The 519,343-nt window shown below is 44.0% G+C and overlaps 34 protein-coding genes and 3 long non-coding RNA genes across 116 annotated transcripts; 14 read left to right on the forward strand and 23 right to left on the reverse strand.

The window, feature by feature from the left end:
• The first annotated feature begins 1,295 nt into the window (after window positions 1-1,295).
• Window positions 1,296-18,013, forward strand: cmss1 (cms1 ribosomal small subunit homolog). Of its 2 annotated transcripts, none has more exons than XM_057046608.1 (10): window positions 1,296-1,430; window positions 15,515-15,624; window positions 16,256-16,324; window positions 16,528-16,663; window positions 16,753-16,812; window positions 16,907-17,009; window positions 17,095-17,155; window positions 17,230-17,317; window positions 17,395-17,483; window positions 17,752-18,013. In XM_057046608.1, exons 1-10 carry the CDS (start codon window positions 1,382-1,384, stop codon window positions 17,833-17,835), a joined length of 849 nt encoding a protein of 282 aa, XP_056902588.1. In that variant the 5' UTR covers window positions 1,296-1,381; the 3' UTR covers window positions 17,836-18,013. The 2 variants fall into 2 exon arrangements, with proteins under 2 accessions (XP_056902588.1, XP_056902515.1); XM_057046535.1 differs by lacking the exon at window positions 1,296-1,430 and adding an exon at window positions 15,241-15,394.
• LOC130532282 (filamin A-interacting protein 1-like) lies at window positions 2,702-11,370 on the reverse strand. The gene is made up of 4 exons (XM_057044860.1): window positions 11,134-11,370; window positions 10,851-11,021; window positions 10,191-10,366; window positions 2,702-5,947 (listed from the first exon to the last, which is right to left on the reverse strand). Exons 1-4 carry the CDS (start codon window positions 11,236-11,238, stop codon window positions 3,463-3,465), a joined length of 2,937 nt encoding a protein of 978 aa, XP_056900840.1. The 5' UTR covers window positions 11,239-11,370; the 3' UTR covers window positions 2,702-3,462.
• A 345-nt stretch (window positions 18,014-18,358) lies between the features above and the next one.
• On the forward strand, window positions 18,359-20,825 carry tmem30c (transmembrane protein 30C). Its single transcript, XM_057046726.1, has 7 exons — window positions 18,359-18,701; window positions 18,913-19,029; window positions 19,118-19,225; window positions 19,430-19,520; window positions 19,590-19,733; window positions 19,809-20,018; window positions 20,212-20,825. The coding sequence occupies exons 1-7, from the start codon at window positions 18,510-18,512 to the stop codon at window positions 20,397-20,399; spliced, it is 1,050 nt and encodes a 349-aa protein (XP_056902706.1). The 5' UTR covers window positions 18,359-18,509; the 3' UTR covers window positions 20,400-20,825.
• A 72-nt stretch (window positions 20,826-20,897) lies between these two features.
• Window positions 20,898-32,303, reverse strand: dcbld2 (discoidin, CUB and LCCL domain containing 2). Of its 2 annotated transcripts, XM_057045174.1 has the most exons (15): window positions 31,811-32,300; window positions 29,806-30,030; window positions 28,270-28,407; window positions 27,470-27,521; window positions 27,322-27,394; window positions 24,829-24,962; window positions 24,640-24,680; window positions 24,311-24,526; window positions 23,866-23,990; window positions 23,315-23,462; window positions 23,082-23,225; window positions 22,897-22,990; window positions 22,775-22,824; window positions 22,559-22,693; window positions 20,898-22,482 (listed from the first exon to the last, which is right to left on the reverse strand). In XM_057045174.1, exons 1-15 carry the CDS (start codon window positions 31,911-31,913, stop codon window positions 22,079-22,081), a joined length of 2,082 nt encoding a protein of 693 aa, XP_056901154.1. In that variant the 5' UTR covers window positions 31,914-32,300; the 3' UTR covers window positions 20,898-22,078. The 2 variants fall into 2 exon arrangements, with proteins under 2 accessions (XP_056901154.1, XP_056901080.1); XM_057045100.1 differs by having other exon boundaries at window positions 22,559-22,824; window positions 31,811-32,303.
• Window positions 32,304-45,434: 13,131 nt separating this feature from the next.
• Window positions 45,435-53,792, forward strand: col8a1a (collagen, type VIII, alpha 1a). The gene is made up of 3 exons (XM_057044988.1): window positions 45,435-45,587; window positions 50,221-50,521; window positions 50,636-53,792. The coding sequence occupies exons 2-3, from the start codon at window positions 50,230-50,232 to the stop codon at window positions 52,561-52,563; spliced, it is 2,220 nt and encodes a 739-aa protein (XP_056900968.1). The 5' UTR covers window positions 45,435-45,587; window positions 50,221-50,229; the 3' UTR covers window positions 52,564-53,792.
• A 100-nt stretch (window positions 53,793-53,892) lies between these two features.
• On the forward strand, window positions 53,893-55,583 carry jagn1a (jagunal homolog 1a). 2 transcript variants are annotated; one of them, XM_057047307.1, is made up of 3 exons: window positions 53,893-54,008; window positions 54,422-54,521; window positions 54,636-55,583. In XM_057047307.1, the coding sequence occupies exons 2-3, from the start codon at window positions 54,436-54,438 to the stop codon at window positions 55,096-55,098; spliced, it is 549 nt and encodes a 182-aa protein (XP_056903287.1). In that variant the 5' UTR covers window positions 53,893-54,008; window positions 54,422-54,435; the 3' UTR covers window positions 55,099-55,583. The 2 variants fall into 2 exon arrangements, with proteins under 2 accessions (XP_056903287.1, XP_056903371.1); XM_057047391.1 differs by having other exon boundaries at window positions 53,914-54,101.
• Window positions 55,584-56,394: 811 nt separating this feature from the next.
• On the forward strand, window positions 56,395-64,530 carry tfg (trafficking from ER to golgi regulator). Its single transcript, XM_057046306.1, has 8 exons — window positions 56,395-56,559; window positions 57,660-57,873; window positions 58,001-58,084; window positions 59,211-59,357; window positions 60,396-60,563; window positions 60,644-60,793; window positions 63,185-63,280; window positions 63,407-64,530. Exons 2-8 carry the CDS (start codon window positions 57,690-57,692, stop codon window positions 63,799-63,801), a joined length of 1,224 nt encoding a protein of 407 aa, XP_056902286.1. The 5' UTR covers window positions 56,395-56,559; window positions 57,660-57,689; the 3' UTR covers window positions 63,802-64,530.
• Window positions 64,531-64,929: 399 nt separating this feature from the next.
• LOC130531470 (target of Nesh-SH3) lies at window positions 64,930-87,130 on the reverse strand. 5 transcript variants are annotated; one of them, XM_057043617.1, is made up of 23 exons: window positions 86,762-87,130; window positions 80,900-81,082; window positions 80,717-80,785; window positions 80,494-80,626; window positions 79,469-79,659; window positions 78,960-79,003; window positions 78,336-78,384; window positions 77,961-78,026; window positions 77,708-77,782; window positions 72,057-76,820; window positions 71,683-71,745; window positions 71,123-71,296; window positions 70,374-70,451; window positions 68,796-68,858; window positions 68,294-68,401; window positions 67,937-68,023; window positions 67,652-67,861; window positions 67,435-67,540; window positions 67,172-67,251; window positions 66,657-66,686; window positions 66,385-66,549; window positions 66,071-66,193; window positions 64,930-65,997 (listed from the first exon to the last, which is right to left on the reverse strand). In XM_057043617.1, exons 1-23 carry the CDS (start codon window positions 86,874-86,876, stop codon window positions 65,882-65,884), a joined length of 7,092 nt encoding a protein of 2,363 aa, XP_056899597.1. In that variant the 5' UTR covers window positions 86,877-87,130; the 3' UTR covers window positions 64,930-65,881. The 5 variants fall into 5 exon arrangements, with proteins under 5 accessions (XP_056899597.1, XP_056899536.1, XP_056899673.1 ...); XM_057043556.1 differs by having other exon boundaries at window positions 71,668-71,745; XM_057043693.1 differs by lacking the exon at window positions 77,708-77,782 and having other exon boundaries at window positions 71,668-71,745.
• Window positions 87,131-100,228: 13,098 nt separating this feature from the next.
• impg2a (interphotoreceptor matrix proteoglycan 2a) lies at window positions 100,229-118,417 on the reverse strand. Of its 2 annotated transcripts, XM_057044344.1 has the most exons (22): window positions 118,026-118,417; window positions 117,716-117,946; window positions 115,289-115,455; window positions 115,189-115,214; window positions 115,059-115,091; window positions 113,841-113,887; window positions 113,567-113,610; window positions 113,338-113,493; window positions 113,045-113,103; window positions 112,924-112,944; window positions 111,147-111,346; window positions 109,983-110,026; window positions 109,156-109,336; window positions 108,091-109,052; window positions 107,626-107,913; window positions 107,328-107,547; window positions 106,988-107,198; window positions 105,350-105,538; window positions 103,986-104,187; window positions 103,327-103,406; window positions 103,023-103,084; window positions 100,229-102,494 (listed from the first exon to the last, which is right to left on the reverse strand). In XM_057044344.1, exons 1-21 carry the CDS (start codon window positions 118,099-118,101, stop codon window positions 103,048-103,050), a joined length of 3,474 nt encoding a protein of 1,157 aa, XP_056900324.1. In that variant the 5' UTR covers window positions 118,102-118,417; the 3' UTR covers window positions 100,229-102,494; window positions 103,023-103,047. The 2 variants fall into 2 exon arrangements, with proteins under 2 accessions (XP_056900324.1, XP_056900417.1); XM_057044437.1 differs by lacking the exon at window positions 115,059-115,091.
• Window positions 118,418-119,484: 1,067 nt separating this feature from the next.
• Window positions 119,485-129,776, reverse strand: senp7 (SUMO specific peptidase 7). Of its 3 annotated transcripts, XM_057044567.1 has the most exons (22): window positions 129,514-129,776; window positions 128,479-128,567; window positions 128,019-128,134; window positions 126,708-126,941; window positions 126,353-126,474; window positions 126,093-126,178; window positions 125,494-125,935; window positions 125,247-125,404; window positions 124,525-124,656; window positions 124,414-124,447; window positions 123,624-123,851; window positions 123,049-123,482; window positions 122,758-122,882; window positions 122,535-122,651; window positions 122,331-122,447; window positions 122,105-122,200; window positions 121,832-122,025; window positions 121,696-121,742; window positions 121,567-121,610; window positions 120,841-120,909; window positions 120,615-120,765; window positions 119,485-120,359 (listed from the first exon to the last, which is right to left on the reverse strand). In XM_057044567.1, exons 1-22 carry the CDS (start codon window positions 129,665-129,667, stop codon window positions 120,222-120,224), a joined length of 3,327 nt encoding a protein of 1,108 aa, XP_056900547.1. In that variant the 5' UTR covers window positions 129,668-129,776; the 3' UTR covers window positions 119,485-120,221. The 3 variants fall into 3 exon arrangements, with proteins under 3 accessions (XP_056900547.1, XP_056900631.1, XP_056900715.1); XM_057044651.1 differs by lacking the exons at window positions 128,479-128,567; window positions 129,514-129,776 and adding an exon at window positions 128,213-128,455; XM_057044735.1 differs by lacking the exons at window positions 128,019-128,134; window positions 128,479-128,567; window positions 129,514-129,776 and having other exon boundaries at window positions 126,673-126,843.
• LOC130533855 (uncharacterized) lies at window positions 129,709-131,193 on the forward strand. The gene is made up of 4 exons (XR_008952697.1): window positions 129,709-129,723; window positions 130,119-130,298; window positions 130,558-130,638; window positions 130,789-131,193. It is a non-coding gene; the product is annotated as an uncharacterized LOC130533855 (long non-coding RNA).
• Window positions 131,194-131,240: 47 nt separating this feature from the next.
• atp6ap2 (ATPase H+ transporting accessory protein 2) lies at window positions 131,241-134,879 on the reverse strand. The gene is made up of 9 exons (XM_057046424.1): window positions 134,722-134,879; window positions 133,594-133,724; window positions 133,143-133,271; window positions 132,929-133,024; window positions 132,705-132,842; window positions 132,549-132,602; window positions 132,323-132,472; window positions 132,117-132,236; window positions 131,241-132,039 (listed from the first exon to the last, which is right to left on the reverse strand). Exons 1-9 carry the CDS (start codon window positions 134,855-134,857, stop codon window positions 131,845-131,847), a joined length of 1,149 nt encoding a protein of 382 aa, XP_056902404.1. The 5' UTR covers window positions 134,858-134,879; the 3' UTR covers window positions 131,241-131,844.
• Window positions 134,046-134,488, forward strand: LOC130533907 (uncharacterized). Its single transcript, XR_008952734.1, has 2 exons — window positions 134,046-134,148; window positions 134,219-134,488. It is a non-coding gene; the product is annotated as an uncharacterized LOC130533907 (long non-coding RNA).
• Window positions 134,880-140,278: 5,399 nt separating the features above from the next.
• On the reverse strand, window positions 140,279-174,426 carry bcor (BCL6 corepressor). Of its 5 annotated transcripts, none has more exons than XM_057044218.1 (14): window positions 174,200-174,426; window positions 161,781-161,862; window positions 158,534-161,644; window positions 157,259-157,315; window positions 156,548-156,725; window positions 155,285-155,605; window positions 153,223-153,507; window positions 151,830-152,134; window positions 150,355-150,648; window positions 144,650-144,816; window positions 143,823-143,968; window positions 142,020-142,097; window positions 141,491-141,644; window positions 140,279-141,391 (listed from the first exon to the last, which is right to left on the reverse strand). In XM_057044218.1, exons 2-14 carry the CDS (start codon window positions 161,781-161,783, stop codon window positions 141,061-141,063), a joined length of 5,430 nt encoding a protein of 1,809 aa, XP_056900198.1. In that variant the 5' UTR covers window positions 161,784-161,862; window positions 174,200-174,426; the 3' UTR covers window positions 140,279-141,060. The 5 variants fall into 5 exon arrangements, with proteins under 5 accessions (XP_056900198.1, XP_056899999.1, XP_056899934.1 ...); XM_057044019.1 differs by lacking the exon at window positions 174,200-174,426 and adding an exon at window positions 170,629-171,441; XM_057043954.1 differs by lacking the exon at window positions 174,200-174,426 and adding an exon at window positions 170,145-171,441.
• Window positions 174,427-180,598: 6,172 nt separating this feature from the next.
• On the reverse strand, window positions 180,599-219,512 carry si:dkey-100n23.5 (cyclic AMP receptor-like protein A). The gene is made up of 13 exons (XM_057046845.1): window positions 219,308-219,512; window positions 216,942-216,994; window positions 216,461-216,515; window positions 215,723-215,779; window positions 215,568-215,628; window positions 213,993-214,080; window positions 211,312-211,401; window positions 210,743-210,781; window positions 206,012-206,090; window positions 204,279-204,326; window positions 200,039-200,121; window positions 188,149-188,296; window positions 180,599-182,123 (listed from the first exon to the last, which is right to left on the reverse strand). The coding sequence occupies exons 1-13, from the start codon at window positions 219,371-219,373 to the stop codon at window positions 181,956-181,958; spliced, it is 1,035 nt and encodes a 344-aa protein (XP_056902825.1). The 5' UTR covers window positions 219,374-219,512; the 3' UTR covers window positions 180,599-181,955.
• Window positions 219,513-220,854: 1,342 nt separating this feature from the next.
• On the reverse strand, window positions 220,855-222,722 carry LOC130533776 (mid1-interacting protein 1-B-like). Its single transcript, XM_057047497.1, has 2 exons — window positions 222,567-222,722; window positions 220,855-222,368 (listed from the first exon to the last, which is right to left on the reverse strand). The coding sequence occupies exon 2, from the start codon at window positions 222,063-222,065 to the stop codon at window positions 221,589-221,591; it is 477 nt and encodes a 158-aa protein (XP_056903477.1). The 5' UTR covers window positions 222,066-222,368; window positions 222,567-222,722; the 3' UTR covers window positions 220,855-221,588.
• Window positions 222,723-230,168: 7,446 nt separating this feature from the next.
• tspan7b (tetraspanin 7b) lies at window positions 230,169-237,971 on the reverse strand. Its single transcript, XM_057046972.1, has 8 exons — window positions 237,811-237,971; window positions 233,424-233,612; window positions 233,240-233,314; window positions 233,051-233,146; window positions 232,668-232,823; window positions 232,472-232,555; window positions 232,252-232,337; window positions 230,169-232,022 (listed from the first exon to the last, which is right to left on the reverse strand). Exons 1-7 carry the CDS (start codon window positions 237,874-237,876, stop codon window positions 232,269-232,271), a joined length of 735 nt encoding a protein of 244 aa, XP_056902952.1. The 5' UTR covers window positions 237,877-237,971; the 3' UTR covers window positions 230,169-232,022; window positions 232,252-232,268.
• A 432-nt stretch (window positions 237,972-238,403) lies between these two features.
• LOC130532739 (katanin p60 ATPase-containing subunit A-like 1) lies at window positions 238,404-245,725 on the reverse strand. Its single transcript, XM_057045597.1, has 11 exons — window positions 245,600-245,725; window positions 244,975-245,148; window positions 244,646-244,806; window positions 243,929-244,091; window positions 243,701-243,825; window positions 243,518-243,623; window positions 240,838-240,996; window positions 240,631-240,757; window positions 240,404-240,535; window positions 240,187-240,313; window positions 238,404-239,776 (listed from the first exon to the last, which is right to left on the reverse strand). The coding sequence occupies exons 2-11, from the start codon at window positions 245,134-245,136 to the stop codon at window positions 239,578-239,580; spliced, it is 1,461 nt and encodes a 486-aa protein (XP_056901577.1). The 5' UTR covers window positions 245,137-245,148; window positions 245,600-245,725; the 3' UTR covers window positions 238,404-239,577.
• Window positions 245,726-247,854: 2,129 nt separating this feature from the next.
• Window positions 247,855-249,392, reverse strand: zgc:101559 (Ras-related protein Rab-33B-like). 2 transcript variants are annotated; one of them, XM_057047185.1, is made up of 2 exons: window positions 249,117-249,392; window positions 247,855-248,821 (listed from the first exon to the last, which is right to left on the reverse strand). In XM_057047185.1, exons 1-2 carry the CDS (start codon window positions 249,372-249,374, stop codon window positions 248,381-248,383), a joined length of 699 nt encoding a protein of 232 aa, XP_056903165.1. In that variant the 5' UTR covers window positions 249,375-249,392; the 3' UTR covers window positions 247,855-248,380. The 2 variants fall into 2 exon arrangements, with proteins under 2 accessions (XP_056903165.1, XP_056903080.1); XM_057047100.1 differs by having other exon boundaries at window positions 247,855-248,827.
• Window positions 249,393-249,459: 67 nt separating this feature from the next.
• LOC130532809 (katanin p60 ATPase-containing subunit A-like 1) lies at window positions 249,460-254,859 on the reverse strand. Its single transcript, XM_057045714.1, has 10 exons — window positions 253,263-254,859; window positions 252,952-253,112; window positions 252,204-252,366; window positions 251,981-252,105; window positions 251,798-251,903; window positions 251,187-251,345; window positions 250,980-251,106; window positions 250,753-250,884; window positions 250,536-250,662; window positions 249,460-250,192 (listed from the first exon to the last, which is right to left on the reverse strand). The coding sequence occupies exons 1-10, from the start codon at window positions 253,422-253,424 to the stop codon at window positions 249,994-249,996; spliced, it is 1,461 nt and encodes a 486-aa protein (XP_056901694.1). The 5' UTR covers window positions 253,425-254,859; the 3' UTR covers window positions 249,460-249,993.
• Window positions 254,860-256,945: 2,086 nt separating this feature from the next.
• kbtbd7 (kelch repeat and BTB (POZ) domain containing 7) lies at window positions 256,946-260,711 on the reverse strand. Of its 2 annotated transcripts, none has more exons than XM_057045399.1 (2): window positions 260,598-260,711; window positions 256,946-260,519 (listed from the first exon to the last, which is right to left on the reverse strand). In XM_057045399.1, the coding sequence occupies exon 2, from the start codon at window positions 260,415-260,417 to the stop codon at window positions 258,552-258,554; it is 1,866 nt and encodes a 621-aa protein (XP_056901379.1). In that variant the 5' UTR covers window positions 260,418-260,519; window positions 260,598-260,711; the 3' UTR covers window positions 256,946-258,551. The 2 variants fall into 2 exon arrangements, with proteins under 2 accessions (XP_056901379.1, XP_056901456.1); XM_057045476.1 differs by having other exon boundaries at window positions 256,946-258,772; window positions 258,864-260,706.
• Window positions 260,712-261,835: 1,124 nt separating this feature from the next.
• Window positions 261,836-270,454, reverse strand: slain1a (SLAIN motif family, member 1a). Its single transcript, XM_057045286.1, has 9 exons — window positions 269,539-270,454; window positions 268,112-268,248; window positions 265,879-265,995; window positions 265,088-265,186; window positions 264,835-264,984; window positions 264,305-264,640; window positions 263,532-263,720; window positions 263,041-263,374; window positions 261,836-262,659 (listed from the first exon to the last, which is right to left on the reverse strand). Exons 1-9 carry the CDS (start codon window positions 269,988-269,990, stop codon window positions 262,584-262,586), a joined length of 1,890 nt encoding a protein of 629 aa, XP_056901266.1. The 5' UTR covers window positions 269,991-270,454; the 3' UTR covers window positions 261,836-262,583.
• Window positions 270,455-270,712: 258 nt separating this feature from the next.
• scel (sciellin) lies at window positions 270,713-277,385 on the reverse strand. Of its 5 annotated transcripts, none has more exons than XM_057045840.1 (24): window positions 277,127-277,385; window positions 276,304-276,331; window positions 275,939-276,008; window positions 275,645-275,704; window positions 275,489-275,557; window positions 275,347-275,379; window positions 275,205-275,240; window positions 275,053-275,091; window positions 274,907-274,978; window positions 274,772-274,834; window positions 274,107-274,175; window positions 273,971-274,027; window positions 273,482-273,550; window positions 273,341-273,394; window positions 273,226-273,267; window positions 273,093-273,149; window positions 272,941-272,979; window positions 272,588-272,659; window positions 272,451-272,504; window positions 272,307-272,360; window positions 272,163-272,222; window positions 271,806-271,914; window positions 271,413-271,515; window positions 270,713-271,147 (listed from the first exon to the last, which is right to left on the reverse strand). In XM_057045840.1, the coding sequence occupies exons 2-24, from the start codon at window positions 276,320-276,322 to the stop codon at window positions 271,131-271,133; spliced, it is 1,317 nt and encodes a 438-aa protein (XP_056901820.1). In that variant the 5' UTR covers window positions 276,323-276,331; window positions 277,127-277,385; the 3' UTR covers window positions 270,713-271,130. The 5 variants fall into 5 exon arrangements, with proteins under 5 accessions (XP_056901820.1, XP_056901915.1, XP_056902008.1 ...); XM_057045935.1 differs by lacking the exon at window positions 277,127-277,385 and adding an exon at window positions 276,459-276,565; XM_057046028.1 differs by lacking the exon at window positions 275,645-275,704.
• Window positions 277,386-280,806: 3,421 nt separating this feature from the next.
• mycbp2 (MYC binding protein 2) lies at window positions 280,807-323,180 on the forward strand. 25 transcript variants are annotated; one of them, XM_057053079.1, is made up of 85 exons: window positions 280,807-281,680; window positions 283,308-283,383; window positions 286,805-287,020; window positions 287,742-287,895; window positions 287,998-288,194; window positions 288,596-288,838; window positions 289,137-289,208; window positions 289,340-289,436; window positions 289,571-289,647; window positions 290,612-290,750; window positions 290,919-291,010; window positions 292,427-292,631; window positions 292,736-292,900; window positions 293,021-293,179; window positions 293,275-293,479; window positions 293,599-293,744; window positions 294,125-294,235; window positions 294,543-294,647; window positions 296,153-296,272; window positions 296,370-296,451; window positions 296,683-296,800; window positions 296,938-297,296; window positions 297,442-297,614; window positions 297,761-297,886; window positions 298,134-298,261; window positions 298,377-298,468; window positions 298,553-298,687; window positions 298,803-298,886; window positions 298,977-299,073; window positions 299,168-299,360; window positions 300,172-300,446; window positions 300,650-300,871; window positions 300,962-301,153; window positions 301,511-301,717; window positions 301,802-301,933; window positions 302,047-302,225; window positions 302,308-302,450; window positions 302,530-302,630; window positions 302,722-302,940; window positions 303,039-303,261; window positions 303,369-303,487; window positions 303,593-303,680; window positions 303,807-303,856; window positions 303,966-304,138; window positions 304,246-304,390; window positions 304,509-304,715; window positions 305,062-305,117; window positions 305,188-305,303; window positions 305,444-305,541; window positions 305,758-305,874; window positions 306,272-306,412; window positions 307,597-307,674; window positions 308,680-308,901; window positions 309,869-310,001; window positions 310,083-310,208; window positions 311,316-311,519; window positions 312,294-312,398; window positions 312,920-314,554; window positions 314,682-314,851; window positions 314,940-315,187; window positions 315,283-315,450; window positions 315,533-315,690; window positions 315,780-315,979; window positions 316,127-316,276; window positions 316,357-316,535; window positions 316,682-316,838; window positions 316,975-317,199; window positions 317,357-317,422; window positions 317,546-317,785; window positions 317,893-317,982; window positions 318,074-318,154; window positions 318,236-318,502; window positions 318,646-318,929; window positions 319,038-319,134; window positions 319,220-319,339; window positions 319,448-319,549; window positions 319,627-319,755; window positions 319,879-320,011; window positions 320,094-320,197; window positions 320,414-320,602; window positions 320,693-320,800; window positions 320,937-321,146; window positions 321,233-321,340; window positions 321,643-321,808; window positions 321,894-323,180. In XM_057053079.1, the coding sequence occupies exons 1-85, from the start codon at window positions 281,397-281,399 to the stop codon at window positions 322,007-322,009; spliced, it is 14,421 nt and encodes a 4,806-aa protein (XP_056909059.1). In that variant the 5' UTR covers window positions 280,807-281,396; the 3' UTR covers window positions 322,010-323,180. The 25 variants fall into 25 exon arrangements, with proteins under 25 accessions (XP_056909059.1, XP_056909078.1, XP_056909095.1 ...); XM_057053098.1 differs by having other exon boundaries at window positions 316,375-316,535; XM_057053115.1 differs by having other exon boundaries at window positions 312,965-314,554.
• Window positions 323,181-323,734: 554 nt separating this feature from the next.
• Window positions 323,735-329,735, forward strand: fbxl3a (F-box and leucine-rich repeat protein 3a). Its single transcript, XM_057053306.1, has 5 exons — window positions 323,735-324,013; window positions 324,645-325,020; window positions 325,132-325,254; window positions 326,120-326,291; window positions 326,436-329,735. The coding sequence occupies exons 2-5, from the start codon at window positions 324,646-324,648 to the stop codon at window positions 327,074-327,076; spliced, it is 1,311 nt and encodes a 436-aa protein (XP_056909286.1). The 5' UTR covers window positions 323,735-324,013; window position 324,645; the 3' UTR covers window positions 327,077-329,735.
• A 668-nt stretch (window positions 329,736-330,403) lies between these two features.
• On the reverse strand, window positions 330,404-333,655 carry cln5 (CLN5 intracellular trafficking protein). Its single transcript, XM_057053320.1, has 4 exons — window positions 333,453-333,655; window positions 332,315-332,489; window positions 331,970-332,195; window positions 330,404-331,320 (listed from the first exon to the last, which is right to left on the reverse strand). The coding sequence occupies exons 1-4, from the start codon at window positions 333,551-333,553 to the stop codon at window positions 330,803-330,805; spliced, it is 1,020 nt and encodes a 339-aa protein (XP_056909300.1). The 5' UTR covers window positions 333,554-333,655; the 3' UTR covers window positions 330,404-330,802.
• A 1,491-nt stretch (window positions 333,656-335,146) lies between these two features.
• Window positions 335,147-336,853, forward strand: zgc:162944 (uncharacterized protein LOC569993 homolog). The gene is made up of 4 exons (XM_057041293.1): window positions 335,147-335,386; window positions 335,862-336,033; window positions 336,110-336,308; window positions 336,472-336,853. Exons 1-4 carry the CDS (start codon window positions 335,192-335,194, stop codon window positions 336,665-336,667), a joined length of 762 nt encoding a protein of 253 aa, XP_056897273.1. The 5' UTR covers window positions 335,147-335,191; the 3' UTR covers window positions 336,668-336,853.
• A 6-nt stretch (window positions 336,854-336,859) lies between these two features.
• acod1 (aconitate decarboxylase 1) lies at window positions 336,860-342,310 on the reverse strand. Of its 2 annotated transcripts, none has more exons than XM_057041262.1 (5): window positions 341,742-342,310; window positions 340,983-341,144; window positions 338,368-338,457; window positions 338,078-338,277; window positions 336,860-337,928 (listed from the first exon to the last, which is right to left on the reverse strand). In XM_057041262.1, the coding sequence occupies exons 1-5, from the start codon at window positions 341,775-341,777 to the stop codon at window positions 336,953-336,955; spliced, it is 1,464 nt and encodes a 487-aa protein (XP_056897242.1). In that variant the 5' UTR covers window positions 341,778-342,310; the 3' UTR covers window positions 336,860-336,952. The 2 variants fall into 2 exon arrangements, with proteins under 2 accessions (XP_056897242.1, XP_056897250.1); XM_057041270.1 differs by lacking the exon at window positions 341,742-342,310 and adding an exon at window positions 341,306-341,711.
• Window positions 342,311-342,474: 164 nt separating this feature from the next.
• Window positions 342,475-343,941, forward strand: kctd12.1 (potassium channel tetramerisation domain containing 12.1). Its single transcript, XM_057041284.1, has one exon. The coding sequence runs from the start codon at window positions 342,630-342,632 to the stop codon at window positions 343,488-343,490; it is 861 nt and encodes a 286-aa protein (XP_056897264.1). The 5' UTR covers window positions 342,475-342,629; the 3' UTR covers window positions 343,491-343,941.
• A 17,903-nt stretch (window positions 343,942-361,844) lies between these two features.
• LOC130537601 (LIM domain only protein 7-like) lies at window positions 361,845-401,059 on the reverse strand. Of its 30 annotated transcripts, XM_057054611.1 has the most exons (33): window positions 400,756-401,056; window positions 400,467-400,544; window positions 395,168-395,238; window positions 393,374-393,443; window positions 388,107-388,213; window positions 382,002-382,032; window positions 381,274-381,387; window positions 380,081-380,303; window positions 379,154-379,400; window positions 378,620-378,934; window positions 374,328-374,439; window positions 373,474-373,619; window positions 372,547-373,210; window positions 371,876-372,127; window positions 371,487-371,601; window positions 370,766-370,927; window positions 369,760-369,944; window positions 369,604-369,667; window positions 369,250-369,306; window positions 368,206-368,231; window positions 367,822-367,929; window positions 366,958-367,044; window positions 366,487-366,630; window positions 366,385-366,435; window positions 366,110-366,276; window positions 365,787-365,843; window positions 365,094-365,149; window positions 364,854-365,000; window positions 364,324-364,501; window positions 363,843-364,139; window positions 363,005-363,113; window positions 362,470-362,572; window positions 361,845-362,397 (listed from the first exon to the last, which is right to left on the reverse strand). In XM_057054611.1, the coding sequence occupies exons 1-33, from the start codon at window positions 400,765-400,767 to the stop codon at window positions 362,375-362,377; spliced, it is 4,578 nt and encodes a 1,525-aa protein (XP_056910591.1). In that variant the 5' UTR covers window positions 400,768-401,056; the 3' UTR covers window positions 361,845-362,374. The 30 variants fall into 30 exon arrangements, with proteins under 30 accessions (XP_056910591.1, XP_056910538.1, XP_056910518.1 ...); XM_057054558.1 differs by having other exon boundaries at window positions 366,110-366,435; window positions 366,487-366,627; window positions 400,756-401,057; XM_057054538.1 differs by having other exon boundaries at window positions 366,110-366,435; window positions 400,756-401,057.
• Window positions 375,910-378,613, reverse strand: LOC130537755 (LIM domain only protein 7-like). The gene is made up of 3 exons (XM_057054772.1): window positions 377,907-378,613; window positions 377,559-377,696; window positions 375,910-377,209 (listed from the first exon to the last, which is right to left on the reverse strand). The coding sequence occupies exons 1-3, from the start codon at window positions 378,242-378,244 to the stop codon at window positions 376,396-376,398; spliced, it is 1,290 nt and encodes a 429-aa protein (XP_056910752.1). The 5' UTR covers window positions 378,245-378,613; the 3' UTR covers window positions 375,910-376,395.
• An 842-nt stretch (window positions 401,060-401,901) lies between the features above and the next one.
• uchl3 (ubiquitin carboxyl-terminal esterase L3 (ubiquitin thiolesterase)) lies at window positions 401,902-405,110 on the reverse strand. Of its 2 annotated transcripts, none has more exons than XM_057054783.1 (9): window positions 404,966-405,110; window positions 404,790-404,801; window positions 403,894-404,022; window positions 403,627-403,783; window positions 403,366-403,451; window positions 402,899-402,946; window positions 402,730-402,805; window positions 402,566-402,624; window positions 401,902-402,478 (listed from the first exon to the last, which is right to left on the reverse strand). In XM_057054783.1, the coding sequence occupies exons 1-9, from the start codon at window positions 405,005-405,007 to the stop codon at window positions 402,389-402,391; spliced, it is 699 nt and encodes a 232-aa protein (XP_056910763.1). In that variant the 5' UTR covers window positions 405,008-405,110; the 3' UTR covers window positions 401,902-402,388. The 2 variants fall into 2 exon arrangements, with proteins under 2 accessions (XP_056910763.1, XP_056910771.1); XM_057054791.1 differs by having other exon boundaries at window positions 404,946-405,085.
• Window positions 405,111-405,525: 415 nt separating this feature from the next.
• commd6 (COMM domain containing 6) lies at window positions 405,526-407,799 on the forward strand. Its single transcript, XM_057054804.1, has 7 exons — window positions 405,526-405,738; window positions 406,101-406,159; window positions 406,520-406,585; window positions 406,672-406,748; window positions 406,898-407,066; window positions 407,166-407,318; window positions 407,400-407,799. The coding sequence occupies exons 1-7, from the start codon at window positions 405,714-405,716 to the stop codon at window positions 407,448-407,450; spliced, it is 600 nt and encodes a 199-aa protein (XP_056910784.1). The 5' UTR covers window positions 405,526-405,713; the 3' UTR covers window positions 407,451-407,799.
• A 1,005-nt stretch (window positions 407,800-408,804) lies between these two features.
• Window positions 408,805-411,113, reverse strand: LOC130537781 (uncharacterized). Its single transcript, XR_008953689.1, has 2 exons — window positions 410,784-411,113; window positions 408,805-410,157 (listed from the first exon to the last, which is right to left on the reverse strand). It is a non-coding gene; the product is annotated as an uncharacterized LOC130537781 (long non-coding RNA).
• Window positions 409,775-429,680, forward strand: tbc1d4 (TBC1 domain family, member 4). 3 transcript variants are annotated; one of them, XM_057054749.1, is made up of 23 exons: window positions 409,775-410,173; window positions 414,203-414,331; window positions 414,414-414,645; window positions 414,735-414,958; window positions 415,747-415,836; window positions 416,161-416,265; window positions 416,369-416,501; window positions 416,634-416,725; window positions 416,818-416,919; window positions 417,848-417,970; window positions 418,461-418,520; window positions 419,770-419,984; window positions 420,344-420,499; window positions 422,125-422,282; window positions 422,489-422,683; window positions 423,935-424,096; window positions 424,181-424,339; window positions 424,443-424,543; window positions 424,653-424,796; window positions 425,726-425,885; window positions 425,993-426,162; window positions 426,660-426,836; window positions 427,523-429,680. In XM_057054749.1, exons 1-23 carry the CDS (start codon window positions 409,775-409,777, stop codon window positions 427,751-427,753), a joined length of 3,717 nt encoding a protein of 1,238 aa, XP_056910729.1. In that variant the 3' UTR covers window positions 427,754-429,680. The 3 variants fall into 3 exon arrangements, with proteins under 3 accessions (XP_056910729.1, XP_056910735.1, XP_056910740.1); XM_057054755.1 differs by having other exon boundaries at window positions 419,773-419,984; XM_057054760.1 differs by lacking the exon at window positions 420,344-420,499.
• A 22,599-nt stretch (window positions 429,681-452,279) lies between these two features.
• Window positions 452,280-483,893, forward strand: klf12b (Kruppel like factor 12b). 3 transcript variants are annotated; one of them, XM_057029902.1, is made up of 6 exons: window positions 452,280-452,451; window positions 464,807-464,889; window positions 470,455-471,001; window positions 473,665-473,800; window positions 478,905-479,062; window positions 479,987-483,893. In XM_057029902.1, exons 1-6 carry the CDS (start codon window positions 452,358-452,360, stop codon window positions 480,166-480,168), a joined length of 1,200 nt encoding a protein of 399 aa, XP_056885882.1. In that variant the 5' UTR covers window positions 452,280-452,357; the 3' UTR covers window positions 480,169-483,893. The 3 variants fall into 3 exon arrangements, with proteins under 3 accessions (XP_056885882.1, XP_056885891.1, XP_056885873.1); XM_057029911.1 differs by lacking the exon at window positions 452,280-452,451 and adding an exon at window positions 452,479-452,708; XM_057029893.1 differs by lacking the exon at window positions 452,280-452,451 and adding an exon at window positions 462,758-462,894.
• klf5b (Kruppel like factor 5b) lies at window positions 483,698-489,692 on the reverse strand. The gene is made up of 4 exons (XM_057029880.1): window positions 489,395-489,692; window positions 487,544-488,432; window positions 487,391-487,450; window positions 483,698-487,071 (listed from the first exon to the last, which is right to left on the reverse strand). The coding sequence occupies exons 1-4, from the start codon at window positions 489,536-489,538 to the stop codon at window positions 486,893-486,895; spliced, it is 1,272 nt and encodes a 423-aa protein (XP_056885860.1). The 5' UTR covers window positions 489,539-489,692; the 3' UTR covers window positions 483,698-486,892.
• Window positions 489,693-519,343: the final 29,651 nt, after the last annotated feature.

Below are 519,343 nucleotides of genomic sequence, written 5' to 3' on the forward strand. Positions count from 1 at the left end.
TCTAAAAGTCAATAATTAGTCTGCATTCATTCTTGAGTTATCCTTCACAATGTTCCTCATACTGCGCATAAAAACTCTGAGTAGAGCGAAGAATGTAGCCAGAAATAGCTATGGCGTTCATTAAAAGGAGCTGGCAGAGGAACAGCTGCTAACAACAAAATAAGCACATTAACAACATTCGGCAGTGTGAAATCAGAAAGTCCTGAAGAGACAGATGTCTGCCTTTAATTACAGCCACACTCATCTGCCGCAGCATTCTCACAACTTTATCAACTTCTTTGTTGTTAATTCAATAACTGCATATCTGTGTGTGGTTTAATCAAACTTATTGCCCTTCAGACTGAGGATCTGTCAGTTCAAAGTACTCATGTTGCAGGAATGTTTGGATAAACTCATAATCTGCAGACAAGTGTTCGTTTTTAACTTTGCATAAATGACAATACAACCGAATGATGAACGTAGAGAATGATGAATGTTAAAGGTCTTGAGTTTTACTGCTTAATTACATGCATAGCTGATGTCCAGAGTCCCATTGTCCTGTCAGAATATTGGCAGAACTCAGCACAATGTGTTGAATGCATCCTTCCTTACTCTCTCATTTGTTTTGTTTTTTATTATTCACCATGAAGGTTACATGACATAACCATTAATTCTATATAATTTCCCACTCTCTCATCAAACATCTTGAAACGGCTGCTGCTAGAAATATGTTATTCTGATAGAAACACACAAAAAAGCATGCAATTACTCCCAGAGGTCTCGTCCTTCCCATCCACCGCAGCTGCAGAATGAGCATTATTTACCACACGTCCGCCTTCTCTGCTGTGCTGAATAGCAAGACTACTAATAATGTCACTAACTATAATGACAGAAGAATAAAGATCTGTTCCACATTCCAGTCCTGACAGAACCTAACATGGAATCATTTCAGTGATTCCACAACATAAAGCAGAATGAAACGGAACAATGGTGGCAGTTTAACAACAAAATATTATTTGATAAAGTTACAAGTCCTCATTTATCAGGCATAATGATGAGATCAATGAACATATTCCGTAGAAAGCATTCATCATTATCCCAGTTAAAGACATTGAAGCAAATTAAAATGATTAAATTTCCTCTATGGCAGAAGGATTGACCAGTGGTGGCTCCATCAGTGTTTTGGGCTGATTCTGGCTCCAAGATGTGCATCCTTATCCTTGATTATGGTTCTGTCTCGAACCACAGTTTGACTGGCCCTTTACCTGCTGCATGTTAATTTAAGTATTATTCTTCATCGTTCTCCAGCTGAGTGGCTCTTTTTAACGTGATGTCCGTAAACGCACCTCCAGCGTGCTAGCTCAGCGGTAGATTTGATTGGACCGAGTTGTGTTGGAGGAAAATGGGAGACGACTTGGGTGACGAGTGGTGGACACACGAGGGTGATCAAGGTACGGTTAGAGCTTCTGTTTTACTGTTTTGGTGTTACAGAATCTGCTATTGAGAGTGGTCAAGTCTATTGATTTTTGTGACGTGAACTGAGGGGAAGTATGCTGGTTTGTTTATTACATGCTAGCTGTAAGCTAACATTAGCTAATCAGCTACAAACAGTGTCTGGCTTCAGATTCCAAACATTGCAGACTAATGCTGATAACTGTGCCATAACTGGTGTTTTAAATCCAAAGACGGATTTCAAATGGGCTGCACATGCGTGTGTGGCCGGCACTGTTGGCAGAGTGTAAACACGTGGGAGATTCATTAAGTTTGGGGTTTTCTTACGTGGTCTGTCATGTTTATTCTGTTCCAAAGATATCTAATTTATTACGGTTCCACATTGCATTCTTAGTCTGTTTAAAACAGGTTTTGTTGCGCCTCAGACACAGGGAGCAACAGAAATGTTTCACCCACGTGATTAATACAAAGCTAAAACTTCCCCGAGTTGGTTGTGAACGCATCTTCCACTTCCGCTGCTCACCAATAGAGGGCGCTCGACCGTCGTCGTCTGTTCAGTGGAAAAAGAAGTCTTTTTTTTTTTTTTCAAACTAATCTTAATTCGTGTGAATTCTAGTTTCCTTAAAGGTCATCTCCATGGTAATAATAATAGCACTCTTGTGCAAGCTGCTGCCTATGATGTGATATAGTACTGATGTCTACACAATATTTTTGGGTGTTACTGATGTTTATTTTCTTAATAACTGGTTGTACACAATGCAGAATTGTAAGCCCTTTTTTTAAATTTGTTTTTGAAAATGACTTTAATGTTCACTGCTAAATATGGTTGCAATTTTCTAGTGTTGCGTCAGAAACTGGGAAATCATTTACAGTTATGGGAGTGAATAAAACGAAGCGGCTTCACATAAACAGCCTGTTATTTTATATTTTTTTTATATTGTATTACCTTTTCTCTTGGCACTTTTCTCTGGGAACTGACAGCAGTTCCCAGCCATCGGCCTGTAAATATTCACTTCATTGCTGAGAGAAGTAAGCAATTCCTCATGAGTGAATCATAGACTTTGTGGAGGTTCGTGTTCTTTCTTTTTAAACACATGTGAAGTAATAATCACATGATCTTCCCTTTTCTTGAGTATGGGCTGTCCCATTTCAGGCCCTGCACTAATCTTTGCTGCAGCTAATGGCTACATGTAAGAGAACAAGATGCTTTAGTTTGTTCGTCAGTGGCGCAGCCTGTGCAGAAGCAAACAGCATCACAGTTCACCCAAAAGCATGTTCAGTGCAGAATTTATTTAAAGTTGTCCACAGATACTTGCATCAACTGGTTGCATCAAGGAAAATATATGGTATAATGTAGAACCAATGATTTACACTTTAAAGTCCAACAGTTATCAAGTGTGCGGTGTCTTTTTTGAGTTCAGACTCTCGGCTTCAGGATTTACTGCTCAACAATACAAACTATTACAGTGACATTAACGTTTGAGTTCAAATGCACAAAACAGGTCAATAATTTGAAAGGTTTTAAAGAAAAATCTCCATAAAGCAACAGTTCTTTATTAGCACCTGAACAATCCAAACCAGCAAATATTCAATTCAGTCCAAAAACCACACTGTAACATCTTCAGTGCACATTTAAAGGCCAGTTCATGTAAACTGTTCATTATCTACTAGTTAATTTATATACTCAAATTGCAAAGAAGGCCTCGAGGAGGAGCTGTTAATGTCTTGCTGTTAAATAAGGTTCAGTATGTGAGTGAATCAAAGGGTGTAGTTTATGGTGAACACAAAAGAATAATATGAATTAAACAGATGTATATGAAACAAATCACACATTTGCTCTCCACTATGTCTCAGAACAAATACAGTTATTTGACAGATATATCTTTTTAATTCAAGAATTTTACGTCCTGACTAATCCCAAACCCAGACACGCCGTATTTCTCCTCTTAAGTGACACAAACATGATTCTCTTTTATTCCCCTTCTCTGGGAATGTAATAAGGCTACGCAGTAATAACGAGAATACAATCACTTAATCACACAGAGCGTTAACTGTGATGTTGGGGGGCTGGGAGGTCGGGGAGCTGTCTGGGGATATCGTGATACTGCTGGTTATCTTACCGACACCTGTGATGTGACAGCCGTTGGCCAACACTTGGGTCCTCTGCTCGTGTCGAAGGAAATAGGGCCCGACGGGCTGAGTGATGCTGTGGGTCATGCTGTTCAGAGACTGCATGTAGGGACTGCCCAGATGGATGTGGATCTTGTTGTCCTCGGTGGTGATGATACCAGAGTCTGAGGACTTGGACTTCTGAGTCTGCCAGCTGTTGCGCCGCTCGGCGCTCTTGTGCAGCGGCGTGGCGTTGGCCGCCTCCGTTGGCTCCGGAGAACAAGTCCGGACCGTTACGATCTGAATGGGGGCGCCGTTGTGGTCGGGCGTAACGGAGCGGGACGAATGGGGGCTGGACAACTGAGCGAAAGGCGCGTCATTAAGAGGGGAAGCGGTTTGTTCTGGGCTGGACGGGCCGCTCTTCGGACTGACTGGAGACAAGGCCGAGTTCTGGATGATGGTGATTCTCTGCTTGGGCGCGGAGCTGTTGGTGGGAATGACGGCCGTGCTGGTGTACGACGCGCCCGCGTCTCCGGTGGGGCTGGTGATCTCCAGCGTGGCCGTGTTGAGCGTGTGGTGCGGCGTCAGTTTGATGTGCAGCGGCTGCCCCGGCGTGTGCGTCACCATCATCACGTCACCGTTGAGCGTTTCGTCTCTGCCAGGGGCGGCGTGGGCGCTGTACTGGCACGAGTTGTTGTTTGCACTGTTCAAGCAATTGAGGTTGTTGACCAGAGAACTTCTTCTTCTGTGGATCATTTCCACGTCTTCGTCCCTGCATTCCTCGTCGTCTCCCAGGCCAGGGTCGATGCCCTCGGGGGGCAGACCTCGCTCCTCCGTTTGCACCTCTTTGGTGGTTTGAGACGCTGAACAAAGTTGTCTGTTTGCAGCAGGCACGAGGTTCTTGAGTTGCCTGCACCTCTCCAGCTCACTCAGCAGCTCCTTCATCTCTTTGGCCAGCTCTTTGTTCTTGATCTCCTGCTGGGCCAGTTTTCTCTGCAGGCTGTGCTGATCCGTCTGAACCCTGCAGATGGACTCGTCCGTTCCTGCCAGTTTCTGCAGTTTCTCCTTCAGTGCGTTTACCTCTTTGCTCAACAGCCTGGACTTGACCTGCTCCTTCTGAAGGTGCAGGAGGAGGAGATGCTCCTGGTTGACCTCCTGCTTCTCTGCTTGATCGTACCTAGAAAGCTCCATCTTGGCCACCTCGAGCTCTGCTGTCAGAGCCTGACACCTCTTCTGCTCCTCTCTGAACCGCTTCTCCAGGGACCGAAAGTCCTCCTCCACCTTCTTGAGTTGTCCCTCCAGCAGTTCTTTGTCCTGCAGTGTTCTCCTCAGCCATTCCAGCTCCTTGGTCAATTCTTGGACTTTGTTGTCGTCTATTTGGCAGAGGTTGGAGTTCTTTGAAATGGCGTTCTCTTTTTCCTTCATATTTTCCAAAACCTGTAATCTTTTCTTCATTATTGTTATTTCACTCTGCAGCGCTCTGCTCCTCCTCTCCTCTGTTTGCAGCCGTTCTTGAAGATGACCCTTTTCCTTTGCAATCTGCTTCATCCTCTCCTCTAAATCTGCCTTGGAGCTTTCTGCAGACGGCCTCTCGTCGCTCACTTTTCCTGTCAGAAATGCCGGATTGCTCTGCTCCTTTCTTTTGCTCTCCTTCCTGTTTAGTTTTTCCTCGGCCTGCCGGAGCCTCTCTGTCATGCTCTTTCGTTCCTCCACTAAAGCTACAGTCAGTGATTTAAACTTGGCCAGATCCTGTCTAATCGTCGCCTCACTCTTTTCACACTTGCCCTGATTGGCCTCCATCTCTCTCACCCTCGCTTTTAGGGTGACGAGCTCGCTGGATAAATTCTTGTTTGCCTCTTTCTCCTGCTCTAAGCTGCTCTTCAGGACGCTGCAGTCCACTTTGCTCTTCCCTAAATCCTCCTCTATTCTGTCCATTTCGCTAATTCTGCCGTTGAGTTTATCCACCACAGCCCTCAAACTGCGGCAGCGGCTGGTCTCCTGCGCTAACCTGCGATCCAGGTCTCGACACTGATCCCACATGCGCAGCAGCTCCTCATCCTTTCCTTCTGTTTCAGCATTCCTCCTCTTCAGGATCTCCACCTCGAACGGCAGGATCGGGGCTGTCATGGCGACGTGTCTTCGGCTGAAGGTGGAAACTCTATCTGTTTTAGGACGGGAGGCAGCAGCACTGGTGTCCTCAGAAAGGCGGTCTGTAATCTCGGTTAGTTCCTTAATACAGTCGCCTTGGTCCTCCAGCAGATCCTTTAAACGCCGTTGCTCTTTTACAACCAGCAGCGCCAAAGCCTTCAGCTCGGTCAGCTCCTCCTTTAGAAACGACACTTCTTTTTCACTTTTTTTCCGCTTTATCTCGTGATATTCATTTTCCTTTGCAATCAGGAGCTCGAGTCTGTTGAGAAATGAAATCTGCGGTCAGTAACCGGTCTGTCTGACCCCAGAAACACGGCTTACCCTCTTCACCTGATATATAACACACAGGAAAATAGACACTCAATAGATCACTGCTGCTAAACACCAGTAATAGCTGTGTATGATCCAACTTTGTGCTTGTTTCTCTAATGTGCCTGCGTCTTCCAGTAGACCGTGAACTTGTCATCGTGTCGCTACATTCCCCTGTTCTCGTGCGCCTCTCGGAGCAGCGTGCGTTTATTAGGATGTTTTGTCTGTCGTGGCAGATGGTGTCTTGGCAGGTACTGTTTATTAATTAAGAAGTTTCTCTACCCTTGAGTACCCTCAAAACCACATGCAATCACCCTCCTTCTGTGCACATTAAATTCTACATTGTTGCTAAAGAAGGAGACCCCCCCCCCCCTCCAAGTTGTCCTTGAATAGCAACCGTATGCATGGAAATGGAACGTTACAGCGTCTGTGTCGTTTGAATGATGCATGTTTAAGCTCGGTGTTTGGACTTCAGAATCAGTCTCTACAAATCTAAATCGGTGTTTGTCAAAGTTTAAAGGATTGTTTTTTACATGTTGGTGCTCTCCCAGTATATGTGTAACATGTTTTTAAATGTTTGTTTTAGGTGAAGGCTGAAAATCATTTTTTTAAAAAAAAAGGAAAAAAAAAAGATGTAACTGTTGTTTCCAGTGTGAATGTTTAAGAGATTAAGTCGTTTTGAAAAATCCAAATCCCAGACAACAGAGAACACTTTAGCATGTTTTCCTGGCTGAGCTACTGCAGAAGCAGCGGCCCTGAGACAGAATGTCCATGTAAAACGTTTCTGTTTCAGAGCAAAAGCCTTCTGAAAAGCACATGGAATATTTGTTGAAAAGCCTTTTCAGTTGTTCTTACCTGCGCTCGCTTCTGGCCCTTTTAAGTCCCAGGAGAATAAGTTGTCTCTACTTTTTACCCCCTCTCTCTCTCTCCTGGAGATCCCAGTGATGTGAACATTCCATCCAGAAAACCAAACATTATGAGAAGTACGCTGCACACCGAGACACAGTCAGTGGCGCCCATTACATCATCAGCAAGTCCATATATGGTGTGTGTGTGTGTGTGTGTGTGTGTGTGTGTGTGTGTGTGTGGTGTGTGTGTGTGTGTGTGTGTGTGTGTGTGTGTACGTGTGTGTGTGTGTACGTGTGTGTGTGTGTACGTGTGTGTGTGTGTACGTGTGTGTGTGTGTACGTGTGTGTGTGTGTACGTGTGTGTGTGTGTGTGTGTGTGTGTGTGTGCGTGTGTTATTACTGGAGTTAAGCCCGTTCCAGATGAGGTCATTGTGTAACCATGCCAAAGAGGCTAATGGGAAGGACAGAGAAAGAGAAGAGTGTGTGTGTGTGTGTTACCTATTTGGGATATATTCTTTGGCTTTAACAAAAACATAACGGCTGAAATCACAGTAAACTCTTCAAAGTTGGGCTTTTTGACCCTGGCTTGGCCTGTTTTGGCCGTAGGAACACACAGTTAGTACAAGCATTGTTTTAGATGCTGTTTTCTCCTCCCACGTCCAAAGCATTGTTTCGTTTTGTTTGTTTGTTTAACCTGGTTGTTCAGCAGCCTGATTACCTGACTATGATGACAATTAGCTTGGCCTCAATTACATCCACATGTCTTTTCAGATGCTTTCTTTTCTGAGTCATTGTGTTCCTTTCTTCACCTTCTTTTACAAGAGCGAGAGTGCTCCAGGTTGGCTCGCAGATGTGCGGTAACATCCATATCGTGGCGTTATCTTCTCATCGAGACACACATGGAGGCACTACAGCTACTCGTAATTGTGGCTTTACGGCTATTTGAACTGCAGTTTATCAAAGTGTCTTGACTACACTCGGTTACATAAACTGTTGATGAGTCCTGATGAGTCCTTTCCAACCGTTTCCTCAGCACTGGCAGGCAAATGTTGAAAGTGGATCAAATTTGCACAAAAAAGATGATCATTTTACTGGTATACTTTGCAAAGGCGAGTACTCTGGTTTCAACAACATGGCAGGTACGAGGCGTTTGTTCCACGAGTTTTTAAAGGTGCGTACGAGGAAGTTGAGACTCTCTTTTTAGCATTTATTTATCAGTGATTTAGTAATGTCAATATTTGCTTAAAGGTATATTGAGGGAAATGGTGCATGTCAGTAAAAAGTCACATCGCAAAACCCAGAGAACTCTTAAAGGTGTTTTTTTTTTTAGGCCCCGTGAACAGAAAGTTGGAGTTGCTTGCAAACTTTTGGCCTGTAGGGTGAATGATGGTGAATAGAGTGTTGAAAGTAATATTTTGACCAGGTCAATAATAATGTTGCTCAGCCTTTGCCAGAAAAACAAACACTGCATCATCTTGTTCCATATACCGTATTTTCTGGACTATATGTCGCACTAGCCAGAAAATGTATAATAAAGAAGAAAAATAGATATATAAGTCGCACTGGACTATAAGCCGCATTTTGAGGGAAAATTTATTTGATAAAATCCGAGACCAAGAACATACATTTTATCTTGAAAGGCAATTAGCATGGATTAGCAATAGGGTTACGGTATGCTAACGTAACAAATTCAGCTACATGACCCACAACGAACTGAGTACGTGTCTGCTTTGTTAACGTAACATATTAACAGTTATTCAGATAACTATAGCATAAAGAACATCCGAGCAAGTTTACCAATCAATCAAGTCTAACTCCATAGACGAAGCACCGCTTCTTCTTCTGCGTCGCTAGAGGAACTTGTTCCTCAGTACACACGCTTAGAGCGCCCTCTTGTGGTTGTCAGTGTGAAAATAACGAACATGTGAAATTCTGTAATGTATTTATTTAAGTCACTCCGGAGTACAAGTCGCACCCCCTGACAAACTATGAAAAAAAGTGCAACTTATAGTCTGGAAAATACGGTAATGTATATTTACTAGTGTAATTTGTCTTGTGTCTGTTTTATCTCGAGTTTAAACCTTTATTTGTCGCATATGTTTTATGTCCAGTTTGTTTTTAAACGCGATGTTTGTTCTTTAAATATGGAAAATCGCTAAATACGCCTCCATTAAATATAATGTATATTATTTCAGGCAGGATTCCGCCATTGATCTTAAAGGGAAAAAATTCTTGTGTGGCTTAGCCAAGCAAATCCATCCCATTCCCAGTTTGAGTCGTCTTGTGCGTGATGGTTGCTGCCAGCCCCACTGGACAGGGAAAAAAGGAAGCAAAAACCCGTTTTAAATCATGCTGTCATAGCTGAAGTCAGACGCACCTCATTTTTACATAGTGCCACGCTGATGTAATCAGCTCTTTACATGCAACAGCGATCATCGGATGACACAAAGCGCTCTGTGCCACGACTGGAATGAACTCTATAGTCCGCGGCTGGAACACATCATCTGCTTTGCACATGGGTCGTTCTGGAGCTCTTTAATTAACGTCAAAGGCAGATCGGCGCTGGTCATCAGCCAGGGCGATGGCGTGTTTTGGCTCAGAGCTCATGTTCGACTGCAGAAGTCCTGTGATAACGGTCACATTATCCTCTGGTGCTATCGCCATTAAAGTTCACATCTTGGTTTGTGCCTGTGGCCTTTTTTACATTCTAATTCTGTTGATTGAGCAGAACCGAACCTCCTGCGGGTCCTGTCTTTAGCGTCAGATTAGTAAAAGGTTTTCATTGTGGAACAGAGCCGTAGACAGCTCGTCTCCTCCCAAGCCCACACGCTTGGTACCGTTCCAGTTTCTTCACAGCTGGATTACAGAACGGAGTCAAATCCCGCTTGAACCAAGACAGCCAGGACCTTCAGCATGAGAAACCCACCCTGGGCCTCAAATTGCAGAGGAGAACCAGTGACCATCTTCATGTCGGACGATTTGGGAAGCAAATCTCTCTGCCCACTAGCAAACCCGCAGTACAATCCTTCAGGGGAATTCTTCTTCTGCTCGTTTATATGGTTCAGTTGGGCTCAGATTTAGACTTCCTATATAATTTCCTATGAATGGGTCTTTTTGAGTTCTAAAGGGATGCCAGGCTGTCCGCAGGGATTAACTGAGTCCAGGATGAGACGGAGCGAGCCTGAGTCGAGCTGTAGGAAAGGGTTTGGTCTAACATTCAGACAGGAGGAGGTTAAAATAGACCTGCACAAGTGTACACCCCAATCTTGGCTTCTTCCACTATAGTGGGTAATATGATATTATCATTTGGAAGTTATGTGAACCTCAAGGGTTTGGTGGACAAACCTCTGTGTGTCCTGCTCCAGCAGAGTGTTGAGGCTTCTGCCCTGGTGGAGAAGGGCCTGCTCGCTCTCTGGGCCCTCCCGCTCATCCAGGGTCCCCCTGAGTGTGTGGGAGACCTCTAAGAGCTGGTCCAACACCCGCAAGGAGCAGCGCTTTTGGGTCTCCAACATATGTTTGAACTGAGAGGAGGAAGAACAGCTGTGATGACGGCAGTGTAGCTTTACAGTGCCAAAGAATCTGCATAGAATACGTTTGGTTTATGGAGTCTCAGTGTAAGTGATGGTGATTGTTAGGAATCAATAGTTAGAAAAGCTCCCCTGATTCTCTTCCAACATTTTATTTTGATCTGATTTAGCATATTTGTGTGTGGCCTTGGTTCCTGGCTAAATTACAAGCTTCAGGATGAACTTCCTTTTTTCACCCCCGCTGGAAAGAAAAGTGCTGGCGTCCCTTGGAAGCACAGACCTTCAGTAATTAGCATTAGCGATAAACCTGGCCACGTGCTAAATCCATGGAATAATGAACGCGCTCGTGTAGCACCTCCAGTACGAAGTGACATTTTTGTGACGAGCTGCTCGTGTCAGACAGTAACACACTCAGCTCATTACGTTTCATTAGCAGCACCATATGGTGTCTAATTGTCTCACCGTAAGGCCTTAGTACCTCAGCAGTTGGGTTTTTGTACACATTCTCCAGGTGGAACGTCTGAGCCCGCAGGGAGTCTCTCCGCAGGGCTCGGAGCACATTCTCCGGTCCGCTGAAGCCATATTGAGCCGCCAGTCGAGCAGAATCGGTCCTCTCCGACTCCAGCACGGCGATGACCTCATCTCTGGCCTAGCATGATAAACACTTCAGTATAATCTCATCTTTAATCTCAGCGTAATGGACCAGTTGGAGCCAGTTTTGGGATCTAATGTATATTCAGGATGGGAACAAATCATCCTACCTGGAGTTCTCCCTCCAGAATACTGAGCAGGAACAATAAGTCATCGCGGGACAGGTCTCCTCTCCTGCGTTCCCTTCCACCCTTCTCCTTCCTGACTCGCATCATGTGCTTTGGCAGCCAGATAAGGTGTAAAGGAAACTTTCAGGGTTTTTTTTGTTTTTTTTTTGCTGTTGGACAGCTTCAGCGTCACCTGAAAAGAAACCAAGGCAGCAAAGCTCGTTCTGCTGTGTGCATGTGGATCTTAGTGTTTCATAAGTGGCTGGCTAATGAAGATTACATAAACCTTTGTCTTGACTTATCCGATGCCAAAAGGCTCCCTGTCCTAAGTGTTCCTGATGGGAGCGGACAGGCCTACAGCTGGCATTCCTGTGCTCAGCTTATGTCATCTCCTTCTGAGCCTGAGCCATCAGGACGACAGGAAGATTAAAGTTAGCTGGAACGCTCCACTGATTACTGACAGCATGATGGAGATGCATGTAGAGCCCGTTTCCCTGTCAAACTGTTCTCATACTGGGAGAGTGGAAAGAAGAAGGTTTATATTAGTGAGTGATGACGTAATGCCTCTGCTCCTCGGTTCTGCCTCTCCAGCTCAACCTGGCACACTCCACTCGCACGGAACACCCATTTCAGCCACTTTTTTCCTCATTTGGTGAGATAAATAACTCAAAACACTTGGACATATATAGTTTTGAATATATGTATTTTTTTTAGTTTTTGTCCTCATGGAAATGATTTATCTTCTGTTTGCATCACATCTTCCTTGACTTTTTTTCTGATCCATTTTACAGTTTGTGCACTCACTCTAATCTCGGCCAATCTCAACCCAACCGAGGGACAGTTAAAAATATGGGAACCCTGTCGTAAGTGAGAAATGATGATTGGATTTTCGACGCCTCAGCCTCACGGTCGCACCTCTATATGTTCCCTGAAAGCAGCTGCCGGGCCCTGAGGGTGGACCTGGACCCCGCACGTGTCCGAACACATGTGTTGAGTTACAGCACACGGCATCGCAGCTTTCTAGCATTGATGTATCGGAGGATAAAGCAGCAATAACCCCCCCGTCAGTGTTCCCAGAGCCACAGACATGGAGGTCTGTCTGGGAGCAGGGGAGTGAGACGTTCTGCTGTGGTTCTGGAGCTCTCTGTGGCAGAGCAGGGGAGAGCGGCACCTGCTGCAGCAGCCCGGGCGCTGTCGGTTTAAGGAGGGCATGTAAAGAGCCCTCACCTGTGTCTGACGGGGAGAGGCATCCAGCTGTGCTCCTGCAGCTGTCTCATCCTGGCCCACTGAATTAACAAAACGATCGCGTTGAATGCACGTGAACCACGGTGCTAACAACAGAAGCTCTCTGGCAACATCATTGATGGCACCTAAATATCCTAATGTTCAGGTCTGAGTTAGAAGTGGTCCGGAGGTTAGCTTGAGGTGCATCGTACTGTCTCAGGACAGTGTGCAGGATATCTATAGTAAAAGTATGTAAAGACAGGAAGCTGCATGTGAATACTCGTGCAAAAACAGCTGTCTAGTCTTACAATGCAAAGATCCACTTTCTGTACAGACGGCAGATCTTGAAATGACTCCCGGATGTTCTGATTAAGATGCAATAGTTCCCCTAACGGACGTCTTTGGCAGAATTTCCTCCTCATTAATTTTTCTTTATTATCATCGGTCGGCTAAATGTGGTCCAGTAAATCAAATAACAATAATTGTGTACAATTGCAGGGAAAATAGCATTTTATGAACAGTAATATAATAAAATCTGGCCTACATTGTTTAGTTCTGAGATAAGTTTGGCCAGAATGTTCACCTCTGTTGAGCAAGCTCGTGGAATAGTGTTTCCCGCTGAGGTGGTTTCGTATTGTGCTCTGTGGAAGAGCCTGTTGTTCCTACACAGGCACATTAACACTCCCCAATCACTCGAATACGAGATTCCATTCGCATTGTGTCAGGATCTTGCATTGGTGACTCATATGGAAGGAGGAAAACACTGCACATATTCGTACAAAGGTAATTAGAGAGACGTGACATGTTGGTTTCTGCAGAAGAAGAATGGGAACCAGTGAGGTTCAGGGCTGAAAACAGAGGTTGGAGCTGTAACTATAAAAGGTGTTGTGTTGAAGCGTTGTAGCTGTAAGCTAGCTTGGCAGCCGACTCCACGGACCCCCGGTATTGGATTCTTCTGACGTGACGTGCTGCTCTTTCCCAGCTCGGCCAACTGCAGATGCTGACAGTAATTACATTTATTTTCTCCACCTTATTACACAGTCTGGCCCGTGTTAGATGGAAAACACACTTCCATTGTTTGCATTGTTCCATTGCAGGAACGATGTTCTTGTCTATAATTAATCGTAGTAATATCAGTCAGTCAATACTCTGGAATCACAATATGCTGTATCCTGACTAGAGTATTTCTATTTTATTTAGGCTAGTTCTTATTTAGCTGGGGGTTGAAAACAGAGACTACTGTTTTTGTTTTGTTTGAGAGCCTTTTTCGAGGTCGACACATCTGATATTCATCATGTGGGTCTATTTTAGAGGAATGTACCAGGTAACTGCTGCGGTGAATTATTTATGAAAGAATAAAAATGTGTTTTCGTGTCAGTTCAAACATTTAATGGCAGCGTTATGGCGAGTTGTGCACTAACCGTGAACCTGGACTTACATCGGTGATCTGGTTGGCTGAAATCAAAGCTCATGCGCTGCTAAACATCTGGATGTCTTTAGGTAATTACTGTGCACCTTTTTATTGGCTGTGAGGGGGAGAACACAGTAAGAAGTCGATGGTTTGGGGCGTGCATTGTTTTAGAGCAAAGAACTAAATCTACTGATCAGAGGTCACATGTGTGCGAGCGTGCATGTGCGTGTGCACGTGTAGTTAACCACGCCTCTTACAGGAGGGTTCCAGAATCTTCTGCTCTGTGGTGCTCAGTATTGCCGCTGCACCCTTCGGTGTGTCTCCTCCTCCCCCTGTTGGTGATCGTCCTGTCCTACAATTCTAATAATCAATGTCAGTTCTTTAATGGGAACGACCCTTTTTTAACAATGTGCACTATTTTTAAAAGAAAGATGACTAAGATTCCCAAAACCAACAAGAAGTCCAGTTAAAACGGTGATTTCAGGGTTCTGAAGATTGAGCAGCTACGTTTTTGGTGCTGTGATTACTTGTGAAAACTGGCAGTTATGAATCACTTTTAAAAGAAAACAAAAGTGCCGGTAAACTAGAAAAGCAGCGTTAACCATTTCCTGGAGCCACTGATCTTCATTACCTCCACTCAGCACCATCGACTCTCTTTAAATCCGGTCACTCCTATTGATCCGCCATTAAAAATGACTCCGCAGGCTAATTTCCCAGCAGTTGTGGCCACTGATGTTCATTGATCGACTGTTATCTGAGCCTGCTGACCTGTGTGCATCTTCAGGGATCCTTTGTTCTCCCCCCAGCGATGGCTGGAGTACAGAAGATGTGCTGATGTTCTTTTAGCCCGTCAGCGGCTGCAGGTAGCAGGCGGCCCAGAGAAAGACAGATTCACGTCCTCATTGTTGAGTTCTTTACACAATAACGTCTCTGCACATGCATCAAACAGCTGTTTGTCTTATTGGGAGGAATAAGAAAAATCCCTTTGAACACAAATTAAAGATTCTTAAACTGCCATAATGATTAGATCTGATTGATTTTTGTTATAATGTAAAGGTAAACAGGAAGTAAATCAAAGGACACTGACCATTTCCCTCTCCTTCCTCTATTTGGGTTTCATTCTAAAGACAAACTTTATCACTCTAATAGCCATTCACCAGTCAGAAAGTCATGTATGGTGACATTGCTGTATCGATACTAACAGCCTCTTTGATGTTAATTTACACTTGAAATACCCAGAATTCATCAGAATTTTAAAAAGTCACTGAAAATTCTTGTGATTAAATTGAAATAGTTGAAACAGTGATTCCGACAGTGACGGTTACTTTTACAGTTTGAGTGATTTAATGATAAAACCACTTACCTCCCGATCTGCGGCCCCCTTCACTGAGAATATATTAGTCTATATGTCCAATAATCCGCTCCACCGCTGCCCTCCGGTCCTCCTGCATCACCACCTTCCTCCAGCATGGCCGAGGGGAGGGTACCAGATGGTAGTGAGAGTCATCAGCAGTGGGGGTGCTCCGTCATCGGACCGTGACCACGAGGACGGTGGTCTTAAAAAGGGGTGTGGTTACCACTCTGCGTCTCACTTGTCACAGAACCAAGCAGCTTGTTGCAGTCGGACAGGTTTTTGTCTTTAAAGCTATGAAGGGGTTTAAAATCAGCGCTATATGGGACGTGTTGTTACCACAAACTGTTCTGCAGGAGTCAGGAAAGTCAGGAAATATCTCCCCATTTATTTTTCAGACACCCCAGAGGAAGATGTGACAGAGGACCAAACAGACCAAGCCAGCAAAGCAGCAAAGAGGAAGAGGCCAGCAGAGAAAAGAGCGACAAAGAAGAAAAAGGGCGAGCAGGTGTCTGAACATTATCGCCCGTCTGATGTGTTGAATGAACAAGTCAGCATTTTTCCCCTTTATGGATTTAATATAGACGCGTGTCGTTGCTTTGATCTGAAAATATTCCACAACTGGGCAGAAATGTGAACCGATGATGATAGTGTCCATGTAGGCTCTCGCTCATCCAGGTCGTGGTTATTCAAGGCTGATCTCCGTGAACGACTGGACTTGTTTAAGGTTCTTGGAGACGTCTTGCCTCAGCAGTTCTGAAATGGCTGCAGCTCGAGCTCCTGTAGCATGCTAATGATCTGGGTGGTCAGTTGAGAGTTGTTAGCAGCGTTGTCGACCTAGTTTTCTCTTCCCCTTTGTCTACAGGGTCGCGTGGTGGTGAGTCACCTGATCCTGTGTGAAGGTGTGAATGTTTGGGGGGTCGACGGATGACAGGAGCGTAGAACTGTTATCATTAGGTGATAGGAAATGTGTCAGTCCACCATCTCTGTTCACAAACTCAGCTGTGCTCAGAAGAGTCCTGTTTCCTTGATTAGGGAAATTCAATAACTCGGATTGTTTAACGTAGCTCCTTCGTGTCCTGTTCAGAGTTTTCAAATCCATCATTTTTACACGTTTGATTTGTGTTTTGTTTTTCCAGAAGGGAGTTGTTGCTGAGGAAAAGGAGGCTGAAGGTGAAAAATCAAATAAACCCAAGAGAAAGAGAAAGGCGAGTATAGCGACCTCTGCTGTTCGAATGAGGGATCGCAGTAAAGACTTTCCTGTTGAACAATATAGAAGATAATTAAAAATATTGAGAATTGAAGTGGGAACTGTTAACATGTTACATTGTTGACCAGTGGGCCGTAATGGTTCACCAGTGGTGCCCCGATGTTGCTGTTCTGAGTGTTACTGTCGCTTTTGTTGTATTAGAAGAAAAAGACCATCACAGATGTCTTGGCCTCTTCCAAACCAAAAGCCGGTTCTCCAGCTGACCTGCAGAACCTGGTTACGCAGTACTTCTCAGACAAGCGCTCTGTGATCGAGCAGGAAGACCTCAGATTGTCGGGTGAGTCACTGGATGATTTTAACGCCCATGTTTCATCACAGCGCGCAGATCTGCTGCTTGTCTAAGCAACTCGTGTCTGAACATTCCAGACTCCTGCTTCCTGTCCTGCAACGATCTGACACACACCCTCTCCTCCTATCTGAAACAGGGTGAGCAGAGTTCTCATCTCGCCCTTCCTCCTGTTTTTTTTGTTTTGTTTTTTTAACTTTTAAACCTTGTTTTCTTCTCTCTCGTTGTTGCTAGTTTGCCCCAAATGGGCAAAAATCCAAAAGAATCACACGGAAAAGAGTTCTGTGGTTCTCCTGATCGTCTGCAGCTCTGCCCTCCGAGCCATCGAACTCATCAAGTGGGTGAAACACTGCCAATGTTGGTGGACATCTTAGCTACATTTACACGTCTATTGGACTTTCTTCTGCTCTGTGTCCACGCAGACAGCTGACAACCTTCAAGGGTGCAGCAAAAACAATCAAACTCTTCGCTAAACACATCAAGGTAGAGTTGGACGTGACTGGAGCTGCGCAGAGCTCGTGCAGGATAACTCATTCTTTATTCTTACGTTTGTGTAGATAGAGGAGCAGGTGAAGCTGCTGCAGAAGGGCGTCACACACATCGGAGTTGGGACACCTGGGAGGGTTAGCGCTCTCATAGAGAATGGTAATACACACACTCGCACTACGGTCGCCAAGTGTGTGAAGTTTGACTCTAACGTGAGCCTGATTATTTCCATCCAGACGGTTTGAACTTGAAGTCACTGAGATACTTGGTTTTGGACTGGAACTGGAGGGACCAGAAGCTCAGAAGGATGGTGGACATTCCTGAGGTGAGACAGTGCCCCCTACCGGACTGATACGTAAACACAGCCTTTTACTTTTTTATTGTAGATTTTTTTAGTTTAAATGTACAGTGTCGGTGTGAAACAGAATCTAACAGCTCACAAATGCTGAATGGGTGTAGTATTTAAAGAAGTAGCTAGTATATTTTAAATAATGTGTGTTTCTAGATGTTTTGGCTGACTTGATGGTGGGTGTAGCCATAATCTCTATCTTTACATATCAGGCCACAATTGTTCACACATGTGTCTGTTTCAGATCAAACTGGACTTTATGAAGATGATGGAAAGTGGTATTTTGAAAGGTAGCAAGGAAGATGTGATCAAAATTGGACTATTTTAAGTGCACGCCATAAGGGCCCTGATGTTATTTACGGTGTGGGGCCACATCCTGTGCTTGTGCTGTTTATTATCTGCACAGTAATGTGACGGTTTTTAGAGGCTTTGTGTAAAAAGTGTTGTCATTTGTTCTGTTTTGTAAGCCTGCTGTGATGGACTGAATAAATGGACACCAAATGAAACTGGCCTTCTTCTTTGTTTACTCTGACCTCGGGGAGTCATTCCTACCTGTGAGTTTATGAGTTTACTTCCCCACTAGGAAGTCCCATTTATTAGAACATCCTTTTAAAAGCACTTTAAAGCAACATAAATGGAGAGACGGTGGGATATGATGTATCCCTTGCTGGCAAACACAAACACAGAATAAAAACCCTGCATTGCTTTGGTGTGAGTTGGCAGAAAACTATTTTTCTTATGGGAAATAATTAAACCTGATCACCATGGGAGGAAAAAAGAAAACAGACAGCGGCAGTTTATGGTTAATAAGTAACAGGCGGCAATCATCTCCCCCACCCTGCAAAGCCTGCTGGGATATCCTCTTGGCAAGCAGAACGACAGAGCAGCGCGTGAGATATAGCCGGAATAAAGAACAGCACTCGAAGATCGAGGAGAGACTTCGTAGTTTGTTTTTTTTAATCTGCTCAAGTTCATGTTGCCTTGCTTATAAAGGGCCCTGTGATGAATCCAGTAAAGGAGGAGCCCTTTTCCCGGAGGCCCGACAACTCTGCCTTCAAACAGCAGAGGCTACCTGCCTGGACTCCCATGCTAACGGCTCGCTCTGTGCTGCCTTTCCTCTACTTCACGGGTCTGATATGTTTGCTGCTGGGGATATGGCTGATCCTCACTGTGCAGACCATACAGGAAATAAAGGTGAGTGCTCTTCCTTGTTTCAAAGTTTACTGTTAAATATTTCAGATATTTTTAAACTCATTAGTGATAACAGTAAGTACAGAGAGTGTGTAGGAGGAAGGATGGCAATAAAAAGCAGGAGTGTCTGAGCAAAGATAAAAGGTTACGATCTGAACAGGAAAGGCTTCTCCACCATTTTTGCCCACTAATGAGTTTTCTGCTGCCTCCTCAGCTGGACTACACAGAGGCAGGGACGTGTGACAAATGTTTTGCTAAGCGTAAAGATGTGAGCCTTGCTGGAGAATCCTGCAGCTGCACCGTCACGTTTGCTATCGAGAAGATGTTTAAGGTAAGGTGGCGCTTTGGCCAGCGCGCTAACAAACGGCTAATCCTCTACAAAACACAAACAAGCCTAGTTTCTGTGGCTGTCACTCCAGGGAGACGTTTTCGTGTACTATGGCCTCAAAAACTTCCACCAGAACCTCCGCAGATACATGGACTCCAGAGACGACACGCAAACGGCGGGCAGAAAGAGAAATTTAAAGGTAGCTCCCACAAACCATATTCATTTACTGTATATACTATTAAGTGCACCGCAGACACTACTTTGGCCTTTATAGCCTGATTTTGACTAAAATAACACAAAAAAGATTGGCTCAACACACACAGTTGTTGAGTTTAGACTAGAGAGGATATTGAAATCAAATCCAACCCTCCGTCATCATGAAATATCCCTCATGTTAACACAGAACCCCAGCTCATACTGCAAACCCTTCGTAAGGGACCAAAATGGATCTCCCATCGCCCCCTGTGGTGCTGTGGCCAACAGTATCTTCAATGGTAAAGGCATTGCCCACTCGCACACCCCCACCCCCATCACTGGAGACTTCATCCCGTCTCTTTTCCCAGATTCCTTCAGTCTGACCCATTATGGCTCCAGGGGGCCGGTCCCAGTCACACTGCTGCGCAGGGGCATCGCCTGGTACACGGATAAAAACATCAAGTATCGCAACCCAAACACGGAAAACATGACACTGGCTCAAGCATTCAACGGTATTCTTTTAGTCACTTAGATGTTTCTGCTTTTGAGGTCGATGCCTTGCTCAGTAGTTCCTCTCCAACACTCAGGGACGGTCCAGCCGCTGTACTGGCAGAGGCCCGTCTACGAGTTCGACGCGGATCCCTCCAACAACGGTTTCATCAATGAAGATCTGATCGTCTGGATGAGAGAGGCCGCTTTCCCCAACTTTAAGAAGCTCTACGGAGTTTTACACCGTTCCAGGAACCCTTTTAAGAATGGCCTGCCGGTGGGGAACTACTCCATCCACATAAACTACAGTATCCTTTGGCTGGGGTGTGTTTTCGTGGCTGAGCTGCGTGTGTGGCACCGCGTGCGCTTGTTTCCCGTCCTGTCGGCTGTTAAAACACAAATATACCAACAGGAACTATTTTAAGACCTCAGCCTGACTCGTTTTCCGCTGAGCTCCTCTTTGATGGCCTTTTTTGTCAGCCTTGACCTCTGCCTTTCCAGACTTCCCCGTACAGCCCTTCCAAGGCAGAAAGGAAGTGGTGCTGACCACGCTGACCTGGTTCGGAGGTCCAAACTACTTCCTGCCCATCGCGTACCTCGTAACCGGCAGCGTCGTCCTGCTGATGGCCGTCGCTCTCACCGCCATCTGGTGGAAGTTTGGGAAGAATGGGAAGAACATGGAAGGGTGAAAGGGGCGTAGTGGAATTATGAAACAATGACAAATAGTGCAAGAGCACAGTAATGTGGTTAGAGAGCGGTGAGGGTGAGCTGGCCCTCCCACTTTTGACCGGGATTTAATCTGATGACCTTTTGTTCTTGTTTTAAAATACTGTTTCTATTTATTGTAATTAGGAACGTTTTATATTTTCAGCCACCTCGTTTTTAATCGTCCTCGCACGTCAGACAAACCACCAATGACATCAGGAAGGATGAGCGGAGGTGTTTGACTAATGCAGACAAATGTAGCTTTTAGCGTTTCATTCGCTTTGACGTGTGAGTAAAGCTTAGCGGAAATGTCAACGACTCATTTATTATAAATGTCAGTTTAATATGTGAAACACTGCTGTAATCCTGAATAAAGACTTTGCAGCGGTACCAACCGCTCCCACACTGTAGCTAATTAGCCTGCTAACATTTGTGTTCACTTCATTTCAACGCCATAAAAGCCATTAATCAGACACTGCAACTTTACTTTGAAAACTTTTTATTTCTCTATATACAATCAGTGGAAGCCACCTAAACAGAATCCCTCTGTGACCAGCGAGCACCAACACCACACGGAATCCTCAGACTAGAACCGGAGCGCGGGTGGTCGTGCAGCTGCGATGAAGAAAGCAGCTTTAATTCCGTCTGTCTCGGTACCGTGGGTGAAGGAGAGGAATGCAGTCTACTGGTGTTAAAATGGAAAAAAACAAAACCAAACGGGACTGAAACAGACGATCACATACAAGCGACAGGAACTAGAGATGACATTTCAACATGAGACAATCACCAACACACAAATAAAATCAAAGATTCCGCACAAACATCAGGAACTACAAAAGGATCAGCCGTCTGCATCTCTGTACCTTTATGAACAAAGTCGGACATTAAGACATTTGAACTCACAACCAGCACAGAGGTGGTTTTGCTGTGATCTTGTGATTGGAGACACGATTCAGCAACATTTGGTCAGACTAAATATTTAGTGGGTGGAACGCTGATTAGATCACTTCTCCCGATCAGCCTTTTCAAGGTGACACCTATGACATCATTCCAGAGAAAAATAAAAACCTGTCACCAGTGCAACTGCGAAGTATCCATCTATAATTATCGGCAAGTAGTTGGCTGTTTTCATTTTCTAATCAGCAGGATGGAAAATAGAAATAAATATCGAATAATTCTGAATGTGTCAACAGGTTCGCAGTGAGGCGTTACCAGAGCGACGCTCGATTTCAAGTCGAGCCTTAAAGAGGAAGCGAGGAAAAACGTACCGTGAAGTCAGAGTTTCTGTTTTTGTCTTTGACGCTGGGTCACGAGGAGACGCAGCGAGCTGGGAATCGTCAGGTTCAGTACTGGTGTGTAACAGAAGAATCACAGTTTCACAGAATACATGGATTGATCACAGGAACAGGGACAATGTCTTTAACAGTAGTCAGCGTTCGTCCATGCGTCCTTTCATCCATCCCATCACACAAACACATTCATCATTGTGGTTTTTCAGTGATCAGACTGTAATGGCACCGCACAAACAGATGGTGGCCGTGCAGAAGCATGAAGGACATCTCCAGATGGATCTCAGCCCCCCCCACCACCCCCCATCTTCTCTTTTCCACTGGCTTGTTTTGGACAGCGAGGAGCAGGTCGACGCCATGTGCCTCTGAGCTCTTCAGCTCTGTCCTGCGGCCTTCTGAGTGCTGTTCTGAGGCACCTGATAAGTTAGATCCTCAGTGGGCGTGGCTTGTCCGTTGGCATTCTTGGGTGTGTCATAAGCCGACCTCCCCGATTGGCTGCTGTCTGTCCGCGTGAGCAGAGAGGCGGGCCCAGAGAAAGCGCAGGGCTGGTTCAGGGTGGAGCCGCCCGACGGGTGGCAGCCCATGTCCACCACAATGGGCGTGGCGTACTCGGATCCCGAAGCCGGTAGCGGTTCTGCGTAAGCGTGGTACACATCCGGCGAGATGGGCGTGTCGTACAGGTCGGGATCGGAATAGCCCGGCTCAGGACCCTCGTCTGGCTTGAAGGTCGACCGGGCCCCTAATGTGGTGACGCCGCTCACCAGAGGCTGGGCGTACTCTGAAAGACAGCACGCCGTGGCGCATCAACCCTCCACACAACAGAAGTAGTCCTGGAGTACAGAGGCGCCCCCTACCTGCCGGTTCTGCGTGTATTCTGGGTACAGCACTCCTCCCTGCTAACCGGCCCACTTCGCTGCTGCTGTACCGAACCGAATCCTCTGCTTCCACCATCTTAGATGGCAACAGCTGCTTCATGCTTTTCCACCAGTCTGCAGCATGAATAGAAAGAAGCAGAGTCAGCAGTACTGACAAACTGGGCCCGGACCCACAGGGACGCAGAACCTTCATACCTGTACGATCCCAGTGAGGGAGGTCATACGTTCCTTCAGAGCTCTTTTTCCTTTGTGGACAGAACGCGAATGTCACGGAGGAGGAAACTCTTAGAATTGTTTCTTTATTGATGACGGCGTACCTGTTCTTCCAGTGTCGAGCACAAACCACAATCAGGACGAGAGCGGTCAGAACCATGACCAACACGGGCACCAGCACCGCTGCCAGCGCCACATCTGAGAGCAACAACAGCAGCATCAACACCGCACAACAGTGGTCTCACCCGAGTAAATAACCAGGAATTCCATTTGGGGCGGCCTCTTTCACCTTTGCCACCATGAGGAGGCATCGTAGTGTTTCGGATATCTGGCGGGGGGGTGGTTTGGCTGGCCAGAGGAGGGCGTTTTGTACGTGCAGAAGGTGGGATGTGATCAGAGGGTGGTAAGCCCCTGGGCCTCAGCTCTGGTTGCACTATTAGAACACAGAAATGCGTCATTGTTTTTTTTCCCTGAATAATAATTTAAATCTGAGGCACCCCCCCCTCCAAAAAAAAAACCTACTGTGAGGAATCTGGCACCCATGTAGCTCCAACTTGAGTGCAATTCTCTGGTGCCATCGGGTCGGATTCACCCTCACAAAGCGAGCTTCAATCGGAGGAATGAAGTTATTTCTCACCTCATCCATGTTGTTGTTGTTGCCTTGAAAAATCTACCAATAAAGAAGAAGAATCGGGGCGGTGACGGATGCATTCTTTGGCCTAACGGTAGTCTACGATGCATCAGAGGGATTCAAGCCCGAGAGAATCGCAGCTCACAGACAGTCGATTCAGTGTAACAGCCTCTAACGCCGTATCAATTCATTATTAATGCCCAAGTGTCCTGGCTCATCTATTACAGCACTTAACACTAACCACCGGCTGCCTTCCCTTCCTGCCATAAACCTCCTAAGCAACACCGGTTGCTATGGAGACTGATCAATTATAAGTCCCTATAGCCGTTCTCTGTGACATTTCTGTCCATTTGCACTGATCTGAAGGGAAAGACAATAATGTGGATGATGTAACCACTGTGCAAGCAGAGCTCATTGATCATTGATCTGGGGCTTGTGTTACCTTGTCCTGAGTAGAATTTGCTTCTCTGTAGATCTCCCACTGCTCGCCATCACTGCTGAAGTGGATCTGGTACTCTGAGACATAGTACTGGTACTCTTTTAGGGTGGAGCCTGTGGTGATGATTCCTGGATGACCAGAGGAGATGATGACGGTCAGCATGCTTGGCTGGGCGGGCAGCCATATTTGTGTCTCGGGGTTTGTACCTCCCCACAAACGTGCACGTTATTTATAGGCTTTACATTTCAGATGATGCATTTTAAATTCTATTCCTTTTCAAATTTGAGTTTATAGTTCTGAAATTAAATTATAAAACATTCTGGTTCCCAATAAGCGGCACTGGGCTACAGCTAGAGGGCGTTTCCTATTCTGGCACTGTGAAAGGATTCTTATATAAATAATAATAAAATAATAATATATAAAATATAATAAAACTGCTGCGGTGTACCTGTGATTCTCTTCTCTCTTTTCAGGTCAATCTGCAGCCACTGCCTTTGGTCATTCTGAGCTGCTGACCACGGCCGCTGCCTCTTTTTTAACCGCGCTCCTGATGGCGCCCACACGTTGTGCTGACCCGAGGGGCCGTTCCACTCCCACACTGAGGACGCAGAGAGCTGGGCGTCTGAAATGCCGTCAGACGCTAAACCCAGTGTTCCTAAACAGCCTGTAAGCAGCAGGATTGACAATCTGAACCGGATGATGGCAGCAGTATAACGGGATTCGTATTTAGATGTAATTACATTTACAGTTCACAGCAGTAAAGGAAAAAAAGCTCACCATTGGTTCTGAAGGTAAAAAGGCTGTTTGACCAAGATCCTCTGAGGAGAGAAGTGAAGAAATAAAGCATCATTTAGACACAGGTGCTGTATATTTATGGTTGCCTCCGCAGTCCCTGAATGAGCAGGAGACAGGACAAAAACCCAGGGGACATATGGGGACAATCTATAGAAAGTGGACTCTTTTTACCCAGTGGAAGTGACGTTGTTGGCCAATGTGGCCTCATAGCGATGGATGCCTTTGCTGTTAACCACATTGATCGTGCCGCCCACGGCGTTGGAGATCACGCCAGCGTGGATGGCCGCCAAACACAGTGGAGACGACTGGAACACGGGAGAGAACCAAGATGAGAAAGAAACTTTTCATATTTCTGTTAGACCAACGCAGTCAGGAGCTAAGTAGCACCACAGCTGATGAGCTGTGGAGAGCAGATTAAAGACTGTATCAACCAAACACACACTGGTGCGTCGGCTGTTTAGAGATCGACACGGATAAAACAGAAGCTCACTAAAGGTTTATATCAGGACAATTTTCAGTTGACTCCCCTCTGCGGTGTGACCGTCACTCACACTTTTACCACACACATATTTTTTGCCAACCCAGAGACGTTTGTGGGGACGTCAGATGCAGAAAATGGACATAACCTTCAGTCCATCTCAGATTAAGTGGAATGATGAGTCAGCATGACGTCACCTCTCGGTAGAGGCTGCGGTGACAGTGATTCAGCCCCCCCAGCACTTCTGTCCAAACCTGCAGTCTGCAGAAACGGACCCCCAGAAGCACCCACTCTGGTGACAGGCTGATTCCAGGCAACAGCTGGTGGACCGGGCTGGAATTTTATGACTGGAAAAGAGCCGATGAGATTGTGGGAAAGCCCTGGTGACCCGCAGGTCTGCCGCGCACATACGCTCACAGGCACGCAGACGCGCACGTGGCCGTGAAATGCAGCCGCAAGTAATCAACACTTGCAGTGTAGCTCTTAAAATTCCCCCAAACACACACCACATCCTTCAGAGTGTCGCACCAAACCACCAACACAAACACAGCCGCGCCGTCAACCACTCCAAACCCCCTCTTCTGCTCACCAGATTGGGATCTAAAAGCCTGTAAACCGTGCAAGATGTTCGTCAATTAAAGCCGTTCTAACGAATCGAAGATGTCCGTTAGGGACAGACAGCAGAGCAGGACGGAGCAGACCGCCTTTATCGGATTGCAACATCGCCCCACATAGGGGGGGCTGGCTTTTCTTGTTCCCCTTGTTTATTTATTGCAGTCGGAGCTGCGACCAGCATCTGCTCGACGTTCCTGCTTAGAAAACACAATCAATGGAGGAGGACGTATAGAATCCAGATCCTGCCCGGTGACAGACATACCTCAAAACCACACGCATGAGTGAATCATTTTCACATATATAAAAACCTCCTGGCGTGCACACACAGACGCTCCTCCAACTCCTTACTCATAGCGGCCTGCTCTCCAGCGCGCACATACAGTCAGCACGCAGCTCTGCTCAGCACCCTCTAGCAGCTGGACTGGATTAGAGGGTTTTATTATTCGGCCAAACTATTATCTCACCTCCCATTCACCCGCTGACCCTGCCCCTCCTCCGTTCCTGTGGGTGCACTCGGATCCCTGAAGCAACACCCCGATGCTGCTCCCCGTCCTCCTATCGACTAACAACAAGTCTCCCACCTTTCCTCCTCTCTCTTAACCCCAAAATGAGGTCATCAGCCAGAGACTGTGGCCATAACCTCACATGTGAGGTCATCGGCCGTGGACCTACATACCACTCGGCGGGGGTCCATTTACATAAGAGCATCTTACTGAGATAATCAAAACCAAAGGCTCTTCGCTGCTGCGGAGGGACCGCAGATGAGAATCAGCGCGAACAACAGGCAAAACGCCAGTGTGTACACTAAGGTGGGCTCGAATGCACAGACAAAACAGTTGCGGAACAGTCAACACTTTCCCACCACAAAAAAACACCTGGAGAGCAGCTGAGGCACAGAAAGGGTTCAGGCAAATCCCTCCGACACAAACCGCCATGCCCACATGTGCTACGAGAGCCGGCCAAACCCAAATTTTTCCTCAGCTCTGACCAGTGCTGATTCATGTGTGCTGACGCGCAGCAGATCACATTGTACTGCTGCGCGTTTGGAATTCTGCTGCCGTGGCTGTTGATGCCGATGACGATGTTACAGAAACCTGGAATAGACACCAGACAAGCCGACAAGAGACGCGATTACACATATGCGCCAACAGAACGGTTCTGAGGAATCTTGCTCAGGAACAGAACAAGTCCAGAAAAATGTGGGGAAACTGAGCCAGGCGCTGGTGGCTCAGGTTGACTTGGCACAGTGCGAGTTCTCCCTGTGTTTGTACATAAAATACGTAAGTTTAGACTCCACAAAATCTTTTAATGTTGTGTGCAGACCAAAGTTTACATTCAAAATATTCAGACTTTGTTAGAATGGTTCAAATCTCAGGGTGTGATGTTATCTCCAATGTTTTCGGCTCATTTTTCAAGGTTCTGGAGTGGCTACAGCGTGAGTAACCCCAGCGATAACAAATACTGATGATGTGGGTGTTTCTGTGGGTGGACAGCGGCTGCTGACCTCTCCCCAACCTGAGTCAGGTAACCTGCAACGCTCCACACACAGCAGCTTCTGCGCGCGTGCTCACCTCTCTGTATCCATTAGGTATGGTTCCAGAAATCTCCTCTGTGGATGTGAGGCAGCCCGCCGGACAGTATTTACTGAGGAGGAGAAAAGCGCACGGTGAGTGGGGCTGGGCGGTGCGCAGACACCTGCACCGAGCTGGAGATATTTACCTAAACTCTGCCTCAGGGAAATCAGAGCCTTTGTCCAGGCAGGTGATTAGATCTGTGAAAGGCAAACAAAGCATCAGAGTGTGTTTTCTACTCAGCTACCAACCCTCGGTCCGTCTGTCTGGTCAGGTGTCGGATGACTTCTCGGGCAAAACAGGAACCAAAATTCCAAAGTCTGCCGAAATGGATCCCTGTTTTCTAGTTACATTGGCAAATGTTTACATGAAAGGAGATTTGTGTGTTTTTGTGCTTTCCTGGACTAACAGCGATGAGAATGCTGGGAATTCATCCTAAAACCAGTGTTACAGTAAGTCAGGCCAATCCCCTTCACTAGTGCAGGTCGCCGTTGTCCCTGATTTACTTAGCTGTGCAAACTGTCCACCCACGCTCGTCCGCATGATTGGTTACGTTAAGCTGCCAAGAACGCCACATAGAAATTATGACTTTACAGCTCACATGTAGCCTCTCCTCTCCATCTGCAGCCTCCCACTCTGACACAATAGAACACAGCGTCTTATAAACATGTTACAGTTTGTTTGTGTCAGATGCGTTTGTGCTCTGAAAGGTTACTGAATCCAAGTACAAACCGAGGGAACTCTAGTCTGGAAGTCTTATCCGACTGTTTTCAAGCAGCGTAATCGCCACAAATTTAGTTTTATGTACAATTTTGTTGACCAGAACAGGTTTATACTGATGTTCGTCTAATTTTTTTCTTCATCTGACGATGGCTTCCTTCCCTTATGACCAGTAACGTCTTATTTAATTATCACCGCAGGGCTGAGACATGGCTGACTGTAGGTTACCTGTGTATTCTGTGGTGGAGTAGGACAGGTAGAATCCATGGCCACTGTGGTGGGTCCCACTCATGAACTGGACAGTGACCTGGTTGCCGGTTGAATTGATGAGCTCTTTGACCTTTAAACCCAACCCACAGTATTTTGCTGATTGAAACAACAGGACAAGATGCAAAGAATACAGAAGTGTGGTTAATAATGCAGGCCTGCCATGCTTATGGTCTACAACAGCATTTAACACACAACTACTAAAGCTAAAGGCCTCTGTCGGTGCTAAAGCTCCAATCAGATCGTGATGACATTCATTAATGTACAAATAAAGAGATAAAAGATGACTCTAAAATCCAATTCTAGAGCAGCAAAGCCCAATTATTTACGTTTAGCCATAGGATGCAGTTGGGGTTGTGCTCTCAAGAGCACTTTCATTCAACTTCCAACCAGAATAACTGGAATTTCAACCTTTTTCTCTTGTGACTGGTTCTGTAATTCTAACACACTGACACTGAATCCTTCTGCTGTTCTTCAAATTCAAACCATGAGTTTTTCTCACGGCAAGGGTCAGTTTTCACTTTCACTGCTGCGCTCAGATGCGTACCTTTCTGTAAGCCTCCCCGCATTGGTGAACATCCCCTGTGTCATTGTGCTACTGTGTGTTCATAAGGGCAGAGAGGCAGCTCTGTAACACACCTGAATCGTTTCCAGAAGCGTTTAAAACCTGTGTCATCCTTAAAGGGTCATGTCTCTGCTGCTATAAATTAACAAAGGCATTTATTATTGATTGGGCCTGCCATCAGATGTTAGCGAGAGGCCGCTTAAATGCCGCAGGAGTTTGTGCCCCACCCTTATGCCTAACAGAAGGTCATGTGATCACTTTCTGTCTCATTCACTCCATCAATTCCCCCTCTTTCCCAGTCCCTCTTTACACCCACCAGTGTGGGGATTCACAACACCAGCCACCATCTTATTGACCATGATTAATGGGATTGGGTCTGTATTTCCTCTGGGCAGCACAGTTCGGGTCAGTATGGGACGGCACACATTCATACACATCTGGGGAAGGGTACCAATATTGATACAGTACATGTGAGTCACCTGCGCATCACAGCTCATATCTCTGAGGTAACAACCAAGAGAAAGGAGGCGCTACAGAGAGGATTCACCACTGCGCATCTTAAACTATCCCAAAATGTCAAAGCTTCAAACTCGCCGCGTGTCACCTTGCTTATGTAGGTTACACTTAGTAGTGAACCTCTCTCTCATTCTGCTTTCACATTATGCTACCGAGCCAGTCCCAGCTCTCCTTAACCTCTCAGTGCTGAACCTCGACAAGCACAGCTTCGCTTAAATTTTATGAAGAAACAAATAACAGAAGTGATTTGAGCCCATTCTTGCTGCCTTTCAAGGTCTGTGGAAAGAACTGGATTAGCAGGATTAAACAGAACTGCTCACTCATTTAAAGCTGATGTTGACTTCATACTAAACACAGAACACATATTTCCTGATTTCTTTTGACATTGTAAAACGTTACTAGTTGAAAATCCTCACCAATCACGCTCCTTTTGGGTCCAATGCCATCATAGAGGCGGAGGTAGGCTACCTGGCAGTCACGGTTTTCTATGTCCAGCTCAGCAAAGTGAAAGTGGATCCTGCTGCCGCGGGGGACGCTGATTTCCCACTCACACACGGTGTCATTTGGGTACGTCCTCGGGTAACCCAGAGAGGACAAAGTCCCGCTGACTGGGCCCAGCACACTGGGGCCACAGCCATCACCTGCAGGGCAACACATGCAGATTAGGTACAGCTTCATTCAGGTTTTCTTACATTCCTTGAAACAAGTTAGAATACATTCACGAAAATGGAGAAAAGGTCTTTTTAAGGATCTGAACTATCACAAAGTAGCGCTTTTAGTTATACAACAATCAAGACGCGACTTGAAGTCTAGACAAGGCGAGCCTATGCACAGTGTCATCCACGTCACTCATCATTATGGTGGCTTTGCAACGGTTCTGGGACCAGTATGGGCTTGCACATCAGTGTGTCGGTTTCATGCACCTTTTCTGCACTTTAGTAAGTTGACTCGGGTCACAGGGTGACCATTCTGGACCAAACAGCACCTTGTTCGTTCAGTTTTATTCCAACACAATTATAGGTAAACAGAAGCCAAACAAAGTGAAATGATGTCGAACCAGCATTTAGTCCAAATAGCAAGAGGAAATTAGCCTGTTCGTGTGGACGTAGATCCATACGCAGGATGTCACCTTTATAAACGATGACGTAAATGACAAACAACCTTATTTTGTCATTGGAAGACATCTGATTCTAGTCAGATAAACCGTACTTTTCCACAACCCTTGAACACAAGTTGAATCTGTTCAGATCTAATTCAATTGAATTAAAACAGACTGATTTAGGAGGTTTGGAGTACGTTAAAATTGCATAGTTTGATTTCAAAAACAATTACTGAAAATCAAATTTTCAAACGGGGGGTGGAGGGGGGTGAGCTCAGACATTTAGGGAGAAGCCTGCATGTCCTCAGAGCTGTCAGGCAGCAGAGACATGAGCAGAGGACTCATGGTCCTCACATCCAGTCACGCTTCACGGTGCTAAGTGGATGTTCTGCAGTTACGTAAGAGGACACTGTCCAGATGAGGAGAACAAAAACAAAAGCACTTCCCTCTCTCGGACCTCCAAACAACTGGCAGAGACTGGGAGAGTCCACATTACCATCCTGGAAACACGCACTAACACGGGCCAGAAGGCGGCTAATTATGATCACACACGCACTCTTTATCCAAACAGCCACCGTGTGGATTAAACTGACTTGGAAGCATGTTTGAAACAACAGGAATTCGAGAAAAATGCTGATTTTTTGTTCTTTTGACAAACTCCAGTCCACGTGTTTACACTCCTGGTCCCTGGGCCTCCCCACCCCCATCCCCCAGCCACCTGAGACGGAGCCTCAAAACCCCGAAAACAGATATATTTATGCCAAATGTTGGAGAAAATAACCCCCCGAGGAACCAAAACCAGCTCGGCTCTCTGAGCACAAGGGACCTTTCGATCTTTGGGGTCCGGGGACAACAAACAAGGGCATCATTTCAAAGACACCTACAGCCCAACATCAACATCACAGTCTGTCTGTTTACCGACTCCTGCGCTGCTTTATCCGGACATTTCATTAAATTCCAGATCTGCACTAGAAACCATTCTTTTCCAGCCGCATGTTAGTTCAGGGAGCGACCGAACCACCAGGTGAGTTTATATTTCACCATCTCGGTTACTTTTCTTTAACCGGTTTGACTGGTTGAACTCCATTTACTCTTGTAAACGGGCGGGCGGCGGTTTGCGGTCGGAGCCAGCGGAGCTCCACGTCCACACGGCCATGTAAGGCAGGTTTTAGGCTGGACGGACAATAACACCGTGCGGAGCCTGAACGCATCACCGAGCTCCTCCACGCCTGTGACCGCACCGTAAAGCGGCGTGTTGCCGCACGTAGCCGCGGTTCCACTCGCCCCCCCGACCCCGGTGTCCCCGCAGCCTTGTCACAAACCTTTCTGAGCTCGACAGCCTTCCGCGGTGAGGATGATGAGAATCGACAGGAAGAGAGCCCCGGCCCCTGTCGGTCCCCTGCCCACCATTACCGCTCTGCCCATAGCAGCCTGCAGTCTGAATGCATAATGCTCGCTTCTGTCCCGGCGGCACCGCTTCAACCTGTGCCGAGGAGAAAATGCCGAAAGTAGTCCTTGGGCCCTGTAGGCCGGGGGGGTCCGCCGATGGGCTCCTCGCTAAGGATGGGTTTTAATAGCTGTTGAACGATCCACTGGTTAGCGACAGTCTCCCCGTGGAGGTAAGTGCTCGTCCCACACGCACCGAGGCTGTGCAGCTACTTCCTCCAGCGAGCTCCTCCTCCCGACCAGGAACTGGGAGACCCGAGTCCCCCAAGTGGTCTGACTGCAGACCCGACCGCACCTCCTCCAGAGTTCCTTTCGGTGCAGGTCTTAAACTAATAAAAACCGACCTGGTTCTAAAGTCCGCGTGTACTTTGGAGACGCTGCTGACAGTGAAAGTGAAATACTACTCAGATTCTCCAGGAAGTCTATCTGTCACTAAATCCGCCTCTAATGTCTCCAAGCATCGTTCAAACACAAAGCAAAAAGGGGCCACAATTCTGAAAGCAACCTTTGAATGTAAGATGGCCTGTTTAGTAAAACTCCAAAAGCAAAATGTTTATGAGAAGAAATCAGAGGTACATTTTCTTTTTGGAATTTTGTTGACAAAACACCAGTAAATCTACATCACACATTGGCTGTACCGTGTGTAACCTGCAGGGTAATGAAATAAATAAATGGGGGGGGGACCCTGCTGTGATTTTCTGTTGTCCTGGTTGTAGTACAGGATAAACACTCTTCAGTCATGTTTGGAGATATTGGATGTTTCCTCAGATACCACAGATGTTTTTAAGGCTTTAGTTCCATTTATTAGTGTGTTAGAGGTCCTCACATGATGCACGTCTATAGTGTGTGATCTCATATATGATCAAGCTATAGCTGAGACCAAATCTAAAGGAGGTCACATCTAAAATTATAGAGGAGAGGGGGGAGGGGAGGAGAGGAGAGGAGAGGAGAGAGGAGAGGAGAGAGGAGAGGAGAGGAGAGGAGAGGAGAGGAGAGGAGAGGAGAGGAGAGGAGGGGAGAGGAGAGGAGAGGAGAGGAGAGGAGAGGAGAGGAGAGGAGAGGAGAGGAGAGGAGGAGGAGAGGAGAGGGAGGGGAGGAGATGGGAGGAGAGGAGAGGAGGGGAGGGGAGGGGAGGGGACAGGAGAGGATGGGGAGGAGAGGAGGAGATGGGAGGAGGGAGGAGAGAAGAGGAGGGGAGGAGATGGGGGAGGGGAGGGGAGGGGAGAGGAGAGGAGAGGATGGGGAGGAGATGAGGAGATGGGAGGAGGGAGGAGAGAAGAGGAGGGGAGGAGATGGGGGAGAGGAGAGGAGGGGAGGAGAGGAGAGGAGAGGAGAGGAGGAGAGGAGAGGAGAGGAGAGGAGATGGAGTAACCAAGTAACGACCACCTTCTCAAGAACTTTACAGCTAAAAGGAAGGTTGGACGTTCTTAGCTATAATTTGCCAACAGTGATGTTTCTTATGTAACGCTTTGATTAGTGCCTCCTTGTAGGACCGGGGTCCAGAACTCCTTGTAGGACCGGGGTCCAGAACTCCTTGTAGGACCGGGGTCCAGAACTCCTTGTAGGACCGGGGTCCAGAACCTGTTGCTAAAGGAGTCTGGTCAGGGGTCAGGAACAGACCTGCCAATCAGTGGTAAAACACCCTTCGTCGAGTGTGTCGGGATGGGATCTAAAGACACTTGGTGGACTTAGATCATCAAGTTAAAGAAGACGTTGCTGAAAAGTCTATAGGGTTAAAGGAGTTTAAGGGCTCACTGGAGACCTGTACAGTGGTGATGGTGAGACCGCCTGATCAGCTTTTTCTCTAATAGTTCGAATGTTATGAGTGAGGGAAACTCTGCCAGTAAGTGAAGAGGGGACATGTCCCAGAGACTCCTGGTTAGTTTAGCTGCAATGCTGGAAAACCTGAGGTTATTCTGTTTTGTTTTTCTCCAATTTCTGAGGAATGAGGCCGTCTCAGTCTTACTGAGGGCCTTTTTTAATAACTGCAGACTGTCTTTCCAGGCTAGATGGACATTTCTAACCTTTGACCTTCTGCTTGAGGGTCCTAATCTTTAAATTATACCAAGGAGCAAACCTCCTCTGATGTGCATCACACTGGTTTTACACTACTTCTGTTCTGTTTTCCACAAATCATCTAAAAGATGCTCAATATTTATCTATATTCTTGAGAAAATGGCAAATTCTCCAAATCTGTCAGGATTTTCTTAAACAGAGACGTGACTGATCTTTTATTTCTGACTAACCAACGGAGGTGATCTTGGTTTGTTTATCATTTTGTGGTCAGAAACACACATGCATAACTGAGCAGCTTAACTTTTAATCTTATTTCCATTAAATGTCACATTTTCCTCAATAATTTTGAAGCTACTTATCAAACTCGTCAAACTGTCACCAGAGACGCTACAGTAGCAAAACCAGGTCTGCAACAAATGTGCAAATATACTTCAGTGAAGCTGTCTTGTGTTGAAAACAGGAATGAGGGGTTTACACTTCAAAGGTCAAAGGGCAAACAGACGAGAACCCAGCACAGGAGGAAAGCAAAGAGGGTGTAGAGGAGCCACTTAGATACAGAAAGGAGGGAAGTCATTCATAAAGCCAGTAGATCCTGACAGCTTATCCTTAAAAATGTCTTAAATATCTGTATTGACCACAAAAGGAACTCATGATGGCATTATTCACGACATCCACTCTGTGTGTGCATCAGCTCTACATTGCAATAACGATGAAACAATTCTGATTTTTATGTTATGAAATTAATATAATACAAGAAACCAAAAGCCAGTCCATCCCGATTCTGACAAATACAGAGGTCTAAAGTGATTCCTGGGAAGAAGGTGTCTTCTGTCCGGCTGTTTAGGGAAGGAGACATCCGCATTTTACAGGACGGTCTGTCTTCGTCCTGGCAGACCTGCAGCCAGATGGTGAAAAATGTAACCGGAATTGTCTCCATGTACGAACTCTGGAGCTTCCTTGTCTGAGAGTGCAATAACGGGAAGAAAATATTCACTTATTGTTCATCTACTATACCTCCTCCAACTTGGCAGCGCAAGAACGTTGATGTGATGCATCTGTCGGAGTAACCAATAGTAACATAGCAACAAACACAGTTTTTAGCCTGTAGCCAATGAGTAATGTGTCAGATGATTCAGAGGTTTTATTCTTGATAGATGGATCGGCGCATGTGTGTGTGTGTGTGTGTGTGTGTGTGTGTGTGTGTGTGTGTGTGTGTGTGTGTTGTGTGTGTGTGTGTGTGTGTGTGTGCGCGCGCGTGCTTGCAGAATGTAGGCAGACATCCAGGAGGGTGTTAAAACAGCAATGTCAGGAGAAGCAGCCAGATAGCTCATGCTGAAATTGTACAGTTCTACATTATCTCCTATACACTCCCTCAAACTCAGTCTGCTTGTTTAACAGTGTTTTAAGTGCTGATTGCACATGACAACAAATGCAAGACAAAATTACAATGTTCTGAACAATAATCCAATATCTGCAGATTTACATACTCTGGAGTAATTCAATGTTTTGTTAGGTAATACATAAATTAATTAGTAAGGTAACTATTAGTTCATAGTAATGTTCATTTAATAATGTACATTATATTGCATATGTCAAATGTTGCAACGTTGACATGCTATTATTTAAACTGTGAGGTCCTAAACATTTCTCGGGTTTATATATCTGATTATTAAGCCTTACAAATTTACTTTTTTATTGTCAATTCGATGTGCAGCAGCATATGATACTTACATTTACTATTTACATTATACGAATGTAGATGGACACTGTCTTCTATTCAGTGTTTCCTATTCAGATTAATGTCAACACGTTACTACGCCTTCATGCTGTATCTAAAACAACGTAAATGGTGCAGGAGCGACCTCTGCTGGACAAGCAGCAAAGTGTTACAGCTATGAATAAGGGAGATTGCGCCGCTCAGTGGCCGTAACATGTAAATCAGAATCAGAATCAGAAGCAGAAGCAGAATCAGAAGCAGATTTATTGCCATTGTTCATGTAATACACAGTATTACACAAACTAGGAATTTGTCTTGGTGAGACGCTGCGACATTCAACATAAAGAAGACCACACTAGAATAAGATAAATAAAATAAAAATAAGACATATATACAGTATATCCATAAATAGTAAGTGGTAATACGAGCAATCGGATATATACTGAATATATATATTTTTAAATGGTTGTAGTTTTTTAGGCTTGTTTTGCATCTGCAAGTAATTTTTTTATGACAGCATATATATATATATATATATATATATATATTATATATATATATATATATATATATATATATATATATATATTATATATATATATATACCTTTGATCTTCCAAATATCATAGGCCATTTATTCAGTCTGCTATATATATATATATACATATATATATATATATATATATGTATATATAGCAGACTGAATAAATGGCCTATGATATTTGGAAGATCAAAGGTCAAGGTTCTTCTGGAATCCGGAACATCACCATAACTTAATCATCTGTTCCTTGGAGCATTATTAACATTTCCTGAAAATGTAATTAACTCTGTCCATAACGTTTCGAGTTATTTTGTTCAGAGACAGAGATGCTCTCACAGAACCTCTTGGACAGAAGTAACATACTCAAGATTTATGGCAGTGTTGAAGCACGTTTATCAGCTAGATTTATTCATACAAGTACATAATTGTAATTATCCTTCATGAGCTTTACAATCGGTTCAGCAGATGACATCCTCTGACCTTTGACCCTCAGATCCAGCAAGAACACTTTTTTTAAACAGAAAATACAGTGAAAACATCAACAGAATCTTAAAAAGAACTGCATGGCCCCTCTGCCAGGAGAGGCCCAATGACTAGTTAGTACATAATAACAAAATTAGTCCATAAATTCAATTTGCAGTAAATTTGATAAAGTAGAACTGTAACAATTGGCCAACACATGTCCAAGAGGGGAACCCAAAGGACCAGACTGCCAATCTGAACAGAGAAGAAAAGAGAATATGAAGCTTAAACCAGATCTGCCAGTCACCCCCAATATACTGTATGTAGGCCCAGAGCACCAGTAGGGGGAGGGGCTGGGGCAGAGAGACAGAGGCTGAGACTGGTCCCAGTTCTTCCCGGTGCTGAGTGGTGGATGTTGAGCATCGAGGGGACGACATACTCTTCAGTTCCGTTCTGAGGCATCAGTAGAACGACTTGTGCTGAATGTGTTTGATCTGTTGTTATACATGAAAGCATCTGTGAATATGTGCTGTTCACGTCTGGCTGTCAGGGTTACTGTTGGGGTTAGTGTGTGTCCTATGTTCGTGATGAAACAGGGATGCTAATGTGGCCTTCATCACCTCCGAGAGTGAACCATGCACAAACGCTGTGTTCTTCCCAGCCATTCAACTGATAATTACCACAAAAAAAACATGAAATGCTGAGTAACGAGGCCTCCAGGAGGGGGAACAGACAGGAGATCTGGCGTTTAACGAATTCTCTGCTAACGTTTGAAGTCTCAGCATGTAGCTGTTCTTGACCGGTCGGCCCAGGAGGGTCAACAGATGCAAGTGAAGCCTGATTGGTATTCTGACACACTCGGCTGCAAAGGGAGGATTGGACTTCAGAGAATTCAACCGAGGTCCTGACAGTGACCGCAGGGTCAAAGAGTTCTATGGCAACGGAAAACGGCAGGTACACTGGAGCTGGTCCCAAATTTCAAATCGGTCTGTCCTCTGGCCGCACTTAAATACCGCAGTGAGGAGAAGGCCTTTTGTTGAAGCAGCAGGAACAAGCAGGACAGTACATTCAGAATTTAGAATAATGCAGCATCAGCAAGGTAGCGTTATCTAAATATCCACCGGTTAGGGCAAAGATCAGAGAGACAGACAGGCGGGCTGGCTGACAGACGTCACACCGACAGCTCAGGAGCGTCCTGAGGTCTTTTATTATAAGAGGGTTTCAGGTTTTGCTCTGCAGGAATGAACCCTGTGCAAAAGCTTTTGTAAACAGTCCAGACATATAAATTGCTTCACTGAGGTCCAATAACAGAAATTTGGTTTATGTAGAGAGTCATTACCTCTCCAGGAAACCTAAAGAAATGGTCTTTTTTCCCCCCAGATAATCTTAGATTTCCTTTGCTAAGTCAAATTATTACAGCTCATCCTTTCTGAGCTTTTGAAATGACCTGCACTCCATAATGTCTCCACTGTGTGGCGCTAACGAGTGAAAATCCTTTGCCTTTGAAAGCTCACGAATTAATGCAGAACAATTATGTTCAAACAAGCTCATCTGTGCTGCATAGACCGAAACATGAACACATCTCAATTTAAAATGAGGCATTTGTTTTTTTCATTTTAAATCTCTCATTATGTTTTTAAACTATGAGACAGTGTAAATCAATTTTAAAAATTTGGATTTTTTTTTTTTTACGTTGATATCTTAAACAACGCTCCCGGATCTAATGAAGGCTTGTGGGTCGACCTCCGTGAATGTTTGTCTTTGCCATGGAACCGCTCCGGTGCAGCAGTGGCGGACATGTTCCGTTCACCCATCATTAACATTTGTGATCAGCCTGATTATTTTCCACCCTCAGATTTATGTTCAGCATAATCACTGTAGCTCAGCTCGCCCTGACAGTGAAAGCCCATCTGTGTGTGTCCCCCCAACCCTTTCCATTCATGCCCCTTCTGTTTATGTGCACGAGTCTCACACGAGTGCACGAGAGCTATTTGCCGTCCCCCACCCACGACCACAGACGTGAGGCGAAGGTAAGAGTCAAGTGTCTCTGGGTCTGCGGATGTCTGAGGTTCCAGTGATGTGGAAGGAAAATGTGGTTTCCTGGCAACTCGGTTGTTCCATATTTATTGTTCCATTAAATAAACACCCGGGACTTGATGAGGTGGTCAGTATCCTGCACGGAGCCCTGTGGGAGAGCGTAGCTGGTGGTCCACTCCCCATAGAGCCAGTAACCAGGGTGTCAGCTCACACCAGCGGCTCCCCCTCCAGTGGGACTGATGACACGCACACATACGTTACATGCTCAGCTTCCTCTAGGACCCCCTCACACAAATACACACTTCATGGAAGACATAGCAGCAGGGGTAATCAGAGCCCACGCACACACGCTTAAAGTTCAGCTGATCCGCATCCCTGCAGACAGCAGTGCCGAAGTTCCCAAAAAAACAGGTTTTCATGACTTTCAGTGGGAATAATTAGGCCGACCGATTTTGATTAGATGAACAACTTTGTGGAAATTGCACGTGGTTGGTCACGTCTCTGCTGTTACTGTAAGTTTAAACAGGTTCATAAGTTGGTACCAGCCGCTGGACGTCTGGAGATTCTGTATTATTCAGTTTTAACCGATTTCAGTGCATTTGACCATAAACACGGGCACAAAAGGGTTGTTTGTGTAGCTCAGTGATCGTGTTACAGCCTGAAAACCACAAGATAAAGAAGTAAAACCCACAGGTTTGTTTTCGTTTTTGTTTGTTTGTTTGAAGTCATGTCCCTAATTCGGTAGAGTTATGGATAGATTTCTGGATGTTTACATAAAAGAATGGTTCCATTTCAAAAGTTGACTGCTTTAAATGTTATATATATTAGTAACAGATAAACAAGACGTTAGAAAAAATGACACAGCAAACTTCCAAGTGTAAAAGCTGACTCACTTATAGTAGTTCTGCATTGGTAAGTAAAAGCACACAACTTATTTCCAACTTTCCATGGTTTGAAAAACCGATTTTTTAAATTACAGGCTATTTATCAGCTTCAACAACGTTACCCCAGTACTGCCACTGAAAACAATAGAATTTCTTCAGAAAAGACATTGACAGTTTATTCCTTCTTGCTCTGTTGCTGAAGTTTCCATCAAATGATGACGATGCAGGTATATTTATTCACACCAATGCCTATAAAACATGAAGGCGTGATGCTACATGTAGCAATGTTAGCAGGCAGCTTATGTTTCTATATGCTACTCCTTTTGCTTCGATAGTAAATGAATGTATATATATATACAGTATATATGCTAATCGTCCCTCATTCATAATCCCTCAGTGCTATTTGGACTACAAATGAAGGTGGCTGCAATCAGATGGAATCCATCCCTTCTCCATTTGTTGGATCCCAGTATACATCTATTTGTCTCAAGTCAACACTGGGTCCTGTGTGCATTCCACACATACTAACACCTCAATGCAGAATCCTCTACCCACAATGCCCCTCCAGCACCAGAGTTGATCTCATCCTCTCACCTCATCTGGGACGCAACTTCATTTTCTATCATAGAAAACATTTCATCACGTCCAAATGTTGCTCACAGCTAAACTGGATCTCGCTGTCCACAGTTTTTTGTGTGCAACGTTACGCCGTTAACAAACATCTGTCACAATTAAAACCGATGAGGATTGTGGAGCGAACCCACAGGAGGCCTTCTCCCCCACCACCCTGTTCCCTGTACCTATTTCAGACAGTTGATCCATAACTCACTTGTGAGCTTCACACCGTCCAGTCAAGCCTGTCGGTCTCTGACATGTCTCACCGTGGACGCTCCACCTCATGCAGCCACATGTTTGCAGAGTTGTGCAGGAAAGTAAAGGCGAGGTGTGATGGAGCCATGTGGGTGTCTGGACATACATGTGGCTGTCGCGTGTTCTGCATGAGCAGACAACAACCTTTCCCAACTTTCTCCAGCAGCAACACCAGTTCAGGGCTCAGGACACCAGGACAATGCTATACAACAGTTTCAAATCAAATCAAATCAATCTTTATTTATATAGCGTCTTATACAATCAAAATTGTTTCAAGGCGCTTTCCAGAATCCCAGGGCCTAACCCCAGACAAGCAACAGTGGCAAGGAAAAACTCCCCTTTAACAGGAAGAAACCTTGAGCAGGACCAGGCTCATGTAGGGTGTCCAACCTGAATAGAATCCCATCTGGACCTCACAGGTAGGGCCTAAAATAATAAAATCACTCTGATTAATCAGTTTTAACATCAGTTTTCATTAGAACACCAATGATTCCAAGTTAACTTTTAATTAAATGTTATTCACGACCTTTTCCATTGGCAGTTTGTGTGCCTCATGTGTACGTTGATCATTTGGCACCATGCAAGTGCATCTAAAATGTTGCTGTTTTAACACTCCTGTTTTCACACAAGTCAGATAACGGCGAATACAGGAGCAAAAGCATAACGACCAGATATTCTCGGTAAGTCCTCGGTCCAGGTAAATGCTCTCCACACCCCCTGCACACTTAAATAAATCCTGCGTGCCACTTGTGCTCACTCCCCAACATCATCCAGCACCTGATGCTGTTGCACGCGTGAGTGTTTTGTGTCCAGGTTAACGCAGAAAGACGGATCATAGTTATATTAATAATGGACCTGCCTTTCCCGAAACTGCCAATATCCAGTCAGAGCTGTTCCAAAGAAAAGGACAGGAGTTCATCAGACTGGGCTTGAGTGAAATCACCAGTGACACACGCACGAGCGTCTTCACCCCCACCCCACCCACCCCACCCCCCAGTCCAGGGCTGCCTGACTAAAACAGCACAAACCCTGCTGCTCCTCAGGCTTTTTGTCTACGCTGAAACATTTTATGTTGTCGCATTATGTTTTGACTTTAAATGAAACACCCCCCCCCCCCCCCCCCCAACACACCACCCCCACCTCAAGCCACCTCACGCTTTGCAAACAGTGTGCCTGTCTCCCCTGTGAGTGATGTCATTGCAGGACAGCCGTGGGTGAGAGGCTGGAATGTTACAGCCTGTTGACTGAGGCAAAGGATTGTGGAATGAAGAGGCCGAGGAAGATGTTTGTGCATGTGTATGCCTGCGGTGCCTGGATGGAGGCTTTACTGCAGCACTGCCATGTGAAAACTTTTTTCTGGACAGACCAGCTGTGAGTGTTGGGGGGGGGGGCAGGGCTGAACATTCTCAGCAAACGCCCAAAGCTAAATAAGCCCGGCGCTCCTAGAAAAGCACAGATTGATGAATACATGACAGACATCGTGTTTGCGTTGCGTGCACGGTAAACCAAGGCCTGTGAGTAGAGACGCTGGAGTTTTCTGGTCCTGCCGACTCCTCGGGGGGGGGGGGCAGCGGTGAAGACGCGCAGGCGGGACACACACCCCGAGGATTTTCTGACCAACTGAATGTTGTGTGTTTTGAACTAGCATCACTTTAAGTTTTGACAGCTTAAATCAAAACCCACAGTGGGCTTTTGTTTCATAAAGTTGGGGGGGGGGGGGGGGGGGGGGGGGGGGGGGGGGGGGGGGGGGGGGGCCAGGCACAGTCATGCTGCATAAGCAAAAGAGTTGTTTTCTTAAAAACCTCAATAACAACTCTCAAACTACGTCGGCGCTGAGAGGGGCGTCCTGTAAGTGACCTAAGGGGCCTTTAAATGCACTGATTTATTGCAATACCGCAGAAGGACAACACCCCCCCCCCGCACACACACACACACACACACACACACACACACACACACACTCACACCACCACCACCACCCCAAGAAATGAAATGAAAGAACGGCTGAAACTTAGATATTAAACCATTTTATTCCATAATTAGAGGTGTAGCAACCTTAACTATGAAACAGAAATCTGGAGATCTTTCCATGAAGGTCTGAATTTTAATCAACTTTATGTTCTTTCATCTTCAAGGTTGTTGTTTGCATGATCTTCCAATATTTCTCTCCAGTAGCTCAAATGGGCCTCTTTCCTTCGGCCGCGTCCCCTCCAACCTGCGTTGGGACACAGTCATGGACGCCGTCTTGATTTACTGCCCTCTATTGTTCACGCGTGGTGAGACCTACAGTAAAGGGTGAGAGAAAAAAGGTCAAGGTTCACCGCTGTGGGCACAAGGGCAAAAGTTCAAAACAGTAAAAGTTGTTGCTTCACTTGTTGAGAAGCATTGTGGGCATCGACCTGATTTACTTTGATTTAGCGTTGAAAACACCCCTGTGTCAGCGGGTGACATCATGCCCATTTTATCTCAGCGTGCGTCATTATGTCATTCTCATAAACCTGAGCAGAAGCTTAGATGATTATGTATGATGGGATGCTCATTTCAGTTCATGATAGCCTACAACAGTCAGGTGTGGACCTCGTTTTTAATGGATGTTAATGGATGACCGATATTTTGTTGGTTTTCTGTTGGTCTAAATTCCACAGCTCTCTGTCCCCACAGTGGAGGTGACATGAACACTTTCAGCTGTTTATTCCTGTTTGCACAGCAAATTCCAAGATTGTCTCATAGTGAAGAGGGAAGGAGAAAGGAATGTGGAAGCCTTACAAACCCAGATGCCGTAAACTCATCCGAATCTGCCACATAACTCTGGGATAGTGCCCCTTAAACTGTTGACACCAGATTCTTAACAGTGAGTTACTGTGGCGATGGGCTGGTTGTTCCAGTTTATGACTGTAAAATGTACATTCACAGCTGTGCAAATATTAAAAATGCGTCTAAAGTCGACACGTTCAACCGCAGTCAGGGGAAGGTGGCTTCCCGGGACTCCATGCTAGCCCGGGATACCGCCGGCAGGAGCGGAATCACACACACGCTGCTGGAACACTGGAGGTCACTGAAAACAGTCTGTAAAAGTTGACAGACGGCCAGAGATAGAACCATTAATGGCCGACTGACTGTGTAAATTATGTGAGGCTTGTGTTCGCTCTGTTTGCTCCCCGTTCCTGATGGGCAGCATTTATAGCAGGAGAAAATGATGTTTCCGTTCATGCTCTAAGTGGCATCACACCGAGCAAGTGTGCAAACACGCCATTGTAAAATAATCCATAGAGAAACTGCAACGAAATGACACGGTAAGGTAGAAACCACCACTTCCCCATCACCTCGACGGGTCCTCCAACCAGCCCCCTACCTCCTGGATGCATCCCTGGAACCACATCATTGCCATGTCCTGCCTCCTATGGGATGGCTTGAATACACAGAACAACAGTCATATATGTGTATTTATACGTGACTGCAGAAAGGTCTCTTCTCTCTTCTTAGGTCCATGGTCTGAGTACTGGGCTGGACTGAGGCCTCCTGCAGCAACACGTAGCAGCGACAGGTGCAGTCCCGGGTGGTGCGAGGCCGGGAGGCAGCCACCGGCCTCAATGAGGCTTCATTAATGGCACAGGAAGCACGTGGACAAACACATGCAGCTCATTACCCCCTGGCTATCGTGTACCTTTCACACCATGACTCAAAGTGTGTGGTCATGTGTGTTTGTGCGTGCTGTATTTAGTGAGGAGTGGGTGGGGGCAACATTACAAGCTCAGCTCCTAAGAGATGCCGCTACAGTGAATGTGAAATCAAGGCTGTCTGGTCATCTCATGGACGAGAACAGCGTCATAAAGTCAACGGAACAGAACCGTATAACCTTACAAGTGAGAGCAATGAGCTGACTAAGATGACACCTGACTGTGGAGATACAACAGACATCCCCCCCTTTTCCATCTCTGAGTAACGGCACCCACCCACTGTCCCTCGCACGCTGCAGCCAGGACACACCTGCCGCTGCTCCATATCAAAAAAAGGCGACAACTGGAGGCAAAGCAACTGACGCAAAGCCAGGCAGGAGTCACGGCTGCCACCCAGTGAGGAGTCCTTTTACATCCAGGCTGTAGAAAGAAGGCGTCAGCGCTCCCAAGCTGTCGTAGACAGGTGTTAAACCTGCCCTGGAAAGTGTTGGTGTTCACCTGCCAACAAAGGAGCTCTGAGGAAAGTGAGTATTTTTAGTCTGTGGCAGAGTGACGAACGCGCCGTCAGACTGCTCATCACACCTTTCACCACATTTATTGCTGACTCTGCGTTTCCAGGGGCAACTGCACGGATGGGTTTTTTTCACTCTGCTTCCAAATAAATACAGATGTACACAAATAAATACAGATATGCACTGTATGAGTTTTTTCTCGGGCACATTTCTCTTTTTAGTCTCATTTATATGCATCTGCTGATCAATAAAGTTGTCAAAGGATTCACGCTCCCTCAAGAAAACCAGTAAAGGACCAGTAAAAACTATATCAGTCCAACTTTATGGGAAAAAGGGTATTTGTTAGTGTCTGCTATACAATCCTAGAGGAGGAGTCAAAAATATTTAAATGAAAAGAGAGCATAAAATGAACAAAGTGGAGTTAAAACATCACCTTTAAGGTTCGATTAAACCATCACAGACCTATCAAAGCAAATCTATTTTATTTGATTAGATATTGACATAGTGGGCATCAAAAATAAGAAACCTGTTTATTTATCACATCCAGCTTGCTCCATGTGATAGGGCAGACCATTCCGTTTACATTAGCAGTCCCTCAGCTTCCATCTAATGATGGAAACATTCCTCCTCATCTTCCTCTCCGTGCACTCAGCCAGGTGATGCTTTTCCCACTATAAATTTTGGGCAAACTTCTTTTTTTCTTGGTGGTGGTGGTGGGGGGGTGTTACTCCCACTCAGGTCACCATCCCTCCATCCCTCTCTATCCGACCCACCCTGTGGCTCCGCCCTCCAGCAGATAAAGCTTTGTGCAGAAGGTGCGTGTCTGTTATATGCTCGTATCCCAGGGTTCCCTCTGTGTGCTTGTCTGGCTGCCTGCTTTTCTGTCTGTTGTTGTGGCCGCGACGTTCACTCCCCCAATAAAGAGTCGCTCACAAAGGTAAGAACTGCCATCTTCTCAACTCTCAAGTCTTTATTCAAATTTAACACCTCGTAGAGTCATTATGTGAATTATAATTTGTTGAATATGTTGGGGGGGGGTTGCATTTGAATTGGAAATGCATCATAAAAACTGTCATAAAAAAGCTCTTTAATGGAATAATTAGTCTGTTGATCAAACACATGAAAATTGTTAGAATCAAACGACTTTTGTTGAGGCTCCAGTTATTTAAAAAAAAGACTCAAAAATATGCCTTTGACACATGGAAGCAGGGTCCAGAGATAGACTGTCCTCACATAAGTGCTAAGACCGCTGCTCTGTGCCGGTGGGATACCTGTGCTGAAGGAAACACACACAACTCCCCATTACTGCTTGAGGCTTAAGACGTGGTTTTAAGGTTAAGGTTTGAATTGGGTTTGGACCAGGGTTCAGAGGTGTGTGTGTGTGTGTGTGTGTGTGTGTGTGTGTGTGTGTGTGTGTGTGTGTGTGTGTGTGCGTCTGCAGCCAAACAGTCAGCTGTTTGGGGGAAAGTGCATCACTTTGGTGAGAAGAGGCTGCAGAGCAAACATCATATTTGTCCCTGAGCAGTTCTGAGTCTCACTGGTCTGATTTTAGTCAGAATTCTCTAATGCAACTAATATAACAGGAAACATGGAGCCATTTCTCCCGTTAAATGATGGAGGTATTGGTTTGAAGACTAAAGCAAATTCACACCTCTTACATCATGGCTTTATTGATTTGTACTGAATTTCAGATAATCAGGCTGAAGCGTTGCTGTATTATAATATCTAAACATCTGTAACTGCAGGATTACAAAGGAAACAACTGTAGAACTCCGATGGGGATGAAACAACATCAGAAGATGTTTGAGCGGCTGTCTGCCTGCAGTTTAATCAGTAATGTCAAATGTAAATCTGGTTTTTGTTATAGATCCTTTTTGACCCTCCCCCTCTATTTTTTCCTTAACTTTTGCAACAGTTTGGTCATCTAACATAATCTTAAAGTAATTGGAGCGAGGTGTGTAAAAGTGGCCCCTCAGTGTAGAGCGCCCCTGAAGAAGAGACCTTTACATACAGCTCGCCATTGTGCACAAGAGGTAACCACTTAAACGGAGCTTGTGTTTGTGTGTAAGCTGAGCACACAACATTGTCGCCCTCTGTCTACATTATTCTGCAAACTTGTGGAACGCAGAGCACAAAAGGAGCCAATGAAAACCAAGATTAATGGCAGAGGAAGAGAGGTAAACACAGCGCCACAGCTGTGTGTGTGTGTGCGTGTGTGTGTGTGTGTGTGCGTGCGTGCGTGCGTGCGTGCGTGTGTGTGTGTGTGGTGTGTGTGTGTGTGGTGTGTGTGTGTGTGTGGTGTGTGTGTGTGTGTTGTGTGTGTGTGTGTGTGTGTGTGCATGTGTGTGTGTGTGTGTGTGTGTGGTGTGTGTGTGTGTGTGTGTGTGTGTGTGTGTGTGCTGTATTTTGTTCGTCCGGAGGGTTGGATCATAAATGGGTGCTCATTTTTTTCGGTGTAAGAATAACAATGATATAACCATGATGAGAGCTGTGTGTATCGTTGTTGTCAGTCATAAACACTCACCAGGGTGCAACAGTTGGTTTGATGTCACTCAAAAGTTGTTCAAACTGGTCAGTGGAGTTTAGAAGCTGATGGAACGCGGACACACTCATTTATTCATTTATTGTACTTGAGTAAAGTTACAACTGTCTCACACGTATGGCAGCAGAGTGAAATGGTCATAGAGGCAGAGTCTGTTATGTTTCCCATTCAGGTGACGGTAATGTTTTTCATTTGGACAGATAAAAGACCATTTATTACAGATTACACCTTTTTAAACATGCAACGTTCTGCCCAACCAGCATGGGCCATCACGTGTGGCAGAATCTCCTCCCTCACACTCAACGCTTCCCTCCGCTGGTAAAGGTGGGAGGAATGCAGGTGGACACTGTGAGCTCGCACTTGTTTAAAGACACACAGTTTCGTCTCCTGACCTCCGTCGGGACCTGCTGTCTCCAGCTCATTAAACTGGGATGTTTTTCCCAAGCAAAAAAGTGCCCGCAGACAGAAATAAATCAGTGGAACACAGACGTGGGGATGAGTTCACACACAGTAAATAAGAGATAAAAGAAAAAAGAAGTTTTAATTACTTATTTCTCAGTTTTTCATCTAGTGCTCAAGGGCCAAGGCTCATCACTTTAATGAAATCATCATTTACAATGTGAATCATGGTTCCTAACAATGCAGGGGCATTATTATTGACAGATATGATGCAAATTTCTTTCCTTCCTTTGGCAGAATTGACCATATTGCAGTTTTGGTGACTGCATAGTCGGCGTGGCAACGCTGAACACCTGAATATATTATGGTGATGTAAAATTTCAGAAAAAAATGGACATCTGGAAACATCAACACAGACACTTACCTTAAATAAACAGACTCCACCATGATCTGCTTATTTTTGAGACCTGTTCTGGGTCAGCTTTCACATGCTGTCAGTTCAACGACGTGTGACCAGCCGGACGTGATTTTGGCAGCACATGTGGGGGGAAATGGGTTAGTCAGATGTGTCACATCTCCGTGATGGAACTCCTTCCAGATGAAGTTGCTACAATTGGGAAAGTCAAAATAATTTCGTGCAACCAAAAGGTCTGTGATTTGGATCAAAATTGGTTACCGCTAATCATTGAATAGGCAAATATGATGCTGTGGTAGCACCAGTACACAGAGCAGATGAGCAATGTTCCAGAGATGTGAGGGGTCGCACTGAGGAAAACATGAAAATCAAAAGCAGATACTATGATTGCACCAACATGTGCTCATCACATGTGCGATAGTTCTACTTTTGCTTTCTTTCTCCTCTGCTTGTGCGTATGTGTTTTTTCCTGCTGAGGTCAGTCACGCCTGACATCAGCCTGAGAGGTAGAACATGGTTCCTGCTCCGATCCCATGCGTGTCAGGGAGTCTTCACGGAGGAAACCGGGACTGTGTGACGCCAGCACGAGAAAATATTAAACTGGAAATCTTTCCAATGTGAGAGACGGTTTACTCACGCTAAATGTTCAGCCACGTTCAGATGTGAGCTCATGTCCTGAACATTAATCGCGTCATGCATTTAAAACAAAATTGTAGATGTTCTATAGATTTTTACCGGCAGCTTTTTCCAAGTCAGCCCAGTTTATAACCAGTTCAAAATGGGGAAACCAACGGTAATATTTATGTTGGTGTCGGAACGTGTTTTTCTGAGGGCGAAACTTGTGTGAGATAATGTGCTGGAGAGACATTCACCAGGTAGAAGACAGGAGCTGCTTCCAGCGCTTGGTGGTTGCCACGACAACAATATGGTTTTGTTATGCTCCAATGAACAGGCATTTGTTGTGTGCAGCAGACTTGTCGAAATATTTCGACCTATTTACAACAGGCATGCATGCACACCACACACACACACACACACACACACACACACAAACACACTCACACACACAGAATTCTGATATGCTTACATCTAATGATCAGATATTGTCATTAAAAGACTGAAGCCGTTCCTGAAGCTATAAACATGTCACGTACGCGTCTTACGTTTCATCATGATATGATGCGTGTGTTGCTGTGTGAGCAAATCTTTACACTATTGTCCACGTGTCACCACAAACCCTATTGCTGTGGTTTTAACCAGTTGCCGAAGTTGTTAATGTCAGTAGCTGCAGCCTGGATGATCCAATTTGTGTTTTACTCAGCATAGTGTAGAATCCAGCTGTTGCAGACAAACTCAGCTGCATTCCTCTAGACTGTTCGGTATGTCTGTGGAAACAAGGAACATGTCTTTCAAAGGCCTGCTGTCTGCTGAGGAGGCAGTGGCATGGCCATGTCAAAATCAGCAGTCGACTGAGAAACAGTCAGAGGGCGGAAAAGTTCCAAAGATTTAGCGATTGAGTGAATAAGGATGCAGGTCAGGATGTGATTTGACTTCAAAAAAGAAATGGCGAGTTGTTTTTTTTTTTGAGGAGAACCTGGGCCAAGGATGTGGTTCAAAGCAAACTGAGCATGGAAATGACTCTCAAATTAAAGAAGTCCTGGTATATTGACTATTTCTTCCACATCTTCATCTTAGCCCATTTTAGTTCATTTTTTTAGTTGGTTATATTTTTCTGGGCTCAGTAGCCAACATAGGAGCTGATATTGGGTTGTAAATGTGATTGCAAAAGTGACGCCGGGCACACCAGTAAACTAATGAGCAAATAATGTTTAATTTAGCAGGATTCTAAATGGTAATAAAGTACACAACTGTGCATAAATGTCCCTATTTTAAGCATCTTAGTTAATTAGAAGTCATATACTGATAACTAGTTACCTTATAATTAGACAGGTGTCCAGAAGATGTTGGAGAAACAGCATGGCGTTTGTCATATTTTAGTGAACACACCCTCCCTCTGTGGACCCTCTAACATGCAGTTGCCACTTTTGGTGACCAGGGGGAGACAGTTCCTACGTATTAATGGGGGAATCCAATGACGTAACCTGTGAGCGTTTTGTTTTCTATAATTTTCTATAAATGTACCAGGGACTATGCTTGAATTTTAAAAAAAACATTGATGCATGTAAACATTTACTTGCTCTATCCTTTACACAGGCCTGGGCCATGGCTCCCCTCCCTGCCCCCCTCATCCTTACAGTGATACAGGTTGTACTTCTCACTTATGTAAATGGTGGAGCCTACTATGGACACAAGCAGCATCCTCAGTCATACCAACCGATGCAGCACCTCCAACATATGGGCATGGGCAAAGAAGGCTTCCCTCAACAACAATACCTCGGAAAAGAGATGCCATATAGGCAATATCCCCAGTACCGGAAGGAGTTACCCCAGATGCCCATGCACAAGGGCAAAGAAAACAAGGGGAAAGGTGGTGGTTATGGGCATCAAGACAAAGGTGAGACAACATTTAGCATTTGAATTGTATCTGTTTGTCCTTTTCATTTTAAATAAGTTTTACATAGAGTATTATTAAATGATATAATATCTGACCAAACCTAATTCATCACAGGTCTGACAATCCCTAGAGGAGCAGAGGGAATTCCCCAAGGAGAGCCAGGGCCTGCTGGGCCACAAGGGCCAGAAGGACCTGCAGGACCTCCTGGACCTCCAGGAGTGGGACAGCCAGGACCATTGGGAAGGCCTGGACTCTCTGGTCCACCAGGAGTTCCTGGTCTTGGAAAACCAGGATTGCCAGGACCACCTGGCAAGCCAGGAGAAAATGGTGAAGTTGGACCACAGGGAGAAATGGGCCCAAGAGGTGAACAAGGACCACCTGGACAGCAAGGTCCACAGGGTCTACCCGGACCACCTGGGTTACCTGGAATAGGTAAGCAAGGTGTACAAGGATTACCGGGTCAACCAGGGCCCAAAGGAGAGCCAGGTCATAAAGGTCTTCCTGGACTCCCGGGATTACCAGGACCAAAAGGAGACAAAGGAATGGGCCTACCAGGACAGCCTGGTCATAAAGGGCTCCCGGGGCTCCCAGGGCCTGCTGGGCCCAAAGGAATGCCTGGCTTTGGAAAACCTGGGCTCAATGGTGCACCAGGGCCACAAGGAGCACCAGGAGATAAGGGCCTTCCTGGAGAGCAAGGACCAGCTGGACCACCTGGGGAAGGAGGACAGCCTGGACCACAAGGTTTACCAGGACAAGGAAAACCAGGTCAAAATGGCCTACCAGGTCAGCCAGGTGCACCCGGGCCAAAGGGTCATCTTGGACCACCAGGTTTGCCAGGAAAGCCAGGATTGCCAGGATTTGGCAAACCAGGGCTCCCAGGTCCAAAAGGTGATAGAGGTTTGAGTGGACCACCTGGATCTCCAGGACCTAAAGGAGAGAAAGGCCATGGAGGACAACCAGGTGTAATTGGACCCCCCGGACCAAATGGTCACCCTGGGCCACCAGGCTCTGTAGGACCCCCAGGAGTTTCTGGACCACCTGGACCTAAAGGAGATTGTGGAGAAAATGGACCTAAAGGAAATGATGGAACCAAGGGTGACCCTGGTCCTACTGGTATACCTGGTAAAGATGGTTTGCCTGGTGAGCGTGGAGAGCCAGGACCACGGGGTTCAATGGGACCTATTGGTGCCAAAGGAGACACTGGCCACAAGGGTCTACCTGGCCCTGCTGGTCCATCAGGATCTCCGGGTCCAAAAGGACAAGATGGGTCAACTGGAGAAGTTGGACCACAAGGACCTAAAGGAATCCCTGGCATGGATGGTTCAGCAGGACCAATTGGAATGCCCGGTCTTCCTGGGCCAAAAGGTGATAGTGGGTCCCCTGGTCTACCGGGAACTCCAGGTGAGGGAATGCCAGGGATCACTGGTCCCAGTGGACCCCCAGGAAAAGAAGGTTCTTCAGGACCACCAGGTCAGCCTGGTCCTCCAGGACCTCCAGGGCCTGCAGGGGAACCAGGTCTGTCTCCAGACATGGCCGGCGTGCTCTCTCAGATGGGCCCAGGTATAGATGGAGTAAAGGCTGGAGGTTATGGCAAGAAAGGGAAGTATGCTGGCAATGGTGCAGAAGTGATGGGTACCAGTGGGTTGGAAATGCCAGCATTTACAGCTGTGTTGACATCTCCTTTCCCACCAGTGGGCATTCCAATTGTCCTTGACAAGCTGTTGTACAATGGCCGCCAAAACTACAACCCCGACACTGGCATTTTCACCTGCGATATACCTGGCATTTATTATTTTGCCTACCATATTCACTGCAAAGGTGCTAATGTGTGGGTGGCTTTGATGAGGAACAATGAGCCGGTGATGTATACATATGATGAGTACAAAAAGGGTTTTCTCGACCAAGCGTCAGGAAGTGCAGTTTTACCGCTCCAGCCTGGAGATACTGTGTATATTCAGCTGCCATCAGATCAAGCCTCAGGACTCTATGCTGGGCAGTATGTGCACTCCTCCTTCTCTGGTTATTTATTGTATCCAATGTAAAATCACAAATGTGAATGAACAAAGGGCTTTACTGGGAGCAGGAACATGTTTTTGTATAGTGTGAAAATATTGATGGACTACATTAAATTAAACAGGATTAATGTAGAGTCACCAAGTCATTGATCTTGTTAGCGGAGAAGAAAGGAAAAAATTAAATACCTCATGTAGCGTATGGTGGGAAATTGTATGTATGATTGCCGATATGCAGTAGATTTTTATACTGTATTGTTTTATAGATTACATGTAATATGAAGAGCAAAGTTTTTTCTTTTACAGGTTTGAAGACATTAAATAATGAATGAACAAATTGCTTGTTTGTATCTTGGAGAATCATAAATTCACACAAGTGTTTCTTGTAACTTGTAACACACAATGAAAAACAAATGTAAAAAGAGTAGTTAAACTTGTCTGGTTTAGCTGAAATATTTTCTTTTTCTCCATTCACCTCTTTAAAACTGCCAGCTACCGTATGTTGAAAATGTGAAGTTCAGATGACAGCATGACCATCAGTGTTTTCTGTAAGGGATTATTGGACAGTGGCATTTACACACGTCAGTGTATCTTTATCATAATATTCATATTTTTAATATAAATCTTGGAATATTACTTTTTTAAAAATACAATTATTTTGCCATATTGTATTTACAATACAGTTGTATAAACTGCATATAAAAGTTTACTTGCATAAAATCTAATCTGGATTTGCAGAATATAAAAACCAATATATATGTTTTATAATTTCAGGAATATGGAAGCCATAAAACTGTTCTCAGGAAAAAAAAAATTATAGCAGTAAATAATTAACAATTTATCAAATGGAATGATAATGGACTCAACATGTACTAATTGCTTGATTAAGTGGAATAAGATTTTTTTATGTATTTATTTTTGCAAATAAGACTGGCTTCATTCTATAACAAGTATTTTAGTAGGACCACAGAGAAAAAGAGAAACAATTATCCAGTAATTAACAACATCCAGCATTTCTGTTGAAAAATTGTACATGACAACAGTTGAAGTAAAAGTTGTTTTGTTTTGTTTTGTTTTGTTTTGGGTTTTTTTCAATTTTGCTTTCCGGCAAGGAAAGCCAATGCTTTAAGGACAAATGTATTGCTCCTTTTACCAGTGGTGCCAAAAATGTTAATGTAACCAGTGAGTTAAGGTCTTAAAATGTTATGTTTGTCTTATGGTCAAGCTGTTTTTTCTAAATAAACATTCTTTAATTAAAATATTGTTAATGGTGAATTATTGTTGTTGACCATCTGTCAGTAGCATAGTTTGTATTAAAGGGCTCTGGCGGATGCTGATGCTGCGATGGGGGCGGGGCCGGCGGTGGTCCGCGCATGCGCAGATCGGTTTACAACATCCATCGATCACCTTTTGTGAGTCTGAATTTCAAGCAGTTCGGACAAACGTCGAGGAAATACATCAAGGAAATACGCCATGTAAGTGCGGGTATAAAGCTGACATTTTAAAATTTTCGCTTCTTAATTTAATGTGATGTAATAGCTCGACATATGACAACGACTATGAATCAGGTAAGTTAGCAGGAGCCGCTAACATGCTAACAATCGCTTTTGTAGCCTTCTAGAACACCCCAGCTAATATGGCTTTAAACAGAACACTTTGATTTAAACTGCCTCAGTTTTAAACGTCCTCGGTTATGCATGCTGCCGCATATAAAACTGAGGACGTTATCAACATTCTCTTATATGAATTCTGATGGTTTCTTCGCATTCAGACTTGAATATCTTGATTCTCTTTTGATGGACACCGGCCACATGCGTAATCTTTCAGTTTTCCTCTTCTTAAAGTGAGACTAGTTATTCATCCACTCACATATTTTGTGAATCAATAGATTCTGCCCTCATCATGACGTCCCGTGTTGGCCCCAGATCTGCTGGTCCCAATGGAAGTGTGAAGCACAGAGAGCGGGTGGCTCCTAATTACCAAATGAGGCAAATAACTTTTATATGTTTCTGATAGTGTTAACTTAATAAGTGTCTTTATTTATTAATAGCAAGTTTTGTCAGCAGTCACCCCTCACTTGTACCTTACATTTTAATTCACAGTTCTTCCCTTAAGTCAGAAGTGCGGAAGTTAAATCTGGTCCACCTTCTCATCTGGCTCCTGGTGGCAGCACAGGTCACCGTCAGCCACCTCAACCTGGTGTCACATGACACCGTGTCCATGCCTTACCAGTGGGAGTACCCCTACCTGCTCAGCCTCATCCCGCTCCTCTGCAGTAGTTTGTCACTGCCAAAGAACAATATCAGTTACCTGGTCTTGTCCATGATCAGCGGGGGACTGTTCTCTGTGGCCCCGCTGATTTATGGCAGTATGGAGATGTTTCCTGTAGCGCAGCAGCTCTACCGCCACGGGAAGGCCTACCGCTTCATTTTTGGCTTCTCTGCGGTGACTGTGATGTATGTCGTCATGGTGATTGCTGTTCAGGTGCATGCCTGGCAGTTATACTACATGAAGAAATTGTTGGACTCGTGGTTCAACACAACTCAGGAGAAGAAGAAGAAATAATAAATTGAAGGTTGATCATTTTTCTGTTGGTTTTTGCATTAGTAATTTATTACGTATCCATGTCTACTTACTTGACATTTTAGTGTTCAAAGTGTGTTCCCTAAGATATTTATTGCATTTTATTGGGGTAGCATCAGGCATCTTCTAGAAATAGTGTGATCACTTTGTTCCTTATTTTTTTCCCCAAAATAATGTCATATATAATTTAGAATGTGAACGTCCTTGTTGTCTCTAAAACGTTGCAATTCTGTACGAGAGTGAGAGACTGTTTGAGCTTGGAATTTGTTTACATGGTGTGTGCATATGTTTAAGAGACTTTTCATTTTCGCATAATTGTGTATCCTTGAAATCTACCTCTCAGTGTGCACATAAATCAGTAGAGCTTTTGTTGGTATTTAGTACTGTTGTTGTGTTCTTACACACTGGGGGAGCTCATCAAATCCTGGTTTAACTGAATCGCAACATAAATAAACTCTTGAGGTATGTGTTATTCTCATTATTAATCACGTGTCTTGCACTTCGCCCCGGATGTATTGCGCCTGCGCCTGACGAATGCCACGTACTGGTTTGTCAGCGCACGATCGGTACCCGGAACGAAATCGGTTCCAGTCCACATGTGCGCATGTGCGAATGTTTCAACGACTTTTTTTTTTACACTATATCTTTTCTTGCCTTATATTTACCGTACGTTTTGTTGCTTCTTTTCAAAGTACCGTATACACCTTTATTTAGTTGTGTTCTTAAAATGCTTTATTTGAACGGATTTTTCGAGTCTTGGAGAGACCCGCAGCCGCGCAGACCTGTTCAATATGTTACATTATTAATGTGTTACATTACAGTTAAAAGTAATATACAGCGGTGGTCTTATTGCACATATGTGGTTTTGCAGCGTATATTGAGTGGGATGAGAAGACCTTCAGGATCATGGCTGGGACATCACTAAACCTCACTTCATCTGGTGTGATTTGAAAGTCTGGAATGTTGGATCACACGGGCCGCTATACATATCTTTATACATATCTGATTGCACGTTAAAAGAACTGCGGAAGCAAACAGGTGACAGTGATTTTATATATCAAAAATTAAAAAAAAATCAAAGGCGCTTGGAGTCAAAAGAACAGAATACTACATCATGTTGTCTTGCAACTGCCGTCAGTATCACCAGTATTGTACATATCATCCCCACTTTATCGCCTCAGACTTGTCTTTACGCTTTAATACCCAGAAATGTTCCTGCCGTAAAGCAGAAAAAAGAACGCAAATTATTTGGCGCATGCGCAGAAGCGACACTGAGCCGATTTTGTTCCGGGCACTGATAATGCACACACTGCCTACGTCAACAGTGTAGAGGCCACTTCCTGGTGCTGGTCCTCAGCTCTGGCTAGGCTAGCTAATTAATTTCGGCATCGCAGTGTGGAGGAAACCTTTGGAAATAGAGTGCAGTTAAGCCGTGTGATTCAGGTAAAAAGACGACGTTTTCACTGGGTATAGCTAAAGTATGACCAAGAGTTGAAATCCGTTGCTAGCCACCAGGCTAAGTAGTTGCTAACTGATGAACTGTTTTATATACGAAGGCAGCTCATCCAAACAGGTGTTGACACGGACGTGCTGGAGTAACAAAAGTTGGTGTGCCAAATGTCTCCCGGTTTTTATTTTTTGACAAATGTAGAATACGACATCACTCATCTGTAGTGTCGTGCATTATGTCTTTAACTCGTGCTCAAACCATGTTCTAGACTAAGCCAATGCCGACTAAATGCGTTGAAATAAATTTAATATGATTTTTATAGAACAATGCTACGTTGCAGTTTATTTTTGCAAGTTCACCAAACTTGCATTGCGGTCTCTGGTAGAGCAGGGGTGAAATGGCCTAGCAGTCCCGAGATAGCTGCTTGTGGGCCACTGACAGATGACTTTGCGAATCTGCTCGTTTTCCAATAAGCGTCACAAAGATGTCTTGTTCTATAGTGACACATTAACCCTTAAATTCGACGTACCACCTGATCACCTTGTAGCGACGGGAGCGGTCGAAATCGGTTTGATTCCATTTTTTGTTCAGAACAGTGTCGATTTGCTAAATGTTAGCTACCACACAATCCCTAGCATCCAGCCAATCACTCATCTGGATACAAGTCCAAGCCGCAAGTTAGCATTTCTGCATTCACATGCAGCTATGGTTGAGCTAGGAACACGGAAAACATCCAAAACAGCGAGGCAAATTGCTCAGGAGCGTGAAAACAACTAAACAGATCGAGGATCTTCCTCCGATCTGTGATCTAAGATATAAGGGAGCTCCTGCAGTTCTAGCCTGCACGGGGTTGCTCTTAAGAACGCTGGTCATGTTTTGAATTGTGTTGCGTAATTATTTGACCCTTGACTTGGTGGTAAAAGGAATCGGCCTGATATTGTTCCCACTTGATTTAATCCTAGATTTTGATCACTTTAAATTAATTTCCCCCTGTAGCAGTTAGCAACCCTATCACCACCACAATCGCGTTGTTGAATAACATCTGAGGTTTGTGTTATATCCCTAATGCGCCCTTTCCTCTGACCCCATCCAGCGCTGGTAGCAGAACAGGAGGGACAGCACCATGAACGGCCAGCTAGACCTAAGTGGGAAGCTGATCATCAAAGCCCAGTTAGGCGACGATATCAGACGCATCCCCATCCACAACGAAGACATCACCTACGATGAGCTGGTGCTGATGATGCAGCGTGTCTTCAGGGGGAAACTTCAAAGTAATGATGAGGTTACCATCAAATACAAGGATGAAGGTGAGTGATGAGCAGCCTACCTGCCCTTAAAGCTCCGAAGGGCACATATAGAGAAAGAGCTGATGATTAATATAGATTTTGTGTATAAAAAGGTTAAAGGTGGTTAAATTGTCTTTCTCTTTTCTAGATGATGATCTTATCACCATCTTTGACAGCTCTGACCTCTCTTTTGCCATTCAGTGCAGTAGAATACTCAAACTGACTCTGTTTGGTAAGTGTTTTTTTCATTTTATACCATGAGTTTAGAGTGTTCTCAGCAATATCATTGCATATCTATGCACTATATCCACTTAACTCATTTCTGATAAAACCAGGATAGACTTTCAGTGCTTAGAGCAGCTTCTCCTGCAGATCATACTGGTTCCTGATTTTAATTCTAAATATACACTAGCAAAAATAAACCCACACTTGTTGAGCCCTGTGGCTGTGTAACTTAAGGTGTGGGCCATAGAATCAACGGTTGGCCTTACCCTTAGCCTCACTCTTGAGGCTATTTTGATATAACAAAAAGGTTTTAAAAAACAAAACAAACAATAATTGTTGTGTCTTTTTGATGAAATTACACAATGAAAGTTAAATATTTGCACATTCCTCCTGTTTTGAACACCTTTATTTACTTTTTTTTAAAGAGGAAAGCAGACTTTATTGGCTTGCATGTAGAAATGGATCAATTCTGCCTATGTAGATGGTGAAAATGTATTATTTGTTCTTGTTTTAATTTGTGTAAATCTCATTCGGATGTGTGTCAAATTTGGATATAATCCCATTTTGATCTCTTTGCTTTTGTCCCTCTGACCAGTTGTGAAAGTGGATTCCATCATTTGTAGTGTGATCTCGGTAATCCTATATAATCCCCCAGAGTATAAAATCGGATTAGATCATCATTTTTAACAAAGTCTCAATTTATAATCTAGAATTACTAAAATTGCTGAAGATGGGAATCACTTAAATTGTGACATCGTAATGGCACAGTGTGGTTCCATGACTGAGACTTCAGGCAGTCGACAGCTCAGATCAGTCAGTAATTGGTTTGAATCTTTTCTAACTAAAGCGTTGATACTAAGTGTGCACTGTAGTTTATGATCTGCTGACGTCTTTCTTTACAGTCCTGCCTGGATTGTGATTAGATAATTAGATCCAGCATCAGTGATGTCTCTAAAAGGCCTCGGCTATAAAAGCTTTACCCCGGGTTGACACTAAAAGCAGTCAGGATCGGCCTCTCGGAGGTCTAATTAACAAACACTCTGCAAATACAGATGTTTGAAGTTTGGTCAACGGTTTCCCTTTTAAAACAACCCATTTGTATTGCTCTGCTCACTGGGTGCCTCTCTCTTCAGTGAACGGTCAGCCGCGGCCCTTGGAGTCCAGTCAGGTGAAGTACCTGCGCAGGGAGCTGATTGAGCTCAGGAAGAAAGTCAACAACCTCCTGGATAGCCTGGAGCCTCCCACAGAGCCCGGCCTCACCGCCACAGCACCTGAAAGTGGTAAAATCGCTCTCTCGCACACTCGCACACAGGGCTGCGGCTAGTGAATATTTTAGTAATCGGATAGTCGACTGTAAATCCCTTAGATTAATCGGATACAACATATTTCTTGGTTAAAGAGCAATTATGAATACACAAGGGAAAATATCATCTTTTTTTTATTCTTTTCTTTAACGCTTCCACCTTGTCCCGCTCATTCAACCAAGCATTTCTGCTTCTTCCTCTCCCTTCTTTGTTTGCGTGGGTGACATAAACATGTCTGTCAAAAATCAGGTGAGGTCAAAAATGAGGTGTGAAGCGAAGGAGCAGGTTGTGACCTGTCAGGGCTGCATGTCTGTTATGGCTGCTAATGTCTCACTGTGTTTATTGATGCGAATCCTGAAAGAAACATTCAGGACTATATTGATCCATAAAATAAACTCCAGATTTTACATAATGCAAACATGTAAATCACTGCATATGTTCCAGTTTCACTTCATTTAAAAACAGCAACATTTTTTAGTTTATCCGCCAGAGGGCACCACACTCCGCTTTGCTCTTAGTGACAATAGTGACAATAAGTATAAATAAGTCCACCACTCTTAGTTCATGTCACTACTGCCACGCTGGTTCCTGTTCCACATGCTCACTGTCACTATTATAAGATGCCCACAGGGATTCTGGCACCAGACGAGGCAGTTTTTAAGAGTCTGGAAAAGTTTAATCGCTTTGTTTATAGGAAGACTTGTCTGGAATAGTGTTCTTCATGCATCGGTTACATGCTTGAAGCAAAAAGACATTAAAATAAGGCTGTGGTCACTTAACTTTATAGAGAGCCTTCACTTATTTCATTTACTGAGGTTGAACTTAAGAAACAAAGTAAATGGTAGTGATCTGTAGCTTTCAGTAGAAAAACAAGTTATTCTTTGAACTCCTTCACTTTGCTCCATGTTTGTGTCAGAACAGATATTTTACAACTTCATAATAACACTGTCTGCAAGCTGTGTTGTCACACTTTACTGATGCTTCTGTTTTTCTAAACATTGTTACTGATTCTAGAATCAGTAGATGGACGTGAAGGCAAAGTGGTTGCAGCCGATCCCACAATGAAACAGGCCACTCCAGTTAGTGCAGCCAGCATGTCGGCCTTTGACCCCTTAAAGAACCAGGACGAGGTCAACAAGAATGTCATCTCTGCTTTTGGCCTGAGTGAGGAGCAGGCCCCAGGTATTCCACACACAGTGCAGAAGTTCAAAGTTGTTTATGTTTCCAGAAGCACATGTAGACGCCTGTCTCTGTCTTCTCAGTTGCTCACCCTGCAGTTGCAGCAGAGGAGCGCTCGGCAACCCCCGACAGCATTGCCTCATCCTCCTCTGCAGCCCCTCAGCCAGCTGTGCCCCCCCAACCACAGGCTCCATACCCAGGAGTACAGCAGGGACCACCTTCTGGAATGGATGGTAAGACATTCCTCAAAACCCACGTGCCACTTAGGGGCAGATGCACATGTGGGGAAAAATGCACCGTGACACATTGTTCAATGACAGCAGCGCTAAAGAATACGCCGCGGTTCTCAATAATTTGAGGGATTAGGGTGGGGATGTTCGAACAAAGCCCCACTAATGTGTTGTGAAATGCATGATCCAACATAGAACATTTCTCTAGAACATTTGTTCTAGTAAAAGTCGAGTAGGACTGAATCACTGTCCCATGTTCCACGGGAATCTGAGGGCAGGAACTTGGCGACAGTTCTTTGAATGGCTGATCAAAATCTTCTCATGCTAATTCCATGTTAGTCAAAATAGCAAATTTAGGTTTTTGTAGAAATGTTTCAAGATGCCACATGTGCGCCGTAACCTCAGCAGATGTATTCCAGATTTGGAGATTTAGAGTCCAGAGATCTTGAAGCTCAGAGGGTTTGTAGATTAATAAACAACAATAGCAGCCTGTTTCCTTGATAAACAACAATAGCAGCCTGTTTCCTTGATAAACAACAATAGCAGCCTGTTTCCTTGTTTAAAAATGAATTTTTCTGTGGTGGTTTATTACCGGGCCTGACACTCATAATAGAAACCTTAAACAAAACGTGAGATTTTTCTCATTTTCATTCATATTTTAAAATGTGCATCAGCTTCTCTTATCTGGTTGCACGCTCTTTAGATATGCTATCAAACCCGTGTGGGATTGAACAATTTGTCTCTCATTGCTCCAGATGGTTGGCACACAAGGTACATTAAACTGATTCCTGTCCATCCTCCTGGCATCTCTCACACAACCACCTGTCTCTGCTCGTCCCACAGCAGCCAGCAGTTGGCTAAGTGGACATGAGGTTGGCTGAGCTCGTCTGTTAGCCGTAAACTGCCTGTCAGTCGAGGCTTGTGAGAGCTAACAACCTGCTCTCAGCAGAGCACTGATACGTTTCTGTGCTTTTAATGTGCCACAGGTCTGAGATCAGGTTGCAACAATGGTTCACACATTAGCAGATCTTGTAGTATGCGGACCTGCTGACGTGTTTATGTGACAGGACAGTCTTAAGTGGACTTTGTTCTCTTCTCCCAGCAACGGAGCTGAAGCCAACTGCTTCACCATAACACTCACTCAGCACCATTTTAGCAACTTGTTCAATTGAAGCCACGTTGGTGAAGTGAGCGCCCTGTGATTAGAGGTCTCAGCCTTCCGTCGTGGTTCCCTGTCCTCAAAATGAAGCGAACACTGGGAAATGGTTCCCTGCTGACCTCTCTCCCGTTCATTTGCTTCTTTCTCTGCTTTCTAGTCTAAGTTTTGTCTTCAAAACCCCCCGTCACTGTCAAATTCTAATCACGTATTTGCATATTTAAGCACTTCTTGACATGTGACGGTTAATTAAGGTGGAACAGGAAGTCAAACACAGACACTTCCTGGGGCATTTCTTTTGTGTTTACATTCAGACTAATTCAACAGAAGTGTAATATTAAATATTTTAACCTACAATAATAATTTAGAGGCTGAAGGTTTTGATGTCAGGTCCTGGTAGATGTTTCTTTTTTTTTTCATATGTGCTCGGGCAGTTGCACGCTTCTCTGTTGTATTTGTACTGAACCACATAAAGAACACGCAACTGTAGCAACAAGTAGTTGTTATTGAATGGGTTGCAGCTTTTTGTCTGCATTTTTGCAGGTGTGTCCATGACACATTTAATAATAAAGCTTTTATTTATACAGGTGTCCAAGTCAGGACACATTTCTATTTTCAGTGATTTGTGTGGATGTTCCATAAAAAGTGATGCGTCATGCAGATTTCCTCCAAACCCATTTTGTTTGGTGAGCAGTTGTGTTGTTAATTTGGATCTTTAACCCATCCTCAGGATAAAATAAGGGCTTTATCCTCATCTGAAGTTTTTTAGCAGAAGCCTTAAGGTTTGGCATCAGACATGACTGGTAATTGGAGAAATTCTGTGTTCTCTGGTCTGTGGTGAAAGCTCAGTTTCAGCTGAAGAAAAGCATATCTTTTGGTATTATTGCCAAATGAGTCACACATTTTGTCACACGATTCGAGAAAAACGGGCTTTTATTTGTGTTTGTGTTGTTTTCATGGCTTTAAAAAGAGATGCATCATAATAATAATTAAAATCTGGAGGCCATTTGATAACACGGAAGACTTGCTAAGTTCTTAAGGGTTGACTTTTGCCGTCCTGACCTTTTGTGTGTTTAAGCGTAACTGTTAACATCCCCTGGGTAGTTTATGTAATGAGGCCACATATATATTACGTGCTATATGCTTTGTTTATTCATCTGTGGTGTGGTGGGGGTGTTAATAATGGTCTTGACATGCATCTTCTAATGTATTGCTAATGTTTATGTCTGTATTTGTAGGCCAGGTGTACCAGCAGTACCAGGCTCCAGGTGGTTACCCGCCCCAACAGCCCGGCGCTCCGCCCCAGCAGCAGCAGTATGCTATGCAGTACTCTGGTAAGACTAAAGCTGGGTCGGGTAAAAGGAAATGAGTGCTGTAGAATGAAATGTTGCTCATTCCTCTTTGGGGGGAAAAAAAAATCAAGAAATTCTTCCTTCCTCCCTCCATCATTCCCTCCACAGGATACAGTACTCAGCCTGGAGCCCCCCAGCCTGGTCCTCCGCAGCCCCAACAGCAGCAGTTTCAGAACTACGCCCCTCCCTCTTCCCAGGCCCCGGCCCCTGGCCCTGCTCCAGCTGCAGGCTTCCAGGGTGCTCAGCAGCCACCCCATCCATCTCAGGGAGCCCAGCCGTACCCTCCAGGAGCCTTCCCTACCCAAAACTATACCTCCCAGGCCTCTCAGCCTGCCAACTACAACATGCCACCCAGCTCCCAGCCCGGCTCAGGTTACCAATCCCGTCCTGGATACACCCCACCTCCAGGCAGTGCTGGCACCCCTCCACCCGGAGCTGCTAACCCTTATGCCCGTAACCGCCCCCCTTACAGCTACACTCAGCCAGGCCCTGGCTACCGGTAAAAGAGGATCTAAGAAATATTCCGTCACTCAAGCACCCCTCAAACCCTTAAATCTACATGTGGCTCTAACTGTTTGGTGTGGGTGCGGAAATCCGGTCTTGAGCATTGCACCCCACCCCAATAGTAAAGTAAAATCCAAATATAACTCACCCACTCTGTTGGTTAGTGTCTGTCCCGTCCAGTTCTGGCCCCATTGTGTCTCCATCGTGGTCGCCTCTGTTGTCGAACTCACCGCCTGCTCTACTCTGTCATACGTCAGTGTTTTAAAAAAATGAAGTATAGAAATTAACCGATTAAAGATAGCGGACTCTGGAAGCACACACCTGGAAGACCAAAACAATCAGTCGCACGGCTGCTTGTTTCCTTGTTTCTTTGAGAGAAATCTGCATCCACATCAAACAGCCAGTTGTGTTGAGTTTACTGTGTATAGATGCATTTCTGAAAGTGTCTAAATGAAGTTCCCCTCTTTTCATTTTGTCGTCTTTATTCCACCACCGCGTTGCTAATAATGTCAGTGAATCTGCCCCAAGTGGGGAAACACTAGATCAGTGATGGGTTCCAGATCCCAAATGACTAAAGCCTGCCACCTTTGGTAGATCTCACCATTCCACTCACTTTTATCACCAGTTTTTGCTAATAAGTCAAAATTCCACCTTCAACTTCAGTTGATTATGTATAACATGTAACTTTTCTTTTTTTGTTTGATCCTAATAAATGGTTGAGACCCCTAGTCACTTTATTAGTTTGTGTTACACTTTGCTCCCCCCCACCCTCTCTCTCTCTCTCTGTCTCTGTGGTTTGAGTTCACATCTCTGAGGTTTGGCTCCTCTTCCCGTCCTCCACACACATTTGGAAAACTGCAGTAATGTTGGTGTTCCCGCTGTCTTTTCCCATCTGTGGGTTGTGGTTGGCCGGGACATGTGGCCTGAGAGTTTGTAGCTGATATTTTTATGTCAAACTGTCTCAAAGTGAGAAAAATGGAGCTCGTGGGATTTGTTAAAGCCAATTTATATGCATTTGGTATTCTTTCAAACTGGTCTAGACCAAACTGAAATTGCCCCGCGGTGCCGTTTTTGTCAACTAAAAACTGAAGCTTTGAGCATTAAAGGTACTGCGGTCAAACAGAGAATGTCAGTAGATACAAAAGATTTATTAATAAAAAATATACATGGTGCATCATAAACAGCTGCAGTCATGACATTTTCCATCAATTGTTAAGCTTTGAACACATTTTGTCATATTCCCACTTTGAAGCTCAGCTTATTTATAAATGTCTTGTGTTTTTATTTTTTTTTAAAAAGGCTGCAAAATCAGTACAAATGCATCAATCTGTAGACTCAAGACTTCCTGTTCCAGCTCTGCTTTGCTCCAGCAGGTCAGCAATATGGCCAAAATATCTCTTTTACTTTAATCATATTAAACTATTATTATTGGTATAAAATAGCTATTCAGTACCTTATATACATATTTTTTTTTAAAAAACAACGTGCAACCTGCAACAGTTAATGATCCCTTAAAACTTGCAGAAGATCAATTCTGCACCACTGTGGGAAACTGTCTGTAAAATAAGCTTCGAAGCCAAGAGAATTCGATTTCAATGGACATTTTAAACCCTAAAAACTGCGACATGACCTACTGTCACAAGCTGATTCTGGCGCCTTTCTGCACTAATGACCAGTGTCAGCGCTCACACATGGAAGTAGCAGGAACCATTTTTTTCCTTTATTCATCAAAACCTGGAGCAAAAACAGAATATTCTGTAAAGATCCCTTAGATAAATAACATCATACACATTATTGGGAGCCAGCTTCCCAAAATAATCCACTATGATTTCCAATGGTTTAATACTTCACTCTAAAACCTCCTGCATTCTTTCCACTCATTACATTATTTAAAAAAATATATACAGCAATTAGTCCTACTGTCGCACATAGTCACATACATGTTCATCCTACTGAGAGGAGGATGAGTTCAAACCCACCAACTGTTACCGTGGTAACGAGAGAAACCCCTTCCCCCATCCGTGTTTAAGTTTAGGGCTCATTTGTCTTCTCATCTTTGCTGCGCAGCTCCGTGGGATCTCACCACTTGCCAGGAATGGGTGTACCACACTCGTACCAGCCTACGTAAGTAGCGCGTGAATTCCCTCCGACCTCTCCGAAGGACACAGGTTCGTGTCTCATCGCTCTGTAAAAGCCTGTACAAAGACGCCATGGATGAGAGTACGACACAAAAGACTGAAATGATGAGCTCGCAGCTGGTTATAGTACCTGGCCTTTTTGGAAGCTCATTTAAGGGGATCTGGGCGCCAGTGTTTCCATCCAGGAATGAGTCCACGAACTGGCAGTGATCCTCTCCGGAGCCCGTCAGATCTCCAATGTTGTAGAACTTCCCTACAGAAAATGCAAAGCTTCAGAATCAATCAATCATCAATCACTGTCACATCAGGAGCCGTTGTGGGAACTTTTATGGAATTCTACAGCAATTAACAGGTTATTCTAGAGATTCTTACTCACATTCTGACACACACACACACACCATCCCAGTGTTACTGTGAACCTTCTAAACCTGAATGATTGATTACCATTGAGGGAGTCGCTCAGGTAGATCTGGTATCTCAGTGAATTACACAGCTGGATGCCCACAAACTTTCGGTACCAAGTTCTCTTGACGAACATCCTTCCATGGCACTCAGAGTAGGCGTCGGATGTAAACTGGAACGGGAAGTCCGTCCAGATGGAATTTTTGCCTGTAAAGGATTCATTGAAAGAAAACATTTAACATATGAGTAAACAAATTAAAGCTGCAGACAAACATTTAGTTTTATTCGAACACATGTTTGAGGAGAAAAATTACCTGAAACGTATTCACTAACCCGAGGATCCGCTGTGAAAGTGAGAGAAATACAAACAGATGGCATCATCGGACCTCTTACATGCTGAAAGTCAAGAAGCTGGATTAGCTGAGACTTGAGCAAATTCCGCTAAGAAGCACCAAATACTAAGAATCTGAGCCCATCTGACCCAGTATCTGAGTCATTCAGGCTCCGAAAAGCTGTGTTATGATTGTGCACAAGCTGGAGGAGATCTAAGATGAGCTTTAAGTGTTTAAAAACCCATTTGTTAACTCGGGGCACCACTGAGGTAAATTACGATTCCAAGCAATGAGCTCAGCGGACATCTGGAGGGTGGACAGGCCCGTTAAAGCCCACCAGGATGAAATCATTACTGTCTAATCTCCCACCTCAGGTGCTTCCAAGATAATCACTACCTGATATGAGGAACATATTCAGCAATTTTCAGACTCTTCATTCATAGCAAAGCAATCATAGTTAATCTGGGATTTCTTTATTAAGGCATTTTAAAACTTGCCTGCTTCTGTGCTAAATGCCACAGGATCAGTGGCAGGTCCTGTTCCCAGCTCATTCTTTGGGGTGACTGTGAATGTATAGCTGAAATCAAATAGGAAAGTTAATTAATCCCAAATAAATAAGATGATACAAAGATGATAGCACTAAACAGGATTCCTGATATTTGGCTGTATGGATTTATTTAAAATGACTGCACACAGTGTTCTCTCATAAATACGCATGACTAATGTAAACTGTGAGAAACACAGGCCCGTGGAGACATACTTGGTCTCTGGTTTGAGGTTCTCCACAGCCGTGTGTGTCTGATTGGTCGTCACAATGGACGTCACGTTCCCGCTTGGGCCTTCGGTGGTGGAGTAAACTTGATACTCTGAAAGAAGGTCGAATATGAACAGCACCAGTTTCACTTTTGCGACGTGTCCCATCGGAGATCAGGAAGGTGATGAACTTTAGAGTTGAGGTGGTGTGGTAACAGTTCTACCTGTGGTTTCGTTGTCTGATTTCTGCCAGTCAAGAATGACGAACGAGGGGCAGCCCTCCACGGTAACCACGGTGAGGTTAGATGGAGGGATACGAGGAGGACTGGTTACGTTCAGATCATTGGCTTCTTCGTCGGGGAAGTGAGTGAGGGAGGAGGTGATGGAGCACGGCTCCTCTGGCTTCTTATTCGTCTTGTAGATGACATGAGGAGCTTTGGGAGGCCATGCCAAAAAAGCCCCAGTTATTCATTCACCTCTTCCGCTCTCTTCGACCTGTTCAAACTTACCTATGAAGCGTTTATTGCCTGCGGAGTCCACTTTTGATGCCGGTGACGGGCTGAAACCGGTGGAGTTCTCACTGTCATAATTGGTGACTGTAAGAGGAAACAGGTAAGAGGAGGAGTGGTTAGTGGGATTCATCAGCTGGATCTGGCAGCTGTCTCCGTCCTCTGGTCAATCAGCAGGCAGCCAAACAGAAGCTCTGGCCTGCGCTCGCTCTCAAACACTGTTGGCAAGCTGATAACTCCTATCTCCTCGTCGAGCTTAACAAGCTTTGCAGCTCTATGTTTTATGCCTTTATAAGCAGGGAATGATAGTCAGTGAGCTACAAAAGTCCCTCCAAGCTGAACAATTGGCTGACATACGGTTCACTGCGGGGGCAGCGGTGGTGGTCTCCTGTCTGCGCTCCTGCCTGGGCCTCGCCGTGCCTGCTGGGAACTCTTCGTCTCTGAGTTTTGGGGGCCCGAGTTTATCTGAGGACAGAGGAGGAGGAGCAGATCATCATCTTCTGAGTCACAGGCATAAACAGTTGCGATCCATCTGCTCGGACTGTCCTCGCATAAGTAACCCCTTGGCTGCCGAAACCACAGACCTTTCTTGATTTATACGATGGAGCTATTTCTGATAGAAATGCAGAATAAATCTACGAAAATGTAAAATAAGAGTGGGGAATAAGGAGAAAATTATACAGAATTGTTAAGTGGATGGTCCAGTGGTAGCTCCTGAAAGCAGAAATCAGGAAGTATCACTAAAAGTCTATGTAGCATGGGTGCACGTACATGTACAGTAACATTGTCCAAGTAGACGGTGTTGGAACTAAACGTTTCCAGCTTAAATAGTTAAATGCATAAAAAGAAAATCTCTCACCCTGGCCGGGCAGTTTATCCATCTGCTTGGGTCTATTCTCCTCAGGACTGGCAGAAAGCTGGACTGCAGAGGATCATGGGAAAAAGTAATAATGGAATAATGGAACACAGATCATTCTGAAATAAACACTGTCATGAGGAGACACAGCAATAAAAATGATTTTTAAAGTGTTGAAGTTATTTCAGGTTGGCAATCATGCGAGACAGATTATTGGGTTACAAATGGAGGGTATTTAGTATGGCAGATAAAGTGGTTTAAAATAATGAGGACAGAAACTCTATAAGCATAATACAGACAACACTGAGGCATGATAAAGGCAAGTAGATCAAAAGTGTAGCAGAAGCGTGTTCGGAGCACTGAAATGAACTCTTTTTAAACTGCCTTGGAGAGGAATCGGTTAATTGATCACATCAAACAAAAATCTTTGCCTGAACTGAGCCTTAGCCTCAGTTTCAACATTGTTTGACATTTAAAAATATAAAGAATTCGACTAAATCCTTATATTTCAAACGTGTCCTGACACATGAGGTGTTCTTTACAGATTTCATATCGTGAGGTTTTTATTGAAACTGTGATTCATCTCCACAGCATCCATTCCTTTCACAGCTTGTCATTTCCTTATCACACAGATTCATTAAAGGAAATTATACGGACAACATTCTTGTCCAACGGTGGAAGCCAAAACACGTCATAAATATTTGTCTTGATTTTTTCCTGTTGGTTGCCATAAATCACAGATCTCCCATCAGAGAGCGTACGCAGGCAAATTAAACAAACATGTGCCATCAAGTTGAACTGATTCATTCTCAGAATGCAGCCTTTTCTCAGAGAGTCTTACATGCACACGCGTGGGTGCACACAGCCCAAGGCATGTGGTAAACATGTGAAATCATCACTCAATAGGATGACAGTCAATGTCTCACTTATAGAAAAGCCAGTGCTATATTGTGTGAGTGTGAGTGTGTGTCTCGGGAGTGTGTGCGCTATGTTTGCTGCTATCAAAGCTCCATGACTCAAGTCTGTGATCATAAACAGCAGCAGTAGCAGCAAGAATGACAAGTCTTTCTTAACTTTTAAACATCGCTCCAAATCAGTACAACATAACAAACATGCTCACATTTACTAAAGTTTAAATGCATAAATACAAGTTCTAATCAGAGCTGTTGTTTTCAGACACCTGTGCAGGAAGGCAAGCTGTAAGGACGGTTTAATCTGAAAAGATCCAAGATTGCCCAGAAAATGAGCCTTGTGATTCCATGGAGGCCTCCAAAAATGTCAAAGTTTCCAGTAATACACACTAGCTGTGACCCGGGTGTGAAGCACGACCTGTCCGCACAGCTCCAGGAGCGTTAAAACATGTGGCGTTGACACAGTCAGATGGATTCAATTATTTTGAACCAACCTATAGACCAACTGGAAAAATCACAATGAACAAGGAAAATACCCTCATTCGATAGCACCTCTGTATGTGCTGCATGAAAATCAAAATGATCAGGGTCAGACCCAGTCAAATATAAAGATAGAAGAGGACAGGACATAGAAGCACTTTCACATTAGGGAGTCCTGAAAAGCAATTACCTTGGTTGTCTTTACTGGGCCTTTCCTCAGACCTCGCTGGGCTGGAAAGGTCATGGCCACTATCAAGCAGCCCATTGGCTGTAGGGTGGAAAGAGAGGATTGTTATGGAATTTAGTTTTAATAGTTATTGCCAAATAGACTGCCCCCCACCCTTTCCCAAGAAAATCTTCATCTCCCAGAAGATAAATATTTACAAGGCTGCAAAATTTGTTTCCAGGGCACCTGATAGATTAAATGATGAGCCCCACCAAAAGCAACTGTTCTCTGTGATGTGTATTTCTGCATGTTTGTGTATTTGACAACACACATATTCAATATTCAAACCAGAATGAGCACCAACACTGTGTCCAAACTCACTGAGTGAAATCACAGCGTGTATGCCTCTCTGAATTTTAGGATTTCTGTCCATAACTTTGTGCACTGACTGTATCCCATAATGCATTGTGAAAAGCCGCACTCAACAGATGCTCCATAACGAGGTCATATAAACGTGACATGACATTAATGATCAGGGTTAGGTTTGTTAAGGCCATAGTAGTACATTAAAAAAATTGCATATTATGGAATATGCTGGAATAAATAAAAGTATTCTAATTTGAAATTATTTGATTAACCTAACTGGATTCAAATAAATCAAATATGACCATAAATCAACAAATATAGGTTGCAATTAAGCTCCAAAAAAAGGGGCCTAAACCTGGAGCAGCTGCTTTGGAAGAAAGAATCAGAAATCTGCATTGCACCATTACCCTTTGTTGTACTTGGGATATGGGAAGTGGTGGATGTCTTTGATGTAGAGAAAGGTCGAGATGGACGTTGAGGAACCCGTTGAGACAGTGTGATGTTCCTTTGACTTGGAGGAGCTGATGAACTGACAGGAGAACGAGGAACTTCAGCTTTCAGTGTGGTTTGGACACCAGTATCTAGAGGGGCAGATAGGTTAGATAGATCAATGGGGGGGCAAACATGGTCCACAACTGATCTTACCAGCTTCGACAAGGAACAAAATGCAGAGGTGTGGACACTGAATGGCATGACAGAGATGAAAAGAAGATCAAAATCCCAGACTACTCTGGTTGTGAGTGGACAAGAATGAGATGAGTCTGCTCGGCTGAAAATGGAGACGCACATGAAGGCATAGGAGGATGATGCACAGGGTGGTGCAGGGTGATGGAGAGGGAGGTATATAAGCAGTGACATTTGCAGTTGTTTTTGCTTCAACTGAAAGCACTTGTTTTCACATGACTTGAAAAAAGCAGAGATGGTAATGGGACAAACTTTTCATGATGTTTACCCTCATTGTAACTACCAGCATTCTCTGTAGCCAGTTCAGGTCTTGGTAGAGGCTTGCCCCCTTCTGGTGGACTAGGAGCTGTATGAAAGAAGACTATATATTTTAGGTAATGTGTGAATATAGTCTATGAAATATTTTTGTGTTGTTCTTGAAGGGGCTTACTGCACATATGTTTATTAAAGCATAAAAATACAAACATGTTTGAGCCAGATGCTAATGTTAAATTAAAGTGGTCACTGAAATGGACATTTATAGCAATCTCAAAATTAAATTGGACTTACAATATTTAATTGGTTTAATGATATAAACAATATAACTAGAACTGAGTGTTTTAGACATATTCTTAATGTGTTTTTGAGGATTGCTGAGGTCAAAAGTAGGGTGTTTACCCATAAAGACAGCCTGCCCTGGAGTGACCTTGGTGGGATCTGTGTAGGTCCTTGTCTGAGATTCAGTCTGAAGCCCAGGTTGAGGTTGCAGTTGGGGCCAAGGTGTATAATGATGCTTCAATACAGTTTGAGACTGAGTTTTTGATGAAAGATGTGGAATGGGAATTGATTGAGAATCCCTTTCAGGAATTCTGTGAATCTCTGTTGAAGCATGCTTTTGGGGCTGAATTGACACCTTAGTAGTCACTTGAATATCTAATTTAGGATGTGGTGTTGGTTTATATTGTGATTGGTGTGTCTGCAAAATAGGCTGGGATGTTGTCTGCATCTTGATTGTGGGTGTGGATCTTGGCTGAGGTTGAGAATATGACTGGGACTCTGGAACTGGCTGGGTTCTTGGTTGCCCTTGAGGTTGCATTTGGAGTATGGGCTGGGATTCAACTGTTTTATGAGAATAGACATTTGGCTGGATTGTCATCTGGACTCTGTTTTCGGCTTTGGGTTCAGTTGTCATTTTGGTCCTAGAATGTGTTTGGGTTTGAGATACAGGTTGGGGTGTGGTACTCTTGAATTTTCTGTGAGGGCCATATCGGGACCATTTTTTGGATGGTGACTGAGTTTTGTCTATAGGCTGGAATGTTGGCTTCTGAGGTATGGGTGAGGAATTTGGTTCTCTCTGATTTTCAAGGGTTTTGAAATCTGGCTGTGGTTTTGGTTTGCTCTCAGCTTCCTGTTTGGATGCTGGTTGTGGCTTAGTCTGGGGTATGTGTTTTATTGCTGGTGCGATCCGGACTTTGGGCTTCAATGTGGTATAAGGTTGGTTCTGGTTTTGTTGTTGGGTCTGGAGTGATGGTTTAGATGTTGATTGCAATTTTGGTTGTTGTTGGGTCCAGGTATGATGTTGGGATGTTGGTTGAGATTGTGGTTGATGTTTCTTTTGAAAAATGGGTGTGGGCTGTGGTTGTTGTTTCTCAGTTTGAGTCTGGGATTTTGGCGTGGTTTTGGGTGGCAACATCGGTTTAGGTGTTTGTTGCTGTGGTTCAGGTTCTTTCTGCAATTTGAACTCAGATATTGGCTGAGTTTCTATGTTCATGTGTGTGGGCTGGAATGCTGGTTGATTTGGAATCTGATATGTGGGTTGGATTGTTTGTTGAGGCTTATCCTGATGCATGGTCTGAATTGTTGGGTGCGATGGTGGTTGTTGTTTTGTCTCAGGTTGAGGATGTTTTGTTGGCTGAGTTGTTGAATCTTTTAGTCGGGTTGGAAGTAGGGGCTTGTTACCAGGTTGAGTTTGGGGCTGCATTTGTAATATAGTGTGAGGTGTTGATTGTGTTTGTATTTGAAATGTAGGCATGAATACAGAACTGTGTTTAGTCTGCAATATAGGCTGTGAAGTTGATTGGTAGTCTGAATATTGTGTCTGGGAATGAGGCTGTAATGATGTTTGGGTTTGATATGTAGGCTGTTGTGATTGTTGGGGCTTAAATGTTGGATAATATTGTTGATACGTACTCTCATGTTTTTCCTGAAATGTTTCTTTGAATTGCAGAGGAGGTTCATTCTTTGGCATGTGTTGTGATGTTGATTGGGTTGGCATTTTCATCTGGTGCAGGGGTCTTGATGTTGATACAGATTGCTGTGTTTGAGATATAGATGGGGATACTGGTTGGGACTGCGACTGAAATTTACTCGGGAATTTGAGCTCTGATGTTGATTGTGGTTCTGAATCAGTTTGAAAAATTGGCTTTAGTGTCAATTCAGGTTGCGGTTGTCGGGAATTAGGTGTAGTGTAGACCAAAGGTTGGGATTCTGGGTAAGGTTTAGTATGGGATTGGATGTGTAATGTCGATTCTGAATGAATCTGAAAAGTTGGAAATGCTGTTGCTTTGGATTCATGTGAATGCAGTTTAGTCTGAGGTTCATGCTGAGGTTTTGTCTGAGGTGTTGGTGGTTTTATGTGGAATGGTGGCTGGGACTTAGGGTAAGGTTCATGCTTGGGTTTAAATGGCGATGATGATTCAGGTGATATTGATGTGGAATGCATTTGTGGTTGTTGTGGTGATGGTTCAGACTGTTTGTCAGGCTGGTTTCGAATAATGTGTTGGCTTGTTGGTTGAAATTGTTGATAATGGCCAAGAGGTGTAACCTGCTCTGTGGGCTGTGGTGGTGGGTGAGGTTCATTCCAGAAGTGTTGGAATGTTTTTTGAGTTTCTGCTTGAGGTGATGGTTGAGCGCTTTTGTAAGGTTGATCAGTAATCAGTGATGGTTGAGGTTGTGATTGATAAATGCGAGATTGTGCCTCAAACGTTTGTTGGGACTGTGGGTAAGGTTCATTTTGATGCGGATACGGGGATATCGATTGAGACTCTTTTTGGGTCTCTGTTGCTTGTGTCTGCTGAGGCTGATGATGAAATTGAGATTGCGTCAGTGACTCTGGGTCCAGTTCATTCTGGAGGTTGATGTTCGATGTTGGTTTTGGTTGCGTCTGGTGTATAGGCTGTGACATTGGCTGAGACTTTGGATATTGTTCAGGGTGGTGTTTAGCATGGTATTTGGGTTGAGATTCTGTGTAGGTTTCAGTATGGGATTGCAATTGGGATGTTGATTGAGACTGGATTGGAAACATTTCAGTTGCTTTTCGTTCATTCTGAGGTTTGGTGTGAGGTACTGATTGAGAATTTGGCTGCACGTGTTGTGGACGATTAGTTATAGTCAGAAACGGGGGATGGGTTGAATGAATATTATATTGTTGTGATGGTTGAGAAGATTGGTATGACTGGGTTTGTATGTTTTGTTGCAATGTTGGTTCAGCTTGTTGTTGGGGATGTGGTATAACTTTATCCGTGGGTTGTGATGGTGGGTGAACCTGTAATGATTGTTGGGTCTGTTGGTAAGCTTCATTCTGAAGTATAGGAGGTGATGGTGGTTGGGACAGTTTCTGCGTCTGGAGTATGGAATTTATTGTTGTTTGTGGTTGCTGAGGCTGATAATTATACTGAGATTCTGGCTGTGACTGTGGGTTAAGTTCATTCTGGAGGTTTACCTTGGATGTTGAATGGAGATGTGGTTGTGTCTGATGCATGGACTTCGATGTTGGCTGAGAATGTGGATATTGTTGAGGATGGGGTTTAGCAAGATATATAGTTTGGGATTCTGGATAAGGTTTATTTTGGAGGTTTGAGAATGATGTTGGTTGAGGTGGAGGTTGGACATAAAATATTGGCTTCAATGTTGGTTGTTGTTGCGGCTGTAGTGGCTGGGGTATACTTGAAGATGTTGGTTGTGCTGTTGCATAAGGATTCTTAGGTGGTTTTAGCTTCAATGGTGGTTTGAGTGTTGATTGTTGTTGGATTTGGGGTTTAGGTTGGAGTGTTGCCTGTAGCTGTGGTTCAGTTTGGGCTATGAGCTCTGAAGTTGATTGAAATTTTATTGAGGGTTCATTTCGGGGTTCTTCTCTGTTCTGTAACTCAGTCTGTGATGTTGGTTTGAGTGGAAGTGGAGCAATGGTCATAGGTGGGGTTACGGGCTTGATTTGCTGTTGGGTATGGACAAAGGGCTTCGTTGTTGGTTTCCAGTGCTCCTGATGTTCATCTGGTGCTATGGTTGGCAATGTTAGTGGGGGTGATAGTTCGGTCTGTACTGTTGATCTGTTTGTTTTTTGGTGTTTTTTGTTTTCAGTGTGGGGAATCAAAATTGGGTTGGGATGAGTTTGTGATTCCTTTTGGGGTTTTGTCTGGGACCTTGACCATTGTTGTTGTGCTTCTGTTGTGGGTGATAAATGTGTTTGTTTCTTGGTCTGATATAGTGACTCTGTTGCTGGTTGGGGTTGTGCCTCAGAGGTAAATTCTTGAAATTGGTTTTGAATCCAATCGTTTTGGTTTTCACGTTGGAATCTTTGCTGGTCTCCTGACTGTGTCTGTCGTATGGGCTTGGATGTAGATAAAGGCTGTCGTGGTTTTGGCATCCTTGGTTGGGCCTGGAATTTTGGATGGATTGGTTGTTGAATATTATCACTGGGGGTTGTCTGGGATATTAACTTTGCCTGAGAGTCAATGGGGTATTTTGGATGTGATGTTTGTGTTTGTTGTGAGGTGTGGTGTAACAAATTAGCTGTTGGCTGCTGCTGGGGTTGTTCTGGAATAGCATTGTGAGACTGGAGTGTCTTTATTGTTGGTTGAAATTTTAGGCGAGGGTCAATGGTACGTACAGGATCAGCTGGAAGTTGGTTTGTTGGTTGCAACGGCATCTCAGATTGATGCTGCAATGTTGGTTGTGGTTTTACTTGAGGTTTTGTTTGGTGTATTGTTTGGTATGTTGGTTCTAATTTTGGGTGTGGATCAATCTTTGGCAGATGTTTATTTCGGTTGTGTGTTTGAGGTGTGAAGGGCAGTTGTTTCTGAAATGGGAATGTTGCTAGAGGTTCAGTATGAGGTATGTGCACTGGTTGAGTTTGTGGTTTAGTATGAAATGTAAGTATAGGCTTAGACTCTTGATGGCCTTCGGGCTGATGGTGAATTATTGGTGGGGGTCGTTTTGGAGGTTTAGTCTCCATGGGGATTGTTGTTTTATGGCCTTGTTTCCGTTTGTCTTCATTTGTATGTTGTGGATGCTGTGAATCTGGTATAGACTGGGGTGTTTCTTGTGGCTGATTGTGATGATGCTCTTCACATTTTTCCAAGTTTGTCTTGGAGACTGGCAGAGATGCCTTGGTGGGTGTAATGTCTAGTGGAAGAGGCAAGACAGTTCTTGAGAGGTCTTCTCCTCCTGGGTTGTGTAAAAAAGAGAAAATACAGCCATGAAGTCACATCTGTGGTGTAAAAATATGAATTTAATATTACAAAGAAAATGCCATCTTAAAAACCATAAAGTATTTCTTTTTTTAATGAAAAGGTCTAAATTCAATAGCAGTCAGACCGTATAAAGATAGTTGCAGTGCCAGTATCCAGTATTTTAATGGTGCCGTTAGCATTAATTAAAAGGTTATGAAGCATAGGAGCTGGACAATTGATGGATTACTGTCGAGGGGGTTTATGAACTATCCTAAATGGATCATTCAGTCCAGTCGGATGTTTAACTTGCTAAAGGAGCAAGTGAAATGAAAAAGAAGGCAAAAAGATCTCAAAATTAGAGAGCATAAACAAAAGAGATAAATAAATACATCAATCCCATAATGTCTCTCTTCAGCATTATGACTGTGTAATATGTATCTGTATTTACTTGGTTATAACATGTATTCGGACATGACCAACTAAATAGAGCATACACATTACATCAAAGATGCAAAATATAATTAAGTGCCGTAGTCTACAAAGCCCATGCTAGTGCAATGCAGCACATTAAAACATCTATACATAACACAAGATGGTGCAGTATTCAAGGTAATAAAAGTTTGTCAAATGTGTCCCCCATGATATTACCAGCACAGCTATCTCTGGTGCTCGCACCTGTATAGTGTCTATAGAGCTGCAGGTTTAACTGATCTTTGCTCAATACATCGCTGGGCTAGAATGGACTGTGAGCCTGGATTTAGTTAATTCATAACTGCCATAACAAACATTATTTTATTCAATATGTGCTTTTTGACTTTGTACCCATAGCCTCCATTAAAGGAAATTAGTTTGAATATTGCAGCTGACTTTTCATTTTTTTACCATTTGGCTGTTTGCTGAGCACAGGCAGTGTGGATCCAGAAGACAGAGAATCCTGTCTAGTAGTTTTGGTTGGAGCTGAGAGATACAGTGCATGTTAGTAGACCTGGGAAAAACCTTAATCCAGTGTGTCCACTAAAAAGGGGGGGTTAGGTTGTGCAGAATTTTTCTGGTAGTGCTGGGTTAAACAGCAGGATTAAGGTTAACAGTATTCATCTGACCCTGGGATTAAAAGCCATGTCATAAAGATCATTACCAACAGTTGTCTTTGAGTTAAAATTCTTGGAGGGGGGCAGTCTGTCCTGGGTCTTGTTACGGTGAACTGACAAGGACAAAGGAAATTCACATATAGTAGTTGCACATAAATATGGTTAGCCTAAATAAAAAGGTTTATTTCAATTTGTGCTTTTTCTGAGTCTGTTTTTGGAGTTGCCTGATATCTACTAAAATTTAAAAAAAAAAAAGAACACTGTAAAAGCAGAAGAACTGCAGAGTAAATTTGTGGGAGGGTCCATCACCACAAACACCATCATATCATTTAACTTTAGCTTTAAGTGATATATTTTTATATATTTTCATCATGAAAAGCTGTAACATGAGCTAAATGTCTTAAAGTGACAAAATGACTTACCTTGGCGAGTTACAAATGTGGAGGACTGTGGACCAGGAATTAAAGGTTTCTGAAGGGGTAAAGCCAAACAGACGGGAAGAAAAGTCAGTTTTTGTGATGATCATAAATCACTTCCTGGCCTGACCTCAGTTCCTCTGTGTTTGAAAGCTCTGCAGGCTCCTTTCCATTGTGAAAAGGTTCCGATCCTGGCAAGAACTTTGAACTTTCTTTAGAGGGACAACTATTTTGGCTGATTCTCAACAGCTGTAGAGTTTCACAGCCGCGGCAGCTGTAGGATCTAAAGCAGTGCTATTTTCCACTTTCCTCTCAGTTATCTTTCCTGCTCTATCACCCTTTTCATTCCCAATTTGTTCTCGCTTGTTCCACACCAGATGTTTGCAGGTTGGTACAATACAGGCTGCTCTCTTGGCTTGGCCACTCTTGGCTACAAAAGTGCTGTTTTTCATTTAGCAAGTCAGGAAAATTAATAAGGCAAATAATCTAGAATAACATTAACTCATGCAGAAGACCGACCCTGTAGGAATGACACAATATGACACTTCATTTAATACCGCCTGCATCTTATGATTACCACAAACCATTTGTTATATTTTCATAGGAAATTAAATTTGATACAGTACATACCGCAGGGTTGATGGGACGCGTACTAATTGTCTTAATGGGCTTTTCTGAAAACATGAGATGAGATTAAAAATCAGTTCAGAAACATGAGCTGCAGAACTGAGTTAAAGGGGAGGAACCAGACAAAACTACTTCAAAACAAAATGACTCTCCCATGAAGGAGAAATAACGTCTATAATACAACAGCAGAGGTCATTTTTGGGATATATGGTCTTTTTTCTTTTATCCATTTTGTGTTTTGTGTGTGTGTGTGTGTGTTTTCTGTACAATATACATGACTGTTTTGTTTTGTTCTGGTTTTGTGTCGCTAGTGTTCAGCGTATGTGATTGTGTGTCTTGTCCCCCTTGTGACCCCAGCTCGTCTTCCTCATCTTTATAGGCTTCATGGTTTTTGTTCCCATCGTGTTTATGATGTTGACCAGATTTAAATCATCCTTCAGATGAGAGCTTCATGCAGTACTTATGGAAACCATTTGTTCATTAGTTTCCATGTGAGGGAATTGATTACATACCAGTCAAGCCAACATTGCTGGTGTTGTGAACCACTGGCTTGCTCCATTCTCCGGTCCCTTCTTTGGAGATTGGCTTGACCCCAAACTCATAAACTGCATTGGGCTTTAGATTGTCAATAACTGTGTCACTGGTTGGACACGTCTGGTAGTTCCACCTCTTGCTCTTCTCACGATAGCGGACAGTGTAGTGCCTGAGAAGAAGATAAACAAGAAGATAAAGAGAAGAGCCAAGTACACTGAACATCCACATGAAATCTAAAAGTACTCACTCCTTTAAAGTACACAACTGTACAGAAAACACAAAACGAATGCTGATACTTTACATTACAAAGTTGTGTTTCTTCACTTCACCTCTTCACTTTTACAGATTACAAACATGTTTAAGTACCAGGTTCTTTAAAGTGTCTCACGTATAAGTTAAGGTACACTTGCACTCGTGTGTCATGACATTGTCTAATGTGTAGGACACATTATATACTGTATATATACACAACATATGTATACAAACTTTCCTTTGCCTAGGGAATTTGCCTTTTTCCAAACCAGTAATGCAGTTTGCATCACAGAAACTATAGTTGTATCAAGTTTTATTTGTATTTAAGAGTCCAGAAATGTCAGCAGAGGATGCAAACAACAAGATCGCCATTTCAGCAGCACTAAAATAATTAAAACCATGGAAAACAGTCTAAGGAATTGTATATAATAAAAGCAAACGTCAGTGCTTTTTAATATAATCTCATCTACATGATTGATTGATAGTCTGTAAAGTAGTCGACACCATGCGATAGTGCTAGTAGAGCATATATGGAAGTTTCTCTTATTCCCATTTTACAGAATCTAATACTATAAAAACAAAACTGAATGTTTTGGTAGAAGACCCATAATCTGCTGACTCGGGTCATTATCGTTGCTTTCCTGTGCTAGCTTCATTAGCATTTAGCCTGCTGCTCATCTGATGTGAGCTTTCATCAGTGTGGTGAGCAGGTTGAGCAGCAGCTAGGACATGTGTAAAGGTTCAGGCTCACCCCTGCTCCAGACACTCCTTCAGGATGTTGCCTTCGTAGGAGCTTTTGAGTTCGTCCCCCCAGGACAGCAGGACTGATGAGGGTGTTACTGGCCCAACAACCAAGTGCAGGGGCTTCTCCAGCTCCACTTTACCTGAGAAGAAATTTGACCTCTTTTTTGTCCACTCTAAGAAGCCGACGTTCATGAAAATGTAACGTTTGTTGTCTTAAATAGAAATATTACCTGTGCAGTACTTTTTCACCTCATTAATTTGGATGGGTTTGACAGCAATGAGATACTTGGGCTCAGCATCTAAATATAGAAAAACAACAAACTGTCAGGCCTCCTTCATGTTGAAAGACATCATCATTCTTCGGTATCTCCTGTTCCTTGTCTTGGCGGAAGAATATAAACAGACACACTCACCAAATTCTTTCACAAAAGACAGCCCGTTCTCAGGCAGCTGAATGAACTGTTTGGAGAACGGGCGGCTGCCATAGCCCAGGATGTAACCCTCCAGCTTGGTGTGAGCATTGGGGAGCAGGAATTTCAATACTATGGTGTCTCCTGTGGCGTTAATCCGAACTTTGATGTTGTGATGTTGTCTCACTGTTGGACATGAGGAGACACACAAAAGTGGTTTCTGTTGAGGACAGTCTGAACTGCATTCACATAAGAAATACTGAATGAGGAGAGGAGAGGAGAGGAGAGGAGGGAGAGGAGAGGGGAGGAGAGAGAGGAGGAGAGGAGAGGAAAAGGAGAGGAGAGGAGAGAGGAGAGGAGAGGAGAGGAGAAGGAGAGAGAGGAGAGGAGAGTGAAGAAGAGGAGAGGAGAGGAGAGGAGAGGAGAGGAGAGGAGAGGAGAGTGGGGAAGAGGAGAGGACAGGAGAGGAGAGGAGGGGAGGGGAGAGGAGAGGAGAGGAGAGGAGAGGAGGGGAGGGGAGAGGAGTGGGGAGGAGAGGGGAGGGGAGGAGAGGAGAGGAAAAGGAGAGGAGAGGAGAGGGGAGGAGAGGAGTGGGGAGGAGAGGAGAGGAGGAGAGGGGGAGGAGAGGGGAGGGGGAGGAGGAGGGGAGAGGAGAGGAGGGGAGGAGAGGAGAGAGAGAGGAGGGGAGGGGAGAGGAGTGGGGAGAGGAGAGGGAGGGGAGGGGAGAGGAGTGGGGAGGAGAGGAGAGGAGGGGAGGGGAGAGGAGAGGAGAGGAGGAGAGGAGAGGAGAGGAGAGGAAAAGGAGAGGAGAGGAGGGGAGAGGAGAGGAGAGGAGAGGAGAGAAGGGGGAGGAGAGGAGAGGGGAGGGGGAGAGGGAGAGGAGGGGGAGGAGGGGAGGAGAGGAGGGGAGGGGGGAGGAGAGGAGGAGAGGAGAGAAGGGGGGAGGAGGAGAGGAGGGGGGGGAGGGAGAGGAGGGGAAAGGAGAGTAGAGGGGAGGGGAGGAGAGGAGAGGAGAGGAGGGGGGAGGAGAGGAGAGAAGGGGGAGGAGAGGAGAGGAGGGGGGAGGAGAGGAGGGGAAAGGAGAGTAGAGTAGAGGAGAGGGGAGGGGAGGGGAGGAGAGGAGAGGAGGGGAGAGGAGAGGAGAGGAGAGGAGGGGAGGAGAGGGGAGAGGGGGGGAGAGGAGAGGAGAGAGAGGAGGAGAGGAGAGGAGAGGAGGGGAGGGGAGGAGAACTAATGAAAACATGAACCAAGGAAGTGAAAAGGAAGCAATTTTAACATTGCATATAACTAATGTTTGGAATGATGACCATCTTTTGATAGATCTGCATGTTTGTTTGTTTGTTTGTTTGTTTGAACATACAGCTGTGACTGAAGCAACATGCGCAGGTCTACTCTGCTGATTACAGGAGCTCAGGACGACGGCTGCAGCAGAAGAATTTCTAGGACGGTGGAACAGTTTCAGCCTGGTGAAGGACCTCTGTCCTCTTACAGACTCTCAGTCTGGAATCATTCAAACCTTCTGCACTGATAACATCTCTGTTGTTTAAAGGATGGTCCTGCAAGCACTCTGGTAGACTTGGTAAAACCATGCTGGATTAAACAACCTGTGTGAAACAACATCCAGGTTTTTAAAAAGAAAAACAGTCTGTAAACATGCACTTTCAAAACCTTCAGCAAGGCGTTGTTGAGTTGGACAACGAAGCTGTATGATATAATATTGGAACTCAAATCAATACTTTCTGCCTCTCACTCTCTGTTTGGTTCTCCCCATCACACACACCCACCCAGTTCACACCAACACACACACACACACACGCACACTGACATCATTGTAAGAAACGACAGCACCGTTTTTGCCAAATCTGACATTTCAGTCAGTGCTCAACAGCTTGGGAACAGCTATGAAGACAGAAATCAAAGGGTGGGTTCTGAACACCAGAGCCAAGACACATGAGCTGGTTTGTACTGGTTATAGCAACAGTGAAAACGTGACTGTCTGAGGTCATGAAGCAAAACTCTCAAAGGCGCTATCGTATAATCTAGGTTTGCTCATGACTCCTGCTTCTCAAAGTGAGTTATAGAAACTATTTGGTGGAGTTTGTTTCAAATGCTGTGATTGGGAACGAGGCCAAAATGGTGGCAAGTAGAGCGTTACGCATGCGTGTGCGTGTACAAGCGAATGCATACGCACACATACGCACCTGCACGTGGTTTTAGCTTCTGCTGTCACTTTCTAAACAAACTCAAATCTTTTTGGCTGCCTCACATGTGCTGAAGAGTTTTAAAGCTATGAAATCAAAGCATCTGCTAATTTTTCCCTCAACACTCCCACAACATGTGGTCTTTAACAATAGTCAAGATTCAGACATGTTATCAATTAACCACCGTCACGTGTTAATTCTAACAAACAAAACAAAATCTTCTAGGCCAGAACTCTAAATCATGATTGAGAGGTTAATAATTAACCGCTATAAAACCTTTATATATATCATATCTTTATAAATCATCCTGTGTAAAAACTCTAGTCTTCAAAATGGCATTAGAGGTGATTAAGTTGAGCAATATGCACTTCTTTTTTAGTCCGTTTTTCAGTGCCGTACCAACAGATTTTATTGAGTTGTAGTGTATCCACAGCTGTCGGCGGCTCATATTTCAGTCCTCAGTGAAAAAAGTGGAATGTTGTGAAGAGTATTGACAATTGCTGCCAAACACCACAGATTCCAGGGGATACCCTGAATTTGTCAAACGCTTTCCCTGTCGTTTGTTTATTGAAATAGTAATATTCCCCGGTGACTTCCCCCCTAAGATTAACACGAGCATCACTCTGTGTCTTGCATCTAAACCACAATGTGTTAGAGACAGTTTCAGAAGGGCAAACAGCCAGAAAATATGTGTGACTTGTTGCCATGAGAATTGAGTTAACAATTTGTGAAAATACATATTAAATACATTGTTTTAATTATTTAAAAATGCATATTAAAGAAAAAAATGGAAAAATTAATTCAGGGCTCTTACAGCATCGCTAGAATGGTACAGCTAGTTGTTTTAAGGATAACCTTCTAAACCTCCAGACACCAGGACTGGCAAAGGTGCCTGGAAAAACAGACTATCTCCTGTCAGAGAAACATAACCAATTCAACAATTACATCAACAAGTCAACAAGTCACTTCATCATCTCTAACCTGGGAGTTCGCCAATAAACAAGTCAGGTTGTGCACTAAACACTGCACTTCCTTTGAAAACATTTCACCCTTATGATGTCTGTGTTTCTGTTTCTCTAATCCTGCTGGCCTGCAAAAGAGAAACATGCTCGCGCTGAAAACCCAGTGTTGCGCAGCGATGTGGGATCATCACTGTTGATGGATGATCCTCCCAGAGAGGAGAGGGAGCGCGTTAATGGAGTTGTCAGCAAAACAGTCGCCCTGCACGTCTTACCGCAGGGCAGCACGTCCATGTTTGTGTTTGGGATCAGATTAAGTATATGAACAACTGGCCGATCTGCAGTTCTGGCATCTGTATATCCTGACGGACTAGTTCAGGATGCCAAATCACAGATTTTCACCACTGCCGATCTTCTTCTGCTCAACCGTCTTCTTTAACTGGTTCAGAGGACGAGGAGCAGCAGAGTAAACACTTTACAAGACAATCGGCTGAGATCACCACAGAGACCTTTTCCACTCGCGCTGATGAGTAAACTAATGAAATACTCTATAAACAAGTGAAGTTGAAAAAACAAAGGCGCACTTGTTTTAGCCTTTAATGTGTGCAGCGAGAAGGAGGCCTTTCTGGTTCTTTGGCAGATGCCACCTGCACACATCCTGTTCAGACAGACTCGGCTTCATGCCTGATGGAGACGGGGACAGATGTTTACAGCTTCCCATGCCGGGTTCTTGGTTTCTCTCTTAACTGATGCAAAAAACCTTAAACTTGGGGCCGCGGGCAGCTGAATTGAATGAGGAGAGTCCTGCTCTGAGCCTCCACGAGCTCTCAAAGGTTCATGGGAGGTCTCAGCCTGTGGTTCAGAAGGAGAAACACATGACTGAGATAACTGTCTCACATTTCCCTTCACCCTGGTGGCTTCGCTGCACGACTCTCACAGCACGTCAGTTCCAGCCGCAGCTGTTTTTTCCCCCTTTCCTCCCCTTCTGCATCTCATTAAAAAGCTGACCATGTTTTGTACTGGATTTCATATTGCATTCTTTTGCAGTGATCCAGAAAAAGCCACATTCCTCATTAAAGCCTATTTGTCTAAAAAATAAAATCATCCCTCCATCAATCAAGCTGCCTTGGGATGAGAGGCAGGATACAACCTGGACAGATCATCACAACGGCCAACACACAGAGATAAACAACCCCTCGCAGTCACAATCAGAGAGAGTATAGGTGGTACGCAGAGACGTACCTGGAGAGAACCCTCATGGACACCAGGCCAACATGCAAACTCCACACAGAAAAGCGTCTGGCACTCTGGGCTTCAAACCCAAACCCAGCAGAGCGCTGTGGATTATGTATGAGTATTCTGCTGGCATTTATATGATTGAATCAATTCAAAATCCATGGAATTAAGGGGAAAGCACAGCAACCAGGGTAAAACGCAGGTGTGAATGATTTAAAATACAGGCACAAATTCTCTGTCAACTTTAAAAAAAAACAAAAACAGCAAGCAACTCTGTGAAGAACACGTCTCAGCCTAAGAGAGGGGACTCAATCCAAGAGGATCACAGATGTTTGAATACTTTTCCAAAGCAAACAGCTATACAACCTCTTTCATCTTGCAGAGCTGCACGTTGACTTTTGTCTGCAGGTCATTCTTGGCCAGCCACTTCCACACATGGAGAAACTTTCCCCACTGTTTTTATGTCCCACTGCAGAGCGTGGCCATCAAGCATAAACCCACCATTCGATTAAGCATCAAAACATCAGCGTTTATATTACATGTACAGCGATGCCGACTTGGACGTCACGTTTCTGTAGTGTGTTGACTGTTTCTTTCCATAACCACTCAGGAAATACTAAGTAACTTCATCAGATCTTCTTCTCGACAATCACAATTTTACCATTTATGTCCAAACAAACAAGCCTAACCTCATGAAACCAAGCAGGAAGCTGCAAATGACCTGTTACCCTCCGCCCATGTGTTTCCTGGAGGAATACTGATTACAGTGGAACACACATGTCAATATCCAACCCTTTATTGAATATACAGCCCTTTTAAACGTTCATTCCTTTGCCCAGTGCAAGAGTTCAGAATTGTTCACTGCCTAAAGTTGCAACTACGTCAGTAACTTAAGAGCAGTAAATCAAGTGTAAATAATCAGAGCCATCTTGAAGCGTACCTCCCCTCCAGCTCCACACTTCTCTCTTATAAACACAAGATTATGAATACAGCACGGCCCCTTTACAATCATGCAGCAGAGCAACAATGCAGCCAAATATGGGAATCAGGATGGGATCTAATACTGCTGTGCTGAACAGGTATCCACATAATAGGAAATCTGGTTGAGGAGACGCCTGTCCTGGCCTCGCTTCTCTGCATTTTGTCACCGCCTGTTGGTTTAAGGGCTATGAACATCTCTCATGGGCTTGCAATTGATTTATTCGAATGTCACATAACAGACTTTACAATAAGTGTCCCCTTCTGCATTTCTAAGAGGTACGCTTTCACTAAAACAGAGGAAGAAGCCGTGTATATATATCTGTCCCATCAGGCAGATATCCTTGGAAAGTGGTGGGATACATCTATGTTCTCAGAACTCCAAACTCTGACCTTTGCAGCACATCAGTTCATAGTGAACATGCATTTCTATAAGCAAATGTAAAAAAAAAAGAAAGATTTACTATATATAATTCCTAAGTATCACCTACCTCTCCTCCTGAGGGGCGTGGAGGGGCCGGACACAACTATGTCAGAGATGAAGGCAATTAGGAAAACGACCACAAATGTGAGTGACTGTCTCTGCATCCTCTTCCTCGCCATCATCGTCCGTGCTGCCGCTCAGCCCTGAATCTCAGGTGGGACTGAAGCCGGGATCTTGCAGCGAGAGTGAAACTCAGAAGTGGAGCTGTCTCTCAGCGTCGCTCTGCCGGATGACTAAATCTTTGGCAGCGCTCGGAGCCTCATGTGCGGCTGCAGATGTCCAGCTGGGGCTCGATCCTGGACGCCGTCTGAGCCAGTGCAGAAGCTGGACCTGTAGATACAGCAGGCGTCTCCTGCTCCATCTATACCTCTATGAGGGAGGGAGGAGACACACAGAGCAAGAAACACCCACATCAGTACCCTCCTTCCCTTCTTCTTTCGGTTTCTTTCCCTCTCTCCCTCTCTCCCTCTCTCTATTTACTACTACTTGATAATGCAAAAGAGTTACTCAAGTTCCGTATTTAAGTACAGCGCTACTGATTAAACATGTGTAAATGTGAACTGTAAATCTCCTGATTCCAGATCTGTTACTGTAAGGTGACAGTTCCACTTGGACCATGGTCTAACAGTGGGAGTATTTTGGCAGGACACAGCGGAACCACGCTTCAGACTGGCTGGATCCACAGTTGTTTGCTTCTCATTGTCTTTGTTTGGTGTATCCTCATCCTTTTCTCTGAGACCTTCTTTCACCTCTTTCACCCCCAGCAGGGTGTTGCTGCTTTCTTGCCTCTAGGGTGGGGGCATCGAGGACAATGCGTCAGACACATGATCCGAGCTCTGCTTTTGTGATCACAGTCGTCGTTCTGTTATTTCTTTTTATTGCTTTTCAACACATCAGCAACTCCACCTGCCAACAAACACTGCAGCCAGAGGAGTGTGTCAGAGCCGGTGCTAGCAAAGTCACTCACGCATCAGCATCCGCCTGCCAGGAGATCTATTGTAGAAAAGGAAACAAGTGGACGGGTTCCTTGTCACCAACTAGCTTGTTATGAGTGGAACGCTAATATTTTTGTATCTGGATCCATGATTTCCTTTCTGCAGGCGATTGAAAAACATTTTCCAGCAAAGCCGAGTGTGCACAGCTTCAGTCCTTTGGGATTTAGGATTGGGAAAATGTCACACTTCCTGATGTATTTCAACTTTATTGTTGCTGATTCCATACCAAATGAAGGCAGTTGGAGTTCGACACTCATGTTGACCTCTGACCTTCACTGTAAAAAACAATATTTAAATAAAAGACAGGTTTCATTGTCTCTGGAATTACACTGTAAACAACTTTGAAGAACGCCCACCTGACCTCTGAGAAGCCCCGTCTCATTCAGCAGTGACCCATCATCATCCATGCCTCAAAGGTCATGATATCATGGGAAAATGGCGGCCTGCGTCATCTCGATCATGCAGCGGATTAATGTACAGAAACAAGAGGCCCAAGTCCTGATCCCAGCACCCGCCAGAGGGAGCCCAGCAGATACAGAGGGTGGCGCTCTGTCTGGGGGACCACACGGAGGTCTGCGGCCATGGCGAGTTGGAGGGCACACAGCACGTGCCGTCATGTGGAGAGGTCAAAACAATAATGCCTCACGTCCTCATGGAAACACCAGGTAGCGCCTTTGACATGGTGCTGTGCAGACTCGTCCCTTAAAGGGCCGTCAGAATGCACGTCCTAGGTTAGGCAGGTCAAATGCTGCGTCATGGTTTCATGGACATCTGCAAACTGCCGACAAATATTCAGGCCAGAGGGGTCACAGAGAATTTAGAATCTCTGGTTGATGTGGTGAGATCAAATGGAGAGATCTCAGGAAGTAGATCCTCTGGTGCTGATCACCACCGAGCTGCTGCCCAGAGGAACCGAGGTCCCGCTGGTGATCAGGGACACCTGCTGGCAGCATCGACTGTGAGCTGCCAACCAGGGGAAAAACTCAAAAGATGATTCCACTTGTTGATCTCTGGTAGAAAACCAGATCTACTTCACTCAGCAAAGGAAGGCAAAGCTAGAGATCCTGTGCTTAGTCTGTAAAAAGTAACAGTATTGCCAGATCATTGTCTCTTTATCTCTCATCGCTCTGACACATTCTCAAATTTATAGTTTTTGGTGATAAAACATAAGTGTGATTGGCAAGTTTAGTTGAAAAGAACACAAAGAAATATGTGGGAGAGGAATTCAAGCAGTCATATTTTTGTGTCATATTTTTTCATTTGCAGCCCAGTTGCAGTAGATCAATACTGGAGTGACCAAACTATCATCTGCCCCAGATTCACCAGCATTTAGCAACCAAAGTTAGACCAATTTAGTTAGTTAGACCTTTTTTTTGGCATATCTGAATCTTATCTTGTTTATCAGAAATTCTGAGGAAGTGACCAAACTGTGCTCCACATTCATTTCTTTATTTCTCACCTCTGGGGATGTTTGGTGCAGCAGCTAGTCTGCAGGTCTCCCGGCCAGATACTCGGGCTTTTCTGCTCCCTGCCGCGACGTGGAAAATATGATGGATGGAATATTTTTCAAAATATTCAGAAATCCATTTCTGTCTATATGGATAGATTGTAGAAAACAACTACAAAAGTCCGAACTGATCAGATCTAATCAGATAAAGAGCATTTTTCTGTGACAGTCACGTCCAAAGGCTTCTGTTATATCACCCAGACCAAAACCAAAACTAAGTCAAAGGAGTTAACGTTAGGGTTACTGCTGTCATCTAGCAGTTGTAAAAGCTCAGATGGTTCTCATTGTGCACAGTTATGTGTGTTGACGTTGCACATGCGCAGTATATTGTACGTCTGAGTGTGAGAGCGGGACAATTGGAGGGGAACGCTCCCCTGGTGTGTGTGACTTGTTGACAGCAGATACAATACCAGACAAATCCACTGGCTCTAATGCATCAAGGTTTAGAGACGTCACCCTTCCTCTGCTCTGCTGCTACACCGTCCATTCACTCCTGAAAACCTGACAGAACAAATGTGGGTTCAGAGTTACTTTTGCCTCATATTAAAAAGGCCCATCCTTTATGTGTCCCGTCTCTGGGATTTTCTCTATTCTTTTTCTTCCAAAAGTCCCAAAAAAATAATAGTCATAAAAATTAGGATGACTTGAAACCTAAATTTGGGCCAAGATGTGAATCCAGGGTTTATTGCTGCCTGGTTCTGTAACTGTTGGGATAAACTCCGACAGCCCCAGGACGAACAGGAGGCGTTTAACATGGATGGATGGATGGATGGATGGATGGATGGATGGATGGATGGATGGATGGATGGATGGATGGATGGATGGATGGATGGATGGATGGATGGATGGATGGATTTGTCACATTTGAGTCCTTAAGAAACGGCTAAATTTGTTTTGTTGCAAGATCTTCGAACTTTGTGCAATTTGTCCCCACCTAGTGGCAGATGTATGTAACAAACGTACACCGTCCTGGTTGGCCCGCCACTCTCAGCCAATATGAGTTGTGTTAGTTTACTATCACAAGGATGCAGTGCAACATCGGGGAATAAATAAATAGATTAATAAATAAATATTACTTATAAATAAATATTAAATATATGACAATTAAAACCAAGTTGGACCAGTCATAAAGCTGGCAGTTGTTAAAAATAAGAAATAAAATGTGAAGGAGCAAAATCAGCTTCTGCTTTGATTAAAAGGAAAATTATGAATAGCCACAAAATCTGCATGACTAAAATGAGCTCGTTAAATAATATGTGAGCTCTGCCCGTAGCATATTTATTTTCAGTGTGACAAATAGGTGCAATAATGTTTTATTATGGAACTCGGGTTGGCTCTGAGGGCCCCTCATGCTGGAGCCTCACAGCAGAGAGGCAGAGTGAGCAAACACAGAAGGCCTTTAGAAGCAGAGCCCTAAATGTTTAGACAGTTACAGCATATACGTCATCTCTCTTCATTCCTTCACTGCATCTCATCAGCTCAGACCAAATCCTAATTTCATAGTCTGAGTAAAAGTTGCGCATGTTTCAAAGCAATCCTCTCCATGTATGAACAGTTTATGTCTAATCCAGTGGAAATTAAATCTGCTTTGATTCTGCGTCCCATCAGCACGCTGTCGACTGCACTGCTGCTTCATGGTTTTCTGTGTATTTTTGCTGCTGCCCTCATAAATATCAGTGAAAATCCACAAAGACATGATGTGAGCGCAGAAATACTGTAAACAGTGCTGGGTCCAACTGGAGCCTTTCGGCATTTACGAAAGACATAAAACAAAAACAAAAACCAGAACATCTGGATGAAGAGAGTCCGATTTCCAGAGTTAGCAACGTGATTGCATTAAAGCCTCCCCTGGTCCGGTTCTGTCTCCAGTGTTCTGGGTGATCAAGACAAATAAACCATGAGATCAACCTCAGACAGTCTCTGGAAGACTCGGCCAAAGACGCCGGCAAAAGCTCAATGACAGCTAGAAGGAACCAGTGAGCTAAACTATGTGGACCTTCCAACATCAGCTCATACCTTCAGGTTACAGAAACACAGGCATGCTACCGCTAACGAGAGACGCTGGAGCAGCCCGAACATCTCTGGTGCATTTTCCAGTGCGCGTAATGGTTTATTAAATCTCCTGGACCGAAAGGACTGATTTTACCTGGATTCGACCCAAAGTAAAGGAATATATGAGAGAAGACGGAGAGGCACTTCATCACAGAGAGACCCTGCGGTTCAGCATCACCAGAGATATACAGCTCTCAGCAGGTGTCTCGATGGACCCCCGTATTTGTCTTCATGTCAAACAGAGCCAGGTCAACGTTGACGCACAGCTGGTTGCCGCTGCCTTGGCCAAAGATCAAGAGATGGAGAGAGCAAAGAAAGTCCTAAACTACAGAAAGGAACAGCTGTGGGGGGAAATGATCCCACAATGTCAGAAGTTCCACTCTATACAAGAAAAAATGACTTAAAATGTTCCAAAATTAATGAAAGAATCTCAGATATTTAATTTATCTGTAGTAAAGGGCTTACGTGACACATAGGGTAAATAGTAAATAAATCGATTCGAAGGAATAAAAGATGCATCAGAGGCGAGTAACAACTACTGAAAGAAGAATTTTTGGATCCTCTGGCAACGCTGGATTGAAAAAATTATAGAATTCCATGATTAGAATGATTATTCATGGACTGTTTCTCTTTGTAGTTTATATCACATCTTGACTAGAAGCAGAGCCATAGGGTTTGGGGCCTTATCTGGTTTTCAACCTGTAACCATGGCGACGTTATCACATGACAGGACTGTAGCGAACAGGCAACATGACATCTGTTAGAAACCGGGAGAGTTAGGAAACACAAGCAGGTTTGCTGAGTTCTAAATCCCTTCAATGGAAAAACCTGAGCCGGTTTTTACAACCATATGCATGATTAAAAATAAGCTGGGATTAAAACAGTACTTTCATTTGTTTTTATGTTACCAAATTACCAAAACAGACAGAACATAAATGTTATGTGGCTTCAAACGGGTGTGTTCTTACTCTAATAACATTGGTTTTTCCTACAAATTAACAAAAAGAAAAGCCTAATCCCCAGTTGTTTTGATTGGTTTGTTTTTTGTTTGTTTGTTTCTTTTATTTATTTTTAATTGTTTTTAGAAGGAGTAATACCTCATCAAAACCTTCATATGTTATAAACTGGTTATGAGATTCTGCACATCACCAAATCTAAACTGGTAATCTACAACAAGTGGTTAAATTTAATATTTAAAATTATCTTAATATAAAATGTGACATCAGGCATGAACAGATTTTGGTAGCTGGTATTTTTGTACCCCTTTACCACACTACAGTTTAAAACCATTAACTACTGGTTGAAGCATTTCTTTAATGTGGTTTTAATTGTGCTCCTTATTTCTGGAAGCCATTAGTTTTTAGTGTGCCAGGGAAAAAAATCATCTTTTGATTTGTAAGAGATGTAATAAATCACAAAGATCTTTGTTGTCCAAGTTCAGATCTCACATTTGGGATGAACTGGCTTTTCAAAATATCGGTTAGTGGGTCACGTTCAGGAGTTCGGGCTCCTTCCAGATGGCGTGACCTTCATTAGCCTTCATGCATATGAAATATTATTAGAATGGTTAAACTTGGAAGATCCACTCAATTTGACTTTAACAAATAAAAACATATATAGAGTTAACCAGGAACAAAACATAAAATTGTTGGCTTCCCTGAAACGTGCACTACTAAACCTTCCAGTAAAACTCAGCAGAGGTAAATATTTGTCATGGACTTAATGACCCAAAGCTTCATTCAGTTGAACATGACATCATATCATCAGCTGATCTTTTGCTCTCTCTCTCTCTCTCTCCGGGGGACCGATAGTCTCCTCTGTGGAGTACAGTTCCCTCAAAACCAGCTGAAAAGGTTCCCTCTAGAAGCAGAGCAGCCTGAACAGTGGCTGAGCCTTGAGAAGGGGAAGTTCTTTAATATTCATCTGTGTGTTTCTCATTAAAATAGTTTCCAGGCTCTGAAACGTGGAGTGGAAGCGGCCAACTCCAGGTAATACCTGCTGGAGCCTTTTCTCTACGGTTCTACTACAGTCTGATGTCCTTTCCAGTGCTGGACTTGCTGCGGGGCAGTTTATGAGTCAAATAACAAATAATAAGCACCATATAAGAGCAACAGCACTACAGCCACTGAGGACAAGACCACACGGGTTCTGCATAACTGAGGCTCATTTTAGAAACATCACCATGGCATTTCTCAGCACCTTGGTCTAAGATCAATATTTCTGCTGGGATTGTTGCGGCCTAATGATGGAGGGTAAATAACGGGGTAGTAGCAACTGCCGGGTCGGTAGTTATTGATTGCGTTTTAATGAGACATAATTTCTGAGTTGTACTTAATGGCTTGATTCATTATCCTTGACGTGTGTGAGAGGGGCCTCGTCTGGACCGTGATGGCTCGGCCCAGAGGAGAGAGAAGACATCCAGGTCTAATTGTGAGCAGGTGCTCGTGCAAATGCTGAGCAGACTGGAAAAACTGCCCTCCACCTCCAGATGCCACAGCTATCCCAATTGTTCCCTCACCAGCCATTTTACGTTTCCAAAACAGACCCGGGCGAACTGGAAAACGGTCCTTAAACATACACAGAAGCACTTTAGACCCATGTGTTAACTCTTTTCTTTCACTGTCATCTTCTCTGTAGCACTGAGTTAAGAGTGTTTCTCAACGACCGACGCCCAGAGGGAAGAGCGGGCGAGGTTGGGATGTAAAAATAAAAGTTGCTTATCTTCACGTGACGGGTCAGAAGTTCAGCCACAAGTTCAAATTGATGAGGGTTTGAAACTAGGAGGGCTTTTTGAGGTAAAGGTTCAATTGTTTTCCACGTGTCCTTCAGAGCAAAACTACTGACTAACTACTGCTAACACAGCAGTGAAACTGGACTAAAAACACTCATTCTCAGCACACAGGTTAATAAACACACTCTATTCAGTCATTGGGGCTTTTTACTGTGTTATCATTATCGTCACTAGAAGAAAACTACAGGTTCTGTTAAAGGACACAAAAATCTATTTATCATCACCTTTAAGGCTCCGTGACATCACTGTTTTGATACATAAAACAAAATAATGTTTTTCTGCTGAGGTAAAAAAAAAGATGAGACAATAAATACTTTAGGACTTAGAAAATGTGACATAATGACAAAACAATGTGTTTTTCTGTGTTCGAAACAGACGTATCAAAGTGAAGTTCTGACCATCAGGGAGTGGCCTGACGTTTACAAGTTTATTGCAAAATGTTTAAAGTTAATACATCATAGTTAATTCTCATAAATCAGCCAACAAGCCATCACGGAGCTCAGAAAACTGCCAAAATTAAAGCAAAGACAAAAAAATCTCCATCAGGAAGACGTCCAGATCAATACAAATGCAACAGCTCAAACAGCAGGTTAAGACATGAACGGCCAAACATTCAAGAGCTGAATACTCACCTGCCCCTGTAATTAGGCCCTTATTTGTCATTAGTTGTTTCTTTATTTGCTTACAGTTTAAATATCCCCAGGCCCCTATAAGTTAGATGTAGATAGATAGTTTCAATTTATTTAGCATGCATTTCATTTCATTTCATTTCGTGCATGCGTGTGCGTGCGTGTGCGTGCGTGCGTGTGCATGCATGCGTATGTGTGGGTGTGTGTGAGCTCCTGCAGGCTCCTGACCTGATGAAAAGTCTGAGACGGTATGAAAGTATAGAAACCAGAGAGATAAACTATCTCTCTGGGGACCTCTGCTTACATGAAAGTAAACCAACACACACACAAACACACATCTTGTATTTCTGTCTGTGCGGGGACCTTTAATAGACAAAATACATTACTCAGCTCCTTAACCGTACCAACAAACCCTATAACACACACATAAACCCAATTATAACCTCAAGTTTAAAACCACATCTAAACCTTTAAATAGTCTCTTGAAGTTGTTTAAAAATGGCCCATTTTGCAAAAATGTCCTCCCTTTCATAGTAGAACGAGTATCTTAAGTAAGTAACAAATACAAGGAGACACACACACACACAGAAAAAGACATTGATGCACATGTTCATGCAGCAACCCCCATGGAGCCTTTCCATTGTCCCCTTCATATTTGTGCAGAACCTGTGACCTTTGACCTAACTGAGGCGTGATCCACTCTAACAATTCCCATCTTAACCCTGAACTTGGCCATGGAAAAGATTTGACAAAACCACATTGTTACTGCAGCAGGAAACGATGAGAACAACCATCTGCAGAACCCGCGCCACAACTTTAAATGATTAAGATGGAACAAGCCAACATCAGATGTTCATTCTTAATGGGAGGTCAGGGTCAGCTGCTTCCAGCAGCATAACCTGAAACCTCAAACTTCACGTATGTTCAGAAAACAGGGACTGAGTTGGGATTTCACAGAGTTCCGGCAGCTGGTCGTGCCAGCGTGAAGGTTGAGCACGGAACCGTACAGGTGAAGCCAACCATCGCTATTCTTCAGAGGAAACGACTGCAGAGCGCATTCAGAAGGATTTAGAAGGATTTTAGAAGGACACGAACCCCGATTGATAACCGCTCACGTGTTCCTGAACTCACGAGAGGAGCTGAAAATGAGAAAACATGAAACTGAACGTGCGAAAGGTTACATTTGAAAGAAAGTGAATGGCGATGTTAAGCAGGCCGAACTTGTCTTCTGTGACTCAGCATCATCATCTCAGAGACAGATGGAATCAATTATGCAGCTTTGGGCCTGACGCAAACAAAACCAAGCAAAGCCTCTCGGTGGGTTTACGCTGGTTCTCAGAGAGCTGCCGCACAGCCAGAACCCCTCTGCTGGCTTCAGACGCTAGCTGTGCTCTGTTGACCGTGCGCTCACCGTGCACTCCTGTGTCCACATCGCAGAATTCCTCTCTTCCTTTCACTTCCTGCCTTCCCTGCAGCCACCTCTGCTACCATCTGCGCTGGAAGCAGGACCGCGGAGGACATGTTCTTCACACTCCTGATTTATGGACCAGACAGCAGGCGTAAATTACCGAGGTCCTCCCCATCACAACCGCAGATTGGCAAATATCGATGCTCTGAGTTTATGTCACTGGGGATGAATGTCATGTAGCATCCAAGACTTTTATTCCATTTTTTTCCCTACAAACTCTGATTCAGATCATCAATGTGAGTGACTGTTTGTCCAGCACAACAACAGTCACCAAAACAAAAGAAATGAGAGAACATCCGAATGATACTCGTAGACCTCTTTAACTCCACCGAAAACTCGGACCGAAGGGTTGAAAGTTCGTCTGTTTTTAACTGGGAGACTTGTAGAAACTCGGGTTTTACAACAAAACATGGCCTTACATGTAAAAGGATCAAATCTGACTCCAAAGCAGTGGAATTTATTCCGTTTCTAGTCTGTGTGACATTTTTATTGGGGTTGTGATAATAACGTGCTCAGAGTTTCCATTTAAATAAATCTGTTTCTGTCTAACTGTGTGTTTTGGACATCCACAAGGGGGACTGTCCCCGAACAGCTAAAAACACAGCAACAGAGACAATCAACAACAAATATGAGATACTCTAAATCTATCTGTCTGTCTGTCCGTCCGTCCGTCCGTCCAGCCTTGTATTCAAACAGATCCACATTCTTGTTTGAGCTCTTCAGATGAAACTCTTCCCAACAAGTCAGACTCGTTCGTCTCTCCCCGCCGTCATGAATGCTATCATTTAGCATGCTAACGGATGGTTGCCTGAGGTTTCTGCCTTCACGGTCTGATACTGTGGTGAATTTGTGGGGTGTCCTGGAAGTTTGGCAGCCCTCTTAAATGTGTTCAGTTGAGAGGAAATGGTCTTAAATATCATACCCCCATTAATGGAAATTGGAATTAGAGGGCTAATTGGCAGCCAGGTACCGAGAGACGACTGCTGAACTCTGGTACTCCTTGTGTTGATAACCTGGAAAAACTGTGTGTGATGGCTAACCGCATTCTCTCTCTCATACACCCACACACACACATGCGCGTGCACACACACCTCCAACTGGATAGCTGCTTATCCTGAACATCTGTGTGTCATAAATCACCCCCAGTAAAATTAGCTCAACAAGCAGCGAGCCTCCCAATGTAAGGAGAGAGGTCCATGTCAGCAACCACTGTGAAAAAAGGGGGATTTAACATTTACAAACAGGGAGTGACAAAGTTAAGCTGTGTTTTAGGGATGAGATCCAGTAACACATCTCCTGATTCTGAGTGTGTGGGTGTTAATCGGTCTGCTTTAGGGGCTACAGGCCTGATACTATTCAGGATAAAAGCTCATCCCATACGGAGGTCTGGTTTCCCAGTTATTAAATGTCACAAGTATTTAAAAATTGTGAATGAGTTGCGGGAAACAGATTCACATGACAGCATTTATCATTTTTTAACTCCAACTAATTAAAGCAAATACTTCCACAACTGGAAACTTAAAGCCAAGGTCTGATTTGTCCAGAAGGTCTGGAATGAACGCAGTGATGACTCCTTATCAACATGTGAACTCTTCATCACCTATTACATGCACCATACTCATGAGGCACGTGGGCCAAAAAGAGAGCAGCGATCCAGACACGTGCCTTTTCCGCTTCTCTGTCCCCGTGTGTGCGTTACTTTCCCTTTGACACACACCCACCAAAAACATACTGGAGACATTAATGTGTCCAAACTGGGCTGTGGAAGAAAAGATAGAAAATATAAAAGGAAAAGGCAAAATAAGTGTGGGGGAGAGAGAGAAACATGCAATTAAAGTGCAAATAACAAAACTTAAAGTGTATAAAATTACACCAGACCTCACCACAGTTAGTTGTAGTAAAACAGTGAACTCATTAAAAGTAATTTGACTTGTTTTCCTTACAGGAAAACTAGTTTGAGGTTCCGGCGTAACGACTTTGCAGTTCCAGGAACGTTCCAGTCTTTCATGGCCAACTGGTTAGACACCGTTTACTGTTAACACTGTTATTACACACACTTATTCGTAGGTCTGCAGACGTCAGTCAGAAACAGTTATTGAGGGGTCCAGGGATGCACGATCAGTGCACGTTTTCAGAAGTGGCTTCCAAGGTAATCATGATAATTCTGCAGTGACCTTGTGACCCACATGATGTCATCAAGTCATCATTGCCTCCGTTTGTGTAAAACTCCATCCTTTTCTATTAGGGTCATGGGGTCACAGAACACACACAGAGACACTCACCATGTTTTTTGGCAGGAAACCAGAGTGCCTGGATGAAAACACACAACATTTCACATAAAAGGGCCGTGAGTGGGACATAAACCCAGAACCATTTGCTGTGACAGCTTCACAAATAAGAGACTCACTCTGCCTCCACTGGTACCAGCTAAAATAAACCTACTACTGGGAGTAAAATAAAACATTGCAGATCAAAAGTCTTTTAGTGATTTCTGTGTAAATTCTCAGTCATCCAGGTCATTGTATCCAAGGTAGTTTTCTCTGTCAACTGGACTGGGTTTCTTCTCTTGAAGATGGGGAGAGAGCTCTCTCCCCAGCGATTTCAGAACTGAAGAAACCTTCTGGATAGAAGGCGAAACGTCTTCAAGAGAAGAACCCAGTCCAGTTGACAGAGAAAACTACCTTGGATCTTTTAGTGATTCCAAATTCTGATGTCAAGGATTAAAAGGACTCAACCTTGAGAGAAAAATAAAAGGAGAACTTCAAATGTAACAGTGTTGCTCCTCTCGGCACAATTTGACCAAGTTGACATATAATGTAGGTCAGAAGAGCAGAAAGTGCTGTTGCTAATGTGGGAAGCAACTCTCAGTAGTGAGGGAGTTTCCTGACTGTAAGCTAATAAATCAGATAAACACTGCCTGACTCTTATTTACTATAAATGACACGCCTGCGTTTCAAAGCAGTTATCTGAAGCATGAACCCATCTTGTTCATCCTCTTCCTCACTTTGGGGACGTTTCACTTGCTCCTCGCTCATCCTTAAACACGTCAGTCTTTCGGCAAACACCTACGACTTCCTCCCACGCGCGACCATCTCATCGGTCTCTGGCGCTGACAGATCGAACCCCGTCAGTCAGAAGACGACCCTTCATCGAGCAACGATGGGAAGCAAACACGCCCTTCTGATGAGGAATGTCTGATTCATCGGATGTTGATGTTAGTTGAGGCGGAGGACATCAACACACCATTTGGGTCTCACGTTATTACCACCATGCCCCCTTTCCTTCTGCATAGTTGTTAAGTTACAACATCAAATCCCTGCACGTGTGTCCGAAGATGAGCGAGCCGGCAAGGCCACGGACGGGCCCGTAATCCACAGCTGATGAGGTTAATCTTCGCAGGATTATCCAGGAGAGGCTAAAGACCTGCTGCAACCACAGGGGAAGAGCCAATAAATCAGTGACTCTGGGAGGGGAAGAGAAGTCTGTTCCTCCACCTGTTGTTTTTTAGAAAACGACAGGATTTAGAAACGGACTCACAGTTGTCATGCAACAGGCTGGGAGCCAGAGTGCAAAAGGGCTTATTTTTATGAAAAGACTAAAGTTCTTCCAGAGATTTACAGCTTCACAACATAGCAATACACAAAACACGCTAATATTTGCTTAAATGCTGCACAACAGTGGCCCAAACCCATCGTGAGTACTGAAGAGTAGCTACTGAAGTTAAATGGTGACTTGTTTGTGATATCACTCAGGTTCTGTGCACAATTATCACATCATTCTGTTGTAATTAGATTTTTTTTTCCTGGTAACAACATGTTGAGGACTGTATCAGTCCATCATCACTCAGGATGTCTTGCATCTTTTATTCATCTTGTACACAAACAAATTACAGTCAGTGAACATTCTGCATCAGTAAAGCTGCATCAGAAGTGCAACAACAACAGGAAACACGCAGCTGAGTGGGACAACTGGCCCCATAAATTGGACTTCAATGATTAGTTTGTTAAAGGGAAACATGAGTTCAGAAACTGCTTCTTAGTCAAATGTTGTATTTATTGATTTCTTTTTACAAGCAGTAATTGTTAGTCATTTACACAGCTGCTCCCCATGATAAGACGGCTGAAATTAACAGTTTTCCGTATAAAAAGAACATAGAAACTTTTACGGGTTAAAACAGAAGTGTGTGTGATTTACTGGCTGTTTGTCCAGGTGGAGAAAGTGGGGGACATAAATCTAGATATGCAACAAAGAAAAGAAAAACCTGTAAAAAAGGCATGATCCCCTCATAATAGCCCACTGCAGATTTTTATTATCAATCCACAGTGTGAAACACGTAAAACTCATAATTTAAACTAAAGTTTAGCTAGTTTCGCTGCTAAACTGTGACCTGTAACATGTGATGAAGCAGAGCTCTGAGCTGGGCTGGACCGGCCGTCAGACGCCGCTCGAAACAAACTGCAGGTCATGGTTGAGGAAATATGAATTATGGGAATAACAGAATTAATCTGCCAGATTCAAAAATGACTAAACTAAACTGAGATTGTTTATCTGTGGGACCAAAACAGTTGAATCAACTCCAACAGCTTTTTAACATTAAAATACTGTTTGCTTGTTTGTTTTGCTTTGTCATTTACTGGTTTCAAATAGGTTTCATGTGTTCTGCTTCACGCCATCAGATATTCACGCCTGTAGATCTGCAGTCATGAACCGAAGCTTTAGACTGATGGAATTCCAGAAAGAAATGGAACTTTCCACTCATAGACTATTAACAGTGACAAGTTGCTGATGAATGCTGTACATACAGTAACATTAAATCAGGCCACCATAAAAGGACTAAACATTTCATGAAAACGTCAGCTGCTGGAACATTACGAATGTAGTTTAGTTTGGCATAAAGTCTGACAACAAGGAAACACAGCTCCGTCTCTAAATCTCCACGTAGTCCCATTTTAGTTACAGCGCAGCCACACTGTTTTCAGACCGTTTACTGTGTCTATTGTTATGTTGCAGCCTTTTGCTAAAATAAAAGTATCCAAATATTCTCCCATCAGTTCGCACTCAATACCCAAGGATGACAACATGAGAACGGATTCTCAGAACTCTGGCACTAGTTACAGCCTCTAGTCTTCCTGGGCATGAGGCCACAAGCCTTCACAACAGAATTTGGGAATATTCTGATGTTCTTCACTGCAGACGCTCTCAAACTCTGCACAGTTTGACGGGGGCTGTTGGAGGACATTTTCAGGTCTCGTTAGAGATGTAGGAAAGGGTTCAGGTCAGAGCTCTGGCTGGGTCAACCAAGGACTTTCACAGAGTTGTCCCTGAGAGACTCTGTCATTGCATAGATGGAAGGTGCAGGTCAGCCCAGTCTGCGGTTCTGTTGGCTCCAGAACAGACACCCCACGGCATGAGGCTGCCCCCACGGCGCTGCACGAGTGGTGCCCAACAGGTGATGGAGAAACATCCCAGAGATGATCAAGAGAAGAGGGAAGATGCCAGAGATCAAGTGTGAGGGGCTATTTAAGATATCATGTTGTAATGAATTAGTAAATAAATAAATAAAATTCTGGGTTCTGTCAGATTATCCGGGCACTGAGTTTAGACTGATGAGAGAGTGTTTATTTTTTTAATTCAGCATAAGGCCTCAACACACCTTTATCTGACTGTTTAGACAGTTTGTGTTACTTGACTGGTTTCCCAGGGTTACAGTATTTACTTTGCTGGGCTAACTGCTACTAGCCACAAATAAATAAGATTATTTAAACAGATCTGTGTGTACCAGAGAGTGAGCTATTCCTTTAATCTACAATACTGTGAAGTAAAGTAAGATAGCACCATTGACTATTTAAGATTAACTGTCTCTTTTTCCTCACTGCAACAATCTAAAGAGAAACAATAGAAACAGTGATTTCAATATTTCCCCTAAGTAGCAGCTAAGCATAGACCCACTGTATGTACATATTCACAACGAAAGCCTATCATTTTTACATATATGACATGAAAAAGCTGATTATTCCAGTCTGTGGACATGTTTATTGTGTAGCAGGCGTTTCAAGTAAAAGGATGCAGTCCTGGGTTTCACCAAAAGGGGGCGTCCAGTAGACGAGCAGCAAATGTTTGATGTCACCACCAGTTGGCCCAGTCAAGACAAGGCACCAAAGAGGAGGGAGGAACCGTCAACATATGTGGCATATGAACATACTGGGGTGCTTTTGTCCATGACAAAACAATCCGAACAATTCTTGTCAGCAAGTGAAGAGTCTCGACCAACAGCTTCAATTCGCAGCGAGGCAAGATTCTGCAGCGCAGACAGACGGCATCAGCAAGCAGAACAGGTTTAACAGGGCTCAAACTAGTCAGACAACATCCTGGGTCTAAGATACAACTGGTCCTGGTGTTCTTATAGCAAGAGAATATTTATGTATGGACACGAAAGATAGACTAAAGTTTACCACAAATATGTATACAAATGTTATAATATGCATATAGACCAAAACCTCATTATCATCCTGTGCTAAGTATTTATTTTGATTTTTAAAAAGGCGACTGTGGACGGTGATGGCGTGGATATTGTCTTTCCGGAGACCACATACATTCAAGAAATAAATAAATGTTATCAGAGCAGCTGCTGGCATTAAATGGGGTTTAAATGACTGATTCCTCAAGCCGTCAATCTAGATTCATGAAGAATTTCATGTGTCATTGGCTACAATAATTCAGATAACGCTTCCCCTGTTGATGTCTTTGGAGGAATGAAACGGGAAGATAAAAGTATTTTCTTTGGGCCTTTCAAAGGTCTTTAATTGAGTGTTGTGATGAAAATTACCTTTTAGTTGACAGAAGTTCTGTGTCTATGTGGATGAGTTGTCTCTGCATGTATCCAGAGCTCTGAAAAGCAAACAGACACAGATGATTAGACGTCATCTTTATAGAAAAATGGATTTCTGCGTCCATTACATTAAAGAGGGTTATTTAGCGGCAGGCAGTTGTAGAAATGTCTGTTCCTCATCAAGAGCATTTGATCCTCACTGGATGTGGCAGGTAAAGATTCATCCGACTAACAAACTGATCCCTTCTTCAGCAAAACCTCACCAGATCCTCATATTTCATATAAGAAGAAAGACACTCACGCTTGATGCTGCCGCACAAAACTGGCAAACTGACGGTCTTTAGCGTAGAGCTCCAGAATGCGGATCCTGTCTTGGATTTCCTGTGAAAACATTTCACATCAGGACAACCTGTGATTTACAACAGTTTAAAACCTCCACTTTGACTGCTTTCATGTATTTCTATATTCAAATTAGAGATAGAAGCAGATGGATATAAATACCTGTGTGTGTGTGTGTGTGTGTGTGTGTGTGTGTGTGTGTGTGTGTGTGTGTGTGTGTGTGTAAATATAAGCTTTCCCTCTCAAAATTCAGATTTTGGAATTTCTTTCAGATTTTTTAAAACCTAAAGTAAGGGTTTGATTAATCTGCTTTAATCTGACGTCAGGGTTAAACTTCAGTATTCATTTCTTGGGTTTTTAGGTCAGAATAATATTGGGGGGGTTTTTCCATATTTTTGGTGATGATGACACCATCATTGAGCACCAGTATCAACTTTCCATATCATCAAGTTTCAGTCCTCTGGTACAAACGCTGACAGAAACAGATTTTAATGATCAGAAATACGTACAAGATGAGATAAAGACTTTTAATAAAATGTTCTTTTACTAGTATGAATTTGACAACACACAACATGTGCGTTCTCTCTCCCCCCTCCCACACACACACACACACACACACACCTCCTTTGTCAGTTCACTGTGCTCATAGATGTGTCTCATCTCGTCACTGCTGAAGTCTGTGGAGGCCTCCGCGCTGGTGCTGCTGAACATGGGAACCTCGGGGTAGCGGCGGTAGTAGTGGCTGTAGCCGGTGGTGGCCTCACTCTCGTACATGGGGTTGTACTTGGTCGCCCTCTCCAAAGACGGGAGGCTCTCGATGTGTCTAGAGAGAATCCCACAGAACCATGAATGAGCCAGAACATGAAGCAGAAACATCTGAGCTGCTGGGAGTGAAGATGAGACAAAGACACTGGCAGCATTCATTATTTCCTAAGGAGATTAAAGACAGTTGTACAAGAATTACAATTCACATCACTACATTGTTCAAACATGTTTTCTGAGTCATTATTCAGAATAAAGGAAGGCATGAATATAAAATTATTTTTGCACATCTGGACAATAAGATGCTCAAAAGAACTATTTTAATTGTGAAATGTTGCTCTTCATTAGTCGTTGTACGTCACTTTTTTATTATGTAATAATCTTTCTTGATGCAACACTTTGAACTGCATTTGTCATCTTTTCCATTCAGTCCTATGTGATGATCATTGGAAAGAATTCCCAGAGTTAGATAACTTTCCTTTTCACCCAGCTTTAACCTTCTTACATTATTCCCAACATTGGGAAAAAGCATTGGAGTCTAAATCATAAAGTGATTTTTCACGACATCAAATGTTTCTGCCCATTTAGTCCTACTTTGTATTCAAAGGGAAGGAGTGCTCCATGTCGCTGAAGGTGGAGCGCTTTTGGTTTTTTAAAGTCAAATGTAACGTACAGACTCAGCCTTGGATTGGACGACACAGTTGCGGAGCATAATTCCCAAGCATTAACCTTGGGTATATATTTCTTTTTGTCCCTGAGAAAAGCCTATTGTGCGAGGTGACTAGGGCTTTTTGGAACCAGATTAGCTCAGTATTGGATCAGTTAATTAGCAGAGGGCAAATGTTTCTCCTCAGTCTGCTCCAGCAGTCATGGAAAAACGCACAGCGGAGAGATCAGATAGAGAGTCTGCAACAGAGGGAACAGAATAAATAAAAGGACGGAAAAGATTGGCTTAAAAAAGCAAACTGATAGTGCGGTTTGTTCCTTTTGGCGGTGGCGCTGGGGCTCCGCTCCCGACATGTCACAGTTTATTTTGTCCCCTGAAGAAATAAACCAGGCAACATTATTTTGAGGAAGCTTATGTGCAAAAGAGAAAATTTCAGACGCATTAAATATCGGTTACTCTGGCCACTATTAAAGAGAAACTATGGTTTGATGTAGTTTAAATATAGGTGGAATACAAAACACAGGGTTGTTTCAGTGCCAGGGTTACATCTCCTCACCGTATTGGGTCTTCGGATTCTTCCTTATCATACTGATCTCTTAATGTTCTGGCCAAAAAGAAAATGACTCCGGAGGCCACCAGTAGAAATCCGGCGACCGAGGCGATGGCTATGCCGACCACCAGCGGCTCGGACACATACTCTTCACAGTGTTCACCTCTGTACCACCAGTTCTCCCCGACGCGACACCTGTGGATAAAAGTTTGAGAGCCGTTTTTTTTTTTTTTTACTTCTCAGAACTTCTCCCTAACTCCTAAATTGTCCTATAGATTGACCTTTGCTCTCATTTATTGTCCTGAAGCAGCTCTTAGTGATCATGTGCATCGAGTGTCTCATCAGAATTGGGGCTGGCGCTGCATGCAGGAACTGGTTCCATGTTTGTACCACTTCTGATCAGTAAACATCATTTCAGCACAGGTCATCTGAGTCTCCAGTGTGTCACTTCCACAAGACTCGGAACAATAAACCTCACAGTGACTGGATTTGATGCATTTATTAGATTCCCAGCATGCTAACTTAAGTAACCACCAGTTAACCGCATCATGAAACCAGTGACGAAGAGAAAAATAACGAGCATCAAGTTTGGCTTTGCTTATCACACAGTTGTGTTCCCCATCAGACAACAACACATGGATTCAACGTGACTCCTGAAGAGCAACACGAACGAGCATTTATTCCAGGCAGCGGGACCGGACCCCACTCCGGCCACGCCATCATTCACCTACTGGCCGGACCAGATGTGAAATGCGCTCGTGCGGAACACAATGTGTCCCTATATGAAGCTCTTAAAGCCCTCAGCAATAGAACATGTAAGGATATAGTCATCACTCTTCTTCTGTTTGTTATTGCATGCTACATAATTAAAGAGAGCAAAGATTAATGAGAAAATCCTCAAACAAGTGTTGTGTTTTACCGCAGTTCATAAAATAACATTCTCGTTTTGGCAGAACTGGAATCCTCTGCAAATATTTGTATCCTGTCTCCATAGAGCAGCACAGAATTTCTGTTAGACTGGATCAAGTAAACAACAGCCCGGCAGCATCTGGACCTGCCCGCCTGCTCTACACTATCAGGATGAGGCAGGATTAAAGGATAGTTTTCTCCCTGTTGGTTAATAATAGTCTAAACATTTTTACTGGAGGACAACATGGTTTCTGATATGGTATGATTCTGTGTCTGAACCTGATTATTAATATTTTACATGCAATTATGTGTTGGAATATGGAAACCTTTACTGAAGAAGCTACTAACATATAGCCATGTGAATACGATGGATGGATGGAACGAGCATTTAAGGGGCAGAGGTGAAATTTAGACTCAGTCTAACAAATAAATGTGTGAGCATAGTAATGAATCACTGGAGGTAATTGAAGTGTTAGTGATTTGTGTCACCTTCACAAATGTTAGATGAAGCATTTGATGTGATTAGATGCGTCTTAAAGCTCCCTGATTAGCCGAGCAAATCAACTGCGCCTCACAATCTGCTCTGCAGCAGTTTCAGGCATAAAATACAGAATATCCAACAAGTTGTTTTGATCCTCTCCCTATTCTCGGTCAATTCTGGCCCAGTTAACCTGCCTGACAGACCGCCTCTCCCAGCTGCGTGCAGGCAGATTACAATCTTTAATCTGCACCCACCTGCAGATGGCTCCCTGGCCGGCGATGATGTCACACTTGCCGTCGTTGAGGCAGAAGTCCGTCCGCAGGTCACAGATGCTCTGACAGGGCAGCCCGTCCACGCTGAAGTAGCCGGCGTTGCAGACGCACTCCGCCTCCCCCGACCACTTGTTGACCTTACACTCCGCGTATTCATTACAGGCCTGGAACTTACAGGGGTCCGCCTGGTCCCCTGGAAGTAAACAACTCTTAATGTAGGCTCACCAGACATATCAAAGCAATATTTAGTGTAACATATAGATGAAGAATGTGGATATTTCTTGAATATCCCAACAGACTTCCCTCTCTGGTGGCCGCCCACCTGATTCGACATCCAGCGAGTACTTGTCAATGGCCAGGTTCATGGTCTGGTAAGCCGTGTTACAGAAATCCTCCAGGATCAGATAGACGGTGGTTGTGACACCTTCTTTCACAGGCTTGCCAAATTTCATCCGACTGTTGACCACAATGCTCCCATTCCGGAAGTTCAGGATCTCCAGATTCTCAAAATGAGTCAGGTTGGACTGCAGGTAGGGAACAAGCTGTGAAGACAGCTGATGTTAGGAAACAGAAGCTCTGGTGGGAAGAAAAGGTTGATAATCAGGCAGTAGCTTGGTTACCAGCTCCAGGAAGCGCTGCTCCAAAGCTTTATATTCTGCGGAGCTCTTGTTAAACAGATCATCTGAGAACATCATGTTTGTCACACGAAGGCTGAAGAACACCATCAGCGCTCGTCTGGGATTCAGAGGCATGGCCAGACTGACCAGGTCCGTGCCTTGAGCCACCCCAGTGGGAAAACCAGTGCTTCCCTCTTCTGTGTGGTTAACCAACCCAAAACCATCGTCCATCAAGTCGAAACTTTGGTCTCCAATGGTGGCATCATCCAGGCCTTCACCAGTGGTCTGAATCTGGGGGGAAACGAAGCAGAGTGACTGTAAATGGTTTTCTACTCTTAGACAATGATTTGGTTTTTACTGGCCAGCCGGATGTCACCCTTGTTCACTTTTGGTTTCTTTCATTTGATAACTCCAATTTTCGCTCACACTACGGTGTTTTTCAGAGGTCTGAAGTGCTAAAAGCGTTACCTCCACCAGTGATGGGATGTTGATATGAGGGTGCTCTTCGGTCACAGCATTGATTTCAGAAATGCGAGTGAAGGGGGACTCCCTCTCTGGAGAGAGGACAGTGGGTTGCGCGTGGCTCACAACATCTAATACTGGTGGTTCTGTCTCATCTCTGTTGACCAGTAGGATCTCATCTTCTGCGAGATCCTCTGTCAAGATCTGCCGAGATTCCGATCCTTCTGTCTCAACAGCTGGAGCTTCAGGCAACGTCTCCTCTATCACTTCTTGTCCGTCACTCTCTGCTGCTGCCTCCAGGCCGTCCTCCTCAAGTACGGGTATATCAGGGTTTATCGAGACAACATGAACATTTGTTTCTTCTCCAGGCTCTTCGGCGTTCTGCTCAGCGTTGTCCACCATGTCTGTTGGTGCAGCAGCTAGGATGTTGGAATCTTCATCACTGCTCTTATCACCAGCTGCCGAGGCTGTTTCTGATGTTGGCTCTGATGCCTCCTTGGTCAGGTCTACAGCTTCAGGTGGCAGGACGTTCGCAGGAAGCACCTCTTCATATGTAGTCGTGGATGCAGTTGTGGTGATCTCTGACTCCTCTGGAACTTCCTTCCCATGCATCAGCTGCTCATCCACTGTTTGGATTACAGCTTCCTCTACCATGGTGGTAACCTCTACTTCTGCTTTTTCAGTTTCCAAGATAGCATCTGCCTTGATGGCTTCATCTCCTGTTATCAGTCCATCATGTGGCTCAATGTGTTCAAAAGAAACATCCAATTCTGTGGGTGCAGCTGGCTTGAGATGCTCCTCCAGCTCTCCTGAACCAGAGGCCTCCACCTCCACCGGAGGTTCAGGCAGCGTGACGACGTCAGGCAGCTCGGTGGAGGGATCCTCCGCTGGGACCTCCTCTGGTGGAGGGTTCTCAACAGCAGGAGTCTGGACAATGTCCTCCAGCAACAGATCCTCCTCCACAAAGCCTGAAAAACAAGAATGAGACAAATGTGGACCTCCACTGTCCGTCCTGCAATGCACAGGCTGCAGTACGCTTAATGCACATTTTGGTGGAGGAGAGAGACTCACTGCCGGATTCAGGTGCACCGGCTGGAAGGTCCGGCATTGGAGACAGAACTGCGTTGTCCTCCAAAACAGTGATGTCTTCTTCTGTCCCTACTGTGTTAGATTCCGTGAGCTCGGGCATGATGTCATCTTTGTGGACAACGTCAGCGTCCTGGTCCAGGATCAAACCCTCGTCACCATCTAGCTGCAGCACAAAAAGATCCACACCAATCACTTCCTTTACTCCCAGGATTTTTTTGTGGATGGATCTTTTTATCAGAGAACCGAAATGTTTGGACAAAGGAGCAAGAAGTCACATCTGCAGTGAATTCAAACCAGGGTCAGGAATGTGCTTTGATGGCACAGTAGCTCTGCCTTCATCCTCAGCGTCTCACTAATTCAGGATTCATGAGGTGCTGGGGTATTTTGGCCAAATACTCCCAATGCAGATTAATTCATAAGCAAGCTGAGATGTAAAGTGAACCAACAGCTGCACTTTGTGAAACTCAAAACCCCGATTGCCTTCCGGGTGTGCAGTCGACCTCCAGACTGACTCTGGATGATATTGTTTTTGTCTGAGTGAAATCATATGTGTCGTTGCTTCTTGCTGTGGTGTGGGACCATTCCTTTTTGCCCCAGAATAGAAGTGGATTATTATAGCAAGGAGCCAAACTAATCCTCAAAGCCTTGCTTGATCCTTACTGATGAGCTCATCTCCTACCTGCGCTGGTGTCGTCTGGATAACATCACAAGCCACTTACAGGTTATCACAAAAATAACCCATACTCAGAATATTCACCAACTTCAGGGAGGTCAGACTAGTGGCTGTGTGGGGCTAATCTGGTACTTACCACAGGTCCGTTCTCACTGGTGACAGATTCAGGGGCATCAGACACTATGGAACCAATGGAGATGGAAAACGTTAATACGATCTGACACAAAAAGGGACTCCACAGATACATTTTTACAGTAATCTCTTCAGCATAGGCTTCACCCTGAAGGTATTTAAGGGTTAAGGTCTACAAATCACACGGCTAAAAATCTGGAGTGAACACGAGCCACCGTGAGCCGGGCCGATTACTGCATCACCGCCAGGGCGGAAAAACAATCTGTGCTGTGGCTTTACGTTCCCCAGACACACATGTCAGCCATATGGGAGCGTTTAGCCATCATTTCATACGTCTGAGATAATTAATGTGGGCATGCGATGGCATTGATCCCTGGAGGAGCTCGCTACCACAGTAAACTAATGGCACACTTTCTCAGAAGCAGCAAGGAATTTCAATAGCGTAGGCATTACACCATCGCATTCTTCTGGGGTTATTTTCCTCCAGAAGACATCAGCTCTGCAGGAGGACGTGGCTGGCGCTCCTCTCCCTCTCTGTGCTGGGGGGAAATCTAAAGTATGCTTGGATGCAGATCTTAGTGAGGAACTGCATACGTGGAAAACCCAAAGAGGGTGACGTTTTATGCTAGGTTTTAAAAGTGGGAAAAAAAGATCTACTCATACTTTCATCATCAATAATACGAGCAGATATTTAAATCAATAATGATGACTTTAATTCCAGCTTGCTCTCCTAGCTATGGGGGCGCTGCAGCAGTTCCCCCATTAGTTCAACAGTACTACGGGGATCTAAGGCGCTTTTAGATCAGCGAGCAACACTAAATGCTTTTGGTTTTGTTTTTTCCAAACTTTTCTTGGATCTGCTCTCTGCTGGGGACCGCACAGAATAAATAGTGAGTTCCTAGAAGTGACGACAGGGTTCATAAGAAATGACCCACTTTTAAGATGAGGCTTTTTATTAATATGCCGCTGTCATCCATAACAGACGGAGCTGACAAATGAGAATCAGTCGACTGCTGGATCTGCCGTGATCCATCCGTATGATTTAAGGTTGGATACTAATGGGATCTGAACATTAGTCATGTCAGAGTTTTCTCTGTGGCATCGCAGCTCTCTCTATTAGAGCTGTAATGCTTCCATGTATCTGAGCAGTCCTGCACCGCCATCGTACCGCTCTGCGGCTCCGTGGTCTTCAGCTCTTCAGTTGCAAAGCTGTCGGTGGCGTGGACTGCAGTAGGGCGCACCGCGAGCGTGCGGTAGGAATTCTCCACTCGATTGGACTGTAAGGTCAAGTAGTCCAGCTGCTCGTTGCTCACACCGGCTCCGTCCACCACCACGGTGACGGCGTAATCCACCACCACTCCGTCCAGCCTGCTGACACCAGAACAAGTTCAGACATCGCCGCAGCAGAGCGGAGGCAGCCATCTTCTACGCACACCTTTAAAATGTGACTGTAAAAGGAAATCATTGATGAACAAAGTTGATTTAGGATTAATCTCTCAATCTTGAATGTTTATTTGCTAATTTATCTTCTCCTGTGTGAAGGGCAAAAGTGGCGCATCGTGCACGCAAAGATTAAATGAATAACACGATCAATGTACGATAAAACCCAGGGAGCCCAGACCTCCATGAATGGGCCACATGTCAGTCTTCAGTGACACCTGGAAGCTCTCCGCTCTGACCTAGTTTACTGGATTTCCAGTGAACACGTGCCAGCCCGCCTCAACAGACGTCCAATTTTTCCTCATTGCAGTTTCACACGTGCACTCAGACAGGCAGACGGACTCTGGTCCGAACTGGAGGTGCCAGAATTTGATCTGCTGGCTTCTATTCTTGTCATTTCAGTAACAAATGGTGGAATCTGAACTGCACATGTCGGATATAGCTTCATTACGAAAAGCAGACACACGTATGTGTGTGTGTGTGAGAGTGGGGGGGTGGGGGGGGGGGGGTGCTGAGCCTTAAGGTTATCAGAATCAAATGTATGTCACTGTGTCATCTTTTTTTTGTATTGGTTATTTACAGTTTTATTTACGCATCAACAGACTATTCATTTATTTTCACGACTTCTGTAGTGCAGTCATTTGAGAATTAAATCATTCTAGCTTAAGGAAAAGAGAGAAGCTAACCACAAAGTCCTTGACTCTGCATGTGTGTGAGTATAGTGTGATGCATAGCATCTCATAAGTATGACATTAATTAGGATATTAATTGTTCCAATGAGCGGCTGCCAGATGCAATTTTTACTATTTGGAATGAGCGCCAGCTTTTTCTGCAGGCTTGACTCTCGTGGAATGAGTAAATGCCCACAGCTGGACACAAAAATGAGTGTCGGGATGGTCTGGGACTACCTGTGAACCTCTGTTCTGGATGAAAGATAAGGCTTCGACCATTTGATATAGTTATTATTCTCTTGTAGTAACCATTTAAATAAAGTCTAGAGTATACATTTAAACCACTTTTAATACAATTAGATTGTTCAGCTTTTAATTGTAGTGGTTTTCCAGAGGAGCAAAACTGTGTCAATGTCTGTATTTTACAAAGCAGAGTCGTCCTTTTATTTCCCTGTGATGTTGAGTCTTTAGAAAAATCAGTTGAATTATTATTTATTAGAAATATCGGCTCTGCTGAGAGCATCTGCCTCCCACCCACCTCCTCTCTATTCCAATGTAAAAGGATGATCAGCCAGCTCGTAAAGCTCTAATAATCGTCTCTACTGAGCAGCACCTCCGCCTCACCTGGCCCATCCTGATCCCACTTAGTGGGTGAGTGACCCGGCTAAGACACGGAGCGCAGGCAGCTAGTGAGACAGCTTTACACGTGCCCGAGTGCACACAGGGGAACAGGTGAAGGTGACGAAGCTAACACGAACCGTGCTGGGGTCCATATGGATCTACAGGCTTACACATGAGCAGAGTGGGAATAAGCATTCTGGACTGGTGACTCACCCCTGACTGTCCTTCTGAGGCCTTCATGGAACCAGAACGGGAGAAGTCAGTTAATAACGGCAGCTGATGGGTTGCTTATTGTGTTCACCATGTGATTATATCCAAGCTGAGAGACTCTCACCTGAAGTCCAGCACAGACACGCTCTTAAATCCAGGAAGCCCCTCCAGGGCATCTTCTATCTGCAAAGAAAAACACACACACATACACACAGCTGGGTTCACAAAGCTATTAACAAATATAATCCCTTAGAAAAAGTTAAGAAGATAAGCTGCAAGGTAAGGATACAGTTACTAAAAGCACTAAATTGGCTTAAAACTACTTAATATTATATCTTTCTTTAAACCAAAGTGTTCTGTGTAAAGCTTGTCGCTTCATCTCGAAAACGAAGAAGAGGCAAGTGTGTGTGAACACACCTTTTCAGCCAGCTGCCTGCTGAGTGTTTGGAACTGGAGGCTGGATGGATCGTCGAGGTTGTCGCTGTATATCTCTCCTGTCAGGAGGATACTGAGCTCCAGCACCTGCTCCAGCACCGAGGGGAAGACGGGCTCCATGGCGATGTCGTTGTCCAGCTGGGTTGGAACAAAGGCCATTCAGGATGAGAGGGTCTAAATGTGTAAACAAGCAGGCTTTTAACGTCTCTACCTGCTCCACCGTGACTGCAGCGTCCTCCATCCCCCCTCCTTTCTCTGTTGAAATCGAGATGGAAAAATGCTGGTTTATTTCTGTGACTGTTCAGACTAATCATTGACCTCTCGTGGTGGCTTTTTATGAGTTGCCCTGCAGCCAGTAAAAAAGCATTGCAAAGCACACAGAAACCATAACACAAGGTACAGCATGTCCAGGAAAACAGCGCACAACAGGAAGTGTTAGCCGGTGCACACGTGGTAGAAGGTTCTGCAGTTTCAGGGGTGCTCACCGATCTCAGGAACCTCCGTTGCCTCTGTCGTTTCTGGTGTTGGAGTGCTGAGAGACAGTTTAGAACTGGTCAGGCGTCACATCAAAAACCACATCTCCTTAAAAACACCGAAGGGTCGGGAACACGTGCGGGGTGTTAAAGGTGAAGCACACGACAGCGAGGAAAGGGCTCCATTAGAGGTGCAGTCTGTAAAATACGTTAACATGACCCAGCTGAAGCTGTGAATTAGTTTGCTTGTGTAATCCTCGGTCTAATTTTCGCTCTGTAAGCACTGGGGGCGTGCCAACAGCTGGATAGTAAACATCTGGAGTGAGGGTCAGTGTGATGATTCACTACTGTATTCAGATGCTGCAGCTCCAAAATGGAGAATGACTTAAGGGGACAAGACTGCGCCGGGCACGGAAGCAAACTCAGAACTGACACTTTCTCTTTGAAGTTAAACTGAATTAAAACAAAAATCTCAGATGCGACTCAATGTAACCTGAATGATGACGTTTTCCAGGGGTCAAACATCAGTTTCAAGCATTAGAATCACACCTGAACTGAACTGAAATGCTGCTATTGTGTCATTTCAGTGATAATACGAGCCAGTTTGTTGATGCTGCGATTTCAATCTTTCTGACACTTTCATACAAATTGCACCTTAAAATTGCATCAACACATAACTACATGTAAAAAATTTAATTCTAATCAGCTGTTTTGTGTAAGTTGAAGCATTTTATTGTTGCTTTCATGGGGAAAAAAAGTTCTTTGCTGTCTTCGAGGCAGCTATTTGTTGTCACAGCTCCAATTTTAACCAACACAGCAGCCGTTAACGGCAGCATTTGTTGCTCCGTCTTTCTTAATGGGAGCAATAAAACGATCACAGATGGCCACCAGGTCATCCGGCAGGCAGACGCAAACAAATGTGAAAAATAATAGAACAATTTAAACCACCAAAGAAGAAGTCGATGCTTCCTGTTTCCTGATGAAGTAATGTTACATATGACTGCTGCTACATTAAAAATGTTTAAGGAGCTATTTGATGTATTTAATATAGATCATTAATAAACACCATAATGTCCTAATCGTAGAGTTCACCTCTTTAGGACAAAAGTGTCCAGCTAGTATCCAAGACACATCAGTGAATGTCAAAAAGAAAACTATCCTCTGACACCATGTGATAGCAGGTAAGCGGGAATATGAACAGGTAAGGTTGAGGAGCTTTGACAACCGTACCTGCACATATGTTGCCAGGACCTGGAGTGCTCACTACGCATATTGGGAAGAGTGACACATTTACAAAACACACAATTAATGATGAGACTGTAAATGATTGAAATGGTGGAGGGGAAGTGGGTCCTCTTACATTTTGACACCCGGCTGGGACATCCGCTGGAGACAGAAAGAAGGAATGTTGGCCTTGTGTTCTGACAGACATGTTCTTCATCCATTATTCACCCACAAACCTTTTTAACTAAAGCCTGATGCTCGTCCGACTGGCTGAAGAAGCTGCCAATCTGGTGTGCTGTGACGGCGCTGTCCTGACACTGGCTCATCCAGCTCTGATACTCGTCCTGCTCCGGGAGACGGTCCCAGAAGATCTTAAAAGCCTCCCATATGGTCTCCTGGCACACTGCTCGGAGCAGAGGACGACACAATTCAGTTTAAACCAAACACGGAACCTTCCTGGAGTTCCAGTTTCTCGGTCCAGGACTGGAGAGGCGCACACATGCATAAGCGGAGATTTTTGACTCATCTCTCATCGTTTTCTGCCACATACATTTTACACATTAATCACATTAAATAAGGCAAAATAACTTTGATACCGAGACAGGCAGTCAGGGTTTTATATCCTGCTACACTGGGGTTTATAGAAACAAGTCGTAACTGTAGGCTTTAATTTACAGCTCGATATCTGACGGGTCGGATCAGCATTTCTCTGGGAAAAGTTCTTAAGACCAGAGCAGGATATGAACATCTGCTGATCCAAATGATAACAAACGCGTGTCAGACATGGTGGAGGCATGCAGTTCGGATGTGGACAAATACAACGCAAGGTTTAACCCCTGCTTGGGGTTGCACAGATTTTAAATGACAGGAATTGGATCAAAGTTAGGACCAGAACCGAATGCTTTTGTGCCTTAAAACCTGTAATATTGCAAAGCTTATAGGCACTGCCTGGTTAACCAGTTCATCTCTAATCTATTCAGTCCTCATCACAGTGGTCAGCGGACACAAAGCCACACGTTTGGATCCCCACAGTGTTGTGTTTAACATCATTTCCACCAAGTCTTTGCTTAAAGAAAGGATGATTTCCACAATCAGGATGAATATTTTACCAATATTTAAAAGCAGGGACTTGTGCTGAAGCATAAACGTCTGTTTCACGAGAGTTCCAAAGTCTCCACTGATAAACGGGAGGCTTGAACCGACCATTTAAAGCAAAGATAACGTCACCAACCCAGGCTCTAAAGAAAATGACACGGCATTGGCTGCACACGGAGGTTGACATCTGTCTGCATATAAATGTCGACTTTGGAGTCAGCCTGCTGGGCACTGATCCCAGGTCAGCTCGCGGACATATGTTCCAGTCTCAGCAGACGCAGGGTTCACTTCCAAATCAAGATTATACCAATTTTCTCAGCACCAGAAACACTCCAGCCAGCGTCAATAACGCCGACCTCTGCCCGCTCTCATTTTACAAGCAGGAGTTTTTTCCCATCTTTGTTATGAAGTTCCTTCAGCAACAACAGAGCAGCCTTCACACTTCTGATGCTTTTCGTGGTGTTGGGAATTGAACTTGTGCTGCTGTTTTCACGACACTGCATTATTTGGATGGAAACAGCCCAAAAGTCTAATCGTCTGAAGAGTCCAGCAGATCTCTGCAACATCATGTAAACAGTTAAATACTCAAAGAACAAAATGAGAACTTGCAGTACCGACCCTGGACTGGGGGGGGGGGGGGGGCGGCGGGGGCAGGACTCCAGGAGGTTAAAGCAGTTCCACCTGGACCCGACCACAGTGAATTACATGTCAGAAAAATCATATTGTGTAGTAAATTCTAATCAAGGGTGAAGTTCAGAGTATTGTGGCATTTAGAGGAAATTCCCCCAGTAATTCATCCAAACGCAATCTAACTTGAATAGCTGTTATATTTAGACCTGCTGAGCTGCCACAGCAGGAGAATGGAAGACACGAACCCTAATATAAACTAATTTCAATTTGAAATGAAAGGGTAAAACAATTTTTCTTGCCTAAAAACTGAACCTCTACGTCTTCTACTGCCAAGAGGATTCACTGTAGGTTCTAGATAAGTTCCTAAACTGGCAAACTATCTTTTGAATGAGCAGATAAGCAAGTGGAAGGACTGGACGAGAGGGACAGCATGTGGACAGATGAGAGTTTGTGGGAATTCCTATCCAGTGAGGTGTAATTGTGAGTAGTGTGAACACAGATGCTGCGGTCGACTCTGGTGAAACGCCTTCTGTCAAGATGCAGCCTGGAAACGTTCATGAAAATTGGGGACATTTCTTTTCCCCATACATGACATTTTAGTCTGCTCGAAAGAGAAAGTTTAACAAAACCATTTCATTTATTCAGTGCTGGCCTGGTTGGAAGAGATGCACAGCAACGTTGGTGAGGGAAGAAGCAAGAAAGTGGCTCAGTGTTGCTCCAAATGTTGGAATTTACAAGTTTAACTATTTTAGCCTGAATGCTGCAGCCTGAACACAGAGTAGGAGAACTTCTACTGAAGAACAGGTGCAGCTGAGTCCCCATCTTCACATCTAACCCCCCAGAATTGTTTCTGAACCCGACCTCCCTCTTCACCACCCACTGGCAGAGACTGTTTCATGTAAAGCACCTTCAGCACCTCCATCAGCGTTCAGCCTCACCTCTGAGGTGGAAGAAGCTCAGATGATGGCCGACAACCTGCTCTGCGGTTTCCTGTGCACAGAGTTTGACTCCACTGGGGAAGAGGACGTTTCTTCTCCGCCGTGTGACGAGTGAATGGTTTTGGTGAGGTGCCTTTAGGTCAGGTACACGTATGACAGCTGGAGAGGCCGAGGGCTCCGGACCGTCGGGCAGAGTCAGGTACCCCATAGAGGAACCTTCCAGCGTTGCACCTAGGGTCAAAGAAATATCTCTTTAACTCTCCTTCACCTGTTCCCAAGCCGTCTTTGAAGGTTCAAGTGGAAAACCTACCTGTCCTTATGTCCAAAAATATGAGTAGGAAACTGATAACAGAGCAGGAAACACATCTCCAGTATATGATGCTCATGCTTAATCCCTGATTGAGATTAATTCCTCAGCTCATGTAGGTATTTCCTTCCAGTCAAGTCACGCAACAGTAATTCGAACAGCCTCTTCCACATTTGCATAGTTCAGAAGTCTCCACGTGCAGAAACAAGACGGAGGGTTTCTGTAGGAAATTAGCTGCTGGTGCCGTGGTTCCCCTGGTCCCCACCGCTGCAGAGACAACAGCTCGCTGCTCAGGTAGACGAGCAGATGGCAAATGGAGAGATGGGATTTTTTAATGCTCTCTAATCCTGTTTACTTTAAGCCTTTTAGAGGAGCTCGCTGAGAAGTTAGTGGAGCATCACTGGAAAGGAAGAGAACATGCAGGGGTTTCCGGGTGGTTAGTTAGAGATGATGCATTTATCAGAGAAAGTGTTTCTGCTGTTGAAGAATATTCCAATTACACTCGTTCCACCCTGGATTTGCTCAAAATGAAGCGAAGCATTTAGAGGTTTGCTAAAATAAGACAATGAGATGATTATTTGTGTTGCTCCATGTTGGTGGTAAGAACCGACCCAGCATCCTGACAGATGGCTTCCTGACGAGGAATTTATGCTGCTGCCCAAAAATAATCTTGGTCAGGTCAGTCTGGCTGCTAAAGGGTCTGAAGTGACACCATAGAGTGGTGGGCTTAGTCTGGAGATGACCTTTAACCCCAAACTGGTGCTCTGTGCTTGATCCTGTTTTAAAAGGTAAACGTCTAGAAAAGGAAGATGGCTAATGAACAATTCAACGAGCTATCGATGTCACTGTGATGTCCAGATAAGGCAAGTTAAAAATGGGATTGTCGGACATTTGCTGATAAAATTAAAACAGAAGAAAATAAGCTTTTACAAAAGTCTTTGATGTACTTAAATCAAGCAGCAGGTCATCTGGAGCAAGAGCATCCTCTATAGGTACAAAGTTAATACATTTTAATTCTTATACAATCTCCCTGTATATTTTTTGTGAACTTTATTTTGACAGCTTTTGGGATACAGTTGATCATTTTAATGCCTTTTCCAGTGTTTGTAACGGTAAAACTTCGTATGAATGCAGGGCTGCAGCACACGGCTACAGAAGATGTACAGGGAATCAGACTGAGATGGAAAACAGACCTTAGCCGGCCACGAAGCACTGAGCAGATCACACCTAGAGGCGCTGTAACATATGAAGCTTTTTGGCTGTGATACATCAAAAAAGCTCAATCATTTAGTCTTATAATACAGACATTCAGTATCAATTTCATAATACCAACATCAGCTCAAACATTTAGAGGTGAGGAATCGGTACAAATCCACATATATTAACCAGATTTTCAAAGGTTACCAACAGAAAACAATTAAGCTCCCCTCTAGATGAGTAAACACAAGAAGAAAGCCAATCATCAACTTTAGCTACAACTTTAATACACAATAAAAACCAAAGATGTTTGGGAATTAGCGTGTGTATCGAGACAAATGCCTTCAACAGTCTTTCAGAACATTATAAAGAAAAACCAACTGATCTGCTGAGAAGAACGGCATCAGCGTCTGAGGAGACTCGGAGGTTGATGTCAGGTGATGGACGTGTGCTGATGAGCGCACAACTCTGAACATCAGTCAGATCTGCTAAACTAAAATATTAATGCTAAATAAAAATGAGTTCACTGCTGCAAGGTCAGAAACACTAACTGTTTCAATTTCTTTTGCAACAGAGCGGCAAAACAGTACAAAACCTAATTCAAATTCACTCACATCAACTTTACTTTTGTTGTACATATATTCTAATGTAGCTGGTGTATGTTATTTATTGAAAATAAAATACAAACTTTGTTAAAAAGTCATGCAACATAAAAACATAGTGGTCAGAGATATTCGTGGGGTGTACAAATACAAATACTTCCATTAAAATACTTCCTAGTTAATTGAACAGTTCATACTGTTCTAATATAAATTAAGCGATGAAAAGTCTCGTTCTGGACCCACAGATCACCACAGGTGTCTAGTTAAATCAAAACACATAAACAGCAGCTAATTAAGTAAAGCACACAAAGTTCACTCAAGTCCTTGTTGCTCAGTATGAGCAGAGTTAATACTCCAGCGAGCTTCGCTGAAGAGACAAATAAAAAGAAAAGCTTCACATCTATCTCTTCCTATCCAGTTGTTGCTTCCTGTAAAGGTTCAGGACCAAATCTCTGATTTCATCTCGTTTCCGCCGCACCTGCTGCCGTGGAAACCATCGTTCTAAATGTAAAGGCAGGTCAAAGTGCACCACAGGGTCCTAAAAGCAGAATCAAAGGCAATTCAATTATTATTTACAGGTCTTATTAGGTGATTTGACTTTGTGTTTACTGCCTTGACAAAAGTGCAGAATTTCAGTTGAATTTTACCAAAACATGAAGGCTGCTCAGAAAAGACAGCAAATTTAAAGGCGCTCCCTTGTGTTGAAATTAGGTGATGTGGAATTACTGCTGCTGTATAACTGAGCACCTGCAGGTACGATAATTGTCCACTAGAGGCACGTCAAGTATTTTACCTTTAAAAAACTCTCAACATAGTGCAGCAGGTAAAGGCCACAGTCACTGCTGTTGTCCTGCAGGGGTACTTTACAGTGGGAGCTTTGCATTTCATCTGCTCCAAAGTCTCTGGATGAACCACGCCGGACCTCCCATTCTGACTCCAAATACCTGAGACAAGCAGACATTACCTCCAGCAGAGTGTGCATACACACTCAGCCACACACGGAGTCAAAACATACTTACTCTCGCAAGAGTTTGAAGACTCGTTCATGAAGAGAACGTTTTAAGGAATCCATAACAAGAATACACGGCCTGCAGGAAAGGAAAAGGGAGTTTTGTCAACACCAGCAATCACGTGTCCTGTCTGAACAGGGCGACGAGTGAGAGGACCCTAACAGGGGGTCCAGGGACCCTAACAGGGGGTCCAGGGTCCCTAACAGGGGGTCCAGGGTCCCTAACAGGGGGTCCAGGGTCCCTAACAGGGGGTCCAGGGACCCTAACGGGGCGTCCAGGGACCCTAACGGGGCGTCCAGGGACCCTAAGAGGGGGTCCAGGGACCCTAACGGGGCGTCCAGGGACCCTAACGGGGCGTCCAGGGTCCCTAACGGGGCGTCCAGGGACCCTAACGGGGCGTCCAGGGACCCTAACGGGGCGTCCAGGGTCCCTAACGGGGCGTCCAGGGTCCCTAACAGGGCGTCCAGGGTCCCTAACAGGGGGTCCAGGGACCCTAAGAGGGGGTCCAGGGACCCCAGGCCACCCTCACAGGTCCAGTTCATGTCACAACAGTATAATTATAACATGATTGACCAACACATATTGTGTAACATCACAGCCAAAGGAAAACCTTCATTGATATTAAGGCTGCTTCGTTTTTAAGTCTTTTTTAATTTTGTAAAAGATGACGGTGTCTGAAACGGTGGCCTATATAGAGTCAGTGCAGTGGAAGAGCATCAGACCAGAATCACTGACCTCTTACAAACTGTTTTCTTCTGGAAGGTTCCTTCTGTGCAGCTCTACAAAGAAAGATTCACTTTGACTTTAGACAATCAAAACACAACTGTCCATTTTAGCTGGAGTTTTAAAAGACTGTGTTCTTACCACTGGGGCAGGTTTAATGCCTTTAGTTGTTTTAGTTTGAGTGTTTTCTGGAACACATGAAACCAAACCATGTCAAGAGATGAACACATTAAATGTAAAATTAATAACATTCTCTTGTCCCCTCAGTCCAACATACCTGACCCTGTGTCCATAATTCCACAGCGCATCGATGGGGGTGCTGTTTCCGTCTCATCATTCGGAGCCTCTCGATCTGGTAATTCACAGGTTAGGCTCTTTCCTGTCTGACAATCAGACATTGGACCTTTCCAAGCCTCAACTTGTGGCTTCATTAGTCCAGGAAAGCAAATAACCACTAAATACCAATGTGCTCTAAAGAGAAGAAAAGAAATATAATGTGTAGCAAAAGATAGAGGCAAACTGTGGAAGATGTCACTGATTTTAAACTTACTCCTGATTGACAGGCACAAACAAAAATTCCTTTTTAAAAATGTCCACATGCCGTGTCCACGTCTTCACTCTTTGGTGCCGTCTCTGTCTCTGACATCTGATTGAGAGCGAAAACCAACCAATGGTTTAAAAAAAATCTTAGAAAACATTCCCAAAAGCTTCCCAGAAGAAAAAAAAAAACCGAGTACAGCATTGAAGACGTTTTCTTTTCTGCTGCGGTCACTTACGAGTCCTTGATGCTGCCTTCGCTGGCGTTGTCCCTCCGCGTCAGCTGCTTGAAGAAGAAACTGCTGAAGATGTGGCAACGCTCGGTCACAGCTGCAGCAGCTTTGTGGAGGAGGTATCTGGTTCACAGTGACACATCAACATAGCTCAACACTGGCTCTCGTCTGTTTATACACCTCTCAAGAGTTGGAGATGAGGTTACTAACTTTAGGTAAAAGTCAATGATAACGTCATTGAGGAACAGTCCACTGTCGAGACACTGAAGGTCTTCCATTGTAACAGTTATTCCCCCTTTCAGTGGTGGAGGAGGAAACTGGATTAATCTGAGCAGAGACAGAAGGGTTTAGTCATTTGTCAGCACACAGCTTGACCAGGAGTGGAGCATTTTCGGCACACAAATCTCGATATGAGCGAATGTAGCACACTTGCCTGTGAGCAAAGCTCTGATGTCTATATTTAATCCAGCTGGGGTCTGGTTTACACAGGGACATGGAGTAGGATCCTTTGGTTCTACGATGGCACAGGGTGTACATGGACGTCGGTTCCTCTTTTGTCTTCAGCAGGAGAAAATACGCACAGTGAAAACAAGATTGAGGCTGCAATCATTTACCTTTGGCAGACCATGAATAGTTCATTATTCTAATACCAGTAGGGGTTTACACTAACTGATGAGGTAATCACTAACATTTTTAAGAGATCACAGACGGTGGCAGGACTTACCGCAGCAGGAGATTTAACCTCTTGTTCTCTCTCTTCCTCTGCTGGCTGGAATTCTGTCTCAATCTCTCCTTCCTCCTCCTCCAGTTCCTGATCCATCCTTTCCTGAGAATCCCCTTCCAGCTGAATGAGGGGGGTAGGGTTTTGGAATTGGTCACAAAGTAGACCATCATGGTCCTTGTCAATCTTCTCTAGACCCAGTAGACCCAGTAGGTGAGAGTCCCTCCTAGTTCTTCTGATCAGCTCTATGCTGTCATCCAGAGAAAGAAAAGGTGCCTCAAAGTCTTTCAAAAGTTGGATATTGTCTGCATCACCCGGAAGAACTGATTCTTGAAGACTGTTGAGACAGTCAATATCAAGGTGAGACCGAAATAATGCTCCCTGCATTCCCTCCAGAGGATCCTCCATACTGAGCACAATGAAGGGGCTCGCCTTTTCTGTAAAAACAAATAAAATAACTGTAAAAATGCACCTTAGATGCATGTTTTAGATTTTTTTTTTAAACAATGAAACTGTCCACAAGTGTCTTTTTATCTCAGTTCTATTTTTCAGACAAAAATCCAAGCGTATTTATTTACCAATATCGTTGTTCTTGTCTTGTTTTAGACACAGATTGAGGAGGTTCCAGTGGACGGCTTCAGCCGCGGTTTGGGACACACACAGCATGAGGACAGCAGGAGGAGAAGGGTCCTTATCACACCTAAAGTAAATGTCCTGGGCCTCCATTTCCTGCTGCTCCCACACGCTGTACCTGCACAACTCTTTACGCTCCAGTGACAAAACCACCTCCACCTGTTCACTGTTGTCTGGACACAGAAGGTGGTGGGGTTAGAATCACAGGTTCAGGGCTGTTTGTGTACAGAACTGAGAATTCTGATCACCGACTCACACTAAACCAAATCAAAATCACAATAGTGCAACAGCTACACAAGCAACAACACATAGGAACTGCCATCGATGTTACAAACTTAATCCGAATGACCAATTTTAGATTTAAGAATTTTACAGGTGCAGAGTCAAAAATCTCGATCGATAAATTCTTTTTGGTTTAAGGAAAGATTAAATAAGGAGTAACAAAAAAAAATGATGCAGAAATCCAAAGGCAAAAAGAAACAGTGAAAAAGAAAACCCCTCAGTTCAGTTTTCTCACTGGAGGGGTGATTTTACAGGCTTAAAGGTCTAATCCAGCGAATACTATACTTTAGCATCTGAAATAGACCAGTAAGCTTTGAGTCGTCAGCGTGCAGACAGCACAACCAAAACAAGGTGCTCATTTACAGAAACACACACAGACAAGAGGTCACAGGCAGGACACAGCTCTTTGCGAATGCTGATTATATAACTGACACCTATTTACTGCAACAATACCTTTCAGAGGGATGATGAAGTTTTGGTCTGTTAACTGAGAACAGAGAAAACTATTATTCATTGAATTTAAAATCATCAGCAAATAGGTTATTGTGGATTAACTTAAGATACCTTGAGGTTTCCATTGGATTTTGCATGGAAATCTCCACAATAGAGGCTGGAAAAGGACAACAGCATGGACCAGTCTTTACTGGGGGGAGAGATTGCCACTGGAGGAACATCAACAACAGCCACAGCCAACAGCTGCAATACAACAATATTATTATGGAGATTATTTTGGAAAAGAACAAGTAGAGAAATGAAAAAGAAAGAACAACTGTGCAATAGAACAATGACTAGCAAAGTTCAGAAATTACTTCAAATGACTATCAAAGAAAAAGAAATGAATGTATCTCCTATTTTAGCTAATGAATGACTTAAAGAAGAAAGGTTTACAAATGCGCTACTCTTCCGCCATCTAGTGGTAGAATTCAGAATGTGTTTTCTTATTATTTGAGATATTTTAAAAAGAGAAAGTCAAAAGTTCTTTTTTAAATATGTTATTTAAAAAAAGAATCAACCATGCAATACATTATGTGACTAGCTTTTTTTTTAAAGAAAGTTCACTTATTTCATTTTATGTTTTTGGTTTTGGTTTTTTTAGTGCATAACTAGATTCCAGAATCAAATGTCAACTGATTTTAGTTTTTCTGGTTTCTCTTGACATTCGGAATTAATTAAATGTTCATACCTTGTCACCAAGTTGGGAAAAGTGAAAGAATATATATCTCAAAAAGGAGAGTGTCATTTAAACTTTTCTGAAAGGTTTATGTGCTAAAGGAACACATGCCAACCTCTGTGTCTTCACTATCAGACGCCTCTTCTTGTTGCTTTGCTTCTTCTGGGGACGTTCCAGCATCTCCTATAGATACCTGTGTGTGGACCATTTGGCTGCAGCGTTGAGGAACGTTGCAGCGTTTCACTCCCTCCTCCTCATCACTGGACAGTACAACTAAAACAAACACAACACCACTGTAAAAAGAAGAGTCAACACACAAATCATTCGCACTATAGCAGAAGGAGGAAGAAGTGCGCACTCACTGGGTTCAGTTGGGTCGGTGTTGGCTGGACTGCCAAGAACGTCTACAGGCTCTAAACTGGACCCAGTGATTGGGAGCAGAACTTCAGTCAGATTGTTAGCTCCCACAGTGAACTGTACAATGCTGTTGTCCAGGTTGTTCAAATGTAGATCTTTGCTGTTTTCATGAACCAGAGCCGGTTCTTCTCTTCCATCCTCCCCACTATCATCGAGGAGAATACTCGTAAAATCTTGGCTTTCATTGATATTTTCTCCTAAACAAATATGAGAAGGAGCTGATCTTCCCACTCTTCTGCCCAGTGTATCTTCCTGCAGGTAGACATGAGCAGGAGATGAGGGTCCTTCTCTTCCAGTCTTTCCACTCAGGCGAAGCACGCTCAGTCGGTGGCGTTTGGGTTTGCTGGTTTCATTGCAATTGGCTTCTATGTCGTGTTTTTTCCTTTTCTGTCAACACAACATAAAATAACACATATTAATACAGGAAAATACAGGGTAACACATCCAAAGAAAGGATTATAGCATTGTAAGCTCAGTTGTATCAATTTCTTACGCTAAGCACGGCAGCTAAGAACCTTCCTCTTAACCACCTGTATGTACTAACCCAACTGTGCAGGATATTTTTGTCTCTGATGCCAGAAGGGGTGAAGTCTTCACGGCCTCCTTTGTCCTGAGCAGGCTCCCAACTCACTGACAACCCACAATCGGAACAGAAGGAAAATTAAGTGGTCACCTTCTTGCTCTACATTTCTCATTGTAGAACTATGCTGAACGTAGCCCACTTGCCAGCAGAACACCAACTTCAGCCCATTTATAAAGCCAGGCTTTAATAAAAAAAAATCAAGTTTCGACAAGTATACACACCAACAACTTCAGAGAAACGGTAGCTCCCTCTGAAGTCCTGGCCGATGATCACCTCCTCTAAATCATTTTCTTGATCATTACCTGCATCATCCATATTCTGTGATTTTCTCTGCAGCCGTGACCTAAAGATGTGAAATATTTGACAGCTTATGATCACCGTTCAAACATTTTCTCTGTTTACAAATAATGCTTCATACATTTTCAGAGATGTTTCTCCAAATGCCCCATAATTAAACTTTAGGTTCTATCTGGAAAATATACAGTTGAAAACAAAAGATCTGCTTCCAAAACTATAAAGCAAAAAGTGTTGATGCTCGTACCAAAGGCAAACTTCTCTTCTGACAGTGGGTCCTACCTTGAGGAGGGTAGAGAGGGTGACATCTGGGCAGGTCGAGGTTTTAAATTCCTGTTGTCATCGTGGGCCATCCTCTGAGAGGCCCTCCTGTCTTTGCAGATGAAGCCCTCTTTGCACTGCTGATGCTCCTTTTGTCCTTGTTTGTGTGAGCTATGTTGCTGTTTGATTCTCTCTAAGTAAGGCCTGCCCTCCTTACTCTTCAGCACATCTGTCAGAATCAAAAAGGGCTCCTTGCTGAAACAAAAACAACTTTTTAGAATTATGTTTTCTCTGCATCCTCACGACCACAGGTCAGCAAATTAACGAATGCTCGCTGTTCCAAAGGAGTGTTGGCGAGTACAGATAAGCAGTGTCTCTGTTTGATAAGCGTTCAGCTTTTCCAAGTTCCTGTGGTTATTTAACACGGACTAACAAAATAATTTTTTTAAATGTTTTCATTTTGTTGTAATGTGTTCTAATATTTTTGAACACGTCATACATTTTGTTTTGTTGTTAGAATGAAATAATATAGTACAAGCTCTGTATTATATATATATATATATATATATAGATATATATATATATATATATATATATATATATATATATTATATATATATATATATAATATATATATATATATGATTCACACACACACACACACACATACATACAATAACTAAAACTGCTGATGCAACTAAACTATAAAAGCACTCGCACAGACCTCCACTCAGCAGCTCACCCCCCCCCCCCCCCCCCCACCCCCATACAGTGACATACTCCATAGAATAGTATTTACATGATACAGGCAGTAATAATATGTGATTACGTGACATAGTAGGTTGCTTTATGATTAAGCCCCTTGGCTTTGGATTTTGGAAAGGCCCCCCAGATGAGCCCCTTAACAGCATATTAGACAAATGCTTGATGTCATATAACCTCCTTGACAGGTAAAAAGAAAAGCTGAACTCCAAGCTGAAAGGATAAATGTATACGCTCCTAGGCCTTAGGACTTGATAAATTACCAAGAAAATGCATAAAACACCCAGAAACACAGAGACAATACAGACCGTTATAGTGGGAATAGAAGGCAGTTGAATTCGAATGATCTGAAAATCATAAATTAATATCCTGGTGGTTTTATATATTTCAGCACATCTAAAAATTAACATTTAAATAGACAATAACTGAGAGCTGGTTCTAATTTATTTAATGCTGTAAGCCAACAGACAATACTGTCGGTTTCAAATAACGGGCAGAACTGAAACAAAAACATGTCTTCATCACTAACGTAAGACAAAAATCTAAGAACTTCCGTCTGTGCCTGCTTACCTCATCATTTCCTGGATGTTCTTGGCGACCTGGTTGTGTCCAAACAGCGCACCTCCATTTGTGATTTGTAAATCACAATGCCTGCTTCTGAGACCCGTTGATTCTGTCCAAGAAACCTACAAAAGTGACCAAAAAAAGAGCATTACAAAACAATCCAGAAAAGCCATGCTATGGGAATGTGTTAAGAAACTAACCACAGACAGGTACGTGTTTTTAACCTTCCCACAATCTGATTGCACAGGGATCCTGAAATGCTTTTCAATCTAAAAAGCTCATTGGCAGGTTAGCTTAAATAGTTGTAAAATAGATGCCCAAGTCAGAAATCAGAGTTTTAGATTGGCGAATGACAACCTGTGGATGACTAGTGTATTTAAAAAAGACTAGCATCCGAAAACATGAATCTAATACTGAAATTGTGCCTTAAAGAGGGCGTATGTCTTCAGCTATGGGTGAGACATACCTTTTCATCCTTATCAACAGCAAAAGGAAGCTTCAAGGCTCTTTTCTGCTCCATTATAGCCCATTGATTGGAAAGGCACAGAAAGACCCCTGCAAGAAGCAAAATGGATGCTGAATATAGTAGTTTATCAAAATTGTGTTATTTCAACTAATAGGATATACTTGTTTGAACTAAATGTTTTAGAATAAGTTGTTTGTCATACAAGAATGAGCACAACGTGCAAGAAAGTTTGCTATATTTATTGTAAATTTGTCTTCAGCCAGTTGGTATGTTTCCTGAAGCCGTGCACATTACATTGGTCTCAGATTTGGCTTTATGAAGGGTGAAATATTTCAAATGTAAACACCATGTAAACACTGTCTTGGCTTAACTGTTGTTGTGATTGTTTGCTGGTTGATGGAAGGTTCTGCAGTGGGGGACTTTATGTGCAATTATCTCTACATGTTTTGAACATTTTATGCTGATGTGACCTGTTTAATGGGATAATTACTCAAGTAAAACTAAAACTAAACATTAAGTTGTAAAAATTGTCAAATAACCTGTGTTTGGGCTATATGCTCAAACAAAACAGTCGTGTATACTCGATTAATTTGGAATTTAGATGTCTGGAATAAATGTGAGATAATAAACACTCAAATGTAGCTATCCGACAAAGTAATATACATTTAATGATACAAATTAAGCAAAAATAGGGGAAATGCTATAGTTACCATTAACAATAACAGGACAATAGGAAAGTCACAATGGGTAATTAGACACAAAACAAGTGAAACACTAGGTTGCAAGACACACAGGTTTTATCAAATTAACCTCAGACTCTTCCAATAATTGCTTATTAATAATACGGGTTTTTTTCCCCCCAGACTGTTCTGACACCGATGCTAAAATCCTTAAAAGTGAGCAAGGATTAGCCGACGCTGCTAGCTACATGGATGCTACTTTGTCCAACATGCTGCTAGTCTTAATGATTCACCGCTTATCCCAAACCAAGGGACTCACTGGATGTTAGCAGAAAACATGGAAATTGTGACCTACTTGTTTCCCATGCCGGTGCTAGTTGCACATTGCCAGTTCTTGTTTTGTAATGTGTGTGTCTGTTAGCTGTTAAATATGCGTCCTCAGCAACATCCGCAGACGGCGGAAGTACAACAATAAACGGCGAGAAGTTAAAATCCAGATAGCGACACATTTGCGATTGTGTGAGGCCTTGAGGAATTTTTACAGACCTCTCCTTGGACAAATAAGGTAAAAAACGAAAATGATTTATGCAGGGAAAACCTGTCTACTGGACATGAATGGTGAAGAGGAGATGACAGTGCATTTATTTTTTATTATATTGATAATTGTGCCAAGAAGCACTGGATGTGTTGCACTGGAAATATTCTTTTCTTGGGGTTTCTCCCCGCTCAGGAAAACCTGTGGAAAGCCAACCCTTTAAGCATTTCATATACTGATTTAAGCGTATCTTTTCGTTTCTTGTCTAAAAATTGCACTTGCACTAAAAAAACTGAAGGAATAAAATAATTTTAAAGTACTAGCAAATGGTTTCGCAGTGGCAATATTTTATTTTATTTTTATTTATTTATTGCATGTCAGCACGTTTATTTTTTTCTCAAATATTTTATCGTGCATATTAATAGCGGACAGCGGTTCAACCAATCAAAACCTGGAATCTGATGGCGTAACTTCCGGTTTGGTTACGCAATAATAATTTTTCTCGCTGAGCGACGTTGAGAGCAGAAAACCTGCAGCGACTGCGGGTAAATTATCGGTGCACCGCTGCTTCCAGCACCGAACCATGGTTTGACTGCTGATTAAAGGTATGTGTGGGTAATTTGTTTAAATATTCTGTATTCAGACACAGCGTGCTAAAGTAGATTGAGTAAATCTACGTGAGCTTCGTTATACAGTGTGTGCTAAAAGTTGACTAATGCGGTAATTACTTTGTATACAACAATCATTTTGATTTATTTTGCACTTTTAAATTATTAAATCATGGTGTCCCATCTGGGGTGTGTTTGTTATTCTTCTTTTCATCATCCTTATAATTGTAAATTATAATTATGTTTCCTTTCTCAGCCAGCATATACGTGGTCAGGAAGATCCGGGGCTCCATCACTGAGGAGGAGCCACTGGAAAAACCACCATGTAGTGCTGTTGGTAAGTCTAGTGTCTACAATCACAACCTTAAGGAAAACAACACAGGAAAGAGGCGAAAGGGCGAAATGGTGATCGTTTTAGTCATAAAAATGCATCAATGAGAGGACATTACAGATATCCCTGACCCGTGGATGTGTCTCGTCTCCTTAGGTAAAAGCGGAGACCACGGGAACAGTGAACATGCTCCTGCGGCCACAATGAGCCTCAGCTCTGATGACGTCAGCGGAACAGCAGAACTGGAGACATCCAGGAAAACAACAGTGGAGAAATGTGGAACATGACTTTAAAGATCAGTCACCACAGCTGTCGTGTAAATGCAAAACTACCACTTGTTATGTGTATTTCTGCAGCACAACAGTGCACCACCATGCACACAAATAAGGCTAACAGCAACTGTGTTCACTTTGGAGACAACAGAAATAGTTCCACTGCTTCTCCGCCGTCTCTTAATGTACTGCAGTGAATGATGGCCGACTCACCAACCTCCCCTCAGAGGCTGAGCAGGTCTGACAGCTCTGCTGCTGTATTAATAAAGTATGTTAAAGAAAAAATAAATACTTGGCCAATGTTATTTAGCAGCTCAAATGATGACACCGAGAGAATCCACATAATAATTTATTGCCAGCCGGTCTTCTGCAATTTACAGTCTCAATATTATCATTTATTACTATTAATTCTACCAACAAACAATGTGATCTACAATGTGTGATGAATATGCATTAATTATCTGGAAAAGCAGTCGTGTAAGAGCTACCTGCAATTAACACTTTTCACTTTACAGCAGTTTCTCAGAAGTGAATATTCAATATATACACATATTTAACTTAAAAGTTTCACATAGCAAGACAAACTCAACACACAGAAAACAAATATAGCTCATCCTTTCAAACTCATTTTTACAATAAAAATACAACTGCTATCACCACGGAAACAGTGAAAGGTTAAAAGTCTTGAGGAATGAAACGAGACAGGGAGAACGGTTGAATTTGTTCACTGGAATAAAGCGTGGAGCCACTTCATGTAGGCAGGAATCCGTTACCACGACGACGTTTATCTCCAGTTTCATATTTCAGTTTTGTTAACAAAGTGGTAAAACTGGTAATCATGCCTGTCCTTCATCATACTGTCACAGTTCACAAAACACCAGCTCACAGAACACAGATTATTCACTAGGAGGATGAAGAGGGAGGACAGGACGGTCAGGACCTAGTCCATCCTGATCTTCTGATTGGTCATGCGGTAGATGATGCTGTCGTAGCCCGGGTCCATGTTCCACAGGTTGTAAGCGATGACGACGAGGGCGAGGGCGAGAGCGATCATCAGCCACAGCACAATGTTGAAGACCACAGCGTATTCATAGTTGTACTTGTAGGCCAGGTTGTACGGGCTTCCTGGATTACTCTGCAGGTGACGATCAAAGAGATGGTTGAAACTAAACAGAATCTCACCATTCTGGAGCTGATCTGCTTCAAACTTACAATCTGTCTGGACTCCAGGATCGAGCGGGACTTCCTGGTCAGAGGAGCCTCGAATGTCTTGACGGTAACAACCTCCACCACAGCACTCTTACCATACAGGCCGTACACTTCCTCGCCAAACTGAAGTACAAACAGCATTACATGCGGAGGATGAATCCAACACCAAGGGTGGGGGATCGATAATCCAATTAGAATCTTGTTCTTACTTTCTGGAGGACAGTGGCTAGAATGGCTGTGGCATCACGGTACTGGGGCGAGTCTGGTCCGTAAAGCCTGCTGAGCTCCTCCAAGCCAGACAACTCCAAAGAATAAATGTCAGGAGAATGGTCCTTTGCCAAGTGTTTGTGTTTCTGCAGCTAACAAAGGGCAATCACACAATTACACTAAAGAACAAGAACTGCTGTTCTGGGCAGCGTTTTAGCAACCACTTACTAAAGCTGTGATATCGTGCAAAACTTGGACCTCAGACAGGAAGAGCAAATCAGCCTGGAACACAAAACCAGCAGCACATGATAAATGCAGCCATTTATATCAAACCATTGCATTAAAATAATGCAGCTTTACATAACTACGTCTTTGGGAACATACTTCTGCATTTCTGCTGAGAGAGTTTAGTGGCAGAGAGGTCAGCACGGAGCCATCCTGGGATAAGCGAGCACGGATCTGCTGTAAAGTAACCGGTAGGTCCTCAAACACAGCATTAGCCTTTCCTAGCATGTACAACCTCTGAAAAAAAAAAAAAAACAAGAACAATGTGCCTCTTTATGTGATCCAACAGATAGCAACTGTATGTTGTTTAGTATTTTCAGTACCTCTTCACTGGGGGCCAGCTGCAGGACTACAGGGGTGTCTTCACTAAACAGAGAGTGGACCGTCTCTGCAACACTGTCCAAGGTGAAGGGAACTGGCTGCATGGGAAGGGGGAAAAGACATCCCACTGAAAAACCAAGACTAACTGCAGTGCAGATGATACAATATGTTTTCCAGGATTGTTTTCAGTCTTCATCACAGTCCAATCTCACTCACATTCTCCAAAGGATAAGAGGCAACACTCTTTGGCAGGTTCAGGTTATTAACGCCCCTCACCACCAACAGTACGTTAGCCCGGGGACGGCTGAACAGCGGACCAGCCTGGAGGCCTGGCCACGACAGATCCTATACACAGAAGCACACACAAAAAGAAACACATACCGTTAAAGCCAAGTTAGCATAATTGTCAACTGCTGTAAGTATTTTACCACCAGGGGCAGCAGGCACATGACACTGCCAACATACTATATATTCATGAGTTGATAAGGTGCATTTTGCTGTGTCACTTAGTATGTATAAATCAACATATTACTTATACAGGTAAAATTACTTCAAACTGTACTCTAAAGAAGATGAATTTTGCTCCAAAGTTTGGAAAACAGATGAAAGCTGCAACAGATACGTGATAATATTTCAGTAACACTTCAAGAGATTGGGGGGAAGGTACCTCTTTAACTGAAAATCCCATGGTCAGAGCCACAAGATCAGGAATATTCTCTCCAGAAATGGGCCAGTCGCCCTTCTGGAAAGACACAAAATCTGGAGCCTGCAGTATTGTTAAACTATCTCCATGTACACCTGTTGAGGAAAAATGACAGCAGTATCAATTTATGCACAAAATAAGAAAAATATGCAGTCACCAATCATTAAAAGATGAGGACTGATCCCACACTGACAAAAAAAAGTAATGCAGCCTGTCTTAAACAGGTTTATCCCGCGGCTTCATTCAGCTATGAATTACTAAACCAGTGTATGGACCACAGAATATAATTGTGATTATACAAATAAAGCTAAAAGCAAAAACGACACGGAAAATTTCAGAACACACCCTTTTACTATGGGAGGGGAAAAAAACCACTAAAAGTTTGAAATGCAGATCCAAACAGGCGTTTGCTGGCAGCATGATTGCCTCGACCTTCACAGCTGTTTAGCCACTTCTTCCTTTTGACTGATCCAATCTCAGGGACATGGGCTTTACGTACGGTACATCATTCAGCATCAGGTGCGCCTTCACCCGAATGGTCAGATTTCAGGAGACATAGTAAAGTGAAATGTGTTCATTTATTTATTAGGCTGAAGAAGACGCGATAGAATCGTGACAGAAAGCGGATTGTGAGCGCTAAAGCGGAACTACCAGCAGTCATATGACCAGTCCTGAGTAAGACATGGAAGCCAGTCGCAATAAAGTCCATAAATGCAAATAAACATCTTAATGTTATCAATTTTAAAAGAGGACTTTTCAATATCTATAGTCCTAAAAACAAGAAAAAACTGTCACACTGAGGTATTTCCAGCATAGCAGGATGTTCGATCGGCAGGGTTAGCTACAAGCTACATATTGGCCCCAACTGGCTCCAAATCTTTCCGATGATCAGTTACTACATACACAGCATGGAAATCGCATTTATTTACGCCATATTAATCACTAATTCCTGACATCCCAGTGCTAAACGGAGACGCTAGCTAACGATGCAACCCCAGGCTACACGAGAGCTAAGATGTCATTTACAGATAGTCAATACATATGGAATACACCTCCAAAAATAGCAAAACAGTAACAATATATACAACTTACTCCCTGTGACAAGGAAGCAGATGAAAAACGCTGCTGAGAAAACAGCCTCCATTCTTCCGCAGTCTGTCGGCGACATCGTTCCCCTTGACACAGCGGAGATCAGCTGACCCGGAGACGCAGCGTCGCAAAGAATCATGGGACATTACTGAACTGGGTTAGCGTGCTAACTGTTAGCTTGAGATTGCATTGATCATTAAAATAAAGGCAATGTTAAATTCGCCAATACATTCTTATTTTGGCTTAGCTTTAAGTTAGTCCCTACACGCGTTTCTAACCGGGAACCTAGAGTGCCGAGCCTGTAGAAAATCATAGGGTGAAAAAAAAGTTTTAAAACCACATAAAAAATACCATATTGTATCAGGAGATTCCTTAATAGTTATGCGTTTGGTCCCTGGATGTGACTGTCAATCAATGAGACAAACAATTTGTACAAAAAAAAGTGTGCTCTATAAGACCAAGCAATTGTAAACCATCCTAATTATCCAGCAAGTTCTTGTCACTCATTTGCCTCAATATGGAAGACTTTGGCTTTCCCATTTATCTGTTCTGCATTAATATTCAGCAGCTTTGCACACATAGCGTCAAGGGTTGAAAGGAATGGAATGCCCATGCTCCTTTTCAAAGCTCCATTGTGATCTGTTGGATCAACTAACAGCCCACCACCATCCCTCTATATTGAGCTCTGACTCTTGCAAGCTTGCCTGGGATCTCTGTGCACACATACTACAGAGATGCATTCTAGCACCTGGGACTTCATCCTAAAGCCAACCATCTGTGGTAGCTCCCCTTTACTTGACCGGAAAGTCTTGCTGAAGTCCAGTCAGACTATAAGCTACTTCCTAGAACTTCACCCTCAAATAGTTTGACTTATTTTCCAGATCTTAAGCTCCCGGTTATACATTTTCTTGTAGGCAAAGAGTTTAAAAAACAAAAAAACAAGCAAGCAAATGACTGGGAAAATTTGTTTGTTTAAACATTTTAGGCCTAAAATAGAGTTTGTTACAGGTAATTTTGTATGATTTGTGAGATTTTGGTTTCAGTCCATCCATCATCCAATTTTGAGAAGCCAATTTACCTTCTCCCCAAATGCAGGTTCTTATACTGTGGGAGGAAACCAAAGTACCTTGAGAGAATTCATGCAGGAACTAGGAGAACATGCAAACCCCACACATAAAGTCACTTGCTCCCGGAAATATTCAACCCGAGGATCTTGCTTGAGGCACCAGAGAAAACCCCGGCACCACATTGCTGGCCTAAATTAGGGTTTATAAATCAATTAAATTCTTTTATTTATTACGCAGTTGTGAACATCGTCATTGTCTCGGGGCACTTGGAAGCAACAATGGCAGGGAAAAAAAGAAATAAAATTTTCAGGGAAGAAAAGAAATAAAACTTTCAGGTTACAAAGCGCCTTTCCCAAGGTCACTGCACAAAATAACCAGTTTCAAGGAGAAGTTATAGGCTGATGAGAGAAGATGATGCTTCAAACGGCTTTTAAATGTGTATAGGTTGGGGAGGTACAGGAGAGGTCGAGTGTCCAGGTCGTGACATCAAAGCTCTGCCTGCAAACTTTCGTAGATGGGCGTTTGGGGAGGAGGGCAGGGATGAGTCAGCGTGCTGAAGAGTCCAGGATGAGGTCCAGGGCCTGTTCAGGTTGATGAGGGATGGGGTGATGTGGTGCCAGTGTTTAGCATTGTGGAAAATGCTACAGATGCAGAATTCTGGACCTTACTGAATCCTATCCAGGGCTTTGCTGGAAACCTCAGAAGGGGTTTCAGTATGTTACATTTGTTAGGTGGGAGCTATATATGCCTTCCATCATTCTATAGATGATCAGAGTCTGGAGATTTTCTTAAGGTGAAAGAAGGTGGTTTTGGTGAGTTTTGATGTAAGACTGGAGGTTGAGGGCGGAATCGATTATGACTCTCAAGTTGTGGAATTTTGGGCGATGAGGTGGTTGAGCAACCATCAGCATCTATTGTTAGATTGGATGTCGTCCTACTGATGAGTAATGAAGGAGGAGAGGGTAGAAGGGTCAGCAGGAGGAGACAAAACGACAGATGAAGGTTGTTACTGATACACGGACTGAGAGAATGTGTGCGTAGTGAATAATGTGTTTTGTTTTATTGGCAATGTGGGATATGGAACATTAAGACCTATTTTGGGCCTTTTGTTTGCCAAAGACAAACCATTAAAAGTACTTATCATAGTTCCAATGCCATTTTATAGATTCACTATGGCTGCAGTTACTTTATTTTACTTTATTTCATCTATCCATTCATCCTCTACCGCTTATCTGGGGTCGGGTCGCGGGGGCAGCAGCCTAAGAAGAGAAGCCCAGACTTCCCTCTCCCCAGCTACTTCTTCCAGCTCATCCGGAGGGATCCCCAGGCGTTCCCAGGCCAGTCAAGAGACATAGTCTCTCCAACGTGTCCTGGGTCTTCCCGGGGGTCTCCTACCAGAGGGACATGCCCTGAATACCTCACCAGGGAGGCGTCCAGGGGGCATCCTAACTAGATGCCCAAGCCACCTCATCTGGCTCCTCTCAACGCGAAGGAGCAGCGGCTCTACTCCGAGCTCCTCCCGGATGGCAGAACTTCTCACCCTATCTCTAAGGGAGAGCCCAGCCACCCTACGGAGGAAGCTCATTTCGGCCGCTTGTACCCGTGATCTTATTCTTTTGGTCATTACCTAAAGCTCATGACCATAGGTGAGGGTAGGAACGAAGATCGACTGTTAAATCGAGAGCTTCGCCTTTTGGCTCAGCTCTCTCTTCACCACTATGGACCGGTGCAGAGTCCGCATTACTGCAGACGCCGCACCGATCCGCCTGTCGATCTCCTGCTCCATTCTTCTCTCACTCGTGAACAAGACCCCGAGGTAGTTGAACTCCTCCACTTGGGGCAGGAGAAGGCACTCCATTTTTTTCCGGTTGAGAACCATGGCCTCGGATTTGGAGGTGCTGATTTTCATCCCAGCTGCTTCACATGCGGCGGCGAACCGATCCGGTGATCGTTGGAGGTCACGGGCCGATGATGCCAACAGGACCACATCATCTGCAAAGAGCAGAGACCCGATCCTGAGGTCACCAAACCGGACCCCCTCAACACCATGACTGCACCTAGAAATTCTGTCCATAAAAGTTATGAACAGAATCAGTGACAAAGGGCAGCCCTGGCGGAGACCAACCCTCACCGGAAACGAGTTCGACTTACTGCCAGCAATGCGGACCAAACTCTAACACCGATCGTACAGGGAGCGGACGGCCCGTATCAGGAAGCCTAACACCCCATACTCTTGGAGGACCCCCCCACAAGACCCTCCGAGGGACACGGTTGAATGCCTTCTCCAAGTCCACAAAACACATGTGGACTGGTTGGGCAAACTCCCATGCACCCTGGAAGACCCTGCTGAGGGTGTAGAGCTGGTCCACTGTTCCACGCCCAGGACGAAAACCACATTTCTCCTCCTGAATCCGAGGTTCGACTATCCGGCAGACCCTCCTCTCCAGTACCCCTGAATAGACCTTACCAGGGAGGGTAAGGAGTGTGATCCCCCTATAGTTGGAACACACCCTCCGGTCCCCCTTATTAAAAAGAGGGACTACCACCCCGGTCTGCCAATCCAGCGGCACCGCCCCCGATGTCCACGCAATGTTGCAGAGTCAAGTCAACCACTACAGCCCTACAACATCCAGAGCCTTAAGGAACTCTGGGCAGATCTCATCCACCCCCGGGGCCTTGCCACCAAGGAGTTTTTTGACTACCATGGCAACTTCAGCCCCGGAGATATGAGAGCCTATCCCCAGGTCCCCAGGCCCTGCTTCCTCATTGGAAGGCGCGTTGGTGGGATTGAGGAGGTCCTCAAAGTATTCCTTCCACCGATCCACAACATTCCGAGTTGTGGTCAGCAGCACACCATCACCACTATACACAGTGTTGACAGTGTACTGCTTCCCTTTCCTCAGACCCCGGATGGTGGTCCAGAACCTTTTCGAGGCCGTCCGAAAGTCGTTCTCCATGGCCTCACTGAACTCTTCCCATGCCCGGGTCTTTGCCTCGGCAACAGCCGTAGCTGCACTCCGCTTGGCCTGCCGGTACCCACCTGCTGCCTCAGGAGTCCCACAGGCCAGTAAGGCCCGATATGACTCCTTCTTTAGCCTGACGGCATCCCTCACCGCTGATGTCCACCAACAGGTTCGAGCATTGCCGCCGCAACAGGCACCAACCACCTTGCGGCCACAGCACCGGTCAGCCGCCGGGGTAAACTCCAATATACAGGCACTGAGCTGGGGAGCAACGAGAATTGCCACCCCTGCCCATCGCCTCTCACCATCGGCAACTCCAGAGTGGTAGAGAGTCCAACCCCTCTCGAGAAGACTGGTTCCAGAGCCCTTGCTGTGCGTCGAGGTGAGGCCGACTATGTCTAGTCAGAACTTCTCAACCTCGCGCACCAGCTCAGGCTCCTTTCCCACCAGAGAGGTGGCATTCCATGTCCCTAGAGCCAGTTTATGCAGCCGGGGATCAGACCGCCAAGGTCCCTGCCTTCAGCCGCTACCCATCACACAATGCACCCGACCTCCTTGGTCCCTCCTGCAGGTGGTGAGCCCACAGGAAGGGGGTCCCATGTTGCCTCTTTGGGACTCCATGGGCAGAGGTCCGGCCACCAGGCACTCGCCAACGTGCCCCACCCCCAGGCCTAGCTCTAGGAGGAGGCCCCGGTGACCCGCATCCGGGCAAGGGAAACTTGAGACCAATATTGTTATTCATCATTAGGGGGTCCTGGGCTACGCTTTGTCTGATCCCTCACCTAGGACCTGTTTGCCATGGGTGGCCCTACCAGGGGCATAAAGCCCCAGACAACGGAGCTCCTAGGATCATTGGGACACGCAAACCCCTCCACCACAATAAGGTGGTAGCCCAGGAGGAGACTTTATTTATAGATTTATATCTATTGATGGCCACTAAGTATAGTTTAATTTACTAAAGGATGTTTTCTTAAATAACCTCATTCACTCATGCATGAATTTTGGAAAGAAAACCTTTTTGGTTGCCTAATATGTGTTAATTGAATATTACTATTATGCCTTTCTACAATTTAAATATATTTTATTTAAAAAGACTCCTACTAGTTAAAATTGTATTAAATCATTAAAAGAAAGTTACTAGACCTCTTAACTTTCATTAGCTTTCTTTTAAAAGAGCATACCCCTTTATAAATGTAATATTGCGATGGGAAAAAAGGGGTCAAGGTTGATATGACAACCATGTTTATGCAGTTATATTTGTGACAACAGGGGGCGCTGTGTACTAATTTTTCCACATAACGCCGCGGCAAGAAACTGGTGTTTTCCAGTCAAGACTGCTGCAATAAATCACCTGAGACCGACAATACAAAAGCGATTCCAAGAGATGGCGATGCAGGATTGAGTTGCTGCTCACGCCTCTGCATTTTGAAAGCCGGCTCTAATTAGACCAGGAGATTTATTCCGACGGGGCAACCCGCGACTTCACAGCTCATTTTAATTTTATGCCGACAAGACGACTCACCAAACACATTTCATCTTGCAGTTTATATATTTATTTTAAAGCAACTTCTTTTGTAAAATATAAATACAAATGAGATATTTTAATTACAAAGTTAAAACAAAAATAACACACCAAAAAATTACTTTACTGCAATAACCTCCCTGGTATGTACAAGCTCTGTGCCAAAGGGTGAGTATCAACACCCTTAAAACTTTATTATACAAACAATTCTGTAGTTTTTGCATGTTAAATTACAGATATAACAGGAAGCAAGAGTTGGGAAAAAAAATTAGCCCCTGAGGCTCAAGCGAGCACTAAAGTCTGAGGAGAAAAAACAAGACATCATGTGCTTCCTATAAACACAAATACCACATTCAATAGCACAGTCTCAGCACTATCCTGTACAGCTACACACAGGCCACAACGTGCTGCACGCTCGCACACTCCGCCTAATTGCTTACAACACGACAACAATCCGTTGCCATAGAAAATCTTTCAGAGTAGTTGTGAGCAATATCTGAAAAATCTCTCTATATAGATATATTTATTTATACATATATTAATTTATAAAAATAAGACCATTGTTAAGTTGGTTGAGTCAGAAATGATCCTTGGTGAAGGGAGGGCAGGATTTTCAGCAGCCCGGTCGATCCAACTGTACAATGTTTGAGTCCAGAGTCCTAGTCCAGAGCAGAGCTGCAGAGTGGGAGCTAAGGTTCAGGCTAAGGCATAACATCGTAACATCTGCTTGGTTCTACAGCAAACCCACAGTCCGTGTGAATCGAGGTCAAAAGTTTATTGGCAACGGGGATCAGCATGATCCCAATTTGCCGACAGCTTTGATTCTGTCCTTCAGTTTGTCTGCCGGGTGGTCCCAGCGGTCATCCAGACACTCCAACGTGGAGCCCAGAAGAGTAGCGAGTTCCGTGCTATCTTCCACCAGGTCCAACAAGTCCTTGCTGTCGGGATGGAAGCCTTCCAACTCCTCCGGGCAGGAGAAGAGCTGCGACAGTGAGGCCTGTCGGTAAAACTCGGCCTCTGCCACTGTCACCACCTCCATGTGGGGGAAGGCCTGACGGAAACTGCGAGCGGACATCCGAAGTCGACGGAGGACGTCGGATAGGAGCAACCAGTTTCTTGGCCTAAAAAAAGAAACAAAGTAGAGCAGCGCTTAGAAATGACGGCTAGCCAAGAATGTAATGGATAAGAATACAATTAGTGCATGTGCCCTGGACGCTTACCCTTGGGACAGGGACACCTGGATGTTGTAGCAAGGCAGCAGAGGCCGGTCAGAGAACTCAAACTCAAAAACCTCCTTTTTATCCTCTTCTTCCTCATTCTCGGGGCCCGGTGGGTCAGCCAGGATGTCATAGACGCCCCCTTCCTCGCTTGACTCTGACATACAAGAAAAAAAAACCACACAAATATGAGCGCATAAAGGTTTAACCACACCAAAGTCAGCACCATTACGTCAACTCACAAAAAAAGTCACCAAGAGTCAGAAATAATTTAAGTGCATGAAGACTGATTCAGTCAAATCTATTTTTGCTTTCTATGCTTGATGCTATCAGATAGATCGGAAGGTCAAACTAAATACGCAGGGGTTGATGGAATTCATGCAGATTATTTTTTTTTTGGCACTGCGATTTCCTATAGAGACTGATTAAAGGCGTCGAAAATTAGCCTTTACTCAAAGCTGGATGGTGATGTGGCTGGAAGGTGTGTGTGTGTGTGTGGGCGCAGTAATACAGACTGCTGATCAGTACTCACCACACACAGAGCTGCCATAGAATTCCCAATAAAGCCCTGGGTCGTCATCTGAGCGGCCCTGAAGGTCAGCAAAATAATCTATGGAGAGAGGAGAGGAGCGAAGCCTGTTATTCAAGAGCCAGAGCCCCGGGGACAGGCAACGAGGCAAATACAATTACCCTTTAAAATTACAGCGGAAAATGGATCAAGAGCACAGGAAAACTGGGCAAGTTTTGGGGGAGGAGGGGGCAGCCGATGGTCAGGGGCCAGCGGCTGTACCACAGGGGAGGGGAGCGACTGTCTCCGCTGGGGTGGAGCTGGCTCGGTTCAGGACGGGGCAACAGACGGCTGCCAGGAATCAAACAAGAGCCACACACAGCCAGCAAGGGGGGGTGTGGGAGGGGTGGGGGACAGAAAAGAGACAGAGGGAGAGAGGTAGAGAAAGAGGGGAGGGAGGGGGGTGAAAGAGAGAGAGAGAAAGAGAAAGAGCGAAAGCAAGAGAGGGCTGGAAACAAACAAGCAGAGAGCGCTGGATAAGCACACACAGCGAGAGCAAAGTGTGTATTCAGCGCGCGCACACGTGCACATTTCCAGAGCGAGGGCTGGGCTTCGTGCCAGTTCTGAGGCGTGGGGCGTCTGGCGTGTGTTTGGAGGGATTAACGGCCTCCAGATGAGTGGGACCAGGTGGAGGGAGGGCAGCAATCGCTCAGTCTCGCTCATTTTCTCCAGCGCTCGCGCTCACTCCCTCGCTCTCTCTCGCTCGCTCGCCCCGCTCTGTCGATCACGCGGCCGTCGATCGATCCATCCATGCTCTTTTCAAATTCAATGCGGCGCCATATTCCCCCACCTCCCCATCGACACGGTTAACTCACACCTGTTAATTACCGACCATTACCTACCAGCGCTGACTCGGTTATGTCAGATTAGCGCTTTTAACGAGCTGTTTGCTACATTTAGCGGTCTCTTGCAGCGCGTCCGTGCCTGCGATCTTTCCCGGCTTATTAATAAGGAACAGATGAGGACGATCAACGCACATGTCCTGCACACCAGACCATGTCAGAGTCGAGCGTGACAACTGGGTAAAAAGACACACTCAGGCGCTCGCATGCATACAAAAGCAGAGCCTCCAGCCAGAGCGAAGCCCATTTCCGCACGTACACTGAGCAAACACAGTTGGCGTTGCTAAGTAACCAGATAGAGGAGCTCAGAGGCAGCCGCACGCACCCCAGCGGGCTGAGACTCCCTGACTAACAGGTGGTCGAGGGAGCGGGGTGGAGAGGAGGAGGAGGAGGAGGAGGAGGGGCGCCAGAGGGGAAAATGGAATGGCAGAGACAGGCTGGTCTCAGGAGGTGCGGGGTGAGGATTTACAGAGAGGAACTCACACCGTCAGGTCGCACAGAGGTCAAAGCGTTGAAAGAAAAGCACACAGGGAGCGAGCCAACACTGGAGCATTAGGAAACATTCAGACCTCCTCACCTCCAACTCCCCCCCCCATTGCTACCATCCAACACCTTTTTTTATGAGGGGAGGGGGGGTTCATTTATTACTTTTATGACTGCTAAAAACCTCTTTAATGTCTTCAGGGAATATCCACTATACCATCAATAGTGTGCCAAGAAGCTGTTGCTTCCTAAAATGAACATTAACATAATTCATGAATAATTTAAACTTAATTTAAGAATAACTTTAATTCTGACAGAGATCACTTGAGTGGCAAGTGCCATTTTGCCAGGAAATTGCATTTCTCTCAATCATTTCAAAAGCTGTCAGAGTGAAACTCCGGAGGTGGGCAGGATTGGACACCACCACAAAGTTGCTTCTCACCAGTGAGGAAGTTCTCCATGTTTTCGCTGTGGGTCATCTTCAGGAGGCCGCGGCCAGAATAAGTCGCCAAGGTGGGGTCGGCGCCATAGGACAGCAAGATTCGCACCACATCAAGGTGATCGTTCTCCACGGCATCGTGAATGGGTCTGCAAACACAAACATCCAATGGTGTCGGTGGCTGTGTACAGAAATATTAGAACTCTGAAAAAGCTGCACTTTTGAAGACATCTGACCCTTGGCGCAGCGGTCAAAAGCCAACCCTTTATTAAATACATCTAATCTGTGCAAAACTGGCCCCTTTACCAAGCGAATGAAGGAGAAACTAGAGATGAGCCCTCGGTAAACACGGACGTCAGCCAAGCGGGTACTTTGAGAGCGAGCAACTTGTCTACCTTCAATGGAGGTTGTTGAACTTAAAAACAAGCAGCTCACTTCACCGCCTGTTAGACCAATAGCATGGTATATAGAGGCGGTAGTAATACAAGGTTACATAACATAGTAGGTTGCTTTGCTCTATGATCAAAGCCCCTAAGCTTCCTCAACATTCCCTCCGGAATCCGGAACAGGCGTAAAATTTCCTGAGACCATTGTCAACATTTCCTGTAAATTTCTTAAAATTCTATTTTGAACTTTTTGAATTATTTTGCTTTCAGATAAACGTCGGCTGTCACGCGGTCTCCTTGGCAGAGGTCATAAAATCAATCCTGCAAATGTTTGTCGGCAAAACTAAAGCGCTTTAATGACCGAGTCCTGAAGGGAATGTAGAAACGTCCCCGGACGCCCTCGGCCGTGTGCAAGCCCCGCCTCCTGCGCGTGCATCTCCTCACCTGGTGCCATCCTGAGCGCTGCAGTTGATGTCGGCGCCATAATCCAGCAGGTGCTGGACGATGGTGAGCCAGCCGCGGGCGCACGCCTCGTGCAGGGCGCAGTAGCCAGCGTAGTCTCTGTGGTTCACGTCACACACTCTGTTCTCCAGGCAGTACAGAACCACCTCCTAAAGAAGGGCCGACACAGAGGGAGAGCCAAGTTTAGCCTTTGTCAGACACCGGAACACGCTCACTTCCTGGTGTCCTAATTCCTCCCCCACAGGAACTGTACAGGGGTGTCTCCTCTGACTTGTGCACTAGGACTTGCATTGCTCCGGTTATGCTTACATCCAAAAAACATCCACACACACACACAGAATGTGTCGCACATTTGCACATAAATGCTCCATAATACAAGAGATGGTGCCAGAACCTATCATGGAGACTAAGTGTGACTCAATGGTAGTTTACGTGCCAGATTCTGCGCAGGCAAGAGCGTGTGAACGTGTGAATCCGTGTGTTACGGCTAAGCCCGGATGCCGCTGCGGCAGCCAGTTACGACGGCTCAGCTCTGAACACGGCAAAATGGAAACGGAACAAAGAGATTTGACGGAGGCGCTGAAGCATTTGCCCGGGAGCTGGAAGCTTTTTCTTTGGTCTCGGACCGTGACAGTTGGGTATCCGGCGCTAAGCAGTCAGACCGATTTGTTTTTACTAGACTGCAGGAGCATCAGCTGCTGCTGAGAAGGGCGACGATGGGGAGCAGTCGGGTAATGTGCTCAGCCTGAGCCAGGCGGACAAGCGCTTGTGCCCGTTTGGTGCGTCCTTTAAAGCTTTCGCAAGCTAGATTTTTTTATTTTTTTATTTAAATTGTTGCAATTTAAAATGCCTAATTATGTAGCAGCTCTTTGAATGTGGTGTGCGTTTTTCACCCAAAGAAGCACAAACTAGAAAGGCCAGTTGCGTTTGCATCTGTATTTGTTAAAATTAACCTGTAACTTTCTTTTAGGGGAGGACGGCGTTTCCTGCTTTTGCAATATTGAACGCTGCAAATCATTTTATCAGCCACTGGACTAAAAGTCATGCAGACTTCAGTGATTATTTACATCTGCCCTCCACAAATTCCTGGAGATACTAATTGCACATGGGTGACTATAAAACTTAGTGTATATATAAAATGCAAATCTACGACTCGTCCTCATTCCATATCCAGACACTCTGTTATGTTAACAGTTCTATGCCGAAGGGAGGAAAGTGGCTCATCAAAACCTGGGGAATGACTCCAAACTTCCATTTCTATGCTAATTCCAGCCGGTTCTCCCATCCAAGTGTTTATCTCACTCTTCCACCCTCTCTCTCTTTTTGCGCAGAGTGGATCGATGGAGGGAGGAAGAGGGAAGAAATGGCAGGCAAAGACGAGGAAACAGAAGAGGGCTGGAGTGGGGGGACGGGAGGGGGGGCCTGGAGAGGCGACACCCCAGCAGATGACAGATTAATGAATCTGTGGATAAAATCTGCCAGCACTGTCCTCTGGACTGCAGCTGATAATAACAAGATGAACGGTAGAGCGAAATGGAAATGGAGGACGGCTTATTTTGGGCCAGCGCGGAAATTCGAGAGCGGGATGGAGGGGACTGAAGTGAACAAGTGCGAGCAGGCAAAAAGGTGAGAGCGGAGGAGAAACGGGAGGGGAGCCGGGGCGCCACTGCCACTGCCACTGGCTTTCGCCTGCTGTCAGCGCTCCATCTGCCTGCTGGAGAGATTCAGGAGCGCCGCGCCGAAGCTCCCCTCGAGGGGATTCCACTCACTTTGTGTGTGTGCGTTCATGAGCCTGCCTGTGAGAGTGAATGAGCGCAAGTGTGAGAGAGACTGACAGGTAGAGCGTTATGATATGCAGCTCCCCGCTGACTCTGCACGCACGCGTGCGTGTGCACACGCATCTGCATCGCTGACAGGTATGTGTGTGCGCGTGAGTGTGTGTGGCTGAGGAGGAGACATAGCGCTAAACCTCTGAAGCCGTGTTTAATATCACTGGGAGAGAGCGAGGAGCTTACCACGAGAGCCCTGGCTTCCCGCCACACTCGCCCGCTCTCGCACACACCTCCACAGTAAAATGAGACAGCCCCCCTCCCCTTTCCCCTCCATCCTCTAATCTCCCTCTCTAGAATGCTTCCCTGCGCTCGCCTGCAATCAATGCATCACTCAGACATTTAACCCCTTGTGGAGCTGCCGCGTACAGCGCTCGCTACACAGAGAGAGAGACAGAGAGAGAGAGAGAGAGAGACAGAGACAGAGAGAGAGAGAGAGAGAGGGAGAGAGAGAGACAGAGAGAGAGAGAGAGGGGGGACGCGTTTGCCATTACATACATTTATACGCATTTCATGCGTCATCTGGGTGTTACATGTACCAGGTGATGCACGGAAGGCTTCACCTGTATGATATAAGCAACTTTTGTAAGACAAGTCAAACCCGTATTTTGTATTGACTTTGATTAACTGTGAAAAAGCCCACCTGCCGTCCAATGACAACACTTGGGTAACGAAGGGTGGTTGAGAGAATAATACGTGAAACCAACCGTTCAGGTTTTCTCCACCAGCCTGAAGTCACGATAAATAACTTGGGCCTTAATGCTCAGCAGATGCGTGCAAATAACATGGGAGTAGAAACTGGAACTCTGATAGCTATAATGTTGCACTATTTAACTAGTTAGAACACATCACAACTGGTAGGATGAAGTAGCTGTCCTCATAAATTACTTTCTGCATTAGAGAGAGAATACACCCCCAAACTGAGGTCGAGGCATCTGGATCACACTCTGGTGGCACATAGGCCATTATTTCATGATACCTCCTGTAATTTTAGATGTGGCACTTGCTAATGACTTCAGCCGCAGTTGTAGAAGTTGGGCCCCGAGTGAGAAGTCAGTGTGAATGTACTTATTTGTCCAACTGTTACTTAATCTGAAATTCCACTCTTTATTTTCCCCATCAAAGATGCTGCCCCGTCTCTGCAAATTTAACTAGATTTTCTAGCGCCGCTTGGATCATGCGTAGGAAAAGAATGCCACCGTGATTCATGTGCCGGGAATAAATGACAGATTGCACCTTTATCTGCTTTTTCAATGGGCAGCAGCGTCAAGCTCCAAGCCCCTGCACGAAGGGGAGAGGGATGAAGACATCCGCAGAATCTCTTCCTCATTACCATTTCAAATGCTCCAAGAGCGAGGCAGACGAGGGAGGGAGAGAAAGAATAAAAGGGGAGCGAGCGAGCGAGAGAGGAAGAAAGAGAGCAAGTGGGCTTTCGTGTGCAGAGGCACGACTCGCAAAACTAAACGAACATCAAATATGCACAATGTCAGCCGGGCGGGTTGTGGAACGGGACAGAATGGTTTCACGTGTGTTCAATTACTGTAAATGCACGAGCGTGATGCGATTTGGTGTTCTGTACTTGCAGGTTTGCACATGAAAGTCGTTGGCGAGTGTGCCGGCGGTAGAAAAAAGTAACAAAGTGTCTCTCGACGCACGTGCGCGTGAATGAGGTGGTTCTAAATTTGCATGTGCAGGCTCTGTGTGGGCGTGCAATGGCAACGAGCACGGAGTCACGGCGCTGTCAAGCATATGGAGGGAACGTGTCAGGATGCCTGTGCATGTGCTTACTGGGTCATAACGGGTGTTTTTCGTGCGTGTCTGTGTCACACTTTGCCTCGTGTGTGTGTGTGTGTGTGTGTGTGTGTGTGATCAGCATGTGAGCCCCGTCTGCCTCTGTCTCGTAGGCACTCGTATCTCTCTGCCCGTGTGTGATAAGCCCAGAGCTCGCGGCGCTAAAACACCAGCGTGAGACAAGCGCTCTGCGCATCTACAGGCTTGTATGAAGAGCGTGCTTCTGTGTGTGTGTGCCTGTGTGTGTGTGTGTGTGTGTGCATAAATTGGTGTGGCTCTCTGAACGCATTTGGGCGTGCGTGTCCGTGTATGTGCGTGTTTGTGTGCGAGTGTGTGGGAGCCCCAGGGGTCTGCCCCAGGCTTATCACACACAGGCAGTGAGAGACGGGCTTCCTGAAAGCAAGAGAGGGAGAGAAAGAAAGGAGGGAGGAGGGAGGGAAGAGGGGAACGCGGGGGTGTTGTTTGCGCAGCGGTCAGCGCCTTGTTTGTGTAGTCTCAGGTTTTCTCCTCCCTCCTCCCCCTTTCCCTCTCCACACGCAGAGCGCTGGAAAGGAAAAATGTGAAGCGGGGATTAAAAAAAAAGAGGGAGGGGAAAAAAACATTCGAGAAAGATGCATAAATCAGAGACGAGCCGGCTTCTCTCCAACACGGCTGACTGAACCCTGCTGCTGTGCTGCACTTTGTGTGTGTCTGTGTGTGCGTGTGTGTCTGAGCGAGACGGCGAGAGAGGGGGAGCGAGAGAGACGGAACAAGAGAGGGAGAAAAACAGCCGCCGCCACTGCTAACCACAGTCACCACGGCACATTAGAGGGCCATTAGAACGCGATTATACTCCCAGTGCTTACCTCTCATTCACACTCTTGCTCTCTCCCACTCGTGCGCCGTCTCTCACGCACACACAAAGCTCATCATCATAAATGTGTGCAACAAACACACACGACCATAAAGCAACTGGTTAATGAGCAACAAAAGATACCCACACCTATTTACAGTTCTGTGAAGATACCTCTGCTGGTGATTAAAATTATCCTCCGGACACACAAACACCACTTTTATAGCGAGAGGAAGATGGAGTGGACACACACACACGCACACGCACACACAGACACGTCTCAAATGGCACTGAACCACATCGATCTATAAATCAATTTGTAAAATCTGTCAACACGGGGGAGACACATTTGAGCTAACACACAGGGGACGCAGGAGGAGGAAACGGTGGGCCATCCAACTTTGATTTAAAGCATTAGGAGCTCTGGGAGTCGAGAGAAGTCGGTGGAACACGCGTCACGCTTTCATGTACGTTCGCAGAATGAGGAGGATCCGGTTTCCGAGCGAACGATCGGCAGCGACACACAAAGGGAGAAAGAAAGAAAGAAAGAAAAAAACTTCCGATGCTAGAGAGGCAGCGAGCATCAGTCTCCTATAATGATCCTACCGATTCCTCATTCCGTCTACGCACACACGTGTGTGACCGTGCGTGCACGTGCGCGTGTGCATGTGACACTTCGCCTCACAGAAAATTAATGAGATGTGAGCGCAGAGAGGCAAGAGAAGGGGAAGTGGGGAAGGACCGAGCGCGTGTGTGCGTACGTGTGAGTGCGTACGTGTGTGTGCGTGCATGCACCCGAGTGCACACGTGTTCATGGCGAGGAGGGGGAGGAGGGGTGCCAACGACAATCTGAGTCACAAAGAGAGGAAGAGAAAGAGAGCGCAGAGGAAAAGAGGGGGAGGGAAGAGAGCGGAAACCTGAGAAAGAACGAGAGTCGCGGGCAAAGGGGAGCAAAAAAAAAAAAGGAGCGTGACAAGAACAAAACGTAAGTGCGTGAAAATAGAGGGGGATGATTCAAAAGGCAAAAGACGGCGCCAGGAAGAGATGACAGATGCGAGAGAAGATTAAAAAGGTGAAGACAATTTTTGGAAGAAAAAAAAAAGTCAGGTTATGTCTGCCAGAGTCAGACAGGAACAAAGTAAGCAGAGAAAATGAGCTCAATTTAAGTAGAAAGAGCAAAGATTTAAAAGAGCACGAGAGAGCGATAAGCAGCGAGGATGAGAGATGCCTATTACCTCATATCCCAGCCGCGCTGCTCTCTGGAGCAGAGTCTCGCCTGCGTTCTTGTTCACGATCAGTCGACGGGCCTCCGGCGGGATCGGGCGCACTGCAGGGGCCTCGGGGGGAGGGGTCCTGTGAACCCCCGCCGCCACCGCTGCCTCTGGTGGAACACTGCCCACTCTGGCGTTTGCCTGGGGCTGCAGGGAGGGTGGACAGAGCGCGGCGGGGGAGCACGGCTTGACTGGAGAGCAGGGATAGTGATTAGGAGAGGCGTCCCTCTTCCTCTGGGCACCACGCTGCTCAATTGGCTGAGGGGAGAGAATTACAGCCCTCGTCACATAGCAGTTACGACACAGGCAAAGACTCGGCAAGCACACCACGACACCGGCAGAACCGCTCCATTGGTATCACACTAAATATTGTAGCGTAATTTGAGAAGCACCAATACCTGCCTACCACCAGAGGGTGCTTAAAACGCTTTGACTTCAGGAGAACTCTGTTTCTGTGATCGTGATGCTTAAACATTATTTACACCATAACCGAGTCACGATGCACTGATACACCTCTGGTTGTCATGGTTGTACACATACTACTCGTATTTGTGTTTAACAAAGCTCTTCCCAGTAGGATTTGAACGCCAAGCTATAGGTTAAAACACTACATTTAATTGTCTACAACAGACTTTGCATCACTTGGAAAAAATCCACACAAAGCCCACAGATTTCACACCACCCGGTCGTGCCCCAAACACTGCAGGTTGGCACGCCACTTTTGTTTAACCACCAAAACAACTGAGCCTTTTCCGAGCGCAACCCAGGAGAGAGGGAGTTGCCTGTGTGTGTGTGTGTGTGTACGTGCACGTGCGTGCAGTGCGTGCCCTCTCAGTGGAATTCTATGTCGAAGCAGCTGTCAGGCTGAGGAGGAGCAGGGGAGGAAGGCAGCGCGGATGGAAAACAACTAACCCTCTTTTTTTTCCCCCTCAATTTTTCCTTCAAGCCCCCCCCCTCCCCGTCTTTTGAACTTCATATGCTCGACCGCGGCTGCCACATTCCTCACGGTTTGAGCGAGGGGAAGAGCGCGCGGCCGTGCGTTCGGCACCGAGCGCGATGTGTAATTGCTCCAGGGTTCCGCTGTTATGTCAGGAATGCTCACAAACACACAGAAGCTCCGGCCTGGCACGCACTCACACACACACACGCACTCACACACACACACACACACACACACAAAACGGCACCGGTGACACACGTTTGACAATTAAGGCCAGAGACAAACACAAACGCATAGAGGCACGCCACAGGGAGCCGCTCAGGGCGCGGAGAGGTCAAAGCTCCAGCAGCCCTCTAAACATTGTAAACACACTTCCTCCCCCAGCCTCCCCCGGCCTCCCCCCACACTTTCCAGCTGCATAATCAGAGGAACTGACAAGCATACCAGCATACTGAAAATCCACTGCAACAAGCAGCCAGACACTTGTCCCGGCGCTCACCTTGTCCCCGTCGGTTGGGCCCAGTTCAACTATGCAGTGCTGGCCTGGGCTGTTCAGGGTTCCCTCCTTCTTCTTCTCCCGGTCCTTCAGACTGGTGTGCTTAGTCTTGCACGGCCGCTTGCCCTTAGGTTTGTCCGTGTCACTATGGCGACGGGACTTCAGGGGAGGGGCACCGCCCATGGAAAGCTGTGAGGCCGGAGAGGAGGGGGGATCCCTCCTGGGCTCCTTGAGGCCACGGTCACCTGAGAAGGGGCCCGGCGGTTGCAACCTGTCCTTCAATTGGCCAGGGGGAAGGGCAGATATGCCTGCAATGGGAGGAGAGAACGCGGAGTGAGCGACTGATAGCGCGAGCGGAAGGGGAGGATGGGAAGGTAGTGCAAGGCCATCTCTCACCCTCTGTTGGTTTATTAATGAGCGCGCAGAGCTGTCTGGGAGCGCAGCACGCCTGCTCGCTCATGAAAATAAAATGCACACACTTGCAGGCTCACATAAACATCGCGGCTGCAGCAAGGACACCGCTATGAGTAATCTCCTTAAACAAATGTGGCACTCTGGGTTCCTCCTCCATACTAAATGTTTACACAAAAAATAAAATCCTGACCTTGAAACCGCAATGTCACAGCGCTGTGTAATAGCTTAATGGAAACACGTTTCTGCCGCGGATCGCTCTACAACATGGAGTCGAGCTGAGCCCAGACAGGTATGACGGCAATCGGTGCCAAATTAATTTACCTTAACGGGGAAACATTAATCTGAATTTATACGTCTCCTCTGGCAGACGCGTTGCGAAAAGCAGAATGGTGGAACAAAAAAACCAAGAAATTCTGGTCTCGATCAAGGCCTGTGGTTTCTGCAGGAAACGGCATCAGAATCTTCCCGCCGTTAGTCGTTTTTTCTTCCTTTTATTTTCTTGGCCTGGGCCTCCGTCTGCCTCAGTTTATACACGTGCACAAGAGAGAGCCATGTTTCCAATAACCACCCCCCCCCTCCCCGACAGACACACACACACACAGACAGACTATTCCATTTGACTGGTCTTCAGAGGAAAATAGCAAAAATCATTGATCACACATTAGTCACACCACACCTGCCCACACGGCTCCAGCAGCCACTGTGGTTGTTGTCGGTGGTGCCCACTGCTCTAGCGTTCGCACGCTGACCGACATTTTAGCTTTTAGTCCACTGGTTGCGTTTCTGGCGGCCCTAATGCTCCCCTAGCAGCAGGAAATATCCCATACCTTACTTTTTATTCTTCTGCAACCCCTTCACGGGAAATCCCCCAAACAACAGAAGGCTCAGTGAGACAGCGCAGGGAGAGCCAAAGAGATATTTCCGTTACCCGAGCTGAACTCGGAGACAGCGGCGGTTGAAATGGCTGCTGGCTCATTCTTACCATTAAGTAGCTTCTCGCAGCCCCATTTCCTGTTGATGTCGGATTTCTGCACTGCAGCTCTGTCGTCAGCCTCGCAGGGCCTGATTTTGTGGTCTCGCAGGCTCTGGCCCGGGGCGACCACATTGAACTGGGACCACGCTCTCTCCTGCTTGTTTAGGGAGCCCTCGGGTGAAGCGGCGCCAGCAGCAGGCTTGCTGAGTCGCAGCCCCTTCAGCTCGATGCAGACCTTGAGCTTACGCACCTCCTCGTCGTCGTCTTCGACAGGACTCGGCTGCTCATGTTCATCTGTAAACATAAACACATAACTTCAACCTCCATTTATTACAAGCAACTACAATATTTGCCATTAAACTCTGAAGTAGCAGTAATGGCTTCCAAAATATTTGAGTCTTGAGTCACTAAAAGAATGGAGAATACGGTAAACGTTTCTTTCTTTCGAGACTGCATCTTTTTGATGTCCAAAGTTGACTAATTGTCCAAACATATTTTGTTTCTGTCATTTTCCTGTCACGTTTTGGAGCCAGAGAACATGTCATTGTTTCACATTTAACAAAACAATACACCCTCGCGCTCACGGTGAACACGAAGGAAATGTAGCAGTGATTTCTTTTTGGTCTACCTCTCACAGCCACAAACGAGGAAGCAACCAGCGGTCGCGGGTCACTTTGTGTGGACCATAGAAAAACACAATGATTGGTCCCGTAAAAAATTCTATCTGGGATAAAATTTCAAGATCATGCAAAATTATGAGGGAATTTTTTTCAAGCTTTCATAGTCGTGGAGGGATTTTTTTTTTATTAAAATAGTGTTTTCGGTTTCTACTGCAAAATCACCAACTTGCCTACTACTTCCTACAAGAAACAAAGGCCAGTAATAACCGCTGTGGTTTGTAAAATCCTCGTCAGGTCTTACATTTTACATGTGCACAGGACAAAGAAGCAGATGTGAAACAGACAGACTACAGAGAAAACAGGAAGCTACCTCCAAAACCAGGTAGCAAAAAAAGACCCTTCTCAAAGTCATGGTGGACTGGTGTTTGACTGCTCTGCCAATGCCGACGAGAACAAGTGCAGTACAGCACGCCAGAAATATTTTTTTAAAAAAGGAACCCAAACAGGAGGGGTAAAAGAAAGGAGATGAAAAGAAGAAAAGCGCAGCTTTGAAGAGGGTGAATAAGCTCAACAGCGGAATGCCAGCGCTGAGAGAAGAGAGAAAGAGAATGGCTGTCCCTCTTCCTTGCTTCTGTCTCACACGCTGCTCAAAGGCAGGATTAAACACTTCTCTGAGCTGGCTGCCACACAGAGCGAACGATCGGACAGTAAACGGCTACGGCGTGGGGGTGTGACAGAGCTGACTGGAAAGGAGAAGGCACCAAAGGGACTGGGAAGACTCTTTATAGTGCAGGGTGTCCGAGAAAGCCCGGGATAACACAGAAAGGTGGGAAACAAATGGCTACAATGCTGCCGCGTTTAGACAACACAGCTATGAAAGACGTCTTTTGATTGGAGGCGGCTCAACAAAAAAAAGGTCAATAAATTGCTGTTAGACAGTGAAGAAAAGCAAAGCGCGTCCTAAAGAGATATACCATGCCTTACTTTTTATATATACCATGTCTCACTCCATGGCAACATGCGTGAACCTCCACATTAAACCTGCACTTGGCCCACATGGAGGAGCTTCGCGTCTCCCCACCAGGCACGTGTTTTTATCCGTCCACGTACAGCAGCCCCGATATTTCAAAACCGAAGTTGTGTTTCCAATTGTCTCATTTTCACGGTCATAAATCTGTGGCTTAGTATGGACAGAATGCAGAAGCAAAGCCAAAACCATTCATTTTAAAATGTTAAATGTTTTCAAGTGCACGAGGCTCAGGACCGTGGTGGCACTGTGCTGTGTGGTTAAAGCAGTTCCCCGTTGGAAGCAGATCTAGCTTTGATCAGCGGATGAGCTGTAATGTTGGTTGGCAAGTGAACTGAGGAAAAGTTGCGTAGTGTCATCGAAAACTTGTAGAGATTCAAAGAAAACACACGGAGAGACTTGTGGGAAATAACGTTCTTCTCACCTGCAGAGATCCTGGCTCTCTTCTCTGGGTGCGACACCCTCTCTCTGTCATCCCTCTCAGTCTCCTCCTGTTCGTGGCCGAGTAGGCGTTTTCTTGAGGCTTCAAAGCCGGAGATGACCTTTTCCCCATGATACCCTTTCGTCTGTGCCAAAATAGAGGGCGTGCATTGGCCTCCTTCACATTCCTTCACCTTCCGGGCTCCATCTTTTAGTCCTCCTTGGGTGGTACTTCTAGCCACGTGTCCTTGAGACAAGGTCTCTTTCAAGGTGCCACACCTCTGGAGGACAGGAACTCTGTTGTTTGTGAACACCGCTCGGAGACCTGGGCAAAGAAGAAGCACAAGGATGGAAACGTGGAAATGAAAGGGCCACAGACACACAAAAGGAGAATGCAGACAGACCACAAACCAGACAGAAAGTGAGCATGGAACCAAGCAGTGGGGGGGCGAAACGGGGTAAGGGATTGACAGATGGAGAACTCCAGTTAAACACCAGCCAGCTTTTATTCTGCTTTAAAGGCAGGCAGTAAAACTTTGATGGGGTAAAGACTTTTTAATCTGATGTGAGCTGAGCCAGAGGCCTGACGGGTTCAGCGCTGCCGCTCGCACTTCCAGCTTAGAGCGGCAGAAAAACATCCTGTGCCTTCAACGTGCACAGTGACTCCCATCATCCGTCTCCGCGTCCTCCCCCATGGCATGACCGCGCCACGCCCTTCTCACACCGAGCATGACTCTAAGCCCCCCCTTCCTTCTGCCTCTCTGTCTCTCTCCATGCCATAATTAGGCTCACACGTCAGCCACAGCCTCGCTCCAACACACAGCTGGGCTCCAAGCCAATGTAACTAACCCCCCTCCAACCCCCCCCTTCCGCTGAGCGCTCCCATCCGCTTTCACCCGCGCCTCCGCACCCCCCCCCCTCACTCGCTCACTCACGCAATCCCAGCCCCTCCTTCTGCTCCTGCCCTCCCTCTCTCGCGATCGTCTCTCCGCACAGATAAGCACAAAAGACTTCTTGAAAATAAAACTCCCCCTCCGTCTCCGCACAGGGTCGTTTGCCCTGTGTGTGTGTGTGTGTGTGTGTGTGTGTGTGTGTAAAATTGTGTCTTTTTTTTAGTGTGACCCAGTCTTGCGCAAGCGTGTACACGCACGTATTGTTTGCATGTGTCCCTTCTGAGGATTCATTTGCAGCTTGTGTGTGTGTGTGTGTGTGTAAGAGAGTGCAAAAGTGTGTGTGTGTGTGTGTGCGCGCGCATGCAATTACTCACCCTCCGTCTCCCCCTGCCTGGTGGTATATTGGCCGTGTTCCAGCGCTTGCTCTCTGTGCTGGCTGTCTGCCAGCTCCCGTCCTGCTGCCGCCGCCGCCGCCGCCGCCGAGGCAGTCACACACACACCGCCGCCCTCCTTCTCCTTCAGCTCCAGCTCTGAGAACCGCATCATTGCCCGCTGTACGCACACACACAGACACACACAAATGCAGAGAAATCCCATGAAAACCACTCATCAGCTGCCCCCACACACACACACAGACACACACACACACACACACACACACACACACACACACACACCTCTCTTTAAGCCTCAATCTGACCTCAGCAGCTATAGAAGCAAAAAAATTTGCATCGGAAAATAAATCAGGTTTTAAAAATAAAGGAAGGAAAATGGCAAAGGAATAAGACCTACATACAAACACACAGGACATTACAGTAAGACAGATAAATCACAGGCATGGCATCAAGACACAGATTAGACTACTGCAGCCACTGTGACCCCCATGTGCTCTGGGGTTTAAGTCCTGCCATCTCCCTTCCTGGATCATACAACATTGGCTAGGAAACATACACATCTAAAGCCCTGAGGCAGAGGGATGAAAAAGGAAAAGACGGGAGCAGGGAAGAGGGGTGTGCAGTGCTGAAGAGTACAAAGAATACAGAGCCCACGAGAGGCAGATGTGATAAGAAAAGTAAAGAACTGACCTCCCAGTTAGTTGCAGGTTGACTTATATTACTCGCCTCTCGTGATATGACTTCCATCTAAGCAATTAGAATGGGGGGCTCAATATCTGTCCATCATTTCAATGCTTATAATAACCTTTTTTTGCTAAGTTTACCCACATGATAAAAGGCAACCCACAAAAAACAACAAAAATCTTGACTCAACAGGTCATCGAACACTGCTTCAAAACCCATCAATGTCTGAATTTGAGAGAGACAATTCAAATCAAATATTCTTTTTTCAAGTATGTTACCACCAAAACATTCGTATGTCAGATTTACAAGCCCAGAGATAGTGCAATAGTTAGCATGACATAAATAAAATCCCAAATGTGCAACCTATTAACATATCTGCTTCTGAGCCAGTGGATAATGCAGCATTTGTTTTTGCCGATAAGTAGAAGGAACCCTGGGTGTCTGAAGTGAATGGCTTTGTGTGTGCGTGAATGACAAGAGTCGTTGTAATGGTGTATATGTGGGTGATGGAGATGTCTGAGAAGAGAGAGGGGCTTGTCAGCGGGGTGAGGAGAATTATCAACTCTGGCAGTAACAAGTCAGGGCAACATTGGCCATCAGATGGAGGAAGGTTAGCTGAGGATAGCGATTATTAGATCCGAGCATGCAGAAAATCTAGGAGAGGGCAGCTGCTAGTTATTAAGCATACAGCAAGCCCTCCAGTGGCCCTGACTTTGAGGTTAAATACAGCCAAGAGGCAATGTGAACTGTGATGCTGCCAGTCATGTTCTGAAAGTGCAGCTTGCGCCTTCATTACCAACACATGCATTAGCTAGTCACAAAAGCACAGGCATGCATAGACACACAAAGGCACAGATATAACCGTTACAGACTGTCCACTAATCAACATACAGAGATGGCAGCTCTAACCTCTGAACTAAACTCCCTGATAGAGGGCCACAACTGGCCTTTCATCAGTTCACAAAGACAATGATAAAACTATGAGAAGGTCAAGCCTATAGCAAGGACAGTTGCATGACAGGACTGAATTATTCTGTGCTGTGAATTCAGAGGGTGGCAGTTACATGCAAGGATTACTTAAAGGCAGTTTTGAATACTGCAGCAAAGGAACAACAAAGCAGCAGCCCTTGACGGTTTCATTTTGTGTGACTGTTAAAACTGAAAGTGTTCAAAATGATTGTATTGATCACATTTTCCTCTCTCCAGCTATCAGAACGTGGAGCCCGGGACATCCTCTAACTCATCCCCTACATACGCAGACACCCACTTTAATTGTCTTACCTGCAAAGCTCTCTGTTCACGGCCGAGTTTGCTGGAGTCAGCATACAGCTCAGTGGTGACACATTTAAAGCGGTCACCAACAAAGCCTGAGGAGTTAGCGATCCTTTTGGCCAGACTAGATCTACGACAGTTCTTGGAGGAACTTTGACTCCCGTCTTCTTCGTCCTCATCGTCTCCTTCTCCTTGAGACTCTCCAAGGTCAACAATTGTGTCCTCCTTTTCATTCTCCTTCTGACATAATACCCCAGCATTCACATCTGTGCCCTGCTGAGTAAGGAGAAGAACCTGGCCGCCTCTGTCCAATTTGTCCTTACCAGAGCTGCGCTCTCCAGATGTGCGGGCGCAGCGTAAGGTGCTTTGGTCTGGGTCTTCAGGCTCTGGACTGGAGACCGGTTCCTCTGGCATCTCTTCCATCTGAGCAGAGATGCCAGAAGAAGTTGGGGACACTGTCGAGCGTGTGTCCGTAGAGCCTGTCTGAAGAGACCTCGCTTTCCCTGTGGGAGTGTCTGTCTGCCTGTCTGTGTGATGAGGCTTCACCGTGGGGCCGTGTCCCTGATGGGCTGAATAAGGATGGGAAAGATGGTGTTTGGGTTCAGTCAGGTTTTGGTTATTACATTCATTTTGGTCAACCTTGCCGCTCCTCTCAGCCGAGAGCGGTTTGCCGCCTGCTGGGGTAGACTCCATATCTGTGTCTGAATGTACAAGGTCAATGCAGACAATCTTTTCTCTGGATGTGACAGCGGAAGCAGCTTTGCTTTGACTGCTGCTCTGCCCATATGTCCCCATTTGTTTATCGAGCTTAAACTGGTTTCCTTCCCCCAGATCTTTCCCCATTTTTAGATCTCTTTGACCGCCACAATCGTCAACGACTCCCCGGGATCTCTCCTGGCCGCGGGTCTTCAAAGCTGCATCTCCTCTATCTGGCAACTTTTCTGGATGAGCGTGCATCAGTGGATGAGCCATCTCCTGGGAGTTGTATGCAAGGTATTCCCCTGCCGAACCCGCTGGGAGGTTGTGGTACGGTAACGGGTGTTTCGTTGTTAAATGTGTGGGATAAAGGCTATTGCTGCCGAGCAAAACTGGGTGAGGATAGACTGGACCTTTTGCTGTGATCGGCATGGAGTGGAGAGTCATGCCATCAGCAACCGGATAGTGGAGGTATCTATTGGCATAAGCCAAACTGTGGTTAAGGTATGTATCATTCTGAGGCAAATAAAGATGGCCAGGAGGGTGACCATTCTCCAAGCAAGGCCTCTTGAATGATGGCCCCTCTGAAGTCGTTTCACCTCTCTTTATGGTGTGAGAGGACTTGTCTGTGCCCTCTCTGTGATGGCCCATGACTGCTGTCTGTTCCGTACGACTCGGGCTGTGTCTGACCCAGTCGCCAGTGGCTTTAGGAGAAAGAGCTCTGGAGCTACTCAAGGAAGAGTGGGTAGAGGAGGTATTATGGGGAGGCTCACCAATCCGTGGGCAGGACGAGCTACGTTGCTGAGGGTGCACTCTCTCCAAACTCTTGTGTTTGATCACAGAGGGTGGGGAGCCTTTGGCTTGTGAGACACCTGTGTCTGTGTTAGGCCTCGGAGAGGCAGTCAAGCCTGATGTGTGCTGTGTATTGGAAGGAACCTGGCTAGGTACAACCCAGGAGGAGTGTAAAGTGCTGATAATTTCCGGCATCTCTTGAACCTTTGAAGAAGTGCTGCTAACCACAGAATGGGGATTAGATGAGGGGGAGAGTGAAGGGGTTTCCTTTAGAAGCTCTCGGCCTGGGGGCAGTCCATAACGTGCACCTGGTGCTATAGACTCCATCTTAACTGGGAATCCATTGGGAGGTAGCCCAAACTCTAATATTCTTCCAGACAAATCCAAGGGCTTCTCTGCAGAATCTTTGGTTGGTTGGGGTTGGTGAACCGACCTCTCAAAACTGGGTTTGGAGGGTGATCTGCTGGATCGCCTCTCGTCACCAGCACTTCTCTGTTCGGGCGCCCCATCTCTTGTCCTATGTTTGTGGGGGCTCGGCCGAGCAGGGGAGGACTGCTCCGATGCCATGCTGCTCACAAAAAACGGATGAGGAATGGACTGCGTGGATGAGGATGAGGCAGAAATTGAAGCAGTGGAGGAAGTTGGAGGTTGCCCTATCCTTGCGACTGGCCTTTGTAAATCCAGCGAACTGTCAATGGGAGCAGGGGGTGGTTGGGGGACACGAGAGGTATCAGTGGACAAACCACTATTTGCCCCAGTAGTGCCATTAGTGCTACTGCTAGTGGTGGTGTTGCTGCTTGCACTCTTCCTGGAGGGGGGTCTGCTGGGTCTGGTGCTCCTACCAGGTGACCGATCTCTGTCAATGGCAGACTGAAGGTGCTGAGGGTGCGGGGAAGGTTGGTGAAGCGGCTGGGAAAAGGGAGGCGCAACACTTAGCCCCTTATCTTGGCAGTGTACCAGTGATGTGGGGGCCACTGTAACTGTAGGAATCCTCATGGGGGGTGCCACCAGGGGAGAGGAAATGGGGGGTGCAGGATAAGGAGGCATATAGTAGAGCCTCTCAGCAGCAGAGGCAGCTGCAGCCGGGTTAACGCTGCCCCCTTGGGCTGCACACAGGGAAGGGTAAGCCAGGTGTTGGGGAAGATAAGGGTTGGGTTGACTGAGTAAGGATGCTTTATACATGTTTAGGGCCGCATACTTTGATGTGTCCATAAACGGATACATGCTAGCTTCAGGATAGGGGTTGAGCCATGGCAGACGGAGGTAGCTTCCAGCACTTGTTAATCCCATTTCAGATGCTTTTTCTCCCGGCCCAACTCTGCGTTCCAAGCCTAAGCCTTCAGCTCCTGGAACCAGCATTGGCTTGTGGAGACCTGGAGGCGTGCCCTTATAGAGGCCTAAATATCCATTAGTGGCCTTCTGACTCTCCAGTGAGGCATCTGGCTTGTAGATGAGCTCTGGGAGACCATCCCTATTATAAGCAAGAGGGATGCTGTGGTTCTCTCGGCTTTTCTCCCCTGACAGTGCTCGGATTCCTGGGTATACAACCCCGCTGTGGAGTCGAAGACCGTCATGCATCAGGGCACTTCGGTCCAGTCCCATCGCAGCGAGTGGTGTCAACCGTGCATCCACCTGCAGCAAAAAGTGAATAAAGCCACAGAAATATTTCTAGCACGTGTCAACCAACGGGAAAAGCATAAAAACAAAGCACAAACATTAAACTAAAGGATGATTTCCACAGAGAAGTGGAAAAAAAATCGGAACTTGCCATGTTTTGTGTGATGTGGTTCCGTCGTCTCAGTTCCGGGTTAGTTTTTGTCTCAGAATCGACATCACGAACAGATTTTGCCCTGTAAAGATGTGTAAACCAGCGTGAGCGTGTCAGCTTTACACACGTACACTTTAAGCTCTGTAGTAAGCAAAAACATTACGATCTGTGAACAAATGAGATAAGGTGGGTTAGAAGGCACAAAGATACAATAGCATCATTAGGTAAACGCTCCCTTTCACACGCACGCACTAACGTAACCCTGCACATGAAAGAACAGTCGTCCCTCTCCTCCCATTCATCAGCACCCTTCAACAAACCCCCCACCCTCCTATCCCTCTTGCGTGACCCCCAACCTGTCTGCGCCGCAGCCTAGACATGCATGGCGAGGTTTGGGTCCATTTAGTCACGTTCCCCTCACACTGGTTATTCTGCGCCCTCTTTGACCTGTTCCCTCAGCTGCCTCAGCCAGCGGAGCGAGGAAATATTAGACATCAGAGACCACTTTGGTGGGAGACCATTTACTGCCCACCAGCAGAGGCCCAGATCAACAAACACCAACACCTAGGAGTCGCACGCAGCAGGAGGAATACACCAGAGTTTTAACAAAGGATTGTTTTAATCTCCATCGCTATAACGGGAAAGAAACGACCACTGATGAGGGGGGAAAACAGACGGCTGCTTAAACTATTTTTTAACCACCTGTTATTTTCATCACAATTCCAATACATTTTCACCATTCTCACTATAAACACTTTACCAATATTATAAATAGAGGAATTTCTGTGTTGACAGTCTCGTACTTTGTACAAAATTTGTAGGAATTTTGGGAAAAGCAAACAAACTATTGGTATACAGAGCTAAATAAGAATATCGGAGGATGCTAATAAAATTTGGAGTTTTCGTTTAATTTAAAAAGACTGTATCCTCTGGAAAGGAGAAATAAGAGCTGAAGCAATTGCACACATTTAGCAGATTTTCTTCAAAAGGCTCATTTTCAGTATTAGACATGACTCGTTAGAGCGGGGATTTCTGCGAGGCTAGTTATCAGGAATGGCATGGCAGAGAAAAGAATGTACAGAGGTGGATTTAAATAGCAAATGTGAAGCGTTGCGTGTGCTCGCCCGACAGTGCTGAGAGCAGCAGAGAAACTCGGCTCCTCGATCATTGCCGAGAAACGCCTCTGAGACTCGCTGCTGCGCCGCTGGCATGCTACTTTTATTGCTGTGACCCAGGGGCCATTAATCAGCCTGTTGTGGGCCCCTCAGCACAGCTCCTCCCTTCCCCCACAGTCCCCATTTTCCGAGCTCCCCAAGGCCACTGCTGCTCCAACAACACCCTTGTCTGACAGAACTGATATGGCGTGCATATGCGAGGGAAGCGCGGCGGCGCGAGCGTGCGCACAGCCACAGTTGTGTGTTCTGCAAATTACTGTCACGGTTGAGAAACAACGCTCGTTTCCTGTATTTCCTAGAGCAACACATGTGGCTCTTGCGCCGTCTACCACATTTAGAGACACACCGGCTCATCTGAAATGCCTGCGCTCTGTGAGAGCGGAGCACAATGGAGAAAGAAAAAAAAAAGAAAAAAAAACGCATACCGCGTAAACGCTCACGTGCCGATTTAAATGCAGCATTTAGACCCGAACCCAAATGACTGCCAATATAGGAAAAATACATACCCAGCCAAATATGTTTTCTTTTTAAATGCATATCCAGTCAGCGAATTGAATACAAATAAACATAGGTGACCACAACCGGAATGTTTGACTCCCCGGCCCCACTGTGCCTATGGTGTGGCCACAGCACCTGTCATTTCCATGAAATTAATAGCAGGCCAGATGAGAAACTGCTCCAGGCTCAAGGTCAGGATCAAGCACTTGACAGCACAGGGCCTGCAGCACTGGGAATAACACCACGCTTTTAAACATGCGTGGACTGCTGCGGGTTCTGAACCGTACGGCTTAAAATTACTTTTGCAGAAAGTGTCGTCATCGTTTTGCCACCAGCGCGGTAACATTTCTGTAAAATGCACTAGCAGGGGGCAAACGAGACGTGTTGCCGTTGTTTTTGGGAGTTTATCCTCAGAAATATGCAGAGAAATTAAGGAAACGTCAGCAAGACAACGTGCATTAAGGTAGAATCGGGTTACTCCTGATGCACACGGGGCGATTAGGGGGGTTTCAGTTTAGAAATAAAGCTTTTCTTAACTGAGACCAATTGGTTTGATACTAATCTGTATTTGTACCAGTTTTCTGCTAAGTGACATGCTGACATTCAGAATGACCTTGAAACAGGAAACATCTAGACAGCATTAGTGTTTAGTCAGAGAGCTGGAAAAAGGATAAAGAGTTGATCAACTCTGTGAGGCTGCTTCAAAGGTTCACGTCAACATATTTGAAACCGATTATTAATATATCGATGTGTGAATGTTTTCAGTCATTAGAACACAGCTAACCTCAAGTCTGTAGGACTAATTTAATTAGGGCTTTGGCATTAAATAAGCTTTTTGTCTGTCGTTTACATTATCATCTTGGTTTCTTTAAATGGGATCCTCAGGAGAAATCCGGCTTTACCGCCACATTAAGGGTGGAAGGACACACGGTGAGGATGACAATCAGAAAATCCGCCGGTTCCCATCCGGGCTGCTAAGAATAGTTTGTGCAACAAACAACTCCCGACGGTCGTCCAATCCATCAGGCGGAGGTGGGGGAGGGGGTGTTTAGGTGGGGGGTGGAACGGTCGGAGATCCGTTTATAAACCAGACCGCTGGAGCGGAGCCCCGACGTGCACCATTAAACAGAAAACCACCGGGTGTTTTTGAGCGGAACATTCTACAGCTCTGCGTTTCCACATCAGCCGTTTATTTGCGAGCGAATGTTGACGGGAGCGGAGAGGAATCAGAGCGAGTAGCCTCCGCATTTTCCTCGACGCCGACGAAAATGGCTTTAACTCTCTGTGTGACCTTCCGCGCATCGACATCGCTCATTTCTCGGAGCTGGGGCCTCTCCGCTTCCCGCGCAGCAGTGATTGCGTGCGTACTGGAAATATGTGCGTGTGGAGAGAGACGGAGGGTAAATGGCGGAGAGGGAAAGGTGGTTGTTTTAGCGCTATGTAACCAGGAATGTGGGTCTTGTTGCGTTAACGGAAGAGTAGGCACACTCTCGTTCTTTGTCCCTGGAGCTTTGCCAGGCTCTCTGAAGCGCACGGCTCCAATCAGCTCTAAAAAAAAATGCAGTGTGACGCAGGATAATCTCCGCAGCGACGGGGGTGGGGTGGGTATAAACACGGATTAAAGGCGGGTGCGCGCGCTCGGAATCTTGGCGGTGTGTCTCTGTGCGCGTGCGTGCCGGCCGGCGCGGAAACGAAAGGAATTCTACAAACACAATGCGAGGAAACTACAGAGAAAGGGATGTTATTGTCAGGAATGCGAGCATTCAAACTTGGCACCGTTGGAACGTTTTGACAAGGTAACAAACTCGCAGGAAAACACACCGTGTTGACAAAGCGTTCGCGGCCGAGAGGCACGTTCAAAGATATTAAAAACGCCGCATTATCAATGAGAAGCCGCAGGAGAAAGCGCCATCTTTTGTTACCCATCAGCGGGTCGGTGCGTGCCAAGTCGGACGCTGATCGTTTCCGTGTGGAGGCCCCAAGAGTGCCGACTGTGGGGGACCGATCCTCCCAGATTAGCGATAAGCTACAGGTGGAACAGACACAGGGTTTCCAGACGTGGAGCGCCGCGCTGGAGGGAGCCAGCGGCGTCTCTTCAGCTGTCACATTAGGAGCGAGCGAGCTGTAAACAAGGGGCCCATGCGTCCTCCCGGGCCGCTGCACAGCCGCATGCAAGTCGCTCCGTGTTCAATCACCCCCTCTGCTGCACGTCTGTCAACAACGGAGACATTGTGAGGCCCCCCCGTGCTGTCACTAAGACCCGGGCGGCGGCTGCTGAACTGACTATTCATTGCGGGCCAAATGGAGACTAAATAGCCCTTTATGCCACTAAAGGACCGATTGTAATAGGTATGCGCATGCCTGACCCCACATTCACCGGAGATTTTTTTCCACCTCGCTTTGAAATAGGACCGTAGTTGCTTCCATGATTTGGTTGTTCCCAATCCCCAACAAGACCCACCCACCCTGTATGATAAATGGCCTGTTTCGGAGAGAAAGCCTAATTACGGCGTGTAAATTATGCAAAATAAAGGTTGGTTTAAACAGGCGCCGAGTCGGCGCGAGATAAACATCTTCCACACCGCTGACATGGCCTCGATTTCCACGTTTCGTTTTTGAAGCTTGATGAGAAACGCTACTTGTGTCAGCCAGATCGCGGCGTTTCAGCGTAATCCTTCCCCTAAATTACATTTCTGTTTCTGAGGTTAAAAGCTTTAGACTTGTCATTGACCATCATCCCCTCTAAATGGCAGATAAGGCATTCTTGCTGGGAAAGCGGCTGGCGTCGCAGAGCTCCCGTCGCCGCCGCGCCGCCACGCTTCCGAGCATCTGCAGGGTTTCGTCAGAAAGACGCCTGAGGCGCCGACGTCTAAAAACAAATAAGGAGTCCTGATCAAGACTGAGCCTGCAGAGACTCGGAGGAGAGAGGCGAGGTCTGCCGTCATTACTTGACTGTTAAATCAATCTTCCGATAGGCCACAAAGGGGTCAAAACTAAATATAAATCAGAACGGCATTTATTCCGCGTCTTTGTTCTAGTCGCAGAATCCAACATTTCTTTAGCCAAAGGCCCGGTCTAGGGGCAGATACCTAGGAGGTGATTACCAGAGGCAGATTAAGCCCGTGTAATCGCCTGCAGAAAAATACATCTCATAAATCAGACAGTTGACGGGTGACTGAGGTGAGCCGGGTCGCGCCGGATGTCTCCCAGCGCAGCGCTGGAGGCCGACAAACATCTCTGCGGGGAAGTGATCCCTGCGCTCAGACCGCGACGAAACAAAAACCTTTGTGGAGCTCAGAGAGCGAGGAGGAGGAGGGAGACGGGGGAGGAGATGGAGAGAGCGCGGGGAGGGGGGGGAGGGTGGGGGCGGCTCTCGTTTCATCGCGAGGTCCCGGGAGGCCAGCACGGAGCATAGCTTCAATCAAACCGTGACGTCTCCGCCGGGAGCTGCGCGGCGCCTGGAAAACCGATCTCTCCTCGGCTCTCTGCCGCGCCTCCGCTTTTGTTCACACGCACCTCGCCTCAGCAGCGAGCGCTGCGCCGGGAGCGACGGCACTTCTTTTTTTTTTTTTTTTTTAATCCTAGCGCGAGTGGCGGGGGTGAAAAAAACAAGCGCAATAACAACCACATTCTATCGCCGGCCGGATATGAAGCCGAACACGAGCGTTTCTTCCCTGCTTTCCGTCCGACACGTTCCAATAGATTTGTTGTGCGTGAAAGTGGCCCCGTGATTTTTATTGACCCGCTCTCCATCAGCGTGCGCTGTTCTTCCACGTGGTCCCCATCGATTAGCAAAGCGGACAAACATCGGGTTAATGGGTTGAAAATGGAGGCGGTGTGGTTGTCCCTATAGAGGCGCCGGACCCCCCTCAGACGCCCCCCCGCGAAGCCCCACGCTGACACATTCACCGTCGCGCATCGCTCATCATGACAATAAGCCGCGCCAGTCACGCGGCTGGCGCTCCTTTCAGGTGCGCGCTTTCCAACCCCCATACGCGCGTAATTTCATTATCTCAACCAACACTAATGCAATAACGCACATCTGGGATTCTTGGGTTGTTTCTGGGCTGTGGAGTTGGGGCAGAGGTGAAAGATAAACCTTTGATTCATCTCTGCTAATTAGAGGTCAATTCATTGAAGCGAGCGCTAAATCAAATCGCCTATGAGTAAGCCTGCATGAAAGCCGTTTTCTGGAAGAAGCGCGGCGTCCTCTCGCTAGCGGAGCCGGGGGGGTGGGGGGGGTGGGGGGTGAGGGTGGTGATTCAGCCTGTCAATATGGTAAGCAGCCCTCCTCTGAGCTGCAACACCTGGAAAACAGCTCAGCCCCACACTGACATCACGGCGCGCAGTGGAAAAACGATGCGCAAAACAGTCCGAGGGGATATACTATAAATAAATTCAACCCACACAAAATGTTAAGTATTTGTTTTACGCCTCCACACGCACCACTTGACACGTAGACTCGTTGCCAAAAGATCAGACGTGCCCGTTTAAACACTTCCTGGAATATCGAGGAGTCTCAAGTCGATGAGGAGGTGTTACGCGGCAGCACCTCCGCGTTTTGCACTAATAAAGCGGCTTGGAAATAATCAAAATCTCATCATTTGTGTTGTGAATTCTGGAAACCAAAATAATGCAAATCAGAGCCCCGCGTAGCTGTGACCAAACTAGAATCAACGTGGAAACATGTTTCTTCACATCCTAACGAGCTCCGCTGCCACGATAAATTGGTCAATAATTAGCCGCGCGATTTTATGGATCAGTGCACGTAATCCGCAAATGTGCTTTGCTGGAAAGTACGGCTGCGTTTGGGCTGGGCACATTTTTTTTTTCCCAATTCGGGATCGCATTTAAACAATTTCTCTCTCTTTAGATACCGGGGTTAATTTAAAGACAATTAAACTTTAATTCCGCTTCAAATCCTCCCCGATGTAGCTTCCACACCCCCATCAGTTAATCCCCTGTACTTTGTTCCCTTGAAAAAAGGTTCCGACACGAGGCTTCTGCTCCTTCAATCTGCGCAGGAGACGCGCGAACGCGGCGGCTCGTGTTCGCCGTGAGCGATTTTCTCCCCTGCGCGAATTGGCTGACGGGGCCGAAGCGATCTTTTAGTGGCTGCTTCCCTCACTAAGCTCGTCAATGAGCTGGAGCCAGCCAATATGAGGCACATCGATCGTCCTAAGAGAGCGTCTCCTAATTAGTGGCCGTGTGGCTCCAGGGCGCGCGGCGGGTCCTGGCTGCTCGCACGAGGGGAGATTTCCTCTCCGCGCGGTTCCGAGGGACCGGTTGTATTCAAATTGGCTCAATGCGGTTGTGGAATGGAGCAAGGATGAAGGACACTGCATTACAGGAATCACAAAACAAGGCGTTTAAGCTGGAATGCGACCAACACGCCCTGCGGCACTTGGGTATTTAATTAAACAACAACTTCAGAGTTTCGTGCCAATCGTTGCCGCCCGCAGACTGAGAAGATGTTTTTTTTAAAAACGGCCTAAAGTTGATAACAGTTCGGGAGAAATTAGTGGCTTGGCTGATAGGCAACCGACAAAGTGGCTAATTTCATTAAAAGGTCATCAAGCAAGTTGGGCGATGAAGTCATTATAATAATAGGTTGCACAAGTGTTTCCATCATTTGTAAAAGTCCGGGGGGGCAGATCCTCCACACAGCGCTGCGCGGAGCGGAGCTGTGGGGGGGGGGGGGGGGGGGAGGGGATCCCATCCGCTTCGATCCTCCTGTGCGCGACAGAATATTTCTGCGCAAAGCCCGTCGTCCCTCAGCGGGCGTGCGTGATCGGAAGACACACTGGAGGGGGAACAAAGTCACACCGGAAAACCAGATCTCTCTGGGCGGGTGGGGGCGCGGAGCCAGCGCCGTTACCCTCAGCCAGACGCGGAGGTGAGCGTGCCGCCCCCCTCTCCACCCCGTCCCCATACCTTTGGGACCGATGAGGCACTGGTCAACGTCCACTCTGTCCAAACAAACTACCCCCCCAAAACTCCCCCGCAAACCCACACAAACACGCACGCACAGCTGTCACACCAACACCGAGGCGGCGGGGATGCCCTCCAACTGAACTGAACCGTGTACGTAGGCAGGGCGAGGCTGAATTCCGTAACCTTGTTTAGCGCAGGAGATCCGTGTGCGCGCACGAGCACGCGCGCACACACACTCCCACTCCAGCGCCTCGCAGGCGCTCACACTTCGTCACTCGGGAGTGAGAAAAGCGTGAATATTCAGCATCGAGGACGGCGCCACTTTCAAGCCCGCTAATCTATGGGACGTCCTTTTCACCTTGTAAAAAGGCCAAGCTCACGGTCGGATCATTACGTGTGTGTGCGCGTGTGTTATTTATCAACCACATGCCACTGCCCCGCCGAAACGCACAAAGACCACCCTATGCGCTATTCTTAGAAGTGGCCGATCCTTTCCCAGTCTCTGCGCACAGCACCGGGCTGGCGCGTCAAGATTTACGCCAAGAGAAGATCGCGTTCACGCCAGAAAGAGAACAGAAAGAATACATGTAAAAAATAACACCCCAGAATATTTGAAAAACACCTCAGCTGTCGGGTTTCGCCCCGTTTAAAAGGAAAAAAAAACTGCCAGTTCAGTTCTCACGCAAGGGACTTCACATCAAAAGACACGCGCGGAACAAAAACACATTCTGGGCCAATTCGTCAATGATTGCCTCACCTGGTTAATTGGTGCTATTTCCAGACGTCGTCTGTGTGGTCCGACTCGAGCCTTTATTCTGGTCCTTTCCCCAAGTTAAAGAGAAGGACAACGATCCGTGCGGACGTAAGCCAGCCCGGTCACGGTCCAGTCTGCTGGAGACAGACAGACAATCCCGGCCAGAAGGGGGGGAGAAAAAAACTAAAAGTGGCTAACAGGTTATCCACGTGTCTCAAAACAAAATAAGTGTTACTTTAAAAGCTCTAGATCCTTATTCTATTGTCCCCGGACAACTCTCATCCATTATCGGATATTTCAAGCGGACTTTTTTGCGGCTGCAAATGTCACTTGAGGAGCTATAAAACAAAAAGATCCTGCGCGGGGGAGAAGGACACGAAGGAATCCACGAAAGAAAAGAGTCATTCGAGTCCACTAGTCAACGCTCCGAGGATACAGGTGGCGAGGTCGACGGACTCTCGGAGAAATTAATTCAGCTCGACCGTACCTCGCAGCAGCGCCATGTTGGCTTTCAGCGGAGCACGCCGCGCTCAGAAAAAAGCCCCTTTCGCAGGCTCTCCGTCACTCCATATCCTTTCCGATAGCGGAATCCAGCTGTCGTGAGGTTTACTTCGGGTTATTCCGTTCAGCGTTCAGCCCTGTGTCTCCTTCGAGTTGCGTAGACAGAGATCGCCCCGGTCAGCATCGAGGACGCACGGAGCCGTGCGGGGAGTGCTGCGCGGAATGGATGAACGCTGCCGAGACCGAGCGACTCGCTCCACTCCCACTCGCGCAGACTCTACCCAGAAGGCCAGTCGGGAGACCGCAATTACCATAAGCCTCCAGCGCACGGCTATGACTGCGCACGCACGCACACACACGCTAGACACACACACACAAAGAGACGCGCGCGCTCACACACACACAGGCGCACACACACACAGGCAGAGGCTCCGCTGAAACTCCAAAACAGGAATAGGCGAGGTTTCAGTCGCAAAAATAGAGGCAAAATAAGGTAGAGACCATAACCCAACACCGATATGACTGATAATCAAGCAGATAGTTTATAAATTTGGCCAAAAACAGACATTAGTAATGAAGTATATATGAATAAAACTGCGACTCCAGAGACCAGACAGCCAAACGTTTATGGTTAAATATGTCAAATCAAGCAAATATGTGGCGTCACTTCACACTAATCAGGAGCAGGTCTGGAACAAAATCCTATAAGATGGTCTAGACAAGAACCCCAAAAGGAACAAGAACCTCAGTGGGACAGAGCAAGGCATGACTACCTGGCTGAACTGCTAAACCACAAATTTATCAAATAAATGCCCCCCAAACCAACGTAGAGAAAGAGAAAGAAAGAGAGAGGGGCGAGGCAGGGGGGGGGGAGTCGGAGAGGCAGCTCAAGGCTGGGGCACATCTGTTAAGGCTCCCATCTAAAGTGAAGGAGGAGAAGGCTATGAATATAAAGCCTGAGGTGTGTGTACATCATGTGCCGTGTGTGCAGGAGAGAAAAAAAAGAAAGCGTCGAGACAGAAAGAGCGGAGCAGGGTAGGAGTAGGAAAAGGCCGAGCGACTTGGAAATGGAAGGTCTGGCTGGATTCGCCACAGCTGTTGAGAGTTGGAGTTTAACCAGACATACACAACGGCACCGCTCTCACATATGGATGCATTAAAAAGCTCATGTTTGAGGGCAAATCTTCCAAAGGTTTGGAAACAGATGCAAAAGGGAAGCGATCAGAAAGCAGAGGAAGAGCACGCCGCGTTCGTGTTGAAAACAAAGGAAAGAGCGATGGGTGTATTCACACATGGCGCACAAAGCCAGGCAGTAACTCCTGCAGCCAGCCATCTGAAGGGCCTTACTTCAAACTGAAGTCATGGAGAAATTTCCAGGCACGTTTGCGCCGTCTTCATGGTTCCAGACCAGGCAATTATTGCACAGGATGTCCCGGGCAACCAAGCGTACTGGCAACCGACCACGAGTCAGTCTGAGCGCGCAATTAATTCAAATCAACGCACATGAAATGTGCGATCAAAGAGGCAGTTACGATAGGATTGATTGCCATATAGCAACGTCCAATCTGTCAAGGTTTGGGTATTTTTTTGTTTTGTTGCTAAACCCCACCAGTAAAACGTTCACGTGTCAGTTTAATGCAGTCTGGTCTTTCGAACCTGGACCAAGGTTATATTTTCAGATGGCAGCAGGATTGGACAAAAGCAACGGACAGTTTTCCATTGGAGAAAGAGCCCATTAGATCTGGACAAAGACTCAAAAGCAGGACTTGTCATTTTGCGGAGGTGCCGGCCTTTGGTGGACTCTTACAAACAGGGTGAAATGTCATGATTGACAGCTGTGCCTGGTCGTCAATGGAGACCATTGAATGTACCGACTGATTGGATATTTTGGTTTCATTTTTGGTCGACAGCGATGAAGCAGAAATGCAACATTAATTGTGAGTCAGGTGATTAGCCACCAGTGTGTTTTGGCTCTCAGTCAGTTGTAACTGGGGTGAACTAGGGCCGATAAAAACGTGCACCCTAGCCAATTACCTTATCCCGCCGTGTCACAACCACAGCAGCCATAAAGACTCTGGTTAGAGCTCCTGCAGCGTTCACCGATTACAACCAGTGTTTTGTTTCTACACAAAGGAACGAGCTCAAAATAAGAAATAATGTGCTGATGACAACGGCAGCATTTGCGGCCTGACATTCGTGATTAGCCAGTTGCCGTTTGGTTACAGTCGAACACAAATGTGGATGAATCCAGAGCAACTCTCACTCGTCTCTCACGGGAGAAGCGTTTTAGTACAAATATTGGTTGGTGGAGCCGGAAGGTGAATTTCCTCAAAATAAAAAGTCAGACCTTCAACACATGGTCGCAGAAAAATCACCTTCCCCGAGAGCTCGGAAGGGCAGAGAAAACGCAGCGCGCAGAGGCCGTTTTACGACCGCGCTTTTACGACCGTGCGTGAACTTTCGGGTCTAAAAATCCGCAGCCGGAACAACGCGAGCCTGCTGAAACGTATGATCCCGCATTAGCAAGCACACGTGCGGCTCTGCGCGGGGAGAGCCGTGCACTCTGGGAGGTCACGGTGATTCAATCATCGGCAGACGCACGCTGGAGCGACGGCGAGTTCAAAAGTGCGCACGAGTAAACGCACCGTTTATCCAAACATGCAGACTCGGGCTTCAAAGTAGACCCACATGCGCAACGCTGACACGCAGAAAGGGCACGCGCACAGGCGCGTGCGTGCACTAGGTCGACGGGCTCAGATTCCAGGAAGCCCTTTGCACGCAGCTCAGTCCGCTGCAGCCGGTACTAATCAGCACAATCCACCTGCAGATCGTTATGGATCGCTTACTGCAACTCCCTTCCTCCCTCCCCTCTCTCTCTCTCTCTCACACACACACACACACACACGCACACACACTTATAGGACGGAAACGTGCCTGAAACCTCGCTGTAACACGCACCGGCTCGGGCATGTTCGCACGTTCAGGCAAACAAATTGCTTCTTCTAAAATCGATCCTGAAACCCTTAAAGTTCAAGCGCGCTATGAAGCATCGCTACGGCACGAGTCTCCCTCTCCGTTCCACACAACTAGGCCCGTACGTGGACGCGCGCACATGGCCGCGCACGCGTTTTGTAGGGCTAACCGGTTCCCCACAGGCGCGCCACGCTGCGTTAGCGCAGCCTCACCGGGGATAATTACAGCCTGGCGCGGCAGGGCGAACGTGGCTCCGAACCAAACACGCTGCTGCTGCTGCCGCCGAGAGAGGGGGGAGGGAGAGAGAGGGGGGGGCTGGCGGGGCGGAGGGGGCTTTAAGGACCCATAGATTAAACCCTAATCAATAAGCGGTGAAATCCATCGATGGAATCAATTAGAGGGCCCGCTCCACAGAATAAAAAGTGCGATCAATCACATTTGTCTCAGCCTGACTTTGGGGGATTACAAAAAAAATATAGACCCCCCCCCACGACGCACACACTTTTTATACAACGCTGGGAGAAAAAGGTTGAGCTGTCGTGTCGTTTTTTTTAGCGAATAAAGACGAAAACCTTCAAACGAACCTTATCTGAGAGAAAGGAGAAGCGGCGGCTGCTCTCTGCGCAGCACAAGAAAGCTCCGCGCTCTCCCTCCCCCTCCCGCTCTCTCGTCTGTCGGCCTCTGTCGAGTTCCGCTCATAACCTCGCCACCCACCCTCCCAGTTCCCCGCCTCTCCCTGCTTTCCGCTGCTGGCGGGGAGCGCACACACAAACTCGCCGAGACGCACACACCCAGACGCGCGAACACTCTCTCTCCCTCGCTCTGTCTCTCTCTCTCACACACACACACATACACACACACACACGCACAGGAAGAGGGAGACACACACGCGCCTCTTTATGGCTCTCCCTCCAGCTCTGACGCACACACCGCCTCACGAGCGCCTGCACACACACACAAAAACGCAAACGCACACACAGGCTCACGTAGACTGACGCACACACGCGGAGGCGCACACGCGGGCGCACGCTCGCACATAGACACACCACACACTGAGCGGCGCACATACGCGAGCGCACACACACGGACACACACGCGCACCCAGGCCCGCACACACAAACAGACGAGCGCACACAGACCCGAATGGGCGTGCGTGGGTGCGCACACACACGCGCGCACGCACACACACACCGATGACACACAGGCAGGCAGCGTCAATAAAAAGCCCAGCGCTGTGAGAGGCCGCCGGCACTCCCCCCCCCCCCCCCCCGCCCGCCCGCCCCCTCCCCCCTCCTGCCACTGCGATTAGCGGAGGCTGGCTGGCTGGGGAGAGGCGCCCCTCTGTTATCTGGGGCGGTGGCAGCCTGTGTGTGTTGAGAGAGAAAAGAGCGAGGGAGAGGAGCGAGAGGGAGAGATTAATTTAACCCTTTGGAGCAGCAGCAGCGCTCGCAGCTCCGCTCCGCTCCGCTCCTGCTCCGCTCCGCTGCTGCTGCTGCTGCTGCTCAGCGCTTCGACAGCAGCGGCGGCGGAGCCGAGCTGAGCTGCGATTAAACCGGATGAAGGGAGGAAGACATGAAACGCGATTCATTCGCAGGAAATCCATGTGTAAGCAGGGTCACACCACCGAGGTCATGTCCTCCCAGCGATGTTTAAAGGCTTAAGATGGGCCACAATTACAGACGTGGCTGTTATAAATACACTGTTTATAAGATGTACACAATTATGGCTATTCATTAAAAATATTAATTACTAGTTTTAATGGTTTTGAAAATGATTTTTCCCCCTTTTGCTTCTCATTTCTATCTGTCTGTTCATGACTGTTTTTCCGAATGGGAAGCTTATAATCTATCTATCTATCTATCTATCTATCTATCTATCTATCTATCTATCTATCTATCTATCTGTCTGTCTCCCTGTCTGTCTGTCTGTCTCCCTGTCTGTCTGTCTCCCTGGCTCCCTGTCTGTCTGTCTGTCTGTCTCCCTGTCTGTCTGTCTCCCTGTCTGTCTGTCTAGCTCTGCTCTCTTGAAGGTGTGCCACAGAGCTCAGTGTTTGGACCCACCTTGACTACTGTTGCACCAACATTTTTTAAACATCTGCCGGCTCCATTTAATACAATCAAAAGCCTCTTTCATATCAAATTTAGCAAGTGGAAGCCTTTATAGAGGGTATGCAACGTTTAAAATCTGCATTTGGCGACATTCCCACCGCGAGCGGAGCCGGGGCTCCTGTATAACAGACCATGGGATGCGTCATGTTTGATGTCATGGTGTATCTGATCAGCAAAGCAGCGTGATGGAAATGGTGAAACAAAACAACAAAAGCAAGCAAAATCGTTAATTACAGGAAGCTCCCACCACCAAAGCCTGCCAATAATTCATCTCAAAAAGGTGGAAAATTGCAATATCAATGAAGAATCGGTGGGCGGGTTTGCTCCTCAACTTCCAGGCCGGTTCACGGACAATGGCCCTCCCGTCACGGTGGAAATTAGCGGGGGCACCTGGGATTCTCCGATCAGAGCCGAGCCAACACCCAATCAAACGGTCTTGATCCATTTCTATCGGATGCTTTGACTTGGGCCCTATGATCCTACGGGAGCGAGGTCTTATTCCGGATGCTGCACATCCAGCGGGCTTTCGCTGAATGCCTGGTGTCATTTGGGATCTCTGTGTTCCGGGTGCTGGGATTGGGGATGTGCGCTCGTCTGTGATGTGCGAAGAGTCCAAGCGCTCGCTGGCTGCACCATCTGAAGCCAGACGTTGATTGAGGGTGATGACTGCGTGTTTGATGTTGGAGGCTGACATTGTTGCGTCACCCTCGGAAATAAAAAGGAGCCTGAAATGCCGCTGCGCTGCCTCCGCTCTGCAACCAGACATTTGGGGTTGTGTCACTGTCTCCTCACATGGCTGCTCCACTCCGGTGGGGGGGGGGGTCAGGGGGGTTCTTGTGAAACATTTCTTCCGCTTCTCTATTAATCCTGACCGGTGCTGGGGACAGAACCCGGCACAAACCCGCACTACAGGCTACAGTAACATGGATGTACATCTGTGGCGCACACACACCAAACGTGACGACAATAAAGCAGGAATGCGAAGCTCTAATTTAAGCCACGTTTCCATGAAAACGTTGTTCCTTTGCATTTTCAAAAGCGCTTTGTGTTCACACGGAACACTGAGATCGATGCGCACTGAAAACACTGCAGCGAGCATTCCGGGCCAGTAGGTGGCGATGCTCGTCAGAACGCCAGCCACCGTCTCGGGCTTTGGCGGACGGAACAAATGCGTCACTGCTGGTCAGAATATCGACGCAGCAAATCCACGTTTTGTCGGAGGAGCGATACCAAATCCGGCACAGTTAGCCAGAGCTGGCGTCGTTATTGTTGTTGACGCGTAGATGAAAATAACAACATTCTCAAGCCCGGTTGCAAAAGTTTGAGGATTCAGTCGTTCCCGGGAAAAATGCCGCTCCAAACGGGCCCTTGGTCTGATTTTGTAATACTGATGCGTACGTGTTGAGGTTTAAGCTCCCCCTTGTGCTGTCATGAGCTGCCTCTGCTCCTCCAGGAACACCGTGAACAGCCGACGTTCCCAGCTGTTCTCACTACAAAAAGCAGAGCCCCTTTTATTTAGAACCCAAATGTCTGTGAAGGCGTCACACGCGGAGATCCCTGGAGTCCTGTTCGGGCTGGGTAGAGACGGGTACAAAGGGTGATCTGAGGAGACGGAGGGCTGGGAGGAGGTGGGAGAGGAACCGGAGGTCGTTCAGTCCGGAACCTCCGAGTGTTTCCAGTTAAGAGAAGGGCAGCGTCTCTAAGCCTGTGGTGGTTTTAGAAAGAAGATGCCCTCTTTGTTGCGTGAGATTCAGTTTTCTCCTCTCAAGGCCTTTCAGGAGAGCAGAATGGAGATGGAAGAGTTGGCAACCGTGATGGGTTGATGCTATCAGTACGTTGCAGGAATTTTCTTTTGTATCCCTGAATATAATCTTTGTAAGCTGACATGGTTCCGAGCTTTCGCTTTCGTTTTGTGTTTGGCCAATACCACAGCGGCTTCGTGTTGCCAGGGTGACCACGATTGCCACAACCAACCGTTTCTAATGATTAACCATCGACTGTTGACTGATTGAAGAACGGAAGTCAGCGTGAGCACTGGCAGGGTTTGCCAGTTGGACAAATGCGAAATGCTCCAATTTGCATATTTAAAACTGCCGTCACAGAATCTAACAGCAGGGCTATGCTACCTGTTCAAGGTCACGAATACAGGCAACACAACAATATGGAGCCTATATTGACTCCAGCGTGTGAAATGATGAAGCCTGGTGAGAAAGCGGCACCTCCAACACCAGCTCCACACACTGATCCCAGAATGGTTCTTATTGAAAAGGCTGTGAGAGGTCGACCACGTGCCCCGATCGGAATTAGCCAATAAACACGTAAAGGCATAATAAATTCAAATTTGGGACATGTGGGATAAATATTTCAGAATTTGGATTTCTTTTTTCCTGTCGTGTTTTTAGTCTCTTGTGCAAGACGTGAAAACATTTTGAGGGCTGACAGAAAAATTTTGGGAAAACAGGATGAAAACCAAGACGGTTGTGATAAAAGACAAATTCCAAACACACTTCGTCGGGCGTGAGTCATTCTATAAGCCACAGTTTTATAGTTAAGAATTTCTCTGATCAGCACCTTCGTGAGTCCTGACTGGACCCTGTTTTTACAGTTTTGCGTAATCAGCACACTTTATGTGCGTGTCTGGGCTTCTGTCCTTTTATTACAGTCATGTGACAGCAACGGTGCGTGAGATATCCGGACTCTTGGTGTGTTCCTGCTCAGTTTGGACCGTCTCATCCCTGCGACCGGCGTTTAACATTAGAATGAGGTTTAAATCCCAGTGTTTGAACTGGAGAAATGTGTATTTATTCTATGTAGGCTTCATAGGTTTTTCTATTAGTTGTATTTAGTTTTGTTTTAATTATGTCAATATCATTAAAAGGTGTCTAGATTGCCTGACTGGTCAATTAATGGATGTTGTATACATGCTAATTCTTTTTTTTTTTTTGCTAACCCGCACGTGCTCGCGTAACAGAAGCCGGTTCCATTCGGCCCTTGCTTGCAATAGTGTTTGTATTTACACATTTCGCAGCAGGATTAGATGAAGAGAGGATCCACTGGGTAAAAGAAAACCGCTAATGAGCCTCTGACGGAAAACTTCAGTTTGACCTGAGGCTCATAAACAATTACCAACGACTGGCTGATGCAAAAATCAATGGAGCAGGGACAGCAATCTTTCCAAAAACAAGCCGCTGCTTGTTTCCTTGTGCTGCCGCTGATCAATTACCAATAGAATTCCATGGCCGGTCTGTTAAGACCACCTTTGAAGGGCTTGTAGCGGTGAGTTCATGAAAGGAACAGAAATGGGAGGCCGTTCAAAATTTGTGTAATTACACGGCTTGTGTAAAAAAAAGACAGAATCAGAGACGTATCCTTGACTAGTGCAGATAAAGCTGATTATTGTGTCTCCTTCTCAAGTAATTAGCGATGCTTTGGGCTGGCAGCAGCCTTGACCCGCGAAACACAAAGCGGCATTAATCGCTGACCTTAAAATGAGGCAAAAAATATCGTAGCTCCAGCGAGCAGCGAGCCCTTGACTGAATAGAAGCGGACTCTGAAAAGGTTCAGCACGTCTTGGCAATGGTAATTATCATTGTCTTCCTCACAGGTGGGGGCGCTGTGGTTCCCCCTCTCACAGTATCACCTGCAACGTTAACTTCCATTTGTCTGTGAGGAGCCTTCAGACACAAATTAGTCAGCACATTTTCTGTGGGCTTTTTACATTCTATTATTTCTGCAAGCTAACTTACGCTTGTGTAAGTCGGGAGTTTTGCTCGTGAAGCTTTAGAGGCAGGTTTATAGCTCAGGTTGGTTCCTGACAAAAGAATTGAGCAGTCAACACAGAACCACATGAATGAAGAATCCACAAGGATTATTTCTTTATTTTTTTTAAGAAATTGCTTTGATAAAATTTGTATAATAATCCTTTAGCAGCTAATTTGTTCAACCTGAAAGTCCAGAACGTATTTGGCTCCAGTGAGATGTTCTGCGAGGAAAAACTTTTTGGCGTTCTCCTCAGATAACAAGCTAACGTCAACAAAAAAGGGGCCACGGGAACCATCGGGACAACCCTCGCCGTCATCTCCGTCTTGACCTTCATTCTTGTATTTACTGTAAGCTGCAGGAGAGCCGGGTTCACGGAGGGTTCGACACCGCGCCGCGCCTGATCTGTACAGTAAACACGGCCACGGCGGACGCTGTGACAAACAGCCAGCAGGCCAGCCTCCAACCTCCGGCAAAGAGATGTCAAGCTTCCGCTTGTTTTGCAGAGTCTGGGCTGCTGCTGTTGTTGTCCTCTCTCTCTCTCTCTCTCTCGCTCTCTGTGCGTCACAGCTAGGTCATGGCCGAACTCCAACAATGGCTCCGGTTTCTCGGCACACACACACACGCACACACACACACACACTCTAAGCAGGAGCGAGCACAGATCTGACAAATGATAGGCTGGCGAGCTGAGCTAATAGCAGGCAGCGCGCCTGCCGACATGCCCGTGGGCCGCGGGTGTTAAATTGTATCCAATTACGGCGCATGCGACAATATGAGGGAGGGGGGGAATAATAATTCTTTGTCTGTGACAGGGAGATTCGCTTAGTTCCTGGGCTGTTTCCGCACGTGGTGCAGGGCTTAGAATGCTGCTTGTGTCCAGGGAAGCCGTGTGGCTGCAGGATGGCGTAGCTTTCTGGTACCCACATTACATGAATCAATCTACTTAACCAGATTTGGAGGCCTCGCGGAGGCTAGCAGGGTTGGAATAATAATGAATACCCATTGTTTAGGCAGAACGCATCTCAAAGACGCTTTGAAATGCGCGCAGACACACGGGAGCGCCGTGAGGGATTACATCATGGAGGAAATCAAATAAACACACCCAGTCTCTACTCTGTATGAAACGTCTCGGCTCATTCATTTATTCAAGTGTACAATCAAGTAAAAGAGGAAACGGAGTCAAAACAACGGTGGCAGAACGGATCAGAGTTCATGCGCCGCACAGAAGTTGGACGCTGTGGTTACAAAGTTAAAAAAAATAAAATCCCACGGGTGCGAAAGGGTCATAGTGTCAGATCATTAGTTGAACTTGTCAGGCAGCTGACAGCCGGCAGCAGCGAGCTGACAGCGAGGAAGACACCTACAGCAGATATGAGAGAGGGGGGAGAGGAACCCAAATGGGCTGTGGTTTGATATAAAGTAACTCTATTATCCTGCCAATCATGTGTCAGCGACATCCCCTCAGCTCCACAGACAATGGCTGCGAGCCGGCGAGCCGCCAGAGGCGGGCGGCTACGCTGCGTCGGCTTTAACGCAAAGCATGTGGAAATACCTCACGGTGCGGGGGCCGGTTTGACCTGAGATGTTGTCATTAGTTGTTCGATAAGCTGAGCTGAGTTCAGTCCAAGGCACATAAAAAAATATAGTACATAGGTAGATAAATACAAAACAACAATCTGCTACACATACGCAAGTAGCAAGTAAAACTCTTCATAAAAATACTGTAGAAAAGACCATATTTCAGACCAAATAAGAAAATACTTGTGAACGGTGCAAGAAAAGCAGAGCCATGTGTGAACAAAAAGAGAAAAAGCTGTCTGGGAAGCTGCCTACACTGGCACGCTCTGGGACGCAATAACGAGCCATTAAACCCCCTCCTGTACCCCACCTGCCCCACGCCGTCCTGCCCCTGTGTTACTGCTCAGGTCAGTCTCCGCACACATGCAGACTTCTCCCCTGCTGTGAGGAGGCAAGAGCTCCGAAAACCTAAACCTAACAACTTGTTATGATTGCTTTTCAGCAGCTCTTTATGGGTTTTTTTTAAATTTCTGTGGAATGCCAAAAATGCTGCCGAATAAAGGAATCAAGGATACAGGGAGGAAAATCATTTTAGGACCTCTGGGACGCAGCGGATGCCTTTAACATTAAAAGGATCGTTAAAGCCGCTTTTCCGCGCTCCTCTCAGATAGCAGCGCTGCAGCGAGGCCCCGCTCGGCTCTGCTTTGTGTGTGGGCATGTGTGTGTGTGTGTGTGAGAGAGAGACTTTAGGATATTAAATAGTAAAGGATGAGGATTAATAATGGAACCTGACAGCTCATCTCCGGCTTCTATCCGCCTGACTATACCCCCAATCTTCCCTTTCATTGCCTCCCTACCTCTTGTTCCTCCTTCTCAGTCCCTAATTCGCAGAGATCCTCCCTGGCACTGACCCTCCTTTATGCTCCTCACACTGTCGGTCTCTGCCCCTCCCTCAGGGCCCCCGGTCCTTCAGGGTCATATTGGGAGAATAGAAGAGCACGTTGGTGTCGTCGTCGTCGTCGTCGTCGAGGTCGCTCAGGCCGGCCTGTGTGTAGCGCACTTCCTCGGGACGGTACTCCCCGATCCGGGTCCTGTCGCACAGCCGCGACTGCAGCGCCAGCTAGGAAGAAGCAAAGCGTCTGAAATTAAACGGGATCAATTCTAAAATCGTCGTTTTGAGCGTTTTTTTTCATAAATGCAAATAATAGTCTGCGATTGATTTCCGAATCAATAAATGTTAAAATGGCCTTTTAAATCCCCTTTTTTCAGACTCACCAGCTGATGGCAACACGCGGCGCCATTGACCATGAGCTTACCAGCAGCATGTCGGCCTCACTAATCACCATTTAAGGCACCGAACACGAAACCTAAAAAAGTTCTCTGGCGTGCAGCGGTCCTGTTTGGTGACCACTGCCAAGACTGCCCCGGTGACGCCATCCCCCACGCACCGGCACGCCTGCCTTTCCCTAAATAACGAGCTAGCGCACAGCACGAGCCTGTATGAAGGAGACTGATGTGCGGCGACGCTGTGCCGCGCGCTGTTGGAATCTGGTGGCTGTTAATAAAATGCTCTGCTGAACTGGAATCAGACGGCGGAAAGATCGCTGCGATCGGCTGATTAGCAGCAGCGGCTTGCACCGAGAAAGGGGAGGGGCAAAAGCAAGCACGGGGGTAAATGGGGGAATCGAGAGGGCACGTGCCGGACCGGTTCAAAAGAATGCCAGTCACATTTTATCCCCATCAACTGGCGCAACAGCACAGCTGTCTGCAGCAAAGATCTGAGAGATGGGCCGATCCCCGAGGAAGACTGGGTCCGTGTGACAGGACGGAGGAATGCCGCCATCATCACCCGCTTCCTTTGACCGGGGGAAGTTGCTGCTCCCCGCGTAGGTGCAGAATGTCCAAGCTGCTGCTGATTTTCACGGGGGGGGGGGGAGCAACGCTGCAGGCTTTCATCTGTTCACGAGGTCGTGCTGGGGTTCTTGTACGTTCCCATGTTCCCATGTTCCCATGAGGGATGCTGGCGTGGTCCGAGGTGCCGGACCAGCGGAACGGCGTGGTGCAGTACACAATGGGCGGAGCCTATAATGCTGCAAACCGTCCACAGTGAATAATATCATTTAGAGTTTGCCAAGGACGTTAAGGATACAACGTGGGGGCGGGGCACCTTCGGGTCACATGGTCATGTGACCAGTAACTAGGATAAAGAGACTGTTAGAGAATTGCAGTCGATGAAAAACAAACCCAGAGACACACAGAAGCCACGAAAAACAGTCACTGCTTCTGGTTCTGTCCCGTTTGGGCGAGCTGGGAACACTGGGGGATTTCCATTTCAGTAGCCTATAATATTTTAAGACATTGTTTCATGCCAACAATCAGACTGCCCAGACCTCCTCAGTACAACCGGCGTTTAGGACTCAGACGCTGAGAAGGCGTGTCCTCATATTTAAACCACATCATTTATTTCCTGTTCTTTTTTTAAATAATGAACAACATTAAAGTACGTCATTTCAAAAAGATCATTAAGGTGCAGTCGAGATACACAGAATACATTAAGTTCTTAACAAACAACTATTAAGAGAAATCTTAATAAAAAGGCTCACTGTCCTTTGAATTCGGACCCGGTCCTTCCGGGCCGCCCTTGACTATTCTGTGTGAATGTTGATCCCAGCGTTCCCACCAAACAAACCCAGTGCTGATTATGTCTCCGAGCTGGAACGTGGAGTGAACTCTCCAAGCACAACAACAACAGGGTATGGGTTAGAGTCTGGACAGATGTTGATCCTGGCTTCTGAAGGTCTGCAATGGAACATGAAACCGCATATACGTCTGTCTGCACCCCACGTCCTCCACTCCGAACAAAGGTCATTACTCAGCGCACATTCTCGGGTCTGTCCCACTGTCTTGGTGACATGGGCGGCAGCATCAAAGCTCAGAGGGGGTTACCGTGATCGTTAGCGCCAGACGCTACCAAGTGTTGCTCACCGTGCATCAAAGAAGCCAGAATGGACTCAGATGACAGCGAATGGCTGCTTTTTAATTTGTGGAATGTCACCGCAATACACAGCACGGACGTGGAAGAGGACAAACGAGGACAGGAGGGATGTGAGAGCGTGGGGCAGAAGGGCTGAACCTGGATGGGATGCCTCTGCCATCATGTAGCGGGGATGTGATCGATGGCTCCTAGCAGGAGCACTTGTCTGCTTTGCTGTAATAACAATTATGCGCCTTGATCGAGCGAGCATTTCATGCTCATTTAGTTGTCTGACAACAAAAACTGAAAAATATGGAAATGAGAAGAAAAAAAGGAAAAAAAAACCTCAAAGTGAATTTTGATGACTTTAAACACAGAATAGGTGATTATGGTGCACAAGAGGGGGCAGATTATTTAAAGTTTAACCAGCTGGGGACCCAGCAGAGGATGGCTGTGATGAGGGGTTTTGAAGCTTCCTGGATGAAAAAGGACGAAGAGGGAAAAAAAGGTTCCCGCAGATGACCTGCAGCTCTTCAGCAGGGCCACGTGGCTCCGTGGCTGCGTGTAGAGAACGAGAACTCCACAGCAGCGAGGGGAGGAGCGCGGCGCGGGACCACAGCAGGTTGTTCGGCTGGATGTCGAGAATGCAGATCGATATCAGCGATGGAAACAGTGGGGGTGGACTGGACCAAGGACGGGGGCAGACATAATGTAAGGGAGGTATTCCAGCAATGCGGAGGCAAGGAAGAGAGAAAAGAAACAACAGCCTCGAATACTGGAAGAGAGAAGGAATACTGCAGAGTGATAGATAAGGAAGAGAGCGCAGGGCGTCACAGATACAAATCTGGTTACACGGGTCCAGCCCTGGAGAAAGGAGACGTGCTTCTGTGCGTGTGTGTGTGTGTGTGGGGGGGGGGGTTCGAGTCGGGATTCAACCCTAAACTCAATAAATAGTAAACTCTCCCTATTTTTAGAGTCTCGCAGCAGCGCCAAGTCATTCCCTGATGTTTGCATTCTGCTGAAGTGTAGTGTGAAATAAACAGACGCTCAAGCTAAGGTGGTTTACAGACGATCGCTGACTGACAGGGGGGGGGGGGATGAGGCCGCCTCTGCCCTGGAAACAGACGGAAGGATTTTTCTCCCTCACTCCTGGCCTTGGTATGCACCCCTGGGCGCTTTGCTAGCCTCCCCCTGTTTAGGATGCTGATGTCGACGTTTTTACCGTCGCTTTTCTAAAACTGACTACGCCGACAGCAGGAAACAATAGTTTAATGGATCTGAATTGCTGTCCGCGATTTAGCAATGATTCACCCGTCTATAAAGTGACTTTAATGCGATCGGACGTCTTAAAGTCTGATTCAGACCGGCTGCAGACGCCCGGCGCAGCAGAGGAGGCACAGGGACGACGGACGCCTGGTACAAACAGAGAAATGCGATGTTGAGGGAGGAACATTCAGATGCTGTTACAACCACCTCCCTCTCTCCCTTACCCCCCCCCCCCCCCACCAATCTCACACCTGATGTGCGGGGGCTGCTGGGACTCGCATGCCAAGATGAATAACAACCGGCTCTTAGTCACGACAGAGCATGAACACACACGCCGCCTGTCTCTCTTTCTTCCCTTCCGTCATCTCCAGTCTCACCTTCTCCCTCCCTGACACGCTCCAGCAGCATTTTCTCCGTGATTTACGAAGGCGTCCAAATTCCTCTCCTCTGCTCTGTCGCCACGTGCTGCGCTCTCTCCACTCACCAAAGTGAAACATTGACATTTGGGTTGAAGGTCGTACCACGCATTCCACCCTTCCACACTGCGCTCATGACCTGTTATCAGCAGGTTTGGTGATATGGGCTAGGTGACTCTGACTGAGTGTGTGTGTGCGTGCGTGCGTGCGTGTGTGTGTGTGTGTGTGTGTGTGTTCATGAACTCGGATTTTCCAGTGTTTTTACTTCAAAAGGAGCTGTGATTCATCTGTAGATACTGTTGAAATGTGAGCAATAAGGTAACCCCCCCCCCAAAAAAAAACCCTAATAACATCATTTCATTTCATTAAAACGGCAGTTTGTGACAGGAAATGTGTAATCTGTTCTGTTTTTTCCAAGGCCACTGACCTGCAGAAGCTATCTAAATGGTGAAGCTAGCTCATTAGAAAGTCTGATAGATTAGAAAATAAAACAGAAATAACGTCTGAATTGGAATCGGGACAAATGTTAAAGTTTTCCAGGCAGAGTTAAGTTAAAAAATAAAGATTGTACAATAAACTCTTCATAGGCAGAGTGAGTCCCCAGAGAAGGTTTAAGAAATTATTCATGACGATATTCTGACAGTCGTGTCAAGAGTCACAGGAATTCAAGGAGCCATTGTCGTGAAAAATGGTTTGGGTTCATAAGTTGACAGTGAATCACAAACTGGACCACATACTTCTACAAGAGGCTGTAAAAGCACAAAAACAGAACTTCACTCTTCATGAAGAAAGCTCCTGACATCAATAACAACTCTTTAAGGGGTTAATGTGCAGTAAATAAACACATAGAATTACTTAGAGTAGGAAATGCTCCAACGCACCAAAACGTACAGTAATGACGTCTTTATTGCCCATCATCAGCTTTCACTATAAGCCACTTGTCACACACTGGTGGTGCTGCCTAACTAAACTGGCAAGGAATTAAACTGGTTTCCAAACTTCAAATTCAGCTGGTCAGTAAACTGAGGTAGACCAGAATAACTCAGAAATGCTCCGAAAGCAAAGCTTCTACTCCTTAAATATCTCCAAATAAGTAGGAAAACACACAAGAACCTGAGGACGGGATGCTGTCAATAGCTTTTCATACAGTCATTCACCAGGCCGACATAAAGCTGCCGTGAATTTGACCTTTGATCTCTGGGATCTATTCAGCTCAGGCTTGAGAAAAAGCAGATGTTTGTGCACTGTTTGATGACAATGCCTCTGAGTATTCTTCCAATATCCTGTTGGGATGAAGCCACAGGGTTCTAAAAATTGTGTGATATCCCAAATGTGGAAATCAGAAATGTGACTCACACGTGGAGAGAAGGAAGAGAACCTCCAGGACCTCTCCAGGAGAGAAGCAGGACTATATCTGAATAATCTCTCAGCTAACAATAGGAGAGGAACCTGGTCTGGTTTGCAACCATCTGAGCAGAAAGTGGAGCTTCATGGTGAAGGAAGGAGCCACTTTCCTATCAACACAAGTCCAACATGTCGGAATATGAACAAGCTTTTTTACATGAACGTCCTATTTAACCCTTTCAGGAGCATTCGTGTAGAGACTAAATGCTATGTGACAAATGCTGAGGCTCCATCGGGGAGCAAAAACACCTGAAAAAGGTATGTACAGATTTTGATGAAATTTTCCAATAATGTTGAGAATGAAAGCATGATTCAATTTTGATGATGTTCTAAATTCAGTTGGATTTTGGCCATTGATCATTCAAAATTCAAAGCCAGTGAGCTTTTCTCTGAGGGCTTTATTTTTAGTGTAACAAAGTTCTGGAAATCATTGCAAATATAGTATAGCTGCCCATCTTTAAGCGTTCTCCATGTTCGATGCGATATGGTTTGTTAATTTACATTGATCCCTTCTTTATATGATCCTTCATCATCAACTCAACATTCAATCTTCATCTGCCTGTCCATAAATCATCAAACTTTAGGGTATTGTCTGTTGAAATGGCAACCAGATCAATAAGTTAATGGTTCTGATATTTAGTTAGAACTAGAAAATGCTTTTTTACATATATAGCAGTTCCATTCAGACGGGGGTCATAACCATAGGAACGCCAGTCTTTAGCACGCTGCAGCAAAATGAGTTGTTACGTGACTCTCTCAAACACTTAAATCTTCCATTATAGCACCACGCTGCTCTTGACCTGCTCTTCTGAAAGAAATGAAAGAAATGGCCATAAAATTCGCTTTGCGTTGGTTTGGCCAACAGACGCAGCAAACTCTGCTCCACTGACTCTTCTGGAAAATCGCCTTCAAAAAGTTTCCGCTACTCTCTTAGAGCGGATTGTGACGGATCGCTCTTTCTATTTTTCATATCTTGTGTTGCGTAGGCTGCATTGAGAAGAACCCGTGCTCATCTTTGACGGCACCACGCTAGAATGAAGCAGCCTGGGTGTAGATGGGCTGGTACGTATGTGCAGCGGCTGTACCTGTAAGCCAGTGGGGCTGAGGAGCTTCCAGCAGTCTCTGTCCAGGCCAAAAACAAAGGCATTGGCTAAACCGTGGAGCGGCGCCGACAGGACGTGCAACAGGGTGAGAGTGAAGGATGGTTCCTGAGAGTAAAAGGCGTTGTGGAGCCTGTCGGAGAGGGAGAAAGTGAGGAGGCAGACGAATTATGACCTGATCTGCAAAAAAACAGGAGCACAATAAAAAACAACCGGCAACCAAAGGCGTCAGGGGTGAGTAACTGAAAGAGGCGGCTGAAGGTTTTGCAAGATGATGAGAAAAAAAAAAAAAAAGAGCGAGGGCGAGCGAGTGGTTGATAGGCAGGGCAACAGACAGAAGGTAAAAGAGAGAGAGAGAGGACAAGTGAGCGACAGGGTGAGGGACAGGGTGAGAAGGAGAGGTAATGAGAGCGAAGTGGGGGGGGAGAGAGAGAGAGAGAGAGAGAGAGAGAGAGAGAGGAGAGAGAGAGAGAGAGAGGAAAGGGGGAGGGTGAAAGAGCGAGTGAGCTTTATATCAGCGTTTAAGAGCCCATTAGGCAGCGCGAGATGGCTGGGCTGACACATTCTTGGCTGCCGCTCCGACAGCACGCAGCACTTTACAAGGACAGGCAGAAGTGTAGCGCTCAACTCCATCTCCTTCTCTCCCCTTCCTCGAATCCTCCTGCTCCTCCTGACCACAATCTCCCCGTCCCCTTCTTTCCCTTATTTTTCATTCATGCACACCTTCTACGCGCATCCTCCCCCTTTCATCGCTCTCTGATTTCAGTATTGGGTTTCATCTGTCTGGATATCTCATTTTCATCTCGGCTCCTGGGGGTGAGCCTCTATCCCCGCCCCCCCCCCCCCCCCCAATTCTCCTCCCTGTGCCTATCTCTCTGGGAGCCTGGGGCATGACTAGGAAGAGAACCTGATATTGTGTGGTGCGGCTGGAAACTAATAGCTGCTCCTGAGAATGATGCCGCTCAGCCATTAACCCTGGATTAACCCTGTATTAGCGCTGCTCGTTGGGTTAGCCCGCCGCTAATGTCTTTTATTGATCCTTTAGCAAGGGAATCAAACCACACACAGCTCGCAGCGTTTCCAGCTCGTGCACCGTTCCCGGTTCGACGCAGCACAGTCAAGTGAGTGGCCGCCATGGTTGACCTCAGGGTCGGAAACGTCCTCCCCGAGCTACTTGTCCCCCCTGAGGGGCGAAAGGCACAAACCAGCCGACTGAGGAAAAACAATCAGAATGTGGGTTGAATCCGATGTGTGACCCAACACGGTGTTCTGCCGTGTTTTAAACTGCAACGCTTCAGTCCCATGCTTTCATATTGACGGTGTCAACGAGGGGGGACAGTATCAGAACTGGTACCGGTACATCTCTCATTTTTGAGGGTTTTTTTAAGACACGTGCCAATGGAAACAGATTTTTTGATTTGAGATTTAATGATAATTAGCAAATGGCAAATTCTGTGGATTGATGGGGGCCATTAATCTGCGTCGTGGACATTAAATTACATTTCTTACATAATAGATGATTAAATGTGTTTAACAGTAGTGACACACTGACACATAAAAAACATTTACTGATATTTTAATTAAAAACATGGGCTTACAAGGTAAATGGTAAACCTTCCTGTTGGGTTTCTTTAGTCTTTCCTCACTTTCTTGTGATCCTATATTCATTTTTCCATCAGCAGCATTCTATTCCCTGTTCGTCAAATTCTTTGGCTCTGCGATTTCACCACCTTCTGCTGTTTTTTCCTCAAACTCCTCTGTTTATTTAGCACTTTCTTTGATATTTATATGACCTTTTCTCTTCCTGTTTTTTTCTTCCCAGTTTTTTTTTTACAGGCTTTTTTAATATTAACCTTTTTTTCCCTCACTTCACCTTCTGCATTGTTAAGAAGCTCCGTCCTTTTATTCCTGTTGTTCCTCCTCTTCTATCATCTCCTGCTCATCACCATTGTGTTGCTGTCACCTTCTCGTACTCTACCACTACTCCTCTTCTTCCAGATTATCCCAGTGTCGCTTTGTCTTAGATCCTTTTCATCTTCTGTTTATTGGATTAAGAATAATGTCGGGGGGATGTTTCCCAGGAGGAAAGCTTATTGACATCTAAAGGGAGATGCAGGTTATCTTGAATGATGGTTTTTCTGCGAATGACAATGTTTTTGTCTTCTTGTGTTGTCAAGTTTTAAAAAATGAGCAAAAAGTAAAATCATCAAAATGTTTTTTTTTTAGTCTTTCTCAATTCTCTCACAGTATCCTTATAGTTTAACATGTTGTTACTGCATGGAAACAGACCAGTGTCAACACCAGTCTCCAGCCAACATGGACACATTTGTTGTTGGTACTTGCCACTGGTGTGCAGTTAAACTCTGCGTTCCACAAAAGCGCAGCAGCCTGTAGGCACAGGAGGCGACCAGTAATGGACAATTTTACTTTTCCCAGATGGCATTATCAGGCCACCATGGAACCCCAGTTTAGGATTAAACACATGTATGTCCATAAATCTGCTGCCTGGGCCGGTCCTGTGGAAGGTATTGTGAATTCCCTGTTCTAGACAGCCCAAATTAGACTGCCGACAGCATTGCAGATATCACTGGTGTGACAGCACTTAACAAATGGAACTGTGGAATTAGTAATTGGGCACCAATCCCATGTTTCCCACAATGCTCATTTCTACATAAATGTTTTTATCAACACTGTTTATTCCGCCTATCATGACAAACGATAGGTGGAATTATGAAATGGTGAATTTTTTTGGTAAAGGTTTTTTTTTGAGCACCTATCCATTATATTGTTTGAGAATGATTTGGGGGGTATTAGCAGCACATCACAGCCTGTCTGATTCTACAGTTTATTTGCCTTATTTCCAAGCGCACATTGACTTTTAAATACCTCCATCACAAAGATGTGCTGTCTTAGTAAAATATAGATGAATGACTTTGCAGGTGAAAAGCGCATGAGATGATTATGGAGATTCATCCACAAATCTGGTTATAATCCTCTCTTATCCTCTTTTGCGGCATGAGGTTGCAAGATTTATTTGCTGGTAATCTGTCTCCATTTACCTTGCGACTAGCCTCTGAAGTGCTGTGACAGGATGACAAACCAGACATTGGTTATCCAAAGGTTGGCGAAGAATCTCTATAGAGAACCAACCTATGTCAATTAGCATGGGTATGAGCGACGGCGAGATGACGTTCAAAATGAAACCAACGGTGCGGTTTGTGCAGCCCAGAGCGGTGTGTCCTGGTACTTTCCGCACTGAGGACCATTTCAGAGCAATTCTGCCCATTTTCTGGGTTAACCCAACGCTGTATCTCTAAAGCCCAGGCCAGCTGCTGCTCACATTCATTTCACTTCCCATTAAAGGTGAAATAAATCAGGAGTTCCCACACAATCTCCTTAGAGATTCGGTTGACACGCGCATTGGTGATTGGAGGTGGTTGAACCTGCGCACCGGGGTCTGTACACACTATGTAACTGAGGTCACACGCGTAAAGGGTGTCTGCTGGAGAGAAAAAGCAGTGGTTTGTGTGTGCATCTGCCTGTGTGTGCTTCTTTGACAACTCAGCGGCGAGAACGAGTGGGTCTGTGTGAAGGGGGGCTATTTCTGGCGTCTCATTTTTTTTCCCCCTGCTACCGCAAAGAAATGCGATCGGCGTCCGGGAAACGAGAGCTGGCAGCAAGCAATCATCTGCCTGCCACACACACACATACACACACACACGGCGCACCTCACAGTGCCGAGCAACACGCGCCATGGCAACGGAACAGCCGCAATTAGAGGCAAAGAGCCTTTCCCCTCCATCGAGGAAGAGACGGAGAGTGAAATGAAAGGAAGAAAGAAATAGTGGGAGAGAGAGAGAGAGACAGGAAGGGAGGGGTGGTGGAGAGAGCGGGGAAACGGCACAGCACAGGAAGGAGAAAGGGAGAGTGGAAGAGCACGATAAAAAGGTGAGAACGTGCACGAGAGAGCCCGTGAAGGGGAACGAGGGCCAAGAGCAATGGAAAAGGGAAAAAAACAGAAAGGGGAAAAAGAAAAAAGTGGAAAAGAGGTATCCTGCAAAGACTGCGAGACACGGGCGAGGCAAACCAAAAAGATTAGGTGAAAAGGAGACCAAGATAAGTCGTTGGGGGGGGGAGAAAGGAGGAAAGGTTACACAGAGAGGAGGCGATGGAGAGGCAGGGCTGTGCGTGAGGAGGTGGCGGCGGCCGCGCTGGGTGAAGGCTGTTTCTCCCGTGCAGGCTTGGCTAATGAAAGATGAATGAGGGAGGCAGTGGTGAGAAGGAGAGCGTGGCTGCGGGCGATGCCTGGCTGCACCGCTGCTGCTGCTGCTCGCCGTGCGGGAAACCGAGTGTGTGTGTGTGTGTGTGTGTGTGTGCGTGTGTGTGCGTGTGTGTGAGCGTGCCTGTGTGTGTGCGTGCGTGTGTGTGTGCTGTGTCACTGAGCGAGCCTCACAGCTGGCTGACAACAGGGATGAGTGCATGTACAGTGTGACTCAGGAACAAATGGTCAACAGCACCAAAACAGCTGTAAGCTCATCCACGTGTAGAGGCAGATACACGCTGGTTAAAGGTCTGGCCACCTGTAAGCATGCAGTCAATGATTAGCGCTCACTTAGCCTCAGCTCCAACTCACTTATCCGGATCTTCCACCTTCCACACCGCCGGTCACTCTCTGAACCCATCTCAACCTCAACGTTCTGTGCAGAAACGTCCAACTGTCAGCTCTGTATCTGCTCCAACTGTCTACAGTATCCTTACCAGTCTGGACTACATCTGTCCCCACTTCCCTCCACTGGAGTTCACCCCTTTATCTGCTTTTAAATATTGTGCTGGACTTCCTCAGAACTGCCACTGTAACAGCTTGAAGGAGAACCAATCTAGATCAGTGGGTGACCAGAGAGAAGTCATCTTGACCTGAATCAGGCTTCCTCCTCCCTTTCACTCACTGTCTGACCTGTTTTTTTCCCCTTCTACTGAAGATCACATGTTTAACCTTACCAAAGATTGGCCCCTAACACAAAAGTCCTGCTGCTGATAGCAAATGGAAACTTTTCTTGGACATAAAGCGACAATTTTACCCAAACCAGCAAACTTCCTTGGCTCAGCGAGGTCAAAAAATGATTTATAAACCTTTCTTCATTCCATTGATTTTGGGCTGCATGGCAATGAATAACCAAAAGCACAATGCCCAAACTAATTTTCAATTGGTTTTTTTAAATTAAAAAGGCACAACCACCTAGGGTGACACTCACTACTCTTTGCACAATACAGTTCAATTCAGTACTAAATAATTGATAACTGCATTTCAATTATCAAAATGGTGTGAAATGAATGGTGTCTCGGCAGCCTTCCACTGGGTTACCAGCCGAAATGGTGGAGCTAGACGTGCAACAGACCTTTGATCAGACCACAGAGAGACATCACTGCTGTGGGACGACAACAACAACACTATAATATTAATCACAAAGAAGCCATCTCAACTGGGTAAACGAGTCCATTCACTTTAGTTATTGAGTACTTCCTATTTTAAATTAGCGTTGAGTAATTCGGGTCACTTTTATTTGTTAAATTTGGTGGGAAGCTAAACTGCTTTGACTACAGCTGCTTGCATGTCCAGCAGCTGACCAACACGTCCCAGAGACAAAACACCATCCACATCGGCGTAAGGGGTTCCAGTCTGCAGCACGCCTTGCTGAACTGTATAGTTTGGTGGCAATGCAGCTTTTTTTTCTTACAATAAGAAAAAACTAATACTTTTCCATGACGCATTTAACTTAAAATCAACTCACAAGGAGCACTTGATAAGGAGCAAGTGACCCTTTAAATCGAATGAATTTATATCTAAAGGTTGGCTGTTTTAACTAATTTAATGTAGGCAACGAGGTAAAAGAACAAACGGGCTTTAAACAGTCTGTTGTTAGGGTTCGTGTGAAGTGGCCTATGGCGCACAGAGAACAGGCCGCTCATTGTTCAACGACAGCATGTGATCAGCAACACACATGTCCACAACCTCCAATGCCTTTTAACCAAGAAGTATCCACAAGATGTATGCTATAGATGCAGAAATGCGAAACATTTACTATGACATCCACTTTCACAGCGAGGGGTGTGACTTTCATTACACACAAAGCGACAAAAGCAGGACCCAGCCTGAAGAGCACATGCACCTGTATGGCCACATATGCACATTTTCCAACAAACAAAAAGACACACGCAGACCCTGGAGTCCAAAGGGCTAACATTTGCCAATGGAATAAACCCAAACAAAGAGACATCCTGTTTCCTGGAACATAATACTGCTAAACTGCTGTGTGTGGCGCAGGCAGTAAACACACAAAAATCACAAAATCAGTTCATTGTACAACGCTGTACATGTGTTTCCGTGCAGCGTGTGTCCGTGTCCGGCAATGCCGCTGGCTGTGCCTTCAAGTGTCGGCGCACGAGATTATCTTTGTCGGTTGCCGCGGCTAGAGGTGTGTGTGCGAGAGCGTGTGCGTGCGTCTAAGAGATGGAAAGGAGGGAGGGAGAGCAGATGATAGAGTAGGCTTTAGCGATTCCCTGGAGTGTGAGGCAGCGTTTACGGCACTCTCAGAGCAGCCAGAGTGATGAATATTTAAAGACGTGCCTGAAAGAGAGGGGGGGCGGTGTGTGTGTGCGTGTATTGGCGAGTGTTTGTGTGTAAGTCGGCCTGCGTGCGTGTGTTGCGTGTTCGTGGAAGGTTATTTAATATCACATTTGTGTGTATCTGGTGTGTGTGTGCTGGTGTACATGCAACATACATGGACAACAACGTATGTATGTGCTTAGATGTATATTTGTCTTAGAATAGTGGACAGATATGCGTCAAATACAGATATGTGTCAAATTCTGTGCCGGTATATAACATATTTCATCATAAATTCAGAATTGTTTGTTTTTCAGTACATAGTGTGTCTGCATGTGTTCACATGCAAGTACTTTGTTCCCGACCACACACTTTTGCATATGCATATAATGTTAAATCCATAGCCTGAGACAGAGAGACAGGGACACCTAGTCTGACTGTCCGGCATCGATGTGGCTGACTGCCCAGTGTGTGTGTGTGTGTGTGTGTGTGTGTGTGTGTGTGCGTGTGTTTGTGCTTCACACAGCCCTGTAGGCCAGCTCTCTGTCTCGCTAAATGGGGATGAATAGTAGAGCGTCGCTGCTGCCTAACGGGAGATAAATGGCTACAGGGCTCTCCGTCTCCAGTTACACACCGATCACTGCTTGAGACTCAAAAACGCGTAGTCTACACATACGGACACACACAGCAGGCCTGGTCATATATCCACCCAAACATTATCTAGACCACACAGCCACATGTGGCCGGGCTATCACATGGCCAATCAGTGTGTTCAAAGAGCATGACATATGACGCCAGACAAATTCCATCAATAAAGACTTGTTATGCATGTGTAAATATGGAGGAAATTAAATGGTAAAATAATAGGTGCGTTATTCTTAACTCAACAAAGCTGCCAATTTCTTCTTAGTCCCTTCTAAATTACTTGTGATTTAGGCCACTGAAGAAATTCTGTTTTGTTAACTGTGTTGCAATAAAATCAGCGTAGTAAGTAAAGAGAGTAGAGGTGGTGGACTGCTAATAAAATAGACAACGGCACGAAAACATACTATAATTCTTCCCTCACTATAATCTGATTTTCGTTTGCGCTTCCCGACACAACAATGTTGCGCATTCGCCGCTACTTCCATTCTGATCGAGGAAGTTATTTCACAGTCACGGGTGCTAATTTGTCCTGGTAAATGTGAAACAACGGTATCACATGTGTTAAGGGTTAACAAATAAGGAAGTCATTTTGTGAACTGAAGCGTGTGTTCAGACAACTATCAAAAAAAAGAACTAAAAGCATTTAATTTCCCAAAAAACGGTGAATACAATGAAGTTGCAAGGTCAACAAAGAGTCAGCGTGAATTTACAGTTCCGGAGAAAATACTGAAATTCTTTCTGATTCAGTACCTGGCGTCTCGATCCTACACAGAAAAAGGAATGAGAGTTTCCTAAGTGGAAAAACAGTCATAGATGAAGGATGGATGACAGACAGACAGGCGGGCAGGCAGACAGACAGATCGATAGACAGACAGGCAGACAGACAGGCAGGCTGGCAGACAGGCAGGCAGGCAGGCAGACCGACCAATAGACAGACAGGCAGACAGACAGACAGGCAGGCTGGCAGACAGACCGATAGACAGACAGGCAGACAGACAGGCAGGCTGGCAGACAGACCGATAGACAGACAGGCAGACAGACAGACAGGCAGGCTGGCAGACAGACCGATAGACAGACAGACAGGCAGACAGACAGGCAGGCTGGCAGACAGGCAGGCAGACCGACCAATAGACAGACAGGCAGACAGACAGGCAGGCAGACAGACAGGCAGGCAGACAGACAGGCAGACAGACAGGCAGGCAGGCAGGCAGGCAGGCAGGCTGGCAGACAGACCGATAGACAGACAGGCAGGCAGACAGACAGACAGGCAGACAGGCAGGCTGACAGACAGGCAGGCAGACAGACAGACAGGCAGGCAGGCAGGTAGGCAGACAGACAGACCGATAGACAGACAGGCAGGCAGACAGACAGATCGATAGACAGACAGGCAGGCAGGCAGACAGACAGGCAGGCAGGCAGGCAGGTAGGCAGACAGACAGACCGATAGACAGACAGGCAGGCAGACAGACCGATAGACAGACAGGCAGGCTGGCTGGCAGACAGACGGATAGACAGACAGACAGGTGAGCGAGGCCATCCTGGATGCAGAATGCCAAATACAGTGAAATACCAGTTAATATATCCCCCCACCCCCCTCCCTCCCTCCCGTTTGGCCCTCTCTTTCTTCCTCCCAACATCCCTCCGTGCCTCCCGCCCCCCTCTCTCCCAACTCCTCCTCTGCCTCCTCCCCATTTGCTTTGAGGGATGAATAATAACCGCTGCTCTGAGATTTCCTCCCTCGTTTTTCAAAGCGCCGAGCGGAGATGGGGAAGGGCTGCCCGGGCTGGGTTTGCGCATGCACGCGCGCACAAAGGCGCACACACGGAGTGAGGCAAACATAGATGCACACGCATGCCGTCTTGTTCTCGCTTGCCTAAAGTGGGGAGATCAGATCTCCTCGAGAAAGAGGTTGGCTGCATGCAGCCCATACAAAAATCCCCTGCAAGCCTATATGGGACTGTGCACGCCATAAAACCCACACGCAGCATCGGGGGAAACCAAGAATAACCAGGAGGATGTAAGCTGCCTCCTAGAGAGACAGGGTCAACTCAAGGTCATAGACACTTCAGCAGTTCAAGCCACGGAGCATCTGCCCAACATCAGATCACAACTGCACATGCACTTTTTTGATTCAGGGTTTGCTTTATACGGACGGACAAGGGGAATCCCTGTTTTATTGTAAAGATGATTTTGTCTTATAGCGGGAAGACTTTAGAATGCCCAGAAAGTCCCCGTAAAAAGTACAGCACGTAAAAGACAGACACGTTGTCCAGGAGGAGCACTTACATATCAAGCTGTGACGCACCACAGAACTCAGCAGCCAGGTTCCGAAGAGAGGGCTTATTTATGCAAACAGGCGTACAAGCGCGCACAGTAGGAATCTAGACAAGCCTTGTAAACAAACACACACCCACACCATAAAGCACACAGGGGAGGCGATGTGAGAAACAGACTGTGAAAACGCTAGTTGTACCCGGGTGCTCTCCCTCTCTCTCTCACACACACACACACACACACACACAACCGCGCGTGAGATGAGTGAAATAGGGATGTGACGGGAATAGAGGGAAATGAGTATAAAGACAGAAAAAAAAAGTGAGGGAAAGGTGTGAAGGAGTGGAGCACGTGTGGGTACTTTTGTATTAGCGAAGGCAAGGAAATGAGTGAGAGAAACTGCCTGAGAAAAAGAGAGGTGCTAAAATGAGGTATAATGACTCGTCCATGCATGTGTGAGAGCAAAAGTAGGAGCGTTTTCCCATTTCAATTCGCAACAGCTGGTGTCGAATTAACACATTTACCAGTGTGCATTTGGAACAGATTAAAATTGTGTGTGGCGTGTGATTGTGTGTATGCGCGAGTTAGTGAGAGAGAGAGAGAGAGAGAGAGAGAGAGAGAGAGAGAGAGAGAGAGAGAGAGAGAGGCACCATAGCAGAGAAGGGCCAAAAACAAGAGAGTGTTTGTGTGGACGTGTCGGTGTATTAAAGCAATGGATCAGGGAGAAATGGCTGAGAGAGATAGAGAGCGGGGGAGAGAGAGAGAGAGGGAGGGAGAGAGAGAGAGCGAGAGAGAGAGAGAGACAGCTCTAAAAGATGGCTTTAGCTGCTGCCCTGGGCCGTCTCTCTAAGCCCTGTTTAGGAGGCTTTGGAGCTCAGATAGAAATAATCCTCCACTCAGACACACACACGCTAGGCATGCACACAAAATACAAACGCACACAGACGCACACACACATTAACAGGGGTGAGAGAGACACACGCTCAGGTTGAGGCGGACAAACAAGTGTGCACGTACACACACATGGAACAAGCAGTGACAGCACATTCACGTTGACATGAAACCAACCACCCGCCTACACACACACACACACACGCGCACGCACACACAAGCACACGCACGCACACACACAGGAAAACACACCGAAGGGCTGTCTGCCTTGCGGAAGCAGCACACAGCAGAGCGCAGCGACATCGGCACGGCACCGTGACAAACACTTTACACACTCCAGCTCACAGCGGCGGGAGGGAAGGAAGGAGGGAGAGATGGAGGAGGCACAGGAGGATATGAGCCAGGGGGGGAGAGGGAAGCGGGTGAGAGACAGGGGAGTGGGAGGGGAGGCTAACAAATTAATAGGAGTCGGAGATATATACAGCCAGCGCTGCTGCTGGAGGAGGAGGACGACAAGAGTGCAATTCATTCCAGTTTTCTCCTTGTTCGCTCTCTGGAGAAAGGCAGAGTAGGGAGGAGCAAAAATGTGTTGTGCTGAAGGAGAAAAGGGCCTTTGCATGAGGAGAACTAGGAGGTGGAAAAGTGACATACATGCATAAGAGGAAAATAGACAGAGAGGCCAAGAAAAGGCAGAATATGCTGGACATAACAAAGATGCTCTGAGCCAAGTGGAAGAGGGGAACAGAATATTGAGATGGGGGGTGTAGGGAAAGAAAAGGTTTGTGGGTTAGCGTTGGATGCAGTTTATCATCCACGTCTGTTGACGTTTGAGGCGCGAAAAGAGGGAGGAGAGTTAAAGGGGATGAAAATGCAACGAGAGGTGAAGGAGGAGGAGACGATGATGGCAAAGGGGGAGGGAGGGGGCCTGTGTTTAAGCTGAGCCTTTGAGAGACGTTGACCCTGTAATTGACCTGTGTCTCCGCCTACATCGCCGTGGCGACAAGCTGTGCACTGCAGCTAATCACTTAGTAACCCTGACCTGTCAATCATGGCATTTCAGCATGAGGAGACAGACGCAGGAAGGGGAGGATGAAGGGAGCAATTGCAAATGAAATAAACTATAGAAAAGTAGAAAGAGAAAGAAAGCAGGAGACTTAAGCAATGGCGGCGTTGGGGTTATCATTTACAGGACCGGCTGCTTGTTTCCACAACCCCTTCGGCAAAGAAAATCTGATTCTATAAAAGCCAATATAACGCACTGTGATTGAAACACACTAAATCCCCTTTACTGTAAGCTATACAAAGGGAGGCTTTCCTGGACTTCAGATAAGGCTGCACACATAAGGAGGAGACAGGATGGGAAAAGATAACAGAATGAAGCCAACATGCTAATGGGACAACGGAGCATAGACCTCCCTTACAGATAGGTGTGTGTGTGTGTGTGTGGGGGGGGGGTGTTACCTGTTAATGAGAGGAAAGATAGAAACCAGCAGGTAAACAGAGGGATACCACTTCAATGGCTTGATCTCTTCTGCTAGGGAGACCTGTAGGGGAGAAAAGTGATCAATGACCCACAGAGAGAAATTGAATGCTCACATTAACGCTCACATCTGCCAACTCACATACGCACACACATACACACACCCAATACTTGCCCACACACACACAGCCAGTCAGTCCAGTCACATGCACAGCTTAAACGAGTTACGCTCAGAACTGGACTTGTCTGAATTCGCTCGCTGTCCCAACAGCTAAAATCAGTTTCCGTTTGCCATGCCACATAACAAAACAACTGGAGTCAGACCGGCATTTGGAAAAACAGGCAGCTGGATAATCGTGCAGCTTTGTTCATCGCGCACGTAATGTATGCTTTACTCGTAGATAAGATGCAGTCCATCCGTCGTAGCCATGGTGATTTTGAGAGGCAAATAAGAACACTGTATGCTGACGCTGGCTTCCTTAAATGTTTCTGTTCCGGGGTCATACGACAGCATGGGGGTTGTGGAGCACACGCGCGTGCATTGTTTAGTTGAACTTTAATTAAGACATGTACCTGCCCGAGCATTTTGACTTCCCATCGCATTTTCTGCGTGTTTTAGTCGGATACGGAGAACATGGATATCAGTCGGAATAATGCATTTACATGCACTTCAGTTGTCCAGCTAGGCTCGGATTGGGGCAATTATTTGCTTATTGGAGTATCATGTAAATGTCGTGAGTGTCTTAATAGGATGATCAGTATAGACAAAAAACCAAAAAACAAGAGCTGATGCTTGTAAATATTATGTGTTGGTGTCTGGTAAAATACATACATTGTATAATGTGGCTGTAAGGAATTCATTTCTATATTAGTAGGAATGCCAGCGAGAAGCTGCGCAGAAAAGCAGCGGCAGCAGCAAAACCTCGCAGAGCGCCTGTGTGTGTGTGTGTCTGTATGTGTGTGTGGCAGGGTGGGTGGGGGAGGTGGAGAGCTTTTACAAGCCGTTATCTAATTCCCGAGAGAAGAGGACTCTTGCGTCCGGAAGAGGCTGAGAAACGCAGCCCGTGGATCGATTTTCTGCGCTGCACTGCCCCCTCCTTTTCCTTCCCAAGGCTAAGACGCAGCAATTGAGCCGGAGCAAATCTCCTCTCTCGCGTGCACAGGCTCTCTCTCTTCCTCTCTCTCCGTCTGCCTCCCTCACACACACACACACACACGCACAAACAAGAGCACCAGGGGCAGGCCCACAAGCCCTGGTCTCAACCTCCACATGCTGGAAATTAATTACTCAGAAGAAAGACCCTGAGGCGTGCAAGGTCTAACACAGGCATTTTAAACAATTCTAATGAAAATCACGAGTGCCCCAGGTGGTATTTTATCTTATGTGTGTGTGTGTGTGCACGAGTGGCTCTTCAACACAAGTGCCAAATTTTCCAATGGGTTTCCATCTGTCTCTACATGACCACCAGTCACACGTCCACATCATGGTTAGTAAGGGCACAGCCAAAATAAAAAAAAACCAGCTTTGTCTTATTAATGGCTGTTATAACAAGAAGCTGAATGAGAAGCCAAGTCAAGCTCTGCCTTCTGTCGAATCGTCTATTTGTTTGTGGAAAATTGTGTCATTGAGAAACAGGCAAAGGGCAAGCCAGCGCGTGAAAAATACAACACCAAAAAGATGAACCTTTGGGCGGATAAAAAAAGATGCCAGAAATTTGCCTTCAAAAAACATATGGAGCTGATGATTGAAGATAAAATTCAGTTGAGGTGTAGACCCAGGCATGTGTGGAATTTCAGCAAGCAATAGACAGGATGTGGAAAAGTGGAGGAGGAGGAAGAGTGCGGCTTAAGAGCCTCGTGTTTTTAATCACAGTCCTCCCGTGTCAGAGGCCCTTGCGCTGCTCGGGAAGCAAAGGGGAATGAAACTGTAATTACGTGCAGCGAGCGCAGCGGACCGAACATTAATGACGCACATTAGATTACAGATGGTTATCAAAGAGGGAAACATCCTTCCCCGCTCTCCTAACCCAGGCTTTTAGAGGGATTTTTTCGGAGAGAAATTCAAAAACAAAGTCTTAGAAAAATTGTTTTTTTCATAATGGCATCATTGTAATTTTCATATAATTTTCTGTCAAGATTAACATTATGATTTTCTAAAAACAATATGATACTGAATTTTGAAAATTTTTACTTTACAAGGAAATTATAAGCTCTAAAGAATACATGTCTACAAAATGTACATTTTATATTTTTCCATTTATGTCCATTATTGACCCCCCAAAACTAAAAAAACCTACAAAAGGATTTTATCTGTAAAGTCTTTTTGGTGTGTGTGTGTGAGCGTGTATGTGTGTGTGTGAGCAAGGTCTCCTAAAAAGCAATTGTTTTATATTGATGTGAGATTCATTACAATTTCAACAAACAGTATTTATCTATACCTCAACTTGCTCCCAGCCAAAGGAAAACTTTGTTATTGGAGAGAAATGTGGAGAGGAAAGCCAAGTAAAAATGGCCTGTGTTGAGGAAACCACGTGCGTTTGAGAGCCATCAAAATAGCATCAAATAGCATTAAAATATATTCGCCGGTTTGTGAAACAGATGATAAAAGCAGATCATCATTTAGGTTAAGTTTAGATGCCATCTCTTTCTTAAAGCCTTTTAACAAAGCTACAAGAGTTTGTGGTACCCTTCTCGGTGTGTGTATGTGTGTGCGGGGGTGTGTTCATGCCTGACCACAAACAAATTATTCAAGACACACAAAGATGTGTGACGACCATGTGACTGACGGCCCCGATAACTGCCAACACCAGTTACGCACGTCATCACTCGAGCCAGACGCACCAACACACACATACAAATGAGGCAGAGGGGGATGGTACCGGGCTGAGTCACACTGAAAAAATATATTAAAAATAGTGAATGCAAAAACCACATGTATGTACGCAAAAAACATGCAAAGTGTGTGTGTGTGTGTGTATGTGCGGGCGTGTGCTCCGCAGAAACAGGCAGCATGTGAGGCACAGAGGGAGGGAAATGTGTTGGCGTGAATGGAAATCACAAGAGCCAGCGGTCTTCAGACGCCCAGCAGGAATCACTTTCTGTAGTTTACACCTGCTGCTACACACACACGAACTGCAGCTCCCTGGCTCCGCAAGCAAAATCAGCGAGGCTGTTGTTGTTGTTGTTTTAAAGCATCACAGCACGTGCACAAACTCCCATAAATATTCATGTCCATGAACCTGGATTTTTTTTTTCCTTTTTTGCTTTATTCATGCTGCGTATCAGTGCAAGAGTGAGGGAGCAGAGAAGAGTGTGAAAAAGACCGGAAAAGGAGGGGAAAGGAGAGAAAGCAGAGAGAATGCTTAAAAAAGGAGGAAAAAAGTGGAAATTAGAGTGATGAAGAGATCGTGGATCCTTTCTTATCTACACTCGCAAACATACACGCACACACACGGCAAGCCACGCTCCAACTACTACTCAACAAAATTGACCAGGTCAACTATCCTAACTCTTCCAGACTGACCTAAACCCAATTCTAAACCAGCCAAAATGTCCACACTTCCACAAAATGTCCCCAGTTTTCAGGTTACATTCATATTTCAGCGGTCCTCATTATGCAGGAGGCACAAGAACACATGTGGGTGAAGGTTATGACGTGACAGTGTGTAGTAATTACATCTGCCACTTAGAGGCAGCATCTACATAACCTTTACCCCAAACCTGCCCTCAGAACTCACCCTGCTGGGTGAAAGAGGGGAGAGGGAGGGGAAGGGAAGGGAATGTTGCTTATACTAAGAATGTGTTTTGCATGATTTTGTATTGGAAACCAGCCTATAGTGTCGACAGAACACGTGAGATCAAATGACAAAGCAAGACGCTCTGAAACAGTTGATGACAAGAAACATCCAGTTGTAGCATATATAATTTATAGTACACATACATAACCTTACACAGATGGTTTTAGTGCCAGCATTAATCCAGCACTGAAACGTGTATCCTAAATATGCAGGTCGGAGACTTTTTTCTTGGGTGAGTCTGCTTTGATTTCAGTAAGGACACGCAAACATGGGGTGAAAAGAGCAAGTGTCACAAGGTCAAATAACTCCCTGCTGTTTGACACATCCCAAGTGTGACCACAAGAGATAATCCTGAGCACACGCTAATCCTCACACTCTATGTATATGAGTGAGTGTACGCGTAGGTGTGTTGACAGCCCATTACCTTCCGCCTCTCCCTCTCTGGGTTGAAGGTTCCCAACCATGACTGCATCTGTACACAAAAGAAACAAAAAGTCAAAGTTATTTTAAATGATTGCATCACTACAATCAGTTGGGTCAATCCTGGAGAAGATGGGCTTTAATTCCTCACATTCTTTGTAAAACTGGTAAGATCAGACCTTAAACAGCAGCCACGGCTGCAAGGGACGGAAGTCTTGTGCCACATGACACAAGGAAGAAAGAGAAGGGTAAAAGACAAGTGACAGAATCTTTCTGAAGTCTTACAGTGAAAAATTAAGCAGATCTGACAAATTGTGAGAGAACATGGGAATGATTTTCACTCTTCCTGTCTCCTCTCTCAAAGGTGGTGGTGGTGGTGGGGTAAGATCGGAAAATGAAAGGCTTATGTTACCCAAGACAAATGTAGGGAGAGGCGACTGGAGGAGAAAGGATAAACATACCAGGCCATATCTGTGAGGTATATCTGTGACCACAGCGTGTTCAATTACAGCAACACAAAAAGGAAATATCTCTTTGTGTGAGCTTGTTCCAGAGAAATCCTCCACTGTCCAGCTGAGCCCATCGAGCCCTCAAAAACAACAAACACTTGCTATAAGTGGCAACGCCATTAGGCTTTGTCCAGGTCTGCAGTGATTGTACTGAGCTCTTGTTTTATTCTCAATTTAGCACAACAATTCAACAAGTTAAGTGCATGGGGTTTAGCACAGACTGCATCCATAACACACACACACACACACACACACACACACACTCCGCTAGTCCCTGATCTGTCTGTATGCTCCGGTGATGATTCATTAAGCGTTCAAATCCCTCTTGTTAGCACAAGCCCACAGTCCTTCTGAGTGAGTCCAAGTTTACTAAATAACCGCAGTATGAATTTTCTAGACCTAACTAATATAGAAGCACCCGATCAGAGACAAACTCCCCAGTGAAAATGCCACCACGATTCATGATCCCTTTCTCTGTCTCGTTGCCTCCTGCTTTGTTTTCAAAGGTTTTGTAATTCTTTCAAGCGAGACAGTTTGCAGCTGGAAAGAGATAAAGCCTGAGCTCTACATACATATGATACCAAAAGCAAAATGGCGTCAAGAAATGGGGAAGAAGAGCAAGAGAGGGAGAGACAGGAAGGGATGGACAAAAAATAGTTGAAAGCTTTTTTCGTTTCCCCTCCCACCTGATTCTATATGAATCAACCTTCCAGCCCTAATGTTTATACTTCCATCCAGACAAAACTGACCACGATGCTTCCCTGTGATCTGATGCTGCAAGTGTCAGAACCCGATCTCATCACAATACATCTGCCAGCGGCCTGTCTGCCGTTCTTTGGCAACACTGCGTGGCGTCGTCACATCAGAGGAATGGCAGCTATGTGAACTTTGTGGAACGCTGCTTCTGGGCTTCTACTGTGCCTATACTGTACGATGGAAAAAGGCACACAGCAATTGGCAAACACTGAAAGGCCAAACCAGAGAGGGAAATCAATTCAGCACTACCCCCACCCTTTTTGAAAGGATACAAAGAGAAAAATCCATTTAACAGGTTTTTTTTTAATACCGATTTACCAAACAAGGAATTACACTACAATTTTGGAAAATGAAAACAATAAAACAATGCCAGATTTATTTTCCCGTGAACAAAATATTCTTGTATGATTTATATAATGCAATAAAAAGAAAGCGGAGAACATATAGACACATTTATACGTCGAGTACTCACCCTCTGATTGGCGACACAGATTATTCTGGCGTAGCAGCAGATCATCAGAAAGATGAGGCTGAACAAAGGCACGTACCATCTGCAAAGCACAGACACCAGCACACATTTTCAGTCTGCCTAAAAGATCATCCCTGTTGTTTTTCCTGTGATGATTGATTTCCTTTGTTAGGATCTAGATAATCTGACACTGCCGGATTTTAGAGAAATGTCCTACAGATTGCAACACATAAACTCAAAAAGGTATAAAATACGATCTTAAAAAGTTATAAACAGAGCTCTGAATTCATATTAATATCTGATTTATAATTATTAAACTAATGTAATCTATGATCTTTTTAAATAATGGAAAGGATTCCTGAACTCTGATGCCGTGGGAAGCTTCTTATTTTAAACATGTCACTAAAAATAAATCCACTGGTTTTATTTCTGCTATATTCCTCAGTTTGAATGTTCCAGCAGAGGCAAATTATTGGCCTGCATCAAGGAAACCGCTAAGGATGTGTTAGAAAGTATCGAAAGGCATTAAAAACTACCGAACGTACTATTAAACTCTAGAAGGCCAGCGGTGATCTTTGAGAAAAAGAACTGCAGTGCAAGAAAATTTCCCCGTGCGAGATGTGGAGAGAATTCCAATTGGGACTGGAGGGCTATGTATCCTTAAAACATAACCATCAGTGAGGCTAATGGGAAAGAGGCTTCCATTTATCCCGTTCCAGGGTGATAGCACATCCAGAAGAAGAGAGGTGGATGTAGTGAGGCATCCATCGCACCCAATGACAGCTGTTCAAACCTGGGTTTGTTTCAGTTGGTCAGGCTGAGGTTCTGCAACATCACACCCAGCACAGATGATGTTTTTCTAATTGATCGGGTTTTCTCTCAACAGGTCTTCAATGATGACACGGATAGTCCCAAAGGACATCTGGAGAGTGGTTTAAGTAGTGTGAGGCAAGGGTTGGCCACCACAGTGTCCTGGCTTTATCTCCACTGAGAATTCTTTGTATATGCTGGCAAGGACTCAACAGCCGAGGGCCCCCATCATCAATACAGAACACAGCAAAATAACGGCCCCGCTCAAGCTAAAGACGATCAAGTGAAGTTTTTGGAACTCTAGTGGATTCATTTATGCTTTAGTGCCAACAGTGCATAGCCAAAGAACATCTGGAAGCCTTTTTCAAACACCTGTAGAGGGCACAATGCATGCACATACACCTGACATAAATGAATATTTCACACTGAGCACATCCGGACTTCGGCGCACGCCGTTTGACTGAGCCCAGAAAAGGGGAGATATAAAACAATAAGTAATGGCACCTTAATGACAACACCGGAAATGTGCGGCATTCCCTTGGGATGAATGTTGACAATGAAGAGAGGCGCAGCGGAAAATAAGAACGTGCAGGCATTTCGCAGCAGATGAAGCAGAGCGAGATGCGTGAGACAAATGAGGTGATGGCTCTGTCACAATGGCAGCATTCTATTGCGCAACCTCTCGGGAGGTGATGTAAGCTCCGTGGAGTTTCAACCGCTCCCTGTGATCATTAAGCGGACCTTTTGTCTCGCTTTGATGGACAGGTTCCTGGCCACTTCGTCACTCTTCCACCTCAGTGAGTGTGCACACACACACGTACTATAACTCAGCCATTTTCGGCGCGCCTAGCGCAGACCAGGAAACTGTTTCATAACAGGGGGGGAAAATGGCTCTTAATTTTTCATCAGATTTAGAGGAACAATATATACAAAATGCACTTTGAACATTTCTGCGTGTGAATGTGCACGCATACATCCGTATCGGTTCAATAATGGCGCGGGACGATGATGAAAGTGTTCCGAGGGAGCCCCGTGCGAGTGTCACTGCGATGTGATTTAATAACCTGCTCTCTGGAATAAACAGCGTCCAATTACACCGGCACACATCTCGTTAATGATGGAGAGACGAAGTGGGGGGTTGGCGAGTTAGTGGAGAGGGGAAAGGAGGGGTGGCCTTTTTAACGATAGCGTGGGGGGCTGCGAGTGGGAGAGAATGACGGGAGGCAGCTACAAAGTGCTCTAATTAGCATGATAATGATCTGCCATTAGACTCCGCTGTTCTCTACAGCTGAGCACTACCCGGAGAGAGGAGGAGAGCAAGAGGGAGACGTGGAGGGAAAGAGGGAGAGAAACCAAAAAGGAAGCAGGGATTCAGACTGGGCAGGGGGTGATAAAAGTGAAAACGAGAACAGAGGTGAGGACAGATGACAGCAGGACGGGAAAAGGCAGAAAAGATGAAAAAAGAACCCTGTCAGATAATTAAAAGCCAAGAAAAAAGAAAAGGTCAGAATCCAAATGAAAGAAATCACAGATAGATGCTACATCAAAAGATCCAGCAAGAAGCAGAGCATCATAGAGACCAGATCTTGGAAATTTCCATTTTTCACTGAGCAGTATGATTTTGCTCAATACGTGTCCACTTCCACGACCTTAATTGTGAAAAACAACTTTGCAACAGAACACTCGGGTCACCCAGTAAGAACTGGAACAACAAAGATCAGTCCTTCCACTGTTGTCTGTCTAACATTGTGGTAAACTGCACAAATAGAAATGCTGAAAAACGCTCTCAGCTCCGAACCGAATTGCTCGGTGGAGCTGCATCATCACACTCGCGCAAAGATTTCATGTCTGGCAGCAGAGGCTCGGATGAAAGGAGCCATAATTAAAGCGCTAGGTACGAAACAAAAGCGCGGCGGCGGCAGACACGCTGCTGCTCGTTAAGCACGGCTGTCAACCCGGACCAACAAGTGTCGGCTGCCGAGTGAAAGATCTCGATCTACCTGTTCATCTGCTCGTAACAGGAGACAACCAAAGGGACAGAAGGGGGGGAGGAGAGCAGAAGAAGAGCAGAGCATGACAGGTGCGTCCCACCACCAAATGTTCCCAAAATGTTGAGAGGAAACACAGCAAATGGAAAACCGACGACAGCAGCGTCACAGCATTAAAGTTGCTGCTAAAGTTGATACCTTTTACTATTAATGACACAGTAGATATTTTGGCAAGAAATAACAAGTTTAAAACAGGGGGTGCGCGTCAGTACTTTAAGCCATGCATGACATTTGCAGTGTGTACCTGTCATAGCAAACACTGACACATATTTGGCACTGTAAAACTAAATATTTCACAAATGCTGCAGACCCTGTTTGAAAGCCACACAGCAGAGCTGTGATGTGGACAGGAGACAACAGACACTTTATTTAGACACTGAAAGAAAAGTTCAACTCTCGTTTATAATTCTGCTGCAACTAGTCAACCTAAACTAGAACAATAAACAGCAATGGCCACATCCACATCTTCAACCTGCATGGAACAATCATATAATGTTCTTTTTAGGCTGTGTATCGCTCAAAGCGTTCTTTGCTGAAACAGGGTGGAGAGTCTCCCGTGGACGAGTATCATTTTCCATTTAAATGAAAGCATTGACCTTCAGGATGATAAAGGACAACACATCACTCGCACACCAAGTAAAAGGCTCATTAGAACCAACAGAACTTATCCTATAACCACGGAGGCCTGACAGCCAATCGATCCGGTACATGAAGATATGTTCATACTTACCAAGTTTATTTCCCCAGAACCTGCAAGCTTACGAAGACCGCAAAGTTTAATTTTTTTGGTACTAGTAATTTGTCTCGGAGCTAAAACGGGACCCACGTTGTACACCAATGGGGGCCCTAAGAGCAGTGACTCAGCTACGGTTGAGTGCTTCCAAATGCTGACTCAACCTCTGAAATTTTGCACCTCTGTCACAAAATGCAGTCTGCCGCTTTTCATTCGTTTTCCCCCTTTCATCCCCACTGTCCCCCCCCCCAAGCCTCCCCTGGCTCCTCTGTCTTGCCTCCGCGCTTGGCTGAACCGTGATGAAGACACACTACGGGGCGTGGGCAGAGACGAGGGTGATCCATTTTACTTATTCTCCTGGAATCCCCGATCCTGAGTGATTCCCTCTCTTCCCAACAGTTCTGCTTGTGTCCCTTCAATAAGCAAACCTCTGCTGCTGGCAGATTATAAGAATTTCTTCCTTGACAGGTGCTGCCTTTGCCTCTAATTTCTTGTCTAGTTTTATGTAATTAGAGCTAATGAAGAATTCCCTGATTCTCTTAGCAACCCATCCCCCAGGGCCACGACCGCATGCAAATTTTAGTGAAAGCCGGAGAGCAGCAGAACACCGATAGAAGAGACACGGGCTCGTTTAGCACAGCTGATAGCTATGTGTTGTTCTGTGAGCGTGTGTGCCAGTGTTTGTCTGTGTGAGCCTGCGCATGTTTATTTGTTTAGAAAGATTGATTCCCCGCTGATGCTGCGAGCGGCAATGCGATTACCTTGGCTCATAGCAAAGTGTTGTGTGCGTGTGCGCGCGCCCGTGTGGTTAAGCGTCTGCGCCGGGGATTGGCAGAACCCTCGTAGACTTAGGGCCAGTTGCAGAAAGCAGTCGACAGGCATAATCCTTCATAGCCGTCCTAAACACTTAAATACACAGTGTAGCAACTCCCCTAAATCTGACAAGGCAGAGACACATCCACCAGCACGCACGCATGCACTCACAAACACACGCACACACACCTTGGCCTCACACCAACAGGGAGAAAACCCTGCAGGCTCTCCTGACATGCAACCCTTCACATTTCCCTGCAGAGACAGACCTCCTCCCCTTCTCCCCCAGTAGGGGAAGCTTTGATGCCGGCGCTGAAAGGGTCTACTTACATCCCAAATCTCCAGGCTACGTGATCGTCTGTGATCCAGCTGGGGGAAGAGAGAGAGAGAGAAAGAGAGAGAGAGGTTACAAAAGGAGAGCAAGAGCGGAAAGAGAGACTTGCGCGACTGTGGAGAGGAAAAACTGTGCAGCTGTAGCTATTAATAAGCCCAGAATGGAAAGAGAGAGCCAAGCCCGGAGATTAAGGCTATGTCCCAATTCTCATTCCACCGTCTCCTCTCTTTGGCCTCTTCCCTTTTCTTCATCATTTAACAAACTTCCAGAACAAATTATATCCTTATATCGCCAAAAGAGCTGGAGGCGTGCGTAGGTAGCTTTTTGTCACAACACTGGAATATATTAATCAAAATAATGCCTTCAAAAAGGACTGTAGACATTTCATTCTGGGGAAAAAGTTTAAGTACTGAAATCATCAATACTTTGATAAATTACATTTTTGATGACAACAAATTTTGTGAAGAAAGACCTCAAAATGGAAGACAGTTGATCGAAGAAATATTAACATGAAACTATAAAAGAATTAAACACAACAGGAATGGTGGATGTGATCCGTACTCACCACCAGGCTCCAGCAGGGCCATAGTAGCCCTTTAACAGTGGCAATGAGGCCATGACCAGAGGCACCCCCCACGCCATCAGATGGTACAACCTGATAAGAAGGAGATGTTTTTTTCATTAGGTGACTCAAGACCAGAGAGCTCTGCCCCTGAGAAAAGAAATAGATCAATTTTTCCTCAAGTGTAGCCATCCCTTTATTGGCAGCCACACTGGGGTCATTTTACAGGTGCACAGAAATGCTCAGGCAACTAAACTTTTCATTACTCATGATAATATAAACCATAACTACCCTTGATCTTGCTGGTGGGAGAAAAATAATGTAAGTGACATCATCTGGAAGGAAGTGGGGGTTTGAGAGGAAACCTTCAGGCTTATACGGCCAGTTAAAATGTTCTTTTTCAATCGATAAACATAGCTGTGTGTGGCACAGAAGAGACGCGTGCTCCAGTGTCTCGCGCATCAGTGTGGGTGTCGATACTTTATAGAGCGTGCCCAGTCGCTCTGTCAATTGAGTGGAAGTCCTGCCCTGACTTGTTCCAAGTGTGGTCAATCGAGCGGCGGTGACACGACTGACACACACTCAATTGCTCTCCTGTTGGACACTTAAACAGACTCAGACACTCTTGTGCACACTTTCTTACTTCCCTTTACCAGCGCACTCCCCTTTTCCCAGTCAAACCCCCCAATTTGACCTAGAGCACTTTTGAGATCACTCTAAAGGCTGATACTTGAAATAGAACAAAGCAGAAGGTGAGAAGAAAAAACAGAAAATGTCTCACTTCAGAGAAAGAAAGATAGAGTATACAGATCAAACACGATAAGGTGCCAAAGTCAAAAGGAAACCCAAAAGCAATAATGGGAGATAAAGGAAATGGTGAAAGGAATCCAACAAATGAGCAGCTGAAAGGAAAAAAGGGGAGAAAATGACAGAGATAAGCTGGGAAAACCTGTGTCATAGTGGGAGGAGAGACCCAAATAGTGAACTCAGCTGAGCCAGTCTGTGGTGTGACAACTGGTGCGGGGGGTGTCAAGAAATCAATGCTGAGAACTCACAAACAGACAGACACGCAGAAAGGCTGCAGCGCGTTCCCCGCACGCTCGCAACGCTCTGAGAGGAAGGCGAAGAGAGATGAGGAGGTCCGGAGCTGCTGCGCTACATGGGCTTAATGAGGCACAGCAGGACTGCCGTGCGCGGCGCGGTTCACCCACCTGCATGCAAGCACACACCCTCCCACGCACAGGAAGGCACGCACGCTGCTCGCACAGAGATCTCTCTCTCGAGGTTCAATCTCATTTTTCACCGTCTCAACCGTTCGCCTCGATCCGTCCTTCAAACGCGCATAAACACAACGCGCACGCGCAACGCGCACTTTTCATCCTCTCTTGCATCCACTTCAATCACTCTTAGATCATCCAGCCTCCGTTTTCCATCTCCTCTGGCGATTTGTTCATTTATAAACCATCACAGTGCGCTGTTGCTGTGTGCGTGTGTGTGCACGTGCTGTGCGCGGGAGAGGGAGTGAGAGCGGATTTGAGGGTGGCGCGTGGTTGGGTGAAGGTAGGTAGCTGTGCATGCATGCAAAACCACAGACTGGTCTGCATAACCGCGCATGGCTTCCCCGAACACAGTCGGCACGTGACAACAAGTTGTTTTTTTCATGTCCAACTGTGAACAGCAGCATCACACACATATGCAGACACATCTGCGGCCAACTCCGTGAGAGGCTGGGAGTTGCTGAGGCTGTGAAGTGAGTCCAATTCTGGCCCCATAGCCTGTGCCATCCCCTACACCCATAAAGCAGTCTGCCACTGAGTTATACTACCATTATATCGTTTGGCTTATTGCTAATCAATGCAGGGAAAGTCCCATAAGAGGGTAGCTACCTTTACAGGCCCAGGCCTCACACACAGAGGAATAGAACCAGCGTGCATCCGTGAACGCCGACACGATGAGACCATGAATGATTGACGTGCAAAGCAAGAACTTATTATAGCATTTTTTCCCTGCACCTCGTGCATACATTTTCTTTTTAGAATACGCTTTTGTGTCATAAAGCGCTGCGCTAGGCAGGGAAAATGAGAAAATATCTCGCACACAAGCAAATTTGCACTCCCCCTGTAGAAAAGGGCTCATGGGAGTTTGAGCGACAGCAACATAGAGCCACAAAGCGTGAAGACGGGTGCACACGCAGAGACACATGCGCGCGCACAGTTAACGGCTGACACTCGCTCCCTTTTCAATTAGAGCGTCGGCTGGCTGGAACAGAAAAGGAAGAGGAGGAGGGGGGGGGGGCTGTCAATGCTCCACAGGGAGACACATGCTCCGCAAGGCCGAGAGCACGAACACACGCAAGCACATACAAACACCGAGAAGGAAACGGCCATGGTTCAACAAAGAATCCACGTTTGACGACAAGCACGCATAGGATGTGAGGCCAGAAATAGGCTTTTAAATGCACTTTCAAATACCAAGGCAATTACTGGATCATTGGAAAGATCCATGGGGATTTACTAAAGTGCAAAAAAATACCTTTAGGAGATGATAAAATAGGTTTTATCCTTCTAAAATGGCCCACAATCTCACATATAAATATATAGCCATCTTTTACAAATTGGGAACTCTGTCTGGCAGAACCAAATCCATACATTTAAACAATGTGAGCTTCTCCAGCTCCTACTCACATCTCATATTTGTTGGTGCTCACTTCTCTGACCAGGTTGAAGTACAGGTTCAGTGTGATGAGACAAACCCAGGCCAAGGCACTCCAGTCTGCAGAAAAACAAGGTCACATCACACAGCTCTCCTGGCACACAGCAACACACCTACAATTGTCTTCTAAACACAGAGCCCAGCATGTGTGTGTGTGTGTGTGTGTGTTTTATTTTTTGATAAATGAAGGCATATTTCCCGGTAATATGAGGGAAACCTGTGGCTTAGGGTGATTGATGAGAGGGGGGAGCACACGGAGAGATAATGATGAACTGTGGAAAAGCTCAGGGAGATAAGGAAAGAGTGCGGGTGGCGGAGGGAGTAAGGGACGGGAGAAAAATAGGGTACAGGGGGTGAGTGCGTGTGTGTGCGTGTGTGTGCGCGTGTGTGTGTGTGTGTGTGTGGGGAAGGGGGGGGGGTGGAGGCTTTAGCCAAACAGGGATGTGAGCTACACGCGCTCACTTCTTTTCGAAGACCATCATATACCAGCCTCTTTAGTTCGTATAGAAGGTGTCGCTGGTCACTGGTGACCCCAGCTCAACCCCTCTCTCATGCATATGCAGAAATACACTATGCACACACACAATATTCAGGATTACAATTTCATATGAGCGAGATGAACCCTGCCTTCCTATTCCATCATCAAAATAGGCAGTTTGCTGCGACGACAAGCGCCTTGCATAACCGGCAGCTTGGATTTTTACACAAATTCAAAGATCAGCTCCACCACCTGTACCTCTGTGGGCCCTGCTGCCATTTTCCTCCATTTTATAAAATTTATTGGTTGGAAGTGGTGCTGCGCTGCGGAGCAGCTCCCGCTAGTCTTGACATCTCACAATGGAACACAGCGCCTTTTCAGCCAGTGTTTATGTGCAGCCATTTGTCCTCAGCGTAAGGATACTCGCGATAAAACCTTGACAGGCACCAAACCCTGCAGCACTAACTCATTGCCCATTACCCTGCATCCATCTAAGGGTGTGTGCTGTAAAACAATTAAACTGGGTACACGAGTTGGCATAGTAACGCATAACTTTAAAACAATATGCTAATTAGGAGATTGCTTTTGCAACAGAAAATGCTGCTAGGAAAACACACGTGTGCTCCAAAGATTCCTTCTATTAAATGGAGACTTGCATATTTCCCTCTTCTTGCGTTCACTATGCCATACCAAACACAACTGTTCGGGCTCGACTTGGAAATTTGTCCTTTATTCGGTTTATTTTAACAGCTGAATTTCTGATCAGCACCAGGACTCTTTTAAAATAGCACCAACTATGAGGTCAGGAAATGCTGAAAACCCGACGCTCTCCAGATCTCATGACCATACGTTACTGGGCCAAAGTAAAAACCCACCGACGAGAGCCTTTTTTTCCTCAGGGCGACGCAAAGGATATGTGGCCACCTCATGCTTTGTGGATAAATAATAACCCAGATTTTGGGGGGGAAATCATATTACTTTACATTATATTCAATATGATATATTATCCTTGCTGGATTTTGAACTCATTCTTAAAAATACACCAGTGCGCAATTAGATTTTGTCTTACCAAAGTAAGTTAGCCACCAGGCCTGGAAGTTACAGACTGGTCCCTTTGGAAGTGATTCACCCTAAAAGCAAGAGAAGAAACAGCACAGTTATTTTAATACACCCACCAACGCCTCTGTTTATGTGTGTTTAATAAAAATTGGAAGGCTACCTCACCATAACATATGCTACACTGTCAAAGAAGGCAGCTACAGTCAGGCTGAGAATCATCTTCTGTGTAGTTGAAAATGAGACAAAGATTTAAAAACAGATCGTTCTGAAGTATATTTAAAGAAAAAAAAAAGTCATCTTTGTGTTTGGCTTCACTTTGAGAAAGGGGTAAATTAAACATCAGATGATGAGTGATTTGGTTGACAGGACACGACGTCCCTGGTAAGATTTGTGTGAGATATTGTGTGTTATAAATCAATAATTTGCGTAGTAGGGGATTTTGAAAAAGGTAATTGGGATGCATGTCAGACATCAGCCTAAAGGTGTTTCAAAACGGTTGCTGGAGTCGGCACATAAAGAGACGCGAACACACACGGAGTCGTTAATCAATCTGTGCCCCGACTGCAACGATCCTGCGGAGACTACAGAGGAAGGAGGAAGAGGAAGCGAAGGAGACAGAAAAAGAACACGGGAGGGTCAGAGAGCATTAGCGCGCATCGACTGACGGATAACCTTTGAAAGGGGTTGGTGTTAAGGAGGAAGTTGATATGTGGGAGAGCAGCAGAGACGCAGAGGAAAGAGCACGAGGTGAGGCCTCTCCGTGTCAGCTGGTCCAGAGGTAATGGGGTTCGTGAGAGAAACACACCGTGAGGTCATTTGCTTTGGGAATATGGGAAGATTTTTCTAAACTGGCTAAATGAACACCACGATGCAAACGTATGGTTCAAACCTGTGCCACTTTACCTGTGCCAGTGAGTGATACCTGCGAAGTAGCCAGATCACAATCAGCATGAAAAGGCTGTGGAGAGAGAAGTGACGTGTCTCAGCACAACTGTGCAAATCATTTTTGCAGCTCTACATATGATGTACTCTCTGCAGCGGCACCACTAGGCACAATTCTGCTAGATTAAGCAACATTTAAATCACAGCTGGTATAAGCTACAAAAAGCTAACTAACTACTGTTGCTAGTTTATTATAACATACCTGTAAACTAACGCAGGGACAAACAAAATCCACGTATACCATTTGAATTTTGACAGGGACATTTGTCAGCTGGCATAATGCCGGTTTGGCTTCAGACATTAGTTGGGAAATCATTCATTTTAAAATGCGATAAATCAAGAATTAGAAACCAAACCTGGCTAATTCTGATACCTGTATAGTAAAGAGATCAACGGCACAAAACAATGTACTTGTAAAAAAAAAGAAAGGGAGAATATTTACCATCCTAATAAAGAGAACGTCCCTGTGGCTCTTTTTACTATTAAAATCACCTCCTGTAAATCAAACACACATACACACAAAGCGATATTTTTTTCATTTTTCTTCTCCAAAAAAAGCAAATACTATACTGCCATCATTGCAATTGCATGTTTTGAAATGACCACTTGAGAAGAAACAAAATTGCTCTTGAGTATGTGTGCAAGTGCACTTAGAGGAAAATGGAATACACTGATCAGACCTGTATGGATGGTCAGTGATGGTTTGAGGCGTTTCTTTATGTCATCTCATATGCATCTCATCAATGTATTAACATTCACAGGTGGACTGTGGCAGCTGAGTGAACTGAAATACGCTGGAATGCATGTTTTGTCCAACGCTACATTCAGGTTGAATCTGATCTGATAGCTGCTCGAGACAACTTAAAAAGCTGAAGGACAAAGGAATGATAACAATGATCGATCGGTCTGTCATGTACGAGGTCAAACACCTTTTTTCTTTGCAAAGTTATGACAAAAGCAATCAAATTTTTGCTGTCATGTATACTGCTCCATATACAGGAGCAGAAACACAAAGAAAGGGATAGAAAATGTGACTTGGGATCTTGACATCAGTTACTTTCTAATATTTTATTTATTAGACTCTCCACAGAGGGACAGGATTTGATTCTCTAATGTTTTTTCCCACACAAATACTGGATTCTGCACCTGATCAAGACTCTATCTGAAGGAGCCACTTATCTTATCTATTTTTCTGTAATGGTTCTCTTGTCCTGTTCTATATGAGCCACATATTTGAATGCAGCACGACAGCTTCTGGAACAGTGTGCAGAGAAGCAAGTGGGTGTTTTCATGACGGTAGATAAAGCGGAACATTACAAATAACCAAGGGTGAAGAAAAGCGATATTTACAAAACAGCACAATTTATTCCTGCAGAAAAATTTAGAGATATGAAAATTTGACAGGGCTCTTTCTGACAGCTCCTTTGAGCACTGGGGCATTTAGTCATGTGCAAGCAGCTAAATGTTTGCTCCACCCATTGCTTAAAACAAATAGAGCATCTCCAAAGTCCAGATATGGTGGAGACTCCCATGATGTCTGTTTCATGACACAGCTGAGGGGAAACTTGCTCTTGATCCTCTTTAACCAGTTTTAAATTGCACTTTCATACATGGTCATAAAGAGCAGATTATGGATTTGTTTGTAATTTTGGAGAACAGACATACAGTATAATTAATCTCAACCAACCAGCAAAATCCTGATGCTTTTATTTGACCAGCTAAGTGCTGACCTCCACAACCATGTGCACTTAATTACCATATCACAAGTCATTACATAAAAGAATCCAAACTGCTCCAATAAGATGCTAGAAAGTGGACATCCTAATTACTGCTGGAGTGTCATAAGTGCTGCAGATTCAGCACTAAGTTTTAATGAACAGACTGGTCCCACATGTGAACTCACAACATCCTGCAAATTCATTTGCATTTGTGATGATGCTGATTTTTCGCTTGGCTTACAAATAGGTGAGCCAATGCTTTTTGTTACTTTATTGAATTGTCGAGTCATTAAGGGCACCTGAACAATTTAGGGGCAAAATCAAATATTACATTATATTCACTTTGGTTAATGGTATTTTACCCCAAAGCACCTGGAATCAAAAACATCCAAGCTTCATTTTCACTGGTAATGTCACCAAAAATGAACTCAAAGAGACATGCATGTATGTTCAAATCCAGGGGGGCAGTGACCTTTTTACGGGCTGAACTGATCTGTTGAGGTCTGCTGGGACACACAGGGGCTTCAGCAAGAAGGCTGACAGCACATTATGAGGCACAAGATGACAAGCATGATTAAGGAGAAGCAATTTATGCTGGTATCATTCTTAGTATCAAGTGCAGTTCCGATACAGTAAGGATCTCATCCAAAACTATTTTATCACCACTAACAACAAATGGTGGGGGAGATTGCTCAGTTTATTGTAATCTCATAACCTAGTTTATAACCTTTTGAAATAAAAAAAACTAAACTATATAAAATTTAAAAGCTGTGTACTCAGAATACCAAAACAGTGCTGTAACATACCATATAAACTGTTCCAAGGTAAAATTTTGATATGTAGCGTCGTTTTGGCCTAATATGCAACACTAGTCGAAAAACTAACGAGCTCTAATTAACTAGTAGATTATTGCTGATCAGTGACAGAACAGCTAGCAGGAAAAATGCCTAAACCTATAGTTGTGCACTAACAAGCATGCAAGTACTCTAAAAGTATTCTTAATTACCCCAGAACCACAAGAACACTCACTAACAAAACTTCCTGTGGGTAAATTGGCTTATAACTGAAATTTGTGTCATCATAAACTTACGCATTGGTAGCTGTCTGAATCGTTATTAAAAAAAACGCAGCGTGAGTGATTGCTTGTCGGCTTCATAGTTGTTATTTTTCTCAGGAAAAAGTGTGGTTCGTTGAAAAATTAGAGCGATTTGGATGTATTTTTAGATTTTCTTTCCTGTGCTGGTGTTTTGCGGTGCCTTTTCAAGCACTTCCTGTTTCTACGGTGCGCGCAAAAGGACTAAAAGCATCGTTTCCCGTTTCGTATCGTGAGATTTGTTAAACGCAAGTCGAAATTCCACAGCGTGAATCATGTTTTCTTATCCTTTGACTTTAAGTTGCTTTTCAACTAAAATATTATTAGATCTATACCCTGAATATTTGGTTATTTAAAACATCTATGTAAGGATTTAATAATTTTAACATGGATCCACTTGCCCCGATGCAAAGAAAATACTGAGTTGTATAGACTAAATAGCGTTTAATGCTAGATATAACCACTTCATAATAACCCCCACATCACTCACCCGTGACTCAAAATCTGAATTTGGGCCAATTTCAAAGTAAGCAATTTTTCTGTTATTTTGTTTCTTTTTTTAAAAAAAAAATACAATTTAGCCTAGCAGACTGGGCTGATAAATGAACAGCAGTGACTGAATTTCAAGATTCAAAGGAATTTTCAAGCTTAACCTAAGTTGAATTATGTTTAGTTAATTTTTTTAATAGATTATCCATTCTACACAATAATTTGTACTCTGGCATTCGTATAGAGGTCTAGTTTCATCTAGTCCACTCCATTGTTGGTGTCAACTGATATTGTGAAGAGAAAAGAAGGCTCAATCCCTCATTGTCTGTGGGTGAGAGAGACAGATTAAAAAATGGCCAGAGGTAGAAGGTGGATGTTGTACTGTTTTGAACTTTTGTTACGCAACTTATTGTCACTAAAAATAATGCAAAAGCCAAACTGGAATTCTTTGGTTAAAGCCGACAGGATTGAGACTAATAACGCAAAGTAAAACAAAAAATGCAAATAAATATACACAAATATCAATTAACATGGCCTCTTTGTAATTGTCAGATTTATTTCTTCCCAAGCATCTTGTGTAACTTAAATTAGTATGTTAAATCAAACCACCCCTTCCTTCCGGTTGTTTTATTTTTGTGGAGGTGTTGCCACAGAGAACTGAACTAGCAGCATTCCTAATAAAAATTCCACTCCTCCCTTTTTAAATGCACTTATTAAATCAATAATAGCTCAGTGAAACTATGTTCAAAGAATGAAGTTTTTTTCCAAAACCTTACAGTGTAATTTAAATTGAGTTTAAATAAAAATCTGAAGAACCAAGAGCTGATAGTTTGTACATCTTAGATGTTTAAATGCTGCGTTTGGTGTTTGACATCAAATGGACCCTAAAATATTTCATATGTATATGTTTTCTTATTCTACACCAAACAGGTTAGAAAAGCATTCTTCTGACACTGGTGAACAAGGAAAGTGAAGTCTATCTGAAACATTCCATAATGCTTGCATCATTTTAACGTAAACCACATTCATGGAACGACACCAACACACAATCAAAATCAGTTTATACAAAGGTTTATTTTCACCAGAAATTTTCTTGGTACAAAAATTGTGCAGGTGTATATGAAAGCCTTGTCATAAAACGTGGTGCAAATGAGCGACACGAACAAAGCATCTCGTGGAAATCCTCCTTACTTTCTATGCAGACACATTATAAGCTGATTCCAGTTCAGTGGCCATGTAGGACATTGGGAGATCATGGGCAGCTACGAGCATCTGCCTCCTTCCATTTGAATATAAAAAAAAACAAAGACGGGTCGGATTTAAAGGAGCGATGGTCATACACAGACTAGCACATCTGAACACGCTGACATCATTAGCATCACACAGAGCGAACTAAATCTTTTGTCAGCACTAACAGAGGGGGGGATCAGATGCCAGGTCCTGTACTTCATGCTGTTCGCGCCTTCTTCAACCTCTCTCTTCAGCACAGGGACTAAGGAAATAAATAATAATAAATAAATGCTTCACCTGCATCTCACAGCAGGATGAAGACGTGTACAACACCGTGGAGTGCAAAATAGAAATGTGGCGTTCAGTGTAGAGATTCTTTCTTCAGGATCAACACAACTACAGCCAGTACCACAGAGCAGACCAACACCATAGAGAAATCAGCTGCCACTTCCTCTGCCTGTCAAACGCATGTCCCAGCTTTTCATTGGCAGTGTAGGCAGCAAAAAAGGCCCAGTGAAAGAGTTCAGTCCACAAAGTCAAATGAATGCTTGTGGTGAGGTTACTGGCCCCATCCTCCAATACCAATCTCTTTTTTGTAGCGCCTGGTGAGGGTGTCAGCCTGCTGGGTCAGCTTGGACAGCACCCCTTGCAACCCAGTGAGGTGAAACTGGAACCGCTTTTCCAAATCCTCATCCTCCTCTTCCTCATCCTCTTCGGACGATAGTGACGCAAAGGAGATGCTGGATGTGGACGAGTTCATGCGGGTGAACTCCAGGCGCCTCTCGTCGGCGGCGTTGATGCCCCACTCCATGTCCCTGCGGATGGATTTGAGAAGCTGGTAGTAACTGTACATGTCCCCCTCGTCCTCGTCTGACTTCAGAGAGTTTATCTCCTTGTCCTCCTCCAGCGGGACGTCTCGGAGCAAGCTGGGCACCATGATGGTCTGGTCCATGTTGTTTACGGCGCCAAGGAAACGATTCATGGCGTTGAAAAGGGAGTTTTTCTGGTTGGGGGTTTCTAGGAGCTGCATCATCATCTTGGCAAAAGTTGCGCGTTTCTTTTTTCCAGAATCAGGAATAAAAATCGACGATCCAAATATCCGCTATTTAATTCCGGGTAGATCGGCTTACTGGGTCGTCTGTGGGTCTGTAGCGCTATAACGAAGATTTAGGGAAGCTCCGAACAGGGAAGCTCCGTTTTTAGTTTTTTCTTTTCCTTTCTGGTACTTGATGAAGGGCGCACATTTATAGCTCCGTGCAGGTGGTTTCGTGCGTTAAAGGCGGCGCTTCAACCTGTTTGTCAAGTTCTTCCAGGGAGGCTGTAACCGGACCCAAACGATCTGAAATAGCCACATAGGACAGCATAAATGTTTGGCACATTTTCAAAGGGAGTGGCTTCGAACTGACAGCTTTGAGTTTCTAGAAAACGTACCGCTCTGTCACATTATCTTGGTGGGAAAAGGTGTTACGCCGCTTACTTTACGCACAAACGCTGCCAGTTCACGAGTCAATGTCAACTCATCATAACCTGAACTCACCGTGTGATGCGCAGGCCTGTAGGAACTTATGGATGATGAACAAAGTTCCCAGAGTGTTGCATCATCGCTACCACATTCTGTTCCGATGAGCCAGACAGGACAAAATGGGTGAGGCCGGACCGAGCGGCACCGTGGTATGAATATTCATTAACGAGCCATCAGCCCACTGCTCGGGCTTGTGTTATAGCCAATCAGATTCATCCGAAGGCGGGATTAGTCAGCGTCTGACCAATGACGAGTCGCTTCCTGAAGCAACGCTTAGGCGAGTATCTCAGTGATTAAATCCTTTTTTCCCCCCTGGTCAAAAATGTATTAAATACAGTATTCAAACTGTAAATCCCAAATACCTATTAAGTCAGTGAAGTGTACTTCGGGTTTGTTTTTTAATCCAGACTTGGCAGTCAAAATAAAGTAGGCTTGGCATCCATTCTAACAGAACATAATTGTAAATTCACTTATTAATCTTTGATTTTTAGAGTAACTTCGTATGAACGTGGGTGGTTCGTGCTGAACTAGTTTTTTGAGGTTACATAATCCAATGTGGTCTCAAACCAGTGTTGACATGATGGACTGCTGCACCATTGTTGCCACTTCACGAGTCTGAAAAGGCGTAGTAGCAACATTTTGTTCTTTAAAGCAGTTAGAGAAATGAAATGGGGGGGGGGGGGGGATTGCTAAAACACACTGTACAGCTTTACTTATAATTGCGGCCACTCTGTCTACTGATGCATCATATTACAGATCCAGTTCCTGTCAGTCTTTTTGCAGCTGGTAAACAGGGGTTCGCCCAGCCAGGAATAGCTCGCCATTAGTTTTTCAAACTGAATGTACTGTCTCTGAAATCTGAGCTTTGCTTAGCTAGTCAGACACCAAATGCAAAAACAAAATATTTAGTGCATGACTATCAACAAGTTGGGATCTCTGCAGCATGGCTGGCTGGGTCATATGCTGATTTTAAATATGTTTACATTGCAAAAGAAGAAAAGGGAATAATGAGACAAGAAAAGGGAATAATGGCAAAAACAAAAGGTGTGGCCACTGTTAGAAACTGCCCATTAATTAAGCTGTACCCATCCAATTCTTGATATAGATACTGGTTACTCAACCACAACTTAAAAATTGTTGCTTAGCAAGAATGGGAAGAGAGCAATAAACAGCTCAACCTGACGGTTTGGTTTCGCTCTCGGCCTGCCCCATCCTTCCGTCAACTCTCTTTGCTTTATCTCTGCGGAAGAAGTGTGTGCATATCATTTTATTAAGCAAAGGCAGCTGAGTATATAAACGCTAATATGATAAATGTTTTAAAAAAAAATTGTGCAATGCAAATGAAATCATGTCAGTGTTATCAGTGTTAATTCGAGATAAACTATTTACTGCAGGCAGAATGAGTGTCAATGTCAGATTATTGCTAATGATAGCTAAAATGGAAAATTATCTTTCTAATTTTAAAAGCTCATGCAGTGGTGGAGATAAACCAAAGAGATATGATTTAAAGAGGAATTTACCTATTAAAACAAGAATTTAGCCATATTGTAATATCACATCTAGTCACCTTAATGAAACTCAAAAGTTTAAATTTGAATATTTACAACAATTACAGACCTTAATCAAAAATCAAAATGAACTTGTGTGTGCATATCAAAGTAATGTTTTTTCTTATAAAATGTAGCATAGTGGAGTTATTGTAACACAGTTGTCATAAACTTGTATTATATCAATGATTTAATAAATTAGTATATAAGACTGTGTGCACCACAGCCTAAAATGCAAGTGAATTTGGGTTTTAGTAGTCAACCACCTTATTATGTAATTTCCACAATGAAGCCCAGTCAATGTTCCACATAACCTAAAGCCTCACAATCCCAAATCTACCTGTGTGCAATCCCATTAAGGAAATAAGCAGGTGGGCAGGGCCGCTGCTGAGCTGAGATCAGATAAGAACTGGTTTTGCATTCCTAACAGGGCTGTCAATCAGTGCCCCTCCTCCACCCTTTCGCCTGTGAGAGAACCCTTCTGTTTGTCAGAGGGCAAGCGCTCCCCGATTGCAACAATGCAGCAGTCACAACACAAATCAGCGCTGAAGGGGGGAAAAAAGGATTTTCTCGATGGCGTGTTGTGTCAGGCGCCGAGTCCTGGCTGATTACGGTGTGGTGTCATCATCTTTACACAGGGGGGAGTGTTAGGATTTGCTTGTATTTGGGTTTCTATTTCCTGTTTCCCTCCCTGCTTGTGTGGTGTCAGTTTGTGTCCTTGCCTGTTGGTCTCAGCCTGGGTGGGGCTGACCTACTTCTGGCTCCTGCTTCCACCTTTACACACCTGCAGCTCAGTCAAGGCAACGACCTGACTTACCTGCACAAGGTAACATGTGGTAGCTCTTTGGCTCCTGAAAATTCACTTTTGGATTGCCTGCCCCATCTTTTCTCCTCTGGTTTTGTTCACCATTGTCCCCTGTTCTGCCCAGTCCTGTGTTCCAAGCCTCAGTCATCTCCAGCCCCACGTGTCAGGCCCCGGTTATCTCCAGCCTTGTCTCCCTGCTCCATGTCTTCCCTAGCCAGTTAAAACCTTTAACCTTGCATTGTGGATCTGGCTTTCAGCTTATATTTAACAGGGAGGGGTGAAAAAAGAGAGCTGGAGCAGCAGGGAGTTGCACAGATCAGGCAGCTTGAGTGGAAATTCTCATACTTGTCATCGCAGCTGTGCGTTACTAAAAAGTGTGAGGCAGAGGTGTCTCTGTTCAGCAGGGACACTGCAGGAGGAGCTGCAACAGCAATTAGAACAACAGTGGTGACAACATCCCATCCTGCAAACAGATGGATGGAGCAGCTATTTTTTATCACACACACACACACCACACACACACACACACACACACACACACACACACACACACACACACACACACACACCTTATAACATTAATTGGTTGTTGAGTTAATGTAATATAGCTATATCCTTGCAGCTAAAGATGACAGAGCTTTCAGAACATTTCTTAAAGCATTAAAAAATAGATAAATGCTTTAATACTTCCCATCCATCCATCCATCCATCCATCCATCCATCCATCCATCCATCCATCCTCTACCGCTTATCTGGGGTCGGGTCGCGGGGGCAGCAGCCTAAGAAGAGAAGCCCAGACTTCCCTCTCCCCTGCTACTTCTTTCAGCTCATCCGGAGGGATCCCCAGGCGTTCCCAGGCCAGTCAAGAGACATAGTCTCTCCAACGTGTCCTGGGTCTTCCCGGGGGTCTCCTACCAGAGGGACATGCCCTGAACACCTCACCAGGGAGGTGTCCAGGGGGAATCCTAACTAGATGCCCAAGCCACCTTATCTGGCTCCTCTCAACGCGGAGGAGCAGCGGCTCTACTCCGAGCTCCTCCCGGATGGCAGAGCTTCTCACCCTATCTCTAAGGGAGAGCCCAGCCACCCTACGGAGGAAGCTCATTTCGGCCACTTGTACCCGTGATCTTATTCTTTTGGTCATTACCCAAAGCTCATGACCATAGGTGAGGGTAGGAACGAAGATCAACCAGTAAATCGAGAGCTTCGCCTTTTGGCTCAGCTCTCTCTTCACCACTACGGACCGGTGCAGAGTCCGCATTACTGCGGACGCCGCACCGATCTGCCTGTCGATCTCCTGCTCCATTCTTCCCTCACTCGTGAACAAGACCCCGGGGTACTTGAACTCCTCCACTTGGGGCAGGATCTCCTCCTTGACCCGGAGAAGGCACTCCACCTTTTTCCGGTTGAGAACCATGGCCTCGGATTTTGAGGTGCTGATTTTCATCCCAGCCGCTTCACATGTGGTGGTGAACCGATCCAGTGATCGTTGGAGGTCACGGGCCAATGACGCCAACAGGACCACATCATCTGCAAAAAGCAGAGACTCGTTCCTGAGGTCACCAAACTGGACCCCCTCAACACCATGACTGCACCTAGAAATTCTGTCCATAAAAATTATGAACAGAATCGGTGATGGTGGTCCAGAACCTTTTCGAGGCCGTCCGAATGTCATTCTCCATGGCCTCACTGAACTCTTCCCATGCCCGGGTCTTTGCCTCGGCAACAGCCGTAGCTGCACTCCGCTTGGCCTGCCGGTACCTATCTGCTGCCTCAGGAGTCCCACAGGCCAGTAAGGCCCGATGTGACTCCTTCTTTAGCCTGACGGCATTTCTCACCGCTGATGTCCACCAACGGGTTCGGGCATTGCCGCCACGACAGGCACCAACCACCTTGCGGCCACAGCACCGGTCAGCCGCCTCAACAATGGAGGCACGGAACACGGTCCACTCGGACTCAATGCCCCCCGCCTCCCCCGGGACATGGTCAAAGCTCTCCCGGAGGTGTGAGTTGAAGCTCCTTCTGACAGGAGACTCTGCCAGGCATTCCCAACAGACCCTCACAACACGTTTGGGCCTGCCAGGTCTGTCCGGCATCCTTCCCCACCATCGGAGCCAACTCACCACCAGGTGGTGATTAGTTGACAGCTCCACCCCTCTCTTCACCCGGGTGTCCAGAACACGCGGCCGCAAATCCGATGACACAACCACAAAGTCGATCATCGATCTGCGGCCTAAGGCGTCCTGGTGCCAAGTGCACATGTGGACGCCTTTCTGCTTGAACAAGGTGTTCGTTATGGACAATCTGAGACGAGCACAGAAGTGCAATAACAAAACACCACTCGGATTCAGATCGGGGGGGGCGTTCTTCCCAATCACAACTCTCCAGGTCACACTGTCATTGCCAACGTGAACATTAAAGTCACCCAGGAGGACGAGGGAGCCCCCAGAAGGAGCACTCTCCAGCACTCCCTCTAAGGACTCCAAAAAGGGTGGATACACTGAACTGCTGTTTGGGCCTTAGGCACAAACAAAAGTCAGGATCCGTCCCATATGATGTAAGTGTCCTTCAGTCCCAACAGTGGCTGCAATGTCTGGCTGCTGTTTCAGCTTTCACGTGCTTGCGCTGATCATGAAGGAATGTGAGTGCAGACATGGTCCCTGACTGGCAGAACAACGGAAGATATTTGAGCAAAACACTGCAAAACAGCTCGTTTCAATGTTTTTCCTCTCCCAGTGTTAGTGGTCACATGAGTGACAACACAGCAGGATGGTGTCATTCTGTGTTTTTGGAGATGTGGCCCATGATTGCATCAAGTTCACTGGATTTGCAATGTGCTATTATCCCAAAGCTCCAAATTTCACCGACACATCAAAGGAACAAAATGACCATTTATTTAAGCAAGACGTTTAACAGCTGATACTGAAATAATATGGATGCACAGGCTATTAATAATGCTTTAATGTTCTTAGTTTTAAAAAAAACAACAACCTTCCAATGATTCACTTTCCCCAAAATGTAATTATATGGGGGGAGAAGAGAGAGAGGAGAATCCACATTTTTGATGCAAATATTTTGCCTTAATGTTTAAGCAGCTATTGTACCTATTCTGATAACCTCCCTCAAGATATTGAACTTTAACCACAGCTGGAGCTCAAGATTCCAACAAGAAAAACTGAAATAATGTCACAACAGTCAGTTTGAAACAGGTTTACCTTCACACACCGACTATTGTTCAGCACCCGAAGGCTTATAAAGCATCCTGATGCTCCCTGTGTCAGGGGTCCGATTATGCCTGACTATTTTAACTTGCAGCATTTAACTGAACGAAACCTATACAAGCCGGTTACCCTAACAACTCAAATTTAGCAGGATTTTTTTTTTATTTTTATCAAACGGTAAGTGGCACAGCAGAAAAACATGTATTTTAAAACATGTGATAGTTATCTATATTTTCATACTAAAAAACAACTCGGCCAGTGTAACAGGGACTCAGCCCTTTGCATCTGCTGCCTTGGAGAGTTTTCATGGTTGCTGCGTGTTAAAATGCACAGAAACTAATGGGTGGGCGCTCCCTTTAATGGCAAACTGACATTTTACTCATACGCGTAGAACTCAAATCGGAAAAACAGTCTGAATTCTGAGCGAACAGTTCAAATTCTCAAGGTCCCCCCCCCCCCCCCACGTATTCTCTTCAAACGTCTCCCCTGCCAACCCAGATTCGACGCGCATTAAATGCGCACATCCGCGTATTATTCTTTCTAAAGCGGAGGCTTGTGAACCACAAGCGCTCCTTTCGTGTCGGCAACGAGGAAATTGCGGCGTTTCTGGCGGTCGGAATCCGACCAGCAGCGCGGAATCCAGCCGCTCGCGCTCTCCGCGCGCCGCTTAGGCTCCGGTTAGAGCCGGAAATAGAATTTTAGACATGGCAACTGAACGCGTCCGCGCGCAGGCTTGTCTGGCGTTTGTGTGAGTAATAGCGCTTCCCCGGTGGATGCCTCCCCCCTCTCCTCCCCTCCCTCCACCCATTAAACGTATTCGTGAGGCGGCGGCGGCAGCAGCGGAGGAGGGGGGGAGGGGTGGAAGCAGCGGCGGCGGTGGCGGCGGCGGCGGCGGGGGAGGAGGGGGAGGCAGGGAAGGGGAGGGGAGGCGGAAGCCAGCGGCATGCACGCTCCATTAGCGGGTCCACTGCCGCGCCGCTTTGCCGGTAATTTGCGTAACGAGATTGGATCAAGCCCCGTTAGCGTGATCTCCCCAAGTAACAGCCTCTCTTTTCCGTCTCAACGCCACGTCCCCCCGTCTTTTTACAGCGAGGGGACGGAGGACGGCGGCGCGTGTGTGCGCATACGTGCGGTCCCCGGCTTAACGATTTCAATCACGTCGTCGGCTCCGACCGCCTTTGTGGGGCCAGTCAAGGAAAGTCAAAATAAAAAAAGCCCCGCAACCCTGTGTGTGTGTGTGTGGTGTGTGTGTGTGTGGTGTGTGTGTGTGTGTGTGTGTGCGTGTGTGTGCGTGCGCTCGCGCGATGTCTCGTTCCGTCGTTTCCCTTCCGCCACATAGTTCCGTTTTCTGCCGGTACCAAAGCGCCACCAAGCGGACGCGGAAGGATCTAAACAATTTCACGATGTGAAATCAGAGCGTAGTCTCAATAACATCACGAAATACGGCAGTTTTCTTGTTTTAGTGACTAAAAACATAAATCATTAGCAGTCAAAGCACATTTTACATGTCACCAGTGACTGGTTGTTTATATGGTTTGACTTTTATTATCATTGTTACTGGGAATTCTTTAGAATTACCTGACTGCAGTTGTTCAGTCATAACATACTGGATTCAGGACGGGGTAGGACGAGTCGTCCCTGACTGATTGATACTCTGTGGTTTTTTCTAGGCCGGTATTTTAGTTTTTTGTTCTCTGTGTTAGTTTCTGATGATAATGGCAGAAACTGGTGACCCCCACTGGTTGTACTTTCCCTGTCTATTTTTACCACCACTACTACTGCTGATGTTGTTTCAGCCCACTTTCTTTAGAATTTCATTTTAAATTGTATATCTTGAGCGTTTTATTAAGTCTTTCTACTTGCTGAAACACTAATATTTGGGGGGGGGGGGGGGGGGGGGGGGGGGGGGGGGGCAATAAAAATACAACCTCTCAGCATATATGGATCTATACAAATGCGTTTGAGGCAAGATGTCAACAGTTGAAATGAATACAAAATGACCAAATTAGAACATGTCTGTAATTAAAACAGAACAAAGCAAAACTTTAATTCTATATTTTATTGATAAGACCACTGATGGTGACTTAGTCGATAGCAGACAGTTGGGTGCAAATCTTTTTGAGTGCCGAGGGAGCTCATGTATAAGCAGGATGGTATAACAATTTATTATTTACAAGACAATAATAGGTCAGAGAAGGAAAATAAGTTTCAGTGTTGGAAAACCTACATTCGCTAAAGAATTCGACAGATTTAAATCCAACTAAATACTGAACAAAGGTGAAGATTTAAGGACCGACACACTCTCTCCATCAGACACACACATACACACCAGAGAGAGAGAGAGAGAAAACAAAGCATCTTGCTGAAACTGTAAACGTAACCAGACCATAATGTTACACAGCTAAATTCAACAGCTACAAGTTTCACATTACTGTCAACAAAAACACCGGCCACAATTTTTTTCAGTGTGATTTTCCTATCAAACAAATACAGATTAACAGCACAAAGTGCTGGATCAAAACTGTGACGCACATTGTTTTAGAATTGTAGAATGAGAAACATTACATCATATAAATTACATTTCTAATAAATATCTACAGATTATGATCATGATAAGATGTTATGCACTACACATTACTTCTGTAAATACTACACTGTTAGCGCCTTTTACTACATCTGTCGGTCCTTTAACCTATTCGACCAGAACGATACGAGCCCGATCAGCAGGATTATTGGCGTTTTACTGCCCTCTTGTGGCCATTGTTGGACATTTTTAGGGCCCGGACCAAATGTCCAGCAGGGGAAACAGCAATACAGCATTTATACACACACACAGTCAGTTCTTCAGGTGGAAGTTGTCACAGTAAATGTTTTCTGTTTTTCTGTTTTCAGAAATTTCCTGTCACTTGAGACCGTGACATAAAGGATTTTGATACTTGAAGCGCAGCTGTTAAGAACAGCCAGAGGTGCGTTTCCCTTTAAATGCAATTTACAGCCTAAAATCTGAATATCACACCAGCATTTTAAACTGGAAACTATCACAGTGAAACTAATTTGCGCCAATTAAAATTTCATAGTAAATGAACTATGTGAACTGTATGATCAGAATTGTTTTAAATCAGGGTTAAATGATACTGGGGTCAACATCATAGCACTGGCCTTGGAGGGAACTATCAGCACTGTCAGGGAGTGATAGAGTGACAACACTGAGGATGCTAATTACAGCACATCAGCTGTGCAGCTTTATAATTTTGTGACCACTGTTGGACGATAAATTGATTTAGATTTGGGGCAAAACTCTGATGGTGCCACTATAATTTAAAAAAAACAACAACTGTGTCCTCTACAGGCAAAAATAATCCCTCTCATTATTCTGCTTTGTCATCTTTGTCTGTTTCCTGTTTCCATATTAACCCTAAAATATCGTTGTTGGTAAATTCAGTTCACAAAATATTACGACCATAGCAATATGCAACAGTAAGCCATAGCAAAGTTAAATGCAAAGCTAAAACGTAAGTATTACTTTCAGGCTTCAGTAAAATGTGCGACCGTACAGAGATGTGCAGTGGTCCTCTGAAGGTCTCTGATGACGCTGCATGCATGTCAACTGGACCGCCTCCTGGAACCTGCACATTATAAGCAGTAGGCTGCACTGATCCAAAATATGCGTAAATGAGCAACTTCTACGCTGAGCAGCGGCGCGGCACAGAATGTTTCGATGCATCAGCGGCGAATCAAGGAATGGTGCTTTACAATAAGGTACATTTAGATATTACATGAAGACAACAGGCAGAGAGACGAGGGGGGGGGGATTCCAAATCAGACATGTAATATTTGTTGAGGGAATTTACTCTTTGTCGTCTGTCAAAGCTCTTTGTATCTTTTTGTCTTCATCTCCCTGAAAAATCAAACAAGGAAGAATTGAATGTGTATGAGAGACACCGAGAGAAGGTACTCTAAGACTAGCACTTAAACCTGAGAGAGATGTTACTGAAAACACTAAAACTCTCACTAAAGGTGAGAAAAAATTAACAATCTCTCATGGCCATTAAAAATGTAAAACAACCATTTTAATGCTCACATGTTATATGTTGGCCTGTTACTATGTGTCTGTAAATGTGCCTTACCTGCCACATCACATCAGCTAGACCATCTCATACTGATTGGCTGTGATGATCCTGGACAGACAGCAGGCCAGCAACATGCCAATCAGCTGATGAGAGCAGAAAATACCGTCGGATTATTCCATTATTCATCATTATGAGTTTGCAATCACATTGAATAATGTCAAATAAATCATAGAATGAGACCCGGGTGGCTTTTACGAGCATTTGCTCCATCTTTTACCTGTGAGAAAGCGATACCGAACGTGACTCCTGCAATAATGGCCATGTTAGTTTCCATGAAGGAAGTGACCAGCTCATAGCAGCCCTAAACCAGAGGAGCACAGATTAGTTTGCAGGCACGATGCCGAGGCCGTGGCCAGTGGTGCAGCTGGAAGGAAAGGATTTAAAAAGCAGGGCGAGGGAAGTGCCTGACGCACCTGGTGGTAGACCTTGCTCGGGGCCACAGTTGCATTGCGAAGGTCTTCTTGGTTGCAGTCAGAGGAGTTCAGGCAGCAGCTGGCGGGAATTCCGTTGGATGGGTAATACACACTGCCCAACCAACTGGTGTAGTTGTACACTCCACAGCAACGCAGCTTGATTTGAAAGAGAATCACATTTACTTTGACAGGCAGTTTTATGATTTAATGTAGGCAGAAATGAGTTCTATCAAGGTAAACAATCCATTCCCAGCAACACCCGCTAAACAGCAACAAGTCTAATTTAAAAATAAATAAAAGCACAACACCATAAGTGACCAGAAGGCTTTCATATCTTATCATGGGATGTATAAGGGGATGGGTTCATCATTAAGAAGACTTACCCTGTGCTGCAGGTTATCAACCGCGTGGCTCACCTCGTCCTCAGCGTTGTAGTTGAGGACAGCGTCATTGTATGTCCTGTAAAAGGTTCCCTTAATCTGCAGCACAAAAGCACACGTCACTTCGCAGAGATCCTTTTACAGGGCATTGCCGTCGGGCAGAGGGCGTTCAATTATGCAGTGCGTTCTGACCTCATGACGAAATACAAATCCGGAGATACCAGCCACCAACTCAGCGAGGAAGACGAGCGAGAGAAACATCGCATACTGCAGGGAGATAAGACATGCATTTGCACACCGACGCACATCAAACAGACATAGATCACATGATTAAGGTGCCGCTCGTCCTGCAGCGAGGCTTTCCTCGGCCTCTCACCAGCTTCAGCATCCATGGGCTTCCTCGGCAGGTGGCAAAGCACCCAAACAGGCCAAAAACAATGATGACGGTTCCTGTGCCAATGAGGACATACGGGGCGTTGGTGGAGTTGTCCGCTATCAGGGAGATGTATGGGCCCAGCATCAACTTCCCCCATACTCCCACTGCAAGCAGGATGGCTCCTGTTATCTAAGTATGAGAGGTGGAGAGACAGACGCAAGAGCGGGAAGGTAGTTAGCAGAACGGAAGCGGAGAAGTGGTGTTTATCTCTGCGACTCACACAGTGTAACAATAGATGCGTTTTATCGGCGTGATGAAGGGGAGAGGGAGGAAGTGGTAACAAGAGGCGAGAGGAATAAGACACAAATCGATAGAAGGTATGATGGTGAGCAACTGCTTTATGCATCAGCCTGCTCTCATGCCCAAGTGCCCCCCCTCCATAAAAAAACAACCAACCAACCAAACAAAAAAAACGCACACCCACCCACGCAGATATGCGTCAGAGACGCTTTTGATCTGAGGCGAGACGCTTCCTCGCTTCGTCCCTCTTAGCATTTCAAATGGGCGATCCGGATAAAAGAGCGCGTTGTCCAGGCTGCTGAAGCGGCCTGTGTCTCAGCTGGGTATGTCTCGCTGGCACTGGGAGGGGACCTGGGGGGTGGGGGGTGAGCGTGCTGATGACCTGACTCTTGTTAAGGCCAACTCATCCGCTCCCCTCCGATAGGAGATGGCTCGCCGCGATGCAGACTGGCCCTCTGGGCCGCACAAAAGCCTCTGTGTGCTCAGAACGGGTCAGACCTGGCGAGAGGAAGCTCTCGAATGGATCAGCAGCAGGAGGATTTCTTCCGTTTCAGACTCCTGTTTCTTCCGTTTCAAGATTCTGCAAGACTGTAATATCCTCTGTCAGATTACAGGCCGGAGCGTCTGTCTGTAGGTTAATCATTAACATTCACACTTTGCCCGATGACAGGACGTGCACAGAATGAGTGGCCAAAGGTTACTGACGGGACTGATTGTATTTTGATTGCTGTAATCTTCTGGATGTGTCTATGAATTCAAAGTCTGTTGTTCACATGTGGAATACAGCTCCTATTTTAAAGGGAAAAACCTATTTTCATCCAAACGTGGGCATTATTTTCCATGTAAACTGTGACTCACATGGTCAGTGGGTTCAGGTGAGATAAGACAGTTTAGAGGAAAACAACACGTCAAGAACTCGGGCTTGTGGGGCTGCTCTTCTCTCATTATTGGGATTCTTAGTATTACTACAGAAAATTGTTCATGTATTTAGCTCTTTTAATAAATCATCTACCAAAATGTTTTTCAGATGTTAGAAAGTATAAAGCACATTCCAAGCGTATGAACCCTTCAGAAAAGGTTTTATTCATCTGGAAGTTTCTGCTCTCATGCCTTTCTAATGGTTTTAATGCGTAGCTGCGGGTTCTGTTATGCAAGAAAGTGTGGGCTTTGTTGATGACTTGTGGGCGGCAAGATCCAAGATGAAAAAAACCAACTCCTTAGTGAAGTGATGACTGACAGAGTGGAACCACGAAGAACTTAGCAACATAAAATCATCTCTTTAAGCTCTATAGCACCTCATCACTCTCAAAACGTGAAGACCCCATTCACTCCAGCAACTGGTTAATTTCACCTGTCAACCTGGTCCACTGTGTGGATAAACTATGATTTAAAGAGTCTCTTAACATCACAAACACCAAAATGGTTGGGCCTAACAGGGGGGGGGGGGGTAGAATGGTTAAAGTGACGTAAAGGACCAGAAGCCTCTCTGCTGCTTCACGTCTCCTGTTGAATCCTAAAGCAATGCTCCTCTCTGGAGCCAAGAAACACCCCCCACACACACATTTTGAAATTCAAGGCCAGGCCGACCATCCCGGCTACAGCACAGGCCCCCTCCCCTCCTCCCCCTGCCCGACACAGAAACAGAAGGTGCGATGACAAAATATGCTGGCGAGGACATCATGCAGACTCTGCCACCTGCTCCGCACTTAATCATCCCGCGTCTCCGTGTGTCCAATACTGTAGATCTTCGCACTTAAGACATGATTTTCCACGACAATCTGACGACAGAGGATCCGAGGCCTGTCGCCGAGGACGCTCCTAAACCTCCACTCTGTGCCAGGCGATCCCCCCGCCCAATTTCCCCCTCAGGCTGGGAGAGGGCCACAGAGCCACGGCGATGGTGCACAGTCCTGATATCTGAAACCCGATAAACAAGAAGGCAGCACTACGAGACGCAGGCCAGACCTGACTAAATATAATAGTTCAGCCAGATACTCGGCACAGCGCTCCTAATGTTGCAGGAACAGCCCCCTGGAAGGCTGATTTAAACAGCTGAGCACTTCTGGGTTCCCACCTTGTGGCTTCAGTCAGATAAGGTTGGAAAGTGGAGTGAAACAATGGGAGAAGGTTTTTTTTCCCCTAACAGGCCAACGTATCAAGTTCAGGTTTCAAGTTTATTTTATTTATAGCCCAAAATTACAAACATCTGGGCATTACAAGCGGCGCTGTTGTGACAGCCTCTTTCCTTAGACCCTTGAACCGGGTCAGGAAAAACTTAAAATGGGAAAAGAATATGGGCTCATTAAGCAGTTGTTGGAGGGAGCCCCAAACAGGAAGTATCCGTTTCTGTAGGAAAGGATGCATCTCAACGATAAGAATTGGCGCTTGTTTTCCAGCTCGGCTAAGGTTAAGGGGCGTGTCTCAAAAGTCTCTATGTGTATTTGAGTTTCAAGAGACCGTGTCCCCTAAGACACCCATCAGAGAGAGACGACGTACAGACCAACGTGTGTCCGTTGTGGCAACCCAAGGCTACTTTAGGGGCCGTACATTAAGAACTGCATTATTTAGTGTGTTGTTCTGACTTTTAAACACACAGGTAGACATGTCTCAGACTACTGGCAGCAACAACCAATCTTATAAATCAATAAAAGCACAATTAAGAGGAAAGACGTGATTTGAGACAAACTGTCCCCTTTTCCCTTTTAATATGTGGGTGAAGAATCCAGCCAGTCAAAAATCCGTCTGCCAGTGTACTGCTGAAGCATACAACAGACAATCACTTTGACATTTTGGGAAATGGACATTGGACATCCTGTGGCACTGGGACTCGGGACACTGACAGGGGACTCTTTGTGTGGGGCCTGTTTTGCAATCTTGCCGTAACCTGAATATTCAGTTTTATTTGAGTCTTGGAATTTTGAAGACCAGCCTTTGTAAAATTCCTTAAGCAGTTGATGAATGGTTCAAGAATTTTGTCTCCATTTTGTGGAATATAATGAAGCAGCACCATTTGATCTCACTTCTCGCAGAGTTTGAGACCATCATCCACTGCAGGTCAATACCTGAGAGTGAGCTCTAAATCCGTGTAATCAATGGAGCCATGTCGCTTTAGCGATTTTAAAACCGCTGCTTTACATCAAGTCGGAAAACCTATGGGTAGAGGTCCAATCACTTATTGTGATGTCAGAATTCAATCACAGGGATCCAAACACATTAGTATATTTCCACAGGGCCTGCAGAGAAGCCAGATTGCATATGTATATGTGTAAATAGTCACTTAGGTATGTTGTATCTCTTTTCCTGTTTTGTATTTAGTCTGTATATTTGCCTCAAAACAACTTTTCTGAGAATAAAAAGCTTCCGATATTTTTCTGTCTCTTGGACAGAATATTTAAAAATAGTTTTGCACCATTAAACAACAAAGTAATTTGAAGAAGCCCTTACATTGTGTAACATACAGATTTGGGGTAATTAAAAAACATACCTAGGGGACAGAGTACAATTTATTTTGCAATATTAGACAATGAAGATAAAAATGGAGGAGATTGAAGGCAAATTTCTTCTGAACAGCTGATGTATTTAGTATATAATTGTATATAAAAGTAAGGAGCCTATCAGGTGCATGGTCACTTTAAATGAAGCTATGTTGACCAAATCTACCTAAAATGGGGCCTAAATCCACAGGAAGGGACTATAGTTCTGTTAAATCCAGCGCAGTGAGATGAGCATCCTTCGGGGGTGCTACATGACAACAACCAACATGCTATGGCGCGCGCGCGCGCACGCACACGCACACAAAAAACGCCCAGCAGCCAAAACATGTGTTTGGTTCACCTTGACCAGCGTCACGACGCAATTTCCCTTCTTAAACGCCACAAGTGGCTACAATAAGGCCTTTATCGTCTCCATATGTCCACAACAACACCAGTCCTTCGGTGATGCTGTCGCCGTCCACCCCTTCGTCGCGCACGCAAAAACACACGCACACACACACACACACACAACAGTGGGGTTAAAAAGAACCACCGACGGACTGCGACTGTTGACAACGCGCACACACAAACAACGACCGTTGAGGGACACGTACCCAAAACACGAAGGAATAGACGATGAGCAGGGTTTTAAGGCAGGTGATGACCGGTTTGGTTTCCATTGTGCGGCGGACGTCAGAGCTGCTGTGCTAACGGAGAGCGGAGAGGAAGCGTCTGTGCGGGGGGGGGAGCAGCGTGTGTGCGGGGGGGGGGGGGGGGGGCAGCGTGTGTGCGGGGGGAGCAGCCGCAGCGCGTCAGCGGATCTGGGGCGACCCGCACAGGCTGAGCTGCAAAGGCGGGCTGGGAATCCGGAGAACGCGTGATGTTTGGACACGCACACGCACCTAAACACGTAAACACGGGGCTGCCTTTGCAGCAAAGCCTCCCTGTGCAGTAGTTAGATTAGCAGGTTTTTTAATATGCGTGAATATGGACAGAGGTACGGCTCCTAACTGTATCCTAGGAGCTGGGATTCACCACTGGGCCTGCAAAGTAACGTCACATGACAAACTCCTGCAGTTTAAAACGACGACCCCGAACCCGCCGGGCGAAAGTGAAAGCATAATGCTCTGGTGAATGTGTCAGGGGGGAGCTAATACAAGTGTGCCAGCAGATTACATGATGTGAAAGACAGATGCAATAAATAGGACGCTTTTTAAAAAAAATTTAGTGCAAAATTTAAAAACACAGTTACAGATGTGTGGTAACGATGGGTCGGGGAGGTCATAATCGTGTGGTTACAGATGAGGAAAAACAGCACTAATTTTATTACGTAAACATGAGAATTCAATGTACACTTCAGACAATACTTTAGGCTTAATAACATTAGACAGCCTCATTAAATAAAAGTCGCATACAAAAAATGTCCATTGTGACATTACATTGCAGTGCCTGTATTTATTTCACCACAGGCCTGATGCAAGAGTCAGCAGTGCTAAAATGGAAGCATTCCTTTGTTGCCACATATAGAAAAAGTCTGAGTGGCAGCAAATGACTGCTAGTTAAGCTAGAACGTTCTAACCCAACGAGAAACACTTCTTGATTGATCAAAAAAAAAAATCATCTAATGAACCCTGGTAGTTGTTGAAGACAAAAAAGTTGTGGGAGGTAGGTTTATCAGAAAGAGACGGTTATGTTATGACAAATGATGCTTAGAGGAGGCCTATTCAAACATTCATTAAAACATTCCCTGGTCTTGTTATCTTCTGTTTTTCTTCAGTGTTGAGTTTGTTGATTCTATCAGTAGCTCGGGGATTGATTGTGTGACGGAAGAAGCAGCAAAGGGCAAAATTTGCAAGAAGCCAGTAGAAGATCTTCCGCTGTAGGTCTCAGTGACTCACCCTCCACTGAGATGAACTCATGTAAACCCTGGTAGCTACTGTATTACTAGTGGCTAGTACACACTTTAAGGAACATTAACTGTCTAGTGCAACTGCAAACAGGTTTACAAGCCAACTAGTAGATAGTAGTTCACTAGTGAACATGTTGACTCCATCGAGTTTACCAGTAAGGGCCAAGAAGGTTTAACCTAGTTAACTAGTGGGCATGTTGGCCTTCGCTAGTGAACAAGTCACAGAATTATATGCACTTGTTAACTGGTGAGCTAGTGTGCATTCAAATCTGATTTCAGGGATACGTTAAATCCTCACTTCTCTTTTTGTAGACTTTCAAAAGCATTGAACAAGGGAACAGACCAGTGTTTACATGAGTTCATATAAACACTGAGGTGGGACAACTGAGACCTACAGCATAAGAGCTTCCACTGCCTTCTGATGTGGTCGCCCTCGCTGCTTGGTTTGTCACTCAATCAGTAGATTGTTCTTTTACACGGACCCGAATTCTGCCATCCACGCCTGGTACTTTTCCAGGTCTGCGGCAGAAACAGATTTAGAGATCTTTGTGAGCGTAATTGTAAAGTCCTCCATAGTCACAGGCATCTGAAGCTCATCTTTGGAAAGGGCCCGGATCTCCTCCGGGCTCAGGCCTTGGATTCGCCTTCGCATCGCCATCATGGAGGCGTCTCTGATGAAGACAGCAGAAAAGGGAAGTGTGTGTGGGGGGGTGTGTGTTAATCTTTGCATGGAATTATTGCGACATGCAGTTAAGACTCTCACTCCTCTCAGAGTAAAAAAGTCTCCTTTTTGATTGATGAAAACACAACTGTGACGAACCAACGAGCCTAGAACAATTTAGCAAATAGCTACTGTTCCAGTAGAGACCTGATATAACAATCACAGTAAAACATAGGTTTAAATACAGTAGTTATACATTATCATAGATAATATAGGTGATAAAACTTCATTTAGATCATTTATCAAAGACAACAATTCAAATTTCGGCCTGAAGCTGGCCCGACATTCATCCGTCTTTAAATCTGAATAATTTGTATTATGAAAATATTTGAATGCTAATCAGGACACATGTGTTCTCACCTGCAGACATTGGTGATATCTGCTCCAGAGTAGCCCTCGATCTTCTCAGCAATCAGATTCAAGTCCACATCATCAGCCACTTCCACTTCCTTCAGGTTGATCTTTAGAAGCTCCACTCGGCCCACAGCTACATACACCCACGCACCAAATGACCTCTAGTCAGACTGGGATTGGTACGTGCCACCTTATTTAGACCACTATGATGACCATGGCTCACCTGAGGGGAGAGGAATGTAGATCCTTTTCTCTAACCGTCGGCGCAGCGCCTCATCGATGTCCCAGGGAAAGTTGGTGGCAGCGAGGACCATGACCATCTTAGAAGGGTCCTCATCCTGAGTGTTGCCCATACCTGATCGTAAAACAGAAGCAGCAACATTAAAATCTGAATGCGTGACGCAACCAAAGTCAGTCAAGGGTTAATGGTTCAGATAATATTGCACTCACCATCCATCTGAACCAAAAACTCAGACTTTACTCTGCGGCTGGCCTCATGCTCATCTGAGGTCCCTCTCCTGCTACAGATGGAGTCAATCTCATCTATGAAGATGGTTGTTGGTGCATAAAACCGAGCCTAGGACACACTGAAGTTTTAACAGATGCTGGAGAATGCCGAGATATTCACGTCACTGTTCTACATGTGCAGCGACCGACCATTTCAAAAAGCACTCGGACGAGCTTCTCTGATTCGCCCCTGTATTTGGAGGTGAGCGTGGAGGAAGACACGTTAAAGAAAGTAGTCCCACATTCTGTGGCCACAGCTTTGGCCAACATGGTCTTTCCTGTCCCAGGAGGGCCGACCATTAGGACCCCCTATAAAAGAAAATCAATTTTTAAAAAGTTACCTCACAAAATACATGCCTGAAATGTCATTTTCACCATTAATACCAGTACTTTTATTATATGCTTAAATTTAGGTATGAACAAATGAGCATTTTAGCAGATTAAATTAAAATAAAAATTGTCTACAGTGAGAATCACATTTTTTTTGTATTTTTGCATTCATTCATTTAAGTCACTGAACAAATTTGTAGATTTGGGTATTTATTCAGCTGTGCATACAAATGGGATTTCAATTCATAATTTAAAATCTTTCTAATATGATTTCAATGGGTGCAAATAAAAAAAAGACAGAAACTAAGAGCTGGAGGAACTTCCATCTCTGCTTGTTCTGTGAGGCCCCTCTGGAGCAAGAGGGTGGCCATGATCTACGCCCCATGTGCCTGGGTCCTGAGCACCCGTGGAAGGGATTTTCAGGCAATCCCTACATGGACTGCAGCGGCTTGTCTTGGGGATTGAGGGCTGCCAGACTGGTGGAGGTGGAAGGTCCAGGCGATGAAAGTGACCTCCCCCCATTAGAACAGGCGCCTCTGGTCCTCCAGGGATACTCTAAGCGTCAGGCAGAAGCTACAATAGTTGCCCCTTCCAGGAAGAAGGCTGACCATAGCAGGCTGTCATTGAAGGTGATGGAGTTATCAGCTCAGTTGGCCCAGAGGAGTTCCGCTCTTACTGACTGCCAGCCTGATGTCCCCCTGGGGGAGGATGTGATATCTCTACACCAATGCCAGTGCTGATATCCGAATAGGATACGTTCTTCTTGGCAGCTTTAGCTACCCACATCCATGGCTATGAGGAAGATTCAAGAGATGTGGATCCTCAAGTATCTGAACAGTGCTACCGCACCATAGCTCATAGTTCGGTGGCTGCGCTGGAGACCAGCTCCATCTAGGCTATTATGCGCATGGTCCTAGGGCAGCCGCACATGAATGTGCTAGCAGAGCCAGCATCCGCAAGCACCTTTGTCAGGTGCAGGCCATTGTCTTTTTCTGTTCCCTAATCCGAGGACTACCTGAAAATGTAAAGGCTTTTTGCAGGGATACTAAGGCCTGCTACCATCTCTCTGGAGATGGCACTTAGTGATGCTAGGTGCCCTCACCCCCAGTGTCGGATCACAGACAACCTTCTCACATTTGCTTAATGTATGGAAGGCTCCATGCTGCATTTCATGTTGGCCTTCTGAGCTTCATTGCAGGTGGGAAAGTTACTACTGATTCTGTCACTTTTGACATGCCTCACAGGAGGAATTTGGCTTTATGTCCAGAGAACTGGGCTGAATGATGGTCATCCTGGTATGAGCTCGTCTCCAGGTTTAGCAGTCACAGTCAAACTTGGGGAGGCAGCCAGGAATACCATTTGCAGCATCCTGGTGGACACAGGGAAGCACTGGAATGATCAACTCATGCAGGACAGACCAGGCAGCAGCTTGCAGATCTTAGACAAATGCCTCCTCCTGACATGTCTCCTGCTGGGGGCCTGCGTACCACCGCCAACCCATGCCCGCGATCCCTCCAGACAGTCTCAAGAGACTCTCTGCCCCCCTTTAGGACTACTAGGGGTCGGGGGCAGCAGATGTCCTGCAAACTGTGGCACACAGAACATGGTTCAGGTCCCCTGACATCAAGGATGTTTACTTCCACCCAGTAGCAAAGGCAGTTTCTTTGCTTTTTCTATCGAGGCCACCACTGGCCGTTCAGGGTGCTATCCCAAGGAACCGGAACTGTGAGCAGTTCACATGGTTCTTAGGCACTTACTGCTAGATTTGAGCGGCAAGCATAGCCTTGTGCCTTCAGACAACACGTCGACAGTGTATCATATAAACCATTAGATCGGGACCAAGTCTGCGTGGCTGAAGAAGCGAACAGGGACCGCTGGGTGGCACCCTGCCTTGTCAGCCTTTGGGCAATATATCAAGGGGAGGGTCCACAATGGGTGAAGGGAACATCCTCGGATGAGTTGCCAGTTCATCGCAGGGCCCTATATGAGCATTTGTGTGTTCGGTACCTTGCTCAAGGGTACCTTGGCAATGCTCTGAAGGTGTTTGGACACCTTCCCCTACTACCAGAACACCTTCCATGTTTTGTCTGCCCTGGGACTCAAACATCTTTATTTAAAAGATATTTTACAACATAATGAAGAAAACCTGGAAATTCAAAGAAAAATAGCCAGGGGGTCGACTGTGTTAGAGGTCACATCCATTATATCGTTAAACTGACTTACACACTAAAACAGACTATATGTTTCATTTACAGTTGTTTTTGATTATGGCGATGGTATATTGGGTTTAAAAAACAATACAATACTTGCCATTTAATAAAGTTTTCTCTTTTTATGCTGATATAATCAAAATAATCCGTCACTGGTGAGAAGGAAGACGGTGCAGTGTACAATGTGAGGGAGTCATGTCAGCCATCTATATTTTATATCAAAGGCTTCTATTTTTTCTGTAATATATTATATGAAAATAAATTCTGCTCAGCATCTTTGTGTGTTTTACCTTCCAAGGACGACGAATGCCCTTAAAGAAATCCGGCATCCACATAGGGAGAACCACAGCTTCTCTCAGCAGCTTTTTGGCATCTTCCAGGTCAGCGATGTCATCCCTAAAGCCCAACCAGAGAAATCCGTCAACAGGACCAAAAAGAACCATTAGTTGCCAACATCAGCATGTGCATCCTACCAGTGTATATTTGGGTTACGTGACACAATATCTCTCTCCAATACGTCTACCAGGTCACTGTCATATCCGGCACCATCAAACTTCTTCAGCTCTACATCTCCTGGATCTGCAGCCCCTTTCTTTCCCTTTTGGATTAAAAAAAGCAAATCAATCAATCATTCATTTATTTTTTTTAGCCATCTATATGTTAATCCAGTCACATTATCAATCAAACAGTAGTAGTCCGACCTTATCGTCTTTGGCCTTGAAGCCTCGGGCGTCCTTGAATCCTGGTCGTTCTGGTTTAGAGTTGGCCTGACCTCGAACTCCAGCGCCTCTATGCTGGAGACCGGGGGAATCTCTCCGCTGCTGTTTTACCCCAGTGCTGGGTCGCTTCAATGGAACAGGATTCCTACACAGACGGAATCAAGAAAAGAAAATATACACATGAGGATGTTAATTTCAAGTGAGTCACATATACATTCCAGGTGCAGCAATAGCATTAAACCAGTTCTGCTGTTTCCGCTATGATGTCACACAGTAAATCATGGTTACTCACAGACTCACTTGTAGAATTTAAAACGTCTCTATGAACTGTGTGTGTTATATTACAGACTCTAATGCAAAGCATGCTCAGTTGCCCTAGTCCATCCGGTTTTCTGTCCTACCAGGTAGAAAATGCTCCAAGGAAAGTTGGGTACCAGGTAAATGCATGTATACGTATCTGGAAGGACAGAAATTCCAGCTGAAGTGTGCTCCTCGAGGACTGGATTTGGGCACCCCTGCACTAATGGGTTTCATTCTTCTTAAACGTACTTCTCTTTTAATACATTAATTGGTGCCTTTGCAGTGTAGAGAGACGAGGAAACTCAGTAACACCTATAATGTTGACAAATGTCTTAAATACTGCTGGGTAAAAGGGAAATGGGTAGCGGTTTAGCAAAGTTTCAACCTCTGCACAAATACCTGTGTTCTGCTGGGACTGGAGGGGGCCAAACTACTGGATCTTCGGGGCTCCGCTCCAACTGGGAGGCTAAGGAGTCATTTGGCTTCTCAGACTTAAAGCTCTCAAGTGTCCCTGTGATGGATTTTACCTGCTCATACTCCTCAGTCAGCTCCAGTCTGATCTGAAAAGAAGCATCAGGAGTCCAGTTTTACACCACAACACAGAAATGGGTACCTGCTGCTGTGTTTTGATAACTTTAGACGTTCAAGACGTTATGGCTGACAGATATCAACTATTGACCATAATGGAATATAATGTATAATGTACAGACAGGGTGTTGGTAACTGACCTGCTGCCATTTGACCTTGACTGCAGGGTCTCTCAGGGTCTGGCAGTGCTTCTGGATCTGCTGTATGACACCCTCGTAGTAAACAATGGAGGAGTCATAACTCCCCAGCAAAGCATATTCCCGAGCCCTCTTGGCGTAGTCGCATATTTCAGCCAAATTCATGCTGAATAACAGCTACATGGGAAATAATATGGTAATGTTGAAAAACAGCAGTTTTTTTGTCATGAATTAATCTTAAATTATGAGCCCAGTCGACCACATGTTGCCCCAACCTGTAAAAAACAAGAGATTCCAAATGCAGGCTGAGCAAGCTAAAGCGGGAGGCTGTGTTCATATCTGAAGGTCACTGCGATAGCCGGTGCACTATGCACCTGACTGCGATTTTACGACTCTTTTCAAATTTTATTGCATTCTTCTACCGGAAAACCCTGTAAATTTCACCGATGCTAGCTTGTGCTAGCTTGCTATCCAGCCCCCAACGATCCCAATCTGTGGTGCAATAAATAACACAGACGCGTCTTAATCCTCCTGGCATCTGTTAAATGCATGCAGACAAAAAACGACCGAATCCATAACGTATGTTCCGGTTTACAAGAGGCGTAAAACAGTGAGATGATTCACATACCTGGATTAAAATCTATTTTAGTGCTAGGTTCTGAATCAGATGTTCTATGGTGAGGAAAGTGTTTCCATGGCCGCAGAAAGACGCCGTGCGAGAAATGCAGAGCGTGCTGCGTTCACGGACTTCACGAAAAGCTGTGATCTTATGCCATCTACTGAGGACAAAAAGTGTTACAGCGCTCGAATAGATGTCTGATTATTCGTGGTGGTATTAAATATGCTACTGTATATAAAATTAGATTCTGTTTTTCTTTTATTCCATCAATCGTCATGCAGATTTGTTTTTTATATTTATGAGCTCAGACCTACAGCTGGCTCAGCTGAGACATCGGGTTGTGCATTCTGCTGAAAAGACTAGTTTAACTGCCACACGCAACATTGAACATTGAAAACCTAAGTTTACATCTGGATTACCTCTCAAACTGGGTGAGATGAACGGCTGAAGCTATGAAACATGCACACCCTGTTTCAGCTGCACCCCTGACATGCTTAATAATATTGCTATATCTTTTGATGACAAGGAGCTTCAGTTTTAAGACCAGTTGCTCTCCTGCCAGCCTGTTTTCTGCCCCTTTTCTTTGGTTGGCCTTCACGACTTTGTTTCCAACTTTGAAGTGGAATGAATTCATATCCTTACAAGACCCAAACTCACATATGCTCCGTCACACTGACCAACCATTTGAACCAAACTCTGAGGGTCATCTGAGGTTCCTCTCCAGATGGACTCAGTCTCATTGTTGTTGGTGTGTAAAACTGAGCCTCGGACACTGAAGTTTTAACAGATGCAGGAGAATGCTGAGATATTCGCTTCACTGCACGTTAAAGGACGTATTCCCACATTTCTGACAGCTGATCTTATGTCTACAACAATAATAATGATATAATAGTGATCACTGTAATAATAGCAATAAGAACTCTAACCTTTTCTATCTTTGAATTCTTTCATCTGTCTGTGCAAAGATAAGTGGTTTTGCCTTGGCAGCTCCAAATGTAGACGTTAAACATCCACTCCGCTCATCTGACCTCAATCCCTAATGTGTTTAGGTAGCAAGGGAGTTAACTTTTGTCCTGATATATTAACCACTCATTACGGAAGGAAAACTATCTAATTAGGTCCTTTGACCAACAGTCTGGCCATTCCAGTCCTGTGGGCTGTGTTGAATCAGAAGACACCAGTGTTAGCAGAAGCGCTACTGCCAGCTGGTTGCTCTTCATTGGTAAATTTAGCATTGACGTCTGTCTGTCCTCCCGTGTCAACTTCAGTGTCACAGGTCCAGGTAGTTTCTGGCCCCTTTGGAGCCACAGCAACATTTGGAACTAGGTTGACTCAAGTCGACCTGGTCACCGACTATTCCCCCCACATCTTAAGGTCTCTTTTTCTTTATGGCTCTTCTGGCAAACTCAACTCGCGAGACCTCATTAAGGGCGAACATCTCGAGAGGAAGAGGGGTGCGGCGCGTACTAGTGCACACTGGGTAATGTAGTGTAGTCATTGGAGTATGGCCGTCCGCCAAAGGCTAACATTTAAAAATGCTCAGTACCGGCTAAATTAAAGCACTTAAATGTCTACAGAAAAAACGACTGAATCCTCAACATACATTCTGCTGTACAAAAAATGTTAAACAGTGAGATGAATCGCATACATGTATTAAAATCTCTGTGCTAGGTTCTGTGCTGAGGAAAGCGTTTCCATGGCGGCAGAAAGACGCCGTGCGATGAATGCAGAGCGTGCTGCGTTCACGGACTTCATGAAAAGCTGAGACCGCCTGCAGTCTACTGAGGACAAAAAGTCTTACAGGCCTCTAACTGATGATTAATAGTAGGCTAATACGCTATTAATTATGCTATTGGCGATTCAATTGTTTTTTTTTTCGTTTTTCTTGTGGTTCAAAATCCTTGAATGAGTCTTGCAGTCCATTGAGATTTTTTACATTTATGATCCAGACCTACTTTTATTTACTATAACAGAGAAAAATTACCCATAATAAATCCTGATCAATTGGAAATTTGTGATTCGATGTAGACAGTCAGATGCTCCTGATGTTTTATTAGTCTGTTGAAGCAGGTGCCATCTTCTTTAGGTCCCAGGCATCAAGGCTAAGGAGGCCATCAGACTGAACATACTGACCAGAGATGTTGGTCTAATCCTGGCTGGTGGTCCATGCTGCCTATTCTCACAACATTAAAAAAGTTTTTTCTACATTTAACACTCACACAATGCCATGTTTACTTAAAAGGAATCTCCATAATGTTGGAAAGTGGTTGCCAAAGTGTATGCACGTAGTCTTTAATAATATTCAAAGACCAAAAGAACAAATATTGGCATGTTAATTGCTTTTTATATTTTTTGTATTGTCAGGATTTGGGAGAAGCATCAAATCATGCATTTATTTCATTAAACAGAATATTAATTTAAGACATTTTTGTAGAAACACTACAGTAAACTGTTCAAAGTTTTATTTTTTTCTTGACAGAACATTCTGCCTTTAACACTGTTGTGTTATATGGCTGTTTGCATGTAATTGATACATATAGCTAACTGCAGTGTCTACGTTTTGTTCTTTTAATTAGTGCATGTTACGTGCAGTTTCACCGACAAATATTTGGCAAAGCCTTACATCAGGCAGGGAAAAACAGGGAAATGTGAACTGCTCCTGGCAGATTTTATTATTTCAGTCTGTGTTCTCATTGGTTGCTTTCCTAAGCGCTGCTGATGAAGTTTAAGAAGACGTTCATCAACATTATTAATGTATTCCTTCAAAATGGATGTGAAAAGTGGATGAGGTCAGCACTGACAAATGGTTGGTTCTTGTTCCCTCTGGTTCCACAGCTGCATGCTGCTTCCCTCACTCAGCTGCTTCAGTCTCATGGGTTTGTGGCTCTTCAGTCTATAAGCCAGGGTCAGAAAGATGGAGTCAACATGCTCCTTCTCAGCAGGGTCCTTGGCTGAAGTCTCAAACAGTGGGTAATTGTAGCTGTCTGCAAAACACTGTGCCGCTGAGGTGGAGACCTCCCGACGCTCCTTCAGGTCACACTTGTTGCCCACCATGATGCGCGGCACCATCCACCCCACGGAGTGGCGGCTGCACTCGTCAATCCACTCGGGGATGCTCTCGAATGAGGCGAGGCTGGTCACATCGTAAACAAAGATGACAGCATGGACACTGCGGTAGTAATGCTCCACCATGCTTCTCCTGAAACGCTCTTGACCTGCAGTGTCCCAGATCTGCAGCTGGTGCAAAACAGAACCAGAGTTTCAAATGTTTTGAGTGTATTTTCAAATCATTCGGCTGCTGGTATTAGATTCTTGGTGGTTTAGGGAGCATTCGCTCTCACTCATCATGAAGGGATGATTATTTAACAGGGTAGGCCTGTGATTTGGTTCAACTTTAAAACATGTCTCTTCTCTTTGTCTACTTACTTCAGTACCGCCAAAGATTGTGGCATACCTTTCCGACTAAATGAATTGCGGGGTGACGAAGAATGAGATCAAGAGTCTATTTTTTCTTTCAAGTCCTCACCTTTATATTTACCCCGTCGAGCTCCAACGACCTCTCTCGAAAATCAACCCCGATCGTTGCTTCGGGGTTCTCCAAGAAAGTACCCCCGCAGAATCTGTACGTCAAACACGTCTTTCCAACATTTGAATCTCCGATGACTATTATCTTAAAGATCCACGGTTGCGCGCTGTCATAGTCGTAGTGTGAGGAGAGCTCCAGGGAGTCGTCCAGCCCGATAACGGTGCTGAAATCCTCCTCCGGTTTGTTTTCTATTGCCATTGCTCATGTTCTCGCGGTCCAGACGTGGACAACATGGAGATATCGCGAGAACTTCACAGACCGACAGATCACACACAAACTGGTCCATAGTTCGATAGGAATTTATTCCAATTTAAGTTTTAACATAAAGATTTTTATTGATCAATATGTATTTTTCGTCCGTCCTATTATTGTTTTGTTAAATATATTTATAAAATTGTATTGGAAATAGTTTCATATCTGTCACATTTTGAGTTATATACAGTATACAGTACATGGCCATAGGTATGGGATATTGGAGAGGTAAATACGTTTTGAAGTTACTTAGGAGCTGAATTACCAGGGACGGTTTAAAGACAGAGACGTCACTGTTTATGGTTCAAAACAGCCATATTAAATTTTTTAATGTCAATGCTTTCCTTCAAGGGAAATAACGCTAAACTATACCAAATGCAAACCTTTGCATCGTGCACGACACGGGACACATTATACACGAGCTTCAATACAACAGAATAGCAGTAGAGGGCGCTCAAATACGATATATAAAACGTAAACATTGGCATGTTCCTTTGTTCCAATGTCTTCAAGGCTGTCAGAATTACTTTCACCACTTTGGCCCCTCTTGGTAGAAATAATTCTTTTACACGGACCCGAATTCTGCCATCCACGCCTGGTACTTTTTCAGGTCTGTGGCAGAAACAGATTTAGAGATCTTTGTGAGCGTAATTGTAAATTCCTCCATAGTCACAGGCATCTGAAGCTCATCTTTGGAAAGGGCCCGGATCTCCTCCGGGCTCAGGCCTTGGATTCGCCTTCGCATCGCCATCATGGAGGCGTCTCTGATGAAGACAGCAGAAAAGGGAAGTGTGTGTGGGGGGGTGTGTGTGTTAATCTTTGCATGGAATTTTTGCCACATGCAGTTAAAACTCTAAGAACAATTTATCAAATAGCTACTGTTCCAGTAGAGACCTGATATAACAATCACAGTAAAACATAGGTTTAAATACAGTAGTTATACATTATCATAGATAATATAGGTGATAAAACTTCATTTAGATCATTTATCAAAGACAACAATTTAAATTTCGGCCTGAAGCTGGCCCGACATTCATATGTCTTTAAATCTGAATAATTTGTATTATGAAAATATTTGAATGCTAATCAGGACACATGTGTTCTCACCTGCAGACATTGGTGATATCTGCTCCAGAGTAGCCCTCGATCTTCTCAGCAATCAGATTCAAGTCCACATCATCAGCCACTTCCACTTCCTTCAGGTTGATCTTTAGAAGCTCCACTCGGCCCACAGCTACATACACCCACGCACCAAATGACCTCTAGTCAGACTGGGATTGGTACGTGCCACCTTATTTAGACCACTATGATGACCATGGCTCACCTGAGGGGAGAGGAATGTAGATCCTTTTCTCTAACCGTCGGCGCAGCGCCTCATCGATGTCCCAGGGAAAGTTGGTGGCAGCGAGGACCATGACCATCTTAGAAGGGTCCTCATCCTGAGTGTTGCCCATACCTGATCGTAAAACAGAAGCAACAACATTAAAATCTGACTGCGTGACGCAACCAAAGTCAGTCAAGGGTTAATGGTTCAGATAATATTGCACTCACCATCCATCTGAACCAAAAACTCAGACTTTACTCTGCGGCTGGCCTCATGCTCATCTGAGGTCCCTCTCCTGCTACAGATGGAGTCAATCTCATCTATGAAGATGGTTGTTGGTGCATAAAACCGAGCCTAGGACACACTGAAGTTTTAACAGATGCTGGAGAATGCCGAGATATTCACGTCACTGTTCTACATGTGCAGCGACCGACCATTTCAAAAAGCACTCGGACGAGCTTCTCTGATTCGCCCCTGTATTTGGAGGTGAGCGTGGAGGAAGACACGTTAAAGAAAGTAGTCCCACATTCTGTGGCCACAGCTTTGGCCAACATGGTCTTTCCTGTCCCAGGAGGGCCGACCATTAGGACCCCCTAAAAAAGAAAATCAATTTTTAAAAAGTTACCTCACAAAATACATGCCTGAAATGTCATTTTCACCATTAATACCAATGCTATTGAGGATAAATCTGGTTTTTAACATGTTGGGATGAAGTACTGCCAATAAAGCAGTTGATAACATCAGTGGATTCCATCATCATCAAGTAACATTTAATTTAAATGTAGTCATCTCGCTTGTATTAATGTATGGCAGTCCAAAGATACTTTCAGTAAGTTTCAAATTGTTTGTCCCACGATATCAGGAGCAAATTATTAGGAACCATAAAGATTGTTCAGTGAATGTGTTTACTGAGCAACCAACACATATTTGAGCGTTGAAACTCTATGGAAACATTTAGGCTGGTGAGAAGGAAGACAGTGCTTCTATTTTTTCTGTAATATATTATTTGAAAATAAATTCAGCTCAGCATCTTTGTGTGTTTTACCTTCCAAGGACGACGAATGCCCTTAAAGAAATCCGGCATCCACATAGGGAGAACCACAGCTTCTCTCAGCAGCTTTTTGGCGTCTTCCAGGTCAGCGATGTCATCCCTAAAGCCCAACCAGAGAAATCCGTCAACAGGACCAAAAAGAACCATTAGTTGCCAACATCAGCATGTGCATCCTACCAGTGTACATTCGGGTTACGCGACACAATATCTCTCTCCAATAAGTCTACCAGGTTACTGTCATATCCAGCACCATCAAACTTCTTCAGCTCTACATCTCCTGGATCTGCAGCCCCTTTCTTTCCCTTTTGGATTAAAAAAAGCAAATCAATCAATGTTTTTTTTCTCTCGCTGTCTATATGTTAATCCAGTCACATTATCAATCAAACAGTAGTAGTCCGACCTTATCATCTTTGGCCTTGAAGCCTCGGGTGTCCTTGAATCCTGGTCGTTCTGGTTTAGGGTTGGCCTGACCTCGAACTCCAGTGCCTCTATGCTGGAGACCGGGGGAATCTCTCCGCTGCTGTTTTACACCAGTGCTGGGACGCTTCAATGGAACAGGATTCCTACACAGACGGAATCAAAAAGAGAAAAACTTACACATGAGGATGTTAATTTCAAGTGAGTCACATATACATTCCAGGTGCAGCAATAGCATTAAACCAGTTCTGCTCTTTTCCCTATGATGTCACACAGTAAATCACGGTTACTCACAGACTAGAACGTCTCTATGAAGTGTTTTTGTTTGTGTTATATTACAGAGGCACTATACTCTAATGCAAGGGTGGCTAAGTCCAGTCCTTGGGGGCTCTCTACCAGCTGGTTTCCTGTCCTACCAGGCAGAAAATTCTTTCTCCCAGGAAAGTTGTGTGCCACCTGGAAGTGCTGTACATCTGAAGGACATAAATTCCAGCTGAAGTGTGCTCCTCGAGGACTAGATTTGGGCACCCCTGAACTAGAGTTTGTAAAACTTCATTCTTTTTAAATGTATTTTTTAAATTCATTAATGGATGCCTTTGCAGTCTAGAGAGAAAAGGAAACTCAGTAACACTCATGTTGACAAATGCATTAAATACTGCAGGAAAAAAGTGGCTGGGTAAAAGGGAAAAAAGTCATTGGGGGGGTTAGCAAAGAAACTTCTGCACAAATACCTGTGTACTGCTGGGACTGGAGGGGGCCAAACTACTGGATCTTCGGGGCTGCACTCCAACTGGGAGGCTAAGGTTACAGTCGGCTGCTCAGACTTAAAGGTCTCGAGTGTTCCTGTGATGGATTTTACCTGTTCGTACTCTTCAGTCAGCTCCAGTCTGATCTGAAAAGAGGCATCACAACACAGAAAAGGGTAACTGCTGCTGTGTGTAGATTACTTTAGATGTTCAAGACGTTATGGCTAAGAAAATAGCAACTATTGACCATAATGGAATATAATGTATAATGTACAGACAGGGTGTTGGTAACTGACCTGCTGCCATTTGACCTTGACTGCAGGGTCTCTCAGGGTCTGGCAGTGCTTCTGGATCTGCTGTATGACACCCTCGTAGTAAACAATGGAGGAGTCATAACTCCCCAGCAAAGCATATTCCCGAGCCCTCTTGGCGTAGTCGCATATTTCTTCCAAATTCATGCTGAAAAACAGCTACATGGGAAATAATATGGTAATGTTGAAAAACAGCAGTGGATTTTTTCCCCCCACGAATTAACATTAAAGTATGATCTTAAAAACACATGTTGCCTTAACCTTTAGTAAAGACCAGATTCCAAATCCAGCAAGCCAGCAAGTGAATGGCTGTATTTATTTATGAAGATCATGGTGATGGGCAGTGCACTATGCAACTGATTTTGATTACAACTTTCTTTCCAATTTCTATTATATTGTTTTCCAGTTACACCCTGTCATCTCAACGATGGTAGCCTGTGATAGCTTTCTAATAGGCCCCCAACAATCCCAATAATTGTGGCAATAAATAGCACACATATCCTCACCCTAGAAGCATCTCTCAAAGCTATGCAAACAAAAAATGACTGACTCCATAATGTATGCTCCGGTTTACAAGAAGTGTTGAACAGTGAGATCATTGAAAACTAAGTGTTTTGACTCATATGTTCTATTTTGAGGTGCTAATTTTGGGTCTGATTTGCTTTGGTTCCGCCTCACAATGATGTCAGAATCTAAACACGCCACGAAGAAGTCCTGGGTTCACCCCTGGCCTTAGAGGTGTGGCTTTTCTCTGCACAATAAGGATCTTCACGAGTCCTGTCTCCCTGTGGATTGAACTGAATGGATTGCCATGTGCTCCGAGGCTTGGCTCTGGAGAGTCAGGTCTGTTGAGAGAGTATTTGGTCTATTGTTCTGGAGAGAGACCAGACTATCTGCACAAACCTGTCGGTTTGTTTGGCCAATCACCCATTGCTATCCAGGTTATGCTTGACCTGATGAAAAAGCAAGGTGAGGCTCTCATTAGTATAACTCCCAGAAGTGATGCAAAAAAACCCTCCTGATAACCTCTGCAGGTCAACATCATCAAATGTTACTAACAGCTCAGCGCCATCTGTGGGTTTGGGTCCCCAGGTTGTGAAATACTCCCAAGAAATGGGGAATTTTGCAATATTTTTACTACAAACATCCACGAGGTGATATACCCGGATCACAGGCAGTTTCTGAGAGTTGCATTCAAAGGCAGGGGCGATGACTACATGACTCTGCCATTCAGCCTGTCACTGGGTCCCTGCACCTTCACCAAATGTGTCAGGGTTGCATTAGCATAATGGACCAAGTAGAGGATTGGGCTCAAGTTGCAAGCTCACTAACACTGATGCATATCCAAGCACTGGGCTTTTCAATCAATGTACAGAAGAGTTCAATGATCCCAAGGCAACAGTTTTGTTCCATTGGTTGGGCATATGCGAGCACATCTGCAAGGGTCAGGGCTGGCGGCATTTCGCCAGTCTTGCTCAATGTCAGTTGGGACAGAATGCATTTCCAAATAATTTCGCAGCTGATAGGCAAAATGGCATCAGTGTTCATAGTGGTTCCATCCGTTACAGATTTGAGCATTTCCACACTGGTCTCACTGGTTCTGGACACGGCATCTCTTCCATGCAAGACGGTGATAACACCATGATCCACACATGTTCCTAGTCAATTGATCCTGGGACCAGACTTTCTCTCCTGAGGTGTTCCCATCTATGGTGGTGCAAATATGGCGCTGTGTTGGCAGGGTGGAGGTGGGTGCAATTGCCTCCACAGCAAACATCCATTGCCTCCTGTTCTTTTCTATAATGGACTGTAGTGAACCCACGGGGACGGATGTGTTAGTGCACTTGTTGCCCAACACTCTGCTGTATGCATATTCCTCAGTGGAAAGGATTTTGTTGGTGCTAGAGAGGGTCCACCAGCAGGACTGAAATGTGCCTCTATTTATTTGCTCAACTGTGGATTTGTTAACATTGCTGTTGGAGTTACTGGATAATGGTCTTTTGTATTATACAATTTATTTGGCAGCCATATCTAATGGCCATGGTTAAATAAAGTGATGTCATGTGCTCACCCTCTTACCATGTGATTCCTGAAGGGATCAGTAGGTTAAAGCCTGTAATTAAGCCCTTTTTGCCTCGGGTAATTTCGATTATTTTGCTAGAGGCTCTTTGCGGTCCTCCATTTGATTCAATTGAGTCTGTTGATACTGCTGTCAGTTTGGGCGTTACCAAGCACTTACCTATGATTCCAGTTGAGAAGATAGGCACATGGACACAGTTCTGTGTTGTCTTCTTTGAATGGAAATTATATCACTGACCCAACCTTTACCTGTAGTATAGTATATGGTACTGCACAGTAGTAATAGAAGGTCACACAATATCATAGACTGCTTTATGATCAAAGCACATTGAACCTTGGAAGATGATGTATCCTAGTCCCTCAGAGCCTTTGATTACATGCTGTTTGGTCCTGTTTCTGCATGAGCCTGGACCAGTCCTGACTGACTTGTTAAAACAGTCAAGCGTGCAGTCAATGCCAAATGTACATCATTAACTTCATTTGTCTTGACAGAACTCTACTGTTTTGTTCCTAAATGGCTACATACTGTATAACTGATCCATAAACTAAGGTGCAGTCTCTAAAAAACTTTCTTCTTTTAAGCAGTGCATTTATGTGAAGTTTTTGAACTACAAATAATTGTCAATAAAAAAGGGAAAAGGCTAAAAGGACATTCCTGATTTCAGTCTGTTGTTCATCGGTTGCTTTCCTAAACACTGCTGATGGAGTTTGAGTAGACCTTCAGCTGTCCTGTCAGCTCTAGGCTTGATTCAGGGAAGAGGACATCCCCGCCTCGTATATTCTAGTCAATGTTTTGATGCACATATTCACTATGGCATTGTTTCATTTACAAAGATCTTGTATTGCTGACGGGAAAGTCGGACCACTATGCAAATTCTTCTCCAGCACATCCCAAATGTTCTCACTGGGATTAAGGTCTGGCCTCTGTGATGGCCAAACCACGCGTGAAACTGACGTCTCATGATCCCTGAACCCCTCTTCCACAATTTGAGCCCAATGAATCTTGATATTGTCATCTTGGAATTTGGCTGAGCCATTAGGGGAAAAAACTCCATTGCTGGAATAATCTGGTCTTTCAGTATCTTCAGGTAGTCAGCTGACCTCACTCTCTGAGTACGTAACGTTGCTGAACCTGGACCTGAGCAGGTGCAGCAACCTCAGCTCAGAGCTGCCACCACAGGCTTGTCCAGTCAGCACTGGGCATGATGGGAGCATCACTTCATCTGCCTCTCTTGTTACCCTGACGAACAGGAACAGGGTAAATCTGGACCCTTCAGACCACATGACTTTCTTCCACTGCTCTAGTCTCCAGTCTTTATGGTCCCGAGCAAATAAAAGCCTTTTCCCCACCGATTAGCCTCACTGATTAGCGGTTTACTTAAGGCTACACAGCCGTTTAGCCCCAACGTCTTTGGTTCCCTTCATATTGTGCATGTGGAAAGCTCTTTCAGTAGTAAACACAGCCCTGAGATCTGTTGTTCACCTATGATTTGATTTCAATAAACATTTAAGTGATTGCCGATCCCAACAGCTCAGCACTTTTTTCCCAAACACATTTCTTCCAAGGGAGTGAGAGAGAGAGAAACAGATTCATAGAAGCACGCACACTTTATTACACAAGACCTTTTATAAAGCAAAACTCTGCATCATTCAGAGGAATAACAGTGAATTATGCTCATTATCCAATTTATTCAACCCTATTCTAAAACTCTGTGGTGGAATGGACTGCCCGCAGCATCTGTAACAAGCTCACACATTAGTAGGGTTGAGTGTTTTGCCCTACTGAACACTCACAAGTATGTAAGTTGGAAAGGACGATAGATTTTAAAAACCAACAAACATGCACACAAAATACTGTTAGACCAAACCAATTCACCTTTTAAAGAAAGAAAAGAACTCTGGATGTTGAATATAAAACCAAGTAAAAATCACACAACTAAAGCTTCTAAAATCCCCCCCCCCCCTCCCAAAAAAAACCTTTTAAGAAAAGTTCTTTGTGCAACACAAACCTGAGTATTGTACAGTGCATTGGCTTCTCACTCTCACCTTGTAGTCTCAACAGAGTGACATCTTAATTCGCATTCACAACATTAACACAGCAAATTATAAACCCTTATGAATGTCTGAATGTCCAGTTTAAAACATGGGAACTTCGTGCTGTCTGATCTCCCAAATGATACATATTTCAAGTCGGTATAGCGCTCAAGCGACCAAAATTAAGGACATCATTTGTCAGATGTTTATGCCGCCCCTTCTCGCAGAATATGTATCAGTTACACAAAGCAGCCTGTGCAGAACTTTTGCAGTTCTTGAATAAAAACTTAGACCTGATATTTTGACTTGGCAGGAGGAGAATGAATGGAACATCATGATGGCTCAGGACTGGAAATTAATCATTTTGTGTTAAGTTTGTTAAATTGTCCATTTCTCTGTGGTGGAAAAAGTATATTCACTTTAATTTATTTCAAATTCACACATAGAACCCCGAAACAGCACCATAATATCGTAAATAAAGGGTCAGGGCTTCATAATGTACAGCTTATGCTGCACTGACTTTTTGAAATCCTTCTTTGTGCATCTTCCCCTCTCTTTAAGTAAGATTAACTGTGTAGTACAAGATAATTTAAAGAAAATAATCCATAATTCTTTTGGTGAATTGCAATTTGTTTGTTTGTTGCAATAAGCTTTTATTGTAATTCCCAGTTTTAAAAGTGGTAAAAGGTATCAAAATAATAAATTACCTTTTGAAATGGTACAATGCCTGTTGGGCTGGCAGCAGTGCAATGAGATGGTTGGGAGATTTGTTATTATTTGAAAATAAGAGCTCTTTGTCTAGTATTGGTAGTCCAAGCAATATTTCTAAGAGAGGATTCCACATAAAGTCAGTGCAGTACTGTGGATTTTCTGTCACATTCTTTTTTATTGTGGATTTTATTTTGCAACCCAAGTTGTGCCACAGTGAATCATAGGCTGGATCATGGCATACTTTATCATTCCACAATGCATAAAGAGAAACTGTGTCTAATGTGTATAGATTATATTTAAAAAAGACTGAATTTGATTAAACCAGTTGTGTGGAAAATATTTAAGAATCAGAATGGGGTCCATTATAAAAGGAGACTCGCTTGAAAAGACCCTGTAAACTGTCGATGGATTGTTAAAAATTACATTCTTTGACACAGTAAAACAATTCTACTACCAATTCTCATCTGAAAAGGAGCTAGAGCTGCCCGAATCAGAGTCTGCATCTGTCAATCCATCAAAGTCCCAGTCGGCACTGGAGCCGCTGTCATCTTCCTCTTCTGTGGAGAAACGGTGTGCGGAGCTCAGGCACACTGGGTAAACGCGTGTTGAAACACACACAGGCCCCAGAGTGGACACATAGACAGCCATGATGCTTTTCCAAGTGTCCCTGCCTGGGTCATATTCATGCATTAGAACCCTGTTCTTATTGTGCTGGAGCAGAGTCTGAGTGAGGAGAAGCAGCTTACTGTTGTGCTGAATCACCTGGTAATTTAGGGCGTGGCTGTCAATAGGAATATCACCCAGTCTCTTCCATTCCCCTCTGGACGGACTGTAGGCTTTCACTACGGGAATGTCACACACACAGATAATCTGGTCCTGAAACACGCAGGCTTTATGAAGTTTGTCTCTTCGCAGTGATCCACAGTGGCGCCACCGGTTCCTCTTGGGATCGTAGCAAAGCATTCTCCTCCTGCTCACCACGTACATGAGGTCATTTAGCACGACCACTTGCATTTTACCTAAAGAATGAGGCAGGGAGGCGACAAGAGTCCACTGGTTCCTCTGAATGCTGTAGCATTCAACCTCCTTCAGTTTGGTGTCTGTCACTGGATTTCTTCCTCCAAGAATGTAAATGTGACCACTGAGGTAACCCATTCCAGAGTGTATTCTCCCCAGTGGCCTCTCCGCCAACTCTTGCCAGGTGTTGAGAATAGGATTGTACGCCCAGAAGTGCTTGGAAAGATGGGAGGCTAAAAACAAGTTATTGTCAGGTGTGGTACAAGCGATCAATGACTCCATAGTAGAACTTTTGTAATCTTGACTGCTGAGATCTTGCAAAGGAGGTGCCATGAAATATAGTTCCTCTGAGTAGGGATCACAGCACATGATGTTATCATTCGGTAGGCCAAAGAAGAGAAGCATTTCTTTTGCACTAACCCCTATTCTGTGTTCTGGCAAACTCAATGGAGTGGACAATTTACAGCCGTCCTCCATGTTGAAGAAAAATGCAAGGTACTTCTCAATTAGAGGCTTTGCCATGAGTGCCTCCAGGTATGGCTTCTCCCGCTCTGTAAACAGGTTCCAGCGCACGCACTTCAGTGCCTGCAGAGCTTCCTCCTTTTTTTGCAGCGCATTGGCCTCTATCCACTGCAGAGCAGCAGAACACACCTTCCGTTCGCAGTCAACATCCAAAGTGTTCAAACACAGCAGCTCTTTGAACAGCTTCAGGTCGAGCTCACAAAGGTCCCCGCCGCTGCACACCTGGCTGAAGTTCCTGGCTATAAAGGTTTGTGCGTCCTCCTTCAGTTCGGGGTTGTCAAAGGTGTCTGCAAATTTCATGATCTCCACGCAGTTGGAGAGGTCCAGCCTCCTCGTCATGAAGCCGGAGCAGGCTCTCCTGATGTACTCCAGCTGGAGCATGTTGGCCGCGGCGTACAGCCTCTGGACGTTGCTCTCCGTGATGGTCACCCTGCCCGTGTAACAATAGTCGATGATGACAGACATGGACTCGGCGTCCACCCCGCGGATGACCACCCTTTCCTGCATGCTCTCATTCAGCCCGCCGGTGAACATGCTTTTGAAATAAGGGCTGGCGGCGGAGAGGACGTTGCGGCTGCACAAGAAAAGTTGCCCGATGTCATCTGCGGCCAGATCGCCGCTCTGATCCAGCGAGGCGTCATCACGCTGCACTCCGATAGTAACGTCAGCCAGCAGCCGACAGTCATACAGGCATTTCAACTCTTCCATCAAAGCCCGGGAGTGATTCACGTCCTCCAACACCTCGGGTCCACTGAAGCAGCTCAGAATCGAAGCCATAGTGAGACTAGTATGTGTAAAGGCTTTAATGATCTTACTGTAAGGCGGTTATCGTAAAGGTTCCGTGCTGGCACTGGCACATCCCTCCATAAAAGACATATGCTGTAGAAAAATACATTACCAGCTGCACGTCAAATGGAAAATACTACAATGGTACATCCATTCCAGAAATATTTGTACCAGCGGTGACACCGAGGTCAATTTTGGTCCACTTGACGGTTGAAGGATTTAATCTTGTTTTAGTGAAGATAAGTCCTGGCTTGTGTGAAATGACGCCTTCCTTTGGTCGAAGGCGAAACAGCGTTTTGTGGGAAATTACCAAAATAAAATCCGCCTTTCGGCCACAGAATGGAAAAACTGTTTAATTGTTCCTATACTATATCCCATTCAATTAGAGCTCAACTTATTTTGACTTGAAGATTTATTATTTGTCACCCATATTTCTTAAATGTGAAATTTTAAACGAAAACGAGGCGGAAAATCTCTTATTTTGAAACCTCAGGTCTACTCCTGGCTCATACAACCTTGCTGGATGTAGGCTTCGCCTATCTGATTGGTCCTTTGAGTGACATTGCTAGTTTGGTTGAGCGGTAGTTACTCCGACAATAATAAGTTTTTGGTTGATTGAATTTATCAATATTTTTGACTAGTTTTCCTTGGTAAATATTTCGAACTGATAAATTAAAATATAAACATGTGATGATATTTCTTACAGTTATGAAAAATGTTTGTTGCTGGAATAAATATAATATTAAAGAAATAAAAGAGAAACGAAGCCTAATCTGCATGTCATATTCATTGCATTTTCCTAGCAGAGCATGCGTCTCTTAAACATGATGTGGAATCGTCCTATTTCAGCTCAGCCAAGTTCACAAGCCAAAATGGTCCACTAAAATCAAGCTTGACTGGAAATCTCCTGCAGCATCTTCCAAGTTAATTATAGCATCCTTAAAAAAAACCCAAAACATTTATCCCTGTCTCAACTTCCAGTTGTTTAGTAATTCTAGTCAAATTCAAGTACCTGTTTTTAAAAACCAAACTGGAAAAAGTCAGAAATTACTCCGTAACAACGATAGTCATCTGCCCTGCAAAGTCCCAAACATCACACAGATTTACCTGAAGGTACAGTAAGCAACCCTCAACACAGAAGCCATTTAAACATTATCCAGCTGTCATGTTAAAACACATTCATTAGAAATGTGGCCAACAAAACAAATGCCCTCAGTTTTACTTAAAGTTTTTTTTTCCAATAATGCTCGTTATTGGTGTATCTAGATAATGTACAATGTTCAGCTTCAAAGGGTTCAGGTTACCTTATATTTTTTTAAGAAACCAGTGTCTTAAATTTTGATATCCATATATTGAGATCTGTCTAAACTCTTGTATGGCAGTATACATACTCAACCAATACAGCAAAATTATTGTTGAAGGTTTTTATTCACAGTAAAAACTCACTCTCCTCTTTCAACTCCTTACATACGTAAAAAGCATCAGGGCTCTATGTGCAATATCACTGGAGTGATTATGTTTATAAAAAAAATAATAAGGAAAGATGTTTCCATTGATGTAAACAATAATCAAAACACGTTTATGCTTACCTAAAATGATTGATGACAGACATGTAATGTGTTTTGATCAAAAGTGCTGTGATATGAAAAATACTCATTTTTATCAGGCACAAAATGTAACAATGTGTAAATACTTATATCTGACACCATAGTCTGGGGGGGCAAAAAATCACAGGATTAGTCACAGGATTAACTGCACGTTCAATTGAGTGGCTTTTTTTTTAAAACCCTAAACTTTAAACCAGGGAATAACGTTTGTTCTGTTTAATTAAAACCTTAACTACCCAAGATAAGTAATTAAAAACAAAGCAAAACACACACATTTCACACAAGAAGATCCATTTCATAATTAACAACTGATATTCAGAATATTGCCAGGACAATTTAGTGTTTGAGTTTAAGTTGAAGCAGGTAGCATAGTATAGATCCAGCCTGCTGGACCCGTACTCTTCTCAGTCACTATTTTGTCTTTCAGTAAAGAGTAGTGCCTTTCAGAAACATTAACAGTCACTCTCTCGGGTCATAACCCAAGACTGGGCCCTCCTGATACCACAGTTTCAAATCAGTAGGGTCCTGTGCACTTCATGTTTATTTGGATTCAGTAGCAGCCATCTTTCCAACTTCCGTCCCTCAGGGCACTGAGTGCAGCCAAGCCCTTTGGAGGAGTCAACAAACTGCAAACAAATGTAAGGAAAAACATGCATTATTCCTCTATTTCCAACAGCTCTGTCTGGACAGTCAAATCAATTTCACTCAGTTATCTTTAATGTGGCTATTTCCTGTACTATGATTAGGAATAAATAAATATCAAAGACCACTAGGGGGCGATACAGTCCAAATTAAGCGTATGTACACGATCAAATAATAGCATTATGATAATTTATCTCCCATTTATCTCCTTTGCCAGAAAAGGATAAAAATCCTAGAATATGTCTATATTGCTTTAATATGAACATTCTGTATATTCTTTGGGATTTAAATTCAGAAAAACATTAGTTCATTCAATGAGGAATAAATAATATCAAACTGATCAGTATTCAGTTTTCTGGTCTCACCTGCGTGTAGGTTGTGTAATTTTGCTTGCACGTGGAACTCCACTTGTTCCTACAAAGGAGGCCGGACGAGGAAGAGAACTACGAGGGACAGCTGAGGGGTTCATGTTGGCTTTCATGGGCTGTGGTACCAAAGTGCTGCTGGCTTTAATGGGCTGGGCCAGTGCTACACTGCTGGGGATGGAGTGCAGACTGACTGACGTGGAGAGTGAGCTGGGGCTGGGGCCCTGCTGCACAGTGGGGCTCACGTAAGCGGTCGCTTTTAGAGGGTGTCGGGGTGTGGTGGGGAAGTTGCCCACACTCTGGACACGCTGGCTGAGCTGACCAGGGGAAGGGACTGAAAGACATCAAGGAGACAAAGGAAACAAATCTAACCTCAGAATTTGAATTAGGCATCTGTCATGACATGACTTCCAAAAACCAAAGCTGTACATTTGCTTAAAAACGAGCTGTAAGCACTGAGTGATTCACAGACTGTAGGAAAAGAGTCTTACTGGAGGACTGGAGTCGTGTGAGCCCATTGGATGAATCAAAGCTCTGGCTGCTCCGGAGGGAGGATATAGTTGGCAAGGAGGAAGGGCCTTGGGAAGATGGGTTGATAGGGGAAACCAGGCAAGGAATACTGGGAACACTGGACATGCTGGGAGTGCGAATCAGGTTTGGCATGCTTCTCCGTAGCGTGTCTATATATTAACACCAACAGATCACACATGGTAGATTTGGTAAGCCTGGGTGGTTTTGGCTTTCATTTATAACAGACAAATATATTCCTTTCTGGAACTAGGACAAAGAGATCTAGATATTTTAGCCAAAGTACTGATACGGCAACCTGAAAAAATTTCAGTGTTATTATTTAAATACAAAGCTGCATGCTTCACTTTATGTTTGTGAAGGATTCACATTCCACATATATCTTTTAAGTTATCCAAAAGATATTCAAGAAAATCTCACTATGAGGTTATTTGGTGTGCGCCAACCAAAATATTATTTTCTATCTCTTGGGTTAAATGCTACATTTGGCAGTCATTGCCACAAACACACTGTCTTCATCACAGATCAAGGTTAAAGCAACATCATACTGCAAAAAAAGGAGCTGAAATAAATGCAGCAAACGACAGAGAAATCTGACAAAATAGTGCAACGTTTCAAGATCAGACTTAGACTGAGAATTTGTTGCCAGATTATAAAGATTATACAAACATTTGTGCCTGATTTTTAAGAGGACATTTTGGGATTTAAAACCTTCACATGAAGGAAAACCACTCACCTATGCTATTCCTGAAGGGCGTGTGTGTTTCTGTGGTCAGACTGGTGGGTCCAGAGTACTGGGACAGTCCGCTCAGTGAGAACTGTGAGGTGGTGGTGCTGCGTTTGCAGTCTCTTATACTGGAGAAGGTGTGAGAATGTGGCAGGCCACCCCGCTGCATAGAGCCTGTGCGGAACAGTCGAGGCTGGGGAGGAGGGAGCTGGTCGTAACCCTCGTCTTCCTCGTCCTCCTCCTCTAGATCCATCTCGCTGCGCCTGAGGGAGTGCAAGGAGAAGCTGGAGCTTCGGCGGCTGGCTGTGGCTGTGGCTGAGGTAGAAGCATAGTCCTGTCGGAGACCTGCAAGGAGGTAGATCAGGGCTTACAGGCAACTGGAGGAGAACCTGGTCCCTTATTCATCGACTGCTGTCAAACTTGGTATAAAAAAACTTTTTGTTCTTATTTTTGTCATTACTATTAAGAAGAATTGAATTAAGAACAAGCAGATTCATTTTCCTGCCCCTCTAATGGGGCGTTTAAACTAGTCAACTCACTCTCCTCCTGAAGTCGAGCCATGACCTCCACGTCTGTCATGTCCTGCAGTTTGTAACTCATCGAGATGGCGTCATCCTCCAACTCTGACACACCGACCTCGCTGTCCAGGGAAGACTGGGGGCTGATCGCAGCATGCCGGCGACCCGCATCTAAAGGCACAGAATGACTCGTGACTTATGCCAGACGAGGCAGCAGAAACGAGAGCCAAGGACGAGGAGGCGCAGAGCGACACCAGAGCGAGAGCCATCTTACTGTGGAGTGTGGAGTTCGACAGGAAGGTGGGTGTCCTGTCAGTGAGGCTGCAGCTGGGTCTGGGCTGGAGAAACGGCTGATTGGAGGAGGGCAGCGTGGCTGGAGAAGGGGGGGACACTAGTGATCAGCCATGAACAGCCTCAATCAATGCAGATGCTAGGTGACCCATTATTGGGATTGCTATTATTATGATCAATGTGAAGTCAATTTAGAGAAGACAAAAAAAACTCTAGAAACGAAAAGAAGCTGTTTCAAATATCACATGACATCTAGATTTACAGTTTACAGTAGATTTATTTGATCTGGCAAAGCGAAGGCAGCTTCTTTTTCAGCCTTCTTTCCTTTATCTGTCTGTCTGAGGGCCCAACTTTTTAATCGCTTCTGTTTAATTTGCAGCAATCTGATAAACTGTGAGTGAAAGGTTGTTCCAGAATCTGGGTTATGCTCCTACATGGATCGCCTGACTTATTTTAGATGGAGCAGACAATTTTGGCTCTCTGCTCTCATTACTTTGCACAGTTGCTGCCGTGACAACATGTGAATTTAATTTGGGTTTATGAGTTTAAAGGTTTGGATATACGACGGAGAAATGGTGTTTTCTGAATAAAGAGGCAGCACCGAGCGTCAAGACAAAATAGGCTTCATTTTTTGTCGAGGGTTAGTTTCCTTTGTTTTAAAGCTACTCTTCTTCTCAACTGGATTCAATGTACACATCAAGTATGAAAGAATGTATCAGTGAATAAATAAAAATGTTAAATTATTAGGGAAAACTGGGTGGCAACATGAGTTACCTGCAGGCTCTGTTAGTGCAGCAGATTTCGGGTAAGGCAGGATGGGGCAGCTGAGGGTAGAGAGCCCCTCTATGCAGCTGTATGGTCGAACGGAGGATATTCCTCGTCTCCGCTTAGCTGGACACAAGATTAGTGGCAGATAACACGTTAGTCAGATTGCTTCACCGTGCAACACACATACGGCTACGCTCCCACAGACGATTATAGTGCATCGATTATATTTTGACACATGTTAATCTGCTTTTTACAGATGAGTATTGATGTTTTAAATCACTGCTTTACAGCTTGGGTGGAGGAGGCTCATGCAGCTTACTTCTGCAGCATATTGGGCTAAACTGCAGATTTTTGAAGGGATCTTGAGATAAGCATGGATTGTGGATGTAGGTTACATCCCATCCCCAAATCACAGAAAATGCTCAAATGTGCTGCAATGAAATGATTTATAGTGTACTTTATTACCGGTAGTTGTTATGACTTTGATTTGATTAGTTGTTATATGTTTGAAGCCGATATTGAGTGACAGTTTGCAACTACACGTTTTTAAAAAACGCATAAAACATGAAATGTTTGTGCTTTTCTATGTGCACTTCATACAGTGGCTTCACTTAACTGAACGTGTTGAGGACTACCCTGCCCTAGCTGAAGGTTCAGCTTGTGTTGCTGGTAGTTAACATGCTAGGGTCAAGAGTTTGTTTTTGTGCCTGTGGTTCGTTAGTGGGTCAGACGACATGAGTGACGACGGAGTGCTGATTGAGAGCCAGGAGGCTGGAGGAGTGCAGCTGTTAAAACTACAGCTCTCCTTCCCTGTCATTATTGTCAATTATCTCAGCACAAGATGCTGGGAGCACAGTGTAGCACACCAGATATTTTTGTAAAGTGGATTGAAGTGGCAAAGGGTCCTCCATCCTCATTTTATGTCAACAGTTAAGCCCCTGTCGTGTTTAAGATGTCAAGAAAGACTTTGCAGACAGTGGACAAGTGGTTTATTTAGGGTGACCAGATTGGAGTTTGTGAAAAGGAGAACCCTTTAGGGGGGGAGGCAGTTTGGGTGTGACTACTGTGTGAATAACGTGGATTCGATGGAAAACTGTTTGTGGCTCTCGTACAATTAAATTGTCCAGGATTTGATTCTATTTTAATGTCTCTACTTAATTATTCAAACAGTGGCGGCTGCATCGTTTCTTTCGTAAATAATGCAGTGATTTGAAATGTAGCCATTGCTCTACACTCTTTAAGCAGGCGTAGACTTGGACGCCTGTTCTATGATGCATGTACTTTTCAAGGGGCCAAAGGTGAAATGCATTGTGGGATACATCTTATCACAGCTTTTATGTCTTATTATGGACATTCACTCTATTTACCTACAGTAGTCAGGAGTAAGTTGTGTACAGTGTAGTGGTGTGAATGTCATTCCCAACATAACAATGTTCAGCAAATATTAGAGTAATCATAAATATATACGCACAAAATCTAATGTGGCTCAGAGAAAACACATTTATGATTTATAGGAAGACATTCAACCTTCACTAAATACAACTAGAGAGCAAAATTAGAGCTCTGAGCCACACAAAGTGATAATCCAGAATATTTGACACTTCATCACAAAAGATCCAGCAGATGAACAGAAATTACAGAATATGTCTCAGAATATTCAGAACGCACAGGAGAATAAGCTGTTTGACATCACAAGAGTTGGGCTGCGAGAACAGTGGGTGCTGTGCAAAACTGCCTCAAATCCAGTTAATGTAAGCAAGGTTTCTATGGAAACGGTATCCCTGTCTAAGAGGGGAAGAGAGAAGCACCAAATCTCAAACCAGGCTAATGTCACAGAGAGGCATACTAATTACCAGAATATAGATGCTTTTAAGGAAGGCTTGCAAAGCTTCCAGTTTAAAAGCATCATTGTGCTGGGATTTAAAAAAAAACCCATCATGTGATACGCATGAAGGCCCAGGAGACGAGGATCAATATAAAGACTACAATGCCGCACTTCTATCCTATTTTTATGCATTAAAGTATATATCTATTGATCGCTCCTTTAAAATAGCAACAACAAATCAGTGAAATGACTTCTGCCTGTCAGACACACGGGGGTGGTTCAGCATCCTTCTGCAGGAATCCTCCTCCACACGCAGCCATTTTGTGATTAAGCTTAGATCACGTGTTGGAAAGACAGATGTGCAGATGTGGCAGCACATAGTTGTTATTCAAAGTGGAGAGCTGAGCACTGTACCCTGGTCCAGTCGGTGACAGAGGGTCATCTTGGCCAGTTCCGCCTCGGGCCCAGGGTGGTCCAGTACCTGCCTGCACCACTGGAGAGTGCCGAGGATGCTCTCCTCCTGCAGCTTAGCTTTGGGACTCACATAGAGCCTAGACCACAGAACACAAGCCACAATTTAGACCATTATGTTGCCTTCCAGCAAAAACTGTTTCTTTTATTAGGCCAATTTATTAGGTCAATCACGCAAACATGGAGTACTACATTTTTACAGGAGCAATATTTGAATTCAGGAGAAATGCTCAAGTTTGAATGGGAAAGGTGAATTTATGCTACATGTTTTTACATAGCGGCTCTGTATATTACCTCTATTTGACATAAATACACATGCTGTTGTTCCATTATAACACATTTATTATACGTTCTGTGAACAACGTCCAACACAGTCACCCGACAAATCCCATTTTGCACCAACTGTGCTAAATTCCTTTGTTAAATGGGGTAAAGATATGCTGATTTACTGGGTTGGATCCCATTAGTGCGCTCAGAAGTGTGCTGCATTTTCCACGCCATCAAATCTGATGCAGGAAGCTGAAAACGGTTCAGCAGTCAGCGTGTCAGTGTGTGAGCTACATAAGTCAGCAGATACGTGCTTCAAAGTAGTTCAGCCTGCGGCGACGGAGCGCTACATGTGAAGCCGAGTGGTTTGATCACAGGCTGAAGGGGGTCATTGTTTCTAAATTCATCCTACTTCTGTCTCGCTCTGAATAGACGCTGCCTGCATGATGCATTGTGGGATAGGCAAAGCTCGCCTTGAATCTGTTTTTCTCGCTTGTCTGCTAGCATCAGTAGGTCGATGGCACCAGGAAAATCAATTGTATGGCCAGTAAGAGGGCGTGATGGTGTAGAATTACAACTAATGTCACAAAACTGCAGTAGTTGACCATATGCATCCCCAGTATAGGATCAATACTGGCCGCTTCTCCTGTTCTAATTTAAAAGAAAATGTTTCCATGAATAACGTATCTTGAACAAAGCCACAGACAAGGAAATTCATTTTTTAAAATTATATTAATTTCGTTAAAATCTCTGCCTGCAGCTGTGTCACACCTAAGTTAAGGAATTAAAACAAAGACACGGAGCCTTCTGATTATGTAAATGGTTCCTTTAGCCTTAAATCGTCATCCATGCATCTTCTGCTCCCCAAGAAGTGATTGTAAAAAAAAAAAAAAAGATGCAGGAAAGAAAAGATGCACTGAATTCGATGACAGTGAGGCTTTGGTGATACCCCACAAGTGTCTGTCCAAGTTTGCGTCCCCCATTTTAAAAGCAGGCGTCCATGCTGTGGCCTAAAAAAGCCCGCTGGGGTCAGAGGAACACAAAGCCCGCTGTTTACTGTCTGCAAAACACATGCACGCCGAGGATCCACACCGTGCACTCACCAGCTATCCGGGTCCACGACCGGCAGCACGACGTTGAGGTCCAAAACATCCACCTCATCCAAAACAGTCGGTCCGTCGGTGCCGCCGCGCTCCTCGGCGGCGTCGGGAGACACCGAGCTCGGCTGGAAATAAGCGAACGGCTCCTCCGGCGACCCCCGGGCACCGGAGGAGCCCGGATACGTCTGTGTCGGGCTCGACAGTCCGAATCTGGCGGAGAAATTGTCGCTTGGGCTCGACGCGTCTCCTCCGTGCAGACACGCCAGCGGGGTCTGGAGATGAGGGCCGACGGAGCAGTTGTTTCCAGCCCTCGCTCTGGTCCGCAGCTGCTCGTTCTGCTTCTCCAATTTTCGCACCAGTTCCTGGAGCTTCAACACCTCCAGCTCCGCGTTGGTGATTTTACTGTTACCACTGACGTCTGCCATCATCTGGGGGCTCAACACCTCTGCTTCCATCTGGTAACAAGAACATTGAGAGGGGGGGCGGAGAGAGCGCGGCCTGTCTGCGGAGGCTCCTGCTTCTGCTGGAAGGAGGGATCCGGATTGAAGCCGTGAGGAGACGCTGCTACCCTGATGATGCTGCTGCTGCTGCCGGATGATGCTCAGCTCGCACCTTATTGGTCAGCAGGCTGGAGTTCAGCTCCCATCACACCACCGTCGAGGAAGTCCGTGTGATAGACGGACACTTTTGCCGCTGTTGGTACCTTTATGCCATGGTTTTGACAGTTTGACATAAAAATGGAACATGTACGATAAGATTTTCCACGATCCTCTATCCCTCCATTATTGTCACATTTTGGTGGTGCTTCGATGCTTTAGACAGGATGAGACAGATCATTTCTCCAGTCTGTCAATCAAGCGGTGTAAATGTGTTTTTATTTTTTAAATATTTAACCTGTTTAATCCGTCTATTAAACGTCTCTGTCTCAGCATAATGATTTAGTCGTTTTTACCTGGACTTTTGAGCATGGAATAAAGGCCATGATCACTATAATGATGAAAGTTGGTGCAGGTTATTGTGTTCCAAGGTAACTGTCAGCCTGTTTTTTTCCCCATTGTAACATCACCTATTATGCAAATGTTCTGGAATTTTAGATGGTATAAAATTCAAATTTTGAAGTCAGTGCCTTGGAGTTTAAAATTAAAATGGCAAATTCAAATATTGATTACAACAATAATTAGCAGAATCACTTTTATTGCACAAAGAACAAGCCCCCGGCCCTGAAATATCACAATACGTTGATTACATTCCATTAGAATTCCCCAGTTTTCTACATACATACACATATATGGTGATATACATGTACAGTTACATCACATGTGTGTCGAAAACCCCCTAGAAATAATCTTTCAGACTTGTGAAAAAGAATGGCCTGAGGTACAGAAATCATTGCTCACACGTCCATACGTGTGTATGCTATGATTGCTTAAAAAAACTCCAAATGTAACTAATAATGTGTAAAATGACAACCTTTTTCAGCTTCCATATAACACACAACATATAAGCACACCATAGTCTACCTAACCCACACCATTAGCTGTAAATCTCCTTATCTTTATGCTTGTTTCTCCAGTCATGACTTGGGGGGGGTGGAGTTAGTGTCGCCATTTCTCTGTGTGAGGAAAAATAAAATCATAATTCAAAATCAGATTTAATAAGCATAACTAGGCACATGGCATAGTTAATTGTTAAAGCTACTGTAGTACATCAACAAACAGATGACCATTATCATATTCATCAGCACTATGAAGTGTTTAAATGGGTTTTAGCTTGTGAGTGAGTGCACTTAACCCTGCTGCCTATATAGTGAGTAAGGAGAAGTGGACAAGCGTGTGATTTCAGACATGGTAAGGATTTAAATGGCTGTTTTTATATACCTCTGGTGATGTCAAAGCAGTTGTCACAGTGCACCATGCTCCTGTAGATCCACAGGCTGTCCCCAGCCTTCATGTGGCCCAGGGTGCTGTTACACACCTCGCACTGCAAACACAAGCAAACACTCTGGGGGATCAATATACACACGGGCGTTCACTGTAAACAAAGAAAGAATCTCATTTCTGCTGAAGTACCGTACTCAGTGCTTCACTTGTGCTAACTAGCATATAAAATGACAAGTCAGTGTTATAGTTTGTCCTTGGTACCTCAGATAGCAGTTTTATTGTTTCTAGCTCAGTTCAGTGTATTTAATTGATTAATTTAGGCATTGAATTAAAAATGTTGATGTCATTCAAGTCAGTTTTGTGCTTAAAAGAAGAAGCAAATGTGCTGACTTTAAAGCAGGTAGCGTGACAGTTGATCTTCATCTCAGGCAGGACCATCTTGGCAGTGCCATCGAAGGGCTTGCGGCACTGGGTGCACAGGTCTTTCTCATGCACGATTCTGTTTAACAGAATAGTAAGAATATCACCAGGAAATCATCATATTGTGTTTTTTAAAAAAAATTCTATTTAATCTTCCATCATGAACGCTGGTTTATGTTAGAAATCACACTTTCTGGTCCAATGAGTCCTACTACAACTGTGGCTCAGTATTAGGAATGTGTCATTCTGTTTGGAAGAGTTTAACTTTAAATCATCAATTGTTTTTCCATAAGAAGCAAAGTTGAATAAAATTTCACACATTTTTACCTGTCAGACCTCACAGAGGAGCTCCTCGTGTAGAATGGATCTGAAAGCATGTCGTCAGACCTGCTCAGAGACATGCAGGTATCAGAGATCAGGTTACTTCACAGCATTAAGGCACATTTACATTCAACCAGTATTAGCAAATACCTGCTGGTCCTGGTTGTTATGATGGAGGATGTGGGACTTGAGATATCATTGTAACTTTAAGAGAAAGTGAAAGAAAAGAACACATGTGGGGTAAAGCATTTTTAAGATGGAAAGAAAATATTCAATCTTTGCCCCTCCTCTTACCTGGAGCTTGATTTGGTGTAGGAGTATCTTTTCTGGTCAGAGGTGAAGTCATCACTGCGGACAGACAGAAGGGGTGAGTGAGTCCGGCGCCTCAAGTCCTAATTTGAGGGATTTCTCAGAAAATAATGTAATCTTACCTGGGCCTGCTGCTGCTGATGGTGTAGGAGGTGGTGCGGGTGGTGGGACTGTCGTCAGTGTACGAGCTGTAGCTGCGTGTCAAACAAAGACAGTGGGGTTTCCATAAAGGACTGGTTATCAGCAGCCTCGCATCAACTTTATGTTCATTTAAAAAGAATTATCAAGAGAAAACTGAACCGCAAGCACAGGAGGAGCATGAGAATTTCACCCTGAGAGACCTGACCTGGGCTTGAACCCAAAACCTTCCCACCGTGAAGTGACTGTGCCGACTACTCTGCACCGCTGCATCAATAAGTAAAACTTCATTTCTGAATGTTCTGAAAAAGGAACCGCGCATTCCTGGCAAGTTTACCTGCTGGTTCTACGGGTGGAGAACGAGGAGGTCTGTTCCCTGAATGGCAGAAAAGAAAATGTCAGATCAAAACAGGCTAAACTGGTTTAACTGTGATGACCTTGGTACCTTTGACTGGTCTAAATGTACGAGGAATGAAAGGAGCCTCTCACCCGTTAGGAGATGTAATTGATCTAGGCAGCAGTGTGTCATACAGTTGATCCTCGGGACTATAGAGATCCAGAAATATATTAAATCTATGGTAACAGTTGCGTTAATATATATATATAAATGAAAGATTCTTACGTAGAGGGTGTCCTGGTGATGGTTGTAGTTTTAAGGTCATCCCTGGTGACAAAATAACAAGGAATAATGGTTTTGATCCTTTTTTTTTAAGAAGGTGGAAGTTGAGCAAACTCACTCATCAGGATTGCTTTTCACTGTCACAGTCTTTGAGGTGAAGACAGATGTTTTGCTGTAGAGACGGAACACAACTTCTTACAGTCTGATGACAGATTTCTTATATAAATCATGTTCTGTGGTGGGATTAGATGAGTCTCACCTGTCTGTGGGGGAATAATCAGTCCTGATGGTTGAGGGGAGGAGGGTGTCGTACAGCTTGTCCTCCGCACTAAACACAAACACAGGTTACGCTAGTGGTGCATTCAAGTGTTTGCTGTCCTGGACAGTGTTGCATAGAACAGAAATAACACACATAACACACGTAAGTCACACAACTGCAGAAAATCTGGATTGCCAGTTAGTCGACGCATATGAAGTGACATTAAAAAGGAATTAGGGAGGGATTAATGACATGATTAATTAAAGCTGTATTACCTGTTTTTATCGGGGGATATAGATATTAGTTATTTCAGCGGTAACACTGGGAGCTTGTTGGCTCACAGGACAGGACAATATATTTTTGTAAGGTTAAAGGCTGTGAAATCTGAGTTCTGTTTTCTCCTCTCTGCTAGAAATAGTGATATTAGTGTATTTTAAAAATGTTAGTTAAGAAATGCCTCTTAGTTTACCTAATTTGGGTACGACTCACCTACTGTCAGAGATGCTACTCACTCTCACGGTCTCAGTAGAGGAGACAGTCTTTTGGCTGTGAAAAATATATCTTATTATAGCCCATAATTACTCACTCCCTGGAGTGACTGTTAAAGCTTGAATAGAAATGTCACCTGTCACTGGGTGAGAAATCCCCCTTGATAGAGGAAGGGATAAGTGTCTGGTAAAGTTTGTCCTCCGCGCTACACAGAAATACAAACACAGGTGTATGATGAAGGTATTCTACTTATTATTATCTAATTATCTCTCAGTGGTTCTTTCGGTTTGTGAGTAACCTGAGTATTATGGCCTGGATTAGAGTTTTATCAGCCATTTCATTTTAGACACTTTGTTTGCAAAGCATAAAATCAGCAATTTTAACCCTTTCATGCATATGGGTGAAGACGGGGTCCACCCCTGATAAGTACCCAGCTCATCCAGGGCCCTATATAAGCATTTGGGGGTTTGGTACCTTGCTCAAGGGTACCGCGGCAGTGCTCTGATGGTGGCGCCGCCCCCTACTACCAGGACACGTTCCATGTTTTGTCCATACTTCCATGTTTTGAACCGAGAACCCTTCTGCTTTAGCTATATCAGGTAACCTAAATCAAGTGACCTCTTTTATGTTTAATGAATCAATTCTGGAGACTCATCACTGGGGTGAAGGTAGTTTTACACAGGTGAAACATGCATGTATCATTTATGATGGTAACCCATCTATCGGTCCATTGACATATTGTTGATGTAAAAATATGGTGCAATATTTCTACATTATTTGTTAAGTTCCAAATATTTTTACCCTTTGCTCGAGGATTTGACTCGTTCATTGAAGGTCTGGGTGGGAGAACCAATGACAGAGGATCTGTGGGGGAAAGAAGATTAACAAAGTGGCACCGACTCATTGTGTGATGAAGCGATGCGTTGCTTTCTCTACCTCAGGGTCTGGGTGGTGGTGGTGATGGTGGTCTCACTGGTTCCATTGTTGGTCACAGTTGTAGTTGTTGTGCTAAAAGAGGAAAACATCTTAAAACGGAGTTCTTAAATACTGTTTTTTCCTTTTCTGGTGACTGGCATGTGCACCTGGATCCGGGTTCATCCCTGCAGGTCCGGGTTGTGTAGCTGCACAATTAAAGAAATAAAAAACAAAGCAAATTAAACTTCTGTCTACTGACATCCTATCTCCTAGAAACAGTAAATGATGTTGCACCACTTCCACCAGTATGGAAATGTACCTTCTGGTGTAGGATGATCTGCCTGTGGGAGAGTCGCTTCAGAGGGAATATAAAATGTTTTAAGCCACATTTGCGGTCATGTCACTGAAGGCATCTTGACAGAACAGGACAAAAATTATGACTAAATAAATAATGTGCAAACCTGCTGCCCAGGTCGTCTTCGCTGGCACTGAATCTGATAAGACAACAGGCAAGATCAAGTTGTTCAGTCTGTCACTTTACCTCGATTTATATTTTCTATAAGATTCCCTGGAAGGTAATAAGAGTGCGGTAAGTCCAAATACCTCTTGGCGAGGGCCTGCACAGATGCGGAGCGTGTGGAAGTAGTAGTAGTGAAGGCGTCAGGCTCGGGACTGTAGGTGAAGATAAGCCATGCTAACAGTGAGACATCACCAAAACTGCATCTATTGTTCAGGCAAAGCTGAAAGATCTGTCTATACCTCAGAGTTTCATTCGATTTGTAGTGGCTTAAAACAGAAACCCCAAAGTTGTTGTCTCGGCTAGAGGAGCGGAACCATTAAAAGATTAATTTACTGAAAACTGAAGGGGAAATGACACAGTAAGTTGACAATGGAATGTGAAAAGAAAAAAATGTCATCAAAATTTGGGTGTGACTTGTGACTTGTGTCACACCCAAATTCCCTAACTGAAGTGTCTCCTGACACAAAACGAATACCACACAACATGTAGTTTAGCTTTGCAGGTACGTCAGTAGCCGCGTTGGCAGAACTTACTCTATGATTTCATTCTCATCCTCTGCTTTCTTGATCCAGCTGCTGTCACTCAGCAGAGAGTAGCTTTTGGCTGCAGACAGAGCAATGTGATCATCTCTGATCCAAACATGACACGACATCCAAGCACAATAATCCATGTTGTTTTTCTCTATTTATCTGACATAATTCATGGTATATTTATTAATTTTGTCTACATCAGCCTTGGGCTGTGTTTCAACTGTTGCCCTCCAACACTGTAAAACATCAACAGTAAGTGGCAGACTGACACCCTGCACACAGCAGCATGGAGGCTCTGTACAGTTAACATGGTGATATTTGGCAAAAGGAAGATTTGCACGTGTAAAAATATATTTTGGTGTACTTACATGTTGAATACTTGCTCATGTTTTTAACCTGTGGAAGGGAAATAAGAATCATTGAGATGATGAATTTGGTGGGTATTAACCACATGGTGGCACTGTGGACTGAGAGGTTTCACAATCCTGCACAGTGAAGGGAATCACGCTGCACATTCTTTCACCTTTAATTAGGCTGAAGTCACCTTTACACTGGATTAGTCGAGTAGCCTGAACTTCAGCTCAACTACAGACTCATCGCTTCAGCTGCAAACTGGTTTGTCTTGAACTGTACTGATGGGACACACCCACCATGAAAGACATTTTTTAAACACAAGGACCTGCTGCAGCCTGGAGCAACAGATTATCAGAAGAGCACATTTTGCTGCTTGAAATGTAGCCGTGTCTGATTCCTGCTGTTGGCCCGAGTGATTCTTACACGCAGTGTTAGAAACGCAAAAAGCGTTAATGAATCCACAAATATTGAAAATACACAGCCTAATAAAACAGTTCACGGTAAAATGATGTTGGTTACTCAATGGCCCACTCAAGGAAATCAGAGCTGAAGAGGAATGAAAGTGTTATATCTTATTACTGTTTGGGCTCTGCAGTTGTTTAAGTGTTAAACTTTAAATGTCCACAGTCGACCGGTCTTTCTTGAAGCTACGCAGTGCTTTAGCACACTGTATGTATTAATAACAGTGTCACACAGTCTAGTTAACAGCATGTCTTGTGTCTCCAGGATCACCTGAGGACTAAGTATCCCACCTTGAAGTCAGAACTCAGTAAAATGTGGCACCTTTTTCAAAAGGACACATAAAATCTTAAAGAAGTCAAAGGCTGACATACATACCTGCAGAGACAGCTGCGACTCGCTGGGCAGAAAGGCTGTAAACTCCCACTGAGCTCTCTGTCCGTCCGCCTGCACTTTACATTCACATGTCTGTGTCACACCTCTGTCTTTTAACCTTGCCGGGAGAGATTCCAAGGCCACCCAAAGGTGTGGCTTCAGACAACAATTAAAGAATGTGTTCCTCTCTACTTAGACTTCCTTGGTTTTGACATCAGAAGTGTTAATGGTACCGTCGCCTCCAAATTATTGGCCAGGTTTTTTTTTTTTTTAAGGAGGGAGGAGTGCTGAAAGACCTGTAAGTTGACTTACGTCATAATGAACTAGAATGGGTGTAGAGTGGGTGTACGAGGTTTCACTGGTGAGCCATTACACTCGCAGGATCAGTGACAGTAGACTTTGCTCTGTGTGGATACATTGTAATAAAGGTATCGATTACCGGGCTTAGGTCAGAGAATCAGTGCCTAAATGCCAAAAAAATGCCAAAAAATTGATGGTGATTACTTTCATTTGCGTGTTTAAATAACCTTTGAAAGACCCCAGACACAATTGGCTTTTCCTACATACAGATGCCACATACACGGTTTATGTTATATTGATTTTTATATTCCACAATAGTGTTTTTTTTGTTAATTTCTTCTGTAATTTAAAAGCCAAACTGGCCTTTAGGACTACAGGCAAGATCATATAGCAGACATGGGTGTGACCACGATCATACAGAAGATCGAGCCGTCAGCCAGTGACAGTAGGAGAGTAACGCCGCCATACGGGGCGGCTGGAACCTTCTCAGAGCCTTTCACTTTTTTCACATTTTGTTATGTAACCGCCTCAAGTTAAATCAAATAACCTCAAATGTTCTCTATTGTCTACAGACAATACTCCAGAATGGCAACATAAAAACAGCATTACTGAACTGACACCAGTGGCTTCAGTCTTGACTCAGTATTTTGTTGAAATACCTGTGGCAGCAGTTGCAGCCTCCAGTCTTCTGAAGGCTTTAAACCTGAGGATTTGTGGATATTCTCTCATTCTTCTCTGCGGATCGTTTCAAGGCCTCTCGGACGGGATGGAGGCCATTGGTGGACATTTTCAGATCCCTCCTGAGAGGTCAGATTGGGGGTCAGGTCACCATCATGGCTGTCAGTCATCAACATTCACAGCCATCCCTGAGGAACTCCTGCCTCATCTCGGCTGGGTTTAGACTCAGTGTATCTTTGAAAGGTGGACATTCAGCCCAATCTGTTTGGTTTCCTCTAAGTATGATGCTTAGAATCCAGTTTAAAGCTCGGAAAACAAGAATGAATTCCACATGAGCTTTTAGATGTCTCCCACTGGAGGGACGCTTCTCCCTGCGAGGACACACTAAAAAGTCTCAGATGGTTGAGTGCTGCAGTGAAGGTTGACCTTCAGGAACCTTCTTCCATCTGCAGCTCAGCCAGAGTGACCTCTGGGTTCATGCTCACGTCTCGTACTGAGACCCTTTTCCCCTCAGATGGCTCAGGTTGGACACTCAGCTCTGACAAGAGTCCTGGTTGGTCCAAACTTCTCCCATTTCAGAATGATGGAGGCCACGGTGACCTTAGGAACCATCAGTGCTGCAGAAATGCTTTGGTAGCCTGGATCCAGTCCAGTCTGTGAGCTCTGGAGGAAGCTCAGAGGTTTGTTTTATAATCTGATATTATCAGCTGTGAGACCTTACACAGACATATGTGTGTAGTAGTAGTAGTAGTAGTAGTAGTAGTAGTAGTAGTAATAATAATAATAATAATAATAATAATAATAATAATAATAATAATAATAATAATAATAAGCAAGAAGACTATGAGAGACTCTAAGTACTGATCAGATATAGAAACAGTGGGAGCGTGAATTGACCCATCATGATGGAATGACTGGATTGGCAGCTCAAAACATATAACTTATTAAATGATCTGCATAACCTGTTCTACTTTAGCAGAAACCAGATGTAAATGAGCAGGAAAGTCAACACAACAGCTTTGATGATTTGGATTCCAGATGTTTTATTAATATAGTTTTGGAACACAGACCAGACCAGTTCAGTTCTTCTAAGATTTGGGGACAGTTTCATTAACTTTGACTCACCAGACCAGCAGTTTTGACCTGATTACAGATCACTGCTGTAGAAAATACCTCAGAGTAAAAATAAAACAATAAAAATGATTAATTTCCAGGTCACTCTTTAAAGTAATAGCTCAAAAAATGGATCAGTTTTTAGCCTCACTGAGGAAATTCACTCACACTGGATGTGAAGATTAAAAAAGAGGCTTTGCTGCCGCCACGTCCTCCCCTCAGACAAAAGAAATACTTTACGTTGTAAAAGAAATCAGCATCATTGACACTGTGAGACGTAGTGTTGCACGTTAGCAGTATGCAGCATAAGCAGGACATGTTTGTAGTCACTGACGGATGCTGAGCAGAGGTAAATGTCGTGATATTCCTCCCTGGATATCTCAGCTCACCCTTCGTGATTCCTCGTGTTTGATAACACAGATATTTAGAAGCCTTAGTTGTTCTTCTATTTCCTAAAAGCTCCTATTCAGGGTTTAGATTAATTAGTCTGCTTTCTGTGCGTGAGGCGCCCAGAAAGGTGCCTTTCCTCCCGATTCCGTCTTAACCAGCTTGGCTGTCTTGCTCGTCACATCTTTTTCAAGGCCGGTGGTTTGCTTCCCGTCTCTACTGTCTTTAGCTGCCGATGCACAACAGAGCCGAGACAAGCTGGGGTCAAATGAGCCACCTCTGGATGAGGGTGCATCCTCTTGGACCAAACCACCCATTAGGCCCCTGAACAGAAAGCACAGATATCCTGCAGCAGATGGATTTCAATAAAGGCCATGTCCTCGCTGATACCCCTTTTAGGACAGTCTCCCAAGTTAGTGATGCTCGGCGGGCTGTCATCACTGATACATCCATCCCGTGAAGGCTTCCTGGGTTGCTATGAGAAGAGACGGCAGACCCACCCCTCTGTTGTCATTGGGCCATCGCACTGTTCCTCGGCCAATAAATCACCGCTTAGGCTTGTGTATGTTGTATTTCCCTGCGCAGTCACATCCACACTCATGCATTTGTCTCCGTATATGCAAAAATGAAAGAGGGAGACGGTGAATTTGCTGCAGATGGGGGATGTGTTGCTGCTGCAGGTTCCACAGCATGCGTCAGTGACGGGCGCTTGTGCTGTTTGCACCACAGTGCGTCCACCTTTGCAATGTTTTGACTGCTGTCTCCCTCCCAGCGTGATCAGCTCTGCAGACTGCTCCTCCTACTCGCTTGTCCCTGACGGGGACTAAAAAAGTCTAAACATCATTTTTATCACCGTCCATGTTTGGTTCCACTGAAGGTGAAGGTGTAGCACAGTTCAACCAGTTCTTACTACACACCCTGATCATGGGGGACCTTTTTTAGCTTTGTAAATGCCTTCTGATCTGAAACATCTGTGCCTTTATTAACCAAAATGACTGGATCCATTGTGATAACTGGAGTTTTGGTTTGGCACATCATCACCAAGCAAACCTTGGCCCAAGATTGGGCTATTCCTTATAATCACAACGCTGTTTACATCCAAAACGAGGCAGGAATAGCTTCTATAAATCATGGCACCAAGCAGATTAGAATGGGAGGTGTCTCCCAAACCTCTGTGAATCAAAGACCTTGGTGCAACCGTGCACGGCCTGCAAGCAAAAGATAGATCCTGCGCTCTCATGTGCTGCTGTCATTTTTTTTTCAGCAGCAGCAGCAGCAGCAGCGACGTCTAAAGCAGCATGGTATCCGCTCCAGTAAATCAATGACAGCATCGCCGGTTATAGTCGCATGAAGATATCCCGGCATGCCAGCGACGCAGCCCTCAGCCAGGGAGGGGAGCGAGGATGGAGCTAAGATGGCAGCCCGAGTAAGGGTGCTGCCTCTCTGGGGTCAAGCAGCATTCAAGGGACGGTTGTCTTCGATGCCCGACGCAGCGATGCCTGGAAATTAGTGCGTTGACGAGGAAGTTGTGATGGCTGGACGACACCTATTTTGTGGGGACAAGCACCGTTTCCAGGCTGCGGTAGGATCGCAGGAGCGAGCGCGGTAGCTGCACCACGGTTTTGCGCTCGTCACAACCGAGGATCGCGGATGCTAATTGTGGGATTTGTTGCTGCAGGAAGTGGACAAAATACTGTGACGTGGAAAAATTGACGTGAAGCGGTTCGCATCTGATGGCTAGACACGGTCTAGCTGTGTTATTATTTGTGTGATTTATGCATTGTTCTCCAAAACGATGATGTGTGCTGCTGCTGCGGCAGCGCCGGCGGCCGCCGGTGGTGGAGGGATCCTGTCTTCCTCATCACCGTTGATGGGACTGGGAGTCAGGGTCGTTTCTGGAGCAGGAGCCGACCTTTCTACGATTGGTACTGGAATGGGTTCTTGCCCGACACCCGGAGCCCAGTCGGACTGTCGGACTCGGTACCAGCTTTTACTCTCAGGGCGAGCTTTGGCCGATAAATACAGACGGATTTACACCTCAGCTATTAATGATAAAGAGCAAGGGATAAATCAAGGAAGGTAAGTGTCAAACGTAGAATATAAAGATATTTCAGACGCCAGTCTGTCATTTGTGAGGCCAAGTAAGCTGGCGACATAAGCGTTAACCCTCGCTTAGCTGCACGCTAGTTAACACCACCTACACCGATGTGGTGTATTGGCGATGTTTGAGCTACTCAGAATTGTGTCACACACCTAATTCGTCCGATTGCGACAGCAATTTACATTGCAATTGTTTTAAACCCCAATATTTCCATCCACATTTGTTGCAGGGTGCAATGTATCATTTCGTTTTGACTTCCCTAGCTTATCTGAGTCAGCTAAGCTAACGCTGCGTTATTCCAACCTTGTGGGGATGGTTTACGTACTAGCTGTCTTTGACAACGTGGTTAATGAAACATTGGCAAGAAATCAAAAATCCAAATCAGTATTCGCGTGTACTGTAATAACTCAAAAACCCATATGTGTTTAGCGGTATCCAGAGCAATATAATCCGCTAGCTGTCAGGACCGTTTCAATGTTTTGGGCAATTGCTTTTGCGTGTGCTTGCTAGATGCTAACTGACATACTGCTGGCAGCCCATAATGATCGTGTATTTTATTTTCCGTTTTGTGATATTTAACAAGGCGCCAATTCTCGCCATAGAATCCGCCGCCAAACAGCTTGATCAGCACAATTAGTTGTGTTTTATATGGGTTTAGGCCCAGCGACGTCACTGTTTCGTTAGCTAGTTACTGACGTTGAGGGGCATCAGCCCATCCCCAGGTTCATCTAAAATCAGATTTGGTTCTTTTCCCCCCACTGCAAATGAAACCAAAAGGACATTTAAACACGTCGGGATATCGTTGCATTTCACCCTGGCACGTAAGCTTGGTGACTCGGGGGGGTTAAACTCCTTTGCTTTTCTGGCAAAACAGGGCAATGGAGTTACGTCACTCCGCCCAGGTTGTGGACTGAGCTGCAGCATCCGCCCCAACAAATGACACTTTATTCCAGATTTACCGCTTCATATAGATCAATTCACGCTGAAATGCACTGGTGTTTATTAAGTTCTGTAGCGCCAGGCTCCTTTTGCAACCTGCACTCAAATTAAGACATAGGAGTGACACGGAGCGCCCTCAGGAGCACATTTGGGTGCTACTTTGGGATGGTGACAAGGTCTTAGCACATGTCAAATGCAATCTAAATTAACCACATACAATCTAGTTATTTATAAGACCATTAGAAAAACAGCAGGTTGGCAGCAGAATCAGGACCCTCCCTCCCTATGTAGACAGTTTCATTTAACATGGGTCGGCGCCACCCTGTCACCTGTATTGGCAGCAGTCTCACCTTTGACCCCATCCCACGTAAGTTCCATTTGTCTCAAACTGCGGTGGCGTGCATTAAGAACTATATTACTTTCACCTATGTTCATAACAATATCAAGCAATGGAGCAACTTGCACAGCCGTGGTGTTGACTGGTGATATGGGGTCAATATTTAAAAGATCATTTCTCAAATGAGGGTGGAGGAGGATGGCTGGCTCACGTCGTCTCCTTGACTTTCTTTGAAAACGAAAGAAAGTACCTTGAAATACGTGTTTTGCTGTAACCATCAGCGAAGCGTGCAGGGCATGGAAAAACTGAGTGTTGCTGTTTGCTTTCAGGGGAAAGAAGGCTTTGAGTAAGAAGAAGCTGAAAAGGCGACAGAAAGTCAAGTCAAAGGTCAAATCCCGAACAAAGGTGAGCAACGACACATTAGACCATTACACATAATGACTCCACTCAATTTAATTGCTTTTAAAACTGCTCTGATTGCAATTTCACTTTTTTTTTCTTTTTTTTTTAACCAGGGGTAGGGCTGAATGTCATAAAACGGGATTGTCTAATTGCGTTGGCTACGCTCGCACCGGTCATGTGACAGCAGCTACTAGTAATCAGGTGAAAGCTGCTGTCTCCAAAAGGCTGAAATGGAGGCAGCTCTGTGGAAGAGAACTGTCCTTGTAAAATACTCCAGATACCAAAGAATAAAACCTTCCTATTCTGATCATTCTTTCTGGTCGGTGAAACCATTTTAATGCTAAATTCCTCTCAGAGTTACTACAACATCAAAGATAAAGGTTCCTTTAGCTGCCTGTCGGCTGCTTTCGGCATGAAAGCTTCGATACTTTTTGTTATGTTATTTTAACAGTTCGCCGCGCTTTGACAATTGTAAACTACTAAACATTAAGCAGGAATAATGTACATATTCTTATTTAGCATCGAATAATTATGTCTGTATAATTTTATGATGAGCTGTATGTTGTGTAAAACCTTCCCTGGGTTTGAAGAGATTCCTTTTAAAATTCTAATAGTTATTTCCCCTTTCTTTAACTTGCCTTTAGCCTCTTCAGTCAGTAATTCCTTAAGTCTGATGATAAAAATGTATATGTATTATTATGTTTATTATTTATTAGTCTGCATTCAAGAAGGCCAAAGTGGAATGGCACTTATTTTTTATATCTATATTTTTGCAAATGTCTTTTTAAATAAATAACCTGTAACCCACACAGCTGCGTCGCAGCTGATAATAAGAGGATGAAAAGCAAACACGAGGTCACAGACTGGACCGGTCAGTGGGGCTGAGCTCCAGAGATCCTGTGTGCAGGTCCAGAAGGTCCACTGTCCCTGCTGGACCAGTCTGAGCTTTTAGTGTCCAGATGGACGTCTGTCGTCAGGAAAAGACGCCTGAATCTGATCCCACCAACACGGGATTGAACTTTTAAAGTGAATCCAATCAATAGTTTCAGTTCTGTTGTTGATTTTTGTTGTTTTTCCCGTTCTATTGTTTACATATGTACGATTCAGCAGAGGAATTTCAGATGATTTCTTCTCCACAGTTGGGGTGGGATTGACAGATCCTAAAGGTTGTCAGTGTCAGTCACTCTGTTTGTCAGTATTAGAAGGGCAGTGCAACAATGTTTTCCTCTACATTTTGATCAACATGTTACTCCCAAGCAGACAACACCTCAGAGAAATATGCTCAGGTTGGTGGTGACTATAAAGCCTGTCTGTATAAGTTGTTTGTAAAATAGATGAAATCTTGAACGCAGTTATTTGACAGGTCTTGATTTTATGCTCGTGTTTATCACATGTTTACATGTTCAGCTGATCAGCGACGTTGTGATGAGTGAGGCGCTATTTTGGGTTCTCCAATTGGACTGAAGGTCTTGTGTGTCTTTAACTGCTAAAAGGTGAAGGAGATTAGTGTAAAAGCAAGAACCATCCTCTTTGTTCAAGGGCTGCAAACTAGATTATTACTTAGCCCCTATAATGAAGCTCCAGTATCATTTAAGAATGAGTGAAGCAAACGTTGTTGGTTCAATCCCTGAGCGAGACCACAAATCCCAAAATAGCCCCTGGAGCTGTGTCTTTGGTGTGTAAATGTGATTAAATTGTGTTCTCCATGAGCTCCCCCCCAAGTCTCTGTCACCGGGGCGTGAATGTGGAAAACAGACATATCTTAAAATACCTGAAATGGTTGAAGATGAGTAGAAAAGTCCACGATCACGATCTGTAATCACGCCGATGTGTCTGATCAGAATGGAAGTCCACATCGACCATGTGACACTGGTGCTCATGAAGGTTCTTATCACGAGCTGAGATAACGGTGATGATTTTGTATGCTATGTAAATTCCAGCTCTGGTGACCAATGAGCGCGATTAAAACGTGGCGTGATCTTGTGTCTCTGGTGCGAGGTGGTCGGGTGTCCGACCTGAAGGCGGCGGGCAGCTGTGGTCAGGTGCTGGCGGTGCCATTCACACATGAATCCTGACTGATGGATTGACACTCGGGAGTGGCTCCGGCTTGGGCATGATGGCCTGTTGCTAAGCAACTTAATGTTTTCCCACATCACCACACTGATGCCGTCCTGTTTCCATTTCCTTTAATCAAGCTCATATTAGTCGGGGTGAAGGTTATTTATTTATTTTTTGCTTTAGTATTTAAAGGGGTGTGACAGATTTGATCCTCTTGTTTTGAAATAATAGATAAAAAACAGTTATTTTGACACACAAATGGTCAGAAATGCCTATTTTTTAGACCAGTGAGAAGATCTCAAGGGGGAGATGTTAGGGCACCTTCAGAGCACTGCCGAGGTACCCTTGGGCAAGGCACCGACCCCTCAAATGCTCACACAGGGCCCTTCCTTCGCCCATATGCAGCTCAGGCAGGCTCCAGCACCTTCCCGCTGACCCCGGCCCTCCACATGTCACCCTACAGATATGTGTTGCTCCCCGTTGTGGACGCGCCCATTCCAAACCATTTAAAAGCCCCTATAGTGCAGTTACTGTACATTCCAAATATGATTTACCCTTATGATTAATATTGTTTTGAAGTGTCGGTTTCCTATAGACTCTAAATTCACAGTGAAGGTGGGAACGCTGCTCTCAATGTGGTTTGCATTGAAAAGACAAATCATGAAAGGGTTATATTTTAATGTTTGATGTATATTTTGGGTACAGCGATTTTTCATCATTGAAAATATTGTACGTATAAAAGCAAATGGTAAAGGCTTGGAATTTTTGCCCCAGATACTCCAGTTTTACCATGTAATTATTCTGGTCTTTAATAGTCCACCCTCTAATTCCCATCCCCTCCCAAGAAACACATTTTGAGGTTGCAAAAGGTTTTGTTTTTTTTTGTTTCTGTTTTGCTTTCTGTTAGGGCTGCTGCTTTCCAGGCACTGTTCCCCTCGCCTGTCACTTTGTCATAAATCACATTTCTGCAGCACGACGGGAGCGTAGTACACAGATGAGAGGGCAGAAAATATAAATATATATATATTTTTTTCAAGCTCAAAACCAAATCCTTTCTTCAAATGGATGACATCACCCATCTTGTATGTAATAACAGAGCAACAAGACACACTTGATCAATAGGATTCTCCAAAGGTTGCAGCACCGAACAGGACAGAATAATACTTTCCCTTCCATAACATGTTCAGAAAACATCGTGCAGTTTTTAAAAATCATGGTACCGGAGATTACCGAGTTAAAATGTGCACTATAAGAGAGGAAAGACCTGATGAAGCACAACTCACAATTTCTGTGGCCGTCAGTTTTTACTCCCACTTTTATTTTTGCCTTGTTGATGCTAATCAAGCGCTCTGTGTCTGATCCGCAGGCTGAGTGTCTAGATGGAGCCCTCTTTGTGCCTGACATCAAGCTGCACAGCAACCCGTCAGCGTTCAACGTCTATTGCAACGTGCGGCACTGCGTGCTGGACTGGCAACAAAGAGAGGCCTCCCTGGCGCTGGCTTCCAGGAGCTCGGTGCAGAGCGGGGACTCTGACAGCGAGGAGGAGGAGGAGTACCGGGAGCCAGCTGTGAAGCTGCCAAAGGTACGGGCAGGGAGCGCGTTTGGCTGTCTTTAATGGCACTACCAGTGTATCAAGGAGAGGGCGGGTCTTTACCGGAGGGATTGAGCACCAGAGGAATGTATCCAGCATTCAGTCTCTAAATCACAGAAATATCTGGCGCTACTTTAAGACATTTTGTCTTGTCAGGAGTCCAGCTTGTGATTTTCTTTTCTCAGATTCCTCTTTCTTTACAAGCCTGGCACTCTGTAAATAATTCTTTACAGTTTGCAGTTGTTTGTACCTAACTTTCTTTAATCAAGGCATTACTGAAAATGAAAATACATGCTGGTTAACCTGCCTATTGCCCATATTTGATTAGTTGACTAACACAATGTGTGACTGAGTCATGCGATACTTGAAATTGTAGTTGATGTTATTGGAAATTTAAAAAAAAATGATACTGGTGCCATTTGTGTGACAGAGCAGCATTTCTTTTTAAATTGATGATCTGAAACAGGTGGAGAATTGTGACGTTGTCACGTTACTTATATAAATGGTGCAGCCATGTTTAAAAACATTAACTGTACAGCTTAGTGAGAACATTTTATGATTCTTTAGTAGACTGTAGTTTTACACTTGAGTATTCATAACGTGTGCTTTGATTTCACCATTGTTATTTGAGAAGCAGTTATTATTTTGAGACTTCTGAAAATAAAAAATTAGCGATGGATTTATGGGTTTGTGACTGTATGTTCATGTGCAGATCATCGGCATTGGCCTGTGCGGCGTGTTTGAGCTGATTAAGGAGACTCGGTTCTCTCACCCATCTCTGTGCCTGCGTAGCCTGCAGGCCTTATTGGACATGCTGCAGGGGCAACAGCCTGAGGGTTTTCAGACTGAACCTCCTGATGTTCTGGGTAAGGCTGAGATTATTTGTGTAAACAAAATCTTTATTGAGCTGATTAATATGCCTTCATTTATACATGTATCATCTGGCAATTTTCTTTTTTTCCGTTCAGAGTCTCTTTTTCAGTTGTTGTTGGAGACCACCGTGCGGAGCACAGGCCCAAATGACCCAACAGGACAGGCCATCACTGCCCTGTCCTGCGCCTGCCTCTTCAGCCTGGTGGTAGCCTGGGGAGACACTGGTAAAATCCTCCAGGCAGTTTCTGCAATCCTCACCAATAATGGCAGCCATGCATGCCAGACAATACAGGTAAATAACCAGTTTAAATGGAACAGATTATGATACAGTACAGATACGTTATTCTGCTGTAGCCTTGTGCATTTATTCAAAACAGTCTAGTGCTTTGTCTCCTGTTTGGCTGCCCGTCTCCTAACCCCCGCACTATGAATCACCTTAATGGCTGGCAGCCTGTCAGGAAGACATATCTTGCATGCTTTATGTATGAGTGAGCAGTGTATACAGTAATGTGTGTTACACCGCCATAGTGATTATAAATCTATGAAGGTGAATTTAAGTGAAAGAAGAAATTGCACCACACCTACCCTGTGGAAGAAAGAAAAATATAACCTTTGGCGAAATTGTGTTGCCAGTTGCTCTTTTAAATGCCACCTTAGGTATTTACAAACCTACTGTCTTTAAACTCCTACCAGGTTCCAACCATACTGAATGCACTACAGAGGAGTGTCCAAGCTGTGCTGGTTGGAAAAATTCAAATTCAAGATTGGTTTGGAAATGGCATCAAACGTGCAGCCCTAATGAACAAGTGGGTCCTCAAGGAGGTGGCCATTGATGAGGATGAACACTGCCTTTTACAGACTGATGGGTCCTTCCTGTATTTGCTGTGCAAAGATGGTCTCTACAAAGTGGGTTCTGGCTACAGCGGCACTGTCAGGGTACGTCACATGATTAGTTTAGCCATTAAAAGATATTGTGAGTTTTGCGTTGGCATTTTTGTTTTCATCTGCCTGTTTAATACTCGCACCAATAGTTTAAAATATAAAGACTTAATAAAAGCGGGCATTGCAGTGTTCCGGCACTTTTGGATGATGTGAGGATGAGAAATCATAGTATGACAAGCTCTGTCATAGCTGACATTTTGCAATAAATGTCAGTAAAACGACATCAAAAAGACCTTTAAAACTTTTGTCAGTGTTTGTGCTCATCGTTGCGTGTGTTATTAAATCTTCACAGGGCCATGTGTACAACTCCACATCTCGTGTCAGGAACCGAACGGAGAAACGATCGTGGTTGGGATTTGCTCAGGTAGTGTTTTTTCCTATGTAATTTGAATTCATGTTGCATGTGTTTAAACCGAAAAAACAGATATTAAAACATGTTATTATCACAAAGGTTGCATTAAGAACATTGTCACTATGATGATTTTGTGCCTTTAGGGCTATTTGTTGTATCGGGACACAAGTAACCACACTTTGACAGCCATTAAGATCAACCCTGAGACTCTGGATCCTGAAGGGTCTGTCATTATGCCAGGTACGAACATAACGCATATTGCTTTTGTATTAGATGGAAACTTAAATACATCACATATATAAGTTAGCCAGCAAAATGGAACGCAGCAGAACACTATATAATTATATATTAATTTACATTTGTTTTCTTGGAAGGTCAACATGGTCAAGATGGGCAGAACATTATCTTCACTGATGGAGAATACATAAACCAGATTGCTGCCTGCAAAGATGTAAGTATCTTAGTTTATTTTGAGATTATCTGTGATTGAGATGCATGCAGTGGTGTCACATTTTCATCACTGTACATATTTATTTGGTTGTTTATGTAATTTTAATATATTAGAAAAGGCTTGACCTATTCCTGGTGTCATTTCACTTGGATGGAATTGTAGATCATCTGTCCGTTGTTATCAGTGTGAAGGACCTACAGCTGATCACCAGCTGTGCCTCAGTGTCAAGTGTTGCTGTGTCCTGTGGTTATGGGTGTGGCTGTGAGTGGGAGTGACACCAGATGTGCCTAGAGTTAATATTCTCAGCTTTTAACTGCTCAAACATTCTATACTGTGAATTGGATTTGGGCGATGAGAGACCCACGTCATGTCTGCCATTGCACATGCGCATGGAAGTCCATCTGTTGGGTGAGACCGTTGGAATGGAGAGCCCTCAGAAGTCAGGGTGCTGCAGTGTATCGAATGCTCCACAGACCACATACTGTATTAACGGCTGTGAGGGATTATTATTAGGTAGTATTTTAAAAGGTGCTTTTTCCGTGGTCTACCTGCCATCATCTGTAGAATCCACATAGTTAAAACAACAGTGTACAATGGGTTCTCATTATTTTCTCACTAGATTGTCTTTTTAGCTTTTTCCTTTCTTAAAATCTCCACTAATTTCTATGTTGTGATTGATCCACAATTTTAATAGATGTCTCATCATTCATACTATTAAGATAAATTGATGTTCAATTCATTTTGGCCGTAATGGTGTGTTATGTGACTCTGTCAATGATGCAGCCATGACATAATCCCAAATTATCCAACTTTAGGCTTCAGTTGGTAGATGCAATCTTAATGTTGGTTTGACACAATCTTTTTACCACTATAGCTGAGTGCACACACTTCAGAAATTCAGAAATCATGCACAGTTACAGTATGTCATGAATCACTTTCTTTCTGTCGGCTGTGGCTTCTACAGGATGGTTTTGTGGTACGGATCTATACCATGAGTTCTGACCCAGCCCTGCAGCAGGAGTTGCAGCTGAAGCTGGCAAGGAAATGTCTGCATGCCTGTGGGATTTCTCTCTTTGACCTGGAGAAGGACCTCCACATTATCAGTAAGTGACTGAAAATATAACGGCAATGTTGTTGTCAGTGGCTTCTTTACTTGGATTTGTACATTTCATATCGTGTTATTGCTGCATCACAAATTTTCCAAATATCACATTGAAAGAAAGAAACATGCACTTCCAACCTTGTGACTTTATCTATTTGGTTGTAAATAGAATGTTGCTTCTCAGGCACAGGCTTCGATGAAGAGGCTGCATTGATTGGAGCTGGCAGGGAGTTTGCTCTGATGAAAACAGCTTCAGGAAAGGTGAGCATGAACATCTCCTAAAATGTTTAACACACAGTAAAGTTGGAATATTACCCTACTAGATTTTGTCTAGGGCACTAGAATCAAGGGGAAATCCTCACATTAATTCTATTTCATCTTGTTTGTTCCTTCTTTTGGCAAGATGAACATTCTGGCGTCACCAAGAATTTCTCAGGATTGGACGTATTTAAGCTCATACTGTGCCTCTTTTGAAATAGGGAATGAATGATTGGTGGAGTGGGGGGGTTGCTGTTGTCTTCTTGTTCTATTGATCCACATCAGTTATTGCTATACGCCAATGGGTTCATAAGCTTATATCCATACTAACCTGGAAGTAATTAAAATATCTCATCTAACTTCTGACCTGTTTCATTTCAGGAATGAATACTTTACAGTTTGTTGTTGGTTGGCCTTGTAGTTTCAGTCAGGTATTCCATTGTCACGGGAAATATTTTGCATTTTTTTCTTCTGGCAGTGTTGGCAAGATAAGAATGCCGCGTTGTTTGTTTGGGTGTGGTTGAATGTGTCTTTACAAGGAAGGTGTGCTGCGGGTTGAGTCTTCTATAGATAGTTGTCCAGGGCAGTTGACGATTGCATATTTCTCCTAATCTCACAGTTCACTTACTCCAAAGATTAAACTATCTCAGAGTGACCTAATGGGTAAAATATGTGCAGCTAAACTCTGCTTTTGAACAAAGTTCATTTATCACTCTGGGTGAACATGTCTGACATGTGATAATAACAAGAGTCAAAGGTTATACACCAATTTTTTTTAATGCTTTACAAGCTGCCGTTTGCACTGGTGTTATAATTCTGTCTTTGCAATGGTAAGATGAATGGCATTATAAATGCTGTCTCAATTCCAACTGTGTATAATGTTGGGTTACTTCCATTCTTTAAATTATGTGGACGTTGGAATGGTTTCAAACTAAGGCTGAAAATGAATATATTATATATTCTACATTTTATTTTCAGTAATGATTCCATATTTTCTTGCGTAGGTTCATACATCTGTCATGAAAAAATGAATGTGACTTTAAAAAAAAAATACAATGGCACCCTTTCTTGTAGGGTAATTAGAATATATCCATGTTTAACAACTTATCACCTTTTTACTATTTGTCATGAACTTCATATTCCTAGTTTTGTTGTACCAGAATTGCGTGAGTTAAGCACTCCCCCTATGGGTATACCTGTGGTACATTTAATGTTGAAAATGCTAAAAATTAGGTAATTGCAATATAGTTCTATTTATCTGCATTGGCAGTAGAGACATAATTTATTAAAATGATATAAAGATAGAAAAGTTCTGAAATATTTACACTGTTGGCTCAAACCTCCGCTGACATATAAATAAATCCCCAATATTAACCTGTGGCCATCAGCACTAAAACCAATACTTTTATGTCTTAACAGATTTACTACACAGGAAAATACCAGAGTCTGGGTATAAAGCAGGGTGGGCCATCAGCAGGGAAATGGGTGGAATTGCCTGTCACAAAATCACCCAAGATCACTCAATTCTCAGTGGGCCACGATGGATCTCACGCGCTGCTTGTGGCTGAGGATGGCAGTGTGTTCTTTACAGGCTCTGCCAGCAAAGGAGAGGATGGCGAGTCCAGTAAGCTGATTTACATCAATCTTCCTTATTTATGTTTGACCTGTTTTAAGCTCAGTCGTTTCTTTCGTTCGATTTGCTGTGACGTGTGTGATTTTCCTTTGCAGCTAAAAGTCGCAGGCAGCCCAAGCCTTACAAGCCCAAGAAGATGATCAAATTAGAGACAAAGACAGCTGTGTATACAGCTTGTAACAATGGCAGCAGCAGTATTGTTACCAAGGATGGAGAGCTCTACATGTTTGGCAAAGATGCTATTTACAGTGACAGCACTTGTGAGTGAAGCAAAGCAAAGCTGTCTCAACCTTTTGGCTTAAAGATATTTGTTCCTCTGGTTGTATTGTCTATAAATTTGTCAATTATTTTTCTTCAATATTTCTCCTTCTAATCCACAGGCCAAGTGACAGATCTGAAAGGTCACTTTGTAACTCAGGTTGCTATGGGTAAGGCTCACACATGTGTTTTGACCAAGAATGGTGAAGTGTGGACATTCGGGGTGAATAACAAGGGTCAGTGTGGCAGAGACACAGGATCCATGAGCCAGGCAGGAAAAGGTGAGGACATGGACAAATAATGTCAAGCAACTATGCGCCAAAAATATATCGCTGTGCATGTGGTCTGACTTATTTGGTTTCTGTTTCTATTTTAGCATTTGGTGTAGAGAGCATGGCCACAGCCATGGATGAAGACTTGGAGGATGAGCTGGAAGAGAAAGAAGAAAAGAGTATGATGTGCCAACCAGGCATGCATAAATGGAAGTTGGACCAGTGCATGGTGTGCACTGTGTGTGGCGACTGCACTGGTTATGGTGCCAGCTGTGTTAGCAGTGGACGGCCAGACAGAGTACCAGGAGGGTAAGAGGACACCCAAACACAAGATCTTAAAAAAACTAAAATTTCTGTTTGTGAGACAAACAGGTAACAATTTCTGCTAAAGAATTTACATGTGTTTGTCCTTGTCTATCATTAAACAGTATCTGTGGCTGTGGGTCTGGCGAGTCTGGCTGCTCAGTGTGTGGATGTTGTAAAGCATGTGCCAGAGAGCTGGATGGTCAAGAAGCCAGGCAGAGAGGCATCTTTGATGCGGTCAAAGAGATGATTCCATTGGACCTGCTGCTAGGTATGCTCAGTCTTAGGGTTTTATTCATCTTTTACACAGTAATTACACCTCACCTCACATCATTCAGTCTTGTTCTGCTCAATTAAATGTCATATTCAAAATGCTATTTTATATCAGCATTTCTGTCTGTCTCATGAAGCAATGCTGCTTATGCTGCAAATATGATACTGTTGTATTTTTACTGCACTATATTTTGCACTCCTGTTGCTGCTCATCTTGTTTTATTTCCGTGTTTTGCAAATGCATTGCTTCTCCATTGTCTGTCCATCATTCATTGATGTTTGTGTTGTTTTGTTTTGTTTTGTTTTGCTCTGCTCCCCTCCGTCCACCCATCTCTGTCTTCCGCTGGCCTGCCTGTATCTGGGGCCTTGTGTTTTCAGCTGTGCCTGTCCCTCCCCCTCCAGGAGTGAACATCGAGGAGCACATTCAGATCCGCCAGGAGGAGAAACGTCAGAGGATCAATCGTCGACACAGGCTCGAGGAAGGCAGAGGTATGGATCAAGGCGAAGGAGGAAATATTTATGGGCTGTGTAGATTCTGTTTCATGAATCTAGGTGAAATGAGTCTGGGTGAAAATGACAAAGCAGGGCTCGGGACTGAATATTCTGTGTCCATTCCATTTTTTCCCCCAGCACTTATAACCTCCAGGTGCTGCCTCAGCCTGGGTGCGGTGCCTTGGTGTTTGCTCCCTTGCTTGTCTTAGTTTTTTTCTGTGTGTGTTTTTTGGTGTAGTATTACCATATGTTCTATCCCATTTGTGAGCATTGTGCATGCATGTGAAAGTTTCTTTCTCCCCAGGCCCCCTTGTTTTTCCTGGTCCCATTTTTATGAACCAGCGTGAGCAGGCCCTAGCCAGAATAAGACCCCTTCAGGCACTAAGGCATAAACGGGACAAGCACAAAGGTACTATGGTCTTCACTCTCTCAGCGGGTGCAGAGACATCCTTTTGACTCATCTCCAAATCTGGCTGTCCCGACCACCTCCTCTCTCACGCTCTCATGTACTTACCAGGTTTCATGGTAAAATATAATGCAATCTAATGTAAAGGAATCACAGTGAAGAAAGTTTTACACTGGCTGGGTTAAACATTACTCACAAGCTGGTTCCTTTATGATTTTCTTTCAGATCTTTGCTACAGTTTATTTTGTAAGGAATTGGTAAACTTGACATTGGAATGCTTACTAATGTTTATGTTTATTTGTTTTTTTTAAAATTCACCATTCCTGTTCTTTATCTGTCCTTGCATGCAAGAACAAAGTAATTACAAGGACAGAAAAATTATAGGGCAGCAAATTTTGAGCTACAAAGGATTATATGCATAAGTCGACCTCAGGCAGATGAACACCTTTACTTGGTGTGGGATCATTAATGAATGAGCCTTATTTTAACACTTTAACCAAATGTAAAACCAATGCCATCATCTTATTTTCTGTTTTGCCTTGTTGTCTGTCTTGTATTACCTCTCCATCTATGGCAATAACAATACATGGCACCTACTGTATCCAAAAGTACAAACTGTCTACAGTCATTATAATTTACACAGCAGCTGGACAAATACAAGCTTTTTTATCTGTGTCTGCAGAGTAAAAATTAAGTGCAGATTAATTTTGGATTAAATTGTTGCTGTTGCAGTGTGTGTATATGTTGGATTGGGGATGTCGGTTTAAAAATAATGGGAGGAAGACTTCAACATGGCATGCTTTAGGCTCTCTGTGCTGATGCATCAGTTTTGGATGCATGAGGATAAATGACTGCTTTATTGTTCCACTCTTATATGCAAAACAAAAATTGATCCTGTCCCTCAGTGCTTTAACATTTTACTTTTGTGACACAGTTTAAGGATGATGCATAGTTGCAAGTGTAAGTTATTGGAATACACTTCTAAAATTCAGAGTCTATCATCATTTCCTCAATCCATCTCTCATAAATGTTGAAGCCATGAGCCATTTTTTCGAAGGGTGGAATATCAAAGCCTGTAATAAAGGTGAACTACACCTGTTTCTGTGTCCCCAAAATAGAAACTGCCATTGTTATTGTAGCCTGGAGTTCTTTGCGGAAGTTTTTCACCTTACATCACAACTGTAACCTCTTGCATTGGGCTCAGGGTACACCAGATTCACTCATTCCTGTTAAACACAGCATTTGAATGAAACAAGAATTGCTAAGCAATAATTAATATTTTAATAATAGAACTGGTTGCCAAAAGCCCTTATGCTTCAGAGGCATTTTGTCCAAAATTGTCTTTCAGCATGCTTTCCCGTTTTCCACCATTCCTTTTGTATACATTTTTTCCTTCCAGATTTGTTTGCCAGGATTCTGCAGGGATACGCACCTCTGCGGTCTGCAGCTGCCACTGATCCCCCCCTGCCATGTACTCAAAAGGCCTGATTCTAAATTTTGTATTGTAGATGGTAGCAGCGAGCGTGGCGAGAAGGATGCCAGCAAAATCACCACCTATCCCCCTGGTGCTGTGAGATTTGACTGTGAATTGAGAGCTGTACAGGTCAGCTGTGGTTTTCATCATTCAGGTGGGTTAATTTCCTTCACCCGTATTTTAAGAAGGTAGTCAAATCAATCATTTAGTTTTTTTATGCGGACAAACAAACATTGTATTTTTGCTTGCAGTTGTGCTGATGGAAAACGGAGACGTCTACACATTTGGCTATGGGCAGCATGGGCAGCTTGGACATGGAGATGTCAACTCCAGGTACGTGTGGGGGAAAAATACATTGACTTGTCTGTCTAGTGTGCATGGAAGAAGGTAAAAAAGCCACAATCGATTGAGAGGGGTACAGTTAAACTTAACTAACCACGGAAGTGTAAAAACTGAATGTCTATACCGAAGGCCTCCTATTCACTGCGTGTATTACTGGCTAATTTTGCCATATGAGTCTATGAAACCTAAACTAGATCTTTTTTTTTTTTTTATCCGTATCAGGGGTTCTCCCACTTTGGTGCAGGCCCTGCCAGGTCCGAGTGTGCAGGTGACAGCAGGCAGTAACCACACAGCCGTTCTCCTCATAGATGGTCAGGTGTTCACCTTTGGCAGCTTTTCGGTAGGAAACAGATTTCCCACACTTTGTGTCGATACTTTGTTAAAGCTGTAGAACATTCAAATGCACATGAAGGTCCTGTTATAAAACAGTTACACAAACTGCAGTGAGAAGTCTGAATCTGTTAACTTTTATTGCAGAAAGGACAGCTGGGGCGGCCTATTCTAGATATGCCCTACTGGAATGCCAAGCCATCTCCCATGCCCAACATTGGTGCCAAATATGGACGCAAGGCAACTTGGATTGGTGCAAGTGGGGACCAGACATTCTTGCGAATTGATGAGGCCCTCATCAATTCCCATGTCCTTGCCACTTCGGAGATCTTTGCCAGCAAGCAAATTATTGGCCTGGTGCCCTCCTTTGTGTCTGAGTCACCTCCATTTAAATGTTTGCTGATCAACAAAATGGATGGAAGCTGCCGGACATTCAATGACTCTGAACAGGAGGAGTTGCAAGGATTTGGCCTGTGCCTGGATCCAGTGTATGATGTCATCTGGAGGTCAGTCCAAGGACCATGCACCTATTATCTTACCTTTAAAAAACTGTAAACTGACTCTACCATATTGTTTAGTTAGCTTACAGATTTCAATAGTTTGAAATGGAACCATCTTTTTGCTTTTCCCCTTGGCTCTCTTTATACTTAGGTTCCTCCCAGCTACAAGAGAAATGCTGTGTTACAATGCAGTAATAGCAGATGCCAGAATGTCCTCTGCTACAGACCTGCAAGCCCACTGTAGCATCCTTAGCCCTGAGCTTGCATTGCCTTCAGGATCACATGCCACCACTACGCGCTCTCATGGAGCCCTCCACATTCTCGGTAATCGTGCATCACTGCCATTAACCTTCTTCCACTGTATTATAATTTCTAAAATATAGATATGGTGACGTGCTTGTAGAAATTCTGCCTTGTCAAATTAGAATTACAAAAGCAATGTTAAGAACTATCCTTGGTGGTCTGCTCAGGTTGTTTGGATACCCTGGCAGCCATGCAAGAGCTGAAGATGGGTGTAGCCAGTGCAGAGGAAGAAACCCAGGCAGTGATGAAGGTCTATTCCAAGGAAGACTATAGTGTGGTGAACCGCTTTGAGAGTAAGTGGGCTCTTTATTGATGTTTAATACTGCATGACAGGAGATGCAGGTAGATATTTATTTATTTGTTTCAGATTTTTCTTTAATGTTGGTATCTGTTACACCTGATGGTTCACTGTCAGATAAGCTAAAGTACTAAAGCATCAATACACAATACAGTTATGATATGTTGTTAAAAGGAACCAAGTTAAAATTAGATCAGTGGTTTGTACATGCTTACGGATTGATCTCTTGTGGGGTATTGTAGGTCACGGTGGTGGTTGGGGCTACTCAGCCCACTCTGTGGAGGCCATTCGATTCTGTGCAGATGCTGACATCCTGCTAGGTGGGCTGGGCCTCTTTGGTGGACGAGGAGAGTATACTGCCAAGATAAAAGTAAGCTATTATATAAATAATGAAATAAGATTTTGCTCTGTTGCTTTTTATAGTCATTTCTTTTAATGCTATTGTAACATAAACTTTAAAACTCAGTCTTCTCATTCTTGTGCAGCTGTTTGAGCTAGGTCCTGATGGAGGAGACCATGAAACTGATGGAGATCTGCTGGCTGAGACGGATGTATTGGCCTATGACTGTGCTGCCAGGTAAACCTTACGATCACAAATATCTTCTGAAACATAGTGAATGTTGAATTGATATTTGCACCTATATTATTTTTGTAATATTAGAGAGAAATATGCCATGATGTTTGATGAGCCAGTGCTGCTGCAGCTGGGATGGTGGTATGTGGCGTGGGCGCGAGTTTCTGGTCCAAGCAGTGACTGTGGCTCTCATGGACAGGCTACCATTACCACTGATGATGGGTATACAATACATAATGCTTAATATTTATATTATATTATATTTAGCAGGCATGCCCAATAATGATGTTATCTAATGCAATTTAAGTAATGTTGGTCTTTTCTTACTTTTTTTTAGTGTGGTTTTTCAGTTCAAAAGCTCTAAGAAGTCAAACAATGGTACAGATGTTAATGCAGGTCAAATTCCACAACTTCTTTACAGGTAAGTAATATTTAATTGAGTGTGAAAATTATTTGTATTTGCATATTTCTGAGTAATTTCGTTAATTGCTTCTTTATATGTTAACGTTAGGCTTCCCTCAAATGATGGCAATGCATCTAAAGGGAAACAGCAGACCAGCGAACCAGTCCATATCCTCAAGCGCTCATTTGCACGTACAGTCTCTGTTGTGAGTATTGTCTGTATCTATTGTCTGTCACTACTCACCCCACATTCCATACAATACTTGGTTTATATCACTGTATTCATCTGTTTTTGTAAAGGAATGTTTTGACTCCTTGCTGAGTATTCTTCACTGGAGTTGGACAACTTTGGTGTTGGGTGTGGAGGAGCTTAGAGGACTCAAGGGCTTTCAGTACACAGCAACCTTGCTGGACCTGGAGAGACTTTGTTTTGTTGGCACATGCTGCCTTCGCCTCCTCAGAGTGTACATCTGTGAGATCTTCCCCATCGCTGGTGAGGACACAGTAAAATTAGCAAATCAGTTCTTAAATAGAATATAATAGAATATGCCTGTATTTCTTCTTATACTATTGATTGCACGGCATTTCATAGCCATATGGAAGGTAAGTCTTGAGCCACTGCAGCTTCAACCATGACGTCACTGTGGATCCATCGGACCTGTACGCTTTGTGATAGTGGGCGATACTGGAGCCCCCTGAGAAAACCCACTCGCATAATAGAGAGCACACAGAATGAGCATACACAATGTCCAATTGTAACTGGGCATCAAAAACCAGGATCTTCTTGGTTCAACCACTATGCCAAAGTGCTGCCAAAAATAAAATTAAAATAGTGTAGTTTGCTTCTGCCTGTGCCTGCATATAATTTCTCTGGGACCTCCACATTCCTCCTATATTCCAGAAATATGCACATTTGGTTGATTGGGGATTCTCAACTGACCCTTTATGTGAGGGTATTAATGAATGGTGGTTATGTGCTGTTATGAAATGACGACTTGTCCAAGGTGTGTTATTGCCTCTTACCCACTGATTCTGGGATAGGCTCCAGCATTCCTTGTGGGTCCTGATAATGAATTAATGGTGTTAGCAGAAAGGGAATTGATTTTCTCATTATGTCCACACATTTTGAATACATTCCAGATATTAAAAATAAAATATTCATCTTATATCAAAGATAATATTTACAATTAAGAAATAAGGTGTTTCCCTAAAGATTGCTAGTTTTAGTAATTGTACTTACTCCTGAATGTTGCATTATCTGAAGCAAAATAGCAGCGATTTTCTTCTGTTTCACTTATATTCAGCCAGCACCAAAGCTGTGGTGGACGAGTCAAGCAAGCTGGCAGAGTGTGTGGGCAAGACACGCAGCCTACTGAAGAAAATACTATCAGAAGGAATGGACAACTGCCTGACCAGGCTTGACAATGATCCCCAGGGCTACTTGTCTCAACCATTGACCCTTCTGGAAGCTGTGCTGCAGGAATGCCACAACACCTTCACTGCTTGCTTCCATTCTTTCTATCCAACCCCAGCTCTGCAGTGGGCCTGCCTATGTGATCTACTCAACTGCCTTGATCAGGTTTGTATCGGAATCTCAAGCTGTTGTTGATACCAGTAAAAATGACTGACTGATTCAGGTCACTGTATTATGATATCTTAATTTTCTTTTTTTATTTACCAAAATAGTCTTGGTTTGACAAGGAAAATATTATTCTACCTCAACATAGGTTATGTGTTTAATTAAAAGTCCTCATAACATTGGAGATGTATTCTTGTTTTTAGGACATTGCTGAAGCCAATTTCCGGACATCAAGCAGCCGTCTGCTGGCAGCTGTAATGTCAGCTCTGTGCAACACTTCCGTCAAGCTGACATCAATTCTGCCCATCGCATATGATGGAGAGGTTCTGCTGCGCTCTCTGGTCAAACAAGTCAGCACAGAGAATGACTCTGCCCTTGCTCACCGCTTCCCCCTGCTGGTGGCCCACATGGAGAAACTGAGCCATGTGAGCTTTTGAATGTTGTTTTCATTTGAAAATTGGAGATATGATATGTTGTGCTGGTTTTGATTAAAATACTATTTCATTTTTTGTTAGACGGAGGAAAACCTGATGGGGATGACCAGTTTTCGGGAGGTACTGGAGAAGATGTTGGTGATTGTTGTGCTGCCTGTGAGGAAGAGTTTGAGGAAGGAGGTGGAGCTGTTTTCTCCACATTTGGTTTCTAACACCTGTGGATTGCTGGCCTCCATTGTTTCTGAGCTCACTGCCTCTGCTCTGGGTTCTGAGGTAGTAAATGCATACAATACATAAATATTTCCTTACTGATAATTGCATATTAATTTTATTCATATTTATTCAGTGAATAACTAAATTCTCACTCATAAGTGGCTCTTTCACCCTCTTGAATCGCATTTATTATCATAATTTTATCTGTTCACGTTTTTTTAATATTAGTTTATTTATTCTTATATTAAAATGTTGCTCACAAAACAATAGTTGGACATTATAATTAACACCATAGTTGTAGTTTTGTTTTCCTTCCAATTTTGTTATTTTTATGCAGCAAGTACATAGTAAAATTTAATTAACTAATCAACCTAATATGATTGTCCTAAGAGCTGAACAATTTTCTTGCTCCTCTAGGTTGATGGCCTGAACTCGCTCCACTCTGTGAAAACATCTCCTAACCGGTTTACCAAAACTAGCCAGGGCCGGAGCTGGAACACAGGAAATGGCTCACCAGATGCCATCTGTCTGACGGTGGACAAGCCAGGTGTTGTGCTGGTTGGCGTCTGTGTGTACGGAGGAGGGGGCATCCACGAATATGAACTAGAAGTGCTCGCTGATGATGTCAGTGATTATAATCTGTTTTTCAAATGATTGTTCAAATATTATGTCTATTACAATTATTGACCCGCTATTCTCCCTGTGTAGACTGAGCACCCAGGAGACTCGGCACATTCACACAGATGGACATCTCTGGAATTAGTGAAGGGCACCTACAGCACTGATGATTCTCCCAGTGATATTTCTGAAATACGACTTGACAAGGCTGTCCCACTGAAGGTACAGTGTAAGCTTAAAACAATGACATGTTCTGATAACTTACTCTGGTAGTTTTAAACTCTTTTATACTGATTTTGATTTGAATGCATAATCTCGTGTGACATCATTTGCAGGAGGGAGTAAAGTATGCTGTTCGTCTACGTAACTATGGCAGTAGAACAGCGAATGGGGACGGAGGGATGACAACCATTCAGTGCTCCGATGGTGTTTCATTTACCTTCAGCACATGTAGCTTGAGCAGCAATGGGACCAATCAGACTAGAGGACAGATTCCACAAATACTCTACTACAGGTAAACCATAAGCCTCTGAAATGTTTCATTTCTCAAGTTTTTTCCTTTCCTGTTTTGAGTTAACATCTTTTTGTGGATAAAGGAGTGAGTACGATGGGGATCTCCAGTCTCAGCTCCTGAGCAAAGCCAATGAGGAGGACAAGAACTGCAGTAGAGCTCTGTCTGTGGTTAATGCTGTTGTGAGGGCAGCAAAAGATCTGCTTCACAGAGCTTTTGCTGTTGATGGTAAGGACAAAAATCTTTTGAAAGTACATCTTTAGTGACAGTTTATGATCTTCAATGTGCTTTCTATTTTTTCCTCCAGTGGAAGACATCCCGGAGCTCCTAAGTTCCTCCAGTCTATTTTCTATGCTCTTGCCCCTTATTCTGTCCTACATTGGTCCTGTGGCTGCATCTGTGCCCAAGGTAGACTCAGGACAAACTCTTAATCTCAACCTGTTGACTTATCTCTTCCCACTTTGGAGTAATAATGCAATTCTGCCTCCTCTTTCTTCAGGCTGCTGTTGAAGTCTTTGTACTGGTTCAGGATCTGTTACCGGCTGTCTCTGCTCTCAACCAAAAATACGCCCCACCCACCTTCAATCCCAATCAGTCGACTGACAGCACAACAGGCAACCAGCCTGAGCAGGGCCTCTCGGCCTGTACCACCTCCAACCACTATTCAGTAATCGAAAGTGACCACCCCTACAAACAGGCTAGCATAACACAATACAGGGTAAGTTATTCTTTGGCATGACTTCTGTTATCCATGTCCATGGGGCACAGATACTCTCAGGATTCAGTTAGTTTATCTTGTATTTGGCCTTGCTACAGGTGTCATTTCCGGACTGTGTACGCTGGACCACAATTGAGTTTGACCCGCAGTGTGGTACTGCGCAACCTGAGGATGTCCTGCGTCTGCTTATTCCCAACCGTACCCTCCATTTGTCAAACCTGGGGGGCAAACCTTTGATCCACGATACCATCAACACCTGGACTGAACTCAGGAAGTTCTCAGGCTCAACTGGCTGGCCAACCTCTGTCCTTGTCCTGCCAGGTAAGAAGGCTGAACATCATTATTGTTGCTGTTCTCTCCACTGAACCACAAGACTTTCAGTTCTCTACAAACTCTCAACATATTTGTATGTCCTCCTCTCATTTCAGGAAATGAGCTACTGTTCTCACTGGAAACAGCCTCTGATTATGTCAAAGACGAAAAGGCATGCTTTTATGGCTTTAAATGTGTAGCAGTGGGTTATGAATTTAACCCTGGCGTTGATGAGGTAAAGAGAATCCATACTGTAATAAATCGATATTGAAATTCACTGTTTATGTATAAGTGGCATTTGTGTCTGCCCTCTGTGGATCACCTTGCTATTGGATTTCAGGGTCTAATCATGCTTGAGAAAGAGTTGGCGTACCTGGGCAGTGTGTGTGCTGCAGCTCTGATGAAGAAAGATCTGGCCCTCCCAATTGGTATTGATATTATAAACCTCTGAAAACATAAATAGTCCTATAGTCCACAATGGCTTTCTGACTTAAACTAATATTGTAATTAAGCTTGCATAAACCATATGCTAATCCTGTGTATATAAATTCAAGGTAATGAATTGGAGGAGGATCTTGAGATTTTGGAGGAAGCTTCTCTTCAGGTGACTCAACTTTAAAACTTGAAAACATTAAGTCGCTCTTATTATGGTAAAAACTGTTTTATATGCACTGTTCATTTCTTGAATGTTATTTTTCTCTCACCTCCTGCAGGTGTGTAAATCACATTCAGGGATCCTTGGGAAGGGTCTTGCTTTATCCCACTCCCCAACAATTCTTGAAGCACTGGAGGGAAATCTACCCCTGCACCTCCAAACCAATGAACACTCTTTCCTTGAGGACTTCATTACCTGTGTGCAGAACTCAAGTGGAGGGCGTCTTGCCAGGTAAAACATAATGAAGGGTGTCTGACAAAGAGCAAAGTATGAGCTGATTGTTTTTGTTGTGACATTTTTGATAGAAATCACTAAAAATGTCATTTAATGTCACCTAGGTGGCTGCAGCCTGACTCTTATGCAGATCCCCAGAAGACATCACTGATCTTGAACAAGGATGACATACGCTGTGGGTGGCCAGCCACTGTGGTTGTACAGACCAAAGACCAGTATGGAGATGTGGTGCATGTCCCTAATATGAAAGTGAGAAGAAGTCACTCTTTCTGCATTTAAGCGTTCTATATTTCCTGGACCTTAAATAGTCGAAGGAGCAGCTTTAGAGTTTAAGTACCATCTTTGTGCTTTATCTTTGGCATCATAGGTGGAGGTCAAGGCTGTTCCTGTGTCGCAGAAGAAGTCAGTGCAGCCTGATAATGTGAAAAAGCTCCAGCGGCTACCTGGAAACTCCTCACCTTCCTCCTCTGGTCCTGATCTCACTTTTGGAGGTTTGCCAACCCCCAAGCTGGAAGCCACCTATGAGCCAGTGATTGTGAAAGAGGCTCGATATATTGCTATTACAATGATGAAGGTCAGCCTTGTGTAGCTCACTTTATATCACATTTGTTTTCATTTAATGTTTTGACACCTATTAGACAGGTGGGAGCTATTTTTGGGAGGGTTCCTTCTGCAGCCACTGTAAAAAATATTTTATTGAGAAAACCTTTTGTGCTTGCTATGCACAAAAAGGAAAAATATATTTATGGATGAGTTCTGGGCAAGGAAAAAGTCTAAATACCAGACCAAGTAAGAAAGAAAAGCAATCAGAATTAAAGATTATGAATGAATTAATCAAACACTGGTGTTTTGTTATGAAGAAGGTTTTTTCCCTCAGTATATCATAGTTTTTAATTTCCATATGGGCTGTTGTTTTTCAGGCATATGAAAACTACTCCTTTGAAGAGCTGCGCTTTGCTTCACCTACACCAAAGAGGTAAGTGAGATAATACAAAGAGAAAAATTATCTGCTCGGATTCTTTTTAATTAATGGCCACTTCCCACAGACCCAGTGAGAATATGCTGATTCGTGCCAACACAGATGGAACCTACAGTGCCAACTGGACTCCAGGAGCTGTGGGACTTTATACAATCCATGTCACCATTGACGGCATTGAAATAGGTATGTCAGTGTATCTATAAGAGTCTTTTTCACAATCTGATAATGGCCAACAAGGGGGAACTGTAACAACTTTGCTTGTTGCTGCATCTTTAAATGCGTTTGCAGTGTAACACAGCAGAATACACTCTTTTCTATTTTAGATGCTGGTTTGGAGGTCGAAGTCAAGGACCCGCCCAAAGGCATGATACCACCTGGCACTCAGATGGTCAAACCAAAGGCTGAACCTCAGCCTAGTAAGGTGAGCAATTCATCACTTCATAAACAGAAAGGTTCATCTAGCTGCTGCTGAAAACGAGGCTTAAGTGTCAGCTTTGGTTGTGTCTTTGTGTGCATCTGGACGCATACTCGTCTTCACTCTAGTTGAACGAGTTCAGTCTCTTGTGTCTTACTCCACTTTTTCTCTTCTATCATTTCCTGCTGTTAACAAACTCTGTCTTACCTTTGCTTCTCTCAGGTCCGCAAATTTGTGTCCAAGGACAGTGCTGGTCTGCGTGTGCGTAGTCACCCCTCCCTGCAGAGTGATCAGATAGGTGTAGTGCATGTTAATGGCACCATCACTTTCATTGATGAGGTAATTGACTCCAGAGGAATTATCCCAGTTAGTAAGATTGAAAAAGACAACTTTTTTTTTTCCACATCCAAAACGTTTTAGTTTCCTAGCCTTGTGAATGTACCGTGGCTACAACAACGTCCTTTTTTGAAACATATCTTTAAAATTGTGATCAATTTTACATCTACAATTGAATTGAAAATTAAAATTATATAGGTTATTATGAAGTAATTACCTCATGGTTGTGCTTGTAGTATTTTGCACTTTTCCGTTCAGCACATTATCTTCAATCCACGCTTCAGTAACACAACTGGAAACTGGGCCAATAACTCTAATCACCACAATAAAAAGATCAACCTAACCTCAGATCTGATGTATGGGTGTACCTATGTTCATTGCTCTGTTTCTGTGCCTATAGATTCACAATGATGATGGTGTATGGCTCAGGCTAAATGATGAGACAGTGAAGAAGTATGTTCCAAGCATGAATGGGTACACGGAAGCTTGGTGCCTCTCTTTTAACCAGCATTTGGGCAGGACCCTCTTGGTCCCAGCTGATGTAAGTAGAAGAGAGCCTGGTGGGTAGTCTGTATGTTTAATGAAGACAAACACCTCTGTTTAATTGGTAAAAGCCAAAGAGCTTTTTGTTTAAGAGTAGTAGCATTTAAAGGACTTGGACATCGGACCTGCAAATGAACACAGTGCATGGTACATTGAGAAATTCAGTCTGTTAAAGCCTTTTTTGCATGAAATGTCCATATGAGCGAAAGGAATACCATTTATTTTACTAACACACTGCAAAAGAATAGTAGTTTGGAGTGTGCATGCATTGCAACTCTTGTTTGAAGGCCCTCAACATGGCTCAGTTTTAATCACAGCCTTCACAAGTACTCACAACCTAATATTGTTTAAGTACTGCTTTGGTATAATACAGTACCGGTATTCTAACAATCAGATGAACTCCAATGCATGACTTGACAGATGCTGGAAAAGGTGTTTAAAAACTCTTTTGTCTTGGTGAAGTTGATTGGTCTGCATTGTGGAATCTTTTTTTCACCACTGCCTCTTAGTCACAGTTCATAAACACAAAATGCATCATGGGGCTCCAAGGGTTTCTTCTCATTTTGCTCCATGCCTCAATAACCACCAAAATACATTGCAACAAATGAATCTGGCTGGGTTTATTTATGAAATAATACCATGGTAACAGGGAATTTGATGTTCGAATCCAGGTGGTTTTCTGTCATGAAGCAGCTGCTCCACAGTTACTTTCTATAGGTAATAGTGTCTATATGGTCCTACAATTCCATATTTGCATTGGGATGCATTAAATGCTTAAAGGCTTCCATGTAAGGTCTCTGAACAGCATGGCACACTACATCACCCCAGTGGGAGAATTTTTTTGGAAGTTTGGAAGTTTCTATGGCTATTGTGGTCGTATTATATTTATAAATAATGACCCTACTCTTTGGTAAGTGTTGAAAAGGCTATGTATATGGCTTCAGTTCTTCATGGCCTCCCTTTTTTTTTATCAGTTTTGAACAAATTATTTGAGTAGCCTCACAAAATCCGACTGTCTTCATTTTCTCGATCTGCAATAAGGACTGTTGCAGGAAATTCCAAAGGAGTCGGTCTAAAATATGTTGGTCTTCCAAAAAAATAAAAGCGCATTTTCCCCCATCATGTTTTCTCTTCTCTCAAGCCAACTGTTACTTCTTGACTGTCTTACAATCTGTTGCTCAGAGTGTCTTTAACGCTAGCCAAGGAGTCAGGGATTTGGGATTGTTGTCGTGGACTCCCTTAACTGTATTCCCACCACAGGTGAGTCGTGTGAGGGAAGAAAAACATCGCAGTACTGCAGCATAGCTTATGTTACTTTTCATCTTGAACCCCTTTTCAGTCTGCGCTCATTGTCACAATCGCTGTTAAAACATGCGTACGCCCATGAACCACAGTTGCATGGTTAAGTGTCGTAATGATTTATTTGTATGGTAATTTGTTGTCGGTGCTGACCGTTTGGTATACACCTGCAGTGATCACCATTTGGAATTTAATTTATTTAAGCTTGTGTGTTGCATGTGCGTACTGTCAAATAAGAGCCAGTCTGTTTTTGTTTAAAAGGCCTCTGATATATTTTCTACTCCTGAGTCATAGCATGCCTCCCTGACTCTACTGACTGTGCATTTTCCTTTCTATGACTGCATCCATTGTCTAATGGTCATTTGATTGTCACTGGAGAGGAGGAGGGGTGGGGACTTGTAGCAGCATTACTTTTAAAGATGATTTTCCCTTCATGTCATGTGATATACAAAACAAGAATACTTGGAAAAAAAACTTGACACCATACATTTAAGATGGGACAGTGAGTAATCTACATCTCCTGCATGTTCAATTATGTGTAAAAATTAAACATCTCTATGATACAGACTAGACAAAGTAAAAACTATGAATTACTACATGATTGAATTAAGGCACAATGTCCTGCCTTGAGATTTTAGCTGTACATGAATGTATAGATTAGCAAATGCTGTCAGTCTTCAGTGCTTCTGTTCTCGTCTAGAAGCCATTCCCAAAATATTTACTGCATAAAAGGTTTTCAAATCTGTAGTGGTGATTGTTTTAAAAATGTTTTACTTGAAATATAAAAGGTTTTTCTTCGATGTCAATATCAATCTCCCAATGCGGTGTTTTCTACAGCACTGACCTTTTAAATACCCCCTTCCGAAACAATTAATGGTTCCATATTATGTTATGACTCAGCATTTCTGCAGCCTTCCTTCATCTCACTGTGCTTTTAGCCCTGATCTGTACTCTTAACTCTTGCAGGAAGTCAAGGGCCAATCAGAGGACAACATAAAGGAGGTGAGCAGCTGCCCTTCCCATGATGCCCCCATTCGGGTGCAAGACAGGGCAGGGCAGGGCGGCCCAGGGATTTATCAGGTAGTGAAGACTGGCCCCTCTGGTCACAACATCAGAAGCTGTCCAAACCTTAGGGGTATCCCCATTGGAATGTTAGTTCTTGGCAACAAGGTCAAGGCCATAGGCGAGGTACGCACTCCCCCCAAATAATGCAACTTTTTTTTGTGGCAGGGTTTAGATTGATGATTTGAAAAATCACATATTTTGTTGCTGGTAACGCTGTGTCATAATTCCCTGAGCTTTAAAAACCTTGGTTGTCTTCAAATGAACTGACATTTAATATCACTAATTTCTCAATCTAACGCATGTACGTTAATTCTGTCCGGGTGCGGATTAGTATTCTGTATCTTGCTGCCCGTCGAGCTCATGCCAACTTCTGTCGCTGCAACATTTTCACCTGCTTCCTACTAATTCTGGTCTAATGAGGTCACTGCAGTTTCAGGGTGTCGCATTCAGACATTTCAAGACTTCTAAGTGAAAGTCAGAATGCTGGAGCCTTCTTGTGCCTTTGCTGTATCTTTCTTACACTTTTGTCAGTCTTGTCAGCCACTTTGAACTGTGCAAGTTTTCTTTTGGCCTGGTGCTCGTGGAGCCTCCCCTCTTTTGGATATGGCCTCTCATTGCCTGCTGTGGTGTGTCATGCTGTTCAGTTATTCTCTTCTCAACCTGTACTGGAGTGCCTTGTTTGGATCTCAGAGGTGCCTTCTGCACATACTAATACTTTCATCTATGTCTTTGTCCAAAAAATATACGATATTTCAGGAATTTGAGAAAAACAACCTCATGCATTAACCTTTCAATAAGCTACCTCTTTCTTATAGTAAGTTTTTTTGTTTAAATTTTTCATATGAGCTATATCAGTTTTGTCCTGCAGTGTCCGAAAATCAAATTCACATGATCTACTACTGTGGATTTTGTATGTGTCAATCAGATTAATGGAATGTTTGCATGTCATTGATCAACTGTAATGGAGTGTGTGTTGTGCTGTAATAACGCAGGTGGCTGTCTCCGTAGCTACGGGTTGACAAAGTGTGTAAATGTCTTGACTATGACCTTGTTCCCTGAGTGTAGATAAAGAGTGTTGTTTGTGTATCAGGTGGTCAACTCAGAGGGGTCCTGGGTACAGTTGGATAAGAACAGTGTAGTGGAGTTCTGTGAGAGTGATGAAGGAGAGGCCTGGTCACTGGCAAGAGACCGTGGTGGAAATCAGTATCTTCGCCATGATGATGGTAAACTACACTAAACAAAAGGGGAGAATTTGTTGCGCTCAAAACAATTTGCAAGTTTTGTGATTAAATTTGCTTTTACAGAACAAGTACTGGTAGAGCATGGGGCACAGACTCCACCACCCAGCCCCTTTTCTGTGCACGCCTTCAACAGCCCCGCAACGTCTAATGGAGCGCAGGGCTTCGACTATGGGCTCTCCAACAATAAAGGTGAGGCTAGCTTGGTGTAAAGTGGGTTTAAAGAATAGTTGATTGAATTGAATAAATATAGTTTCATCAGTAGTCATTGGTCATTTTAGTGTTCAACTCTTTAATAAAAAAACCCCATTGAATTTCTTAATCTTCTCCCTTCACTATTCTTTACAGTGTGTCAAAGTTTATCCACCAGCTTCTCTGTGTATTTTATTCATGCATTCTTGCTTTTTTTTAAATCTGCAGCCTAACATCTTTGCAATGTTAGGCATATTTCTCCAGATGCATGTGCCAATTAAAACTACTCAATGCTCTCTTCTGTTGTTGGTGTTTTGGTATAACCTTACACCATTACACCAACAACAGGCCCCGGAATATGTGTTTGTGATTGCACCCATTCACTTTTGTTGCTGTAAATTAGCAACAAAAGATCTCCTACTACCACTGTGCTTCTTGTCATTGTAGAAGAAAGCTTTATTGTTGCATTTCAGCAAATGACCGCAGACTCTCTTAACCTCATATAGTATGTGTCTGCACTAGATAGATCACAAATCTCGTTTTTCATGCTAAATTCAATAAGCCTTACAAATGTCTGGAGACTGATGGAGATATCCCTGAATATGTTTATTTCACAGAAAGCTAATAGCGTATTATGCCTTCACTACTACACATTATAATTAGAAATTTGCAATCTATGCAGCGTCACACAGTATTCAAATTGCCGAAGTTGGAATACTTTCACAAGTTTTTCCTTGTTTCTTTACAGTTTTTTTTTTTAAACTATAGCCCATTTTCCTAAAGGAAATACAATGTTGCAAGTCACACACATTGTTTATACGTGGTCTTTGCAACTGCAAACTGTATATGAGCCATCAGATTGAGGGATTTAATTAAGTTACATCTGTGGGTTGGAGGTATGAGGTTACCTTCTAGATGAATTATGACCCAACTCTCTGAGCCGACCAAAGAAGAGATGTCCTTACAAGTCCATAGTTTAGACTGAAGATTTCATTAATTTAAGATTGATTCATAGAAGATAAATTCTGAATGACCCTCACCCCCACTGAAAACCTCAAGCCGTATCATAAGCCGTAGTTTCCCCATCCTCTGTGTCCATTTCTGCAGGTGACCGGTTGAGTGCCATACTGAATTCCATTCAGTCTGGGCCATTTCTCCCAGCTGCTCCCTCTTCCTCTGTATTTGAACAAGCCGCCCAACCTCCTTCCTCCTCCTCCTCCTCCTCCTCCTCTTCCTCCTCCCTTGTCCACAGCCCATTTGTGTTTGGACAGTCCCCCTCCCAACTGTCACAGCCACAACCACAGCTTCTGAGTAAGTCTGTTTGACAGTGCTTGGTTGCACAGTTGTTCATCATTTCCCCTCCAGTATTTTTTTTTCTGGTTCGTTTCGTATTAATTTTGCCTTCTGAAGATTCTGAGGAGAGCAGGAATGAAGTGTGACATATAACAGTGTGTGTGATATAGCGTGCTGAAATATCCCTTGGATGTCCTTAACAAACCCTCATGTCTCATACCACATGTAGAGCAAACTAGTTAGGTGAGGATGCACTGGCAGGTGCATTTGAATTTGCTTTTTAATGCTTAAACTGGACTAATTATCTATATAACCGAATACATTTTGGCCATGTAGTGAATAATAAGATAAGGTGCGTCCTCTGTCTGTCAGCTGTGTTCCTTCATTATCATTTGCACATCCTCTATCAACCAGCCCAGCGCATAATTGCAAATAAAAACACCATCAACTAGTTTGACTACGATTGAGTCCACAGTAATATTGACAGAGATTACAACATATTCATCATCATGGCCATCATCAGACCTCCAGCTGTCTAAACAATCCAAACAGCCTCTCTATTCTACTGCTTATTCAGGTGCACAAATTATCTCAGGTTCTGGAATTTCTGCTACTATACCTTTACAAGTCTTTAGTTTCTGTACCTCTTTTGATCTTCCCAGAATGGTTTTGTTGGTCTCTAAAGGTCTTTAATTGACCTCATAGCTTGTGCTCTCTTATTTCTCCTCTGTGTGGTGGTTCCTTTGCATTCCATGGCTCGTTTGTTTACTTGCTTCACTATTTCCGCTGTAGATGGTTCATCACGCAACCTTGCTTCTCGTGAGCGTGTGCACAAAAACAGTGTGTCCACGGCTGGGCATGGTACTGCTCTCTCATCTGTCGCTCTAAGGCAAAAGGGTGGGTAATCACAGCTTGCAAGCCTCCCTCAGTCAGAACTGAGGGATGGCAGCAATTCAGTAATATCAAAAGTTTACTTTTTTTTAGTAAAATCAAAACATTTTGTAGGATCAATTTAAAAATATGAAGTTAAATAAGAAATTTGGATGTGAATTTTGAACATAGCTGCAACTGTACGGTTTGGACCTTAAATGACAAAGCTGCTAATTTCTTGTCTTGGCTTCATTCCATTAAGGTCAGGACTGGGCTGGAATCCATCTTTCACTAGCTCATCCATGATTGTCAAGCTACCATTTCCATATCAGTATTTACTTGCTAAAAGCTGTGGCTGAAACACCCAGCTAGTCAAACACATTTCTTGCCTTTGGGATTCTTTTTTGTCTTTCAAGTGTTCTATTCATTTGGTCTTGTGCTTTCATCAACATTATATTATTTTGTTTGCATGATCTGTAATTGTAGATTTGGAGGTATTTCTAAATGATACCTTTTATTGAATTGAATTGTACATTATAAACTTATAGGTGAACAAGGAAACGTGACCTCTGGTACTCGCCCCATTTCCCCAGCCTCCAAACACCGGCAAGAAAATCGTTTGCCAAAACAAGAGAGTCGGGGAATTCGCTCATCTGACCAGACCAGAGTAAAGGCAGGGGATGGAGGACTCTCGGCCAGTGAAGCCCTCATCCTTCGGTCTGACACAGCCAAGTTGAGGTCTGACTCCCACAGCCGTTCTCACTCTCCGAACCACAATACTCTGCAAGCCCTTAAAGCAGATGGGAGAACGCCAGGACTTCGCACCGACTCCCCAAACCCTAGCTCTCGCTCCTCTTCGCCCAAGCAAAAAATGGTGTCCTCTTCAGGCAGGTCTAGTCCCTCCAGCACCTCCTCCCAGAACTCACCTTCAGCACACCATGACAAAAACCTGCAACCTAAACTTAGTCCCTCATCCAAAGCTCACCTCGACCCGCCCAGAGAGAGATCAAAATCAGATTCATACACTCTAGATCCAGATACACTTAGAAAGAAGAAGATTCCACTGACGGAGCCTCTTAGGGGCAGGTCCACCTCACCAAAACCTAAGCTATCACCTAAAGATCCAAACAAAGGAGTGATCGCTAACATAGAGAACCGTGTTCCTTCTCCACATGTGACCCAAGAGAACCTTCACAGTGAAGTTGTTGAAGTGTGCACCTCTAGCACTCTTCTCTCTGAGGATGGCAATGATGAGAATATAGAGGTCCATAATGCTGACGAAGGCTCCTGTAAGGTACATTTTAGCATTGGCAAAGCCCCTGTCAAAGAGGAAATCGAGAGCCGGTCTTCACCCAAAGTCAGCCGCAAAACCTCCAGTCGACACACACGACCTAAGAAGGACAAATCTGGACCTCTGTTCAAAGGGGAGAGTACATCCCGAGTCACAGAACCGGTAAAACAGGCCATGTCACCATCTGTGGCAGAATGTGCAAGAGCAGTCTTTGCAGCATTCCTTTGGCATGAAGGCATTGTCCATGATGCAATGGCCTGCTCATCTTTCCTCAAGTTTAACCCAGACTTAACCAAAGAGCACGCCCCCATCCGTAGCTCTCTAGGAGGACAAGGTTCTGAGGAAAAAGAGAGCAAATTAAAGAATCGCCACTCTTTAGAGATCTCCTCTGCACTTAATATGTTTAACATTGCTCCACATGGGCCAGACATTTCCAAAATGGGAAGCATAAACAAAAACAAAGTGCTCTCCATGCTGAAAGAACCTCCACTGCCTGAAAAGTGTGAAGACGGGAAGGGGGAAGCCATTTCCTATGAGGCAACTTCCCATTCGTCCATGAGAGCAAAATCAATCTTGCCATTGACATTACAACATCTAGTGGCATTTTGGGAGGACATTTCTATGGCCACCATCAAAGCAGCAACCCAGAACATGATCTTTCCCAGTCCAGGATCAAGTGCCATTCTGAAAAAGAAGGAACATGAGAAGGATAGTAAAAAGACCAAGAAGGAGAAGAAGAAAAGGGAAAAGGCAGAGGTTCGTCCGAGAGGTAACCTATTTGGAGAGATGGCACAGCTTGCCATGGGAGGACCTGAGAAAGACACAATCTGTGAGCTGTGTGGGGAATCTCACCCTTACCCCGTCACCTACCATATGAGACAGGCTCACCCAGGTAAAAACACCATACACGGCATTTTGTTTATTCATCAGATATCATTTTGATCCAAGTTTCTTTTCTAAATTACAAACTGATCCTTCATTTTCCATTCTTGCATTGCTTTGTTTTTTTCTTTTGCTAGGTTGTGGCCGCTATGCTGGAGGCCAGGGCTACAACAGTATAGGCCATTTCTGTGGTGGCTGGGCTGGTAACTGTGGAGATGGAGGCATCGGAGGGAGCACCTGGTATCTGGTTTGTGACCGCTGTCGGGAAAAATACCTCAGAGAGAAACAAACTGCTGCTCGGGAAAAGGTGATGGTGCAGAACTTTGTGTTCCCGCAGAATTGTCTATTTTTACTGCTTAAACTTGAATCGGGCTCAATTTGTTTGTTTTTGCCAGGTTAAGCAATCAAGGAAAAAACCTCTGCAGGTGAAAACTCCAAGGGCACTGCCCACTATGGAGGCCCATCAGGTGATTCGAGCAAATGCTTTGTTCCTGCTGTCACTCAGCAGTGCCGCTGAGCCCAGCATGCTGTGCCATCACCCTCCCCGGCCTCTGCACTCCCAGCTGCTCCCCAGCCTCAAGGAGGGAGTATCAGATGAACCCCCAAACAAAATGGGCTGTCTGTACCTCCAGACACTAGCAAGGTATTTTTAGTATGTTTTATCCAGGACACAAACTCCAACACTTAAAAGGATTGTAAAATGATGAGAATGTCTTCCACTCTTCTCTCACCCTTCAGGCAACACACTGAAAACTATGGCGCCTACCCAGATGATAACCTCTTTCAAGATGAGATGCGATATTTACGCTCAACATCTGTTCCTGCACCCTACATTTCAGTCACACCAGATGCCTGCCCCAATGTATTTGAGGAGCCAGAGAGCAACATGAAGTCAATGCCCCCTAGGTGATACTGTGATTTAGGAATGTTCTTCTGGCCTTTTATTTTATTTTCTATTCCCAGTTTATCAAAATATTCTCTCTTTCAGCCTTGAAACCAGTCCAATCACAGACAGTGACACAGCAAAGAGAACCGTGTTTCAGAGGTCTTACTCAGTTGTAGCATCTGAGTATGACAAGCAGCACTCTCCTTCTCCTGCCCGGGTCAAAGCTGTTCCTAGACGCAGGGTCCACAGTGGTGATGCAGGTAACAGAAATTACTCTGTGTAAATAATGTTTACTCAAAGAAACATGATGTATCATCTGTAAGTAACACTAACCCTGCGTATTACACAGAGGTGGGATCTTCGCTCTTACGACACCCCTCTCCAGAGCTATCCAGACTGATCTCAGCACATGGCTCACTCAGTAAGGGGGAGAGGAACTTCCAATGGCCGGTCTTGGCTTTTGTTATTCAGCACCATGATTTGGAAGGTCTTGAAGTGGCCATGAGGCATGCACTGAGGAAGTCTGCCTGCAGAGTGTTTGCTATGGAGGTATGCCTGCGATATTTACTCAAGTATGGGCATTTAACAGACAATGGTTGCAGTCAATGATGTGGTAGATTTATGTAAATGTGTTGTTCATGAATATAAATTCCACTCTTGTTTTCAGTCATAAGACTAATTCTCTATGTCTGTCAGGCATTCAACTGGCTGCTGTGTAATGTGATCCAGACCACGTGTCTGCATGACATCCTCTGGCACTTTGTAGCATCTCTGACTCCATCACCATTTGAACCCGAGGATGAGGAAGATGATGAAAACAAGGGAAACAAAGAAATTGTGGAACAGGTAATTCCAACTGAGTGATTAAGCATCAACATGGAAACATGCAGCAGGCGTTTTGCTTTACTCTTACATTTTCTAATTAGGAACACCTCCACCTACAGGAAAGAGACCTTGGGGTTTGTGAACACCCTCTGTCCGACATTGTTATTGCTGGGGAGGCAGCTCATCCACTCCCCCACACCTTCCACCGCCTCCTTCAGACTATCTCTGATCTCATGATGTCACTTCCTAGTGGAAGCTCACTTCAGCAGATGGCACTAAGGTACAGTTTGTACATTTTTTTTAGTATCAACCCACAACTAGCTTTTCATATTTTCCTTTTCACCTGATGAAACTTGAGAAATCATTTTTAGTTGAAGTGTTCATGTAGATTTTATGGCAATGTAATCGAGTGCTTTGCTCTTTTAGGTGCTGGAGTCTCAAGTTTAAGCCTTCTGATCACCAGTTTCTCCACCAGAGCAACGTTTTCCATCACATAAACAATATCTTGTCCAAGTCAGATGATGGGGACAGTGAAGAGAGCTTTAACATCAGTGTACAGTCAGGCTATGAAGCAATGAGCCAGGCAAGACAAATTACTACTAATCCACTAGTACATGTGATTTGTATTCCTGGCCGGTAGTAACAAAATAAATTGTAAATATTGTTTAGTTTGCCTCTCTATCAATGGCATTGTGATCATAAAACGTATGTGATTATAGGATCTGTGTATGGTGACCTGTCTGAAGGACCTGACCAGTGTAGTAGACATCAGGACATCCAGCCGGCCTGCCATGATCGGCAGCCTTACAGATGGTTCTACAGAGACCTTCTGGGAATCTGGAGACGAGGACAAGAACAAAACCAAGAGTGTCACGATCAGCTGTGTAAAAGGCATTAATGCTTCCAATGTGTCTGTTCATGTAGACAACTCCAGAGATCTTGGGGTAAGACATTAACACCATGTTCATTCTGAGGTAAAACACTGCTTGTTATAGTGTAAATGAAATGCAACAGAAATCAGAATTGAACTGTGGTAAGTGCTGTGGTTGGGTGCTGATGGTTTTCATTTGACCATTTGTTATATTTTCCTTATGTCTACAGAACAAAGTAACATCAGTGACATTCCTTTGTGGAAAAGCAATAGAGGATCTCTGCAGAATCAAGCAGGTATGTGGCTGTTTTTCCATTCTTGCAGAGATTTTGTTTCACTATTGGTTGACATATATTTCAGGTGCTGTAATGACTCTTTTAGAAGTAACTGACTAGAAACCATGTGTCCTTCCTTTCAAGGTTGACCTTGATTCACGTCACATGGGCTGGGTGACAAGTGAGCTTCCTGGCGGGGATTATCACGTAATCAAAGTTGAACTGAAAGGCCCAGAGAACACCCTCAGGGTTCGTCAGGTGAAAGTCCTTGGTTGGAAAGATGGTGAAAGCATTAAGATTCTGGGCCAAATCTCAGCCAGTATGGCTCAGCAGAAGAACTGTGAGGCAGAAACGCTCCGAGTGTTTCGTCTCATCACGTCCCAGGTATGTCTCCATTTATTTATTCTCATTTCTTTTCTTTATTATTCCTCCCTACTCTATCTGTCATATTACAGGTTTGCTCATTGTCCTGTGCTGTATTTTTCATATAGGTCTTTGGAAAACTTATATGTGGTGATGCAGAACCAACACCAGAGCAGGAGGAGAAAAACTTGCTTTCATCACCTGAAGGAGAAGATAAGGTCAGCACTGACATTTAGCAAAAGTCAATTTCTAATGTGAATTAAAAACTTGTTACTTTTAATTACATACTCTGAATTGTATTATCCATAGGTACCATCAGATGCAGACCTCAAAGAGCACATGGTGGGGATCATTTTCAGCAGAAGCAAACTAACAAATCTCCAGAAACAGGTATTTGGCTCCGTGAAAGACTCACCATGATATTAGAAACTCCATTTTGCACTTATTGCATGTATTCGTCTGGATTTCCAGGTGTGTGCACACATTGTCCAGGCCATCCGGATGGAAGCCACGCGTGTGAGGGAGGAGTGGGAGCATGCCATCTCCAGCAAGGAGAATGCCAACTCCCAGCCCAGTGATGATGATGCATCATCAGATGCCTACTGTTTCGAGCTGTTATCCATGGTCCTGGCTCTAAGTGGCTCAAATGTTGGGCGTCAATATCTAGCTCAGCAGCTAACACTCATGCAAGATCTGTTCTCTCTGCTACACACGGCTTCTCCGAGAGTGCAGAGACAGGTGAGAGGGGGTACAAACCATTTGTATGGTACTACATTTTAGCCACATGCTTTTTGATTACTTTAAAAATGCTCTTATGTTTTCTTGTAAATCAGGTTATTTGTCTTTTAATGAGTAATTTTCTCTTTAAATCCAAATCTCAGGTCACCTCACTGCTTAGACGGGTCCTCCCAGAGGTCACACCAGTACGACTTGCCAGCATCATTGGGGTGAAGGCTCTGCCACCAGCAGACATCAGTGACATCATTCACTCCACAGAAAAGGGCGACTGGAATAAACTCTGTATTCTTGACATGTTCTTGGGCTGCATTGCGAAAGCTCTCACTGTGCAGCTGAAAGCCAAAGGCACAACCATCTCTGGCACTGCCGGCATGGCAGTTGGTAAAGGCGTCACCACTGTCACACTACCCATGATCTTCAACTCCAGGTGAGTGAGCTGTGACCACACATCTTACACTTGGTGACATTTTCTGTTCGGCCTGAACATTTTTTTTCGCAATGAATGAGATTTCTCCTTTTTTCCCCTCATTCTCAGCTACATTCGCAGAGGGGAGAGCCACTGGTGGATGAAAGGTTCTACTCCTCCCCAGATAGCAGAAATAATAATAAAACTTGTTAAAGACATGGCAGCTGTAAGTCACTATTTGTATTTTTAAGTTTTATTAATGGAAAGGCTCCAAAGGTGTGTACTTTTCTCAATCCTATTCTTTGTTTTAGGGGCATCTTTCAGACGCTTGGTCCAGAGTCACCAAAAATGCAATAGCTGAAACTATCATAGCCCTTACCAAAATGGAGGAAGAGCATCGGTCTCCTGTACGGTGTATTGCCACCACAAGGGTATGGACTCAAATATTAAGAAAAGCACACTTATCAATCATATTCAAACTGGGGTAGCCACTGACATCAAACTCTATTTTCACAATTGTATTTTCTTTTGCCTGATAGTTGTGGCTGGCATTAGCTTCGCTTTGTGTGCTGGACCAGGATCATGTTGACAGACTTTCTTCTGGGCGCTGGATGGGCAAAGATGGACAGCAGAAACAGATGGTGAGCGCCATATAATACATTAAGAGCTTCATTTTACGAAAGTTGGCCAAAACTGATTTCTTGCTAATCTATCACAGCCCATGTGTGACAATCACGATGATGGCGAGACAGCAGCCATCATCCTGTGTAATATTTGTGGTAACCTCTGCACCGACTGCGACCGCTTCCTCCACCTGCACCGACGGACCCGCTCTCATCAGAGACAGGTCAGATGTGAACATCAATCCTCCCATTTTTAGCACAGTTGTTGCTTTCACTTCTACAACATTTAATCTTGGAAGTTGATTTTGGATTGATATATGATGTATTCTCTCTGCTGCTGCGGACAGGTTTTCAAAGAAGAAGAGGAAGCCATAAAGGTGGACCTCCATGAAGGTTGTGGGAGGACTAAGCTCTTCTGGCTCATGGCTTTGGCAGACTCTAAAACAATGAAGGCCATGGTAGAGTTCAGAGAGCAAACAGGTAATTAAAATGTTTGAATGCAACTGATTTCATGACCCTATTGCATTTTATCTTGAATCTGAGCCATTTAATATTGTTGTAGGTAAACCAACGTCCAGCAGCTCTGATGCCTGCCGCTTCTGTGGTACCAGGAATGGAACTGAGCTCTCTGCAGTGGGCAGTGTCTGCTCAGACCCAGACTGTCAGGTAACCTTAACCGTCCAGTTTAAAAACCTCAGCAAGTACTTGTATGTATTTATGCATACATAAATATTAGCTCAATGGAAGCATAGCATAGTTCAGCTGTTAATTATTATTCATTAGATTTGCAACAAATCACAATTTTAGACTTATAAGGCTGAATGCTGGTCAACCAAGTTTTGCTGTAGTAGAGAGTACCAGCCTCTCCCATTTGTCATTCAGGAGTATGCAAAGCAGGCCTGCAGTAAAACCCATCCTTGTGGACACCCCTGTGGAGGAGTCAAAAATGAGGAGGCCTGCCTCCCATGTCTGCATGGCTGCGACAAGAGCACGGGTTGCCTGAAACAGGATGCAGATGATATGTGTATGATTTGTTTCACAGAGGCTCTTTCAGCAGCTCCTGCCGTACAGGTGACTCAGTTACTAAATATATGTCCTTTCCATGTAAATGTTTCCATTCTGATTGTTCTGATCTAAAGTTTAACTTGTTTTTTTACCCAGTTGGACTGCACCCATGTGTTCCACCTTCAGTGCACTCGCCGCGTTCTGGAAAATCGCTGGCTTGGGCCTCGAATCACGTTTGGGTTCATGTTGTGTCCAATTTGTAAGGTACAGCACTCTATGAGCAATGACGAGACGAGAAAGGTTGTCCACATCATCTCTGATGTATCTCTATTTCATTTAAAAGCTCATCTTTGTTAAATAACACAAACTTTCTGGGTTTTTTTTATTCTTGTTCTTTCAGAATAAAATCAATCACTCTGTGATTAAGGACCTGCTTGATCCAATCAAGGAGTTGTATGAGGACGTAAGAAGAAAAGCTCTAATGAGGCTGGAGTATGAGGGTCTGCATAAGAGTGAAGCCATCACAACCCCTGGTGCACGTTTCCACAACGACCCTGCAGGCTTTGCCATGAACAGATATGCATATTATGTCTGCTACAAGTGCAAGAAGGTATCATAGAAAAAAATAGAGTTTAACTACTTGAGCTTCCACTAAATTTTTGAGGCTTGAAAATTGACGCTTGGTCTTAATTTCAGGCTTATTTTGGAGGGGAGGCGCGGTGTGATGCAGAAGCGGGTCAGGGAGATGATTATGACCCCAGTGAGCTGATTTGTGGGGCATGTTCTGATGTTTCCAGGGCTCAGGTGGGTAAAAACATGTGAAGAGCTGGGTGATAATGGCTAACCTGAAGGAAAATTATGGCACCGTTACTTTCCCTCAAACATGTCTGACTCCTGAGGGTATTGAAATGTATTGATTTTTGTTTTAAATAGCGTTAGTTTCTAAAGGAATTCATTTAGAATTTGCCCTCTGGGTGAATAAAAGTGACATCTCTGAGTGCCTCACCATTGTCAAGAATGCAAACTAGGATTTTTCCTAAAGTATTTGCTTTAAAATCTTGCACAAAAGTCTCATCAGTGATTGTTTACTGTCTCCGCCCTGACAGATGTGTTCCAAGCACGGCACAGACTTCCTTGAGTATAAATGCCGGTACTGCTGCTCAGTGGCTGTTTTCTTCTGCTTTGGCACCACGCACTTCTGCAATGCCTGCCATGATGATTTCCAGAGAATGACAAGCGTACCCAAAGAGGAGCTGCCCCATTGTCCTGCAGGTGCTTATCAGCTCTGTTTACTGAACATGGCCAAAAAGAGTACGCACCAAAATAACTGGATTGTGTCTTTGCTTTTCTTTTATAGGGCCCAAAGGAAAACAGCTGGAGGGAACAGAGTGCCCTCTGCATGTGGTTCATCCACCAACAGGGGAGGAATTTGCCCTAGGGTGTGGGGTTTGTAGAAATGCCCACACCTTCTAAAGAAGTTTTTACTGAAAACCAGTTTGTTTACTGTGATTTCTGCCTGTGGCTGAAGCTCAGTCGTGAAGCTCAGCTCTTGCATGGCCGGGTCTCCTGGACACTGGACCAAGTTTCTGCTCTGCGCCAAGAGTTCCCAGGTCTGCTCTTGCTGACGTCAGTGCCCAGATCTCTGCTAAGGACGTGCTGTGGCTCATGTGGATTCAGAGTAATAAGAAATATGAACAATAGAATTTAAATTAAAAAAGACAAAAACAAAACTGTGACGTGTTTGCATGCAGCCGTTGTATTCCCTCGGCTTCTATAACGTTGCACTCCTCCCGATCAGTAACGTGTACCAGGATAAACATTGGACTGAAATGATCTGCTTAAAGGCTACTGTGGGGCACAGTGGGGTTAAAAAAGAACAGGCTGTATTTCCAATGACTTTCATGAATTTAAGATATATGTAAATTTTTTTCATAATCTTGTACAGTATTCTCCACTGTCAAGTACATCAAGGTTTGAAGGACAACACAAGATGAGTTGGGGGATTTAAAGTATGGGAGGAAAATAATGTATGATTTATCTAATCCTGTATATAATGATACTATTCAAAATAGCTGTATTCTGAAGTTGCTACTCTTCACCTCTGTTTTGTTTGATATTCTGGGTTATGTTTTGAGCCAGAACTTTTAATGAAGTGCAATACTGGGTGTGCCTCCAATTTGCAGCTGTTTAACCTATAGAATGTATGTCGATAAATGCCACTGTACATTTTTATACATTAGGCAGTTGTAATCCCCCTCCTCTAAATGTTGGTTCTCTTCTGTTGTCTGGATGTGCAAAGGAAGACCCTGGCACCTGCACTGACGTAAGATGGATGAAAATTCTGTTTGCAGTTCTGTCAAAAAAGCAAGAAAACCCAAAGGAAAACAAAATAATGAAAAAATGCAGTGATGCTGAATACAGCTGAATGATTGGAGGGGCCAGTTTTCACACCAAATAAAATTGTGCACCTGTAATGCTTTTTCTTAGTAGGAGGCATGGAGTTCAGTGGTTAGGAGAAGGGAGTGTAGATAAAAAGCAGCTGCTGTTATATATTAAAAGCTTAATACTTGTGAATCTGCTCTGTAATATCTGTGGTGGATGGAGTTGAATGGTAATAAACCAGGTTCTCTGTTTCACAAAGTAATACAGTTTTTTTTTTTCAATAAATGAAATGTTGCATTTACGTATTAAAGCTATGTCATATTGATGATATATTTCACTACATTTCCCATCAGGACTTGGGAGCAGCTATCTCAACAGAGAGGAGTAAAATACTAAAGTGTATCACTACCAGTCTTCCTGCTGTCGTAAAGAGACGTCAGGTCCAACGGAAACTAAACATTTGTACTACACATTTTGATGAATAAAACTGCATTTTGATTAAGTTTAATAGGAAAAAACAGATATGAAGAAATCAAACTATTATTAGGCGATATTTAAGGTACTTAAAATTTGTTCTTGTTGAAGATTTTCTTGGGGGAAAAAACAGGGTGAGACTTATGTCAATATAATTCCACCAAAATATGTCTTGAAAGTTTTTTTTTGGAAGTCAAAGATGTGAAAATGTGCCATCCGAGAAAAGTATTTAGGGGGGACTTTTTCTTTCTTTGTATTTCTAATAGCAAACGTGTAAGTCATCTTCACATCACTCGGGATCTTTACACACAGCCATTTCGTATTGTGTTTCCCATGATGCAACGCTGCCGTAACAACAACATTTCGCCATTTCAGAATCAAGGGGGCAGTAACTCCCGCAAAGGAATTGGGTCAGCGTAGTGGAGGAAGGCTGTGGCAATTTCTATTTAAAACATCGTTCATCTCTATTCTACCTTCAGACGGCGTTGCTATTGTTCTCCGATGCGTGTTATTTGGTTTGTGCGAATGAGCTTTTCCTGTGTCGGCCCGGGTTGAAGTGTCATATCGGTAGTCGGATTTTCCTGCCCACAGCTAGCAGGCTAGCAGAGTGTAAACAACAAGGTAGGATGATTGGCTGTGCTGCTTATAGAGCACCTATCGTAAAATGGCATATGCAGTGGGTCCATGTGTAATTCTCCTCAATATATACTATCGTTAATAAAATATTTTTTTATCAACCGTCTGTTTAATAGCTAGACTTGAACTATTTTTCCTTTCATTTGCGGTTAACATCAAATCTAGCTAGCTAAGCTAACGTGACGTTGGCACCGAGTGGGATTGGATAAACTTTGTCAATGTTTTATTTCGTCAATGTCAGCTGCCATTAACTTAAGCATGGAAAGATTCAATGTTTGAAATGTCAGGAGTTGTTAACGAAACTATTGAAACAGTGTTATGAGTTTGACATCAATTCATTGATAATTTCCTGTTAAAACGTGGCCTCAGGCTAGCAGTTGTAAGTATATCATAAAGTATATCATAAAGTATACATCCCACCTATAAGTTGCGGAAGATTCAGCAAACAATAGCTATTAACACTACGAACGTTTTATAATTTGAAAATAGTAATAGTAGTAATCCCTAAAAAATGTGGCGATTCTGGTGGTTCTAGAATAACTGGTGTTCAAGATAAACTTCCCACATTCTTAAAAATATATGTTTTTCTGTCTTTTCTAAAAAATCTATTTTTTAGAATGAAGCGGATTAAAGGAGGAGAGGAGGACGGCGATGGCTCCTCGACCAGCAGCCCACCAGAGCCATGTAAGAAGGTACGGGCGACTGAAGAGGTGGAGGCAGCGGTGCCCAGCGGGTCACCAGATGGGGACTGGGCACGACTGCCTCAGGAACTCCTACTACACATCTTCCAGTACCTTCCGCTTTTGGACCGGGCTTACGCCTCCCAGGTGTGCCGCAAGTGGAACCAGGCTTTCCACATGCCAGAGTTGTGGAGATGTTTTGAGTTTGAGCTGAACCAGCCAGCCAGCTCCTACCTTAAAGCTACACATCCAGACCTCATCAAACAGATCATAAAGAGGCACTCCAACCACCTGCAGTATGTCAGCTTCAAGGTGAAGTTACGTCTGTGTTAAAAACATGGGTGCTCGTTTTCCGTGTTCCTTTTAGCCGGTTATATTGTTGTCATAGTTACGGAATTCATCACTTGTCTTTGTCCTTTGCAGGTGGACAGCAGCACAGAGTCTGCAGAGGCAGCCTGTGACATTCTTTCACAGCTGGTAAATTGCTCACTGAAGACCTTGGGGCTCATCTCTACAGCCAGACCCAGTTTTATGGAGGTTCCAAAGGTATTCTTGAGCCTTGCACATAGAGCGCGTGTGCGTTAATACACTGCTATTGCTTTCATTTTGTGGTTTATAAAACCAATCTTGGCAATAATGAACAATTATTTGAGGCAAGAAGAAAGTAAAATAGAATTTTTTTGTCTGCCATTTCAGCAGCGCTCTGTTCTTCCCCTTTGTTGAGGTTTGCTTAAGTGCTGGTGGATTTAATTAAATTGCCAAATTTATGATTTACAATGTAAGAAATTCTATGATTTAAATGTTTTCCTCTTCCATCATATGTGCTAAAGTGCACTTACTCAAAACGTGACGAGCATTGTGGCAATTGCAATTCTTGTTTCGTCTCAGAATCGTCTCCAGGTGGAGGCGGAGGCGACACATCAATGAGGCTTTTCTGCTGATTTCTTAGGCAGTTTTGAATAGCTTGATATTGTCACGCAGTTCAGCACATTATCCAACCATTGTCAGAGCTTTGAGCACCTTTAAACCACCAGGAGTATCCGAGCAGTGTGGAGGTTGTAGAATTTACGGATTTAAATTAAATTTGGCAGCCGGGATTCCTTGTGGTTCTGGGATCTTACAAAGTCCATTTTAATTGAGGTTAGATGGATTACAGATGTGTCCTCACTGTGGTGCATAAAGGTGGATGGCAAAAAGGTTTCATTTCGTTAATCTTTGCCAAGGTAACGCATTTCCTAATCCAAATCTTAAGATTTATGTTGCTGGAGTCTCTCTCCACCTGACACTTTTCCCTTCATGGTTTTGGCAGGTTAATTTAGCTGCTTTTGGTCTGTGTGAACTGGCTCCTCATGCCTGTAAGACTACAGCCTGTATTACATCTGCTTCTGCATTATTGTCATTTCCTCCACAGTCCCATTTCATCTCAGCTTTGACTGTGGTGTTTGTCAACTCCAAATCATTGTCCTCGCTCAAGATTGATGACACTCCTGTGGACGATCCATCGCTGAAGGTGCTGGTGGCCAATAACAGTGACACCCTGAAGCTTTTGAAGATGAGCAGCTGCCCTCACGTCTCTCCAGCAGGTACTGTGTCTCACAGCCACGCCGCCATGTTTCTTCTTTGTTGTCAATTGTGATGATATATATTAAGAATTTCTCAATGGCATTAAAACCGTCCCTGTAAAAGGTTGGTTCGAACCATCTTGACTGGTGTGTTGGTATTTGCAGGGATCCTGTGTGTTGCAGACCAGTGTCATGGGCTGAGAGAGCTGGCTCTCAACTACCACCTCTTGAGTGATGAACTCCTTCTGGCCCTCTCCTCTGAGAAACACGTCCACCTGGAACACTTGCGGATCGATGTGGTGAGCGAGAACCCCGGGCAGCACTTTCACACCATCAAGAAGAGCAGCTGGGACGCCATGGTGCGGCATTCGCCCAAATTCAACCTGGTCATGTACTTCTTTTTGTACGAAGACGAATTTGGGCCCTTTTTTAACGAGGAGATCCCCGTCACCCACCTTTACTTCGGCCGTTCAGTCAGCAAGGAGGTTTTAGGCCGTGTCGGCCTCCACTGTCCCCGCCTGGTGGAGCTGGTGGTGTGCGCCAACGGCCTGCGCCCTCTGGACGAGGAGCTGATACGCATTGCCAAGCACTGCACCCAGCTGTCAGCCATCGGTCTGGGCGAGTGCGAGGTGTCCTGCAGTGCGTTTGTGGAGTTCGTCAAAATGTGTGGGAGGAGGCTTTCCCAGCTGTCCATCATGGAGGAGGTGCTGATTCCAGATCACAAATACTCCCTGGATGAGATCCACTGGGAGGTTTCAAAGCACCTGGGCCGGGTCTGGTTCCCAGACATGATGCCGACATGGTAAAGCTCAGGATTCAGACTTGAGGTCTGGTACATCCCCAACCCCCGTGTCCATATACATCAATGAGATTTTTGATTCTATCAACTGTGGAAGGTTTGGTGCCAAGATGAAGGGTGTACCCACGCTGCCCCCCACTGTGCAGGGCAGGGGTGCAGCGACGCTTCGGAATTCTACTGTCAGGATCAAATACAGACGCCACATTCATCTTTACCTCTTTCAGAATGAACTGGGGGGGCTCCTTCTTTTGGCTTTGCCCCATCACAAGCAGCCCACAGAGCAGCGCAGGTGGAATTCTGATTTAAAAGCAACATTTTTACAACTCCAACTCGAGTTTTATGGACTTTCTTATGTTGCCCTGTAACATGTTTGAATGTGTACTATGCAGACAAATGTGTGTGCGGTAATATGCTGTTAACATTTGCCGGTCATTTTTGACACGAAGGGGAACCGTTGCATGTTTTTACATGCACAACTGGCCTCCAGTAACTAACACACACCTCTGCACTCTTAACGGAAAAATCGAGATTTTCGGATAGTTTCCTTGTGTGTTTATTGTGTAATATGTGCTAGAAGGTGTTTTTGTCAGAGAGGCGACAAGTTTGTGCACCGAACTTTATACTAATTCAGTCGGCCATCGAGAATACGACCGTAATAGTTAATTAATGCGAAAAAAACAGAAAAAAATACTGTCAAACTTCTGTGAAAAGTTGGCACGGACAAGAAGGTTTGTGGTTGTGTGTATATAGGAGTTTATCTCGGTGCCGCCAACTTGCACAGTGTCGATTCATGTCTCAGTGTCTCCAAATGATGCTTCTGTTTCTCTGTTCTGTTTGAATTGGCTCAAAAAGAAAAAAAAAACAATCTCACGTTTGTGTTAACCAGGTTTGTGTACAGTCAGACTTCATAAGCACCTTAGATGAGAAGCAAATCTAGAACGATTCGTGTCCTGCTCTGACGAGAGAAGGGAGTCTTGTTGATAATGTTTCCGTTAGTCTTGAGGATTGACACTGCACTGAGGATCTGTTGAAGCAGATGCCCAGGCTGGCACGTTGAAGTAACAAATCTACATTATCTGATGCTATGTAAATATAGATAGTGCACTTAAATATTTGATCCTGGAATATTTGATCGTTCCTGATCAGATTGCTTCAGAATAATTCTATAGACTCGTCTTTGCAGCTATTAGCTCCAAATGCAGGCTGGGTATGCAAAGCTAATGTTTGTCCCTCGGCTGCAGGGTGGAAGATTTTCTTAAATAGGTTTCATTTCTATCTTCTGTTATTTGCCTGTTAAAGCTCTAAACCTCTGGTGACTATTTGCCCTCCTGCTACCCCGCATTCGCTTGGTATCGCATTACCACATCGTACGTGTAGGGAGGAGGCGGTATTGTTCTGACCATTACACACACACGCCCCCGTAGATCCGACTCAGCGCTTCTGTCTAACACCCAACCAGCTCAGTTCAAGAGATTTGGCAAGTCAGAAGAGTGAAACAAACGTTTTTCCTTTAAGAAGGAAGTCCAATACATCTGTATATAAAACGCTGTGTGTTTGATATTATTATTATTATTATTATTATTATTATGAATAGTTCTGTATGTATTTCTTTATCTCGCCCACTGTCGGGGTCTGAAGTCTCCTGAACCCAGCAGCTCGTGTCTTATCAAACCAGAGTGCGAGTTTCCTTCACTAGAGGGATCTTTTTCACACCGTAGTGACCAGATTAAAATAAGATGTGTAATTTATTGATACTGCGTGTGTAATGAATTTGTGTTTCTCAGAGGAAGTGGAAGCGACCAGCAGACTGGCAGCCATTTATAGGGTTTCAGGGGCAATTGACACTTGGATTATATTACAACTGTGTTGCCAGTCCAAAAGCAAGACTACTGGACTCATCACAGGTCTTCTGTCCAAAATAAAATGAGACCAAGCGACATTCCAGTTGTTGAATCAAAGCTAAAGAGCCGTTTTTAAGAGGACGTAGATCTGACCTGCACACTTGTTTTTGTTCCCTCCAAAAATCAACAAATGGATTTAAGATGAGCAGATTTTACAGGTGTCTAAGGCCTGTTGTTAAAACTCCCAGAATCTGTTGTTAAGGTTATTCTCCCTTTGATTTGTGTTAATTTACGGCATGTAAAGGAAAGAAAGTCTTTGGCTAAACTGCACGTGAGACCTGAAGGAAAGCCCAGATTTACATTTGGTTCTTTTTGCCTTGCTTTAAATTCGACCTTTCAGGAAGTTCCTCGTATTATTTTGGTCTGACGGTGTTGGTTCCTTGTCAGTAAACTACCGGTAGGTTGCTGTGCTCCTATTCTGTGTGTAATTTGTCACCTCTCCTCGTGGTACAGTTCCATATCCTGAGTTTTGCATAAGACGTGCAGTGGGCAAAGCTGGATGGACCTGCTCATTTCAACCATATTCCTCTCCTTTGGTTTTTGATTTACAGCTGGATGAGCAAAAATCTCGCAAAAATATACCTATTAAAATTGGATTTGTTCTTAGTCCTCCAGTCCGCTATATTAGGTGTAAGCTGATGTTGACAGGCTTATTATGCTTCTGTATGGCAAACGCTCTTGTCTACCTTCGCAGGTCACTTGTCTTGAGATTTCAGTGGTTTTAAACATGTGATCTTATACCAGTAATAAAACTTTGTGAATGTACTCCTTGACTTTGTTCTTTTGTTACCTTTTTCCTCTCATTGCTGTGAATCTGTTGAAGAATTTTCTACAAAGTGTAAACAAGCTGCTAAAAACGTCCCTCAAGAATTCTTTCGATGGTGTTTTTTACCACCTCTGCAACAGATTTCAAATAAAGCAGAGCGTAGCTCCTAAAGTCATCTCACATTACCCTTTGAGAATCAAAGCTGAATCAAAGAGGTTTGGGATGTGGCCAAATCAGCCTTCGGACAGCTGAGTCCTGGAAAGTCCTGGAAGACCAGGACAGTGACAAAAAGAGTGGAGGTGGTGGAGAAGAGCGACATCGTCCCAAGATGCCGACCAGAAGGCACCTTCAGGAACATGAATACAGTTTAACGGACAGATGAAATCCTCGCAAAACTATCAGTCATGAAAGGATAGAGGAAGACTATAATCTGTTCATGTTCTTCATCCATGGGTTTCAGTATCGTTTGTTCTTCTCTGTACTTTAATGTATCTAAATACCTCTGAGCTCTGTAACTACAGGAACTTTATGCTCATGTTTAATGCTTTTATTTGAAACCCTTCAGTTTCATTTGTAGAATTATACATTACATTTAAATTAGAAATGTGAACCAACTAGTATCCAAATCTGTGACTGTGCAGCGAAACAAGAATCTCAGAAAAAAGGGTGATGATTTAAAAGCTTTTTTAATCCAGCAAAAACAAATACACAGCAGAGTAAACATGCCCCCCAGGACTCGCCGGAGAGACTATGTCTCGGAATTCTCGCCGAAGAGCTGGAGGAAGTTTCTGTCGATCAATGTCAGAGACATCCTCCTAACTTTAGCTCCTTGAAAGTCTTCCCTCCTGCTCTTCCTCCTTTGCCAGCCGCTGATGGCAATATAAGTGTCTCTATGGGCGGGACTTTGGAAATTAGTTTGTATTGGGTCGGAAAATCTGTGGCTCCCGTGTAGCAAAACCATTCAGGCAGAAAAAAGTAAAACACGGCTGTAAACAACACAAAATCCAAATAATAGAGGAAAAATTAACACTGGTAATATATCAGCATATAAGAGACGGAGAAAAATCTATTTTATTTTGTGATGGGTCTTGACAGGTGAAGGCAGCGGCACCTCTTCATATGTAATCTGGATGTAGGGGGGTTTCATCGGCAGGTGCCAGTACTCAAAGTTATAGTAGAGGTAGAAGTCCTTGTCCAGCACCACCGTTTTGTAAGCCTCCAACAGACTGAAGGCCAAGTCAAAAAAGGACTGATGTGGTCTGAATAAGTTGTAAAATTTGCGGATGTCTGTTGCCAGATTCTTTAGAGCTGGTTGTCCAAAGATGGCGCTGTCGTTCCCGAGGTAGGTGGGCTCTCCGCTGTACAGGTAGATCTTGGTGTAGTTGGTTTGAGTTTGGCTGGACAGTTTGGCTCCGAGTTGACTCAGTTTCCTGTATGTACGATGGACGAACTGAGAGCAGTCGTAGGACTCGAACCACACGGTTGCGTTGGGGCTGGGGTCCGAGCGAACCGTCCACGTCTCATAATAGATCCCGGTTTCGTTATCGTTCTGGACCCAGCGGGCCATTTCATTAAACTGCCCCCCTGAAGAGAAAAGGAACACACATGCACGCTGTCATCACAGGAGGGAGCGTCAATCAAGACTTTAGTCTTCCTGCCACCAGATATAATGTGGAGAGTTAACCTGACGGCACCAAAAAAGCCCTTTATTGCATTTTAGGGTTGAAAGTCTTCCATTAGATCAGTTCAAACTATATGTAGCATCTATCACAATCAGGATTGTAGGTGGGAGCAACAGTGGCAAGGAAGAACTTTTTAACAGGACGTAATCTAGAACAGGGCCAGGGGAACCAGGGGGTCCCTCCTGCTGGTGTCTGGCCAGATGAAGGAATGAATGCAGTGGTTATCGACGCCCTTTGCCGAGGCCGAATTGTTGCTTTCAGGATTTCAGAGAAATAAGACATTTATTAAGTTGACATTTTTAGGTGCTAAGAAGATTTGAGCACACCAGGGGGAAAAAATTCTAATTATTTTTTAAGTAGTAGTTGCTGTTAACAGAAGTTATTGTTAATTCAAAAGGTGGCAGAAGATGGACATACAATTCTGCTTAATGGGCAACAGTTTTGACCATCTTAAGGACGGTAACCGGGCGCAGCATCCCACAAACTACATTTTCATTTTAATCATGTTTTAGATATGCCGTGTAATGCGAAAAGTATTACAAAAGTCTCACCTGTGATTTCTCCTATTTTCTCCAAGGTGCCATTTTGTGACCAGTGCATGTCATCAATGCCTTCAAAGAAGCACGCGGCTCCCTGGTTGCACCAGAAGGGGGCATACACATCAGGTCTGAGGTGAGGAAACGTGCAGTTGCCCAGCTGGAAAAGCTCATACCACTCCATGGTGTAGTTGACCCCCATTTCTGAACTGCTGAAGCCGATAGCATCATGCATGATATGCTGTGAACCAAACACAGAAAGTTCTGGACCTGACTGCTGTGTACATGATGTACATGTAATGAAACAATAATTATAGATAGATGTATATTTTAAGCCTAACAGAAGTGTCGCTATCTTACCATTTTGCCAAGTAAACTTCCGTACTTGAACTCCCACACGGGTGTTTGCAGTCTATACACTGAGATGACGTCGCTGTTTCTCACGTCAGGAACGCGTCCGTCTCGGTCCCCGGTGGGACAGAAGGGGTAGATGGCTTCACAGAACGGGTCGACGTCGGGGCGACGGTCAAAGCGCCTGTGAAGGACATGGGGACTTTAAGCCATCTTTGTGGTCACGCAGTTATAAATTCATTGTGTAAATATGCTTCACTTCAATTCAGATTCAACAACTGGGAGAAGATTTTTTAGATCTCTCCCCTTTCATCGATGTGAAGTTGAATTATTTTCTTATTCAGAAGCAGGTACAACCTAATATTCATGGCAAAAAACATGAATGTTCAATAGTCATCAGTTTTATTTTTTGTTAAATCAGACCGTTATTTGTACATTTGTTCTCAGACAGTCTGTCATACTACTTTTAAATGTAATCATGTATGATCTCACACAGTTGCAACATGTTTTTGGAATATGTTTTCACATTAGGCAAGGTCTAAATAGCATTTGGACAAAAGCCCCGTCATAATATTACTACCGGTATTTGATGTTGACTCAATTTTTCCAAAATGGGGAAAGGGCTAAATAAAGTTTCAATATGAATCATGTTCTAATATTAAGATACAATGATAAAACAAAGAGAGTTTTGATCAGCCCAAAGGCTGTACGATAGACACAATGACCGACACACCTAAAATGCCAAAAGGTGCAAAAATCGACACAGAGGAACAGCAAAAACAGGTTGGAAATCCGTGCTTAAATCATTAAATCTGTCCTTGCTTTTGAATTTTCCAATAGCTTGAGTCTGATCAACAAATCAGATAAACTGAAGACACTAGGCTGGAATTTATGTAGGGTGATTAGTGCCCTGTCATGTGCTTTTTGCTGTCTAATGCATCCATCATTGACATTAAATATTTGTACAAGGGCGATAACACATGGATGTCAAAACTCAAAAGTTTTAAACTAATGTAAAAGTCTATTCGTGGCATAACAAAGTATTCCCATACTCTGCAGGCAACGTTTTTCTTATACAAAAGCTTTATTCTCTAGCTGTCACATGATTTTATAGCTGGAATCAACACAGAAATTCGCGTTTTCCTACCTGTAAGGAACGGGCCATTTCGATTTATTGTCATCGAAACTGGCAGCTACATGAAGAAGAATCACTACATTTAGATACAAAACAACCACAGTGGGAATCATGGTAAAATACTGAGAAATAAAAAAGAAAAAAAAGAGAAAAAGGGAAGGAAACGGACGACAGTCTCCTTTCTGTATTAACTTCCGCGTTTCGGATCACGTGGTTTTGTTGATATGCAACCGCGTGACATGGGTTATTCATATAAACGAACTGATTTTGTATCACTTTAAAGAACACAATCGTAAATCACAATTCATTTTAAAAATCTTATCAAACCAGAGTGCGAGTTTCCTTCACTAGAGGGATCTTTTTCACACCGTAGTGACCAGATTAAAATAAGATGTGTAATTTATTGATACTGCGTGTGTAATGAATTTGTGTTGCTCAGAGGAAGTGGAAGCGACCAGCAGACTGGCAGCCATTTATAGGGTTTCAGGGGCAATTGACACTTGGATTATATTACAAAAGCAAGACTACTGGGCTCATCACAGGTCTTCTGTCCAAAATAAAATGAGACCAAGCGACATTCCAGTTGTTGAATCAAAGCTAAAGAGCCGTTTTTAAGAGGACGTAGATCTGACCTGCACACTTGTTTTTGTTCCCTCCAAAAATCAACAAATGGATTTAAGATGAGCAGATTTTACAGGTGTCTAAGGCTTGTTGTTAAAACTCCCAGAATCTGTTGTTTCCCTTTGATTTGTGTTAATTTATGGCATGTAAAGGAAAGAAAGTGTTTGGCTAAATTGCACGTTTAAGCTGTTGACAGGCTTTTATTATGCTTCTGTATGGCAAACGCTCTTGTCTACCTTTGCAGGTCACTTGTCTTGAGATTTCGGTGGTTTTAAACATGTGATCTTATACCAGTAATAAAACTTTGTGAATGTACTCTTTGATTTTAATCTTTATGCTCATGCTGAATGCTGTTATTTGAAACTCTTCAGTTTTATTTGTAGAATTATACATTAAATTTAAATTAGAAAGGTAAACCAACTAGTATACAAATCTGTGAAAAGCCAAACAAGAATCTCAGAAAAAAGGGTGACGATTTCTCAGAATTCTTGCCAAAGAGCTGGAGGAAGTGTCTGTGAAGATCTTGCATCCGTGCCTGTTGATCAATGTCAGAGACATCCTCCTAACTTTAGCTCCTTGAAAGTCTTCCCTCCTGCTCTTCCTCCTTTGCCAGTATTGTTCTTTCTGCAGCTTCTTCTTTGATTGTTTGAGGACCTTCTGGAGTTCTGGGTTCTCCTCCTGCAGAGCACATGAGTGCGCCTCCTGGATAACACAAGCCTCAGGTCATTGTATTCTTGTTGCAGTTTTTTGTTCTTCAACGTCATGTCAGCCTGAGGATCTATCTACAAACTAGTAAGCAAAAGAACTAGTTTCCTTTCTGACTAATCTGTTGTTTTTTTCTTTGTTTTTTTATGTTGATCTCTTCTGAACAGCTTTTCTGTTGACGTGTGTCTATTTAAGCATTTTGACCGTTATTTCATCAGTAGATCACTGTTAAAAACAATGAGTGAACAATCAATGTGAGACGAGGTAGCTGATTTGCTGTTTTTACTGAAGGAGCCTTTGCATGTAAAGGTCGAGGTGGCTGCAGTGAGCGTGTTTGAACACAAGATGGCGCTAAATCACAGCGAGTCCAGCGACCTTCGATCGTGAAGAAGAGGAAGGGGCGTCCTCACAGCTGACTGTCCGCCATGCTCTCCTTTCTCCAACGCTCTAGTCATAACTTACTGGTTTCCCGGACACTCCAGGCAGTAACTCACAGTTACTATTCAACACAAATGGGTAAACGTGTGGCTGTAGTGTTGGCGGGCTGTGGAGTTTATGACGGCTCTGAGATCCACGAGGCCTCCGCTGTGTTGGTGCACCTGAGCAGAGGAGGCGCAAGTGTAAGTTTGGTCCACAGGTGCGACTGACGCAGAGTGTGGTTTATCTTGTGCATTGGATCTCATGCCCTAATCGCTGTTTACGACTTGAATGTTTGTTGTTTTAATCCGTGCTTTATTCTAAAGCGTCGCAGTCGCTGTAGAACTCATCGGTGGTGTTCTATAAACTTATTGCACTCCACCTTATCAAGTTCCTCCTCCCCAAAACAAGCCCAGTTTAACTTTTCTTCAAGTTATGTCCGCTGTAATCCCTTTCCTTCCTTTTTATTAATTTCATAAAAGTTTTGAAATATGAGGGCGGTGGTAGCTCAGCCTGTTGGGACTGGGCTGAGAAGCAGAGGGTTCTCTGTTCAGCTTACATTGTAAATCAGTTAATGGACCAGTATTGTTGAGGGTTTTGGTTATTTATTTTTAGTGTGAAATTGCTCGTAAGTACACAGATGCTGCATTTTATCTTTGCTTTTTCCTTCTACTATAGGTGAACATGTTTGCCCCTAATGTCGAGCAAATGCACGTGATAAACCACCTGGCAGGAAAACCTTCCGAGGAGAAGAGAAACGTACTGGTGGAGAGTGCACGGTTGGCCCGCGGAAACATCCAGGACCTGTCTAATCTCAGTGTCAAAGACCACGATGCAGTTATATTCCCAGGTTGGGAAGAATGATAACTCTGCTACTGTTTTTTTTCTTTTTAAACGAATTCTTTGAATTTTCTAATGTCTTGCAGGGGGTTTCGGTGCGGCAAAGAATCTGTGTACGTGGGCGGTACAGGGGAAGGACTGCTCCGTTAATGAGCAGGTCAAGGCTGTGCTGCAAGCATTCCGTGCTGAGGATAAACCCATTGGCCTCTGCTGCATCTCCCCTGTCCTGGCTGCCAAAGTGTTTCCTGGCTGTGAGGTCACTGTTGGCATTGAAAATAATGATAAGTGAGTCTGTGCACATCAGAATACAGCTAGCTGAGAGATCTGCATCTGTATTTTCTAAAAGTAGATCCAGAAAACTAGCATATATGTGATGTCATTTCATTTGTCTTTCTAGCTGGTGACATTTTTATGGTCCAATGATCAATGTGCTTATTTCCCCATTTAGGTATCCAGACACCACAGGCACCGCTGCAGCAATCAACCAGCTGGGCTGCAAGCACATGAGCAAGAGTGTTGGCGAGAGCCACGTGGATGAGAAGAACAAGCTGGTCACCACCTGTGCCTTCATGTGCAACGCTCCGATACATGAGATTTATGATGGTATTGGAACGATGGTGGAGGGGGTGCTGAAAATGGCTTGAACAGAGTAGTGTCGGACACAATCCCTCATCAGAAGCACTTATTTACAGTAGTTGATGTGCACTATGCGGCCTGTTTTAATTTTCATCATAGAACTCAGTCTTATTTGATTCTATTTGATTCAGAGATTAGTATTAAATTAAAAAAAGCAGCAGCTGTTGTGTTAATAAAAATATGTAATTACGGGACATGTATCTGTTCTTATTACTTTATTCATCAGTTTAATATTTACATGTTTGCTTCCTTCTAAAAGTTGATTCTACTAAGTAACTTTCCATTGTTAATGTTTAAAAAATACAATCGGCATTTTTTCTTGGCCTATATAGCTGCTCAATTTGACTGCTCGTCATTCTGAGATACAAACCCAACAGTGAGCTGTTTTTCTCTTGTTCAATGTTTGCAACTATATCGATGAGGCCGTCCACTCCCTCTGTGCTCAGCACCGAAGAAGCGTGAGCTCTGAACTTCTGCACCAGGTCCTCCTGACTCAGTGGCTTTCTCCAGTGGCCATAGAAGGTATTGCACCTGGCCCAAAACCTCTGCCCCTGTTCGGTTTCAACCTCAGCCTCGCAGTACATCTTGTCAAAGCTGGGTTCGTTACCCTCGGGTGTCTCAACTTTCACTTTGGCCAAAAGCTCCCTCAAAGCTGGCCGGTTTCTGTCATCATCACCGTACGAGGATACTGTCACTTTGTTGTCCAGCAGGGCAGAGCAGGCGTTGAACTGAAATGAATGCCTGGCTTGGTGCTCTGTGCTGGGGAAGGGACAGTCGATGTACTTGGATGGAGGCACTCGAAGTGTGACCTTTTTGATTTGGTCGAGGTCAAATTTCCCAACTCTGTTTTCAAGCTTTGCTCGAGCAGCCATCGCTGCGTCCACAACCCAGTGCATCGCCAGGTGAGCAGGTATACGCTTGAAGGCCACATCCTGACTCTCCAGAATCCATTTAAATTCACTAGAAGTGGAATCTTCCATAGCTGAAGGATGGTAGTCCTTGTAATAAACCCCAAGCCCACTGTCCATATCCAAGATGGTCGGGTTTCCCTCCAGGCCCATTTGGGCAAGCTGAGCGGCCTCCAGGCCTCTCCGAGTAGCATTTCCGATGTGAAGAGGTTTGGTCTGTGTGGCAGCGTTGGCTAAAGGAGCCCCAGCAGAGGAGGCGGCGATAGCCAGAGCGTGAAGGCACTGTGTTGGAGACAGACCCAGGAGCTTAGCTGAGGCGGCAGCACTCCCCATCACCCCAACAACACTGGGAGGGTGGAACCTGAGGATGGGAAACACAACTCTATTGATACTTAGCAACCAGCTGGATCTCCATCCTATAATAATTGTTAGGCATACCCTATATAAACTGTCTCACTAAAACTTATGGCTGTATATACTGTAATCCAAAAGTAGCTACAATTCAAAAACCTTTCGGGGATGTTGTAGGCCTCTCTGGAGAACCTCAGAAGTCGACCCTGGACCTCGATTCCAACATTGAAGGCCAGGAGCAGGTCTAGGCCAGAAGGCTGCCGAGGCAGTGACTCCGCCAGGGCCAGCAGGGCCGGGAGCACCGCTCCTGAAGGATGGGTAGCGGGGTGCCAAGTGTCATCAAAGTCCATAGAGTGCACCTTAACGGTGTGACACCACGATGAGCAACCAGCATTTTCCCCGAAATTTGGATACACGTTTCATAGATCATCCTTTTATGAAATGCTTACCGCTACACCATTGACAAAAGCAGCCAAACAGGGAGGAAGAACCAGGTTGGATTTACCCCAAACGGTGCTCCTGTCCTCAGATGTAAATGACTGTAATCAGACATGTTTAAAGCAGCATAAGGGTGACGTCAATCAGGAGCAATAGGACCTGTTGAGAGACTTAACCCAGGTTTGACCCAAAGGCTAAAAACAATGAATTTAAATATGTGACCAGAAGTTTGTGTTAAAAACCAACAAACCAAACCCTCTGCACAACTAAATGTGCATGAGTAGAATTGATTTGATGATGCTAATTTAGTCAATCTAATCTGTTTTCCACCGAGCTGCATCTTCATTGAACCCCCTCGAACCACCAGATCCAGCTCAGCAGTTAGTGCAACCACCTCCTCGTCAGCAAAATAACTCAAAAAATTATAAAAGGGTTTGAAATCTTCAGGAAAATGTTAATAATCAGCCAAGTGAGTCAACATCTTGTTTTAACAAACCACTTGGCTGCTTTGTCAACAGGGATGGGCAGTATTTAGATAAATAATTGCATTATGTAAATGGACAGTATATACATTTATTTGCAATATGCATTCTAAATGATGTTGTGTATTTTATTTCAGTGAATAAAATGCCTTTATATTTTCTATCAAAATACTTCAAAATCACATATTTTTGTATTTTTAAAATACCCTAAAATACTTTCTGTGAGACACATAACATAATGATCTCACCTCAGCACCATAGGTACTAAAAAGGCCCCAGTATTTGTGGAAAAGCCTCCCAGTTCTGATGCCTTAGTCAAGTGCACCGAGACTTGACACTAGTAGACACTAGTGGGGAAGGGACAGTCGGGGAGTGCACAGAGGTTTTGGACTGACTTGGAAAGTCCTAAAGCAGAAGGAAGCCCAACAAGGGATGTTTTTTGGGCTTTCCATGCAGCGGATCTACGATTCTGCTCTAAACTATTGCGTAATGCTGCTGGAGATTCTGCCATTTTCTGCAACTTTGACCAGTCAAATGAAGCCATTCCGTACTTCAAAATGGATGTTTGCCTCCACAAATGGTAAAAATGGAGAATTCAAGATCTAATTCTTCAGCCTGCCTAAGTTCTGGGGCTTGAGGTTCTCCTCCTTTGTGGGACTTTTCAGAAACAAGCCTCATCCACTTCATCTGTTTTACAATTCTTCTTTTGTTTATTTTTGCTTAACCTTGGGCCCAGGTTCACTATTGATTTGTGAACATTCTATCCGTTGCCAGTTATTTTTGTGCTGTATTTTGAAAATCTAAAAATACAGCATGTTATTTTGATCAATTTTGTGGCTGTGTATTGATAAAATGATTAAATGGGTATTTTTTAAATTTGGGAATACATTTTGGTGTAATTTTGCCCATCCCTGCCAGTAAGGGGGCTTTTCCACTACTCATTATGGGCTCTACACGGTTCCTATAGTACCGACACTGTGATACCGGGACAGTGCCTTTCAAGTGTTTTTAAGCTTGTTACTTGTTTTTCTCTAACTAATAAACATACGGCTTTGTAAAGTTGGGACCTTTCTTGTTAGCATTTTCACTTTTGTTTAAAACTGGTCATTTACATTTTTTTAATATCCACGCACAAGGCTGAATCCAATCAAATGCATTAAAGGTAAATTAGCAAGTGAAGTGGGCTGGTAGCAGGAGATACTGGGACATTTTTAGACCTCTGCCTGTGCGCCCATTTTATCAGTCCCCATCTGTGAGATGAATAAAAGATTCTCCCACAAACCCAATTGACCAGCCTGAGGGTAATTCGTCTGAAGCTAATGATGTGAAGTTGGCAAATAATGAGGGATGTGGAAAACTCAGAGCCAGTCAGACTTTTATGTATTTTACATCTGAAATTGTTCACTGTGATGGTCGAGGTGCATGGGGGACAAAGAACTCTTGTCCAAACCAAAACAGGCTCAGAGCAGCGATGAATAAAAACTGAAGAAACCTCCTGAATGAGAGAATTCGGTAAATGGAGCTCACATTAGTCCATCAGTGTTTAGAGATTTGGCATTTAAAATTGCTGTAATAAGTACTTAGAACGGTAATCTGTTTACTTTTTTGATTATTGCCAAGAGTTTGTTAACAATTTCTCAGCTTTTCCATCTTCTGCAGTTTTAAGTGTGTTTTTTTCGATTATTTTGTGGTTTAAGTGGTTATAAAATTAAATATTTTTATAAAACTAAAAAGCAGATGAATCAAACAATACGTTCTCAATTCACTGTTAATATGACTTGTTTTTTTTACAAACTGCAAGTAAAACTAGTTATTCTAAGTACAGAAAGTAATTTATTGAGCACTGTCCACTCAACATAGATGCCCAGCAAACAAGGTCTGTAAGAACTGATGTAAATATAAATTTTGCGATGAGTAGCAATATTTCTTTCTTTTTTTAAAAAGTAAAATCAACTAACTGCATTTTACAGCCTGATTGAAACAACCGGATGATGAACAGAGTATTAAATTACACGTACCAGGAAATATAGCAGATATTTGGGCCAAATATGCCAACAAACAGACAAACAGATGAACTTGTCTTGCACTCAATCAAGTTGACGTATGAACATACGGTAAAATACTGCTTGGATATTTGACTGCACCTGGCTGTACTGGAGAACCTTATTAAAGACGGATGTCCTGGTTCCTAACAGACCAACGCCGAGCGTGTCCAGCATCATCCTTTTACTCCTTTTTATCACTCCATCTGTCAGGTGAGCGGTACTCAGGGCATGGATGGCAGATCCAAAACTCTCTGTGATACCCTGGAAAAAGAGGACATTCATTTTTAAAATGCCTTTTAGGAAAAAATAGCAGTTAGGGAGGGAAAAAATTAATTACAAAAAATACCACAAACAGAAAACTATTAAAGCCACTTCTAGCTGGAGATGTCTAAAATGAATGAAAGGCAAAAGATCAGCAGTACCTTCCGTAACATGGTGTGCAAGCGGCAATGTCTTCAAGTGATTAAATGTCCAAGTGCAAGATTCTTTTAAAGGTACGGTCACTGTGGGCTGAACCACCAAATTTCCCAAATAACACAACAGCAGTGAGAAGTAGCCAGTTTCACAATGACTGGCTCGGGCAACTGTAACTAGTCAACTTTGGCAAAATGATCTTAGCAGTACTAAATAAATTATTTCGAAGCTCAGTGCTGCTTCGTACTGTACATGGGAGGAACTTCACAAAGGTAAAGGTGCCGTGATAGCGGAGTTTTTCCATTAAAGACCACAGCTGCAGATGTAACAATCACTTTATCCTTTCTCTTTACAAAATATAGAAGCTGGAAATTAGTTTATCCTTAGAGGTGAGTTTCAGACAGGTCACACACACAATGTGTTTATTTCACATGCAGTATGTACCACATTCTTGTCTCTTTCAGCTGAAGAAACAGTCATGTGACTTCACTTCCTTTCCTTGGTTCCAGAGGTGCAGACTGGACTCAGCAGAAAAATCCTCCTCCTCAGTCCCAGTATGACATGTGATTATTCTCATATCTTAAAGGTGGGAGAAGGTTGATTTCTCGGTTTCCCGCACATCTCACACTTTGTGGAAATGAAGTACCACAGTACCACGCCAATGACAACATGTTGGAAATCACAACAGAAGGAAAACAGGAAGTGTGAAATGATGGGCAATCTGGTGGACTTTAATCCTACTCCTTTTCTTGTATTCTATCCTTTATTTTAACAAAGAAATATAAAAAGCACCCTTTTTATACCTATTATTCATTATAGGACTATAATAACACCATAAATTCAAGTTTAAAACAAATATAGGGGATATTATATAAGGGAACACAGGCCTAACATCCAACCGAGCTGAAAGCGCGTTAAACATATGCACTTCCGCTACTATTCCATTGGATGTCGCTATTTCCATAGTTTTCAACCCTTTTTTAACTGGGTTTTTTGGAGAATAAATGACAACGTTTTAGAATGGTCACTATCGTACTGTACATAGTACAATAACATCTAAATACAGATGGAAAAATACAGATGGAAAAAGACAGATGGAAAATACACGTGCCTATTTGTTTGCTCTTTCTCTCTCTCTCTCTCTCTCTTAGTCTCAAGGAATCAGAGAGGCGCACACACAGGACCACTTGCTCGCATTATTGGTCTCATTAAACAACCATTTAGCGGTCAACCCCTCACACGCACGCGCGCAAACGCACGCTGCACGCACGGGCTTCATAAACAAGTCGCTGCCGCCCGATTTCTCAGAGCCTCCTCAAGAGCTGAGAGAAGATGGCACTGGCCGACACAGAGCGCGGAGTGTCGGGCTCCGGAGACTCCCTGTTCTCGGAGATCATTGAGCTGAATGTCGGCGGGCAGGTTTACGTGACGAGGTACAAAACTCTGATCGCAGTCCCAGACTCGCTCCTGTGGAACATGTTCAGCAAGAAGAGTCCCCGAGAGTTGGCAAAAGACAGCAAGGGGCGCTTCTTCTTGGACAGGGACGGCTTCTTGTTCCGCTACATCTTAGATTACCTGCGAGATCTAAACTTGGTCCTGCCGGACTATTTCCCCGAGAAGAGTCGCCTGCAGAGGGAAGCAGACTTTTTCCAGCTGCGGGACCTCGCCAGACGTCTCAGTCCCCGAATGAGCAAGGAGAACTCAATGAGTGAGGAGATCAGCCAGAGCGACACGGAGGAGGGCGCGCTGCAGTGCGGCTCCGCAGGCGGCATGGAGACTTTACGCGCCTTGTCGGTCAGCGGTGCCGTGCGCTCCCCGTCCCTGGACTCCAGGAAGTCCGGCTATATCACGATAGGATACCGCGGGTCGTACACCATTGGCAGGGACATCCAGACCGATGCCAAATTCAGGAGAGTGGCGCGCATCACGGTGTGCGGGAAGACCTCTCTGGCCAAAGAAGTCTTTGGAGATACGCTGAATGAGAGCAGGGACCCCGACAGGCCCCCGGAGAGATACACGTCCCGGTACTACCTGAAATATAATTTTCTGGAGCAAGCATTTGACAAGCTGACAGAAGCGGGGTTCCACATGGTGGCCTGCAGCTCCACAGGCACCTGCGCCTACACCAGCAGCGACCCCAGCGAGGACAAAATTTGGACAAGCTACACTGAATATGTCTTCTGTCGGGAATAGAGTGTCCTCTAAAACATATTAAAGCATCCTGCATTTGCTATGATGAAGGGTAACATTGTTCAGGGCTAGTGGTTCCAAAAAAAATGTTTCATTATTGTAACAATAGTCAACCTGTCATCACTTGTATCTTTACAGAGACACGCAAAGGTTTTGGATCAGTTTTCATGTCCCAGTTTGTCAGAAGATGAAAAAAAAAATGGATGTACAGGCGGGGGAATTTATAAATTCAGTTAAAAATGCCCTTCTAAATCTAAAGTGGGTGTGTCTATCACAGACTACATGTCAGTGTTTCAGTCAGAACTGACTTGGCAGGACTCCCTGTGTCGCCTGGTCACGTGTGGCAGATGTAGTGTGATGGCATGGTTTATAGGTCTATGTGCTTTGCTTGCTTAACACACAGTTGTATTTGTTAAACTTGTACAGTTGAAATAAAACATATCTGCTGTTCTCAGCTCCTTTTCTATCCTATTCCACTATGATCTGCAGAAAAGTGCAGACCTGGAAAACACCAACACTCATCAGCTCCGAGCCTTTTATGGCCAAACGCAGTGTGGAAAGTCAAGGGGAGAAGCTTCAAAGAGAGTTGCCAGGAACCTCAGCCCATTAGGAAAAAGAGCTGCGAGCTCAACAGAATCGCAATTTTAAGGTGTGGGGAAAACAATTCAATCATGATTTAGGTGTTTGGCAGTCCTCACGGCCTTCAGCTTCAGCCACCAATATTACCTCACAGTAGCAGAAATCCTCTCACAGCATGTACGTGTACAATAGGAGGGTCCACCTATCCCCCTCACTGCTGCCCCGTGGATGCAAATAGTGCAGCTGTGCACACATGACATCATTATCATTCAAGTGTAAATAATGAAAGGGTCCAGCTGCACACAAATGGAGGGGTCTCGTCTTCCGAGGACTCTGAATAAATGCAGTTTTGCACTGATCTGGGGCAGATTATTTGAATATCTGTATTACTTGAACAGACACTAAAGGCTTTTTATGTATTTGTGGGGACATCCTATCAGGTGCTGGTAGGAATGAGATAACCTCCACCCGAGGACCTCAGGATAAATCTGCTCTGGAATCCCTGTTTTTGTTGGGCCAAAAATGGATTTTCACTTTCTTTTTGTCCGTGTATTCGATTCAGAATTTTCCACGGTGACTATTTTTCACTTTGGCACCAAGTTACAACAACAAAAAAATTGCCCAAGTGATAATTTAAAGCAATGGACCAAAGGGGGAATTCAGCGATCGGAGAGACCGGATCATGGTGTTTGCAGAAGAGATTGAAGGCCGGCATGAATTATTCAGCGGCCTAAACAGTGAGCTGATAAATAAAGGCAAACACCCTCCTCAGGAATGTGTCACCACTGCAGAGAGGGAATCAGCGGCGTATGGTGAAAAACAACTGCCACCCATTTCCAACTCTATCTAGATTGATCCGCTGTAAATATGCAAGCAGCCGAGCAGATGCTAAAATCAAAGCAGCGAGGCGTCAGTCCCTCACCGTCTCTGAGATATCTGGTCAGCAGAATCTCATTTAGCATTTGAAGCAAATGGCGCTCGACTCAGCGTCAGGTTAGCTGAGAACCAGACAATCTTTGTTGTTTGATTTTAACACCAAGTTCCATCTCGCTCACTAACAATTTTTAGCTTTATTGCTCCCCTCAAAGAAACCAGAGAATAGACGCATAAACCTCCACTCTTCGCCTCATGAGGTTAATCCTGCACATCTTTGAGAGTCCCGGTGACGCTGCTCATAAAGGCTGTTCAACGTTCCGCTCATGCATTGACAGATATTCACCCCAAGCTGCAACACACCGGCGGTGGGGAACTCACTGCATGTCTGCTTCTCCCGGGAGTGACAGTAATTAGATAAAGTCTGTCAACAGAATCTGAAATATAGTTAACCTCCTGAGCCCTGTACCCTCTCTCTCACAGCACACATGAGGACACAGGCGTCAGGAGGATGAACTGTAGCCCACAGTTTTCTCCACAAAAAGGAAGAAATGTGAAAAGCTTTATCACAAAATAATTACACATCTACGTAGAGGCTTCTCACTCAGGGAGTGACCAACTTTCTTTCTTTCTTTTTAAGCTGCTGCATCACACACAGATCCAGTCATCGCACACATTAATATTTAAATATGTATACAACCAATTTGAATGCAGAAGGATTTTAGAGCTCCAAAGAAATGTCTTTCATCTGTATCTTAATTAGTTGGCAAGAATTTTTGCTTAAAAAAACCAAAAATAAATGCCCATCTACTTACAGGCCCCAATGTTTTAAAACATTTTGATTTGAAAGAGTTTCAGAGGGGAGAGCATCCATCAGTAAATCATTTGTTCTGACTTGTAGCTGCTGTGAGAAGCTCCTGCCGACGTTCTGAACATCTAAACAACAAATACACAAACAAATGAGAAAGGCCGTCTTCTCTGTGTGCACGCGCTGAGGATGTGACCCCACAACAGACCACACGTCTTTCAGGCGCGTGCATGAGACCCGGATGCATTTTCCCTGACTCATTTTAGATCAAAGTTGCTTTCATTAGCACATCACAGCCGTGACGGCCAGACCAAAGGCTTCATGATTCTAATGAATGTGAGTCAGAAATATGTTGCAAGCCGGGAGTCAGTTCTCCTGCCCAGGCTGAAAAAGAGGATTAACAGGGTGACATTTTAATGAACAAGTTCAAAAATCAAAGGAAAATCAAGGCATTTGAAGAAAACATCGTTGTGTTAGTTTATACACGTTTTAAAAGCATTAAAGCATAAAAGGAAGATTATCCTCATTATGAGATTCCAAATGATTCTTTCATAGTGATGAAGACAGAAGAAATGAGATGGTCTTTGACATCTGCTAACGAACCTCTACTAATAGAAAACCAGGTGGAATTTCACTTGGGCAAGTATTCAAATAGCTCATTTAATGGCATGTTATTTAGTACAATGCTGCAGTTTACAAAGCATAATATGCACACGATCTCCAGTAATAGTGGCATTTGCTGTGAATTCCTTTCACAGTGTGTATTTTTATTGTGAGTTAATGAAAATCTGTTACACGGGGTTCCGTGATGTTAACACACAGGGCCATAATTATCAACAACCCACAAAAGAACACGATTATAATAGTGTTCAAACTTCAAATGACTGCAGAATAATCTGAACAAATTGGCATCCTGCTCACCCAAGATGAAGAGATTGGCAGGAAGGTCATATTTCACAAAGGATAACAGCAACAGGAGCGTAATTAAATAATGCAGTATGTTCGTTATAGTAATGATCATGTGGCTCACGGGGACACTGAAGCCAAACAGGAAGGAAGAGGCAGCAGCTCCAGCCGTAACGTCTGCATACGCTCCTTTAAACGAGAGGTGAACAAGCTAGTAATCAGCAGATGCGGAGGTGATGAAGGGTGCATATTAAGGATTTCATTGAGCTCTAAACTTGCGGCGCTGCCGTGAGCTGCGTCCTCCTTTCAGCCCAGACTCTCAGCACACTCTCCCAAATGCCATGTCCTGTGATTAGCAGCACACTGGCAAATGCACCGCGCTCTGACTACCTGAGCTCAGACCTTGTTCCTGTGGACCATTAAGCCTCCCACTTTTCCTGCCAGGTTACGTCTTTTGAAAAGCACAGCCGTCAAATTACAGCCATCAAAATGCTCTTTCTGCTTCTACAATTGCTGCCTCATGACCTGTGACTCCTCATTTTGCATGACAGCCATATTTTCAAGTTGTTTTTTTTTCTTCTCCACAAAATCACTGCAAACCTGGGTACGCTAAAAAGAAGACCCCTGTTTTTATGCTTTACCCATGTGATTGCACGTACCCTTCATGCTTGTTAGCAGTTTACGAAGCAGCACTAAAATCTGTTTATCTATTGATTCATTTTTTCACACAAAACCATCTTTAAAATCTTTTATGTTGGGCTGCATAGCAAGAAGGTTGTGGGTTCAAAGGTTGTCTTCATGACCTCCCTACCTACCTGCTGGGTTTTTTTTATTGTTTCGATCCAGAAACATGCACATCAGTTTGACTGGCGACTGTAAATTGCTCCTGTGTGAGTGTGTGAGTTATTTGTGTGATGACAGGTGAACTGTCCAGGTTGTGTCCACTGGGAAAGAGTTTCAACACGTGCAGGTTAGCAGAAAATGAACGCCGAACACTTTCATCCCTTCTTCTTCAAGCTGGTGTTCAAACGTTAGACCCTTTGTCCCAGAGAGCCCCTTTCCTCCCAGATTCTGAGTGTTTGTGCGGATTCCTGACTCAATGTGGTCTGGCTCCCTAATGACAGGGTGAGACGTGCATGAGTGCGGTCAGCATTCTCATGGAACCAGAGGATTCGGCTGGCTGTTGCTCCAGTTTCAGTTTTCCCCCAACTGCCTTTGAAAAATGCACAATAGCAGTGAGTAAAATTACAGGGTCAAGTAACACAACAAACAATTTCAGTGTAGGCTTCTGGGTCTGAGTTTAGCGGCGGTCTTTGTTAACACACGGATGTTATATTTTGCTGACTCTTTGTGAAGCCTTACCACAGACAATAATTACTACGCTACCGGTGAACAGGAAGTTCACTGTTTCAAATCAGAACTTCCACTTGGACTCTTCCAAATCCTTTAAAACTGACTTCCACTGTTCATTTTAAAGCATAATAGGTGTCCCAGGGCCTGTCCACAATCAACAGGCATCTGTAACCATCAGCATGGATTAGAATCACTATCAGGCAGCTGGAAATCAGGAAATCAGGCAGCTGGGACATTTGTCTGCTGGTTGCCTGGCAGCACCTGGCCAAGAAGCAGTCTGCTGCGTGATGTAATGAGGTAACTGCTGAACTGGAAGAATTCTAAAGTGCTGGTTGATAGATTTCACATGCAGCCCCCCTCTACTCATGCAGATTCTTTAGAGAAACTTGGGATTGATTTCCATCCAAATGAAGTGTTCTGAAGCATAATAAATGGGTGCAGTGGTTTTGAGTTGCGCTGTTCTAAATGGCCAGATGATGATCAGAAAATTCTTCTGCAAAGTGAAAAGAGACTTTAAAGGATCTTTTATGCTTTTTAAGGAACCCCGACGTCCCAAAACAACTTAAATTATCTGTGAAAATTTTGTAAAAATCTGTGAATTGCAAATATTGGATCACACAATTACCACAATGATGAAAGAAACGCGTCTAGAAAACTGTCTTATGTGCAACATTCTTACCAACCATAATGTGATTTTCTCCTTTGTTCCCCTTATTTCTAACTGTAAAATGAAATAAAGATTAAAGACACAAAAGGGCGATCAATCGTGACGATTATCATTCCAGTCTCCCCTCGATGGCACAAACCATCGTTTGGCATTTCAGTCGACAAACGAAGAGGATGTGTAAGGATGGAGTCTCTGGGAGAATGGGCGGGAACATTGAGTACACAGCGTCTCACAGGTGATTTTATCCGGCCTCTCCGGAGCTTCGCTGCATTGCTCATCTGCCTGACGGGCCTCAACTTTAGCAGCAGGATAAATGCTGAAGGAGCTGACGAAAGCCCCTGTAGATATTCTCCGGATCGTGCTTAATCAATATCAACAGACAGATACACAATGGAGGCTGCCTCGCACATTTATCTGGCCTATAAGTTATTACCTTTAATTTTCCCACTTACAATAGATTCTACAGAAATAGCACGGCTCTCTGGGGCCACGGACGGCTGACAGAAAGACAGGAGATATCCATCATAGCTAGCAATAACAGAGGGGAGGGGAGGGGAGGGGGGGGGTTGTCAGCGGCGAGGAGCTGCAGCTGAGGGAACCTGGTAGTTTGATACACACAATCAAAGCTTTTACTGTTCCCGTGGACGCAGCAACGCAGTGGTGCCGAGCTAGAAAATATCAGTAGAGCGAACACCATCGCAACATCTGCTTGGCTCTTTTCTGACAGATGTGTGCTCACTGGCAGACGTGTTTACAGGTTAAAGCTTGATTAGATAACTAGGACGGATAACACTGCTTTATTAGAGCTCTATTTCACACTGGCGGTCGTACAAGACTGCATTTGTTCAGGTAATTAACCCTAACCTTAACATCCACGATCACCTCACCAAAAATGGAAATGTATTAATAAGTCAGACGTGGCTCTTTTAGAGAAAAAGGTATTTGTGTTTGATAGAACATATAAATCCGATGTTCCACTGCTGCTCCTGCTTCAACCTAGAGGCAAAGCTTAGTCTGAATGTTCTGGCAGGCACCACTGCAGTTATTTTAGTGCTGAAAAAGCAGCATCCCCGTGAAACAACTCTTTGAAATATATTTGGATGGCAAGTTACACATAACCGCCGCCACAGTCCTACAAAAAGCACGTGAACGTCACTGTTTTATCTCGCGTGGAGATCAACAATCTCTGGGAATAAGTGAAACGCTCCATTGTGGATCATCGCTGTTACACCATCGTTTGTCTGCACGCAAACGGAACCTTAAGGCCCTCTGATCCTTTTCATTTTGTTTTACATGTTATGTTATTTATGTTTTGTTTTTTTTTGCCAGTTTATAAGGTCTGCTCAGAGATGTTTGAATGGGTTCAAGTCAGGGTCACAGCTGGGTCAGGCTGAGGTTCTGAGCGCTCCAGATCAGTTTTCCATTAGGTATATCTCAGTATTTTGCTGTATTCATTTTGCTGTTCCTGGACCCTGACCAGTTTCCCCATCCCAGCCGCTGGCTAACACCACCACAGCGTGAGGCTGCTACCGCCATCATGTGGTGATGGTGCCAGCTAGGTTATGAAAACGGACGGTTTTCCTCTAAATATTATACCGCAAATTAAGGTCATAAAGTTCAATCATGTTCTCATCAGAGCAGAAATGTTTTTTCCTGTCTGAGTCCATATGTGCATTTTTACAAACTCCAGGTGGGTTTTCGGAGGCTGTTGCTAAGGAGAGTCTGACCTTCTTCCATCTGCACTCAGGATCTCCAGCCCCCCCATCAGCAGGACTTTTAAAGGGAGTTTTTCCTTGCCACTGTTGCTTGTTGGGGGTCAGGCCCTGGGATTCTGGAAAGCGCCTAGAAACAATTTTGTAACTGTATGTATGTATGTATGTGTGTGTGTGTGTGTGTGTGTGTGTGTGTGTGTGTGTGTGTGTGTGTATGTATTGATGCTCACGTCTCGTACTGAGACCCTTTTCCCCTCAGATGGCTCAGGTTGAACACTCAGCTCTGACCTGGTTGGTCCAAACTTCTCCCATTTCAGAATGATGGAGGCCACGGTGACCTTAGGAACCTTCAGTGCTGCACATACCTTCCTCACGTCTGTGCCTGGATCCAGGTCAGTGTCTGAGCTCTGGAGGAAGCTCTTCAGAACTCAAGGTTTGGGTTTTGCGCAGAACTTTCTGAATGAACTGTGTGTTGTTATTAAAACATATAGGTTTATTTATCATATATCATATATCAACATATATCACAGCACCCTCCCAAATCTTCGGATATGTATCGGCATTACCCATCAGCTACAAGCTCTGATTTCATTTATTCCAGGAATTTACAAAAAGCAATTCTGTTGGTCTGATGATAATAAACTACTGTGCAACTGGCCGACAGCCAAAACAGTTTTGACGGAGCTTCAATTTCTGTTAAACTCATTACTGTGAAGTAGGTAGAAAATGATACCACTGCTTTCCTTCAGAGAACATCACCCTTGTGAAAATGGCCTTAATTTTAGATGGTTGAAGATGATGTGACAAAACCTCATTTTTCAGATTTTGAGATTCAGTGGATTATGAGCTGGTGGCACCTGGGAAATGAATGATTTAATGCGGTGTAGTGCCACCAGTCCTGCCAAACGCATGCGTTATCGTGCAGATCTGTGAATATTTGTTCAGTATATGTTGAGCGATGCAACATGGAGATGCTCCCTGTCAGGGATTGGGTGTTACAGCCTGATTGCATCGTGGGCGATGATGGAGCAACTGCTTTTTTTTTTTTTTTTTAAATTAAATTTTCTAGTGATGGGTGACATTTAAATGACACTTCAATCACTTACACAATTTTTTCCTGGACTGTAAAGGTCACGCAACGCTAAATTAAGCGAGGAACAAGTGCAATTTCCTTTCGTATTTTAACACCTCTTGGGCAGAAGAAAAGGCCTCCTAAACACAGGGTTGCCAAAGAGATCTAACATTTGAGTGGTGGCCAAAGGAAATGTGATCATTTTGCCATTGTCAGTGCACTTTGACTAAATGTAAACTAAAATACGGGTTATTGGCGCCAAAGTTTGCTGGAAGTAACGTTAGCCTGTCAGCTAAAGTTGCTGGTGCTGGAGGAGTTTGGGGGTAGGATGTTACTTTTCTAGAGGAGGAGGAAGAGAGGAGTATCATTTATTAACATTTATTAGCTTTTGCAATGTGGTTAGTACACACGAAATACACATAGTAAATATATGATCATTTGTGTAAATTATGTTATTAATTATGAGGTACCAGAGTGAGTCAGCTGGCCTGGAAAACTCTGAGCATTTCGGGGGTTGAGCACCTCACTCAAAATGTCCCAGCACCTCCTGCTATGTAGGAGATGTAATGATTTAATGATAAGCTCATGATTTAGTGGATTATTATGAGCAATTATTATTGTAATCACTCTCACGTTATTTCTTGATCAAGCTGATTTAACTATTGTGACGTCATCAGGTTTGACTAAAGAAGGATCACAAACACCAAATAATCAATACCAATAAATTGGACACTTCACTGCTGATTAGGTCCCAAGTATATTAGGTGTTAAATGTCTTGACCATTAATAATGTAGCTCTGCAAGCTTTTCTTCATGACTTCTCCATCTGGTGTTTGCTCCATCATTGAGACGGTTCTGATGGTGGGATTTTAATCTTTACTCTCATCAGTTTGACAGACAGAAAGGTTGCGTGTCTGCTGACGCATCCTGACAGTAACCTCACTGCATTTCTGGAAGTAAAACAGCTTCATGCAAAGAGATGCAATAAAAATCATTCACTTTAGGAATGCAACTACTTTTGCTTTGGTGAAGTTGGGACATTTCACCGATGACTCGGTGAAATGTCCCCAGCATGAGATCTGTTAATAATTCAGAGCTTGTATTGAGACGGGGAAGTGTGTCCCTGTAGGGGAGCATCGCTGAACAAAATACTGGGGAACAGACATGAAACATTATTCAATCAGGCAAAAGGATCTTGATCAAATGTTATTGACAGAGTCAACAGAATCAGCAGTAAGACTGATAATTATGGGATTTCATCGGGTAATAGAGCTTTAACTAACTTTAAAATATGCTAATCTAAATCTAATACAGAAATTGTGAGCATTTGTTAAAGGGACTTAGAAACAAAATGCCTGATGTGCAAAACAGCACCATAAAATGTTTTAAAATAATAACAGTAGTGATAGATTTCTATTTTGAAGCATTGTGTAATTCAGAGCACCATGCCTCAGGTGAAAACGCTTTTCATTTCTGTTGACGGAGTGAGCAAGACTGACTGTTCTTCCAGCTTTTCCTCTTGGCTCCTGTTTTCTGAGGAATATACAATCAGCAGCAGAAGGATTTGCTATGCTCTGGTCGCGTGAGCTCGTTCCTGGGCACTGTGTAAGTAGAGGAGACAGTTGGAATTAATATCCATTATTATGGGAGTGACTCATGTGCTGTGCAGTTTATCCATAAAATGAATGCCCACTTGAGTTGGCGATGAAGGAAATTGTATTTACAGGGATCTAATTACCAGCCTCTGCTTCCCAGTGCAAGTGTTTCAGGGTGTTGCAGGCAATTGCCTCTTTTTCTATTCTAGGATAAACTATTATCCTGAAAATATAAAGGAAATGTTTCTCTCACCACCCATACTGCGTTCCAAGATATTCACCATGTAAAAATGAGCCTGTAAAGATGTCGGTGGATGTTCTCAGTCATCCAGGTTGAAGAGAATCTTGGCTTAAGAGAATTCACCTAGGTTTAGTTAGGTTTCAGTGACATTCCACCTCTTATCCAGGAGTCTTTTCCTTCTTTTAAAGCTGCCATATATCTTCTCTGCTCTTTGAACATCCCTCATTTAATTCGGAAGGAGCAAGGAATCATTTCAGCCTTTTCATCCATATATTTATCTATAACTTTTTTCAAAAAAAATCCTGTAAATTGAGTCAATCGGGACCAAGTGCAGCTGCAGGGTTATGAATAATTGTGCTGGATAAGGACACCATGTGATCATTATTCAGTCTTTTCACTGGCTTGTGATGTGAAATTTATGCAGATTTAAGTGATGGTTTTACAAGCGCTGATTGCTACTTGACTGTCAGCTTGGCTCACATTTTCTGTTTGTGCAATTATACAAAAGTAATTATGCAAAGACATAATGGCATGAGAAAACGAAGGGGGCAGTTAACCCTTTCCTCAAAAGTTAAAGGGCAGCAGATTGATACCTTGTAAATAGGACTTGTGACTTGTGACGCTGCTTGCTTTCTGCTCCACGTTTCAATTTCCCATTTTCACTTTTATACCTGCGGTGTCGGATATGCTGCCTCATCCTGCTCAGTCAGCCAGTTAAACCCCCCCCACCTGAGCCGTTATTGACCCCACTAAGCACGACATTCTGTATGCAGGATGAGGCCAGATGGGTGTATTGATCGCCTATCAAATTGGTTTGTTAGGGAGATGGAGGGTGGCATTTTGGAGGAAATGCAGCCCACACCAGCTGTGTTCCAGCTGATAGCGGATCCGACATGTCCTACCGTTGAGAAGGAAAAAAAAATCAGGGCTAAATCTATTTCCACGGCAGAGGTCAACAGCTGCCACTCCTCAATTGGAAAATCTGCCCATCTGGGAGAGATTACGAAAGAACACACAAGATCCGGAAGTATGAAACCACAAATGCCATTTATGTTTGTTTTGGAGGTTCTTGGTTGTGATTCTAGTCTCATTATAAATTGATACAGACAGATAAAGATCATTTTTGAAAAATTACAAAGCCTATTTCTCCATCACATCTGTGCCGACAGGTTGGGAGCAGTGTAACAGTATCTGAAGGCCAAAGAAACAATTAACATAGGGGCCGTTGGACGGTTTATCCTGTTGGGGCCCAGCTGCTGATGCCTCTTGAAGCAACAATCCAAAAAGCTAGTGCAGATTTTATGGGTTTTATGGTGCAGATTCTATGGTGCTGTTTGCTGGTCATGAACTTTGATCAAGATTGTCAGAAAAGAAGGGAAAAGCTGTATCCGTACTCTGCACAGAACATGTTTTATTGTTAAAAAACAAGAACATAACGTTTGTATAACATCAAGCGAACTATTACTCACCCTCATAGCTCATAACAGTTGTCAAAAGGTTTCTGTTTCCAGCGTTCATTTTTCATCATTGCTGTTTTTAATAATGCATTAATCAGCTCAGTAATTCGTTTATGACTGTAACTGTCATCGCTGTCATAAATAAACCGCCTTTGAGATTTTAGCTTTGACATTCTATCTGGTCAAATGGTGGTTTCGGTGAACTCCTGGACAAACAGTGGTTCAGAGATGCACAATCTGACATTTTATAAATGGATTCTGATTAGAAATAGATTTGAATCCCCAACTTCTTTATTCAGAAATAGAATTATTTCAGTTTGTTTGAGCTTTATTATTTGTAGCAGCACTAGTGGACTGTCTGCACCAGTGAGGATGCTGCAATAATCCTTGCGCTGATCCCTTCTAGACAAACCAGCCCGAAACCAACAATTTAAGGGGAAAAACAATACAATGTGTGCCCCAGCAGCAGCTGCAGCTGGAATCAAACCCCCAAATTTTCATTGATTTAATGGATCAGACACAAAATGGGCAGATGTACGCTCTGCAAAACAGAGATGATTCACTGAGCTCAATCCTCTTTGTATCTCCTCCTGAGGCCATAAAGAATCGGCTCAGGAGAGCATGAAATTGAGTTTGGAGACAAATAGGAGTAAGTGATGTTTTCATAATAACCCAGAGCAAACAGCCAGGCCATTAGCAAGTTAACAAGCCAAACACTCTAATAAGTTCACCGTTTTTTCCCCGTGTCATATATGACTTTATAGCACTTCTGAGGGTTAATGACAGACAGCGGTAATGACTGGAATGCAAACGGCTGGATCACCAGGAGGTAACCGGCCGTCTGAGGAGGCTTAATCACTTTGTTTTCCAGCCATGGAATCGTTGGTCAAGTCCACCAACAGAAAAATACAAGTGAGGAAATCTGGTGAAGTGGTTTGTAGATGAAACAAGAATGCAGAGGCGCTTCGATAAGTTCATCCCAGAGAGATGAGTATATGTTAGAAATCAGCAATTTAACACAGTTTTTATGAAGCAAATGTGGTGACCACTCATTTGGGAGGATGAACATCTACCCATGCTCTTGAGGAGTGAGTGTGTTTTGTTTAGTGTCACGCTGCAAAATGATGTTATAATTAACAAAAATATGGGGAAAGTTTCACTGAGACTGCAGCTAATGAATCTACTATACTCTACTGAGCATCCATGCAAAACAAACACGTCCTTGGTGTTTAAGGAGTGAGGCTTGTAGAGGAATCCCCTGTGGGGTGCCCTGTTCCACTTCCAGCTTCATTACCCCTGGGCCTGCAGCCAAGTGAAGGAGATAGCAGCTGGCAGAGCGTCGTCCCATACGCCTGGGACTTCGGGGCAAAAGCCTTCAAAAGAAAACCTTAGCCATTCGCAGTCAAAAATGAAATGGCTCAGTTTGATAATGAGGTGGGGAAAAAAACCTCAAAAAACCCAACATAATTGTTTATCCTGCGTCACGTTGCACGGCCTTGAGCTCGTGCTGATCCTAGGCTGCTGTTCACTTTCAAGTAGGTCGTTTTTTCAAAATGTCAGCGCGGCGCAGCCACTCCCATCCTTCCTGTTAATGGGACAGACGCTGGAGTAAAGACCCAAGTGCAGACCCCAGAGGCAGGCATTTTATAAAATCGACTTTTATAGTTTCTTTTAAAGCAAAGTGGGTGCTGAAACCCTCAGAATATCGGCCGCTTTCATAGATGAGGAAGGGGTCAAAGGTGCACAGGTGAAAACAAACAAATCACAGAAATTAACAAAGTATAACGAAAGAAATCCCATAACGCAACCAGAGCGGGACACCAGAACGAGAGAACCTCAACAGAGGCACTACAACAGGGTTCTTTTGAGAAGTCTCAAGAGCAGAGAGCAGTAACCTGATGTCCAGTTGGGTTCTCTGACTGCTTGTGGCACAGGCCATTGTGAGCAGGTCCAATATCAATATATTAATCTTTGCTCCTCTGCTGCCACATGAACAAAACGAGAGACCTGTAGGGAGGAAATGATGGATTCCAGAAAGCCATTCAGCAAGCAGCGATTACAGCTCAGTAAGGAAGATAATGATGTCTAATGGAGCCTGGACAAAAGACTGGACTCTCAGCTTGCTTTTCAGAAGAAAGATTGCTGGCTTGCAGCGGTGGTGTCAATAGGGACCAGCATCATGCTGATTTTTCAGATTGTTCTACTCAGGCCGGACAAAGAAAAATAAGTCATCTCAGCAATGTTGGACTCGAGGAAGTGGGAATAATGTAGATCAATAGCAAAAAAGAATCCCAATAAATGGATTCATTCAGCGAGAGAACAGAGTTGGGAGGACTTAAAGACTAATGAGGTCTAAATGATGTGGAGTCAACTCCTCCATGATCCCAAGACAAACTAGGGAACATCCCCAAAGAGATAACTGTATTTTACATCATTATCAGCCAGAACTTGGTCAAACTATTTTCTCAAAGCTGCCCTGGATGTGTGGATGACAAATATATTTTTAAAATACAATTAGATGTGCACTTTTACAAAAAAGATGCTACTATTTTATTGCATTATCTATTGTATTGCTCTTGAGAGTAAAATTGGAACCGTATATGAACTTTAGCCAGCACACATCCATTCGAAGAATGGTGTAAGTCACAATCATGCACGTACAGTAAATAACTACCTTTTGTAGGAACTCTGAAAGCATGTGTTGATGGAGAACTGAAGGGGCAAGGGGACCAGGCAGCCTGTGCTGACATCTCAGTTAAATCATTGCATCCTTTATCCTGTATTTTTTCCCTCTCTTTTGTGTTAGAGGACTTAAATGGGAATCAGGAACGAGACATTTTCCATTATCCCGGTTGTCACAACCTGGCAACCACCCCTGTGCTGCTGCACGGAACTCAATATTAAACATTGCACAATGTCAGGAACAAAGCCTTTGGCCCTGAAGTGGTTAGTTGTCATCAAAAATGATCCAATTTTCAGCCAAATAAAGAGGATTACAGAGCAGATGAATTTTAAAAAAAGAGCTGCAAATCAAGCAGTTTTTGGTAATTTGCCAAAAGTAGCCTACACATATTTAACATGTGCCACAAAAATGTATATAAATTCATATATTGCTTGTAGTCGACTTTATGAGTCATTGAAAAGTCTTATATAATGATTTTAAAGCAATAGTATTGCTTTCTGTGTGCATTAATCAGGGCTGTTTTAGCGTCTGGTTGGCTCCAGGCATGTCGGAGGATTTGTATATGGCTTCTGACAGAAAGAGGAAGAGACTGGATCTGGCATTACTGATGAATGAGGAACATTTTCCACAGATGACACTGGCCTGAAAAATAGAAAATTAACAGTCCTGCTTTCTTGCATGGAAATTTTTCGTGAGCCTGTAAAATCTAAAGCAGGGTTACGAAACCAGATTTAGTCAACGCCATGTTTTGTCGCAGTTACACCAAAAGTTTTTAAACTGTGTGAGAAGAATTATTGTTGTTATTACTATTATCGTTTCAATGCTATAGTAAGTATAGTAAGTAGATTTAGAATGTTTAATCAAAAAGAATGTATGAGTGTTTGACTCAAGTATTGTAGCTGTTATGTACCCAGCACTGGGAGGTATCATGTTCAAGGACACGAGGAAGTCGTAGAGATAGGAGGAGAAGGAATCATGAAGTTGTTTTGATACAAATCTTGTGTGAACCAAATAAAAGAGGAGAGCGAGCAGCAGACGGACAGAGTTGAGAGAGGAAGCTTGAACTGCTCGTCAGCTCTCCCTTGCAAGGCCTCCTGTTGTCTGTGTGGTTGATCTGAGTCTAGTAAACGAACAGCGCGGGTGACCAAACATCACCCTCACAACTGTAATATTTACTTACACTTGTGGCTTTAAGACAGTTATTCTGCTTAGTCTTCATAAAAATAACAAGGACTGTATAATATTAGGATTAAATAGAGTCAATAAGACAAAAATGGAACCTTTTTTTAATGACAGACTAAAGTAAATATTATTCATATGGTTGATAAAAGGTTTAATGGCCCCCTCTGATGATCACACGTTTGCTATATTGAGTCCTGTATTGAGTTCATGACATTAAATAAAGGACATTTCTGCTTCAGCTCATGTTTGTTTGCAGCTTGACTGGATGTCCGGGGTGACAAACAGAGACCTTCTTTCTGCACAGCGTGTAAATATCAAAACAACTCTAGTGACCTCAAATGAAGGGCAGATGCAGAGTGTGTCACCGTCCTCTTTTAAGTCTTCCTCTGATAAATTTCCAATTAACTTCAATTCCAGGAGCGAGTGAGGTTTCGGGAGTAAAGGTGCAAAGTCTGTTTCAATGCGGTTGTGACATCTTTGCCAGCCAGATGCTGCGTCTGCTGCTGAGATCACTAAAGAACTTCCACCCTGTTCTACGTGAGGAAGATTGTCAGAGAAGTGCAACACCAACATCTGTACTCCTGTCAAGATAACGTTTAAGCAGATGTAGCAGACAATGAGGCACTGTTGCTCTTTTGATGAATGCACAATATTAGGCCTGCTGATAAATTTGATAGTATTCTGCACTCATCTTCCACTGCTTCATCCATACAAAGAACAGCAGATAAAGAGAGAAATGCATAACACAGAGTGAGTACAGCAGCCCCGGCTAAAGCAGGAGCCATTATTATTATGAGGGGTGGAAAAGTGTCTCTCTGTCACCCTGGGCAGAATCCAGTCTGAACCATATCAGGGTGCTCCAGCTGTGACCGTGCAGTCTTATCTTTTCATGCCTGCGTAACAATTTCAACACTCTATGCTAGCCTCTATTCAATCTGGTTAAGGAACTCCTATGCGTGGTGTTGCTACTCATCCATTTCCCTCCTCAAAATAGAGGAACAAAAATAAATCGGAGGGTTCTTTAAGGCCACACATATACACATTTGCGATAGTGGCATGACCGCTTAGGTTGTTCTTGAATGCAGGGGAAGAGAGTTAAAGCTCTTTTTCCTGGCAGAGGCTGTGCTTTGCTGCAAACGTGGAAAGAAATGCTGTCCTTGGTCGAAGCGGGAGCAGTTTTGATATAAGAAAGGAGAACAAGGAGGTTCTTGATGAGTCACATTTAATTACCATACTAAGAGAAACCACAGGCTGCTGTGAATGCACCATAATAAGATTAAAGCATTGAGTTGACATACACATTAAATCTTTTTCTAAAAAAAAAAAAGTATCTTTTGTAATTTGGCCATTACAGTCAACACTCTGGAAATAAGTAATTTTTCATTATTGACATAAGGCCACAATTGACACAAAACAATCCAATTGTGAAGGAAAAGCATGATTTTTTTTATGCTTGTCAGAACAAAATATCTCGGGGTAATCACTTGAGGTCACTCAAAGAACTCCCTTTAATTCCTTTATTCATCATATTCAATAAAAACATGTGTGTGGCAGTGCTGCTACACCTGCTCAAAATAGAACGGAAATTAAGTGTTGAGTACTTTTACATTTTCCTTGTATGCTGTTTATGTAAAGCTACATGATCACCCTTTCACAGTCGTTGAAATGTCTGCATGCAATCCATTCTTAACGCCCTCTTATATTGTTCCATTTTCTTTCTGTGGCTGAATATTCGTGCCAGAAAAGACAATCCTTTAACAGAGAAACGGAGAATCTTTGTTCACAGTTTAATCTCACTTCTGCAGGGAACCTAAATTTTACTTAACCTCAGAACTTGCTGTAATCCCTGCTGTTAACTTCACTGTGTGACAGCAGCAGTGTATATATGCTACACACACAGCAGCTGTGATGCTACAGCAACAGGTCTGGCGAGGCAGCGTCTGCAATTATACAACTAATTATAGCATCATTTCAAGCTGTGGCTGAATTATTGCCTGCTGGGTTATCTATGTGTGAAAGTCATTTATATAAAGTAACACGTGTCAGAAAATGCAGTGGTGTGTGATTTGTAATCTGGGAAAAGCTGCTGATGTGGGAATGAGACATGATCAGACCTTATTTATGAACTTACGAGAGTTGCCATATCATTTTACCTTTGTGCTTTTAATCCACTTTGGGGTTTGGACAGAGAGCCAACGCGTCTCCTGAATAACAGTTTCATGACTGTGATTATTTATACCGCAAATATCTTAAATATCCACCCACTACCTAATGTTATAGTGCCCCCTTTTGGTGGGATTAAGTTACAACTGAAATCCTTCAGACAGCTGTGATGAAAATTGACTGGACAGATGCGCGTGTAAAACAAAACAACAAAAAACAAAACAAACGAACGACCCCCCCACACACACACAAACAATGTGTATTTTTAGTTTAACAGAGTGTGGTGTAGAAGGATCTGTCTGCAGTTCCTTACTTCTCCTGTTCTCTTCGGTGCAGCCAAGCACAATGTTTTGTCAGTCCCAGCAAACGCCAGTCGAACCTCTACGTCAGTGCATTCCATTAAAAATAAATAAATAAAAAACCCCAAACGTCTGTGGTCTCGGTTTATCCCGAAAGGTTTTATATTTCTCGGCCTGACTATCTGGCGCCGTTTGGTGCCATGCTTGTTTTCAGTGTGTCAGGATGAAAGACTCGTGAGAGGCAAAGGAAAATCAGGATTCCCCCCCCCCCCCCATATGCCTGCCCGTGTTTGGGGGTGTTCTGCAAAAGCTGGTTGTGCTTGGTAATTTACTTCTTTTTGTAAGCGCCTTCTATTTATGGACACAACAACATTTGAAGACCTTTAAGTGCTGCAGGGCATTCAAGAGGAGATTAGGCACACTGTACTGTACCAAGCTGCTAAAATGACAGATCAGATTTAGTATGGTCCTATCAATGGGTGATCAAATGGAATCCACGCACACCAAATGAAATATGCATGTAGAACTAGCAGGTCCTCTGAATCTCTGCACCAAACCTTATTGAAATTCCCGTCATTACATCTGAGATGCAACAAAGAAACGAAATGAGATGGGCAGCACAAATGTTTCAAAGACAAGAAAAGCCTTCCGTCACATTTCAGACTAATATTACAAAACACTGTGTTCAACACACACACACACACACACACCACACACACACACACACACACACACACACACACACACAAAAAGAACAAAAAAGACAATAGATGAGAATTTATTTATTTACAAATGTTCCTGACTCTGTTGAGTGTAGAATGTTTCCTCTTTCAGCAAAAAAAATCAAACAAGTGCTATTCAAGCGGATGGTTTTTAACAGATTTGGACAGATATCTGAATCACGTCTCCCCGCTAGACCCAAAAGGCACATAGACATGGTAACAATGGTAGATAAGCAGAATAAAATGATGTCGGAACAAGTCAAGATGATCCTGTAGGCTTTGTAAAATCTCTCATTTCTAGTTCTTGAGAAAGCGCTGAAAAAAATCTTAGAGACATTTTAGGAATTCAACTAGTTTTATGTCTTAAATGTACTAAAAAAAAACCCTGTTATGTGCAGAACCCTTTCACTTCTGCGTCTGTGGTACTTCATCTTTTATAAACACAATAAGCTGCATGCCACACGTGGACAAAAACACAAATATATTTTCCTCATCAACTTCAACAGAGTCGGTAATGGATTCAGGGGTTGTTGTCACAAGTAGTTTCTTCATCGATCTGCTGGAGTAGAGTCAGGTCACATCTCAGTGGGCGTGGCAGCTGAACCAGAGCAGACAGTAACGTTACGCTGGGAAAAACACGCCGTTGTCATGGCCTTGATCGAGTACTCACTTTTGAATCGCATGTAGCAGAGGTTACAGTAGAGTTGTTTATTTCGTATTCGGACCTCTGCCCCCGCCTCTGAGCCTCCAAGTTCAGCCTTACAGTCGAAACACTGGGGAAAATCAAGAAATATGTGCGTTTAAAACTGCCACTCGGTTAAAACTGGGCCATCTTTGAAGAAAGCGGGACGAGGAGAAACCTTGCGTGTGAAGAAAGTGTAAAGTTAAAGCATAAATGCCAAAGACTGTCAGGATGAATCACTGTTCAGGTGTTGGCGACCAAAGTTCCAGGAAGGATCGACTAGAAGAATGTTTCCAAAGGATAAAAGGGGAAGTAAGCAATGAAACAAAGTGAATGCTTCACAGGCTTCAGGTGTAGGTGCTGGAAAAGAAATCCTGCTTATCTAAGCGGAAAAAAGAGAACAGGAAGGTGATTCATCAGTTTAGTACTGAAAGGAAAACGTGTCCAAGGTGATCGGGTTTGAGAGTTTAAGAGAGGCGCCCTGATGGTCACGTTCCAGGGTCAGCGGGAGCACAGCTCTCACCTTAAAACAGCTCAAATGATAACAGAGCCCGAGGGACTCGATGATCATGGCGGCTCCTTTCCCCAGTGGGATGTCACAGAACGTACAGATTTTCTTGCCACTCACTGACCTGGATCACAGAATGCACAGCTGAGGATGAGCATCCGAAACACACGCCGCTCACATGTACGTGCTGTCACTGACTGATTCTGTCACAAGCAGCTTAAGCTGCTAAAACCTTTTGCTTTATGTACTGTAATAACAACTGGGAAAAGTGGATTTTTGTCCCAACAGGTATTGATTTCAAATTAGAGCCAATGATGTCCTCTGCAGCTCTGACATAAATGATATAAAGCTAGAGGACCAGGACACAAGCTTTAGAGAACACATAAAAACAACAAAATTATATAACCGAATTTTTAAAGATCAAAAATATTGGGATATGATATCAGTCTTAATCAGTCTGGTATATAAGTTTAATATAGGTCTCAGTTGTCAAACAGAAAATTATTATTATTTCAGCTTTTTCATATAAGCTATGCATCTCTGTAGTGTCAAAAGCCAATAAAGCCTTGGTTCATCCCTCAGAAGACCCCCAAAAAACAAACATTAGAGGCCACATGTGTGTAATTAAAGGGAGAGCCTGTTTAAAAAAAACATCAACCTGTGAAGAAGTGACTCATAAAATACCCATAATACATCAAAATTAGAAATAGAACACATGTTAACAAGTCAGGATCAACTGTTCTTTCACCCCATTCAAAGTTCCTCCTTTACAACCCCAAAACACCAGGATTAGTCTGAACACCACTGAGAGCTTGTTGGGGATGTTAAGCAAAGCAGCATATTTGGATTCTACCTGCTTCCTGCATTATTCCAGGGTTCGGCAGAGCGAGTGGGTGACAGAGGAGAAGGTAAGGGCGACTGCTTGGATGAAGGGAACGAGGGCATTCCTGCCCCTCCTCGGAGGTGGCCCACAGAGTACGACGAAAGCAAAGTAGAAGGCCGCTGGACCCCAGAACCACCGCTGGAAATTACATCGCTGCCAGAGAAGGCAGACGGCAGCGGGTTGTGGTTGGGGACAAAAGCGTTGCTTCTAGGTGTCCATGATGAACGCCAGGTGCTAGGGGCATCCAAGTTGTCAAGAGACTCACCTCTGTAAAGCCAAGGCCACACCCGGTTAATGGGTTAGTAGAGACATTTAAAACGTCCGGCTCTCAACTGTGCCAAGAACATAAACTTTAGAGAGCCAGACTAATAAATGTCGAGAAACAGGAAGCTAGCAGATATTTAGTCATTTAGCCAGCCACCACATCACACAGTAAAAGGGGGATGTTTACCTCCGCATGGGTAGCAAATTGGTCTCCCTGACGGTGCTGGAGGAGCCCTGACGGATCCAGCTGCTGTCCGTCAGCAGCGGGATCTTTTTTTTCATCTCGTTCAGGATCTGCTGCCGTTCCACGTTGGCTTGTGAGGGGGGCTGCTGACCCCTGCTGTCACCCACAGCTCTGCTGTTTGCTGAAGGCACAGAGTGACAATTAGGCTGGCAGACAAACGATTTCGGAAAGTGGAACAAAGAGCAGGACTGTGGGGGAAATGAAGAAGAGGGTGATTGGGAAAATGCACGTATTCATTGTCCTTGCTCTGATTGAAGGAAACAATCACTGTGTTAAACTGATGAGCCGTGTGCCCATTTACCAGGAAGGTAACTGCTTTCACGGCATTCTTTGATGGAAAATCACTGCCTGCACCTTTTGAGTTGCAATTTTTTTAGAATTGGCTGATTGAGTGATCAGTAGATGAAAATTAAGGACAGATTGAGAGAATTCCTGATTAGGCAGAGAGGCAGCAGTGACGGGGCCGAGCCCACCTCTCTCTAACGTTCTGATTCTGATAGAATCGAGGATGTATCTCCTCTTCAGATCCTGTTCTGATGCAGCCCTCTGACTCTGGGCCTGTGTGTTAGATCCACCCGGCAGTGGTCGTTCCCACCAGAGATGCTGCTGCACATTCACACCTACAGAATACAGCCCGCATATGTGCACAAAACAGTCCTTCACTCCTCTGTTTTAACGATATAAATAAATCGAGTAAGCCGAGAAGAGCTCACCTTTCCAAGGAGTTTTTTCGTCTTGGTCAAGCTGAGGAGTCGATTTGGATTTCATCCTGTCAATAAATAAAAAGAAACCTAATAAACTCTGCTGAAAACAGTTGATCACATAATATCAAACACTGAAGGGTCTGGTTGGAACTGCGCGGTTAATCCCAGCCTGCATTTGTTAAGGGAAATGTGTGGGAATTAAGATGAGGCTGGGATTTTGGGTTTCAAAGCCGTGCGTAATGCTGTATTGGCTGGCTATATGCATCCAGGCTGCAGTGACAAAGTGCTCTTGACTGTTAGAAAGTGGTCCTACTATTTGCAGCAGCTGTGTGTTTGTCAGACATCTTTGCAGTTTCTGTGCATATCAGGCGAGAACAAAGTGTGCTGCCAAGACACCTCCGGGCACAGATAATCACATAAAAAAGGTGAAAATGTGGAGAGGCTAAAGTGAGTGCAACATTTGTTGAGTCTCCTTATCTGACATCAATGAGGACTGTAATACAGAACAATTTGTTCATCAAAATTCTGATGGACTATTCTGATATTCCTTCGAAGACATTTTTGTTGTGATATAGCACAGCGGAAACTTTGGATGATATATTGATTAAATTAAGATGTCATTGCTAACAACAGAAATAATAACTGTATTATACATTTAGTAGAGTAGTACATTAGTACATTTCCAAAATAGGACAGACTGACCTGTCTGTGAAGGAAAGTGAAGATTGGGAGTTGGAAAAGCCGTAAGAGCTGCCATGCCTTGAAGAATGAGTTTTTGGTTAGAGTTGAAACCCAGAATACAGCACATGCAAACATATTAGTTGCCCTTGTGTTAATGCACAATGAAGCTGTTAAACATGTCACAGGTGCACGTTTGATAGTGCACCTGCTGCAGGGTGGAGAAAACATAGAGCCCTAACTGTTCTGTTCTGATATTCAATGAAGGAAACTTGGATTTATAACTGGGATATAAGATTTGACTGATGCTGCGACAGGAGGACAGCAGAGCGATCGTCTCTACTGACCACTGCTGCTGCTGTTGGGCCGCTCGCTCCCGCTCTCTGCGCAGCTGCTCTGCTGCTTCCTGGCGCCTCCTCTCATCCTCCCTCTCCTGCGCTCTCCTCTTCTGCCAAAGGAGCTCTTCTTCCTCCAGCCTCCTCCTCTCCTCTTCCTCCTTCCTTCTCCTCTCCGCCTGCAACTGCTGCCGCTCTCGCTCCTCCTCTTCCTCCTTCCTTCTCCTCTCTGCCTGCAGCCGCTGCCGCTCTCGCTCCTCCTCTTCCTCCTTCCTTCTCCTCTCCGCCTGCAGCCTTTGCTGCTCCCTCTCCTCCTCTTCCCTCCTTCTCCTCTCCGCCTGCAGCCTTTGCTGCTCCCTCTCCTCCTCTTCCCTCCTTCTCCTCTCTGCCTGCCATTGCTGCTCCTGCTCCTCCTTCCTCTTTCTCTCCTCCTCCTCCCAAGGGTGAGAGGTGGCTTGTTTGAGAGGAGAGAGGGGGGCCCGTGGGCTGATGCTGACTGGTGACTGACTGTTCACCGCCAGTGTTCTGGGCTGCTGGACAGAAAGAAGAACAAATAGGTGGAAACACAGTTGGTGATATTAAGTAATAACAGTTATTATTAACCCAAAGAGGAACTGCAGCAAAAGGGGAGAATGTTTTGTCACCAAACTTCCAGCAATTAGGCAAAATTGTATCACCTTCTATAAATAAAACATGTCAACCCATTGTTGTTGTCACTTTTGTGGGATTAAATTTCCACAGAGTTATCCCAATCTGTGAACCAACTGGAATAGTTTGAATTTTGACATGATTAAATGGCAACTTACTGTCACTATTGCTATATAAATTGATTATTAAGCCATAAAAAACCTTCTTTTTACCTGTTGTTGCTCTGTGTTCTTTGCAATCTCCTGTTGAGCCTTCAGCCACTCTGCCTGTAGTTTCTCCTGGTCACGCTTATATTTCTCCTGGTAAAAAATAAAGCGAGGTAAAGGTTCATTTGTCACTGAAATAGAATATGTGCCTGATTGCTGTCTTTCTCCTCTCTTACAAACAAACTGTAAAATAATTTAAAAACATTGAGAAAGACAAAATGACCCCAGGAAATGTTTCCAACTGTACCTCTGTGATTTCTAAGCATCCAAAGAGGTGATAAACTAACCAATCCTGCTCGGGGCTGGAAAACTCCACAGGACATCATAAAATCAGGCCGGGTATTCGACAGGGACTAAAACTGGAGGAGGAACAAGCCTGTGCAGCTGCAACAGCGAGCTGTTTGACACATTTGATCTCCTTCAAGAAATAGGCCTTTTTGGTATGAATTTATCTTTTACTCTCCTTGTCTGCTACATATTTTTTTCTCATTTGTCTCTGACAAAGCTCTTCTCTCACATATTATGAGTTATCGTCCACTCTTCCACTTTGATAACATAATCACACCGAGCCAACTGTTTGTCAGAGCTCTTAAACGCAACAGTCTGAGTATTTCAACTCCTCAGTCACAGAGGAGATATTCACAGTTTTACTAAAACAGTCTGAGACCAGCGTTGATTTAGTTTAACGGTCATTTATTTGATGTGGGCTAATTAAACTATGGGCATCATCATGTCTGATTAATCTAAGGCAATGTGCAATAAATCTTCTATCCAGTGTAACTAAGTTACATTTTTTAGTTTGAACCGGTATAATTTAGCGGTACTCCACTACAAAATATTGCAAAACTAAGCATCTGTGCCTTTATTCACCTGTAGGAGGCGCTCCTGCTCCTTCTGCCATTTCTCTTGTCTTCTTCGCTCCTCTTCTGGGTCCCAGGACCAGCGGCTGGCAGGTGGAACGATGGGAGGCACGAGTATCTGCAGATGGAGGATATGGAAAAACCGCATAATCGCACAAAATTCCAGTTTAATGGAATGTCCCAGAGTGGGATTTGTGACACCATCAAAGTAGTTGGCACATCTGATCTATGGTTACAATGTTAGGCCCTTTAAAAAGGACATTTAGTTTAATGCAAGACGCATTGTGAATGGCTGGAATAAGAGAGATAAGTCCATTTTCTGATTTACAACTTTATATTTACATAAACAAAAAAATAAAGACAACACAGAAAAAAGTGCTAACTTATTACTCACATCTGGCATCACTGCCTCTGGGCCACCTTGGAAAGAAAAAAATGTGGTCCAGTTAATTTTTATGGCATTCAGAGGCAGAGCTTTAGCTTGATGTTGATGTCACAATCGCATCAAATGGCAACACAATGTTGACAGGCTTATTGGATTTTCAAATAGATTACTTGGTATGAAAATGACATTTAAAAGCATCAGTAATTGATCATTTCAAGCACCTCTGAGCTGCAAAGATCAAATTTGAACCCATTAAGACTTTATGGATAGATTTCCTCAATGCAACATTAGCCACTCGCTTACGTTTCTAAATGTCAGCCCTGGACGGGAAAACCAATAAGCCGATCGCGAGAACACACACGAACGCACACACATTTCAGCAGCATGCATGTGGAGAGCAATGCAGTAAGAGTGAAAAGGGTAAAGGGTCAGAATCACATGCACCATAAACAACAGGAAAGCTTTTAATGCCATGCTTGGCAAAAGTGTTGCTGGATTAAAGCCAAACAGAGAAAAAACACACAAACTCAACCATCTACTATCTGAACCTGATTCAGATACAGTAGATTCAGTACACTACCGCACGGCCTCACATGCTGAGTGTCTCTTTTAAGGAGATAAAAATATGACTAAACACAAGCAGGTGGTTGGTTTATGTCAAGGTTTATCAAGAGAAAACCAGCATGTTTGAGTTGCAGTGAGTAACACTAAAGGTGAGGACATCACAGCAGCCTGACCCTGTTTACCACAGAGGAAGACCAGAGCACTGACACTGGACCCTGAGCCACCTGAAGGAGGGAGGGGGCACAGCACAAGGATTAAGCTTGGACACCAAAGGAGAAGCCCCCAAAACGGCACCATGGAAGAATATTATCCATAGCAGCTCATTGGCGATTGATGCACGACGCTGCGATTATGAAGAAACATGCAGCCAAAAGTCTCTTGGAGACCAAAGCGCAGAGAAGCCAGCCACCAGACGACGCTGAGGTCGTCCATGAAGAGACAGCCAGCCTTGAAGCGATCAACGCTGATGTACGTGTTTGATTTTGTTACCTTTTTCAAAAAACTCTGACCGCCGTTTTAAGTTTTTCAGAGATATGGATTCTGACTCTACGTGAAAGACGGAAAACAGATTTCAGCGAGCCACATTAAAATCTAATAAAAATTACAAACACATATTCCAAAAGGAAACAGTTTTTCTTATATTATAGAGCGGAAAAGGTTCTAAATATGAACAGCATTAGAGCAGTGATTGCAAAGAACCACATAACAACCCTCAATTTTAACCTTGAGGGTTGTTATGTGGTTCTTTTGTGGTTCTATTTTGGTGGTATTTTTTTAAACAGTCCAGACACAGTTCTGGAGACCATTTTCACAGCCTTTCTGATTGTGCGCTCTGCTCTTTACCTTTGTTCCTCATGTTGAGCGGCTCCTCACAGAATCCTCCATTAACACCACTTGATGCCACATCCTGCGGGGGGACAAAGGCCGGAGTGTGTTCATTTGAGAAGCACAACCCGCTCAAACACCTGCATTCCCTTGAAGTGATTGCGTCTCACTTACGATGACCGTGCGGGTGGGGGGCTCTCTGGGCGCCTGTGTATCCGTGGACACTCGCGAGGTGAAATCCAGGCTGGCGTTGACAGAGCTCTTTTCTGAGGAACCTAGAAGTATCGGATGATCCGTACTGGTCAGATTGATGGTCTTATGGCTTTTAAATGGCAGGGAAGGCTGAGCTCTGTCCCAGTCTGCATGCAGACAATGCAAGGGCAGAAAATAATGACGTGTTTGCAAATGAAACCATGTTTTCTGTACCCGTATGTACATGTGAAACTGCCTTTGATGATGAATAACAACCAAAGAACAGCTCTTTTCTATGAAGGACACTACAAAGCAGGGGATAAGGTTGCTGTTCTAGTGTTATTGCAGAGCACAGAGGGAGACAGAGAACCCACCTTCCCCAACCACGCAGCCTCCTAAACCCACACAGTGTTTCTAACAGGCTCACGATCACTGGCACGATTGACTGTTTCAACAAATTCTGTGCGTTAGTTCTAGTGAGCTACTCTGGGCGGGTTATTATTTCTGTAAGGTGACACTGACACAGTTTGAATCAGTAAGCCTGTTATACTACCACCGTGAAAACAGCACACTCAGAGGACCATGAACCCCAGCAGGATTGGGTTAGTTCTCCACAAGGAAAACACAGCACAGACACTGGAATGCTGATGAGAGAGGAAGACAGGGGGAGAATTACCAGAAAAAGAATGGTGGAAAAAGAGAATGCAGAAAATGGGAGTAAGAAAAACGTACGGGGGGGAAACAATAACAACAATCCATCATGGATAAGTCAACAATCAGAAAAACAAGGTCCTTTAAGTGCTGTCATGAGCTCATCCACGGATGGTTTCACAATCATTTACGAACCAATTTAAAGTGTCAGAACTGTTTAGCAAGACAAGCAGAATAAGTAATGCTGTCAGTCAAGTAATTCAACCTGTGTGAGACCGATCTCACGCATGTGCACACACGCGCACACACACACCCATATATTGTTCGAACGACTTACTGTCTTTTCCATGTCTGCGTATGTCCATGACCAGGCTGCCCTCCTGCAGGGCCTCCTCCATGCGAGATTTCCAGCCTGTGTAGCTCATTTCTGCCACCTGGTGCCTGTTCACCGTCAGCACTTCATCCCCGGCCTGAAGCTGGCACATTTCTGCCTGGCTGCCTGTCCCCGCAGGAGACGCCCCAGCAGAGACGCAGGTCAGAGGCAAAACAAGCACTCATTTCTCCTATTAAAGAGGTGACTATGATCTACACCAAGCCAGTGCATGCTTTTAATTTATAGACCTGATATTTATCCAGCATCTGGGTGTAATTACAATTATTTTAGATATATGATGTATGTTGCTATATAAACCACACACAGGCACATGAGTAGGTTAAAATGGGAAAAATGGGCAGATCTGACCCATATAAATGCTGCCCTACATAGTTCTGGCATCAAGACTGCAATGGACTCGAAACCCTGCTGACAGCAGTGCCTGGATGACTGAGCGCTTGTTTCCAGCGCTGAGACTGTACTGTATCTGTGAAATCACCCATCTGATTTGGTGAGAATGAGATCTGACCTGTTTTTCCCACTAGAATTACAGACTGGGAATGTGAATATGAATTGGTATTTTGGCTGAGAAGCACATGTTAAAGTGAGGGGCCGAACAAAGCTAGACACATTCAAAGACGCTCCCTAATTGGAAGGTGTTTCCCTTGGCTATGTCTGAGTATACCTGGTTGGACGGACATGACACGAGCACCAGTTGAATCCCAGACTGCCTGGAAACCAAAGTCTCTGCTGCTGTTGGGCTTCTGGTTCAGGCTGATCCTCATTTCACAGTGGCTTTCCTGAACGTCACAAATCACAGAGAGGAAGTGAAGATGAACAGTTTTTGATGACAAGATCTGGTACCTACTCCTGCTTTCATCTGGAGACTAGAGCCTGTATTATTTAGTTTGAATATTTTTGCTATTCTTGCTATTTTTGTAGTTTGACAGTAAAAAAATGTTCAGATGAGAAAACCTGTGAAAGATATATGTTAAACACATTTGATTTCTTGCTAAAAATGCATTCTGTGATGATTTGATCAAATTAATAAGTGTCTAAAATATTCGTCCATACTTTGACACTTTCACTGACTGGAGCAGAGCTGACAAGAGCTTCATCTTTGACAGGTGGAAGGACAGTGGACACGCTGGTGCTGGTCACGGTGGTCCTGTCTTTTTCAACCTCCTCCTCCTCCTCCTCCTCATTACTGCTGTGGGCTGAGCTGGAGTCAGCCTCGTCCTCAGAGGTCATGAACTGCTGATAGCGACTCGGTGCTGCCGACTTCTTTGAACCATCACCATTGACGCGGCTCTGAGGGTCATCCACCTGTCCAGTTGAGAGAGGGTCAACAAATACGCCTTACAATAGGGATGGTATCAGAAAGAGCTCTAACAAAATGTTTCCTGCTTATATATGGGCAGAAAATAGATTATTAGCTGATAAATTCATGACCATCTGTATTAATGGTTATAAAATGTGCTGACAGTCCTCATGCTTTTCTTAAATTTACCGTCACAGTAATGCATGACCGGCTGTAAATTGTGGCCCTGGTACTTCAGTTAGCATGATAAAAACACAAGCTTCATCCATTATTCACATGAACAGACTCTTGGGTTACACTAATCTCACAGTGTACATTAAAACACAACATTACACTTGATGAATTGCTTTCTTGAGACCTCTACAGATACCTCTGAACCTCCCGATGTTCCAATAATGTAGTTGCAGAATGATCTAGTACTCACTGTAAAGGCTCGGGGAAGTGAGGTGATGCGGGACGTCTGGGCCCCAAAAGGCCTTGGCGCTACAACTGAGGTTAGACGTGCACTGTCCGATCTCTGGTAGCTCCTGGGGAGGGAGGCAGAAACCCGAGACAACGCGGGAGGGTTGGATTCCATTGAGCTGGGCTGTGGTTGGTATTTAGTCTGAGCACCAGAGGAAGGGATCTCCACCTCAGCCTTTGTGCGCAACAATGGTCGGGTTGGTTCGCGCACCTTTTGCACTGAGCTAAAGGAGGATGCAGCAGTTGTGGTTTTCTCTGTTTTGGCTGTGTCACTGTATGATGGGCCCAAACTGCTCCGCAATGGTGCTACTGCAGTGGACTGGGAACTGTGGAAAGAGCTGTGCCTGGTGGAAGTAGTGGTGCTCTGGACTTGGTCTCTGCCGGCAGGACCGTCCACAATGTCCACTTCCCGTGAGGTGGGAGGGGACGCAGCCCTGCCTGTGGCTGTGGAGGCAGTGGGGGGTTCGTCCTGTTTCAGGGACCGATCGTGGGTGTCATAGGAATAGTAAGGACTGTCGATAGTTTGACTCCTGGCAGGAAATTTTCGAGGCTGAGGGGAGACAACAGACTTGTCAAAAACGTCCTCCTCCAGGTAAGACAGAGAAGTGAGACGGCCTTTAGTTTCTCTGTGGATCAGAGGAGGGTTAAAGCTGAATTAGAGAGAGTCGAACCATTCATTCCAGGAAGATGTTAGGAGGAGAAAGAGAGAGAGAAGGAGCTATGATTGGATTACAGTGAGTAAACACCTTTATCAAAAGTCTCCTGCACTGAATATGTTGCTAAATTCTTGTGCACATCTATTTTATTACAAGATAAGAGCATATAAAAGGGGTAAACACAGAGGACAACACCATAAAAAAAGAGCCATCGAAAATAACAAATGATTTACCTCTCGTCTTGCATCTCCCTGAAGGTCTTTGACCTTCTGCTGTAATTGTCGCTGGATGTGATTTGCTCTATCTTCTCCCGTTCTTCTTTCTTCTTCACTATATCTGAATTAACACTCCTGCGCCGGTTCTTCCACTTGCTCAGGTCCTGCAGCAAAAGTGAGCCCAGACCAGTTTAGGCACCAACTTCATAACAGATTTATTCAGATCCTACTGGTTTTGTGTGTGGACAACCTGTCCAGTGAAGGAGAGAAAGGCTACATTTGAAGGTGTTCTATTTGTGTGCTTTAGGCTCCTCCCGGCTCACCTCCCCCGTGTATTGGGGACTATGTGACCTAAATCCTGCTTTATAGCTATTATTTTGCCATGGCACGAGCAAGACTAATGTAGAAGCTAATGTACATGTGGTTAGCATTTTGTCCACATTAATGTTTCCAAAAACACGGAGGGCAAGTATGAATTAATCTCAGGTGCTTTACAGTGAGGCAAAAAATACCTGAAAATATTTGCCAAAAATATCTCCAGTGAGAGGTCTTACGCCTTTTCATTTTGCTTTATACTTTCTGTTTGAGGCCTGTTAGCTGTTATACATCATAGGCAATCATACACATATAATTCCTGAAACAAACCCAGTGTTGTGGGATTGAAAACGGTGTGACTTCCACCACTGCAAAAGTTACTGTCGCAGCTCCTTCCACACACTGTTATCACACACCACACCAACAAACCACTTTCTCTCCCGATCAGTGCAGGGGCTCGTCTCTCAATTAGGAAGAAAAAGCTGCGCACTCAGCTGCGTCAGAGTGAGCAACTCTTTTTCATTATTTCCCTATTATAATCATATACCGGTACTCACGTCTTGCCATTGACTCTCACTCTCCTTTATCTGGTCCCGAAACTTCTGCAGCAGTTCATAACGTCGAGCGCCGGCATCTACCGGTAGCTGAATATCATTCGTTGATTTACTCCTGTGTTAAAAAAACAAAAAGAAATTAAAAAAATACACATAAAGTTTCCCCAAATACCTCATGGAAGAGATATTTTAGTTTGTTAGCATTGTCAAATAAAATAATAGTAACAAAAAAAAAATCCACTCTGTGTTACATGCACAGAAGCCAAAACAAATTCCTGCCTTACATCATCCAAGCATGCAACGATGATGCTGGGGAAAAAAGAGACCTTTAACCTGTAAGAAAGCGTTAGTTTGCAGACACAGCACACGGTTCAGCAACATTAACCTATGGAGTGATGACAGCAGAGTGAGTTAGCAAAAGGCATCGCAGCTCTTCTCATCATGCAGAAGCAAATGCCCTCAGAAAAAAACCCAAACTCTTTATTCTCACTTGCCTGCAAAGAGTTACACCTGTTTCATAAACTGCTCTCAGTGCAGCGACATGAGCACTCTGTCATAGTTCTCACTGGGGCTCTACAGGTTTGGTAGATGACCCAGCATTTTGCTATTAAAGGTATTTTGTTTTGCTGCTCTGTCAACAGAGGAGTGTGACAATGGAACCTGCCCTCCTCCAACCTCTGCAACCCTAAAGCTGGCCAAATGCCATACAATACCTAGTGTAGTTTGTCAGTAATAGCAGCTTAAGGGTGAGCGCAGCAACACAAAAGCACAGGAGCAGCGAGGGCCGACAGTAACGGACCAGAACAAATGCTAACGTGCAACATTCCTGGGAGCCTGTATCAACTCACCCATCGATACTCTCTTGCATTTGCCACGGTCTGGGAAGCCACAGAGAAGCACAGACAACTAAGTTAGATTCCTCCAAGAACCTGGTCAGCCCAGACTGCTCATAACTGAGATCAGCTTGTACTCAGGTGGGCTTTAGTTGTAGGTTCAGCGAATGTATGGTTGCTTTTCATTTTCCACACAGTTAAAAAAAACCCTATGGTTTAGCCAGTAGACACAGTATCACCTTTATTTTCCCCAACATGTGGCCAGGAAGGTGTGCAGGCATGAATCTTTGACTAAACAATGATGCCCTTTCTTGACGTGCCAACATGATGTCACTGGAAACGCCGTTTTACATATGGACGTGAAGTAAATCCATATGGCCTTGACTCATGTTAAAAGGCTGCTTTGTGTGTGTCTGGGTATGTTTGTTCATGTGCAAACACTACAGTATAAGCAGTATTTAGGTTGCTAGGGAGTCATGCCTTCTGTCAAAACTGTGGGGAATTTCTATAGGCTTTCATGTCGGAGACAAGAAGAAAATGAATTGCTTGTCAGTGCGTTCAGGCGAGTAAATCTGGATATTACTCAAGCATGAACCGCTCCACAAGCACGCCCTGCTGCACTTTGCATTTTCCATGTCACATCGAAGTTTCCTCTGCTGAGGAGAACAGCGTTGTACACGGGTCAGCTTCATGATACTGCAGGTGTGACTGTAGGTGAGGGCAACAAACGGCTACTTCAACGCACACCATCATAAGGTCATTTTCTTCTCATCTTTATTAAGTTTCATTCACATTCATATGTTCCACCACTCTGTTCTGGAAACACTGTCAGCAATGTAGTTTTAAAAATCACACTCCACAAAATGTACACTTTGGCCATCCACCCATCATTTCTATAATGTGTTTGGAATCAGTCGCAATGCCATCATGCACAAAACAATTAGCAAGATCATATGTTCAAGGCCCAATCATTTCTTCCTCAGAAATATGCATTATCCTTTAAAATCTCACATATCAAACACTTAACAAAGAAAAAAATGCTCAACTTCATTGACGCAGCAGCTGCTGGAGACCCCTACCCTTTCATTTATTTATTGAATATATTCAAATTTATTGGCTGGATTAACAGACCACCTCTCGATCAGACATAAAACAAATCTGCCACATTTTCAGTCAAACCCAAAGCGGCACTAAAAGGGATGGCCAAAAAATATATATGTAACGGGCAACGGAGCAAACTAGATTTGCATCTTCAGAGCAGCCAGTCTCTCCACCATAAGCCTCTTCTTATATCTCAGTTGACTGGCTTCCCTGATCGCCTGCCATCTCTGCAGATCGGCTTCACAGCAGGAAAGCGTTACTGAGGGTGTTAAAGGATTGGCTGGCGGGCCTGTCAGCGAGCTCTTGCAATCCTCAGGGCAATTTCCAAGTTTCCTGATGAGCATGTCGTCTGTCGGCAGGTATGTGTCTTTCTCAACTTGATCCTGGTTACTTGCTGCTTCCTCCTGGGTCAGAGGGCACGGGGGACACAATAGCCTGGCCTTGAGGTCAGGAGGTAGGGCCCATGGTTCTGGGATGGGCATAGGGGCATAGTTGTCAGGGGCTCCTGAGAGTGGTCGCTGCTGCTGAGCCTGCTGTGTTTTTTCCTTTCGATAAACCACATCATCCATTTCGATATCAGGGAAATCTCCAACTTGAGGGATCCCGTGCTTGTGTTTCTGAGTGATGATGTTAAGCTGCGGGTCTGATGTGCAGAGACGACGTCTGGAGGGAAGTTGTGTTTTTGCCATGGCCAAGTTCATATTGGACTGGAAGGTCAGGGTTCGCCTGGTGAACATGTCATCATTCTCTAAGTCAGGCACAACGCTCTCATAATCAAAAGTGTCAGGGGGCTCCGGCAGGTCTTTACGCCCAAAGATAGGCCACCTTTGACATTTCACCAGTTTGGGACCAGAGGTGGGATCCATAGGGGCAAACACAAGAGGGGGGGTCTGTAAGAGAGGGGGCTGTATCTCGGGGAGTTGTGGGGGACAGTGTGCTTGGATATGAGGACTGCAGGGTAGGCAAAAGGAGAGAAAATGACAGAGAAGTGATGAGTTCATGCACAGGAACTGGATCAATAAGCAAGAAAGTGAAGGGATTTTAAAGCATTCACACATACGGCATTTGATTAAAACTAGTCAAATGGGGATTTTAATTCTCATGAAAAAAAAAATCATCCTGAAGGTGCGAACAGTGTAAATAAATGCTGCATAGTGCTGTGATGCAAAAGATCGGTGCAGATCAAAAGCTTAGGAAGTATGTTAGGAACATTAGAAATTCAGCCCCGACATGAGTATCCAGTAAACTCCAGATGCCCTAAAGCATTCCGTCACTCTCACAGTCGTGCAGCTGTATGGACCTTTTCCCCACAACGAGGGTGGTGTGAGCCGCGGCGTCGTGTGTGCGAGAGGGAGAGGTGCCAGCAGGAGAGGGGACAGAGGAGAGCCAAGAACTGATGTCAGAGTCTGAATCATCTGAAGAGCCAAACATCTTATCTCTACAGCCGAGGACACCAAAGTGGAGGGAAAAAAGGGAAAGAAAGCAAAAGGCAGTGGTAGAGAAAGCGTAAGTAGGAGGAATCCATAGAGAAAAAGTAATTATTGACAGAAGCAATCAAGGTTACATTGGCATGCAGTGATCATTTAGGAGTTTTTTAACCTATAATTTGATTTGAGGCATTTTGTGGGCTGCACATCAATCAACAGACCTGAAACCTTGTATCTTCTTGTACCAGGGTCTCCTCTGAGAACCTGTTTTGATCTTCTGTATGTGAAAATCTTCTTCAGGAGTCCATAACTTTGGTAAGAACTGGTTGTGACATTCATTGCCAAAAGGCTGAGATTTGATGCCCATCTTGCGTGCATACAGATCGTCCTGGATGGGGTCAGCGTAGCCCACCTCATCGTCTTCATCCTCAGAATCATTGTACACCTCCTTGAAAAGGCTGTCGGTACACACATTTTTGAGGTGGTCCACCTTCACGGAGCCACACTTGGGGGGCTGTGTTTCCCCACTGCTGCTCAAGAGAGACAGCAAGTCAAACATGTCAAAAAATAAAAATAAATTCCGCAGTAGTACAGCATGGCAACCACGCAAAAGGGGAGCATATGAATCAAGCACAACAGCCACAACAACCACAATGCAAGAATTAGCAAACCAACGTAAGCCCAACACCAAATGGGAATGAGTTGCGAGTTGATTCGCTTAATGACCCTGTCAAATAAAACCACTCCTCCAAGCTCATAAAACTCGCGAGCGGCTAACGAAGACATGCTGCAGCTGAACAAGAAACCAACAAACTGAAAGACCTGTTAGTCAGCATTCTAAAACCGAAAGCTCTGGGAAACTGAGGGTGAGAAGAACAGTCTGCTTTGCTCTCATCAGGCAGGCACATCACACACTTGCTTCATGTTCTCTGACCTGTGGGAGGTCACATTCTGAAGAGGAGCACTGGGAGTCATAGTGACCTTAGCCCAGGGGCCACCTTTAACTCCCGGTGCACTTCCCATGCCCCCCGGACTGGCAGGTACTGCAAAGTTGGTGGGGGTAGTTGGGGAGGGGCTGCGGAAGCGCCTGCTGGCCAGGTCATCCAGGACAAGGTCAGGGTCTGGCCGATCTGCGTCCGAGTCGCTGCCACTCTCATCCTCCATAGTCCAGTGTTGATGAACTGGGGGTGTGACACTCTGGGAGGGTTGAGTGCTACTGCAGGACTTGGAGGAGAGCCCTGCTTCACTGCTGTGGTTGTTCCACAACAAAGCAAAGTAAAAGACAGCCCCGATACACACCCACAACAATGTCACACACAACAACCACATTAAGATAAGTCAATGAGCTTTGAGCAATCTAAAACCTTTGGGACCTATAACTCTGCTGACCATTTTGTTTCGTGTTTCATGTAAAGACACAACAAACGACATCTTCGACTATTTCCCATTGTGCGTGTTCTAACAGTACCTGGTGAGGATGCGGTCATCTTCAGTGGACGCGCTGGCCCAGCTGTGGCGAATGTCTTCGTTGCGTTCAGCCCGTTTCTTCCTCAGTGGTGCAGGGACGTAGCCTGAGGATTTATCTTTAGATGGGAGGAACTGGTTAAAGGGTGCGGTGGCCTTGGGGGTGATGGACACCGACCGGCGGTAACTGATATTCTGCGTGTTGTCAGTCATCTTAAAGACAGAGTCTGCCTCGGTGTCACTGCAGCAACCTGGAGGGAGAGTGGAACACACTCGAAGTGAGGACAGAAGCCATAATTACATTCACAATCATTCCCTCTACTACACCACACACTTATGAAAAAATACACACAAGAACATAATTAGTAATTGAGAAAAGTTATGTGCAATCATTCTCCAAACTTAAGAATCAAAAAAATGCAATTCAAAAACCTCAAACTTCCACAGTGATTGAAAAGATGTAAATGATCTGAGCTGATAATGACCCAAACTACAGAAACCACAGCAATTGGATCTTTTAAGAAAAACCATAGGCACTAAAAACATTTCTGATCCTCCTACAAAATTTCTAAAAACACTGAAGTTGAGGGGGACTGAGGAGCGGCTCACTGTCTTCTTCTATAAATCCAGGACATCCCGCTCTGCAAAAATACGACTACAGTAAACGACCCGACCAACTTCAGGCTGATAGAATATCACCTGTTTTTAAGGTGACATTCATGACATTCATCATGTACCATTTACTGTCAAAGTCGTACCACTAGATGGCAACAGGTATTTGCTAGTTCTCTCAGAAGAGCTTTCTGTTGATTCTAGACAGATTAAGGTACACAAGAAGGAAATACCAGGATTAAAATACCACACTCTCCTACATTGTAAGTGGCATAATCATGCTGTTTTTGACTGAGTGGATGTTAATGACATGGCCTACCCTCGCTGCTGCCTTTAATTGTGGTGTCAGATGAGATGCTGTGGGCTTGAGAGCTCAAAGAGTTTAAACTGTCCAGGGAATTGTCTCTCTTGTGCACACTTCCTCCTCCTCCTGCTTGCGCTCCTCTGAAATGGGGCGGCTCCTCTCGCTCGGAGTACCAGCTATCTCCAAATCCGCTGTCTCTGATGCTGCTGTCTCTCAGACTGGGTGATTCATGCAGAGCCTTTTGTGCAGAGACAAACACACACACTGACTTTAGGGTGTCACATACAACATTCACATTTCCACATTCAAGCCCATGCTTACACCTGTGAGTGTGGGCGTGCTCATGGGCGAGTGTGTTTGTGTGTGTTTACAGGAGGGGTTGAAATCTCTTGTCACATACTGTAAACACACACTACACTGTCTATAAGAACCAATGCACATTGCAATTGATCTGGAAGGATGCCAGGGTCTTCTATTCTCTGCAGTCGTCAAAACAAACACCGACTTGTCCCGTGTACCCTGATGACTATGTTTACGGCACAGAAACAATGGGATTGCACGTGAACCCATAAGCCATTTTAACCAGCATGGCTGGAGACAAGCAAATACTTGCCACCCCTTTTTCAGAATCCACAATCCACTAACTACCGCCAGACGAGAAAAGTCCCCAAATGAAACCCACCACAACCATGGGCAGCCGCACATGGATTATCATAACTAAACACACAACGCAGCGCTGCAACCAACTACTATTACTGAAAATCCTGGTAGCCTCTTGAATTACAGAGGTCCTGAACACACCACCACGGTGCATAAATCTGTGCGAGAGGAAAGTGCCAAGGTCAACACGGAGCCCTGGAGATATGCAGAAAACATCCTCCATCAAGGAAGGAAGGAGAAATTCCCCATGTAAACTGTGTGCTGTGCTGTGAGCACATTCAAAACTGCCCAGTCGTAGGATTAGATCATTTATATCTTAACATAGTTTCACCGCTCAGCGATTTGAATCCCCAAAGACTTTAAAAGTCTTGTGCGAATAGTCTAAATTCCATAGAGGATACGAACATACACATGCAGTGGCTGTAAAAGAAGATTTCATTTATGGTATTTCAGGTTTGCATGTGTAAATAACTCACTTGTTTCAGTGCAGCACAGATAAGAGAGCTCACAGTACCCAAAGAGATAATTACCCACTTAAAGTGTATTACCTTGTACAGCGCTGTGCCCAATAATCCCTCAAAGGCCTTAAAATTTAGGTAAGGTCCATCATATGATTGGTCACACTGAGCTCGTCTCCCCAGCCAGTAAATAGTGATCAGCACCTGGAGAGAAGAAAATAAAAGAAGCTGATTACACAAAACATCAGCAGCTATCAGAATAAATCATTATTACCAGATAGAATGGATTACAACATTAACCAAAACGGCTTTTGTTCTATTTGACGCCAGAGCAGGTGATTGCTTTAACAGCTGAATCCTGCTCTGACACCAGGTGATATCAACAGATGGCACGCTCCTTTGTCCTGGTGCATCTAGAATACTCTGTGTGTGCATTAACAGATGCACGTGCTGCACCACAGCAAACAATTAATTACAGTCTCCATGAAGCACTGGCTGATTTTATATGAGAATAAACAGGCAGCGCCAGCAAAGACACAGAGACAAAGCTGCCGTGAAAGGGACTAACCCACATTTCCTGATATTCTAATCTAAGATGTTTAAACTTAACGTACTCGTGGGTTTTCATTGTTTCCAACCAACAACATCAACACTTTGATCAATTTAGATGACTTTCATCTCAGTTATCAAGACCTGCCCACCTACAGTACACATTAGTATCTAACTTAATTGACTTCATTAAGAGTGTTTTTTAGTCACATCACATAAGCACGACAGGCAGATCATTCACGTTATCAGACCAAAGACAGAAAACTCACATTTTTTAGCCTCCTATTGGTCTCTTGGTCCCTGTGAAAGAAAGAGCAGAAAACAGAAGTGTGAGGAGAGAAACTGATGATAAAAGAACAGAAGGTCTGCTTGTCAGGTTCCTGTGTTGGCAGTGAAAGAGCTGGAAAGTGAGAGTACAATCCAGACTGCTGCCAGCCTTTTACTCAGCCGCACGCAACACAAAGGCTGAGCAAAAAAACAAACACATTTCAGGGAGAAAAAAAATCATTGCAAGCAACAAAAGATGCTTGTAGTTACAAAATTAGGTAGCTGGAAAAACAATTTAAGGAGGCAATAGAAAGGAGATGGAACTAATAACTGTTAAATTAACAACAGAACAGCAAACAAGGACCTACTGTTGTTGCAAAGCCCCTTTTTCAGCTCCCAAACAACAATTCACTATTTTTCAAAAATGGTGCCTCATGCTTGTTATGGTGAAACAAAGCTGTCAGTATCAACCTAAAAGATAAGTTATATGTTTACTGTAAGCCTGCCATCCTGAGAAACTGTAGCACCTGTTTAGAATGCCCAGTGATAAACAGGTATGGCGCCGTTACCATAACGACGACAGAAGAAGATGTAGGGTCTCTTTCACATCCTCTGCATGCTACACATTCCTGCTCTCATGTGGTAACACAGGAGTCACCCATGTCGCTCTGCCCTGGATTCGTCACAGCCCTTTCCACACACGCGATGTGAGCGGGGCACCTGCTGAGAATGTCGCTTTTGACCTTATCTGACTCCAATTTTGCACGTTTGGATTTGTTTGTTTAGACTTCAAGTTGCAGGAAGCAGTGGATTATTTATATATACAGCAAGAACACATTTAAAACCTATATGACACTGCTGTATGTACCATCAGTGTTAGTAGTAGCCATCATGTACATCATGACATTTTAATTATTTGTAGGCTATTTTAAACACTCAATCTACTTGTGGCACATTATACATTTTTTCAAAGGTGCACGATGCTGTTATAAGATGTATTTTTAAGTATAGAGAGTATATCCTCTGCAGAAGTCTTTGTGTCCTACAGAGTTGCAGTGGTGGTCCTATAACTTAAAGGACCAAGTATTTCCACCACTGACAGCGTTTTACTGGGTGGAAAGATGCAGATTTTCCCCACCACTCTGCGTCATCTCACACCAGAGCTTCCTGAATGCTCACTTGCCAACAGTGAAAATTGACATTTACCAATGCGGCATATTGTTAAATTTACGGGGCCAATAAAAACAAAAAGCAAGTGAAAAAATGCTCTCTCTTGTGTGGGTTGGAACCTATTCACAGAGACTATAGAGATTATAGCATCTGTAGCCAGATCACGAAGGAAAAGCAGCCGTGTGCCAAACTACAACCACGCCGCTTCTCGTAATGCACATTTATAGCTTGTGGTTTGCGCTGAAAAGAGGAAGAAACAAATAAAATGACTATTTTCAGGTCCCCTGGGCCTCAGGACTTTGCTGTTGTGTATCAAAATCAGCTGATTTTCGACATGACTGCCCAAAACCATGGACAGTCACACAGGGGTCTCAAACAAACACAATAAGCTTCATTTTGGATCTGTTGCTCATATCAGTGACAGGACACGGTTTAGCTGCTAACGTCCACATAAGATTACAGCTTTTTCCTTTGGACTCTTCATGTAAGACTGCATTACTGATGTGGTCCAAGGGTGAGCCTCAACCAAACGTTGACCAGTTTCTTCTTGATAAAACTAACATCATGTTGTTATGAAATGTTCATAATCGTCTTATAAACAAAATCTAATATCTCAAGAAACAACAAATATACATACATGGAGGTTCAATTACAGTTTGTGGTATTTATCATATTTATGACACGGCAAAATGCAAAATGGCATTTGTGCAACTTGTCATCCTGGAAAGTAAACAAACAACAAAAGAACAGAGCGAAAAGCTATTCAAATCTTGGATAAACAACAAACAAGATCTAAAGTAAATGATCTAATCCCTCAGTCATCTCACCGTGTTGCAACCAACACACCAAATAATGTCAGGATCTCCGGCAGGATGAAAATACACAGGTGGGGAGCACAGGATGTGTCGCCATCCACGTGTAGCCAAAACAAAGCCAGTAACAAAGGCTGCAAATGAATGGGTGGACGTGTGTAATCAGGAGCATACCTCAGCTGTGTTCAGCTCCCCAGCCTGATACACAACGACCTCCAAGGGTGTTTTCTCATTCCAATAAAACACCTCCGAGACACACCCAGATTACAACAGGCAGTCACGAAGAAGACGCCCGCACGTGTGCCAGCGTGGTGTGGCGTTCAGCAGAGACACTGGAGCCTCTGTGAGGGATGGGGCAGGGGGAGGTTGGCATCTCCTTCCCCAAGTCAGTGACATAACACAACTGTAACCTTTGTGTAGGCTTTTTACAGCAAGGGCCATTCCTGTTAATCAGAACTTTTATTGGCCTGCCACTATTATGACTCGCTTGGGTTCACGATCTTCCCACAGTTCACGGACCTCAACGGCACAGTGATGCTGGTGGCATTTCCTGAATGATAAAACACAAGTGGTGCGAAATGCCAGCTCAGTGAACCACACCCCAAATACTAACACACGGGATAGTTTTATCTCCTACTCTGCATCATGAAACTTGCTAAGCTACTTAAGCATGTGTGAATTCTGTGAAGACCTGGGAATCAACAAATGATCTGGGAAACAACACACTCCTCCAGGTATCTGAATCTTTTAGCTTGATCTCCTGCCAAGGAAGCCATTGCAAAACCCAAACATATTGTTACAACACACCATCTGCGCTTTATCTGTTGTTGACAAAGAGTCACCAACATTCCTGTAAAGGACAATAAATTTTGATGTTCTCCTCAAACTTTTGCACCTGCTGTTTTTAGCTTTGTCAATCATTTGCTCCACCTCACAGCAGAGATACTTTGAACCTATCTCTGTGGGGGCATCATTTTGTTGAACCGTATATAACCTAAAGTCTTGCTTTAGTGAATGCAAAGCTAATATTACCATTTTAAAATACTGCATTTGTGCCAGGAAAGGCCACTATGAAGTCATGTTTTTACTTCAGCTTAACTCATTCAACCATAAAGCAAAAATAATAATTGGCATTTAGATATTGTGAAGTCTGCTGTTGAGCCTCTCCAACTCAAGACATCAAAATTATAGATGTCTTCACATAAACAGATATTGGCTCTATAGCCACTCTACCCTAACTCTTCCACGTAGGCTGTGATCTACCAGAATGACCAGATTACAACACAAACTAAGGAAATGGGGAATGGCTCCAGGAAATAATTTTTCTAAAACTTCAAATGTTTCAACCTGGAGCACAGCAGGTGATTGTCATTATTTCTAGCATAAAGCTAACATTAAAGACAACACTGTCACAGTATCATGGCAACGATTAGCTTATTTAATATCTTTATACACTTTTCAAATTGTAAAATTGATCTGCTCCACAATCTAAAATGGAATTGGCGATGGATTTAAATGCTTCTTGTACAGTAGGATGATGGATGACGTAATAAAGAAAAACCCTACACGCCCTTGGTCGCACTGATTTATGACAAATGACACTGGCTCAAACATTCACAGTAGTCGTTGGTAAAACACTAAGTACCCTGAGTTTGTAATGTAAACTCGGCTTCCAGTCCTGACATATGCTCGCTGTTGGTCTCCAGGACGCCATGATTCATTGACAGCGCCGGTATACACCCACTCACTGTGCAGCTTTATTTTACAGAGCCAGTTAGACACACTGTTAAACCAGATCCATCATCAGAGCATTTGGGCTGTCTATTACTCCACAGGAGGGGTACATGGTCACAGTTGATGGTTCTAATCAACAACTCATGGATATTGCCAAATCTCAATAGCATAAACTCCTCTAAGCAACACCCACTTAATTACAGCTTGGTATTTGTGCCTTTCAATGCGTGATTAGCTGATAATGGACTTTATTGTGAAGCAGAGTTCACAAAGTAAAGTGACTGTTCCTGCTATGCTCTTGTAGATGTGCAAAGCTAATTACTAGCAAAGCTCAAAGGTCAAAATGAACATCCACTAACAGTTTATGGCTGCAGTGAAAACTCTGGCATGAATTAAACTGTGATCCTTGCACGCAGGCTTCAGGGTGGAATATAGATACTGGAGTTATTTATGACTAGTACCAACAACCAAGGTACCACAACGAGAACATTCTCTGCCATCCATCTGACTTGTGTTGAGTCGTACAACAACATACAACACCTTGAATCATTTGAACTAATTTATATTGTTTCATAGCTTCTTAACAAATGATTTGAGATAAAATTAGTCAGCTTTTGCCCAAATGAATAAATAAATCTTTCAACCGGAGAGCAGTTGACCCTCATCAGTTGGGTATAAAATCAGACCTGAATACATCCAAAATATTACAAACTCCGAAACGTAGGCCATTAAGTTTTGGGAGAGTCGTGTGGAAATGCAGGAGGTGAAACACAGCAGGCTAATAAATGTGTTGCTCCTGAGCAGGGCAGGAAAAGGAAAGCACCTGTCAAGCTGTCTTTAATGGAGTGGACTTTAGACACATAGCAGGAGGCAGGACAGCTGATAGAGGCTACTTTCTTTTTTGTCATGAGCTCTCATTTGCCTCTGAGCTCTGATAAGCAGCCGTGAAATAAAACCTCCTTGGTAACTTACGAAAAAACGTGGACCTGTTTCTGCCCCCTCTTTGTGCAGAAGTTTAAAAATACTGACAGGACCATGCAACAGTGTCCATATGCTCTTCTGTAGGCCTCATCGCCACTAAGAATATGACATTTTACTGTATTTGAGAGGGAGTTTCCATTTACACTTCAACAAAACTGACTGATATATTTAGTGGGACCTGCATAACTGAGAACCTTTACGTGTCAGCTGGGTTTTCATCAAAAGAAACCTACGATTTCAAATGCAAACGACACTCAAACTTTCACATTTGCACACACGTGCACAGGTGTACCTTCAGGACAACATGGACACGAGCTATTAAAAGCTCTTCTTCTGAGTCCTGATACCATTCCAATCTATCCATCTTGTGAATGTGACCCCTGTTTCCTAAAATAGGACAACTGGGCTTGTGTGACCAGAGAAACAGCGCACGAGGATTCAACTGAAAGTCAAATTTAACAAGAAGATGAATGGTCATTTGCAATTGTTAGCCACATCTTTTCATTGTTGTCATATTAAACAACATTTCTGAACTCCCAACATCATGACAACCATGACAAAAAAAGAAGAAAGGTTTGCTTATGATGATGCAGCATTCACGAGGTCGATGACTGAGTCCCCTCTAGACTAATTTCACAGAATTCTAGATTTGATATGCGTCTGTTTCTCAGCGTTAGGAAAGGGTTTGTCTGACTGACATGTGGACGTCTTTATTCAGCGCTCATATTTCTATTTAAGTACAGCACATCTACTTCTGAAGGCGATCCAAAGCGGTTTCAACACCTGCGGGTTTGTTACGCAACTAGAGGACACAGCATAAAATTATGGAATTAGTGAAGTAAAATCTTTGAATAACGCACTTGCTGTGTTAACCTAAACAACGCCATTGTTCTGCGACTGATGCAGCACTGATGTTGAGCCACACTGAGGTGGGCCTGGATGGACCGAGCTGACTTTCACTGATACTTCCTGAAGGCACACCTGTGCAAAAACTGAACAGGTTGTTCAAGATACTGCACACATCCGCCGACAGCATGAGAGCAATTATTACTTGCCAGAAGAGCAGGAATAGAAGCAAATTTCGTTAACTGAATTTGAGAAGGAGATATTTGGTTTAACTGGTTTAATCTGTTGTTCTTTTAAATGACATTTGAGGTCAGAGTTCCAACAGGTGCTCACAAAAGCACACTTGAAGAGCCCTGACATTTTCAAATTGTATCCTGAATCGTGCTTCACGAGGAGAGACTTACAAATATCAGGTAGTCTGAAAGTTACATTAAATGTTGGTCCTTATTGCGACACATTAAAGCCTGTTTGCTTGGCATGACTGATAGAGCTCTCGTCTGCCCTGCAAAGACACACCTCCATGTGATCCCAATATTTTAAGAAACTCACATGATCAGAACTTACTTGACTGTAACTCTGGAGGACAGGTCTTGGAGATCTCCAGGGTGAAAGAGCTGTGCGTCTTTAAGTCCCAGCTTCCCACAGGCCCTGAGGAAGACGTTAAGGTTGTCCTGGGCAAAGAACAAAACAAGGATGAGGTTTGTCCGCCTTCGGAGGCAGAGAATAATCAGTCAAGAATTCTCTGGCAGGGACACAGCTTACAACTCACTGCTTCCAAAGTTCATCTCACTAGAGGGCAGACACGGGTGGGGAGGAGCATGTGTGCAGCAAATAAGAAGCGGCCCAGTGCCGAGCGCACGCAAACACACAGGCTGGTGGGAGAGGCTGCTGCGTGACAGCGGCTGACTGACAGCAGCAAAGCTACCTGTGGGCTGGGATTTGGGTGGGGACCAAGCCAAAACCAGGAAGCATGACATCAGGATAATACACATGTCACACACCAGATGGGCCAGTGCGAATACAAATATGACAAACGCAGAAACAGAGCTGCCTCTCACGCCCTGAAACTGCTCCCTCCCATGCACGCCAAGCCCTTTCCAAGTGAATACCTGTGACATGTGTGAGTTAGAGGACTATTTTGGAGACACTGGGTTGCTACAAAACACAAGGTCAGGTGACAAAATCAGTTTTCCTGAAGCCAGCAGACAGAGAAGAACAGGAACACCGTGTCAGTGTTTCCAGATTGTGTTAAATTTGTATCTGTGTGGATGATTTGCATAGAGGTGCTGCTCAGGATAGCAGAAAGACTGTTGTTGCCCACATATTTGAGCTAGAACACGTCTCCAACCCTTAAAGCCATTACTACAATAACTGTCTGTAACTTTCCCAGTTGATATTGTCAGTGCTTCGTCTGTAAGGGGACAGAACTGGTCAGGATGGTTTCATTTAATGACACATGGCTTTAACATGGGTTAAAATAATAAAGGGGTAGTCTGTTCTATATTTAAAAACCAAACATGCTTCTTAGCAAATTGTAGAAGAGAGCTGATCTCGCCGTGCAGGAATTTCCTGTAACAGCTTTATTTGTCTCTTAACAGCACGTCGGCAGGTCTTATCGGTCACCGAGTGCCCCTACAGGCCAAAGTTCACCATCCCCAACAACTGAGTCAATTCCATGGCTGTGACTGACACTCTCGCTTGCAAAGTCAGATCTGTCCTGTTATCACAATAAAAGAATTCAATGGAAGTGCAGTTAGGTGGAGCTGATACTGATCATGAGCAGCAAGTGTGCACACCAGCTCACTCATATGAACTTATCTCAGCTGACAAAAAGTATCCAACATACTGTCAGATTTCACAATATGCAAATATGAAAAGCACTCTTCCTCTTTTCTGTTTGTTTTTAAATTCCAATGTCTTTATTATCAAGAATTACGACCACATTGTGTACTTGGCAAACATTTTGCTTTTCTTGTTGGAGGTAAAAAAACAAAACATAAACAAAACCTTCTCCATAAAATTTAGTTCATTCATTTCTTGTTAATTACTGACATGTATATATTCCAGTGCTCTATATCTACAGTGGTGCTTGACATATAAGGCTAAATGGGGATTTATAACAGCATTAAAGGTTTTATTATCTAAAATAATTTGAGAAATAAAAATCAACTGAGTACTGTGGCAACCTTCACCTTCAGGTGCTTCAAGATCTAATTTTAGTAAGTACCGGTAAGTACGTAAGTCAAATGTTTGTTCAGCAACACTTTTCAAAACCATGGTTACCATGGCACTTCACAAAGGAAAGCAGACGAGCCATACTAAACACTAAACAGAAGAATATTGAAGATTGGAAGACAAAATAACAAAAAAAGTGTTTGCAAAATCTCTACTGACAAGCATTCAAGAGAGTTTGCTGACCTGCGCCCTGGGGGCGGGGGGTGGCTATTTAACAGCCCCGGGCCCAGAATGCAAATTTAAAGACTCGTCAAAAGTATTTAGACTTGTATGAGGTGCAGCATGAAGCCCCTGGTAAAAGCCTGAGAGGCCTAGCACATGTATCAGGAGATCTCCAACATACTCCTGGAGTCAGTCTCAAATTCTTATAAATGAAGAGAATTTAATCTCATATTTAATCGACTGCAATGAATGCGGAACAAAGACCTGGGTAACGATAAGAGCACTAAGAGGTCTTGTTGAGCCTGGACCCTCTTTCCAGGGAAGTGCACTTAAGATAAGGTCTTTGGACATTCCGAAATTTTGAATACGTTCATATGTTAACAAAAGAACAAAGAAAGATGAATTATATTTTTTAAGAATGTTCATTTACAAAGGTATTTACTGAGGGATTGTAGTGATGACCTGATCTGGGGGGGTTAACTGAAAATTATGAAACATCTACTATTCTTAGCCAGACACAGTTGTAAACTAGTGCCACTTGTGTGGTAGCCAGTGTAGCAATGATGAAGCAGCAACTGAACGTGTTAGAGGAGCATATGATGTACCGACATGGACTGTAAAAAATGCAGCTGAGAGAGAAATCCACTTTACTACCACTCAAGAGACCATGCCATTTTAAGCTGGTCAGCTGTAACAGCAGGGTGTTAAAATCTCCCAGACAATTTTTTGAAACTTGCATGAAACTTAATGCTTATTAAAGGCTTGAGTGTAAATTTTGGCTTAGAAATAGATCTTCATTGTATTGAAGTGTAAAGTTTTTATTTAGCAAGGTTTTTCCCTGATTATGGAACACCTGCATCCACAGGAATTAGGAAATATCAAAATAATCATGACAGCTAACGTATTAGAAAGTGAAAAGTATAACACAGAATAATTCAACACAGAGGAAGCAGATTGTAATGTGGTTATTGAGTAATCAGTAATGTGGTAAGTAGTTGGATCATTATGTCAGCAGTAAAACCAGAATATTTTTAACAGTCATTATCAGTAATTATAGTTTAGCTTTGTAGAAATGTGTGTGAAGTTAGTTGTTCTGGTAACACCAAAAAATGGCTAAAAATGAATTCATTCACCACCGAAATCATTTAGAAAATTCAGAAGAATGGGCCTTGTAGCCACAAATCCCCCATTAAACGGACCACACAACCGTCGTGCTGCTCAGCCCAGCCCAACAGAGAATCCTCTCTGTTTGAAAATAGAGTTTGTTAAGTCAATATACAGTAAGAAAAGCCTGTATTAACACGATCGGCCGCTATGAGCATTTAAACTAAAAGAGCATTAAGAATACAAAGAACTCTCTGCTAATACTGATTCCTAGAACATGTGGAGATAATAATAAAGGAATGTAATTTAACTTGTGCCTTCTTATAATCCTTCTAAATATTCTGTACCCATCCAGCAGTCACTAATCCTCTCATGCTGACTTGAGGAATTAAGCACTTCTCACTATTAAATGGAAAGACTGGATTGTAACTTGTCCCATTTGGTACAAAAGGATCCCGTCCCAGCAAGTCACATTGCGGGGACGCTATTTATACCCCTGCATTCTATGTCTAAGATGGCTGTATGCTACAATTACACTCAACTGACCCTTGGCAGTGCTTCAAACACCCAGCAATTTGATTCCTATAACAATAAACAGAGAGGAGTTGAATACTGTTGCCTCTCCCTCAACAGGCCCAATAAAAGTCCTCGCTGTACCAACAGGCCGATCCAGTCATAACATGCACCCATACAACAAAAACACAGAAACAAAATATTATCAAATTCCTCTCATTGCACAGATGATTGGACATTTGAATGAATACATACAAAAGGCTGCTGAAGGTTCTGTTCATGCCTCAACCCATCATGGAGGTGGTGGGTGCAGCGCCGTGGCAATTACAGTGCATTTATGATGGGCAGAGGCCAGTGAAGTGAACTCAGCTATCTGCTTCCCTGCAAAACCGGTCCCCTCCTACTCGGAGCTGGTTAAAGCAGAACCAGACCCGCACCGTGGTGCCATGACCCAAACCCGCAGCTCAGCAACAGAGAGAGGAGTGTGTTGACATGGGAAGCATTCCCTTGGACATGAGCGGGGCCAAAAATATGACCAGCTCTGGAGCCAGTGTTGCTAAATATTCCATAAAACGGGAGATTTATGCCCCCCACCCCCAATTTCCTGGAATTTTTGGCCAGAACATTTCAGGAGCTAAAATCTTTCAGATAATAAAAGTACATTTACAGTAAACTCATATTTCTATGGCCATTTCTTTGTCGATTGTATTGGTGAAATGGGCAACACATCACCTCGATTAAAGCATTTACACACTAAATTCAGCCCAAGAAAAAATTAGAGAAGAAAGGCTCAATTCCAGCACTTAAGGAACAGACGTGTTACTATTTACAGACGCAGAGAGATAAAAGATCTGACAAACTGAACAACACCTGACTTTAGTGGGATCTGATTCTCCCAGCAAAGCCGCGGGGAACATTGTTTCTCTGCAGTGTTGGCAGCAACCTGATAATCTCTGGCCAGCAGGGAGCCTTCGCCTCTGTTGAACAATTTATGATCAGCTGGTTTCAGATTAGTCTGCAGGCCTCAAAAATTCCACAGGCTTGCTGCTGATGGAAGGGAGACTTTACCTCATCAGATCAGCAGGTGCTAGCCTGGATCCAACCAGACAGGCAGAGTTTGATTTTATACACAAACAATTCCAAAGCTCCTGCGTGTGGCACCGTGGATGGCGGGGCTGGCGTTTGCACAGCCTCCTCTCTTTTTTCCCTGGAAACTTATCATTGTCCTGCAGACACAGTGACTTAGTGATCACATTAACAGATGCTGGCTGGACTCAATAACTCAAAAAAGTGAAGGCACTGTAATATATCATGCACCTCTCAAATAACTGCAGACAGACCTTTAATGTATTAACTTTAGTAGAACCAGTGTGGCATCAAACGTTAAGCAACCAGCTGCTTAAATATAAGCAAGCCGTCAGCCACAGAAACAGAAGAAGATCACACAAATCAATCCAAGTCCACTTCCTACCTGCACCACAACCAGTCAACCATGTATTGGCCATGTATATAAACCATGTATATGAATATTATGAAGATGTTTTTGCAGCCTGAAGCACACCATGGGGAGCACTTACAAGCACCAAGCTGCTGCATGTTCACTGAGCTTATTACTGTGGACGGATATGTGGCAGGACAAATCACTGAGGCTCACATTTCCTTCTCTCCTTCATCATCCTCCCAAATGTGAAATCAGCAAAAATGATAAACTACTAAAGATTGGGGGACGGCACACGAGGAAGGATGCGTCCGCATGCAGTGCTGCTTGTTTGATAAGTCAAAATGTGAAAAAGAGAAATAAAAAAATAGAGACTTACCAGTCCAGCAATAGGTGTAGGCAGTCTGTTGATCCTCTTGATGGTACCAGGCTTGATCTTGTTGATCAGACTGTGAAGGAAACAAACAAGAGAGTAAAAAAGAAAGAAAGAAAATTAAGGCGCAGTGTTGAGGAAGTGAAAGGACGCGGCTGTTGACGAGACTAAGCTAACTAGCAAAGAACCAACATAAAGTGTGGCGAGGTCTTAGTGTTGTCTGTTTACGACTCAGTTTAATGGCGGCCACCTGGTTCCAGTTTAGTAAATGGCCAGCTCTGCTCCCTGATGTAAACACGTTGGCTATTTCTCTCCCACAATAGGCCCAATTCACTGAAAAGAGCCCAAACAAATGATGTGCCGCCACATCAGATAAACTTTGGGCAAACAGCCGTTTTTGACGCATTGCTTTACATTTTCTGTCTAAGTCAAGTCCTCCTCCTTATCGGCAGTGATCAAGACTTAAAGCTCAACACCTCTGATATAGAATTGGAGCTACTGAAGTTGATTAAAAACAAACACGGTGTGCGTCACAGCAAGAGATACACATGGATTCAAATACAATTATTTTCCAAAACATGCACATGTAACAATACTCAAATTAAAAACCTAATGAAAAAGTAAATAACCTTATTCAATTTGCTAGAATGTGAGGCACAATCTGACAATACATTTTATTAAGTGAAGGATGACGTTGCTTTGCTTAAAAAGCTGATTCAAACGATGAATGAAACGCTAAACCTAATTTTGGTCTATTGTATACATACAATATTGGCACAGTGACAGCAGCCTGGGATCTGATGAAAAGAAAGAATGTTGAAGGCATTTGGGCTGAAGTCAGTCATTAAGGGCTAAAACAATAGAAAGCTGTGATGACTTTATCAGATAGCACACCATTTTCGGCTGAGTAGGATATAAACATGTGTGTGACCCATGCTAAACATTCCTTTCCAAGCAGATGTGAGAAGCACAACACAATAGGAATGGATGCTTCTAGGTGTGAGCGATTTAATCAGTCTTCCTCTTCCTCGCTCTGTGAAAACACTGACAGCTTTCTCAGCGAAAGTGTGTCTGTTGTTCTCTGTGAGAGTAAGGAAACCTTGGAGTCGGCCCGGAGACTGCAGAACGAGGGGCTCCCACTTTGATCCCATGCCAACGTGGGTTTGAGAGTTTCTCCTGGTAATTATAGCTTCCTGTTGATTTGTGCAAATCACACCACTGCTTCTAACCACGGTAACTGTTGGGATACACACGCCTGACAGGGACGTGATAGGACACACACACACATAACCCTGAGCTGAAAAGAGCCACAAGCCACAAGAAGAGAAGTGGGTGAATTGATGCGGATTCTAATTATGCGTGGACAGCTCTTGGTCCTCCCGCTCAGCAGAACAACTGATGCAACCCGGTTAATGAGAAAGCAGGGTGCCCCGGTGTGGTTTCATGTGGAGGCTTTCCCACTCACTGCGCGGCTTCTCGCAGCACTGATTAAAGTATCGTTGGTGCTCTGCCCATCCACACACAGCATCTGTCAAACAGATGAGATGACTTCTAAAATAGTCGGCGTTTCATTTCATTAAAGCCCAACACAGAAGGCAGGTCTCACTCTAAACGTCTCGGCACAGGGCTGCCTCTGCTGTCCTGCCAATTTACGGGGACGACAAACCAACAGCGACCCAGCCGGAGGTCCGTCTGGGAAATATCAGCAACACTTACACAGAAGTCCAGACCCTGAGGAAAGCAGACTACTGCACGAGTGGCTGGTTGAAGAGGGGTGCCTGACACAGGCGGAGTACTTACTCGCACAGCAGAATGCCATTCTCCAGCGCCGATCGGAAGTCGTCGCTCCCAAACGTTTTCTTGGTCACTGCCTGTTAAAAAAAAGGGGGAATGCAGAAAACAATTTATAGCAAATTCTAGCCGTGTGATGAGAGGAGGCTGTGGTGTGCATGCAGGGTGGGAAGCCTGGAGAAGAAAGGTAGGATGTGGAGAACAGTACCAGAGGAAGTCAAAGGTATTTCCTCCAGTTCCTACAGTGTCCCTGGACATAGTTGAGCAAAGTTCTTCATGTATGTGCTCTTTATTCACTGGGAGCGCTGCACTCACTTTGATTCTGAAAGCCACTGGTAAATGGTTTTAAAGTGCGCCCGAGCCAAGCTGCCCAGCCCCTCAGAACTATGGGTACATGTGTGTGGCTGAGGGGAAACACAGCCCTGCATTATGAACTCATGCCTTTCCCATGATCTCAAACCATCGCTGTAGAGCACCGAGAGGGAATATGCAACCATCTTCATAAATGTATGCCGTGCAGCCCAAACACGTACAAAACTATCACAAAAGTAAACTCCAATTTGATCTTTCCTTTTGGATGTATTTTAATGAACACAGAATACATAAACATGAACCATTTGCATGAATCCAAACAATTACTGTTTTCTAGTAAGTTTAGTATTAACAGGTCATGTACAGAAACGTCTATTTTTTTAATGCTTTAATATAATGAAATATTTAAGATACATTTATTATATAAGTGGCTGAATATTTTGTTATACTGCATATGTGATGTGCTGCGGTTAGAGTGAATTTTCCATATGTGACAAGTGTTTCTGGAGGGTCCATTAATAGATTTCTACTATGCAAAATGATTAAATAAGTCAACAGTTGATAGAAACAACCTATCTGTGTCAGGGAGCAGTAGGAATGTGGTACACACATTAATTTGTCTAATTTGTCTAGACCAGCGCTCCCTTACAAGCTGGGAAGCTGTGCAAGAAGCAGATTGGGGGCGGTGGGAGGGTGGTGGGAGGGTTGGGGGTGGGAGCGGGCTTGTCACCAAGACAAATGTAACTACTCAGCATCTACATTTGCAACTGTTGTTAGACGCTTTTCACCAGTCGACTCCTTTAGCAGAGGGACAAACGGTAAATAAAGAAAGCATCTTTGTAGATTTCAACTTGAAAAAAGTCCAAAAGCAAACCTTTGCCCAAAGAAACTAGAAAGTGGACTTTTGAACTTCAGCCTATAGATGCTATCTATGAGGAATACTTAAATAAACAGCATCAGACAGGTGTTTCAAGCATAAACACCTGGTAGTGCCAAATGATATAGCTGCATTCATCAGTAGTGTTCCACCACACCATCACAATGAAGTTGTCAGGGAAACACGGAGTGTTTCCAAAGGGGCAGATGAACATGTACGATACTGTACACATTCAGTGTAACAGTAAGTCAGTGCGCAGAAACCCAAGTTTACACACACACACACACACACACACACACACACACACACACACACACACACACACAGGTAAAACGAGTCAAACAAGTCCTACAAAATCGATCAGATGTGGAGCCTTTACAAGCTTTAGTTCCTTTTTTTCTCGTGTGCAAAATGACAAAAGTGGGGACAATTACGGACTGTGCTAAACATAGGCCATCATTTGCAAGAGGGTAGGAGAAAGCAGGGTAATTACACAGACAGACAGATGCTGAAATACTATTATTATTTTCAAACTAAGGATTGTTGCACCTTACACCACACCCCAGGTAACCTGAGCCACAGCCTTAAATACCCATCATTCCAACATAAACACAACATATCACATGATAACTACGACCAGGGTAAGTTTGAAGTTGCCAGGCAGCCATTGCCAACAATGGCTCTGCATTTGTGTGTATGTTTGTGTGTTCTTGTACAGTGTGATGGAGCTATTGTCTGGAATTTCTTGCTGTGTTTACCAAACACACGAATACCTTGTCCCACTTTTCAGCAGCCGACAAAAATACCATCATAACCAGAAACTGGCAACACAAAACACACTCCCACACCCATTTAACAGCACACACTAATCAGTGAGGTGCGGCACTTTTCATATGAAATCCTGACCCCTGCTGTTCCACGTACGCCGAGACAGTAGTCTGCTTGTGGTATTGCAAAAGCAATACAGGAAGTTGTTTCTATAGCCACATCCTGGCTGCATTCAGGGGAACATCAAATCTTTTAAAAAAAAAATCAAATAAAGAGGTTGTAAATTTGGTGTAGAACCCCATGTGACAGAAATGTATTTTGGCTATACCAAAATTTAATAGTAAAATTAATAGTTTTGTGTTTGTGGTGACGTTCTGGGGCGAAACAAAGCCCTTGGAGTCACATAAAATACAGTAACCAAGCCTGGCAGAGGAACTGGCACAACCAGAATGGAGCGCTCCTGCTTACTGTCATCATTACAGTACAGTAATTGTTTTCAGATCCATTTTGCTGCGACGGCTCTCTCCTGTAGAACTGGCCATGTAGGATAATACGCCTAATCTGCAACAACATACTGCCACTCTGGTTTAACTGGGCTTTTAGGCAGGGGAGAGATTTCAAAAACAGCTCGCCTTGCTAGGAACACACACGCCCTCGCTCCCCTCAAGAATGTGCTGCTGAACGTGCTGAAGAATTCTGACGGAAAGTCACATGAAAGACAAGAGGTGTGGGCCCACGAGTTCATTACCAACTCTTAAAAGGTGCTGATTTGTGTGTGAGGCCAGTCTACAAAGAATATTGTCCTGGTGGAGGACAGAGGACTACAGGAGGCGCTTACAACTATTGATTATTCATTCACAGCGCTGGGACACATCAGCATTCAGGGTTTGGGCAGATGAAGACCCTCACCACCATCATTGTCTGCGCCCGCTGTAGAGGACAGGCTCAGCGCTGGGCACCTTTGATACTGTGCAACTTCAGATATCAAGGAGACTCCAGAAGTTAAGAAGCTGCAGGTTTCTCTCGCATAAACACATCAGAATACCACAAGTGCTAAATGAAGCGAAAAGTTACCCAAACTTTACCTAACTTATGCATCGCTAGTAACCCTCCCAGCATCATTATAATAATCACCCATTAAACAAAGTTAAAGCTTCACATGTGGCCTGGCAGGTCTTGTTTACTCTGCCAGTGCGCCCCCAACACCTACTGCCCCCCACATTAGCTGTTACAAGTGGCTCAAATGAGCCGCCCATGTTTTGGATGTAATCTGGTAGCTGAGGATAGCGTTGGCCTTTTTAGCCCTCAGAGTCAGAAATATTTTATGCTATAAAGACTCTGCAGCACTTTATGTATAAAGAATCTCCATTTGGAAAGTGTCATTTTGAGATAAGACATGAAGGGAAACTTGCATATTTTGTTGAGATAGTGGTTCCAATATGAGATAAGAATGTTCAGCCAAAGACAAGTAGCACCAGGGACAACACACTCTGAGCAGCACATGTTGAACTAGGCCTGCATAGTGATACGGATGTTTTATGAGGATGGCAGCATTTTTTGTGGTCTGGGTAACTTATAGATGTCCAAAAATCCTGATTGTTGTTAAAAAAAAGGTAGTAAAAAGGTAGCATAGGCGATTAACTAAGTAAATCAAACAAGATTGCACTTATATACAAAAACCAACGTGTATCAACCATTATAAACATAATTATAAGACCTGCCACTTGTTCTTGAGGGTTCTTGACACTTGCAGCCTCTTCACTAAACCAACAGGGACCTTAATTATCTACTTGAGCCTGTGCAGTGCTGTTCACCATGCCATGCTAACACAGGACTGTGTCCATGTGACAAGCTCCAAATTATGTAGTCGGGATTTAACAATCTGCGAACAAACCGCGCACACACGCCTCTCCATAAAGCGCCGTGAAGTCAAAGGGCCCCGTTAATCATTCAGCGGCGGGGTTCCGACAGCGCCACACGTCCTGCTCAGGGGGATCTCAGCCTCACACCCACCACCTGCACCAGACCCACACCTATTCAACCAGTTCAGGTTTCCTGCTCAGTCGACCAGATCTCCTGAGACCGTGCCCCGCCACAACCCGCAAACTAGACCACCACAATGGGCCAGTGTGCAAGTGTGAGACACTGATGTAACATCACAAGAATTCTCTTTCAGCCCTCGTGAAATTTGGAGCTATATTTGTTTAGTTGCTAGCAGAGAGCAGCTCCACCCCACTCTGGTACAGTTTCTCCAAATGAGAAACCCAGTGCTGCAGTCTGGTCATTGAAATAAAGCGTGGAGGTCAGACTTTTCTTTAGAAAGTAGCAGCGAAGAAAGTCAGTCATTGTCGCTCTGAGTGTGTGAGATACTTTGTTTTGACTCATCAGTTAGAGATTGTGATTTTTCTAACCAGTGCTGCTGTTATTTACTACTCGCTTCAGCTTGAAACCAAAGCCACTGGGGAAAATCAATCACTGGGCAGGTTCAGGCAGGATTAGGTATGCATCAATATGGATACCAGTGTCAGACAGCAGTCTGGACCAGTGTGTATAACATGGTCTAAAACTGGTGAAAACTGGGATTTGTGACAAAAATGGGGAAATCAACTGCAATGAAGTCTGACACTGTTTCTCAGATGGAGAGGTTTTTTCCTCAATTCAATCTTATTTTCTGGTCAATGTTGCTGAGAAGCGATGTTGCCAGGTGTTTTTGAAGAATTCTGAAGCTTGGTTAGGAAAGAAATGACTCAAATAAATCTAATCTACCATGTATCATATCCTCTTACAGAAAATAAAACTGAATTAACAAAATCTCCACATGGAGTTCTGCTCATTGAGGCATTGAGTCAAACCTGATGCTCTACTCTACAGGTCATCAGACTGTGCTGTCAGACTCGGCTCGGCCAACACTGAAAGCTTCTGTGGGGATCAAAAGGTCAAACTGGTTCATTCTTGGGCAAAATCCCCCAAAATAGCCGGTAAGCGAACAAGAACATGGGGGGAAATATGAGCGCTCAGCAATTTTAAGTCACAAATATCTGATGTACCACAAATATTTGGTGGTTGTGGCGAGCATTTCATGACGGTTTGGGGGTTGAAACTCAAGAAGGATTTAAATGAGAGATGAACTGTTGGTTAAAAAAAACAAAAACAACAAAAAACCTCGGATGACGCGTATTTTGAAGGGCAGCAGAAACCAAACTCTGAGATTTGAAACTAAGGAAATCCACAGATAAAACACACAACTCTGTTGACGCCCCAAATCAAAGCACACCCCCCCCCCCTTAACTTATTGATGTCTCATTTCCTATGAGCAAGTGACAGATTTATTATTAATGGGTTTTAACTCACCTCAATCCATCTCTGCGCCTCCAGGTAGGCTTCGGCGCAGCCGAGAGAGGACTGCTCTCGCCACTCCATCACTCCAGTCTTTACCAAACGGAAAATCAGTTCCAAATGGTCCCCAAAGATCGCGGACGGCAGCCGAGTCAAACACGCACAGTGAGGAGCTTAACGAAACAACTCGCCGAGCAGTGAAGGAGGACGTCTTCATATGAAAATATGCATCGTATTGTTTATTTGCGCCAGCTCATCGATGGAAATATGCAAGGTGTAACACTAACACAATGGCCTTGCTTACCTGCCCTTTCATCCAACACACCTGCCCGGTTTGTTTGACTATTCTCACTCTTCAGACCGTTTGGACTCTATTCCATCCATGCAACAGTAACCGGAGCGACTTTCCTGCAGCGCCGATAACTTCCTGCACACCAGCTTTAAGGAGCTGGAGGCTGGGGCGCCAGGGTTTCCAAAGCGGGGTCCGAGGACCACCCACCGGTCAATGAGCGGCTTCCAGGTGGACATAAACTCGACTTCGCGGCCCCCCCTCCTCCCTGCACCTTTTTGGAGATTATTTTTAAGCTTCCTTGTTTTTGTCCCCCCACCCCGCGGCAGTTGCAGTGAGCGCGCACAGTAGAGCCCAAACCTGGAATAAAACACTGCGAGAACAGTCTCAAAAGCAAAGTTTACTTGCGCAGGCTGAAGTCCCCAGTACCCCACGGAGAAAAGTTCGGTTCTCTTTTGAGCGCTACTTCTTTTAAAAACAGCGCTCCTGCAGCGCCACTCAGCGGTGAATACGGGGACTGCTGTAGTAATAAGGGAAATTAACCGGTTTTTGTTCCACAGCCTTTAGTCAAATTCCAAAATAAGAAAAACGTCAGTTTTGCATCCCTGCAATAGGTTCTTAAACTGTTTAGTTGATACGTCATCTACAAAATAGTCTGCCTTGTAAAAGAACTTTTCCAGTTCTGATCCCTGTAGGAAAAAAGGAAGCTGACATTTTACTACAAGCTGGTAGAAGGAAAATTTCACCACTTTCTCTCTTGGTTGAGGAGTTATGGGGGAAATATGAGTTAGGAAAATAAGAAGAATGGAATAATGCTGTCCTGTTGAATTATTGCATTGTGACAACAGTTATGACCAAGTAACATAGCACACCAATATTATGTTCTGTGGAGGTAATTCAACAAGATTAGGGATTAACCTCTTAAAACTCCTGAGTCAGTCCCAAAGCAGGATATCTACACAAAGATGCCAGACTTCCAAGAATTATAAAGATGGATTTAAAAAGAAACAATTAACAGGAGTTATTGTGCAGCAGATAACCTAAATCTTACTGTTCTAACAGATGCGCCAATCAAAAACACATTTCAAAACATGTTTTTACAATTTCCTTTGACACAATGTTTGACTCAGATTACAAACTTTCACACATCCTCCACAGGGATGAAGTCAGCACTTTATTTAGCTCATCTCACCAACAGGAGAGTTGTTATTTTTGTCACCACAGCAAACAGCAGCCGTCAGCCCCTCGGTTTGAATTAAAGCCTTAGAGAACATTCTTTATTTGAATTTGATCATGTGGGCGAAAATGATCACTTTACATGAAGGAAAGAAAAGAAACAATCAGCAAGGTGAAAAATGCTTATGTAGTGTTCTTTGAGATAGCTTTAAGCTGTGTGGAACTGGGGGTTTTCAAGAGATGTTACCGTACTTTTGGTTGTACATCAGCTCTTTGATGAATCCAACATGTCAGCAAACAGTGAACGGACGATTCACAATGGACAAAACCTGACTTTAATGTGATATCCCTGAAAGTTTACTTTATCACATGTCGACATAACTTGTACATTTTGGAAAGGACAAATAGTTTCTGATTGAGTAAGCACTTGAGAATTTTTTGGCAGTTTGTGTTTCCTTCATTTGGACCTTTCCTACATGGAGTTCTTGGAGAGGGCAACGATGGTAAACAGAACCTCCTCAGGGTCACGATCCATGAAAGTCTTACAAACTCCTAAAGCATCCTACAGCCAGGCACATAAGGCAATGTCGAATCACAAATAAAAATATTAAGCTGAATTTTATTTCCCTTTCATTCTGAGCAATATTACCTCAAGAAATGTGTCCTCTGAGGTTTTTCCATGCACAATGGGGAAAGCTTTCCGACCGTCTAAGAGTGCAGGAGGAAACAGTTCAAAAAATGTTAAATGCACATTAAATAAAAGCAGCAGTGGGGGAAAAATGTGACAAAACATTTAGGCAACGTTTGACTCACCCAGTTCATATAATTGTCCTCCCACATTCACAAGAGCTATGAAATGCAGATTCACTTTTTCATCTATACCTGGAAGCTGTTACAGACAATAAATAAACATTTTGTTGTGTTAAAGACAAGCATACACAAAAGTTTCAAGATTACTTATGCGATATTACACCATACAAACCTCAGTCTGTCCTTCCTGAGCACTGGACTCATGCATAACACATATAGTCTGAAAGAGAAAATGACAGATCCTAATGATATCATATTCCAAGTGTCTGCATCTGAGTGGTGATAATGAATGTTGCCCTGAATATTTGTATATTATTATATGGTACTTTATGTATGTTTTATGTATGCACCACAGCATTGAGGCAAAGACCTAGTTACATGAAACCTCTTCACTTACATGGCAATAAATACAATTCTGATTCGACCAAGTGACAATGAAATGTTACATAATAAGGAAACCAATACAATAATGAAGAGGATGTTGTGAAAATCTAGAGCCAAAGCATTTTGCCCTTCATTGAGAAGAGCTAGTTATTAAATGTGAAAACAATGAACTCCTTTTGGTGACTAAAGTGACCTTAATCCTAACATTAACACAAAATATCATCTAAAAAATTTCTTCTTTTAGGTTTTTTTTACCTCATCCTTTTCAAGAAATGCTGCCCGTTCTCCTGGCGTCATTTTGAAGGTACTTTCAAAAAACTTCTTAAGAAAAGAGTTGGGATCTGAGGAATAAGAACAGAGCTCACCTGAATTACAACTGAGGTTAACTATCAGGTCTTAGAAACTCCATAGAAACTTTTACCAGTATATAAAACACCTATATCAATTCAATACATACTGAACTTAATTTGATTTTAAACCATATGACAATGACTTGAAGAACCAAGAAGAACCCACCAAACTCCAGATATTTCTGGTTGTTGCCCATTGCATGAAGCAATCCTATTGTTCCACATGCATTGCTAATAGTCTGCTTAATAAAATACACATCAGGTGACAGATCCTGTGGCTGCTGCTTGATTCTGTCTTCTTCCTCTTGCTTGAATGCCTCATACTAGAGAGAAGCGAATATAATCAGATATGCATTCATCAACTGTTTAGCATGGCGTGCACAAGACACAATGGGTGGAAAACTGTACGGGAGGTAAAACAAGATGAAAGTACCGTATCTGTCACTGGGAACAGAAGGAGCACAGCACAGACAGGTCTTGGTACCATGTTCACTAGTTCTGGATCCAGTCCATACACATCTACAAACTGCCAGGATGGTTTCACACCCAAACGGGTGACATACTAAACAAAAACGGGGTGTAAATTGTTATGAATTAAAGGAAAAGAGCTGACCTAAACATGTGTGGACAGCATTAAACTATGGTGAAAAGACCAAATACATGTTATACAGAAAAAAAGCATAATAAAAACATATTAGTCGGTAATGAAAGGAGAATCTTGAAAAACTGTGAACTTCAAGTGAATGCCAGTAAGTTTCAAAATGCATATGTTTACTCAAGGATATATGGAAGCAAAAATCCATTTGCAGCTATAAAATGGTCAAAAACAGAAATTCTAACAGAAAACCTTATTAGTTAGGGTGTAACTTGTTTTATGTGGGACAGTCGTGAAATGAGGCTAGATACCGTTATAACACTCGTATAATAAATCACGTTGCCAAATATATTATCATTATTCTGCGGTGAAAATAGTTTTACATTAGATATTAGACAGACAATGTGTAGAAATGAACATTTTAGTTCAATAGCCTCCAGGTCCAGTGTATTCCAGCCGTTTCCAGCCAGTTGTGTTTTTACTGTAAAGTTTGCAACACGGGCGCACTAGAAATGTTAAAGCGGTTGGATCAGTCGCACTCCACCCGGAGGGAAGGGGAGATTTACCCGAAGCCAATATCTGTCCAATGTCCACCGTAAAACTATCTTCACCACGGCACATTCTCATACAGACTCAATGCACTTTGACGTTAAAATAACTACGTCACGGCCTGAAAATAGCGCTGCGCGCAAATCCATCTGCGTCAGATAAATGAAAAACAGAAAAATACTTACCTTTGTCATGAGCTGTAATAGAGAAGAGACAAATAATAATATATTTATTTAAGATGAACAACAGAAAACACTGGCTTTAGCCTTTATGTTTTTGCTACCTAAAAGTTAGCTAGCAATCACATGGTTGTGAATGAATTACAATAAAATATAGTTTACCCAGAAGACATTACACATACTTCGGGGTTCGACTCCAGAGGCAGCCAACGTGGACGACTCATTTTGAAGATTAAATTATGTATTATGTTCCTTTTAATTGATACCAGAGAGTCAGAGACAGATTTACCCAAATCCAACGACTGCAGAGCGCTTCCGTATTTAGTGGACCAATCTACTTATCGTGGGTAGGTTCCAACATACAAATCAACAAGAACTAGTATCCTATAGGGCGACGGGACCTAAAAAACTGAAGTGTTTATCAATTATAACGCTGTTGTTTCCTGCACAGGACATTTTAGAAATTCTGTGTGTTTTCACTTTATTTTGTTACCCTCACAATCACCCCAACATTGGACTCTTCTGAGGTAGTGGGTGTGTTTCAGAAAGCAGGGCCCTCCCATTACACTGTCTCCACCATAGATTGTTATATATATTTTTAGCTTCTATACTTTTTCCAAACTATTAACCGTGGATGATTAATCATTGTTTCTATTCATACTCTCTCAAAGTAAACAAAATAACCACACATAGAGCAGCGCATGTGACCTCCAATGCAGCAGGGGGCAGTGTTACACTCTGTGGCAGCTCGCTAGCTAGCACAAGTAAGATTCGTGTTGTTCCTTATTGAGTTTTTCCCCTCGAAAGGATGCAAACGCGTTAACGTTTCTTTTACAATATTAAATTACATATTTTTTAAATTGCCATATAGATCTGTTTGCCAGAAATTGGCCCCATTACAAGCCACAAACATTGTTTTGCACAGAGAAAATGCCAACAACGGAAGACTCTTCTGGTAAGTTGAGACTGACAGAATGAGTTGAATGTAGCAGTTCGAATGTGATAATAAATGCACAATTTTAGTGCACCATTTAAGCAACACCTGGAAAGGGACATTGTAGCCACGGGAATAGGTTGGTCTGATCTGCTTCCTCGTAAATGTGAGGCACGTAAACCCTGTTCAGAAGTAAACAACTGCACAAGGTTTGTTGAAACTGCATGCATCGACATTATTTGAATAAGGTCTTCGATTACTTGGTCAATAATGCGCTTATTTCATTTTAAGTTAAAAAACAAACAAACTTTAATTATGAAGAGGTTGCTGTTTTTTTTATGGCCCTTCCTTGTGGCGTCATAATTCTTTATTATGTGATGTAGGGGTTAACAAAGGTACAGAAAGCATCTCAAGACTTTCTCCAGAACTACTGGCTGAAACAGTGAGTTTCTTTTTATGTCTTTTTGTATTATTTTTGAGAGAGGATTATTCCCCCTCCTTTTGATGTACTTTTATATTTTGGTAATACAGAAATACATCCGGTAGACACATAGCCAACATCATATTTGCTTTGATTCTTAACCATGAAACTGATTAAATATTTAAACAAGGATTTCTACAAGCCCTCTTTACACACACACACTGGCCAGAAAAGAACCTGCTCAAATAGCCCACCTCTTACTGGCATTAATAATTTGTTATCCAGCATAAAAGCTGTTGATGCTGTGCTCAAGCTTCACAGGATATGGTGTGAGCGTCAGATGAATTGATAACCTAGTTTTGTAACTAATCTTGTCTGCAGTGTCAACACATTTTGAGTTATCTTCAAGGACAGACTAGAGGAATAGATTCAGCTGAAATTTCTGATGTGAGTCAATAAGTGGTGGTTATGGTTAATCTTTTACTTCAGGAACACATTTCTTCCAAGCTTAATACTGTTTTTCTTGTCCACAGGGTTTTCAAAGAGCTGGAGTCAGATTTGAACAAGATGCTGTACAGGACGTTATAAGATTCCTCTTGTTGACTTTTAGGTTAGTTTCCTGCTACCTAAGACCATAACTCTTCTTTTCTGCTGCCTGTTTTAGCCACATTTATCACCTTTATCCTTATCTATAGCTCTGTAAAATGTCATATTTTTAAGGATATAAATCCTGACCTGAGGTAAAATTTGTCTGTCCAGGGCAGCTGGGAAGAGCAAACTTTCTGCAGATGAGCTCGTCTCAAGACTTGAGAAAGGCCACAGCAAGGTGCCCAAAGCTTCCCTTCAGGTGTTGCACAGGTTGTGGAGTGAACGTGGTGCATTGGTTTGTAGTCAGCAGGAGGTCCAGGCCATGCTCAGCATCAATCAGGTCTGGCTGAGACTTTAAAGCCATGTTCTGGATCTGCAAATAGATCCTAATAATCTAAGTAAACAAAATGACAGCCAGGTTTGTAATTTTGATTTGTAGATTGTGGATATCCAGTGGAAACTTGGAATGGCGATGAGCTCTGACGCGTGTCGGTCTCTCAACTCTCCGTACGTGACCCTGCTGCTGAAGTTTGTCGAACCCTCTGGTCAGATTTGTCACAGGTCATTTGAGATGACCATTTCACAGTTCCAGGTCTGCATTTGTTGCTGCGAATGCTGTCTTGTTTGTGTAAATTCGGTTTTTCTTATTTGATGACGTGGTTTCTCTTTGCAGAACTTTCACAAGCAATTCAAGGAGATTGCAGCTGTTATGGAGACGGTGTGACAGTTGAAGCACATTGGAGCAAACACAATTGTCTGCTGGCAATTTAAAATGATTAAAGCTCTCTATTCATTAATGTTGCACTTCCTTAGTCACACTAATGGCGGCTGCACACTCAACTGTGCAGTAATTAGGTTAACTGAGTGAAAAATAAATCATATTGTACGACAGCTCAACACTCCTGAGCTGGTGTTCATTTTTAATGCTGTTTAACATTAAAATAACATATCATTACCGATTGTTTAACAACAAACACATCCTAAAACAAATATGGAGCTGAAATATTTAAGTCTACAACAGGAATAGACTACATTTGTTAGCTCAGCCTAATAAAATATCAGTTGGGTGTGAATCTGTTTGGCTTATTTGGGGAAAAACCCTGAAGGTGTGTCTCCTTTGTTACAGATTGTTCATTATTCCTGTTTAGTGCGCAAAGGTTTGGGACTGCTTTTACAGGTTTACAAGTCCTTGTCATTTGTGTCATGGTACGCTTGTATTCCAAGAATTGTTCCTGTTCTGTCTTGCATCATGAACAATGTTTCATTTATAAATGTATTATTACCGCAGGACAGAATTGAGCAATTCAAATCTTTGATACATCTCATTTGAATATTGTAGCCTCAGTCAGGTGCCAGAATTTAAAGGATTAACATCCATTATATTAGAACATTTAATCATTTAAAAATAAATTGTTGGACGTTCAGCTTCATTTGTTAAGCTGTCAGCTCTGGGTTTAGATCATTCCAAGATGTAAAATCTGTCCCATTTTTTTTCTTTTACTGCTTTTGCTGTGTATTCACACATTACTGCTTGTCTATAGTATATACATTTTCACTGGAACTTTGCAGATTAGTTTTGACTAAAACCACATTAACAAGAACATAATATCTTAATACAGCTGATGTTTATTTTTTTGTTTATTTTTAAAATACACACTCAGAGTGGGGCGTTTTTCTTAAAACTGAATCTGTCTATTTGGGTGAGTCAGCAGCAGTAATACTAATAATTAAAAAAAACATGTATGCTTTTTTTCTCATTTAGTGGTTGCATTTCATCAAATTGCTGCTAACCACTTTCATTAGTTATTTTTAACAAGATATTTTGTTGGCAAATTTTATGTGCAATGATGCCGCCACAACCCTTTGACTTCAGACAGTAACACCAGCACCTGTTTTTATCTAGAGCAGCTACATAAAAAGCCCACTGCAGTGTGAAATGGGGTTTGGAAGCCATTAGAGCTCTTCTGGCTCCTGCCTAAGTGATGATGTTAAATATGGCAGAGCTGCTATTTTTAGGATAGGTGGGGTGCCTGGAATGACTTTTAGTAGATGGGAAGTCCTCTGAATAGAAAAACACGTCTGATGAACAGATTTATCCAATTTGGAATCACACAGCCTTCACAAAAGCTTAATGAAGAAGTGCATATTCTTGTGCGGCCCTTGTGGAATTTGTATGTTTTAAGTGGTAAAAGCAGCAGCTGGAATTACAACAACCATGGCCCTGAGGACAAGTACCACGTGGGCTCCAAACATCCTCCAGACTACCGTGGAAGAGCGTTTCCAGTTATTTTGCAGAGTGGAAAGAGGAGGAGTTTGCCCCTGTCACGTTTCTCTCAGCGGCTCCGTCCAGCCCCCTCCTCCAGCACATGGGATGTTTGGGCGGGTGTCGACGGGCTGAGCCGCTCCGCCTCCCTGAGCGCTGTGGAAGAAAGGACCTTCACAGGCAGGCTGCAGGAAAAGACACAAAACGCGGAGGAAATTGACATAGCATTGAGAAATTGTTCACGCCGAAGGAGAAATTCTGTAAACAGACAGCGAACCGTTTAGAGTCCCGGGCCGACGCCGCGTAATTGCGCCGCACCAGCCGCGCGCTCAGGAAGGGAGGGACGCACGGCGCGTCAAAGAAATCTTGATTTCTCAGGGCGACTTGTGTTTACACAGAAGCCATCCACAGCCACGTTTTTGCAAGCAGGCTTGGTCGGGACAGTACAGTGCAGGACTGTTCAGCGTTGGAACCACTGGCCATGCAAACAGGACCGGGGAGCATCCTCTAGATACGCGATTTCGGTGAATTTGAAGTGTTTGAATGGAAGCAGCCCGTTTTTGAGAGGTTTTGGAGAACAGCTGATCGCAGGGTCGAGCACATGTTTTGCACATAGGTGAACTTTCACTGTGCATGTGGAACTGTTGCAGAGTATCCTCGACATCTGCGGGCTTCAGATAAAATATTGCGTTGCAATACATTTTTGATAGAATGATAGAATTTCAACACTTTTAAACTATTGTTATTTATTAAGCCACGCATCGCCCAAAGCCCGCTTGATCAACATGGAGAGTTTGGCAGAGAAGGACAACTGTTCTTCCAAATCCGGCAGGAGGTTCTCCTTGACTTACATCGGCTGGTCCGCGCTGGACAGGCGGACCACTCTGCCCATGCTGCCGTGGCTGGTGGCTGAGATCCGCAGGAGGAGCGAGAAGGGCGACTGCGGCCCCGTGGTGCAGCCGAGGGAGGTGCACCTGGTCCTTAATCCCCCTTTTGTCCGCTGCGTCCCCTCCAGCAGCACCAACTCCTCGGTTTTTATTTTTGAACACAAAGCGCAGCTCATCTCTCGCTTCATCCACAACAGCAATGACCTCACATATTTTGCTTATCTCCTGCGGGGCCAGCCGGACAACCCGGAGTCCCAGATGTCTTGTCACGTATTCAAGGCCTGCGACCCCAACCAGGTACAACAAAAAAAATTGCAATTCAAGAGCCACCACAAACACAGGAAATGCAGACGTTATATAGTTTAACTCTTTGCAGTGCACCAACAGCTTTGTCAGATATTGTCTCTCTGGAGCAACTAGCTTGATGAGGCAGCGGAAAACACGTTTTTATCATTAAAACTTTCAATATTTATTTACACTGATGGCACAGTTTTGAGGCTGGTATGCCATTTCTGTGATGTAGACAGACTAGTATCTTGTATTTTCCCAGCAGTGAAGACAATGTCATCTATTTTCCACATAAACACACTTTAGATTAATCTGTGTTTGCTGTGGTATTAAGGATTTAGGCTGGAGGGAGTGACAAATGGAGCATACTGATTTTTTTGGTTAGGTTAATCCATGCCTGTGTTCTCTTGAGGAGATCATACGTGTGCTGTGACATCAGCTAAGTCAGCATTTACGCACCAATCAGGACGCCCATTCTGATTAACACCGAGTTCACTGGTTGACATTGTCAGCATGTGTCGCTGCCTGAGCTGTCCCAACTGCTCCGATATGCATCTGCACACGAGTGAAAGTCTCTGCTGGTACATTAGGACCTCATTGTGTCAGAGCGATTTCTCACCTTCTGTAGGAGAAACTCTTCCCATCACAGTTGTTTATACTTGCTGGAAGGATCTTTTACAGCTCCAGACGCAGATGCTCACTTAGGCTCACGTCTCTGAATCAATCCCTGATGTTTTTTGCCTCGTGTCATGTTTCCAGAGTCACATGCCTGTCCTAAGCTGGAAGAAGTCAGAGAATTTGAGGCAGAAATGATTTTGAGATCCTTTCAGAGGCCTGGCAAGCATGTTGACTATAACTTATTGAGCAATATTACGCAACCCAAACTGGTTGGACAGCCAACGAGCTATAGCAACATGTGAACCACGTGCTGTTCTCTCAGTGTTCTGTGGTCACATCTGAAACACTGCTGGTCGTTTGGCAGGTATTTCCTGTAGGACGGGCATTCTTTGTTGTTGGAATTGTCTTTACTTTGTCGTACAAGAGGATGAAGTATTTAGACAGATCCCTCACGGGTGGGGAGGAAAAATGAATTATGCAATTGATGCAGGGAATGCTAATAAAGTTGTGTTTGCACAAGAAGGACATGTTTTAAAGTTTAACGCCAATAAAAGCTAATGAAAACAGAGTCTATAGAAATAGTTATTGCGCATGCTCAGTTTGTTTAAAAGGTTCTGCAAGTAACAGCTAGTTTGACTTTTCACAGCTTGAAATACGCCTTCTGTCCACATCGCATGTATCTGTCTGGTTATGCCTGAGCCGCCCACTCGGGAATCTCTGGATTCTGGGGGGGGATCCATGACAACCAACTCTGTAATATTTACCCTAGTTAAATGAAGTAAAGGGTTGAACAAGTTTCTCCCAGCCAGGAGCTCACAGAGGTTGTCATGGGAGGGAACTTCGGGGGAGTGCAGCCTTGGCTCTGTCAGTATTGAGCAGCAGCTGACAGTTGGTGTCTGCGCAGTGTAAACTGCAGGTCGGTGCATTTGGTTGCTGCCTTTGCTGCGACTTGGACCAAGGCCACATCAGCATTCTCTCACCGTTGCTTTATGGATGCTGTTCATCGGTCAGTGACGTGTTGTGACACAGTTGGCAGCCAAGTCAGGGCAAGAGTGACAGACACGACAGGAGTAGGAGACTGTTATCCTTGTCTTTGTTTGGACAATATTGTATTTTTTTTTTTTACCATTATTTGCAAAGAAGGAGGGAAGGGCCCTGATTTGTGCTACTGTTCAGTGGTTTATTCTGCAAATTGCCAAAAAAAGAGAGCCTACAGTCATTGCATTCTCAGCTGCATTTGACACGTGGTTTTAGCCATGGTGGTAGCCTTTTATCTTTGTTGTTAGTTGAGACACGAACTGTTAAAGTATGGTGCCCTGTTTGTCCTCCAGCACATAGAGAAGCACTGGAGACTGGGTGCTGGAGATGTTGATGAGAAATGAGCTTTGAACATGGTTGTGTTTCATGTTTGAAGTTTGTCTTCTGTTTGGCTGATGTTTATTGGCTCTAATGTTGCAAAAAAATAAAGTGCTTAAAAAAATCTGAAAACCTAGTGGGGTTAGTTACATGTTCATTTGACATGACCATTCACTGAGAGGGCTTAGGAGAGAGCTCAGAAAGGCCAATTCTCCTGTTTGTTTTCAGCTAAGCTTTAAATCCTCCGACGTTTATGCAGGCATGCCTCCCAGACCAGTCATCTTCACCATTGATGTTGTCGATAAAACTGGGCATTAATTGATTAAGCTGTCGCATAAACTCCAGCTGGAGGAACCTTTGAGAGATGGTTGGAGTGCTAAATAGACCCACACAAGTTCTACCTGTCTGTGCCTGTCTTCACTTGTGGAACAAGCACCTCTTCCCAGTTCTGGACTAGAAGGAATTAATCAAAGCAAAAGCGTCATCGAAAGCTAGGCGTCATCTTACCTATGCAAATTTCAGCAGCACAGTCAAAGGTTAAGGTGGAATTATGTTTTCCTCCCATGACACAGTTGAATGGACCGGGTGGTTCAGCTGTCATTCTCAGCCATCAAGGCCTTTGAATCAGTTTGACCTAGTGTCGATAGCGCTGCCTTAGCAGGGGATGAACCCTGACTCTGACCCCTAACCCTCTATCGTTTGGTTCAAAATCACACTAACTGACCATATAGTTTATTTGGGCCCACCCACACGCTAAACGGTCCTGCGAATCCATGCGCCGCCTTTAGACTCAGGTTTGAATTAAACATACAATGATCTAGAAACATGGTGTTAAGACCCCGGGTGATACCTTCTGTTTTTGTTTTCCACTTTTCATTTCTTCCCTTCTGCTTCTATCTTTCTGCCCTGGTCACACCTTGACCCCGTATTTAGTTACATAAGCCCTTCCCTGGTCTCAACTTGAAAAAACAGTTATTTGCTCAACAGCCGGCTTGCCCTTCCTATCAGATTTACCAGGATAGGTGTGTAGGCTCACTGTTTGTCTTGGGGCTTATTGTCACCGTACGCAGTCTATTTGTCTGACCTTGCCTCCTTCGTGCACTCTCACTTTTTCACAAGTAATGGCAATGTTCCAAATACATTAAGTCTGATTTGAAATGTTTTGTCAAAATTGTGGAAAAAACAAAAACCAAACAGATTTGAACATGCTGCACGTGCTGAACGCACCACGGTGTTAAAAAGGTCCGTGTGACCTTCGGGTGTGTGATTTCCTCAAGCCATCTGTTTTGTCTTCTGTAGTGTGTGGGAGTTTCCTGGCTCCTGCCTCTCCAGTGTTTGGCCTGTCTCGCCTTATGTAGTCAAATCTTGTAATGTTTACTTTTAGCGTTGCGTTATTTAAAGTGGTAGCATGAGGCCTGGACACACTGTTTGCTGATCAGAGCAGTGTTTGGGTGAAACAGGCCTGTCAGCTGTAATAGTTTATAACTTTATTTATTGTGCGTGTGCTTCATTTTCACATTTATGTATCAAAGACACAACCCAGGGGATTGTGTTTTATGGGAATATTCAGGGTCCAGCACTTGTTACAGTTAAATACTTGATTTGCCAGGATCATCATTGTTTGGTTATTCCAAATTAATACTCAGGCTGCTGTCATCCCTCGGTGTGTTGCTATTTTTGATGAAAAATACATGTGTGGGCAAAAATAAATAGACTAAAACTGTCACATGAGCAGTTCGGCACCGACTGGGCAGCTTTACCTTACCAGTATCCCCCCGCCGTCATTACTGAGCTCGATCATATAACAATGAAAGAAGGCTGGTGTTTGGGGACAGTGTGGATCCAGAAGAGTTTAAGTTCCGAACCAGTGCAGTATGCATTACTGTTTACGTCTGCATGTGAGGTGAGGGGTGGTGACCAGTCATTCAGATTATTGTGTTCATCCTGGCATTTTTCTGTTGCTGTTTAGTTCCTCACAATAACATATTGTGTACAATAACTATCATTGTTATTTCCCACATTTCTATCTTCATACACATCATATCTTATCATTCCATCCTTAAGGTCTCTGAGGTGATTAGCAGAATTCGCCAAGTGTCCAAATCTGTCCTAAAGGGAGATGCCAAGCCCAAACAGGAAGCTGATGAAGCCTTCTACAACTCCCAGAAATTTGAAGTGCTTTACTGTGGCAAGGTAGAACAAACAACAAACCCCCACTTGATGAATATTTCCGCATGACATGGCGCCGCTGCTCACTATGAATGTTCAACTCCAGGTGACAGTGATGCACAAAAAGGCTCCACCAACCCTCGTCGACGACTGCATCGATAAATTTCATCAGCATGAGGTCGAGCAAAAGCGCCTGCGCCTGCTCAACGGGCAGCGGGGGTCCATGGAGCACAACCCTGTGGAGTTTCTGATTGGAGGGGAAGGAGACAAAGTCCCCCCTTCCCTGACTGAGCGAGGAGAAGATACGGAAAGTGCCGGAGTGGATGACACTGCAGGAGGTGGGTTCAGGCGGATTGACTACACCTGAACTGAGCAATATTAAAAAAAATATAACAGCCATTGAAAAAAAGTTCTGTATTAAATTCAGTTCAAAGCCTGTGCAGCAGAGGATCTTTTCCTGAGTGCATCCTGGAGGATTCTGGGTTCGAGGAGCCTCAGGAGTTCCGTACACGTTGCAGCAGCCTGGCTGGCAGTCTTCAGATGAAACCAGGGGAAGGTGTCATCATGGGCCCCCCACGCCGCCGACACTCCAGCGCACCAAATCACGTTCAGCCGTCCAATGCGGAAAAGAACCGCACGATGCTCTTTCAGGTACACGCAATGAAAAAAAGCGCACGGTAAAATCACATGCTTCTTATCTCTGTGTCCGGCCAACGGCTGAGTTGGTGGCGTGCCAAGAATCCTGTTTTCAATCACAGTAGTTTGCAGTAAGCTGAAAGGAATGGACACCGCACATCGTCAATGGAATGTTTATTTTAGGATTTGTTTTTTTCTGTAGAAGTATCAGAATTTAAAAGCCAAGATTTCTTTCAGATGGATGTGCTTTTCCTCACATTTTCCCCTGAAAACCATAGTTTTGATTCCCAGTGTCCTGCCATAATTGCAAATGCGGTTTACTTCAAGTCAGCGTCATTTGCCATTCTCCTTGCTTTTAGTTCAGCTGCCGGTTCACTTGCTGCTATGAATCATTTTTATGCTCAGGTGGCTGGCAGCTTTAATGCTCAGCATAGCTCTGCTCTGTGTTGCTGTTTCAGTCTGAAGAGGCTGTAAATTTCAAGGAGAAATACTAACCGACTACTCCCATAAAAATGTAAGGCCCTGACTTCGTAATAAGCATACAGGGTACAGATTAAGGCAGCTGCCGACCCAGCGCACCAAACTCATGAGGCTAATTTTAAAAAGTAGACCGCGGCGCTCAATATGACACCCTTCACAGAAGCTAATTATTAGAAAAATCATTGGTGCAGACTTTTGGACCTTTCCTTTCAGAGCAGACAGACCTGATCCGTTTTGATATTAAGTATCCGTGCAATTTGTTCACGGCAGATGTTTTGCGAGTGTTTATTCACATGTCTGGTAACGTGCGTCCTGTGTTCCAGGTGGGTCGTTTTGAAGTAAACCTCATAAGTCCTGACAGTAAAACTGTGGTGTTGGAGAAAAACTTCAAGGATATCTCCTCCTGCTGTCAGGTTGGTTTATTTTTACCTCATATTACCCACTCTTCTCTCCATTCCTCTCGTTTGTCTTCGCTGCTGTCCAAGCTCAAAAGCAAGTTTGGTTTGTGCAGATGCCAAAGCTTCCATTGCCTTACCTTCCATATTCACAGTTTGGAAGATTTTTAGTTTTAAAATCAATTATTCCTAATCCTATTGTGTTGGATATAAAATCCACTCATGTTTTGAATCACTCAAGAATCAGGAAGACAGAAAGTTTTTACTTCTCGTTTGCGTGTATCTGTGTTGTTGTGACGACGCTTCTTCTGGTTTCATGTTTTGGTTTTGTGTTTGTTGCAGGGTATCAAGCATTCGGACCACTTCGGTTTCATCTGTCGGGACCAGCTGGAGTCTGGGCCCAGTCAATATGTGTGCTTTGTTTTCCAGTGTGCCAGTGAGTCCCTGGTGAGTCACACAAGACTTGTGAAAGAAAATAACCTTATCCTCTTATTTTGAGCCCCGCAAACCTCTCTGTGTATGTATGTGTTGTCACATTTGTGCACGTCAGGTGGAGGAGGTGATGCTTACGTTGAAGCAGGCCTTCTCTACAGCAGCAGCCCTGCAGAGCAACAAAACAGAGATCCAGCTATGTGAAGCCTGCCCCATTCATGACCTGCACAAACTCTGTGAGCGGATTGAAGGTGATTCTAACCCGCTGGACCTGTCTCTGGCATTATTCATGAACATAATGATCCTTGGGGTCCTTCAGAGGGACAGATAGACAAAAAAAAATCTGAAAATGAGATGATTATTTTGCCCTCCTCTGTCTCCAGGTCTCTACCCACCCAGAGCAAAGATAGCCATCCAAAAATATCTCTCCCAGCTCACCGATAATGAACAGGCTGAGATTTTTGAACGGGTTCAGGTACTCTTTGCTGAGCTGAGACAAAATGCAGACACTCTTCTTATTTTGGTGTCAGTAGCTTATTTTTAGAGGTTATGTTTTCCTGTGTGCAGAAATTAAAGCCCCGGTCAGACCAAGAGGAGAACGAGCTGGTGATTTTTCATCTGAGGCAGCTGTGCGACAACAAGCAGACGTCCCACGTTCACATCGGAGAGGTGTGTCAGATACATGCGCACCCTAACTATGGTGTAAAAATATCACCCTTACAAAAATAGGCTGCACTCATTATGCACTCACGTTAATGTGTCACAATAGCTGTTAAAGAGTCGCTTCTGAGCTTAACTTTGCACAAGTGAATGAACCACACGTTAACTGATAAAACAATTACTCCTTAGATTTAACAAAACCTGGTTGAGTTAAAGTTACCCAGTGCTTTGTGACCCTGCACTTGCTTGTATTTTAAGTTAAGGGATATTTCGCAATGGTAGCACAGCTTGATCAGCTCTTTTCAAATATATGTATTTTATAAAAAGTTAAACAAACTCTTAAGGTCTATATTGATATCCACAATCAGCCCAATTGGATTCTTTCAGTATGTTTTACTGTTTTCAATAATTAACACTTTCCTGTCTGTGAATTATTGAATCATGTTGCTGACAAAAAATAAGGACATGTGTCTTAGACTTTTGGCTCTGTCTGGGTCTGCGCCATGATGCGTTTGTGTGCATTCATAACCAAAATAAGCTTTAGCTAGCAGAACATTTTCTCATTATCAAAAGTGATAGAAGCATCTTAAGCCCTTGAAATCCAGGAAACAAACCTTTGTCCATAGTATTGCTTGCAATGTTTTGAAGCTAGCGATTGCACTATTGTAACATTCCATGACCTTCTGGGTTTGGGGCATGTCAGTAAAGTATGGCAGGGTTATGGATTGCTGCGCGAGCGTGATGTAGCCTGAGGGGTTGTATGTTAAACATTATCAGTCAAATAACAAAGCCCACACCACAGGCGCTCGATTATTGTTCCACCATGTGCTTTGCTGTTTTATTCCATCTCTGAGTTCTTAATATAACATCTCTGCAGGGCCATTGGTTTACTGTATCTGCCATGACATTTGTCAAACTTTGTTCATTAATCTGTCAGAATGCAGTGAGCAGCGCGTCAGGAGCAGACTCCTCAGCTAGTGCCAGTCGCTTCAAACTTGATCTCCTCAAGAATAAAGCACGCACCTCCCTCACCAACTCTCTGGAGAACATCTTTGCAAGGGTGGGTGTGAGGCGATACTCTCTTTTATTATTAATAGCAGGCTTTCTGTCCTGCCCTCCCCTGCCCGTTGCCTTGTTTTAAACCAAATCCTTCCTGTTATTGTGTGCTGTACTGTGTGCATTCCTGTGCTGTCGTTCCTCCACCCTAAACGGAGGGCATTTATTGCTCTATATCGTTCATGTGTCTCTCTGCTTTGCCCCTCGCTGTATTTGTGTCATTGGAAATGAAGGGATTTGGACTTAACCACATCTGCCAGTGAGGCTGCAGAGTAATTGCTTCTCAGAGGCACACAGGCAGCCCTGGATCCCTGCTGCCATCTGTTATCCTTACACACTGAAACTGCTGACAGGCTTCATTTCAACCAGAGCAAAAATCAAACATTTTTCTTTTTAATTTTTTGCACCAAGTACATTTATAAGTCAATATTGATTAAAAATGAGCCCTATAGCATTTCCAGGGCTTCATGCTGTGTAACCATTTCTGTCACCAGGGTGCCAGCCGGATGCGGGGGCGCTTGGGAAGCATGGGGAGCATTGGCAGTTTTGAAAGGGTAAGCGTCCCCGACGGACGACGGGCCGATACTGCAAAAGCGTTCTTTCTCTCTATGCAGCAATCCATAAGCCATTGAAGGTTGTTGGTCCCACTGCTTCACTATAAAATATGGAATGAGTGAGTGATGAGGTTAAAAAAACACACCACCGATAACAGCAACATACAGACTGTGTGCAGTTTGAAGAAAAGAAGCAAAGTTAAAATAAAAACAGGCATTATTTTTCCATTACACTCTTTGAAAAGCGTTACTGAAGATCATTTATCTTTATCATCAGTCCAGAGCCAACATGACATATTCCTTATTCCCCTTAAGTCACCTGCGTCTTGTGTGGTATAATTGTTGACTTTCCTGGCACTCATCATGCAGTTGTAATCACGCAGGGCAATCTTTACCATTGACAAGATCCTCCTTACATTTGTTTGGCCTTGAGGCCCCTGTAAGCCCTGCCACTATTAGTTCACGATGGGCAGAAGAAAGTCACGTGCACGTATCAACCTGAGGTTTGTGCTGATGTTCTTGCAGGAAATCCATGTCATGATGTCCAGCAGTTTTGAGCCATGCCTGTCCTGACTTCCTCTTTGGCCTGTCACAAGACACAGCACAAGTGTCTGATTCACAGATTCTCCGAGCAAATCCGTTCGACCAGTATTTACTAAAAGCCTGCAAATTAGAGTGTAACTGTAGTGCTGCTTGATAACATGGTGCGCCACAAAGACGGGCCTTCTGGAACTTGAACAGCGGTGCCAGATATGTCGAGATGCTACTAATGGCCAATTTATTCATATTCATCTATAGGTTATATTTAGGCTGAAATATAAAACAGAAATGTCTGTCGGAAAATGCAGGAAATGGTGTCTGAAAGTGGCATGGGAGGAGATTGGTGGGATTTTGCATAGACCTGCTCCCCTGAGCGTTCTCTCCACCAATGGTGGATGATTGTGTGAGTCACAGGACATTGGCCATTAGAATACAATAGATGTGGAAGTGCTGAAGGTTGTCTTGGCATGGGGCAACGGCATGTCGGAGAGCTGCGAGTGGATCGTTTGAACTAAAATGAGACAGTCAGTGAGGGCACAGCGGCAAGGTGAGTGCAGCCCAGTCGTGCGACTGGAGGCGGTGTTTGTTGTGCTTGTCGGTTGTGCTGATGTGCTTTCAATACCAGAGACACGGGGACGTACCGCCCCCCCTCGCCATTTTGTTACGTGCGTGCAAGTGTTTGAAGCAGATCTATCTTTGTCCTGTTTAGCAGGATGAGGAATCTCCGGGGCCCTCCCCTCCAGGTTCTCCCCCCACCTTTGCTGAAAATGACCCGGAAAATGGCGTCCAGTTCCGCCGGCGTGCCCACACCTTCAGCCACCCACCTGTGAAGAAACGCATCTCCTTCGAGGGCCAGTCAAACAGCCAGAGCAAGGCTGCCCTGCACAGGCAACAGTCTGTAAACCCCGAGCTGCTCCAGAGCAGGTACCCTGGTCTTTAGGGGGGGTGATAGGTTTGGTCTGAAGGGAGGAATCAGGGCAGAATATCCTCTTTATTGATGTTCCCCAACTGTTCCCAATACCTTATGCCACATGACTTTCAAGCTACAATGATATACAGTTAACCTTTGATTTCACATGATATAATGTATTTGCGACACTTTGATCAGGCCTGAATCTCCCACCTCCTGTTCCAGTACCGCTAAACAATAGCATCACATGTTTCCTGTCAACGTTTTGCTCGCTGTGCTCTAAACAGAAGCCCCATCTTTTGTGTGATGTTTGTTGTGTTTATGTATCATTTCATTTTGAAACATCTTTTTTTTGAACTGTTGACTTACCCAGTCCCACGGCTGTCTCCTCAAGAACGCGCAGCGTTTCGGAGAGCGAGTCCTCCTTCAACCTCCCCTCCTCTTTCTCCGCTCCCACTTTCCTGAAAAGCATTTACCAGGGTTCACTGGGCTCCCTGAGCTCCCTGGCAGACAGTGGGACCCTCAAGAGGTGAGAGGGCATTCTCAGAGGAGCCGCCCCCACATGCATTAGGCCCACATGCATCAGCCAGGGACAGAGGGGATGGGTGGGAGAGTGGGCCCAAACCTTTTACAGCTGAACTTTTTTGTACTTCCTGTTTGCAAGCAGCATTTTCTTCATGGTGAAAATTCACCACACTATACTATATCCCTTTTTCTTTTCATTTTTTTCCACCAATTGAAGAAACTGCCTTGGCCATTTCACCATTTTGCGGGGATGCAAGTGGCCCCTTCTCTTTTGGCATTTGCATGTAAATTGAGGCATTTTGCATGTTAAACTGTTTTTCTACTGTGTCATTTCTTAGCTATATTCCGTGCTTATGCCAGCCCCTCTTTTTGAAATCTCGGGGGGGGACCCTTGGCACCATCCAGACTAACTCTGCATTTGTTTTGAGAGGCTATGACTTTTATCAGCACGGTAATGTAGTGTGTTTAACAGGCTGTGGTTGGTCTGTGGCAGCACCAACCCGAGAGGGTCCTCTGTGTCTCGATGGTAAAGGTTAATAATTCCATTATGAATGAGATGCAGTGGTGCAGACCGGTGTAAATGTCACTACACAGGATGCACGACTCCCTAGAGAGCAGCTTCGTTTTAGTCTCTGAGCTTTTTAATTGATAATGCAGCTGAAGGCAGAAATGCTACAGGAGCTCATTTTGCCCCTGATTATGATTAGGAGTTAAAAACTATGCCCTGTTGGGGTTTGGGATGCAAAATGTGCGAGCATATTGAATTTGTACTCTGATGCTGTATTTTCTGTGATTTTCTTTTCATCCCATAAAAGCCTCAAAAATGAAAGATGACAAAGGGAAGCATTTAACTGTAAGATTCACTGGAAATTCAGCAGAAGAGCTGAAATGGTGAAGACTGTTGTGACATTTATTCCAGTAATTCATTTCCTTTTTTGCCCTGTCCACATGACTGAGCCTCACTGACGCTAAATGTTTGGCATTTAAATTTTGGAGAAATATACTGCAGTTCAAGTCATTGGGGCAATATATGTTGTTCTTGGGATTTTATTCCATTTTAGTAGCATTAAAGTGTGTATATTCAACAGAGGTCAGCAGCAACATTGAAACCTAATACAGAGGCTCAGTCTTCTCGCTTTAGCTGGGAGCTTTTACAGTTTACCAAAGGACACATTTGCTACAATGTGTTGCAGTGTCTTGGGTTAATTTTGAGGCTTGGATACGATCATCTGAAGTGAACTTGAAAATATCAAGTGTGAAGCGAAGCCGCCTCTCCCCGACTAACGAGCCCTTAATAATTTTCTACAAAACAAAGAAGCATGTATGCAGCTCACCTCTGGTCGTTTATGTGGCTGATTGACGTTTACTTCTGTTTTATCTATTTTTTTCTGCTTTCATAACTCGATTACTGCTGGTTCAATCCTTGGGACATTAGTTACTTCAGCACATTCGTCTTGAATTGTTCACAAAATTTTCAGTTCAGATCCGTTTAGATGTTTGTGACCTTTTGTTTGTGTGAGTCGAGAGGACAGGTATACATATATTAGTGGCTGCATGTTAGAATGCAGCTTAGAAAGAGTGATGTGTAGGCTGATACTGGACTCATTTATCAGGTTTCTTCTCTTGTAGCAACGGTGAAGGCAGGAAGAGAACCCTTTCTAGCTGCAGTAATGACTCGCTGAGCGGGGGGCTGCCTCCGACCCCACGCAGGGTCTCCTGGAGACAGAAGATCTTCCTCAGGGTTGCATCACCGATGAGCAAATCACCTGCACCCATGCACCACCCAGGTCTAGCAACACAACATCCAACATTATGTTTTTGGTTTAAAGAAATCTTCTGTGGCAAAAGCAGGGATTGCATATATGCTAATGTAATTTTTTAAAAGTAACTATGCCAGTGTAATGCAGTTTTGATTATTTATCTTGAGAAATTGTTCCTTAAATGTTTTTACTGCCTTTTCCTTTCCTTCATGTTGTTGAATATTGATTTCCAGACGACTCTAAAGGCCAGGAGTTGTTGCCTCTTTCTCCACATTCAAGAAGATCTGTTATGGACCCATCAAGGCATCTGCTTCCACCGGGGGAGAAGCCCAAGAGGACCTCAGCTGACTATCGGGCCCTATGGAAAACTGCCATCCACCAGCAGATCCTACTTCTGCGCATGGAAAAGGAGAACCAGAGACTGGAAGGTGACTCAAATATGCCCATCAACTTAGAAACATTTGGCCACATTCATGGTGTATAATGGCCTTTGCCTTATTTATGTGAAGTTGTTTCGGTTAAAAATCAGCCCCATTTAGAATGAATGGTTCACTTTGTTAAATTTTTCTTTGGTCACTTTTTTTTATTCTCCTCTCTTGACAACAGCTGTGTTTTTTTTGTCTTAAATATTTAACTTATTTTCGCTATTGTGTCATGGTGTCAAGCAGGAGGTTTTTAGGTCATTAGCTGTGCACACACAGTGCACCCAGTAGGCAACCACAGGCAGATATATCCACATGCATGTATGCACGCATGCACACACGCACACAAACACACAAAAATACATAATAGTTTAAAGGGGATATTTACATGCATGTAAAAAAGCATGTAAAAATGTGATTTAAGCTAATTGTTTGAAATGTCGCCCTCTAACGGCAGAGTGTAATTAATGCACATCTAACAGTTTATGCGCCAGATCATCTTATATTTGTTATTCATATCCACTTCCTCTTACAAAAACATAAGAAAAAGATTACATAAAAGCAGAATGAAGTATAAAATAGAAAACAGGGGCCATTGACCCAAATAAACGCAAAATTCTGCATTTTTGCAGTAAAGATGCAGGAATCAGCTCTCCAAGTCCAAGCATAAACAGATAATAATATATAGTAGTAATACCATTTATATATTATATATAACATTAATAACAGTAGTAAAAGCTTATACTGCTTTATACCAACATATCTTTTTTCTTTGTATGTTACTATGACACCATTGATGGTCTGAGAACCTATCTCTGAGTAACCATTTTCTTTAGAAGGTAAGAGTGTTTAAAGAGAATATACAATTAAAAAGGCATAGGTCTTTGCATGACTTTGGGTGTTATATTTATTAAAATCAGCAGATCTTGTTTGCATGACCATGTAGAATCACACTTTGTGCTGCTCCTTTGTATTCATTAGTCCCTGTCCCTCTCTCCACTGTCTTTGTGTAACGGGGCCTTCAGCATTAAAGGTTCGGTTATGATGTGGATAACATGGCTTTTTTTCCCATCCCTGGCTTACAATGATAACTAGTAATATAAGCTAAAAGGGAATATATTCACACTGTAGGCTGTCCTGTGGTGTTCTCTGATGCGTCATATGACTTTTCAGTAACAAAGGGTTTTTGTGTATGCGTTGCCATTCAGGTTTGTGTATTTATGTATGTACGTGCATCTCTGATTGGTTGTCTGGCAGCGAGCCGTGATGAACTGCACATACGCAAGATGAAACTGAACTATCAGGAAGTGGGCCAGTGCTCCAAAGATGCTCAGGCACTGTGGGAGAGAAAACTAACAGCCCCAGGCAGAACAACTGTTCAGCAAGATAAGAAGGAGTTATACCATGCGCTCTGCCAAGGTGAATGATGTGTGTGTGGGTGTGTGTACATTCATTTGCTTCCCTATATGAATGTCTTCTTCTGTTTTTCTTCTTTATGCGCAGGTGTTCCCAAGAACAGACGTGGGGAAGTTTGGTTGCTTCTTTCCTATCAGCATCGGCTCCGCCACAGGCTGCCCCAGCGTCTGCATGCCCCAGACACACCCTATCGGGATTTGCTGAAGCAGCTGACCGCGCAGCAACATGCCATTCTGGTGGATCTAGGTGTGAAGGCTTGTGGAATCAGAAGAAACCCAAATAGTATCATTCCCAAAAAATATATTTATCGTTTGCAAAATGTATGTTGATCATCTTTCCTCCTGCTCAGGGCGGACCTTCCCCACCCACCAATACTTCTCAGCCCAGCTGGGTGCAGGGCAACTTTCCCTCTACAACCTCCTTAAAGCTTATTCTCTGCTGGATACAGAGGTACACGTGAAGATCTTGTTTCCTTTGCATCACTGCAGGAAGTTCAGGGTGTGGTGAATAACACTGTTGTCGTTGGCGCCACATAATCTGCTCTTGTTCCACCACCAAGGTTGGTTACTGTCAGGGTATCAGCTTTGTAGCCGGAGTGCTGCTGCTTCACATGAGCGAGGAGCAGGCCTTTGACATGCTGAAGTTCCTCATGTATGACCTGGGCATCAGGCAGCAGTACAAACCAGACATGATCTCTCTGCAGGTGAGCGCACAGACACCTCACATTATCCTCCTGAAAAGAAAACCCAAGTGGTTGTTCCTGCAAGAAATTTGCTTAAATATTTCATTTACTAAGTCTAATGGCAGTGATCAAGCTTTGCGTCATTTGGATGAGGGGAAAAAAATAATCCCTCCCAGCATTAAAGATAAATGAACGCCAATACCCCATACGTCCTACTGCCCCCACCACATTTGAAAATCAAATATATCCCCCTCAACTCAAGATCAGTGGTTTATTTTAATCTATTCTTCTTGTTAAAATAGGCCCCCTTTTACTAGGTAGGAACAGCAAACGGTAGTCAAGCGTCCCCACCTTAACTCACAGAACACCTGCATTCCTCTCCTGTTAGCTTGGGTTAAACATCAACTGTCCTGTTGGGGCAAAGGATCAGCAGGTATTGTAATGTTTAATCCACATCAGGTAACTATTTAGCTGAGGAGTGTCCTGCTTTAGCGCGCTGCGCCACAGTTCATTTCTCTTTTTTGACCCCGTTGTATAAAAAGAGGAACCCTGTGTTGCGTTGTGAAGTGCGCTGGTTCAGCGGAGGAGGGGATAAAAGGTATTTCTTCTTTTTTTGTACAGGTCAGGGAATTGAAAGACTAATAACAGCTTAATTTTAGCATAGCAGATGGCTTCTACTTCTCTTTTTGTCTGCTGTCCATCTAACACTTCAGGTTTAGTGTTTCTAGTTGGAGTTAGGCGGAATTCATGCTGCAGCAAAACTCTAAACCTTAAAAACCTGCTCGGATTAAGGAGTTTTCCAGTTTGAGTGAAGGTTTTTTGCCCACCATTTCTCCTTCCTGCAGATCCGGATAGATCCGTTTGTCATAGCCCAGCATGTTTAGACTCGTGTCTGTTCAGTTGCTTCCAATGTATGCCAACGCTTTCACGCGCTCTCCATGCTATCACAGATTCAGATGTACCAGCTCTCCAGACTGCTCCATGACTACCACCGCGAGTTGTACACTCATCTCGAGGATCACGAGATCAGCCCAAGCCTTTACGCAGCACCGTGGTTCCTCACACTCTTCGCCTCACAGTTCCCACTCGGCTTTGTGTCGCGTATTTTTGGTACGATTACATGTTTTTAATTAACCAAATACATGCTGATCAAACAATACTATTTTCACATTACATGCAAAGCATATTTAGTTGTGTCCATGCTGCTTCTCTTTCAGATTTTGTATTCGTCCAAGGGACTGGAGTGATATTTAAAGTGGCACTCTGTCTGCTGAGCAGCCATGAGGGGGAGATAATGGAATGTGACAGCTTTGAGAGCATTGTGGACTATTTAAAATCTACACTTCCTGCCCTCAGTCAGTCACAGATGGAACAGACTATTGCAAAGGTATAAGCTGCAGAAAAGAATGTACACATTTAAAATATTTGTCTAGGCTTCCTTTGGGAAAAAAAAGTACAATTGCACTTTTTAAAAGCAAAACTTGTGCTCCTGTCTTGACATGTTTATGGTCCTCTTTCCTCCTGCAGTAACAAACTGCCAGCCAGAGTGATTTTGATACGTAAAGTGTTATTTTCTGCCCACACAGAGGAGGATTTAGGATCCTTCCTTATCACTCTGCCATCGCAGCTGTGGCTCACATTTCTTTCAGCTCTTTATTTTAGATCTGAGTTCTCAGGGTGTGGCTGTCAGCAGCCTGTCAGGGAATAATTTACAACAAAGTTCAAAAGAGTTCACCTGAAAATGGTAACCAATAACTTTCCACCCTGTCCTTCAAAAGAAGCTATACGAGCTGAAAGACTGAATTGAATTTGCATTCATGTGCTAAAGACCATCCAAAATTATGTGATCACATAGATCCCATTGTCTCACTTCTTGTTCCTCAGGTCGTGGATATGGACATCTCCAAGCAACTGCACGCATATGAAGTGGAGTACCATGTCCTGCAGGATGAGATGCTGGATGCAGGTGCTGTGTTGGATGACTCTGACCGTCTTGACAAGCTGGAAAAGACCAACATGCAGCTGAAAAGGCAAAACATGGACCTGCTGGAAAAACTTCAGGTGAAGAAATAAATAATTACAGCCTAATCTGAATGTAATTGTAGACCTCTAAGGTTTGAAAAAATGTTTGAAATAGAAGTAATTTTACTGCTTATATCACTGATGAATGGGGAAATTTATATTTAAATGGATATTTTGACTTCTAGTTATTGTTCCGATTACTTTGAGTCATTTGAGGTTCACTACCTGTAGATGGCAGTAAACCACAAGAGGAAAATAACAAGGAAGACTTTTTTTCTCCTGCACGAGCTCTAAAATATACTTTCATCCACATACAGTTTTGTTTTGATCAATGTAGACTTGTGCTTTAAACCTAAAAAAGTGATTAATTACCCTTTAAACTTTAAACACAGACAACATTCATAAAAGAAAGGGACCAAACGGACACCTCAACACCCAGTTTTTGTCACAAACGTGTGATATCAGCTGTCAGTTTGAGAAGTTAGTTTGCAACAATACAATTCTGCCATAGTTAATTTTAGCCTACTCTGTTCTCTTTTGGAATAAAGTTAATGCATTTTCCAGTAGAGCATGTTTGTCTTAACATTGTCTGTTTCAGGCCAAACAGTGATGGCCTTCAAAGAAATGTTGGCCTGGAGCCCTTTGCTATTCACAGCTTGTGTCTGCCCTCCATTTAAATTTGTGTTTTTACATAATATCCTGTATTTCATGTCTGTTGACTCCAGGCTGCGAGGCAGAAGATTCAGTCGCTGGAGACGAGTGTGGAGAACTTCCTTTCTCGGGAGAGCAAAATGAAGCACATGATTCGCTCCTTGGAGCAGGAGAAGGCAGCTTACCAGAAGACCATTGAACGCATGCGCTCATGCCTTCCCCTTGACACTCCGACAGATGTGGAGATGACCCAGATCAAAACAGGTCCCAACGGGAAAGCCAAAACTGAAGCCAAGAAGCCCTGACGGCAGCCGGGGGCTGGCTGCTCTGCCGCGCGGACTCTGAAGCGATGAACTTCACTTTAGCGAAAGGAAAACCACCGCCATTGTTATATAGTTTTACAAAGGTTGCAGCACTTTTTCAAATTTGTGATGACTGGATTAATCACGTCCAGACTGTATGATAAGTATCTGCGGCTCATACCGTAGTGGTGGGAGGATGTTTGCAGTTATAATAGCTACCAGACTGTTCCTGTCTGTGCATCAGAGCCGCTGCAGCTCCTCTGCTTTGGTGCTTTATTGAAGGTGAGATCAGAACAAACAATCTTCTCTATTGTGGTCTTCACATCTGAGAAATTTGTCTTTCTGGATGGTTTTGAGTAGCACCTGGATGCCTTTACATCAAATTCATTATCCCCAAGACGAAAAAACAAATATACTAAACAGATGGTGCAAATAAATCCCTCTGAACTCCATGTTCAACTTAAAGTTATTGCCACTGTGTCATTCAACAGCTGGCAACCCCCACAGGACCCTACTGTCTATTATTTTTTATTTCTTTGTAACATTATTCCTTCTGTTCTCTTGATTTTTCTTTTTTTGTTTTGTTTAACTGCCTTTACGTGACAAATATTGAGTAACTGTTCTTGCTGCATCTGAGGAGGAAGTGCTTCTTCCAGAATGCAGACAGGATGTGAGGTTCTCTGCCTCCTTGGTTTCCTGTGTGACTGACCGCAGTGTCTACCGACTCAGAGTTCACACTTTAAGGGGGACAGCAAAAAAACAGGGAGGGCAGACTTGCATGTGCACCACATGTACATGCTTCTGATGATGTCATCATCTCGACAAAAAACTTGTGCAGCAACAAGTATCTGGTGATTGCTCTGCAATCTAGAATGATCAGCCATGCTCCAAGAGTGTAGGGGAAGGAGCTTCAAGGTGGTTCACTTTCCTTTTGATCCCCCGGCGTCTTATACAGACAGTAACACACAGCGTCTGTATGTAGGCTGTCACATATACACAGGCCGTTCAGTATTCTGACTGAATACCCAGGCAGACAGTTCAAATGAGTTGTCCCTGACTCCTCAGGTTTGTTTTATCCCACCTCCATGGCTGACTCACCATTGCGCTACTGCTACCATGCTGTTCATGGAGAAAACAAAAGCTCTGGGCTTCATTTTTCTGCCATAGATCAAGAATGAACGTCCATGATAAGAAAAAGAACTTACTTCCCGTCCTTGTCAATAAGCTGCAGTAATGCTTTTTCTTGTCACTTTCTGTGTGGTTATTGTTGAACTTTGGTTTAGGATGGCCCGTCATGCAGTCAGTCTATCAGTTTATGCTCAGGTGCCCAGTTTATGTGCCTATGTGTGCAAACTTGTTACAAGAAACCACTTAATGTTTAATGGTGCATCCTGCCTTAGCTGATGATTCGTTCTTTGCTGACTGTGGTGATTTGGGGTGAACCAAACCTTTCATGCACAACCAGCCTATAGAAACCATCACCATCATTCAGAGTTTAAACAGAGCCACCTAGAAGAGTAGCATAGGTTCCCTCCCCTTTTAGACAATTTTGCTTATTGTGCTTATATATCATACTTTAATGCGTAACCAAAGATGTGCTTGAACCCATGCTGAATCAATCTTTATCCAGCTGCAATATGTTGTATGTTGAAAAAACTGTGCAGGTTTCTATTAAGACTAAAGCTTGAAGGTATTGGCACAAACGTCTCACAGACTTGTTTACCAAATCCTGTCTTACTCCTGAGTGCCAAAAATTAACTGCAACCTTTTCTCCAACAATCCCTGATGATGCCTGTGAAGGGTCTGTTTTACATCACTTCTTCAAAATGTTTAAATAATACACTTGTTATTTTGCTATCAACACGAGGGCTACACACAAGCAAAGCAACTGTTGTACTTTCTTGAATAAATTCTTGCCTTGTTTTCTGTATACTTGTGTACCATCTCTTTGACTTCTCATAAGAAAATTTCATTTCTTCACTTTTTTGCAGGTATGTGCGACCAAGCCGAAGCAGTCTCAGTGTATCGTTGGTGTGTGTTATATAAGACTATAGACTTTGACAGTTTAAGAGTCTATTTAAAGATGTTTCAGTTGTCTTGCAGTGCAAGTAGACTGTCCAAAAAAGAGGGGAAAAAAGGATTATATTTCCAACTTGTTCGACCAGGTGTGGGTGCTGAATCATCCTATCAAATGATGGTTTAACTCTGGGATTTAAACCGTCAGTTGACAAGATGATTCTCTGGGTCACCGGGATAGAGAAACCTACAGAAATCTCAGTCTGTTCCCCCCAAAACGCAAGTGGCAACGTGTAGTCATAGAAAAGTAATCAGATACTATGATTGGTGAAGCTTCTGTTTACAGAAACTGATAAAATGGCATCAAAAGTACCGTTTATAAGACTTTTAAAAAACTGTAACAAGAAACAAAAATACAATTAAGAAAATGTTTATGCAACTGTAAGATACATATTGATACATTTTTCTATTAATTTTTCATGATTGTAATTATTATTGCTCACTATTTGAATGTGAGACGCTCTGTAGTTTATGCATATGGACGGACAGGGAGAGGCTCATAAAGACAGCGACCGCGAGACCAGTCATTGTTTTTCTGGGAGGGTCTTACCCAGAAAGACTGCTGAGTGCCGCTCTGATCGCCCTCTGCCAAGCCTGGAGCTTGTCACACATAAGACACACAAATGCTGCCAAACAGGAGCCTATCGCACACTAAACAAAAGAGGCCACATTCCTGGCGTATTCCCACACGAGGTTACATCCTGCAGCAAGGGAAGAATGGGATGCTGGGAATTCACTGGGGATCTGCTGAGAAGGACACTTCCTCCACCGAAGGTCTTATCAGCTCTGTTTATGTTTTTTCCCCAATCTCTTCCCCTCCCTCCTTACTATTTTCATCTTTCTATCCATCTGTACCTCCCAGTCTTACTGGCTGGGTCGCTCCCAGTGGAATTATGGATCTCAATTTACTGTATTGTGACACTTATTTCACATGATATGACAAGTATCACCGCAGAGAAACAGCCAGTGGATGTTGTTCTCAGGCAATCCTTTGCTTTGTGTGTGTCTTAAGGGCATTCGACCTCAGTATTAGCTGAAAGGGAAGAGTGAGCTGACTCTGGGAGTGAGTTGCAATGATAGAGAGAATGGAAGAGGGAGAGTAGAGAAGGAGAAGGTTAGAAAGGGTCCTCCTGCCTTATATGGGAATTCACACAGCTCTACTTGTGGTGCAGTCTGAAACCTGGAGTTCTTTCTTTAGGAAACACTGCAGAACCCAGGCACAAGTAAGATGTACTACCCAGTATAGAATATATGTAACAACTCATTTCCCTGCAGGGAATCAGTAGTTTGGTTTCAAGGCAGAAACACAAACAGCTACAACAGAAATGTCGGTGAATTCCGGCACTGCTTGACTGGACTTACAGTTGCTGACGGAGATCGGAGGAGTTACCGGTACTGAATTTGCAGCGTGGAGATAAAGGTGATGAGTGACGCTTTCAGGATGGAGTGCGGAACAGCTGGAGGTTTGGAGAGAGACTCAGGTGGGCTCAGTCTTGTCCAGAGAGAGGAGGTGGCTCCCCTGAGGCCAGGAACACACACATTTTAACACATCTCATAGTTAAGGCGTGCCTTCATTTCTCCATCCCTCTTTCCCCCGAGAACGTAAGAACACCAGCTGCTCCAGCTCTTTTAAAATGACTTTCTTCTCAGCAGCTACAAAGTAAAGTCTCTGCTGACAGCCAGGGCTTCCAATCAGCTATCCAAACTGCACAAGCATGCAACTCTACACAGCACCAGCACAATGACATGTTTTAGTTAGCACAGTGACAGATTTGCTTCCTTCAGAGTGTTTTTCTCCGCCTGTGTGTCATTGATGGAGCTGCCAGAGGGGCTTTATGGTAAATGGCTAGACCCTGAAACAACACAAGGAAGTGTGCAATAATAAGGGCACAGAATTAAAACACACACACACACATGTGCGCACACACACACTGTTCCAGCCACCAACAGCAGGTAGTTCTATGAACGTCGCCTGGAGAAACGTATGATTAATGATTTACCTGTCATATCGGAGCCCTTTTCATCTGTTTTCATACAGGAGACACTCTTCCTTTTCTACCCCCCTTTGCTTACCCCGATGGTCTGCCAGACACGCTTCTCAAATCCCCCAGGGCCAGCTCCAGCACATGCTGTGGAGTAACGTCCGGCTTACCTGAGCCAGTCATCTGTTTAGTCTCTGGAGGCCTGCAAAGCATACACTGTACTCTTAGATGTACACAGCTCGTGGGGATTATAAATACATGCAGACAAAAATATCACATGCATTTTAAATTGCCACGGATTAACTGCTCAAATCTGCTATTCCCTCCGGTTTGTGTGCTCCTTTGGCGTACTGTATTTGCAGGCCTTATTGTGACCATAGCTGCTACACACATAGCCACAGTTTGGTGAGGGGAGCCTCTACAGAAGAGGATCTTATTTGTCTTCCCAAGCTGGAAATCCCTATCAAATTTTGCTGATGTCCCAAAAGACTGGAATGACCTGAGTCTCCTCTTATCACCCTGACTTTACCATGCCCACATCACTCCTGCCATGATTAAGACAAACACAGGCCAGCGAAGGGAGGAGAAAGAGACGACAAGAGAAACAAAGAGGGCTGGCAGATTTGAAGGAGGGGGTGCTCAGACGGACAAGGAGTGAGTCAGACAGGCTGATATCCACCTACACAGAGGTCCATCAAATGAAAGTGCAAATAATGGGTAAAGATTGTGTCCGGCATGGGCAGACTTCGTGGGTTTATGCGCTCGAGGTTAATTCCCGTGAGGATGGGTGTATGATATCACTGAGGGGGGACAGTGGGTGTGAGGTCAGAGCAACATTTCTGACATCATTCAACATGTATATGTTCGTCCCTTTGAGAGCGGCTGACAAAGACAAGGTAGAGGGAGTGTGAGTCAGTGCACTCTGGACACATTCTGACATCAGTCCTGATGGAAACTTGATCAAAGGAAAGTGAAATGTTTTAGTCAGAGGTCCCTGCAAGGTTTTCAAGGATAAAGTGTTCAAAGTATGAACACATTTCCTGTTCCATGACTTAAAAGCTCCGGGCATTGTTTATTAAGAAACTAATTGGCAACTATTGTATTAAAAATGTATTCTTTTCATTTCCCAACAGCTGAAGCTCCCCCCCCCCCCCCCACCCTGCTATGCAGAATGTCCAGAAGTTTAGAAAAAGAAAAAATGAAAAAGAATTAGTTTTGACATCACTAGTTCCAAGACTAGTTCTTTTGATGGTGCCTGGATAAAATGCACGAGGCAAAAATCTAGTGCACTTTTTAAAAATGATTCCCATTGTTCTGCCTGCTTCGTTTCTAACCCTTCCCTTTTTCTGGGATTTATTCAAGAAACTCAACAAGCTCAAGGCAGGGCAGAAGATTTGGTGAGGCACAACTCTCCCCTCTTCTGTTCACCCCCCACCTTTTCCTCCCGAGCCACACAGCTGTTCGTGTGAGCACATACTAACACACTGCTTTTTATTATGCTGATCTGACATTGCCGAAGTTGGGAGGGGGAGACAGCTGTACTTGTGTGGCCCTCGGCGCACCCGTCATTAGTGCCAGCCTCACTCCACTCTATTCCTCCTCCTCCATCCCCTCCCTGGTTCCACATCTCTCGCCCTCTTTGTCTTCCACATTGTTAGCAAAACAACACTCTACCCCTTTATGAAACTTGCTGACCTAAATTCTGTCAATCCCCCTACCTGTCCATCGCCTTGTCAGACACATGTACACATGGGGGGCATCCCCTCCCTACTATCTCGCATTAAGATTACAAGCAACACTGCCATTAAAATGGCTGCATGCCTGTTTTTCAAGATAGTCTTAAATAATTTGAAACCTCATTTAATGGCCTTTTGCTGGCATGAATAAAAAATATCAAAACAGATTATTATAACTTGTTTGCCAATAATATGCACCTTTGGATTGCCCATGTATTGTCCATGATTCCACATATTTGTCTCTCTGGATCTCATCATTCCCTCCTCCTGATATAGCCAGTTTCTGTTCTGTTTCCTGTAATGCTCACACTTTTGGTGCTTGATTTCCCACTGTGCACAATTAACCTCTTCTTTTTCCCAGCACTTTAACAAAGCAAGAAGGTTTTACTGTTTGAACAGACTTGGGGAGCACAGTGCACTCACTTAAGTGGGTTGTGGGGGCTCACCTCTGATGCTGAGGACATCCTTATTACTAATGTTAAAATAAGACCTATATTCATAAGTTGAATACGAGGTGTTTAAAATGTTTTTTTTTTTTTAAATTCTTCTTCCATTTCAGTGCATGTTGAAGGCAAACATTACATATTTTTATATAATGGCTACTTTTTATACATTCTTGAATAAACCTACAACTACCTTTTAAAGTTTCTAGGTAGTGACTTAATAATTAAGCTCTCAGGTTACATTTAACAATCAAAACTTTAAAACAAACCAAAAATATTTTGCTAGATTTATTATATACATTATAACAATCAGAACTTATTAGATTGGTATAAAATATAAAGAAAATCTAACTTTCCTTAAAAATCTGGTTTCTTCGATTTCATTTAACTTATTGTTTATTAATGCTGCTGTGACACTGCAATTTCCCCACTTTGAGATCAATAAAACCCTGTTCTATCCTACCATATCCCATCTCATCCCATCCCATGCCATCCCATCCCGGACACTTGTCAACCTGTGCCCGTGTCAACATCAAGCATACATTGGCTACTTGGTGCTCATAGACTAACAGTATTTGTATTAAATAATAATTTTACCAGCATTTTCATATGTTTACTTTAACTCATATTTTTCAGTATGGAAAAACACCTTTTCACTGAATGAGTAGCAACAGAATTTGTTGCTATATAATTTCTTTCAAACCCTACTCATTACATCTGTGTATTGAACAGAGAATGTAGATGTGTCGAGAAAATTACTCCACAGGATACAAATCTCCCTTTCGTGCCATGTGACATGATAGCAACAATAGATTGGAACCTGCCATGTTGTAACTGTGGATGCAGTCAGATGGCACAACGGCTTCGTCGCTCAAAAGACGCTTGATGTTCAGATGTCGGGGAGGGAGAATTATAACCATTGTGCCTAAAACAAAGAGTTTTGACTTGTTGTAAAAGCACGTGTAATCATAATGATTGAAGTGTAATTAATGTTTCACTGGCGCTCCGTGCATGTGCAGTCGAGGACCGTGGGTGAGAGGATGTAGTGTGCGGTCTCTCTAACAAGCTCCCACTCACCCCAGTGGAGGCAGGCAGGGAGGCAGGGAAGGCTGAAGTGACTGCGAGGCTGTTAGAGCAAGTGGGTTGTTCTGAACATGTCCATGTCAGTGTGCGCCTGTGTGTGCGTGCTTGTGGGTATGGGTGTGTATTAGTGTGTGAAAAAAGTGCATGTGTGTCCTTTTGTGTGTGCTGTACTGGGATGTGGAAATTGAATGGAGCCTTTCAGATCTACTGCTCGTCTCCCCGGGGGTGAGAGACTGGTTGCCATGGTTATCCTGGAATCCTGCCGCTAATGGGTGGGAGTTTGTGTAGCTCTGGCAACCTGGCCTGCGTGTGTGTATGTGTGTGTGTGTACCGGGGGGTGTGGTTGGGTGGAGGCAGCATTCTAGGACACGGGAGGTCACATTTGTGAGAATACCAGTTTCCTGTATGCTCCTATATGCCCTTTGTCACAAGGATGTGAAATTTATTGGTGAATTTCTGTAAAATTGTCTTATAATAAATCTATTTTAATGAAAAAAAATATGAATACAGATCACCGATTTGAGACACTTTTGACATCAACACCCCTGAAGTCATATTCGGCCATTTGTTGATATTACTCAGTGATGAAATAATCTTCTACTTTTACGATGTTATTGCAAGTGTAAGGCATAATGTGCTGAAATAGTTAAGCCCTCCATGCCGTCATCCCCATTACCATCCCTTCGCCCTCAGGCGAGTGGGACTCTTTACTGGGCAGAAAGAACCCACTGAACAGCAACATGGTGGATATTGAATAATAAAGACCATGCAGTACATTAGTGTATGGAGAGGTTGGTTCCAACTGATTTTATCCCCCTTGCTACTCAACTTAATATGACTATGAAAGCTTGTCCGTAAAAGAGATCCACCTCACAAATATGTCACAGTTCATGCTAATTGGGAGATATTATTCAAATTACATTATCAATTTCATGCAGAGGTCTTTATGAATAGCAGCAGGGCTGGACATGCCCTATTGTGTGAGAGAATATGTGCCCACTGCATGCAATGTGACCAGATAATCCAGGTTTTCCTATTCCCAGTGTTCTGGTAGAAGGGATCAGTCTCTGCTAAGTCACACAGATGTCTTGGCTCCTGTTCCTCTTGGAAGACTGATCCATATGTTGCATGAATCCCTCTGGATTTAAAGGAACTTGGCTTTGGAATTCACTCTCCTCTATTCCAGTCATTATGTATGGCCAATTCACTTGGACTCGGAAACCTTTGGAAAATATTCCTCTTGTACATCATCCAACATGTATTTAAATAGACTTCCTTTATGCCGGCAGTTGTATGACCTGTACAAGAGGCCACAGACCCAGGTACAAAATCATCCTACAGGAAACTCACTGCTGACAAGTATAATGTGATTCTCTTTTTGGATTGAAATGATTTCAGTGTGTATCCCCAAAAAAGCGTACCGATTCCCATCAACATTTGAACAGAGACTGAAGAATGTGAGTTGGACTTGTGGTTGAACCTATTAAGTCACGGGGGGTTGCAGGACCGGGTACATCCAACCCTTTCTCTTCGGCCAAGACTTAGTGTATGCTACACAGTTACATAATTCAACAAGCACTTAGAATGTTCTTGCTCAAATCCAGCCACAGGCCATCTAACCTTCAAACCACCACATGAGCAGTATTTTCTGCTGAATGACTACCATCTAATTATAGATCCTTTAACATCGGGAGACTGATGCAGATGTTTTGTGTCACCTCGATTTGGAACGCCTGCAAAAGAGAACAATGATCGCGGCCCCTCCCCTGTATAGTTTTAGATCATTGCTGAACACTAACTCTGTGTATGTTCTGGTGAGAGAGTATCTTATCTTCTTACGTAATGCATTCCTTCTCACTGTGCTGCCATAGAAGCGAGCAAAGGAAAAGTGACAGTCAAACTAATAAGTTTGCGGTACAAAAGACTACACCCACATTCACTGTCTGTTAGTGACCTCCTCACCAAAACCTCAAACACCTTCAGCAATACACTATGGCTGTTTCATCTTATGCTTTACTTTGCATGTTCTGCTTTCACATCCCGCCACCCCCCCAACATTTCCACTGCCTAGCCCAGACAGTCTTAGCCTTGACTCCAGGCCACCCCATGCTCTCACTGTCCAACTATTTAACTAACCGCAGTGAAACAGCTTTAATTTCAGCTTACTGCTCAGCGTCGCTGAATACAGGATCGCTTGGGGGTCTTTCTGGAAAACTTTGGAGCGAGGACCAACAGGCCAGGAAGGCAGAAAAGGGAAAACAACAGAACTCTACAGTGAGATCGCAGGAACCCATACACCCCTCGGAATAGGCTCCCTTAGGACTCGGTCTGTTACTTATGGATCTTTTACACATTTATTGCACCCCTGCCCTATGCATGGTGGCTCAGGTTATGGTTTGATTGACAGCCACTGCCTGAAAACCTTTAAAAATAAAGAAGAATTAGACATTGTTGGGCACTGTCCTGTGCATATTTGGTGTCATCAGTTATTATGCATAGCAATGCATCGACAAGGGAGACGTGGTGGCTGGGAGAGTTTTAAACATTTACAAAAGATGTAAATATAAACTTTACAACCTTTTAATACATAACATACCTGGGGAATGTGAGCTTTTAAAATTCTGTCTTATTTTTACAGAAGCAAGAGTGGAGCAGTTAGAGAGCATTTGCCTTTTTAAATGCTGTGAGAGACATCTTTATATTTTGTCTGTAAAAAGGAGTAAAAAACAATGATGACCCTGAAGTGTTGATACAGTTTTCGGTCATGCCAGAACACTCCAACACAACATAACTACTTACTCTATTCATAATTGCAAGGGCATCTGTTTTTTGTTATGTTTATTTTCTTCCCAACAACTTTTAAAACATTTGGATGTTATAAATATTTGGCAAAAACAGATCAGTTCTTCTCTGTCATGGCAAATACAGTATCCAGATTTAGCTTCACCCTAATGGGTCTTTTGTTGCCTGCTTCTTTAGTTCAGGGATCTGAAACCTTCAGATTGTGGGCCATGATTGACATGGCACTGCATAATCACTGGCACACAAATACGTGTTTTTCAGTGAAAATAGCTGATGGCCTCACTGACTGGGTAGATATGATTGTCAAAAAAGTGCTCAAGTGTAGCCTGTGTCTTTGAGAGAGACACTCACTTAGAGCTTGTACATCATTATTAATATAAAACCCAGAATTTCAGGATCCCACATCTCAAAGATTACCTGAAAGATAACAGCCTTGATTATCATTTTCTCATTTGAGCTTGCTTTGTTGGGCTGCCATTGATTGACAGCTCAAAATGGCATCATCACCAATCACTGTGAGAGCAGCTTATTGATGGGTGCAGGCACTGATGAATCACATTACCTCAGCCTGGAGACTTTCAAGTTATCAACAGTAGACAAATCTCTTCAGTTTCTGGGGCCTAATCATTGAACCCGTGCTCATCAAAATGACACTCTTTCCCTGTGTGTGTGTGTGTGTGTGTGTGTTCATACATACACATGTGCACACATATAAACATTATGTATATATATATATATGTATGTATGTAAAAATATATATGTATGTATATAAACATCTATATCATATATGTCAAGTTGGTTAAGTAAGTTGAGTAAAGTAAAAGCCAAAACACAAAAAGTGAGTAATCTATCTTCCAGGGAGAATATGTGCGTACCTATGTTTTTGCTGACACAGTAGACTGTGGATTTGTCTGGATGAAGGGGAATACATTTATGGTTTTTGAGGAGTGAGGGCCCACACCAGCCACCCTAGGGTCTTGTTATCCTCTCCTATTCGTGTACTCTTGGGGCGACTTTAATGAATACTCCTGCTCCTGCCGTCTTGTGGCTCCAGTCAGACTATCGACAGGGCTGCCCCCCCCCACCTCCCTACCCCGACTGAATCTTCCTCTGCAGAAAATGCAGTCCTTCCTACAGCATGGAGGAGAGATGGGGAGGAGACAGGCGGGAGGCTAGGTGATCGAACTGAATAATTGATGTAAAGAGTTCACTTGGAGAGAACAGCTCAAGAGTTTGCCTGAACAGACTGACCACCTCACGAGTTTTTGCTCCTGTACAGATGTCAAGGAAAGAGATAGTGCTGTAGCTAGGTAGAAACTTTATTTTTACTTTATCCTTGGACATTAGAATTAAAAAGGATATATTATTTCCATTGGTGCAAGCACACAAAGCTATCTTCTGGCCTCAAAATGGGCCTATAAATAAAAATGAAAAGCTCAGAAAGGAGTTATCGTATTCCTGTCTAGCCTGATAAGGTTGTCTCAAATGTGTATTAATGATAAATCGGCAACAAGCGTTGGGATTACCTCCCAGTACCTCATGAACAGTGGGAGCTGACAGTGTAACACTGCCAAGAATTATGAAGCAAACACGCAAATGTTTCAACACAGAAACTCCCTGTCATCGGTAAAGAAAAAGTGTTTCAGTGTAAACGCTTCGCACTGTGGATGGAGGAGCAACTTTGAAGCAAACAGAAACTAAGCAGCTCCGACAGGTAATGCATATTCAAAAAACAGCATAATAATACTGTCATGGAGCAGAAAAAGGCTGCTGACTGATGCAAGAGACAAGGGAAAAACATACAGAACTGGATTTTCTGGTGTCTCAGTCCTGAGGTCTTTCTTGCTCAAGTTTTCATGGCTTGAGTAAAAGCATATTGCTGTTAGATGTACGGAGCATGTGTGCCTCGCATGTAGAGGAAGTCTCCGAAAACTAACACGTCTGGAATGCCCCCTGCAGTGTGAGGACTTCGGGGTTGAATGTGTGTTTATAGGAGGGCCTTGGCAGGAGGAGGCAGGGACCCGGTCCAGAATAACGGAACAACAGTGGAATGCAGTGCAGCGGGGAATATCCTGAATCAAACACAAGGCAGTCCTGCAGTCTGAGCGGAGGCACAATGTAGCAAGACTTTAATCAAATGCATTTACTTCTTAACCCATTGATACCCAGAACTATTTTCTTCTGCGACTGATGACTGCCAGCAATCATCTTTCACACTACAACGAAATTAGAAGACCATGTCCCGTGGAATATCTCACAAACCTGTGAGTCATTCACTGAAAATCTCCATCCAAATGTGTGAGCCTCAATTGTGTCGATGTTGAAGTCACACTGAATATGAAGTGTTAGTGTTTCTCTTCAGGCTGTGCATTAGGCCGGATGCCACGCACCTTCGCCCACATGCCTCCCACGACCCAGCGCCTGTATATAGAGGGCAGATTCTGAGCCCAAGCTGCAAGCAGGCAGATAAAGACAATCTCCTTGATGTAGGAGCAGCTCGGCTGTTGAAAAAGAGACATCTCTGACACAAGGCGACTTGCATTACCCTTGGTACAGAATCAGATTAACCACCACAGGAATATGGTGAGGTTTGATTTGGAGGCATGGAGTCAGCTTTTACATTTCTATCAAGCAGTCATTGTGTGTAATAAATAGGAATGCGTTCATGCCTATAAACCTGGTAGCTGTAGGGGAAGACCTATAACGGAAATACAGACAAGCAGCTTAATACACCAATCCCCCCATCATCCTTACCTATGCTTGCGATGACATAAATATGCTCCTGTGAATGACATTTTCCACCCACAATGCTGGAAACAAACTGGCGCCTTAATACTTCACGGTATATCATGCCGCAAAACAGAATTTACAAGTTAAGACTGCGAATCTGTACATCCATTTCATGAATTCAGGAGACTTCCTTTTTCAGTAACGGGCATAATAAACACATCAACTCATCGGTACCACCCACATTACACGAAGGACTTTTTGACAAACAACACCAGCACTCCAGTTCTGCACCCCGGATGCCACATCTACCTCGAGGTGTGTTCCACCTGCGTATCGGTTTTCATCCCCACAGCCTCTGCAGACTACGATGAGGACTGGTTAACTAGGCTAATGTTTGGAACGTGTTGCCCAGTCTTCTCTTGTCTCTCTTTGGCCACTATTCTAACTGTCAGGTCTGTTTCCTTTCACTCTCATTGTCTTTGCTCTTTTCTCTTGCTCTGTCTGCCAGACCTCTGTTTTACACTCCCCCTCTTCCCTGAAACCAGCTCCTTGGTAACCAGTTGCAGCATCTCCCAGAATGGTAGACAAACTCCCTGTGCTGCAACAGTACTCCTGTGCAACATTAGATCCTGAGACATGCTACCCTGTCAACTGAACGCAGCCACGAAGGAGCAATAACGCTGAGATGACGGAGAACAGGCAAGATCACCGGTTAACTTGACCCGAACTATTGACTGTTGCTGTGCAAATTTCAGGGGAGAAACTTCTTGTTTTATGATGTAACGGTGTCTGAACAGTGTTTGCATAATACAGAGTGAAAGAGAAAGAGAGAGAGACGGACAGACAGAGAGAAAGACGAAAGATTTTGAATTGGCCAATGCACGGGTGGCGGGGGATGGGGGATCAATAAAGAACATCTGGGTTTGGGGTGGACAGGGCGGCTTTTGTTTGCAGGGAGTACATTGGCCTGACACCTCACCCAGATTCTCTCTGGCCTCTACAGAAGGGGGAAGGAGGGAGGGGTCCGGGGGGAAGGGGGGAGTTGCCAGAGGGATCTAGAGAGCCAAAAATGTTCTATACCAAGACCATGGACATCACTGACAAAATTCAACATTGGGCGTTGCATGAAATTTACCTTCAAAACGTTTTGCAGTCTTTCATTTCTGATGTATAACAAAAGCACACAAACAGATAAAGTAAAGGAGCATTCACAAAGATCATTTTGGATGATCCAGTCACAAATGTCCCAAGTTGAATAACATACATACAAAAAGTACATAGTACTATAGCACAGCAATAAGGGCACAGTAAAATACAGTAAATGGATTTGTTTAGATTGTTTAAATAGATTATATATATATGTGTGTATAGTAGCTAATTGTACTAAACTAGTCATTTAAAGCAACACACACACACACATGCACACGAACACACGCACACGAACACACGCACAGCTACATAGAAACATAAACAAGCACAAAACTTTCTCTAATGGGTGACATATTTGTTTGGATGTGCGTGAAGAGGTTGAAGTGTTAGCTTCCACTGCACAATTACCAACGCTTCCAGAGAGTAGCCATTTAGTTTTATTTGTGTCAAGGTTTTGTTGAACTCCCGATAAACATTTGACTGTTAGATAAGGTTTAGGCATTTAGGCATATTATATTGATATTTCTATTTAGGTTTATTTTTCAATTTGTTTATGTATATTTATGTTCAAAATGGTGGTGAGAGACAGTTACTTGACCTGATGTTCCAGTGTATCTGATCAGTTTTATATTTGTTTGGCTTAACGGAAAACTGTGTAAAGGAATGCTGGAAGCTGAACTTCCATGTAAACACATAGTAAATGATTCAAGGTGCAATTCTGGGCTAGACTGTGGTTAAAATGCAACATTTACAGTAGAATAACTCCTTGGCTTCAGATAACTATTGGGAGACTGTTGTGTGTAATTATATCTGTCAAGGGCTAATTTTTTGATCGGTCTAGCATTTTTTTATGTAAGGTAGTATCTTATCTTAAGCCAAACATCTGCAATAGATGTTCCTTACTGACAGTGTTGGGCAATGAGACATTACTGTTGTTTCTAGTAACTAGTGCAAGTCAATGTGAACAATAGAAATAAAGACACGACTGTGTGGGTCGCTGCATATTTGCTTAGGTACACAACACTTTAACCAATTCCCGGAATTTCCTCTTGATCTCTTTGATTTATAGCAGAGACTCAATTAGACCTCCTTGCTTGTTACCACATTAACTTGACTACAAATGTCCTGAATTTATGTAACATAACTTTGTTTCACAGTGTCTTTTGGCCTCATCAAGCCATGAAATACTTTGGAGATTTAAGGGCGGATGACATTTTGAAAACCCCAGATGAGGCCAGGACAGTACTGGCATTAAAAAACTGATGATAAAATTCAGAGAAATTCTGCCACTTAAATCGGTGCTTGTGTACGATCAGTGAATGCATAAATGTGAAAAGGACTGAACTACTTGTCAGTGTTTCTATAAGATTATAAAGGAGGGCAATGTGTTACATTTTTGTTTCATTCTTCATTAGCAAGTCAATTAATGCACAAAAGAAGCACAAATCAACTTTATTAACACATAGATGCAACCTTCTACTCACGATGATGTGTGTATTCTAAAATATATATTATACAAACCCTTGGACCACAAATATAGACAGTGGAGGGACTAAAACTGAAAAAAAGTGAATGAGTGGAAAAACAGGGTTTGAGGGTGGTTTATTCAGTTGGCCGTGGGGGTAGAGCAGGAGAGTGGAGAGGTAATGAGGCCAATGACTGGCTTTACACCTTGTCTCTGTGGAAACTAATTGGGAGAGAGCTGGAGGGCACTAATTTGAGCGCTCTGCTGGGTAAATGTAGTGCAACGAACTATGAAGGGTAAATCAATGTACTACCTCTCCACACACCTCACACTTTCTCATTCCACACCTCATGCCCCACCTTTTTCCATTACTGTGTAGTCATAAAAATTCCATCAACATCAACAAAGCTTTTCGGCACAAAGGTATTGACCTGGGTAGACATAATATGGGCTGATGAGATAGCTCAACTGAGAGGAGGCTAGATGGTTAATCTGAATCATCAGGACTCGTGGATCTCCGCTACTCCAACTGGCACTGTGAGGTGTTGGCATGTGGTGTGGCGCCTACTGAGCTCAGCTTTACAGTACGTCTTGTTGGGTTGTTCTGTAGTAGTGTATGATCAGCCAATGCAAAGATAACATTTTCTGCCCGCAGCTGTTGAGTATCACAAGGATGTAATGATCGACACACAGCGCTCCTTACATAGGATCTATTGTGCAGCATGTGTGTGTTCTTTCCCAGGGCAGTATTCTGTCTGGTGGGAGAAAAGGAAACGGAATGTATAGTTACCCCCCATAGTGTGCCCAAGGGTGGCTGAACATGGAGCCAGAATTCAGTGGGTCTTACGGGGATTTATCATAACCCTCGGGCCTGGGGATACAGTGCAAAAGTCTTTCATCCACACATAACAGGAACGCTCGTCTCCACATACAACCTCAGATTAAATAAAGCTGGGGAGGAAAAAGGAAATAAAATACTTTAATAGTGGCAATATATGTTTTTTTTAAATATACAATAGCACTAGGTCCATATGATAGTTGTACTTTTTTTTTGGTCATGTTTCTGTCTGTTGTGATCACACCTGAGTCTTACATTCATGAAAATGGAGACAAACCATTTTGGCGGGGATGGCTTTAGGTCAACATGAGGGGCAAAAACTCTTGATTCAGAATAAAAGTGCTCAGGTGGATAAAGATTGCTTTTTTGTTGTGAGTATGAATGTAATCTCCACCCACCCAAGTTTTTTTTTTACCGGATGCTCCTCTGCTTCAGCACCATCTGCCCCCTGTCTCTAGGTGACTGTGCTTCGCAGCTCAGCCCCCTGGGAAATAGCTGTGGATAAGTTATTCAATTAGAGAAGCATTATTGGCCCTCTCTCTCAGAGGACAGAACCGATGATGCTGTGATTATACTGCTTTGCATTCCTCGATGGGTGTGCACACTTGTGTATGCCTGCTTGGACATTGTGCCCATGTGTGCATGTGGGTGCGTGTGTGAGAACGCCGCACACTCGAGCAAATCAGCACTGTTTGTAGGATGAATCAATCTGGAGAGGAGGTGGAGAGGGTTAATAATCAGGGGTCCATCAGAGATGGTCGGGTGATTTCAAATGAGGCCATCTAAGTTTCAATTGGAAGACGTACTTACTCATCACATATGGGCTGACCATGAATCATTTCACAGAGGATGGAGCTGTAAGCCAAGGGACTAGTTAACATACGATGGACAGTCTCAGAGCTTTCCATCTCTACATTTTTTAAAATAATATCTACATTTATTACAACATACACTGCACATTATGTCACAGAACAGGAAGATGCACTTGTGTAACAAGTTGTCACTATGTCTTCCTGATAACAGGGAAATAAATCTTTCCCCTCGTGCTGTCTTCAGGTGATTTCTTTTTGTCTTCAGAATACTCATCAGAACAAAGAACAACAGTCCATGAAACAAAGAATTGGAAGAAAGAACATCTCAGCAGAGCAGTCCAGAGACACACAATTCCTATTCCAACCACAGTCCCTCTCTGTGGACCAGTGAGGTGGTCTTTAAAGTGCTGCCATGATGAGTTTGCCCTATCTGCCCAGTGCAGACCCACAGATGCCCTCCCAGGGGACAGGCTAGAGGGGAGCGGGGCAGTGGGCCTGGAGCCTCATCTGCTCTGCCCAGAATACAAATAGGTCAGTGTGTGGTGGGAGAGGAGGGGCACAGGGAAGGGGACACACATACAAACGCACGCACACACTCACAAATACACACACTTATGTACACTGACCATGAACAAGAAGGGGTCCTGCCAACAAAATTCCTCCATTGGCCACGATGGGAAGGGCCATCTGCTATCAATGCAGGGAAGTCAAACAAGCTTGAGCACACGCACATTCACACCCACATGACCCTGCCCTAACCACAAATACACACGTACACATGCACACAAACATACACACACCTTGACATTATGTCTTGGTCCCCATAATACATGCTTTAAGAAATAGCCTTTCTTAAAAACAACAACTTTAGCATACTTAGCTTCTGCACAGTGCAATATTCTGCTTAACTTTAGCTATTATTATGGGTATAAGGATATAGCAGAAGACTAGACAAGATGGCAACAGAAGCTACAATACTTTAATCTAAAACTGTAAATCAATATTTTCACAATTTGTGGGGTCAATATCTGGAATCACCAAACTGTGAGATTAGCCAGACTGCAATGCCAAACTCACTTCCCTGGACAAGGTTTAATCCTTTGCCTGTAGTTTCATTAAATTTTTCCAGATCTGTGTTCAATCTTATAAGATTCTCCCAGTTTGAACATTTCTGGAAGTAATAAAAACTCTAACTAGGGTAAAAATAGACATTGTTTGGCTGTGATGTAATCCTATGGCTGTATCGAAAGTTTTCGCTCTGCTGCTAGTGCAGGCCCGACATATCACTGAAAAAGGAAACTGATTTATTTTGGCTCCATATCAAAACCCTGGCCTGATGAGGGAATGCTTGCACAGAGTAAATCAAGTAGAAAATAAGCAGGGTTGAATTATTTTCAAAAGCCAACATGCTTTTAGCCAGGGCAGGCCTGCAGCAGCAGCAGCTCATGAAAAGAAAACATTTCTGGGTTTTCCATCATACAACTACTTGTTCCTAATATCAGCACCTCTTCTTCCACACATAAAGTTTCAGAGGACGACTGAAGGCTTTACATCAAGCCTGTTGCTGTAGTGGATAAAAACACGTGCTTTATTCCAATCTGCCAGTCCAGCAGCAGCAGTGCAGAATAAATAGTAACTGAAGAGTTCTGGAGGCACTTTTCATTAGCTGTGCCATTGTAACAGATGCTAAAGCTACAAGTCACAGAAAAGGACCTGAATATGAACCTTTGAAATCACATTAACAGTGAGTACTGAACAAGGAATTGATTAGTCTCCTAGCCATTCACAGCTTCTCGTGGAGAGAAATTATTAAGACTTGAGCTCTCTCTACTGCACTAGGAGATAAGTTCGGCACCATGACTCGGAAATATCTTGAACAATCCTTGTCTCCACCCACCACATCTTTATGTCTGGAAAAAAAGGGATAACATTTGTTGTGCAGCAATCTGCATCGGTTTGATTAGCACCCCCATTCTACTTCCTTGGCATGCCCCTGCCTCACCTCTCTTTCTTCCCCTCCCTCCCTCTGTGCACATCTATCCCAATGATTATTTAAACGGGTGCCAGAAAAACACTGTGACCCGTCTAATTTGGGCTGTGTGAGAGTGTAGAGAAGAAGAGAGGGGCCCTACGATTTTCCACACTCCCTTTTACCGAGCAGGGAAGTGGCGAGAGGGTGAGAGAGAAGCTGTTGCCATGGCTACCTGCTGGCAGCTTCTGTCCTTGTGTTTGGAGAGCGCTGGCTGTTCTCTTTCTACCCAATGCCTGGGAGGGAGCGGAGGGTGGAAGGAGGTGAGGGGGAGGAAGGAGGTGATGGGGAAAAAGTCTGGGTGGGAATGAGTGGGGAAGGAGATGAGGAGAAAGGAGAGATGATGAGATGGAGAGTAAAGGAGGGGTTGAACTGCCAAAGGGGACCATCACAAGGTCTTGCCACCGCAGAGGCAAAGGGCTGCTGCCTGGGAAAAGAGCAACAAAAGAGCAACACTGAGGCCCTTGATCAATCTCTGCTCTGCACACATATACACACATGTACACACACGAGTGCTGATGACAGGCTTGACAACAGTGGGTGGGGGAGAAGAGGACTGGCAGTGGGTAATTGCTTCATTGCTGCCACACGATCCAGGTGTCTCCTTTAGTTTGAAAGGTTCCTGGAGTGTCAGCTGAACATCAGTTTTGTCAATGCAAGTGTATACAAAAGACTGGTGCTGTCACCTTCTCAACTGTAGGTGAAGTGTATAACTTTATGCAACTGCAAACCTTCCATAACACATCATAAATCGCAAAGAAATCACATTTTCTTGTTTGTGCTAATTATATGTCTCACGAGAAAATGGACAGTTCATGCTCCACTCCCTCATCCAGCACATAAATATTGAATGAATATCTCAAAATTAAAAACTTAACTTAAACTTACTCAATATGGCTTCATTTAACTATGAATATTCCTAAGATATTGTGTAGATTCTTTCCATATCCTTTTTTAATTTGTGTTTATCTTCTCCAACCAACTTAGGCCCTTTTTTGTTCATAAATATGTTGGGAAGGCTTCGCTTACTTAGACCCCACTGTCTCCCCCCATAGAATGCATGGAACTACAGTATATCGCTATGGAAAGGACATAATACCAGCCAGCTCTCTGACAAAGACACAGTTCTCCTCATTACTTTACCAGCTTCTCAGTCTATGCTTTGTCAGCGTTTCATTTTGGATTTCTGTACTGGTGTGAAAGTTTATTCTAGTAGTGTGTTTACGTTTTCAAGAGTTTGCAATAAGTATGCATTAAGTGCCTGGTGGCCATTATGAAGCGCCGTGCTGCCCGCCCCCGCTCCTAACCCTCCCCACCCCTGGCAGGAGGCTGACCTTGGCAGGGCCTGACAGAGAGCTGGCCTAGAGGGAGATCCACAGAGATTCACTCCAGCCCACTGAGCCAACCCACTGGGCCAGCCCACTCAGTCTGTGCAGGTGTACTCACGCCTGGATAAACACACACACATGCACACAAGCACACACACACGCCGCCACCAACACCACTAGATTAGTGAAGACCCCCTGAGCAGGCAGATGTCCTAACACTTCATTTCTTTGTTACTGTCCTCCTGGAAATCCTCCCATAACTTTTTCTAAGATTTCTTTTGGCATTAATTCTTTTTGAAAATGTACTATAGTATTTTACACAACCCATATGTGCACAGTGTATCCCAGTTGGATATATGATTGTTTTGCGTTGCAGAGGTCTGCTGAGGGAACAGTAATGCGCTGTCTTTTTAAACCTGCAACTCATTGCATTTGTTTACCGACAGTAATCAAATGAACCGGTTTGCCTGAAATGTCTAAACAGGTCTCCAAAATCAGGAAAGAAGAATGGGACATGACAGTAATGAGGCGGACAAACAGACAGACAAATGCTCACTATTCCAACACGCCAGCAATAGTCACCAGTAGGCTGCAGATACTCACACATGTGCCTCATTATCTCACACGTGCGACAAATTAGCTCCTCCCACTTGTACTTGTGCACCTGAAATGTGCGCCCTGCCTCTTCTTTTACTCTCTTACTCTTCATAGAATTCTAACTTTTGCTTCTGGTTTGTGTTCCCACATGTTTTGCCCTGCTATTTGTGTATTTTAGAGTCTTTTGAGCTCGGTGAATGGACTCAGTTACCCTGTTTGGAGTGCACTGTGTATGACCCTCAATAAAATGTTGTTCCTTTGTGGAGCAGCTAGAGAGTCTATTTGGTTATAATCCTAAAAAATAAATCATATTGATTACCAGCATTTTCTAATCAGGTTAGTTTGATTGTTGTTATTGCTTCTACTATGTGTGTTCTCATTACAGCCCAGTCATCTTTCTCTTTGTATGTGGCCAGTTCAAATAAGCCCTGTGGGTTTTCTAAAAGAAATTAGGTATAATTAATGAAATTATTCTTTAAATTCAAGGTGGTGAAGATGTGTGAGTATTTCGCACACAAGGTGAGAGACACTCTCACCAATTCTTTCCACCTAATGTGTAGTTTTGACTGTACACAAACATCTTGTCTCTCTTGGTTACTGTTTTCTCATACTTAGCATTAAAAATGACAGCATTGTGCTAAAATATCATGCATGAGATCCTGCTGTCATTACATTTGGATCTTGCAAAAAAGTTGGGATTAAGGATTAAGCATTTTCCAAGGTCCTATGTTTTTCCAAAGCAGCTGATGCTTCCCAAAAAACCCATCACAGGTCAGGCACTGAGAATTGTGTACCAGTGCTGCTAGAGCAATAATTTAAAAAAACAAACAAAAAAACCCCAGTATGTTAAAGTGCAGCACATCTATTTTGGTGCACAGATTTTTTTTTTAATAAAGAGACTTCTACTTCTGTTTCACTCGTTTCCCTTCTATGTTGGATTTAGCTCTTCTGTTCAGTCCAGAGTGTAAAATTTGAGCCAGAGAAAACAGGAAGCACTAATCATGTCCAGGACGAACAGTCTCCTCCACGCAGTAAGCGCACTCACCCCCTCGGAGATTTTGTAGTGTGTGACTAAACGATGAAAGGTGTTACAATTATTTGATGAGATTGGGTCAGATGATGCAATGGAGAAATATGTAATGATGATTTTCTTCTTGATGTCTTGCAGCTTATTATTACGCTCCATAAATGATCCCCCTGAAACCCACACTGCCTTTGAACTGCTCTCACCCAAGGCTGAAGCATTAGTAACCTATCAGGGGTGAGGCAGTCATGGGAGAGGTGTTTGCATCTCAGGTGTTTAATAAGACCTACTGGGACCACGATCTCTTGCTTGTACCACCTTCCCATCACTCTGTTCTATTATTCCTCATCTTCATAATCTCCTCCAACAGATTAGTCGCTACCTCACCCTTTTTTTTATCCACACTTCTCCTCCTCCTCTTCCTCCCTCCCTCAGAGTGCCTGTTTGTGATACAGTCTGCCTTCAACACATGCCAGCCCTCCTGGGGCACCAGTTACACAGTTAGGATTTCATTTGTAAGAGCTCCTCAGGACGTCATTAGGGGGATCATCACTGGGCCTTATGGCTGATGTTACATTACTGTTCCATCATACAGATACCCCACCAACAAAACAGCCCTCTCATCGCAGAAATCATGTTTCTTAGTTTAGATTAAGCAATGCCCTATTAATCTGTAATTGACTGCCGTCGTGCATCCATTTGTGCAGTTAATGACCGTATGTCTCGGGAGTGTCCATGATTACTAGTTTGTTGTACAGATAACAAGAAGAATCTCTGTATACATGTATCAGAGGGAGAAAGTGGACAAACTTTGCAACATGTAGAATGCTTAATATAATCAGAAGCGTATAAAATCCACTACTTCGAAAAAGGAAAATAGCATTTTACAGCAGTCCAGTTCCGTTCCGATTTAGCCCTGTTTTGTTTATCCACCTAAGAGCTGTTCTCGTTGTAGGTAGGTGGCTGGTTATTAGTAGGTGTCATGGAAACCACACACACAAAAAAGGCTATAGCAGAGCCACAGTTTGGTGGGGAAGAGGGTTGTATAACGTGTGGTGGTACTGATCCGGTAATGATAACAATGTTTAGAAAACAAACATTACTTGAATCAAACCTTTCTTTTTTTAAGTGCACTTTGGTCCCATTAGAAATCACCTTCTACTATTCTACTCATCAATTCATCCATTCAACAAAACCCCTTTTTGAATACCCCCAATGAAGTCATCATGAAACGTATTTCTTAAATTATGTGCATCTATTCACTAATCATTCCTCGTCCATTCTTTCCAACCATATTCATTTTTCATTTGGTCTTCTCCCCACCACCCAACCATTGTACTCCCATTCACCGCAAACAAGACAAACACTATCTAATGTGAAACAGCATGAATATTAAGTGGCTGGACCATGCCGACTGGACCACTGTATCTTCCGCCTCTGTCATCTCTCCGCGACTCTCTCAACGCTCCAGCAGCTCCATGATAAAGAGAAGTGTGAGCTCCATCAGCCATGCAGATGAGTCCTGCTTCCTTACCTTAATTAGAGCTCTCAGGGGACTGGCAATGGGCGCTGAAGAGCATCTGCATGGGCGCAGTGGTTCAGGCATTACCGAGGAGGATTTAATAAGAGTCATTATGCAGGAATATTTCTGATTATTCAAGATTGGTCACAGCAGACAAAAAGAAAAAGAAAACAGCAGCCAAGAGCATAAAAACCATATTTTTCTTCATGTACAATTGGTATCCAGCAAATATTATCATTACGTTTTTTTTTATAATGAACAGAACCAGAAAATAGGACACTGATGCACTGTACTTAAACATTTAAATTTATGTATTCTAATATTTAAAACAATATTAGAATACATAAAATGTATTAAAAATCTGTTTGTCTGTCTGTGTGTCTGTCTGTCTGTGTGTGTGTGTCTCTGTGTGTGTGTGTGTGTGTGTGTGTGTGTGTGAGTCTGTCTGTCTGTCTGTCTATCAAACCGCCCATCAGTCTGTTGTGTTGCAACTAGTAATTAGGTTTTTAAAATAATTAAATCTGCTATCAAATATTCTAAATGTAACAAAAATATTTCACTGAGTGGAACAATTAGGCCTAGGCAAAGTTTGGTTATAAAAATAGGAAATTATTTGAAATTTTTTTTATTTAACCAACCACCATTCCATCAGTTCCATCAGATAAAATGTTTTGCAAATTATTTCATAAAACAACAACGACAACAAAATAATCCTGCATTCAAACATTCTTTTTCATTGTATTTTGCTCAACTTGTTAATTCTATAAATACTTCCACAGTAACGGCTCATCCAGTTCAAGAGCAAAGTAGTTTTAATTAAAATCCCTTCACACTTTCCTGGCCGTACCCCTTTAAACGGGGAGGTGCTCCGGTGCTCACCCCCAGCCCGGTGCTCTCCGCTGTGCTCCGGGTGGGGTAGAGACTGAGTCCGGGCTGACTGGGAGCGGACGCGTCGGAAATCTCCCCGGAGGGGCCCCTTGTAATTCGATGCATGCTGTTAAAGCTTAGAGTATATTGTCTTCCCTTTGCTTATGAAGCCTCCACCCACCGGCCCACCCTACATTTAGCGGATCATGTGACTCGGGGTAAGTCATTTGCAAGTACAACAGTTCTCTGTGCGCTCCCATTCATTTCCTGAGAACTGCCTGAGCTGAGCAGCTGAGAGGCAGAAGGGGAGGGAGTTGCTGCTCACTCACTCACACACACTCACTCACACACATACATACACACACAAGCACAGTGAGAGGAGAGAAGAGGAAAGGGAGAGGAGGAGAGGAGACAGAGAGGACTGTAGAAAGGAAAACAGTCTTCTAGTTTCCCTGGCTCTGCAGCTTCTGACAAGGTCTGTTCTTTTTTACTCATCCTCTACCTCTGCTGCTGCTGCTGCTGCTGTTGTGTGCTTCGCTTGTCACGTTGCCGGGCTTTGTGTTTGGTGCATCTCCTTCAGCTGTCATTTCTTTATCAGAGCAGATGACAGCTCAGATCACCTAAGGCATTGTGCGCGGTGTCAGTCAGCGGGGTATCGGTTTGGTCCCTTCATGGCAGCGGCTGGACGTGCAACAATCTCTTTTCAGTGTAAATTCCTAAACTGTCAAACTTATGACCGATGGTCATGAACGGCATCCTGACTTTACAGTAGTGCCACCAGTTACGAAGTCTGAACTGTTTTCTTTGTATGTGCTCATAAATCAACTTTAGAGCTCATCAACTGTTGAAGTATAATGCTGGCTGGGACAAACATGTGAACTGAGACTGCAATGAGTAACTCTGTAAGTGCTTCTCACTGGAAAAAAGTTTGCTGCTCGAATTTTGTGCATATCATTGGAGAGTTGGGTGTGCAATCGTGTGAAACGTTACTGTTTGTAGATGTATAAAAAAGCCTTGTTCTGCCCACTGTTTCCTACTCTAGCAGCTTAGAGACAGAAACACCGCTGTTAGCAACGGGTTAAACATTAGGAGGCTCGGGTAGCGGAGGAAGGACGATGGTGTGTGCAGTGTGGGGGGTGGGAGTGTTGCAGGGGTGGTGTCTTAGATGTCATCAGCAGCGCTCTCACTTCCAGGGTAATAGTCATTGGTATTGATGGGTGGCTGTCACAGAGGAGGAGAGCCACCAGGTTGGGGAGAGTGGTTGGGGGTTGGCCCATGGCTGTTATTTTCAATTACAGGGGACTGGGGCAGAGCTGACAGCAAAGGCATTTGTACATCCAGCAAGGGGGAGGAGGGTGTGTTTAGTTGTGTATGTGTGTTAGGAGATGAGGGGAGGGCGGGGGGCATGAGAGAGAGCAGGAGGGAGGGAAAAGGGTGTTTGGGGGGGGCGGTTGAGTTTAGACTCTGGCCTCTGCTCCAGGGTTTGATGTGGAAACTGAGCACTGACCTCTGTGACTTTACCCTCGTGTTGCTGAGAGGCCCCGCTTTGCCTTTAACTGTATTACAGTGGTAATGAATTTTTGGCAAGTGGGGGATTCACCAAAAACTGACGGGGAGTGTGTGCGCGGACGAGACCCCCTACAGCGTCTGGATGTTCAGTGAGTCATAGAAGCGCTCATTGAAACTGTCACGAAAAACCATTGAGGAAGGGACATGAATTCTTGGTTTGAATCTCAAATGTGAAATATCAGTACACAATGTTTTTATGGCTTATGTGACATGGAAAGTTTAGAAAGAAACTTTAAGATATTTTTTTTCCATTTTATAATCAGTAGTTGGGTAACCATCAACAACATGATAACCTTCACGAGCACCAGTTTAGGAATTGATCACCATCCTGACTGAAAAGGCAGATAACGGTGTCCTGTACTCACTTGTGCTGTTCAGCCATCTGTTGCAGCTGGTAATGGTGAAATTATTTAGCTGTGTTGTGATCTGTGGCTTGTGATTCAATTGCAATCTTGCAGTGGCTTGACCGCCCACCCAAGACACGGTTCAGGGGCTTATGATAGAGATCAGCGCAGGAGGGTGGCGTACGTGGGGGGGACTCAATTAAAAAGCCAATCACCAGTGGATAGACTCTATCTGTCCATCACCAGTCCTCTCCACAGCATGCCAAATTATTTTGCAGGGTTCCCTCTTCCTACTCATCATCTGTCTCCTAAAATCACACAAATGTTCTATATGTTTGCAGTTTAAATCCCCCAGGAACAAGTGGTATTGTCTCAATTGTGTAGTCTATCAGCATGCTTGATGGCTGTTTTATTAGGCCATTTGTGATTTCAAATGACTCCAAATCAGCAGTGTTAACTGCTGCAATATTGACTATGCACCAGATAATTTATCCAACTCGCTGCTGTGGCGATTAATGTGATTAATTGCAGATAGACTGCACTGGACTCATTCAAGGCCTATACAGGTAAACCATGTTTAAGGGGCTTTGTGAATATCCTGTTGCCCCTGGCAGTGGAAAAGTTATCGCACCAAACCTGGGTTTTTTCATGCACACAAAAACACCCACAGACTCTTAACAAGCCTGTGGCCAAAGAGGCTTAAATAGACTGGTAACCGTGGAGGGATAACCACAAAAAAGACAGTCACTGCAGTCAAGTCAGATGTCTTGCACATGAGATAACATTAATGTAAAAAATAAAAGCAGCTACTACGAGTTGAAATCCCTGTGCTGTTATTTCATCGTGTCAGTAAATGATAAAATGTTCTCTCCCCTCACGATTCCTGTTGTGGATTCAACCTTTGACTTCAGTGTCCAACCAGCGTTTGTTTATCGAATTGGAGTTGAGGTTGTACATGGAGTAAGAGCATGTGTGTTTTTGTGACTGGGGGAATGAGACAGCAAGGGGTGGGGGGGAGAGAGAGAGAGAGAGAGCATGGAAAGTATTGTGTAACAGCTAGTGACTCTGGGGTTCATAATCCAAACAGATAGATCTACCATCTAACAAGAATAACTGCAATGGTCGAACACCAACGTCAGAGTAACCAAATTTATGTTTTAAGGATAGGAAAAACTGTCATCTAACAGCAAACAACCTTAAGGGAGGAAGAGTTCAAAGTGTCCAGGACATCGACCAATAATTTGTTTTTCTAGTAATGAAATCTCAGGGGTAGGCTTGTGAGGACCTACTGGAAATGACTCAACTATCCAAATTTTCCCCGTGCTGATGATTAATTGAGATGTTTTGGGGGGAAAAAAAGAAAAGGTGTGTTATTTTAAAGCCCGTCATTCTCCACTTATGCCAAATTTAGTAAAATCAAGAAAGGAATACAAGAAAGGTTTAAAAAACGAGGAAAACTTGAGACCGAAGAGATCAAATCATTTCTTAAGCTTGTTTTTGCTTGGAAGAGTTTCCCTGTAACCAATCATTGGGACCCACCGTTGGAGCCTCACTGCAGATGGTTTCAGCAGACCTGTGTTTGGATGTTGCTTGCATCACTGTGAGCTTTGTTTCCACTTGCACTGTAGGTCAACTGTTAAAAAAGGAAATTATTCATACACCATGTTGAATCCATTTGGGGGGATGCCCGTGGCATTCCAGGGCCTTTTTGGGTTTAACATAACCAAACATAGGTTGTGCTTTGTACTTCAACTCCTGTCCATTAGTTATTTCATCCAGGTGTGAGTACAGCATGGCAAAAGACAAATGAGTGAAGGCACAAGGAGTGTGAGTAATGGGGATAAACACAGCTGCTGGGTTTTACTATGGCGAGCTAAGTTAAACTAGAATCAAAAGCTGGCATCAGAAATAACTGCAACCCATGTTTGATGAAAAGAGTGTCATTGTGTTGGAATGCTATTTTGTTTACGTGTACAGTGCAGGGGATGGGCTAAATTCAGATGTGTCAGCAGAAAATGAGGTTAAATGGGGTAGCACTTGAAAAAGGGGGTAGTGTTCAGGTATCCCCTCATGCTTGTGTGTACAATCATTGTATAACATCTAGGTCGATCTTTGAAAGAACATATGGGGGCACATGTGCTGTGATGCATGCAGCAGACAAGTCATTGTGAGTTGTATGTACATGGTGCATATGTTGGGGGAAGGGGGGTCACTCACACACATCCAGTATTCAGTATTACATGTCGTAAGGGAAGCTCCTCTCTCTCTCTCTCTCTCTCTCTCTCACACACACACACACACACACACCACACACACCACACACACACACACACACACACACACACACACACACACACACACAATGATAGAGCCTAGGGGGATATAAGGCAGTAGCCAACTCAAAGAATACCCCATTAGGGCTGAAGTGTACTGTGCTATCATTCCTAAGGGAGAGGAAGCAAAGGCAGAGAGTGTGTGGGTGGTTGATAGTGGTGGCGTTGCTGGGGCGGATGCAGGTTGTAGTGGGATATCAATCTACGACATCCTACCTTACTCTTGTGACAATAAATGAGTCCAGCTTCTCGTTCTTAGCCTTTGGAGCAGAACATAGAGAAATGATGGAGCCTTTCCTTGAGAAAATCTGTAAAATCTTTGACTTTCTTATTTTGTGGGCTTTTATTCTGAGTACAGTGCACTCACACTAAATTCATCAAAATAAAACTAGAAAGGGTTTTTATTCACCTTAAATCACACAGAAAACTGTTCCACAGTTTTTCTGACAGCACTGCTGACAGTTTGTGGTGATTCTTATGTGCAGAAGTGTGGTTGCATCAACCTAAAACCATGCTCTGTTACAGTTAATAAGAGCTGACAATAGAATACATATTCTCGTTGCTTTTCTCACCATCATGTACACATATTCTGTTTTCCAATCTCTGTGATCTATTGGTATTGAAATGGAATAATTGCAGTTTGATTGAGCCAGTCTCGCTCGATGTTGCTCAGGATCAGCGTCCCTTCCTTTAATGCAAGTAATTTTTTTGTGTCACAGGCTATTTTAGATGCACTGTCATTGACCCCAGTTCATTGCCCAGGAAGTCCGCACGCCTGTGTGCAGTGTGTGTGTGCATGTGTGTCGCTTTATCTGTGAAGACTGTGCGGCAGAGGTCCCTGGATCCTTTGAAATATGCATGTCTCATAGGCGCACTCTATAACAGGTGCATGGTTCACTCATAGTCTCCCTCTGACCAGCCCTCACATACCATATTTGTTGTATTCTCTCCCATGATTTAATCGAAAAGATCCTCAATTGAACACAAACCGTCGCCAATGGTGTTGCAAATTGCTTTGACTTCTAAGTCAGAGCTTACTCGGGTAATGTCACCTCATTTTAGCACTGTCACGGTCTCAATATATTTTGCCACTTCTGTGCTGCATTCGACTCACATGATGCAAGAGGATGTCAGACTACTGTTTACCTCTCTTGAGAGCACTGTGGAGGCCTGTGTATGCGCTTGCGCGCCTGCGTGCATGTGTGTACATGTGTCGATTTGTAAACTGTAGGTGTGTGTGGGTGGCATTTTGTGTTGAATGGGCATCTTTATTCTTCTTTCAAGGGCACAGCTGCAATGGTATGAGACAGATGTGCACGCCTGTGTGTTTCTGTGTGTTCGTCTGAGACGTGTGGTACGCCGTGGGTGACGCCATAGTGTTCATGTGTGATAGCCATATTGTATCAGAGGAGGAAGTAAGCCTTAAATGCTGCAACGTGCCAGACAGAAATGCAGACTGATCAGTAAACAGCTCATCTTTTCACTCTGAGTGTGAGTTTTCAGAATTAGTAATTTCTTCAGCCTGCAGTTTCACAGCTGGAGGTGGGGAGATTTTACAGAGGAAAAACAGATTTTTTAAAAAAAATCATTGTTAGGGAGTTTTATTTTGGTATATCCATTTGAAATCTTTTGAGTTTAGTATTTTAGTGATCTTACCTGTTACCTTTTTAAATAAGTATCACTTGACTGACCTTCGAGGCAGCATGACAGATTTAAAAAAAAATAAAAAATCATCTCTAGCATGTGTTTGTATGTCCTCCCACTTGTGAAGGCAGTGCGCTTGAGCTGCATCTGGCAATCTCATCCCAGATTACTGACACAGGATCCCCCTGCCCCTGGCAGAAATAGCAAGGACAAAAAGCAATCTACCAGACTATGGGAACATGCACAGGCCTCCTTGTGTGGGTTCATGTGTATATTTAAGAAATACACATAGGTATTTGGGTTTTAGTGGAAAAGGCTACATTTGCTTTCAAAAATACAAATAAGCCAGAGCACACTCACTGTTTGCCTTCTTACTTGATCAACTGCTGATTAACTTTATTCCATCTGAGGGTTTCCCCTCAGGTTTCTGACAATCATTTTCCAAAAGGAAAGTAATATTTGACTAATTTTTATTTGTCTTATTATTATATTATTATTGTTTGTGGCAGTAGTTATTGTGCCACAGAGTGTGATGTTTAAAAAGGCAACATGGCTCAGTGTAACAGGAAGCCCAGTCAGTCTTGTTTGTCACATCAAATACAACAACAACTGAAGCCTGGAGAAAATCAGACAAATAGAGGTTGACATTCAGTTTAAATTGATGGAACCTGATAAGCTACATGTTTGTCTGTATGTGCCAGAGATGACAACACCCAACATATGAGATCCTGTCTTCTGCGCTGACGAAGAAAGCTGTTTTTCCTCAGTGGAAATGATTTATTCCCACTGGAAATGGCACGGTATTTTGAGGTAAAGTATATCACTTGAACACCGTTCCAGGAGGGATGCTGCAGCCTTCAGGGAGCTTTTTTCATTTTAAATTCACTGAACATAAACTGTAGCGTGCTACCTTTATGCTTGTTAGATCTTTTACACATACTTGCTTCTGAGTTCAACGAGGCAGCAGCAGCCTGCTCTATTGAGCTCCGTTCAAAAATGTCCCGATAATGTTAAAAAGACTTAGCGCTCACCGCCAAGGAAACGCTGCTTATGAAATGGAAACTCTGAGACCAATCACAGAGAGCCAAGAATGATTTCAAAAAGCTGACCACCTCAGTACACTCTCAGCACATGTCTGGGGCACTGGTAGATTTTCTGTTTAGCATACATCCATTGTTAATGATACGGACTGAGGGTTGTCATGTTTGAGAACATGAGGTCACCAGAAAACGAAGACCACCTTAAATGGAAGAAGATGATTGTGGACATTATAAAAAAGTGAACTAAATTTGATTTCAGCTGATAAAGAAATAACAATTACTAGATTAACCAAATGCTGTTTTAACCCCCTGATCTTTACCACTATTTTGAACAGCGTTTCATGCGCGTGGTGTCTGACCCACATACAGATTTTTAATCATTGTATTTTCTTGCCTGCTTTTTTAAAATCTGTCTCAGACAGGATGGCTGGAGTTTAAGAGTTTTGCTCTTTCATCCTCCCAGACAAACTATGAAGCCAGAACTCCCAGCTGACCTTCAGCTACTATTTATTTAGATGGTAATCAATTAAAAAGTCAGTTAGAAACTAAAGAAGGTAAATCAGCTTTTTTGTTCTGAGGCCAGTGGTGGTGCCTGTCAGTTTGGACCGTAGCTGTTTTATAGCTGTAGCAATACACTAAATCAGGCTACAGGTTGTTTTATATAGATTTTTGTATAGAAATACAGTAAATAACTGTCAGTCTGTCTGTCTTTTAAGCTCAAGTGTAATTTATGTGTTCTGGCTGTGATGTGAGAACTGATGTCTGAAGGTGGGAGCTTCATGCCTGTTGAACCTTTAACCCCCACCAGGCTGTTATTTGCCTGGATGCAGTTACTCTTAAGTAGTAACTCTGCAGGGAACTTGAATGAGCTCTCAAGACCAGAATGAAGCCAACCAGATGAGGTCATGAAGCAGGTTTAACATGAAGCAGGTCAAAGCTTAGAATGAAAATCAGCTGCCGCTCTGTTGCGTCTACACTGAGCGAGTCTGTTGCTTCTAAGGTCTACAGACGTATCTTCCTGCCAGCTCTCTTTTCCTCTTCCCTAACATTTCTGTTACCGATCTTCTGAAGAAATTGCAAGCATGGTCAAATATTTTTTTGCTTCTGTTTGAGTGACCAAAAAGACAGGAAGTGGAAGAGCATTACTGGGCAGCTGCACAGTTTGCTGGCTATCAGGCCACTGTTTCATACTGGATGTCCAAGGGCACAGAAGAGGGAAGTGCAGTGAGGCAGGGGCTGTGGTCCACAATACAGGCCAAAAGCAGGAAGTGCCTGTTTCACATCACCTGCAGCCCTGTCCTTTTTAGAAGTGGTGTTCCTTCTAGTTCTAGTTCCATATTTAATAGACCTTTTTCAATCAAAAATTGTAAAAGATGTTATTAGCGGGTCTCTGTTACCCTCCATTCTTTTTTGGTAGAAGACCAGGTGGGGGTGGGGGTGTGTTGGCATTCTTGCACTGTGTGCTTTGCGCTTGACCGGGTCTTGGCTGGGATCCATATCCCCTCTTTACCCTCTCTCGCTTTTCTGACACCCCCCCCCCCTCTTCCTCCCTACTGAACACCACCCACCCTCCATTCTCCGTTGGTTGCAGCCCAGCCACTGCCAGCAAACACCCTGCGCTCTTCACAAGACCCCACACCCTCCCTCCTCTTCATATCACCGTCCTCAACAGTTCCGTATGTTCAACCTGTATTCCTGTGCAGTGTGAGCGCCATGGCAGCAGCTTCCGGTCTCTTTGACACATATCTGACGGGTGGTGGGGGAGACATGAGGGAAGAAGGTTGTTGAAGTTCTAACTTTAGTTAAATACCAGATGCGTTTTACTGCTCAGAAAACTGTGCTCAGATACTCACATAATGGTTGATTTCAATCCGCCAGAGAAAAATCTGTGATTGTTATGAAAGGAAAAATATGTTGGAAAAGAGTAATGTTCATGGCACACATGTCTTTACCTTTATAACTTCAAACAAGGAAGTGATATTCACTACAAGTGCCTTGACATTTGATGACCTCTATATTTGGTGACACACGTACGAAACTTTATATGGGTTGTACACAATAAGACTGTTATGATTCTAAAGGTGCACAATGTGATCTTGTATGGTTTCATTTTTGTCTCAATTGTTAGCATCTCCCCATGATCTCCTACCTGCCTGTCCCCTGAATACACTGGCACAATCAAAATAAACAACACCAGGGGGACAGGCGGTGCACCAAATCATAACAGACCATCTTCCAGCCAATCACGGACAAGCGTGCGCGTGCAGCTCCAGGGGAACTGGGTAGCACGAGTAGATACTCGGATGGTGCCGTGAACAACATCTACTGGCTCAACTCGATATATTTTGGAAAATGACTGAGGCATGAAAAAGTATGAATATATGGATGAATATATGGCGAGGAGAAGAGAATTTTACATTGGGGAATAGATTCAAAGGTGGCATGAACTCTGCTGGCAGAAGGGCTGCCTCTCCAATGCACAGGTGGATAAGTTCTTAATGGACAGGTAGGTAAAATCAACAAGCTCAGGAATCTTAGTGTCATTAGCGTAGCACAGGTCCAATTTTGATAATGGCGTTAATGGCAATTGCGTAAACATTAAAGGGAGGGGCTAGTTTGCTCTGTTTTGTTTTGTATTTACCGTTAACGTCAAAGAAAGTGACTTCATGCAAGGTTGCATACTGTCTTCTGAAGGTTTTTGTTTTAAAAAGTGTTTTTAAAAATTTGTGGTGTGGTTCAAGTTGATTTCTGAATTTGGCTGAATGGGCCTTGCAGATAGGATACTTAAGAACTTTAAAAAACAAAATTACAAACCATACGTTACCAAAATATACAGTTCTAATAATTACACTTTAATGTGTACCAATAAATACCAGTTAAATTTGCAAGGAAATTTAAGATATTAGTATTTTAAAAAACTACGAACTTGAAAAAAATGTTTGACCCTACAATAGATTTTTTGAATAATGAATAGAAATCCATTAATTCCATTTTTATTTATGTCCAGAATAAATAATAATGAATAACCACATTAGAATTTTTGTGAACAAGCACAAGGTTACTCAGTTCATCCTTGAATCGTGCTCAAAGCACATGCTTGAAATGCGCTCAGTATTTTAGTTACATTACAAACAAATGACACAGGTCAGCTGTGTGGTTATCAAAGTTGTTCGGAGTGTTCAATTCAATATTAAATCAGCACTTTATTGTTGATTTACATTTATTTTTTGTGTTTTATTGTGGTCATTTATCAACTGTTCAAATGCTTGTTCATGCTTCCACCGTTTGGTCAAATGTGTCTGAACATTTAAGATGTCACATGTTGCTGAGGTATATTTCAGGTCTGAAGATTATTCATATATTAATCAAGCTAGCTTGGTTGGGGTTGGTATATTCCTCCTCTAGAGCTACCAGCCACAGCAGCAGGCAGCTGATAGGTGAACCTGCAGAGATGGTGGATCTGAGGCCACTGAGGAGGTTGTGTGGTGGCCATCACTTCGCACTTTAAAATGCATTAATGGACACATGCAAGCACAAATAAAAAACAGAGTGCTGGCCTGAATGTTCACCCTTGTCCCTTTACCCTTTTTTAAGGGGATTTGTGGGGATGGGAGGGCCAGTCGGTGAGAGAGAAATGAGATTCTTCAACACTCCTCTGCCGTTCTCTTTCTCTCCAACTCCCCCACACACCTGGGATGGCCATTTCATTTCAGAGTACAGCAAATGGAAAGGTGATCTTAATCTACCCTGTTTGCCTGTAACTCCCTTCCTCTCTCCATCTCCCACACACAGTTTTCGCTGCTGATGGACAGAGCGCTGCTGGTTGCCAATTGCAGACACAAAGGTTTTGTACTCGGAAAAACACTTTTTCCCCCCACCAAATTCTCTCTTTTGTTTTATTGAAGTTTTTTTGAGTGATTGGCAGCCTCTGGAAATACCATTTGACAATGTATTTCAGCCTCTTCAGCATGCTATGCAGTTTGGTTCCATTAGCTCGTTACTCAGTGTTGGGTCTCTCTCACTGCTGTCAGTGCTTTAATCATTGCAGTCACAAGCCAAGCTATACAATGACTATTGATTTCCTTTGAATAGCCTGGTGCAAACCAGTTCATTAGGAAGGTGAAGACAAACCACTGAATTAACTGGACTGTGGACACATTGGGAAAGATTGTTGTTTTCGCACAATATTCTGGTGCCATGCTGGGCAAAATTTAAATAAATACATTTTTTTAACCAACAGAAATGTCTTAGTTCAGCAATGTAAAGGCAAGAAAGTTTCGGCTGACTTTTTAAAAACAAAAACAACAACACTTCCAGCTTAAAATAATGTACTTCCTTCTAAGATGGGGAAAATTTAAAAATGGAACGGTGAAGAAGAGCAAAACTCACCTTTTGTCTCATTTGGTTCACTCTTTTCTTCACTTTAGCTCATGGCTTTAGGCTGGGCTGAGGCTGCAGCTCCACCCGCCCAGTCGTTACTATGGCAACCCTATCTGGGCCTACCAAGACCTGAAGCCGAAGGACATCCTGGACAACAATACAATAGCAGCACAGCCAGCGTACCTGAGGGACTTAGACCTGAGAGGCGAGATCTGGGGGGGTTGTAGATTGAGTAAATCCTCCCACTTTCTCTACCTCCCTCACACACAAACTCAGTCAGGATTAATCTTTTGCTTGAAAGGAACTGGAACAATGTGTGGTATTGAGCAATTCCACCTTTTTTTTAAATGAATGAATAAACAGAAACAGTGCTGACCAAATTTTTAGCAATCTTAAGTGGATTTACTGGTAAACACAACATTATGATTACAGAATGAGCCCCAAAAAATATACATTTTGGTCAGTTTGGAATACATATTATATCATGCTGGCGCTTTTTATTTATTTATTTTTTTTAAATCCCTACACCTGAACGGTGAGGGTGGTTCCACTACCAATTAAGACAATTGGGCCACACACCCTGCTGCTGGTGCCATCGATGTACAGCAGAATGAACTTACATGTGGTTCTGCTAAAGTAATAGGAGGGTTACCTCAGGTTTGCTTCAGCGGAGAGATACCGGACAGCGTTGCTGTCAGTGGTTTCATCTGAGTGTCTCTTTAAAGACACAGCGCGGTGCTGAGGAGCTCTGTATTACTGCCCCCTTTCCAATATCACACAGGCAGCCACAAGGAGGATGTGCTTATGCATGTGACTGCGGGAGACTATGCATAATATTGTGGTCTTATTTGTATTTCCAGTTTGAAATAATATCCAAAAAATGCCTTTAATACCCTGAGAGGAAACATTGTCTGGGTGTTGGTGTTGAGAAACTGTATCTGAAAGCAAACGTTTGTATTCTATTGTAGTGTTAAGAGGATTTTAATCAACGTCACAAAGTGTAATTAGCCCTGCAGGGGTACACCAAGCAATTGGAAGTCTTTATTATGTGAAAAAGAGAGTGCTGCTGTACACGGAGGCCACACAATTTGTGTTTGTTTATCTACGACAAAGCTTCTACGACAGGTTTGAGACTTAGCAATGGGTGCATTTAAAATGTTTATTTCTCAGTGGGTCAACAGTGCTGTTGCTTGGCTTTGAGTGTGGAACCTGCTTAGTCATTCTAAAACTCCCATCTTATACCTCTTCTGTGTCCATTCACAGGCAGCCTAAGAAACAGGATGTTAATGCTTGACGGAATGCCTGCAGTCCGAGTCAAAGCTGAGCCACTGGAATCGGAACAAGGGGTAAGAGAGCAGTTCCCCCCTCGACAATTCTTTCTTTTTTTCTTGCTTTCCTTGCTGTTGTTCCTTCGCTCAGCAATGGGCTGATAATCACTCCCAGGCCTATGCAAGTGTGCACAAGAGGAGCGGTGCATGGTGCTAAGTAGGAAAGGGGAAGAGCTAAGAAAAGAAGGGGAGCTACAGCTGGAACAGGAATGCAGCGGGGTGTTTTCGGGGAGGTGACTGGGGCCAGCACACAGCCTGTGCTGGCTGAGGGTGATTATGCAGATGTTATTGCTCCTCCAGGGATGGAGGCCACCTGGGAACCAAAGTTTTAGACATCCTGCTAGTTCCTGTGCCTTTACATTTCTGAATTTCCTGGTCATGCTCTTGCAGTCTACTTGGTCATGGGGCCAAGAATTCATCCATCTTTGATGAATGTTAAAACCACCGTCTTAGCTATGCATTTTTCTGTATTTATTACAGAGAAGATAAGTGTCCCTAATGTTCTAACACTTTCCATCTCATTTATGAGAAATACCTTTAATTACTCAGTGCATGTGGATGATATATGGAATAATAGGTGAGCAAAACTGAAAGGTTGTCATGGCCCTCACTGTGCTCATTGGTCGTAGATGGAAATGAAATGGTCTTGTTATGGAGAAGCTGTTGCTAGGTTACAAGGGCTTTGTGGCACTGCCGCAGCTGTGTGTACAGCAGGTACATAGCCCTTTTTTTTAAAAAATTGTGAAGAATTAAAGTCCAGTTGTCATTGATTTCTAGCCACAGTCTATCAACAATACACTGAACCCCAGAGCCACAATAATCACTACTGGGGGAATGCTTGAAGAAACAGTAAAATACCTGCTCAGATCTCAGGAATATCTGCATGTCTTAAAAGAGCAGGGGGCTAATTTCTAGGTGTCCTTCTCAATGAGGCTACCCAAAACCCAGGGCTTTGAACCATTCTCCATGAGCATAGTGGTGTCAGTCACAGACACAGGATGTGAGCACCACAGCCCACACATGCTTTGAAGTGCACTGAGATCCAATCTCAACTGAACAGACTATATTTCCCTTTAGAGGGCAGACGCAGACAGACAGGCACTTTAGCCTGCTGCAGAAATGTGGTCTTCATTTGAGTGGCGGGGGGCCAAAGTCTTGCTGGAAATGGTCTGCCTCGTTAGACAATTCACCCACAAGGGACTGGAAAATCTGCCCTGCTAACCAGTATCCCCTAATAAAGACAACGGCATGTGGACGGAGGTAGCACAGAACGGTTGGACATGTCTTTATGTGTGTCAGCGCGTGTGACTCTGTGTAGGTTCGACTGCGTTTATGTGTTTGTATTAGTCAAACTGAAAGTGTGGGTGGCTTCACATTTCCATCTGCACCGGTTTAGATGTGTCTCAGAGTCTAACCAGGATGCAGATTGTGTGTTTTTTTTTGTTTTTTTTCGTAAAGCTGAGCTGTATTGATTTGACCTTTAGACAACTGTTCCCATGTATCTGGGAGCACAGACTCTTCATCAACTTTGCACCTGATTCATGATTCTCTTCACCCCGCAAACAAACAAATACGAATGTGATCTTATTGTGTAAGAATGGAATAAACACTTTTGGGAAAAACAACATCCTAAACACTTACTCATATAAATCAACGAATAACTTTTGTATTCACCCCCCAAAGTAACTTTTCATGACCTCGTTCAGAATAATGACACATTCAGTCGACGTAAGATTAAATGATCTTGACGTTGGAAAACAACTTCAGCTTTCCTGTGCTATGAATTTATCCCAATAAATAAATAACGAGTTGGCAAAAAAAACAACCCAACAAATCAGATGTGCGGACATGTGAATTCTGAAGCCTCAGACGGAGGAAACGGAAACTTGTATCTTGAATACACCGGGGCTGAGATGGCTCTTATCAGGCTTCCTTCAGAAGCACGTCTTCTCTGATCTTCTATTTCTAATTGGAAATCTATAATGAGTCATTCGGTTGTTCACGTCACTTATGCTGTCAACAATTAGATGCTTGATTGTGTCGACACTGAACACAAGCTCGTGCAACTGTTGTTTTGTGATGACTCGTTCATCAGCATTTTTTTTTGGCATGAGATTAATTTCCATCAAGCCACTTTGATCTATTCAGTCTCCTGCTGACAGGTGAATCAGATGTACAAACCTGGGTTGAGGGTATCACAATAAATATAAAGCACAGGCAGAAATGTTCCATCATATGTGTTGCAATACAGGAAAGCACAAAGCCAACAAAGTCAAAAACAGCTAATTAGTGGAAGGTAGCTGTTTGCACTTTTATAAAAAACCATGTGTGTCAACCATGTTCAGACTGTTAGAAATAAGCACTGAGTTTACACGTGTGGTTGGAATTGTCATCATGTCAGGATGTAGGAAAACAAATGTCTATTCTGGAGAGGTGCAGTAGCCCACCCGTATCACCTGAGGAACTAATTTTCCAAAACACTCACATTCTCTTCATTAGGTCTAATGACTTTAAGGCCTTGAAGCAGCGTAGCTTTGGGCAGCCTGAGGAAGATAACTTAAAGAGAGTATAATAAGTGCAGAACAACTGTGTGCAGAATGGTGATAGCCTAAAGGTTAGTCAATGAGGAAGCTGACACAGTGGACAACAAGAACATTTGACACCTAATCACATAGGCGTGCATGCAGTTATCTCTTTTTTTATTATGATCCATTGTTCCTTATGAATGCAACACCTCATCTGTGGATGTGCTGTGAACAGCCCTCAACAAGCTTTCACACATGTTCCACTGGTTTTGTCCCTCCACCCTTTGATTTTGCTGAAACTGGGAGTTTGAGGGGAAATTTTTTCCCCAACTTTTTATTATTTCATGCCAAGATTGATTGTCAATTCAAAGCTACCAATCATTTAGCCAGGCCCGTTCAGACCCAGAAGAAAAATCTTCAAAACATAACCCGCTGCTGCCAAAATTGTTACTCTTTGAATGTTGCCGTAGGCCTCACGGTTGCTTTTCTAACCAGATTTTTACATTTGTGTTCCAGTTTCAGCTTTTAAACTACCGGTATGTCAGTAATTGCCATTTATTTTGTCACTTCATGACATTTGTTGGTGCAGTATTTCCTTGTGTATCATATTCCTTGGAAACCTTTAACGTGTATCTCCTGACTGCTATTTATGACACCGAGCTCCACCACCTTCCTTGTAAAGTCATTAGGGCTCACGTCCTTCATGTTTGATTAAGCTCTTAGGAAAATCACTCAGTAACAGAACTGCGTTTACTTTAAGGTTGATTAATCACACACAGTCGTACTAATATATATATATAACATATATAACATTTGAAAGAGATTTCCTGGTCACTATTATGCTCTCACGGAAAAGACAAAGTATAAACAAATTATAGTTAATCTTGTGCTTTTCATTCTGTTTTCTTTTAAACAACCAAATTCTAAGCTAAAAATTCCTAATGGAGTAGGAAAATTAGATAAACGATATTGACTGTAATACCGTGATCTCCGGGGGCAGCTCATTTATCACCAAGATGACATACATTAACCTATGTGTTACTGACGTGATTATCTAAGCCGTAACACAATCCACTTTGTACATTTTTCACACAAATTTTTTTTTCTTCTTCTTTTTCTTGACTTTTCGGGGTTACTGGGAGGGTGCTGGAGCTGCATATGGGCAAAGGCAGGGTACACCTCTGAATGAGTAACCAGCTCATCCAGGGCCCTATGTGAGCATGTGGGGGCTCGGTACCTTGCTCAAAGGTACCTTGGTGGTGCTTTGAATGTGTCCTGGCACCGCTCTCCTACTACCTCTTAAGTTTTGTCTGCATCGGGGTTTGAACCAAGAACCCTCTGCTTCTCAGGCTAGAGACAGAGCCACCGCCGCCATGAACTGTTTTCGTTTATTTAAAAGCCTTACATCTTCTAAAACACACATTCCCCCTCCTCTTGAGTTTTCCAACTAAATGTATCCTGAGAACTGCTATAAATGGTCAGTTCCTTGACCTTGCCAGAGGATTCATTGACTGAGCTGTAAAACTTGACTACTAGAAATAAACTTTGATGAGCTCTACAAAGTATGGACAAGAACTTCTTTATCTTGGCACTATAAGAAATGATTCTGAAAAGTTGTTTATCTTTGTTTATCTCTTGATGTGTACAAACAGAATTCTGACCTCAATATGAATGATTACATGCACAGCTATTTGACCCCCACAAAAAATGCCGGGCCAGTGGCGTGATGAATCAGATCAGGATGTGCTGTGAACCTTGACCTGACTCCACAATGAACCCCAGCAGAGCTCAGAGGTCATCAGAGACAATCTTGCATGGAGCGGGGTTTCTTTTCTGACTGAGGACTCACATATGATTTCAGTCACAGGGTCCTAATGTTTCCTGTAGGCTGAAAATGAGTACACCAGTCTGGAGTAAAAATAGAGTTTACTACATAAAATCACACTACACAGAAAATTTTATAAATCACCACAGAAGCGCTCTCAGCCAGCATTACATAAGCAGATAGAAATGTGGGTTTAAAAAAACAAAAGTGATGGTGAGAAACTATAGCACAGAACATTTTTTTCTGTCTTATGTAGTTGGTGCTGTAGTTCAAGTTCGACATTTCCTTATTTAGTTTAGTAATTTGTTTCTTATTAGATAAGTAAAAAATCCTGGATGATCTTGCTCCCCGATGGCCCTCGCTCTGACTCAGCCTGTGAGAGGCTCCACCGTGAGGATCAACACCACTCACCACACACTCTAGCACTCCTCCCACATAGAACACAGTCAATCTAGAGCTGCGGCATGTCTTCTGATATTGTAACTGAACACACCACATAAAATAAGGCCCCAATCCTGAAAGTCAGATGGAATAAATAAGTAATTATAGGATCCGTGTCATTTTTTAGGTGTGTATGTTCTTGATTATCATTTCTAAGTAAATGGGTTCCTGTAACTGGTGCAAATTGATGCTTCTGTTATAGTCAACATGGTGTTGAGGGAGATGTTTTGTGGAACCCTAAGCCACCAATGATGGCCTTAAGAGGCCCATCGCCATGAGACAGAGGGGAGACGGTCAGGAAATTGAGCCCATATGATGTTTTTCCACCGTCACAAAGGAGATTTAGGAGAGATAGAAAGGGGAGCCAAGAGAGCTATGGTTCTGTGGGAGTGATGGAAAACAGGAGGAAAAGAGTGCGTGGGCAACCCACACTAGGAGAAGAGGAAAGAGAATGTGTACGGTGAAAGGAAGCGCTATCTTTGCTCCTCTGCTTTTCATCTGCGGATGACGTCACGCACAGCAACGGCATCACGGGAGGAAGACGTGCGTGAAATTAATTGTTCCCTTTTCAGTGATTGTCATCGCATATACTTTTTGAAGCATATCAGGATTGGAACAGTTACTTTCCCAACAATTCACAAAAGTTCCACATGCCTTTATTGTCATATATATACTACAAACATCTATAATTGTCCGGAATTATTAAATAACCCATTTGTGGAAACAAGGTCAATGTAGATGTGTTTGTTTAGCCCTATATTTATTTATCTTTCTCTCTTGTTTCCTCCACAGTCACCTAAAGTGCGCCCTTATTCTGCAATGGACAGCGTCCCCTTCTTCCTCAGCAGAGTTAAAGCCGAGACTCCAGAAGACCTGCTCGTTCACAACCTGCATTTCCACACGCAGACCGAACCGGTTGACCTCTCAATTAACAAGCCCCGCCCGTCCTCTTCATCTACCACCCCAACCACTGCCTTGTCTTCTTCACCTCTCAGATCTGCTTTTTCTCCGTCTTCTTTATCATCGTCATCATCGTCCTCTTCCTCCTCTCCTTCGGTCATCACCTCAGCCTCATCTGTGCTCACATCAGGCCCTCTGGTGCCTCCTGGAAGTGGGGTGAGAGGTCAGCCATATTTGCACATCCTGCATTCTGTACCGCCTCCTCCGTCCAGCCCCCTGAGCCTGCCGGGAGCAGGGAAGCTGGCCAGCCATGTACACCGCATCCCAGTGGTGGTACAGTCGCTGCCCCTCATGTACACTTCTGCTGTTCGATCACCCTCCAGCCTCAACAACGCCATCATGCTACCTCTGTTGGATGAGGTCAAAGGCCAGGGCAAAGGTGGGACAACTCAATTTGATTGACTCTGCATTCGTAGTGCTTGAGTTAGATTGCAAGGTCTGCTTATTCAACTAGAAATGCTTCAATTTTTAAATGTAGTTTTCATGGTTTTATTAATACATAGTTTATACCATTGACAAAATGAGAAGATTCAACCTTTAGGTGCTCCTATTTTATTGCGCTATATTCTCCATTGACCAGTAAATCTAAAGCAAAATCAGCTTTTTCTTTTTTAGGAACATATAATTTAGTATGGACATCATACACTGTAAAACAGGGAACAAGCGTTATCAGTAAATCATGATACCTTTTTTAAAACCTTCAATTTACCGTACAAGGTAGGTCAAAAGTACATTCGCAGCACTGTCTACTTGAGGATCTTTCCAACCATTTGAATTTTCTTTTCTCATTCTGACTTTCTACTGAAATTTACTTTTTACAAGATTATCAGTGATGGTCATTCATGCACAGTTTGGCATAATTTTCCATTAAGATATCAACCACACAAGACATGTCGACAGTGTCCTGCTTCTGATGCTCAAAAATCAATATACTTCAATAACAGTGACACCTAAATAAATTCCTTGTATCTGTGCCTGATTAGCCTATTTCAGAGTCATAAAAGAAGAAATGAAAATGACAGGTCAGTGTTGGTATCCGGCAGTAAAGGAGAGATACTTCTATTCTTTAATCCCAGTGACGAGCAGTCCGTCTAATTGGTCCATGCAGACGCTTTAGTCCATAATGCAGCAATGCTGGGAAGGCTGACAGGGTGTCAGATCTTTCAGAAGCAGACCCTCAGGTGTTAATGCCCAGTCTTCTGGATGAGGAGGAGCTTTACAGGCTTTCCATCTTTAATTGAAAGATTTTTTGTTTGGTGGTATTCTAGTTCTTTTAATCTGCTGCAGACTCAAATGCTCCTTTCTTTTATATCTAAAAGCAATTATCTGGGGAGGCTCGAGTGTCAAATCGGGCTGACCTCAGCCAGAGTGTTTGCTGTCTGTGGGTGGGGTTTGTCTACAGTCATAAAGTCTTCAATCTCATGCTTCAGTCACGTACGTACTGTAAACGCTTTCTTAGATGTGGTTGATGCATGAGCAAACAGTTAAGGTCGTAATATTAAAGTCTCACACACACACACACACACACACACACACACACACACACACACACACACACACACACACACACACACACACACACACACACACACACTGTCAGTCCATTACATTCCACTTCGGATTAAATAAGAAACTAAAATCAATGAAGTCAAATGTCACAGTCGAGGATAAAAATGCTGCTGAAGAAAGCCGAAAGTTTGAACTGAGAGTTGAGGGTTTAAACTCAAAAGGTGCAATTTCACCTGATATAAACCCATCAGCTGCGTGTACCTGATGCAAGTCACACAGGAGCTTTCAGCATAAATACTCAACACTCGCACTGAATCATGTACACAACACACACACAGGTCGGCCATCCTCTTTAAGAGAGGGCGGGTACCCTTCCTTTCAGTGCTGTCTCTGGCAGGAGGTTGCCATGGAAACAGGGCTTGACTGGAAACAACAGGAGAGAAAGAAAGAAATCCGGTGTTCTGCCCACCTCTCCAGCACTCTTTTGTGTCCGTCTCTCAAAATACCTCCTTTCAACAGCGGGATGCTTTTCCAACTAATTACAGGTTTTTCGTGTGGGTAGATGAGCCGGTGACCACTCCGTATATCCTAGAACTCTATATCAACTGTAAGAACCCTTTAAAAGCTTCAGTTCTTACAACATTATTTCTGTAAGAACACCCCCACCCACCAGTAATAACACCATGTCTGCTCCTAACTCCAGACCCTTATTATGAGCCATTATAGCTGCAGTTGCTGAGAGGGCAGAAGAGGTGAAGTTCTGATAGCCTTTAAAAGCACAAAGCTTACAACATCCAGCATGTCACAGTGGAAAATGTAGGAAATTTGATTTGATATTATGCGCAGCTCATTGTTGTGCACTTTTACAGATGTGTATAGTATATTGAGGATTACGTTGAAATCAGTGTTTCATGAACAGATGTATGGAGTAAAGTGCAACAAGATCTTCTGTTTCTTTTTTTCTCCTGGAGTTATCTGGGTTGTATTCCGAGGAGCGTCCACAGAGATGACAGAATAGCCACAGGCTCTGGCAATATATCCAATGAAAGGTTCAGGGGAGAAGTTGTCACAACTTTTGGGATGAGATTTATTTTTTTATGCTGGCCTCATTTTCTCAGAGTCACGCTCGTCACTGCCCAAATCAAGATCTGACAAGTTCTTTTTTCCCTCTGTAAAATAGATTCTACAAAGAGTCCAACTCATTTCATAATTGACATGATTTTTTGCCAAAGGATTAGAGTTTAGTTTTAATATAGTTTATACCCTCAGGACTTTCGTGTTTAATCATTAGAGTGAATGATCAGCGGAATCAGCAGGCCGTGGGTTTTTCGCAGGAAGAGGTCCTGGTTTCAGGTCCTTGTCAGGTCTTTTCTGTCTGGCATTTAGAAGCTGTTTCCTTTCTGCATCAGCTTACACATGATCCTCCACAATCACAGTGTTTTGGTTACCTAAAAAATGAGGTGTGTGATTTTAAGGATTAACACAAAACACGCGTACGCGACTGAATTCTGCATCTGTGTCATGTCCTCGCAGCACACGCAGACCACAACGGCCTGTCGCCAAGGCAGATCAAGAGTGACAGCGATGACGACGACCTGCCAAACGTGACCTTGGACAGTGTTAATGAGACCGGCTCCACTGCGCTGTCTATAGCCCGCGCCGTGCAGGAGTGAGTATCACGCTCCGACCAAGTGACTACTGACCCTGTCGGTTCAGTATTCAGTGTCAAGAACAACAATGTTTGGAGCCAACGCACAAACACAAAATGCAAAAAAGGGCTGAGCTGATGTTCTAGGTGAGACAATGATAGGACACGATGCAGGAAAAGAGACAAACTTTTCTAGAACTTGCTGAATAGAAAATCCTTACCACAGAATGTGACACCTAAAAACCATGGCCCCTGTTTCATTCTCATCCAAATTAAAGTACATTAAACAATCTAATGCAGTAATTAACATGCTATAACAGTATTAAAAATAAAAAAAATAATTTATAGTGTATATGAGTGAATGGAGATGGGTTTTTATTGAGGTTTTGTCAATGTGCCTATCAAATGGTGGACAAGCTGTTTAAGACAGGATTATATTCAACTGTTTAGGATCCTTTTTTTAATGAAATGCGCGTAAACTCTATTTTTGAGTCAAAAGAAACCACGGCAATGACCTTTGAAAGACTCTCCTTGCTGATCATCTATCAGTCCGGGTGCATACGTCACATGTCAGACTAAGTGTGTTGTAGATCAGTCTATCAGTATCAGTGGCCTTGTTGGTCTCACGCTGAAAGAAGAAATATCTTACCTTTGCTGGTCACAGCACACATGAAGAACCCTTTGGCTTCACCCTGTATTGCTGCTGCTTTCACCATTTTAGATTAAGTGAGAAAAGTTTTCAAGGAGCCTGTGAGAATGCTGCTAATGAGGCAGCAGCATTAACAAGGCTAAGGGCCTCTGTAGCTGTGTTGATTGTCCGGCTTACCCGGCTGGCATGGTGTGTCTGACATTACATTGTGTGTTTGTGCAGAGCTGATTTTATGAATTTCCACAGTGACACAATTAATGAGTTACAGTGCCAGCACTGTGTAAGACATTGTAGTTGGAACTTGGTCTCTGGCTGGTGGAAGTGAGATGAAGATGGTGCCATGCTTCAGGGAAGACAGAGAGAAAGAGAAAGAGGGGAGGGGGAGTCACTGGAGGACTCGGGTTTCAGTGCAGGAGGTTATTGAAAGGGACAGGCGTGCCCCTGAGTGCCACACGTGGGCAATGGGTGGTCAGAGGAGAACCGGGGTTGGCAGGACCCAACCTTTCACTGCCCAAGCTTTCACTACAGAGAGAAATCACCTGCCAGGACCTGCCCACACTCTCCCTCCTCTGTGCAGTGTGGAGACTCTGCTGTGTGAAAACTGTGCGCGTGCAACTGCATGCGTGCGCATCCTTAAGTATTAATCCTTCGGTGTGTGTGAGTGCGTGCGCGTGTAGTCTATGCGCGCACGTGTTTCTACGTGGTGGACGGAACAGCTGGTTCCAGAAGGAGGTCAGCCATTGTCAACAGGAACACAGACTTGCGTGTTTGCCTGTGAAAAACAAAGCAGTCTGTAGTCTTCTTGAGTTACGCTCCGGTTTTGGCCTCTCAGAGGAAGCGTGTGCGTTCTGTACTGACACAACACATGCGCTTCGCGGACATCTGCAGCGCCACTGAAGCCAGCAGCACTTCTCTGAAACATATCAGTCCTTTGTGTGGCTGAACTCCTGGCTTAAACGGGTGCACTGTGGGTGCAGAAAGTCCTGCTTTATCACACCAGCAAAGGACAGACAGCAAGGATCTTTCTGTGGGTCACAGCTAAATCAAAAGTATTCTCAGTACAAGAAGATTATTACCTGCAGCACCTCAACTACTCCCCCAGAGACACCAAATAATATAAAGAATGACAGTAGCCACTAACTGCAGGTGTCGCATTAACAATAGAGATAGCAGTAAGAAAGAAGGCTGAGAATGTCACAGCAAACATTAATGTCAGAATCCAGAAATCCTTATAGAAATAAATATATAAATAAATAAACGTAGCAGCGGAGACCACCCGTGCCACATTTCAGGGAAGACACACACGGAGGAAGAGAGTTTGCATGTGCTTCTTGGGCTGCCTACTCCATATTCATGCCTTTCCCTGGGGATGGGCAGATAGGCTATTGTACGGGGGAAAAGAGTGAGAGAAGAAAGACAGCTGAAGAGAGAGAAAAATATATGTGCGCATCTGTGTGTTAGGGTTTAGGCTCTTGTATTGGAAGTGTTGCATCTGCTCAAGTCTGGCTGGTCCCTGAAGACCTTGGGGCCAAAAGAGCAGGTGGAAGGAAGGGAGGGTTGCATCCTTGGACAGGTACAGCGAAGCCCAGTGGGCTCTCTCTCTCTCTGGCTCGGTGTCTCTCTCTCACTCCCCCTTACACCCACACTTTTCCTGTTGTCTTGGTAAATCCACCATTCCTGCAGCGCTACTCAACAACGTTTCTGTGTTCAAAGTCCCCTTGTTAACAACCTCACTGTGTCAGAAACAACATGCGTGTTGTGTTTGCTTGTGGAAACCACCTGCTCTGGGTGGCATGTGCACACACTCTGCTGTCGTTTCTATTTCTCTTCTTGTGTCACTCACTGTTGTGTTCAACAGTTTGTTTTACTATTGTATAAAAAAGCATGTATTATTATTGTATTTTTTTAAAAAGAGGAAACGAAAGAGCTGAAGCAGAGGTCAGCTCTGTTTGAAATCATTCTCAGCCCTACTTCCTATTTTTGTCCTCTGCTTTGTGAGCTGAAAACACACAAATAGAGTGTATTCACAGCACCGTGATGGTGTGACACACAGGTCAGAGTGGGTCAGTTTGCCTCTGGAATTCTAATAAAAAATGCAACAAATAATCTTTTTACCGTGTATTAAAGTAGATTTTCTATAGTTTGTGCAACACTGTGCCAGTATAAGAGTTTTCCATTTTCAGTTGGAGAAATGAGACGTTTCAGTGCTAAGATTGTGCACTGCTACTCTCCTATGAGGATGACATCAGCCATGAGGTCATCACATTGTTGATGAAGAAAAAGTTCACTGTTCACTGTTGATGTTTATTTGTTTTCGACAGGACAGACAAAATGGAAAAGGCTAAAATTTGACTCATTTCATAAATCGGCGTTCAGTGATTAGGTCATCAGCTTCCACTGGATGGAAGATGACTAATAACTGTTATGTGAATGGAATGGAATCTAGAAATGTAAACACTTGAATGGGATCCATGACCACACCAGAATCATCCCCAGAAACAAAAGCAGAGCCGCAGGTCTTTTTTCAGTCAGCGTTCACTTCAGATCTCTTCAGATGTTGGCCTGAGAACTTCCTTCATGAAATCATAATCATGGATGAAGTCAGAATGTAAACATCCACATCATCTGCTAGAGCTCATCATGTGTAGGGCCCACATTTGGAAGCTAAAGTTATTTCCCCAGGGTGAGGCTTAGCTGAAAATAATAGCAATAATCACATGCAGTCTTACAATTTGGTAACATATTTGGCTTTGGTAACATATTTGTTTCAGTGTGTCATCACCACAACAAGGAGAGGGCAGGAAGAACTAATATCTGACCCGTGTGATCATTTCCTGTACAGCCTCAGACTGTTAGTGAGCCAAGAGCAACAGGTGAACCACATGTTCGCCATTAAGTCCATTTCTATTTGCATGTCCCTTATTCTCGTAGGTAACTTCAGAGCTTGAACATGGCTGTGCACTCTTGATGGTGTCACACGGACGCAGCAGTTCTTTTTTTCTGTGGTGACGGTTCGCTGGAGGTCTCTTCTCTTCTTTCCAGTTCCTCTAACATGAGGCCATCTGATCCTTTCGTATTCGTCCCTTTCCCTGTCCTCGCTCTCTCTTACCTGCTTGACAGCGTCCAGACTCTGAGACCTGACAGAAAAAGCGAGTGTGTTCCACTGCTGACAGCTAAATATATCCCACAGACTTTACTCCACCCTCTAGTAAACAGTGTTGTTCTTGTTTTCTACCTCTGCTCTGTCCTTATCTTCCTTGCCTGTTTTTAATCTTTGCGTGCAAATGTCACATGTGTATTCCTGTTTGAAAGTTCATTATCTTACATATCAAAGTTATTGATAAGTTATAGATGGAAACTGATCATCTACTAACAAGTCTGTGGTTCATCTCTTAAAAAAAAAACATGAGGGCAAATTTGAATTTTGTGCATTAGAAATATTCACACACATACACACACACACACACACACACACACACACACACACACACACACACACACACACACACACACACACACACACACACACACACACACACACACACACACTTTACCACAGGGCTTCACTGTTGGAATGACAAATTGTATAATTAACAGTGATATTAGCTATATTGGAAAGGAAATGGCAGGGCAACATTTATTGATGGCAGAAATAATTCAGGGATCATTAACCTCAGTGAATAAGACTGAAAAACAAACGCTATATTGCTCCACCTTTGATTGATGAAAGTGTGCTGAAGGAGCAACAGGAAGAGCTTCAGTTGCAGCTCCTGCACTTCCCCACAGTGAGTTCATAGCTGTGTTACACCGCCACCTGCTGGCCAAGTTAATGCTGCACCCTGCAGAACAATAATCAAACCTGATCGAACTTCTGCCATCAAAGTCCAGTAATCATTCATGTTTGTTTTTAATTTCAAAATTGATTTTAAACCCGCATTTATACTATAAAGTTTGATCTAAAAGAAAGTTGAAATAATTTTATCTTCTGCCAATTCTACATACAGAAGTCATGCTGAGTTACATTTATTTCAAATAATCTATTATTTGCTTCTTCAGTATTTAGACAGAGTTTTAGATAAATGTAAGTTTAATTTGATCGGGATGAATGACTTCTGCTGTGTTCTCAGACTCGGGGCCCCTGCAGTCTACATGCTAAGGTGTTGATGGTGTCACCCTGTGAGGTCATCTCTGTCTCCGGTGTGACATGATGACCTCATGCCCTCACACTGGCGAGTGTGTGAAACAGCAGAATGCATTTTCAGTAACACTGAAAGACTGAAGACTTGAGCCTTGTGCCTCTTATCTGTCAACATTACTATTGATGCTCATCTTTTGCACAGAGGAGAAAAAAAACATTTCACCACAAAACAACTTTACACAGTGCAGATGCATTATGACATTTCTAAGATATACAGTAATATGCAGATTTTGGAAGTAGCTGCTGCTTTATTGTCGGTTCTTATGTTCTCGTTGCAGCTCCATGTCCCCCTTCAGTATTGACAGCCTACGACGCCCCAGGAGGTCAGAGTCACCCGATTCTAAAAAGAGGAGAATCCACAGATGTGACTTTGATGGCTGCAATAAGGTTTACACCAAAAGCTCTCATTTAAAAGCACACAGGCGGACACATACAGGTCAGTAGGTCAGGGCGTGTTTGTCTGTCTGCGTGACACTGCACCATGTTCATGAAAACATCCCGATTTATTCAGCCTACACTGCTGTTCCTGACACATCTTATCATTAGTTAAGTCGAGGCATCTTGATGCCACATCTATGAGGAAACGGATGAACCATTATTCATAAAAAAGGTCTGATTGCGTCAAACTTCGTTAGCCTTCCATTGTCATCGTTCACACCGAGCTTTCGTGTGAAGCCGGGGATCAAACCAATGACCATTGGAAAATACACAAACTCTGTCCTGAATGTAGAAAAGTGCAATTTCAGAACAAGTTGAGGAGAGCTGGTCGTAACATGGTAATTATCTATGAAGCTGAGCGCTTATGTATGCTGACACAAGAGCTTGTTTTTCTTAAAGGATAATACAGTAGAAGCCTGTGAATTTGAAGGCTGCTTTTCCTGTTCCACTCACTTGTGTGTTTCACATACCTCCCTCACTACTTTTTTCTTTTAATATACTCTGTTCTAGACTTTTACTGATCTAAAATCATAAGCATATTAACATAATAATATTAGAATTTTACCTGCAATTAGATTACAATTGTTTTACTTATAAAGTGTTGAAGATAGGCTCCCACAATTGTGTTGATTTAATTAGTTTTTACCTACTTAATCAATTTCACAGAAATTTTTATCAGCAAAAGTGGAACATTTTTCACGTAGCCTAAAATACCACTATTGGAGGACAACATAAACCCAAAATACACCAATAATAACATTTATTGGCTTTTAACTTGTTGATTCTCACATACATTTGAAAACTCCGACCAATGTCTGAATCTTTTACACCTGCACCAACATTGGTGCGTTCTTCAAAGGTCAAGAAGACCATTATGGTTATGTCCTCGACCATAACCACGCTTTTCTGTCTTCCTCTCCAGGGGAAAAGCCATATAAATGCACATGGGACGGCTGCACGTGGAAGTTTGCCCGCTCGGATGAGCTGACGAGGCATTACAGAAAACACACCGGAGTGAAGCCCTTCAAGTGTGCAGACTGTGACCGGAGTTTCTCCAGGTCTGATCACTTGGCTCTGCACCGGCGGAGACACATGCTCGTGTGAATCAGATGGAGAGGAGAGCGGATAGAGAGAAAGAGGATGTGATTAATAAAACAAGCACACAGGGAGTTTTGGGGAGCAGGATCTCCCTTTGAATGTTTTTCAGCTGGTCTGGACACACACATAGACGTGTGCGAGTGCACACACACACACACACACACACACACACACACACACACACACACACACGCACACACACACACACAAAGACACTGATATACATGGAGAGACACAGAGATGCACAGATACACACTCTCAACCATCACAAGGAGGGAATTCGGAGAGCTTATGGAGCACAAACCAGGGTCACTTCTGGATCTTCTTTGAGTTAGAAGGAAGAAGACGGCAGGATTTTATCATTATTATCATCGTTTGATTACAATAGGGAACTGTCCTTAACAGCACTGTTTGTAAATGTTTCACTTTGATTTTTAAGGTAAACTCACACTCTTAATTTTGACAAAAAAAAGAATCTATCTGTATATGTAAAGTGCTATTACAGCGGACTCTTTTGGTATCTTTTTTCTTTTCATTACTGTTCCACTGGCTGCTTTTTTAGCATTCACAATGCGAACAGCATTGTGTTAAATGGATTTCCAGTGAAGGGAAAAGGGATTTGGCCTGGATCACGGGAAAAACAACGTCGGCCTAATTTTGGAATTACAGGAAGTATTGTTGCGTCTCGCCTCCTTGTGAATGCGATGGGTGACCAGCAGAGGGAGCCATTGCACCACCACGTGTGGTGGAACCTGCTCTGACATGTAAAATGGGATTGAACTTTCACCACCTCATAGCCAGCACGTATCAAAATATTACTCAGAGTATGAATGAAAGGCACCACCCGGCCATAAATTTCAGATATTTATTTAGTTGAAACAATCAGAAGCAAACACACCAGCGAAGGACTGTTTACGACCCTCTCACTTGGTCTGACGCCTCCAAATCCAATCAATGCTGTCCAGAGCCTCTCATGCATTTTCTTAGAAACGATTTTTAAAAAAATACATTTTGGTGGATTCTGTGCTGTGATTACCAATCAGTAAAGTGCAATCTTAAAGGATAAATATACTTTTGAATTTTTGCTTTGAATTTTTTTTTTTTTTTCCATGTATTGCTCAGAAAGCCCCTCGGTGTACAGTGATCTTTGAAACAATCAGAAGAGAAAAGAGGAAAATGGAGGCACCTTACAGACTCATTCTATCCATCAATCTGCTTTTATTCTCGGTCTCCCTTTCCTTGTTTCATCTGAGTTTCACAGTGAAAGGCACTTGCCTTGTGTTTGTTCTTTTTTTCTTTTTTGCACAGCAGCACTTGACCATAAGCTGAAGCTGACATCGGCTGCAGTGTTACAGGGATTTTGTGGTACCTAATGTACAGAAAATGCAGATGAGCAATACATATGGGACAAAGTGAACTGAAGGAACATCAGCCTCCTCTTTGTTCCCTTTGCTGATGTCAATTTTGGAGTCGTTGGGGTTTTTAACTGAGTTGACTCCCGAGTCTTTAGCACCACTCCCTCTATTGATCAGTTTGTTGGTTCAGCACAAGGCTCTATACTCATGTGTGCAAATGATTTTATTTTGTTTTTCAGTCATTTGACTTATAAAGTGATTCAGACCACAGTTATTTTGATATGTGGTGAACCTGTGATTTGGCTAGTTGCTGAGAGGTGTGAACATAAATCAGAGTTCAATGCATAAATGACTAAAACATATATATCATCATGCATTTCAAGCACGCGTAAGAGCTATTAAACAGCTTTTACGAAAATGAGGAAGTATCAGAACTGCTAAATGAAAATGTATTAAATTTCTTCCATTTATTGTCTAAAAGCAGCAACAGGAAGCAAACGTAGACCTGCAACCAGCTTTGATCTTCTTTGGTTTCAGCAGGATAGCCAAATCCAGGCTTTGATTTCCACCTTTGGCCCTGAAATCACACGGGGCCCCTTAGATTTGACAGAAAGTTGATTCAGATGATTCATTATTTATGTATACTCTGCACACTTGTCATTACGCCCAATCGTATTATAATTTTGGCGAAAGTTTGTCAGCACCTTGTTTGTTTTATCAGTATGATTTTTCAAATGATTTTATTTCAAAGGCGATTTATAAACAAATGATCATGTATTTTATCATCCTTAAAAAGACATTTTTATTATTGAGGTGCATCGGTGCATATAACGGTTTTGCTTCTGTACAAAGGATCTTGAAATGTTGTAATATATGTGATAGTGAAGATAAACTCTTATTACAAAGTTCTACAGCCTGTATATATATCGGAAAAATAGGGCTTTTGATCCATAGGTGCAGGAAATACGTTTCTACATGTAAAGTCTTTTTCAGAGAGTGTAATTTATCTAATTTGATACACAGTGAAACGGACTAAGGGTGTCATCATGTCAATGGTCACGTGTCATGTATTTGATTTTCAGTTGAATCTATCCGTGATTATGAGTTTTGTTCTTAGTCCTTGGGCTGAAGCAGTGTTTACCACGACGATCAACACACCACTTCTCATTGAGCGTGTCAAGGTACTCAATTCCCGGCGAACACGTGAAACTCAAATCAGCACCGCGTTGATTCCCAGCTGGTGTTGCCGGCCTTAACACACCAGCTCCTGCGAAATTCACACTGACTTGAATACGGTGTGTCCGCTGGACAGATTGTATTATATTTCTCTTCAGTATCTCCCTCCTTGTTTTAAGCATAATTTTGTAATGGTAACCAGGGTCAAAGTTATGCAATAATTCATAATAAATAGTGCCTCATATTGCAAACTTGTAATATCAGCTGCTCGGTGCAGATGAAAGATTCCAGCACACACAGAAGAAAAAAAAATTATCCAACAAACCAACACATTTCAAATGGGGATCCATGAGCCTTGTTGGGGGGGCAGAGGCAACAGTATGCAAGGCGGACCTGTAATGTTCTGTTCCGAACGCGGCATCCTCTCATAACACGTCTCACCGGCTCGTCTTATTGTTTGGCTCGTGCAATAAGCTGCGTCCTCCGAGGGGACGAGGCTGAGTTGCAGCAGCTCTGTGATGTTTTCATCTTCAGCCCTTGAATCGGACACGGGGACGCTCTGGAAGGGCTGAGTTCCACTCACAGGGGAGGCCGTCCTGCAGTGGGGAGGGGGGCGCCTTCCACAGCAGTACTGAACAACTTTGGATCACTTTATTACCTTTTGTTAAAAACAAAAAACAAACAAAAAAAAACAACTTTCTGTGCAACATCTGCTTTTGGGTTCTTGGTTTTGAGATTTTTTGAGTAGTGAAACCAACGCCTTTGGTTCCAGTTTGCTGATATTTCGTACAGTAATTGTTGTTTCTGTATTTATGTAAAGTGAGTGTAGTGTAAATATATTCAAATCTTTTCACGCAAACGTTTTAAAAACAAACGGAGAGGAGAAAAAAAAAGAGCAACATCGCGCGACATCACATCAAAAGGGAGATTCTGTTCACGGAATTCCAGATCTGTAAAGCAAATTCTTAACGCTGATATTTTTCCAGAACTTGAGAACAGCTGTCTTTCTTTTCCGTTATGGCTTCTTTTGGGTTTTTGTTTCTTTCCCCTCTGAGAGTTGTTTAAATATACAGTCAGTGTTTTGCCTTTTCTCTGTATTTTTCATATGGATGGAGCTGTGAAATGTAAAGTTCAAACATATACATGTATATCGATATGAATGGAGGCATGAAGGTTAATAAAACTGCATTTTGTATATAACACGGTGACGTTCGACTTGGATGGAATGTGGTCTTGATATGACTCAAACGTTAACGCAGGTGACATCCTGTCTGGGAAAATATCAGATCTCAACAAAACAGGAAAAAGGAGCCTTTGAGTCCCCGACGGAGGTCGCGAACCCTTGAACGGCCTCCATCTTGTTTGCTCACATGTTTCAGGGACGGCTGCAACAGGTGGGCTGGCAGAGGGCAACAGCCGGTAACCTGCTGCGCGGCTGTATAACAGGATCTGGATGGATGTTGGTGTCAGCCGGCAAAGGATCCAGATGATCACGATAGCGATGGTTCAATTCCCAGCGCACAAAGCCTGTGGCGGTGCAGGGCATCGCCATTTATTACCGGCAAGAAGCGACGACCACGTGACCCAGAGGGAACAAAAGGCATCGAGCGTTTTAACAATCCTCCTACTGGGACAAGCTCGGGCAGCCGCTCCGCTTTCTGCAGCTTCCGACGGCGCCTTTGCTCGGCCCCCGCGCTCTGACTCACGCCCGCAAAGGTTTCGGAGAGTCGGCCCGTTTGGCTTCCTTGACAGAAGCTCGTCGATGGGGGCGTGAGGAGGCGTGCTGCAGAAGGAACGCAGGGACGAACCGCCAGATGGACGGGTTTGGAATTTAAAACAGCCAAAATAGAAGCTGTCAAATTCAACAAGTAACTCACGAGTAGTTCATCAACTCTGACCGCAGCTTCTGTTACGCGTTTGGGTGACGCCAGGCCCCAAACCTCAGCTGAAAACATGGAGTCACACACTGAATCAAAGAGATCTCTGATAAAAAGGTCACGCCCTCCTTCAGCCTCTGAAAACGCCGGTGGCTATTTTAAAGGCAAACATGCCTGCGGGAAAAAGACGACAGGCTAAAGCGACAATGTTCAATGATTTTTTTTTATTTTTGCAGACATGAAAAAAGGTCAGTAAGAAAAAAAAAGCGTTTCATTTTTCACTTGATCATAAAAAAATTAGGTTTCAGATATCGCATACATTCAACCCATTCGGCTCAAATGATTAGCTTGGTCATAAATACGGGAAAGAGGGCCAGCGGACAGGCTGTCCAGTTTTAATAAAGCAGGAGAGCCGATTCAACAACAACATTGTCCCAAATGAAAGGAAAACGCTAAGGCACATCTGAAAGGCGTCGGCGTATCCGGGGAAGAGAGAGAACAGCTCACAATGCCTGATGACAACACACACCTGTCGCTGCAGGTGAGAGGGACAACTGGGATGGTCCGAGGCACCAATGTGATGACGCACATTCATCTTAACAAATCGGGTTTTGGTGGGAGTAGTGCAGCCTCAGCGTGCCTGGGATGACTAACTAACGAAACCAAACCAAAATAAATGATCGATACCTGCAGAATTTGGAAAAATGAATCTAAACATATAAACAAAGAGATGAAAATAAAACAGCTCTGATCTGCCAATAATCTGTCATGTAGTCAAAAACAAACAAACAAAAATCTTTACAGCTGTAATTCATCCAAAAAATGAACATTCATTTATGATCTCACTGCCATTTCTGAGATGAAGAGCCTGGTAAATCTAATTGTGCCTGCTTGTGAAAGTGCGAGACCAAAAGAGCCGACTCAGCGCCACTGAGGCAGTCGGTCTGCATCATTTAGGGCTGGTTTCAGAGTGTGTGTGTGTGGGGGGGGGGTCCACTGTAATCTATAGCCATCGTGCTTCATATGTGCTTGTGATCAGTAAAAAACATCTGTGTCCCACTGATGTCTGGGCTGTCCTCCAGCCCCTCCAGCCCCCATCCACAGAGGAGAAGAAATCATGAGTAAATGATCAGTTTCAGTGAGATGAAAATCACATTAAGCAGATTATTACTGTTAAATTATTGTAATGTGGCTGAAGATAGGAAAACATGATCCTCATATTTATGTTCCATGATAGAAGAATGCACATTCTATGGAACATTCATCATGGCGTCCAAAACACTGGGATAAATAACAGACCTTTAATTCCTTTGGCAGTAAACAAAGACACACATCCTGCTACTTCTATCTCTGTGGTGACCTTCAAAGACTTAATAGATACCCTAACCCTAATCTCTAACCGTCCCAACTAACTCCAAAGGCTAAACTAAACCCAATATCTTGAGTTCATCATGAGGACCACCAAAAATGTCCCCACTTGTCTGGTAGAATGAGCATATTGGTACTGAGTATGTAGCAAGAACAAGAACACACACACACACACTCACTCACACACACACACACACGCACTCACACACACACACACACACTCACACACACACACACACACACACACTGTATCTATTCAACTTTCCTGTTACTTTCTATTTAAAACACATACCTCAACAATCCTTTAACCCCCTGGTTGAAGCACCACATTCTCTGACCTTCCAGCTCGTATCAACGTTAATGTGTCACCTTTTCCAGAACAATATCAGGATTACACTCTCAATATTCACACATGTGGCTCCGTTTGCTAACACCATTTTATGTTTTGCTCGCACAGCTCTCACACAGCTAATTATGTCCACATGGTTAAGTCAACAATAAGAACAAAAGGTGGAGCAGCGCTGGCTCCATGTATGAAGTTAGCATTACAACATTAAGAAAGAATGGAGATTAACAAAGAAAAGATGTTGTGGATTCTGATAAGAAATCAGTTTTGGCTCTCATTTACACGTGACCGCTTCCAGGGAAAATGCTGAGAAATTAGTGGCAAAGGCTGCACGTGTGAAAGGAGTTAATGTCTCCACTCGAGAATTTTGGGATTCAGGCAAATCAAAATGTGCAGCAACAGAATATTAACAGAACAATAACAACTTAAATTCAATCGTTTCCAATAAAATAACATCTTCCATTTGAAACAGCATTTTGTTTTTGCAATCACTAGATACCCCCCACCCCCCCCGTACTGTAAAACAAGTGTAATAAACCCACTTTTTCCAGGGTTGCTGGGCTGATATTTTTAGTCCACGTTCAGGAAACAGAAGATAAACCACCTTCTCAGCTCTGGTGTCTCTTCATGTGTAAGGCCAGGTGGTCGGAGCGGGAGAAACAACGGCTGCACACGCAGCACTGGAACGGCTTCGCACCGGTGTGTTTCCTGAAATGGCGAGTCAGCTCATCAGAGCGGGCAAACCGCCACTCACATCCCTCCCAGGAGCACTGGTATGGCTTCTCTCCTTCAGCGGACAACAAGAACATCGAGTTACTCCGAACCTGAACACCGCTCCCTCATCGCGGCATTCCTCAAATTTCAGCATTCAACATCTCAACAAATCCCACATCGCTGGTGGATAATGAAAAAAAGGCTTTTCTGCGCGTCAACTGCGCCATAAATCACAGCGCGTCCCGTCTTCCCTCCTCTTAATTATGAGCGTTTCAGGGTTTATGCGATCTGACAGCGGTGAGCGGCGAGCCAGGCCTGTCAGCAGACCCAACCAATCTGCATGCCAAGTGCATTTTTTTCATTCGGGAAGTGCAAAGTAAAAGCGTTTATACCTGTGTGGGTCCGCTGGTGCGCTTTCAAATGAGACGACTTGGTGTAAACTTTCTTGCAACCTAAGAAGAAGAAGAAGTCAGTGAACATCAACAGCCGTCGGTCTCGGATAAAGGACTCACAAAGGGAATTCAAAGAGAATTACAAATTGTCACCTGCTATGTTGCAGTGGTGAATCCTCCTTCTTTCCAGATCAGGGTTGGTTCTTCTGTTGCTCCTAAATGGGGCCGACTGGGCCAGCACCGGGGATTGTGGGGCGACCCGTGGCGTCGTCTGCACTGGGATTGGGTGGATGGGGACAGGACATTCAAAGTGGACTAATCCGGTACCAAAATTCTTGTCTGGGCTCTGGATTGGAGTCCCACTCAGGGTCTGTCCTTGATCAACAGGGAGACGGGAGTGAAATTGGAACTTCGATGCGATGCTGGCTTCATAGGAGGGAGGCGGCGACAGATTCTGAGTGAGGTGCTTCTCCCTCTCCGGACTGGATGGCTCTGAGTTCGGAGGGGAAGGCGGCAGGTAAGTGGGCCCATGCTGTTGATTCACCTGTGGAAAACATTGGTTTTGTGGAGTGAGCTTGGAAGCATTCAGCAATGAGCCCACGTGGAGGTTCCCCATCGGAAGACTTGGTGAGTTCATGGAGTTCAGGTGGGGGGCGTGGAAAAACTGCTCCAGATCCGAATTCAAGAGCTGAAAGAGGGAAACATCCTGGAACTCTGGCACTTCCTGTTTGATATAAAGGTTTGAACAAGTGCTCTCAGCCTGATCACAAACTCCCGGGTACTCTGGGATCATGGGGAGAACTTGGTTTCTCTGCATCAGAACGTGCGGCGCCTGGGATTTGATGTCTCTGGCAGTCCTGCTGGGAGCAGGCTGCAGATATGTGACATCAGGCAGGAGCAGGCTCATGTTGACGCTGTAAGGGGACGCGGGGTCTTCGGTGACCGCTGGCTCCAGCATCAGAGGGCCATCCCTGCACGCCAGCTTGGAATTCACAATGTCCTGAGGGTGGCGAGGCATGTAGCGTTCCATCTCTGATTTAGTCTGGAGGACATTTGAGAAATCGTCATCAGCTCGGCGATCAGATACGATTTAAAAACAGCGAAGCAACGCAATATGTACATGTAGTCAAGTTAAGGAGGCCTGCACTGATCAGACGTCTCCAATTTAACATTTTTCCTCCTCTAAGATCAGAGACGTGCAGGTTACATCATGCCTCAGAGCTACATTAGCATTATCTTATGTTAGTCTTCTCAGGCAGACAGAGAGGAAAAAAGAAAAACTACTTGGAACGAAGATCCAGCTACTTCAGAATTTTTCTTCATAACTCTACTATTTTCTCCCGAAAGGCAGAAATAATTTATAACCCGTATTTCCCCGACGTTTTGATCCGTTTGTGTATTTAAATGCTGATTCTGCTGTGAAAAACTGTTGTAAAAGTTCAAGGGCACTTTTGATCAATCAATGAATCAATGAATCAATGAATCAATCAAGTCTCAAAGCAAATTCGTTTGAAGATAGAAAGAAAGAAGAGCAGAGAAAATATTTTTTACACCCTAATTTAGGGCCTGATCTCGCCACTACCACCACCACCTCCTCCTCCTCCTCTACTTCCTCCTCCTCCTCCTCCTCCTCCTCATCCAACATTTACAGGCAGCAAACACCTATGAAGCCCTCAGCCAGGAGCTGTTGGGAAACCGGGCTGAAATTAGAACAGGCAGTTGCTCGGCAGCGCTATGCATCTGTCCTCCTCGCAAGTTTGTGGAGCGGGTGCAACGTTTCACATCCCGGCCGTGCCCTGCTTGTGATTCAGTGAATGTCAGCATCAGCACGGGCGAAATTTCAGTCACGTGTTGGGACTGAAAATATGAGAGCAAAGCAGCACCCGTACAGGATCACCTCCACGTCCGAGCTCAGGCTTCAATGTTCAGTAACGCAGATTTCCAACTACGCCGCGTAAGGTGTAAAATCACAATAATTTGAAAACAAATGAATCAAAAACGTACCAAATGATAACCAGATGGAGTTGGCGCCATGGCATCTGTGGTGTGACAGAGCACTTGTCCATGATCTGTCAGTGGTGCGGTGGGTTGAAGCAGCGCGTCCTGCTCCGGAGCGACCCAGAGAGAATCCCTGAAAGAAGCGGCCATTGACCCGGCTGCTCAACGACCCTCAATTACTCATCTACAAATTAAGCATTTGTATTCTTTTCTTTCGTCACAGTCGATACGGGAGCGCACAGGCAGCTGTCAAACGTTCATTCTCTCTCTCTGGTTTTTTTTTTTTTTTTTTTTTTTTTTGCGCTGCCTTGTCAAATTACGCAACTGCGTGGAATTGGTGCGTCCGCGGGGCGGAGCCGCGCATTCACAATACAAACAGGACAAACAAGCGATCAGGAGACGCCTATCGCGATGAAGAGTTTTTCTGGTGACCTGGCCAAGGGCATGAAGATGAGTGGGTCTATAGCGGAACAGTCTATGTTCAGCTTCATTTCCCTGCTGGTTTTGGTCCCATAAAACTGTTTGTGGGCCACAAATGGATGCACAACTTAAAAATAAAATAAAGCCCTATTTCAGTTGAATGTTGATTGCAACTGCGACAGATTAAGCAGCGTCTTACCTGCAGCAGTACAGCTCGTGGCAACTTTCCGTCCGCCTTTTGGTGCAGTTTTTGGATTTCCTTCAGACTCTGGAGCACCTCCGAGTTCCTGTGTGGCATGTTAAAAACGCCACTGCGGAGCAGCTGTCTGTCAGGACTGCGCGCTTGATGCCAACATTCCTGAGTCTACAGTGAAGCCTGCGCTCATAAACTGGCAGCGGATGTTTCCATCAAAACAGCCTGGCATTTCACTCAAACCTACTGACATTACACTTGGCTCAGATTATGTGTGCGGTTGTCAAATTGGTGTTCTGTAGTCTAATTTTCCCTCGCTGACTTGAGACAATACGTCCGTTTCGTTTGTTCATTACATCCCTGATTATGTGACTGACAAAGACTCGGGAATCCAACCTCCAGGCCCCCAAACGCAGCCCAGCAGGAGCTTCCCATACACCAGACAGAATCATGACAGTCACGACAGAATTCCTCTTAGGCTTCTTTTCCCTCCTCCACCCACATCAAATGTCACCACCGGTCGGTGTTAATGCCAGGACAACATGCTGGAACTGGAAACACAGGTATTCCACAATCAGCTGGCATGGATGGAGAAAGGGCGAAGCTTTTTTATAAGTGGGGGAAAAAAAGAAATCAGTGTAAAGGGATTTTTATGTGACATTTACTGACTTTGTGGTTTTCCTGCAGGCACTTTCTGTCCTCTTATTTAAAAGGTGTATGCACATCCACTGTGGGCTTGCTGGAACATGTTCAATGGGCCTGCAAGCATGGATGCTGTTACATTTAAAGTCTAAATGACTTGTAATGTGTGGCTACTGAATATGACAGGAACATGGTTTTAAAAACAGTTTTAAAAACAACTTTTTTCCAGTAGCTGTGACAAAACGCTTTAGTCTGTTAAGGCGTTTTCTTTACTGACACTAATATGTTCTTATTATGACGTTAGGTTACCCTTCCCTTATCTGTGTTCTCCTAAAATTGAAAAAATTGATTTTGTTTCCACCCGATTTTCTTACATCAATAAAATTTTAATGTGATTAGACAAAGAATCAGTATTTTTGTCCAGAAAACACACGCACGCCCTGGTTTTCCCCGGCACAATTTCACTAAAAGTTAAAACATATTCAAATGACCACTGATCACCCAATTAGAAGCTGAGTGATTGCCCGTCATGTGCTGACCTTTCAGAGTGCAATCTATCCACGGATGTCTCAGCTCCAAGAGGAGCAACTGTCATTCTTGGCCCTTTCTGTACGGCGAATGTGAGCCGGGCCCTCCTCCATATCCCCCAGAATTAAAACCTCACAATATGCCCAACAACTGCACGGCGGGGAAGAGAGAATGCACGGTATGTGCTTACAGCATCACAACTCCTCTCCCTTCACACATGGACTAATATGGCCAGGCCAAAAGGGGATCGGACACACATCTAGGGCCCTGCTCCTGTGAGCGTTTTTATTTTCTGTTTTTGTAAATCAACTTCAGGTATTTTGTGCGCATCCATCTTACCTTTTTTAAATGAAAACAAAAACAAAAACAAAAAAGGATTATGTCTTGATATAGTGTTAAATCAAATTTAATGTAAGAAGCTAATCTTAAACCAGCTGCACGCTCTATTTCCTCCACTAGAGGGCAATAGTCAGCTGTGGAGGAAGCAGCTCGAGTCTCAGCCTTTCATATTCACAGCGTGTCCAGCAGAAAGAAAGGAATGTGACCCCCTCTCATAAAAGACTTTTACACATTAATTTTTGGTGTGTAAAGTTTTTCTTTTCACCCCCACCTCCCCCCTTAAATTTCCTTTTGATGACATATATTTTAATTTAATTTTCCATGACTAATTCAAAGGTGGGCTTGCACGGTGATCACAAAACGCCACTTTATGTGTATTTAGCTTGACTTTGTGTTCTCTTTTTAAAAGCCACAGCAGATAATCATAATGATTATTTAATGTCAGCCTCACAAAGCCTGCCCTTGAGAAGGCGGAATCAATAATTTCTTTTGGCTGTATTATTTTGGTCTCAAGTTTGGCTGTGTTACAAGAGCGCCTTGTTGACTCGGTGCAACATTTATCTGATCTGACACACTTTCATTAGGCATTAGTGATCATTTCCATAGCACACAACATTAGAGTACTCCTGTTTGTAAAACAGCAGATGAGGCTAATGCGGTCCTCTGGGGAGAAATTCAATATGATTTGTTAATTAAATGGAATAATTTAATTACAGTAACTTAGAAAGCATTCATCAATATAATTGTTTCTAGAGCCAGCATTATAATTGAGGTTTAACCGAAAACAAGTCCGTTTCTAATGTTGGTAATGTGCTGACATTGTTCTCCCACCCTCCATTTGTTCCTCGCTCTGATCCTCCACCACGGACTTTTCTCGTTTGATAGCCAGCCATACCGCATCAGCGAGACCAAAACATTTATTACAGCCATTTAATTTAACCTCTCTACAGGCACGGACAAGAAGACAGACATGATAGCAGAGCCGCGCTGAAAGACTCTCGCTGTTCAGTTTCTAATCTGATCCTCTCTGTTGCCCTTTCATAAAGACACCAGAGTATTACCCTGACTCCAAACATGCCTCTGCTATTCAGACTGTCTTGGATTTCACCGCAAAGACGGGCGAATAGAGCCATTCCATAGGTCCCAAATAATAAAACATAATTTTAGCCTAATCTGCTTAAAGAATGTCCTCCGTTTGAAGTTGACGACAGTGCTCTATCTTCTGGGAGGAATAATTGCCCTCAGCAGAGGCCACTGAGGTAAGCCTGTCGAGGTTCTGCAGCTTACAGGTGTGCCCTTGGACGGACAGCCTCTCCCTTGTTCTAAAGAGACAGGGAGAGAGAAAGAGAGAGACGGGGGGATGATGAGGGGCAGCAGACTGAAAGAGCTCATCTGCCAGCTGAAAGTTTGCAGGACACCAGTGCAGCACCCCTCGGCGTTCTCGAATGGCTGTGTGGTCAGAGTGCAGCGAACAAAGACGCACTGATCTCTGCTAATTCCTGCTGTCTGATACATTCCAATTCCTCTCACTAAAATTGTATCATTGTGTTGCGAAATTGACCCGCTTGTAATCTCCTCGGATTGCATTCCAGACAAACGGACTGACAGTTGCTGCGCGGGAACGCCGGCGGCCCTCCCCGTGGATAGCGCCCTCTGATTGTGGCGCGGCCACCGACCGCGAAAATAAACAGGCGTTTCCGTCGAAGCATCTACTTATCAGCAGCGTGGTGGTTTTTTATTTGTAAAAGTCTGAAGTGTATCTGCTCTTTCTCAAACTTCTTCTCCAATTAAGCGAGCGGAGGAGTCTGTCCCTCCTCTGAACATGGCACTCAAAGCTGCTGAACAGCTGTCCCGGCTCCGGAGAATCATATGGAAGAATGCATTAAAGGCCTTGTTTGAATATTCCCTCAGATTTGGAATAATCAGGCAGCTATTCAGTGGTGAGATGGTCACGCACATGTGCCAAAGCACAGCTGAGGGGAGCACAATGGTGTGTGTGATGCTGCCCAAACACACAAAAACTCCAACTGCATAAGAAATGTGAATAATGCAGGTGTGCTTCGTTTCTGCACACGGCGCTTATAATCCATAATGACTGAGAGGCTTTCTTTCAGCCCTTTTATCTCCCTTTTTACTTCCTTCTTGCCTTGTTCAAGGTGATCCGATGCTTTGCATATGGCTGATTAATCTTATTGCACAGTAGCTAACATTGATCACAGAAAATGATTAGAAATGCATTAGTCAGCAAACTGTTTGGAGTGGTTGAGTTTAAGTGCAAGTGCCAGGCCATTTTCCATAGGTGTCCATGTTTTTAATTTTGTTATATGGAATTTTGCAAATGGAAGCATGCGTGCCGCCCAAATACGGCATCAAAGCTTTAATGCCTACAGACATAATTTAATCTCCTAGATGGCAGGCCTGATGGACTGTAGAGAAGACATCCCTGCTAAATTCATTATGCTAAAAGTTGCTAGATCTCACGAGCTGATGAGAGCGAAGGCGGAGTCGCCGAGATGCTTCATATTTGCACCCCCATTCCAGCTCTGTGCTAGAGTGTCGAAAATAATCCCAATTTGATATTTGACTCCGATTACAAATCCTCTCCAGTTTGCGCAAATAAATTAAGAGCAACAATCCGGTGCTCGATCACACGGGATGTGAGCTGACCCCATTATGTGTAACAGCAGCCGTGCTCCGGTGTTGATGTGGATAAAAAGTGACACTGCCACCGAGTTAATTTGCAGTGATTGATAAATAACATTCACATTTACCAGAAGCAAGGAAGGATATGTCCTTTAGAAACAATGTCCATTATTAATAGAAAATTCATGCTAAATGATGAAAACCCTTGTCCTCATCCCGAGACATATTTTGAAGTCATTTTTCATTTCCACCTGACCTCAGCGACTGCAGCCCCTCCTTCTCAGTCACGGGTCTGACGCTGCCTCCTTTAATCATCACACGGTCTTTCTTTATTCGAGGAGTGTCTTTTCCCGCCTTCCCCGGCGACAGACGCCCGGCAGACGCCCGGTTCTTGCTTATATCTACTGTAGGGTTGTAGAACACCGCACTGAAGTTCCAGCAAGAGTTCTTCATTTTAGCAGCCTTCTGTGCAAAGATTATCAGCTGCGGGGACAGTGAGCAGAAAAATGAATTATTCATAGCATCATTTCGCTGCTACAAATAGAGGACTGTGGTCAGTTTAAAGCCAACCACCCCCCTCCAAAAAAATAAAAAATAAAAAACCTGGCGGCCAAAGCAAAGAACCCATTAAGTGAGCAGCATTTGAAATCTGCAGCAAAATCTGCTGCACTGCTCAGGATCGGGACACTGCATGGTTAAACAGCACGGCGCTCACTCGGCAACAGAGGTGCAACTCATGAGGGCCTCACTAAGACAACTCCTGCCACATGTTCAACACTCCCTATTAAAAGCCCAGGGAAATTAATGAGCTTCCATTGGCACCCTCACAACAAAGGGATCTATAAAGCAGCGTTAATGTTCTCAGGAAAATTTACTCTTCAGTAGTTCCCAATCAACCGGTAGCAGCAGATTTTATTTCCCTTGTAACCAGCGTACAAAGAGAGCGGAAACTGCTACCCGCTGCATCTTTACATACGTGTAATCCTTGATTGAAAAGCACACATTTGTCAATAACTGCCAGATTGTCAAAATGTAATTATTTGTCTTTAAATTAACTTTGTGATTCAAAAGAAAAATCTATGGATATATTAACAATTCATTTGTTATTCATTCACATTTTAACCAAAGCAAAGACAAACAAAACCCGCCATGACCGCTGATTTTTGCTTCCTACCTGCGAGAGCACAATTAAGAACGCTTAAGAATCAAAGAGCACCGAGGTTTGCGGAAAGGTATTAATTAGAACTTTATTTATGCAGATGCTTTGCAAATTTGCATAAAAAGCAATTCCACAGATGGGTTTATGGCAGTAATGACTGTTCCAGTCTGCAATAAAACATCTGCTTCATCACAACAGAGACAGTCAATGGCTGCTGCCGCGGCTGTAAAAAAAAAGAAAAGAAAGAAAAAAACCCAAAACAACACTGTCCAAGTACGTCTCAAAGAAAGTTCTGAGGTGAAGAGATGGTGCGCATGGGTTACATTAAAAAGTAAAGAGATATAGGGGGTGTTGGTGGGGGGGACCTGTTCAAAAGAAGCATTACTTAAAAGACATACTTCTCTCAAACATTTGCTGGTGGTAGTACTTTTGATGTTGAGAGAGAGAGAGAGAGGGGAAAAAAACCCTTATCATTTTGGCAGAACAATCCACTTACTGTGTCTAAGAGAAGGGAGAGTTTTGTTCCAAGTCAAGCCAAGTCTTTGTCCACGTGTGCCAACTATTTTGAAAATATTCCACTTTGTGTCTCTTTCTTATTCCACGAGAGCCACACGGAGATACGAGCACACGCGCGCGCGCACGCACGCGTACGTGCGGCTGTGTGGCTGCAAGGTCACTCCAAGTATTGATAAATCACCCAGCTGTGATTCCCTCCTGACAGCTCAAACTAACATCAAGCTGGATGGGGGAGAACAAAAGACCATCAAGCGGCCCTTTTCCTGACACTTTTATTCAATCACGGCCAGATTGCTTACGACAGCACCAGCAGCTGTTTCGTCTTCATCTTTCCCCATTTGATAAAGCGTGTCAAGTCATATTTCTGTAAGTACTTCACCTCACCCCATACTGCGCGGATCCGCCGCCGATTCGGCATATGCACATTCCACATGAGGGGCTCGTCAAATGGGTCAGGGAGTAATGACACCCCTCTGAAGGTCGCGGCGCACTGGCGTGGGGTGTGTGTGTGTGTGTGTGTGTGTGTTGGGGGGAGCAGGTAGGTGGGTGCGGGAGCAAAGTGGTGGAGGTGTCGGTGGTGAGGGGGTGCGGCGGAGCAACAAGCTGAAGGTCAAAGATAAGAACAGCCGCAGAGATATCTAAGATAGCCGGCAGAAATTAAACAATGAGGGAAAGGCAGCGGGGCTTTGATTGTCCGATTGTGTTGTTTAAGGGGGGGGGGGGTTGTTATTTTTGGGATCACCGTCCCATTCAGGGCTCTTCTGTTGACCTTGTGCCTCATAGGATGGAGGTCCGCGATAGGACGAGAGAAATGTTGCAGACGTCTATTGTTTGTTTGCGATCAGACATCAGGCTGGACAGAAATGACACTTCCATTTACCTTCTAATGTTTGCGCTGCGTGTTCAGGCCTGGCTTTCATGCGAGAGCCTGATAACAATTACAGGTGTTTGAGTTTATGGGGGGGGGGGGGGGGGGGGTACGGTATCTGAAAATAATGACTGCATCCGAGGATGACGTGCTCAGCAGCTCCTGGAGCTAATTATTTTCATGCATTGTCATGAGGTATTGACAGTAGCGTGTAGCCGCAGCGTGGTACTTTATCCCATCGTGGCATTCCTTTTGCACAAACGTCATTTACACAAAAGTTATACTCAATAGCACACACACGTATTTTGGCGGACAGAAATAACTTCGGCCGATTTGACGGTCTGGCCCCTGCCGTGAATCATCGGAACAAGGCTGAGCACATGCCGTGGGTCTGTGAAAGTGTGCCATCGGAGAGATTTGTGTCACACCCGCTCGAGTCACAAGTCGGCGTGTTGTGTATTTCATCCTCATCAGCGTCTTTTGTCCAAATAAAACAAGCCTCCCGGACATCAGGTGTCCAGAATGAATGGCTTCCAGCTCAGTGAAAAGCGAGCCACGCACGTAAATCAGGTGGAATGTAGACGCTCGTTTTCGGAAAAACGGGACAGCTCACTCGCCTCGGAGTTGGCCCGGCTCCCAGGCAGGGAGTTAGCTAGCACACAATCACTGCCTATTGATGGTGGCACAGCTGCTGTGGACATATGTTCCCCACCAAAGGAGGAGGACATCAACCAGGCACCACCTTGAACAGGTTAGCAGATGAATGCGGTTCGGTCCTTTGAGAGTCTGCCCCCGTCTCTTTTGCCGCGCTCGACAAATAAGTTCCTTTTCCGCCTCAACTTTTTCCCTACCTGCATCGCACCTCGGCCACATTGAACTTTATGTTTATACCACGACATTTTTGTTGATGTAAATTCGCCGCAAATAACAATCCCTAATCAGCGACTTTCTTCAGTGGCTTGAAGGGGTTTCAGAAGGACAATGAAGCTGAAGGAGCAGTAATAAAGATTATTAACAGTAAAAGCACATGCAAAGACTTTTTCTCTCGCCCTCAGCAAATGACCATATGCGAGAGGAAAGATTACATTTATTCATGGCAGTCTTTCATCAAGAAGCTTAAAACCCAAACTTTGAATGTAACCCCAAATTATATGCATAATAAGGTGACCTCTTTCACCCGTTTTCTTAAAGCCATAGAGGAGGAGTGATATGCAAAAAACCTGCAGATCCTTCAGCTCGTCGTTTAGACGTTTCAGCACTTTTGCTTTTCCAGCCGCGCAGGGGTGATCGCATTGGTCACTAATAGATAAAGCAGAGACTCCCCCATTAACATGGAGGTCATGCATGCACGGGAAACGGGAAAAAGAAAATCCTCAAACTTTAGCGTGGTTGCAGAGACAGAGGGGACCAAATACCAACGCGGCTCACACTTGAAATTCACTCGTCCAGTGTCAAACACTTTGAATGGCGAGACAGAGAAAGTGCTAGATAACTGCAATCCATTCTCATATTATCCATTGTTAACACTCGCGCTTTAGTCCCTCGTTCCTGCTGCTATGACCTATTAGCTTTAGTGAAGTGCTCGGAGGCCACGGAGCCGCGCGAAGGTTGCTCACCCATCCAACGGGGCCATTTACAGGAGAGGGAACCCGGAGCCGAGCTGCAGCAGCTCTCTAATGACTCAATCAGCCGCGCTGATGGGAGCAAATGGCACCCGGAGATTTCAACTCGTTCCCTGAGCGTGCATTACATTTGCTCTCCTGATTTTGGCTATTGCGAGGTAATGGCGAGACAAAAGGATGCGTGTGAGAACATTCTAAACCATAGCAAGCAATTCCGGAGTTATTAAACATTCAAGAATCCATGCAGGTACTTAGCGAAAAAATGGCGCGACGCCTCTGCAGTGCGCACGTCTTCAGATGATCTTTTTAGCTCTTTAACCTAAATGCAACCTTGATATAATTACTGTGATTTCCACAGGAAGCGGGGCTGATCTTGCACCTCAATCCAACAATTACAGGAAGCTATGTGTAAGATAAAAACAGAATTTCTGCTTCCCTTTGTGAGGGATGGTGTAAAGTCACAGGAGTATTCATTAAGGCCTTTGTGTCCTGTTGAAACAGTAGTTAAAGGCTTTAGCTGTGGGCATCTCTCTGGAAGAGATTTAATGATCCTCCAATTAGAAACAGAATCATGAGAGCTGTTTATTAGTCCTAATTCATCTCCTCGGTGTGCCGAGCATATCAAATACCACACGAGTTAAAAGAAAAAGAAGAAAACAAATCAACTATTTGCTCTGTGTAATTACAGATGTATTCATAGCTTCACCACAATGACAAGCTGAACTGTCACATCACTTCAGCCAATACGGAACCTCTTCATGGATCCCTGACACCGTGCACTCCCCAGCTCGGTGACGTCTTACAAGACAAAGCTGAACCTCTTCAGATAATTTGCTGTTTTTATTGCACAGGATGCTTTGGGTTTTATTAATTCCAAATGGATTTCTAGGTATCTCTCTACATTTGGGGCTTATCATGCAGTTGCAGGCTGCACAGGGTATTTATTTTACAATAAAAAAGTCTAAACATGGGAAATAAAGTAGGTTCCTGTTTCAACAAGCTCCGGGGGAATTAAATGATATGCTAAAAAATTAAAAATATATTCCATTTGAAATTAGTAATTTAAAATCAGAACCTGACACGATGAGATACAAGAGTGTGATGCAGTTTATGAGGAAACCGGCCTTGCTATTAAATAAAAAGAGGTATTATGATTAATTCACATCAGGGAATGGATGAAAAACTTATCATAATCAAACCTATCTCTTGATTTTAGCAGACGTGCTGTAGGTGGTGCAGCTACCACAGTCTTCAGTGGTACACTGTGTTTTCACGCATGCTTCTTCTTCCATCCCCCAGAAATCCTGTTTGTTTGTGGTTACATGCTGCTTATGTTTGTTGGTATATTTCACTGACGGGGTTTAAATTTGTCTTACTTCATGATATAACATGACATCAACATAGTCCAAATGTTATTCCACTAATGATCTTTAGGGGAACAGACGTGTGATTTGATCCCTTCCTGTTATTTTTTCGTCTATCAGCTTTATTGTGGAAGAACGGCAGCTGGGATTGTCGGTGTTTGTTGATAGAAATCAGTGTTAAGCTTTGTCATTATAAGCCTGGCAACCCTTCTGTTATAACTGCGTTGAGGTAAATAAAAACAAATGCAGATGAAGACAAACCACTTTCTTCTTCTTCTTCCCCCTAATTTTTCATTTGCCTCTGAGATCTGAGTGAGGCAGACTGAAGGCCGGCTGTTTGCAGGGACAGGCTGCTGTTGCTCTGGACAAATTAATCTCCAATAAAGATGACTTAGATCAACTTTGAAAAACACTAAGATGAAAACCCATAAAATGATTACGAACTGTGGCCAGAATGACAAGTATTATCAACAAAAATTAATCAGGTGCATCTTTTCATGAACTCAATTAATAATGTGCAACAACAGGGCCTTTTTTTCCCTGGAATGAAAATTAATTAGCAGGGGAAGGTCACTCGGAGATGCTGACATCACTCATCAGGCCGCCGTGGCAGTTCTAATTATTTGTCTTCCAGGCTTGGCTGATCAAAAATTATTGCCATACCTGAGCAACATTTAGAAAAAAAGCTTTGTTTAAAGCGCTTTTAATTAGAGCTGCTATTTGATTAATGCCGTGTAAGCGCGCAGGATCGGCCTTCTTATCAGCATTTCTGACAAGTTTGCTGGGTATTGTTGTGTGAAAGACATTTTACTGACACTAACCGACTGTTTAGAATCTAATTCGTTCACTTTAGTTGCAATTAAAAAGCTATTTAAGCGAGAGCACTTGTTGATATGAATAAAGATGTTGTAAATGCAGATTACGAACTCTCTTTATATTAAGGGGGTTGCCATTAAGGGAAAATAAGTAAATGAAGTTGCTGAATGGGGCTCAGATCTAATGATGGGTGTATTACTAACAGTTTGCTCGAACTGAGAGTTGCTGTGGACGTGCAACCATCAAACAAGTTGTTGCCAGCGGAAAGTCAGAATGAGCGGCTCACAGTCGCCCACTTTATTGAGCTTTTGTCAGTCATAATTAATACTGAAGTAGGAATTGAGTCGACATGATTGTCTAACCATGGAGAACAGATCCAGTCACTAATGGGCCCTCTTCACCAGATCCAGACAAAAGAAGACGTCTTTGAATCCGTTGTCGCCCCCCCCCTCCCGACAGAGTTATGGTGTTGACTTGTTGCCTGAACTATCTTCAACCCTCACTACATCAATTCACATTACCTGCAAATTAGCAAAGTTCTACTTTGGAGCTCACAGTACATTTGATCCAAATAGACTCTAAATGCCATTTCTGTTCCTATTAACCCATGGATCGGTGTGGCAGATATTTTCATGAGGTTGCTTGGGAAAAAACATGAGGCTAATGGGTTGGTTGTGACAGCGCTATTCATGATGATTTATGATTCTGTGTTTAAGTTGATTACTCCACTGCTGACTCGGAATACTATTTCAATTAGTGCACTGAAGGTCACTCCACGAAATCCCTCCATAATCTATTCCTATTAACACTAATGCGCCGAGTATCCATATCTGTTCACCCTTGTTGATTCAAATCATCCCCACTCCTAACGGCCGGCTTGTTTACCAGCTTACTGGTTTGGACGTATCCTAGATGGTAATTTTCTCGCCTCCGTGTATCATTAATGTCTTCAAGTCTTGACACATGGCTAGGAGGGACATCTCAATAGAGCTTGGGTGCATATTTATTGCCTTTATTTTTATAATTTGTTTTAGAGGCCGAGTGATATTTGTGCTGAACGAACTGGATCCTGAAAGCCCCGCAGGCTAATGTGGCGATATTACGAGGATGGCGGCACAACCTCCTATTACTTGTCATCACCAGAACCAAAATAGCCTTGGCGTGATCAAAATTTTAGAGGTCTAAATTAATTTTACATCACTTTCATTCATACTCCCACTCATCCATGCAGAGGAGGAAATTAGCTACCTGTATTTAATCTAATATGTTCCCACAGTAAGCGCTGGTGGACATGATAGACTTAATCAGCTCACAATGAAGCAAAAGCTCAGCAGACAGGTTCTTGATGAACAGCGTATTAAGTTTCAGAGACAGGGTTTCACAACCAAAAATGCACTTTATTTTAAATAATAAATTAGTCCCACGATACAAATTACTGGTTGGTTGTTGGCACTGTAAGAGACGCGTAGACAGTAAATGTTGACTGCACATTTACGTCTGAAATGATGGACCAATCTTCTCAAACCACAACTGCCTGATTTGGTTTGATGCCTGGTAGATATTGCGGGATCCATTCAGTTCAAACATGTCTTATTATTTTGCACTGCAACTAGATGGATCGCGTCTTGCTGAAGTAACAGATCCAGGGCTCACATCATAAATCCAAGCTATTTTCTAGATTTGTAACCACACATATACATTTGCATCTGAAAAAGATCAAATAAAGAGCTGACACTTAAAGTAACCTGGCTCTTGCTGGAGCTAAATTTTCTGTGCTGCCACAAAAAAGTCAAACTGATTCATCAGTGGTTTCTTTTCTTTTAGTTTTTTTTATAAGAAAAATCCAGAGTATTAGATCATGGATCACACCAGCTGACAAAAATCAGCACTGAAACAGGTTTAAACTAATTGCTGTTATTCACCACGGCGGGCCTCTGGGCCCAAAGACGAGGAGCATCTTTTTGAGAGGGTAAAAGTGCTGACATTGTCACCGTTTGATGAGACTCTATCCGAGGATAGGTGAAAACCCTTGAGCACGGTGACATCAATTTTCAAGATGATTTAACTCCATGTTCCTGTGTTGGAGGAAAGAAACTTCAGACCCCTGATTTACCTCTGATGACAACCATGCGGCCCTCGAAACAATGTTTCCAAGGCTACTAGCGAATGACGAGTGGTCACGTCTGTACAGCCGTCCCCATTGGTTTGATTTATGTGACCACGATCCAATAAAAATGGCAATCAAATCAACCCAGCCACTTCACAGGTAGAGGGCTGTCTGATTGAGTTGTCGAAGGCATGGCTGAGGCTCAGAATGATTATGCCAGGAAACGGAGAAGGCTCCATCTCTCCGCGCCCAACAAGGACACCATACATCTCCCCTCGCAGCTTTCCTGCTCCGCTGTGAAATGTATCCAAAATAACTGCACACCTACCGCTCGCCTGCCTCCAATCTCTGAAGGTTATTTGTCGTCTGAAGGACTCTCCCTGTCAGCGCGTGATGAATGCCATGTACACAGACAGGAGCAGCGTCGGGTCCGGGATTAGCCGGAAAACTCACTGATCTGTGAATAACCTAAAAAAGAGTAGCTGAAGATTAGCAATGATGCTTTTAGGAATGATCCATCAAACTCAACTGCCTCAGTCACTCAAATGAATCATCTCACTTGATTCGTTAACCCGGGTGAAGTACGAGTGAGTGCCGCGCCGCCTGCAGGTCACGGAGATCATTTTGAGGATGTTTTTTAAATCAGTACTATCAATTTCCTTCCTGATCATCTTTTATCTGTTCTGTCCTTGATGATGAGCCAAGCGCACAATGATGTTAAAGGTTACCATATTAAGCTTATGGCTTTTCTTCTGCGCCACAATATTGGACTGCAGCCGTCGCCGTAACATGCAAGTTGTTGCGTGAAATAATGGCGGCACCCACGTCGGGAAGGCCCGCTAACAATTATCTCGCAAACTCTGCTCCAAACTGGCGACATATTTGCCGGGGCTGTTTACAGCGGAGGAGACACACGTTCAGGAAGCGAGCTGGTTCAAAACACGACCATCTGCTCGAGCACTTAGTCTCTTCGATAAGCAGCCTGAAATCACCATCATTGTTGCATTAAAGCGACTTGGTTCAGCCACAGCCAGGAAAGCGGGCAGGAAGAGGAGAGCCGAGCTGATAGTGCACCAGCGCCATGTGTCATGAAGGAGCCGCTGGCCAGCAGCCAGCCCGAGAGGAGAACAATTGGACATCGGCGCAATCTTTCGCTGTTCGAAACACAATCACCTTTTTAGAAAAAAAGCATGTATTGTACAATAGGTATAAAAAAGACATCCTCTGGAATGGTAGTCGTGGGTTTGAACACATCAGCACATGTGTGTGTGGAGACATTAGTCGTTCAGTGAAGGTTTTTCTTCAAGGATTCGAAGGATTTAGACTCTGATTCTTGACAATCAAAGTGTGTTTTCAGGCTTTATATGCAGTCGTGCTGACAGTGTCAGTGACTTTACAGCAGATTTGGGAATATTGATGTCATTTTCCTCTTAAAGAAGGTTTTGGTTGACCTGTCATATTATCCATTATCTTGTCCTGTCTGTAAGAGCGCCCTCATTATCCTTATTATTATTATTCTTTTCTAAGCTCGGAGGCCACAACCATCAACATAATTCAACATAAACATTCAAAACATGAAATCCAGTTATAATGAACAGACAATCAAACAATAACACCCATTTGAACCCATTGCCCTTTCAATCCCTTATTTTTAAGAGTTACAGCCGGGAGTGAAAAAAAAATATTCCCAATCCAGAGACTCCTGATGATATCATCATAACTTTCCACTGAACTCTGAAGACCTTTCCTCTCCAGCAGAGAGGACACAACTAAAGTTCAAGGATTGAGCAAGTCAGTTGGACTAACATGCTGCAGAACAGGAAATAGTCATTCATTGATTTTGTGTGTGTCCAGAAAGATCAATTTTATTCTTCCTTTGTTTTCAGACTACAATGCACTAAAGGCCCTGCAGCAGCAGGATGTGTTTCTTACAAACGTGGTCCAAATGAAGCTATAAATCAAGTGTTGGAGCAGAAACACATAATGTCATCCCCCACAGACCACATACTGAACACGTACTGCTCCTCAAACTCCTCCGCTCGCCTCTCAGTCTGTCTGTAGGCCCCCAATGTCAGCACATCTAATTAAAGGACTGTTGTGATATTGTAGAAAATATGCAGAGCTTATTAATTGGACATTCCTCCTAAAGTCTTGGTAGAACCAGTTGTTTGCTTCTCTTATGTCTTTATGGCTATCGAGCAGGTTGGTCCTGAAATCTGTGTAAAAGTGCATCTGCATACGCTGACGCCTCTTTAATTGTGTTGCACTTGTGATGCGAGAGTTAACTCGTAAAAGTGAAGTCTCAAGCAGATTCCCAGCGTCTGCCTAGTTAACATTCATAGAAAAGACCATCCACCCCAATCAATATCTACTTGAGATTTAAGTTGCATTATGTGTCCCCTTCACAGGCATGATTTAAAACATCAGCACAAAGTATTCTTAATTTTATTGCCTGCCGTAAATTAAAATTAATGACGCTGACATCCACAATTAACAATGAAAAATGCAGATTCGTGTAATTACTTCAGCAGTGATATTGTTTTTAACCCGGGCTCAAGGTGCTCCTCATGTGCTCCTCAACGTTCAGTAAAACACAAAAAGACGGCTTCATTACAGTTTATTTGCTATAGGAAACAAAAAAAGGGGGTCTAACAAAAATCCACTGCTCATTTGGGAATATCTCGCCATGCATAATTAAGCAAATTTGATTGGAATTAAGCATGACTTCTTTTGGTTGGGTTTTAATGAATGCAAATCAGGCATCTACATCCCTAAGATTAATTTCAGCCAATTAAAAAACAAAGCTTGTTGGAAAGTGTAAAAGTGTTCAAAGCAGGGCAGCAAAGCAGTTCCTCTCTCTTCCTCTCTCATTCCCTTGCTCTCCTCATCTCATCTTCATAACTTGCACTCAGGAGAATCCCCCCCCCAACCCCCCCCACTTTGATCATTAGCATGAAGTTAAAGGCAAACAGTACGAATTCAAATGTGGCAGAAATGCGCTGCCAAGATCCTGATGCCTTCTTAATCTCCACGTTGCACTTCCTAATAGTTTCTTGACACGATTGTTGTTTGAGGTCATTAAGCCGCGCATTTCTAATTAGGTGTGGAAAAAAACACGACTGCCAACGTTCTCGTGATGCGATCTCATCACCTGCGATGCAAACTCCCACCACCCAAAAAAAAAACTTCAGAGCAAAAAAAGTCAATGTTCTCGGTTATGACAGGACAAAATATGACAATTAGTCTGCGTTAGTTTGCCCCCAGTAATGTTGCCGCAACCTGAAATCAACCTTTATCAGTGTTCAAGAGCGTTCAATCCATCTGACTTAAGCACTCAGGAGATCTCATCGTGGTATTTTCCATGTGACGGCACCATTGCACACCAGACCAATGACAAATAACACGGCTCACACCGAGAACAAATGCCAGTGTCAGGCGGAGTCTGCGGGTTATATATGGCTTGGTCTGATTATGACAGCCTCACATTAAAAATATGTTTTTTTCTACCATTTGTCACTTCTTGGTGTAGCACAGAGCATTAAATCCTGATTATTTGGAGAGTCGGTTGTAAACGCTACTGATTGAGGGCAAGCAGGCACCTCCGGGCTAATGCTAATCCGCCTGCACATTGCTCGGAGAATGCCGTGTACATTGATTTGATCTCTCACATCAAAAGACAAACAGTGGTGCAAGTCAGCACATCCCCAGTCAATGTCACTCCTTGAAGTGATTCCCCCACACGTGCATCTTCACGGGGCCTCAGGAGGTGGGGAGGGAATAGAGAATTAGGCGATCAGATCTATTGGCATTTCTTTAAAGGAGATTCATGGGCGAAGGACGGAGGGAACGTGAGGGAGCGCACTCCCCCATTCACCTGCTAGCCACGACCAGTTCTGAGAGGCTTGCTGTGTTTAGATTGCATTAATCTCTTTGTCTCTACCTGTTATGGAGCTTTCATTAATGTTGTCTTTTAACATCAAGTCTCCTGCAGAGTGGGGAATAAGTGCAGAAATCTCAGAACTCTGCAGAAAGTTCAAAGAGCACAAGAAACCCTTTATGTGATTCCTTAATCATTCAAAATCCCATCCGAGTATGCCACTTGCGTAGCTCCTCCGTATGACGAGAAGAATTAATATTTGGCCTCTGATGCATTCTTTTTGAAAGAATAAAGCAATAGGAAGGGAAAAAAGGCATTATCTATTCAAGGAGCGCAGGGAATACCGACTGTGTCTCACTTCAGTTGTAGCTGCTGCGTCTCATTTTGTCTGTGGCAGATCACAGCGCCGCCGACTGTTACATTTCTGAGGCGGAGGGAGAGAGGCAGAAATTGTGCTGTTTTATTAGAACCCGGTGGGAGAGTTTTGTAGAGCCAAGCCTGCCATTGAGCCTATTTGCATCACGTCAGCAGTGAATAGATATGATAATATTGTGATGCTTTGGAATCACTCCCAAAAAAAAGGGTTTTAGGCCATGATTTTTTTATGTGGCGAGAGCCTCTGGCAGCTCCGCTCAGGGTATCAGAGCAAAGAGTGTTATTTCTGGTTCTACCTTAAACATTAGAGAATTACACCTGAACATTAGAAGCGGTGTTATAGTATCGTATCACTGCTGTTTTCTGACATTTCCTGTGTTCCATGTATCACAGTCTTTTTTCTGTTAGTCCTCCAGCGTGTTAATGCATTAACTCTGAAGCCTGGGGCTTCTCATTTCATTCAGGGAAGTCTCATTGCTCTGGAGTTGGCCTTATGCTTACTTTATGCACCAAGGATCACATATTCAAGTGCACTAGAGCAGACCTGCATGCCTTTCGAAGCATTTGGACCGCGTTATTATGGGAGTGTAGTGTTTGTACATTTGTAAGTGCGATTGTAAACCAGCCATCGGTGGAAAATTTGCTGCTCGGCGTTTTGCCGAAAACGAGTAGCCAAAGGACAGAGAGGGAACAATGCGGGCAGCTTTTATTTTCACACATAATAACACAACAGACGTTATTATTATTCAGGGGTAAAGCAGCGAAAGGCTATTCAGTGCGTTTGTTTCCGATTCTCCAACTTAAAAAAAGAGAAAGGAGTAATTTTCCTTTAAATCCTTTAAACACTCTTCACATCGGGGATGGCTTTTTAGAGCATTTGAATCAGGTTTCCTTAAATCAGACTGATCTTTTAAAGGAGGTTGCACAGGGAGAATGTTGTCTGCCGGGTGTAGGGCGAAACTGTGAGGAGCAGAGCGATGCTACGGAGATGGGAAGCTCAGGGGACAAGGAGGAGGACAATGGTGTCTCTTGGGGGAATTTTATGCTGCTGAAGTGAATTTGAATACATAAAGGAGAACTGGAGTGAAAAGGAAAAGGGGGGAACAACACAGCCTGTGTTCTCCTGGTCCCTTGTGTGAGAACAGAAGAATACCCTTCCATTTTCCCCCCATTTTGTCCCTATTCTCAATTACTAATGTTACATTTTAAAGTCTGCCATTGTGCCGTGGGTGCATTAGCTCAAACAGAACACATTTTAGCTCCAAGCAACCCATTTGTGTCACCGTTCCGCGGCAATTAATCAGCCCCTAACGGATCTGCGGCAGAGACAATTCGCTGCAAGTGTAACTGTTGAAGACTTTCTACAAATTTAGTTTGTTATTGATGCAAAATTGTCAGCACATCACACTGGCTGTGCGTCCGCATTCCAACTGTGAGGCACGTCTTTAATTTGTTTTCCTAAATTATATTCATTGAAAAGAAGAAAACAACCTCTTTTTTGGGGGGAGGCAACACCGTGTACATTCTTTCACTTAGTTTTCCTGTTTGGTCTGCTGCCCTCTTTACTTTGTGTCTTATCTGAGCATCATTCATTCCTTCTCCTTGATCCTGCACTTGGCTGTGCTCTGCATGGTTTGGCTCCCTCCCATCGCTCCTTCACCCCACCAAAGACACAGCTCCGCACTGTTCTTTGTCCTCAGCTGAAGGCGGAGGGGATGGGACGTGTTGAAGCCTTACTTGTTGATCTGCAGCAGCCTCACCTGTTACTCCACCTTATTTAGCTAGAACATCAGCAACACTGGTAAAATCAGGAAAAGGAGCATCATTTATGTTTAATGATTCTTTGAATGGATGCCTCGGCAGCGCTGACCTCACGCTCTGGGTTTCCTGTCAGGGTTTCTGTGCGCACCTTGCATGCTCTTCTCGTTCCTGGGAGTGTTTTCTGTGGTTTCGCTGTGTTTCCCTCCCAATCTACATGCATGTTAGGTTAGAGCCCACGCGGTGCCGTTGACCACAACGCCGACTTCAGATCAGGATCTGGGCCCCAGGTGCTGCAGGGCGGCTGCCCAGTGCTCCTCCGGGAGAGGGGAAACTCCCAGCTCAGGTTTCAAAATCACCTTTAATACATAAAACCATCTTGTGTATCAATAAAAGAAATCGTCTTCTTGACTGAACCATGTGGATGCAGCAGTATTGGGACGTCTCTCACCCTCAGTGTGAGCGCGGATCAGTGAATGTGGTCGGTGCCCCTGTAGAGGTCACTGTTGCGTGTTGCCTTTGTGTCAGACGGGAATCTCAGTCTCTCAGCCTGCAAAGTCTGCTGCAAACACTGGGACACGAAGGAAAATCACAGGAGCAAAAGTGAGTTAATTTGGTTTGCCAATCCACAGTGTCTGGTACAAACAGCACTGTTTGTTGATGCTTAATCTGTACAGTGATGAACAGTAATTATTTCTTGTGCCAGAGTTAATCACAGCGTACCAGTAGTAAGTTAATTTGCACCAAATAAAGAATCTTATGTACATATGTCTGAAGATGTCTCGGAATTGCAGGATTATTTCTTCTGTGGAAGGAGCACATTATGTTAATCACAAAATCCCCACATTTGTTCGTCTGCCACATGATTACGAGTGGGTTTTATTATCGAGAACACAAATTAGGCAGACTGTGTTCATCCAAAGCATTTGTATGTGCCATTTAACACCAAAATCCTTGTTTATTAAACTCCAGTTGCACATATGAATCAACTCCTTGGCATTAATCATGATGTACAAGGGCCCAGATGGCACGACGTTCGCCAAGCTTGAATTAATACGAAAGGTTGAATCGCTGCTGCATCCAGATCCTCTCAAGGACCTTTGAAGAATGACATGAATAATCATTGTTGTTGGATGCATAGTTTATTAAGTCAGCAGAGCAGAGTGACCTGCTGCAGAATAAGAGCTATTATAACACATTCTTTCATCGATTATGGACGCAAAAATAATGATATCTAACTCCAAAATTAGTGCCAGGTTACAGGCTAAATGTGAGCAATGTGATTATCATTTGGCTCAGTGTACCTATATTTTAAATGCTGCTCCTAATTTTGTCACATCTAAGAAAAATAATAGTTTTATTATCACTCAAGTGTGCGCAGGATGGAGGGAAATATACCGTAGTTACAGCTGATTGTGTTGAAGACATAAACACTGAAACTCTGGAATACATAACAGGCGGAAGCCGGTTGTCAGTCAGTTGATGTGTGGTGCTAATCACAGATAATTAAAATAGAATAAACACAGTTCTATGTGCCTTTTTTTGCCGTACCTTCAACTGAGATGCTATATTCTTCTGGATTTTCTTTCATTTCAGCAAAAGCAGAGAGAAGTATTGCTAAAAAAGGCTGTACTTGGGTCTACATGCTAATTACAGTATGTTGCACAAATATCTTCGCTGCTTTCCTCTGTCGCCTGGTGTTTTCCAGCTGAGCTGTTATCCTGAATTTAAAGGACATTGCATCTCATTTCTTGTCACTCGCCTCTTAAATTCCTAAAGGTACAATTAGCATTTTGTTTGACAAAATGTTGAAAGGTTCACAGATTGATATTTGCAAAAATGTACCAGAGTTTTTCCACCCCCCACCCTTCCAAATGCAAATACTGACATTTATTAACTTTTATTACAGATACTGTGTTTATGGATGGTAAAACTCTGCACAGATTTAATGGGACTTAAGTAAAATTACAATGTTTAAACACAATCATTGGGGCAAACCAGCCAGTGCGTAATTTAGTGTGGTGGTGTTGCAATGAAATGTTTTACGGGCCTTGATTTATGTCCTGTGCGTGGCATTTCTAATGAGAGAGAGCAACATTGCAGTGTGCCTGTGTTCCAGGAAACTACGTTTACAGCAGATCTTTTTTTCTCAAGAGTGTTTTTCCCCTGTGAAATAATGTCAGCACTTTCCCACCTTCAAAGTCCTTTTGTTTCCAGATCTATTAACAATTCTAATTGTACAGGAACACTTGTTAAGTAAGGCTGGTAAATAAAGCAGGAAACGCATTATTTCCTTTTAGTGCAGATTAAAGGTACAGCGATGCTGGCCTGAAACACATTAATGAGGTTTTAAATAAAAATGCTGGCAGGGAATTTACACCGCTGACTGGTTTAACTGCAGTAAGCAGTTGATTTTCCTTGATGTTAAAGGGGGAACATTATTTCACCCTCTAATGAAAAATACATCTTTCCACCCTCCTATCTGTTAATTAACGTGTTTGTGGTAAGGGATTTTCAAAAAGGAGTACAATCGCCTTCAATCTGATTAAAGTGCACGGTACAGTACAGAGAGGTTGTTTTCCTTGGGTCCCTCTGTTAATTGAATAGCTTTGTATGACTCGGAATGTTTTTCCTAGTCACAACAGTTTCCCCGGACCGGCTGCTCGGGATGCCCCTATCTTAATTAGGGATCGTACTCCAAATGTGGTTCAATTTCCTCTGCAGGACAGTTTCTGTTAACTGCTATTTTTAAGTCCAATAACAATGTCAAAGCTACGGATGATTAAAGCAATTAAAGTTTCCCTTTGTTTTGGAAGCACAGTGAGATAGGCCTGCCTGTTTGTACAGCATTTATTAAACATTTACTAAATGGAATTGAATCTGTCATCGATGAAGTTTTCGGAGACAATTACCTTTTAGCACGGCAAACAGTGTTTCACTCTGCTAATGTCTCACAGCTTATGGCCACGATTAGGCATTTGATTTCATAAAGATGAGAGAGAGAGAGAGAGAGATTTAGATATAATTTTACCATCGGAATTTCTCAATTAGCATACCACATTTTCTCCAACAGATAAACTGCCTTTAGAGAGCTGGCTGTTTTAATCTGTTTAATGTCCGTGTAAACTATAATCTCCCGATTCTAAAAAGAAATCCCTTAAGGACATCATTCGCGTGCACTCTTCCTAAGACAGTTTTTGAAAGATGTGATGGAGTGCAGCTTTTAAAGTGGAACTGAGCACTGATGGGCTGTTATGCCTATCATGCTTCTGTGGCAGTTTCGCTAACTGGAGTTTAGCTAATGCTGGACAATTATAATTTTCCACACACGTGTCCTTGATCGAATACCACTTGAAAATACACGCCGGTTGGATTGTACCAACAAAGCTTGGGTTTATGTGGGGAGGTTACTGAGTGCTATGGAAGTGGATGTTATCTCTGAAGTCATATATTATATTAAGCCACTCATAAAAGATGGCGGCTGCCAGTTTATGAAAGATTAGAGTTGAGAAATATCACCATGTGACATGATGTATAAATCAAACTTTGATCTCAGATTGGCTTAAAAGTGTATCGGAGCGTCTGTGCATGTACATTAGTGTCAGTCATGGCCGTGCTGGGCTATTAGTCTTTATAGATATAGAAATCAGGCTTCCTTGTTAGCCTATTGAACAACAGGCAGAGAGAAATCAGAGTGTTTACATGCATATCATTGCCTTCCATCATACACTGGCGGCTGTATGAATTAAGGCCCGCAAACGCAGCCTCATTCTCCTTGCGTCACGGCAGAAGTCACTCCATTGATTACCCTTCCCCGCTCCCAGGAAATGGCTCATGCATCTCGTGTACATTATAACAAATGTTCTCTTTGCATTACAATTGAATTGTGATTGTTATGTTCAATCAATGGGGAAAGGTCACAGGATCGCTCCTGCCAGCGCTTTAATGGAGAAGTCGATGAGGATTCATTTTAATCACTGCGGCTGTGGCAGAATGAGCACAACACCAAGAGACTGTCAATGGTTCGGTAATTACCGCTGTTTATACAGGTTTCTGCTTTGGCAATTTAGCCGTCCACAAATCTCTCTTTTTCTTGCACCTGAGTTATAATAGGAGCTACGTAGCGCTGCAGGACGTGGGCCATGAATACGCTAATTGTCAGCCTATCTGTGAGGCTGCATGGCTCTTTGAAAATGAAGTGAGCCCCAGTTGTCCCTGTGTTTAAGCACTGGCGGCAGCAGAAAGCTGTTAGCTTCTTTCCACTCTCAACATTTGAAGCTGTGCTCCATTATTTGTGCCGGAGGGAGACCTGATTGTGCATGTACTGTCTGTCAGTCACGGCGTATTTACATGCCCGTCTGTCTGGGAGCTAAAACAATAGTGTTGCTAATGCAGTTTTCAACCTGGCTCCAATGTCGTGGCAATTGAACGCCACAAGTGTGGAGATCTTCTTTGCAGAAGCACCCAGGGTTTTGTGTCATTGTGTCTTTGTGTTGGTTTTCTTCCTGTGAACTTCCTTCCTCCTCCCTCAGCCTTTTTGTGTATTTAACCCCCCTCCCCCTCTGCGCCGGATTGTTTTGCATCCCAGAGTTCTGGCGTTCCCCGCGTCCTCGTGTTGTTAACCTGTGTCTAGTCGTCGCCCTGACAGGACTGATTTCTGACTCTGAGAGCGATGATGGAGCCTTTCTGCTGTTTCCTCAGTGTTAGCAAAGACTGGATGGACAAAACATTCGTCCAAATTAGTCCAAATGCTCAGATCTCTTCATGATTTCCCTCCTCTTGCTCCGTTTTAGCTCAACTTCAGACTTCTGCCATGAAGCGAACCCATCACCAATGTTTACATTCAAATCCCTCCATTGGCTGATTCCTTCTTATACTTCTGAACTCATACGTCTGCACTTGTGCACCAGGACCACACGGAACTCTCCTCAGATTCTCGTTCCTGACTCAAAACAGGTTCCGGAGGGCAACTATTCTCTCTCTATAGCTCCAGCTCTCTGGAGCTGCCATAAGGTCACCAGAAAGGTCTTTAGAAAAACTTTTAGACTCAATTTTACAGGGTGATGTTTTGTAGCCATTTTCTTTGTTTTTAATATTGTGTTTTAATTGCTCCTCCCGCTACTGCTGCATAATTTGATCTGTGAGCATATGAGGCACCTGCGCTAACGACTGCTCACTGCACCACCACCCCAATTGCTGTTATTATTGAGAAGAAGAAGAAGAGATTTCTTACTGTGCTCTTTCTATTGTTGGATATTTTCTTCCATCGTTAACTGAAGGCTTAAAACTCAAATTGGGGCTTCAACAGCCTGACCTTTGAAGTTTAAATGAGCGATGTAGCTCTCCATCACTGTGCCTGCAAATATAACAACCTTTTTACCGCTTCTCACCATCTTTTTCTGTCTTTTCTCTGGCGTCAACAGCTGACGGACCCTGGGCTGCATTTTCCCAGGAGATCTTTTCTTTATTCCACCATTTGGTTCAACACCCACGTACGCAGAAATTTGAGCTGTGTGTGACGGTGAAAACACACATGATCACAATAGCAGGTCTACCGATAAATACGCCATTGACACGTCCATCCAAGGACGATCCCATCAGACTCTTAACAATGAGTGGAAAAACTTAATATCCTGAGGCAGAAAATGACTGTGGTGCTAATGGAGAGCCTTGAGAAATAAATATAGATAGATAGATAGATAGATAGATAGATAGATAGATAGATAGATAGAGATAGATAGATAGATAGATAGATAGATAGATAGATAGATAGATAGATAGATAGATAGATAGATAGATAGATAGATAGATAGAGTAATCAGTATAATGAAGTTAGCTTCATAGCTTCTTATCTGGCAATTAAGGGGCAACTTAAGGGAAAATAAATCAGTCATGCTGAGCGACTATTTCTCCACTTGTTGATTGTTTATTGTGTCTTAGCCATGTGCAATCATTTGAGGCATTTTAGGTAGCACATTAACTTTGTCTGACAGACATTATTGGGTTTGTGAAACTTGTATTCTATTTTGAAATTGCAAAAAAGGACCATTTCACTGACTTTTCCCCCACATATTTTGACAATGTATCCTATCGACATCTCATTGGATTTCAACTTTATTCCCGATGTTGCTTTATGACTTTATTCTCAACATTTTAATTTAATTCTCAAAGTGCATGATGAGAAACGTACTCTCTTATGTTTTTATCCTGGGTGGCTATAATACTGTTCCATTCTGGAATCAGCCTCTTCGAACTAACGTCGCTCCTTGGAAAATCTTTGTCTTTAGTCACCGACTCAGAAATTTTCTGTGATATTTGTCCCACTTCATTTGATGTGAGTTAGGGAAGTGATTTAAAAGGAGATCATTTTCCTTTAATATGTAGAATTTTCCAAGGTCAGGAAGAGAGAATAGATATTTTGTGTGGGTTAGCAAAAACACAGTTCCTGCTGTGATCTAGCCCTCTTCAGACAGAAAAAGCTGTCTTCCTAGTGTACTGCCCCTGTTGACAAATTCCATCCTGTAATTTAGGCCCTAGTTATTTCCTATTGCAGTGGGATGCACCATCAGGCCAGTGGTGGTTTAGCTTTCTGTTTTGTACTAGAAGACCTCGACGGAACACACGTGGAGACAAGACATATTTAATACTATTCAAGATCACGCTCTGATGCTGTAAGCTCGAAATGTCAGTGTTGTTTCCCTGGAAAACATTAAAAGCACAATACATTGTCATTTGTAACAGAAGCACAGGTTAAGCCAACGCTGCTCCTGTAAGTATCAACGGATCCAGGAGGAATAATCAGAGTCAGAGGCCGTCGGACTTCTGATCAGCGACTCCCATCAACTATCGCCAGTTCTGGTCTCCCTGCACTGGTTTGTGATCTGTTTTAGAATTGATTTTATGATCTGCTTTTACAAGTTTGAATGGTATTGCTCCTGTGGTTTTACCTGAGAGGAGCGTGTCTTTGCAGCACCATGGAAGGGTCTGCCGCTGCGGACCCGCTCATCAGAAACTCTGGAGGGTTTTAAATCGTCTCTCAAAACTCGTTTCTTCTGCCAGGCGTTCAGACCCCAGTGAGCCAATGATTTTATTCTGATATGTTTTTATCTATGTCATTGCTGTAATTGCCTTTATCTCTTAAATGTATCATTGTTTTTCAATATTTCGTTTATGTAAAGCACCTTGGTCAACCCAGGTTGTTTGTAAGGTGCTCTAGAAATAAATATGACCTTGCCCAAGATGCACGTTGTTTCTTCTGACGATGAAAAACAGAAAAAAAAACAGTAAAATTAGACTAAAATTAGATCAATGTTTCACTGCTGTTTCAACTTGTACTTCTATATTAATCTGTTATTTTATCAGACTATAAAACAAATAAAAAGCGGAAAGCATTCATCAGACGGCACATGAGTGGCCCCAGAGTCAGGAAACAGTTGGTTATTTAACCTTCACTCCCAAAATTACATAAAAAGCTGCTGTGCTTCAGCCACTTGGAACTGGCTGTTTTAGGGAGGAAGAGCATAAAAACCCCAGGTTTCTCCATTTCTATAGCCTTGTTTTCATTTGGGATCACTGACAACAGGACGACCTCCCTGCAGTCAGGTTCAAGGACAGCTCAAAGTGCTTGAAACTGGAAAAGAAAGTCAATGTCCCTAATCAGCAAATATAAATTCATCATGCACAAAGTTTAAAAGGTTATGAGGATCTTGATAGGATGTGAACTCAATAGTGAATAAATAAATAGTTAAAGAAAGAAATCACTTGTCCTTTTGGTGATAGAATCATAACAATGTAACATCCACTTTCAGTTGCTCAGAAAAGGAGGACAAAAGAAGGAAAATGAAGAAAAAAAACTTCATGTTTGTGATCTCAGGTAGTAGCCTGAGTACATATAGAGTACATATGCTATAATCCATCATCTGGTCGCTGATCCAGGAACCTGGGGTATAACTGCACACTGACCAGTGTAATAACACAGTAATAACAAAGAAAAGAATCAAACACACAGCAGTTTTTCGGTTGGTTCGTTTAGCTAATACATCAAAAGGTAATTATACTGACACGGTCCTGAGTCAGGCAGTTGTTAATGCTGTAGGCGGAAATACAAGATGTCTCTAATAAACTGACAGCCTGCTGCTGCTGCTGTTGTTGTTGTTGTTGTGGTGTAGCTTCTTCTCATGAATGACCGAATCCATGTTTCACTTAATGGTTTATATTCGGAAAGATTGATGCGTCTGCAATCCTCATCAAGATCAAAGTTAGATTTCCCTGCATTTTATCGCGGATGCATTTTCCTGGCACTTGAGAAAAGTCCCACTTTGTGTTTGACAAACATCATTCGGCGGAGCGACATCATGGCGGACGTCACCATGCTGGGCAAACGCAGATCGTACCTCCCAATCAGCAATGAACAGGTTGTTGCATCCGATTCTAAAGCCAGATTATTGTTAGCTTTCATATCACTCGCAGGGTGTCTTCAGTTTGTGCCTCTGCAGGAAGTGCACGTGCTCCTTGCACAGCCCGCCATCGCTGTGCCTTCTATCTCCCCCTCACCCCAAGTGGCATGTTTGTGTTGGCTCGTGTCTAAGAAGAGATGAGGTCACGGTGGCGTAACCTTGGCGAAACAAATATTCATGATCAATAAGTGCTTTATTCCAGGCATCTAAATGATCCTTATGTCCAGAGCCTCTCTCCCCCGTATGGAAATGCAGCTTCAAGATTTATGCAGACAAAGTAAGAGGACATTTTAGGCGACTGAACAGTCCGACTGCTTTAAAATGTCATGTAATCATGGGGTGGGGGTGGGGGGGCAGCGCCGGCCACGGAGAGCCAAACGAGGGTACAGATAATAAATTGCCTCTGAAATATAATACACGGTGATTCTCCGGTCCCAGCTCTGCACACCAACTCTGTTCAATTAAAGTTATTTATCTCTCTTGTTTTTTAAGTTCATCAATTATATTGTGATACACTTAACGTCCATAAGAGGATGATGTATGATTGGTCTAATTATTTCTTATTCACTGTGCTTTCTAAAGCATATCAATTTTGTTAATACCATGTAATTAAAACACGTCAGCGCACTACAAGTTGCTGGCTGTATTAATGAGTGTGAAAATTATTTTAATTAAATAGCCAATTATAGAAAAATCCTAACCATGAGAATTGACATTTAAATGAATTCAATTTAAATTGCTTTTCAACATTGTTTTATCAAAGCTTTATGGACTGAATAAATTATTACATCAAACAATATAGTGTGTCATTGATCATGCACACGTCTGTCCCGCATCCACGCGTTGTGGAACACTTTCCTGACGCCATGAATCATACGGGGTGATTATATTTTGACACAGTCATTTGTTTGCTGCAATCACCCTGCGTACTGTACTTCTGTGTACTTTCAGGAAAACTCTTTACTTTTCTCCGCTCAGTTCACCGTTTACTCATTAACCCTGAAGAAATCGCGGCTCATTTGGTCCAAGATTTGGGGTCTTTTTGCAAGGACGGAACCAGAATGCGCTTTAGTTCCACTGCCCCTGACATTTGCTTGCAAGTAAACAGTTTTCTTAGGGAGCTTTTTCCTTTCACGACAGGCTCCCACGTTGCTTTTATACGCAGTAATGATTTTGTATGTGCGCTCAATTATATCAACAGTGTACCGGTGTGTGCTGTACAGCACCAGTACGCTGTATTTTTGCTGTTTTCATTACTGGGGTCACGCACACACACACAGAGACACACACAGACACACACACACAGACACTCACACACACACATGCAGCCCACCCAGTCTGCTGAAAGGCCTTTATATCTCCAACATCATACATATCCTGTGGTGCTTTTTAATACCTATTAGGCCACTCTGCCTCGTATATTTTCCTTTTTTCCTGCATAATATTAATGAAAGTCATTTTTCAGACATTACAAGCTCTATGATTTGCAGTTAACCTATGCAAACAAGAGGAATGGTGGGCAAACTGTTGTGACATTCATTGTATATAATGAAATCTTAATATGGTGCATATTTAAGTGAAAGGTTAGCAACATAAAGGGCAAATGGATTGCTTGGCAATGAATTTTAAGCAGCTATTGATTTTACACTACAAGCTACCTCTTTCCCCTGAATGATAATTGTGAGATGGCGTGCTGCTTATCTTAAAGTTAATCTCAAACAACAAGACAACAGGAAAAGAGGGAATATTAGAGCAAATGCAGCCTCTGATAAGAGTCTCGGCTGATCTGCAGCCTTCACAATGCACATTAAATCCTGGCGCATATAGATTTTACATCGAGATAACAGATTTTTTTCAAGTGAAACATTAAAAAGATTCACAATGCAAAGCTCAGGTCTTAACACCAGTTTCATTCTAGCACTTTCTTAGCAGTCACTGTATGTGGATTCAGGATGTTTACATCATTCACTGTCTCACGGAGCCGGATTTAATAAAGCTGGGAAAGAGAAATACTATAATGTAATGATGGCCCCCAATCTGTGTGCAAACTGAATGCCATTTTATTTATTATTTCATTTATTCTTTATCCCATGCTTTGACAAACACTGTGGGAAGGGGGGGTATCTTCTAGCAGAGTGGCTAAAACTGCTTTTGCGATAATACTTTTCTTTCTCCAGACTTACAAAATTTAAATAACTAACCTTTATTTTAGACTTCTGTCTCGCTCTATTTCAATTTTTATATCATAATGTGATTTCCATCCCCAAAGCAA

This window comes from Takifugu flavidus, chromosome 1 (genome assembly GCF_003711565.1).
Source record: "Takifugu flavidus isolate HTHZ2018 chromosome 1, ASM371156v2, whole genome shotgun sequence".
Taxonomy (NCBI): Eukaryota; Metazoa; Chordata; class Actinopteri; order Tetraodontiformes; family Tetraodontidae; genus Takifugu; species Takifugu flavidus.

What these genes read in the sequence shown, in the direction of transcription:
- LOC130532282 (XM_057044860.1), bottom strand. Translation starts at nt 11,238, where the DNA reads ATGATGCGAGTCAGGAAGGAGAAGGGTGGAAGGGAACGCAGGAGAGGA. An exon ending in TTCTGGAGGGAGAACTCCAG is followed by an intron (nt 11,022 to 11,133) that starts GTAGGATGATTT and finishes TTATCATGCTAG; the next exon opens with GCCAGAGATGAGGTCATCGC. An exon ending in ACAAAAACCCAACTGCTGAG is followed by an intron (nt 10,367 to 10,850) that starts GTACTAAGGCCT and finishes TCCTCCTCTCAG; the next exon opens with TTCAAACATATGTTGGAGAC.
- cmss1 (XM_057046535.1), top strand. Translation starts at nt 15,256, where the DNA reads ATGGTAGTGAGAGTCATCAGCAGTGGGGGTGCTCCGTCATCGGACCGT. An exon ending in TCTTCGCTAAACACATCAAG is followed by an intron (nt 17,156 to 17,229) that starts GTAGAGTTGGAC and finishes ACGTTTGTGTAG; the next exon opens with ATAGAGGAGCAGGTGAAGCT. An exon ending in GGATGGTGGACATTCCTGAG is followed by an intron (nt 17,484 to 17,751) that starts GTGAGACAGTGC and finishes TGTCTGTTTCAG; the next exon opens with ATCAAACTGGACTTTATGAA.
- tmem30c (XM_057046726.1), top strand. Translation starts at nt 18,510, where the DNA reads ATGAATCCAGTAAAGGAGGAGCCCTTTTCCCGGAGGCCCGACAACTCT. An exon ending in CTATCGAGAAGATGTTTAAG is followed by an intron (nt 19,030 to 19,117) that starts GTAAGGTGGCGC and finishes CTGTCACTCCAG; the next exon opens with GGAGACGTTTTCGTGTACTA. An exon ending in ACTGGCTCAAGCATTCAACG is followed by an intron (nt 19,734 to 19,808) that starts GTATTCTTTTAG and finishes TCCAACACTCAG; the next exon opens with GGACGGTCCAGCCGCTGTAC.
- dcbld2 (XM_057045100.1), bottom strand. Translation starts at nt 31,913, where the DNA reads ATGGGCAGAGCGGTAATGGTGGGCAGGGGACCGACAGGGGCCGGGGCT. An exon ending in AACAACGTCACTTCCACTGG is followed by an intron (nt 24,681 to 24,828) that starts GTAAAAAGAGTC and finishes TTCTCTCCTCAG; the next exon opens with AGGATCTTGGTCAAACAGCC. An exon ending in TTTTACCTTCAGAACCAATG is followed by an intron (nt 24,527 to 24,639) that starts GTGAGCTTTTTT and finishes TGCTGCTTACAG; the next exon opens with GCTGTTTAGGAACACTGGGT.
- col8a1a (XM_057044988.1), top strand. Translation starts at nt 50,230, where the DNA reads ATGGCTCCCCTCCCTGCCCCCCTCATCCTTACAGTGATACAGGTTGTA. An exon ending in TTATGGGCATCAAGACAAAG is followed by an intron (nt 50,522 to 50,635) that starts GTGAGACAACAT and finishes AATTCATCACAG; the next exon opens with GTCTGACAATCCCTAGAGGA.
- jagn1a (XM_057047307.1), top strand. Translation starts at nt 54,436, where the DNA reads ATGACGTCCCGTGTTGGCCCCAGATCTGCTGGTCCCAATGGAAGTGTG. An exon ending in GCTCCTAATTACCAAATGAG is followed by an intron (nt 54,522 to 54,635) that starts GCAAATAACTTT and finishes TTTAATTCACAG; the next exon opens with TTCTTCCCTTAAGTCAGAAG.
- tfg (XM_057046306.1), top strand. Translation starts at nt 57,690, where the DNA reads ATGAACGGCCAGCTAGACCTAAGTGGGAAGCTGATCATCAAAGCCCAG. An exon ending in ACTCAAACTGACTCTGTTTG is followed by an intron (nt 58,085 to 59,210) that starts GTAAGTGTTTTT and finishes CTCTCTCTTCAG; the next exon opens with TGAACGGTCAGCCGCGGCCC. An exon ending in GAGTGAGGAGCAGGCCCCAG is followed by an intron (nt 60,564 to 60,643) that starts GTATTCCACACA and finishes CTGTCTTCTCAG; the next exon opens with TTGCTCACCCTGCAGTTGCA.
- LOC130531470 (XM_057043556.1), bottom strand. Translation starts at nt 86,876, where the DNA reads ATGATGGCGAGGAAGAGGATGCAGAGACAGTCACTCACATTTGTGGTC. An exon ending in AAGGAGTGTCTGGAGCAGGG is followed by an intron (nt 79,660 to 80,493) that starts GTGAGCCTGAAC and finishes TCTTCTTCTCAG; the next exon opens with GCACTACACTGTCCGCTATC. An exon ending in TGAGCTTCCAAAAAGGCCAG is followed by an intron (nt 65,998 to 66,070) that starts GTACTATAACCA and finishes GTCTTTGTACAG; the next exon opens with GCTTTTACAGAGCGATGAGA.
- impg2a (XM_057044344.1), bottom strand. Translation starts at nt 118,101, where the DNA reads ATGAGCATCATATACTGGAGATGTGTTTCCTGCTCTGTTATCAGTTTC. An exon ending in ATTTTTGGACATAAGGACAG is followed by an intron (nt 117,947 to 118,025) that starts GTAGGTTTTCCA and finishes CTTTGACCCTAG; the next exon opens with GTGCAACGCTGGAAGGTTCC. An exon ending in ATCAGGCTTTAGTTAAAAAG is followed by an intron (nt 115,215 to 115,288) that starts GTTTGTGGGTGA and finishes TTCTGTCTCCAG; the next exon opens with CGGATGTCCCAGCCGGGTGT.
- senp7 (XM_057044567.1), bottom strand. Translation starts at nt 129,667, where the DNA reads ATGTGTCGCTATCTGGATTTTAACTTCTCGCCGTTTATTGTTGTACTT. An exon ending in AATCCAATGGAAACCTCAAG is followed by an intron (nt 124,448 to 124,524) that starts GTATCTTAAGTT and finishes CTCTGTTCTCAG; the next exon opens with TTAACAGACCAAAACTTCAT. An exon ending in GAAGGCAGCATCAAGGACTC is followed by an intron (nt 122,201 to 122,330) that starts GTAAGTGACCGC and finishes GCTCTCAATCAG; the next exon opens with ATGTCAGAGACAGAGACGGC.
- atp6ap2 (XM_057046424.1), bottom strand. Translation starts at nt 134,857, where the DNA reads ATGATTCTTTGCGACGCTGCGTCTCCGGGTCAGCTGATCTCCGCTGTG. An exon ending in CTGCTTCCTTGTCACAGGGA is followed by an intron (nt 133,725 to 134,721) that starts GTAAGTTGTATA and finishes TTTCCTCAACAG; the next exon opens with GTGTACATGGAGATAGTTTA. An exon ending in TCCTGGAGTCCAGACAGATT is followed by an intron (nt 132,040 to 132,116) that starts GTAAGTTTGAAG and finishes CGTCACCTGCAG; the next exon opens with AGTAATCCAGGAAGCCCGTA.
- bcor (XM_057044218.1), bottom strand. An exon ending in CTATGGCAGCTCTGTGTGTG is followed by an intron (nt 141,645 to 142,019) that starts GTGAGTACTGAT and finishes CTTGTATGTCAG; the next exon opens with AGTCAAGCGAGGAAGGGGGC. An exon ending in CAGGTGTCCCTGTCCCAAGG is followed by an intron (nt 141,392 to 141,490) that starts GTAAGCGTCCAG and finishes TTCTTTTTTTAG; the next exon opens with GCCAAGAAACTGGTTGCTCC.
- si:dkey-100n23.5 (XM_057046845.1), bottom strand. Translation starts at nt 219,373, where the DNA reads ATGAAGCCGACAAGCAATCACTCACGCTGCGTTTTTTTTAATAACGAT. An exon ending in ATTCAGACAGCTACCAATGC is followed by an intron (nt 216,995 to 219,307) that starts GTAAGTTTATGA and finishes TTTGATTTACAG; the next exon opens with GAGGTGATTTTAATAGTAAA. An exon ending in GTAGCCTGGAGATTTGGGAT is followed by an intron (nt 206,091 to 210,742) that starts GTAAGTAGACCC and finishes TGTGCTTTGCAG; the next exon opens with ATGGTACGTGCCTTTGTTCA.
- LOC130533776 (XM_057047497.1), bottom strand. Translation starts at nt 222,065, where the DNA reads ATGATGATGCAGCTCCTAGAAACCCCCAACCAGAAAAACTCCCTTTTC.
- tspan7b (XM_057046972.1), bottom strand. Translation starts at nt 237,876, where the DNA reads ATGGAAACCAAACCGGTCATCACCTGCCTTAAAACCCTGCTCATCGTC. An exon ending in GATTTGTATTTCGTCATGAG is followed by an intron (nt 233,147 to 233,239) that starts GTCAGAACGCAC and finishes TTTGTGCTGCAG; the next exon opens with ATTAAGGGAACCTTTTACAG. An exon ending in CGAGCAAGGTCTACCACCAG is followed by an intron (nt 232,556 to 232,667) that starts GTGCGTCAGGCA and finishes CCTCTGGTTTAG; the next exon opens with GGCTGCTATGAGCTGGTCAC.
- LOC130532739 (XM_057045597.1), bottom strand. Translation starts at nt 245,136, where the DNA reads ATGAATTTGGCTGAAATATGCGACTACGCCAAGAGGGCTCGGGAATAT. An exon ending in CCAGTCCCAGCAGAACACAG is followed by an intron (nt 244,092 to 244,645) that starts GTATTTGTGCAG and finishes CCGTCTGTGTAG; the next exon opens with GAATCCTGTTCCATTGAAGC. An exon ending in GATATCACCAATGTCTGCAG is followed by an intron (nt 239,777 to 240,186) that starts GTGAGAACACAT and finishes TGTCTTCATCAG; the next exon opens with AGACGCCTCCATGATGGCGA.
- zgc:101559 (XM_057047100.1), bottom strand. Translation starts at nt 249,374, where the DNA reads ATGGCAATAGAAAACAAACCGGAGGAGGATTTCAGCACCGTTATCGGG. An exon ending in TCGACGGGGTAAATATAAAG is followed by an intron (nt 248,828 to 249,116) that starts GTGAGGACTTGA and finishes GTTTTGCACCAG; the next exon opens with CTGCAGATCTGGGACACTGC.
- LOC130532809 (XM_057045714.1), bottom strand. Translation starts at nt 253,424, where the DNA reads ATGAATTTGGAAGAAATATGCGACTACGCCAAGAGGGCTCGGGAATAT. An exon ending in CGTAACCCGAATGTACACTG is followed by an intron (nt 251,904 to 251,980) that starts GTAGGATGCACA and finishes GTTGGGCTTTAG; the next exon opens with GGATGACATCGCTGACCTGG. An exon ending in GATATCACCAATGTCTGCAG is followed by an intron (nt 250,193 to 250,535) that starts GTGAGAACACAT and finishes TGTCTTCATCAG; the next exon opens with AGACGCCTCCATGATGGCGA.
- kbtbd7 (XM_057045399.1), bottom strand. Translation starts at nt 260,417, where the DNA reads ATGGCTTCGATTCTGAGCTGCTTCAGTGGACCCGAGGTGTTGGAGGAC.
- slain1a (XM_057045286.1), bottom strand. Translation starts at nt 269,990, where the DNA reads ATGGAAGCAGAGGTGTTGAGCCCCCAGATGATGGCAGACGTCAGTGGT. An exon ending in CTGTCACCGACTGGACCAGG is followed by an intron (nt 265,996 to 268,111) that starts GTACAGTGCTCA and finishes TCTTGTGTCCAG; the next exon opens with CTAAGCGGAGACGAGGAATA. An exon ending in GGCTCGACTTCAGGAGGAGA is followed by an intron (nt 264,641 to 264,834) that starts GTGAGTTGACTA and finishes ACCTCCTTGCAG; the next exon opens with GTCTCCGACAGGACTATGCT.
- scel (XM_057045840.1), bottom strand. An exon ending in GTGCAGGCCCTCGCCAAGAG is followed by an intron (nt 275,380 to 275,488) that starts GTATTTGGACTT and finishes TTGTCTTATCAG; the next exon opens with ATTCAGTGCCAGCGAAGACG. An exon ending in ATAACAACCAGGACCAGCAG is followed by an intron (nt 272,223 to 272,306) that starts GTATTTGCTAAT and finishes GTCTCTGAGCAG; the next exon opens with GTCTGACGACATGCTTTCAG.
- mycbp2 (XM_057053079.1), top strand. Translation starts at nt 281,397, where the DNA reads ATGATGTGTGCTGCTGCTGCGGCAGCGCCGGCGGCCGCCGGTGGTGGA. An exon ending in GCTACAGCGGCACTGTCAGG is followed by an intron (nt 288,839 to 289,136) that starts GTACGTCACATG and finishes AAATCTTCACAG; the next exon opens with GGCCATGTGTACAACTCCAC. An exon ending in CCCTCTTGGTCCCAGCTGAT is followed by an intron (nt 306,413 to 307,596) that starts GTAAGTAGAAGA and finishes TCTGTTGCTCAG; the next exon opens with AGTGTCTTTAACGCTAGCCA.
- fbxl3a (XM_057053306.1), top strand. Translation starts at nt 324,646, where the DNA reads ATGAAGCGGATTAAAGGAGGAGAGGAGGACGGCGATGGCTCCTCGACC. An exon ending in TGCAGTATGTCAGCTTCAAG is followed by an intron (nt 325,021 to 325,131) that starts GTGAAGTTACGT and finishes TGTCCTTTGCAG; the next exon opens with GTGGACAGCAGCACAGAGTC. An exon ending in CCCTCACGTCTCTCCAGCAG is followed by an intron (nt 326,292 to 326,435) that starts GTACTGTGTCTC and finishes TGGTATTTGCAG; the next exon opens with GGATCCTGTGTGTTGCAGAC.
- cln5 (XM_057053320.1), bottom strand. Translation starts at nt 333,553, where the DNA reads ATGATTCCCACTGTGGTTGTTTTGTATCTAAATGTAGTGATTCTTCTT. An exon ending in GAAGTTTACTTGGCAAAATG is followed by an intron (nt 332,196 to 332,314) that starts GTAAGATAGCGA and finishes TTTGGTTCACAG; the next exon opens with CATATCATGCATGATGCTAT. An exon ending in GAAAATAGGAGAAATCACAG is followed by an intron (nt 331,321 to 331,969) that starts GTGAGACTTTTG and finishes TTTTCTCTTCAG; the next exon opens with GGGGGCAGTTTAATGAAATG.
- zgc:162944 (XM_057041293.1), top strand. Translation starts at nt 335,192, where the DNA reads ATGCTCTCCTTTCTCCAACGCTCTAGTCATAACTTACTGGTTTCCCGG. An exon ending in TGAGCAGAGGAGGCGCAAGT is followed by an intron (nt 335,387 to 335,861) that starts GTAAGTTTGGTC and finishes CTTCTACTATAG; the next exon opens with GTGAACATGTTTGCCCCTAA. An exon ending in GGCATTGAAAATAATGATAA is followed by an intron (nt 336,309 to 336,471) that starts GTGAGTCTGTGC and finishes TTCCCCATTTAG; the next exon opens with GTATCCAGACACCACAGGCA.
- acod1 (XM_057041262.1), bottom strand. Translation starts at nt 341,777, where the DNA reads ATGACTGTTTCTTCAGCTGAAAGAGACAAGAATGTG. An exon ending in CTGAAAGAGACAAGAATGTG is followed by an intron (nt 341,145 to 341,741) that starts GTACATACTGCA and finishes CTCTTTTTCCAG; the next exon opens with GGTATCACAGAGAGTTTTGG. An exon ending in AGGTTCTCCAGTACAGCCAG is followed by an intron (nt 338,458 to 340,982) that starts GTGCAGTCAAAT and finishes GTCTGATTACAG; the next exon opens with TCATTTACATCTGAGGACAG.
- kctd12.1 (XM_057041284.1), top strand. Translation starts at nt 342,630, where the DNA reads ATGGCACTGGCCGACACAGAGCGCGGAGTGTCGGGCTCCGGAGACTCC.
- LOC130537755 (XM_057054772.1), bottom strand. Translation starts at nt 378,244, where the DNA reads ATGTTTGACTTGCTGTCTCTCTTGAGCAGCAGTGGGGAAACACAGCCC. An exon ending in AAGAAGATACAAGGTTTCAG is followed by an intron (nt 377,697 to 377,906) that starts GTCTGTTGATTG and finishes CCTCGGCTGTAG; the next exon opens with AGATAAGATGTTTGGCTCTT. An exon ending in ACCCTCGTTGTGGGGAAAAG is followed by an intron (nt 377,210 to 377,558) that starts GTCCATACAGCT and finishes CCTACCCTGCAG; the next exon opens with TCCTCATATCCAAGCACACT.
- LOC130537601 (XM_057054516.1), bottom strand. An exon ending in CAGAATGTGACCTCCCACAG is followed by an intron (nt 374,440 to 378,619) that starts GTCAGAGAACAT and finishes TTTTTAACACAG; the next exon opens with GAGTAAATCAACGAATGATA. An exon ending in TGGAATAATGCAGGAAGCAG is followed by an intron (nt 363,114 to 363,842) that starts GTAGAATCCAAA and finishes TCTGTGATCCAG; the next exon opens with GTCAGTGAGTGGCAAGAAAA.
- uchl3 (XM_057054783.1), bottom strand. Translation starts at nt 405,007, where the DNA reads ATGAGTCGTCCACGTTGGCTGCCTCTGGAGTCGAACCCCGAA. An exon ending in CCAGAAATATCTGGAGTTTG is followed by an intron (nt 403,452 to 403,626) that starts GTGGGTTCTTCT and finishes CTTATTCCTCAG; the next exon opens with ATCCCAACTCTTTTCTTAAG. An exon ending in CATTTCTTGAAAAGGATGAG is followed by an intron (nt 402,947 to 403,365) that starts GTAAAAAAAACC and finishes TTTCTCTTTCAG; the next exon opens with ACTATATGTGTTATGCATGA.
- commd6 (XM_057054804.1), top strand. Translation starts at nt 405,714, where the DNA reads ATGCCAACAACGGAAGACTCTTCTG. An exon ending in AACAACGGAAGACTCTTCTG is followed by an intron (nt 405,739 to 406,100) that starts GTAAGTTGAGAC and finishes TATGTGATGTAG; the next exon opens with GGGTTAACAAAGGTACAGAA. An exon ending in TGACCATTTCACAGTTCCAG is followed by an intron (nt 407,319 to 407,399) that starts GTCTGCATTTGT and finishes TTCTCTTTGCAG; the next exon opens with AACTTTCACAAGCAATTCAA.
- tbc1d4 (XM_057054749.1), top strand. Translation starts at nt 409,775, where the DNA reads ATGGAGAGTTTGGCAGAGAAGGACAACTGTTCTTCCAAATCCGGCAGG. An exon ending in ATTCTCTGCTGGATACAGAG is followed by an intron (nt 424,544 to 424,652) that starts GTACACGTGAAG and finishes TCCACCACCAAG; the next exon opens with GTTGGTTACTGTCAGGGTAT. An exon ending in ACCTGCTGGAAAAACTTCAG is followed by an intron (nt 426,837 to 427,522) that starts GTGAAGAAATAA and finishes TGTTGACTCCAG; the next exon opens with GCTGCGAGGCAGAAGATTCA.
- klf12b (XM_057029893.1), top strand. Translation starts at nt 462,771, where the DNA reads ATGGGAGGGCCAGTCGGTGAGAGAGAAATGAGATTCTTCAACACTCCT. An exon ending in ATAGCCCGCGCCGTGCAGGA is followed by an intron (nt 473,801 to 478,904) that starts GTGAGTATCACG and finishes TTCTCGTTGCAG; the next exon opens with CTCCATGTCCCCCTTCAGTA. An exon ending in ACACAGGCGGACACATACAG is followed by an intron (nt 479,063 to 479,986) that starts GTCAGTAGGTCA and finishes CTTCCTCTCCAG; the next exon opens with GGGAAAAGCCATATAAATGC.
- klf5b (XM_057029880.1), bottom strand. Translation starts at nt 489,538, where the DNA reads ATGGCCGCTTCTTTCAGGGATTCTCTCTGGGTCGCTCCGGAGCAGGAC. An exon ending in CTCCATCTGGTTATCATTTG is followed by an intron (nt 488,433 to 489,394) that starts GTACGTTTTTGA and finishes AATGTCCTCCAG; the next exon opens with ACTAAATCAGAGATGGAACG. An exon ending in GCACCAGCGGACCCACACAG is followed by an intron (nt 487,072 to 487,390) that starts GTATAAACGCTT and finishes TGTCCGCTGAAG; the next exon opens with GAGAGAAGCCATACCAGTGC.